Below are 574215 nucleotides of genomic sequence, written 5' to 3'. Positions count from 1 at the left end.
TCTCTACCTTTTTGTCAGAAATGGTCTGATGGTAGAGACAGCATAAAGACACAGTAATTATTATTATGAACATTTACAGAACCATAGAAAAACACTTTTCCAAGTCAGTTTCTTTCCCTAACGCATTTCAACTTAAACTGTGTTTCTAAGAAACAGCCAGAAATTGGAAGGATTGTATTTGAATAAGGATTTAAAACAAAGACATAAAACAAAGTATTTTGATTGCATTGTTTTTTTTTTGTTTGTTTGTTTGTTTTTGCATTCCTCTTTTTTTTCCCCCAACTCACATATTTCTGAGCATGCTTTTTTTTTTCTTTTTTTTTTTTTTCCCCCCTCCAAAGATAAGTTAGGAGATTTTGACCAGGATGAGAATTGTAAGGGTTCAAAATTTTGAGGAACTGTTGTGAGGTGTTAGTATGACACAACACATTCAGTCAAAAGTCTTCTGAGTCTCTTGATAATGTCTTTCTCTGGTTTCTCAGTGACACTGGTTTTACTTAAAAATTCTGTATGTTTCTGGGTAGGAACATGTTTGTTTCCTTTGTTCATTTATTTACAGAGAAGCAACATTTTGGGGTATTGCCCAGCAAACCTGGAAAAATATTGCTGTGTGGGATTACAGGAAGTAAGTCAGTATTTATTTATTTTTTCATACTGATACCTGTGCAGCCCATGAAAGCAGTAAGAAGAATTCATCTGCTTCCATACCAGCTAACTGAATTTGTTTGGTCAAATCGAATGTTTAGCTCTGTTGAAGCCAACTGTCTTAGATGGGACACGTCTTCTGTTGAGTTTTGCAAAATTTGTTGGTTTGTCAGTTTCTTGTACAATAGGGAGCACTGAATTGGTTCAAGACTCTGCTTTTACATTGTCTGCTTTATTTTGGTGTTCAGCCTGTTACTTGAACTGTTAACTGTACACAGCGCTGCAATTGTTGTTCAGATTTAAGCAGATGTCCTGATCTTAAGATTTTCTCTTTGTCACCTTCTCATGTTTTTAGCAAGTCTGATAAAAAAAAAAAAAGCTAAACACATTAACCTTTTCTGTTTTCCACTATATATATATATATATATATATATATATATATATATATATATATATATATTTATATAACACATCTTCAGGGTTTTCTTATCAGCCAGGTTAAATAGCATTCCACCATGCTTACTCACTTGGCATACGTTCCAGATTTGCATCCTTAATGTGGAAATGATTTATGAAGTCCTGAAATACTTGATCTTACATTAGATTAATTGCAGATTAGGTCTTTCTGTAATGGTAATGTCCTTTGTGTCTTCTGGCTTGGTTTTCAAAGATCTGAATGGATATATGATATAATGATAAAAGGCAATAAAAATGTAAGGCAAAACTGCATAATTAGTAGGAGAAAGACCTTATTGACTGGAGTGCAGTCTTTGAAACTTGTGTGTTATCTGCTCTTACTGATTGCTTTTCACGCAGAATCACAGTTTTGGATGCCTTATCCAGGTTATCAGTTACCATCACTTGGTTGCGCTCCATTGCTACTGTTTGTTTCTACAATTTTAAATCTTCCTAGGATCTTCTGAGAAGTTCTCTTATGCGCAGGAGTTCAGAGGCCTCAGTAAAGCTGCAGCACTCACTGGAGTGCTGGGGGGGGGGCTTAGCTGGGCTGTTTGATAACCCACATCCATTCTTCAGAAGAAATTCATAAGAAAAAGCATGTAAATGATGCAGTGGGCCACATGCAGTTGGGGTTGTTCCCTCTACACCCAGAAGTTATATCACTCCAAAGTTACATTGATAATAGAAGATTTCCTTTTTAATTAATTTCTCAGGAATCTGAAATAACTTGGTGCTCTTACGGTTGGTGTGGCTCTGCCAAAGGGGAACCTGCCCACCTGCAGGGAAGTGCTTCTGCTAAGAACTGCGAACTTCAGACTTCTGTGAGGCATGACCAGGACTCAGGTCAAAAACTGATCCTGTAAGTTTGGAATGGGTCTCTCACTGGATAATCCGCTGTGTGAAACAGGTCACCACTGGGTTTTAGCTTGCAACCTTAGAGTAGCATTTGACACTTACCCAGCTAAAAAGCTGGGCATAGATTAAAAAAATAAATAAATACCATCAGTTTTGAAAAGAAGACAAGTCTTTGTAGACTCCTTTCACTCTTCTCTAAAAGTGAGTTTTCCTGTCAGCTGAGCAGTTTCTTCTCAAGGTGCTGATTAGATCTATCCCTTAATGTATGCTTAATTCTTTGTTAACATGAAGTTGGTTGTGATAAATGCTGCTGCCGGTGTTCTGGGTAGCTTCTCTTTTGTAGGCACTCTAAATTATCAAGGCTGTGACTGTCTTACACTTGACTTCTGTATTGTTATAAATTAGCTTTTCTAAAACCTGGAGGACCCTACCTTCTTCTTTTGCTGACTTCACTGATATTTCAGGGTGGCTGTGCAAGACCAGAGAGGTTTTATGAAGATGATATGTTTGCAATAGTGCTGGACATGAACTGCGAAATTACAGTCTCTGTTTAAAGTCTCCCTCCCCTGTCAGTTCCTAAATTTAATAATGATGGCATTTGGGAAAGTAGTATGAGCTGCTATCTGGTATGTATGTGCAAGAGATAAAATGCATGTGCAGTTATAAAACACTCTTCAAAATCTGATCTTCAGTCTGTTAACATGCTGAACATGCCTTTTTTACAGTGGTGATTTATAGTCCAGCATAACCATGCAGAATCACTTCATTATATTTGAATAATGAAAAGAGTGCCATCAAAATGGCATGTCTCAAGGGAGCTTTCTGAGGCAATACTTTAAACAAATGACTTTTTAGATAAATTTATTATGAAGTGTGATGAAAGACATTTTTCTTGGCAGTCACATCTTGTGAAATCAATGGGTTTTGTTGTGTGTGTGTTTTTTTTTTTTTTTAATCGCTTATATAAGCAAAGGCTAAGTCCACAGAAGGCATAGAAGCAATGGCTGATGTCTTGCTAGCACCATGGAAAGGAAATGCAATGTTGCAGTGGTCAGTTGTTGTTATGTCCTGTTATGACCACTAAATATTAGCGGACTAAACTTACAGCATAGTCTTGCAGTTGATTGGAAATACAGTAGTTGTTTTAAAAACAGGTTTTAGAGGTATCTATGATTGTTCACTCAGATTTGTTGTGCTAAGATGTACTTTCATGAAAATAAAAGGTCTTAGCTAAAGGCTGTTTTCTGTCAAAGGAGTACCCGGCTTTCCTTTTGGCAGTTTGTTAAATTTTGTTATGGTTTACAAAACCATACAGAAATCACCAATCTTGGTATTTCATACTGTTATAAAAACATTTCTATTACTCTGATGCGCTAGCATCATTGAAGCTTTCATTCCAGTATCTAACATTTGGCTATTAATGAGACAGACTTTTTTCTAAAAACTGTACTGATATTTTGCAATCAAAGACATTGAAGACATTGTAAAAACACACTTTATCTTCAGGACAAATATTTTGAATGCAGCTATCTTAAGCTCTTAAAGAGCTGCATGTCTGGGGCTATATATTTAACCTTTTCTCTTTTATAGAGTTATTTGAAAATGTTTTTGTCTTGAAGTAACCCCTCCTTGATCCTTTTTTGATCCAATACCAGTGCAAGGCTAGGACTTATTTTAATAGTGTCTGAATTTTTAAGAGGTGGAAATTTGTCTATACAATATATACTTATGTACTACTGCATTTTGCAACAATAATTATATATTGTTAACAAGCTTATAGGAGCAAATTCACTCTTTCTTGAGCTAAACAGTATAGGCATGTGCCCATGTATTAAGTAAGTTTTTGTGCTCAAATCCATATACAGTTGTCTGAAATGCTTTAACAAATATTATGACAGTAAAAGCATCTTGACTACAACTCAAGAAACCTGGATTGTTTTCCTGAAATAACCGCTGGTTCTCCTTAAGTCACTTCATTTCCATGTCTTGAAAACAGGATAATATATTTGCTGCCTCTTGTGAAGAGCATTGAGATCTACAAGTAAGTGTCATGTAAACATTATGTTACTACTACAATGGACAATGTTCTCCAATGATATGAAGAGAGAAGTACAGAAGGTGCTGGGTGAATGAACTGATTTCCACAGCTGCAGCTGACCTCTTACCTTAGCAGTAGTAGTTTGCAATTCAGAATATGGTGCTGCTGCCGGAGCTGCCAGTGAGCTTCTGCCAGTTGGAAGGAAGTAGCATGCCTGTCTCTGCTCTCTTTAGTGCTGCTTGGGCCTGCTGCTTCAGACAGGTTTCACCGGGTCCTGTGGGTGAGTGAAACCTGCAAACAAATTCTCAGAGAGAAAAATCTTTTCTTTTCCAGAAAGGTGGCTTGCAAACTGAGCAATTGTAATTTAAAGAAGATTGGAACTGAGTTAGCCGATAAAGACCACTGAGGATTTTCTTCCTCCTTCTTTAGGGACTAACATAATGTATAAAACGTAAATGCAGTAACAACAGCTGTTGGGAAGTTCAGTAGAAAGATGCAGTGAGGTCTGATTTACTGAACCTTAAGAAAACAGATACTCTGTTCATCCCTCTGTTTGAATGAACTGTATTTTGTTGCATTAAGTTAAAAGATTCTCAGTCATGAGTAAATGTGGTTTTTATTATTTTTAAACTCCAAATTTTCCTTTCCCACGCTCTTCCAACCATCACCTAGACAAAATCTGCAATTCTAAAATTCTAATATCTACAGCACAAGAAAAATATTTTTCTTTAAAATATGCATGCTGCAGAAAAAAAACAACAACAAAAACAACAGCCAGAAACATGATATAGCACATCAGCATTGTATATTTGCTAAGACATGCAGTGAATGCAAAGCGGCACCGTTTAATTCCTCCTAATGGGCTAGTTGATTCAGCAGTCACCCAGTGTGTGACCTGGCTTGTGGTTCACTGAATCACTAACTGCAGGATTGAGACGATGCTTTTATTTCTGTTTCACTCAGCGAATGCATCTTGATCAGAGCTGTGGAAGAAGCGAGTGAAGTGGTGGCTTCTGCGAGGAAATGTGCCCTTCACCTCGTGCAGTTACAATGCCAAACTTCATGCAAGGGGAAATGTGCTGAGGCTGTGCAAACACACAGTGTCCTGGGCGAGGATGTGTGCTGCATGAGATGAATCTGCCCTTTGCTTCTCTGTGTTGGACTTTCTATTGAACTAATTCATCATTTGATTTTTGGCCTCTCAGTAATTACTGCTGGCAAAAACTAGTCATTTCAGTGGTTGCAATATACTGCAAGCACATTTAACTTTGATGGAAAGTTTGAATGACTTTGTTTCAACCACTGGACGGTTCTTTGTGGGCACTTTAACAATCATCAGAGGATTTGTAACCAAGCCTTTGGTGACAGCTGTTAGCTCCAGCAACTTGATTGCCTTTAGCAGGCAAGGGTATGATTTTGCTGCTGTTTCCTCTAGTAGCTGAACTTATTTGGGCCAAGCATGAACAAAGGGACATGCACAGTCTTGATTTCTCTTGGATCTGATTTCCACTGAATTCTGGTGACCCTTAAGCAACTGTTGTGATGGACTGAAATGCCCTGAAACAGAAACCTTATCTCCTCAGCCAGACCAAAATGTTTATCAGTAACTTTTCTCCCATCCCTAAAACTGTTCTTGTTGCCCAAGTCACTCCTCCTGTTGTTCTATACCTACAGAAAGCTCCTGAAAGCTGGTGAGGCAGCATGGGTGGAAATACCCTGCTCTGACATCCAGTTTCATTACCTGTCTAAAACTGTCAAGAGGAGCAGCTGTCAGTTCTGTAGGGACAAGGCAGAATTGAAGGGAATTGCCTTTCTCTAGAACCTCTTGTAGTGCTTATAAGTTTTATTTTTGCCATTTTTTCCCTTCCAATGGTGACAATTTGGAGCTTTTCAATGCCTTAATAGCCAACAGTGAAAAATCCTTCATTAGGACATATTTTTTTTTCTAGACTAGCAAAGCATTCCTGAACAGATCAGAGTTGCTATCCATTCCAGTAAAGCATATTCAACAGAGGATATATTAGAAAAAAAGAAAAAAAAAAATACTTCTGAGTTAATACAGTTAATATGAGGGTTGCTTTTGTTTACATGGACTTCAGCTGAGCTTCATAGCTCAGTTTGGATAAAAAATTGGAAGGGTTTCTGTTGTGGGTACAGTCTTTTAAAGATATGTGAGATTATTTAAATTTAGAAATCAGAATAGTTCTATTAACAGCCCTGCTAAGCTGTGGTTGAGCACAATCAGTTTAATTTTGTTACATTTTTTGTTTGTTTAAGGCTTTTGCATAGTTCTGTCCTTGTTCCTAAGCATCTGCAGCCCCATACATATCTGGCCATGGGCATAAATGCGTGTGGTAACGTGCTTTAATGGGAACTTCCAGTGCTGGATCAGGTATTGAGTGTTCCCATATCACAGGGAGGAAAAGAGAAAAATTCTCAGTGACTACCGAAATCAGTTCAGAGAGGCTGGAGCTTGTGTGAGTTAATTTATAAGGCATCCAACAGCAATCAGCATCAAATCATTAATAATGTCTTTTGGAGTGTTTGAGGACATGTTAATCTGACTGATTTTCTGGCTTTGTGAATAGCTGTGGGCATAATTTAATAGTCTCTGATTTGAGAGGAATGCTGTGTGTAGGTTAGATGGAAATGCAGGATGGAGTCTGTAGCGGGGGAATCTGGGCCTTTTTGTTCATTTTAAACATGAAAGCATTCCGTCTGTACTTCTGCTATGGTCTGCAGTGCAAGTCAAAGGAAGAATTTTGTCCTTTTTCTTTGACATTAATCATTCACTTTTAACACTTGTGAGTTTTTCTGTGTTTTTTGCACCAGTGAGGTGTTTTTTCCCCTGTGCTTATTAATTTATAAATTTAAAGGGATTGGGCTTTTGCATACCCAAAAGTGTATTTTCTGTTTGTTATAGACATTGTAGGTGACCTATAATTTATTTTAATATTTGTTGTAGAGGTTTATATTAACAAAGTCCATTCAGTTAGGCAGATGACTTGCTCTGAATTCTTGTTGGTTAGCACTGCTGTTACATCACAGCATTGCTACGGCTTTCTGTAGTGACTTTCATTCTGTAAAAGGTTGAAGACACAACTGCAAAATCAGACCCAGCAGTGCAGGCAGTTCAGATTTCTGCAGAATGTTGCTTACGCATTCAGTGTCTATTTCAGCTGGAGTCTGTCCAGTGTGGGAAGCTGACAAGAGGAAGGTGACTGAAGATATTGGGCTCTTCAAAACCGATTAACCTTGGCAGTGTAGATTTGAGGTGCAAGGCATGAATTTGAGCTATGTTTTCTTTGCTGCAAGGAAAGCTGATGCAAAGAGGTTGATATTCTGAAGCCATACAGTTGCGCTTGGCCAATTTTTTTATCCTGTCATAAAATGCCTACCTGAAGCCAATTCTTCTTGACTTAAAAATGTAAAACATTCTATTGGTACTGTTAACATAAAGAAAGGGTTGTGGGAAGAAAATATCTTACTGGGATTCTCAGTCAGAAATGTGTTCCCATACAAGCTTCTTTTGCAATGTCAGAAGGGGCTCTTAGTTTAGCCATAGTTTCTAAAATACGTGGATCATGTGAGTCCTAAAAGCCACGACCGCTCTTCTGTCAGTTTGGTTGCAACCCAGGACTGAGCTGAATTTGCATCATCACTGTATTGACTTGTTTGTTAGACCTGTCTGGGTGTATGTGCAGGTGGGTTCCCCTGAGACATTCCCATTCACTATTGCTCCAAGCCAGGGCTCTCCAAGGCTTGTAGCAGAAGATGGAGTGAGTGTCAGGAGGTTCTTCCTGCTTTTGCTTTGCTTTGCTGCTTCAGCTTTCTTGTGCTGTGTAGTTAATTGTGCAAGGCATTGAGAGCAAGGGAAGCTGCAGATGGAAGGCTTGTGCAAGGTCCCTTAATTTCAGCAGCCAGGCTCTGACCTGTAGGCTATCAGGAAGGAGCACAGGACCATCTGTAGGCCTCCTGCCTTGCTCGCAGTTTCTCTCTGGAGACTGCTGAGCTCTGTGAGTAACTTACAGCTGCAGGCATCTGAGAGATTTGCAGCAGTCCTCAGTTTCTATGGCTGGGAACTTCAAGAGCTACTTCCACGTGGCTGGAGGCGGTAATGTGCCAGGGGAGGGCCAGCATCGCTCAGCTGGAGCAGAATGACAGAGGAACCGGGCCATGTGCGGATGTCCAGATGGCCACCACCAGGCCATGCGGAGTTTGAAACATGGTAGTCTCCCAGCCAGGAGGCTGGACTAATCTTAATCTTCTTGCCAACTAAAGACCAACTGTGGTATAGCCATCCGTTCTCTGGTTTGTGAATATACAGTTATGTACTTGGCCACGTGCAGGCAGTTTTCTTGTTCCTGAAGGCTTGCAGATAAGAAAAAAGAGGCAAAACAAAGGAACATGAAACCTCAGACTTGCAAATTTGATTGCAGGCTGTGATAGCTGCTAAGCAATGCAAAAGCCCAGATTTCAGGTGGAAGGTTTTGTCAAAAACTGCTTGTTTTTTAAAACCAAACCAGCTTTGAATCTGGCCTGATTGCTGCTGTGACATGTGGCAAGAAGGTTGCGTGAGATAGTTGGAAAATTTAAACTGTCATTTAATATGAAGTTAAATAGATTGTGCTCTGAATTATAGGAAGCCTAAATTCAATTTTAACCACCAGCCAATCAGCCACCCATGACAATTGCTCTGTAAATGAGTCTTAGACAGGACTATTGATTGTCTAAGTCATAGGGATGTACAGAACATTGCTTGTTGTATGCTCAGGAACCCGTCAGTGGTATTTATGTTGTAATCAGGCCTGTATCTGGTGCAGATCACCTGCATGCAGATCTAATTTTTTTCAGGAAAACAACAAGAGGCATACAAATGCTAAATTTCACCAGCAAATAACTTCAATAAAGCACAAGGCAAAAGCATTAAGAGAGATGGTGTATCATAGGCTTTGTGCAAGGTCTTTTCAAATTGGCTGGGGGCCAGGCTGTAGATGTTGAGCATGGATGGTGTCAAGGAGAAGGAAAATCACGTGGGCTGCTGTGAAGTGCCTTCGTGGATCTCCTTGTATACATAATGGCTGTAAATATATATGTAAGTTCTTTGTAGGCTGCTCACTTCCTGCCCGGTGGCAATCTGAAGAGAAAAAACTGTCCTGAGGGCAGTCAAACCTCATGCCTGAGGCTCAAGTCTGCAGGCACGGCTTGTGGAGCCTTGGCTGCAGTCTGTGGCCCTTCATCAACTGCCCTGGGTAGCTCTCACCCACGGGTTTTGGCACTGAAGCCTTGGTGGGAGCACAGGGCCTGTACCTTCTGTGCTGAAGCCAGCACTCTTCAGGGATGTTGTGTGCTGAGTTTTTGCAGAATGCCGAGCACTTTGTGTAAGGACAAGAAAGTGTAAAGAATCCAGTGCTCAGGCAGTATTAAATAAGCTTTAATGAGGTACAACTGCAGTGTTAGACAGTAACAATTCATTCGTTTACTGTTTGTTACCACCAATTCAGAATCTACTCTTAAATCTACAGCTAAATGGCATATAATGTAATCTCTGGTAAGTACCACAGAAAACATACCGAAATTGTACAACCGCACCTGTAGTGCCATCTGCATTTGGCTTTTGAAGTTCCCCTTCCAGCTCTATGAATGTTGATTTCTTTGTTCATGACCAAAAGCTTCAGAGGAAAAATTTGTAACTTTGTGAACTGGGAGCTAAGACAAATTAAGGTGAGGTTCAGAAATATGTTAATCAAACAGCAGCTCTGATTCCAACATCAAACTGTGCCAGGCACAGGCTGAGGTGTTCTGCTGCATGACATTTTCCTGTTGCATGGATGTTATTTTGAATACCTGTCCTGGTAATAATTCTGTAACATTTTTGCTATAAATTATTAAAGTATAAGGACTATTAAGCAAGCCCATATGTAGGAGTGAAAATGAGCTATTAAAAAAGACAGAAAATATGAATGTCTGAAATCGGAATTAGTCACACTTTTTGGTTAGATTTGCAAGCCTCTGACGTACAGAATTGTAGATGCTTGTAATGTTTCTTTTCACTCTGTCTTTTAAATCATCTGTTTTGATGTTTTTTCCAAGTCTTCATTATTCATAAGTCATTATGTTAGGAATTAATATATTTTAGGAATTGGAGTGTTTGAATTGGTTTGCTTGTTTCCCTCTTAGATGTCAGTTCAAGTGACAGGCAAATCTGCAAGTTTGTGCTTTTGACTTTTAACCCAGCAGTTTGGGTAAGTGTTCTGAGGATGTGTGCTCAGTAATTTGGAAATATATTTCACTTCTAGTGTCTTCATTTGGACAGCCAAAAAAATCACTAACTACAAATTTAGGCACAAATGTCTTAGGGTGATATTTGCCTTTTCTTATTGAAATTTAAAGGGTTTATCACTATGCAAACATTTCAGACGCTTTTTCTAGGAAATTCAGAGAAATGCCCTTTGTTAAATAAGGGATGTTCTGGATTTTTTTTTTTCTTTATATGTTACAAGAACGAACGTAAAAGCTATAAAACCCTGTATTCACTATTCTGCATTGGATCTAGGAGAGTGGCATTATATGAGGAGATGCCATGGTAACTGAAGTTGCTAAGACAGTCGGTGTCAAGCTTCCTAATGGTGACTGCTTTATTATATTTAGGCTTTGGTTTACCACAGTATGAATAGAAAATGAAAAGTGTTTAGTGGTCTTGTTTCCTACCATCTACGGTTCAGAGGCAATGAGGTGGCGCAGGATACAGTATTGCACGATCTTTGCCAACAGCTGGCAACCAGGACTGTTCTTCAGAGCACACCCCTCTCTTGCTGGATCTTGTGGCATTCCTGCAGCAGCCTTACTGGTTGTGCTATTCAGCTAATCATACACCACCTGTCTTAATGAAATTTAACACCTGGAGGCAATAGAGGAGTCAGCACTTTGTGACCAGCCAGCTGGTCAAAAATCAGTAAAGTCAATTCTGCAGGAAACTATTACCTGAATCTGTAAGTAGTGTGAAAACAAAATGAAGCAGGAGCATGCATACTGTTTTTTTATTCTCAAAAATGGCCTAAATGTACCCATCTCCCATGCTATAAAAAGCTTTATCGGTACAATAGATCCCGTTACCAGTAATTTTCACCAAAGTGGTGGAAATTCATTTCTCTACAAGTTCTTTTTAAAATGCTAGAATAGAAGGTGAAATCTCATTACTAAGGCATCATTTTGCTCCCTTTAACACAATTAGTTTACTGATGTGCTGAAGTATTACTGTAAGTTAAAATGAAGCTCCTTGCTAAAATATGCAGGGGGATGTTCCACGTCATTAGTCGTTACCTTTAAATCTGGAGTAAAAACCCATCCCCTAGTAGTAGGGCTCATGCTGTTTATATGAGAGTGCGCTGCTTCACTCAGAAACAAATAGTCACAGAGCAGGGTTTGAAATGCTTTATGAATGAAATAAACAAACCTGGCCACATCACAACTATTTTAGACTATTGGGAAGCTACTGGGAAAAATAGTGAACAGGCATGACTTGGGTAGAAATAGCTTAATCATGAGTACAGCTCAGTTCAAACAGCCTTCTGCCATTCACTCCTGTAGTTAGGAAGACATAAGCGAAGAAGCATGAGAAGAAGAAACAGATAAATTGGAAGGAAAAAGAAGGTTAAAGCAATAATAGCGGGAAAAAAAAAACACAACTGTGATTATTTAGGTAGAATGCTGGTCTCAAAGACCTATTTGATAGTAGCAAATAGATTTCTAGGAACAATATTGTATAGGCAGGAGGATGGGTAAAATATTCACAAAGCATTTACATAGGTTATGTCCATGGGCATCATGAAGAGAGTAAATATGTGCATTGTTTCTCCTGGTTTTGGATAATGTGGATTTTGAAAAACACAGGAGGTAGCAACATTGCCACCTCCTCTGGAAATTAGTAAATGAATCAAAAGAGATTCAGCTGAAACAGAACAGATGAGACAAGAAGTATTCATATTCCTTAAAAATAGTCCAGATTAGAACATTGATATTCAATCTCATTATTAATACACACTTGCTGCATTGAATATATTTTGAATGCTAAAATGCAACACACCGAATTCATTCCTAGGATAACTTTGTTCAAGTCAGCAAAGCAAGAAGACATTTTTTGTCACACAACTGTAAACCTGAAATATGTCAAACGTAGAGAATAACTTGGCTCTGAAAGCAACACAAAGGATTAATATAATCTGTGCTATGGAGAAAATATGGAAAGCTAAGCTAGGTAGGTTTGCCAATTCAAAAAGGGTCATCTAATATCTATTTTTCTTTGAATGTGTTGTGTCCTACATTCTAGTAAATTTGTTGACTAAATAATGTGTTTAAATTGATACTGCAAATTCAGGCCAGCCTTTGGGTTCCCTACAATTATTCATTTGTAAGGCTGTGAATGCTTATTAATGGTCTTGGCTTTAAAATGAGCATTTCTGCTTCCAAAGCACTGCACATGACTAATTTATTTTTCTGCTTATTCAAAAGCAACAGATTGTCACGAAGCCAAGTCTACATTGAATTAAAACCATGTTGCTTTGCTTCTATAGAAGAGGTGATACTTGGCTGTTTTAAAAACCAGTCACATTTCAAACGAGCATTAGTTCATCACTGAAACTGCAAAGTAGAGGAATCATAGAAATAAGATGATGGTAAATGCAGTATAAAATTTCTCCCATGGCACATTGTGGAGAAACCTTACATTTGCATAGTGTGGCTGGTATTATACAGTTTCCAGGCAAAATAAAAGAAGACTGAAGTTTGCAGCAGAGCACCTTGTCAAGAGAACCCAAAGCCTAATTAACCTTAGAAATATGAAGCTATAATGATTACCTGCTTCTTGTTTTGTTTGATTTGGGTTCTGTCCAGGTTAACATACGACAGAGTTGTCTCTCTGGTTGTATGTACGGTCCCGACCTTGTTCCTATTTTCTACTGTATATTCCTGCTTTAAAGGTTCAATTTACCTTTTGGTGTTTTGCAGCCCCCACAGCCTTTTGTCAGTTTTTTTAGTCTTCAGAGAAAGATTAACTTCTCAATAATGGTTTCACATTGCATTTGTGGATCCTAATAGTAAATGGGTTTGGTTAGTGTTACCTGAAGCTGCCAGTTCGATTATACTAGCACTCAGCTGGTTTTTCTACAGTGCAACTGTGCAGCATGATTAAATTTTACTGAATTTGTTGCAGGGAATTATGCTGTAACTACATGTTTGTGCCACCGCAACCTGTACGTTTCAATGTAATTCTTGATAGCGTGGCTAGCGCATTAATCATTTGACATAGTATGAGGGATAAAAGGTTTCTCAGATGCAATGCAGCTGTTGAAGAAAAAGGATATAAAAAGGTTCATTTAACGTGCACAATTGTAGTTAAACAAAGCAGTGATCCTGCTGCTGGTTTTAGGGGAGAGCGCAATAGGCTGCTCGATGTGGTGTCACCAGCTTCATCAGCAATCGCAGCTGCGGAAGTGGTGAATTAAGCAATAGTGCAAGTCTCTGTATACGATGCTTCGTTTTTGGATAGGTGTGGAAAATAACGTAGAAGCTGTACACAAGTACATCAACTCTGCTTGACTGTGCAGCAACTTCCTTCATACCGACAGTATAAAATCTCCAGAACATCCCATGTAGTGCACAAACCAAAAAGAGATGCCTTTTTCTCCTAACTAGTCTAGAAGAATTTATATCCCTTTAGCTGATACGCAGTAACAGCCGGGTTAAATGCTTTATTGCATTGCATAATATATATAGGTCCTTGAATTTCTGTGTAACACTTGAACATATGGGACAAGCACACTTGAAATGAAGAAATTTACAGCCTTGGGGCTGTGGCTGCAATCCTTCAAGGTGCTTGACATGTCAAACCAAGCAGCCAGCGTGCAGAACCTTGCAGGGTGTTTGACATCCTGGGGGAAGCATTGGTAACGCTGCAGGCATCATTGCGATGTGGAGCAGTTCAATTCCTGCTTCACAGGAAATCAGAAATAGGCCCAGGGCCAGAGGAGCTCCAAGTGGCTCTGTTAAGACAACACCTGAGTAACTGGAGTTATCTGTTAGTCGTTTGAGAGATTTTTGTGACCAGGAACTCAGTGCCAGGAAAAGCTGCATGCTGGGTGGCTCTTGAGTCATGCAGCTTTGGATATGGAAAGTAAAATCAGGTTATGGAGGCTGCCTGTTTACTTTGGAAGGAAGTTTCTGAAGCATTATGTAGTTTGTCACTGTAATAATTGCCACAGCACATGTTTTGTGGAAATTGTGGAGTAATCTTGTCAGCAATTCAATATGTAGGCAAAGCAAATAAAACCGACGAATAAAATCCTCACTCTCCTCATTCCCTACCCCCAAATGAAATACCAGCTCTGTTAAAAAGCAGAAACTGCTGGGAAAGAAATGTATTTTGAGAGAGGTGATAGGGATTTGCTAAGCAGTAATGCTGCTGGGATGCAGGCCTTGTGGAAATGATTTGGAACTGTCCAGACATGCTCTGGTTCAGATCAGGGAGCTAATGGGACCTTGAGCCTTACTCTATAAAAGCAGCTTTAGGCAAGACTTTTCTACTCTTGTCACCTTGTACATGGCTCCATGGCTGTTAGCAATGGCAGCCTGGGAAGAATGGCTTAGACCTCCTTGGGCAAGTTGTTGCAGGACGTGGCTGTTGGGAGGTCCTATCTACGTATTCCAGCTCTAACCAGCACTACAGCTTGCTGGAAATTCATAGCTAAGCACCGAGGCTGTAGGTTGAGCCTATTTCTGTGTGAGTATCAGGCTTATACACACAAGGATACTGTTCACACAATGTTTGCATATAGATCTGAGAGAGGCTTTGTAGTGCAGAACAATGGTGCCATGACCCTGTCTCTTAAATTAATAGTAGGAAAATGTAGCTTTCTTCAGGTGCAGTTTTTCCTCCTTTACACTGTGAGCCTTCTGTAAACACTACTCCATAGCAAGAAGATCATTATTCAACTCTGTAGGACTAATAAATAATACATGCTTCAAATTTGCAGACAGCTTTGAATGTGAATTTGACTTCTTACAAAGAAGCTTGTGGCAGATTAAATTATGCTAGTTATTGATTTTTTTTTTTCCTTCCTTTTAGATGCATGTAAAGGCTAACCTCTGTCCTAGAGATGAAATTCCAACCAGAGCTGGACAAAGCAAAAATGATGTGGAGAAGAATCTCAAGTTACAAGAGTAAGTTCACTTCAGAAAAATTTCAAGTAGGAGATCTAAACCAGTTTCTTACACACACACACATGCCTGTATTTTTAGCTTTGATACTAGATTTCGGTCTACTGGTGCATTGCTGGGATACTGAGTTGTGATTTTTTTTTCCAGATGTGCCCAGTGGAACTGAGGACACTGCCAGCAACTGCTTGAGAGCCTACAGGATCGCCAGACTTATGAAAGCTGCAGTGCTCAAAGCTCCTGCTTGCTGTTTTCATCAGGATCTCTGGATACCCACTGTTGCTCTGCTGGGTCATTGCTCTGTTTCTGAGTTTGAGAGATCCCTGCCTCCTACAGCACAAGACTACAGAGCCAAGGGTACAGAGTTGTTGCCATGAAAGCTGCGTTGCTGTGCATTGAAATACTGCTGGAATTTTGGAACACAGGTAAGAGCTTTTAGTGCTGTACAAGATGAAAAGCTCGTGTTCATGCTACAGAAAAAAATTCTATTGACAGCAGTTGTTAGTAATGGGTATCACTTCTTTGCAGTTCCTCAAAGCACATGGTAATTAGATTTACAGTATTCAAGAAAAAAAAAAAGAAAAACAAAACAAAACAGCTACCGGCATAGCTAGGGAGATGTGTTACAGTATGAAGTCACTTCTTCTACCTGCTTAGTTGTGAAAAGCAAATAATACAATTTGTGGCAGCACTGGATGTCAAGGAGTGTTTAAAAACATGCTATCACTGTTTCAGATGTGGTCTATATAACAATAATAAAAACATAAAAAAATATATATGGAGTTACCTGTTTTTAGACCAGATTGAAGAAACACAAAAGCCTCCTTGGAAGCCAGCAAAGTAGGTTTTCTGTCACTTTTGAACAAGCTTTTTCCTTTAATCCCCGGTTTTACCTTCTATTATCCATCAACTCTGCTTTTGTGAATATGTGAGGGGCAATGAAATCTCTCAGTAGTATCAAAATGAAAGAAGTACTCAGCAAGGTGTGCACAATGCAAGTAGCACATGTCATCATCACCTTTATTCTTCTGCATTGTAACTGGACAAAATTCCTTCTGTCACTCCCTAGTATTGCTAAAAATGTTAGTAGTATTTTAGTTTACAGCTAACTGATTGGGGTCTCATATCTAGTTTTATAACTTAAGCATGCTGTAGAATTAAATTGCCATACTGCTTTTCAGAATGTGGAAAATCCTTACGGATATCCCTTGGTACTTATAACATTAGTCACAAATTGCTTTGGTACTTTGAGAAGTGCAGTGTGTGATGCTAAACCGTGACAAAATACAACAGACATGTCTGCGTGTTGAAATGTATTCTGTAGAGCTACAAAAGTGTTTTGTTTTGTGAGGCTGACATTCAGAAATGCATTTGCTTTAACAATAATAGGCAATATATGTTAACTTCTTTTAACCCACAGCCCTCTCAGAAGGTAAGTTTTGACAGTGAAATATTTAATTGATTTCAGCAGCAGTGCGTCAGAGTACACAACTCATGTAAGTAATCTAATTTGTTCTTATAGCTTTAAGTTGACTATGGGTGCTGGTAAGCCACTGATATTTGTATCTGGCTGCTGTTGCACGAACTGCACCGCTCACTTGGAAGAAAATAATCTGCAATTCTTCCTTCATTCACCTTACTATTTCTATAACATTATTAACATCTGTATTTACCAGATTCATCAATCGAGTGTAGCCTTGGGTGCTATTGTTTGTTCTGCATTTCCATTAGAGTGCTCGTGTAGACGCTCGCTGTTTTTAGAGCAGTGGACTGATGTTTTAAACCTGTTGCGTATTTTTTTTGGCTCATTGTAACATAGCCTGTTCTCTTGACATTTGAAAGTAGAAATTTTCTCTACCAGTCTGGTGAGATGTCAAAGGCATGGATGCTACTAGGTTGTCCACCTTTAATCTCATCTTGCAGTATCCGTGCTGAGTTGTCCTTACAGATTGGATATGTGATAGGCAGACTGTGACATCTTTTTGGCATATATAGACCAATGTAATTGAAATTTGAATTAAGTATGTGGCTGTCTTAATAGCCTGACAGTAACTTCAGCGAAGAGGTGCCTCTGCACATGCAGAATGTGCCTAAAAGCAGGATTCCTAGTCCAGTAAGTAGAATCACTTCTCTGTTTGTATCTTATTTGTTTTTGGTCTGCTGGTTTAAATGGTATGCTGTTGTGTTCAGTCAGCACTGGCAGAACCATGTTGGTAGACATGTTGATGTGGGTGAGATTTTGGCATTAGTGAACTGAGATTTTGTTGATGTATCAATCCTGTAGCTCTTAGCCACTCCTATGTAAGTATAGTAAATCCAAAGCAATCCTTGTATTTGCATATGTGTGTCTGAAATCTGCAGAATCTTCTCAAGAGTGTTCATAGCTAGTACTTCAACATAGTGTAGGTAACAATGTGCGTTTTGCCATCCCCACTGAAATGCAAACTGACTTGCCCAGCTAGGATGTAACTGTGTACCTCCACTGGTCTCTCCACAGTTGGGATTTTTCCCCTTCTCCAAGGCAGAGCAATGCCACTGTGCCACCAGCAATGGCAGTAGCTGACAGAGGACGAAATTCAGGATGTCCAGTAAGCCAGTCTGCCCACCCTACCCTTTGGACAACCTGCCCATCTTGCATAGGTTGATCCATTAGGTCTGTCTTGTACTCTGCAGAGCCTGTGTTAGAGGAGAAAATGCACTGCTGGAGGTGGGCCAATTTCTGGTTCCAAATGTTTATGCATCTTCTTAGCTTTCACGCCTTCTCTGGTGATTGCTTCCATATATACAAAATCTGACAAATAATTGCAGTTTGAAGGGCACGCTTAATGGAAGTCCATGAAAATGATTCACAGGCAACTGTAAACTGAACTATTACACTAAAGGATAAAAAGCTTCCTTAATGAGCTGTACAAGACAGTTATTGATGTATTTATGAAAACATTCCCAAGTACATGCAACCAGGGGAATTCGGAGATAAATATTTAAAGATTGGCTGACAGTTTTTGAATGTAGCAAAACTCTAGTTTCTCGATAAGGCATTATATTTATTCTTAAAAAAAAAAAAAAAAAAAAGTATGTGATTTGTAACAGAAGAGAATCAAAACTTAGGTTAAAACGTGGAGGTTTTCTGTGTTACAGTGTTTATTTCTATTCATAAGAGGAGATAAAACAAGGGGAAAATAGGCATAGGAAGCTTGGGATGTTAATAAGGTAAACCAACATTTGTTTCTATCCAAATAATTTATTAGAGTCATGACACAAAACTGTATTTAAGAGGATGAAATCTAACAACAGTTCAGCATTTGATTAAGTTTTCTTTCATCCTATCATTGTTGTACACAATTAGGTTATTCAAGTGTGATCTTTAAGTATTCATGTTGTGATTCATAACCTTGTTCTTCTCACCCCAGGGAGAGAAAAATTGCTCTGTTATAAATCTGATTAATATATGGATCAGTGCATGCCCTTTTAATGTTTATTACACACATGCGCTTTTAGTTTGGATAAATGATTATCTCATTTTGTTACTTGCTCTTTGTAGGCATACTGTGTTATTCTCTGAAGAAAACTAAAAGCATTTCAAGTATTCAGGGCTGACACTTGATTTGGTATTAGCTTGTCAGTTGAGATGCCTTTTACTTTTAAATGGCTTAATAATCAATAAATTTTAAACAATATGATTTTCCTTAGGATTTTATCTGCTGTGTCATGTAAATTCTCCCGCCATAAAGAATAAAGATCTGTCTCATTCTATTACAGCAGCTTTAGAGCTTTTTTAGACTTATTCCACTCCAATTTTGCTAAGGCTATAGATGGAGACTGGACTACTGGATCTGTCCCCTTAAAGTATGGAAGTGAGGAAAATATGAATGAGAGAACAGGGGACAAGTTAGGCCAGTCTATGCAAAATGTTGACGGTAACCTCGAGTATTGTTTGTGGGTAGAGCCATGTTACCAGCAAATCCTAAAGATTATCAGTAGAAGGATTTTAGTCATGAAAGTTCTGTTTTCTAGTGTGAAAGTTTGAGGCAAAACTGAATTTCCACCCAGGTGATAATGCTGGCTACATTTGCACTTGTCAGAATACAGAGTAAATTCTTTGGCTAAAAAAATTTAGCCAAAAAAAAAGCCACAAAACTTAATGGATCTCATGGAAGCACTCGGTAGCCTCCACTGTGACTTCTAAACTTTTAGAACTGTAGTATATGGATTGAATTTTAACCTTTTTTTCTAGCTTCCTGATGGGATGCATGGGTTTGATTCTTTCATTTTTTTTTTTCCTTTTTTCTTCCTTGCTATTTGATTGCTTTAATTTTTTTTTTGTAAGGGGGGGCTTATTTTTCTCTTTCATTTCCTCTGTTAGGATGCAGTAGTTCAAGTCCCCTTGAGGTGATAATGTCCTTAAAATAGACGGCAATCTGTGTATTAAAGATTGTTGCAGTGGAAAACTAGCGTTGGTTGGTTTGTTGCTACGTGGGACTGCAAAGAAAGGAGAGTAGGAGTAAGAATACCCAATAATTTGATAGTTAAGGAAGCACAGAAGTATGCACATACTTTTGTACAAGTTCTCAAGCCCTGGGTAATTCTTTGCCCAGCTCTGTATATCACATATCTGACTGTTAGTATGGAACAGCCAATGTTCATTTATCTTAAATCTCTTGCACCAAATTGTCAGTGGTTATGAGAGAAATCTGCTGATCAAAGCTAGATTTTTCAAACAGGTTTCCTGCAGCTAGTCTAATAATTTGTAAAAGCAGTTAGCATTTGAACACCGATAGTTCTGTCTCCCTTGCAAGCACATTACATTATGCAATTTAGAGCTCGAGTAAGGCTTAACTTCAGTCAATAAACCTTGTGGCTATTGGGAAAACGTTTCTGTACTCAAGGTCTGTATTTGATTTCTTGGTACATAGATTAAAAATTGAAGATTTTTATTCAAATACAAATTATGGATTATGCACTTCAGCTTCAGCAGCCCGTACTCACACCTCTGCACTAACAAACTCCTGCTCAATCTCTTTGCTTGGCTGAGATGCCTTTTGACAGAAGCTAATGGAGGTGCCTTTGTTTCGATCGACAAAACAAGCACTGTACTTGCAGGGTAGTTGACAGCAACATAGGAAAGGAGGACATCCTGAACGATTCTCAGGGGCTGCAAAACTGTGTTACATTCCTTGTATTTGCTGCTGCACCTGTTGCCTTTGGAAGATTGTTCCTGGCAGTGTGCAAAGGACCTTGCTCCACAGACATGTAGATAATCTTAGACCCTCTTCTGCACTCTTTTCAGAAAATGTAGTGGTTAACGTTGTACAGTTCCAGGTGCATTATAACTCAAAAATTCCGTTGAGAAAAACTTACGTTGCACTTCAGATGCTCAAAACTTCATCAGACAATTTTATTGACCTCCCCAAGGTAGTCCTGGTTTCCATTCTGCAGGCTGAGGCAAAGTAATGTTTGTGTGGTCGGGGGAGCTCTGTTAGAGCCGAAGTTACATGGTGCAGATGATCCAGAATTCCTGAATCTGTGCAGAGCGGCCCTTTCCCTGAGCAACCACCGGACTGGTAGGTTTTAGTTGAGGATATAAAAGCACGGAGATCTCCTCAGATTTACAGGGTGCCTAAATTACCTAGGGCAGATGTTCTGTTAGATGAGAGCGCGCACAGACTGTTGTAAGATTTCATCTTCCCTCTGGATGAGTAGTTACCTTGGCAACTATCGTCCTGCATGAGATTTTGGTTGCTAGTAACTAGCACAGTAGCAAAATCCAACGTAATACATAATACTCAATACGCTTCTGAAGACAGCAAGCACGTGTTGGCACAAGCAGTTACGCTGTTTGCAATGCGACAGCTATGAGCTCGTGCTGATAGCAGCCCTGCACTCAAATTATATGTATTAGCCTTACCTAAAATGGAGAGCTGTGCACTATTACACATTATCAGTGCTTTTTCTGGAGGAGCTCTATCAGAATGAATGTAAGCAAATTTTTTCTGCTTACAACCGTTCACATCTTTAAAGTAGCTTATTAAACTTTCTTAGTAGAATCAGGCTGTATAGCTCCTGAAGAATCCTCTGAAAACAAGGATTGTGGGAGTTGAATTAGCTGCCGACTCTTTTTTTTTTTTTTTGAAAGACCTCACAGAAATAGGAGAGCATGTGCATTGTGTGAGCTTTCAGAATGCTCTCAGTAGTGTGCAGCAATACCTTGCTCTTTCCTTTCCTCTTCCTCCTTTCTAGTCTAGAGCAGCTATAACTGCCAGCTGCATGAATGGTGTTTTAAGGTAAGGGTGTAGCTGGTGAGTGCTGACAGATAATATTTCCAGAGATATCCAGACCTGATCTGTCTTGCATTTAAAAGCGCTTGCTACTTACCGCTGTATTTCATTCTTTATGGCCACGCAGTTTACAACAATGAAGTCCTCCTACTGAGGGTTCATAATTCCTCTTCCATTGTATTTCTGGTGATTCTATAAAATGTCAGCAGGGCTTGTTGTTAGCAGAGCTGATCAATGAGACCTGCATTGGAGAATCATTAGATCAATTCTGCAATTAATCTAAGAGGGTTTTTCTGCTGTTAACTTTTCTTAACAGCAAAAAAAGGAAAGCATTTACTGGTATCAGTGTGTACTCCTAAATCACTCCTGAAGTATGAGAGTTGTACGCAGGTGTTCCCATGAGTTCCAGATGTTCCATGGTACCTGTTCCCAGTGGTGGCTGGCTAGTGGCGTTCATCATTGTAACCACCTGATAGAGGCTTCAGAGGTCCACGTCAGAGCTTTTTCTTTCTCTGTAGCTTTCATACTTTTTATGTTATAATTACTTTATTAGTCTTCCTAGCACATCAACTCATTTAATTCTGGTTATTCTGCATGCATTTCTACCATGTTTGGAATATGTTTTCATTATAGTAATTGGTCGTTGCAGTGTTTTCAGCTGCTCCTGGGATAGGTGCAGTGCACAGCTGGGAAAGGCTGCAGAGAGAAAGTCCATGTCTTAGCCACTGTGCCTTAGTGCAAGCCAAGTGAGCTCAGGAGAGCTAGGCAATGAATAAGTTTTGCCAAGAAATTTGGAAGGTTGAGCAAAAAATGAGAGACTGGGAGTAGAGAAAGCTGTACCTGCATGGAAAGTTAGAGGTAGGAAGGACTGTTCTTGACTGGCTTTCTTTGCTGAAGATGTCAGGGGCAGGTATTCCTATGTAAGGAATGCTGATGGGGATAGGACAAGCTATGCTGATGTTAGGTGGTTTTTTACATAGATGTTTGAAAAAAGTTCTCCAAAGAAAAAGATGACTCAAAAGGTAATTAGCAGTTATTTTTTTAATTTAGTGTATTTATCTGAGAGAAGAGCCTAATACAGCAAAGAAGCAGCAAGTAGTTCTGCAGTTTTAATAGAATGATCACATCCTCTCGTGCTTTTAAAGTGTTGGTGACTTTGTCTCTAGACACGGTTCTTACTGAGAACAATAGCAGCTTGTGGCTACCTGCTGAGTCAGATGCAAGGGTGGATATTGTCTTATGAATGGTGGAAGCTGGCTGGATTCATCACATGGCTCCAAGTACTGACCAAGGATGCAAAGGTCAGGGAATTCAGAGCTGGAGTGTCAGATTCTGGCCTACCTTCAGTGTGTTGTCCTTGTTTGAATTTTAACTGGATCACTCCCTTCTGGTTCTGTTTTTGTTTCTTACTCATAGTTTTTGGTCTTTCTATAGCAAATGCAGTTCCTCAAGCATTGATGAGTACAGGAACTTTTACTTGATTTTGAAACAGTTTGAGCCTTACTTTCCTTTCACCAGTCTTGCACTCTGTAGCAATAGCTTTAATAAAATCAGTGTCATTTGAGTGTAACTTGAATTCTTTGCCTTCACTTCTGGAAATGGAAAATATCGGAATAGAAAGCTAGTCGTTTTTGTTTTTTTTTTTTGTAAATCAGTGGGAACTCTATGGAAAGTGTAGCATAGAGAAAAGAAGAGTGACATCGGCATGAACATTTAAATCCAATTTATTAACATAAAACTGAGATGTGATGATTTTAGGGGAATTAACATTCCACTGTTGTTTTTGAATACAGCACACTACAGGGTAGGTTTCTTGTTCAAGAACAAATAAATTCACTTACACAATGAAAACATGTCAGTAAACTTTTCAGAGCATCCATGGTTGTGGATGCTCAAATGTGGCATGTGATCAGACTGTGCTTCCTGCTGTAATGAGCCCACTGAAAATTTAAAAAGGATATTTCTAGCTGCAGCTTGCTGCGTATGTTCACAAGGACTGTCAGTCTTACCTTCCTGTTTGATTTAGGATGATGAAGGCAGAGGAAAATCAAACTAAAAGTGAAGCGAGTTTGGTGTGATGGAACTACATCTCCTAGTGTTCTGGGAGAGGAGCAATGATGCCTCTTCTGTGGCATGTGTGATGATGCACGACTGTCAGCTCTCACATGACCATGGACAGGCACCTCAGCACTGGCTGCAAATATGGGTGACTGTTGCAACTGTAGTCTTAATTTTAAGCTGTGTTTTCACAGCTGTTCAATTCTGGGACAGCCAGAGTTAACACCAAACTTGTAAGTCACTGCTCTCCCAAAGGGTAGGACGTGCACCTCCAGGTTTTTAGCATTTAATGTTTTTCCACAGGTTCAGCTCAGTCCTCAGATAAGCATTTGGGTGGTGTTTCCCATTCATATTTCTCAGTTCCGTGGAGTTTGTGAGACCTGTGGCCAGCTTCACAACACAAAACCATTCTTGGAAAGGGAAAGAGTCCTCTTTTCTCACCCTGTAACACCGGAGTACTGGTAGCAATCAGTAAGTTCTGTTTTGCCCTGCTCTGTAAACAACTATGAAGTTGTTAGCCTGGACAAAATAAAATATTTTACATCTCTAAAACCTAAAACGTTCTTCCTACTGAAGGAAGGGCTGGTGTCCCAGAGAACCTGTTCAGTTTTCCAGTTGTCTGAAGTAGGGTGTTTGTGCCCCCAAAAGTTTTTCCAGCTCTATCAATTTTATTAGAGAGATTCCCTCTCCCTCTAAACGTCTTATTCCTAGAATAGCAGTCTACAAGTGTTCCTGCTACATCACGTTTCATACAGGCATATGAATTTGTGTTTGTGCTAGCATATTGGAGACAATAATATCCCACGCTGTGAATTTGTGAAAATGCTGCGAATGCATTGTGGGGGATAACATACACTCAATTATACAGAGCATCTTTCAGAATTCCTACAAGGAGCAACAAAAGTGACAGCAAGAAATGCACTAACAAAGTCATGTGAAGCATTTGCCAAGTGGAGTGTGATTTTAGTTCTAGGCAATAAAGAACAAAGACAAACAACGTGCTTGCTGCTATATTAATAGGTTTTACTTTGCTACAAATCTTAAACCACGTTCTGCAGCTTGTCATGCCTTTGCCGTGCTAACCCTTCCTGTAAGGCTTTGCTCACATCTTACTCATGCACTTTCCTTTCTGTTAAATTTGCCAGGAAATGAAACAGGATAGGAATGTTAGGGTAGTACTGACAAGAAGGTATGGGCCTCTTACAGTGAGGAAGAATGACTTAATGAATCCCGTGTCTACTAGCCATTGAAATCTGCCAACCAGCTTCTGAAAACTGTATAAAATTTGAATTCCTTGTGTGGAATCTGCTAGGGCATTGTCTAGTCTGTGCAGTTCAAATTTATATAATATTATGTATGCTGCTGTGACCTTTGTTTTTAGCAAATAGTTCACACCTAACTGGTGTTCAAAAACTGGCTGACTTAACTCTGCAGATGAGTGTGAACCCTGCTCTGTAGACCCAGCCTTTTTTTCCTTATGACTGTATTTCACCTCCTATTCCCTGCTTCAGTGCTTAAAAAGGGTTAACTCCACTCTTACTGCCTTTGCATGAGCAGTGTTAAAATATTTGATGGAATCTGGTTTTCTCTAGAAGACTAAGTGAGGTTAAGCCTCTCTTTCTGTCTCACCTTTTGTTATTTAAGGCTGTTATTAATGATGAGAGGCTAACCAAGGTTTCTTAACTAGGTTGTCCTCTCCTGTGTGTCTTGTTTTCTAGACCAAGCTCTATGCAAAATAAACTTTTCCTAAAGGAAAATTTCCAACAGCCGCATACGCTGTTGATGCTGTAATGCCTGGCTGTTTTACTTCTTACACACAAACAGATATCTGGCAAGCGGAACTGAATTTGTTAGATCATCTAATATTCACATGGCGGATGACAAGCAAAACAGTTGGCGAAATGTAGCTTGGTAAAACTTGCTTCTCCCACAGCAATGTTATTTGTCTTTGCATTAGATTAAAAAACAGCTTTTTCTTTTTTTTTTTTTTTTTTTTTTTTTTAGACTAGCCTGCTTTCTAAGACAGCTACTAGTAACACCTTCTAGTTTTAAAAAGCTGCTATTTATTCATTTAAATTATTTATTTTATTAGTTCTTTTTGTAGCTTTCATAGCCTATTTTTTGTATCATGTATATTTGTGATAGTTCAGTTTTGTGTTCAGGTTACTATTTTTTTTTGCACTTGTAGCTGTGATCTTCAGTGTTCAGGCTGCTCAACCATGTTATACTCGGGTCGTGTCATGTAATGAGGTTGCCTGAGAATTCCCACTATAAATCTTATTTTCTAGTTTGTGCATCTGCAGTAGTCCACTGTACTGACTTCTTGTTGGCTCTCACCTGTTATTACTTCAGAGATGCCAGCTAAGTGTCTGGATTTAGCAGGTGAGATGGAAGTTAAAGCTTTTCTTGCCATTGCTTGCAGTCAGTCTCATGCTTGTTTAATTGTCTCTGATATTCCTAATTGTTTTAGTTGGGCTGTGGTGTGCAGAAGTGACCATGGGAATAATTCTTCAGCTCTGTTGAAAGCTTTCAGATGCTATTGATGGTCTTTTCACTGCTAGACAGAAGGCATGAATGATTTGAATGATTGCTTGTTGTAGAGTACCTTCTGCAGAGTCTGCCAGCAATTTTGGAAAGCAACTAGATAGCATCGTGCATTAGTAACTAACGACCCTTTCCCCTCAGGACTGTTTATTCACATTTTAAACAGCATGTTAATACTAAGAAACTATCTGACAGTTCAATACAGTTGTGTAAGAGATATTTTTCTAGTTAGATTTCACTCAGGCTATTTTCAGTACAAGAGTAATCACAACAACTAGAAATTGCAGGAAGCCTCAGCAGAGATTTGAATTAATAAATGAAGGCAATTGACTCGGGAAGTGAGCTTTGCTTTGAGGCAGGAGCCATTTCATGGCACCATAAGGGCCCTCTGGCATAGCCTCGTGGGAGGAAGGTTGCTGCTGTGGCTGGTGTCCTTGGTCTGCACAAAAATCTCTCTATAGGTCTGGGCTCTCCTTCTGTGAACACGCGAGGAACAAAGAGGTTGGCTCGCTTGGAAGTCACTCTGTGATTTATTTATTTTTAATCCTTTAAGACTATGGGGTGTCCTTTATCAAGTATATTGATGTACAATAAGCAGAGCAATAAAAAAAAATGCTTCCTTGCCAGAAAACTACATTAGTATTTCAGGCAGACAACTGGGTTAATTTTCACCCTTGCATGAACTTAACTCCTAAACAGGCACTTAATAAATTCAGAAATACCTGAACATGCAGGCTTAATGCTTGCTTTTTAGAAGTATCCTTCTGACAGACACTTGAATGCTCAAATGTTCATGAAAAATACAGGCAGAGCTTTAGTAAGAGTAGCTATGTAATTCATGTCCTTAGAATTTCTCTTTTCAATGACAGCATTTATAGCTGGTAGTGATTTCCTCTTTTGCACTTTTGCTTTAGGAATGACTTTTAAAATTGCAAGTGTCTGTTCCATGGGGACCTTTTTCCTCTGTTTATGCTTGCCCTTTGAATGTATAAAGTAGTCTAATGTAAATGACAGCTTTTGGACTTCACCCAGGAGTGTAAGCTATTTTACTTTTGTTCCTTCAGTCACCACATCTATAATAGCTCTTTTTCTCATTTTCTCACACTGGATTTCTTGGTATTTCATTTTTGGTAGCAGTATTTCTGTGTCTGTGGACACTTGACTTTGTCCAAATCATCACTGTCTTGTAGTGTGAGAAGAAAAGGAAAAAAAATAAATTGTAGACAAATGACTGTTGGAAAAATGGCACATTGAGAAGCTACTGTAAACTGAAACTCTAATCCTGTAAAGTTGCTCTGTAGGAATACTGCTTCATAGAGATATAACTTATGAGAACCTTTCGGATCATGTGAATTTAAGCATGTTGACATTTTTTTTTTTGCAGAATCAAGGTACAGGTGCTGTGCTTTAATAGTTTTGTGAATTCATTAGGGGTTTTACCATCACCTGAGGGGATTTCATATCTCCCAGGATCCTAGTCCTGCACTGGGCAGGCTGCACACATTCTCTCCCCTGTGGACCTGCAGGAGTTTTGGCTGCTCAGAAGTGATGCCAGCGGCAGGGCAAGCACACAGTGAGTGCGTCCCTCTCTGGGGCAGCGTGGTGCACCGCTCATCTCGCAGGGTCTGGAGATGGGAGAAAAACAGGGTGCTTGGACGCTCATCTGCTGTAGGACTCTAGATGAGACTAGTGACTTTAAAACCAGTTGACAGAATCAAAAACCAATATACCATGCCCTCTTGGGGAAGCAGGTCCTGGTGCCACAGCCAGGTTGCAGCAGCCGCAGAGCTGGAGCTGCTGACTAATGCACAACATGCTGCTGCGAGATCGCTGCGCTCAGTTCCCCGGGTCGGGGATGACTCAAAACAGCACATGTTCCACATTAGTGCCCAGAGGCAATTTCTGTTTGCATCATGACAGTGTCAATTATCACCTACAACACTCCTGCAAGGAGTAAAATGGCCCTGACAAAGATGCAATTATTTGGCAATTTGCTTCCTTAGCCCTCTGATAATGTCAGTGTTTCTCCAGCGCTACTTTTAAGCCATGGTGTCTCACAACGACACTGCAGTGAAAGCCCCAGCTCCTCCTGTCCGGCTGGGGATGTGTGTGCACCGGGAGGTGTGCTGCCTAAAGAAGAGCTCTGACCTTTCAGACCGAGCATCGTCGTAATTCTGCTGGCGAAGCTAAATAGGTCACTGCAACGGAGGAGCTAAATCGGGGGCTGCACGCAAGGAAGCTTCGGCATCTGCAGCGATTTCACTTCTGCAAGGTTGGATTTACACCTTCAGGAAATTGTTCTTGGGCCTTGGCTGCCCGTGTCAGCAGTGCTGCTGAGCTGGCAGACCACCACTGCGCTGTGGCCGTGGGCCTGCTGCTGCCCCTGCTGCTCTGATGGAGGAGGAGGGAGGATGTCTCATGACAATACTGAGTTAAGTCCCTATGTCTTTAGGATAGCTCCTGAGCAGAAAAGCCATAAATGGGCTTACACACTGCTGCTGCTGCCTTTTCTTGCTGTGTTCCTGGCTGTAGCTCTCTTTTACGTACAAATGTTTGTTCCTTTGAAGCTGGCCTTTACATCAGCCCTAGGAACAGAAGTGTCCCTCTGAATTTCCCCAGCTGCTGCTAATTGGTGCCACTTTGTCTGCTTGCAGGAGCAGCGGGGAGGCAGCCAGGACGTTTCTCCAGGCTGTGCAGGGAGCACTGGCAGCGGCTGTGCCTGCTGATGTTCTGCCCATAAAGACTTTTCCTCCACCATGACAGTAATCTGGCATGTCTTTGTGACAAAACTTGCTTTTGGGAGACAAAAAGAAAAAAAAAAAAAGCTGTAAGCCTTATTTCTCGATTAGTTTCTTACTTAGAGTCTGTGCTAATGATGTATTTAACAAGAGATCTGGAGCAGGAATAGGTAAGTGTTTCCCTAACATTAGTGAAAACTTTTTTCTGGAGTGCATCCCGTGTGGCCTCTAGGGAGAGCTGGTATAACTTCTGTGCTTTTCCACTGGAAAAAAAATATGTTGCTGAAACACAACTTTTCTTCATGAATCTCTCTGTTTCAGTAGACTGTCAATTGAAGGAAACCTGAAAAAATCTGGTGATGAAGCTTGAAACATTGTGTTTGATCATTTTCATAATGGCCATTGTGGGGAATTTATTCCAAGACAAGTTTATTGCCTATGTTTATGTTGTTACATTGTCGAAATGAGTGGCAATCAAAACAAATACCCCCAGAAGTATTGTTAAACATCATGGGAAATGTTTTTATTCTTTTGAATTGTAATAAAATCTGCAACATTTAAAAATTGCAGACTATCTTGTAAAATTGCAGGTTTTCTTATCATTCTTATTAGCAAGAGAGATGATTTTTTTCAAACGTTTGTCTATTCACACACTTAAAATACAGATTATGGTTTCTTTGACCTCTTGGCTTCCCTTAACAGAACGAAGGCATATATGAAGCAAATACGAGGTATTGGTGGATTAATCTTAGAGGAATTTTTGTTCTGGACATAGTAGCATAAGCCATCTGTTGACTGGCCATCATCAGCCAAATTGTGCTACTTGTTGGCCTCACAATGCAGTGCTCTCCAGCACCAAATTCAGTAAATTCACATCACCTTACATGGACTTACATACGCAATTCTGCTCCACAAAAAAGTGTCGATCACTTGAATTGCTTACGCAACAAAATGCTGCTCGTTGATAGTGGCACTTACGAGTTGCAAGGCAAGTTTATATCCTTCTTGGTGATTAGGGCTGAAAACCTAATTATAACGCGTTATAACATCAAGTGATGCATTTCTGCAGCTATTGCTCCCTCTTAACGCAGGTAATTGCCTGCAGAAGCAATCACTGCTCTTGTAATAGAAAATAGGAAAATGCTCTGTGAACCTCGCTGAAAGAAATTGGAGATAGCTCTCTGTAGCACTACCCCCCCTCCTCGTTTGGACCTCAGCAAGGTTTTGGATGCTGTGTTAATGCAGAACCCACCTTCAGCCACTGCAGTCAGACATTAATATTTTTAAAGCCCAAATAGACAGGCGATGCCTGCAACTTGCTCACAGCCATCAGCACTGCAATGTGATTACCTTTGCTTTCCTTGTGGAATAACCTACAGCTCGGCTCATTTTGTTGTCTGATGAATTTACCCAGACAGTGAATTTACATTAAACAATGGCAAAAACGTGCACTGTAAGGAACATAACATTCAGGGATGATTATTGCTAGCATGAGGAGTTGGAACGCTTATTAGAATAACTATCTGGTACTTGTTGTGTTAGTGTTACAGGAAGAGTGCAAGTACAGAATACAAGATTATTCTTTTAAAAAGAAGCAGCTCAGTTATTTAATTCAAGTTTTTAAGTGGGTTGGCCAGGGCACAGACGTTTGAACGGAGATGGCTGATTAATGAAATTGCACAGGAGCACATTCTCTGGCCTTACTCTTCCAAACGGTGCCAAATGCGCATCGGAGGGCTTGACCTTTTTGGTACTGTTATTGGAGTGCTGGGTTGCTGTTCTGCCAGGAAAAAGGAAGCGATTACAGCGACTGCGTGTGTAGTTCTGGAACTACTGGGAAGCTCCTTGTTTATGGTAACCTCTACAGAAGTTAGGGTGATCCCTTCCCTGTACGTACATGCAAGGTTCAGGCCATGTCATGGGAAAATCTTTGGCTTCGTTAGCCAGCAGAACTTTGTGGTTAGTTCCCAGGTCAGAGGACTAGAGGAAATGGATTTGTTCATTTAGTAGTCTGCTAAACCCTCTTGGCAACAGCCTAGCTTCTTACTGCTGTGCAAGCTGCAGCAGCTAGGTTGTGGGTCTGCACAGTAGCTTTTGTTCTTATCTCCTGTGCATCTGCATGAGAGCAACAGGCTGAATCTTCAGAAAGCTGTACAGAAGAAACACTCTCGTGCCTGTGACTTATTGTTAATAAATTAGGTTAGTTTATTTGAACAATGGGCTGGAATTACTTGGTGCACCTGGCCAGAAAGAGTTCAGTTTCCATTAGTAGCTCACCACCTTTACACAAATCAGGTTAGCATAGGGTGAGCATGGTGTGACTTATTATTGCATAGTCACTGGTGTTTCTTAAGACAGGGAATTTTTTCTGTGTTTTATATATGTATGAGAATTACAGTCTAGGACATATTTAATGTCATTTAATTATCAGATGTCAAAAGAAGTTCACCTCCGGGCCAGGAGTGGATCTGAATCTAGGATTTTTCATTTAAAAATGTTTTGAGACTTTGAGTTTGCAGGCAAAACCCACTGAGGTTGAATTTCAGCAACCCAGGTCAAGTAAGAGTTAACAAAAAGATTGTAGAAAGCTGCAGTTAAAGATACCCATGTAGGGGAACATACACTGTGTCCTTAGCCCTTTGTGCCTCAGGAAGTTGTTCTTACAAATATACCTGAGGAGGAAAGAATATCACACTTTACAGACTTGGTGTGATCTGTAGCTGATAGCAACAATGTGCCCACTTAGTGGTTTCAGGGTATTATTTATTTATTTTTTTTTTTTACCACCCTTGCTACCTTCAGCACTCATTGTGTCATCCTGAACACAGTGAGCTCTGTCCCAGACTTGAATAGGTTTCTGAAGCGTCTGCTTTCAAAATTGTTGGACAGTTATTATTTATTTTCTGTGTTGTGCTTTTTTCCCATGTAATAATTTGGGTTTTTGAATATATCTGTTTAAACAGGCATATGTGACCTGTACAATTTAACTTGTGTTTTTAATTAGATTTGTACAATTTAATATTGTTTGTCCATAATGTAAGTGGGCAACGTGGACCTGAACCATCGGCAATTCCATTGAATAGATGATGGGTTTAGAAGAAGAGGTGACAAACCTGACAAACTTCTCCATAGTGGCTGGGAGCTACTTGTGTTCTTGTGAAACCCAAAGTTGGCTCTCCTGGCACTGTCCTGGCATTTGGTTTTCTTAACTGCCACTGATCCAGAAGAACCTGTCGCAGATTTTTAATCGTTGTTGCCTTAGGCCAGACTGGAAATGTGTTAGTGATGTGAGATCCTTTCTGCTGCATGTGAAAGGCTTTTACTGCCTTCTGATCCCTGGGAAACCTTTAAGGGTGCAGATGATCTCGTCACTTAATATGGGACCATGATATTTATTTCAGTTCCTTGCCTAAAGCAGGCATTTTTGACTGTGGATTCTGCGTAGATGATTTATGAAATTCTCAAACAGTTACTTCTAGGCTTGTTTTCCCTTTTATACAACTGCCTGTTTCCAAAAGCAATGTTATTAGGAGAGTACTGAAAACCGTTTGAGCTGCACAGTTGGAGCATCATTTTACAAAGTATTGTTTCTGCATCTATGATTTCTGGATAGACTTATAAATGTTCACAAGTATGCTCGAGGCAGGCTCAGCACAACGGTGAAGTAATTTTATTTTTTTCAGAAATAGCTATGAGGCTGTACTTGCTTCCATCATTCAAAATTTTTTATTTCAGGACGAAAGCACACGAAGTTAAACGAGTGCAGCACAAAGCAAAACATTCTGAATGTGTTTAATGTGAAAAAAAACCTTACTATTGTATTGGTACTAAGGAAGATATTGGAGATACCTTTCAAAGGATATTCAGTTTTCAAGAAGGAATTGGGGCAGAGACATTCTGACATTAATAAGTAAGAGGGAGTAAATAATTGCCATTACTTGCACAGGGGAAATGATTCAAGTGTAACATAATTAGATAATATTAAGTGAGAAATTAAGTGGTAAAAAGATTTTGGTTTAACAGGAAAAGCTGCGTGCTGAAAATTTGCCTATTAAATTAATTTCACTGCAAGTTCCCTGTGAAACTTTAAGTCTCAGGGGGTCATTTGTCAAATCTTCAGTTAATGTTTCATTGAAAGTAATTTAAACTTACGGAGAATTAAAAAAAAAAAAAAAAAAAAAAAGTAGAATTTGCAAAGGTACATTATCTCCCCCCAGCTTCACGCTGTCTTGACCCTTCTGGCTGACTTTGGCTGCCGCTCATCAAATATTGAGCAGCTGTTGGTGTAATTGCATTCACTGCACATCCCCATAAAACAGAATCAAGCTTGAACTTGCCATGCACATGAGAGGAGCTAAAAGGGGGAAAAAAAAAAAAAAAAAAAAAAAAAAAGAAAAGAAAAGAGGGGAAAAAAGGGGGAGGGAAGAAAACAAAAAGGCTGTTGCCAACATATTGCATCCTGAGCTGGGATTAGTGAAGTTACCTGTCACTTTTCCTCTTGCCCTTGGCAATTGTCATCTGTGCTGGAGGGAGAGACCAGTATGCTCAGTACCAGCTCAGTTTTTGCTGCTGCTGCCCCTTGAGCTTATCAAAAAGAAAATATAAATGAGAGTGTTAAAAAATGAAGAAATGCCTAGTTATAGAAGGATATTCAACTGCCTTTGTTTGGGAGCAGTTCAGAACCAGAGACAATGGTGATGGAGTTGGGATGACCCAAGGTGTCTCAACAGCAGCCCTGTGAGAAGTGGACGTGTGTAAAGCTGCTCTCCTCCTGCTCTTTTTAACGGATGCTAAGTTAATGCACATTTAGGAGGAAGAAACTGCTTTTAAATTCTATTTCTAAATACTTCAGCTGATATTTTCTAAGGCTTAGGTGAAGGCATTTTAATTGTAAAAAAGACTGTGTATATGTTCATGAAAACGTTTAATTTTCTGACTGGGCAGGTGAATTGCAAGCTGCTTCAGGAAGACAAAAGCCTGTGAAAGATCACAAATGTTTTTGACACCCTTGCACATAAATCATAATTTGTGTAGATTTATCCCATTAGAGATGAGCTTTGCTGGCATGATTAGAAACTTCTTTGTCATGAGTTTGGTGGTAATGCATTAGCTTAAATGTATTTGGCGTGATTAACATCAGGTTAACTGAATTCATTACGTGTGCGATTAGAAATGCAGTGTGGGGTTTTGTCTGGTTTCACCAGTGTAACTGGGAAGAGTCGTGAGCAGCATGGATTAGTCTGGTGCGTGGCAGAGTCTTGAAAAAACTGTCGTGCCCACTTAGCGTCCATGAAACAGAAATCCATTTCAGCAGATTTGGAGAAGTAGCTAGTAGCAGTGCTGTGGCAATTTCAATTAAAGGTCTGAGAATGGTAATTATGTTTACATACCAGCAGTCTGATTAAATGTAAACTAATTATGCAAAAAGCTTAAACTGTGACCTGAATTACTCTTGCTGAATCACAGTTGAATTTCAGGAGAGTTTTTGGATAGCATGTTATCATCGCAGAAGCTTTCCTTTTTTGTAGATGTGTGATATTACTGATACTGTTGGAATAATCTGACCTTCCCTTCCTGTTTCTCTACTTCTGCCATCCAGCCTCAAGCATAACCTTCAGCTAATTCTGGGTTCAACTCTTCAAAACCCTGTTCACAAAGCAAGAGGTATTTAGTTCCGCTGGTACACAAAAAAGGGGAATATGAAGTCTTTGTGTAGCTGGTTAATCTTTTGAAGCAAGTATGAAATCAGAAGGATTCGCTATGCTGACATTAGAAGAACTATGGTCTGTGCAGGGCTGGAGTTCAACTAGTAACATAGAACAACAGCCCTGAAGACTTATTCATCATGATCTGACACAAGTATAAGCTGCAGTTTTAAAACTCTAATACACAGCAAAATCATAGAGTGGAAGAATAGTTGAGGTTGGAAGGGACCTCAGCAGATTGTTGGTCACTTCTCTGCACACAGCAGAACTAACTTCAATGTTGCATTAGGCTTGCTCAAGTCCTGAAAGACCAGAAAGTCCTGCATCCTTTCTGTATGTTCCTGCAGCACCAATGTTTCCACTAGGGGACAAAGCCCATTAGGTTTGAGTGAAAAAATCCCCACATCAAAGTTTTGTCTGTCTCATGTTTCCTTTTGATGCATTGTAAATCAGTCTCAGAGCCTGAATTGCAAGCCTCAGTGTAGCATTCCGTCATGCTTTCATGAGATATCAAAATACATAGAAAAACTGGGATGTGTATTCAACAGTGAACATCATCCCGCAACCTCAGATTTGCAACTTTTACATCTATTTTAATACTCATGTAAAAATGTGAACAACTGTGGCAACAAAGGAACAATTAAATTCAATTAGAACTGAGTAGTGTTATGGTATTGCGAAGAGATTGTCTTCTAATTTTGAAAAAGTGATTGCTCTTACAGTTCAAAGATTCAAGTGCCTCCAGTTCTAAAAATGTAACCTTTCTAATTGAATAGGCCTCAGAGTAAGTCACCTTTTCCCCATTCTTAGTCCAAAAGGAGCAGAGCCCGAATTTTCTGCAGTGGTTTTGCTTCTGTTTGTTAAACGTCTTCTATAAGAGCTGCTTCAACTGGTTGCTTGCTTCTGTAGGCTGTAGATTATAGACAATTCCCATAGCAGAAACATCACTGCAAATTATTTTGTCTTTTTTTTTTTTTTTCCAATGGGAATTTATGTTCTGTTTCTGTTCATTGCCTACATGGAAGACAGAAGCATACTGAAGAGCTGAAATTCATCCCGATAAACTGACCTTAATACTCTCAAAACAGGTATATATCATTATCAGAATGTGGATTATTGCCGTGATATATAGTGTTTCATCTGTTAATTATAGAAATTTATGCTTTTTAAAGCCATTTTGGAACAAAGTCTTCAGTTTCTAGTATTGTTGGCAAGCAGCTTATATTGTTGCATGAAAGCATGTCTCTGTTTTTATGTACTCAGTGGTTTTTTTGAGAGGGATAGTTTAATGCTGGTGAAAGTAGTGGAGGTTCAGCAATAGCAGATGAGAATTTTGGTCATGTGATTCCTGCTCTGTTAAAGAACTGGCACGCACAAGTACGCAGTCGGAGTGGATTTGATGCTTGTGCCAAGGCCTTCCAAACCTGAGGCTGAACACTGCAAAGATAAAAACTTACTGTTTTGTCCCCTTTGTAGTAGTGCAGTGTATCAATCAGCCCAGGGATTCTTTTAGAGCACCTCCACTGGTGGTGGGTAGAAAAGCTCTATTCAGTAAGTACTGATGCCTTTGTCAACAAGCTTTTCACGGGTTTAGAAATAACAAATAGCATCATTTGAAGATCAAAAAGATCAATGACAATTGTTATGGGTTTTTCTTGGTTATCTCTTCAGTATTTAGGCAAACCAAAAATGTTCTGGCTAGAGATGAAAAACAGCTCTTGTCTTCAAAATCCGGAACCAGTCTAGGCCTTCAGTGCCTCTTAATTAAAGTTTCCTCTTTTTTTTTTTTTTTTTTGATATGGTTACTTCTTTGTTCTTTTAAGTGTTCTGTCTTCAGCCCTGGAAACATAACTTCCATGCTGATATTTAACATATCCAAGATTGGGAACAACATGTATCCAATAGTTTTAAATTTCTGACTATTGTTATGATTTGATTAAGGAGGTATTCAACTAGGTATAGTTCCCAAGGAGTTGGACAAAATTCAACTTTTCCTATTAATAAGGATTTTGCAACCTTTCAAATAATTTTGTTTGTTTTAACAGCCAAGGAGGAGTAATCTCTTAACCACATAACATTTTTTGAGCTGATGGACTAGATTTTGATTATCAGGTCTCAGGAAACTCTATTCCGCTTAGTATTAATGTGATAAATAATATGCATATCACATAACATATTTAGGCCTTGTTGTCAGTCTCTGATGAATCACAACTTCCACGTTGCCAGATACTCTGATCTCCTCTTCACTCCTGCTTATCAGGAGATTGCTTGGGCGTATAATCGGTACTGACAGTCTCAGAAACAGCCTTTTAAATTATTTATTGCTTTGGTATCTTCCTGTTTTAAACCCTGACCTGCCTGAAAGTGCTGTAGACTTATTTGAGGAAAAAATATTATTTAGACAAATAAACAACAACAACAAAAAAATTATTGTTGACATTGGCTGGATCAGCAAATCACATCAATTTCCTAACTCCTTTTGCCTTGTTAGTTTAAACCTGAGGTTTTTTTTCCAAGCTCTTGTTGCTTTTGTCGAATTCTTTTACTTCATCTCAGTGACGAGTCAAACCTTTTCTTCTACAAGTCAATTTGTATGGCTTAGGGAACAGTCTTGTTCCTGTATTCGTTTTGGCCATAGTGCTGTTGAAATTATGAACAAGGAGGTTTATTGTAGTAGTGGCCTTTTAGGAATAGAAGAAGTCTTAATGTTGGCATTGTCTGTTACTGTTTCCTACTTTGGATCAATTTTTTTCCTACTTTTGGATCAAGTTAATGTCATGTCTGATAACTCATGATGGGACAAGAGCTCAAACTGAGGGGGTAGGAGCAGATAGAGCAATTTTTCCTTAGTTATATGGCTGGGGATACCCAGAAGTTGTCTTTTGCCAAAGACAAAAGCTCAGAAGCTTCCTCAAGACCCAATACCTGTCTGTGCAGCGTGGTCCATGGGCAGCTGTGCTGGACCAGGCAGGGAGCAGCCCTGTGCCTCTCTGCAGGCTGCCAGCTGAGTGCTCGCTCAGCGCCCACCATGCTGGTGCAGGGACTGCTGCAGCCGTGGCTTCCCTTGGAAAACACACCAAAACATGGTGACAAACCACAGGAACCCTCCCCACTGCCTGGCGCTGGAGGTGCTGCGTGCTACCATGCACCTATGCTTCAGCCCGAGTTGTTTTCTGAGGATCAAGGTAGAAAGTTCCCTGGAGAAACGCATAGAATATTAACGTGCAAGGTGAGTGTTGCTCCCATTTCTGGCTGTGGGTTGGGTAGACAGGGAGTCAAACTGTCTCCTCTTCTACCATCTCCCTGCTTTTTCTAGTGGGGCTGATTGTAACCTGTTGGAGTAAGAATAAGAATATTTCTAAAAGAGTTGTGCTGTCTTGAGATTTTCTGAACCAGATTTAACACTCTAACTCTAGACACGGGAATTTAAATTGATGTTTGCACTTCCAGAGCTCAGTTTGGGAGAGAGCTGTTTGTTAAGAAGTTCCTAGACCCATTAACAGACGTTCTCTTTTATCTGACTTCAAGTGAAAGCAGTTTTGCTTTAATTCACTGTTTGAAGTGGTGTGACAGCATATGCAGTGCTTGGCTTTGAAAAGTCACAGAGCTGTGTGTCATCAACCTAGAAATGACAAATCACATCATGCTGATTAACAGCGTTACCTGGAGGAAGGATGGTGATGTGACATTGCACTAGATGTGATCAAGAACTTTAAGGGATCCTATAAATAATGTCTGTTGAGGGCAGAGGACAGATCTCCTTTTGATGCAGACAGACATCTGCTTGTTAAAACAAGACTGGGGTCTAGTCAAAGCAGTCCCAGTCTATCCTGTATTACATTGCAAAGGATACATTAGGATATTATCCTCTACAATCAACACTGTTAACTTCAGCTCTCTGATAACCAGTGCTAAAACACTACCAGATTGACTACATTAATAAATCATTAAAAAGCTCTGAGCTGTGTGTATGCTACAGCATTACTGACACCTCAGATGATTTCCCAGTAGAGATGACTTGTCGCTGAAGAACAATTTGAGTAAGCTGCATTGCCTCTACTACACATTTAGTAACCAATATGCTGAGCGAAGGTGTTTAGATACTTGGTCTAGTGATGTGGATGGCACAAGTATGTATTGGAGCATGGTTGTTTGATTATTTCAGGCTCATTTGGCATCTTTTTGATGTTTAATTCCAGGGGAGTGAGTTTACCGAAAACTATGTAATCACAACAGCAAATTCTAAGGAGTTATTCAGAATACCAACAGTTACTGTAATACACACCACCTGGAAATCTGTACTGAGAGCCTGCATACACAGCAGCATGAAATTACTCAAAATGACTACAACTAAAAGAAGAAGAAAAATATGATAACACGAGTGAACAGAATATTTCTTGCCCACAGCTGGTTTGATTCTGACAGACAAAATTACCTTTATCTGCAGTGCTTGGATGACTTAATGGAGTGCGCCGTCAGCAAGTTCTCTGATGACACTAAACTGGGAGGAGTGGCTGTGTGTATTTAATGAACTTGTTGCGGTGGTGTGTTTTAAAGCCAGCTAAGTGCTACCAAGGTGTACTTTTATTTGATACTGCACAATCACTTGGATGCAGAAGGGGTATCTGATAGAAAGAGTGAACTCTCTCTGGAGTTGACCAATACAAGAGAGTAGACAAGGAATGATTGTTGTAAACATACCCCTAGCATTATATTGAGCATATTATGGCTACGAGATGCCTAAAAATAGCATCCCAGGATTTGCCTGGAAAGCTCTTGTCTGTACTAAAGACGAATGGATATGCCACTTAGAGCCTAATATTTAATGAGAAAAGCAATGTTGATACAAACTAAATTGCTTTAAAGCAAGGTCAGTCATTTTTCATAAAGGGAAAGCTTTGTGTTTCTAGCAGTCAACATTTCCTACTGGTGACCTGATTGGGCTGACACATACACAAGGATGGAAGAAATTATTCTACTATATATAAATACAGATATGCTTCTGGTTTTCAGTTTAGCTGAGCTGAACAAATATTAGCTTGGAATGATCTGAAACTGAAACATTGCAATAAATCGAACATTTTTTGTGGGTTGAACGGAGGTCTATATTCAGTCACAAGTAAATTGAAATTTCAACTGCCTTAATAAAAGCAAAAGGCTTGACTCATAAAATGGAAAAAGCTGAAGTGGAGCTCTAATTTGCAAGGCAGTTCAGCTCAAAACTATTTTTCTTTTATTTATTATGAATAAACTTTTCTTAGAGTAAAATCCTTCAGCCCTATATTTTAAAAATAAATGCATGTATTTCCAAGGGAAAGGCAGAATCTATGATGTTTATTCAATTCTCCCCAGTAGCAATATACTTTTCTTGGTAAAGATGAAAGCTAACCCCTTCTGTACTTAGAAAAGTTTTGTTTCAGGACAATGTCTGCTTTCATAACAAATAAACCGCTTCTTTCTCTCTATTTCAGGTGCCAGAATTTTAAGATTGGAGCCTACCTGGAACACATGAAGTTGAGGTAAGGTGATAATAAGCACTAAAACAGTATACTACTAAAAAGGGAGTTTTCCTTTTGAGCATTTTTTCCCTGATGTGAAAGGGATGATCTGTATTTGTTATTTCTGTAGAATCCAAACATTAATAGTAATTTACAGAATTTAATAAGTTCATATATTAATTTTAATCAAAAAATACCTTGGAAAGATTTTAAAATACGAAGGGCTTTGGGTAGATGGGAATGAGCTGACTCTGGCCAGCTGCCCACCCAGCCTACCTTTCACTCCTCCTCAACAGGATAGGAAGAAAAGATGAAAAAACTGGTGGGTTGAGATGAAGATGGGGAGATCACTTACCATTTACGGTAGTAGGCAAAATAGACTTGACCTGGGAATAATTAATTTATTGCCAATTAAAAATAGAGTTCCTTACATCCCCACCCTGAGTGGTGCAGGTCATTGGTGAATGGGGCCTGTGGTCAGTCACAATAGTAATTTCTCTTTTCTTACTACCCTCTTCTTACTTCCAACCTGCTCCATGCTGGGCCCTTCCCACAGAAGAATCTGCTCCAACATTTGGAGCTCGTCCTCACAAAAATGTGACCTAAAGAAGCTGCTATTAGAATCATAGAATCAATGAGGTTGGAAAAGACTCTGAAGACCATCAGGTCCAGCCATCAGCCTGATTTGCTGAGTCCCATTTCTAAACCATGTCGCAACTTGAGACCATTTCCTTGCATCACTTGTCACTTGAGAAAAGAGTTATTTTGTCCATTTTGACTTTCCATAAGAATTTTTGCCAGTGTCCTGTTTCCTTTCTTTAGCATGCAGTCTCAGCCTTCAGCAAAATCTTAATTTCAACTTTCAACCTTAGGGACTGAAGTTGCTCCTAATTTCATCCCCAAACATATATTTTTCTTACTAATGTTTTGATTTTGGAGGAGCGGAGGCTGGGAAGAGAAGGAAAGGCAGAGTAAGGAGTGTGTTATCTTTGCAATATCTTCAGTAGGCTGGGTACTCCCTTGTCATTTGGTCTGCACATTTCTGTGGTAACATCCTGCAGGAGGTTATAATCATTACTGAAGAAGAGTTTCAGTGTAATTTTGTCTCTCACTGACTTAGCACTGTAAATTTTTAAAGCTTTGAGCCCAATTGCCCTGTACAATAAAATAGTCGTATTCCTTTTTTCTTGCATTTAAATGAGATTATACTATTACAACACTGGGTAACCGAATGGAAAATCAGGATCTCTATTTTTCTATGCTTATATCTTCTATGCTGAGCTGGTTGAAGATGCCATTCTTTAAAAGCTTCACCAAAGGTCTATAAGTCACTTTTTGAAGGATGGGAAATGCACGCCTTACAGAGTGGGGCACAGCAGGATGCAGCTAAACAGTGTATCTGAGTAGGACTACATCTAAATTGAAGTTTGCGCACACAGTTCAGCAAACACTGCTGCAGATTTATTATATTGTTGTAAGCACAATTTTACTGTGGGCAGCAGAGAAGCATGTAGGTTTTCCCTCTAGCAGTACATGCCTGTGCTGCAGTGCAATCGTTTGCAGTAGTGAGATGTGGCCTCTGTCTGATACATTTTCCCTGTACCCAAATTCAGATCAAGGTTATGCTGCTGTTTGGTGCAGGTGAATTACTTTGTCTGGTGTCCTGACATGAATGCTGATCTTAAACTGAAATTGTCTGGGAGCTGGGGGAGGAGAATTAAATGGTGGTGAAGAAAACTCTTGTTTAAATGAGACATAAAACTGATTCTGGCCTGAATGCATCTATTAAGTACTTTCCTGCAGCCTTCTGAAAGGTCTTGTATCTGATGATTCCCCTGTCTGTAATGTGTCTTTGACTCAGTTCTCCTTGGCTTTATCAGGGAAATTGGTATTCAGCAGTGTGTTGTCACACCTGGTTACAACAGTGGCTACTTCTGAGCAGTGAATGAGATACCTCATCTCCCTGGGATCCCATGTACCCTTCTGCTTTGAAAGGAGAGGCAGCCCAAGGAAATTAAGGCCCTGATGCCACTGTTTTTGTATTTGAGGCTGTAGCTGTGCATTGACTGTTCACAGCCCTGTCTATGGAGGTACTGGTGGTGAGGGCGCCTGTGAGTGAAATGGTGGCAACAGCCCTGCTATCTAACATTTCTGTCTGAAGAAATTGGACATTGTTCTCAGCGAACATAATAAGATAACTTTCCTGCACTGCCTACAGATGACATTTTAAAGTCACAAGAATTATGTTAACCTAGAAAAAGAAAATGAAGTGAATGCTTGCTGGGTATTGTGTTGATCGGTTGAGACCCTTTCAGTCTGTGCAAGTGTTTCTTCTCTGTGGCATGATAGGTTTCTCCTGAACCTTGTCCTTTCATTTGTTTCATTTTTTTTTTTTATCAAACTATCATTCATGAAAGCAATCTGGCAAATATGGTACAATACAGACTGACTTGTGGTGTTCCACCAGGTCAGATAGATGATGCCCATTTCAATTTCTGTGTGTGCCGAAGTTGAAGCCCAGTAACATCATTTTATCTGCTAGCATTTATATGTTTACATTTCCAGACTGTTTTAGCAGAAGTGCCTGGCTATTTGGGGATAATGCAACCTGCTTGTGCTGTGTACAGTGCATGAAAATATCCACAAGCACAGGGCTTCCTGTCGAAAGGATTTGGATACCACCAGCCTGACACCAGAGCTTTGGAGCCACATCCCTGGAAGATTTTCTTTGAAGTATCCAAAAAGATTTACAGGGGGCCTGTGGTCTGAACACTTCCAGTGTGGTGAAGTAGAAGAAACCAGAAACCAGTCATGGTAAGACAAAATACTTCCTAAACCTCTATTGTTGTTGTTTTAAATTTTATATGAGTTATATTATTTTGTTTTCTATTGCTGGGTGCATTGAATATCAACCCTTCCACATTTTTTGGCAGGACACTTCATCTGTGGCAAACAATAACCCTCCTGTTCTCCCCATATCTTTAATAATTATCGTTTGAAAGGTTTTTGCAATGAGAAAATGAGAGAGTATTTCAGTTTTTCCACACAGTTTTTTAATAGCTTTAAAAATTATCCAGGAGAAGAAATGGTTGTTGTAATTGGCCTAGAACTAATGAAAGAAGAGCTTTGATGAAACATATTGATATTTACCATAGTCTGCCCACAGAAGCAATTTTCTTCATTAATTCTTTTTTCTTTAAATTCAAATTAATCTTGGGATAGTAACTATTAAATGCTCTCCACTTAGAAGGAATGGAATTTGTCACAGAGCAGTGGCACTGTGGCATTTGTAGAGACTTTTCCATCACTAAGGGATAATCGGCTTAATGACGGTGTGAACAGATTGCTAACTGCTGTGGTGGGCTTTCTGGGCTGGAGGGAGGAGGCTAAAGTCTGGCAATGTCAGCGGGTAGCTGGCAAGAAAGTACGTTTGGTTTCTGTACCAAATGTCACGACATTTCTGTTTTGTCTTTATTTTTCTTGTGGGCTCTTGTTCTGAGCAGCAGCTTTATTGCGGAACACCATTGTATCACATCGAAGCTGTTTATGGTATGTGAGAGCGTGGTCTGGGTGCACTGAAAGGCTCCCTGCTCACTCAGAGCTCAAACACGGGGTGGCAGGACTGCCTTTGTACACTTACAGGCACGTGCTGGAGCCTGCCAGCTGCTGGCTTTATTCTGTGTCCCCGACTGTACAGGGTGTGTCTGTGTATGGCCAAGTGGGCATGTTTGCTTTTCAAGGAATGCTTGTATGCAACTAGTGCAATTAAAATCGCTAAACATCATTAGCGATTCTGCAGCAGCCTTGTCTGATGCTGCAGAACTAACATCTGCTCCAATTTTAGGCTACTAGCTTCAGGAAGCCGCAGATAAATAACTCTGCAGTAGACCTGGGAAATGGGAACGTGTGTAGACCACCTTGCTCTGCCACTATCTGAGGTAAAGACAGACTCAAAATCAAACCCATATACCCAGGGCCGCTTGGCAGATGCACTCTGTGGCTTGCCAGCATGACAAAAATTAGGGTGCTTGTGAAGTACAAGAGGGTTTTATCATACTGGGGTTACTGATGCCAAGTTTCCACTGGTTTAAAACGTGATTGGTGACATTCATACTTAAAAACACTTCTCTAAAATAAGTACAAAGTTATGTAGTTCTGCCCCTAAAAAAAAAAAAAAAAAAAAAAAAAAAAAGTGGAAATTGTCTGGAAATTGTATTCAAATAACTGTGCTAAATGTGGGGAATGTTATGGTCTTAAATCATTGACAATTATTTAAAGTGGTGTTTTCCTTTGTACTTTCCTATGATACGTATTGCCTTTTTATAAGTTCTATTAGACCCTCAAAATGAAAGCAACCTTATTCAAAGATTATTAGATTGATGCATCCTTCCATATGGTGGCAAGTGTCTGTGCAGTAGTAAGTAGTGAAGTAACCCTGAGTAATTTTCCAGCCTTCTAAGGAAATCTTCTGTAACAAGTGTGGAGAAGGCAAAGAACCTAAAAGAAGCAAGCGCAGGTGAATTCCTAGTCACAGCAGAGCAGAAGTTATAGCGCAAACTCTGAGCAGGTAGGAATTTGTTTTTAATACGGGTCTTGTCATGCTCATGAAATAGCCTGCTTTCTTCTGATACTTCAACCACACCTCCTTTCTGCTGGCTGTAGAGCAAATGCACCTGCTTTGTACATACCCTAAAAGTGAGTAATGATGTGGGAGCACTGATGGATGAATACGCAGACTGGTCCTGAGCTGTAGGTGCAGCTGTAACATAGTTTTAAATATTTGTTGTATTAAAATGTGGATAGATATTGTACTTGTGGGATTAGGTGAAGCTCAGTAGGACTTCTGATCTGACACTGCCTTCCTCTCCCTACAACAGTGGAGCTACTAGACAGTCCCTGTGGTAGAGGTTTTAAATACAACCAAGCACTGCACAGGGGAAACAGTTGAGGTATCATCCAGAGAACTGGAAGGGTGATGGAAATTTAACAGAGCGCATTTTCTTTTCTTTTAGATTTATGGTATATAAGACAGTTATTAGAATATGCAATCAACCCTGAGTTTCTAGAATTATGATATATTTCTTTCCTCGGAATACGTTTCCGAATGAACAGTTAGCATAACTTCAGAGGTCCTTGAGGTATTTAATATACATATATATTAATTCAACAAGTGATTTTATGTACCGGTGTACCTATAAATACCTGGACTTAGTTATAAATATTAGATTTAATCTCAGTAAGGACACACTAAAAAAAAAAAAAGAAATACAGATAGGTATCAATTCCCAGGTCACCTAATTAAGTGGCATCCTTGCTTTGTAACTTTTATTGTGCTAAAGAAGGATTGTGTATACTAATTAAGATGACTAATAGTTATGTTCAATCTAATTATAGCAGTGCCAGGAGGCACTATAATACTTAAGGGTCTGTCAGTGTTTATACTACAAAACCTTGGTCTTAAAAGCTAATCTGCACACCACTATACTGTGCTTGCTGCACTACAGTGTCACAGGTTTCACACTGCACGTACTGTCTTGATTTGAATGATATTTACTTGAAAGGTGGGTTTTCTTTGTGGTGCTTGAGATGGAAGGTTCAAAGCAAAAATGCTGTTTATTGATTCTGAAACACACGTAAGCAAACTTCAGAAGTTTACATTGCAACTTGTTCTGTTTGCATAAATATCAATATTTCGGTATTTGAGAGGAATCTCTACTGATGGCAAAACAGGACAGGAAATCTTGCAGGAACAAAATCTTTGCGGTTCCTGTGGCACCATGCCCACCCCAGGGTGGCTGTGAAACATTGCTTCTCTTTTGGTATCTGCTTCTGCCCTTCTGGTGCAGGGCTCTTGAAAAGTAACGTTTGTGTCAGTCTGGAATAATAACCAAATGCAACAAATACAATCCTGGAACTAAATCCTCAACTTGAGCAGAGCTTTGCATTCAGCATTTTTATCTGAGTTGTTTCAAACTGGTGTAATTGGAAGATTTACTTTTCATTTTATCAGCACAGAAAGTGATGCCCTAGCCTTTACTAAGGCAGAAATGGCAGCAAGGACTGCAGGTCATACCCAGAGCACTCTCAGGTCCTGCAGCTCCTGCGAGTGTAGGATGTACATGTAGGATTGGGAGCTTTTGAAACTGAATTCATCAACAAATCAGTAGCTATTAAGTCATGTCATGAATCAAGAAGCTAGTTGTTAGGATTAACATTTTACTCTGATCTTTTTTGTTGTGATATATTGAGAACTTTTTTTTTTTTTTTTTTAAGTCAAAGATGAAATAGATTTGAAGAACCATAAATATGGATCCAGGATAATGTATTTAAAAGGCAATAGCCTTTCTTTTTAAAGAGCTCAATATGTCTCATGAAGAAATCTGTTAAAAACAGTTACTGAAACCATTTTTCAGCATTTTTATAGTTATAGATGCTGTACAGATGGAGAATAGCAGAAATATATCGTGTTCTCTCAAAAGAGCGAGAGAGATGAGTTTCTTTGATTAGATTGTGTGAATTTTGATACGGTGAAAAGGCAGGGCAAGATGGACAAATCACACTTTAAAATAATCTAAACCAGGATGTCATGTGGAACACCTGTGGCACAAGGGTGTTTTTTCTGTGACAAGAATGACATTTTTGACCTGAATATTCAGGGTAGGTGTTGTACAGCTGCAGTAAGTGACACGAATGATAATTGTCACACATACCCTGGTGTACTTCAGTACTGCTTATACCGGGGAACTATCTGCAAGATAACACCATTCCAAATCAACAGTGTCTCTGCAGATACCGTAGGGCTCATTAAGAGCCATGTCTGTTAGCAGTTTCCAAATGGCAAAGGTGAATTGAGGGTGTTTCATCCCATGAAACATTCATAGAGTATTTCATGAGTTGTCAAAATAGGAGATACAACAGAGCTGAGGCTGCAGTTTTTACCTCTAGGCTGATATTCACAGCTCAGCATGGCCAGAAGATTAGGATTCGCTTCTTGCTGGAGTACAGTGGCATTGCAGTGACGGTCACCAAACTGCACACTTGGAGCATCTCCATTCCAGCATCTGACCTGCAGTGATAGGGCCCAGCTTGGTTTATTTTGTGCTTCTGTGTTCCTCCAACCTCCATCTCTGGGGGCACTCTAGGTGCCAGTCTCCCTTCCGCCCCTTCTCTTACGAGCTGCAGCACACAATCCAGTGCCAGGTCTGCCTGCTGGGTTTCTGCAGACACAACACATGCCACGCAGTGAGCATCTCTGGTTGCTGCTCAGCTCAGGGTGCTTTTAAAGGCTCTTTTCTAGTTGCCACCATCACTGCTTTATAGCTTCCACCTTCTCTGAAAGGAAACTTCCCCAAACCCATACAGCAAAAGCAGCTCACCAGCCTCAGCTGCTTCCTTCTCCCAGATGCAGCAGGACCTCTTTAGACAGACAACAGAAAACATGCCTGATGCCCAGTGTTTACAGCAAGGACTTTGCATCATCATACTGTGAGACTTTTTCTTTCACCCTCTGGACATACAGATCAGGGTTAGCATTTGCACCATGTTGACAATTTACGCTTAATGTTATCTTTCATATGCTGCTTGCTTGCTAGAAAATTTGACACCCTTGTAAGTGTTAGGTGTTCATTCGAGAGGCCATTGAGAGCCATTGAAGAACAAAATAAGGCAAGATAAACAAAAGCCTCTTAAGATGAGCTTGGAAATTTTCTGCTGGCCTTTATTCCTTTATAGAGTTTCTGGTACTGCACAAAGAAAAAACATTATATATAGTCTTAGGAGGTGATAGGCTGCTCAAAATATGAAATCTGTAGCACATTCTGAATATGTTTTGTGTAACAGCAAGAGATTAGGGATTTCTTTCAGTGCTACCTAAACAAGCAAATGGAGTAAGGACTTCCAGCTGTTCATTATCTATAGTTTACTTCTCTTTTAAGCTTTCATAAGGCTGGATGAATCACCTTGATCTTCGCTAACATTCATTTTCTCAAATCATTGTTTTTGAACAATGGTGTGGCAGAACAGACATTTGCAGTTTGGTTTTGGCTGATTTTATCTAGATTGATATTTAGTAGTGGTTTTCAGCAGTCTTAGCTCCTGCTCTTTTTTGCGTTTCTATGCATTTGTTCTGAAAGTAGTCAAGAATCTATCAAATGTAAGCTGTGCACAGCCAAGGAGACACAGCTGGGGGCCTGTGCAAACCCTTCACCAGGCTTGAGGTGTTGACCCATGCTGACGGTTGCTCTCCAAAGGTAAGGTAAGGTGACTTCAGGCGTGTTTTGGGGTACCCGTTAAGCCAGCAGAGGTGGCTGCGGGCAGCCCCTGCTCTCCCAGCCAGCTGCCGGGCAGGACCAGCAAAGTGTCCTGGTGGAGGTGCTGGCCCCTGTGTCCCACGGCCTGCCCAGTGCCCAAGCCTCTGCGCCCCTTTCTGCTGAAACACCGCATCACTCGTTAGCAGCCAGCTGCCAATAAACAGCATCTCTTTATCAGTTCCAGCACCCTGAATCGGGATAACACATGCATAAACCAAAACAACTGATACAACACTTAATACTGCGCTATTTTATCTCCTCCCTAACAGTCTCTAGCCAGAATATGCAGAGATGTGCATCTGCTTTGGCTTACGCTCCTTGCTCTTATTTCAGCAGACCACAGTAGCCTGCGGTCATAATGTCCCGCACGATGGAGGAGTTTTTAGGCAAGACGTTCTGATTTTAATGGGCCTGTGGTTAGCTCAGGTTGGTCAGTGCTTTAGAGTAAATGGCTTCTGTGGTGTGAAAAGCCTTACTCTGGTACGCAGCAGAAGATAAATTCAGTCACTGGAAATCCTTCTTGGGTTGTTCAAAGAGATTATGATAATGGTTCCACGTGAGGAGCTCAGGCCTTTGAGACGTAGGTGTGTTTGCAGCCTGTCTCGGTGCCGATTGCTTCACTCCTGAATTCTGTTTGACGTGGCACACAATTAAGTGTAATACAGTCAAGGGAATGTAGGTCAGCAGTCTCTTTATTCTACATATGACTTGTTTTCAAAAGAAAAAAGCTTTAAAGGAACTGAGAGAAAATAAAGAGCAGAAAAATTACTTCAAAACAAAGTTTTAATGAAGCTTTCTACTACACATTTAATGAACAGGTAGTACGTTTCCCGAGACATTATTAACATAGCTGAATTAGCCTGATGTGCTGCTGCTTTATCCTGAGGCCTTTGATTACCATGACTTGGCTTTATCTCCCTGTTCTGCATACTAAAAGTCACCTGGGAAAAGAAGCTCCTGAGGCTGAGTCGGGGCCGCAGGGGCCTCAGGCCTGTGCGTTATTAGAGAAGGTGTCTGCAGACTCCTCAGCCTGGGCACACATTTCCTAGCGATTCCAGTTCAGCTGCATGCCCACCTGTAGGACCTGTCCTTAGTGTCCACTGCAGAAGCCTCCTGGTCTGTGTGGCTGTACTGGGGCTCGCCTGCAGTGTGATGCCATCAGGAGGGTTTCCCTTTGTCTCGTGGAGCCCATGGGTGGGAGATCTGCGCTCGATTCCCTAGGGCAGCAGCTTGTCTCACACACACCCACCCCTGAATCAGCAGAAATTGCCTGGCTTTTATCAGACGTTGAATTTAAAATTCAGTTTCAAGCTTCCCCTAAGACCAGGATTATCTTGAGGTGCTTGATTGATTATTTTTCCCTCAGAGGAGCACGAGGCAACGCAGAACAGCCATAACGGAAGACATGAAAGTGCTCAATGTTAATATTTAGTACATAGAATCCTGTACTGAGGCCTCATTACAGCAAGGCAGGACGCAGAACAAGAGCAGATTCCTGTGAAAAACACTTATTTTAGTTTAGAGAACCAAAAGATGACTGTACCAAACAGATGGGGGCGCTGGATATAACAACGAGATGATTACTGCAGTGAACAGCAGCCCCGGCACACCAGCTGCGTAATGTCTTAGCAGAGGCAATCTTACGTAGTTTGACAACTTCCAAGCATTTGTTGCACCAAAAAGTCACATTTTTGCATCTTAATCATTATATGGTCAATATTTTCACTCAGAGTACATCAAGGTACTGACTGTAGGAATTAACCTGAATGTGTATTTACTTCGTGTCTGGTTTGATGTTAGAGCAGAGGCTAGAGATGACTAAACACTTGGTGAAAACTAGCGTGAAATTTAATTTTCCTCATGTGGCTTACCAAAGAACAACAACAAAAAAACGTCAGCAGCAACAAAAACATTTCCATTAAAATAAACTATGCTAGTATTAAAACAAGGTGAAAAATATAAGTATGTGCAACTGATAGAAAATAGTCTTCATACAGCGGATTACCAGATTGATTGGCACTGAGATGGATTAATTGATTTTCCTGCATTTGGCAGGGGCAGGGTCTGTCATAACGATTCTTAGAGTTTCACAAATGTTAACTAATCATTCGCCCTCTTGCTGTCATGTAGGAATTTTGCTTTTAATACAGGTGGAAAAAACCAGCAGCATGAATTAGGTACCTCTGGTGCCGCATCCTGCCAGAAGTGGAAGCAGTTCACCACAGTGCCTCAGTGCACAGCTGCTGTGAGAATCCCCCTGCCTCTAGGTCTGGGAATTTTGTTTTCATTGTGTCTTTCCAGGGCACAGGGTCCAGATTAGACTGAGGTAGACTACAGGCTGAACAGGTTAAGTTTTTATGAATGTTGTTATCTTAGCTGTAGGAATGAAGCCTATAACTACTGTCCAAAATAAGCGCAATCATCGTTCAAGTATTAGGAATCCCCAAATACAGCGAGATTTACCTAGCTTTTCAACTTTGGACAAACATAAATAGGATGGCAACCAGGTATTTCTCCCACCTGTACTGCTATTTTTCTTGTCCTTTTAGAACTGTGAAAACTGGATTAAAATAGATAGGGCCTTGTAGCACTCTGTAGATCAGTTGTCCTGGAAAGCAGAGTTCACCTTCCTTGGCGGATAGGGCCAATGCCAATTATCAGCAAGATCAAATACAGTACGTCCACTGAGACTCTCATCTCTCTCAGCCTTGTTTTACAGTTTCTTCCTTTTTGGTCTGAACTATTAATAATAATAAAAAAAAATAATAATAAAATGACAAGCTAGAAATCAGTGTCAAATATAAAAAGTGTTTATTATCCGTGTGGAACCTAATGCTGCATTCCCTGCAATGGCAACAGTTGACAGATGAGGCTGACACCTAGGAACATTCTCTCCATTCTCTCGTTTTGACAAGTTTGACAGAGCCTTTAACTTGATTTTTTTTTTTTTTCCTGATGGATAAAAGGAAAGCTGGTGTGCTGGTGTTAATATGTATGGATTTATTTATTTATTTATTTATTGTGTTAGATAGTACAGTTACTATCTACTGAGAAATCCTGATCTTGGGAAACAAAAATCTGAGATCAGCTAGCAATTCTCTGTCCAACTACCCTTGTGATACTACAGCAGCTCTGCATACCTGTTGCTTCTGTTTCCCTTCCATGCTGATGGCATGCCTTCCTTTTGTGAGCCACTGTGTAGAGGCAAAACCAGTTGTTGTTTTCTTATAATCCCTGAATTTTCTTACACATATCAATTGAGAATACCCCCTCATCCCTTTGTGCTCCATCACGTTATATAGCCTTCTCCAAGGAGAAGTTGTTTGGCCAGCATGGTCACATTCAGGATATTAGCATCAGTAAGATTTGAATGGTGAGCGTTTGATTTCACATGGCACTGCTGCTCCTGGAGATTTCTGCATTCAAAGCACTCATACATTTTTGTGTTACAAGGATAAGGAAAATATTCTAGTTAAATGGGGCATAGTTTTGTTTATGCTTTGTTTAAATCAAGGGATAGAATGAGAGAGGATTACAGGACTTGTTCTTAAACTGAAGAGTTATATCTTACAACTTGGACATCAAACATCAGAAGTGAAAGCCACAGTCCTACTAAGCTCTGCAACAGACAGTGCTTCAGATAAAAGCGTTAGGTCTATTTTCCTTAGGTTTTAGATTTGCTGCCAGGCTGGTGGGATTAATTCCCTCTACAATAAAATGACCGCTTGAAAAGCAGCAAGTTAATGTGATTGATAAATTCTTTCAGCATTTCCACAGACTATTTAACTATTTTGTAGTTCCTCCCTGATCTGTAACTGAGCAGGGGCAGAGACTGTGCAGTTCTGGGTCTTCCTCCATTACTTGCCTGCCTGTCTGCTGGTGAGGGGTAGGGTCTTCAGATGGCTCTGCTGGTGAGCTCATCGAGTAGCTGGGACTTTTGGCTGCTGGGTCACTATATTTGGGATTTTGCTGTGTGCATGTTAGAGGGGCATCAAGCTGCATAGTTGGAAGCTGCTTTGAAATGACTGCTCCCCCAAGGCTTGGGAACACAAAGCACAGTGGGCTTAAACCAGCTGGAATCACAGAATCACAGAATTTTCTAGGTTGGAAGAGACCTCAAGGTCATCGAGTCCAACCTCCAACCTAACGCTAACAGCCCTCCACTAAACCATATCCCTAAGCTCTACATCTAAACGTCTTTTGAAGACTTCCAGGGATGGTGACTTCACCACTTCCCTGGGCAGCCTGTTCCAATGTCTAACAACCCTTTCAGTGAAGAAGTTCTTCCTAACATCCAACCTAAAACTCCCCTGGCTCAACTTAAGCCCATTCCCCCTCGTCCTGTCACCAGGCACGTGGGAGAACAGGCCAACCCCCACCTCGCTACAGCCTCCCTTGAGGTACCTAAAAAGAGCGATAAGGTCACCCCTGAGCCTCCTCTTCTCCAGGCTGAACAAGCCCAGCTCCCTCAGCCACTCCTCGTAGGACTTGTTCTCCAGGCCCCTCACCAGCTTCGTCGCCCTTCTCTGCACCCGCTCAAGCACCTCGATGTCCTTCTTGTAGCGAGGGGCCCAAAACTGAACACAGTACTAAAGAAGATGGTGTCTTTAGCAAATGTCTGTCTTTTGAAAATGTCAACGAGGCAGGGCTGCAGTAATGGCTTGAGAAGGTTTTTCTAGCTTGCTTGGGTGGTCAGACTGACCAGAGCTACCTTGGACGTAAGCAGCACAATGATGCCACGTATTCAGGCTTGCTCTGCTGGTCTTTGAGGCTGGGTGGTTTCAGGGTCTATGACAGGTGCTATAAAAGAGGCTGGAGGAATCCTAAAATTGAACTAACTTTGTCTGTAAGCCGTGCAAATCACTATTTTGTTAAAATAATAGGGCAGTGAATAAGAGACTGTACAGAGATCTGGAACTCCATGATTTGAATTCTTGTTTGGTTTGGTTTCATCATCTCTAAGTAAAACTAATTCAGAGGAAGTGTTTTTACTGATTAAAAAAAATCAAAATAACTTGGAAGTATCAGATGTATAATTAATTCTTGTTGTTTACTTCTAAAGGAAGCAACACATTTTACCCTGAGATAAATCAGTTATTTTATCACGTGTGAACTCTGCCAGTGGTAAGAGTATGTCACATCTGTAAAGTCATGAGGCACCTGGAGATTTTGCTTGTCAATACATAATTTCTCAAGGCTTTAAAATACATATATCGTTCAAGACTTTGACACTCAGTATGTCTGGCTGTGTGCTTCTTGCCATAGCATCAGAATCCAGACATTTCAATGCTGTTACAGTGATCACCAGTACTCACTCTTGCTTTTCAAAAAAGGAAAAATAGTACAAATGAAACAGAAATGATTAGTGAGGCACCAGTGAGTCATGTTTCTGTGCCACTTCACGAACATGCCAGACGTCTGCTCTGAGAGCTCGAGTCAGCAGCTTCTGTGGTTTAATGTGGCTGTCTTGTAGTTAAAACTTACTCATAGAACTCAAATTTATATGTGATTTTCTGTCTAAAAATTAAATAATACAGCCCGGCTTTCAGACTAGGTAGGCAACTCCACGCGATGAGTCACAACTTGACTTCTTTGTTGTTGTTTAAGAAATGAGTATGCTTCATGTCAGCAACTGTGGTTTTCTCAAGAGTTAATATTTCTTTCTTCATTTTCCCTTGAGTTTACTCCAAGTTATCTTAATCGCATGCTACAAAGTAATTAAAAATATAGGTCTTCAGCTCCTTCCCTCTAAATGGCTCAGAAGGGAGTATGTGGGTCAGGGGAGCATTGGCACCGGAGTCTCATCAGACTGTGACAAAATAAATTATTCCTCCATTTGTTTAAGCAGAGTATAATGAGGTTTGACATAGTGAAAACTGAAGCTCAGTCTGTAACTGAAATTTTCTGTATCAGGTTGGTTGGAAACATCCCAAGAGGTCTTTGTGCAGCTGTTTAATACTATGACTTTTCTTTATAGATGCTTAAACAAGCAGGCTTGCAGGAATATCTAATATGGCTGTGGGACAACAAGGGTGTTAGGGAAGCAGGCGACTGATCTTTTTGTCCTGCAAATAAATGCTTGTGGACTAAAAGAAAAAAACAGCAACTATTTAGGTGGAATAACCCAGAGCCCCTTGGTGGGGTTGAGGGGATCCAGGTCTAAGGCCTGGCTGAGCTCAAGGGTGGAGGCTCTGAGCAAACCCACCACTTTGTTGTGGAGGTGATCTGTCAAAGCTGGTAAATCGGGGTGAAACATGGTAAGCCATAATTTCTGCATTTAACAAGAGTACAAAAGCTGAGTGAAAATATTTTGGTTCACTGCTAAGAAATGTTTCTTAGAAAGAGGAGCACTAATGATTTTAGCACATGCGTAAGCAGGCAGAGGGTTTCACGGTCTGTTCTTCCCATTTGTGGTTGGTAGATTTGGCTTCTGCCTGTGGGAAGTATCTTTTTTTCTGAAAACGGAGAGAGGATACTAATGTGTGGTTAGTGAAACATCAAAACCATGTCCAAATTTACAGCCGTTAACTGCTAGCTGGATCAGCAGATCTACAGCTCCAACAGGAGTTCAGTCAGCAGCTAAAGCCATGCTGGAAGAGTGGATCCTGAACTGCCTGCCAGCAAGTCACTAGAGGGCAGCCGGAGCCACGCACCGCTGTGCAGAAGTGCGGCTGTTGCACACCCGGGCTGGACGTGCAGCCTGCATCTTGGCAGAGCCCCCTCCCAGCAGCTCGTGCCCGGGCTGCCCCAGTCTGGCTGTTCATCACAGGCAGTCATTTCTCCTCTGCATTTCCCCCGTAACACCAGCCTGCCTCCTGAAGGCAAGCAGACCTAGCCCAAGTATGTCCACACGTGATCCGTGCGTAACGGAGTTACTCCAGAAATGCCCCAGCCACCACCTCTGCAAAAGAGCCTTTTTTTTACTGGGACTGCAGCTAAGTCTCTCTGCCTGTATGTCCATGCCAGGGGAAGATCTGTCTGGCAAATACATGACTGTGATATGTGATCTCCCTCCCCAAGGCATCACACTTGTGAGAACTGCAAGCATCTTGAAGCTTCAGGAGCTGTGGATTTTGTGAAGATATTTTGAAAGGCAAGGGTGACCTGCACTCTGTAAATCGTGGCATGTGGGCAAAGCTGCATGACTCGAACTGTACTTACAGTAGGAAAGATCATGTACCAGAAGTCCACAAAATACCTGGAGATTTTCAAGAAGTGCACTGTAACACTAATAACGTGGATAATATTTTACTGCCCTGCAATTTTCCATTGTGGTGGCAATACAGTCCTGGAGCTGGGGAAGAGGTCCTTGGGAATCCTGCACAGGGTGTCCTTTAGCAGATGACAGCAGGGAGTGCTCAGGCCCTGCAGCACTGGGAACTGTCCTGTGCAGCAAGGAGCACTTTGCCAGTGTCCCTGCGAGACCCTTGCACTGGGGGCAAGAGACTGGTGCCAGTCTCATCTCCTCCCTGTGCCACAGAAAAGAAGCAGAAGAGCACTCAGCCATCGCTGCACTTGCTCCAAGTCCTAGGATGCTGCCTGTGCTCCTCTGCCACCCCCCACATGGCAACTGAAGGGCGTTTTTAGGATGCCTGTATAAACAACACACAGGCTTCTTTGCAGCTTGTCCTAGAAACTCCCCCTACACATCTTTCCTGTGTAACATGAAGATGCTCTCAGGACTTTCTACATCACTTCAGTAATCTCTGAACAACTGCTCGAAGTTTGCACAGAGGTTCTCCTAAGTGCTGTCTTAATAGAAACAAAAAAATTCGACTTCCTTCACAGTCTGGGTATCGGCCTGCTAAGGTATGGTTTGAGCTGGGAAGCTTCTGTTGTCTGCCATACTCCTCTACTCTTCCCACTGATGTTTACATAAATAGTCTAAGGAATAACATCTACACAATGCTTTGAATTTTCCTGCCTGAAAAATTCCTTCCAATCATCTGTCAAGTGAGTAAGAATATTTCTACATCTTCAGCAGCTCCAGAGATGTTACTTCAGACTGCGATACAGCTGTGGGGCTCTGGATTAGCAGCTTCCCTAGGCAGTGGATTTGTAGTCAGACTGTAAAGCTGTATCCAGTATGGCTCTCACCCAGAGAGAAGAGCGGTCAAACAGCTGACTTACAGTGCTTCCAAAAAAAAGAAAAAAAGAAAAAGTTAATCCAGGCAGTCTGGCTGCTTCTGTGGTACAGATTTGTAGTTCCCTGGGAAGCAACAGTATAGCTGGTCAAGCTGTAATTAAAGCTAAAATGCAGTGTTTTGTTCAGATAAATTAAATGCTTTGGAAAAGAAACATTTGCCAAACTCTCCTATGCAGATACTATTTTTCAAAACTGAGTTTTAGCTAATTAGCTTCAGATAGCCAAGCTTTCTTCCTAGGTGAGGTGGTGAGCATGCATTACTGGCCTCCGAGGAGCATAGACTGATGATTATGTTACCTGATCCAGAATATTTCACGTGTTAAAGCTGTTGCAAGTTACTGTTTTCCGTATAAACGAAGTGTAGGCTCTTGCTTCTCCTGAGTGACCGGCCTGCGTTATCACAGCTTTGTCCCATGGCATAGAAGTAATTCTGTTGGTTGGCTTTTGGGCAAATGCACAGTACAACAGAGTGACTTGAGCAACACTGGTGGCAGAGGAAAAGCTAAGTGGCACGATAAATAAGAAAGCCAGACCATCTCCACGCTTGCCGGTCTCAGTGGAGCAGCCCCCAGCTTTTGTCCATGACAAAAGATATTTTTCCAATATCTTTGGAAATCTAACAGCTCAGTAAGTGCCAAAACAAATGAAATAAATAAATAAAAAAAAGTCAATTTACAGGCCATAAATAAAATACTTGGGAACTTTTAGTAATCCTGAAATGCTTGCCATGCTCTTCTGATCCAACTTTGTGCTAGTTACCCCTAGATTAGTACGTAAAAGAACTGAGTGGGACCAGAGCTGGTAGGATGCAGCAGCTGTGGCCACCAAGGGGGTGTGGATGGTTCCGGAGCTGGTGGTGTTTGGGACAGGAGGGAGCTCTGACCAGGAACTCCAGGAAGCCTGGGCCTCAGAAGAAACTGAGATTTTAGGGTTTTTGTTATTAAATATAACTGTGAGTAACACAACAGTTGCCTTCATCGTTTTTCTTGATGAAATGAGGCATGTTGAACTGCTTCCAGGTAGCAGATGGTAAGGATCCCACTTTCACGTTGGCTAGGTCTGCAACTGGCTGGGAAGCAGCTTTTCCTTTGTGTTGTAGGATCTGTCGCAGGAATTCTCAGACACACACACACAAATACTCAAGCTGAAAGATGAGTAAACAATTTCCATTATTCCTGGATGGGGAGGTGGATCCTGCCTCAGCAAAGGGCTCCAGCTCTGCTCAGAAGCACTCTCAAGTGTCTACTTACACACTTGCTGGTCTGGAGCTCTAAATTCAAATTCCCTTTTTGCAACTGCTTGATAACTTTCTGCTTTCCTTTTTGGCTGTTAACAAAGAGCATTTCTTCATAGACTTGCTTCAAAATAAGAAAGGAATATGTTGGTATTTCCTTTCTGTTTTCAAGACAGTCACTTCCAGCTGATGTCCTTCCACTATTTATCTCAGTAACCCATCTTCCTGAGTCAGCCAAGTTAGAGCCAACTGGAGAAATAAAAACAGCTCCCAAGCTTTCTGCTTCTTTCTACAAAGAGTTTCAAGTCATCTGAACCAAGAAAAAGTGAATGTTGCTGATTTCATGTCGTGCTCTGTACCTGACTTAATGAGAAGATTTCCAAGTAAAAACTACGGTTGCCACCAAGCAGGATTTGCTTGACAGTCAGTTTGTCTAAGACATGTTTGCAGTTTGGGATTTGCAGTTCTCTTAACTGTACTTCAGCTGTGGTGCTGGCAAGCCTGTGAAAGCTGACTGGTAGCTGATGATATAGCAAAAGTAATAGCCAAGGCAATTGGCAGAATTTTCGGGGTGATGGCAAAGTGTTTATGATTGAAAATGACAAAATGTGTAAAGTGCCTATGGCTCTGTATAGATGCTGAAAGAATAAATAAAATAAATTGGACCATCTGGCACTCACGACTTTCTGTGCAGTCTTAGCCAGCAGTTTGTAGGAAATTAAAACATGATAATATTGTCTCTCTCAATGGTTGTTAGGAGTGATCATTGTGAAACACGTGTAAACACTGAACTGGAAATTCTGGAAACAGCAGCATATGTAAAATTGGCAGAAAATCACAGTGCTCTGGGGATCGGAATAACTGGAAGGAGAGCACCGGCAAGCCTGGAAAGACTCCTGGATCTGCAGGACAAGTAATGGCTAACGCAGAATTGCTGGCTCCCTGGCCAAGATGCTGGCAGGCAGAAGTGCTGCTGGAGATGTGGCGCTGCACTAAGCCATCCGATTTCTTGCGGCCCGTGGGGTTTGGTAGGGCTGAGTGACATGATGCCGTGTCCAAATTGCTTCTTGCCATCCTTCTCTCATCCTTCAAAAGGTTGCTTGTCACAGGGCTGTAAGGGGTGCTTTGAGTAACAGGCTCTGGTGATCGCATTAGTAGGCTCCTGGTTTTTCATAAGTACTAATGAGTAAATCATGGAGAGGGCTTTTATGAACAGGCATCTTATTTAGCAATTTATAACCCACTGACCGCTGGCTTTAGTTGGTTTGGAAATACAATGCATTTCTCCTCCCAGTCTCATTTTTTAAATTCTTGGCGGTGCACAGTACATCTCAAATGTTTTCTTCTCTATTTGAACATTTTCATATCATCATTATCATTCTCTTTCTAGTCATAAATGTCAGTTTTAGGATTGAAGAAGAAAACATAGTAATTGGGAACCTTTATTAAGCTCTACTGTTTGATGTATTTCTTTCCTTTTTTTTTCTGGTGTATGCAACTTCTGTAAAGTTGGACAGCAAGCTCAAAAGGGTGCTGCCTAATTCACGCTGACTAGAAACATTTGTTTTGTCAGCCACACCTTGTATTAATGAGATTAAACAGAGGTTGTGGAAGAAAGGGACACCACCTGATTTGGCTGTGTATAGTAGATTGTGGTGAAAAGTAAAGCTTGTTTCTGTCTGAGCACACGTTTGTGATACGTCTATCACAAAACATCTCAGCATACTGATGCTGGATTCACACTTGCATGGGACCCTTTAACCCAGAATATAAAACCGAAAGTTCAGCTATGCCTTGAAAATGGGCAGCTGTGAGGAGCTCAGGTAACAAAGACAGAGGCTGGGAGACAAGAACTTAAGCTGCCTTGGTAGCAATTAAGGAAGAAGTTCATGGCATGACAACACAAGCCAATGGGAGGGATTGTGTTTGCTCTCCTGCAGTAGTGTAGCAGCACATGCTTGCACATCAGTGGTATATTTAAAGAAAGAGGTTTTATTTGCTTCCTTTATCTTTTTAAAGATGACGTTCATGGCTGGGACTGGCGAAAGGGCTGTATCCCCTCCCTGCATCCTTCTGGCGCATCATGACACAACGAGAACCTTTCTTCCTAGGCCCTGACTGTGCAGGATCCAGAAATGCTTCTCCAAACTAAGAAACGATGACTGTATTTCCACGTATTTCATGTTGCAGTTCTAAAGAGAACTCTTTAAAGTACGATGAAAGCAATGCAAGTCAAGCTGATGCTTGCAGCTGGAATCCCTGACAAAGCCGCGAGCACGTGTAGACGTGAGGAGAGCCAAGCTTTCATCCTGCAGTTTTTTCTTTTGGGAGCAGAAGCAGTTGATATTCAGTTTTTAATGAAATTTATCTTTGGATAAGACCCATTTCATCTAGCTGTTGCTGTCTAGAAATTAGCTGCCTGGTCTTAGAAGCCAGTTGAGTGAGGGAGGCCACTTCATGCTACCTTGTTAGACACCCATCATTAAGTGAGCCCAAAGCTGTCCCATTCAGCTGTTGATATCACAAGATACGACTCAGCGATCAGTCCTGTTTGTAGCTAACCTTTGAGTGAGAACATTTCATTTAACTCCAAGTAGACTAAAAATATTTTTTGGAAGGACTTAAAGCCTTAGCTTTTGTAAACAAGCTTAATTTTGGACCATCATTTTGTTCAGCTCCAAATGAAAACGAGGCCTATATTGTCTCTTATACGAAACAGGATGAGAGAAAACAAAAATCCCATCTTTAGAAAGTGATGAAGAACCTTTCACATTTCTAAATTAATTGGGCTTGATTGTCTCTGTGCTCTTTTCTTTTTGTTTGTTTCTCCAGTCAGTCTACTGAGAATGTTTATTGACAGGGCAGTGCGGTGTTGGAAAAGTAGTCAGAGCCAGGGGATGTGAAGAGGGGGATGTTTTATTCAGCATCAGGCTTCTGCCTGCTTGGTTGCGTGGAGCCTGGGACTCCAGACAGTGCTGCTGACAGCAGTCAACAAAACGGTACATTTCAAGGCCAAAGCGTAGGATGCCATACTTCAGAAAAAGAATCTTGAATGTTTATTTCATGGGCAAATACCAGCTTTTTTTTTTTTTTTTTTTTTTTTTTTAATTCCCCTCCCCAAAACTAGCAAAGAGGCTAAATTTGGGTGGGTTTTCCTGGCGATGGCAGAAAATGTTCTTGCTCTAACAGCACGAGTTGCCAGAGCTTTGAGTTGCATGCTCAGTCGAAGGGTGGTAGAGGCAGGCGAGGCAAAGGTTGAAAGCTTTTTGTTGTGGGCAAAGCAACATTCTGTTTTTTTTTTTTTTTTTTTTTTCTTTCCATTTCAATTCAGAAACCACTGTATTGCTTTAGCTGAAATTAAAAAAAAAAAAAAAAAAAAAAAGATGAAAGAAATTGCTTGAGGCATATACTCAGCATGTAAACTTTCAGCCTAAAGCCTGGCAATGGTATAAATAACTGACAGAGGGTCTTGTACTGGAAAGCATTGGGCAATTTGGATAATGATGGCTCTAATCCTTCAGCTACATTTACATGGAAACATCTAATGTCCATTGTTTTTTGAGTGTGTTGCTTGCAGCTGGCATTCTCTCTTTTATGTAGAAAGAAGTATTGGAGCATTTTGTTTGCTGGAAAAAATAAAGTTTTCTATGCTGAAAATTGTGCAACTTGGCAAATGATGGCCAGAAATGCTAGAGCAACTGACTGTCAAGTACCCTTTTAAGTTAACTCCGATTTCTGTATTTCTAAAAGAATTCTGCTTTTATTCTGAGTTACCATAGACTCTTTTTCCCCCTTCCATACTATTCCTATGCCTTCCACATGGCAGTAGATCATCTGCAGCTACCAGAAGGTGCTAGTGGCTTCAGTGGCTGTGCCAGATCTTGCTTTCCGTGACTGTAGCAAGCATTAAAATTAGCCCTTCAGTTTCAGTGGCAAAACAATCCGCAATGTGTGACAGCAGCAGAGAAACATCCCCAGAGCAGTGATGGATCCCACCACTTGTCCCCTTGTCGTTTAGCCCTGCTGTGCTGAACTACCGGCAGCCTGTCGGTACTGCTCTGGCACAACGTTGTTCCAGTTTCACCTCCATGAAAATCTTTAGGGGTGAGATGTAGTAGAGGGAACTTTACTCTCAGCTGCTTCTATCTGAGCTGGTTATGGTTCTTATCGAACAGGGCAAGGGAGCGTTGTTTCCAGCGGATGATACGCTGGTTGCATTGTGAAAATTCATGAAGTTCCTGCCAGATGCAGGGAGTTGGCTGTGAAATGTCACCTGACTCTTGGCAATAGCAACAGATGCAATTGCTCTTTAGTAAACCTATTGATTGCTTTTTTTTTCCCAGATTACAGATGAGGCGATTAATTGCCTTCCTTGCAAAGTCTCCTGTGGTGCTGTAACATCCCCTCTCCTCGTGCTGCAGTGTGGGAGGTTGTTGGGAGCACTAGGAGGGAAGCGAGCTGCCCACAGTCATGTATGTAGTATCTGGATTTAATCTCCCTTCAGGCAGCTGCTCAGCAAATTATCTTGTTCGTGCCAGAGACTGGGATTCCAGTGAATGCAACCTGATGCTCAGCCCAGGTAAATTTAAGGAGCAGCAGAAAGTGACAGGCTCACACCACGAGTGGTTTTTGTCCTTGCTGCATCGTGCGGTGCTTTGGCAATGCGTCAGGTGAGATGCTCAAGCTAACGACCTCTGTCTCAAGTCCCATGCCTGGTATTAGGCTGAAAGGCAGCAATCTGACTGCTTCAAGTGGAGCCGTTGCCAGTTTTACGGGATATAGGTGAGGTCAGAATTATAAACAGGCAGATGACTGATCCAACTGTGGCTGTTGAGGACCTTCAGCCCTGAATTGCTGCTTCCTACACGTGACCATACTCCAGGTAGTCATCCCTTCAAAGCTGGCTGCTGAGAACCCTTTTTTCCCATTCCTTAGAAAACCATGAGATTGATAGAGTGAGAGGAGGGTGAGCTTTTATATCTGAGAGGTGAGGAAAATAAAGAAAAACGTGTACATCAGTGGCCTATTCCTAACTCATAATTGTCTTTAGCATACAGGTTATTGGTGTGTTATTTTTTAAATAGTGCTTTCTGAAAATTCTGGTACGGTATTAAAAACCAGTGCTGTTTCTAATTATTAAGATTGCATGATTAGGTTTCTCTTATTATTTTTCCCTTCTCCTCCTTTTACAAAGAGAAGCTGTACGCAGCAAGATGGGAGAGCAAAATACAAGTGGGATGTTTGTTTGGATGAGGCAGGGTTAAAAACCCAGCTCGCGGAGTGAACAAAAGCAACTGGGTTTTTGATCTCGCCATGTCTGATGCAGGGGATGTTCTTACTCCAAATTCAGTCACCATGGAAACAAAACTTCTCTTTAAGCATGCCGTATCTTTGATGGAGCAAGAGGCTTCTTTTTGGCAGACATTTTTCCATCTTCTTTGTGGATGGCTTGTGGATGATGAATACTTCTGGAACGAGCCCCTTTCTTCTCTCTCCTCTGAAATGCAATAAGTTTCTACTGTGCAATATACAGTGTTCCCCCCTGAAACAAAGGCTCCACTTTTCAATAGGGTTCAAAAATCTCAGGACACTTAAGCTGTCTCTTTTCTTCCAAAAATATCTAAAAATCAAAAGTTCACATGGTGTGGTGGTAAGAGCTTCTATAAAAAGGTGCTGTGACTCTCAGAGGTAGCACAAGTATCAAGCGATGTGGAAATTGCTATGGTAACTACTTTTATTGCATTCCAAAGTAAAAAGTCGCATGAAACCTGTGCAGCCATTAGCGAGTAGGTGAAAACTTGCCTAGGGCAGAGCTCACATAATCACCCTCTCTGTTGCCCTCCTTATTCCTGCAGTGGCTTTTTCAGCCAGGAGCGGGTGCTGTGGGCGCCTGGTGCATGGTGCTCTGTGTCGGAAAGGTGTGCTCCGAATTTAGCTGTAAGCCACCACATATATGGATCTTTTACCTCGTCCAGGAAATTATTCATGCCTGTTACCAGCTCAAAGCCGTGTGAACAACCTCTGGTAGCAAGCTGCAGCTGCACACTTAGAATGGGTGACATTTGGGCTATTTGTACCAGCTTTTTCAGACAACTCTGCAAGCCGAGGACTCAATGTTTCATAAAGGATTAGAGGTTTTGTTTCACTAGCCGGGTTGCCCACTGTGAACATTTGATAACAGTTTTGTAGCAAGATGCTTGAGGACTTCAGGTTTAGGCTGGAAGGTCAGTGTCTGCTAAGGCTCAGGACAGTATTAATTGTGACAAGCTCCTGCTCTGAACAAACATCTCTGCAGCTGCCCTAGCACAGACCAAGTAGAAAGAAGCAGATGTGTATCAGAGCTGTTTGGATCATTGCAGGGATGAATTAAAGGCTATCTCCATACCTATTTCCAGCACAGTCATATAAATGAAGCAAAAGGTAGTTTGAGATCCCATTTATACAGAGCTCTTCCTTTGTATCCACCCAAAGCTTTGACATCAGCACTACCTTATTGGTACAAACCACAGACTTCTCATTGTATGCTGTTGTCCCAGATGTTTCCCAAGTGGGGAATTACTGTTAGCTAAGCTCTTGCACTTCTGCTGGGGGTGCTTGCCACTCAGGTTTTGCTCCATGGATGAGGAGCAACTTCTAACAACTTCACAATACAAAGAAAATTCACGGTGAGGTTGGGTGATGTCAACAAGAGGTTTGTGCCATGGTGCTGTTCAGCTTTGCCAAGTCATACATTTACCCCAGAAGTAATTCTGTGTTATGGAGAGTTTGGGGATAATCTGTGACCTTTAGATGAGGAAGCACGTGCCACAATGAGAGGATGGACTAGCTCAGAGCAGCCTGTTATTCCTGGAATGTAAAGATGTGATGATAGCCCTGAAAAAGGCATTTCAGTGACTGTGAGAACGGACAGCGGATGAATGAATACAATTGTCAGCCTGACAAGGATTAAGAAAATGAGCTCAAAACCACCTGGTTTACATATAGAGCCCACCTAGAAATGCAGGTGCCATACATGGGGATAATAAAGTGCTTGGAGATATCAGCAGAGAAATAGGAGAGCCTTTCAGAGGCTGAAATGCCCCAGTTACAGAAGAAAAGAGCACTGGGTAAAAACGAAGTAGAACCTTTGTACTTTTTTTTTTTTCTTTTTTTTTTTTTCTTTTTTTCTTTTTTTTATCCTTTCTTTAGCTATTTAACTAAAACTCTGTGCTCGGTGAGCTGGCTGGTCTTGCAGAGGGTGGTCAGCGTGGCTGGAGGAAACCACAGCCCTGCAGAGTTGCTGGAGGTGTCGGTGCTCAGGATGGCTGTGTAGTCCCTTCTGTGTATGTTTCCTGCAAAATTTTGCTACTTCCTTGTCCGATGTGTCCTTAGGAAAATGAGTTGGTTGAAAGGAGAAGACAAAGACCAGTAATCCCGCATTTTTCTTTCAGCTCCTTCTGTGAGTGGTGTTTATTTTAGTATCAGTAGCAGGTTTGCAGATTTGCTGTCTAAATTTGAGCAACGTGGACCTACAGCCTTAAATCTGAAGTATAAACTGTTGTATTTGCCAGCTTGCAGTAATGAGCAAGACCTGACAAATGTGGAGTGACGGTGAGAGGTGTCAGAGCACATAACACCATGACCTTGGAAGACAGCAGAAAGGCTCACGGCACTGAAAATTCCTAGAAAGCATCACCCAGGGACTGAGTCAGGGAGCAGTGCAGTGGAAAAAACATGACATTTCTGTATTCGGCCAAGTCGTCTATGAAATGCTGTAATGGTGAGGCTCGGTATCATTGATCCCTGCTTTTACAGAGGGGTTTGATTTGATTATTCCAGGTAGCCAGAGATGTCTTCAAGATGGCTGGGCATGATTTGTTTGAAAAAGTAGGTCTGTCTGAATTTCTGTCCCTTGTTACAGTAAATAATCAAATGTGTAAAGATGCTAAGATCAAATTAGAGGCAGACAGACTTCAGCTCAGCCTTTTTGGCTGCAGGCAGGATGAACAGTGCTGGAAGCTTTAAGTATGAAAGCCAAAGGGGCTCTCAGGAAAGCTGGTGGTAGAATAATGTAAGAAAAATGGCCATGCTCAGCAGCCTAGCTATCTGCGTACTCGAAATCCCATTCAATATTTAACCTTTTTTGTTACTGTCTTGGTAAGAAATGCTCATTGGGAAGTGTTACAGTGGAAGATGTTCTACAGGACTAAAACAGCCTGTGGAGGACAGTTGCCGAGGCACTTCTCTAACTTACTGCACAAAGATAGCAAATAAAGCTGCTTTTGCTTTGTGTGATACCTTGCAATCAGCACTCGGTGCACCCACCCCAAGGAAACCAAGCCGATGTGCGTCCCTGGCCACGTGCTGCCTTCAGCGAGAGGGGGTGTCACGATGGCCAGGCACTTTCTTGCTGATCCCGTGGGTTATGAAGTTTCCACTCAGCTTGTTATTCTTCAGTAGTCTGCGGTCGTCGCTTCTTCATACCAGCCACTCACGAGCTGTGTGTTTCATGGGCAAAAGGTTATGCATGAAATAGTGTAAGCATTTCTTTTCTGGTGCACATCACGCGGAGTTAGCATTTACGATATACGTGCACAACTAAGGGTAACAGTGTGCCACGTGGAATTAATTTCCTGAGACAATGGAAGCGCTGACTTTCTCCAGAATATTTTTCCCACTGTTGCAACATTAAAAACCACTTTGTAGAACAGATGCCATTTGCTGTAGCTGGTAACTCCCTATTCAATACATGCACAGTCAGCATGGGCCCAGTACCAGCTGGGCGCGCTCAGATCTGAGGCCACAGACACTGACATCAGAAAAAATAAGGAGATGCTCAGGAGCTGCCTGAATTTGGTTAGATGGCACTGCCAGGGCTACTGCACCGGGCACAGAAATCAGGGATAAACAAGCAGAGGGAGCCCACAGTCTCATGAGCCTTGGAACTGGCAATTTGGGCCTGTTCGTGGATGTGTGAGTGAGAGCAGGAGTAGAAGAAAACAGCGTGGTGGGATTTAGGATGCTGGGAACCCTTTGTGTTAATGTCAGAGTGTGAGTCCGCACAGCAGAATATGGTTCCTTGCTCCTAGAAAGACTAACTGGCTTCAGGTTGGAGAATCGAGGTGCAAACTTTCTAACTTGAATCAGAACGTAATATTTTGAGATTAAATATTATTAAATAGGTATCTTAGCTCCTGAGTTAAGCACCAGATGCTGTGGGTCTCTGCACATTTAAGCCCTGAGGTGCAGATGACTGAGCAGCCAGCAAAGGAAATGCTTCTGCAGCTTCAGCAACTGCTCGCTGTGCTCCTGAGCCAGCACAGACCAAGCTCCTCCGGGCCGTAGGATGGAAAGCTATGGGCTGAAGTTGCTGTTTCTCCTGTTAACCTTTTAAATCAAAGCCCCTCTTGTGGGCTTTATTCCCATGGGGAATGGGCATAATGGTTCTGCAGGGCCTGAAGGGGCTTCCAGGTTGCACAAGCATCAGCTTTTGCCTGATTCCCAGAGGGAATTTGGAGTTTTTGCCAGCCCGCTTGATGCAGACACCGTCCGGACACCTTGCTGCGTTTGGTTGAGGCTCCTTTCGAGAAGTGAGGCTGAAGCCACGGTCTGTCAAATCCTCCGTGTGCAGGTCCAAGTGCCTTAAGCTCTCCTTGCTTCCCCTGCTGAAGGCTGCTCCACCCGAGCAGGGAAGGTCACTCTTCCGCGTAACTTTGCCTGAAGTTGGGTTTTATTTCTTTGAATGTCTCCAGCTTTTCTCTAATCCCCAAGCCAAGAAACTAACTGAACTTCCAGCCTCTTAATACGAGTGGAGAACATCCTGAAAATAATTGCTGCAAACAAAACTAATCTCACACTGCCTGCAGAACACCCCTGAAGGATTGCCTTCTAAGTGCTGGGACTTAGATAAGAAATAAGCTCTCTTTAGTGATGCGTGTGCTTTCTAAATAAACTCCTTTTAAACAGACTTGCTGCTTAAATCTGTTTATTTACTGTGGCACATTGTGCAGATTACGTTTTAAGGAGCTCAGCCACCAACATCAGAGCTTTTTACATAAGTGAGATCTGAGGAGAAACGGGAGTGAGATTTCAAATATCCCATTACTCTTTTCACTTTAGGTCTGAGCCAGCTTCAAATTGCACCGGACCGCTGCCAAGCGTGAGCGAGCTTCGGTCCAAATAAAGGAGCTCTGGCAGGTCTGAGCCACGAGGCTTTGTTTCAGGAGCATTTCAAGGAGAGGGGAGATGGCCTTTCGGTTGCCACTCCGCTGAAGCGGCGCGGCGCTTCGTGACAGCCCCGTGCCAGCTGGCCCCAGCTGTGCGCACCGAAGGCCCACTTAAGCTTTGTGCATTTCTTCACTTGCGTTTTTAATCCGCGTGTACTGAGGTAGCTGTTAAAATGTTTGTACATGGGAGGCTTGGAGTTAGATGTGACTTAATCCTGCGCGCACGTGCGCTTCAGCCTCTGGCAGGCACTGCAGGGCCTGGGATTTAACCCTGCTGAGCCTTCACCTTGATAACAGACACGGGATTCTGCTCTGCCTGGATCCAGTGCTGCTGCCATCCACCTACAGGGAACCTGAGTTCCTCTGAAGGGCTGATTTCCCAAGTTTCTGCTGGGGGAAGGGAGCTCCCTTCCCAGTGTGTTAGCAGCTCAGGATCTGTGCGTGCAATAACCCTGGAAAGCCCTCCTGCTACCTGTCTGCAGGGTGTCCTATGTGACCTCCTGTTGGGGAAGTCTTCCCAAACACCAGTTTCTTGAATTTTCCTCGAATTGAGGAGCGCGATGACCCCGGCAGTGAGGAGGTTGTGGCTTCTCTCATCTCCTGCACGCGTAAATCTGGCGATCTGCTGCACAGTGTGAGCGTTGGCTAATCTCAGCAGGATTTTCAGCCTGAAAGTTTTTGGCTGTGACCTGAGCGATGGCGTACACCTAGTGTGTGCTTGCTGCAAAGCATTTGCTGATTCCAGGGCCTTTGGCGTGGTGTGTCCAGGTCTCTTTTGGAGCCAGGGTTGGAATGCAGAAACCCAGGGAGTTTCACCAGACCTTGTTCTTCCTCCCCTACACCCTGCCTCCTCCCTCCAGTGAGTGCTTTCACTGGGGCTGTAGGCACTGCTGGGGGTGGGGAGGAGTTGGATGAGACAGAGTGATTGAAAAATTGCTTAAAGGTACTTGTGTCTTCATCGGATGCATTTGTCGTTACGATTTTGAAGCCTTCTACTGGCTGGAAAGCAGGTTTTGGGGTCTTCACTTTGGTTGCAGCCTGGCTGTTAACTTTGCTAAGATAAAGCATCAAACCAGCTGCCTGGGTTGGTGCCTGCAGGCCTTTTTTTCCTGTGGCTTTGGCTGGACGTTACAGTGGCTTAAATTTCTTCAGAGCACAATCATGTAGTGGGATAAAGCCTGTGCCAGGAAAGTTGTGTGTGCTCCTCTAACCCAGTGACTTGCACCTCCTCACAAGGACATAGCGTGGGGTTGCTGCTGTTTGTATCCCTGTGCCTGGGGTACACCACTGCTGGATGTCTCTGGGCACCTTTTTCCCCCATTTCTCCCATAAATCTTGGCGGGGAGAGTTGCTTGTTGGGGATTTTCCTGTCTCCTGAGTGTGCACAGAAAGTGAATGTGACAGGGGATTTTGGAGACAGGGCAATATATTCTCCCATACATTTCTTACAGCTTTCTGCAGAGCCTAAAGCTGATTCTTTCTTTTGACACCCCCCCCTTTCTCCTCACCTTAGTGCTCCTCTCACGAACTCAGGTGAATTTATTCCCTGAAGTCAAGCAAGACAGCACCTCTGGTGCCTGTGGTATAAATCGAAATCTGGCGTGTGCGGCTTCTCCACACCCACAAAACGTGGTGTTCGCCCCTCTGTGTCCCTGTGAAACGCCAGCACTGGAAGGAGGATGGAGCCTTGGCCATGTTGTCACCTGCCTGGCCACTTAGCTAAGAAATGGTCCAAGGTTTGCCGAGGCAGAAGCTTGGCCATTGCAGCAGCAGATGCATCCATTGAATTTCTGAATAAAATGTCCCTGTGTGTTGGCACAATAAAAGGCATGTTGCTTCTTGTAGGCCGGCCAGCACGGACAATATTTCTGGCCGGGGCCTGTGCAATTAAAAAGCAACCCCGTGTTTTATGTTCACGGTACCTGGCTCACCGGTCTGCCTCCTCTCGAGCCAATCTGTCGGGCTGGCAGGGCTGGCACCGAGGCTGATTTGCTCCAAGAGCCAGACAGAGCCAAGCGGAGGCTTAAATGGACGGCCCACCGAGGGCTTTTCCCCTGAGTGTCTTCAGCTGGTGCTACGTGCTAACATCTGCTGAGGCTTGTCTTTCCGAGCTGCTGCCGCTCCTTTCGATGTTTCTTTGTATGTAACAGGGGAAAGGGGAGACACTCTGTCAGCTGGGGGTTTTGCAGGGAGCTGCACTTTCCTTGGCTCCCCCCACGGCAGGGAGGAGGCTCCCTGAGCATCCCTGTTTGGAAGGGGATGCTCCTGTGCAGGAATTTCACCTTGGGGGAAATGCAGAGCAAGCCTGAAAAGAAACCCAGAAGTAAAGCCTGAGGTTCCTGGAGGCAGGAGTGAAAGCTGCGTCCATTTGCAGAGGAAAAGAGTGGCAACAGCACCTTGCTGAGCAGCAAGTGTCTAATGCGGATGGAACTGATCCTTCCCTCCCACTCTCTTTTTATCTTTCTGGTGCTCAAATGTACACTGATATCCTTGTGTCCCTCTCTACCCTTTGGGAAATAAAACAAAAGGCCCACGAGTGCCTGTTGGGAAGCTGCCCCTTAGCAGCGTCTCAGGTTCGCATCTGCTTTTTTGGAGTTTTCAGATGGCCACGTGCAGTTGCACCCTCTCTGGCTTCGCTTCTGGGCTTGCAAAAGGTGAGGTTCAGCCAAAGAAAAATGTGCTGCAGCCAGAGATGCACTGAAAGTCGTCTTCCATATGTTGATTTATTTTTCTTTTCTTTTGCAGGGCAACTTGTACACTTCCTCTCTGCTGTTTCCCAAAGAAGACAAAGACATCTTTTTTTTTTTTTTTTTTTTTTTTTTTCTTTCTGTAAGTTGTAAACTTCTGGAAATGATTTTGTTTTGCTTGGAGGTGACTAAAAATTGCTGCATTAATTTTAAGTCTGTTGTTGAATAATAAGTGCCTGGAGGTTTGCTTTTTGCCTAGTAGGGTAGTGCCTGATGAGATTTAAAAAATGACCAGTATATTGAACCCTGAGAGCAAGAATTCATAGAGCAGAGATTAAAAATAATAATAATAACAAGAATGGAATTACCTTTCAATTTATTATTTTTTTTTTCTCCTTAATATTATCTGGGTCCAAAAGTGTCCCAGAATTTGCATTGTCATGAATATTGGTGTTCTCTCAGCAGCACTTTCAAGGGCAAATATCCCCAGACGTGCTGAAAAACAAATCTTGCTCCCTTCCTTCAGAGGAAATCTCGTGCAGTGCCATGAAGCAGTCACTTGTGCCACCATCTAGTAATCCGGAGGGTGATTTGCCAAGTAAAGCATCACAAAGTCGACACTCAGGACACAAAACACTACAAAATGTGCATCCCCTGTGGTGGAGTATAGATCCTTTTCTTAGGGAAAGCCAGGGGGCCTTGCAGGGATGTTTGGTTGAACCTCAGATACTGAGAGTGTCCAAACTCCCCTGACCTAGCCTCTATAAAGTGATCTTGTATTAAGCTTCCAAGCACTGAGCTTTGTGGGGTGCCCAAAGAGCCTTTTTCGTGACCACCTTTATGTTTCTGTAACGGTACCAATTATAAAATGGTTCCTTTCTGTGATGTGTGAGGTTGATATTTGGAAAGAAATACACAGAAGAAGCTGCTGGGAAGTTTGAAGTTTAGGAAAGAGTTCTTTTATATAAAAACGTGTTTTTATGGTGTTTGTTCTTAAGTGGATCTGATCATGTGAGATAAAGAAGAGACTTGCTTTTGAAGCAGAAAGGGAAACAAATATGCAAATAAGTAATTAATGAAGAAGCACACAATTAAAAACCCCCACAACTCCAGCAAGTGTGTTCATGAGAGCATTATATTAACACTGGTAAAACAAAGGGCTGAGAGAGGCCCCAGATAGTAGGTGTATTTGAAATCTAATCCTTTGGCTCTTTTGGTTACCAGTATGCAGATTCCATGCATGCAGGGCTCTAACAGCAAGGCTGTGCACAGAGCTAAATGTCATCTCCAGCTTCATCTCCTCAGCCCTTGTTTGCTGGGGCTGGGGACCCAGACAGTCTCTGGGGGCGCTGATGTTAGCACAAGCACTCGCAATTGTTCCCAGTTAAGTGGGTTTCTCTTTACTCAGGTCTCCTTGATCCTTCAGAAACATATCAACAGCAATTTAGATGTTTGTGGCACGTTTAATACATTTAAACTGTTACGCTGCTATTATGTCGTGCCTGGCAATAACACGTAGTGTATTTGTATACGGCAAATTGTGGGATTGGCATTTTGCTTCAGCTCTTGTGAGCCGTGTCCTTTCCAAATCAAACTTGGGGCAGTAATGTGTAATAGGAGCATGAAAAACAGGAACAACTGCCAGATCTTGGGAGCAGCACCATCTATGTTCTCTGCAAGCAAAAGGATCCCTGCCGCTGCCAAAGGTACAATGAAATGGGCTTTGGGGCTTTTAAGGTTGGAGAAGGGAATTTCTGATGGCTTGTTTGCTGCCGTAGGGCTGCTGCTTGTCCCTAGAGGAGGCGATGGCTGCGCACCGTTGAGAGGAGGCTGCACGAAGACATCTTCAGATGTGGAAATTCAGCTGGATGGCAGAGGTGACTGCACCCACCCTGTACAGTGCTGCTTGCAGGGCCTTGGCCATTCAGGCAGCACTCCTGAACCCTTTTGCAGTTGCTCGCGGGAAGCCAGGTCAAGGAGGCTGCTGCCAGCAGCTGCACAGCTCCCGGGATGCAATATTGCACCAGGGGCTCGGTCTCCAGGGTGTTGCTAGTGTTTGGAGGAGAAACCGCTGAAGGAAGTTGGCAGGAAGGCTAGGGCTGTGAAGATACAGGTGACTTCTGTCCTTCAGCTCAAATAAAAGCAGTGCTGTGGACTGCTAATAAATGCCCTGCTGCCAAGTCTAACTTGGATGTGAATTAAAACTAGGTTCTTGATGGTTTGTAATCACATAAGATCTCTCGATGGCTTCTTAAAGTGTGGAGCTCTAACCCCAGTGTCCTGGCCACTTTCCAGCTCCTATAATTACCGTCTGTCTTTCCTGCCCCTTCCCTCTTCCACCCCTGTAGTTTCAATTAGATAAGTCGTTCTTCACTTCTCTCCAGAATAATGCATGTGTCTGTGTTCTCCCGACAGAGAAAGTCTCCAACACCTACTATGGTTTTTTATCTAGACATCATTTGTTTTACATTGTAGGTTTATTATCTAATTAGCGTTATCACGTGAGCGTACCTGATGCAACCTGCCTAGTGCTGGGGCCTGAAGCTTTGCAGGGAGTGCAGCATACAGTTAGTTTATTATATTCTAAACTCTGAACTCAGTGAATTATTTAGACTTGTACCAGGCTTCCCAGTAGCTATATCTGTCGGGAGGAAGTTGGTTAACTCATTTGTACATGATAATACAACTATCAGAACCTAGAGTCCTTAATGACTCATTTCTGGCCACTGTGGTTTTTTGCACAGCATTTTAAAAAGTGCCCTGGGATGCTGAAACAGCATTTCTGTAACTGGAGCTGATGGCAAGCAACAGCACGTGGTGTTGGCCGAGCCCTGGTCTGAAGGTGAAGGCTGCCGAGGAGCCTGGGTGGTGACAGGGGGCGAAAAGAAGCCGGGCTCTGCAGCAGGAGGCTGTTTTAAATGGCTTCGCAGGCTTTTTCCTGCTGTGCTGTGGCAGTGCCCCTCAAAAGCAACCTGAGCAGCTGGCTGGGTTCAGTCGCAGAAGCATTCCTATTGCTTTTTAAACTCGGATGAGTTTTTTTCAGTTGAGCAAGGAAAGCAGGTCCTTTACCCGCGGATGGGAGCTGCGAGCAGATGGACAATGACTTTGCATGAGCCTCTCTGCTGTCGGAGCAGCGATCCTCATTGACAGAGAAGTTAATAAACAGCAGCAGAGTATTCCACAATAGGCATCTCCAGTCCACTGCCTGCAACTGGTTGTAATTCAGCTCAGGACCTCACGAAATCTTGTGTTTCCCAACCTGTCATTTGAATGTGTCAGTTGGAATTAAATCGGGTCTAGTTCAGATGTGGTAAAATTGATCTTTGCTTTCTGTACTTAACTGGGATTAGCCCAGGACTGTAAGTTTTTGGAAACAGCCTATGCAGCTACCGCACACTAATAGTGTGCTACATGGGTTTGCTGTGTGGAATGTGCAGAAGGTGTGGTATAAATAAGAGACGACTGCATACAGTGTTGGAAGAAAAAAAAACAACTGAGAGGAATAAATTGTCTTCAGAATCTCGTAAGAATATACTGTTTGCTTAAGGAGGAGAGTTTAATTAAACTCTAGGGGAGGAATACATCCCAGGGGAGAAGGCCAGCCTTCATATGAATCAGAGTTGCACATTAACCTGGTTCTTCTGGCTGGTACTCGGAGGTGCAGGATGGGTGTTTGCTTCTCTTGCCACTGGGGAACAAATCAGCACCCCTTGATGTGGGCAGAGGGGAGATGATCTTTTGGACTTTGGGTGCTTTTCTGCCCTTTACCCCCTCTCCTGCTCCTTTTCAGAGCCCAAACCCCACAAGATCAGTTCATTAACCACTTGCTGCTGATGCTCTCTTTCCCCTTTCTTTCCCCTCTCTTTCCAGCCGGGAGCCCCACTCCTGCCTGCTGGGAGCTTTTGGGTTGCTGGCAGCCCTAAGGGGACACAGCGCTGTGCTTGGAGGGAGGAGATGCAGATGCAGCACGCATGAGTGGCTGAGCCCCGCAGAGGATTGGAGCAAGAGACCTACCTGTCCCCAGCTATGCAGAGCACGTGTTGGTTTGGGGATCGATCCCTGCCTTGAAAGAAGGTAGGAAGAACCACAGTTCATATGCTGTAGGGAGCAGCATCTGCTGTGTTGCAAAGTACTCTCTGTTTTGATGAGAGCCCATAGAAACACTGGAATAAAACCATTAGGAGGTTGTGTCTGCTTCCTGCCTCGCTGGCTGCACTGTCTGGTGCAGGTGTAATGAAAGCACATGTGGTCCATTGGGCATCTTGCTGCTCCTGGGGGAGCTGTGCAGGCTGTGATGCCCATTAATCTGATAAAAATTAGAGTGGGGCAAATCTTGAGCTATTCCAGAGCCAGTTATGGAAAACGGTACGCACTTACTCAGCTCTGCTTCCTGTGGTTTTTCAGAGAAGTGTCTTAGCAACACTTGAACACAGCTGCATGAGCAATGCAACTACTGTACGATTAGTGTAGGTGGAAGGAGACCATTCTGCTTCAGGAGTGGTTAAACAATTAAAGTACTTAAGAAAAAGTTCTCTCTTAGCTCTGAGCAGTGTGGCTGGTAAAGCAGACAGCACCAGGGAAAGCAGTAGAACTGCATTGGCAAAAAAATCATACTTGGAGATTGAAGCATTATCCACAAGAATGCTCTAAGGGTGAGAGAACAAAAGCATTCTGACTAGCAACTGCCTCATTATAAAGAACCAAACCAGACCTCGAAATCCTACTGGGTAGTTACAGCATTAGTTACAGTGAAGTTTGTGTGGTTCTAAAGTCACTTGAAAGCAGCCTTAAAGTCAGTGATAAGTTTTTTTTTGTGCCGGTCAGATGTTTTTCTGACTCCTATTTTCCTGGGTTTTTGAAGGAAAAGTGGCTTTTATGCAAGTTCAAATAAACTCTGCGTGTGTGTGCAGTGGCTGGAGGCTGCAGATCTGGGACGAACAGACTCGCTTGTTCCTGTACATCCTGCATGGGCAGCCTGTGCCAGAGAGCTCTGGAGTCCTGGACAAGGCTGACCCAGCGTTCATAAGACACATCTGGGCAAGTTTATTAAACCTATGGTAGTCTGAGCTGAAAAAGCTCTGCAAAACCCTGTGTTGAGCAAATCCACCTTTAGTTCTCTCTGAGTAAAACCACTCCACAAACATGAGCAAAAATCTGCATGTGTTACTTACAGCTGACTTATCTTTTCACACAAAACATTTCAGTAAAAAGCAAAAAAAAAAAAATATTTATTTATTTATTTATTTATTTATTTATTTATTTATTAAGAAAAAAGGACCAGGCATTCTCTGTGCATGGGGGCTTTGCAGTTCAGCATGTATGAAAACAACTGCACCGTTTGGCATTTCAGAGAATCAATAAGGCACATTATAGAAACTCTGAGCCAGGAGTGTTTGCCATCCTTTGTGTGTACTGGTAAGTCTGGGAGCAGATCAATGAGTTTATACCTGTGTTCAACAATATCACTGTATCTTTCTGAAGTAATTGGGCAATTCACAGAATGAAAAATGTCATCTGAGGGTGCTAATGTTCATTTCTATAAGAGGAACATTTATCTGCTATTGCGGTGTTCTATGAAGACCAGGCAGTCACAGACTTTTTTTTTTTTTTTTTTTGAGGTAATTCACTTCCTTTTAAGGTTGCAAGTGAAAAACAAACAGACTACTTTGTGACTGTTGAATACTCTGGTGCTTGCAGTACAGGTGGAACAGGGAAGGTCTTTCTGCTTAATATTTAGGACTGTCAGTGCTTAGAAGTAAGGCACATGTGGTTACCAGCAACTTGTGGTGCGTCTTAAGCTCTACACCAGCCCCCTTTTCCCCTGCCCTTTACTCTGAGCTGTGAATTACTGGACTTGTAAGGGGAGGAGAAGGAATGGGAAGGGTCTGTACCCAAGACTTCCCCAAAGGTAACACTAAAAGCCCAGTTCTGGGCTTTTTGAGCCAAAATACTCTGTGTTGGAGCACTGGAGAGGCTTTGCCATGGTACCACAGTTCAGCACTTGGATGGGCAAGTCAGGGAAGGTCCATAAGAGACCACTGATGTCTTTGATCCTTTCATGCTCTTCTCTGACAGCATCCTATGCAGAATGTCTGCGTCATGAGGATGTCAAGCACAGTGAAAACACAAGCATTGCCAGTGGAAACACAGATCCACAAAGAATATTATTCATTGCACCATTGGGGAAATTAAATCAAATTAAGCCCTGTTTCATTTGTTGGGGTAGGAGATTATTCCTCATTGTGCCAGCAATTCTTTATTTCGCTCCATGAGGAATTCATCCAAAGTCTAAATTTTGAATGGCTCCAAAATAAAATTAATTTAAGCTGTGCCAAACACTTACTGTCATTTCTTCCTTATCACTCAGAAGTGAATCCCTTTGTTTTTCTCCTAACTTAGGAACTGCAGGAACTGTAACTAAATTGAGGGGGTTTGCTGCTTTGTTATAACAACAATTTTACTTAGTATTTAAGGTATTTGTTTTGACATCTGCTCCAAAAAAGTTAGTCGTGAGCTCAGGAGAGCAAAGTGTTATTTCTTTCAACCTGGTTTAGTCCAAGGGGAAGAAATAGCCTCTCGTACTATATGCAGTGTAGAAGCAAAGAGCACAGTGGCTGCTGGCTGGTTTTGCTGAGGTTGCAGCAGGGTCTGGCTTACAGAGCAGATGTTTATTGTTCAGCATTTTCCAGAGCACTTAATCCACGGGTACATCTTAAAACAGAGCTAAGAAAGGAAACTGTCTGCGAGATGTAAGATAGGCTTGATGAAGAAGATCCTTTATTTTGGCCATAAATGAAGCAGTGCTGGCAGAAATGGTGCAAACCTGTCTGAAGTGCATCAGCCCCAGCTGGCACAAGGGAAGGGCAGATGTACCAGGTGATGTCTGACCTTGTTTCACAGGGGTGGCACCGTGCTGCCAAACTCAGGGTAGCACTAACAGTGATGCACAGGAGGGAGGCAGTGATTCATCTTCTCCTGAGATGTCCTGGGCCTTTGCATTTCAGCTCAAGGGTTACTGATGCTTGTGTTAATTTCCAGGGACAAGAGGGAGTCATGAAAGCCGATCTCCCCGCACGTTGTGGTGCCTGGTGTGCCGGGAAGTGTTCTGCTCAGCTGCTCGCTGACCTGCCCAGTGTGTGCTGTGCCACGAAGGCTGCTCTGTGCAGGTGGAAAGGTTTGCTCTTCTGGCGTTTGCAGGGAAGGAAGGACATCAGTGGAGGTGAGTTTTCACAACAGCTGAACTTGCCTGGCAGCAGAACACACCAACCTGCACGTGACACCTCATCCTGTGGTGCCAGCACACCCTTAGCAGTACCAGCAGCACGTGAGGGAACGTGCCTGGGAGCTCAGGCTGTGCTCATCTGCTGGGTGCCTCCACTCACACTGCTCACTATATTCAAGAGAGTGGACTTGGAGTGCCTACGGACTTTTTTTGTCTAGTGGAGACCCATCTGCACAGCCAGGTGTAGGTCGCAGGGATGTTCAGATAACAGCTGGGAAATTCCCTCCCCTTCAGTGCAGAGCAGAAAGGCTGGATGGGAAGGAAGCCCTGTGGGGCAGTGGGCCTGCTCCAGCCTCCAGTACCTGCTCAGACCAAAGGAATAGGTGGTTTGATTTTCTGTCTCGTTGGTCATCTTCAGGCACAGGGGACAGAGGGTAGACTGTGGAGAGAAGGCATCACTCAGCAGTTATTTTATTTAGCTAAAATTAGTTTGCTGGTTCCTCCTGCCTTTGGTTCCCTGACTATAAGTTGGAGCTCTCATTTCTTACCTTCCTCACAAACTGGGACATAAATTGTTTGAGCAAGAAGGAATTGGAGTGGGACAGATGGCACCACCTGCTGCCAACACTTTGCTCCTTGTGAGACTTCCTAGCCACTGAGTCTGTTTCTGGCAAGAGACTGGGAGACATCATTTACACAACCGGGTTAGTCTGCTTTCCTGAAGTCTGCAGAAAGTAGCTGCTCTGTTCTGGTTCTCCTTCCCACTCTCTCCTGTAAACAGTCCCTTGTCCCATCCACTGCTCACAGGCAGGATAACATCCTTTATTTCTTTAAGATTTTGTGGTCTTCAGTTTCTTTCTGCTATTTCTGCTTCTACTTTCCAGCTCATGCTGCCTTTTTGGCTACCCCTTCCTCTACGTGTGAGAGAAAGTCTTGGGATGGGACTGTATGGGCTAGGTAGGGGGAGGATGCCGGCCTTGGGGGGAGAACAGAGCATACATGTATACAAGGAAGGAGGAAAATTAATGGGTTGGAAGTCACTCAGCCCCCTTGGTCCTGTGAGTGTGACCTACATCTAGCAGTCCCGCAAAGGAGGCCAAGTCCTTGATGCAAAGTTCACAGGGCTCCCTGCTGCAACTTAGATATTCTGTTAAAAAAATGAACAAAATCCTATACCCACAGACCGAATATGAGCAGTAGAGCATACTTGAATTTTCTGAACCAGTCCATGCACTTAAAGATTTAGTCAATCTGATTATGATCAAGACACAATAAAAAAGCCAATTGCTCTTCAGAGAAATTAATTCAAGTGGAACCTAATGCACATGGGAAAGCCTTGCATGGGAAGCTCAGCAGATCCTCAGCAGGTGGAGATTTGCTCAGCTGAGTTGTACTCAGCAGAGTGACTCCAGCTGAAATCAAAGTGGGGATCTAGCTGTTGAGGCCCGTTGAGCTCACAGTACTCAACAGCTTGTGTGTGTATCAAGAGTCCCATCAAAGATGCCTGGCAGGCTGAAACTCCAGAAGCACCTGGGGCTGATCAGGAAACAAATGGGGATAGCACCCAAATGTACGTGGGAGCAATAAGCTGTCAGCAACAAATGATATTTTTAATAATTACAAGTGGTGGCAGACCTTTCTTTCTTTTTTTTTTTTTTTAACTTAAAAATGGCATCTGAAGCTTCTAAAAAATAGAGAGGCATCTGTTGTTGGTGGAAACGTGTTTAAAAATATGATGTTTTCTTTGCAATGAGAAGAGTAATGGGTCTTAATGTAGCAGTGCTGAGTCTTTATGTTCCTTGCTTATGGAGCATTGAAGAGAAGAGTAATTTATCAAGATTATCATGTTAAGAGAACAGCAGCAGCACTTTGAAGGGAGGGCTTACTCACATAAATAGCCATGTAAAGAAATATTAATTCTAATGGATTTCCTGTGTGTGCCATATGGATGCAAGAATATCCATGAAGTGACTCACCTGATCCTCTTTATCCTGAGTGCCTGCAGAGGAAGAACAAGTTATAGGAGAAATGTAACTTTATTTAAAGGAAAAAAAAAAAAAAAAAAAGAAATAAAAACATCTGAGGCTAAGGTAGGTAGCTTAAATGCTTTTTATCTTAAAAGCATAGATGCATCTTATTCCTGGTGGGCTCTGCTTTCTATATTTTCCCTAGAAGTTCTCCTAATTAACATAATAACTGCCACTTCCCCCCGTCTGTAAATTGCAGAAATCAACTACCCTGTGATTTTTGTATAGTGATGTTCCTGGCAATTCCAGCTTCTTGTTACTAAAACTACTTTAAAAACCTTATGTATAAAATATATATATAAACTTACATATCGCCTGCAGCCTTTGTAAGCTAACTCCTCATTTTCTTCTGTGCTAGTAGTGTCTTCCTGTCTGTGGGGACCCGAAAGGGCAGGCTGATGATGTCTGCAGTTGTATCACATTGTCGCTAATCTGTCCCCCAACTACAGGTCCTTTGCTTGGAGTCGGGAATCACAAAAGCAAGTAACAATGAAAGCTCTTTTTGCTTTCAGTGAGTTCGTTTTGGCTGTGCTTTGGGTTGTAGCTGCAGGCTGATTTACTTTTCCTCATTGCGCATAGACCTGGGACCCTTTTTCTTGTAAACTAACAGCCAATTTGGAAAAAATCCTGAGTGCAGATAAACTTCTGTACAGTACCAGTTGCCTGTTCAGGCTTGTGTTATATCAGTCTTGTTCAACTCCTCTGTATGCTCTTGTTCTGACACAGCATTTGCTTAGTCTTTGACCTATTGATTTAATCTAAAAATACCGATAGGTTCCTACCTGTGTAAACCTAGGAAGAAACTGATGCAAAAAGACTTGTTTCTGAAGGCGGGAGAAGAAATGCTGTTTAGGTTGAATCCAAAACACAAAGTCCAACTTGAGTGAAATTGCAAATTGAAAAGCTAGGCAGTCCATCTGGAGGAGGCTGCCTGATGCATTCATTTCCCATTTCAACAGCTTTTTCCACCTGCTAATGATGCATTTGACTGTTAGAGGCTGCCCTGCTGATTGCACTGCTCCCAGGAGAGGGCAGTTCAGCTCTTTTTGATTGCAAGCTGCACTGAGCTGCTGGCATAGTAATTGTCAGCAAGTTTTGGGGTAATTATGACCAAGCCAGTAAGGAAGGCACGGGTCTGCATCCAGATGGCTGTTCAGAAGTGAGGGGTAGACCGAACGGGGCTGTTAGTTTGGAGGGAAGGGCGTACATGCCCAACTGGAGCACAGCATTCATAGTTTTTGGCAGGCTGTTAATCTTGTGATCTTCCATGCTGTAGCTGAACTGCATAACTTCCTTCTTCACCCTCTTAAAGAAAAAACTTGATCACAGGCTCTGTATTTCATAGTCCTGCCTGGCAGGACCAAGGAAGCCACTGATCACTCCAAAGCAGTTGCTTGATGAGGAACATCTGGGTGAGCAATGGGCTCATGCTCTTTGGGAGAAGGTGGAGGCTGTTGGTGGAGGCAGCTGTTGCAGTGGCTGTGGTTATCGTTGCTGCAGCAGAGATCACGGGTGCTACCTGAGATTTTTTTCCCTGTTCAAAATACACACAAAAAAGTGAAAGCTGCGGCCTTGGTAACCTCAGGGCCCAATCTTTCCATCCGGCTTCTTTTTTTCATTGAGCTGTTAGTGCAATTAGTAAATGCTGAGTGTTAAAACAGGCCAGAACAGACAAATGTTTGCCAAGATCCTGCTGTAGAGCTTGAAAACTGTTGGTGCTCATTTTCCACATGGTATTTCATTGAATGCACACAAGTGTCTTCTTTAGACCAAACCTGTGATTTAACATGTGGTTCTCAGGAAAAGTTATTTTGTCATAGAAAAAGCTGGCTGCCTCACTCCATGACCTGTCACCAGAGTGATGATAGGATTTTATGAAATGTACCATGTGCTTCAACTTGTGTTTGACTACAAAAATTTCTCTGACCGCTGTGGTAAGGGCAGTGTGATCTGCTGCATATGGCCTGTGGTCACCTTCTGCTGTGGCCTTCAGCTAGAGTTGGTGAACGGTGTGCCTGCCACTTTAGAAGAAAACATAAATAAGCATGAAACAAAGCATTAAGGTGGAAAAGTTGTATTAAACTCTAGATATAATTACTGTTATTAAAGCGTTTCTCTCTTTCTCCTTGTTCTCTGTGCTCTCGGGAAGTCTGACTGACCGCTGCACAAACCTTTTTTATTGCTGAAAGAAAAATTCTGATTTGTCTGAAATTTAACAAATACTACTTTTCATTAAGATGAAAGACAAAGCAGAAATGAATTTGGATCTAATCCACAACAGTCTGGAAAAAACAAGTCTTTAGCACAGTATCTTTAACATCAGAGGAGCAAAGGAAATGAAGAGCTGGACGTATACAGGGCTGTGAGGGAGTGCAGGTACCTTTCTTCCTCAAACACCATGCATCAGGGGTGACAGTCTTTGCCAAAGATATGACAAAATTCCTACCTAAAAGGACCTCAGCAGATGATGTTTGAGCCGCCATGGTGGAGGCTGCAGGGTTGTTCAGTCTTTCATTCGTACAGTTCCAGTTTGCCTAAAGAACTTAAATATTTATGAGAGCAGAACTGATACCACGGTGTCCCAGCTTTAAGCAGATGCTCTAATCAGACCAGGGGGACTTTCTTTTCATTGCCAGCTCAGCAGCTATTAGTCTCTCTGACATACTAGATGAGCTCCAGCCAGGGAGGCTGAGCTTTTTGTGTCCCCTTGGAAGATAGACCCTGATGCTTTGTTTCGTACTTCCCTGGCTGTTTTCCTCCTTTGCTGGAATAGCCTTTCTCGTCATTAGGAGGAGTCATCTCCCTCTGGCTGGGCTAAGGAGATATTTTGGGGGGAGAGTTGAGCCATTGCATTCCCAAGCTTTTTCTTCTGCCTCTCCTACTCCTAGGTAATCCGATAACACCGTGTCAGCAGGACTGAACATTTAGCTTTTCCATGTATAGCCTTCAAATGTTGACAGTAGGTGATAAAGAACTAATTTCCGAACTGGTTTTCGGTAATGATATTTGCATCTCTCAAACCTTATATTTTTTCCAAAGATTCATTTTATGGCAGATAACAGAACAAGTCGTGGATAACCTTAGATAGCTGAAGTCTTTTAGAAACTGATAGGCAGTAAGCTGGCTTTCCTTATGTTGGAGAGTGAGAGTAGAGGACCACATATGTTCGTGTAAGGAGCAATAATCTGGGTGGCACATGGAGAATTAGCAAAGTTCAAGGCATCTGAGCACAACAGGGATTCCTGCTTTCCATGTGACATTTGAAAAAGCAGTGATATACTGTATAAGGTAATGAGCTCAGATATTGTTTCAGCAAGCTCTCATCTAGGGTAATGCAGTGAGGTATATTTCAGTCAGTTTTGAAACTTGCTTGTGCTGTCATTCACAGGCTGCATGAGCAAGTGGGACGTGTGGGTTGCAGGAGGCCGTTGTAGGAGCTCCTGCTTGTTCGAACCAGCCCTGGATTACAAGGGGAAAGTGAGGAATCTCTGCAAACATTTCCATCTAACACATTTCACCCAGCCACCTGAGTTTTTCTCAAATCCCAAAGATTGTGGTTTGCAGCTCCAACATAAACCCCATTACAGTAATTACAGTAACATTCATGGAGATTATTATGGAGCACGTGTGCTGTCTCTCATCACAATGATTGTGTTAGAGCTGACAGTATAACCTGGCAGCCTGGTGCAGGGTTGGCATGCAGGTATCAAGTGACACATGAAGTTGGCAGTAAAGTTTATTAAGAGATTTAAATTGTTCTAGTCTCATCCAGGTAAAACCTCAGAAATTTATGGTGATAATTTTGCTCTTAATAAAGAACGCTAAAACATTCTTTGCTTTCAAATGCTGAAACATCTTCAGCAACTAAAATTTCAGACTCTTCCCCAAGGCCACGTAACTCTTTGTTACTTTACACTTGACTTAAATTACTCCAGTTAATATACCTTAGTCCTCTAACCTTTGCCAGAAAGGTCAAAATCATTTGCTAGCAAATGATAAACTCGTTTCCTACCCAAGGACTCTCAGGAGTATAATGATTTCTTCTACTTAAGAATACATTTCTGACCAGCATGGGCAAACCTTGTAAAAAAATTTTACTTTCTACCACCTGCTGTGGCCCATGTACTAATCTACTTCTACAGGGACTGCTCATGAGCTGAAGAGAGTAACTTCTACTACTATTTAAAAATAAATAGATAAATAAATTCAATTGTTGGATGCGTTTCTATCTCCTGCTTAGATGTTCTGTGGGCCTTGTCAAATTACAGCATGTGAAAGGCCAAGATAAGCAGTTTCCAGTCCTGCACCAGTGACAGGTTTTCCATGCGTAAAACCCACAGTTTTTATGTCTTTTATCCTGCAGTGCTGGATTATAAACCTCCTTTCTGTTGGGGAGAGGACTCCCTGCCTACCACATCAGCTGGGCTTTCACTCTCTGCTGTGGGAAGTCTGATCAGCACCAAAACCAGCATCATTTTGAGATCATTTGTGAGTGTACAAAACAGGTGGTTTGTGAGTTGGACTTGCAATCACAAAATTACCTGGCTTCGTTTATGAAAAATTAGGAAGGAGCAATCAGAGAGCAGAGCAGCAGTGCTGGAGCGCTTTGATGCAGCACCGGTGTGAGCAACAGGTAGAGAATGTGCGAGGAGGGGATGTTTCCCTGGCGCAGTGCTGTGGGCGCTGCAGAACACGCTGGGAGCCGTGCTCCTTCCAGCCCCTTCTCGTCTGACAGCACAGCCCCTCTGTGAGTTCACAAGTCACGGTTAAGATCGTATGTGCATGGCTTATCTTTGGGTGGTAGGATCGCTGTTTCCCAGGTTTTCAGCGTGAGGAGGAGGTTCAGACCTTGCTGACAACCTGAGCCTTGAAATGCTGCGCTGGGTGGTTTCTCTTGGAAATCGCTCTGGATTTGTGAAAATCTTACTGTGCCCTCAGGGGTGGGAAGTGTATGATTCTGGTTGTGAACTCATTGCTAAATGCACAACTGAAAGTGTCTTTTCCCTATGCAGGACACATTTATTTCATTCTGTTTGTTTTTCAGCTTTTGTTGCAGCAACTTTCTGAAGTCAGGCACAATCTCTTCACAAAGCAAGGAAGAGAACATATTTAATTTGTTTTCCTTTTGATGTTATGCCCCTTTGGCATGGCTTTCTTCTACAACTGCAGTGATAACTAATTAATTAATCTCCAGTGCAAATCAATAAGTGAGTCGTTTCATATCCGTTTCCTTTCATTTTGTTTTTCTTTGCTGGGCCACTTTTCTCCTGGCAGTCTAATCCCTCTGTCGGGTTGGAGGCTCAGCCCTGCCGAGCACTGCCGTTGGGTAATTTAGTCACTCACTCTTCCAGCAGCTTTTTCCTGCAACCTCTGCCCTATTTGAGAGGGCTTGGAGCAGCCGGCTGTTGTTCACGTGTGCTTAGGTTTAGCTGTGTGTGTAGTTACGTGATTGACCATTGCCTTTTATTTCCTAAATTGCACATTCCTCACTGACTTGGCGAATGGTGATTGTCCTCTGATAGCCATGTTGTGTAATCAGCATTGTTTCCTCCGTGGGATCTCTGCTCCTTTGCTGCATGTGCTGGATGAATCAGGGAACAAATCCTGGCTGGGCGGTGAGTGGATGTTGTCTCTGCCAGATCACTGCCTCCACTTTCAGAGCCCAAGGCTCTTGCAGCAAACGGGAAAACATTTAGGAAGAGATTCTGGATTCATGGTTAGCGATCACCCCGTTGTGGTAGAATCCTGATTTGTTACCTAGTTTTAATGGCATTTCACTCTTGTTTTTTTTTTTTCTTGTTTTTTTTTTTTTTTTTCCCTTCTCTCTCCTTTTACTAAATATGTTGTTTTCATCAAAAACTTGGAAACTTTCTATTTGGATATACTGCCAAAGGCAGAAGCAGAGCACCTCTGAGATGTCAGTGAGGAGTGTCTCTGCCTTCATGCCTGCAGTGGCACAACAGAAGGGAAGTATTATCTGCGCTATTACCTAAAATACACAGCTTGCTCGTAGAGGAGAATAATGACATGAAGTACAGATCTTCTTTTCCTGTAAAGCATTAGGTTGACAAAGTGAGCTAGGAAATTTTAGAAACAGTATTTCAAGTGGATTTTCCAAGATGTTCTGCTTTTGCTTAATGTTTTCTTGGAAGTTTAAAATATTCTTGTCGGTCTTGTCTTAATGGAATCCAGTTGTGGCACCAGCACTAACCAGGATCTCCTTTGCATTTTCTCATGTTAATTTTCTCCTGTGCATCATTCAAACAGTCCTTTGGGCAGCTCAGCAGGGCTGCTGCTTCTCCCTTTTTGTGGAGAGCACTACTATTGATGGGCAGTTCGTTCTGATTCCCCCAAAAGGATGGGGACTCCTTCTTCCAATTTAAATTAACAGCTGTTTTAATGAAGTAACTGAGCTGTAATTAAAGCTGCCACTTAGTAGTGCCATGTCATTTGGGTTGCCCCTGACATGAAGCAGAAGTATACATTTTATCACTGTGACCTTCCAGCTGGTGAAACTGTCCAGTTCAGAGAACATCTCTACGTGACAATCACATCAGCACTGAGCATTAATTGTTTATTATCTCTACAAAAAGACTTCACTAAAGTTTGCAGAGACAAAACTTTCATACCTAAAATACACCTTACAATGCTTCAAGGCTTCCAGTGGACTCAGTGCAGCCGTGCTGTTCTTCTGTCTGTGGTTTGGCGTGTGCTGTGCTAAATATAGAGGAGTAAAACCTCTGTGGTAAAACATGGGCATTCTTTAGCAGTTTGTTTGCAATGAGAAAAAATAAAGCAAGGAAAACAAGTGACACTCCAGCAGAGCAGAAGGTATAGAGTTGGTGTGTTGCTGCATGTGATTCAAACGTTCAGTATATGTCATTTTCTCTAGGAAAGACTGCTGATGGATGCCCTCTTAGTTTGCTATTTTTAACTCTTGGATGTATGTCAAATTGTCGAGAAAACAATAAGAAAGCTGTGCTGAACTAAAGAGCATAACCAAGAGGGAATAAACAACTTCAACCGTTTGAAGTTACTTGATGCTGTGACTAGCAAAAATCTGAAGGCATTAATCACTGACTCACTTAATCACATTAATCACTTAAATCTTACTCCTCCTAGTAAGAGCTGCTTCAGCGGACCCAGGCTGTGGGTAATTTGTGGGGACCTTTTGGGGGGATGGGTTATTAGAGACCTCCCCTAGCTTACTTTATAGACACCTAGGCAAAAACACTGCTTTAATCATTTCTGGAGCAATCTCTGTGGGAAAAAGAAGGTGTTGCTGAATGAGACAAACAGGTCTATCTGAAAGGGAGTTCTGCATGTGCAGAAAATCTGCCTGGTGCTCCTTGTCAGCAGGAGCTAAGGGTATGCTTAGCATTGCTCCATGTCCTGTCGTACTACCCCTACTGCCCCATGTGGCATGGGAATGCCACCATTTGTCTGTCCCAGTTTGGAACTTGCAAAGCAAGGCTTTATTTAGCTTCAGCATAGGGATTTCCTCTTAGCTGGGGAACGATTTGCAGGCAGGCTCTTGGAATAGCAGCACGGCCGGTTGGCATCGACGCTGTAGGTGATGGATGTGGCACGTGAAGCTCAGCGCTGCTCTTCCAGGCTCTCTCCCCTTTTGGTGTTAACAGGAGGCTGAATGCCAAAGTGTGGAGCAGGACGACTGCACTTGGGAGCAGGGCTGCTGAAATCAGCGTTCCTCTGCAGCAGGAACCTGCTGAAGCCTGTGCCCAGTGCCGCTGGGCTTTGAGCATTGGCAATGAACACTTCATTCCGTGTTACGCTTTCAAGCTCTCTGATGCAATTGTGAGTTTTAGTAATAGATTTAAAACACCCTCAGGGCTTTTAGAAAAAATCCAGGTGTGAAATTTGAGCTAAAATGTTGACAATGGGCGCTGCTGTTCTCCATGAGAATACTTAGCATCCCGTGTGGAGGTTTTGCATCGTCACTATTCCCTGTTTGGGACCAATTATTGCTGGGCAGGGCAGAAAGATTGTGCAGGAATTCAGTGTGACGGCCATTTTTAGGATGCTTTTGTAGTGATCTTTTGTAGCTAGTAGCCTGCTAAACTGTTTACCTCCTGGAGACCATTTAGATGAAAGGCCAAAGACGGTTTTAGGTCTAGCAAAAGCAAATTCTTCTCAAGAAGATCCTCCTCCTCTTCTTATTGTCATCCCATTTGTCACTTATTTCTCACCCATTTTTATGGACGTAATCCTCATAATTATTGGAACAGGTGAGATCAAATTCAACCTTAGCATCTGTGATATGAAAACTTCTTTCTTCTTCAGAGTCTTCCTTCTCCAACCTCAGCTTGAAGAGCTCTCGTGAGGATAACACTATCTCATAAAACTAAAATCCATGCAATCAAATAGTGTTTTTTTGGTTAGTAATTCACGATTTTGATTGACATTCTATCTGGGTTTTGGTGGAGGGAGGGGTCTGCTCCAAGGAAATCAGTCTATACTTTTTTAATAGCTTAGCACTTAGAAATAACCTTAAAATATTAAAAAACACTAACAAACCTTGAAATATTAAAAACATAATTTAATATAGTCTGTAGCATGACTTGAAGCATCAGGGGTTTTGAAAAAGTTTATTGTTTGGTTTTGTGGTCAGAAACTCCGAAGTACAAGTACTCAGCGTGTATACATGGAGCTCTTTCAAAATCTGTTCACAATTATGAGTACAAGCTCTTTTGCAATTTGAGCTGAGGTCCTTTGTTTTAGATTTAAAATGTAATTGTATTCGGGCCGAGAGGACCAGGATAGAAATCTCTTTTGCCGTTGAGCACATCCTGTGCCGGACTTTGTTGCCAGCAGCAGTGACAGGAACTCTTGTTCACCCCGTGTCTCTGTACAGGATGCACATCCTCGTGAATAAAGTTCAGGATTAGAAAAATGCCAAGTGCCATGTAATTTGGGCTATTTTGGATCAAAGTACAGATCAGGTCCAGACTGCGAGGCCTCTCAGGACTCTGCTTGTCCTGCCCGCTGCCTGGAAAGGAGTGCATTGCAAGGCTGCAGTGCTCATCTCACTTGTTTTCGTGTAAGTAAAAGACAGTAATAGCAGGTTACTGCTATAGGATTTGACTTTTTGCTATTCCCCTGGCTGGTGCCATTTCCTCAGGCATCAAGAGTACCACGAGCGTCCCCCGTCATTTGGAAACTGCGAGCCGGGGTTATGCAACGCTTGCACACTTGCTCGTGTATGCAAAATTCATGCAACCCAGTGTAGCTTTGTTTTTCTTGCCAAATCTAAAAGGCATGCACCAGGGAAATAGGCCTGGTTTGTTTTTCTTCATACCAAGTACTTTCAAAGTGCTAAGTGATTCCAGAACCTTTAAAAAACAAAACAAACAAACAAAACCCACAGAAGTCTCAGACACTCGTCCAAAGTTTCCAAGAAGCAGCATAAAATTGTGCCAGCAGAGACACGTAGAGATGTTGTAAAGCACTGGTTGGGGGGCAAGTCATTGCTTAATGAGGGTGTTCTGTAATGTGACTCTCCGGAAGGTGCTCCAGATCTCACAGTACCCTTGGCCATTTTTTTAAGAATACATACCATTAGTTCATCTTACCGCTGTCCAGCATAACCATGTTGTCTTACCATGTTTCATTATTTTGAAAAGGATGGGTCAGAGTTATCACCTGGATATGGTAAATACATGTCAAGGGGTAGAGAACAATCAGAATTTACTTATATTGCATATTACGAGATGCTAAGTTCAATTTGCGTATTCTCTTGTGAAAGATTTCTGAATGTTATAGAAAGTTTAGAAAATGGAGTATAAAGGAATTAACAACCCTAAACTGACTTGTTGTGTATCCCCAGAAAATGAGGCTCTTTGTGTCAAGATGGGTACCAGAATGGAAGCACCTGCTCCTTCTTTAAAATCTTTTTTTCTTATGTGATCTTTTTCTTATGTGAGAGAATGTGATCTTGGTGCTTCCCCAGTGCTGTGTGACTGAATTCAGCAGCCAGGCTGATGCACATACCCTTTATCTTGTATAAAGAGTCAGGATAGCTTTAACCACCCAGAGAATGACTGGGCTGGGATAAGCAGAGTGCATCAAGAAAGACCATCTCAAAAGCTTTTGAACATAAAGCTCAAGGAAGTGATATCAGACACTAACAGAAAATCCATCATCCAAAAGTCCGGGTGTAAGCTTTAGCATATCAGACCCACTTTACAGTAGAAAGAACACAGCCAACACTGGCAATCACAGTGTTGGTACATTATACGTGCCCTGTTTTCTGCAAGGAACTAAACCATCAAATCAAACAAATACACTATGTTTAGTTTATGAATGCTGATTTTGCTTTAAGATGCAATTACACACAGGTGACTTGCAGTCCTTCCTGGTTCACCTCCTCGAAGCCCAGCAAAAACACATGCCTAAAGCTTGAAGGCTTGTTTAGCTCGGGAAGGAAAGTGCATCCTTCCAGCTAGGTTTGCTAGTGAATTTTAAGGGTGCTGGGGGTGTAGGTGGGCACCATACAGGGACATTGACAGCAAAAGGTCACTGAAGACTTTGGTTTTAAATATATATATAAAAGACACACGTTACAAATACACATAATATGCATATAGATAGATCTAATGTATTTGTTTGCAGTATACATATAAAAGACGGCATGAGGTCATTCTCCAAGTCAGGGTGATTACTGTAAATGATGAAGAAATATCATAGATGATTTTCCAGCTAAAATAAAAAAGTTTTCCTGAGGAATTTCAGCAAGCCAAACCCATAGCAAGTGTACATTTAATGCTAGGGAAGGTGCATAGTGAAGAGACTGGGTGACTGAATGTCAGCATGAAATGGAAAACGGTGGCTGACAGTGAGTGAGGGAGATTGGGCTGTCACATCAAGGGGGAAATCAATGCATGGAAGCAAAAATGAAGTAACACTTTATCAGCTAGTTGGATACCTTATAATGATGTTCAGCCTTTGGACACAATGCCTTAGGCAGACTGCTGATGTGTGAGGAGCCCCGCGTACATCTGCCAAGTCATACATATTTTTAGGTGTTCTTACGGATTTCAGTGGGTACAGAGAGAAAGAAGAGGTGGAAAAAAAAAAAAAAGATTACTGTAAAAAGTGCTAGTGCTGTGACACCGTCATCTCTGGAAAGTGATGCCCATTAGAGGGGAACAGGACCTGAAAGATACGGAGGGCTGCTTGACAGGACAACTGCTGTGGCATCTGTACTCAGTCACTACTCTTTTATAAATATAAAAAAAAGAAAATGCTGGCAAACAATAAGTGACTTAAAACAAAAAATTTGAATTTTAGAGATTTTGTTCTTCTTTTTAGTTTGCTTCCCAAGGACCCAATTATCTGGAACATGAAAACAGATGCTTGTATACTCACCATGATCAGACAGTGTTTTGCAGGTGCTAAGCCCACTTCTCTTGGCATGATTTCTGCCTGCTGGAAAGGAGAGCGGTTTATGACCTCTCCAAAGGAGAGCTGTGCCAGCATTTTGCTTTTTTTCCTCTTTTTTTTTTTTTTTTTCTTTTTTCTTTTCAGTTTTCTAACACACACACACACCTGCATGAAAATTGGCTTGTGTCTTGTTAGCAGAACACAGAAGCGGTTCCTCTCTGTGCCCCAACACTGCTTCAGTCGAGTTATTGCTGTTAATTGTACAGGAGGATGGAGGAGAGGAGAAGAGTCCATGTTGAGCTCTAACGTAGATACGAGTCAGATGGCAGACAGAGGTCTGTAGGTAGGGTTGAATCAATTTCTACACAGAATGTCTTGTCCTTTCTGTTAATCTTGCACATTTTGGAGGGAGATGTAAGCTCTGCAACTTGGTGGTGTTGCTGTTTGCTGCTGTGGTAGCACCCTGCACGTCCAGGTTGGGCACTCTGTGTCCCAGATTTCTTCCATCTGTTAAGTAATACACATTCACTGTTGGACAGATTCACAGCAAAATCTTTAATTCTTTTCAAATTCAAACTGGGCCCATGAAAAGTTCTAATCTAAAATACCTTTCTCTGCACCCCATGTGTGGGTCCTAAACTGGAGCTTAGCCCACCGTGTGGGCTTACTTGCTCTCATTCGCACAAATGTCTAATTTTTTCCTAAACTTTGAAAACTGATATTGTGTCTAAAGGCCACATGTCTCATGTGTGTTCAGGTTTTCTGTAGGCTAACAGGTTACTTTGGTCAGTGATGCCTGTGGGACAGTGATTGAGATGCTTCTCAAATATATTTGGAAGTTCTGATGGAATGATTTAAGCAATGACATCGCCCACCTGAGATCACTGGTTTTGCTGATTCTTTCTGCTTGAAAGTGGTATCACTACAGCTAGGAAGGTAAGTGCAAACCCACTTCCTAGGCTGATGTTTTCATACTATTTTCTTTGGATGTCAGAAATAAATGCATTTGATCGTTAAGCTCTATAAAATTGAGCTATAGTTTATCGTTTGAGTCCATATTTCACTTCCAATTAGTTTCCTGGGGGTGCTTGTTTTTATTGACCTCTTATTTGCATTAAAAGCTCACGGAGTAATTTGTGTTTCTAAGAACCTCTACTCATATGGCTTTGGCTGTGATCTTGCCAGCGCTAATGCACTAACCAGGAGCAGTGCCTCGATCAGGAGCTTCCAAGTGAAACAGAGAAACTGCCGATGGAATAATGATGTTACGTAGCAGATAATACTCATTTGCTTCAGTGCTGACTGAAGTGGAAGTTGCGTTTGATATTAAAGATTACCATCCTGATGACAGATAAAATAAGGGAGGAACAGGAAGCATTGTTTCTTCCAATCTTTCCTTTTGAAGTATCTTCATGCATAAAAATGATAATTTTGGAAAAATGCATGTTTGAAAGCCAGAAAGTACTAGTGTAGTGCTTTTTAAACCTAAGGACTTGGTATGTTTTTACAAATATTGATGAAATGTCTCCAACACAAGAGAATGCAGTGGTTTAAAAAAAAAAAAAGAAAGTCTGGGGTTGCACTGCAAAATCAGTCACAGGACAACTGGAAAAGGTTTATTATTCAGTTTATTTCCAGAACTACTTGGATTATTGACTACTGGAGTATAAACTCTCGACCAGGTGCCTACTCATCTAGTATATCCTATGCTGGGATAGTTTATTTCCAGAACTATCAGTCTATTAATTGCAAACTCTCAGACTGTTGACTATCAGCCTGCTAACTCCCCTTGCGGTGCTGTTCTCCTCTGTCCCCAGCAGACCTGCACGGGGCTGCCAGTTGTTTTTTTTTGCTCAGGCAGTGGATTGGTTTTAACCCCAGGCTCAGGCTGGTGGCAGCATCACAAAACCCTTCAACTAAGCAGTAACCTGCCTGGTGGTTTTGCCCGTGGAAGGACTTGAAGAAGAACCTCAGACTGCCCTGACTGCTTCATGTGCAGAGCACCCAAGTCCCTTGTGAGGAGCAGGAACTGTGTTGTCCTCCACCAGAAGCGGAGGGAGAAGGGGGAAGGCTGCAGGGCTAGGCATAGAAGTGCCCCATTTCTGGAGTTTTTCCATTGGGCATCTCTCCCACACGTGAAATGTTCTGACAGTGTTTGCCCTTCTGGTGGCTTTTGAGCTTCTTCTTCAGAGCCCAGCAGAGTTGTGATCAGCGGGGTCAGGGCCACAGCCTTGGAAGAGCTGTGCTAGCAGGATCCCCTGCAACCAAAGCAGCCAAGCACTCCTTCTTCCCACTTTTACTGACCTCTCTGAGGAGGAAGGGAGCAGAAGCCTCTCCTTGGCATCTTCAGCATTTAAATGTACTGGGGAGATGTTTTCCCTTTGCCCTCATTGCCTGCCTTCTGCAGTCAACTTTGGCTCTTAGGGGCTGAATCCAGCTCTTGAAGCTCTTCTGCCTTTTCACTGAGCAGCAAGAGCATAGGGAGACAGAGGTCCAGCATGAGGAGAAAGACGAGGCCGTTGATTAGCTGACACTCACAGAACTTGTCCTTCATTTGTGGGGGGGCAGCTGGAGCTCGTGTTTGATCCTACAAGAAGTCAGCCCCGCTCTCAGACCAAGCTGCTGAGGAAGACGACATTTGCCCAGAGGATCTGTGGCTGCCCCATCCCTGTCAGAGCCCAAGGCCAGGCTGGACGGGGCTGTGGGGAGCCCAGGCTTGGGGGGTGGCATCCCTGCCCAGGGCAGGGGGTTGGATGGTCTTTAATGTCCCTTCCAACCCCAATCCCACAGTTCTGTGATTTCTCTTGCTTTTCCCTGGCAGCTCCCAGGCACTGCGGACAGGGAGGGAGGGAGGACAAAGAGCCCGAAGCAAAGGGTGATATCACCTTGTGCTCTGGTAGCAGAGTGCTTTGCTCAGGAGCTGTGCAAGAGGCTGTCCTCAGAATGCCACCCTCAGGATGGAAATGATTGTTCAAATGAGCTAGGTATCCTCCTGGATGTATTGACAGACATAGCTAGTTCAGGTTTGCATGTGAAACCTACCTGCTTTCTCTAATTTCAGGTCTCTCTAGCTCCCAATATGTTTAATATGCAGCTCCATGAAGCAAATTACTTTTGTCATGTTTAGAAATTTTAGCGCATTTCCAGAGAAAACACTTCAAGAATCTGTGAATCAAAATTTCTGTGTATGTGTTCTCTGCAGGCTGATATCATCTTAATACTGCAAAGAGAAATACCTCAAAAGAAGTTTGTTTTATGATACATATTCATCCCAGAACTTGGTATTACGGGATGGGACCATAACTCCCCTAAGACTTCCACGTGAATTTTGCAACCCAGATCTTGCCTGAAGATCTCAGCTGAGAGGAGAAACTTGAGAACCAGAGAAATTTAAGTCCCCTCTAATGAATGGAGTACTAGGTGGAAGGAAAGACTGTTTTCAGCAGTAATGATTTCAATGTATTGTCAATCATTAACTGCATTGTTTTTGTTTGGGGCTGTTTCCACCATTAATTTTTTTCTTTGTTCCTTGACTTCCATGTTGAAGGACCAACAGAACCTTATCTCCGAGTGAAGGGTGAAACAGTGAAATGATTTAATTCTTGAGCAGCACAGACTGCAAAATGAGGCAAAGACTTGCAATGACTGTCCATCTCCACCTGCTGAACAGGTGCAGCAGGCCAAGGTGGGTAACTCTGTGACCTTTTCTGCTGTACGTTGTAGGCTGTAGGATGTCTGGAGAGACTGAAATGACCAATTCAGTCCAAGGGGCTGGATCCACCCTGTCCGTGCTGTGCACCAGGGCTGGGGCTGTCCCTCATCTACGGAGCATCACATCCGTGTGTCTCCAGGAGGATTTCTGACTGGCAGTAGGGTTGTAGGATGGTGTCTCCAGTTTTGTGACAGCATGGGCATGTGCTGGTGGAGCTAAGCCTCGGTGGGAGTCGCTGCAAAACTTCCCCGTTTGAGCTGACTGATAGTGTCAGAACAGCAGCCGACACAGGTGGGAGCTGAAGAAGCCACTGGAGTTAGGGATCAGCTAACTACCAGTTAGTTTGGTTCAGTTAGGGTTGTTCTGCAAAAAGATTTGGTTGTTTTATTGACTATTAGTGTGGTTGGGGAAAAGTGTCATGCCTAGCAGCTCTAAAAGAGGTGTAGGAAAAAGCACAGAAGAGAAACTTTCTTCCTGAGAAAAGATCAAAAATGCATTTTTCTTACAAACCTCCTCTCTTTTTAATCTTGCTTTATTATTTTATGTGACTTCATGGCCTGTTAATACCAGCAAAATGGGCTGTTACATGTCAAGTCACGCCAGCGTTTCCAATTGTTTCATAGGGTATAATCCCAGTAGAATATTTCTTTTTTATTTACTCTAAGTACTGTAGGCAGATGAATGTTACGTTTTATTTTCAGGTCAGAACAACTCCTGTTAAGCATTACAAAGAAATATTCTTATACTTGGATGTGGTGAGTAGAAATACTGTTACTGGCTTGTCATGGGATTGAGTCAAATAGGAAATATAAATAAGTAAATAGAAAACAGTGTTTCAGATTACCTCAGTATTAATTGGGAGGAAAGATTTTTTTACTTTTGTTATCATTATAATTATTAATGTTTTTAATTTCAATATCTTCTCCTTTACAGGGAATTTTGGAAAGTAACTTGTGATGTGCACTTTTGACTGAAATCAAATCTTGAAATAGTGATGTGTCAGGAGAAGCAGAAGCCTTACGCTCTGAGTGCGACTGTAAAACTTTCTGCTGCAGCTCCTAATCAGGTGAGAACTCAAACTAAAATTGATGGAAATCCTGCCTGTGGAGTTTTAGCCTTGAGAAGTGAGATGTGAACAGCAACAACAAAAAAGATGAATCAATGCCAAAAAATAAAACAACACAAGATGATCCAAAGAACTGTTTCTAAAGAATAACTGCACTAAAATATTAATGATGGAGTACAACAGATGGCTCAAAAGGTGTAATACAACACCGCATGCAAGAAGAACTTAGCATAACTTTACGAACAAATAAAAAAAGAATCTGAAGGTTTAAGTTCTTATAAGTTTAAGAGCACGAAGAAGCAGAAACACAAGGGCAATTAAGAATCCAGCCTGGTGGGACAGATCTTGTTCTGAGGGTAAGTTGCTGAGTTTCAGAGAACTGGAAGTACTGTTGCCCCTTTGGTGGTGACCCTGATACAAGAAGGGTCACTACCAGTTAATGCTGCTTTTCACCGACTCTGTTCTATTATCCAGTCCATGCAATATTGAAAATACGATGAGTGAAAGCACTTAACGGAGCAACACCTTCCTAGGAAGACTAGATGTGACCCTTGGCCTTGGTTGTGTAGTCAGTGGTTGCCTAAACCCCGCTGGTCTTGTTCTGTGGCCACTTGTAGCTGTGCAGGAGAAAAGTGTGTGCTGCCTACTGTCTGCTGCATTTAACTATTTCTTTTGCATCCCCCTTCCCCGTCATCCAGCTGGCATTGTAAACCTATGTAGCAATCCACACAAAGGTGTACATTACTCCATTGGTGTTAGGACATGCCCTTGGGTGTTTCTGTGCTCAGTCCCTATTTGCCCACAATATCAGGAATTGTCCCAGGTTTTGCAGCTCCAGTCCAACAGCGTTTTTGTCTGCGGCTTGGAGTCTGCACCAGGAAGCGTTCAGCATTAACATCTTCTCCGTGTTACTTTGTATGTGCTGTCCTTAGGTGGCAGTCTTAGTTGCAGTCTGTCACGGCAGAAGCTTGATTTTCTAGTGTCTTTTCAGGAAAAAGGGCATGGATCAGGTGGAAATGTTTTGGAAAGTGATGCTCACAGAGCTGTATTCCAGTATAGATTACAATCAGCAATAATTATATGCTTAAGAAATTTCTAAACATCATATCCTGCAACCTGCTCTTCTCAGCTCCAAAAAAAGAAACAACACAAAATCTATTCCCCTGATCAAGGTCTTTGTTTCTTTGAATCTTCTGAAGAAAGTTGTAAGAGTCCCAGGAGTGTTTGAAATTAGCCACCATATAGAGATGAGCTGCATTTCCAAACACTCATTTCAACTACTGTAGCAAAAAAAAAGTTAAAAAAACCTTCCTCATTCTGGGACAGAAATGCTCTTCTGCAGTAGTTAATTCAGTCAATTGTCAACAGACAAATGACCTCATTAATCAACCCAACCTGTGGAGGTTCCAGCGTGGAAATTGCAAGAAGATGTATCAGTGGCAAAAGCTGTTTTACTGCGAGATTCAACATTGCCTCTGGCTGCCTGGGAGAAGTTGATGTGTGGACTTAAACCTTCTGCTCGTTCTCCCCATGACTCACATGTTTCTCTCTTAAATGTGGGGCTGGCCCCAAAACTCCCACACCATGGGATGATTTGGGATGAAAGAAGTGCACTGAACTCCGTTTCGAAGCAGCTACAGGAAATTGGTCAATGCAGTCTGTATGCTAAGTGGTTATTTGTGTAATTTAAGTGCTAATTAAGAAAATCATAAGTAAAGGTAAGTTCTTAATGCATGAGGAGGATAAAGCAAGAGGCAAAATGTGCGTCTGCAAAAGCTATTCCACTCGTGTGTATAAATCAGGAGACTATGTGCTCAAGTAGAGAATTAGGCTGAGTTGCCTGCTGTTACACATTTAAATTAAGCAGGAGCCTAATAGCTTTTTAAAAATCTGGCCCTAAGTGTTTTTTCTCAGGGAAGAGATCATCTAATCAAAATAGTGCTTTAGAAGAAAGAACACTAATACTGAACATGAGCAAGGAGCTCTAACTACTGACAAGAACTCCACTGCTAGGATAAGATTTGTTACAGTTGGTAAAAGGCTAAAGTGGCTCTTTGCAGCCAAGCTGCTGGTGGAGATGGGAGCAGGGGAAATGAAACGATGCCACAACACTAACAAAATGAATGGCATCTCTGTGCTTGGGGTGGGCGCTGATGGAAGGGCTGGTTTATGTTTACTCGCTTTCTTTGCTTTATATGCTGCTGCTGCAGAGCTGTGCTGGGGTTTTTAAAACAGTAAGCCCCTGGATGTCAGCTCAGCAGTATTCAGTCACTAGATTTCTTCCTGTTAAGGTTTCATTTCCACGTGAGATACAGGATTCTACAGAGCTCCTCTACTTTGATCTTTTGAACTGAGCTCCAAAACAGGCGGGAGAAATTTCCTAGAAAGTTTTGACCTAATTCCTTGTCGACGTGAAAAGATGCAGTGGTGTTCAAGTCAGCTGCTGCGAGGCGGTGTCAGGAAAGCAGCCTTCCCCCGACCCGAGGAGCCGAGGCCATGCTCAAAGCGCCACGCTACGGCTCAGGAGGCTCGGCTCGATCAGCTCCCTGCGGCTCCAGCAGTTTGTTTCTCTACCTGCAACAGATGATTTTGCCTCTTTATCAAAACGTCTCTGTCTAAATAGGGCATGTCTGTGCGAGCTCAACACAATAGCATGTGTGCAAAGTATTTTTGGTACAAAGCATCCGTGTCTTTCACCTACCATTGTACTTAGCGAATACCTGGAAACTGGAGTGAAATGCAAGTACTTTTCCTGCAGAGAACAGTTGCTGAGAGGGATTTGAAAAGCGTGTTCAGTCTAATTGCATTGCTGCCTTTCAGAGCTTTACAGAATAGCGAAATTCACTTTGGGTATCAGGAGGCGAGCTGAGGGTTTTACATCTGCTGTTAGAAGACGACCTGAAGGTGTCTGCGCTGTCTCTGGGAAGGACTTCACCTGACTCTTTTGGGGCTTGGTGTTTACAGTCTGCTGCACCTGGAAATCCCTGGGCAGATGGAGAGGCAAAGGATAAAGGGAGTCCTGCAGCAAAAGCCCCTTCTTCTTCCCCATTGGTATGTGATCAGGAGGATCAGGAAGCTAAGGGGAGCAGCTTTCTTTCCTGTCCTGCTGCTGTGACTCTTCTGCTGCTGACTGGGAGCACTGGGCCGTGCTGGAAAGCAAAGGGCTGCACTGGGCAGTGGGTCAGAGACAGGCCTGGGAGGCAGAACGTGTTCGGGAGGATGGACGGAGCCTCCCAGCAGAGAGACAGTTGTGTCCAAACCTGGCAGGAGGTTCTGACTTGGTTCTGGCAGCACACTGTGTACGTTTTTGTTTTGTTTTGTTTTTTACTTCTTGCTTTGTTTTTGTAAAACGCACTAATCCATTGAAGTTAAAAACTTCCCACGTAAATGTCTACATCTGCTTTATTGGAGATGGGATTTCAACTGGCTGAGAGCTCACTGGGGATAGGCAAGAGAGATTTAATCTGTTTGAATTATTACTGGGCAGCTCTTTCAGGAAGAACCTGAATGTGCTATTTGTTCTTATTCTTCAAGGACTTAAACAAACCTCATTTCTTTGGAATCTAAGTACCCAGTGTAGTAGGGGGCAGGCAGGGACCAGTGGGTTTAGGTCCTTCAGAAAGAAGGCACAGAGCTATTTAGGACTCTCAAGTTTCCTCTTCATTAAGAAAATATATCATGTTTACAGCAACAGCTTTACCACTGCTCTCTACTCGTCCTTTCCTGAGTCTACAGAATGCTACAAAGAGATGTGTTTGTTTGGGATGGACAATGAGGAAACAGAGTAAGGAACCAAAGACCTTTTCTAACAGTTCAAATTGTAATGAGAACTTTGTTAGGGGTAAGATGTGCAAAGCCCCGCTTACTGGAAGAAGATGACCAGCAGATCTTTATAGAGCTGAGAAACGTTTGGCTTTTATATTTGAGTCCAGAGAAGTTTCTGATCATTTCTGTTTGCAACATCTGCTCCAGCTTGTTGCTGTAGGAACTGCTGAAAGGTCAGCACAGCACCGGGCTGCGGGAATGGTGGGGCTCGTGAGTCCTCAGACAAGGAGGTGCCTAAATCTGCATCGTTAGGTTGCAACAAGAGGCTGCTTTCCTGACATTACTAATTCTTGAGCATCTTTTGGGGGTGTTCGGTATGTGAACTGTAGTGGCTTTTAATATCCAAAGCAGTATTTAGCATCTAAAGATAGAAGAATTTTATGGCTTAGCTCTGTGCGCTTTCCCCCCACTGCTCTATGCTGGCACAAACAGTACCACCATGAGCTCCAGTCCTGTCTGCAGCCTTTGCTTTGCTGAATGTCACAGGGAAAACTTTTATTCCAGCTCCTGGCACAGTGCTGTGTGTGCTGGGAGCCTTGGGACAGGTAAGGGGAGCCCTCTGCACCCCGCTGCAGCAGCACACACCTGCATGGGTGCTGCTGCTCCTTGTTCAGTCCTTTGGTGTTAACGGCTTATCCTTTGTATGATGAGTTCAAAGCCTGCTAATCTTGCATCAGTTGTAGTCTTGGCTAAATTCTGATTTTTTACAACCATTGCACTAGAAATAAAAGGATTAATCAAACGCCAGAAGATTACTAGAGCTTACCACCAGTCAAAGTTTGACTGGCAAAACGTGTTAATCACTGCTCGCTTAACCAGAGCACGGAACTGCGCTCTGCCCTTCTCCCCCTGCTCTTGTCACTGGCATCCCGTGTAACTTGGAGCTCTGGTTTTGGCAGGTGCAGAAGAAATTACATTGCTTTTTGTCTTTTCACAGGTGTGTCTCTGTTGGGGTTCTAGATATTCCTTAGAGATCCTCCCCAAGCTTACATACCAAAAAGGCGAGATCTGAACAGCAAAGTTTATCTGTAGAAATTTGATTGCAGAGAGTTACAGAATTATTTGTAAGGCTTACTGAGTGCTGCAGAGAAGTAGTAAATAAGTCAAAGCAGAAGGATAAGCTGCACTATTTAACAACCCATTTATTGTATTTGACTAATTAGAACATAAAGCCATTTCAGCAGTAAGCTGAAGTTGCTTCGTGTAGCATAAATGCATTTACTTCAGCAGAACATAATAAAAATCGTAGACCTTTAATGCCATTTTGAGGGTGTGAATTAAACAAAAACAAACACAAAACCTCGTTTAGAAGAACCAGTTTCCAAACACTCGAGCTTTTCATCTGCACTCTGTGAATTAGTCTTGCTGAAATAGCTGCTGTGGACAGGATTGCTGCAACACTTCCCTAGTATTAAGCAGGTCTTGGAGGAAATTCTGTTACATCCTTTTGACAGCATCACCAGAGAAGAAAATAAATAGACTTTGTTGTTTGTTTGTTTAGTTTTGTTTTCCTTTCACAACCTAAATGTGTCCCTTCAGCACCCAGAGCAGTCCCTGCGCTTTTTCTTTTCCTGTTTCTTGAATACCCCCTACTCAAATGCACAATTTGCAGGGTATAAATGGATATATTTATCTATATTTAAGATATTGTTTCCATCAAAGTAGCTATTGACACCCTTTATACCGGTTTCTGTCATCTTTGTCTGATTTGAAATTTACAGAATGGCTGTCCTTCCTGCAGCACTCTCATTGATTTGTTTTAGAAAGAGAAATGTTTCCTTCACACAGCTGGTGCACAGCTCAGGTAGGTTCACAGCCTTAATTTTATTTTTAACTTTTTGAGTGAATTTATAGTGGGAGTTGTTCCCTTACTTGTGTGGTCCCTTAAAACTATTGATATTTAATTTCTGGGGACCAGAGCAGAGCATATGACCACCTGGCTGCACCTCGTGCATGGATTTGTACTGCATTATACGGATCTGTGAAAATCCTCCTTTTGTGATGGCACTGTCCTAACACTTCTGGTCCTGGGCCAGGACTATATTCTAGACACAACGGTACTGCCAAAAACTCTCAGAAAATGCTTTGAATAGAAAATGCATTCTCTTAAATAGAAATGCATTTTTTCATGCTGCTTGTGTCTGCTGCAAGGTTGGCATGGCTGTAAATGTATAAATCACGGCCCACCTTTAACATAATCATATATGTTAAAGGAAGACTGTAAAGAAAGCCTAAGCTCGTCTAGACTTTCTCCTCATGGTAAAGAGTCTGTAGGATGAAAAAAGTACTCGTCAGCTTTCAGGAAACAATAAAATAACGCAAATAAAATATAGGAGCCAACTGATTTTATGTGTCGCCATTTGCAATCTATACATATCACCGTTGCAAACCCCAAAGATCTTGGTTTATTTGTGACTAGGAAATGGAGACCAAAAGCAGCCTCATATATAAATACAATGGATTTCACAGCATCACAATTTATTGTCTCTCCTTCAGCCATGCAGGCTATACCACTGAAACAATACTGCAGCCATAATAGGAAAACTGTCCTTCCTGGGATTTATGAATTTATAAAGGATATAGTCAGTTCTGTTGTGTGATTCAGCACTAAATTACTACTTACAGATGTCAGAGCGTGCACCAGGTGGGAAAGCTCTCAAGGAAGGACGCGGTGCGTTTTCCAACGCAGCCATTCGGCACCAAATGGTAATAAAGGAGGCAAGGGCTGAGCACCCGACCTGCCCCAGACCCAGCCAAAGCGCTTAGTGAAGTATGCCGGTAGCCAGCACTAGGAAGACAGAGCTTCGGAGCAAGTATTTGGATTTTTTTTTTTTAATTAGGAAATATATTTTGTAAGGCTTGGATGTAACTCTGATTGCTTCATCCTGTCCTCACCTCTTGGCTTACTTTCTGCCCAGGAGTAGGTTAGGACAGGTCCCAGTTAGGCGCACATCCTGGCTTCTATTTTCCTGCAAATTCAAGTTCCCACTCCTTTGTATCTGCATTATGTAACATGCGGCATCTGACAATGTGCTGCAGCATCTATAAAAGGGTTTTTCCCATTTCCTAATTGAAGATTAGGTACATCCAATTTGAAAGGTGGGGAGAAGAAGCAGAGGTTTCTGTCCCCTGTCTGATTGTCGCAGGGAGGGTTCCTCTTTCATCCTTGCCGAGGATGTGCGTGTTGTGAGACACGTTTCCGAACAGCAGGCACGGTGCTGTGTATCGAGGCTCAGACTTCAAATGGGGCATAATCAGGCATTTCAGGCCCCTGCGAACACTCCTGAAGAGTTGGCCTGATTTTCAAAAGCACCAAGCAATTGACATCTCCTATTGATTTCACTGGGAACCAGTCAGCCCTCAACGCATCAGAAAAATCAGGCTGGTTACTTAGAAACCTGCAGATGGTTTTTAAATCTACATTCTGGGGCTGTTTTAGTTTCAGTGCTGGAACTAGAGTATGTTTTCCTCTGCTGCATATGCTCCTCATATGCTAAGCAGCGTTCCTGCTTACTCTACAAACAGTGGCCTTTCTGCTGCACTTGGCCTTGGAAATCCTGTATGTAACACATTTGTGCTCTCTAGATCTGCTTTGGGGAAGAGGAGTTTGGTGGTGGTAGTCAAAAAGCCATTCTCTGTCTCCTGTGTTTCTCGGAAATTCACCAATTACTTTTGCTGAGCTGGAAGTACTTTTTTTGGTCTGTGCTGATGGATTCCCTCTGCCATTGGCATGATTTATAGTCACTCATGTCTACAGGTAACAATTCCCTTTCCCCTCAGGGTTGTGCATTGTCCATCATCCACCTGTCAGCCAAATGTCTGCTTTCTCTTTTCATCCCAGCCAAATAACCTGGGTGTTTGTTAGCCACAGCAGCCGTCTGCTCTGCTGCTGTGGGGATGCTGATGGGATGTAGTTAGTGGGTGAGGTACAGGGACCTCGACCTGGGCCTTATCTCAGAGCTTGGTCACCTTGTTGGCATCCCTTGTCTCATCGTGGGGTGCATCAGTGCTGCCCATGGGATGCTGAGGTTGACTGGAAAGATAAAAAGGGATACATGAGCCGCCGAGCACAAGATGGGGAAACGCTGTAGCTCACGCTGACAAACTAAATACAGACCAATGAAGTGGTGCAACGTGGCACGTGTTATTGTGCGCTGTTGGATGTGTCCTGTGCACGTGGCAAACTGCTGTTATTCTGCTTTAGTTGGAAGTGGTGAGGTCTGTGTCTGCCGTTGCCTCCAGTTCTGGGCAGTGCGGTACGAGAATGATACAGATGAGTCTGCAGCATGCTGAAAGGCAGCAGGAAGAATGAGAAGTCAGAGAAAAATGACCTGTGAGCAGCGTTTTGTCACGGAAAAGAAAAGCCTGAGCTGCGACAGTAGCCGTGTCACAGGTGAAGGGCCCATTTCCCCGGTGTCCCCTGGCTCTCTCCAGAAGAACAAGACAAAAGGATGTACATTTTGCAGCAAGGAAAACATAAGGTGAGTATTGGCTGCTGGGGGCTGAGAGGCTGCAGCGTGCCGCATAGGCGGTTGCGAAGGTTTGGAGAATCAGTTAGACAACCAGCTTTTGGCACTACACAGCTTTGGGAAGAAGGTCGCTGGAGAAGGAGAGGCAAAAAGGGACCCCCTTCCCCTGGCTGATGGGACTGAAGTTGTCGATGGCTGTCGCAGCCGGGTGCTGATTTCCTTCTGCCCAGCGGCTGGGAACATCCTGCTCTTCTGACTTATATGTGTAAAATAATTTGTGGGCCAGAAGAAGGCAGGAACAGCCAAGGTGCTTGTTGTGGCCCTGCATGGAGGGGGCTCATGGCTGCTCTCACGAGGTCCCAATTGCTCCAGGGCAGCTGCTTACAGGACTCTGAAGGGCACTGGGCAAAGGTTTGGTGTAGCCATCAGAAGACTCATTTTGTGAAAGATGTGATTGATACTGTTCAGACACAGGAGGCATGGAAAGAATTAGAAACAGATTCTTCTGAAAGAAGCAAGACAATGGGATATATTACAGCATCAAAATGTTCTTGGCAGGTGGAATGTATATATCAAGTACTGAAAAAACTGTTTGGTAAGTGATACATTTCATATTAAAATATATAAATCATCCACTTGGAGAAGAATTGGACTCTCTGGGCAAGTACCTTAGCTACTACATCTGACATACTGCCTGTTAAAACAGATATATTAGTTTCAAAACCTGATAATCATTACCTATTTTTTTATTTGTTTCAGGATAAAGCTGAGAATGAGATGCATCATTCACAGCATCTGACAGTCGTCTGTCTGTTACTGGCCTGACTGTGTTATTTCAGTGTTGCAGTGCAGTGAGTAGTCCCTAGTTTATCAGTGTATCTATTGATTAATATATGCTCCCATTACAGTAAATATATATAGTAATAAATTAGATAATGTAACCATGATAAACTTGCTATATCTAGTGTGTAACCTACTAAATCAAAATTAACAATTACTAATTGAAATTATATCCCCTAGTACAGCATTATATAAATCAAAGGCATTTTCTCTCACGTCCATGCATCATTCAGAAGATTAATCCTCCAGCGACTGTAAATGTTTTTCTACTGCGTTCATTTGGCTAAGCTGGATAATGGTAATAGCCTTGGGGTTAAATACACAATGCAGTGTGTTAGAGCTGATGTACTGGTTATTGCCCCGTACGTCCTAAGTGCTCATCAAACTGCAGTGGAGAGGCACTGGGCCATGGGGATGGCAAGTGCTCCACACCCAAGGCCCATGGGCTGGGATTCCTTGGTTCTCGGGTTTTCATGGAGGTTGTATCTACCCAGATGTCTTTTACCCTGTGTGCTAGGACACGAAGGACTGAGACACAAAAAAAACACATGCTAATTTGAAAGAAACGTTGGTGACCTGTTTGCTCCCAAACCCACCAGTGCTCTCCTTTACTTCCCACTTGAAAGACTCAAGAGGAACATCATGAAACCCCTTTTATTTTCACTCTCCAACATCCCAGATGGGAACATCAATGGGAGCTGCCCCCAGGAGAGGGCTGAACAGCACAGCCCCAAACAGTGCTGCATCAACCCAGCAGCCTTGGGTCGTGGACAACATCTGGCTCGTGTGAGTGGACCCTGCCAGGGGGACTGATGGAGAGCATCTTGAGAGAAATGCTTTTTATGAATGACTTTAGAGTGAGTTTCTGTAAGGATCATCACTGGCCCATCAGTAAGGGTCTCTGAGGAGCACTATTTTGCAGAGTGCACAATGGGGAGAAATGCTGATTCCTCGGGAGCCAGGAAAGGGTGAGCAGAAGCCAGTGAGACAGCTCGAGCTACCTTCACTTGCAGCAGCTTCACAAAATGTCCTAACCGTACACAGAAAACCAATCAGAGGTTATGCAAAGCTCTCGTGATTACTTTGCATTTTCAAAGAAGACTGGGCATTGGTCCAAACCCATAATCTGTGCAAGGGCATGTCACAACAAATCGGAGAGGGATAATTAGAATTTTATGAAGAGTGGCTCTCTATAATGCTACCTACTGTTTACTTACCAACAATTTTAAATTTAGCACCTGATTCATTTTATATAACATGAACTAAAAAAACATTTTCTAACAAGCTTATATTTGCTGTTAGTTACGTGTGTGCTTGTTTGTTTTAAATAACCTTGTTTCCCCAGTGAGACCAATGTGCGTGCACGTGTGTCTGTCTGCTCAGAAAATGGTATTGTAATATATGAAAGCACAGGAATATGGCTTTAGCAGATAATAACTCTTGATTTTGTTGTTCCAAATGTGTTTTTTTTTTTCCTAGAAGTCAATGAAAGTCCAGTTCACTCGAAACAATAGCGCTTTGAGAACCATTCCCATGCTTTCCAGAAGTGTGTGAGGAGATAGGTGTAAGAGGGAAGTCTAAAAGCAAGGTGAGGTGTGACATTTTCTTCATTGTCTTTTACTGAAGTTCTGTAACTTTGTTAGCTAGAGTGGCAGTTGTGTTTTATCCCAGATAGGACTAGATTTCATTGATATCTAGCATCTGTGTGTTGTGTCCAGCTGTGTATAGTCATTCAACATCTCTTTTAGAAAAATAGTGCTTTCGCAAGATACTACTTTTTTACATTATTGACCTGTTACAACTACTTTGGCTGTATGGATATTCTTATCCATGGGCTAATCTGGGAGTATTAATCTACCCACTGCCCACACAAAGATTTATTTTGAAAGCCAACACACAGAACGTAGCTCGGCATTAAGTATTTTTATCATCTTAATAAACGCCCTGAAATCAGCAAAAGCAATGCATACAAGCAAATAGTCATCTGTTACTCTTCTTTGAGACATTGAAAAGATAGAAATGTGAGATTTTTCAATATCTTTATTGTTGAATTACTTTTAACCCAATTCACATAATTCGAGCATCTTCTTTTTCTGCACAAATAGTCATAAACAACCGTATGGCTAATTGCTTACCCAAAGTGTAGTCCTTTTTGAACAAGTGCAGCACTGGCTGTATCCCTACTGGCAAGCACTGTAATGCCATGGGTGTGGAGGTAAGTCCACATCTGTACCATGCACATTCCCGTGGGATGGTTCCCCATGAGCCACGTGAGGTCCCAGGGGCTGGCAGATGAGGTGCATGGCTGAGGGTTTAACCCCAAGGGGTGCAGCCCTCATCTTGTGCTCTGCAGTGCAAACTGAAGCATGGTGAGCGGAGGGCAATGGGGAGGTTTGCTCCCTCCTGACAGCAACCAAAATGCTGACATAGGTGCACATGCTGCATACCACTTTCTTATGGCCCTATTCTTCACATCTTGAAAGGATATTGAAGAAACTTCCGAGGCAGGGGCAGGTCACCCTATGCTGCACTCTGCAGAGAAGTTGCCTCCCTCCACCTGCCTTAGCACAGTGGGACCGGGGCACTGCTCTCTGTTTCTTTGTAGGGCTGTGTTTGAGGGGGAAGAAGGACTGAAAATTCTTGGGTATGTTATCCCTAAGTGCAACCTGACATTGGACTGACAGGTATAGGAGACAACTCAGACTCGCTTCTGTCTTGATTTGGCTTCAGGCATTTAAATCCAAGTCTCCCACCTATGAGGACACTGCTCTGAAAAATCTTGACCCTGCTCTCAGAAGGACTTTTGCTGTGCTTTCACCAGCGATGGTAGCATCATGCTGTGCCGTGGCATACCCATGGTGATCAGCTGCACGTGCATGCATCCCTGAGCACCAGCACAGCAAGGTAACTAAGCTCAGGCAGTGTAAGGCTTATGGGTCAGGATTGGAAATCCCATTAGACACCAGCAAGGTCCAGTCTGTATGGGTAAAATGGTAAGCTACAAGGTGCTGCAAAACTGGGAAGATTTTGTGGTAGTGATGATTAATATTAATAAGCATAATAGGTATTCATGATGTGAACAGGGTGAATAGCGGAATGGATTCGGGTCTTTTTATTTTCTTCACAGTTTGTTATTATCTAGAGAAAAAAATAAAAACACAACACTAATTACCAGAAGCTAATAGCTAGTGTGTTACTTACCCTCTTAATTAGTACCCTAATTATTAAGTGCAGTGATAACCACTAGTTAGAATGTATTTGCCTTTTAAGACTTCCTTGTTTATCTGTCTTCCTGCTCTGTCTTTTTAATAACACTGACACCAGCAGAGTAGCTGCAGAGAGAATACCAATAATTTCCCCTTGGGAAATGAGTCATTTTGAGTCTCCTGAATGCTGTTATGATTTTCATTCTGTTGTAAAATGCTTTTCACCTTTGAACTGTTGTCTTGCGTTAGGTTCTTACATGAAAGCACTAACACTTGAAACTGTGAGGATGAACCTAGAGGAGCAGAAAAGGCCACCTCAGTGGCACAAAATCTTGCTCAAAGTCTTCCATGAGGGAGACAGGAAGGCTTCTGAACAATGTGGAAGCCCATCTCCTAATCCTGCCTGTCTCTTTGGCTGCCCATCTCAAAATCCTGAAGCGGTGAGTGAAATATTCCACATCATGTCTGTCTAAAGTCACAAGGTCATCTTGTGATGTGTTTCTCCTGGTCCCACTGGTAACCTCTTGCTCTCCACCCTGTGGCATCCAGGTGCTAGGGGCTGCAGTCCCGTGCCTTCGCTGCATCCCAAGGCGCGGAGCCCACTCCGAGAGGGGTGGCTGTGCAGAGTTCACCCATGCTCGAGTGAAATGACCAGCAACTACTTGTGGATTCTTAATAAAATAGCCATTTGAATGGAAAATTACACCTAAATACCTGCCAAAAATCCTGTATTGAGGTGATTGGTATTTATGGGCCCCTGCCAGAAGCTGTTATAATACAACTTTTTTATGGAGTCTTATTAACTCTTCCCAGGGAGCGATACATTCTAAGCAACTGAAGCCAGTGAGTTACAATTTGTCACAGAGGGGAAGAAAGATCGCTTGGCTCCAGAGCACAGCGTACAGACATGCTCAGTGTGGATGTGCTGTAGCAAACCAGAGAAAGGACTTTGCTAGTTGTAAAATCTAATGGCAGGAGGAAGACATCCCTGCTCTCTGCCCTTGATTCTTGGCAGTGTGGATTACAAAAAGCTGCTGCTTAAAGGATGTGGATTAGAAAAGATGTTAACTACATGTACAGTTGCTGTTTCTATAGCCTCATTAGTATGCACGATGTTTCACACTGATTTGACATTGTCTCTGCCCTAAGGAGCTTGAAATTTAAAGGCAAAACCCTGTGACCATGTGAAATCTGAACATTGCAAGCGAGGCTCTCAAGAAAGGATTTGTGAGACTGTGAACAAATACATTTTATTCAACATGTCAAAGCAGGGAGCAGGCAGGGAGGCAGAGGTGTAAACAACTGGAGCGGAGGAGAAAAATAATGAGAGAACCCTAATTGTTGTCAGCTTGATTCCAGCCTTGCTCACCCAGACAGACGTTGCTGCATCTTTGTCAGTGGAGGTATTTCTGATTTGCAGCAATCCAAGTGAGAACATCTTCCATGCTTTTATCCTGTGGCATGAGCTGCAGAGGCCCCGTGAGCAGTTTGCAGGGCACTAAGAGCCAGCACGGTTTTCTTTGCATGCACGAGCTGGAATTGCAAAACAGCATTTTGCAGATCAAGATGCTCACCAGTCTCTGGGAATGTGCTTGAAGAAGAAAAAAAAAAACAAAAAAAAACAAACCACTGTGTTTGCACAATTGCTTTGAGCCTGCCAGGCTGGGCAGCAGCTGTAATGGAGATGTGCAGTGCGGGCCTCAGCACCCTGCAAGCCCACACACAGGCAGTGATGCTTGGGCTGCTCACACACTGTACATTCACATCCCCTGTGCTCAGCCAGAGAAAACAGCAAGCTCAGGGCAAAGCCAGTACGCGCTGCAGGATACATGAAGCTTGGAGGATGATTGCAACATGCCCAATGCCTTCCTGAGAATAGCAGCGATCACAGAAAATGAGGCAGGGGGAGAAGCAAAGGTTTTTTGGTCTGTGATGCAGGGGTCTGGAAAACAAAGAACCTCCCCCCCCCCCGCCCCCCCCACACATCTAGCTTGTTAATTGGGCAAAAAATTGTCCAAGGCAGCAAAGTGCCCAGGCTGGGGCTGGCACCCCGCCGAGCTGGCACATGCTGCCCCAGCGCCCACTCGCCACGGGCCAGGCTGTGGCGGTAGCACAGGTTATGGGGTGACTGAAAAGCTTTTCCATTGTCCCCTTCTGATTACATGTAAGCCTCGTTACTGGCAGCAGCAGCAGTTTGTTTCCTTGGACGACACTCAGACTGGAGAGGTGTGTGCTTTGCTTTGTGGAAGACCCAATGTGATCAGTACTTTCTGATCCCCCCACTCTTGGCAGTACTGCAAGAGACAACAGGCTTGAAAAAAAGCTTCCCTTTCTGTGCTGGGTTTATAAACATCTCTTTTCTTTTTTTTTTTACTTTTTTTCTCCAGAACTGTTCTACCCAAGAAGTTGTTGCAGTGAAAGCTGGAAAGGAAACAAAAGACTTTTTGTTGAGGCTTCGGCTCTTCAGCACACGCTATCAGCGCTCCATCTGCTTGCTGGGCCCCAGCTCCCGTGTTCTGGTCACCAAGAGTGAGTGTAAGGCCACCAAGGTCATTTATTTACATGCCAAGTAAACGCCACTCAGCTGTCTTCCCAGAGAGGCTGAGGTTGTCATGGTGTCTCCCACATCTTTTTGGTACATCTTTATATTGTGTACTCTAACAGCCTTTCTCAATCCTGCCTACCGCAATTAAGCTTTGGCTTTTGAGTCTCTCTTTTCGTATCCATGTAAGTGTTTCCATGTAGTTACCTTTTGGAACCATTTATTTATTAGCATCCTTGAATACAAGATTCTCTCCAAGCATGATGTGCATTGATATGAAAGCAGTTAATTGCTTAAAACTGAAGATGCCTGTTGGTGTTGCAGCATTTAAAAAGAAAAAGCTAATGGTTGCTAGGATGGGGGTTACTATCAATTCAAATTTTGCATGAATTTTTTGCTTTCTAGCACAAAAATTGTGTGCACGTGTAAGATGTTTGCACACGCAGAGATACCTCTGCTGGATCTAGCACCTCAAGTTTCTCTGGGGCCTCTGTGATCTCTGGTTCTGCGAAGATTTTTAGCCACTGTCCTAATAAATGGTATGCATGAATGTTGGGGAAGAGAGTTCCTGCAGGGCTGGTCTGCTCTGAGTGGTCTGAAATTTCATAACTGTTCACAATAATGGCCCATGGGCAGGAGAGTCTTCCTCTGCAGGGCGTGCTGGGAAACTCACTTCTGAGGGTGGCACTGCTCCCTGGGAAGGAGCCCGTATCGGTGTGATTTCCATGCACAGAATGGAAATCTTTTGTCCTTCCTGGTGACCGCAGAACTGAGTTCAGAGATGTTCCATACATTGTGCTGCATTTCTCTCCCTCCAAGTCTCAGAAGTGCAAGGAAATGGAATAATAAAATTGTTACAGCAGCAGGAGCCCAGCTGAACGGGTAATTGTCACACCATATAAAGGTATTTGAGAAGGTGGAAGGAAAAATAAACTAAATGTCCTCCTTTTACCGGGGAAACATATTATTATTTATGAATAATTTTAATTGTTGAAGGAAAGAGTAAGACACAATCAGAGAGACCATAAAACAGGAAATGTATAAAGTGTTATTTACATTACATTGGAGAAGAAGAAATCACTGGCAGGGAGAATGCTTTTTTTTTTTTTTTTTTTTTTTTTAAATACAAAATCAAGTTATTTAGAATTGCATGCTTAGATTAAATTCTATACAAAGAATAATCCATAATTCTTCCTGCAATAGAAATGTGACTTCTGGTGACGCTAATGCCTCTGACTCAGGTTGTGTTTGTGTCTGTGTACCACACAGCAGTCTGAGGCTGCAGCAAGATTCTGCTGTGGTAGCAGTGGAACGAACCTGGAGCTGAGGGAAAGGCAGTTTTCCAGAAGGTTTCTTGTGTATAACGAGTGACAGACACGACGCAACAATATCAGCCAGTATCGATAGCAGCGTGGCTGGTGTCGGAGCAGTGGCAGACCAACAATTTCCGATGTTATGACTGATGCAGTAAATACACTACCAACACGTGCTCAGGCTGAGAAACTGCCAGCCTTGGGTTTAAGAGGTATGTGGCTGTGTGTTCATATAAATACACCCTGTTAATAGCTGATGAATAATTTTTACTACCTCTTGCCACCAAGGATTGTGAATTCTAATTAGTGAATGTGTTTATCCCCAGAAAGCCCCTGGCTCCTGCAGGCTGCCAGCCTCGCACAGTGCTGCTCTGTTGCAGCAGCCCTGCCTTTCCTCTCCCAGCCCCTCGCAGTGCCACACAGGTTGAAGTCACCAGCGTTGTAGCCGAGGACAGCTTTATCCTTTCTGTTCTTAAAGAATGCCTTTTTTGTTTTGTTTTGTTTTAATGAGGCTTGCTAATCACTGATGACTTTCAAAGTTTCATTACTAGGTCAGGAGACAAATTATTCCTGAGGATCCTCTTCAGGATGCCAAGCCCATGTAACCAGAGCAGTCTGGGGGACTTTCTAATCTTTCTCTATTGCTCATCCCACAGGGCTAGAATTTTTTTCATGTGTTCCCAGAAGACAAAGGTAGCACAGAAAGGAGAAAAATACAACCATTAGTTGGTTCTTAAGATGCATTTGGGGAGTGGTGCTGCTGGACATGTGTAGATGCTGCACATGATTTGTAGGGCTGAGGATCAGCTAGGAAAGTTTTTTGCTTTTACTCTTCTGGTCTGCCAGTAGTGAAGTGTGAACTGGCATGAAATGTCATAATCTCAGACTTTTGCACTCCAGTATTTTACCATAAAATCGATTGCTTTCTCAGATGTAAGCAACTGGAGAGTGCTGAACAGATTAGGGCCTGTTAGTGTTGGGCAGCCCTTTAAACAGATAAGCATTCAAAAGGGGTTTGTACAAGTGGAAATGACGCAGCTGATGACTGTCTGTGAAGAATATTTTTTCATCTTCTCCTGTTCACAGGAAAAGCAGCCCAAGCAATGTGGGCTTACAGCACGTCAGATCACAGCCAAGGGAAGAGTGTTGCTTAAATTCAGATTGAACTTTGCTCTTTCCATGCGGAAATGGAGTTCTTACTAAAATGCAAACTTTTGTGGGTGCTTTCTACTTTCCACAAAAAATGACAGTTCCAGAGAAAAGGAAAGTGCTTTTGACTTTTGGGGTTGGGTTTTAAAGAAGTCTCAAATGTTTTGGTAAAAGCTGAAGGATGCTTTGTTGTCCTACGCAGCAGAGTGGAATTGCAAAGAGTAAATAAAGATTATGCCTCATAAAGTCCTGCTTCAGAAACTTCGAAACAATTTGTTTCTCCTGAAAAGTTTTTTTTGTTTGTTTCTTTTTTTTTTTTCTTTTTTTTTTCCCACTATCACAATTAGCTACTTGCTCAAGTACTGCTTTCATGCATTCAAGGAGGGACTTCCAGCTGCTGCTCTTGGTGAGTACCATCCCTGGGAAAAGATACTTGGAAAAGAACAGTGAAGGAAAAAACACTTTAATTGTCTATCTTAAGAAGAGTTCCACCAACAAAACAGTGAAATAGCCTAACATATGGATTTAAGACAGGTTCATGTCACAACTCTCTTGAGCCATACAGCTGCTGGTTGCTGATGCCCAGAGCCCCCGGATGCCTGATTGCTGCATCTGCACACAGGGCCTTAAAGGCAGGTCTGGAGCAATGAGCAATTGCTCAGAATCACCCGTGGGAAGCTCCATGGCTTCCCCAAAGTTGACACCAACTATTTGGAAGGAATTTGCTGTACCCGGTTGTAGCCAGACTGATGGTGGAGTCGAAGTTCAGGGCCAAGCTGCAAGCACTGAGCTGGTGCAGCAGGATGGTGCTGTTGTGAGCTGAGCCGGCTCAGCAGTGGGAAGGAAAGAACCTGAAACAGATTGTACCTACAGCAAGGCTGTGAGTGTTGCAGTACACCTCCCTGCTGAAGGCTGTGGAAATCCTGTACTTTATTCACACAAGAAACCAGACTTTAAGTGGCTGATGGATAAGGCTGCGTGTAGATTAAATGTCTGCACATGGTAAATCCGCGAGTACAAGCTACTGCCTTGTACCACTACAATACCCTATGCATAATGCATAGCTTATGAATAATTTGCACAAGGATCTATTCCCAAACTTATGATGTTACATGATTTTTTTCACTCTGAAAGTAAACAGAGGGAAAGTGTCATCCTTCAGGAATACAGGGGACAGGCAGGATCAGGAGCTGGAGAGCTGAGGCAGCCCCGCGAGGAAGCCGCTCTCGGGGCTGCATGAGCAGTGTCTGCTGTTAATGCTCTAGCAGTCCAGGAAGAAAATGAAAGGCTGTCAGATGGTTAAAAATCATTCCTTTTATTACAGCATTACTCACTGCCTTCGACTTTGTGAAAAATTGTTTGGAAAGCTGATTGTTTCAATGGGTGTGGATATAAAACCAAAGAAAACACTGCCCTTGGAGGCAAGGGTATAGTCCTTAATTTCAGTTGGAAGCAAATAAATAGCAACTATTTCTCTTCAGCCTTCTGACTATTTTTTGTTCTTCAAAATCCCTGAATGATTACCTGGGTGAGGAAGCAAGGAAAAAGAAACCTGCTTAAGGTAAAAATACGTTTGATGCCTTTTCTCTGTTAATTTTGGCCCCAGATTCCTGCTGAGCCTGATGTAAACGCCCTGTGGTGTTGGAAGAAACTGAGTAGTTTCTTCTTGTACTCCTCATTTTTGTTTTTCCTTCTGGATTTTCCTGGGAGCATATGCTTGTCCCTGCCCATAGGACCTGGGAGTCAAGGGATTTCTGTTCCTTTTTTAAAGCTCATTCTTTCCAGATTTAACTGATTCTGGCGACAAAGAAACAAGTCACTTTGCCATGCATCGTTCACAGGATGTAGCCAGAGCTCCTTAGGCTCAAAAAGTAAAATTTACAAAGTTTAATATTAATGAAATCAGGAGTTGTGGGAATTCACACAAGGGGGTTAGGTGGGCTGTCTTGATGCAGAAGCAGCAGAAAGGCAGAGGGAACAAACATTTTGTTACCTAAGCCAACAAATTCTTGCCAAGCCATCCCAATCCAAAGACATTTGAAACTCAGTTCCTATTTTTGTATTTAAGTATTATTTCCATCAGCTCCTTTTCGGTAGACTAACATCTGCCCTATTTTGAGGTTTGCCTTTTGCAGAGGTGTAACTGCCATCTACTGACTGCCGCACGGATGCTCTGATCAGCTTCCTGAAATTACACGCTTCGATGGCTCTTAAAGGAAGGAGAAGGCTGCACAGACGCCTGCGTGCACACCCTGAGGAGGAGGAGGAAGAGGAGGAGGAGGATGTTATTCAGCCAGGCTCTCCCTCACTGTGCCGGTGGCTTACACGGATTTAACTTGGCAGATCTGCGGCTGGGTAAAACGAGCCTGAAAGCCTGCATTTTCTTTTCCAATGGTTTGTATTTCTTTCTCAGAATACCAGGCTCTCTGCAGCCAGTGCAGCTGTCTGTCAGGGCCAGTGGGCTCTCACTGGCACGGCCCTGACCAGCCCAACCTGCAGCTTGACTTCTCGGCTTCCCTTTGGACCTTCTTTGTCACCACACGTTTTCCTGATGCTCAGAATTCTTGTTTTGAGCTTGTTGCCAGCCCCAGGCTTTGCATGTGCTGAGCCTGACTGTGTAAGCTGCAATAATCAGTTGGGATTTTTTGTCTGGTGAGCCTACACAGAGCACTTGTTTCTTCCCAACGTCACTGCTCAAGCAAGCAAGCACTGCTTGCACCACTCCTCCCTGGGTGAGAAGCAGCCTGCACAAACACAGATGAAAATTCCCAACCTGATTCAAGTAATTTTCGTTCCAACTTCCACTTTCTTTTAGCCCATCAATTTCTTTTGGCAATTTCTTTTATCACATCAATCTCCTTAATTCAACCCAGCCCACTTTTCTTCCTCCCTTTGCCACCGTTATTTTCATGTTTGTTATAATATAAGCAACATCAGAATGGGATGCCGTAAACCTCTTTAGAAGAGGTCTCTGTGGTGGTAGGATTTGCAGGAGAAGAAGGTCTGAGTGTTTTGCATGGTTTAAAAAACAGTCTTGATTTACAGCTTTTAGATTTAATCCTGAAAAAAAAATCCTCTGAAAATCAAAACATAACTTAAGGCTTTCAATTTCAGTCAACCTGAGAAATCATGAATTCAGTCATCACTACTGAAATGTGACAGACTTATTTGCCAATGCATGCAAAAATGTCTCTTGTATGTGAAACCATAAATTAACCAATATTAGTTTTGAAAGACTTGCAGGTCTCATCAGGCCTTCCAGACAGCACAAGAGGAGATTCATAGCTATAATGAAAGCTGAAAGGTTTTTTCCAACAGACCCTTGTCTCACCTGCTCTTAAGCATGTTACCTTTCAGCATTATATGAACTGTTACTCAAGATTTCATTTTTAACATTGGATCCACTTTGAATTTTTCAAGTTGTATTTCAAATTAAACTCATTTTTGGTATTCAGAGCACATCATGAAGATGGTTAATAATACTATTTAATATGATCTCCAACATTTTTGCTTTGGAGGCTTTTATGCAAATTCCAAGTCACTACTTAAAAGTAGAAGTATTTACATATATATATATATGAAAATCTGGCTGCAATTTTAATTTTGCAGTCTGCATTTCAGAACAGTGTTGGTAACATCTATAAGAGACTTATTCCTGGTTTTTGGAGGTATGTGGAAGTACTTCTTCCTGATAAATTTCTATCTGTGTATTTAATGAAATTTAAAATATATATATTTTTGAAGGTTTGAACATCAGTTGTCAGGCTGTATTTTAGAAATAGGGCAATTCTAAACTACATTTACCCTCAGCTAAAATGGATGCTGTATTTTGAGCTTACAATACAGCAAATCTTAATCTTTCTGAGGCTTCTGGAGCATATAGTTAACTTATGGTTATCCCCACCCAGTTAAGGGCAAACTTGCATATGAAGATTGAATTTGTAGACGGGTTCTTTCTCTTTATTTTCCAGTACTAATGATGCTTGTGTGGGGTATACAAATATATAAAATCAAAGGATTGCCTTTTTTTATAAGCTGAGACAGCAGCTCTGTCTGTCCTCTTCCATCTTACAAACCTTCTACCTATCTGGATGTTTTTATCATGGAGAAAATTGGAAGAAACACAAACTTTCCCCACTGAGCTTTAAAGACTTCCAGTGAAATAAACAGTCCTGCTCACCAGAAAGTTAGCCTGAGCAGGCACATTAGAAAGGTTATGAACTAAAAAAAAAAAAAAAAAAAAAAAAAGCAAACTCCTAAATTGGATTGCTGGCAGCAACTCCTCATGTTTCACTTAAGCCAGTTTAGTTAAAATGATTTTCTTTTTTGTTTGCCAGGAAAAATGAGATGCTTTGTTTAGGTTCATTACCTCTAATATTTTATAAGTGGGTGGGTAACAAGCTCTGCTCTGTTTTCTATGTACTATACTCCTAGATGAAAGCATCCTTGCCTGGGACGTTGCCATTTTGCTCTTATTTAGATGCAGAGCATCCACTGTTGTGTGCAGACTCTTGCAGAGATTGCATTTGGATGTTCTTGTTGAGATCTTTGCTTGGCTTTGCAGCTTCAGCAGCCGCACTGCTTCTGGAATATGGGGGAAATGTTATTTTTCCCCCCTTGCCTTTATTCTTTGCTTCTCATTGTTAGGCATAACTCTGATTTTTCTCTGAATAAGGGCAGACCAAAGCACAGACATTGTGTCTGTCATTTCTGGTCCAGATTCCCTAATGCCTATGGAGACTTAAAAGGTGGCATTAGATGTGACCAACCTGTCCTAATGGGTACAGTGGCCAAAAAGGCCAGCGTTGCTCACTTGCATGGACGGAATTGTCCACACAAGTATGTCTTTAAGTATTTCCACAGCACACAAATATTCTGCATCAGGCTCTGCCCTGTTTGTCTCCTGCCTGAAACTTGCCACCTCCTCAGTGCCAGGGCATGGGCTATGCTTTGGGATGCTCTTCAGTAAAGACTTCTTTCACACAGCAACACGGTGCTTTGCTCTAGGCAGGTCGAGCTCAGGCATTACTGAAGATCTGTAACTTGTGTCAAATCCTCATTAACTCATGATTTTTCTGAGGAAAATGATCATGTTTAACTCTGCTCCTGCTTTCCTCAGCTGTCTCTGATTTTGTGCGTGCACTTCCACACTGAAGGCTGCGGGTCCCTGCAGTGCTGCTCGAGGGTAAAGAGTGTTGGATGCACTTTGCCATGTGTGTGCCAAGGAACATTTGGCACAGAAAGGGGTCTTGGGATTTTGGGCTCATCTCATTTTAAAACAAAAGAATCGAGAAGACAAAGTTTCATGAGAAATGCTGGAGGACTGAAGAACAACACCAGCTGAAAGACTGTGAGGAACCTGAGAATGCTTTAAAGCACTCTCTTGGGCTAAGAAGTCCAGCCTGATCCAGGGTCTGTAAATACTGTTACATTGCTCATGGAACAGTACAACTAAACTTTCTGCAAAGCATAGGCTCAGTTTGGGTGCTGGTATTACAACAATTTCCAGAAGGTCTTTAAAAGTGCTGTGAAGATAATGGAAACCCAGCAGCTTGGTTTCTTCCTCGTGCCTGCCCCATGCGAGCGCAGGAATTGCTGTGGCACACCAGAACAACTGAAGCTGAGGCAGCCACAAATCCTACCCAGTTTTCATATGGTCCTGTTTCTTTATTAATATATATAAATATATAAAATAGCCCTTAAAGCAGTAGTTTTACTTTTCTTTCTTTGTTTTTAGCACCCACTAAAGTACTCCAGCGGACTTCTAAAGCAGGTGCATGTAGCACTCTGTGGGTGAGGATTAAGCACACCCAGATCAGTTGTACAAGGAGTAATCAGATGTGGAAACACCCTGCCTTTTCCCCTTGGGGAGGCTTCAAACGAGCAGCAGTGCTCACAGCAAGCTGCATTACTGGTCACAGCCACCTCATACTTGGTTTCCTAATAGCAGTACAATAGTTAGCACAATATTGCCCATTAAAATTTTATTTTATGTTCTGTATATTTTTATTACAGAAGACAATGGGGAGACCAGTGTGCTTGACCAATTGGTTTAATTTATATCCAACACCAGTGTTGCCATTATGTTTGGAGAACATACACAACATGGAATTGGATCTTTCAGTTTTTTAGAGAGAAAATACCAGTTACATTAGGGGATATCAGTGAGAACCTTTGATTTTTAGAAACAGTCGCTCTGTGCTGTCTGGAAAGTGAGAACATCCCTTCCAGGTATTTGGTTCAGCATTTGGAAACTGGTGGTCACCTGAAAGCTTTGACCCAGAAGGCAGAATGGATGCCAGTAGCTAAGTGGAGGCATGAAAAATGAATTATCTTTTTCTCCCCAGAGGAGAGATCCATCCTGCTGGAGCTGGAGAACACTTGCAAACTCACAAAGCTCCTTTTCATTAGAGAAATAAAAGCCTCATCGTCCCAGAGCTCTTAATTAGGCACCTTTTGCCATTCGCACAAATCTGTGTCTCTGCTGTCAAGTCCTATTTGTTTTAAAAATTGATTCATTCATTTCAGCTCTTTTGTTGGGTGGCAAAAATGGATAGGCCAAATGAATCCAAACACTTTGTAAATTGTAAAGGTTTTAATATAATCAGTGCAGCAAAGCCAAGCTCAGAGAACAAGTGTACACCAATGCTTTAGTACAAAACACTCGCAGAGCAATAATGAAAACCACATTCAAAGCAGAGGGGGCACCAGAGGAGAGTAAAAAAAGCACATATGAAGTAACTGGCAGACCTACATGGTATTCTCGCATATATGGTGGATATTAGTCTGTGCTGCAGGCATTATCTGTCAGTTAGGAAAGGTCAAAAATGGAAGTGCTAGGTTTTGCTAATACTTAGGTTGAGTGCTTTTAGTTCAGGTTTCCTGGTGAGGAATGGTTTCAATATTTAAAGGAATTAGCATTTCTTTTTGTGACCTCCTGACGAATAGTGACTTTTAGGTATTGAATATAAACTTATGCTGAATTCAACTCCATTTGTAATCCTTGTTTTGAAGGATTTCTGCATTATGATAATATTCACTGATATGTCTGTTTGCAAGGAGGTTTTTATTCACACAGGAAACAACTCCTCATGTACAAACAGTGAAGTGTATGTATGAATGCAAATATTTGCATATAATCATTTTCTCTTCGTTATTTTCTTATTTTAAAAACCTCAGCGAACCTTGAAGCAGGAATAAAACAAAAACAATTGGTAGTGGGAATTGCATGAAGTGTCAGAGATGTGTGGCTGGAGCTCATCAGCGAAGCCAAGCAAAGATGTTGCAAGTGTCACCATCTGGGAAGGTGAGCCTTCCATGCGTGTGGTTGCTCAGCTGCTTTCCAAGCTTCAAAGAGTCTCTAGTTATCTCTACTTGCAGGTTTGGCTCATTATTTCAGGTAGTGACACTATATATATATATGGAAGTTTTTTCACAGAAGTTCATGAGAAGATGCTAGGTTTTTCCAAAAGCTTTATTTTAGATCTAAAGCTATTATAAAGTTGTTCTTTACGTGGATAGAGGGCTCGATGGCAGTTATTAATCAGTGTGCTGTAGTTTGGACGGGAAAGATAGGTATTTAGCTGACGTGCACACTGTGTGTTCTGGGGAGAGAAGGTCTTTATTAAAGTCCAGTGTGATTAGAGGAAAAGAGTAATGTAAAGATCATTGATTGGAAGGCTTACAGAGGTTGTTTTCACATTGATTATCCGATTGTCTTTTCAGTATATGCATTTTTCTGTAAACATGTTACCAGTTTGGGTGTTTGCTCACTGTACTTGTGCCTGTTCAAATGAGCTGTGAGAAGTCCCAAAGCCTAACCTTGTATTACACAGAGGAACATAGACCATAGGATAAATGCATGATGTATCCTTGCAAACTTACATCAGCCAACGCGCACTAATTATGGTGTCTCAGCTGTCACTGTTAACTTTTCTTCTTTTTTTTTTTTTTTTCTCCACCTGTTAAAGAAATTGCCAAGAAAAATATCAATGCATTGGAAATAGCTTAAGAAATTATGAAAATCCCCACCTATCATGTTTCTTTACCCATTTGCTGTTGCTTGTGGGATTACATGAGATCCAACACAAATACCTTTATTTAGTTAAATACAGTATAATTTACTTTTGTGTTCCTTTTTCAAATATAAGTCTTTTATTTATTGAAAGTTGGAATTTCCATAACCACCCTGAGAGCCTTGCTGACAAAGCAGTGTAAGCAAATTGTCTTAGAGGCACTCACTTCCTAGAAGACTGAATCAAAACAGGATTCATCAAAGGAGTTCACACAAGAAAGAGCTTTGCTCTTTCTCACATGTAGACAGTGTTTGCAATGCCCAGCTTAGATTGCTGGTTTGTATTTGAGGCAGATCAGAGCATAGGCATTGCCAATGAGGCCACTGCAGTGACAGGTGCTCTTAGCTTCAGCTTTCATACACAATTTTTGCCCAAGATTATGAAAATTCTTGCAGTCTATATTTTGATTATAAAGAAGAGAGGTGATCCACGCGCAGACTCTGCATTTGCTATGGATTAGCCAGAATTTGCTTCGAGCTACCTTGAATAACAACACCAAAAGTGTTCAATATCAAGACATACTGAAGCTGTGCTAATCCAGCAGACTCACCCTTGAGACTAACTTATTTAGTTTCCACTGTGTTAAAAATATACTTGGGTCTCCACCTGCAAAAGTTCAGAGTGAAACTCTACTCAGAAAAGCAGTTTCCATCTCGTAGTGTATCAGGGCCAGGCATCTGGTGGTGTCAAAATGAAAATGTGACACATTGTGTTTAGCTAGACCTGAGATGAATTGTGAAAACTGCTCAAGTTTGGGAAGTTTTATATGGTTTGGGAGGAGGATGAGCTGCTGAAATGTGCAACTTAGCTCTAGCAGCCGCTGCAGATCTCAGGAATGTGTAGTGCAATGCAAGATTAACAAATCCGAGGCCTGAGAGATAAAAGGTATTAGGGGAGAATATGATGGACCCTGCAAAGCCTGAAATGCTTCTCTCTTTTTTGTGTCTGAGCGTTGGACTACTCCAATGAACCCCTGAGTAACTGGCAAACCTGTATGAAAGTCTGCAGCTGATTTGCTTCGCCAGCCCATTTGTCCACTAACAGAATCGCTCCATTAAAGGTGACTTCAAGGTGTGCAAGGTTTGACCAAGGTGACAGTTTTTAAATTTTCTTCAAATTTTGAGTATTCAACACAAGGCTGTATTTCAGACCTCAGTACATGACTAAACTCACATGTATTGAGAAAGACGGTGAATTACAGATGTTTGCAGCCTCACATGGAGAGAAAATTGCAGGATTCATTAAGCAGTAGCTGGAGGAAGTGTATATGGATGCTTCAGAGACCTCTTGTGCAAACAGACAACGCCTTAACTCATAGACTTAGTGAATTAACTTTGTCCTTCAGCAATGCCTTACTTAACTTTTTCACTGTCATCACAAATGGCACTGAAACACCCTCTGAAATTACTTTTTTTTTTTTTTCTTCTTCTTTTTTTCTTTTGTAGAATTGAGCCTAGTACCTTCTAGGACCTTCCCCCAGCTAATAATCTCTTTCAGCATCTCATTGGAATTAGTGGCTGGCCCTGTGGCTGGATTCATCTTGTAACTTCCAAAATCTGACAATTTATTTTTTTCTCAGTATTGCACCCTATTAGGTACCGGGTAGTACTTAATGGACCTGTCTGCATGCACTTGATTTTACCCCTTCATTTTTAATTTTACAAACAGCTGAGTCTAGATGGCATTTATTATAACATGAAATACCTAGTTGAGCAGGTGCAGCATCACATGGTACCTTCCTTAATAGCTGATGCGTTTCCTAAATTCATTTTAAAGTTTATAAAACGTGTGAAGCAAATTAAGAGATCCAGTTGACTACAAGCTTTTCTGTCCTGAAGCATCACAGCATTGCTCACTATCAAAAAGTGCATTAGAACTTGTGACTGCCATCGCATCAAATACCAATACAGTCAGTTTTACAAACCATGAAATGTCCAGGCTCACTCAGGGAGCTTTTCGTTTTCATGTTTGCTTTTCATTTACTTATGCAGAATTCATTATATTTCATATGAGGATTAGATTTTATACTAGTTAAATATGTTTGACTCTACTGATGACAACTGCTATCTCTAAGTCTTTTTTTAAAGTACCCTTACGCATTAGCAATGTTCACGTCCAGCCCTGCCTTATTAATCTGTTTCCATCTTATTTCCTTGTTACCTAGTAGTTGTTGGGTATTAACGCATAAATTGATACTTTACTTTGTTCTTTTATTTTTAACCATTTGATCATTTGTCCAGGAGGCGAAAGCATGCCCCCTCTTGCCGTGCAGAAAATGGGCTTCATCAAGCATTGGCTGTCTGTATCTGTGGAAGCCCCTGGAATGGATCAGTCTTCTGAGCCAAATCTCTTACAGGGAAATGCTGTCAGCAGGATCTCCAAATCGAATTAGAAAACCTCCATGGAGGAGGGCATTTAAATAACCAGCTCTGTTGGTCCCTCAGGATGTGCTTGTCTGTGAAACCTTTCAAATGACACAGGCCTTTGAAAGCATTCTCCGTTCTGCATGGAAAGCTGCATGAACTGGGACCATGTTATACCATGTCCTGCATGAGCCTGGTGGGGGGTTGTTTTGAGGAGAGTGGCTTCTAAACTGCTGCTTTTGAAGATTAAACAGAGATCTACTGGTGCCGTATTGCACCAGTACCTTTCTGGAGCTACTAAATTGCAAATGTAAGGAATGACTGGATGAAGCCCCTGAGGTTGCTGGACACCCACGGTCCATACCCTGCATGGAGGCTGAGCTCATCTGCAGGGGCTTCTCTTGCCACACCTCAACCATGCAGCACCCAGGGCTGCCCTCTGCTCTGGTTCTTTCCCCAACTTGTAGGGATTGGAAGGGACCTCAAGAGATCATCGGGTCCAACCCTCCTGCCAAAGCAGGTTCCCTAGAGCAGGATGCACAGGTGGGCATCCAAACGGGCCTTGAATATCTCCAGAGAAGGAGACTCCACAACCTCCCTGGGCACAGGTGGTCGTTCTGAGAAGGAAGAGGCAGTTGTGTTCAAGCTTTCCCTGACCTAATTCCTGGTTACAAGGCAAAGCAGTTTCTTAACTGAAAGGTAAATGTCAAAAGATACTAGGATTCAATTATTTCTTATTTCCACATATCAAAGGGAATTAAGTGAGAGGGGTTAAGTGGATAAATGTATCAAGTATACCAGCAGTGAAAACGATATACTCTCTTTCTACAACTGTAAACAATTACCACTGTGTGATTTGGAAACTGTCAATTAGCCCTAACCACAGTGAATCAGAGCTTCTTTCTGGTGTAATGAAAATAGAGCATCTTACTGTCACATCAGTATAGATTGCATTAACCTTAATGACTCCTGTAAGGCTGAACCTTGCCTTGGCAGACAGATTGAGCACTCTGCATTGTAAGCTTTGACTTAAACTTACCTTTGTAAAACTTTCATTGATTCTCCTCCAATCTAAACTAGAAATACAAAAATTGTCAGGTTTGAACAGACCACTGGTGCAACTAATTTGATTTTCTGTGTATAATTGTAACCAGTGATGGATGAACTCAGGGAAAAAAAAAATAATAATAAATAATTCTTCCTTTGCCCCTCCCCACTACTCTTTCCCCTTTTAGCCCTCCTGTAATTTTATTTTTTTTTAATTAAGTGTGATGCAATGTCATGGAGCTTTCTTTACCCCCAGTTGATGACAAGTTTAGGTACTGAAATGAAAATATTAACAGCTCTTGTATGTTTGAACTCCCTAGTCTTACCAAAGATACTATTCCTGCTAGTGTAAATGTCAAATCTCCGTTTGGAAATAATTCTTCTGTATTCCTTGTGTTAAGTAGATTATTCTGAGAAGTTTCCAAATTCATTGCCAGCAGCCTCCTTTTTTGTTGTTGAATGCTTCCTTTCAGTGAGAGCAAATGTAGATAGGACCATGTTGCTCCATGAGCACAACCATCTGCCACATCTCCTCTTTCGTTAATTCCTGGCCAGATTTTTTTTGGTGAATTTGGTAGTAGATCCTCTTAGATTTGTCCCAGTGTAACAAAATCTAACCCCTTTTCCTTTATTTGCAGGAAATCTGTCTCTTCGTGTTGCACTTCGACAAAATTGCTGACTCTTCATAGGAAAAAAGATGTAAGTCAGTCTCTCAGCTGGAATATTTTCTTCTTGATCTAACTGTTGGTATAGCTTTATCGATTAGCTTCTCCAAAACATCTGTTGGCTTTAGGTTCCCAACCTGTGACATATTGAAGTGATTTTGCTGGGGGGGGGGGGGGCAGTTGCTCTGCACTTCAAAATTGAACCCATTGGGATTTCGAACTCAGCATTCCAAAATGAAAGTGCCAGGAGTTAATTACTTTTTGTATAAAAATCTGATATGGTTTCAACTTTGGAGATATATTAGTCCTACTTAGCTCATACCTTAGCTTTGTTTTAACTGACTCTCTACCGAGCTTCAGAATAGTTCAGCTATCAATACAGCAAAGACACTACTCTTGTGAACCTCATTACTGGACTTTTTTTTTTTCCAAAGCTCTGTTGCTGGTGTTCAGAGAATATATGTTATCAGCTTGTTTGTTTTGCACATTTGCAAAAATTTCTTTGCTTGTGAATAAGGAAAAAAAGCTCAGAAATGTTTTATTCCTGACGGCTGCATGTACCACAACCTGCTACAGTATAGATTAGAAGGCTGCAGCTGTACTTGAATTCAAGAGGGAAAAGAGTCCTTCAAGCTGTGAAGTTAACTGGGAATCTCTGAGTAAAGCATTTTCCTTTTCTCCTGTGAAGCTGGAGCACACTGCTGGCATCTTGCCACACAGCTTTCCAAACCCAGCTATCTTTGAATAGTAGCTCCAGTGCTGGCAATGTACTGTAATATTTTTTACAATTCAAGTTTAACTACTTTTCCTATTTTTATACCTTGCATTGGTATGTGCAAAAGCTTCTCATTCAAGTGGGAAACTAAAAGATGAATGAGTAAGAACGAAGCAGGAGGTTAACCTGGCAGTTCCCAACCAAAGGGAAAATGTTTAAAAGTTGAGCCTCCTAACCTAATACAAGGATAGATAGACGAGAAATTGCCACAAAGCCCCCACTCATGGGAAGCTGTAGGATGGGTAGAAGATTTTTTGAACAGTGACAGAAGGCCTGAGTGAACCTGAAAAACAAGTGGATTTGGGGAGAATGGATAAAAAAACAAAGGCCAAAATTGTTGCTAAAGCTTCCCTCACTGAGAACTATTAAAAATATAATTACAACAAATTAGGAGGCAAGGGTAGAGGTTAGGACAGAAGATTTCACTAAGGCTAGAACCTTTTATTTGAAATTCAACCTGTATTTAGAGCATGGATGTGTGTGCATGCACATGTGGGACTGTACCCTCTAATGTTTCCTGGCACTGCTGGAGAAGTAGATTAGAACATGTTTTTCTACAGAAATGGCCTCTGTTTGCTGTCAGCAGTTGCACATCCTTACTCTGCAGGTCAAGTGTAGGGAGCTCTTCTGAGTCGGTGTTCATTTGTAGGAGAGCAGCCAGTCCCACAAGCTTGTTTTATTTAACCACTCCGGAGGCCAGGATTCAGCAATTCAGATGTAGCATTAAATGCACTTGGATGATTTTGCAGGGTATAGAAACTGCTTCTTGTTTGCTTGTAGTGCAGTGATGTCCTATGTATTTTGGAAAAAAAGGGAAGGTAGATGGTAACGGAATACAAAATTTGCATTAATCTCATTTATCACAGAGCCTGACCCCAGGATTATGCTGCTCCTTCACGGCATTAATAGCAGGGTTTTGAAGTTCTCAGCTTTGAACCATATATTTGTTTTCAATCTCCTGTACTCTTTCAGTCTTGTTCCTCTTCCCTTTATAGAGTAAATCAAATAGGACATATCTAAACCTTTAAAGGTTTCCAGATGTTTCTTTTATTAGGTTATTGGGAGGCAATAACTTTCAAAGGGCAGAAGAGTTTTGGTTATCTGGGGAATTTAATCAAAACAAATGTGAGTTGAAGTGTGTGTGTGGGGGGGAGGGGTGCTGCAAGAGGCCAACATCGGCTCCACGCTGGGAAGCAGGAGGAGAGCAACATGTCAGGGTTAAATCCAGATTACCCTTGTGTGGGGACCATCTTGGGCTCGGACACGTGCACTACCTACATGAGGCCAGAAAAACATGATAGGGATGTTGTGATATACATCTGACTGAAAGATGCAGCCAAAAGATTTTTTTTTTGGCAGGCTAAAGAACATGGACATTGAGAGGAAATAAAATAAAAGTTGAAAATGAGAAATAAAGTAAAAGAGGATTTTATTTTTTCCTCGTTACCTCTCTGTAGAGACAGGTTTTCTTCCAAGAGACTGCAAGAAGACTGTAACTCTTCTGCTGTACATTATCTCCTTAAAAGTGTTTTAAAGGCAGAGCTCAGAGTCTGGCAGAACTTGAGGTTTTTGTATGCTTAAGAAAAGCAGCAAGGACTCAACTTGCAGTGGGGTGGCTCCAGGTTTGCTCCCAGGAGGTACTTCCCAGCTCTTCTGTTGCATTCTCCTGGCAGGGGTGGTGCTGAGATTACTGAGGTGGTCCCACCTGAGAGGTTATGTTGCAGCATGTCTGGGTTAGCTCCTGCATGATGCATAACAAGGGGCTGCATCTTTTAGTTGTGCTTTCAAGTCTGTTGCCTTTATAAAACTTAGAATTTCTGGAGAAGAGAAGGAAAGGAAAATCAAACGCATTTCTAAGTAAAGCAGAAAGAACTTCTTGTGCTAGGGCTTTGTGTGATCTCATTGCTGTGCAAATCAAGTTGCTGTGATGTTTGCAGCTCATATCTGAAGTTATTGGTTCTCAGCTCATGTGGATCAGAGAAATAGTGTCATGGGTTTCTGTTTCTTTATTTCTTTCCCAAATCTTTACAGTGGCCTCTGTGTTTCGCACTGTGGGATAGGAAGAGTTTACTGGTGCGTTAGCTATGGTGGTTATCATGGTTTAAGCCAGCTAACTGTGGAGTTTGGTTAGTGCAGCCATACCACATACCTCACGTGCATCACTGGGATTCCTTCTTGCTTTGTCTTCTTGGTAAATTGTGTCTCACTGCTCTTAAATTCCACTGTTCCATAGAATGTCCTCTTAGACCATTGCTTTCATCAGTCAAAACCAGGTGCATGATGGCTAACTGCCACTTGAACGGGCAAAAAACCCTGTTGCTTAAAGAGGTCTCTTTTTTTCCCTAATACGTCTTTGTACCTGTTTGCATCTTCTGCATCTTCAGTGAAGGAATCTAAGCAAAGAATGACAACATGAGCACATAATTCCCTGCCATCTCCTTTTCTTTGTCTGTAGCTCAGTGTTTGTCCTGCTCATAGTCCAATTTCTAGGCTTACAAACAATCAGAATAAAGCAGCATTTCTGTGTGGCAAACCTCTGAGGTCACTAGAAAGACAAGGAAGATAGAAACAGCTGCTTTCAGTAACTCAAAAACTCCATTCTGAATAAATGAGGTGAGGTTTACAAAGACTGAAGTTTTCTGTTTAGAGAAAAGGTTTCAAAATTAAGAGGTTAAGGTTGAAGAAAAGGTTAGCCAAGGCTTACTAGAGCTGAAGTTAAGCACTGCCTGTGCCATGTCAGCCAGCTGAGATGGATTGGTTGGGAGTTGGAGTCAAGTGGTACAGGGATCTCCCATAATTTAAACACAGTTTCTCTCCTGTGTTTGTACCCTGAAGTAGCGTCCCTGGAGGGGACACTGCAGGCCTTCTGTCTTCAGCCACTTTAGCATGTCTGAGAGGGGTAACAAGAGCTGTGTTTTAGTCCCTGCCAGCAATTAATCGCTGCTGAGCTGCTCACCTGAACTCCTACCAGCTCCCTGCTGCTTGGAGATGCTGCTGGTCCAACCCGCTGGCTGCCTGCCTGGGAGATCTCCTAATGCCACAGCTGAGTACTGCTAACAGCAAGTGTGAGGTTTTCCCATTTTCATTAGTCTGATTCTCACCTTCATATCTGTACTAAAGAAGTACTCGCTGCAAAAATAACAGACGTTTGCGAAGAGTTTGCATTGCATCTTGTAATTTGTTAACCTCCTGAGATATTACAAAGTGTTCTGTGACTATGCAATAGCCATAAAAATCTATGAAGAAATGTGACTACCCCAGAGTCCAGCAACTTCTTTTGGGTATAAACATATTTCCATTTGCAAAATGTTTATGCAGCTCTAGACCATTTATTTGCAAGATACAGGCTGCTTCTGTAGCACCTGGAGTACCTTAACATTGGCAGCACCTGACTATAGCTGCCTGCATAATACAAAGATAACATCAAATTAAGACCTAAGTTAAGTAATTGAATTATACCACCCAAAATTTATGAAGGAAACAGATTTCAGTTACACCTGTGTGTTTGTAGATGATGAATTTTCACTTGTTAACTGTAAATGTTCACAGACAAGCTTGTGCACTCAACCAGCGAGAAAAGAGAATCAATGTCAGCCCTGAGCAGCAGCTCAGATTTCAGATATTCACAGCTTGTAAAGTCAAACTTGTGAAGTTTAATTGACCAGTAATAATTTGAGGACATAGTGATCTCTCTGTGATTCATATGCAGAGTGCAACGGGGTAATTCACTGGAAATTATTTATTCCACTTTAGAAATTACAGAACACTTGCAATGGGGCTGTGCATTTGCTAAAATCTTAACTTTTAATTTACTCACTAGCAGTACATGATGTTCAACTGGAAAAAGAGCAGCAATTAGGAACCTGCTTTCATGTAATTCCCTCCCACCATTACTCTTCCAAGTAGTTTTTAAAACGTCTGACCTGGATATCAATAAGCTCATACCTCTTGCTACAGCCACGTGTTGGTTTTTCTGTAAAGGAGAAGATTAACAAGGGATCCGTGATCTCTTTTGCCTCTGTGACTTTCAAGTACAGAGCAGAATTAACCTGTGATTCTTGCCTCTCTTTTTCTGCTTGGACCAGTGAACTAAATGCCAATTTTTCTTGCTCAACTGCCAGTGAATATTTGCTGTAGTTTTTCCTTTAGAGCCTTGTCCCTTTGGCATAGCTGGGAGTTTGGCTCATCCAATTTTAGTGTCATTTTCTGTAACTTATTGCAAAGCCTTGCTCTTCTCTGTGGTTGTTTAATGTTACAACTCTCTGGAAATGACAGGCAGGAATCAGGATCCGAGGGGGAAGAGGGTGGGGAAGAACTTCTGGGCAAATGAGACAATCTACAACCCCCCAAATATTGTGAGGATTGCAGTAAGAATGTAGAAAAATAGCTAAATTAAGAAAGGCAAAAGTGAAGTGAACGAAATTTAGAAGATAAGTGACATTTCAGTTCTGCTTATAAACTTAAACTTTGATTTCATTCTAAAATCTGCATATTGTTTATGAAAATTACCGCTGGAGGAAATAAAGTCTTTTGGAGGAGTCGGTAATGACGTACAGATCCCACATGAAATACTTTATTGTCATGCATGTAATCTAGCCTCTCAGTGCCCAGATTTATCACTTTCCCAAGCCCATTGAATTAATGGCACATCAGTCAGTGTCCCTTCACCAGCCAACAGGCCAGGTACTTCTGGCCTAAGCCTGCTGGGTTGGAGAAGCTGTCCAGTGATAGAGCTGTCATGTTTGCAAATTTGGCACTCTAAATTAGATAATGTCATTAATCTTAAACTGCAGGTATCAGGCACCTGGTGAGAATGATATCCCAAAAGGTAACTGTGAACTAGCTAGTGAGACCAAAGTATTAAAAAAACATGAAACAGAACCAATTCTGACAGGTCTTCACTTCATGCCTGGGTATAGGTATAGATGCTACGCAGGCATCTGTTGACTAGAGAACAGCTGCTGAGTCCAGTGACACTGCTTGAAAAACTGTCACATCCAGCCTGCAAGGCTTAGATCTTACAGGAGGACATCGGTGGCAGTGATCTTTCCTTTCAAAAGAATGGGAAGTAAGCACATGGACAGGCCTGCAGAAACAAACTGCTTACTGCTGAGTTTTGATCTTTAGGGTTTAAGTAGTTTGGTAGGCTAAGTGGGCTTTAGGCCATTAAAAACGTGAACTCAAATGTCCCTAATTAGGAGAGTTATGATGCGCAGGTTCCCCAGCCAAGGACCCAGCATTTCTGCCACAGCATTCAACTCTAACGTCTGCCTGATAAAGGTTAAGAACCTCTTGACACTTGAAATCTGTATCGTTTCTGTATCATTTCATAGAAGGTGCCACTAGTCCCTGGGCTGGGAGCTGAGCACAGCTGTCTGCTCTTGGCTGGTCTGCCCCTCAAGCTGGCCCGCTGCTGGTGCCCCCTCACCTCCCTGCCCAAGCAGCCCACTCTCAGCATCATCTTCAGCATCACCTCGCTATTATGTCAGTGAGGTGATGCTGAAGAACTTTTTATGTCAGCCCTTCTACAGGTGACAAGTGACAGCTGCAGATTATAAGGAAACCTTTGTGCTTTGCCCTCTTTCAAAGCCCCTTTGTCACTTAACTGCACGCGGTCTCTTTCAGTATTTAAACAATGCAGTTTGAGGGCTTTTCTGCTTTAATACAACCTGTTTGAAATGTTAGCAGTGTTTGTTCTATGTTGAAATTATTTTCCTGTTTTTACAGGTGTAAACCATCCTGAGAGGCTTACATCTCCATTTTCAGGTCTGCCTCACATCCTAATGGGAAGACATCCTTGGGCCAGAGCCTGACCTGATTTATGCTAGCTTAAAATCTTACACAGCACAGTCCTCTCAATGTGTCTGGGCAGATAGCTTGACACCAGCCTGCATAGCAGTGGCTAAACAAAAGCTAGTGATCTGTGGAGAACTCGTCTGAGGGAAATAACATGTCTTTTTTGAATATTTTAAAGGCAGAGTCTCCTGGTTTGCAGTTCTGCACAGGTTTATGCTGTACACTGAACTGAAGTCCTTCATCAGCCTCCAGCTATTTCCTTCACAAGAAAATTGACTGCTGGGAGCATTTTTTTTTGCCTGTTGCTCCAGGTGAGATGATTGTTGACTTCTGTGGCTGCCTGGCTGAAAAACCATCAGAAAGCAAATCTTTATGGGCATCAAGATTACTAGCAATGTGAAGAGAGGCAAAATGAGTTAGATTTTATCCTTTTTGTACATCTCACCTGGGAATATTTCTTCCCATCTGTAGTGGGTTTACATGGCAAGGTTTTGGTAGCTGTGGGGCCATAGGGGTGGCTTCTGCAAGAAGAATCTAGAAGCTGCCCCATGTTAGATAAGGGCCCTGCCGCTGGCCAGAGATGGGCCAAAAAGTAATGTTGTTTGCACCTCTGTGAGAGCATATTTAAGACAGGGAAAAAAAATGTTGGAGACAGAAGCTGGGAGAGAGAGAGGAGTGAGAAACAGCCTTGCACACGCCAAGGCCAGTGAAGAAGGAGGGTGCTCAAGGTGCTCGAGCAGAAGTCCCCTGTGGCCTGTGGTGAGGCCCATGGTGAAGCAGGATGTCCCCCTGCAGCCCATGGAGCACCACGGTGGAGCAGGGTTCTGTGCTGCAGCCCGTGGAGGAGACCACGGTGGAGCAGGTGGCCCTGCACTGACGGAGGCTGCCGCCTGTGGAGGATCCCTGCAGGAGCAGGCCCCGGGCCGGAGCTGCAGCCCGTGGAGAGGAGCCCACGCAGGAGCAGGTAACTTGGCAGGAGCTGCTGCCCGTGGGGGACCCAGGTTGGAGCAGTTTGCTCCTGAGGGATGGACCCTGTGGTACAGAGCCATATCTGGAGCAGTTCTTGAAGAGCTGCTGCCTGTGGGCAGCCCACGCAGGATCAGTTGGGGAAGGACGGCATCCCGTGGGAGGGACCCCATGGGGAGCAGGGGCTGAGAGTGACCGAGGAGCAGCAGAGACAAAGTGCTGTAGACTGACCATAACCCCCATTCCTCTGTTCCTCTGTGCCTCTCAGGGGGAGGAGATGGAAGAGGGTGGATGGAGGGAAGGCGTTTTTGGTTTCTTTCCTTTGTTTCTCACTTCTCTAGCTTGTTAGTAATAGACAATAAATCTTACTATCACCCTACTCTGAGTCTGTTTTGCCCATCCCAATAATTGTTGAGCCGTCTCCTCATCCTTATCTCAACCCTTGAGCTCTTTGTGTCATATTTTCTCCCCCTTTCCCTTTGAGGAGGGGGAGTGAGAGAGCGGCCATGGCAGAACTAGGCTGCCCACCAGAGTAAAGCCACCACACCATCTGTTCTTGTTTTTTTTCTTCTGGAGTCGACATGGGGACATGGTTGTCTTCCTCGGCATCAGCCTTGCACCTCATCCTGCACCTGATCAGGGAAGAAGAGCTGCTGCAGACAGCTATCTGTTCAGCCCAGTCTAGACTTCAGGGGCCACAACCAAACTAATTACACAGATACCTTTGTCTTTGCCCTCGCTGTCGAGAAAGGCTGAGTGATGTACGCTCAGTGGTGGCAACAGCATTTATACATGTGTTTCATTGTACTCCAGTACCTTAGTTTCCATGGCTACCACAGAAATTGCAGGTTTGCTATACAAATTGGTAGGAGAGATTCAGAACACCAGCCCATATGCTGCAGCCTCCTGAACCTCATTCTCCTCTCCTGGGCTCAGACGTGCTTCCCTCTATCAGGGGCTGCAGCGTTGGTCTCCACCAGGTGCAGCAAGTCTTTGCCACTGCTGGGCCGCTTCTCAGGAGATCAGTGCTCAGACCAGCTTGCTCCCTTGTGCTACTCTCAGTTGTCAGGGAAGATGATCTGTATCTTGATGTACAGCCGAAGTGCCTGGGGGGATGTTTTGTCCCTTGTGGTTTGTTATTCTGCCACTCCCTGGGTGTCAAGCAAGTGAGTGAAGGCATATTTTAGCGTGTGATCATGGAGCTTTATGCAGAAAGACTGCAGGTAGGACACAAAGCCAGTCTGAATGGGTAAAACAAAGCCCATCCAGGCTAGTACCTGGTAGGATTGGAGACTGACATAAGGGTCCACCGGGAAGATGACAGCAATGCAGAAGCATCAGAAATATTCCTGTTGTGTCCAAGTACCTACAGCTCTGCTTTCCTGAGCCAAAGATGGTATTTGTGTGTTTATTTGCTTAGTGATTTTTTTCTATTAATTTTCCTAGTTGTTTTGGAATTCATATCAAATTTAACCTCTGCAACAGCCCAGAAATAGGCTCCACAGCTTAACTATGCACCGGTTGAAGAAAACCTTCCTCTTGTTTGAGTTGAAGCTGCTGATTTTATCTGATGCCCCTGACGACTGGTATTAGCAGCAATTATTGTCCACTTACCTTCTCCCTGACACATACAGTTGTGTAGCCCTCTACTAAATCATCCCCCTCAGTCACCTCTTTCTCAGCATTAGCAATCCTAGTCCATGTAGTCAGTCAGTCATCAACCAGAAGCCATTTCATAACTTTGATTATTGCCCATCTTCATGTCCTTTGCAGCTCAAGTAAATGCTTTCTGAAAGGGATGGGGACCAGAATGGCTCATGGTTGATACAGGCACTTTGTGGATGTCCCATTGCTTTCCTATTAAATCCCGATGTCTGGATAGTTCCTGAGCACTGAGCTGGTACTAACTGTGAGAATACCAACATTTCTTCAGTGGTAGTTAGAAAGGCAAAGCCCATCACTCTGTGTGCTGACACAGCTGTCTGCTCTGGGGAGCCTGCCAAACTCCTTCCTTGGCAGCAGCCTGTCCACTGGCATCTCTTGTTCAATGTGGTGAAGAAGACAGCTGCTTCTGGAGCTGAGGTGACCTCCTCAGCCATGAGATGAGGCCATCCTTCGGACCTCCATCCTTCATCCTCAGCAGACATTTTAATTAATTGTTTGAGGTGCCTTCCCTGAAGTGACTTGTATCAATGTGATCTTGCTTGTCCTTTCCCGACTGTCTGGGGAGGCAGGGGGAGATTCTGGGTTCCTCTTGTGTAGCAGTGGTGCTTTAACTGCCCATCCAGATACATTTAAGTGGCAGTTCTGCACTGTGGACTATTTTGGTGGTCTTCCTGCTCTGCCATCACACAATACTTTGCCTGGCCCATTCATCTGCACATCATCTGCTTTTCTGGAGGTGGGAGCCTTACTCCCACCTTCCCACTCAAAAGCTGCAGCCAGGGATCAGGATGTTTGCAGAAAGTGGCATTCTGCACCTGAGTAGTGGCCATACAAGATGTTCATTTGGCAGACCAAGGGGAGAGCTCACAGGAGGCTCTGAGAGTGAAATATCGCAAAACCTTTGTAGATGCTGTGCCTACAGAAGTGGTGGGGTAGGATGCAGCTAGGAAAGCACAGAACACGAATCTGAAAGTGATGGGAGATCCTCAGACCAGAAACGCTGTCCCTGATTTAGCCCAGCTTAAATTTTAGGCAAGCTGTTGACCATCATTTATCTGAAGCAGAAGATTTACTGAAGCAGGCAGTTCTGTTGTTCTTTTAAAATTGTCCTGGTGTAGCTAGTTATAAAAAATTGCATGGGACAGTGATTCCAAAAGTGGTCTACTCCTGTTACGGCCTATGGTACTGACAGAACGTGGTCAGAAAACACAGACACCATACCCTGAAATCACCACGCTGCTTACAGTGCGTGCATTATGCCTGGTACATTCAGCCAACCAACAAGTGTGTTTATTTGGTGATAATCAAATCAACAGAGTGTGTTATTACATGTGTGTGTGTGTTATTGCAGTTATTAAATAGCCTTTCTAAGGTTCATAAAAAAGCCAGTTTTAAGTAGCATTTTGCACTATACCACCATGAAAAAGAGTCTGTGAGGATTTTTAAAAGGTCTGTTAGCAGTGCACCACTTTAGCTAAGCATTGTAATTTTGTAAATGAACTCAAAAAATAATGAATAAAACATGAAATAGATGAAGCAAGATGAATAGAGTGCTAGAAGAAGATCCAAAATCTGTTTTGGCTAATGCTTGTAACATTAATTCTGCAGAACTGCCTTCTTCACACACTACTAGCTGAAAGTGCCACATCCATTCAAATACCTACACTGCTGTAGAAAAGTTTCTTCTACATTTTCATCTTTTACCAACCTGAAATTGGAGAGGAGTGACCATGAAGGACGCCTTATAGGATTCTAGCATCTAAACAAATTTAACTCTGCCCTGTGAAGTCACACAGCATGTGTTTTAGGTAGTTGAAGATTTTGTTGCCAGATCAAAATAAATCCATGCTAGAGATGTGGGAGTTTTAGCATTTTCTTATTCTTATGGTGGATCTACATGTAAGTATCTTTGCAACAATTAATGCTTTTATTTCATGTTATATTTTTATTTTATTTTAAGTGATACGTTAATTCCAACTTGCATCGCTTACATTTGCACTGTAAATAACATAATTTCAGTTTCAGTTGTCTAGAACATTTTCTCATAGCCTTTATGATACTGTTCTTTGTGTTTTTGCTTAATTTTGTGTATTCTGACTAAATGTGTTGAAACAGAACAATAATGTGGAATATTTCTAATGGTTTTATAATAACAATATTGACATAAATTTTGAGAAGCAAGCATATCAGCTTTCTGTTTCCCAAGATTAAGAGCATCACCAGATTTATGTGCTAGCATTACTGCTCCCTGTCCTAATAATGTGTTTTGTGAGTTTGCCCTCCAAGTTTAATGGAGGACAGTGCTAGCAATCTGGAAAAACTGGCAACGTTACTCATTATAAAATGCCTATTTACATATATTAAATATGCCTTGCTAAAGTCTAACGACTAGATGTCCCTGAACAGCCCAACAGCACTGAACCTCTCAGGTGCCCACACAGCACTCTGCCCATCTCTGTTGGTTGGCTAGGTTAATTTATGCAGCTGAGTCAGCTGATAATCACTGCAAACAAAATAGATCCAGATGCTTACTGTAGTGCACTGAGTTCTTTGGACAGGGACATTTACCATCACTATAGAAAATAATGAAGCATCAAGTCAGGCAAAAGGCCCATCTACTACAATATCTGTCTCCACCAGTGGCCTGTAGCAAATGTCAGGGAAACAGCATAAAGACAGGACATGCGTACAGGGGTGCTACTTAAAATACTCTTGCAGTCTTCATTGATCTGCAGCATAAATGTTTCCTAAGCCAGTGATGGTGCCTGTTTTGCACAGCCTTGACTGAGTTTTCTTCCTTTTTATCACCCCAATAAGTTTAGAATCCCCATGAATGCTTGCATTTACAGCCTTCTGTGGCAAGGAGGTCCCTTGATGAGGGAAGGATCATCATCCATTTCACACTGCTTGTCTGCCTGAAGTAGTAGTTCTAGGGGAGGGATTACAAGGTGGAATGTGTAGAGCAACTCTTGTCAAACCTCTGCCTCAGAGCTTCTCTTTGGGCTGCTCTCAGAGGCACGCAAAGGAGATTTCCACAAGGCAAGCTTTGAATGCAGTCATAACTCATGTTCAGTGGGCAAAATGCAGCTGGAAAGCAAAAAATGAAGGTTTTGGATGAGCTTTAGTCTCCTGAACTGTATTTTATCTCCTCTGTGTATTTGCAGCTTAGCTTGCTTAAAAAATAAGTGCTCTTGTGGTGGTGGTGTTTGAAACAACTCATCTTCCATCATTTGAAAAATGATGTGAATGTTGGAGTAGGGCCGGACAGAGAACAACACATAAGAAAATTCAGAGCATCTTTGAAATCCAGGTTTTCTTCAACATGTTATGCTGTGGGGACTGAACTGCTGCTGTATGTTAAATCATTTTTGGATGCTGGTAGTTTCTCCAGCAGTTGCCACTCTCCTCTGGCAACTCCTGCCTGCTTTACTCTTGCATGTTGATCCCTGTTATAATTTATCATTGTTACATCTGCCCCATTCTGTACTCTGATTAATTTAGAATCCCATTAGCCACAGTTGGCTGTCAGACAAAGGAAATGCCTGATCTTATTTTCAATATAAGACATGCCCTCTGCTCTGCTGCACGCCAGAACATTTCCAAGGAGTGATAAGGCTGCAGCTTTGATAGGATTCCTATGTTTCTCCGAGGATTTCTTTAAAATGTGGCAGGTTGGTAGTTGAATATTAGATTTTTAAATTGCACAGTGCAGTGTTGATGTATGGTCTGCAACATAGAAAGAAATTCCTGAAGAGCTGTCCGCAACCCTTCCTCCCCTGCTGGCACCATTCACCATCCAGTGAAGCTGCAGCAGCAGGAGGACCTGGCAAAAGCCACTGCTTTGATCCGTGAACACAGCCATGCCAATGGCAACTGCGTCCTGTTTCAGGATAAACACAAAGTTTGGCAGTCCTTTGAGAAATACTGACACAGCCTGAATTGAACGTGCTCCGTGTCTTTTTCTCTTGTTGTTGAAAGAGCAGTATGTCTGTAGAGCATTTTCTCAAGGACTACATGCTGTATGCTCCCTTCAGCACTTCTCATAAAGCCCAGGGGCCTTGCACAGCATTCCAGAGATTGCTTATACATGTCACCTTCACCTAGATATCCAGTCATGTTCCTGTAGGGATTACAAGCCCTTACTCATCAAATGGTATTTTAAATGCAACATGATTTGCTTTTTCTTGTTGAAGATGCTTGGCAAATCTTCAGAATCTCTGCTTACTTGTTATTGTGTTAATATTTGCTGTTTTCCTTCAAAAGACAGTGTGTCTTCTGCAATCTTCCCATGAAATCAGGCTGCTTAACAGCTTAAAGTCTTTAAAACTGTGGGTCTAATTTGGTCTCTTGGACCATTTGATGCTTTCTACTAAGCAGTAATAAAACCAGAAGACAAGTTTATTTATTTATTTATTTATTTTTTAATGTTTGCTCCTTAACTGTGCATCCCTCAGGCTGGGTTCAGCTAATCTCTGGGTTTCAGCATCAAATGTTATGGTATTTATCTGTAAAACTCATTTTGTACTACACAACACTCTCACTTGAAAAAAATCCCCAAACCAAAAACTTTTCATACTAGACACTGTCATTTTCCTCTACCAAAGAAAAAAGTGGTTTCAGACCACTAAGCAGCTGCAAATTTTTCTATAGACCTTATTTCTCTGGTATTAGCTGAATTGTGCATTGTACTTTACAGAAACAGAAAGAAAGCCTGCTTCTAAAGCAGGTGTCTGCAGAGGCTGTAAATGTCAGTCAGTCCTCTCCAGATCAAAAATTAATTGTGCACCCACCATGAGGAAGCTAGCAGGTTGAAGCACTTGTAATATTGTGCTCTGTCAGGTTATTGCGTTTTCACCTCAGGAAATTCAGCTTCAAATGCCACGTAAACCACCTTTGCTGGTCACTCCGGAGCATGTAGGCAATATACACAAAATGTTAGTAAAAATACATCAAGCACCCCCCACTGGCAGCTGTTTAATTACCAATCGTTTGCTGCTAGCATAGAGGAACAGCATGTGGTCCTCTTGGTGCTTCATTAGTGCCGTCCAATTTTGGCTATGTCAAGGTTTATTTTGTGGTCAGCCCTTTGAAAACAGATACATCAAATGTAATAAAAATATGACCTGTAGTGGCAGAGCTGTCAGGGTAGCAAATAATGCGTTACTGAAGTGAGACCTTTCAGCCTAGTTTTCACATGCTTATTGTTTCTTTTTGTCGTTGTTTTGAACTGTTTTGAGGAAAAGGTGTTTTTTTTTTTGAGAATTTTTACCTTGTATTGTTCTTCAACAGAGCATTATGCGCAGCGCTGTGAGTCGCTCTGTTACGACAGGCCTGCAGGGGATTCAAGGTGTGCACAAAGGTTTAATCCCTCTTCTTTCATCCACAACACAGCTCCCCAGCTTATTTGGCCCCTCAGTCATCCCAAAGGGTAGTGAGCACCAAAGCGCACTGCAGAAATGCAATCTCTGCAGCTGATTGAAGAGGTGAAAGCATCAGCTCTGCTGCTGCCTTCTCCTCCTTTAATTTAGGGCTCCACTCCGGGCAGTTGTTTAAATGACCAGATCCCATTCTATGTTCAGAGAGAATGCAATTAAACTGAGGGACTCCTTAAATAAAAATCTCACGGAAGTGTCTAATACATTCTTGGGCCTCTTCTGCCATCACATTTTTTGGTTTTCCTTGCTCAGCATGATAATCACAACAGCTCCTGGATTTATAGACTGGAAGGGGATTAACACATGCACAACACTATCTTTCAGAAGGTGCAATTTATGTTTATCTTCCTCCTGCTGCTAGTCCCATCTATTGATTTCCCGCTGCTGACTTTTTACCTAAGTCTCGCTGCAGAGGGAAACTTCAGTCAAATAAAAGGTCCACACCTGCTCCTCCCGAAGGGCTCAAGGTTCTTTAAATCTGCTTCAGAGAGAGGACTGGGGCTCTGTGATGGAGTCGAGATCATTCTGCAGACTCCCACGTGGTCAGCCTTGTTTTTCCTGTCATGGGCACTTAACGAGGCCGGCAGTCAAGCAAGTTAGGTGCTTTGTTTTTGGGGTTGGATCTCTTCTGAGCTGCCTCTTCTACGTTTTGCTGGGGAGGCACTGGGTGCATGGTAAGGTATTCAATTTCCAGGACACGGCCATGTGTCACTGCCACTCTTGGTAAGCACTGGGATCTCCAGCTCCAGATTTTTTTCTGCTTTTTCTATTTTTTCTTGAATAGCTGACCCTCCATTTTTGTTGCATCATGCTGTTTGCTAGGTAGATGCTATGTGCTGTCAGCCAGACCAGGTCACCAACAGCTTCAGTCAGCTTTATTCATTTATCTTGTCATCTTTCCAGCCAAGCCCCATGAATAATTGTCATGATGCCATAACAATATTGGTTCTACAGCTTGGTTTTACTCAAAATTGCTTTAAAGAAATGTGATTCTCTGGCTTTCTTATTCCCTCAGCTAGTTTAGATTCTGGATATGCCAAATGCTACATACTCACTTTTTAAAATTCTGCTTGGTGAGTTTTCTGGACCCAGTGCTGGCATACATGTTTAGCACTAATTAAGTAGGGATCATGAAATAAAGCTATTTGTATAATCCAGAGAAAAAATATTCAGGTGGGGTTTTATACCCTGCTTTTTCATGAAGAATGTGGACTCTGTGAAATAAAGCATTTGTGGGAAGATACAGGTTTTGAAGAATAATTTATTAGATCCCATTCTTACTAAACCTGGAAAGTAGGATCAATCTCCTGAGTATCCGGCTGCTGGTATTTAAGGTGAAAGTCTCAGGTTCAATTTCCTCTTTCTGCAAAGCAGACCAGGAACTTGAATCCAGATTCTTTGCACATGTAACTTGTGTTCTAATAATGGTGTAGCTGTTGGAGACACACCAGTCTTTTATAGCCTTATTTTGCATAGTCTATTTTGGAAGAACTTGCGATTTTTTAAATTTTTTTTTATTTTTTTTCCTAAAGGAGACCGGGGGCAAAGTATTCCCAAAACTCAAAAATTTGTGCAGAGGAAAGCATTTTACTGCCGTGCTATAGAACAGACTTTAAAGTGGATAGCATAGATATAGCAATGGTGTTTGCAACTCTAAAATACAAATCTGTAGCTTTCCTTATCATTTCATGCTTTCACTGCACAAAACTCCTATTTTCTACAGCTTTTAAAGAAAAGCTTTGCTTGTCACTGCAGCAGGAACAGCCAAATCTTGTACTATGGTCTAAAAATATCCGTACCAAGCTCTAACAACCAAGTTGAAAGGTTAATTGTCCCTTCTATGCTCAAATGTAGGATTATTGATTAGGAATACTTGTTTAAAAACAAGATTTTTCCATACTCCTAAGCTTTACTGCCCATATATTGCCAAAGGCAATGCTGGAGCCCAGCTAGTTGGGTCTGCTTTCAAGAAGCAGTAGCTCTGAACTCCGCTCATCAGTACAAATTCATTAACTGAGGTGATCTTGGTTTGTAGTGAATAGCACATGTATATCCAGCATTATGTTCCAATCTTACTTTGGCAATATGCTGATTTTAATGGCTTGAAATCTTGTTTTAATCTTGTTACAACTGAGATATAAGAAATGCAATCTATAATACTTTTATTTTGCTGTGTCTACTAAATTGCTAACTCTGTACTTTAAAAATATTCCTATACATGAGGTTATTACTGTCATCTATATACAATATGAACAGGATACATATACCTTAAAGATGTAATTAGTCACCTACTCTTTTTTTTCCCATCTTTTATAATGAAAGCAAATTCTCATTTTCTTTTCTGCCTCTTCTCCCAAATTCAACTTGGCAGACAAAGAATCACCACAGGAAATAATGCCAAGCACTTTCTCTGGGGATTCCTTTGCCTTGGCTGCTGACTTGTAAATTTTTTCCTAGTTTAAGGTTCAATTGAAAAATGCCACTCATTTGTAGTCTGCTAAGTTTAAGAAGCAGAAAAATGCAAGGTGAGGAGGAAAAGCACTATCCAAATCAAGTCATTAAATTCCACCTATTCAAGAAGTCATGGTATCTTTTCTGAGATATTTGCTCTGTTATATTCCTCTTGGAGGAGACAAACGCCTCAGTTAAGCCAGCTGTCAGGTTTAGTGGGGCTGAGCAGTATATTACCCTCCCTGCCCAGCGGCACACTAGTAACTTCAGAGCTCTGCCGCAGATAATGTATAAATGGTGCCTTGTTAAAGTGTTAGCCTCACATCTAGAGATATCAGCATCTCTCAGTGCCTGGCGTATTTCCTAAAAGTTTACAGCAGCCAATTCAACTGCTTGCATAAAAATTAGCGCAGGGACATTAGCATGGTTGCTAATATAGTGAGTTTGAAACTGTCTGTGAAGCAGTCAGACATAGTTGCATTCTATGTCCTAGTTACGTTCTTCTTCCTTCCCTCCAAATACTCTAGCTATAGAGATGAAAGTTTTCATTTGTGCTTTTGAATCAGGGAGTTCATGAAGGTAGACACAATGACATATTTCTGACTCTGATGGGGAACAAACAGATGCGCTTTCCAGATCTAAGTCCATCTGTTTGGGAACTGTGACAGAGCCACCAAGGATGGGCAGCATCGTGCTCACCACAGCCTTGTTTCCCAAGCAATCCAGCATCCCTCGAAGGACTTCTCCTAAGCAAGCACAGGCTGATGAACCTTGTAGTGTGATTCAAAATTGCCACCACCTAGGACAGTCATGAATATTAAAGTACACTCTAAAATGATTATATGGAGGTTGCCCCGCCTTGCTGAGTAAATGAGATTTTCCTCTGTATTCAGTCTTTTGGGTGACATAGATTTGTAGTGGTGTTTTGGTTTTGTTAGTACCGAAGAGTCAACACAGGTCAGTGAGCAAACTGAATTGTCTTCTGTCTGTGTGAAACAGAATTGCTGGTTATGTCTTAATCAGCAGCGAGCTTGGGGAGCCAGAAAAACCCTTCTCAGCCCAGTCTGTCTTAGCGGCATGAGCCAAGGAACTTTCTGGGTGCTGGCACACAGGATGCTCACAGCAAACAGCCCTTGGGGAAGAGCCAGTGCTCCTTGGTTTGCCCAACATGTGCAGAACCACTTTGCGCAGTGAAAGGGAACAAATTTTTTTTTTTCATTTTTATGTTCTCTAGCAGACATCAAAATTGGTTTCCTGAGATTAGCGCAGTATATAATTTTAACTCGTTTTGTATAGCTCTACTCTTTTTTTGCACAGGAAGTTTTTTTTTTTTTCTCATCTCTAGCTTGATATGCTTTGGCAAAAGCAATTTTATTCTTTTATCAGCAGCAGCTTGGGATGGGCATAATATTTACAAATGATGCCATGAACAAGTTATGCAAATCATCCAAATGAGAACCAGTAAGCTTTTATATCCTGCCAAACAATCGTGTATTGTAGAAATGCCATGTTTTACAGTCAATTTGAGAAATGTTTTAGAGACTTTAAAACATTAGTGCCCTATTTTTCATATTGCTCAACATATCCAACAGGATTCATTAGTACCACCAGTCCAACAATACAACCTTTGGAATAAGAAGAAAAAAATAACCATAATAGATTTTAGAAACCTAAGTGACTTTGAAAAGCTTCTTGGAACTTCATAATACTGTCAATTTTTTAAAGATCTTGTCTAAAATTGAAAACCTGTATGAATGTAAAGAGGCAATCTGTGCCTTTCTACTAGTATAAAAATACACTTTCCTAGTGCATGTAAATGAGCCATTATAAAATAAATCAGCAAAAAGTAATGGATTCTGTTAACATATTAAGCTCTCCAAAGGGCTCATCTACACTGCAGAATTTACTGGTGACTGAGATGAGAGCTGAGCTAAGGATCAGTGACATTAACAGTGATTTTTAACATCATCCCAAATTCCTTTTGATGATGTCCTGAAGGGTATCAGTTTTAGGAGGTTCTGGTTACCCAAAATAGTGTTCACAGGAGGCAAATAGCCGAGCAAGGTTTGCAATTCCCCCCTTTCCCAATTCACTGTTGGGCTATGGATGAAACACAGATTGTCAACTTCTGTTCTACCACTAGCTCGTTTTCGAGCAATTTACCTAAATTTGAAGACACCATTTTCTTATTTGTAAGTTTTTATTTTTCCAGTTCTCAATTAAATTATTGAATTTAAAAATAGGACAAGTTTCCCCTTGAGAAGAAATTTGCTGATCACAACAGTAATCCACAAAACTATCCTCCCTGAGATGAAGGTGGTAACAGAGACATCTTGGAGGGTTGGGGGAAATGGGAGCAAATATTTAATTTGTAGGTAATGAAAGATTTGTGGGAACTCAAAAATAATAACTTTTTATGCATTTCAGCATGTGTTGTTTTTTTTTCAATCAAAAATCTGTATGTGCCACAGTATATACCAAATCCTTACAGCAGCTTTCCACTTTCTCTGCAAACAGATAATAGAAAGGGCTGTATTTTAAAGGCATTCAAAGTCTTCATCTTCCCATCAGTTTTGGTTAAAAAGTGATAGGGTATCCGTACTTCTTTTGTGGTGTTTTTATTCAAGTTTTTGTACTGAGCCCCATTGCCTTCACTTGAGTAAAGCAGAGTGTGTGTGTCCTTTTCTTAGCAGTGAACTATTTATTGCTGGACAAGGGCAGAGATGGTGATTTGTCTACCCTTGCCTTTCCAACATGTCTGTTTTGTGAGGGCATGCATTAATTTTGTTTTGTTTAAAACCGTGACTGAAGTGCCCATGCTCACTTGCTGAGCTGGATGAAGCCCAGCTGGGCTGGGACAAGAGGGAACATATGTGAGGGAAAAAATAAATATATAGGGTTAAGTATGAGGCACACATGAGGGGTGCCTGTACATGAAGTAAAAAAGTATCAGGAAAAATGTGTGTGAGGTGACAGGAGCTGTGAGGCGGTCATGTTGGGGCAGCCATGTTGAGTGCTGTGGTGGCACCCCACACGTTCTGGAACCTTCTCTTGAGCCCAGCACAGAGCTGGGTGGCTCAGGCTGGGTCCTTGCTCAAGGCTGCTTACGTGGCCCCGGCTGCTGTCCCCAGCTCGGCAGAGACACGGGGTGGTGAAGAGTCCCTTGAGAGGCAGCTGGGCACCCGGGGCAGACGTCTGCTGGGAGAAACCCCAGCTGAGGCCCTGCGGCTGGGGTAAACTTCACATTGCAGTCAAAACATTTCCCTTCAGCTTGGAGCACCAACGTGTTTAGTGAAGCATGGAAAGGTGAGACCATATTGTCGTTTGGATTTTATTACTGTAATAGAGAGATGAAATTACCAGTTTTCTCCTCCCTTGAGGGGTGTACAATCCTGAATACTGCTGGCTGCAGACCGAGGGTCGCACACTACCTGTGCAGTGAACAATTACAGATAATTTCTGTGGCGACGTGCCTTAGGAATGATTTATTTCTACACAAATTGAGTTTGGTACCATGTGATACTACATGAAGATATTAAAAATGGTACCTCTCTGTAGTCTGAGGGACTGCAGGGCCTCTCCTGCAGCATCTCCTGCCCTGAGAAACGTTCTCCTCAGATGACTGCACAGGGGTCTCATTCCCAGTCCAACCTGACATCTACCACTACACCTCCTGTGTAAGCTAATACCGACATCATATTTGCAATAATTCTTCAGACCTTATGGTTGAGATGGCATTAAAATGATGCCACTGTTACGAATCACCCTATATGTTTTTGGCATTGAGAAAGTAATTATTATACCTAATTCTGCTGGCAACTTTGTTATATTATGAACTATTTTCCCAGTTCTGTGGCATATACCGATATATGTTGTGCATGTTCCAGAGACAGAAAAGGATGATGAATGGGTAATATGTGGCCAGCTTTCTGCTTCTGTTGATAAGTGACTGATAAAGCTGACAAGTAGCTAGATTAAGTAAACAGAGCCTATATAACTCATTCGAAGTGAGTAACTGTTTACAAATTATCAATTGCTATCTGCAAAATTTTCAATTAGGAATGATGGATCCCATTCCTGTGTAGAAATAATAGGCCAGTGATTATGTGTATCAGGTATGTGAACAGTAAAATCAGCCATCTGACTGTGCTCATATCCAGGACAGGAACTGTCGAGAAACAGGAGAGAAACAAATGCTCTTTGGGCCAACTGCAGTAATTTTGACTCGAACAAGAATCTGAATACAGCAAAGGCTTCAGGATTTGGCTCCTAAATACAATCAGAATAATTTGTGGGCTTTTTTTAGAAGCTATTGTAACTAGTTACTACTCAAGGAACCATTTCCATTTCATTCCCATAAGTAGTGTTTGCAGAAAATGTAGAATGTGTATCTTTTTATTAGAACAGGAAGAAATGTCTGACAATATAATACTGCTTCATTTCATAATTTGCTGTAGGATGAGAATGGGATTTCAGAGCTGTTGATGTTTTAATCTCATGTTTCTTTGTCCCAAGTACAAGCAGCATACATAACAATGTTGTACATACAAAGAATGTAAGTTACACAGATTTAGTTCATCAATGGCTCTGTCATATTTGTACCACATGCTAAAGGTGGGGGAGGGTTTATGCCCAGCTCTGTATGATCAAGAGCTTGCTTTTAATTTAGTGAGTCGTCTCTGGAACATCCTGATAACAAAACATGGCTTCAGATTCCTGAGATAACATTGAGTGCCAATTGCACATCAGAGAGAAAATAACTTGGCTTGCAATAGCCTAGATTGATCCACGAAGTAAGAGGTTATAAACTGTAATGGAAGTGCTGACACAACCAAATGAGATAATACACTCCAGTACAGCTATCAGCGCAGATGGAACATGCAGCTCTGAAGTGTCTCGATGTGGCCTGACCACTCGTGCTGGAGTACAGCTATCAACACGGGGGAATTGAGGTGATGCATGAGAGCTCGGTGGGTCTGGGTGCTCTCCCTCTTGGGGGTTTGGCACCCTCTGCTGTCTGGTTTTTGAACCAAAATAAAATCAAATCAGACTATACAACGGACATAAAACAGCAACGAAATCTGTTAAATCAGCTATTTTGTAATAAACCCTGCACGCTCTTTCTTGCTGCAGCAAAGTGTGAATGTTTTAAATGTGTGTGTGTATCTTTTCCTAGTTTTACAATGCTGATTGCATTGACTCTTTCTCATAAATAAGGTGACCAAGTAAGTATTGCCTCCTAGTCCCACCATAAGACTTCCCAACTGTTTGCGTTGAATGCAAACAAAGCACAAGGCTCTGGTCCAGGAGAGGTCTCTGATGAGGCTAGGGCATAGAGGGGTTTGTAGTGCCTCAGCAGGGTCTCTATGCAATCATCACAGAGCTAAAACAACACAGCCACAGTGGATGTACAGTAGAAACAAGTGGGTTCATGCCTAACATCTGGCATGACTGTTCTTGCTATACGAGCATCTTGTGCTGCAGCTGATAGCACTGAAAACTGAGTAGGGCACCTTATGCATGTTTAAGCTATTTAGCTAAATGTTTATTCACTCTGGTGTTTTTTTTGTTTTGTTTTGTTTTATTTTAAACAATTAGCAAATGCTCTCCCTGACAGTGAGGCACACAACTTCACTTTTGTAATAGGAAAACAGGGGGAACCTACATTGAGGGGAATTTAAACCTGAGAACCCTGGAAAAGCAGGAAGCCCTGCGCTGTTATACAACTACCTCTATGCTAATAGCTCCTATATCTGACTGACAAGATGAAAAATACTCCATAGAGTAGGTATTGCAGCCCACAGGAAACAGCCTTTGTTTATTGTTTATGTATTTCACTTTTTGGATATGCACTTGTATGTTACATTAAGGATAAACATGAGTTTATCAACTAAATCTTCAGCACACAGAGTGCCAGTCTTCCTTCCCTGAACAGGAAACCAAGGCTGTCATTTCCAGTAGATGTCCTTCAGTGGCTTCAGTTATGAAATGGCTTCAATTATATTTTATCAGTTTTCATTTATCAATGGCTTCAATTATAAAATCAATGTTGACTTAATGATAGTAGGACAAAGTACCCTTCTTCTGAGGGTACGGAAAGAGTTAGGTCCTGACAGACACTGCTTCGTGCCTTCTTGGGTCAGTTGAGTATCGTTCCTCTGGCACTAAGTCTGGAGTGCAAAGATAAAGATGTAGACATGTGTCTATGCGGTGTAGATGTATGTCTATGCAGGGCACATTGTGCAGCACTTTTCATGCATGCAGGGACAGCAACAACTTCCCCTGAGTGTCCTGGAGCTGTGTGTTTCTCAGGGTACCGGATTCAAGTGTGGTTTGAGAGCGGCTGCGCTCTGCAGGAGCTGGCTGCCTCTGCCTCAGCCTGGTAATCCCACCATATTCCTAGGGAAAAATAACTTGAGAAATGCAGCTATAGGGTAAATTTTCACTTGTTTCTATTACATTTCACTTCGCTCCAGCAGTCTTCACTCTAAATGGATTTACTGGTCAACAGTTTTTCTTCTCCATACCCACTCTGCTTCTCATGTCTTCCCAGACCTGGGAGAATAGCTAGGGATGCAACATGCTCAGACTTTTTTGTATTGTAAGCAGAAGAAAATACACTGATTCTAATAAATTCCACTTTTGGAAATAGCTTTGGTTTTCTGTTACAACAACCATGATCATCTAAACAGACTGCAGCTCTTCACGTTCAGTCTCAATAGAAAAAAAAATGGAGGTAGTGCAGAAGGCAGCACTGACTATTTGCATGTAGTCTTTGAAAACAGCGCATCAGATAGTGCTGACTGAAAACCAGCTTTATATTAGGCTCTTGCTGCAAATGTTGTGTGCAAATCAGAGAACAAATACATGACCTTGTGGAAAAACAACCCTCAGTCGAGTGCATATCTGAAAAAGGATAAGAAACTGTGTTTGTTTTTTTTGTTGTTGTTGTTGTTGCTCTTTTGTTTGGTTGGTTTTTGTTTTTGTTGATATTTTTTAAATGATGCAAAATAAGATAGAAACCTGAGTGGTGGGAAAAAGCTGAATAAAAACCAGAATCCTTATTTGAGATCTCCAGTGAGTGGAAGCCATAGTACCCAGTGCAGTCTGCTCACGGGGCAGCCTTTTGCTGAGCTATATATTCAACCACAGATTGTTTTCCCCAAGCATCAACCAAGACGTTGTTTTTATTGATTTATTTTGCTAACTTCCCACTGCAGTGATAAGATGACAAAAGAACCACCTGTGGGTATCCTAATATATCTAATGCCAGCAGATTTTCAGGTTGAATACAAACAATATATCTTTCTAGGAACAAAGAGGAAACCACGAGGTAAGTTAATTTGGGAAACTAAAGAGCATGATTTAGGAATATTGGGTTTGTTAGAATGAATCAGGCTGGCCCTGGTTCACTATCCTCTCCAGAGATGGTTCCTAATGGATGGCATGCAAGATGACAAAATAAGCCCCCAAATCGTTCAATGACACTTGAAGGGAAGGGCCTGCTTTCTGACTCTGTAGCACTAGTTGTGTTACACCAGAAGCATGAGATCTGATTCTCACTGTACTACACATCTGACAAACACTCCAGAAATTAGGTGCATTTCTTAAAGAACACAGATGTAAGGCTGTGCTGATCACTGCATCTACTGTGGGATGCTCCCTGTAGGTCTTAGGTTTATTCCCTATGGCAGCACAATTATATTTGTTGTACAATTTCCAGTTAAATTAAGATAGAAAATAAACATATAAACCTGTTCAGTTGCTTAATATATTTGCAAGCCATGGCTAAAACAGTAGCTAGTCAAAGAAGGTGTAGAGTCTAGCCCACTAGGAAACCAAGTTCTCTCTCTCCACAGTACTTCCAATGGGTTTTGCTGTCTCCTCACTTCCATAAACAGGCTAAACTTGTCTTCATACAAGTGTGTATGAAGCCCTTGCGCTAACATAAGGTTTCCCAGTTCTCATCCACTTCAAGACAGTAATTTTAGACTCTTTTGGGCTTTCTGCTAATAAAAGCATCCAGAGTAACACGCACCTGCAACTGTATTACTCTGTTTTCCCCTAACCAGGTACAGCATGTGCTGCAGCTGAGGTTCCCTACAAGTGCTGCTCTGCTGTTGTATCTCAGCCCTGACCCATTCTCAGAGGTGCATCCGAAGAGGTTAGTTTATTCGTGGTAGGAATTTCAACCCCTGGTTTCTACTTTTTATTTCTGTGCCTAAATTTTGACTCTGACCTCAGAGTCATTTTGCTTAGATCTTAGATTTTTGCTGATGAGGCTGCAAGATGATATACACGTAAGCACTGCTGTTCATGTATCTTAAGAATGCAGTTTGGCGTGGTCTGGCAAATTATCTAATATACTTGTTTAGATTGCTTGAAGGAACATAAATAAAGCCTCCATGTATTTGCTTTAATCTATGCCCCTCAAACCCCAAATAATACTGGTACTGGTTGCCTGTGGAGAATCAAGGCAGTAAACACACAAATACCAACTTTGGACCTGCACCTTTCTCAGTCTCAGGACAAAAAATCAAATTGAAGTGAAGACATAAGAGCTCGGGAGATATTTCAAAGGAAGACAATAAAAGAGAAAAGCTAGAAACTGACACTCACCAATAACAGGATTCTTAAAACCTCAAATTCGATAAACCCACAAACCAAAAGAAATTAAGCAGCCTTTGCTGCTTCAATGTCGGCATGCTATGGGATTTTAACAAGATTCATAGGTATTAAAAAGTAATGGCATAAATTGGTTATTTAAAGTCACTATTGATTTGTTGCCAGATTCTGCATATCAACAATTGCACTTGAGTGACCATTTACTTTGCTCAGAAATAAATATTCCTGCTCAGCTGTGTGTGCTAGTTGGAAGAGAATCAGTTTTCACCACTGGCAAAGGGACAGGTTGTTATCTCAAGCCACATGGTTCATTTATTTATCAGTGGCGGTGTAAATACAGAAATTTATAGGGATGCTGTCACAATCATTTATTTAAAAGCTTTTTTTTTTTTTTTTTTTTTTTTGGAAGAAGAAGGATGATAGTGGATTCCCAGGTAAGAATGTGAGAGGCTTTCTGAGTATTTGGACTTATTAGTTGGTTGAGGTAAATTATCTCCATTTGATGTTTCTGGCTGGCAGAGTTAATTTATTTGTACAAAAGTATTTAATGATGCAGAGAGATTGTTATTGGTGGTTTAATTATTGTTTTGATCAGAGCTTCTGTATGGGTGGTAGTACGCCTAATAAGATAATCATACTTTTTCATCTGGTAATGAGTCTTTGGAGTATTCCCAGCACAGTTTTAAGTCTTAGTTGTTTTCCCGCTCTTCGTTTAATTTCTCTGTTTCATTTGGCTTGTATAATGAGACTAGATGTGCTGCTTTACTGCTGTTTATAATCTGTTTTCTTAATCTGGTCTTCTGTGCTCGGGCAGGACTGATCAGGATTTTCTAAAACTACATAAACGTCTAATTGGAGGGAAAAATTGATTTGCCCTTGTATTGAAACAAATAAACTGGGTATTTGTTCTTAGGTAAATGACAGTATTGCTTTTGCATAATCTTGTTGTGGTATCTAAACTGTACTTATAAAAAGCATGTTGCCTGCCCCTTTTTTCCATTCACATCTCTTAAAAAAACATGTTTCCGCTGTCTCCTTGCAAATGCTAATTACCATTGGCAAGATTATATATTCAAATTCAGCAAAATACCGACAATGCAGTCAGTATCCTGTAGTTAATCTTAGCAATTGTATGCACCAACTGAAGGAAAGGGATCTTCAGTATTCGGTGTCAATGGTAACTATCTTGCAGATGAGTTGACTTGTAATTGAAGCTGGAAAGTGCTCAAAAATGTTAGGAGAACCATAAACTAGCAAAGTTAGTGTCACATGGAAGGACTCTGCTTTTCTACAGAGGTGCATATTCCAGTTGTTGCAGTGTCTTGTGTGTTGAGTACTTATATACTCCACTTTTCTCTATTCTGTGACTATACTTGCTTTTCTTCTATATCATTTTTTAGTCTGAGCTTATAGGGCCTGGATTTTACTTGCTTTGAAGTCAATGTTGTTTCCGCTGTGGTGCTGTATATACAGAGATGGCCCACGCTGCAGAAACGTGAGGCACACAAAGAAGCACATGGCATCTGAATATTGATGCATGCTGCCTGCCAGGTAACTACTACAAAAATTGTACCAGGAGTTAGGAAATTCCTCCTTCTCCTCTGGAATGTTCTCATCCTCTTGGTGCTGTTAAAAAAGAAATGTAAACACTGACAGAGAATGCAATCCTTCCATTTGTGCTAATATCACATGATAACTGAACACCTCACAGAAATTGGAGGAGTCATAAACCTTGTAGAAGTCCAAAGTGAACACCACATGGTGAAATCTCACCCTGCATAATCAATTTGTAATTAAATTAAGAAAGCAAACTCAAGGACTTAAAGAGAAATGCAATCTGATTGTAATATTAGAATCTAAATCTATCCAGCCACTCCAGGAAGCCTGACCTGGTTATTTAAACCATTTTACCCTTTCACAGATAAAATGAAACAAATCTTTTCCACAACTTAATATTCTTCCAGCAAAAAGCTAATATTTTCCTAAGCACTCGTGAACTTTAGTTTCATGTGAGTACATTTCTTCTAGTGCGAGAGCAGCACAGCCTTAACCATGTCTTATGGATGACTGATGGAGTGGTCAAACGAAGCTGCCTGATGCCAGTGGCTATTCTTCATCAGTTTTTAATGCTTCACACTAGCTTAATTTATGGCACCACCACCAACCCTAATCTGCACATACACGGTTTGTGCTGTTGTGTCCAAGAACATCTTTGCATCTCCTACTGCAGTCGCTCAGTGTTTTGTAGGAATTCACACTTCTATTAGATAATTGGCAGCACTGTTATAGAGCTTAATACAGCAACAGCACTGGTGCAGCAGTCCATGTGCAGCACTTGGGTGATGCATCCAGTTCCTTACTTGTACAACTTCAAAAGCGTCAGCTGAAATTGCAGAAGAATATTTTGCCTTTGACCAGAAACAAATCTGACTGCTTGTCGGCACACAGCCAATGTGTGAAGCAAGCGACTGGAAGAGGTTCCTCCTGCACAGGAGCTGCGCAGCAGTCCTGCACCGGCAATGTGCAGTAAGCATTGCAAGGGCTTGGGGATTGGAACAACCTACAGCAGCAGGATTCCCCTCAGTGCCAGGGGAAGTGCTCCCGGTCTGGGGTTACATGCGGAGCAGGAGATGACTTTTCTTTAGGTCCGTGTTAGGATCTCTTTGGGAATGCTTTGTGTTTTGTTTTGTTTTTTTTTTTTTTTTACCTGATGGTGTGTTTCACTTGTGCCCTCTCAGAGAGCTTCCAGAGGCAGCAGGTGAGAGGAGGCCTGCTAGCATTCTGGAGATTAACAAGAAGGGACTGCAAGGAACTAGAGTGGAAGAATAGGGCTTGCTGTAGCTTCTTGTATTTTGTCAGGTATCACAGACCTGCGGAGTTAGAAATAATTTCCTGGAGAAAGTTTATCAGCCACATCTGCCTGCAAGTAGCTTGGGGAAATCTGCAAGGTTACCTAAAATTTCTTCTCCCCAAAGCTCCCAGGCTTTAGCCCAAGATCTTTTTTCTTCTCCTTTGTGACCTGTACAGCATATCCCACACCTAAAAAGTCTTCAATTATGGAAAAAATGTGAAAAAGTGGCAACTATCCTCATACCCAACGGAGGAAGCATGAGGAGCACTTACCATGGGGAAGGTGCAAGATGGCATGGCACTGCTTTTCTATGGGTAGGATCTCATAATAGGGGCAACATTTTGGCATTGTAATAAAACTTCCAAAGATAGCTTCTGCTGGTAGACTGGACGGAAAGAATATTTTTGCATTCCCCTTTGCAGAATAGCTGTTATGCTATGTGAAAGCTTACGTGCTTTTATCTCCAGCCACGTGCAGGGGGGGCTTCAAAAAGGAGCAGGATTCCAGTTCTGACACACTGGACTCTCTTAAGGCTCAGCTTTAGGCTTGTATCACTTCCTAAGTGACTTATTTCCTTTATGGGTAAAGGGTTAAGCTTTCTACCATTATTCAAGCTAGTCTAAATAAACTAAACAAAGGGGAAGGGAAAATTATTTATGTGAAAAACGAGCAGCATCATGGCAGGTAACAGCCAGGTTTCTTTCAGGAACTTGTTTTCCGTAACATATTGAAAATGGATCTGTAGTGTTAAAACAAACAAAAAAAAGCACAACCCAAGTGAGGTGGAATGGATATTAATATGAAGTAATTAAAATTGGGAGTGTAGAGGTCAGATGAAATGAGAAGGAAGCAAAAACATAGATGGAAAAAGCAGCCAAGCATACAAGGGCATGCCTCGAAGCTGAACTGGAGAGAAGGTAGAAGGTGGGGTCCCGTGCTGCAGGGACCAGGTTACAGATGCTTTCTGCTGCTGCCAGGTGGGCATCTGACCAAAGACCGTGTAGCCTTTTTTACTGCATATAAAATGACTGATAAGGGAGCTGCATGTGCCCTGAAACCTTGTTGTCCTGAGTCTGGAGTTTGTTACACCAGAAAGCAGTTAGGTGGGGAAGCAAAGGAACAGATCAAAGGCCTTGGATCTCAGCTTCTTCTTCCTTCCTACAATTGAACCTGATCGGGCATATCTACATGCCAATGAAATGCCTTTAAAAGAGAGCTGTCTTGAAGATCTGAAGCAAAGGAAAATGCTGCCTCAATAACCATTAACATCCCCAGTGTCCACAGCATAAGCTGTGAACATCTGGTACCTGCTGCTGACTGCGGGAGCATCTTTTGCCAGGCCACTGAAGGAAGAGGACAGTCTGAGTTGCACTTAGCCCTGTGCGCCATCGGCATGCTTCTGCAACAGCAAACGGAGGAGTCCCAGTGGCTTTTCCCTTGCGTCTGTGCTATGGTTCCTCTGGGGATGAACAGATTGTCTGTCACAGGGCTGTCAGCTGAGCCTCTCACCAATTTTAACACCGACATAATTTTCAGACTCTATAAAGTCTGAAAACAGGAAGAGCAAAGCAGAAGTCCAGGGATGTCACTCAGTGACCCACAGAAGGTTATCTTCTGGGTTAGAATTTGTCTGGTTCATTGACCACAGAAATAGCAACTGCAAATACTTCAGTTCCAGAAACGTATGTCTCTGGTTATTACCCCAGAAGTACTCTCTGTATGTTGATGCCCACGGGAACAGTGGAGAGCAATGAATATTAAAAAGTCTTTGGCAATTTTTGTTCTCTAGCACGGCAGTAAAGTTCTGTATATTTTGGAATAAGACACGCAGTTCTAAGTTAACAGCTAAACACCTTCAGCAGCATTTGCAGAAAAAGTCCCTACACTTTGGGAAAACATAATGAACGCAAACAATTGTGTCGAGCTCTGTGTGGAGTAGAAGGCTCAGGTAACAGGGCTTTGTCTCAGCTCCCCTTTGGGCATCCTGGGCCGTGCTGATTTGCCCTGTGGCTCTTGGTATGCCCCTGCATTTGGTTTCCTTCCCAAACACTTACTTTTACCCCATTAAGGGCTGGCGATGCAGGCAAGGATCATGAGGGGACCCAGGATTTCAGAAGCACTTTTGCCTTCCCCTTTAAGATACAAATAGTAATTCCACTAAGACCAGCATATGGCACTCACGTGCGTACTCATGTAGGCTCTGTCTCACAATCTTTACCCGAGCAAATCTTCCATTAAACTACAGGTAGAGACAAAGAGTTGTAACCGACTTGTAGCTAATTTGAATTTACATAGCACACAATCGTCTCTGGGTTTCGCTCTCGCAGATACTTGCGATGTTCCTGTAACTGAATTGTTCCCATTCAGTGGATGGGAATGCTCAGCTACGTTTGGGATACATTTGAGTACAGACACAGGACAGCAAAAACCCAGCGGTCCTATTCTTAGCGCAGAGAGGTACGGCTTGAGCCTGCTGTCTGCACACTCAGAAAGCTCATTGTAGTCAGAGGGTCTTCTTGGCCCTTGCAGTCTCTAGGAGTGTGGTCCTAATTCATGTATCAAAACAAAACCCAGCTGAATGTTTCTCTGAACGGAGCAGAAACAGAAACCCCTGCTTAGGCAGCAGCTGGCTGACACTCCTGATACCGATAGTCTAATGCTGCTCACACAGATTGAAAACTTTATGTCAAAAAGGGTTTCCTTTAATGTTAGGAAACAACAGTAGGAAAAGGCAGTGTGCTGCTAACAAGGTGTGTGACTTTACTGGCTCAGGTACTGAGGGTTTAGAGAAAATTTAGAATCCCTTGTTAACCACTTTAACCACTTAATACAAGAAAAATAAATTTTTAGTGATTAGGAAGCTGATGATCCTTGAAGACGTGTGAAGTGCACGAAGTGTTCAGGTTTACCTTTGTTGTAGAAATGGTGTATCCCAGTCTGCAGAAAACCAAAGCAAATGCCAAGCAAAGGAAAAGGCTGTGGGAAAACAGCCGAACCGTGGTGGTTCTTGGAGATCCGCCTGTTGCCAAAGAGGTAGCGTTGGTTCAAGAATGGGGCATACTCAGGAATGTAGGTAACGTGTGCTGGGGAGTCTGCTGCAGGCTTGGACCAGGCTGCTGGGGGCACTTCTGCATTTCTGACATGGCAAAAGGTGTGGATGGGTTGCACAGAGAGGGAGCGAGCTGCAGGGGAAGAGGGGAGGCTTCTGAGGAGGCTGATGCTAAACAAGCTTAAAACAGTTTTTAAGGATGCCAGTTTTTAAGGCATGGCATCATCTTAAACAGTGCTAGCACAATTGCTGAAGATGATCTATTGCGTGGAGAACCAGAAATGGGATGGAATATAATAGCAAGAAGTCATGCACTTAAAGATTAATTAGAATAACTGCGAGTATGCTTGGAGGTTCATCAACTGTGAGATTACGAGGAGAGGAGTGCGGGTATGTTATTGGTTGTAGGATAACTAAGATGCCACTGTAATGCGGTCTTAAAAATGCTAATGTATTCCGGGATGCATCGAGTGAGGTGTTTTCAGTAGACGGCGAGGTATTAATATCACTGTGCGAGGCAGTTGTTAAGACCTTGTTTAGAGCAGTGCACGCAGGGCAGAAGGTATAGAGGACACTGGAAGAATGGAAAACGTATTTAGAGAGAAGATTAAAAACACAGCCGAAAGGTTGAGGGATGATGATCTAATTGCTATTTAGAGGGACATTTTAGGTAAATATCAGAGGCACGGAATTATCATGTAACGTGAAGGGTAATACCGGTAAAGATCAAATGGCTATAAATCGGCACCGAATACATTTAGGGTGGAAATTAGAAACTTCCTCGATCGTCCCAAGAGCGGCTGCCAGCAAAGCCCTGCAGATGAAGGCAGCCGGGGGGGGGGGGCAGGGACACGGCGCTGGGCGCCGAGCGCTGGCCCTGCCCCAGGGGCTCCCGCGGAGCGCACCGCGGGCTGCGAGCGGGTCGGGGCTCCGCGCACCCCCGGAGGCTGCTCCCAGCTCCCGCCGTGCCTTTCCACCTCCTCCCGGTTTTTCCGAAGGACGCCGAGCTGCACCAAGCCGGGGCTGGCCGGCCGGAGGAGGTCGTGAGCGCTCCCGGGGCCGGCAGCAGCAGGCGGCACGGAGCGGCGGCGGGCAGCGGCTGAGCCCCGCGGCCGTGCCCTGCCCACGCTGCCCGCTCCTCTCGGCAGCCCTTCACCTCCCCCGGGGCGCGCACCGCAGCCTCCTCCCCGGGATCACCGGAGCGCTCCGGGGGCCGGGAACTTCGCGGCGCTTCCCCGCACCCGTCCCGCTACCCCGCTCCCCGCTCCCCGGGCGCGGCGCGGGCCACACCTGCCCGGCGCGGCTCGGCGGGGCCGGGAGCGGGGCTCCCTCCGGCGGCACGGCGAGGCCCCCCTCTAGCGGACGGCCCGGGGCCGGGGCTCCGTTGCTCCGCTGCTCCGCTGCCGGGCGGGGAGCGGCGCGTTGGGGCCGGACGGCGGCGGCGGGGCCGCGCCGAGCTCCTGCGCGCTCCGCTCCGCTCCGCTCCGGCCGGGGTGCCAGCAACTGGTGGCCGGCACCGTGCGGGGCACGGCACCCGCACCGGGAAGCACCCGCAGCGGGCGGCCCCCAGCCCGAGCCGGCGGCGCGTCCCTTTCGCCGCTCCGCTCCTCTCCGCTCCCGCCGCCGCCGGGCTCGGCCCCGCCGCTCCTTCCCCCGCCGTCTCCAGCCCGCTGCGCGGCTCCCGGCCGGCGGAGCGGCGCGGCACACGCAGGGCGCTTCCTTTTTCTTTCGCTTCGCTTCGCCCGGCCGGGCGGCGGGGGCAGCGGGGCTCCGCCGGCAGCGAGAGCCGAGGCCCGCTCGGCCCCGCAGGGGGGCCCCGGCCGGGGGCGGGCCGGAGCTGGAACCGGCGCCGCGCATCCCCGGAGCGCCCCTGCCCGCCGCCGGGCTGCGCCCCTGCCCCGAGCGGGGCCCGCTACCGGCGGCCGAGCCCTCGCCCGGCCCCGGCGCGGCGGGAGCAGGTGGCCGGGGGCAGGAGCCCGGGGCGGCGCGGCGGGGGCGGGGCCGGCGGGGAGCCCCGCGGGGCCGGGCGGGGAGCGGGGCTCGGCGGGACGGGAGAAGGGAGGGGGGGGGGGGGGGGGGGGCGGGAGGGGCCGGCGGGGACCGGAGCGCCCGAAAAGCCGGGAGGGGAGGGGAGGGCGGAGGGGCGGCGGGGGGGTGGGGGGGGGAACGGGGGGAGCAGCGGCGGGCGCATGCGCCGTGCCGGCCGTGCCATATTGGAATGAGGCGGTGAGCGGAGCGCCGGGAGCCCGAGCCCGGGGAGCGGCGGGGGCTGGAAAAACTCCCCGCAGGTGAGGCGGGGGGCGGCGGAGGGCGGCCTCGGGCGGAGCGGGCCCGGGCGCAGCTGCTGGCGGCGTTTTGCCGGCGGGGCGCGGGGCCCCCGGGGTTTTTCCGGGCTCCCGAAGTTTGGATGCGGAGGGGGAGAGAAAAAAAAAAAAAAAAAAAAAAAGAGGAAAAAAAAAAAAAAAAGGCGGCGAAGGAGGAGGAGGAGGAGGAGGAGGAGGAGGAGGGGAAGAGGGGGGAAGAGGCAGGCGGGAGCGCGCCGGGGCGCGATGCGCGGGGCCGCCTCCCCGCCGCGCAAGTGCCCGCGCGCAACTCTGCGCGCTCCCGCGGGGGCCCGCGGCGCGCCCGGCCCGAAGTTGCCCTCCCGGGCGGCCCCGCGGGAACTTGGCGGCCCCGGCTTGGGGGGGCGAGCTCCCCCCTCCCAAAATGGCGGTGGGAGGGGACCTTCAAACCCCGCACCGCCCGCACCGCCCCGCGCCCTGCCCTGCCCTGCCCTGCCCCGCTCGGCGCGTCCCGCCCGCGGCTCCGCTCCTCGCTCCCCGTCCGGCGGCCGCGCAGCGCTCGCTCGGGCCGGGCCGGGCCGGGCCGGGCAGGGCGGAGGGGGGGGCGGGCGCCGCCCCCGCACCGCACCCGCGGCTCTCCCGCAGCGCCTGCGCTGCCGCGGGGCCGGCATTGTGTGCGCGCCGCGCCCGGCGGCTCCTCGGCCGGCCCCGCAGCCTTTGTCTCCCGCGGAGCCGCTGCCCGCCGCCGCCGCACCTGAGGGGCGGCCGCCGGCGACGCCGCCGGGGCGACCGCCGAGGTCCCGGGGCCGGCCGGGGGCTCCCGGGGCGGGAGCGGCGCTGGGCGGCGGCGGGATGCCCGCCCGGCGGCACCCGGCAAGTTTCCGTCCGCGGCTCCTGCAAACTTGTCACCGAGGCTTCTCCCCCCCCCCCCCCGGGCGCGGTGGAAAGAATGAAAGGAGAAGGAAAACGCCGCGGGCAGCGGGCGGTGAATTCCCAACTCCGCTCCCCGTTAGGGTTCCGCCAGGCCCTCTCGCTCCTTCGGAAATAGGCCAGCGCCGCCTGGTTCACGGGCACGCACGTGTGCGTTAGCAGAGCAATTAGAGCTCCTCGCAGAAACTTGTTGCCGTTATAAAATGGCTTTGCACGGTAACCTTTACGCCTGACGGCTTTACCCGCTCCCACGGTAGAATCGGGGCGGGAGAGGTTTCGAAGCAAGAAGGCCTACCTGCCTGCCTGCCCACCTACCTGGCTGGCTCCTCGCCGCTCCCTCCTGCTCATGAGCTGGCTGCTGTCAGCAGCCCGGGAGGTTACCAGAGAAAACCTTGGGCAGAAGGGAAGGTCCACCGGGCAAAAGTCATGCTGGAGAAACGGAGCACCTCTCTTGTAACTTCAGAAATACCCGCGTTTTGCAACTCAGGGGTCACAGCAGATGTGGACTGATCAGAAAGATCTGATCTGTACGAGGAAAAAGTTGTCAGTGGGGAATGAACATGGTGGTGCTGGAGCGGGGGCTGTAACTTGCAGCACCCAGCAGGACAGAGTCCTGTGCTGGATAAGGTCTGTGATTACTGCTTCAAAACAGCCAGCTTTCAGGGCCGAGTAAATCAATGATACGACAAAAGTATATCAGCCAACTGTGGAAGAACGTGGGTTTCCTGTGTGGTGGTTATTGCAAGCATGGATTTTACAATTAAAAAAAGAGTAAGAAGGCATCTATCTATCTAAAGGATCATCTGTAGGAAGAAGACTTAGTGGGCTTCCTGCCTTCAGTTCAGCCATTTCCTCTTTTACTTTTGCTTTGCAAATTGTTGCTGTGATTGAAGGCTGAAGAGAATGAAATCTGGTTCTTCCCACAACCATTAGTAATGGGAAAACAGTCGCTGGGCAAGCCAGACAACTGAACAAAACCAAGAGACCTCACTTTACCCTTTTTGTCAGTCGTACTTAAGGCTGAACATGGAAGAGTTGGGAGAACGGCTTGGCTCATGTCTGGCTCCCTTTTCGGCTGGGCGCTTGCTTTGGGAGAATTGGGCAGCCCCTTGGGTCAAAGCTGGCATACACATTATCCACGGGAGGCGGCAGCGCAAGATAGGTAGCTGAGGCACAGTGGCAGACCATAGCGATTATTGATCTGCACGGCTTTTCCTTTGCAGTTTTTTTCCCCTCCACTATTAATCTGCTAGTATGGAATTAACTTACCTGATTCTTTTACCTGGGAAATTTCCTGAGCAATTGCTGTGGGGGAGAGAAAGGTGGGTCAAGTGTAAGACTCACACGGTTTGCGTGCTGGGATCTTTAAATTCTGAACCTCTTCCACTGTCTTGTGGCGAAGATGTTAAGGAATACTGCAAAAACATCTGTGCCATAGCATGTTTCGGTACCAGGTTCTACCTTATGTAAGGGTTTTTCTGTGGGCGTTGTTCCACGACAGACCTGTGACAGCTCCAGAGCTAACCTTTTGTCGTGTGTACTTTTTGAATGCACTCTATTTATTTTAGCAAGTCACTCGAAGATCATTACCATGCTTCCGTTTGCAAGGTCTGGCCATGGCATGGTGCTGCAGACATCAGCGCAGTCACTTCATGCTGGCCGGACTTCAGTAATTGTGTTCGAGTGGTGCACTTCAGACACCTGGCAGCTTAATTACACGAACACATTGACAGCGAACTGACTCCTGCTAAATTCACTAACGCGCCTTTTAAGTGCAGGACAAATTGAAACCTGGGAGGTATTTAGTGAGGGATGTTCTGGGGAGAGAGCTTTCAATACCTGAAAGCACAGGTTTTGTACTACACACCTGGTCCCTGCGTTAACGTGGTAGTCCTGGCATTACAGAATACATGTAGTCTCGGGATTTGGTTTCTTGAACTTTTAAATACCCAGTCCTGCTTCTTGTGGATTGATTAGCGACAAAAAAACACATAGCCTACGTGAGTTACAAATGCTCTCTGGAACTACAGCACCTCTCTTTGGCAGTGTCCATCAGAGGCACCCCGCTCGATGTTCAGCAGGCAGAGTGCGTCGCCTCTGCCTTGGCAGCTTCGCGCGGTGATGCGTTGCCGCTGGTAGTGGAGCTGGCTTCATGCCCATTTCCTGCTGCCTTTGGGACATGGTGTTCAGTTTTGGGGTCATAGGTTTAGATTGGAGGTGGGTGTTGTTTCCCTCTAAAGTTTTTTTTTTTTTTTTTTTTTTTTTCCCCAAGATTGTTGTCTTGTTTGAAAAGTCAGAAGATGGAGTAAGGGGGGGTGAAGGGGGAGAGTTGATTTTTTTGTTGTTGTTGTTTTTATACAAATGCTTGCTGAAATTGTGCTGAAGGGGAATGTTGTGTTAATATGCAAGATCCTGAAAGGGAAATGTAGCAGTTTGCATTCTCTAAATGTAGCAAAAATTGAAAATGAAAGTAAAATTTTATTCTAATTATATATTAATACCTTTTTACATTAGAAAAACTCATTAGTGTAATGGCATTTTTCATGTAATTATATGTTTTGATGAACTTTAATCAATAATTCTTTCCACTGCTCAATTTTCTTTATATGGATAAAGCCTGTGAAAGAAGCATTAAGATGTTACTTATTGCTCATTTGATTTTAAAATGGTCTTGCTTCCTAGAGAACAGAATACTTTTGGGGGAAAAAAAAAAAAAGAAAAAAAAAAAAGAAAGACTCAACGCCCATTAAGACACATACACGGTTACCTCTGTATCCATTCTGATTTTTCCTGCTTTTTCTTGGACTTGCTGACAACCATTATGGCTTGGTGGTGATGACAGGAGAGGTCTTTATTATTATTATTATATATATTTTTAATAACCTCATACCTTAGGGTGAGATTGTATTTCCGAAGTGTACTTACAGAGAGCTCGCCTGTAGGATTGAAGAACTGCAACAAGAATTCTACCCCGCGTTATTACTAGGGCAAATCTTAGGGCAGTCAGTTGCCTGAGTATTTTCAGTGCTCCCTATTGGAAGGGCGGGCATCAGTTGAGGCTGGAACAAGATAGGCTGTGTATGAGCTGGGACTCTCCAGATAACTTTGCACCTCTCTGGGCAGTTAGTGTATTTTAACTAGCACAAAGCTGCTTCGTAGTTACAGAGTCCTGGGTGAATGCTTTAAAACCACGCTGAAGACGGAAAGCGGTGAGTTGGGGGAGCTCCCTGCTCCATGTGCCAGGACACTGCTGCGTTATCACCCCGCACACCAGTGAGGAGCATTTTGCTGGGAACTGTGCAAACAAACGTGGCCCGTGAGCCACAGGACTAACGAAGCTCTGCTCCCAAAGACTCTTTCTTCTTCTGTCTCCCCCTCCTCTTTATCCTTTCTTAATTTGTCGGGATTCTCAGCAGTGTCTGTATTCATCTTTCTTTCACTGGAGACTGTGATGTATAGAGTTTCTTTTTCTTTTGAAAATAATCATTCTGGTACAACACTTGCAGTACTTCAATCTCACTGAAACCCCTGCCCCTCTGTCATATTTAGTTTACTGATTTTGATGAAGAGCCATGAGAGGGTAGGTAGAAAATGGTACATGCAGGCACTTCAAATGACAAGGCTTGTTTCCTGGGGAAACCAGGTAAACAGTAGTGTTAAAACCCGGAGTAAGAGGTTTTTGTGTTTGCAGTAAAACTGTTGTCTCTTCTGGGGATGCATTTCTGCTCTTCCAGGTTCTCTTTTTTTATAATCCAGAACAGTCTTAAATGGCAGTAACATCTTGCTGCACAGATGACTGCTGGTAAACAGCTCTTGACTGCTAGGTTTTCCCTCCCTTAACGGGGGTGGGAGCCCGGCATGGTTTGCTTGGGCATTTTTCACCCATTAACAGTTGGCAACTGGACCCAGTTGTGGATGCTTACGGGTCAGGTGAGTTGCTAGTTATGGAGTTAATCAGAACAGTTTCTTGAGATTATGTGGACACTTTAAATGGGATTATTGTCCCGAGAGTCGCCGCGAGGAGCAGCTTGCTGGTTTTCAAGGTCAATGTTTACACTGCTGTGGCACTTCATTTACAGTGGTTTATTTGCTGTTACACTCGAGGACACTCCTCGCTACAGAAATGATCTCTTTCTTCAAACAGATGAGTTGGGAAGGAGACTAGTGGAATTTGATGCTATTTAAAAATGATGTAGCTATTCAGTCAGCTTTGAGATTCTCTGCGAGTACTGAGGAGAGGTAGAGGAGATGTGTCTTGGATTTTTTATTATTATTATTATTATTTAAAGAATAAATTCTGTGCAGGGCTGAGTGACCTCCTCTCCCATTTTGGCTGATTGAAGTCGAGGGCCCTCAGCATACCTCGAGAGGTTCTCTGTCTTGCGGAATTGGGTCATTGGATGAAAGTAATGGTGGTGGGGGGGAACCCTGCAGGGTTTCACTGTTTGTCACTTAATCTTTTTCAAGGATGTAAAGGACTGGAGCTGTGATATTGAAGTAGATATCAAGTGAATCGGAGAAGATGAACTCCATCTTGATGTATTTAGAGGCTGTAGTCTCTATTTCTTCTGGGGATGGGTGAGAGAAAGCCATAAATAGCACCTTCAGATTTGTCATTGTTTCCAGAAGAAGCCGATCAAGTCAGGAAGTGAATGCACTTCCCCTCTAATGCTGGTGTGCGCATTTATTACAAATGGCTCTGTGAGTCCTGTGGGTGTCTCGCCTCTCCGTACTGCAGTAGGTGATGCCCTGGCATTTGCTTCCTGTTTTTTGGTCTCTTGAATGCTGAGAATGTGTCTAAATGTAAGATTTTACCGTTTCTTTGGGATTTTTTTTTTCTGTCTGTAGCTGGACTGAATGAAATACTTCTAGGAATCCCTGGCTCCTTGGGAACTGTGATAACGTGCATGCACGTGCTGCTCTTGTTTGCTGTCTGCTCAATGCATGGGGAGCTGTGGCCTCTGGTGTAAAAAGAAAAAAATCATCTTGAAATCATAAAATATATCTTAAATCTAAGGAATTTCAAGTTACAGAACACTGTAAAGTCTTGTCTGAAACTAGGGTGGTTTATTTCTAAGTGTCTTTCTCTCCTGTCAAGGCATATTTTCGTGAGGGGAGGCCACTGCTGGCCCCTGTGCCCGTTGACATTGCCCTGAGAGTGAGGAGGTGGTGCTGCAAAAGCTGCGGAGGTGCCAGGTGGGACTGAAAAATGCCATTGGAGCTCGATGATACACACAGACAGGCTTTCTCTCATGTGGATTAGTATTTATTTTTTTCCCTGTGTCTAGTTCCAACTGCTCCCCAGATCACGTGTTAAGTAGTAAACCAACCTAGCGGTGTTTTAATAGAAATGATGAGATCTGTCCGACACAATTCGTAAAGAAACAGGCAGGTGGAAAACGCCTGGCAGGCGGGCAGGGGGCAGGCATGGGGTGCTCTCCTGCAGCTGGGCCAGCAGAGCTCTCACATCACTCACATAACGCACATCCTAAAAGAGAGCTTACTGAAGAAGGCAGTGGTTTATTCCAGGATTAATTCTGCTCATTGCTGTTTAAAGTATTACTGTGAGAGTTAAACTAATGGCCCTAAGAAATAACGAAAGTGCAGGATCAGTCAGAAGCATTACATATATGGCACTAATTGGCCAACTGAACAGAACTAATCAGCTCTTGTAAATGAACGTGACCATGGGCACAGGCGTATGAAAATCTCCCCTGCTTTCTGGGAAGTTTTCTCCCCTGTATTTGCAAAACAAGACTTGATCAAGTTAGCAGCTCGGCTTCTCAGTCCAGTGGCTGAGAGGTTCTGGGGTGATCGTGTTATGGCTTCAGTTATTTGTCAAACTTCTTGCAGAGGTTTGAGGGGGGGGGGGGAGGAACTTAACTCTGAATTCCCACTGCTGTTGTGGCCAACTGTTACTCTTTGAACTTACTCTTGTGCAAACTGGAGCATGTATTTCTCACTCCTCTTAATGAAAACCAGTGTTTTTGGGGAAGTGGCTTGGCTGAGTACTTGAATCCAACATTTACTGTGAAAAGAAGCCAATTCTAGATAATTCCAGCCTAGCTGCAAGTGTAAAGGGGTTATGGCCAACAGTTGGTTCGTTTGGCTTTGTTTTCTCAACCCGTTCAGCTTCTTTAAGTAAGAGACAATGATTGGAAACTGAAAAAACAGGGAGGATTGCCTTTAATTCCTCCAGCCTGGGTACGGAATGGAGACGGGAACATAATAACTGAAACGACAAGGTGACAAGAAAAAAAATCAACTTTTTTTTAATTGCAATTGCTATTTCTTGATTTCAATCTTTATCTGTCTTAAATGGAAAACCAAAATACTGTTTTCTTTGTATCTGTTTCTAAGGGGCGAATGTTACTTAGTTAAGTAAAATAAAAGCACAGTTTTTGTTACTAATTGTTGTCCAATTTCCATCTAAATGCATCTTGACTTAAATTATAACTTAGTATTATCCAGGAAGAAATACAGAAATTACCTTTTTTATAGGAAATTGAGAATTTTATTCAAGTATTCAGGCTTAATCTTTTGCATTTCGACTTTGTTTCCGAACAGTGGTTGAATCTTACTGGGAACAATTTTTAGGTTCTTGAGAAATTGCAGCATTGCATAGTTTCATAGGCTTGTATTTAAAGCAATTTGTGCTTCAGAAATGCCTTTCTTTTGTGCTGTTACACAGATGGTGGCATCAAAACATGCTTTGTCAGTCTTGATCATTCTTAGACGGGGATGTGAATGATATATAAGATAAAGCAATTAATGTAACAACTGCCTTTCAACTGCTGGAGGCACCTTCATGGAAAACGAGCAGCACTGATGTTTCTAAGTAGGTGTCTGTTCATACAGCTGCGTTGTGCTGGTTGCAGTGGCCAGCCTGGGAGACTCTTGGAAACTAGCAGTGTATTTTGGGTTTCAAAGGCTGGTGGTGTATGAATTCTTTATTTTCTGCTCAAAAGGGAGAGATCTCTCTTACCACAAGGCAAAAACTTGATTTCTGACAAACTGCTCAGCCAAATCCACTTTACTGTATTAAAATTACTAACCCTCCTGAGGTCCTGCCTGAGTAGTAGGGCTTGAAAGCAAAACAGCAGCTTGCTAGCTGTCGGAGGGGGCTGAGGAGGCTCTCTGTGCTGTGGGAGGATGGGTGCCTTCAAGTCTAGCTGAAGTTGCGATGAATTTTTACATTCAATTGCCGCAGCATGTCAGATCAGTAGGCCACCAAGCCCCGTGTCTCACCTCAGAAACCTTCTGAAATGAGGATGAGAAGCAGTGAAGGGTCCTTCGTGCAGCTGGTGACGTGGGCGTGGAGCTGTGTAGGAACCAGCGGTTTGACCTGCTCGCTGTCAGTTGGTCTAATCCTTTCCGAATCCACAGCTTCCTGTGGTTATGAGTCTGCAGTTTAATGATGTACAGCGTGACAAGGTGCTGCAGTTTGTTTTCTGGTTCTTGTGGTAGGAGAAATAGTGAATAACCTTTCCTTATTCTTTTTTATACTAGTTATGATTTTACAGGGCTCTATTGTACCCTTCCGTAGGCGCTTTGTTGAGCCCGAAGAAGGAAATGGTTTTATTGTGCAGAAGGCACCGAAGCCTATTCACGGCTTGTGCGTGTGTAGCGCTGGACTGGGCAGGACCTCTCTTTCAGGCTGTGGGTATTGTCTGGCGTAGCTGTAAAACCAAACTGCACACAGATCTCGGTTAATATCGAAGTGCTGCAAGCCTCTGATCCTTTTCTTTGTGCATCTTCTAGTCGTGCTGTGGCTGTTTGGCACCGGGACTACGTGCTCTGTCAGGGTACAGGTGTGCTGGGGGTTTCCAGAATTGTAACACAAGGTTTTCTGGTTTCTTCTCCATTCCTCGGGGTTCTTAATGACCATGGAACTGATGTTCTGAGGGAATTACTCACAACAATTGAAAATCCTGAGTTGCAGTTGCTAATGTAGATCTCAATCTATAGGCAAGGTTATTTCTTTCTCCATGCATTATTATTGTATCTTGAATTTCATCTTCAACTATACTTCTCCAGTTCTTAGCAATCAACATTTATTTTTCATTGCTTACACAGTTCTTTGTTGTCTTAAAACTCCACTTCATATGTGAAACTTCTTATTTCTGCACTTCTTCGCATCGCAGGAAGAGAACTCAGGATAAACTCATTAGGCCTCCCTGCATTGTGAAAAATGACTTGGATTTCTGGCATTACCTCCCATCTTCATTCCCGAAGTTAAAATATAAGGCGATCTTCCAGAAAATGCTTCAAAATGATAGAAGCCTCTGTGGACAGCAGCAGGTTCTTGAAAGACCGTGCTGTGACTGTGGGCCCCAGGTTTGGGGCACAGCGTTTGCTTTCCTTAACTCATGTCAAAGGCAGGGAATGGGAGCTCAAGGTGCCACGGTTCTGATGGATTTTCTATCCTCTGCGTTGGGTAGATATTTCTGGACACCGGCATGGGAAGCAGATGTCAGGAGCTGTGGGAAGATGGGTGTGAGGAGCTGGCCTTTGGGTTTATTTGGCCACAGCTTCTTTCCCTGTTAATCTTTGGCCATTCACATGTGTATTTTGCAGGGGCGGAGGAGAAATAAAATCTTATAAAACTAAATTCAGTGCTTATAGCAATGTTAATACTGAAAAAAATTGTATGCAGAAAGCTCTTAAGGTTCCAAGTTTTAGCAATTACAGTGTACAACTCTTTTTTTTTTTAATTTCAGAAAGTTTTCATTTTGGTAGTGGAGGATGTACAAAGCAGAAATGCTGATACCACTTCTTCAGTGTTCCTGTTGTAGTTCCGATCACTTTCTCACCTGAGGTGACCGTTGAGTTTGGTTTTGGCCTTAATGCTTGTCCTTAATGAAACTGTTACTTCTTGCAGTCATGAAAGGAGGTATCTGTGCCTAGATCTGCTGTACAGCATGTGGTATTGAACTTAACACTGGTCCTGTCCTCATTAAGAAAATCTCATTGTGAATTTCTCAGGTTGTGAAGTGTTTTTAAACACTGTTACTTGAGCTATGTACGCCGGGCTGCCACCGAGCTGCGCGTGGTGGTGTGAGTAGGTTTGCAGTAACTGCTGGGGTTGGGCAGAGAGCAGACAGATGTTCCTGCTGTGGGGGACAAGATCACTTTGGCAGTGTCTTGGGGAGCTCCCTGCGTCTGGCACCTCCATGGTTTGCACAGGCGAACATGGATTTTGCAGTTAAACCCTGTCACATGGGAATATACTGTGATCCGAAGCGTGCATATCCAGGAGATACGTCCAGGAGACTTCAGGACATGTTGAGGAGACTTCAGGAAAGGACATCTTCAGGTGGCATTTTCAGGAAGAGGGTGTCGTTTGTTTTTTCTGAGACACTTTTTATTACATCCTACTGTGAGATGAAGATTTTCTGGTTTAATAATCATGTCTAATGATTCCAAAGTAGAAATTGAATTTGAATGAAAGTCTGATACCTCTTTGGTATTTAAATTTAATAACAGAAATAACATTGCATGTGCCAGCAGAGTGATGCCTGAAAAGAATCCACTGAAGTTTAGGAGGAGGAGGCTGCAAAAATAATAAAATGAAAAAAATTGTTTGGATTTTAAAACACATTTTATGACTGTAAACATTCCAGTGTCATCAGGATCAAGCTTCAAAATCATACCCCTAAAAATAGAGGAATCTTTTTTAGTTGCTCTCTGTCTTTTGAGCCCTTAGGCTTCGGACTTGTTTATCTCTCTGTATGAACAGAAGTGCAAAAGAAGTCTTAAAATGAGAACAGATTTTCGTGTAATTGCATCACTCCTGATGCTGGAGTAATAACAACATCATCAGTTCCTGTGAGATATCCACTAAGACCCTGTGCTGTCACTGTTCTTAGGCCTTCAGGCCTGTTGTGATTTGAAATGTATAGTGTTGAAAGCTGTTGTCTTTTATTTTTTTTTAAGCTTTCAGTTCTTTTTAAAGGGAGGAGCGGGAAGGAAGCATATAGGTTAATGTGCAGTAACAAAAGGCAAGGCCATGGTTTTGTGGTGTTGCCTGGAGAGGGAGAATTCCATCACAGCTCATAATGCCCTCCGTCCTGTGTGGCAGCAAAGGAGAAAGGGGAGAGCTGCCTTCTGCCACCGCAGTTTGGAAGTCCAAAGGTTGGTATGGTCTTCGTGGTGAGCCAAAGGGAGCTTTAGCCAGTGAAAAGAGCATTTCAGTGCACAAAGCAGAAACAGTTCATGAGCTGTAGTGGAAACAGGCGGCATTCTGGGGACCGGTCAGAAGGTTTGAAGATGGTGGTTGGTTAAAGATGTTCCAGGATCAAATGTGGGGACTTCGTGAGGCTTGCTTGTGTTGATGCTTGAAGTTTCTCAGAATTAATAAATCCAGCAACGCCTATGCTGGCTTCACAGTCAAGTGTGTGTGTTTTTCTCAGTTTTCTAGATTTAAAATGCCACGTTTAAAGCCTTGTTGCTCTGAAATGTTTTCTCAGCCTGTTATGAAACCTAACTTACGCACTTTACAGAAGAGGCTCAGCTGCTGCTTTAACACCAGAAGTGTATTAAGTAATCCAGTCTGTACAGGGTGAGAAATAACCGTATTTCTGTGCTTTTAGCCTCTTATTATTGCTGTTCGGACATGATGATAAGAGATGTGCTGGCAGTGGGACTGAAGTAGTGGCTGAGATCTGCAGCGTAGGTAATGATGACAGGAAAAGGGCTTTCTGGTTGCATTTGGAAAGGTGTCAGGGCATCAGTCAGGGAGGCGAGCGTGTTGGTGATGCAGTGGTTGTGCCTTGCCTTGAAGCCAGCGTGTCTTAGGGAGGTTTGTTGGATCTTACACACAGAGCAAAGAGCAAGGTACGGTGACCTAATCTGGAATTTCAGATAGACTATAAGTAAGCGTGTCCTGTCAACGTACACCACTGGAACAGAAGTTTTCTAAGCCTTGAGCTCATTGATGGTTTTGGGATCCCTTCAGATGCAGAGAGGAGTTTTGGGGGTTCTCATTATAATATTCCTCCTTTGGATTCACATTTATTTCCACTAAAAATGTATTTGCCAAACTGAACTGGAACTCCTTTAAAACAAAAAGCAAATTGGAAAGCAGTGGGAGGGCTCAGGACTCTGCGGCGAGAGGATTGAACTCTGCCATCCACAGCCTCTTAGGAATACAGTTAGCCTTCTAAAGATAAAGGAAAATTCAATTAAAAAGCATGAAGGAGGGTGAAGGGGTGTAATTAAAACACACAATGCTAAAAACAAAACGAACAGTGCTTTTTCGTGTTACGCTTAAAGCAGGCTGCTTTCTGTGTGCAGTTGCTGTTGCTTAAGATTATTGATTTCGTTTCCTAGGGGAAACACTTTTTAAGAAGATGCTAAAAGAGTGACGTCTGTTGGTGTGAGTGGCAGTGGGATGTGACACAAACATCGCTCTGATGGGCAGCTCTGTGGAGAGTTTGCCTCTCCAACTTGCTAGTTTTGCTTTGAAAAAAATGAAAGCAGAAAATGAAGTACTCCTCCTGCTTTTGTCTCACGCTAGCAGCAGTTGTCCTACCAGGCACAGGGCAAGTGCTTCAGGCAGCAGAAGAGACCAAAAGCAGCATGGGGACAGCTTCTTCTCTCTTGGTTCATCTACAGCAGTGCTCACTTCCTAGGATTTAGTAGCTTGGACCCCGATTCTCAAAACGTTTGGAGTCCAACTCCTGTCAACACTGGTGCCTAAGACCTTAGATAAGATGTGCGGCCTGAGGTCCACACTAGGCTGGGAACCTCTCTTCAGTTCCGTGATAAAGGCCAATGCCGTGTAGGAGCAAATACACCTGCTCCGTGGTGCTTTTTTGCTACTAATCCACTGCTTGCACTCACACAAATGGCAGATGCTGGGTTAGAGCACCTGGTTCTTTGCTTGCTGGTGAAGCATCCCCTGGCTTGAGGTAAGGCGCTTTGTTATCACTGCTGTCCTTTAGGGTCAAAATACTCCGATACTGTGTAGTGGGGTGACCTCGTACACACACACTGACCTGCCTGCTGCAGCTCTGTCGAAGTGAGTGCGTATGATGTGCCTGAGTGATTGAAACTGGCATGCGGTCCTTCTGGATTTCAGTCCTTCCAGAACCACAGCTGGTTTGATTTCCCAAACACGGATGGTGTCTGATTTGATGGAGGAGATGAAGCTGTGTGGAAGAAAAGGTGGGTGGGAGCTGGCAAAAGAAAAATAGGGATGAGGAAAAAGATTGGCGTTGGGCATGAACTTGACTGTCAAATTGTTTCAGAATGGTTTCTGAATGCTGTTCTCTTACATTAGTAGCATTCAAAAACCCATCTCCTACCCAGTACTCAGGAGTTGAGCATTAAAATTTAATATTATTTTTAATACTTAAACTGGTTGGTAAAATATTGGTTTCATTAGTTCATGAGTTTTGTGCAAAAAAATTGAAAAGGAAATATTTTAAATCACTCTAAGAAAGAGCACCAGCTTCTTATGGTAGCAGAGGCATATGTTTTGTTCTCTGCAAAAATACTGTAAGCATGTTTATAGAAAAATTACTGCTTAGCATCAGAAAACTTAGTATTAACCAAAAAAGTACTGCAAGTTTTGTAATGAGTTTGAGTCAAAAAAGTAATCTTCCCTTGTTTAATCTTTTGCTTGGTCTTCCTGATGTCTGCTTTTGTAACAATAGCTTGTGCTGTCAGTTCAGTTCCTTTGATAAAACTAATAATTAAACAAATACGCAATTAGAAACTAGCAGCACCTATGCTTTTCAGCTGGAGAAAGCAAGCGTATAATCACCCTGCCCCTACGAACATCCTGGAAGCATCGGGCTGGAAGGAGCAGTGCATTCACGTTTTGAATCCAAAAAAAGGAACCCACAATCCTTTCAGCAAAAATCACTGGGAAACCCTTTCCTGCAGGAAATAAGCCTGCTCGTTTCTTCCTGGTCTGCTCTGAAATGGGAAATTAAAGCTCTCTATGGTTTAGAAAAGTTCAGAAGTAACAGCAATCTGGAAAGTGGGTGCCTTAACTCTCCTGCAAATGCACAATACAGACTTCATCCTTAGTGTTTGTTTCCCTGTTATTTTCAATAAGCAATCAACTGGAAACCCATCGCTATTAGTTATTAGTTATTTAGTAACCGGTGAATTATTTTACCTACTTTATTTAAACTTCTCTATGTTTTTACTTCCTTACACCACTCAATATGATTTCATGCGTGGCTGTTCCTTAACCTAATTTTATCAAAATAACCCAGTTTTATCAAATATTTTAAATTAAAAAATACAGTTTTCACGGTTGTCTGCAGGAAATTGCAGGGATAACTAAAATTTTCTGATAATTTTTCAATAGATGTTTAACTTTTATTTAAGAAGTAGAGGGAGCGTAGTCAGGCTGAAACTATTCCTGTGGATGTAGACTCTGTATTCTAGCTAGGTAGCAAGTAACATTGGAAAACCTAACCACTGCTGGTTTACCTCTCCTCTTATCCCGCTGTCTCCACCCCTCACCACCACCCCCATTACTAGTTTGCAGAAATTTACGTGCTGTGTGAAACTTCCATCTTCTCTTTACTTGATGGCAATTTCTCCCTAACCGTGAGGTTTCCTGTCCTCATGCAGAAGAGGATCTCCTGTATTTAATGTAATCTATTTCTCCTATGTCTGCAAAATATCTGTATTTTCGATATGTGTGTGCAAAGCTGAAACATATGTCACCAAACAGGTGAGAAGCTAGATTTTGGCTCATGCTTAGTCTGATACCTAAGACAAAGACATTGATAAATGTTTTAATACTTCGGTAAACATTTTAAGGTGTATCACTTAATACATTTTAATAACTGGGATGGCAAGCAGAACTTACTGTTGGAAAAAGGGCTCTCTGGAGGCCACGTAGAAAAACAGGTAGAAATTTTGAATAAGGAAGGTGTGGGGTGAGTTACTGTGCTGAGCTTTCTTACACGTGCTGACGTTCCACGGGCTTTAGGCTGTGCTGAAATGCGATTGTTTTGACCAAGTTGAGATCTGCAATTCCTCCAAGTTTGGCTTGAATTGCGATTTCCTGGATGACATTGCAGCGTGATGGTGTCATGCTGCCGGGCTGCTCTTGCGGGGTCTCCTTTGCACTGTGCAGGAGTGGCACGGCTGGGGTAGCCGTTGTCATGAAGGTCTGCATTGCAGATGGAGATGCTTTTAAAATGAATTTAATCTTATTTAGCTTTACCTTTTGAAAAATTGCCTTGTAAAAATAGACAAGTTTAGTTGGCTCTGTCCAAAAACACCCTTTTTTGTGGCTGCAAGTTACACTTGTGTTCCAGTAGCAGTGCTTTAGGCTGAGGTGTTGCCACAGAAGTCCCCCGGGGCTGTGAACACCTCAGCTGAATTCCCCACTCTGTTAGGAAGGGAAGGCGGTGGTGAAGTACAAGTACAAGTACATAGCAGTGGTAGGCAGCTGGCCTCTCTTGGGACGTACGATACAGTTGTTCAGCAATTTAAAATAATACTCTGAATCTTGTAGATGTGATGCAAAGACTCCGATAGTACCTGGGGCATTACCCAGCTCTTCCACCAGATCATTTGACTTCTCTCGCCGTGTGCAGCATAAAGAGCCCCTTAACCGGGATGCCTGGGAGGCTGCCAGCTGTTGCTTGCTGCCTGCAGACACCAAGCCCGTGTTAAGTCTTCCGTGGTGCATCAGCAAAGAAAAAGTGTATGTTGTTAAAGAAAGAGGTTATTTCACAGTTTAAAACAGAAGATCTGGCGTGGGAACCTGGAATCCTGCATTGCTGAAACAGTGAAGTGGCGGTGAAGGGTAAACTTGATTCTCATTTCCTCTTAACAGCTCCCCAGCAGCGTTTGATTTTGGTAGTTTCCTTTAGGTACTGGTCTTGGATTAATATAGTTATATTACAAATGAATAAGTCCTGATTGCATTCAATTTAACTCCTTCTTTACTTAATCCTGTTGCGTGTATTGTATTTAATATCAGTGCCAGTATAAGTTATGGGAACAGTTTTGAGCATCCTCTGCCCATGATCTCCAGATAGCAGAGTATTACAGGCTGTGCTGTAATGGTGACTAAAAATCATTATAACAGAATTGTGATATTTTTATATATATATATATGTTGGTGGGTTAATTTTTTTTTTAAAACTAGGTATCTAAGAAGAAAAGGATAATGTCATTTAAGTGTCAGTTGTGTAATCCTGAATTCTTGGTGATAGATATTCCCAATGTGATCTCTCTGTCATTACTGACTGCAAATGCTCTTGCCACGGGTAAACTAACTTGGGGCTTTACATTATCAGGAAACATTCGGAGAGCAGAGGCAGCCAGCCAGTGTGTGGTTTACTCAAATGGAGAACATGTGCAACATTGCACAATATTGCTAAGCTACTCGTTGGTGTCTGTGTTCAGTGACAACTAAAATCAGAACTCATTACATTTTGAGTAATTTGGATTTAAAAAAAAAAAAAAGAAAAAAAAAAGTGGTGATTTCATTTATTTCATTTCTACTGAGCAGTTCTGTGGTAATGGCAGTGAACGTGACTGAAGCAGGGGGGTCCAGCAGCTTATGAGCAGCTCTGGGTTGGGCCTCCAGCTCTGGGGAAGTGCTTGGCTCTTCGTCCTTTAATCCACGCTGTCTACCAGGAAGTCTTTTTGGTAAAGCTTTTCCAATCAGCCTTACCTCCTGTCTGCCTGTGGGGATCATGGAAACAGCTGGCCCAAGAGGAAAAACAGTGCTAAATTCCAAATTTCCAGGTCTTCCCACTGTGTTGTTTCCCACTCTGTAGGCAGGATTACATCCCTCACTTTGTGTTTAGATGCAGCTCTCTCTTTTGGACATTTCTAACTTGAATTATTTTCATCTTTCCTCCTGGGCAAGCAGGAAGCCAGGCAGAAGCTGACCAGTGGGGTGGTAGCTGAGTGGTTTAGTTTCCTTTCTCCTGGAGGAGAGCAGCACGCTGGAGGGGAGGTGGCCTTTTCATGCTCCCGTCTCTAGAGCTTGGCTGTGGCTCACAGGCAGCCATCACCCTGCTGCTCTCCAAGCAGTCTTGGTATGCTGGGCAATGGGAGACCTTTGAACTCTTAATTTGCTGCTCTTTAGTCCTGTTTTACATGTGCCACTGGAGGCCCAGGAGAAATCATCTGTGTTCACCCATCCAAACCAGACCTTGCATGGTAAGACAAAGCAAATGGAGTAAGCATCAATTAAACTAAAAGAGAGGTGGCCAAAAAGAAATCTTAAGTGAAACCCACAAAAAAATGACTTTATTTGGTATCCTGAGCACCAAATGAAACGACCAGGCTGAAGAACCATGGACTTGCTCAGGTGGAACATCTGCCACTGTCTGTGCCAGGAGCCATGAGGCTGCCTGGCTGTGGCTGTTGCCTCAACTCACAACTCCTCAGCATTGATCATGGCATCCTTGGCACTGCTGGGGTTTAGCACATGGTTTTCCTGCTTAGCCAGAACAGAAGACTTAGAAGTGAGTGTTGCTCTGCACATTGGTGCTTCAAGGCTGATGGCATTGTGCAGCAGGGGGCTCACTGCTGTGTGGAGCTGGCACCCTCAGCATAGCATATACGGTATTTTCCAGGTGAAATCAAGTAGTTGTTTTCCTCTTCTGAATAATCAGCTTCACAGACCTGGTCCAGCTGACTGCATTGTGCAGAATAGTTGTCCAAAGCTGCAGGTAGTTCTAGATAATGTGTTATTTCCTATTCTGTTCGGTGAGTGCTAAGAGGAGAAGGCAAGATACAACTGAGCCTCAGTCAGTAGAAGATAACAGTGAGTTATCTTGACAGTGGACTTTTTTCTTCATCTGAGGAAAACTTTGCAGGACCAGCACTCTGTTCCTGACAGTGACTGATGGATGTGGCTCAAAGTCTGCATGGCAAAGTGGTTGTTGCATTGATTAAAGTGTATTTGTGTACCTTGCTGGGGGAGAAAAGTTTGATTTGGTGAGTACAGATATGTTTTCATATTATGCTACTGTATGAGTGAAGCAGCTGTTTTCTGTATGTTTTGATTGCCATTTGTATACCTGGTGCATAGTAAATGAAATTGTGGTACCTTTAAAAGCAGCTGATGTAAAGGTTTTCATTTAACACAAGAAGCCAAAGTATGTTTCTCCTCTTAGCAATTTTCCCCCTGGAACCTGTGTGGTTACAGTCAGATTTAAGTTCACTTGAGTTTCAGAGGTACCAGACTGTGCTATAGTGTAAACACAGCTGGTATCGAGTGAAATAGGCTTCAGTCTTCTCAAAAGTATACAAGTTCCCTGTTAGTGCAATAATAGATGTGTATTTTATTAACTTTTAGTCTGCCTGTCGGCTTCCTTCGCAAGCTGAAAGGATGAGGTGCCCCGTAGACTGGCTGTCCATTCAGCGCTGCAGGCTGTGAGCAGAAAGCACTGCCAGAGCCTCGCTGAGAGTACAAACCTGCCTGCTGGTAGTCCTGAGGAGCGAACAGAGGGGTTCCTCTCACCTTGTAAGAGGGTCAGAGTATCCATAATGGTGTGCAAACCACACTACTTATAGTGGTTAAAATAGTGGTAGATATGTAATAGGTGACTTTAACTGCATAGTGGTGCAAGTGAGGCGGTGAATGCCAGATCCGATGTGGCCATGGGTATTTCACAGAACTCGAGAACCAGCTTGGGCTCCTTCCATAAGCTGCTGTCTCTCAGATCTACGTGGTTTTGGATTAAAACAATAAAATGACACAGTGGAATTACATCCTCATAATAATTTAAATATAATTGACCTAAAACATCGCAGCTTTGCCTGGCAATGCACTGAGTGAACACGTAGAGCTTGTCAGATACCAGCATGTAACGCAGGCTGAGTTCTGTTGGGCTTGTTGTGCGTTGGAGCTTGGAGACTGTGGCATGGAAAACAGCTGATGTCACCTGTAGCAGCAGCGGTGGTGTCGGGTCCTGTGTGAGTGGAGCCCGTGCACTGGAAGGAAGGGGGCTGACGGCTGCTAGAGGGCAGTGGGACGCTGCTCAGCGCTCTGGGCAGTGGGAGGCATGGCTGCTGAGAGAAAACATCTAGCAGGGGGATTGCAAGGCTGCCTGGGCGTTATTTGGGAAATCTGTTGTCGCTGAAAGGGCGGTTAACCTGAAAACATGATTCAGGTCGTTGTTTGCACTTTGACACTTTGTAAAACCGACTTGGGTAGCTCTCAGGTCGGATGGTAGGGGTCAGTTCAGTGACAGTCCGACAAAGCCCAGGCATCCCACAGGGTGCCCTCAGGGTGGAGCTGGTGCCCCCCGTGCTGTGCCACCGAGAGCAGGCGTTACTGCCCCAACAGAGCTGGCAGCCAAGGGTGCCTTATGTGACAGCCGGGGTGGTGCGGCTCTGAGGGGTTTATAAATAACCGAAGTTACAAAATCTCATTCATCTGTGCTGCTAGAATAGAGGGCCGTACCCGTGGGGAGCAAGAGGTGTGTAGTAGTTCCCTGTTAGCACTGAAGAAGCACGGAAATCAGCTGGCATCAGATCTCAATCGGCCCTGCTGTTCTGGCACAAGGGCTGGGGCTGGTGGGAGCAAATCGAGATGAAATGCAAAAAAGTAGAACTTAAAAGTATATTTACGCAAATCAGACCACGTGTCACTACCGTTGCAGAACTGCTGTGAACCTGGTGGAAGTCACGCTGGAATGAGGATGTCCTGTGTGCGCTCCCAGCGCTTGGTGATCCCAGAGCAAAAACCGCTCCTCGCTTGGATACGCGGCACAGCTGCGTGGCTGGGGCTGTGTGGCAGCACGGGGCCTCAGTCCCTACAAACAGCTGGACTTCCATGTGTGTAAAGCAGTAAAAGGTGGAGCCGAAGCTTGTCATGTTTTTAGCAGGCTTTTATACCTTTAAGAAAATGAAGCAGCTGTTTCCCTTCTGTGGCATAATGTATATGGTGTGTAACCACTGGAATAATCAGGTGCGTTGTGTTTAGAAGAGTGAGGTAAATTCCTTTCGGTAAGAAAATATTGTTTTTTGTAAACAAGCTGTGGTGAGCACCATCCCGTAAATGCAATGTTTTCTGCCTAAATCAACAGTCTTAATAGGCCTCCTTCTGCATGAGCGTGTTGTGACTTGACTTTATTGCAAAAATAAAGGTTTTGAATTGGCCATTTTTGTGCTATGATGGAATTGCTTCCCCAGATTCTCATCAGGGGCTGCAGGAACACAATGTCCAATGTGATACGAATGTCGCTGTTCATACAGTTATTTCTAAATGCTTTTTCCTGCTTTTTATTCTTCGATGGTTCAGGCTCTATTGCAAAGTGAGTGGTTTGTCTCCTGCCTGGAATGTGCCACACTCAGCATTTCACTGCTTCTACAGTTGCAGCCTCTTGGAGCAGGTGGCTTCAAAGGGAGAATGCAAGGGAGAAAGAAGGAATACTTGACTAATTTATGCAGGGTACAGTGTGCCGATTGCACAGGAGTGCAATACAGTTATTTCTACTCCTCAGAGTTTACAAGTCGAGTTCTGTCAAATACGAGCTATCAAGCAATGCTTACTTATTCTTACCTATTTGAAGCAGGCTGGAAATAGCACAGTTATACAAATGGTGAGTCTTAGGCAAAGGCATTTGCCTCTGACATTGGGCAAATGAAAGAAATTGCAGAAAATCTGGAGCTGTTGCGTGCTGAAACCTATGTGAGAATACAGATTAAGATAGTAAGTCTCTTCTCCATCTGAGAAAGAAGATTGTAGAGCTAACTTTGTTGCTGGTGTTCAGCCACAAGTTGCTTTTTTTTCCTGTTTCTGCCCATCAGACTTAGTCTTCTGAATAATAAATATGTGTCTTGGTTGTGTTTAAAGTTTATTTTTAGATTAACCTGCTTAGAAAGCACGCGGTTTGACGTGACATAATGCCTGAGCGTAGAATGGTTAAGTTCACCAAACATTTGCATCTTTTGCCACGTAGGTAAGCGTCCATAAAGCTTTGCATCTGAAGTGCACCTTTTCCTGTGCAGTGGATGACTGCAATGAATACTGAAGCACACGTGTGATTTATTGACACAGAAGAAAGTGAGAACCACTTTACTTAGTCTTATTTGTTAGCATTAGTTCATTTTCTGTATTTTTTTAAGTGAGGCTTTGGAGTTACCCGGAGTCTTTATCATTACCTGAGAAATCCTTTGGATATCACAATGTGTGCTGGCACAGGCATTTTTAAAACAAGATTCAGATGAGTATGCAGGGTGGATAAGTTCTCTGTTACATTGGTGCTCTGCAGCAGGACCCGCTGGACTTGGGTGACCCTGGTGGCTTTCTCGTTCACCAATGGATCCTGAACCCCCTGGTCAGCTGCACCTGGCAATTCAGGAGAATTTTAGCCTGACCCAAGTCTCCTCTTTGGTTTTGCTGTGGGTGTTTGCTCCAGTGGAAAGTTTAGTGTGGAGCAGGAGTGAGCAAGTGGGTGTGGAAATGCCTTTTTGGGGGTAGTGCAAACCTTACTCTGGTTTAGTTACATGGGGAAGCTGTAGCCAAGGTACAAGTAATGCTCCCAAGGCTTTCAGAAATAGGTAGTGGTATAGTCTAGAAGCAAGCATCCTTTTAAGATGTGTTTCCGTGTTTCATGTCGAGGCTGAGCCCTGAGGAGCTGTAATCCTCAAGGAAAGCCTGACCTTTTCTCTCAGGTTCCTCCTCCTTCTGCAACATCAAAGGTTCCCATAGCGCATGTTGGGGCAGGATCGTACTTGGACATCAACTGTTAGCGCTTTGCTTTCTGCTCTCTTCCTAGTTGCTTGTTTGTGGAGGCAGGGTGCAGGTGAGAGGTTTCTGGTGGTGCAGCCCCGGCTCAGCATGCAGCTGCATCCCAGTTATGTGAGCAGCCCTGCCCGGGTCAGGGCACTTTGCCCTGGGAGTACGAGTCTGCTCTGTCTTTTCATGTCTGTTCACAAACCAAAAATGTAAACTCTACATTTCATCATCATCCAAAAGTGATTGCAGGGCTGAAATAAAAATCAGGAGGGGAAAAAGCTCTGAAAAATGTCTTTTGTTCCAGTTTTCTCCCTCGTGCTGATTACTAACTGGCAAACAAGTTCTCTGCTTCCTTTTTCTCCTTGGAGGCAGCTGCCCTGCTCGAGTGATGGGGCTGGAGCACCGGGAGCCAAATGGCACCGAACACGTCCCCACGCCACACAGGTTGCCCTGAGCCAGCACACGTCACGATGTGCACAGCCAGGTTGGGCCAGGAGCAGCCAGTAGACTTTTTTTTTTTCTGCTCAGTCACGGAATTTATCACAGTAACTGACAAATTAATGAACAAACTCATAATTAATGTCAATGAAAATTTAATTCACTTGTTATTTAAACGATGCAATAATTTTGATAGCCGTGTGTGCAGGGCTCTGTGCCGTTGCACAGTGAAGGCTGAGCGTGGGAAGTTGAAGATAGAACGGGACAAAACAAAACTAACAACTTGGGAGGCAGCATACAAATATTTACAGTGTTTATTGTAGTCATGAAAGCTGCAGAGTTCATAGCTGCAGGAGATGAGTAAGTTCTTTGGGATGTTGGTCTCTGAACCTTTCCTCACATCACAGAGGTACAGCGTGATAAATTTGCTTGTTTGGAGCGAAGAGAAGCTTTAAGTCCTGAAAAAAGCTGGGTGTGTGGTGATGGGATTGCTGTTGTGTGATGAAGCACGAGAGGTTTTGTTTGCTCTTTGCTTCTGCGAAGAGTTTGTCAAAATGACACTTGTGTAGGCAGCCTGATTTGAATTTTTTCCCCCTATATTCTTTACATCCACAAGTGCTCACTTTCACCTCGGGGTGCCAGTAAGTGGGATTTACAGGGCACAAATTTTAAGTGTAAGAAGTATTTGCAACTACAGCGTGTTGTAGGTCAGTGAAATAAATTACCATGTCTTTTGCCTAAAGCATTTCATTTCCTTCGTCACCAGCTCCTTCAGGGAAATCTCTAGATCAACTATTTAATGCTTGTAATGGAAAATGCTGTTTCTGAAACAACTGAATATTTGCTGGTGCTTATTCTTTCTTTCACTTTGTGTTTCTCCAATCCTTAGATTTGGACAACATTGCAACGATTGCTTTACTGACACCCCCGTTTCCTCCCTCTCCTCCTGCTTCCCCCCAGACACCCAATTTTGTGTGTGCCATGGGAAAGAGTGTAACACCCTTCCCTTCTTCGAGTTTTTCTTATCAAATTTAAGGTTTTCAGGCAAGATGTAATGCTTCTGTGGTCAGGGAATTGAGTGGTGCTCAAAAATGATCTTTTTCTTGTTGTCTGAGGAATATTCCGGTGTTCTACTCTTGAATCCAATCAACACAAAGGATGAAGCGGTGCTATTTACAAAGCAATGTTCTATCTCCACAACCAAAAATGCTGAAAAAGTTACTAGTACCACTGAGTGAGCCCGTGCAGCAGATAGTGTGTTCTGAAACGTGTTCAAAATCCCGTGGTCTGGAAAGAAAGACTGCTCAGGATCTGCCTAGCTCAAGATTACAGAGTAAGGTTCGAAGAAGAAAAGCTCCTAATCTCCCTTAGCGGTTGTGTTTGCAGCATGTGAAGTGCAAGCTGATGTCTTTGTATGTTGGAGCTGTCGCTGCTGCATTGCTGTGCGAGGCTGCAGGGCTGTTGGCCTTTGCAGCTAAAGCGCTTTTTTTGTAATAATAAATCCAAAGCTGCAGTGCCAGCAGGCTTAGAGGTGTTAATTTAATTTGCAAATATATCTTTTTGACCTGCTTGGCACAAGCCCATTCTTCAGGGAGTCCTCCCCACGTTGGTCCTCGTCCTGCTTAACAAATGCTTGCGCCGTTCTGAAGGCTGCTTCTCAGTGATGCCTGCCTGCCTCTGCCTCCATAGCACTGCCTTCATCTCCTTCCCGTGGGGACGGTTTGCCCTGCAGAGAGCTGCAAGTCACGGCGTTGTTCTGCTTGGCAGCTGGACAGCCTTGACACAGCCCACTGCCACCAGAACCTGACTGCGGTTCATCGGTGTCTTCATCTTTGCCTTGATCCCAGGAGAGTTTGAAAAACCAACCCGTCCTGCTCTGGTGTAGTGCCTCCTCTAGCTGAAGCCCAAGGATTAAAATTAGCGTGACTCTGGCAATTGGTGGACACTCCTTAAAGTGCAGGATGCCATTCTTTGGTGGAAAAGAAATAGCTTGCACAGATAATCTACAGCACAAAGCTCTGAAATAAGTTCTGCAAAATTAAAATTCAGGTGGGGGTTATGCAGATTGCCTTATTTGAATATTTAAATCTTCTTTAGCTTTTTGATGACTGCTTTATCATTGTTTTCCATATATATGCAATGATGCTCATTTACAGCCTTCCCCAATCAGTTATACAGCAAATACCACTGCTATAAATAAAATGTCATTTGCAGGAGACAGTTTTGTAAGTTAAATGAGGAAGAAATATTCCCTTTGAAGAAACGTTAGCCATCATCAGTTGGTCAGGATTTTCTCTACAGGATTATTCAAAGGGGTGGCTGAAATGTGTGTTTTCCGTTCCCTTTCTTCCCTAATAGTGGCCAAGGAGTACTTTGGTTTTTTTTTTGGTAGTGTTTCACAGCAGTTGTCCTAAAAGAAAGAAAGGTCTGTGGCTGCAGTGGCGTGTTTCAGCTCAGTCACTGCAGTGGTTAGCTCCAGAAGGGAGCAGAGCCGCTTGTTGCCATCCCTGCTCTCTGCCATGGTCGCCGTCTTAATCCTGCCATCAGCTGCTGCTCCTCTTCAGCACAAAAACTAATCGCTCTCTGTTTTTCCCAATTCTTTTTGTTTTCTTGGCGAGGTCACACTTGGGCTTCTTTAGTTCTTTTTCCTTTTTGTATTGTCTACTCAATAATTCAGAATTGTCGGCCGGGAGATATTTCTGTGTTTGCTGTTAGTGTTTGAACGGTGTCAGTAAAGTCAAAGTCGTCACTATTAGGGAAAAATGCTCTTACTTTTGCTGTTGGGATCTGAAGCAGTGGTAGTATCAGACCAGCACCACTTCTGCAGGTCATACAGCCACACGTGAACCGCATGCCTGTGGTTCCTCCATGGGCACTCCTGCAGCTGCGGGGAAATTGCTTGGCCTCCTCTGCAGTTTGTCCTCCTGTGTGGAGTGTGAGATCCTGTGCTGGGCTGGTGAAGCGTTCTGAATCGTTTTTAAAGTAACCTAGGTTAGATTAGTTTGAGGTGGTTACACACCAGACTTCCAGCTTTACAGGTACGGTGAATTTTCATCAGCATCGTTGTCCTTGGCAGCTCTGGAGCAGCTCAGGTCAGAATGCATCTCTAGGTGACAAACCTGTAGCTGGAGTGCAGTAAGGTAAGTGACCTGAGCATGCAGTAAGCCCGTGAAACAGGATGGGGATCAAGGTAAAGGTAAGATGCCACACTCGAACTGCACAGGGCTTTGTCTGAACTGCTGGAGGTTAGGATGTAGAATAAGCTGCCTCCAACACTCGTTTGTTAAGGTATGTTTAAATACGCATCGTAGGAAGCTGAATTTTGTCTCATCTAGGATTTCTGACTTGATGTAACAATCTTTACTCAAATAGTTGCGTTAGAGGGATTATATGTTTAATAAAGAAAGGAATTAGAAGTTCTGGTATTCACATTCGGAGACCTGAGTAAAGGTCTCCAAAGCCTTTAAGATGTCTTGCTCATTTAGATGTACTCCCTGTCGGCCCCCATACATAATAGAACTGTGGTTTAGTTTTTCAGCTTCCCCCATTTTAAGTCGGTAATTCAGTCGTGCTTTTGCTTTTGAATCAGGGAATTCCTCTGAGTAGGAAATCATTATAGTCCTGTCAAGGCCTAATGCTTGGATGGCAGCATGCTTCCGATGCTTCCCTTTGGTGCTCCTACCAGGGGAAAGAGCAGAGAACCTGCGTTTATGGAAGTGAGCCGTGCTGCTATCCTGATCTTCTGCTACTGAGAGCTCTCCTTATGAACATCATCTGGCAGGGGAACATCTCCTTGTGGGAGAACACGAGCCCTCCGTTTTCAACTACTGCAGACATCTGCTCCATCCCGCGGTGGCGGTCCTCCTTCTCCTCCTGTCGTGCCATCTCGAAGGCAGCTGAGGAGCATGTGTCGTGCTGGGCCCTATGCGGGAGCACCAGGGGCCAGGAGGAGGAGAAGGGCAGATGCAGCCCCCGCACGGATCCTGTCCTGCGCGCTGCTGGCCCCAGGGAGCCTGCGGGGAGAGTTGAGAGCAGAGAGGGGGGGTGCGGATGCTGTGATGGTGCCAACACCTGCTGCTCGCAGAGTAAAAATAAGTACTGTAAAAATAAGAACCTGTGGCATGGAAGTCCTAACATGCTGCTGAACTCTGAAGCCTGTTTTGTGAAGAAAATGACACAGCAGGCCTGGAGTCCTGACCCTTCGAAGTTTGTAGTCTCATTTTCTCCTGGGTCTCATCTGTACTGAGAAGGTGCTCATTAGCATTTCTGAAAGCAGGGCCTGAGCTCTGGAGGTCTCGATGCCGAGGTGCCTTTGTAGCACGTATTCAGCGTGTGCCGAGTGCGGCTGACACTTCTGCAGTCCCTCCACCTCTCACTTTCCACATGCAGCAGCAGCTGGGCTCCAGCACTTGGGTTTAGCTGGTAGGCTGAGGTTTATTTCTTGGCGGTAGGTGATACTGAGTCCTTGCTGGGGAAAATGAGCCTTGGTTTCACACCTTCTGCAGCCACAGGTTGCGTTTGTTTTGTTTCCCCGCACTCGCTGCCCAGGTGTATGCTAACTTCTGCAGAAGGAAAACAGTGACTTACGACTTGGTTTTGATCCAGCTCCATACGATGTGATGAGTGTTTTTGATAAAACAGTGCAGTGTCTTACTTGATTCTGCAGCTTTTATTTGTAATTATGTTTTTTTTAGAGCCACTGCTTGTTAAAACAGGCTTTCTGTCTGTTGGACAGCAGTTTGATTTGCAGTTGCATCTGTCTACGTAGAGTGTATGTGTGCTTAAAAACAAATTAGTGTGCATTAGTGTGCTTAAAAACAAATAACAGATTCTTAGTTCTTTTTGTTGTTGCTGTTTAATTGAAATTATTTAAACTGAATATAGTACAAAACCTGCAACCTTTGAAACCAGTTCTTTTCTATTTTAATTTTCACTGTAGCCCACCCTTGCGGATTTGGCTGCCTGGGGATAGTTGCTTGCTCAGAGATGACCAACACTCCATGTCTGCAAGAAGTAGGAATGAGATGCTACTCCCTTTGTTGCCCCCAAGTATCAGTGGCAATATTTTATAAATACAAACTTAAAGTTAGACTATGAAGTCTGTTTTTAGATGCAAATCCAGGAGAACGGCAGTAATTTCACAAATGGTGAGAGCTGGTTAGGATGCTGATGGAGTTGATGGGATCTGTCGCGGGGTGTACATGTGTTGACAAACAGGCTTAGCTCCTAACCTTTAAACTTGTGTGTTGGTGGGGTGAAAGGAAATGTCCTTGGGGTTAAGCTGGGCTTGGCTGTGGATCTCAAATGGCTGGAGCTGGTGTGAACCCTCGCTAGCTGATGGGACCTGACTTTATCTTGCGGTTCTGTTGGCATTCAAGGGAGAGTTACCCTACATGTGTAGCCTGTGGTATAGAAGCTCTTCTGAGAAATGGGTGTAATATATTATTTTATTTCGGTATTGCATACTGTTTCAATGACACAACAAAGGAAGGAAGCAAGTAGGAGTATTATTTTATATATCAAAAGCATTTTACATGATTGGCTTTTTTTTTTTTTTTAATGTCATGTTTGCAGAGTACCTTCCTTCCCTCTCCACTTCCTCCTCCTCTTATTGATGTTTTGTCTGTAGTGGTGGCATCCATTAGACGGCTCAAGTTCAGTTTCCCTGGAATGAGGAGTTCAGTTTCAAAAAAGGATTTGGAAGATGCTGCAGGGTTTTTTTTTTTCCCTTTGCATGACCTGAGTGTTGAGGCAAGTTGAGTGTCCTGCTAAGATTGCATTCAAAGACTTTCTTATAACATATGCACAGATTATAGGAGTTGGCAGAGGGGACTTGTTTGAATAAATCGAGCCTCCTAGCAGTATCATGGAGGCATTTATTACAACTCAGTTAAGACTGCATTGACCTTCATACTTTATCTGCAGGACTGATATCCTTCATGCATTGAAATTAGTTTCCAAATCTGTTGTTCTAACAGATAAATTTTTGCAGAGTCTCTGGGTAATTTTTATGTTTCAGGCATTTACAGATGAGTTTTTATCTTTATTAATTGCCTAAAATGTATGCGCAATCAATGCATTTTTTGGTTTAAAACAACTTCCAGATACTGGATAGCCGAGTGTTATGTTCGTAATTGTATTTGTCTGTTGGTGCTGGAAGTGCTCGTGCTTGAGACCACTGCAACAACCTGGTATTCTTCCTACTTTTGGAGCTAAAAGTTGTTGTGGTAAGGAGTTTTCATGGCCCACTTCTCCACTGATAGCTCAGCCCAGGTTGCTGCGTAGGTTTCTGTATTGAGTATCTCAAGTCCTGCCACTAGCTCAGAGTTGTCTCTTGAACAAAATTGAGTGAGTTTTATGCATTTATACTTCAAGTCAGAAGAGCAAGACTGGGTGGTGAGTGACAAAACATTTGGTTATTTCATTCTAAAAATCTAAACCAGGATATTGTACCCATTTGTAATGCACCTACTGTGGGGCAGGGGAGAAGCCAGGTGTTTCACAGTGCTGTGCCTTGCGGTGTGCATTTCACTTAGAGGCTTCTCAAACCCACTTTAGAGGGTCCCGTACCCCACACATTGCTGCTGGCAGTTTAACTCTTGCGTTTCTCTTTCTGTTGGGCAGCCATCTGCAGCGCGTCAGTATGTCATGGGGGATTTGATACTTAACGTGGTGGGGATTCAGCTGTGGAGGCAGGAGCCATTTCCTTGCTGTTTGTCAGCTCTACTTCGTCTCGCGATGACTTTTACTGCGTGTTCCTGGCAGAACATGCACTTGTGCATACACTACCTGTCTTTAGACAGAGGGTGAGAAATTCTAGAGCCGTCATCTGGTTCTTCGGAGCACCAAGAATTTCTCATCCCTCCTTCATCCTTTTGTCCAGATTCAGGCAAATGTTTTCATGCTGTAAGGTAAGCAATTAATAGAGTCTTGCATTAAAATGGAGAAGTCTATTCTGGCCGTTTTCTTTATTTGCTGATAACCCCCAATCTTTTTGTAGCCTGTCTGCTGGAAAAAGTAGCTGGAGAAGGCAGAATAATGCTGGAGACTTCCTGCATTTGTAAAAAAAAAAAAAAAATAGAACCTTGACAAAAACAATTGCTATCTTAAATGTTGCTGAATCGAACCAAGCAATTCCTAATAGCTTCTGTTTGCAGGCAGTTACAAATACAAGAGAACTTTCTGGGAAGCCCTGTCATGTGTTGGTCCTTGGTCAAGCTGAATGCTTGGCACTGAGTTTGCTGGGAGCAGTGACTTCCACATTTTCACCTGGACTTAACGTGTAGCCCTGCGGAGATGGCCTTACCAGCTGGGTAGCACAGCACGGGTTGGAAAGACAGATCCCATCATTTGTTTAGCTGGAGCTGAGCATTTTAACATTTATTAACCAGCCTTCCCAGTTATAAGTGTGTTCCACAGCTGGTGGTGCTCCGCTGAGGGTCAGGAGCAACTGGACCTCAGGCAGGTGTTGGGATTGGAAAAATCACATAAATTCATACAGCCTCAGTGAAAGAAGATAAATGCCAAATGTTGCATCAGCGGACTTGGGTTAAATAGATTGTTGTTTTATTCTACGGTGGACTAGTAGCCCCATTAAAAGGTTAAGTGTACAAGCCTCGATCCCATTTTGTGACAAAAGGACTCTCCTTTCCTCCGTTAAACATTTTTATCCTAATAAAAATGCACATGCACATACAACATTTCCACGTCTTTGAGGCAGAAAGGATTACCAGGGCTGCAACCTTTCAGTCTGCTGCCAGGTTTTTGTTTCTTGGTCTGTGCAAACCCAGCAATTTGCTCTCCTAGCCTGACGCGAGGGGTTCCTGCAGAAGTTGGCCAGCGCAGCAAGCTGCCCGCCTCGGCTGCACGTGGGGACGCGGTGGCAGTGCCATGCAAGGGCAGATTCCTCTTCTTTGCTGCAGCCAGTGCAAAGCCTCTGCTCCAGAGTCGGGACGTGCTGCTGGGACGTTGCTCCGTCAGCACCTCGTAGGGGTGCCTCTCCAGGACCTGAGGGCATCTGCGCCTGAAGAAGCGATGCTTGAAATGTGTGTCGGTAACTTACTGCTCTGCTTCCAGCAAATCCCAGCGTTCGGTGTTCTGCCCACGTCCTGGGGCAAACCCCAGGAAGCTGGCAGAAAGAGAAGAGTTTTTAGTAAGCCCTTGGGACAGGGAGACACGTGCAAAGGAGTGTAGTGGTGCTGTGTAGCGTGCTCTGCGCGGGCTGACCCAACTCCCCTTCGCGTGTGCTTGCAGTGCTGTAGTTGCCTTCATGTGGACAGCATGCAGCATGCTGTGAGCCCAGATTGCTGCTGATGGCTGCATTTGGTGCATTTTGGAACTGGAAGTCCACCCAAAGTTTCCATCTGTATTGGACAGGAAAATTTCTTCAACAGCTGTGACTTGGTACAACAGCAGCAGCTAGTGACATTGGTAGCGTTTTTATTTCTTTGTTAGAGAAGCATCAAACTATTTTGCCTATATGTAGTTGATACTCTGGGCTTTGCAGGGCTGTCTTGGAGAGATTTAGAGTGTGCTAAGAGTGCTGAGCTCAGGGATCTGTGGCAGATAGTGGCTTTCACAGGAAAGAAAACTAGAATTGTGTTTTGCTAGTCATGGGACAGCATTTAAAATGGCTTGAGAAAATCGACATTCCACCATAAACTGGAGCTAGTGAGATGTCTCACACTTTGTCTTTTGTTTGCGGACGGTCAGACACTAGGGAAGCATGTGCTTGTGAAGTACTTTGCTTACAGAGCTGACGGCTGGAAAATCTGTAAATGCTGGGCTTTCAACTGATGGTGACTAAAGAGAAGACTGAAGGACAAGAAACGTCTTAAACCCTGTCCTGACTCTGCAAGGCTTAGAGAACCCAGAGCTTGCCCCAAACCTAGCGACCTGGAGACCCCTTCTTGGAAGAGCAGGATCCCTGCTATGGCTCCCAGCAGGGAGAATGACAGGAGGATGGGGCACAAGAAGAGAAAGAAGGCATAAAAGCAGGTATGCAGAATGCTGTGCTTCCCAAGCAAAGAACTGGAGAGCGTGGCCATCCTTGTTGAAAGCTGTGTGTGGGCCCTCTGGTGCTGCGTGCACAGAAAAATAGCAAAACAGAAGAAGTATGCACAGAAGAACAGGAGCTTAGAGAAGTGCGGTTGTGGTTGTTGAATCACAAAACACACGAGGAGCAAGAATCGTGCTCCATGGGGCTGGTTAGCCAGGGGGGCTGGTTTTGTTCCTGCTGTGCACGGCGTGGATGGAGTGAAACAATCCTGGACGGGGGAAAGGAGAGCGAGCAGCGCCTCGGCAGCAGCCCTGTGGGGTTCAGGCGAGTTGTTTGTCCGGATGTCACCAAGGTGATTGTGCAGACTTCTGCTGATCCCTGAACTTTAAATGATTCCTTACCATCACAGACCTTCTACTGTCAGAAGATATCTTCTACTGAAGGCTGTTCTAAATATTTGCTTGCTTTTGCCTCTTTCAGTCCTGGTTTTGAGGATGAGATTTTTCAAAGAGGACAAATGCCTCCCACTGACGTGCTGTGCCTGCAACTGGCAGTGTCCTGCTGAAAGGGCAGTGGGCTACCTGGCCTTGGCAATTTCCCCCAAAAGAATGTGGCTGTTCCCAGGAAACACTGACCTCTAATTCAGGAGATTTGGGTGTACTGTTTGTGTGTTGTTACAAGCGAGGGAATGAAACCTGCACTGAGCAGCCTTGTAGCTGATTGCTTGAAAGTTTCCTTCAGTGCTGGAGATTTTGGTTCTGATTGACAGATTTGCTTTCTGGGTATCTTTCTTTTGTCTTGTGCTGAAAATACTAACAAAAGGAGTTTGCAGCTGCTGTGGTACGAACCTTGCCAGTATACCTGTAATGGATTGTGTAAAAATGGTCACGGGAAATCAAGTACTGCACATGCGAGTGGACCGAAAATAAAGTTGGTGCCTACCTGAAGTATGTTGGGTTCTGGTTGTGCTGTACAATTCTGTTGAACAAATTCTACTGCTTAAATAAAAGGCTGACAGGAGAAAGCTTGTTTCAGAAGAAACACTTCAAAAGAAGCTGTCATCCTAGAGGGTCCTATCCGATTTTTGGCTCTCTTATCAGTGACCGTTAGCAGGGGCTCTGTCGGGTTGGAGTCCCTTTGTCCTTGCAGGGTGTGAACGTGTCTTCATGAGGGCTGGTGTTCTCCGCAGAGCTTATCTCCTCAGTGAGACCCCACGCAGCTGCATTTCAGCCAGCTTCGATCTGCGACCGTGTTGATAAGGCGTGCGGTATGGGAGCACCCACTGTGTGCGGGTCCCTGATCCCAGCATGTCCCCCTTCTCCCGTGGCACCCCAGCCTCATCGTGCAGCCAGTGAGGCAGCTAGTGCCTTGTCATGACTGCCTGCAGTGATGTTAGATTAGGAAAATATTTTTTTTAAAAAAAGAAAGAAAAGCCATGAAGCTGCCTTTCCCAGCCTGGAACCATGTGCCAGACCACCCCAGCAGTGATACTGGGCTCACTGGTGTGCTGTTGGTGCACACCTTCCTGCCCATGAAGGAAGAGTCTCTCCACCCAGGTAATTGTGTCATAGGAGATAGATACAGATCTTAGCTACAGAAAAGCTTTTACGATGAACTCGTGCATTAGTAAGATGAATTGGGAATAATCACTGAAGGGGTCACTGTGCACAAGGAAGCGTAAGCACTTCTGGTTGTTTCCTATTTCTAACCACACTCCGAGGAAGGCTGCTGCTGCTGGGCACTCGCCTGCCCCTGCTTTGTGCTGGGTGTTCCTTCTGAATGGGTTTCAGACAGGAGAGTGTAGCAGAGGGCTGCTTTGGTCCCGAGTGGTTTCTCTGCTGAAATGCCAGCAAGAATCTCCACTGCGAACGCTGGGCCTAATCAGAAGCTGTGCTGAGCAGGGCACGGCTAAACCACAAGCATGAGTCTGACAACAAAGAATTTGTTATAGAAAGCCTTAGATGAAGTGCGTGTGCTTTGTCTCCTCATAAGGAATACGTAATTAGTATATCTGTGAAGTAGGAAAGCACAGGTATATATGTGTGAATCCTCCCCTCCCCACTCCAGGGTATGCTCCCAGGATAACTAAAAGGACCTTTTCTTTTGGTCCTGCTTTGGCAGAAGATTTTCTCAGTGGCCAAGCTGAAGGTTTCAGATGCTGAAGAACTTCTTCCCCTGCTCTGACAGAGCTCTGCAGCAGGTTTCCTGCCTGCCTCTGTGGAGTGAGGCTCCCCCTGTGCAGGCACCGGGTTTTGAAGGAGATTTTGCTGGATGCCTTTGCATGAAGGAATGTGCTGAAACCTGATCCCTTCTGTAGCTTCTTCCCCGGTCCCTAGGAGTATCGCATGTCCCCGTTGTCTCATGCGCCTTTGTTTTAAAATAATATTAAGCCTCAGACACCAGCTGATTTACTTTAATTCAACATCCAACTTATGTTTGATTTCTTTTCATATTCAAGTGAGCCATCTGGCTTTAATGAACTGTAACTGTTTTTAATGCTGCCTCCAGTTGCTAACATCTGAATATTTCATGTGCTGAAAGGAGGTTTGAAATGCAGAAGTGAGACTGAAGAGTCCAAAGTATTTCCAAATCAGCTCTGTTCCAGCGGCACTTGAGTTCCCCTCCCCTCGAGGTTTATCAAAAGGTAATCTTTGGGGTGCCAAACTGCAAGCATCAGCCATGGTGGCTGCTAATTGCAAGTATTCTCAGTGTTGTGTACATAAAATACCAGTGCTGCTTATGAAATCCTGAATAATCACCCAACTTGGGCAGAATATCAATCAACTTCAACAGGAGCTGCCAGAATTTGGCATCTTCTAAATAAACAGCCTCTTAATTTTTGGGGGTGTTTAAATATTTCCTCATTGTAAACAACAACAACAAACTAGTTTTACGTCTTGTAGTTTAGTTCTAGAAGTTAACTGGGAGCTGGATACCATAAATGAACAATGTGTTAATCTCAGTTAAATTTCAATTGTACTTTGCCAGGGTTTTACTGATAGAAACCTGTGATACATCCCCAAATTTGGTGGGCTATGTGCTTCACTAGTTTTTTTCACAGCATTGCCTTTGTTTTGGCTTAGCAGAGTGACAGGTGATAGACTTCCTATAGGTCATTACCAAGAAATACTTGGATTAATGATAAAAAGTGCGTCGTTGGTTAGGTCTTCTCTGTGTGCCAAGCATCATGCAGGTTACCAGCAACCTGATCTTCTAGTGCTAGAAGTTTAGATCGAATCTGTCTGCAGGGGGAAATCACCTTCAGCAAGGGTGCTCAGGGAACACCGCAGCTTTGGCTGTCCCGCACAGCGCTGTCCTGAGAGTGTGGAAGTCAGGTATGTAAGAAACAGGTGGTGGTTGTTGGAAATTGCTTTATTTCTTTTAAGCTCTGCTTAATTTCTTAGTAAATTGCTCATAGAGACAAAGCTATCAGTTAACTGATAGCTTTGTGGGTATCCACCAAACCCAGACTTTCTGAGCTGGAGAAGAGCAGGTTGGGAACAGTACAGCAAAAACAGGCAGCTGAGCTCCGTCCAGTAGCATTCCTGAAACTGTAAAGAACAAAGCTGTATAAATATCTTGTATGTGGTAGGATTTTGTTGCATTATGCCCCCATTTGAAAGGAGCTCTTAATGAGGTACTCAGTCTTGCATGTGCACAGATGTTTGTCCTCACTTGGTAATGGACATTTTCAAGTTGTTGGTTCCAGAGAACTTCCTACACCACTGAGCAGTGTCGGTGGATATTTCTCCGTTCTGTTCCAGTTTTTGTTTTACTTTTGTGTGTGTGAAGCTCACGGTATTGCATGCAGGAAAGCCCAGCTGGGCCTCTCAGTGTTTTGCATTGCAGTTCCCTGAAATTCATGCCAAAAACAAGCTCAGTCTACAGAGCAGCTTCGGCATCTCCCTTTGAGTTAACACATGACTTGAGTTTGGTTGGACCTGCGGCCATCTAGCAACCTGGACACTCCACTGTCATGCTCAGCACACCAGCATTTGCAGCCTGCTACACTTGGTATTTCACAATTACACCACGGAAATCCTCCACTTACAGGGTTTGTCCCGCTCTGCTCTGCGCTGGGCGGCCTCACCTCGAGCACTGTGTGCAGTTCTGGGCACCACAGCACAGAAAGGACGTGAAACTGTTGGAGAGTGTCCAGAGGAGGGCTACAAGATGGAGAAGGGCCTAGAGGGGAAGACGTATGAGGAGCGGCTGAGGGCACTGGGCCTGCTCAGCCTGGAGAAGAGGAGGTTGAGGGGAGACCTCATGGCGGCCTACAGCTTCCTGATTAGGGGAGTGGAGGGGCAGGGGCCTATCTGTTCTCCTTAATCACCAGCGATAGGACCCAGGGGAGTGGTGTCAAGCTGAGGCAGGGGAGGTTCAGGCTGGACATCAGGAAGAGGTTCTTCACGGAGAGGGTTGTCGCACACTGGCACAGGCTCCCCAGGGAAGCAGTCACTGCACCGAGCCTGTCGGAATTTAAGAAGCGTTTGAACTGTGCGCTTAGTCACATGGTCTGAATTTTTGGGTAGACCTGTGTGGAGCTAGGAGCTGGACTCGATGATCCTTGTGGGTCCCTTCCAACTTGGGATATTTTATGATTCTACTTTTGGAGAGGTTTTTTCTTCCCCTTTGGTTTTCTTTCCAAGTTCTCTGCATCGAAACGAGGGAGACACATCCTTAAGAATTTGCTTTGCACGCAGACCCTGAGAGCCTGAAGATACTGCTATCACAAGCGACAGTGCCACTGCCCCTTCTGTCCCCGAGCCTGGCGTTACGGGAGCTGCCTTCTCTGGTCACCCTGATAGACTGCTGAGTGATGGGGTGGGCGAGCTGGGCGCCTCAACTTCCCTTTCACAGAGCTGCTTCTTCAAAACACTTCAATTTTTAACAAGTAGACAAATTTTCAAAGGAAAAAACATGCTGTTAGATTTTTTTTTTCAGACCAGCTGTAATTCACAGTCTGCTTATTTGAATGACAATACAAATGAAACTGCAGCCTGCGTAAAGCTGCCTCAAGTCTGCAAGCAGTTGTAGTTGGATGGAAAATGATCTTTAGTCATTGATAGCTATCTTGTGTCCAGTCCAGTTAGAGCTTCAGAAGGGAAATCACAGTGGCACCTCTAAAAGGTGAATCTTTCACCGTGCAGAATCTTTCACCTATTTGTGGTGCTCATTTTGAAGGAAGGTTTTGGTTCCATCTGCTAGGCAACTTGTGGTTTTTAGGGATTTGCCCATGCTATAGTAGGGGGAAAAATTATTGCTGTTTTCTTTCTTTTTAAACCTTGGAAAAAAACAACCAACTAACCTCTCTAAGAATTATCAAGTAGTCTTCATAGATACGTCAGGTGTACACAACTCAGGATGATTTAAGACTTGCAAATGTTTGAGGCTTCCATCTTGTAAACAGTAGTTACTCAAAATATGTTTGGGTGAGAAATGCAGCCTTTGTTTTTAAAAGTTTCCATCATTTCTAATACATTGTTTAAAAAGGAAAACAAGGTGCTTCCCAGGCGTTCAACAGAAATGCAAAGGACATTTGAAGATTTTTTTTTTTTAATGATTTTTAAGCTAATAATTTGTTTCCAGGGCTGGAGGCCCAGGTGTAAAAAACACTTGTATTGGGTTAGACCTGTCCTTTTTCAGTTTCTACAAGTAATAATGAAATGATGATTTAATTGCTCATAGGAATTGCAGTAACGGTTTGAAAGCCATGGCTTGTAATCACAAAATGTTTAGGAGTGTATTTCTGCCATCTGTACTTTGTTTGCTTTAACCTGATAGCTTCAAAACAGGTTATTTTTGCCTGGTGTGCATCAAGAGCAAGAATAGCTTCAGTCTCTGTGAGACCCAGTGTGTGTGCACACGTGTGTGTAGTGAATCCATGGTGCAAAAACCAACCACCTTTGGGGTATTTCTCGTTTTTTACATGTGCCATTCTGGCATGTTCTGCAGAACGATAGCTTCTGGATTAGGGCTAACATGGGAAGATGTTAAATGCTTCAGCCATCTATGATTGTATGGCTTCTCTGTTTGTAGGGTGGGTTTGTCAAAACAGACCGAGCGTTTCTTCTTGTCCTGCTGTCACCAAAACAATTTGGGGCTCTATTGGCAGAGAGGAGTATTAGATTAGAGAGGGGCTGTGTTCCTTGAAGATCCTGAGATTTTTCTCACAAATTTTCTCGGACAAGATCTTTTTTGTAGCTATTTTATTCGTGATTGCAATGGTGGGTGTCCTGCAAGTAAGAGCACACAGTAAAAGTTCATCATAACCTTATATCCCTCTTACCAGACACTTGATTTCTCCCCTGTTTCCTCACTGGCTGAGTACGACAGGTTCCCAACCTACTTGACGCATTTCTATACCACATGTACAATTTGATTTGACCAACCGTTAATTCCTCCTCTTCCTTTTTTTTTTTTTCCTTCTTCCCTTGTGACTAGAGGGCCCACGATTTTTGGTTTTACTGATTTTGTACTGCTCATCTTGTTTTTCTTAGCTAGCCTCCTTATTTTGGGACAGTGGGACCTTCCCTTTATCTGCTTAACATACTCCCCACTGACTGCTGTGCCGCACAGTCACTTTTGAATATGCAAGGTTAGTGGAATTTTCCACTGTAAAACCACTGTCTATTGCAAAAACACAACTTTGTTTCTCACAACTCCCCCCTCTTCTTTTCTTACTCCTATTGTTGCTTTTGCACCTCTTCACATACCCGACTCTTGATTTTTTTCAACATCAGGGTGCGATATTCTTCTTCAGATGTCACAGGGAATGACAGATACATGATGCCATTATTATTACAATGCCAACAAATAGTTGTGTGAGCTAATTCCATTCAGGTAACCACGAAGTTCGTTTCTCCCAAATGTTTCTAAATCCCCAGGAAGTGTCATCTTGAGCCACTCTATGTATGATCTTGTAGTGTTTTTTTTCCCCGAATATTTTTAAGATCAGTTAAATTCGTCCCATTTTATCTATATACATACAGCAACTAGCACTAATTACAGTGCACACTCCTCCTTGTGAGGTTAGCAATAAATCTAATACCGTTTGATTCTGGCGTACTATTTTTGCAAACTTGTTACCTCCTTTTGTAGTACCTGGACTACATCCAGAGTGCTATTTCTAGTTCTTCGATTATAGCCAAGATATCTACAATAGTGTTTTCTAATTCACTCACCCCTAACTTTTTGTTTTGTTTTGTTTTCAGGATCTCTTCTTGAATGTCCTGGCTGCCAGCAGGATTGAAAGTGGGAGGCAACTCATGACCACCAAACTGTGACAGCCTTGGATCCCCCTGCTTCTGGCTGCTTGGCATAACCACTGGGCTACTGTGGAGATGAATGGAGAACAGCAGTATGATGCAGGTAATAGAGTGGTGGAGCTCTGGGGCTAAAGGTTCTCAAAATATTTGGCAAGCAAGGTGGGGAAAGCTCAAATTTTAGTTACTGTGGGTTACATTCTGACTACTGAGCTTAAGTTTGGTATCGCTCTGTTTCAAAAGCAAGGTGTATCGTTGGCTTAAAGGAGAGCAAAATCCGACCCACCCTAGTAATTATGTTTCTAAGAAGCTGTGTCTTTCCCCTTCGTGATGCCAGCATAAGATGAGCTTATCGCTACTATTTTAAGGCATTTGCCTGTCAAAGTGGTTAATGTTATCTTGTTCTGTCCTCGTGTGCCTTCATGTTGCTCTTAATATTCTCACAGGGTTGTGCTGCTGGTTTAAGAAGTCAGATAATCGAAGCTGTGTGGTGCTGTTGTAATCTGTCCTGGTTTTCTGATCTTCCTTGCTGCTCCCTTTGATGGGCTTGGGACATCAGCTCCTAACCTGCTGCAGAGTGGTATATTATGACACATTAGCTCAGGTTTTGGTTCATCTTGAAGCACCAGGCTGAGGAGAATGTCTGTCTGGGATGGCTGGGGATACTAACAGCTTTCTGAAACAGAGTTCTTAGGTTGTATGCACAGGGACCATCTGTTTTCCTGACTTCACTGCCAGTTTGTTCCTTCTCCTTGAGAAAGTCCCTACCCACAGTGCAGTGTTGGGACAGTTAATGAGAAGTACATTTCTATTTGTAGTTACCAATATAAACCATTTGGTTAGGATTTTGCAGAGTATTATTTTCCTTTGATACTTGTCCAACAAGCAGCCCTTCTCGCAGGACAATTCACAGTTGGTAATTTTTGTACCTCTACTTTATGGAAGTCTGATTGCTGTGTTACTGACAAAATGTTAAACATGATTTTAATCTACAGTGTTTTTAGCAGAATGTTAACACCTGCTATCTGATGCTGAAACGGGCTTTTTGATTATTAATTATAGCCAATCACTCAGGTTGTTGTCAACATTATATCCTCAAATAAGCAAGAAAAAGCAGCATGCACAAGTATGCAGAATGTCTCCAGGCACATACAAATGCAGTTTCCTCTGCTACTGGGAAGTGCTAACTTCTGTCAGGTTGTGTACAGTAAGGAGATGTATATGTGGTCAGCAGCAGGGTGTTCACAGGCTGGTGGCACACAGATCTGTACTAAAACCTATATTGAATTGCTTCCATTTTCCTCCAAAAGTAGCAGAGGTCACCCAGTCCTCTCTGCCTGCTTACAGAATCGCCGTGAAGGGCTCCCTGTTTCTTGTAATTGCTGAACAGGTATTGTCCTGAGCATCCTTTCAGTGTCTGGTTTGAGTACAGGTGGCTGTGAAAAGCTAATGATAACTGAAGAGAGCCTTACTTGCTCAGTGTGAAGGCAGTTTCCAGCAAATGCTCACGATGTAAGCATAAGAACAGTGTTTTGGTGGTGCACCCTTGGCTAGTGTTTTCTGCAGTGACCAGTCCTAGACCAGTCCCAACCCCTACTGGAATGTGCACTCCCTCCTTTGACTGGTGTCATGCTTCCAGCTGATGACTTTTAGCAGGTTTTGGAGATTCCACTGTCTTTCTGTGGGAAAGACAACTTTCATTCTTGTCACAGTCTTCCTCAGCTGCCGAAATTCTAACCTGTCTTTATTTATTCATGGCCTTGCAGCTGGTATAGAAGGCAAAGATTAACTGTTACTAAAATCAGATTTAAATACATCTAAGTTTCAGCGTGAGAAACCTTTAGATTAGCTTTAACTGAAGGTCTTTTAGACTTCGATGTGATGTACTTAAATGCCCGATGTGACTCTTTTCAACTCAATCACATTAAAGATACATGAAAGTTATTTGCACTGAGAGTTTAACTCCAGTCCAAAGATCAAGACAGTCTGGTGTAGGCTGCTTCCATTCTAGGTATATTTAAGTGCTCATGCCCTTAATGTTCCACTGCCGTCTTGTATCCAAATGATACAATTCAGTATTCTTCCTCTACTTGTATGTGTCAGAGAGCAACAGGACGTAATTCAGATTTAAGTCCAGAAAGGAAGAGTAGATGTTGAAAATAATGCTAGTAGAAATAGTGATAAATAGGAAGGGGTGTACATATCCAGGAAACTTTGAATATTCTTACCATTTTCTGACCTTCAGAGTGAATGTGCATTCTCCTCAGAAGCTCTGTAGGACACCTCTCAGATTTTACTTACCAAATATGATAGCTTGATTTGAAAGTCTTCCTGGCAAAAACTAGTTGTATGGCGAGGCCACAGGGATGAGAATCACACCTGGTTTCTCTCCCTGCCTGTGCCAAGGTTGTGCTTTGCCACTGAACTGGTGTGTGCTTCAATCTCCTGCCTAACATAGAAGAATATGTCCTGTTACGTAGTGGAAAGCAGAGCTTGTTTAGGACTCACAAGCAATTAAGGATATGGAGAGGGAGAGAACGTACGTACATGTGCTCAACTACAGCATTACTTAACAATTTGTTCTTTAAGATTAAATGGATAAAACACATTTTTGCTTGTTGTCATCCGTCACCCTAATCTACAAGTTTTCTCACAGTAGAATTGAGTTGCTGGTGTAAATAGAAAAGGTTTGCCTGGGCAGTTTGAACGCGGATTGATTTGGATGTTTAATACAGATGTACAGCCCCTCAGGAATGCAGCTTCATTAAACTGGTCCTCTGTGTATCCCAGCATCTGCTAACCCACCACAACGGAGCTGTGTGGTAGGGCCTGCCACAATCTGGCAGTGGACCCGATCAAAGATGTGATATAAAGAGGGCCCTGCTCCGCTGCAAGCATCCTACCAGTGAAAGCAGAAAAGCAACTGGATTCTGACTCCAAGCTTTCCAGCATGTGAGTCTTGCTGGAGAGCGGGTGCTTCGCCCCCCTCTTGGAGTGTTTCTGCAGTTGGATGTAGAAAAATAGGTAGTGGATTTCTGAGATTTTTCTCATTTTCTGTAGTCCTACCATGTGGCCATTCCATAACTAAGACACAATTCTCGCTCTGTGAAACACCGTGGAGTGTTTTTGCTGGGAGCTGGATCCAATGAGCTGGTTGTGTTCCACGTTGATTCAGTGAGCACAGCGCTGAGTGAGTCGGTATCCCATAGCTTGCCAAGGCCATCAGCCGGGCCTGCCTCCTAAGACTAGTTTCAAGAGAAGCTCTGGGTGTCCTGGTCAGGTTTGGCCATCGAGGGGTACAAAGCGATCCGAGCCCTTCTCCCCACGTCGCAGACCTGGAAGGAAACGGCTCTTTGAGGTAGGAAAACACATGGGCTGCAGGGCCTGGGGATTAGCGGCATGAAAAGGACCTGGGATAGCTCTGATCAGTTTGGGAACTGGTTTTGACCCTGCTTAGAGGCAAAAGGGTAGCAGGAGCGGCATTCAAGCAGGCTTTCTGGGAGCTCCTTGTGGCAATTAAGTGGCAACATAAGTTACTAATTGACCCTTTCAGTGTGTTAAGTGACCTGTGCCTCATTTAAGGAGCTTAACTGCCCCTCAGACAGCTATCTGATGATCCCGCCTTACTGAAGGCTCGGCAAGGCAGGAGCCGTCCCGGCAGTACTCCTGGCTGAATCTGCCTGGCTCTCCAGCATGCTAAACCTCACTGAGCGGTCGCTTTGCTTTGCTTCTCTCCGAGCAGAGCAGTATGCTTAGACATCACAGCGCAGGGCTTGGGGGGTGGATGAGAGCCGGGCTGTTGCTGTTGTCCAGCAGCCTTGTGCTAAGGAGGAAAAGGGCGAGCGGCGCAAAGTCTGAGCAAGTTGGTTCTGAGGCTTGCCTGACCATAAATGTTCTGTTCGAGCTGATGTTTCTTCCCGCTTTGGTTCGCCAGCTGTAAACTTAACCATTTTGATGGCGGTGTTAAAGTAAAGTGTTGTTTTAATGAGTTGAGAAGTCTTACTTTGTTTTTTCAATGAGGTTATATTTTTCTTCGAATGACTTGCAGCCAAAACTAGGCTCAGCTGCACCCTAGTTTGCAAACTGCTGTGTTCTGTGACTTACCCTCTCTACTCCGTCAAAATGTGTTAAATCAAGGTACCTGCTTTTGAGTTACTTGCTTTTGTCCTTTTCCAGGTGTGTTTCTGCAGTAAGTTAAAAATTATCCTCTAAAATGGGTGATGATCCTCAAGCTCCAAATTTTCTGAGCTCTCAGGCTTGTGAAAGGCCAACATAAGCAGCTCTGTTTGTTTAAAAATAGCAAAATGAAAGTGGAATCGGGAGCAAATGAGCTGCTTTTAAAACAGATACTGTCATCATCAAACAAAAGCTATCTGAAGGTGCATTTTTAAATTTGGGGAAACATTCCTAGAATTCCAATGAAAAGTCAAAGATGAGCTTAACGTTCATTTGAAGAGAAAATGAACACACCATACCCTGAGAATTTAGAGGGTTTTTAGATGATTTAGATGATTTTTAGATGATTTAAAGTAGCTCAGACTTCTGGGCAAATATTTGCCCCTCTGTATTCAAGGAATAAGAAGTGCCGTGAAGCATTCTTAGCAGATTTTCAGCCTGTCCGTGGCTCTGATTTGGGAATGTGAAAGCATTTCATCTTTTTTTTTTTTTTTTTTTGGACACTTAATGTTTCCTACTCACATTACTGCTCCTCAAAAGAAGAGTTTGCCACCTGTCCTAAGAGTGAGAGCATTGGGAACATTAACATCGTGTAACCTTTGCTGAGCTCTCCCCACGCTTTGGCCACGCTCGGATTTCTCTGTTCTCACGTAAATGTGGCCCCAAGTTTCCTGGTACAGAGAGATGAGCATCTCTCATCTTCATTCACAAAGACAGCTGTGGTTTGACTGTAGAACCAGTCTAAAAGTGAAGCCTCCTTTGTCATCCCGCCCTGTGCCTGCAGGGAAAAAAAAAACAAAACAAACTGGGGCTGTGCGGTGAACAAAACTGGGGAGTAAAATCCAAACTGTTCTGGTTGCAGTGACTTCCCAGGAACGTGGGTTACACGTTAGAGAAAAAGGAGAATGGGAAAGAGAGCAGGGAAGTGAGCCAAGTACTGAAGGGGAGACCATGGGTGGAGGGACAGATGTGATAATGCTGATAGAAAATATGACTAAATTGTAGAGTGTGGCTCACACTACAGCTGCTCTCTTCCCTGACAGCATGAGTGAGTGTACAACTGTGGCTTGAGTGGTTTTAGCCTGTTCTGGTTTAAATACATCCAGAAATGAGGTTTTCTTGCTCTGAAGAAGCTGTTGCACCTTTAGAGCTGGTATTTTAAGTGACTGATTTGAAGGTTCTTGATTTCAGTTGTGTCTGGAGCTGCTTTTCTTAGAACTACCCTGAATCCTTCTCTGTGCTTCTGGCATCTTATAACACTGAAATAAATACTTGCTTAAAAAAAGAGGAGAGTCTTTAGAAAGTTCTTTTAGTTCTTTTAGAAAAAAAAAAAAAAAAAGTGGGGAGTCTTATCTGTTTCCTGGATGCTTTTTTTAATTGAATCCACTGAAGGTCTGGTGTGCTCAGAACTTTAAGTCCCTTCCTAAATATTTATTGATACAAACACAGGGCTTATGTCTGTACTCCCCTCTCTTAGATTTATAAACAATTTATGCTTAACCAGAATACTCAGGCTCTCGCTATTTGTCAGACTGAATCCAACTTACAGTGCCCTTCACATACAAGAAAAGGTGAAATAGCATTGTTTGTGTGTTGAAATGCATGACTGAAGTTCATTGCATGCTTACATAGTCAGTCATTCAGAAGTGATCTTTGCTGGAGTTCTTCATAGGCCAAAACTTTAGCCAACGGGTTGCTGGATAGAAGATGTTTGGCTTCTCTTCCAGATGCTGGTTCCGGTGTGGAAGAAATGGAATTCAATTGGGATGAGTATCTAGAAGACACAGGAGCAATCGCAGCCCCTCATGGATCTTTTAAACATGTGAGTAAGGGATTGTGTCATTACTTACCATTTCCTACATCATTTTTTTTATACACTGAATGTTTAGGGTTGATGAGTCGATGCACTAAAATCTGGAAGACTAACTAAAATCACGTTTCCTAGAGTAATGAGAAATGTGGAATTTCTTTTTTTTTATTATTGGTTGTCGTCATCTTGTTTGTACATAGCACAGGATAATCCCATCCTCATGTACTGGAAGTTAAGGGGTCCCTTGTCGTTTCTGCACCAGAGGATAAGCTTGATTTTTCTCATGAAGACTGAACTGGCCAGCATCTTCTCTTTGGGGATTTCTACCAGTCAACTGCTGTGGAGTAGCTGCGCTTCAGAGAATGGTGCTGTACAGTTCTTGAATAGCAGAATTCAGATCTGCTCTCAGAGGAAGTTTTAATGATGGTTCTCGAGGAGGCCAAGGAGAAAACAATAGCTCTGTTGAACATTTGACTTTAATAGTTAGAAAACTGAATAGGATCACAAGGTTTAGTGGATGGGATGAAGTCTAGATAAGCTCTTGGATGCTTTAAGTCCTTTGTTGGTAAACTTCAGAACTGCACTGTCCCATTGGATGACAATTGAAGTGTGGCTTGCTCTACTAGGACATCAGGGAAAGCGAGCTGCAAAATATTAAAGAATCTATTAAAATACAGCAGTTGTGTTATTAGCAAAGATCCACAGTAAATGCAGGCTCTGCAGAGACCCTTCCATACACTATAATTGTAAGTTCTTTGCTCAGTATGAGCTTTCAGATATCACGTTTCTGGAAGGGAGAGACCTTACAACTGTTTTTAGTTCTTAGTTTACCAATGTTCTAGCAGGAGCGAGCTTACTCAGCACTGGTGCTTGCACAGCCCCCGTTGAGGAGTGGCATCGAGTTGGAGCAGTGGCCTTTTGTAGCAGCAGCGAGAGGTGCTGCCTGCCTGCTCCTTTGGTGTGCATTGCCTTGCTTGATCTCCATTAAAAGAAGCCTGCTCACAGCTCAGACATTATACAAACAAATTGTGATGCCGGCCTCATAGTAGTGGCCAGCTGAATTAACGTGACAGCTCAGTTTTGTTAATCAGCAGGAGACCACCTTGGGTGACTTTGGTACCCCCACACGTCACCCTTTGCCCTCTCAGTTGGGCCAAACAAGAGGTCTGACCACTGTGGCTGTGGTCAATACAATTAGGTTAAAAAAAAATAATAATCCACGTTTTTAATTGTCATTATCCCTTACACGTGTAGAACACCGCAGGGCTTTGCTTGTTTAAGCAATAACCGCTGGGGAGAGTGCTTTAGGAAGCGAGTGTGGACAAAGCAGTGTCACCCAGTCCTTTCTGCTGCCTTGGGTGCCCTCTTGTGGGCAAATCCAAGGAGGAGCAGAGCTGGGCTGGCCCGGCTTCGTGCCCGCACACGGATGCAGGCAGGAGAGCTGCAGGGGGCACGTGGAGGAGCAGGGAAATAGATGGCTGTGGGTTAAAGCAGAAGGGGAACTGTCAGGCGCTGATGAGCAGAGTTCCCCTAGAATTTGTCCAGAGGCCAGTTTTGATGTTCTCCATAATATGATTGGCAAAAAGAAAATTGTTTTAAGTTAATGCTGGCACAGAACTGACAAGCAGAGAAGGGAGGGTATTTACAGCAGAGTCACATCCCCTAGATCTTGCTGTTAATAGAAATTCAATGGTGCAAGGTCATGTGTTCAGCATTTCTGCTGTAAAAGTGTTAGTGTAGTTCCAGGATACATCAGGGGAGAGATTTTCAGCAGAGGGCATCCAGGCACTGATGTCTCTGCTAGAGACTGGTGGTCCTCGCAGCTCGGTCTGTGCAGTGTGTGTTGCTTGACGTGAAGAACAGATTTCTATCATCTAGATTCAGGAGAGCTGGGAGGGAGCTTTTGTGCTCTCAGAAAAGCAGAGTGGGAAAAAAATAAGTTGAAGAATAATGCTGGCACAAGAGAAAAAGGTGTTGCATCAACCAAAATTAAATTTTAAATGGAAGCTTAAGGTTTTTGTTTGGTTCTTTTGAAATGCTGGAATAGTGAGACTGTGACCAGCCTTCCATTATGAGCAGTGGATGAGAAATGCTTCGCCCACATCGTAGGGAGAGTACATGCACAAGTCAGGAAAACATAACCCGTAATAACCCAGCCTGTGTTAGCAAAGAACTAGTCTTGCAAATGGGAGCTTATATTAATTTTGAATGTTCCACTGTTACTATGAGCAAGACACATTGCAAAATGTATGCTGCTTTCTCAAATCAAACATGGTCTAATGTTTAATTTGTTTGCGCTTTAAAAATTAAACAATACTGAGATCCAAGGGATTGTTTTGCTTACAATCTAGTAGGAGTCAGAGTTTAGGAACCCAGAGTTGCAGTGGATGCCAGTGCTGTTATCCCACCCTATGTCTAAGTAAACTTTCTTTGGAACCGTTTAATGCTCTACTTGAACACCCTTCTTCAACTTGTATGTGTGTGCAAATATGTATTACAAAATAAGTTAGTGCTCAGCATTATCTGAGGATATGTGCTTGCTGTGTGTTCTTGCAAGCTTTTAATAACATTTAATCTGTTCTTTAGCATTCTCTTCCTGAGTTGAATCAGATTTCCTTGGTCCAAGCTTGCACAAAGGGCCACAAAGTAGGGGTTGGTACTTGATGGGCAGGAGGGGCTGGGGATCAGGGTGCCTAAGCTGAGCTGTCGCCAGGTGCTCAGTGGCGCTCTCAGCTTGCCAGATGTGCAGCAGCAAGCTGCTGCTTTTGAATGCATTGCTCTGAAGAAAATGTTCACAGAGCTCCTGCACAGCATCTCCTGCTCGCCAGCTTTCCCACTGGTCCAGCCTAAAAGAAGGAAGTTTTGTGCTTTAAACCTCTGTGGTGTCGTCTTGCCCAGCTGCCAGAAGAGGGTGCTAACTTCTTGGTCTCTGCTGTATCCACCCGGAGCATACATGACAGCGTTTGAAAAATGTACCTGACTTCAGGGAAAGCTCCATCTGTTGGTTTCCTTGAATACAGTTCTCTATGCCACGAGGCTTGGCTGAAAGTTCAGGTAGAGAGAGCTGTGCAGGTTTCCCAGTTCCTTGGACCTTGTGTTGCTCGTGACCTGTCTCTTGGGAATTGAAATCCGAAGTCTTTAATAATATCTCTTCTGCAAGTCAATTGCCTTTTCAAAGAGATTACCTCTGTAATACTGCTTCAGAAAGACTGCAGGTATTGGGTCCCGCTGATTTGTTTTTATGAAGGGGATTCTCTAAGTGAGGGTTATCAACCTAAAGGATGTGAACAGTTAACAACAGAGGCATATGCTTTTCGTTCTGATGTTGTTCTCTTAGTTTTATTTTTAGCAAACCAGTATGTGCTGGCTGATGAGACTATAATAGCTGTGGCAGTTACTGAACCGTCAGCACAGAACTGGTAATAAATAACCCAGAAAACATCTACCACATCTGCATCATACTGAAAGCCTTTCTTGCAGTTAATTCAAAGAGGAAATGGAACTTGGGACCATTAAAGAAAGAAAAAGCCAGTCACATTTGGCCGAGAGCAGGGAATTGACATGTTAGTTGTTTAATAAAGACTGAGGCTATGACATTAAGTGTAGCTTGGAAATACTTTGTAGTGGGAGCAGGGCAGGATCCTTCTGTCCTTGCAGGAGTCTTTGAGCTGGCGGAAACTAGGAATGCAAGGAACTTAATGTTTTGCCTCCCCTTCTGAAGTTCACATCTCAGTATCTGAGTACCATGCAGTTGGATTCCTCTCCTTCACACAGCACATGCACAGCATGTATATGCTATTTGGCACTCAGCTATTTCCAAGACGTAAGCTTGCTGAAAAACTGCGTGCTGTTTTTGTTAATCTGTGCAATTCATGTAACTGTGTCACACACAGGATTATTTAGATTCTTTAACAGAGACATTAAAAGTCCTTGTTCTGCAATTTGTGCAGGTTTGTGCCTTCTTAAATGAGCACAGTAGCAGAGACAGTGGCATCACTAAAAAGCAGGTGTATATACTTTAAGTAGGCTCTCTGTCCAAAGAGGTTGGAAGAAAAAGTTTAACACAAAAAGTCAAGGTTGTGCTGCTGAGTTTGACTTTTAGCCCTGTCTAGCTGGACAGCCCAGCTGTGAGTTGGAAAGCCTTTCTGTGGTGGGGGAGGTACTGTCTGGGACAGGAAGATGCATTGCAAGGTATTAATTGAAGATTGAAAAGTACTCTGAAGTGTGGAGGAGATTTCATTAATGCTGATTCTGCGTACAGTCTAATTTGGGTCCCATAACATGATGAAGCTGTTTCTCCGAAGAGGCTGGATGGCATTTGGCTTGAGGGTTTTTGCTAATGATTATGTCTAAATTGCTCCCCCTGTTGTTTCATCAAGTTTTCTGGGTGGTGCTCAGGTGTGATGATCTTTCTCTTCAGGTGGATACAAGTTTGCAGAATGGTTTTGCCCCTGGTATGAAGCTAGAAGTAGCTGTCAAGTCCGACCAGAACACCTACTGGGTAGCCACCATCATTACTACCTGTGGGCAGCTGCTCCTGTTGCGCTACGATGGTTACGGAGAAGATCGCAAGGCTGACTTTTGGTGCGATATCATGACAGCTGATTTACACCCCATCGGCTGGTGTGAGCAAAACAAGAAGATTCTCAAAGTGCCTGAAGGTAATGCCTCCATGTGCAGAAGAGGGGAGTGTGACAAGGTGGGGTTATCTGTTGTTTTTTCCTGAAATCTCATGACTTACTCTCTCTGGATTTTGCTCTTGCACCAGAGAGAGTTGTTAGCTTAATTTCAGAATTGGACTTAGATTTACACAGAGACTTGTGGTTATCTTAATCATCACCCTCCAAATCCTACTGCTTTGTCATTTCCTTTAGAGAATGTTTTTTTGTCTTATTTCTTCTTTTGAGGTGTTACTGATGAGCATGTGGCAGCTTCTGAATCACACAGCACAGTAGTGTGGTAATGTCTTGTTGCCCGAATGATATTTAACTGGCAGGAAGTATCACAGTTTTTCTTCCTCATTTTTCACTAGGTATCAAGGACAAGATACCTGACCAGGAGGAATTCCTTCAGCGAGTACTGAAAGGAGCATGCAGTGCTCCTGCTAATCTGCTGGAGGGAGTAAGTGTTTGAATGTGCTGCATCTTGGTTTTTGTCTTGCTTTTGCCTTATGTTATTAAAGGAACTCCTATTAAGATTGTCAGTTCAATGCCTCTTTTTTTTTATTTCTGTTTTTTTTTTTTTTTTTTTAATTTAGAAGACGTAGTATGATGCTGTACTTAGAATTCCGCTCCTTAGTGTTTCCTGTTTACAGTATTTTATGTTGATAGTGTTGTGTTTAAACATATCTTTCACTGCAGGCTTGGATTGTCTGTGCTATTTATTAATTCTATCAGAAGAAAGACCTATTTTCAAATTCCCTTAGGTTTCAGTCTTCCTCCTATTCTGGTCCTCCTTCATATAGCTCTAGGGAAATTATTCTTTATTTACCTTGCATTCAGGTTGTTCCCTTTCTGAGCTGACTCCTTTCACTAATTTTTTTGTTTTTACTAGTGGGCAGATTATAGTTTCACTTAATCTTGTAACACTGCAAGTTAAATCGTTCTCTGCAATTAGAATGATACTTGATCACTTAATTATCAATGTCTGGTGGTAAAGTGCACAACATTTTTTTTAATACCATTGACATCATCCTCACAACTAAAATTTTTATCTTTGTATGCTAGATGAGTCAGTTTTTAAAAGGAGTTATTCATGTTTGCTCCAAACCTGTTATATATAAGGAATAATACTTCTGAAAGCAATAAACAGCATTTAAGTGAAATGTGTAACTGTATCTACAGGCAGTACGGAAGTTCTGATACAAGCACCAGTGATTCTAAATGCTGGTTTCTGTTGTCCTGTGTTAGTAAGGGACATGTTTTTCTTTACTTTTGTGTTGATACTTTATTTATTCAAAATAAGTGTGTATAAAGGACAGAACAAAAGTGGAAATACAGGATTTGGAAGTTGTTGTTGTACAGAATAATTTATTTTATGTTCTTGTTGTTCTCCTTCTGCAGCTTCACAGAGGGAAAAATCCATTGGATCTAATTGCACCAGGCTCCCGACTAGAACTGCAAAACTTCCGGGATTCCCTGGAAGCCTGGATTGTCAATGTGGTAGAAAATGTTGGAGGGAGACTTAAATTGCGATACGAGGGGCTGGAGGATTCTGACAAATTTGACCAGTGGATATTCTACCTGGACCCTTTCCTTCATCAAGTAGGGTGGGCGACTCAGAATGGATATAACCTGCAGCCACCTTTAGGTACTTCAAAACTTATATCTTTTATACGGTGAGCAATGCTTGAGAATACTCCTGCTACTTTGGTGCTCTGAATCCGCATTCTGGATGTATAAATGGTCACATAATCAGTGTGTGATCTGCCAGTGTATCTAGTGAAATGTAAGTGAAAACACCAGTAAAAAAAGTCCTACAAGACTTTTCACCCACTCATGCAAATATTGCTAAATGGTTTTGCCTGTCAAAACATTCCACCTATTTGTGGAAGGAGAGGAGCTGAGGAAGGGGCCTTTACAATTATTTTTGGTAGGTTTGTGTTCCTGTGTGTGGGGAGGTACTGCTCAATGGCAGCTTTTGCTGTTGAGACTGGAAATCCAGTAGGTTTCTTAAGGGTCTATCTAAAGAGGTGCTAAGTGGATATGGAAATGTTCCTGTAAATGGGTGCCCAGAGAATTAATTCGTGGAAGATGGGGCAGAGAGGAGGACAGATTTCCGTGTTTCCCAGGCATATCAGGATGGGTGGGTGGTAGCTTTTCTTGGTCATCAGAGAAGTGGGGCCTAAAATGGCTGAAACACAAATGGATTGATTATAAGCAGAGTGATGATGTGATGTTTCCTGATGAGGAGAAACCTTGGGATAAAACTGGAAAATGGTGAGTGTTTACTCTAAAGCCTTTCTGTAAAGGCAGACGTACGTGCAAGGTGCTGGTATGATCTGAGCCATTAGTTGTGGAAGACCAAGTGTTTCAGAACGAGTGTTTTTGTTATATTTTTTGTGTGGTTTTCCCTTTACTGATAAGAAGAAATCATGCTGAGGAAACCCAAACTATTTCCATTGAAATGACTGAGCATGGTGCCTTTGCTCATGCTTGACCAGCCTCTGCTGAAATGGGGACAGCGAGCAGGCACACACCAAGTCACTGGCACAAACTAGATGAGTGGATTCCACAGCACCATCTGAGTGAATAACATCTATTAAAAATGTTAGGTTCTGACTTTTTAGACTTGTTTCCTTTTTATGTTGATATAAGAGTCTTTGATATATTCACAGACTTGACATCAGAGATCTTTTGTGCATGGTCCTAGTAAAAGTAATTCCCTTGCAATCAGAGAGGTGTGTGATCTGCAACTGAAGATGCTGAAAGAATAACTTATAGAACTGAGACAGACATGTGGAACATTTCTTCAGCCTTCTGCTTGCTTAAGCCCAAAACAAACTAACATTGTTCAGCTAGGACTGTCTTCTGGTCATGCATTCCTCCAGACGTTTTCCTCAGGGTTGATGTGACTGTCATTTTCTCAGAAAGACCCGACTGGGCAGTACATAGGTGATACAGTAGTGCCTGACTTCAGTCCCATTTTGTAACATACACAAAATCTTAACAACCAGTAGGTTTTTAAGAATGAAGATACCTGCACAGATTCTGAACAGATGTGAATGTAGCACTTAAAGGAGCACAAATCAAACTTTTATTACTGCCTATGTTTTATGAGGGAAAAGAAGAAAGATGACTTCATTCACTATTTCCTGGTCTTTTTTGCTCAAGCCATTAGGTCCTTGAAAAGTGAAGCAGATTGGCAAGAGATCTTGAAGAAAGTGAAGGAGGAAGAAGAGGAGTCATCAGTTCCTACAGATCTTTTTAAGGTAAAGACAGAATTTGTGTATTTTAATGCTGTATGTGATACCAGAAAAATGCTGCATTCCTAAGAAATTATTCAGGGAAGTCAAACATTGTTGCTCAAACTTCCTTCCATGTTTTGTTTTTCTGTTTTTGTTTGTTTGTTGTTGTGTTTTTTAACTTCTTTTCTGTTGCTCATTCTAGTTTAAAAAAATAAATTAAAGATCATACTACAATACAGTTCTTGTGAAATTAGACAAAATACCTATCACAACTATGTGAGCCATTACTTGTCATGCTGGGAAAAAGCCCTGATTCTGATCCCTATAATGGCATCTCCAGTTGTTTACCAGCTGGCCTTGTTGATTACTGTCCTTCTAGAGGAGTGAGGTATTAACTGTACTCCTAATTTTTTGAGCATATTGAAAAGTTTAATGTGTAACACCTAATATGTAACCTGATATATTTATGTATGTTATTTAATGGGCCCTGATAGACCCTCAGTGTTAACAAATGTTGCTATTGAGTCTGAATCTAAATGTTTACGAATTTAAAAAAAAAAAAAAAAAGAAATCTTTGAATCTTTTGAAAAGTAATTACGTTTTGAGAAATGGAAATGTTAATTTAGTCCTTTAAGTTTTTAGTTCAGTTTTCTCAGCTACATTTGGGCCCATAAACAGAACAGAAGAGAAAGTGGTGTTGCTCTTGAATCCGCTGGATCTTAACCAATAGTATATACCTAAGTCTGGAGCAGGAACACTCTTTTGTAGGCTTTTGGTAAGCTGAAAGTGAAGACTTCTATTGTCCTCTTTTAGGTTAGATCATGATGAGCCCTAAATGTTAGGGGAAAAAAGAACTTTTCTATTGACTTAGCAGACCACTCTGCACTGTGAAATCTTGCTTCTGTGTGGAGAATGTCAGAGAAGTAAATCTTTGGGACGCAGTCTTATTAAAAACTCATAGAAATGACAGTCTTAGAGGGCTGAGACTCTATGATAGCGAGGTTGCTAGTACTCTAACCTGTTACTTTCTTAGAATAAACTACTAAAACTCAAGTTACCCTCTTCAGTTGAGCCTACATAAGGGTGATCTTTTCTGATGGAGAAAGGCAGGTGATCACTGATACTTGATTTTTCAGGATAAACCTGTGATTGGAGTACATTCGTTCTCTGAAGGCATGAAGTTAGAAGCTGTGGACCCGATGGCTCCTTTCGTGATATCTCCTGCTACAGTTCTCAAGGTACTGGGATTCTTTAACTTGTCTTAATTCAGTTAAATTGCTACTTGTGTTTTTAAATGCTCAGAAAAATCTCATTAACCAATTGTCTTAAAATACTGTACTAGTTTTCAAATTAGGTATTTTGGATGTCTCCCTTCAGGGACAGGTCACTGTGGGAGGAGGAAAAAAAAAAAAAAAGAGTGGGGGGGGGAAAAAAGAAAGAACAACCCTAACTGATGATGGTGAAAACATTGGAATTGAAAATAGAAGAAAAGTTCCATAAAGATAGAACTTCAAAAGATCAAATGGCTGAAGCTGTTAAACCTGGGTTTTTAAGATGAGATACAATCCTTCATAATCTGAGTATCCAACTGAAGATAGATGTTTGTTTTTTTGCAAAAGTTTGGATTTGCAAAAGTTAATATCATTTTTATGTACAAGCTATGAACTTTCAAAAAAGGGCCCACACATGGATTTAGAAGTTGAAATGAAAATTTCGTAGCATACTCAGGTTGTGAGCAGCTTCTATCTTCCTGTGTTGATAAACAGGTGAAAGGTTCTGTAAGAGACTTGTTTTCATGTAGTAAAACAAAATGTTCCTGTACAACGTAAACCAAGAGCATGTTTTAAAATGTTTTTGGTGCAAAAATAAAGAAATAACAGCTTTTTCTTTAGGACAGATACTCTGTCAATATGATAGCTTACATTTCAGTGATAGCTCTCTTTTAAACTATAACGTGCAGTTTCTTCTAGTAAGATGCTCACTTTATTACTAAGAAGGTGCAACATGTTCCAAGTGAAGCAAAATCATTTGCTTTTTCTGATGGTGATGAAGTTCTGCTCCTCAGTTCAGGAGCTTAGTGTTCTACTTTTGACAGTTCATCCTACGACACAGTTCAATTTTGGTGGAATAATGTAAGACTGCAAGTTCTATTTTCTCCTGTGTTTTTTTGTTTGTTTGTTTTGTAAGAGAATGTCATATAGCACTTGATCACCTTACTTTTTTAAGTGCTTATACATTGCCTTATATTATGATTTATTTTTCTTAAGTTTCCAGGTAATGTAGAGGAGTCTACTTTCTTAGCGATTCCTGCAGACTCTTTTTTCAATGTTTCTATTTTTATGCTGTCTAATAAAGTTATCAAAATGAAGGAGAAGTAGATCATTATCTGCTATTTACAAGACTGCATGGTACTCTTTTGGCTAACTACAGGTATACAATGAAAAATATTTCAAGATAGAAATTGATGACTTGAGACCAGAGCGTACAACCAGCCAGTCCTATATTTGCCATGTCAACAGTGCTGGAATTTTCCCTGTGCAATGGAGTCTGAAGAATGGCTTGCATCTTAGTCCTCCACCAGGTACGTTTGTGCAGGTTTGTCGTGCTCCCTCCTCTTTGAAGTAGATTGCCAGTCCTCAGAGTGCAATGTTTAGGACAACACTTTTGCAAAAGAATTACTTGTAGTAGAAAAAGTGAAGAAAATGAAGGATTCTGAGAAACAGGAGTTTTGAGTTAGTGAGTCTGAGGTTTCCTGTGTACGTGCTTGGATTGGAGAAGGTAGCAGTGGCTAGGGGGACTGGCCTTGCATAAAAACCTGAAAGCTTGGAGGATGTGTTTCAGGGCTAAAGGTGATGCTGATTTCAGCGTTAATTAACGTAATATCAGAAGTCTGTGGTCCGTGCATTGGATTTTTGCTTCTAGTCATATCAGAACATTGTTACTCAAATTCTTAAAATATTTTCTTATCACTCTAAATGTTAATTAAGTATTTTTTCCAAGGGCCTATCAGGCAAGGTAGCGGATTACTAAAATGTTCCTTCAAGATAGAACAGAACTGAGCAGTGATCCTCAGCTACTGAATTATTAAGACCTTTTTGCAAAAGGGAAGTGACAACAGTATTGTAAAACTAGGGACTTGGTACCCTTATTCACCACCACAGAAGTGGGAATGTTTTGGTTTATCTGCTCATGATATCAGAGGAACAAAGAGTGTAGGATGTTTGTCTCTTTCCTTTTCTTTTACATGCAAAATTCTGGGTAATGCTGGGTCAAGCAAAGCCACTTTTTGTATCTTACTCAAGGAGACACCTTGCTTTATAGGCATGTGTCCGGATCTAATGGAGATTTTAAGCTTCTCTTCTTTTAACCCCGTAGGAAATGGTGGGCATTCTGAATTATGTGAGGTCTCAAGTCCCACTGGCACTGATAAATAAGTGCCAGTTTTATTTTATGAGAAAAATAAATAGGTCTGTCTGTGGTTAGGCCCTCACTTGATGTTTGTAGATAGTTATGGTTATACTATATTCTCAGACTAGTTTTAAAATTTTGTTTGATTTCTTAAACCCTGATACAGATGTCCCTTGGAATGGAGCACTCCAAAGACACTTATGGAATCCACTGCTGCTGTTGTCTACTTGCTATTATACTGCCAGTCTCAAACTATTATGGCAGCACATTTATTTTGCACCCAGTTCCTTTCAGTTGCTTGTTGTTTATGAGATCATGGGGAGGCAAAGTATTTCCTCCAAGAAAAAATTATTTTGCCCTTTATTTGAGAGAGAGAGTTGCTCTGTCCCTGAAGGACTCTTCCCTTCAAGCACATGTGGATTTACAGCTATTAGCAAACTTGACACTTTTAGGAAAGACTAACTGCTCTCTTTAAAGGCATGATACTTAATAAGTGTTTAAGAGAGTAATATGTTGCTATTGAGCAGCTTTTAGATGGTCTATTTAACAAACAAAAAAAGAACTTCCCTTTTCTGCTTAGATATATTGTGTTCAAACCTCAGCATGCTCTCTGTGAATTTGCTTTTAGTTTGATGCCATTTCAAGCCAAAACAGGAATCAAAGTGAGGCAGGGCCCAAAACTCATCTACACTGGTAATAAAGAGAGTATCTCAAATACATGAGAACCGTGCTATGGGCTCAGTGAAGCCAGAGTCAGCTGACAAACTCAAGTAGTCCAAACGAATTTCATGTCAGCTTGCAATAAGTCCTTTGTTCTCACACTGTTAAACTAACCCCTGTGCTTGTTCTTTGCCCAGGTTATCCAGGGCAGGACTTCGACTGGGCAGACTACCTCAAACAATGCGGTGCTGAGGCAGCTCCCCAGAGCTGCTTCCCTTCGGTAAGGTTCTCTTGCAGAAAAATGTTTTTTCTCTTATGTGAATGATATACTTGATTCCAGCAAGAAACATTTTACATGGTTTTGACTTAATTTGCCTGTGATAACTGATGAAATGGCAGAGTTAAGAGAGTGCAAATGAGGGTAGAATGAAGTAGGTGCATATGAACTTCTTATCTAAGTAAGTATTAGACCAAATGCTTCAGTTACAAAGCAGATCAGTTCAGTGATAAAGCAGATCAAAAGAAATGACTGATCTGTGAAATGGAAGTGTGTAACAGTCCACAGAATTGCCATGAAATAACATCAATCTTCGGTGCTCCTGTGGTTGTGGAAATAGGGCCTTTTAATAGACCTTATTTTCATTTACTTAGTACATTATTTCAGTCTTCCTTCCTTTCAGCATGAAAAATTCATCCCATTGTGTTAATCAATAACCAGCCATCTTAAATTAGTACCAAGTAATCATTTTACATTAATCAATGCCTGAAGTACTTGTTAGTTTTTGGGCTTTTGTTGGTATAATGATAGCATTGTTGTCTCCCAGAGCAGAATACCTTGTCAAGCAGAAAAGGGTGCCATTAACACCTACCTTCCAATTCCATTTACAATACTTGGGCTATTGCGATGCTTAAGGAAAGAAATTAAAATGAATAATTACCATTTTTTGAAGAGGGTGTTGCTGTCTATGAATTTTTGTTGCCCTTGTTGTGTCTTGTAAGCTGTGGCATCTCAGAATAGGTCATTGAATTTTTTATCCCTTTTCTGAGAAGAGTTGATCGCTGTGGGCTAGTTTCAGAATTTGTAATATGTTGATCCTGTAATTATGTTGCAGAGTGGCTCTTGGAGGAAAAGTCCTCTGTCTGGCAGCTACTTGTTATTTTTAATTCAGGTGCTTTGGATCTAGATAAATACACGTTCTTACTTTTTAAGAATTTTTGAATAAATCCAAAAACCTATGTATCCAAAAATATAAAATAGAAAGAAAGTTTCCATTGCTGTCTGCCAGGACTCATTTGGATGAGGCAGAAATGTTATTTGCATACCTAAAATAAATTTCCAAGCTAATATAATAGAATAGAAAGCCTTGTCAGACTATATGTTGGATTCATCACTTCTGTAGCAAGCAGCAGAGAATCCCTGATTGCATGGAGTGGAATGAATCCATTCAGAGTCTCAGCCTCCTTATTTTTGAGTACAAATATGTTCTGTTCTAGGTCTGTCTATAGAATCTTTTTTTTCCTAACTTAAACACTTTATAGTTTGTAATATATATTAATTGCATTTAACATGCTAATTATCTGAAGTTTTCTGTTTGTGAGTGTCCTTCTGTGATACTCAGACATTGTGGTTTTTTGTGTGTTATTCCCGTTCATGGCTTTTGATATCATACATTGGATATAAAGATGGTATTCTATTAAGTATTCTGTCTTTTTCCTAGTTAACTTCTGACCACGGATTTAAAGAGAATATGAAACTTGAGGCTGTGAACCCTGTTGACCCTGAAGAAGTTTGCATTGCTACAGTCACCAAATTGAAAGATTCTTACCTCTGGCTTCAGCTGGAGGGTAAGCCTGACTGGGAAGAGAAGTGTAGCACTTACACTGATTATGCTGTGGTACCATCATCTAACCTGAAAAGTATCTGGAACAAGCTCACTACCTGCTGAATATTGGCAGCAAATCACTGCTCCATCAGTAAAAACACAGCAAACCATTTATTTGCATTGCCAGTTTCCCTGCTAGCTTTGTATGGCAGTGTTTATTTAAGCCAGACAAGAATTGCATTTGTGCACTGCAGTGTGTCAGTGTGAGGTTAGTGTACTGTGTGAAAGGCTGGTCGGTATCTTTTAGAAAGCAAGGCCTTGTAACTTTTTTTTTTTTTTTTTTTTTAATAAATGAGTGACTTCCATCCTGAGCTAAGCTTTGACCAGATATTGGAAGAAAACTTTTGGAGAGGTTCTTCATTAGGACTGGATAGGCTATATGAGACACCCTCCATATTAATCCTGCTTCTTGATTGAAAGTCCATCAGCATGCAGTTACTCTGCACTGTGCATCTCTGCTAACCTGGGGAGGGCAAATTCCCATCTCCAGCTTTGGGAGGAAAGAAATGAGATCAGGAAGGAATCTGGGCAATAAAGGAGGATGAATATACAATTGATACTGTGTACCATAAACGTGGTAAATTAAAAAAGGGAGCTCCTCTGGCAACATATAAAAAGCATTAACCAAATGAGTTTTTTGGATTGTTATGAGTTTTTTCAATTTTTACTTCTTTTAACTGAACAGGTTCCAAGAAGCCCGTCCCTGACTGTATAGTGAGTGTGGAATCAATGGATATATTTCCAGTGGGTTGGTGTGAGACGAATGGATATCAGCTCAGACCTCCTCGCAAAGCAATAGGTATCAGTTGTGTTTTGTTTGCAGTGGTTAGCTGGTTTGGTAGAGGTGGTGAGACCTCTGAGAATAGGTTACTGCACAGTTAGTTCTGGCATCACTGAATTTAGAAATTTCCACTGTGTATGGACAATCTATCCTTTTGGCAACTGTTTCCCTGCCTTCTTGGTGCAGCTGTGAGAAATACTTCAGTGGAATTGGAATCCATACAACTCCAAAACAGGCATTGTTGGTTTGAGACCCTCACAGCCTGTAAGAGAGCGTGGAAACTGCATTAGCCACAGTAAAGAAACGATATGTATGCCTACATGCACACACGCGTGCAGTGCATATACTTTTGTCTGAGCTGTTCTTGCAATGTGTCTGACTGATTGATTTTATACTTGGGTTGTGCAAGCAAAATTAATGCCTTAGTAAAGCACTGTTGAGTATGTATACATTTGGGAGTTAAAATGAGAAGGAATGGCTTTGTAAATGTGCCAGGTTGTCACGATCCCTCAATGGCAAAATGTTGAAAAGTAAATCTTATCTGTTCTAATTACACTGTAAGTAATGTAAGAGAGTGCCTTCTCCCAACTGGTTAGTGAGTTCTGTTTATTAAAGCTTAATGGAAAAACTGAAGAATGTCTATTAGGTAAGATAGTAAAATGGTAAGATTGGAATGAGCTGTCATTTACTGCAAGTCAAAGCAAGAGAAACTTGTCTGGGAAATGTCTGCAATGCGAAGAGCAGAGGAGGAAGGAGGAGCCTAATCAGAAAAAAGAAGCTTAAAAAAAAGCCAGATGTTTGATGAGGACTAAGCCTGAAATTGCTGTGGAGGCACATGTTGCCTTATCTTATTATTTACTACCATTATGATAATATTAATATCTGGTTGTAAAGTAAAAATTGACTCTAGTGGGTCAGCTATTTAACAGTTGCAGAGACTTTGAGTATAGATTCTCTTTGGCATATAACTTAAAGGAAAGGTGTCTAGTAAATACAGCAGTAGAAGCTTCATTTGCTTGCTTCCTGTGCTTTGTGGTTTTTATTTTCTTCTCCTTCCTTTCAGTAAACAAGCAGAAAAAGATTGCAGTAGTTCAACCCGAGAAACAGTAAGTAATAGTGTTTTGCTGGGTCTTTTTTGTGTGTTTGTTTGTTTGTTTGCTTGTTTGTTTGCTTGTTTCCCTAATTGGTAAATCTGTTGTCTTAGGGGACACAACTTTAGAGAAGCCCTCTAGTGAGGGTTGAGAAATTCCATAGTCTGTACAACGTGATGTTGATAGTTCCTGTTGATATTGAAAAGGACCTCTCGTGCTGCTGTGGTGGGATATAGAAAGCTTGAAATTTGTTTTTTAGCAATGCTAGTGCGGCTCAACTGAGTTGACCTGTTGAATAGGTCAAGTCATTGAAGGTCTAGACTTGAAATTTTTAATCTGTCATTTCTAAGATTGCATTATCTGTGAGTATTGAAATACATTTAAGAAAAACTAGCCTGATCTTAAGAATGTGAATTTATAATCACATGTGCTTTAGCCTTTTCAATGGCAATTAATAGGGAAGATTACAAGAATGCTTTTCAATTCCACTTTTGTTGTATTCCCTTTTTAAATAAGATAGTTGCTGTAAGGTAAACATGCTTAGAAAACGTGGCTTCCTTAACACATAGCTGTGATTTTGCACAGTGGATTGGAAAGTTCATTTCTAGTGTGAATACTGTTACTCAGTAGATGTATATTTAATACTTCTTTCCTGGATTTAATTAATTCAAGGCCAAACTAGCCACAAAGGAAAGAAAAGCCCTACTAATATCTACAGTTCATCTACAAACTGTCATGCATATGAAACTCCTTCATTTGAGCCTGCTCAAAAATGCTCAGTAGAATTCCTGACAGTTGGTTTTATTGACTTAGAGCTTTACAAACACCAGATCTGTCAGTAGTTCTGCCAATGTTTTCATTGTTCTTAAAATAACAAGCTGACTGTTCTTCCATGGTTTTGTAATTGGGATACTTACCAGAGTGCTTGATTCATTTTGATTGAGTTCTGTTTAAAATCCATCTTTTTCAAAGTGCATTAGGTAAGACTGTACATTGCCTTGTGCTGTGAAATGAAGATAAAGGAGATAGAAAAAGTAAACTACTCTCGGTTGCTTTGTGTAAAGCGATTATCAGATTATATGTTATTGTAACTATGATTCTGTGATCGGCATGCCAGCCCGTACAATTCAAGCAAAGTATGATCACTGCTAGCTGTTAGCAGTCCAGTAGTTCTTTCCAAATTGAAATCAATGGTCTTTGTATATTTAAGGAAAAAAAAGTTGATGTGAGCAATGTTATGAAATACAGAATGTATAAACAGCAGATTAACAAAGCTGGAGCAAGAACGTTTTTGGCTTTTAATGATTGGGTTTTAGCAGCTGAGGGGTGGCTGTCCTTACCATCTGTCCCTTTTCCCAACCTCCTTCTTTGTGTTTCAGAGTTTTGTCTTCAAGGACAGTTCATGATGGACTAAAGAACCAGGAACTAAACTCTTCTGACACAGGTATTGATCAGAAAGGGCAGGGCAACAAAACCAAAATCCTTCAACAGTCCTGGCTCATTGTGCTGCTCAATAGTCTTCTGTCAGGATACAGGAAAGAAGATGAGGAAAGAGCTTGAAGATTTTCATCCTTGATTGATTTGAACATCAGAAAATGAAATGAACAAAACCATACAATAACTTTTGTGTCCTGTAATTGAAATGTGCATTAAACCTGGAAGATTTTTACACCAAACCTTCTTCCCCCTACAGAGAATATGTGGAGCCAAATGTATGCTGTGACCCATGCAGCTGATTTGTTAATGTCACCTGCTGTGCTTAATAATGTTGGGAGAAACATCATAACAAGCATGCTGCATCTGTACTCTTGAGTCGTTAGATTCTAGCTTTGAGAAGCAGGTTTATCTGCTTTTTATAACTTTGTCATCATGATAAACAAAGGCAATTCAAACAGTAAGCTGTGTTGTGTGCCAGATGGTGAAATCTAATAATTTTCTAAACTGTTGCTAGAACAAATATGATGAATAAGTACATCTGCTGGTAAAAGAGTCATACAGATCTGTCTGTTTGGCAACAAAATGCCTCTTCTGCTGTCTACTGTATAGTGAAATGCATATCTGAAGCTGCACCAAATGCAAGCTTTATAAAACCGATTTGTGCTTGCTTAGCATTTTAATCGTTTTTTAATAGAGTAATAATGTGAATTTTACTTCATTTATTTAGCAGTTATCACCTACTGAATTTAAAGATCTTTAAGTGATAGTGTTGCTCAATCAAAAATACTGCAACACTGTTAGGGTTAAACTTATTTTTTTATTTTGTAAGTATCTTACAATACATATTATACAGAACTTTAATTTTGAGCAGCATTGGACCACTTTGAAGGCTTAACAAACTTGATGTCATTTCATCAAAGGTCACTTAATCAGTTTTATCTTCTGATGAGTGAAAAGAGTGAAAATGCAAAGCAATCAATATTGCAGTTTAGGATGAATATTGGAGAAGAACTTTGCCAGCTTCTCTGATGGCAAAAGTTTAGAGAAGAGAGAGTTATTCAACTGGAAAATTTGTCTGTAATTACTGTGTTAGAATGTGCTCTGCTACCAAATAGATGGGATTGCCATCTTCTTGCCTGTTCTCACTGAGGTACCGTAACGCATCAGACTAGCCAGAAAAAATGCTTCTTTTCTGATATATAACTGGCTTTATTTTCTATTGTTTGTCAATTTGCAAGCATGCTTGTTAAGTATGGGGAAATGTCTTTAGCAACATCTATAACTAGTCCTGAGGTGGCAAATTTGACACCTGTACTCACCCAAACTAAACTCATTCAGGTGTTCTTTTCCTTCCTTTATTACAGCAGGCAAAATATTAAGCATTGCAAGAAGTAATTTGCTGGGGAGGTGGTACCATGTGATTTAAATCTTTTTTTTTTTTTTTTTTTTTCTCATTTCTCAGTGATAATTAATGGAAAGTACTGCTGCCCAAAGATCTACTTCAACCACCGGTGCTTCTCAGGGCCTTACCTTAACAAAGGCAGGATTGCTGAGCTTCCTCAATCTGTGGGACCTGGGAACTGTGTTCTTGTTCTGAAAGAGGTGAGGTGGTTCTACGCTGTGTACCTCTATTAGCAGTACATCATAAACTCTAGAGTGTGTCTCTCATTATAGATGGGTAATTAATACTTTTAAGGCGTTCATAAACTGATGATGAGCGAACGGGATTTTGTATAAAATGAAGGATAAATCATGAACTGTTTTATGAATAGCTGGAAGGAGTAAAAATGTCCCATTTATCTGAGTTAAGTCAACCTTCAGCTGCTAACTTTTCTTATAGGTTAAAACAGAGTAACTTGTAATTGCCATGACCAGAGGAGTTAATATCTTTTTATAGCTGTAATAAATGCTTCAATTTTAATTAACAGAATTTAGTTTCAGATAATCCCAAAAGCTTTCCTTCACAGTTTGTACCACTGATGTTAGAATAGAGGAAATACAGATTTTCTTAGCAGAAATGCAAAACTGTTTTCAGTAATGGGGAAATGAAAAGAATTCCTAATATTTAAGTTTGATATAATTTGCAATGATCTGATGAAATAATGGATAAGCTCATTATTGAAGAAGTTCTATTTCTGCATGCATAAATGTAGCCATCCCCAGCAAACATCAGGGGGAATGAAACAGTAAAAAGACCTTAGTCATAATTTTTTAACAGCAGTGAGGGTGCATATTAATTTTTTTTGGTCTTCAGACATAAGTATATAAAAGCGTACAAAAGGATATGTGTGCATCATACCAGTACACAACATGGTGGACGTTTGAGTGAGATGCATACTCTTGTTTTGATCTCAAATATTTTTCTTAAAAATTAAAACTTGTGTTTTGGCATGCCCATAAAATTGTTTAAATCATTTATCTACACCTCTGCTTAAAAACGTATGCCTGATCCTTCAGCATTTGGAGATGAGGAATGCAATTGTGAATTTTTAAGCAGACCTGTACCCTCATCTCGACTCATTAATCTAGTTCAAGTACTTTATCACTGGATAAAGCTTGCTCATACCTAGTAAAATAGATAGTGGGCAGATGGGGTCCCAGGACTGTGGAAAACAAAGGTATTGTGTCCCCAGGTTGTAGGGGGAAATATGGTTTTAAGAGGTAGCCTGTATTTGAGCAAATGTACCTTGCTTAATGGAAAGTACATTTTCTTGTTAAATAACTTAAATGGAATTTCAGATAGGTAAATTAAGACTAATCTTAAACTCGCAGCTATATGGGATGAAGATTGTATTTTTGAGACTGATGGCATTAAGGTATAAAAAATAATTACTGCTATAGAAATGGCCAGATGGCATGGAAGCTGGAGGAGTTACCTACCTTTTTCAGAAGTGAATGGCCCTAGTGGCTGCTCAGATAAAGACCTGGATTTCATGAAACACTGGCTTGATCTACCATGGTGAATCTATATTATGGGAGGAAAATGCAGCTCACAGAAGCTATCTCTGAGAACCCTTATCACAGAATTCACTGAACTGTAGGAGTTGGAAGGGACCTCAAGAGATTATCAGGTCCAACCCCCAAATGACAGCTTAAATGTCACTTATTATTTTTAAACCAGCAGGTTTTGCACTTCTTGACAAAACTAAAACAGATTCTTTAGCAAAAAAGCATCTTCATTCTTTAGACATGATCTGGCATCAGAAGATGCCCTTGCAGTCTCCGATTGGAGTGTCTGCTCTTCTTTGGTCCTACAGCATATTCATTTGCAAGGGCTGAATGTCCCTTGCTATGCAGGATGCTGCACATTGTCAAACTAAGTGAACACCACACTGTATTTCTCCCCATCCTTTCTGCAAGTTTCAGTTCTCTGATGTACATTCTTCAGCACTCCAGAAGAGCAAGTGTGAAATTCTGTGGCAGCTTCATTTCACCTCGAAGAAGGTTTAACCTTCTTCACCACCTGAAAGCATGAAATATGCACAAATCCTGCTAATGTACACGATGCTGAGTGTTGCTAAAAGTTCAACCAATCTGCTTAGTTATATACATTTTAATTATGATTCTGACTCTTTATATAAATCCTGCAGTGAGTTCGGTACTTGCATAGTGTGATAATTGAATACTGTTCACTGGAGCCGTAGACCTCTGGATTGTTGTGGTAGTAGGACTGAAGCTGCAGTCCTGACACGTTGGTGCAACCAATTTGGGATAAGCAAACGCTGAAAATAAGAAACAAGATTTGAATGTAAATTTTGTACTATCCCACACTAATTTGAAGCTGTTCACAACTTTGAGTTACTTGCTGCACAGCACCAGAGAAATTCTCATTTTATTATAGTACAGGCCTTATTGTGGTTCACAAAAGCAGAAAGGAGCTTAAGATTCTGGAGTGTGATTTTGTAGCAAGCAGTGGGTTGGCAGGCAGTAAAACCCTGCAGCATTTGTAGGCATATCTTCATGTGTCAAACAGGCTCTAAGGTGATAACTCAGATTTACCCAAGGTTATGCAAATGTGGTATCCAGCCCTGCGCTTCAATTTAGTGACATGTAATTTGAAGGCATTGACTGGGAAATTGCTCGATACACTTGCGATACACTTGTGACTCTGCAGACAAATTTTGAAGGTTTGGCATGGCCCAAAGTGTTGACTGCTCTCAGTTTTCATTTTGGCAGTATCTGTAATCCTGCTGTGAATTAATGCTTTGATGCTGGATAATTCAAATGAATAGAATTAATTTCCTATTCTACCCTAGCACTTTAAAAAAAAGTTTCGTTGTATAAATAAACTAAACATTTTCTCCTCTTCCCCCAACGATAGGTTCTCACTTTATTGATCAATGCAGCTTACAAACCAAGCCGTGTCCTGCGAGAGCTGCAGTTGGATGAAGAGGCTGCATGGCATGGGCATGGAGAAACCCTAAAAGCCAAGTAAATTCTCATCCTGTTCCCCACTCAGCTGATCCCAGTGACAGTGTCCTCTGGGGTCTGGGCTTTAACTTCTCATATTTCAGAGATGGAAAAATTGCTTATAGCATGTAAAGATGCTGACTGACTAAATTTCCAAATCTTTATATAAAGTCTTTTCTGAATGTCTGGTGAAGTGCATCTGAATATAATGTTCCTTAATACACCATGTGCACTCTGCTGCTGGCTCGTTAGCAGCTATTGGTGAAGTACCAGTGGTGTGGTACCGGTACAACAGTGTAGGTACAACAGGGCAGGCCAGCATGTGAGGCTTAAGATATTTAATTTGCCTAATAATTGTCAGTATTTGAAAGCAGAAGCACATACTGCTTAGGAAGCTTCTCAGAATTCCATGGCATTTCCATGCCAGTTTCTCAGTGGAAGAAGATTCCTCTGAAATTCAGTTGTAGCAGTGCTGTGAAATGGACTGGCATGGAAGTCTTTCTACAACAACCTACCCTAAAGTGCTCCATAGTTTTCTTGCTGAGCCTTTTGGGTTGGAGCTTCTTTGCAAGATTATTCTGTGGCTAGGAAAAAAAAACATGATCATATTTGCATATATCTGATAAATCCAGATATTACCTTATAGTCTAGTGATGGCCTTGTAATTAGGTCACCATGTTCGTGTACTAGAGATTAGATTTTCCCAGTGTGCCATAGCACAGACTTGACTACACGGTTTTGAGTATGTCAGTAATTCTTTAGTTGGATCAGTTCTGTGTGTAAAAGGACACTTTTCCATGTATTGAAGGATTGTTCTGTATTTGGATTTGGACAACAGGAAGATTACAAGAAAAGTTAATGCAAATAAAAGATATGGTTGAAATAGAAAGAAATCTTTTGATCTGTTTCACTGAAGTTGCTTGCTTTTGTCACAGCAGTGAGAGCAGGGATGTCTGTAATATGAGGACACTTTCCTTTTTCTCTTATTTATTTATTTATTTATTTATTTATTTATTTATTTATTTATTTATTTATTTATTTCAGTGCATTAATTAGATATTTGCAGGCCTGAGAAGTCCCTAATACATATCAGCACTTGTCAGTAGCTGTGCTGGGAGAACAAAGCAGAAATGAGGCATGAGATGGGCAGGTATTTCACCATGCTACTCTGTCCGTGCCATCACAAGGCTGATGAACAAAAAGAAATTGCTCTTGTCTGACTCAAAGTAAGAAATAGCCATGTGGAGTCATGGCAAATGACTGTCCTGACAAATTGTTCAGCAATTAGATGAAAAGTGAATGGAAATGCAACAGTAGTTCATTTGTTTGCCATCACATGGGCATAGAATGGCTCACAAGAAGCTGTTTGATGCTGTATTTTATTAGTAGTTCTTTGGCCTCTAGTGCGAATTGGTGCGCTCAGTCTTGGGATTTGGGGACCAGCTATCTGCATCACAGTGGACACTTCTGCAGTCCCTTGAAAAGAACTCTGTGAGCAAAGAAATCACGCCATCTAAACTCCAGGATAGTCCTCTCAGAGGGTATTTAATAGTTACTGGCAGGGCGGTGTTTGTTCTGTTTGGTACTGCCAGCTTTTTTACTTTGCTCGAGGATCTGTCATAAGAGCCAGGACTACCTGCTTCCTGGACTATCCCTGAGTCCATTCTTAAAGCAGTATCCTTATACATTTTTGATGAAGTACTTTTGTCCTTTATTAGAGGACTTCTGAATTATGACCATGTTTTCAATTGCAGGTACAAAGGGAAGAGCTACCGTGCAACTGTGGAAGTGGTAAGGACAGCAGATCGGGTAGCAGACTTCTGCAGAAAGACATGCATCAAGCTGGAGTGTTGTCCAAACCTCTTCGGCCCTCAGATGGTGCTGGACAAGTGTTCAGAGAACTGCTCCGTCCTGACAAAGACTAAATACAGTGAGTAGGCAGTGGCTGTCAAACTGAGGTGGGACTTGGGAGCGTTATATTTTGCTTTTGCTCCAGAAGCGATCCAAAGTACATTGGTTTGCTTACAGAAGGAGAAGCTCAAGCACTACATGCACTGGCCTACAAAATATCTGTGTACCAATGTGTAGGGCAGACGAAAATAGTTTTAAATTAAATGGTAAAACCGTAGATTAAATTGTTGTATTTATCTCTGTAAGATACATTTTGGGACAAGAATTGACTAATACTGTAATATAAGTGACATTGTAATTGCTTTTATCATTTTGTTGTGGAACAAAATAAAATACTTTAAAGCTCTTCTCTTAGCTTTTAGGTTTTTTAGACTTTTAGTTTTTTTAAAACTATCTTAACCATGTGACACTGAGAACAAACAGTGCATGGAGGCCATGTTTAAAAGCTGCAGGACATCACAAAAGACACCGTTAAATTGGATGAAGTCTGTAGTTGATGATTTTTATATAAAATCTGATCATATGGGGCTTCTCAAAGATAAGTAAATCTCCTGTTACAGGGAAAACAAAATTAATTAGTAACTCTTCTTCCTTAAACCAAATTGAAGAGGAAAACATAGACATACTCATTCTGAAGTTTTGCAGAATTGGGATTTCTACTGGGAAATGTCCTGCTACTGGTTTTCCAGTCCTGATGATGGACAAACATAACTAGTGGCATTGAAGGTGCATTTCAACATGATGCTCCTTTCTTCTGTCCTGGTAGCACACTATTATGGAAAGCGGAAAAACAAGCGGATAGGTAGGCCTCCGGGTGGCCACAGTAACCTGGAAGTAGCCATGAAGAAACCAAATAAAAGAAGGAAGAGACGAAAACATTTTTTTGTTCATAAGAAAAAACGTTCTTCTACTTCAGTGGATAACACTCCAGCTGGATCTCCCCAGGTATGAGACTGACAACACCTTTAACAGATACGGTATGTGATCATGGACCAGCTTCATTTGAAACAACAAACTGTTAGTTCCTTGTAACCTCAGGTTACTGCAGATACATGGATGGCAATTGTAGTTTTTGTCCTAAACTTCCTATTTCTGATTTTGTTCCTTTTTTATTTTTTTCCTACTTTCCAGGGCAGTGGGGGAGAAGAGGAAGATGACCAGGATGAGGTAGATGAAGAATCTTTGACTGAGGATAGCACCTCAGAGCAGCAGGATGAATTACTTGAGGAATCAGAGGTATCAGAGAAGAAATCACTGTCGTCCTCTCCTACACAGAGTGAGCTGTCTCATTCTCTGGCTCAGGACCGAGACAAGCGGAAGAGGAAGCTTAGGACCTTTTCTTTTTCTGATGATGAAAATAAGCCTCCTTCACCGAAGGTAATTCTGAAAATACATTAGTGCCCTTTCTGAGTGTTGGGTAAGCACAAATATTTTGGGGCTATTAACCATCATGTGTATTTTTATAAAATACTCCATTATCCCATAAGGGCATTGTGAAGACACTGCAGAATAATTAGAAATCACAATTGCTATTACAATCATGTTACAAGACCGTAATAAAGACTAAACAGAAAGCTGTAGGCAAAATGGGGAGCTTTCCACTTCCCAGCTGTTAGCCATCCTTGTTTCAACTTCAGCAGTGCCAAGTCCTGGTTTTAGATCACTGCTTACTGGCTATGAGGATGTGACCTCCACCTGCAGCACAGTGCTGTCTGCACATCTCTTAACCGCAGAGCAAGTACAGTTTGGAGCTCTCATTACAGCTTCATTTGGCAGCTGAACATCGGGAGTGGGGGGGAGCAGAGGGGACTGTTGGTCCATGCCTTCTGTAATATTTTAGTTCTTTTTGTGCTGGGTGGCTTGTCTAGGAGATAAAGATTGAAGTTGCTGAAAAGCTGCAGCTGGACAGTAACCCTCTGGAATGGAGCGTGGCTGATGTTGTGCGATTCCTCAAATCCACTGACTGTGCACCGCTGGCAAGAATATTCCTCGACCAGGTATGATTTTCTGTTAAAGTGTTGAAGCTCTGTTACTTGGCTACAAAAAGAAGCTAGTTTAAATTGTATAGTAGGGTTCTGAGGAAAAAAAAAAAAACACATGCACAACTTGCTGTAGTTTGGGAGAGGAGGGTGAAGTGAATGGACACAATTGTGTTTGGGTTTCTTAGTACTCAGTGGAGGAGGTTTTAGTCTGTGAGGCATCAGAATCCCAAAACCACAGAGAATGCCCACGAAAAGCACCACAAAAAGCAGCAGCTGATTTCGTAGGTGATACTGTTCTGCAACTTGAGTTGAGGACTCCAAATGATAAATGTTTTCCATTCTGCAGACTTAACTGCAGGTGTCATAATGTTGTATGCAACAAGTGAACAATTCTGTGTTAAAGTATGATGACTAAAGTAAAAATATAAGTCAAATGATGCATCTTAGTTAAAATTTGCCACAAAAAATGTCATCTATCTAGACTAGTACTGGAACTGGTGCTGAATATGGTTTATGACAGATGTTACAGAAGATACACTTTGCCTTGTAGAACATCTGTTTATGTAGAATGATTAGAAGTTAGGTAAAATGACTTTGTGTCTGAAATTTCCTTCATTTCTATTGTTGGGTTGATTTAAAAACAGCCTCTCATGAGGTTCTGTCCCTTAAGTACTGAACTTGAGCTAGCATTTTAAGAAAGGAATTAAATTGTTAGTGAGAAATAAAGGTTCTTAAGTTACCTGGAGTAGCATGGAAGAAACTACTAATTCACGAACACCTATGAATCTGAAGTGACAGCAAGTCAAAGCTGCAGGGGGATGGAGAACAAAAATGCAAACTCACTATGGAGATTTTGTCTTCTGACAGGAAATTGACGGCCAGGCACTGCTGCTGCTGACCCTGCCCACCGTTCAGGAGTGCATGGACTTGAAACTTGGGCCAGCTATTAAACTTTGCCATCACATTGAGAGGGTCAAACTTGCTTTTTACCAGCAGTTTGCTAACTAAGGAGCTGCCAAGTTGAAGTGGACCTTTGAAGCACAACCACGACTCTATGCTCCTTTCCCTCCAGCGAGGAAAGCCAAATGAAGCTGAACTGGGGCTCTGGCAACCTGAGAGAATCTGTCAGCCTCGGTTTTTCACTTGGCGAAAAAGAAGACAACATCTGGAGCAAAATGCCAATGCAAACTTGGGCTACTCTGCCAGCTGCCAGCTTGGGAACACGATAGTCTCTTGCTCTATGGTTCCCTTTTTTTTAATGTATTTTTTAATGATTACAGAAAAGTCTCCTCTGGTGGGAAGTGACATTTCAATAGTTCTGGTGGCACAGAACTTTAAAAGGAGAAACGGATCCTGTTTACGTTCGCATGCAGACTGCCAGAAATAACTTTCTCTGTTCCTGGTGATTCACAGAATCCCCATCCCCTCCTGTGGACGAACATTTGCTTTACCACAGCACTGGCTTTGGAATGTGCTCTTTGCACATTCGTGTGTTAATGTTGAGTTTTTTAATGAATTTGTTCATTGTTAGGACAACAACGTGGCCACAGGGTTCTGAATGTACAGTATAGCAAGAGTGTGGTTCTTTTTTGTTTTGTTTTGTTGTTTCGTTATTGTTGGGTTTTTGTTTTGTTTTGTTTTTACTACCTCTGTAGCCTGAACAGTAGAAGTGATGAATTAAAAAGGGAGGGAACTGTTTCTTCTGGACAAATCGTAGGTCACTGCACAGCAGTCTCTCTTCTGTAAGCATGCCATAAGTACAAACCCATATCAGCATACAGAGCTTCTGTCCCCAAGCTTTAGCTGAAACTTCTGGAGGCTTAGCTTGGGTGTTACCTATTTCTCAGATGTCAGAAAACTTAATCACTTTGCACTTCTCTTACAGATGGGCTGTAGGAAAAAAAAAAGAAGGAAAGAGAAAGTGCCTCTGCATTTCCTATACTTTGGCTTCCAGATAAAATTTCTTTTGCTTTTTTCCCCCTTTAGAATTCTGTGAAGTTGTTTCCTTTTTCTTATACCAAACAATCAGGCCATGTACACAGAGCCTGTAGCAGCTTTTTGCTTTTCTCCTTGTACATCTCTTCACAGAATACACTAAAAAAGCTGCAATCAATGGAGGACTGCTCTGCCACCGTTTGCTTACTGAAAATTATCTTACAAGTATGACTTTGTATTTTTAACTACTTACAGCTGCTCAGGATCAGACTTGATGAACAGTGGGGGGGGGGGGGGGCGCGGGGAAGAGGTTTTTTTGTGCTTTTTCTGGGAAAAAGGAGCATAGGGACATCTAGTTCCATCAGTAGACCCACTGTACGATGAACTGCTGATTTTAATTTTTAAGGGTAATTAAACCCATTCAGCCACTTGCTGTGGACCTCTGTGTCACATTTTAAGTAACAGGGCTTACCTTACATTCCATTAAAGATGTGGGAAATTTGCATCAGGCTTGAGATCTGCTTCAAATATGCATTAGGTTTCAGGTGGTCTGCATTCATTTACTTTTGCCTGTTCTCATGAGTGTTTGGAGGAGCATGGGCTGGAGCTTTATAAAGCAAGAGTGCAGCCCTTCTCCTTTCTCATTCAATTGCATTTTTACAGAAAACCCCTGGCAAACAAGGTGTCTGAGGGTAGGAAAGTGCTCACTACATGAATTTGTTTTAGGAAGGACATGTGCACTGATTTCTGATCAGCAGTGGGTACTTGGTCACATGGAGTGATTCAAGCTTCTCTTCACCCTAAAATGATAGGATATTTTGATGCTGTGAGCTGTAGGATTCAGTGAGGAGGTCACGTGTAAAGCAAGAGCTGAGCTTGCACAGTCTGTGTCTGTATCCAGCACGTGGGTGTTGAGAGGAGCTACCTCCAATACAAACCGTGTATAGAGTAAGCAAAGCAAAATAGTTGGTGTTGATTTCTTTTGCTATTATCCCCTTAGAATAACTGCCTTGTAGAGACAGAACTGTTTAGGGAAGTCCTAAATTAAAAGTTGCCCTTTTTTTTTTTTTTTTTTTTGAATCAAAATGTCAATATTGATTCTAATATGACAATTGTCATATGTCTGATATGACAGTTTATGGCTAATATGTCCATTGTCTAGTTGTCAGTTGTCTAATATGACGGTTTACTAGCTCAGTAGTTTTGATTGAGGGAGGGCAGGCAGTGTGTGACTAGAGCAATTTTTCTTCTCAGATTATAAAAGAGTCTGAAAACATAGTTAAATTGAAATCAGAGTGCCCTTTTTTTTTTTCTCCACACCATATATGTGGCCAGTAAATGGACGTTTTTTCTCTTTTTGTTATGCCAAGGTCATCCTTCTGTACTCCATTCCTTTAGTTACAAGCTCAGTGGTAATCCATTAGGCATGTTTTTTTATTTTTTTTTTTGAAAGAAACATTGCTACTTTGTTGTCAGTGTCTTGTCTGGAGAAAATTGCCCTGCAGAGAACTTCTGGGCTGGAAGATGCTTTTGAATCACATTTGTCATTCTTCAGGGATTCCAGAATTCTTTTGCACTGTTACAGAAGCTGATGCCCAGCAGAACTGATCTGCATAACCAAGAGATGTTAATTCCACTTTTCCCGACGGACAGATAGGTGTCTTCCTGAGTAGCTGTTAGGAGAGAATAGACCTTAAAGGGTAATGTAGTGAACCTGTTAACATGGCACCTAAAATTTAAATACAAAAGTCATACTTCTTTTTCTCAGCAAACAAAGCAGTGAGCAGTTTCAGAGGTTAGTGGGATACTTACTGGTCACCTTTGGCATGTTTTATAGGCTAGATATTTCTGCCTTGTTTTGGGAGGCACTGACAGTCTGGTCCCAATGGGATCCGTTTTTGTTGAGATTTTCAAAAGGGATGTTTTCATTATTTGTGAAATGTTTTTATGCTGCACATGGGTACTGTACACTCTGTTTCCTGGGGAAAAAAAAAAAAAAAAGCACTCATTGCTGGATTTTAAAAGGGATAATTGGGGCTTTATCGTGACGGATGATGTTTCTACTTGGCTGTTTCAAGTTCCTCTTCTTCTGTGTGTGGCAGATGACAACTGCACTTATGTTTGTTCATCTTACACCAACATAACTTGAAATCAGCTCACAAGCTGCTTTAGTTGCTCTCTTTCTTCAGAACTGGAGTTTTGGTAGCTCAATGCCTGAATCTTGGCTTTAGATGATACCTGTGTTTCCCCAGCGGGAGTTGCTGGGACTTCGGTAATTAACTTAGGCTTCAGGGGGTTGTGCTGTCCTCTACCATTTCCATTCATCCTAAGACATGACACAGATGAAGTCCAGCCTCCTGGACTTGGAAATGTTTTCATTACAAGAAAATGAGCTCTCCTTTGGGCGTCATGTACTGTTTATGTGTGTGAAAAAAAGGAAATACTGCTTAGTTTATATTCTTGAGAGCTTATATTCTTGTCTTATTTTTATATGCATTGTGTAGTCTTGGTTTGCACATCATAGCTTTAGAAACATGGTGGTGCCTCCACATGGCTCTCGTACTGTGCTAAGCTTAGCCTTGCTGGGCAGAAAGATTTTGTTGAGTTACTACAGTTTGCTCTCTGCGTCAACACAAGGAGCCCATAGCAGAGAAGTATTTGACAAAAATGTTGCTGAAGGGTAATGTGGTAAATTGATCCCCCAAGGCATGAGCAGCAACTGAAAGTGACCTTTCCAGGAGAGGAGAGGTACAGCACAGATCTTGGTGAATGAAGACTACTTTTTTCTAATGCTAAACCTTTGTAAAAGTTAATCTTTGAGGAAAGAAAGAAAAGGCAAATTTGTTTACATGTTGTGTAGAGCACCAGGGGTGTTTGCAGTCTCTCCTGGGATTAAGGGAAACAGTACAGAGTTTGCAGTGGTGGTTAGGATTATTTTCCCTTGTCACAACTTTCAGCACTATTTTCATTGTTGCTTTAGACTTTGCTGGGGTTTATTCTTGATTCCAGTGATGCTTTAAGTGAGGGAAGAAGGATTTAGCTGCTAGGTCCACAGAAGTGTAAATATATTTACAGCTGATTGGACCGAGCTCTCCAATCTTCTGCATAAAGTACAAAGACATGGCAAAAGGAAAAGAGATTTTTGAATGTAATTGAATAGGCTTCATAACTGTCAAACTCAAACTGGAGACTGGATACCTTTGGACCAAATCTATTGCTAGGGGAGAAGCTCTTACCCAAAAGCCAAAAACATGATAGATAGATAGTAAGCTACTCCTTAACCGGTCCTGTTGCTTAGTGGCAGACTGGTTACTGCCTACTGTGAGCTCAAATTGCTACAACTAAGCACAAAGACATAGGCTCTGTCAGGAGACTTCAAGCGTTGGCTGAAGGCTCCATTTTAAAGGGATTGTGTGCTGAATCCAAATTTTAGAGTGCTGCCAAACTTCCCCAAATGTGCACATAGCCTTGTTTTCAAAGGCAGCCTTATGGGTGAAGGATTAGGAGGGGACTTGGGAACACCAGGTACAGCAAGCCCCTCTATTGTTACATGTTTTTCTAAAATGATAATAATCTGTATGAAATCTAGGGAAAACAATTTACGGCTGGTGTCACTTTGTCTCCCTGGTCTGGTCATTTCTAGCTTTCTCATAGTTGCATCTGTTGTCCTGAAGTGCACCAGGCAATAAGGATGGGACGTTTTGACGAGAAGACAAAGTTCCTATGTTAAGTGCAAAGCCAGCAGTGGTTGGCTCAGCTTTAAGCCATGGAAGCGAGCAGGTCTTGCGCTGACAAAATTCAGAGGCGGTAGGTCTGGCTGACTCAGCACAACCATGGGCACGGAGCCTGTGGAAGTCCTCCACCATTGTGCCATTCAGGAGGAACAGGCCTTCTGCTCAAGTCACAGGCATGGCTCGCTCAAGTCAATGAACAACGAAGTCCGGGCAAAAATGAGTTCTTGCCCACCCCAAAAGTTGTTGAGCGCCAGTTTCCAAGAAACCTCTTGGAAAAAAATATTTTTTCTGGAGGTGTCATGTTTCTCCTCTCCTTTTTTTTTTTTTTTTTTATTGTTGCTATTTTTTGTTTAAATTAAAAAAATAATCTTTGTAGACAATCAGAGGCCTTCTAGGAGGTTCTGCCCTAAGGGGGTACCTGCTCTCCACACGTGGGCCTCTTTCTTATACTAACTCATTGGAACTGATGCACTTTTCCTGTATTTTGCCTTTTTTAATTAGCTGCTTGTTCTTAAACAAAGATTTAAATGCATATTGTGTTGCGTCCCTTCTGCTTGTTGTTTTTATCTTTCTTTAACTTTTAAATATATATATATATGCAGTGAGACTGAAGTACTAAATGGAAGAGAAACATGCACAAGAAGATATGCCTATTAAGTCCCACCATTGTTTGAGCAGGTGTAACAATTTAATCAGAGGATTTTTTAAAAAATATTTTGGATGGATATTTTGCTTGTTTTGTCTGTAAATAGTGTACATAAGTTTGTGGTATATGACAGTTTTAAGTGGTTGTAAGAAAATTAAAAAAGATACTTAAACTGTTCCTGATGGTTTTGGTTGTTAATATAACGGCGAACGCTGCTGCTTACCCGTGGGTGGTTTTCCATCTTCCAAAAGCGTGGGGAACACTAGGTGGTGTGTTCCATTTTATGTCTAAAAGGAAATGCTGACTACATAAATACCACTTGCCCAGCATCCTTGTCAACAGCTCGTTTGGGTGATACCCATGGTTCCCTCAAAGGCAGGTACGTTCAAGCTCTAAGCCTCCTAAAGTACCAGATTTTGTTTCACGGGATGCTGAAGGTCCTACAACGGAGCTGAGGACAGAGCCTACAAGCGAGTTCCCATTAATTGTTGCCTGTAAACCGATGTAGCCAAACCTTGCAGGCGCTGCTGCTCCTTCTGCGGGCTCCTCTGACGAGTGGATAGCATGCACCGAGTCGGCATTTTAAGACGAGCCGCTTTGGTTTTCCACGGATAACACAAATTCCCCGGGCTGTTGGGCAGCAGCTCAACCTTCCAGCAGCGCCCCTTGGCCTCCACACAACCACCGAGGGGCTTGAACCTGACGGGACCTGAGAGAAAACCCCCCTCGTTCAGCCCCTGCCCTGCCCTCAGCCGCCTCTCGCTTCCCTCCGCTCCCCGTGCGGCCGGGCCGGGCCCCGCCTGCCTCTGACGCGCCGGGGCGGGCCGCGGGCCGCAGGAAGCGGGGCGGGGGCCCGGCCTCGGCCGCCGCCGGGCTCGACACCGCCACAGCCGCCGCCGCCATGCGCCGCTGAGGCGGGCGCTGGCCGGGCCTCGCCATGGGGGCGCCGCCGCCCAACGGCAGCCTCGGCCCCACCGAGAGCCCCCCGCGGCCCGGCGAGCGAGGCTGCGAGAACGGGGCCCTGATGGACAGCTTCGGCATCTTCCTGCAGGGGCTCCTGGGCGTCGTGGCCTTCAGCACCCTCATGCGTGAGTGTGGGCCGGGTCGGGCCGGGCCTTCACACGGGGAGCGGCGGGGAGAGGCTGCGGGGCCGTGCCCGGCCTCGCCTCAGCCCGGGCCGGGGGGGGGGGGGTGAGGCCGCTGCGGCCGCTGAGGCGAAGGGGAGCGGCGGGGGCTCGGCGGTAAGGCCGTGGTGCTGCTTCCACGCCAGCATCGTGCTCCCGGGGTTAGGTGAGAAGTTTTGCTGCCTGCCTCGCGTTTCGTTCGCCCTTAACGAGCGCGTTGAGCCCCAGGAGCTGCGCTCACGGCAGGTGAAGCAGTGGGGTCAGCCGGGCTGCCCTCATCACGGGGAGCCCGGGCGGCTGCCCCCCAGAAAGGTTCCTCAGGAAGGTGGCATGGTCAACACGTGTGTGTGCTAATCGAGACTGGTTTATTTTATTTTTTTTCTGGAGATGTTTCCGCTTAAACCTTTATGCGTTTTGAGTATGCCTGCGGACTCTGTGAATATAAGGAAAAGCGAATACCCAGGACAGGCAGGGAGTGTAAAAGCCTGGTTGCCAGCCGCACTTCCTAACTTCATTCTACTTAAATATTTTTGAACCATGAGCCATTAGAAGGAGATTGTCAGTGACGTGCTTGTAATTATGGGAGAGGGGAGTGGAAGGAAGGTAGCCAGTCCCCACCCTGGTACTGGTAAGAAAAGTGATCTGTTTCCGAAGGAGATTAGAGCAAAAAAGTAGCAAACTGTTCTGCTTACACTGGAAAGCAGAAGGAGAGGTTTGCTTGTCCCAGTGTTGACAGCCACGTTGTTTTCCGCGTGACATTGGGCCTGTGCTGTAGCAGAAGGAGAAGCTGACCCGGCCACGCAGACCAGTTGCACTGGTAAGAGAGCGCTGGTCTCCCAGTTAGGTGCTGTGCTGCGCTGGAAGGGCCGATCCTGTTCAGTCTCCTTGTTTTGCTGTACTGTTTCCAGCCTTTTTGTCATACTCCAAGCAGCATGTGGCATGCTCTTCCAAAATCTTTCAAAGTTGCCTCAACAAACCCAGTAGGGCTGCTCTGTGCTCCACGTGGTAGATCTGATGTGAGTGAGAAGCAGGAACTGACGGCTGAGGAGGAGAGGGAGACCACAACGGCTCCTCAGCGGTCACCTCGGCACCTCCGTAGCTGTTCCTGTCCCAAGCTGGCGTGGCAGAAGGGATGACACAGCCCCTGGAGCTGGATCACGCAACCGGTACAGTGAGGAAAACAAGCAGAGGGATGTGGTTGTCCTTAGGCTCAAGTATTTCCTCCAGCTGTTTGCTACAACAGAGTGAGCGGCGCTGAGGAAGAAGCAGGTGGCTGTTGGCAGGGCCTGCCCGAGATGCAGCACAGCTGTCTGGTTGGAGATCAGCTCCCATTTAGTGTTAAGCCTCTGCATGGAGCTTCCCTCTGTAAAACGCCAGGGAGCTGAAGACATGGGACTGCCTGGCACTTAGATTTAACTGGAAGGGGCAAGCCTGTTTATTTTATTTTGAAAGGAAGCATCAGAAGGAGCTGTTCTGACACTTTGGATGCCATTACTAGTGCAGAATCCTCTGCTGGGGAAAACAATGAGAGTAACATCACAGATGTATCGTAGAACAGTTCGTTATGCACAGTAGCTCTTTTCCTTTGAAAAATATTTGATTTGACATATAAACAGTAAGAATTTTTCTTAAGTAGGTAAATCAGAGGGTGACCCAAGCTTGCCCTTTCCTTGATGGCTCCTGCTGTGCTTGCATTCAGTTGAATAAGGAATTATTGTTTTTTCTGGTCATAGTAACTAACTGCAAGAGGAGAGTCTTTTTGTGCCTCCTTACAAGATGTTCATCTCGAAATAAATGAAGACCTATCCTTAAAGCAAAACTGCTTAAGATGTGATGCTCCAGATCCTTCCCGTGTGTCTGCCTGTCCGGTTGCCATGAAGTTATGTGGTCACCTCCCCCTCCAGTGGCATCAGCTGCACTTTGTCTTCCAAGGGCTGAGCGTGTCGTTCGTTCTGTGTCAAGTTCTTCAGCGTGCTGCAGATGTGTTGCCTCTGGCAGCTGGGGCGTGCAGCCCCATCAGCAGCCTCCCCAGTACATCCCTTCGCTGCTGGAGGGGCACAGGCAGGAAAGTTGTGGCAGGGACAGAGAATCTCTTGCTTTGAGCTGGTGAAACGAGCGTTTGAAACTAAATCCGAGGTTTTCTTTCCTCTGTAGCTCACACCTCCTTGTTCTGTCTCACAGGGCGTGAAAAACAGTTTACCTTTTTACGTTACAGTAGTCTCTTAAGTGTTTGAGTGCTGTTACTCCATTTCCTCCACAATCAAATATACAGCTTGTTGTAATCCCCAGAGTTTTGCCTTGTAGTAAACAATTTGGCTAGTTATCAGCTGTCCTGGGCTTATTCCCTAACTCCCTCAGCCTAAGAATAACTCGCATTTGTTCTCACCACGTTAAGTCGTTTGAGGCCTAAGAAATCCACAACTTAACCAAAATCACGCTGATTTCACACCTCTCCATCCCCTCTCCTTCCCTTCCTTCCTCTCTCGTTGTCCATAAACCAGAGGAGTGAGCTCCTCCTCTGTTGTCAAGTCATGAGGGGATATACCTGGTGCTGTCAGAGCCTGCTGGTGTGTGGATTAATTTCACCTGCTCTGGGTTCAGCTTTTTGCTGGGGTGCTGGAGGCACCCTGGGGCGATTTCACCCGGGTGCTGCAGGTTCTGGTGTGCCCGGAGTCGCACAGAAGGCAGGTTAGGTGACTTCTGCGGCTTCTCTCCTAGCTGCAGGCTCTACCTTGCTAAAAAAGGGGACACACTGATATAAAAACTTTTTTTTTTTTCTTTTTTTCCAAACCTGCTTGGAATGGTAGCCCTTTCAGACTCTGTCTGCTAATTCTCACATCTGTGAGCCTGGTTTTTGAAGCCTGTTTCTTAATTTTGCTCTCATGCCTAAGTATGCGTTGGTTTTCCAGCCTGGTTTGTTTAAGCCAAGCCACTTGGTAGCAGGAAGTCGTAATGGGTTTCCGCTGCCGTAGGGGGTGGATGTTTGTGCCTCACGTCCGCCAGCCAAAGATGAGACGTTCTTGCCCTTACAGTGCTCAGCTCTTATTTCATGGGGATATTGAATTAAAATGTCACATTTGCTCCTTAGCTTTTATTTTTTGGGGGGCTATAGTTATGCTTTTTATTACTGGTGGCACAAAGCAAGTTTTAAATACTTTTGTATACCTTGGTGTATTCTGTCAGTAATCCCAAGTACCTTCTGAGCATTCTTTGGTCAAGCTTTTAGTGATGAACACGGTGGGAGCACAGTAATCCCACACATCTATGACATAATGGGAAAGAATACAGTTATTATTAGCCAAAGCTGCAAAAAGGTGTGGGGAAAAAACACATTGCCAATTCCTTTATCCTGTCTGTCTGAAGCTTTGCCTGGTATTTCGTCCTGGCTGTGTGCGTTTCTCAGCAGACCCTTACCGTGCCAGAGCATGGATGAGTTTATGTCGGGCTGCATAGGAATGGCTGAGAAATTAGATATAAGTTGTACTGACAAATTAGTGAAATAGAGGAGTCCTTTGGTGCTCTGCAGGTAAAGGGTTTGTGTCTGCCTTTAGGGAAGCATTAACATGCTGTAAAGGAGACCAAAGTGTGTGGGGTTGTTAATCTTTTATGGCTTTTTTTACAGTTTGTGTCTGTGATCACACCGAGCAGGTTAAAGCTGCTGCGTTCTCCGAAGTGAAATGCTTGAGTGTAGGTGCTGGGAGTAAGCGAGAGGTTGGGTTTGCTGTGGAGGGTCACGGCTTACATACGGTACCTTTTATAAAGATTTTTCTCTATTTTGTTCCTTGCCCTCTTTGCTTACAGTGTCCGAAAGGAAGCACCTTTAAAGGCTGCATTCTTATGTCCTTTACAGCAAGGTTTTCCCACCTGATAAGCCTGCCAGGAGAATGATTGCTGCTTGTACCGTAAGTTACCTTGTTAGACAGTTTCTTAGAATTTGAAATGCTCTAGCAAAAATAAAAATTTCAAAGGAATTATTTCATATTTTCATCAGGGTAAGGGAGTTTTATTACAGGTGTGAATGATTCAGGGAGCAGGGGCTTGAGAAGGAAGACAAAGTAACTCCAGCGACCTTTCAAAAAAAAATTTGGCCTAAAGAAAACCATTAATTACAAAATACCTAAAGCATACCATTTTCAAGGCAAATGCTCCTGGCACTGCTGGTTGTAGAGCTCATCCCACGTACGAGTTTCAAATCACGAAGAGTGCACCTCATGTGTATGAAGCCGTGAGCAGCACTGCAGGAGCCTGGTGGATTGTGCTGTGCAGGATGCACATCGTCCTCGTCTGCAGAGCTCTGTGCAGGTGCAGGTGCCGGGCGAGTTGCTAGACGTGTGCAGGATGTGGGCTCGGTGATTGCCTGCGTTGGGACCCAAAAGGGGTGTGAAGGACAATGGCAGAGGGAAGAAAGCCTCGGAGCTGCACCTCGGCGCTGTTCTGGCACAGAGGAGATGCAAAAGGCACAGAGATGAGAGTTGTGCTGGGCACCCAGTCGGGAAGGAAAGTGATTTGGTTATTTTGGACTGGTTTGGCAGAGCCTGGTGAGCCAGAGCAGTGCTCTTGCCTGGAAAGCCTCAGGCAGGACCCAGGGTAGAACCAGGACAGCCCTGCAGCTCCCTCAGGGAGCTGGCTGCTTGTGCCTGCAGGACCCAGGAGAGCCCCGTGCGGTCCTGCTGCTCCTGTACAGCCTGTGGAGTGTGGGGTTCCCTAAACCCATCCAAGGTTCTGCTGTGTTAGGTGCTGTTTGTCGCTTGCTTTAAATAAAGCACCAGTCCTTTCTTTCGGTGGCACCCTCATCCACGTCTGAGACAAAAATGGGAGGTGCATTAGGATCCAAAACAGGGAAAAAAAGGCAGCCACGTGGGTAAACATTAGTTAAGTGAGTTTCTTTTACTGTGCTAATACTGTAGTATTTCGCATACAAAAGATGTAGTTCTGAGCACTGCAAGCTCTGCAGGAAAAAAATATCTTGCTGAGAAGCATCATATTGTCAAGTAATAGTTTGGTTGGAGCTGTTCAGTTGATCCTTTTTTAAGGGAAGCAAAAAAAAAAAACACAGCTGAAATGAATCTGGGAGTAACACTTTTGGGATTTTTTCTGAATTTTGGAAATTGAAGATGAACAGTCTTGCTTTGTAGCGTAGTTAGGTATGCCTCTCTGCATTTACTGACCATAGCAGAAACCTTTTCATAATGTTTAGTTCTGCTTAAACTACATTACCTTGGGTTTTACTTATTTTTTTTGCAGGATGCCTCATTCTTTGTGGGGGGTAGATTATAACAGCAATTTATTGGGTGGCTTAATGTCCTGGTAGTGTGATAGTCTCAGGTCATAAATATTTAGCGTCACTAAATGCAGCAAGTCTTCTGGAAACGCCATGTGTATATATATATGTGTATATATACGTATATATATGTATAAAGCAAAAGGACAATTATTTTTGTCAACAAATAATCTGTACTGGTGAAGTAAGTTGCACTTTTCATTAAGAGTTGTCTGCTGCCCGTTTATCTTGTGGGCTCAGAATGTATTACGCTGTTCTTATTACTCAGCTGATTGCTGGATATAATTATACCCCAGATAATAAGATTGTTCTAAGTATAATTATGCATGTCATTCACATCATGAAATGTTTAGAAAAAAGGGTACATTATGTTGACATTTGGAAATTATTAAAATGATAAATTATCCAGAAACTGAGAAGCTGTGTTTAATCAGAAGTAACTTCTGAACTTAGCTAGCCTGTTGTTTAACTGTAAACTGCCTAATGAATTTTTGTTCTCGACTAATGTTTTATAATTAAATTTGTAAGGAGCTTATTTGCACAAATATACAGTGTGCGTTTTTGCACTCTGCTGTGATGTTAATTTCATGGCTAATGAAGTTTGCAGCCATAACGGGTATCTAACAAGGCCTTATCTTGCGGATGGTGCTGATGGAGTGACAAACCAGCTCTATTTTCTCACGGCAGCACGTGTAGCATGTTACCACTCCAAGACTTCTTGACCCCAGCACGCCGTGTACCCCGCAGACCTCAGCGTGTCAGCGCTTACCTGCAGCAAGCAGCTTGCGTGAGGCTGCTTTGCAGGTGGTAGAGGGATGATGCCTTAGGCTTTGAACGGGAATAATTCAAGTTGCTCAGGCTACTGATGGCCTGTTCTTCCACCACCAGTCCCGAGTTACACATTACTCAGCCTTGTGCTTTGTGTTTCCGTTCTTGATTTATCATAGGTGATGAATGTTGAGGGTGGCGCTAAGCAGATCTCTAAAGAGAGGTGAACGTCGAGGAGGAGTTCCTGAGTTGTGAAGGGTTTCAAAGGTAGCGGTGGGTTCTGTAGAACCGACTGTCCTCTGGTTTCTGGTAAAACTTAAGAAACAGCTGTCCTGGGTTTGAATGCTCAAAATGTGATCAAAAGCTGTTCTGTAGGGTTGATTCCATCAACCTGTGGCAGACACAAGGCAGACAGCCAGCGACTCACCTTGCGTATGTGCAGAAACAGCCTTTGCTTGCTTTTTGTTGTTCTGGTCTAGTCCCTTTCTCCCTTTGTCAGAAATGCATATTTTTCCATGGAACAAAAATGAGTCTAAAATTACAACAACTATTAACAGCTTACAATGCGTGTCTTCTGTCTCTAATCATTTTTGAAGATGGTATGCTCTGAAATTTTAATTTGTTTTAATCACCCTTAGTTTTTCTTACTGGAAAATACCAGCTATCAACTATCATAAATGATCATTTCAGGAAATGTTTCTTATTTTGAGGCTGATGGTGAGACTACCAGCATATTTTAGTTTATGTGCATGGAATTTCAGTGCTCTCTTTGGAAAGTGATTGTAGTGCTAGAAGATGAAATAGTCTAGGGAGGCTTAAAATCAGAAAACAAACAAAACCTCAATTTGATGTTAAAAACTTGAGTTTTCTTATAGCAATAGGTTTCATGGTGCTGGCATTAGCTTTTAGTGCTGTGAAGCTTGTATTAAATTTTCACAACTGTTAAGAGGTATGAAGCTGTGTCATTAAGAATAATGCTCATGCAGGTGGAAACTATTGCATGTTTTCATCTTGATTCAATAAATACCTAATTGGTAGATACATTATGTCAAAGAAGTCTACACGATTGGCCTCTGACACTCCCTTTGTGATCCTTGTTTGCGTGAAAAGAACAGGTGAAAGTGGGCTGTGTATCTTTTTGGAAATTTTTATTATTATTTTTAAGGGATTGGTGCTATGTGAAATACGCTTTGCTTTTGCAATTCAATGCTTTGATTATTTTGTCGGCCCAGTGGAATAAATCTGGTTAGTAAAGCTACTTAGAATTTAAATGGACTTTAAAAATAAAGTATAAGTCCACCTTTGGCCTCCTCGATTAAGTATTTTTGCGGTGTTTTTCATATTCTACAAAGAGAAACCGTTCTACGTGCTTTTTGGAAATGCCTGAATTTATGTTTTGGGCTTGGTTTCTGCTTTTAAGACTGTTCCAGCTGCCGGCGTAATAGTTTAATACTTTAATGAATGACGGGGTGAGTTTCTTGCTGTGCTTTGGCGGCTCTCAGTTCCCAGGAGCTGATTTAGAATAAGCGCTGTGAATAACTGAGAGTTCATTGATATCTGTTGTCATACGAGTGATGTCGGGAAAACTTCATCTATTATTGAGTGATCCGTGAGTGTTGTAGGTGAAAATGGTGCCGTGAATCGTAAATCGCTGCTTAGTGCACATTAATATGGATTGGTTCTATTTGTATGGCATTAAATAATTTATGTTTCCCAAATGGTTCTTTTTAATGGGGGAAAAAGCCCCCTTGGCGGTGGCAGACTGTACTTTGCAGTTCTCCTGAGGTGTGCGTACTGCACGGCGGGACGGGGCTTTCTGTAGCGCCCTACCTCTTGCTCCTTGTAGTGTTTTCCTAGCACCTCCTGCAGAGCCCAGAAGTGTTTTCGAGAGAGCTGTGTATGAAAATTAAACTTCTGAAGGCAATCTTACAGGCACTCCCAGTGCCACAGGCTTAGATTAGCTTCCCTTCAGCTATCTCCTATCTGCTGAGGAAGCGGAACAGCACGTGCCTCTGTCTGGAAGTGCTGGGGAGCTGATTTACAGGAGCCTTTCAGACGGGGACACCTGGACTGAAGTCGTGTGTTACACACAGAGATAACGACTGCCGATTTTCTAAGACCAAACGCTGGCTCACAATTTAACGTTTGGGTAAATATTGCCCAAGCCATCGGTGCTGCTTACCTCAGCGTTCTTAAAGCTTGCGAGATTTAACGTTCAGTGTTGCTGCACTGTTGGCACTTATTTATTTGTGTGCTGTTTATCTTCCTGATAGCGATTTGTCCTTTCCTTTTCCACTCACTGTGCAGAGCAGCTTCGCGTCGTGCTGGCTCAAAGCCCATGCAGGGACAAGACTCACAGAGAGGCTGCTCGCTGGGTGTGGAAGCAGGTGGGAGGTAAACATCATTTTTGCAGGGTTCAAAGGACAGCACCGTACCTGTAACAGACAGTAGTTGTGTTTCTCCTGTGTTTGTCCAGGAAGCACTGCTGCCTGCTCGGTACGTTACGTGAAGTCCAGTGTTGACAAATCATTTTCCTTCTTCTTCTTTCATCCATGACAAGACAAAGAGCCCTGGTCATGAGATAGCTGGGCTTGGCTGATGCTCAGCTCTAGTGCATGTAACTCCGCCCTGCTCTAACAGTCAGACCCGTTTATCCGGGGTGCAGTCTTTGCTGCCTAAAAGCTGTAGCCACAACCTTGCTCTACCAGCTGCCTGGGAGAAGGTGTGCAGGCACCTGCCTGGACACTGAGTCTTTAGTCCCTCGATGCCCCCCAGTGACTGTCTGGGACACTAAATTTACTGTGTCCTCTGTTTCTGTAACATTTTTCCCTGGGTGACCATCTTTAACAGACAGGTGTTAATTGCCCACGGATCTCTACAGAGCCACTGAGGCCAAGGACTCGGTGCAATTCAGAAAAGGGGTGTGGGTGCTGGCGTGGCTAACACTGCTTTCTGCCTTCCAGACATCTTCTTGCAGGTGAGCTCAAGCATTTTGTGGTATGTGAGCCCTTAATATGGGCTAAATTGAACTTTCTCTTGTGCAGCTGTAGTGCTGGATGTGGTTCCGAATCAGTTGCTGCAGCTGGTGCTGCTGTGTCCAGGAGTGAGTGGTCCAGGCAAAGAGCAAAAGCATGAGCAGCAGGCTTGAAGGGTGGCCAGTGCTTGAACACCACACTTGTAGTTAATGAGGCACAGGGAGAAAAGGAAGAATTACAGTGAGGCAAAGAGTGAATTACCAAGCACATGGAGCTGTTTCTTTTTTGTCCAGAAAAATGTTCAGCAGCATGACAAAAGCACTTGTTCTTTCAGTCTTTTGTGTTAACAAAGTCACACATTTATTACATCTGTTTAAAACAAGTAAGTAAATACCTACGTTCCTTTTTCTAAACTGAATGGAGGGAGATGCTGAGCTCAAAAGCGTTGCAAAAGCTGGTTTGTGGCTTACAGACTCATTATCCTTTTGTAAGGCATGCTTAGCTCGTTCTTGTTAGACATGTAGTTTCTTGCAAGGTTAGTTTAAAAAAAATTAGTGTAGAGAAATCTGTAATTTCTTATTCCTTCTTTGCTGCTACCAAAGAAATAATGAGGGGATCAAGTGAAACTCCAACTACAAGCCTCTTAAAAGCTGTGTGAACGGGAGGTAAATTCAAACATATGATAAAGAGCACAGGTGATGTCATTCCATGATGGTGCAAATCATTTATCCTTACAGGATTTTCAGGAATTATTAGTGTGCATCTTCCTGTTTGTAACAGACGTGGTTCCCACTGCTTTGGCATAGTGCTGATGGTAACAAGTGGAACGGGGTTTGTGACAGCCTTCCTAAACAGAATTGGAAATCATTGAAATCTGGCCTGCATACATGGTTGACTTCTTACATGATCCAGCTGCAGCAGGCTCCTCATTCATAAATTCTGTGCATTCCAGTAAACGTGTGTGTATGACTTGTAGCTTGCTGAACTTTGGTCCTTGAGTACGTGGCTCAGATCCTGGAGCCCTTAAGCATCATATCGCAGGACGGTGATTTTTAGACCCCCCAGGCTGACTTCTCCTGGAAGGGTCCCCTGGGTTTCACCCCTCTGGGCACCTTGTTGCAGAGTTCAGCTGCTCTCACTGGATATTTTCTACTTCTGTCATGTTGGAATTTCCCTGGTTACAGCTCGTGTCGGTGTCCTGCTGCCTCTCTCATTAGAGCTGGTTCTGTCTGTGCTGTAGCTGCCCACACGTACTAGCAGATTTGCATCTGTGATGTGCAAATGTAATCTTAGCCTCGCTGAATTTCCCCCTTTCCATTTTCTTCCCTTTGGGTGGCTCGGGTGTTGCTTTGCTGAGGTCTGGTGGTGGTGTCGAGGAGGAGGTTTATGAAACGTTTTGTGACACGCTTTGGTTTTGACCTCGTCTCGAAGAAGTTCTGAGAGGTGCTGGAATACAGGTGGAATTCCCAGCTCTGTCGTGGGAGGAGCAGGGTTATTGCAGTGCAGCTGCGGAGAACGTCAAACACATTGAATATTCTTCAGCTTGCTTTCATTCATTTGAATTTTAAACTGGTGAGCTACAGAAATCTTCTTAGATCTTTATTTGGATCAGAAAGAGTCTTATTGTGAGCTGCCAGAATGCATGTCTAAGAAATTCAGTAAAACGCGGTGAGCAGACCCATTTTGAACACTTCATCAGGTCACTTTTGGTGCTGATACAAGAAAAAACGTCCAGAAACCTGGAGTGCTTACCTCTATAGTGATGTTGTTTTGCATCAGGAAGGTCTTCCCTGGGGGATTTTCTTTCTTAGGGTGAAGAAGGGAGAGAAGGGCAGGCTGACTTCCTCGTGCAGGCTGAAGTGTTGCTTTCCCTATGGACAGCACGCAGAGGTTTACTTCACCTCTGGTCTGTGTTCATACAAATGGCCTTTATTCTTCCCTGTGCATTTCCAGATCTCTGGAATACTAAATGTAAAACGTACTATGTTGAAGTAACTGTTAGAAACCTTTCCGTTATCCCCAGAAACTTCATGAAACATGAAGACAACTCACTGAACTTGAATTTCGCACAGCTCTAGCTCTGCCTTGTGTGCCTCCCTTGTCGGTTGCCTGTCTGGCTGCCCCGTGCTTGTTGGTTGTTTTTTTTTTGTTGCCTTCCCTGAAAAATGATGGCATTGAAAGTATAAGTTAGCAGCACTTCTCTCTTCCTTCATAATTCAGCATGGAATTCTGAATGTTATTAGGTAATTAATGTTAAATACAGTGAATTCTTGGTAGCACGAGCCTCACGCTGCAAACAAGCCTATGTCCCGTGCCACAGCCACAGGTTTGGGATGGGCAAGAGCTGCTTTCCCAGCTTGCTGCAGAAGACATGCTGTGCCCCTCGCTGCAGGGAAGGCGAGTTGCTCTCCCCTGAGCCTTGAGCCCCTCTGTAGTGATAGCGTGCTCTGGGTGGCAGCGAAACCCCAGCCATGCAGAAATACCTCCGGGGCCTTCGTATGTCCCAGGTGCCTGATGTTTGTCTGCATGGAGCTACGAGAAACCCCGCTGAGAACACAGCCTGGTTCATGTAGGTTGGCTGGGCTTGCAAATCTGTAGGCCCATGTTCATCAGGTAGCAGCCTGTAGAGCACTTAAACACATTTAAGTGCTACATCTACAAGAATTAATGTCGTTTAATTCTTGTAACGGAGTGGGGTGGAAGTTCGTGGTATGGTCGGCTGTATAAAGCATCCCTGAAGTTGTCGGTGGAGCCTTTCAGAGGTAACTCTCCTCTTTAGTGTTAACTCCAGTGAAATGTTAACACTCAATGACGGAGAAATTCAGAGGGTCCAAAGACATTTCGTGTTCTATCAGTACTGAGAAAAAGGTCTTGGTGGAATTGTTTTTAAGTAATCTCTTCTTGTGAGTATGTATCTAAAGAAAGGAATTCATGAGCTCATACAACTTCTTCATAGTGCTAATAGACAAAAGCCTGAACTTGGAGTTCTTCCCCCAAAGTCTGTAAATCTTATCAGTTTAATTCCCACTGGGTCTGCAGGAAAGTGCCTTGCACAAAACCTACAGTAAGTTGCAACTTGTAGTTCTGCCATTTATTTTGACTTGCTTTGGAGCTTCTTTGTCACTTGCAAAAGTGACGCTGATTAAAATAATCCATGTTGTGGCCCGGGTGGTTTTGTCATAAACAGTAAGCTGGTGAACTCGGCTGAGCAGTGCTTGTTTTTTAACAGAGGTTTTATATTTATGGCATGCTGTTCACAGGGAAAACTGCTGGCAAACATTGCTGTTACAACTTTATTGTTGGGGTAATGTGCAGTCTTTTCCTCTTGTCACTTTTAATTTCTAATGGATGTATTTTACGGGGGTAAAACACAGTTTATCTCTGCTGTCAGAGACAGTAACAGTGCAGAAACTAGAATATATACAGTATCCCATTTGTATGCATCCCATTTTATGCATCTCTAACACCTGGAGAAACCTGTTACAAAGCCTGCTGATATTTTGCCTGACCTGCTGTGGTTCGTGCCTTCAAGGCAGAATCTCTGCAAGTTGAAGGGGAGGAGGGGAACCAAGGCTTAAAACTTTTTTTTTTTTTTTAAGAGACAGCCTCTGAAATAATAGCATAAATGGTTATTGTTCGAGATTGATGTTAAAGGCACTGATTGGTGACACTGAACTTGAGGTGGTATGGAAAGACTCTGGGCAGTAAAAGACCTTCAGTGTCTGAAGACGGGACAAGCTGTGTAGATGAGGTGGTACGAGGCTACAGACCAGCCACCCTTATGTATGGCTGGTTGCTTTTATCCCTTACCCCTCTATTTTTCCTCTACAAATCACCTTCACCCCTCTTTTTCCCCACCTTTGGCTCCCCCCCTAAAGAGCCCTTAATAAGTCCCATAAATCCCCCAGTGATCTTCCGCACATCCCAAAAGGGGTCCTGTGATGCCCCCAGTCCCTCTGAGCCCCCTGGACTTCTGCTCCTTCGTGGGGGCACGGAGAGCTTCTTGGCACGTAACTGCTCATGTTGTCAGTGGTAAGAAGATGGAGACGGTCAAATATATCCGTGTGAGTTGGGTTTTCCTTGTGTGTAGTTGGCTTCTATTTTAATACGGCTTTTTCCTTGCGTTTGTCTTTTTTGTAGGCTAACAACTATCAACCTTCCTGTGAAGGGAGTATCTGATTAAGTAATCTGTCCGATTTCCCTTCTGGAATTCAATTTGCACACAAAAGTCCAATTTGTCATCCAGAAAATAAATACACTTTGTCAGGGAATGTTTGTCTTGTTATTAATTCTTTTGATTTATTTCTGATATTATAGATTGCCCCTACACTTCAAGTAATACTTTCCTATTTGACTGTTGATCTCCAGTGAGTGAAAGAAACTGCTTTTTCTTGTAATATCCTGAACCTGCTTTACTATTGGAAATTAAATTTTCTGGTTGGGTGATCATAAAAGCTAAGGCCATGGAAATGGTGGTCAGGTAACAGATTATTTGTAGGTGACAGAAGGGAGACAGTTGCTTTTAAAATCTATCTTTAGAGCTTCATAAAGTGAAATACAGGTGTATAAGGCCTAATTTATTGAGGAGTAACGCTTCTGCAAGATGATTTGCTTTTACTTCTCTATATTTCTGTTGCTCTGCGAGTTGCTGATTATCTCCAATTGTTCCTTTCTTTTGTAGTAAAGCGCTTCAGAGAACCAAAGCATGAAAGACGTCCTTGGAGAATATGGTATGTTCCTGCATGGCTCACTCCTTCATTTTAGCTTCTTGCATGTTTTAGAAATTTATAGAATGATTGTCTGCATGTGGTGATGATGATTAAAAAAAAAATGATGACAAGAAAGTGATGAATAAATGATGAACAAAACAGTTACAAAAATACAGGATTTAACGAAATGTTGTGTTCTTAAGAATATTTCCCCGCTAGTTCATTCCCACTAGACATTGCCAGGAACCTTCATGAAGATGCGCATTTAGACGTAAAGCTTAAAGTTGCATTTCCTCCTGAGGATGGAAAGTAAAACTGCCCCAAGATGCTAAGCTTAAACAGATGTTCTTGTTCTGTAGCTGTCCTAGTTTTTGAGAAAATGAGAGAAAATGGTACGGTAAAAGATCTAATTTCATAAGCTGTTAAAGAATATGTGGTATAAAAAGTATATTTGTTTTTATGACTTTTTAAATGTTTTTGTATTGTGATGCCAACATAACCTGTCTTAGGTTTAAGTAGAGACTGGTGTAAAATTTAAGCTGTTGATTGTTCCAGCTGTTGTAGACTGTAGTGCTTTGTTTTTTCTTCAGTGGCCGATATTCATCTTTGATTCATGATGATTAAATTCATCATACAGTGCTGCTTTTCATAATTAATCTTGACCTTTATTTTATTGGAAAAAATAAATACAAAATGTTTGTGTACTATGGTCTACCTCAGCCTGAAATTCTGGCTAGCGCTGCGGTAGCTTTTAATTTTTAAGCCAAGAATCTAGTTCTGAGATTGAGTATTGTTATTTATAGTATGTTGTAGTGATTAGATAAGTAACGTTCTGGCTTCCTGCCTCATCTCCAACTTTGTGCTCTCAGTGTTGGGCAATGAATGAGAGAGAATAAAGTTTAATACCAAATTGTCAGGGAGGGCAGATGAATTTGTGCATATAATATTGTTTGGATCTATTTTGGGGCTTTTTTTAGACGTGGAAGCAACAGGCAAAATGAGTGCTGGTCTGTATAAATGACACACTCTTGCCTACGTAATACTTCTGACACAATTCCTATATTTAACATATTTAATAAATCATCGTGGAAAGTTAATTAGTATATGATAATAAAAGAGTTGGAAAGGGCTGGGATCAATGTTGAATCTGTACCTGAGTGGTGTTGTTTTTAAATATGTTCACAGTAAGTAGGAAACTATTTTCTTCCTGTCTGTCTTTTGCTTTGGAGATGGTAGTTTCAGGGTGATAACTCCTTTGCAGTGAGGTCTTGAAGCTGTTGTGCTTTAGTTAAAATTCAGGGAGGCTACCTCATGCTTTTAGGTGAAAAATACCAATGATGGAGTTTTAGCAAAATGCTATAGATAAAGGAAACATTAGCCAGCTATTAGATTGTTCATCAACAAGTAAGTGATGACAATTTTACCTCCATCCCTGCCATAAACTTACTAAAAATACATAAACATAAAAGGACTGAAATATCTTGTGAACCTGAGATACTCATTGTTTACAGGAGGTTATTAAAGACTTAAATAGGTTTAGTGAAGATTAGCTCATGGATAATGCATATGATACCAGGAGGATCTCTCTTGTCTTTAAATTTTCAGTGCCAAGGCCTCGAGTTGGTATTATTTGATTTATTGTTAGCAACATTTTTCCAGAAAAAAATAGCAAAGGGTTGAATTTAAAGTGGAACATGGTTAAGTAAGTTAAATACTATGGCATGTTATCCTTCTGGTGTTCTGATTTGAAGAAAAACGAGTAATTGGGATGGAATATTAATATAAATTTGCAGTGTTCCTACTGCGTTGTAAACAGTTTTGAGTGTCCTAAAAGCTGTTTTTTACTCTCTACAGGTTTTTAGATACTTCCAAGCAAGCCATAGGGATGTTGTTCATCCACTTTGCAAACGTCTATTTATCAGACCTTACAGAAGAAGACCCTTGTTCACTGTGAGTGTTTAATTATTGAATGGTTGGTCTTTATGGAGGTTTACTGTTGAGTTTGCTGTACTTGGACAGTAATGCAAGATATATCAGAGAAACAAATTTGCATGCAAAAAGTCAGTCACTTTCAAAATACCATGTTTTAAGCTTAGTTAATCAAGGATCAGAAATCTGCTCTTTTAGGTTATGTCTGGCAGGACCTCAGAAAGCTGTTGTGTTTTGTTTTGTTTTGTTTTCTGGTCTGTGTATGGGTGTTTTAGACCGAGAGTAAACTTGCTTCTTCCCTTCTAATTACTGAATGAGGACTTAGGATGCTCATTGTAATATAAGGCTATTTACTGAAGGAGGTAAGAGATACCAGGAACCAGTGGAAGTGAATGTAAAGTTGTGTACACTGGCCTCCAGCTTCATCATTCACTGCAACAAGGCTTTAATATAAAGTCAGGTTGCTTTCAGGGATATTGAGCAAAGATTGTCCCTGCTTATATTTTCTTCAGAAAACTGCATCAGCTACTGCAGTATCATTTTCACTTTGTTAAAAGCAGGAAATCTTGCCTGGTACCAAGGCAGTTAGTGCAAAAATTAATTTTGTGATCTCACACTTGGAGCAGTGTGACTAAGTAGGTAAGCATTTCACTATAGTGTATTAAACCTGAAGAATCTATGACTAAGACCCTGTCAGGCTTTTTAGAGGAGCTGCTGAAGCAAATGACAATTGTTTGGGTTTCTTATTGATGGGGCTCATGCTCAAAGAAGCCTACGCATTTCTTGTAATAGAAACTGTAAAATTACTTCTAAAAGTCTAGTAATTTGCCCCTGAAAACCAAATGCCATTCCTTCCTTGGCAGCTGCTCACAGATGTCCTTTGGTAAACAAAGGAGTTAAATAGCTCAAGGAATATGTTTGTTGCTTCCTAAGACTAAATGTTTTATTTGCCTTATTTCTCCTTAGTTTCCTCTGTGTTCCCACATTCTATAAATGTGCCAGTAGAACGCTGCTTTTCTCCTCCCAACACAAAGCATTTTGGTAGGGAAAATGCATTTATTTTAACACACTGGCTGCAGAAGTTAAGACATAAATATGAGAGTTTCAGTAATACCAGTATCATTGTAAGATCTTTTTGGTTACTGTTTTAAGATTTTCCTGATAATTTACAAAAGCTGACAGGTGTAAATTGCTTTTATTTCATTTTCATGTATATATTTAAACAAACTAACCAAAGCATGTTTAGAATCATTAGCATTCAAAGTCAAAGCTTAATACTTCATTAAAACATTTTAAAAATAACTTTTTCTATTGTCTGAGTTTTTAAAATAGAAGGTTTGCTAACGTGTGTTCTCTTCTACATGTTTCTGTATCGTCTACATAACTTTATTTTCAAATGCCCCTTTTAACATAGATGTAGCGTGACACATAACAAAGGCACGGCTGTCATTTGTTGTTCTTAGGATAACTGTGGAGTTGGGCAGTTTCTCAGATAAGGGTGCAGGTCCTCCTTGTTGGCAGAAAAAATAGCATGCTCTATCAACCAAAGCCACTTGTCCTTTGTTGCGGAAAAATATATCTTAAAGGTTACAAGTGGGTCAAAATTCCTGAGTAAAAGCAGTGTTTCTGTATGTGACTTCAAATAATAGTAATATGAGTCAGCAAACCCAAACACGGGTAGCTTTCTGTGCTTTCCTGCTTTGTAGTGCAGGGTTGTTTTTTTTTTTCAAAACAAAGCCAGAAAAGGTAGTTTTAGAGAACATGGTGGTTGGAAAGGACCACGACTGGAAGCTGCCATTTGTTACTTTGGAAACGCAACGCTCTGTGTCAGGCAGGTACGGGATAAGCCGAAAGCTGATAAACCCTCTGTTCAAACACCTCGGACAGGGCTGCTGTGTGAGGACTTCGGAATAGCCAAAGCAGCCGGCGGGGTTTGGTGGTGCAGGCTGCCAGCTGGCTGTGAGCGGCAGTGTTGGCTCAGGCCCGCTCGCAGCCACCGCTGCTGCTTGGAGCCCTCCTGCTGCCGGCAGCGCTGCCCCGGGTGCCGGCTGTGCCTGGCCGGCTGGAAGCCCTCCTGCCGCGGGCTTAGAGCAGCCCCTGGTGGCCTCAAGCGGCTCCTGTAAGTGCTGGGCTTCCTCTGTCAAGCACTAAACCTTGATCTCTGCGTTCCTCAAAGAGAAAGTTCATTAAAACTATGATCTGACACAACTGTTAGAAAATAGCTGTTTTTAGAAAGCTTGTGGTCACATCTTTGCTGAAGCAAGGCACGTTCAATTCAGTTTTATTCTTGAGCTGCTGCTTTAATGAGATTTTGAGGATCAAAGCAGCTCCTCCTTTACTGCTCTGATTGCACATACTGTGTATTTGCTTTCCGCTTTCTGATGTTATTTTGTCCACGTGGACTTGCCTCTGCGGCCAGCAGGAGCCCCCAGCTCTCTGATTTGTTATTTCAACAGATTCTGAAAATAGGATTCTAGATCCTATGGACTCTAGAGTTTACTGTAAGTATTTGGAATTGCCAAACAAGACTCAGTCACAGGGATTTCCAGTGTGATATGCAGCTGGGATAACCTTCGCTGGCGCTTTCTCAGCTGCTGTTTTGTTCAGCCAAAACGGAGCAGTAGTAAACAAACCAAACTGACTTGTAAGATGCTTTGAAGTTCAGCTGCACCATTTAATGGACCTAAGAATTAATTTGAAACCCACGGTGATCTCTGGTTTCTTGAGGCATAGGCGAGATCCCAGGAGTTCCTTCTGAAACAATTAATAGTGCAGCCGTTGTGTGTCCTTTACACTTTATTTTTTTCCTTGGAACGGTAGTTCTAGATTCGATTTCAGATATTTATTAGATACGATTTGAAGTCCTAAAGCAAATCACTTTCTGCTAAACTCTGAAGTAATTTGAAATGTGGTTTTGATAGTGGCTTTGATAGTGACCGTTGTTCCTTGTCAGCTCTAGTAGAGTGCTCCTTCAAGCAAGAGAGAACTCCTTGTGGGGCCTCCCCCACTAGAATGAAAGTGTTTTGGGTTGTTAGGTTGTTGTTGTGTTTTGTTTTGTTTTGTTTTTCCTTCAAATTCTGTGAGGTGTTAAGAATAAAAAAAAGTAAATTAGCTTATTCCTTTTATTCCCCTGGTTTTATTCAAATACAGTGTTTCTATGCAGAATGAACTGAAGGAAATCTGTTTTTAATTTAAAGACATAAAATGAATATTGGAGTTTATACAGAGGATGCACACACACAGTTCATGGAAATACAAGTTGAAGCTTAAGTTTAAGGTCAGAAACAGAATGTTAAGACTCCCATAAAACTATCTAAATTTTACACTATGTACGTACAGAAGTGGGTAAATGATTAATCTCAGTGATGTGGCTTTTCAACATAAATTAATACCTATCAATTGTGTAAAATTACATGGAACTTACGGAAATTGGACCCTTGCTCCTTGTTTTCTTTACATTTTTCCTTTTAGGTACCTTATCAACTTCTTGTTAGATGCCACATTAGGGATGCTGTTAATCTACGCTGGTATACGTGCAGTCAGCAGCATTGTGGAATGGCAGCAGTGGGAGTCCCTTCGCTTTGGTGAATATGGTAAATACTTCTATTGTTGCACTAAAATACTTTCCAAGACAGAATTTTGGCATATTTCAGCTAACAGTTCACTGACCTTTAAGTCATTACACAGTTGTTATAATGGCTACTGTAGAATTCCACTCGTCAGTAGCACCCTGTATCTTGGCATGCAAATTCTGTGTTGCAAAGTTTAACAAGTCTTTAAGCATTTAGTGAGGCTTGGAACAACTGCTTCGTTTTGTTGTTGTTAGGAGTGATTGAACAAATTATGGTACTGGCTAATCTCAGGTTAAAAAACAACAGGATAAATGTACTCTGAAACACTTTAAATAATGATAGCTGGAACATCATTTCCTATTAAAGCTTTCACTGCACCGCATGCCGTTGTCTGAAGATACGGGTTGAGCATTCTGCCAGCCCTCTTTAAAGTAAACAAGCACATATCTTTGCGAAGAGAATGTGCTTGTCCTCAAGTAGGGATCACTTGAACTCCTGCGCGTGGGGCTTGTATCTGATGAAAAATGCACAAGTCTTTCTTACAGGCTAAGAAATACAGAAGTGAAATTAGTTTCATGTGAAGTTGTGGGTTTTGTTTTCTGTTAGCCACTGCAGTCTGCTGACCTGCAGAAACTGTGGATTTGCAGATGCAAAAAAACTTGATATATTATGTACACAGCATTCAATTCTGTTCAACCTAATATTTTCAGATGTAATTACTAAATGTATAAATACTAAAAATTGCACTTGAAGCTCCTTGAAATAAGAATGCGGGGAGGGAGGGGTTGTCTTACAAGAGAGCTATGGCTCTTTACCAGAGAAAAAAACACACTGTAGTTTAAAAATAATAATAATAATGTTTGCCTAACAAACTAAAAGCTTTTGTAGCAGTTTGATAATTATCATTATTTGATTTTGTATAAGAAAGACAAAAAAAATAAAAAACAGCCAACCAAACAAAAAACCCAAGTGGCTAACAGAATTAAGAATTAATAAAGGCCTTGTTAAAATCAAGTACTTTAAATGGTTGGGAAATTTGCAATTAAATCAAATAGCGTTAATTGCTGTTTGTTTTTAATGTCAGAGGTTTAAAATATATATGCCAGGCATTTATCTATTGGGAGAAATAGCTTCCTCTACCATTAGTACATTTTTAAAAGTTAAATTAATGTCGAATGAATGTATATCTTAGGCTACAGTTTATGGCTGTTAATGCTGTTTAAATCAATGCTGCCACAACACTGTTTATCTTCTTTTTTTTCCCCACGTACCACTGTCCAAATGTTTTCACTCTTTTCCTTGGACTGGTGCTCATCTCACTCTTTAGGGAACTGATGCAGAGAGCTAAACTGTCAGAAAATTTGCCATATGTAGAAAAGTAAATAGTTTCTCCAGATCAGTCCCGAGACTTAGGTTTCTAAGGGGTTAGGTAAGCACCAATGCTCAGGGAAGGTTAAAGGGCCGAGACATTGCTGAACTTACCTTCTGACAGCTTTGAGACCTGCTGCTCAAAATCCCCTTTTATGATTGTTGACTTGGCTTGAAACTATTTGAAATGTTTTCATAGCTTTTACCCCATGTAAAATCGGCTTTCTGCTCAGAGCAAAATTTATTCTGTATCTGTTACCATTACAGGTAGGTAGTCATAATCATGTTAAATATTGGAGGGTTTTTTTGTTTGTTTTGTTTTGGTTTTCCTCTCATAGCATTGTTTTTTCTTGTGAGAGCTCCCTTCTCCCATTTTAATTTCCTTTCACAAATAAGTAGTCTCAGTGGATGGGAGGATGTGGGGACTCTCCTGCAAATATTTCCATCACTTACTGGCTTCTAAATGAACCCATTTTTATTTTAGTTAGGCATCTGTTGCTGCGTTAGCTAAGCTTTTAAGATCCACAGCTGAATTTGTTACTTATGTCAAGGTGGGCTGGGACTGATCCTTCACTTTCATTTTGTGTTAGGAGATTGAAAATTTGTAAAAGTCATTTATAAAATTCTCTAACTCCTCTTTAATTAGTTGTTCTTTCCAATATCAGATCATTCTGTTAGTGACTTTCTTCTTCTTATCTTCATTAATGTGCTGCCTCTGACCTTAGTGTGGTGTTTTTTTCTTAAACAAGCTATCAAAAGGACTAATAAAAAGTTTCTTGTAAATCTGTTTTCATTAGTTTTGTGGGAAAAGCTTCCAGCATGAAGAGAACTAGGTACCAGATGGACAGTTACTGCTGATGGCTGTGCAGTAAGGTTAGATCCCATGCAAGAAATGGGAAACTGTCTAAAAAGGGCAAGTCACACTGGGTTGTTTGCTGCCCTCTTCTGTTAAGCACCACCATTGTTTCTGAAATGAAAGCCCACTTACTACCATCTTATCTGAAATTTTTCACCTTGGCTACAGGAAAGCTCATCTTATGTTTTGTAAGATCCTTAAAAATAAATAAATGAAGTGGGGTAAAAGGAACTGCAGTTCTGTGGGGTCTCAAGGATGTTTAGATTCATATTTGGAGGTAAACGTGGATGTATAGCACATGAGTGGCAAGGTGGCTGCTCACTAAAATGTGTTGGAGGCCTGTGCCATTTTATCTGAAGTACTAAAGGAAGGCCTTTGCTTGAAGATCGGTATGTTTTTTGTTTGTTTGCAAGTGTGGAAAAACAAAGCCCACAAAACAGCAAGTCTCTTCTTTTGATTGAGTGATGTTTGTGTTTCTAGAGCCTAAATAATCATTTGTCTCAAGTTAATTCTCACTGTGAGCTCATTTCCCGTCTTAGCTCTATTACTTGATCCCTGGTGATTCATTACTTGAGAAGCTGTCATAAAAATAGCAGTTGTCCTGCTGGTTTTAAAAGGCTCTCTTTATATGGAGGATAGTTTTTAAGTGTAAATGCCTCAAGGAAAGAATGGATACCAAAATATCAACATAGTCACTGGTAGTACAGCAAAACAGCACTGCATGCTGGTTTACAAACAACTAGCATGATGCTCCTTTGAGGGCATTCTCATGTCAGCATTTTTAAACTTATTAGATTTGTCTTCACATTTCCAGTTTTGTATTATCAGATTGATTATGTCAGCAGCTGAAAGTGCAGAAGCAGTTTATATAGCAGAGTATGTAAATAGGAGAAAAGCAGTTGTGATCTGTACCAAAAACAATGTTCCCTGCATTCCTCTTCCCTTCTTGTGGTAGCTACTTTAGCTGCTGTGAGAAGAAAATAGGCGACAAAGCCCTGCTGGCTGACAATGAACTATATTGACAAGTAAATTGGGCTGTGCTTTTCAGATTGCCAAGCTTAGGAGTTGCATTTGATGAATCTTTTCCCTCTAGCTCTTTGCTTGTGATTTGCAGAACAACTCATTTACCTATGGCCTACCTGTAGGGTAGATAGGCACTTGCTATAAAAGCTTTGAAAATTGGTTCAGTGAGTTGACATTTTTGTAAGAAAATTCCTCAGGATTTGAACAGAAACACGCTACAGGACAGAGGAATCACAGGTATTTTGTTTAAGTGCTGTCTATAACCACAAATTCTATGAAGTAGCTGATGCCCTCATATAAGACGATTTACCATTGCCCAACATTTAAAAAAAACATAAGTGTTGCTACAGTTGTCATTGGTGAGGCTTCAAAATTTTTCAGTTTCTGTTTTAATGTGGATTGTTTTGTTGTTTTTATTTTTTTTTGCAGTAGCAAAATTTATTTTAATTTGCAGGACGTTCTAAGTGTGCAGATTATACATGGAAGGTATAAAATCAGAATTCAAAAGACTGTCCCAAACTTTGGAAATGAAATTAGGACTTAATGGCTTCAAAATTAACTTTAAAGTTCTGATTTGAGTTTATGCACTGAATCTTTGACTGTATGAATGTCCCAGATATTCTTGGGAACACGGCCTGGATGTGACAGTGCTATTAACATTTTTCACTCCAATTGCATAATTTATAAAATTGTTTAAAAAACTTGGTTTGAAAGTGTCTCTAGAGATCTCATTTTTTCCATATTTGCTACTTACTGAAGAAAACCAGAGAATGCAAATAAAAATGCGGAGTATACAATTTCATTATCAAATTTAACTCAGGCCTTGCATCCCCAGAAGAATCACAGTTGCTTACTTAAGAATTACTGATGTTTCTGCCTTCAAATCTTATATATATATATATAATTTATTTTTTTTTTCCCACAAAAGAAACCTTAAACTGCAGTGCATAACTATAAAACTTGATTATTTAACTGTTTTTCTTTTGGACTACTGAGTGTTGATCCATTAGCTCTTACTCTAAAACTTATTTGGAAAATGTCCTTTGTCTTGGACTCCGATCTGATTTATCGTTTTTTCTTTCTAGCATTTAAGCAGCAAACAGTAAGTCTCAAGACTATTACCAAGTATTAGTACTGAAAGGCTTTCAGAAATCTTCCAGAAAAGGAAGTAGCAACTATCCATTATGCATTACAAATACCTAAAGGCATCTGAATTTCCATTGCACATTGTTCATCCCCAGCCTGAAGAGTTCTAAGCTGCGTTTGAAGATGGTGCAGAAGGCTGCTGGGAAGTCTAAAGAGCTAACAGCCCCTGCCAAAGCTTCCTTTTCATTTCCAGTGAAGTGCTGCTTTAAGCTCCCCTGCAAAGCTGCTAGGCATACCGTTCCTCTCTTTTCCTTTTTTTTTTTTTTTTTTTCTCTCTCATTGCTTTCATGGAATAGTTTACAAAGCTTTCTAATAGTTTACAAAGCTTTCCTGTTCCGATATTTGTCTAAGATGGTCTTCGTTCTGTTGGCAGAGAGCAATGCACTCAGGTTTTCACTCTGCCATGTTCTAATGGGGTGCAGCAGAGCTTCAAACCCTTTCAGACTGAAATGAAAATGTGATCTTAGTTAACTTCTTGTTCAACTAATTTTTTTTCATATCGGTGCTTGCACCTGTTGCTGCAATTAAGATTGGTTAGTTACAGCAGCCAACTTTGTAGAGACGAAAGATATGCTTAAGGTAGTCTAGGGAGAATGGCAGAAATCCTCATGTTTCTATTTAAAGTAGTAGTGAAGGGAAAGATGCTTCTCTTCAGCCATGTTTGTTTTAAGTTTTACCCTTCTAGGAAACTCAGTGCTTTGTGATAGAGGAGAAAAAAGAACAGTTTTGTGAGAAATAAAGGTAACGCAGCTATATCTAGCTCACCATCAGATTAGGTAAAATAGCACATAAGCAGGCACCACTGACTTGGATGAAGTCTGTGTATTTTCAGTTTCTAACTGATACTTTCTGAAAATTGAGGTGAGGCTGAGGGAGGGCAAGGAACAGCACTAAGGAAATAGTGGAAGGCACTGTGAGGGGATGTAGGTGCCCTTCCTCTAATACTGCGTTTCTGAAATGTTTGCTGTGAAGTAAAATGAAGCATACGCATCTCTTGAACCTTTCTTCCTTATTGCAGGTGACCCACTGCAGTGCAGTGCCTGGGTGGGGCAGTGTGCTCTGTACATCATGATTATGATGTTCGAGAAAACCATCATCATTATAGTGCTTCTGATACCTCAGTGGAAGGAGGTTTGTGTTTTTTACACCATCTTACAAATGAATTTCAGGTGGAAGCCATAAAGCATAGATTTCTAATGTTCCAGTGTTTAATTGGTTGACTTGTCCATCAAAACAGACTACAGTCAATGCCATTTAATTCTGGGAACAGTATGTTCCTGTACCTTGATTAGGGTACAGTTAAATAGGCTTTCTGTCATTCATTGCCAGGAAAAAATATTTATTTATTTATTTATTTTATGTTTATATAAATATATACTACAATGTATAAAATTTTATTCTATCTACTTGTCTGGGTAGATAGTGTAGATACTCTTGAAGATAGTGTTTTTTCCTTTTCTCATTTTCTTAACCCTTTTTCAAAGCTGTTCTGTTTTGCTTTCTGTAGTATTTTAGATTTCCTTTGCACGGTTTTGTTCATAAACCTAATTTGTAGGCTTTTAGTAATTTGCAGTGGACTAGTGAAGCCAATTGCTGATGACTGGATAAATATTTATTTTAGCATCTGTGTAACTTAATACTCAGAAGTGATGGGGTGTGGTGCTGTAGCGCACTAAAACCAATTAGTTTCTATTATATTGTCTGGACTAATTTGGGAACTCTGAATCTTCTCCTTACTGTGTATTTTGTAAAGCTCTGGTCTGTTTGAATTTTCTTAAGATAAAACTTAAAAACATGTTCCTTGAGAGCATACAGCTCTAAAATGGCCAAGATGGTTTGAATGCATCTCTTCAGACTTCTATAAACAAAAACAACAGAGATAAGTTTATTGCCAGCCCCGCTTACTTATCTGTTGTGATTTATAAGCTGTCCTAAATATTTTCCTTTTTACACAAAGCTGTCCTTTTTAGGTTCATATAAATTACTTATATAGCGTTAGCTAGTACAAAAATAATTGCATTTACTAATCAAGTTGTGAGCACGTGCTGCCATGATCTGAATTTAATCCTTTTCTTTTCACAGGTGGCTTTATTGAATCCTATAGAGAACCCCCAGTTGGAGTTGGCTATCGTCATGTTGATAGTTCCCTTCTTTGTTAATGTTAGTACAACTTGCATGCTTCTGTGAGACGTTTACTTGTAATTTTCTCCCATATAATAGTTAAATAACATTAATCCTTAAATGTTAATCCTTAAATATATAGCATAATGTACCTCGATGTTTAAGTTATTTTAATTTTTAAAAAGGAAGGGTGTTAAAGAATGGAGAAAATGCCTGGATATGTAGATTATTCTTAGCTGAAACCTATACTGAGCTAAGTAACCAGGCTGAGAAGAGGCGTAGAAATGCTTCATTGACCCTTTTGGGCTGATGACTTCAGTAGATTGAATGTACTACTAAAATACTGACATAGAAATTATGAAATGACGATGAAATTTGCTTTGGGAAACAGTTGGGCTAAGGATGGCTGTACTGTGAAGTATCCTGTGTCTGATGACAGCTGATAGCGGCTGGCCTATGCAGGAGTGGAAGGAAAGGGAAGTGTGTAATCAGCCTTCATAAAGAATACCCTTCCAGCAATCTGGGATTTAGGAACAAGAGTCAGAGATGGTATCTTAGCATGTAATACATGCTGGCAGCTTTTGCTTTCATTAATTTGTTCAAGCATGGATTTTATCTTTGCAAACTGAAAGTTTGTTGCAATAAGATGTCTGCCTAAGCCATTCACATTTCTACACAAAGAGTTAATGTATGAGCACTCTGAACAGCAACTGTTTTCCTTATTCTCTCCTCTTCTGCAAAAGAATAAAGTGGAAGTGTTCTAGAACATTCATGCAGTGTATAGTAAGCCATGGGACTGTATGCCAAAAAACTATACCTTTTTGGCCAATTCAGAACTATTTTTAAGCTTTCCTAATTCTGTCCAAATGCTGACTGAACAAACATATGCTGATCTGAGGAAAACTGAACTGTCACCTTCCTCTTTCTTTTTACCAGGCATTAATGTTCTGGGTAGTAGATAATTTTCTTATGAAGAAAGGGAAGACAAAAGCTAAACTCGAAGAAAAGGAAGCAGGACAAGATTCGAGAAATGGAAGTAAAGTCCGATATAGGAGAGCAGCATCACATGAAGAGTCAGAGTCCGAAGTATGTAGAGTTCATTACTGCAATTAATGCAATATCAATCCAGTTCATCCCTCGTGCTATTGATTTGACTGTAACGTTTTCAACTCGGTTTTGATATTCTTTGCATGTACCTCTAACAGTGGTTCCTAGTGTCTGCAATTGAAAACCAGTTAAGAAAAGTTATTGTCGCACCACTCACCAGTTAGTTATTTTCTTTTCAAATGAGCAGGAAGACGTAATACATGTAAATGTCACAGGTGAACTGTGTTACAACTACTTCTACAGATCCCACGCAGAGTACAAAGCTAACAGACCATTCTGATTTGAAGACAGGTTAATGGCTTAAAGTAAGAGGAAGCTGGAGGAGGCAATTGGCCTGATTTTTGTAGAAGTACTTGTCTTTGCTCTTGCAAATAACTTTTTAAAAGTGCCCACTTAATATTATTTAGTATAGCTTGCCTGGATGGGCAGTATCTCTGAAGGTAAGTTTTTTGCTTTAGTCAGTTGATGCATTTAGACAGTTTTCTGCATTCTGGGCAGTGCTGCCTGTATGTTTTGTTTTTTAATAAAATTTCAATTGCAAATGTTGGTGAGGAGCTTATGTATTCCCTTTCACATTAACAGCAAGCTGCCCCCACTGTTCTGGAGGTGCTGGAATCAAATCTTTAGGTTAAGAGTCTGTGATTGTAGTAGAGATTAATTTGCATGCATCCTTCTTTGAGGTTCTTACTTACTTGAGGTTCCAGTAGAGTGCATGACATAATGCAGTTTTTTGATAGTACTGGCAGTAAATCCCATTTATGTTCTGTAAGCTCTTCCTAGAGCAAATACTAAAGTCCTTTGCAAGCATAAAAAATAGTAAGTTAAAAGTAGAATGAGGAAAGACCATGACTTTGATCCATGTTACTCAGAAACTGTAATTTATTTTTAGATCCTCATTTCAGCAGATGATGAGATGGAGGAATCAGACGCTGAAGAGGACCTGCGTAGACTGACCAACCTAAAGTCCATTAAGAAAAAGAAGCATCGTTTTGGTCTGCCTGTATGACACATTCCCTGACCTGTGTATTTGCAGGTTTCATGGCAAGAACTCCTCAGTCAGTGGGTTTTAATGTTGCAATTGCATCTCCCTTTTCATACAAACTGACTTAAAAGCAAGGTCTACCAACATAATGCAAGCATTTGGAAGACTTGCAGTTCAGTTGCACTACAGACACACTGACCAATTATGCAAGAATGTCTTTTCATCATATGTGAAAACAGCATTGTTAAGGACTAGCCACTAAGGTGATTTGTATCTGACATTTCAGAGAAGATCATAGAAAACAGATACAGCGATCTTTCATTTATGGTTAGTGAATGATACAGTGTAAGATGTTCTCAAAAAGGCATCTGAATCAACTAAGTTAGTGTGTTTTATTACTAAAACTGGCTTTTGCAGCATAATTCCTAGAGCAGAATAGTTTATGGTTACAAGCTGTAACTTAATGTTATTTTTTTAAGTACAAATGTTTACTTGCTACCAGGTACCTATGGAACTAATAGGTGGAACAAAGATTTTTTCCAAGTTTCCTCAAATCTATTTGACTATTTTATATTTAAGTTATATTTTCATACAGTTGTATTTAAAGATTCTCTTTGTCAGAGAAAAGGGTGCAGTTCCCTTTTTTGTGCAGAAAAGGTCATAAGATTTGTAGTGAAAATCATTTTATCCTTGCGTCCTGGTTTAAGACAAAGAGGTTGCAAAGGGAAAGGCTCTCTGTCACTGCTGAAGTCACCAAATATCACTAAAAATGCAGTCCTAAGTGTGCTTTTGACCACATAATTTGAAAGTACCTTTTTTAATAGGAGGTGTTGTTTGCATATTTGACAAATGTGCACTTTAGTGTATAACAAAAATCTGTTGTGATAGGTTACTTATTTGTGAAATGAATATATCTATGGATGACTTTAATTATTTTTGTTTCTCTAAGTCTGTTATGTGTACCTCTCATATAATGCAAGAGAGATGGAATGTTTCTTTCACTTTTCCTTGTATAGGGCCTGCCATCCAGGACCTTGATCTGATTGGAGGAGCTGTGCTACAGTATTGTGAATAATTCTGTCCCATACTTGATATTGTTGAAAATGCAATCTTCTATTTAATGTGCTTAAAAATGGGTTTCTTCTGTTTAATTTCCTTTAAGTCCGCTTATTCTTTAGTGTTTTTTTTTTTTTTTTTAAAGAGAGGTATAATAGTCACTACAGAATTTCTGCAGTTTTCAGTGTCTGTCTTCTAATAATTGTCAACATGTGCTGCTCTAAAACCCTGCAGACATGTTTTCAGTTACTTTTGCTTTGCAAATTTTCTAAATGATTGTTTCTGACGGCTTTCCTTACGTAGCTAAACCTTGTGCAGGACAAGGCAGTGTGTCGAAGAGGTGACAACAGAAACAAATTGCAGATCTGTTGTACAATCTAGACATCAGAAATGTCCAAGCCTTAAACCAAACAGTTTCATCAGAAAACTGCTCAGAACTTTTTAAGATTTTTTACATTTTTATAGATTTACTAGGTCTTAATGTGATTTATTATCCAGGCCACTTAAATGGGGTTCTTGGGCCTTAGTAAATACTGAACTGTGCGCTCCCTTACTTCCTTTCACTATTCCAGCATTCCTTTTCACTGCTTGGCTGCTGAGGTGAACACAATGTTCTGAGACTTCAGGTACACCTCGGCGGATCCAGCTGACTAAAAGGGACATTTTACCAAACCTAACGTTTGCAAGTTTAGTTGAGCCACTGACCTCTGTTACTGTGCACTGAAATGTAATAACTGCAATAAGTTTAAATACTAGTGTTTATTTTAGACTAAATCTAGAAACTAATGACAATGGAAGCTTAATCAAGTTATTCTGAAGTGGGGGGTAGGGGGCTGGGGAAATGTCCCTAATCGGTGTTGCCTCTGTTTTCATTTTGTTTTGTGTTTGTTTTTTTTTTTTTTTTTCCATTGATTGTGTGTCTGGCATCTTCTCTTGATTGTTGACTGTTGGGCAGGCTCATATATCCAAAAGCACAGTATTTAAAGGAATTCATTTTCATCAACAGGATGGTCTCATACAGCTCACTGTTCCAAAGGGATTTAAGAGCTAGAGCTGGCTCTTGTTGCAAATGTCAGTGTTTATTTTTTAGCATAGGATTTGTTCTATTTCAGATAGTGAAATAAAAGTATTTAACATGTGCTACATACCACTGCACAGTCATTGCTATCCTCGTCAACTGAGCAGCGCACACAAATTTAACTGTACAAGCTTTCATTTTATCTTCCTTTTCCCTCCTCTTCTATAATTACTTAAATTATTGAAATGATTTCTATTTCTAGTCTCATGTTTAGTCTGTGAAATGTCAGTATAAAATTATGGCCTTAATCATGTAAAATATTTGTTTTGAGCAGACCTCAAACTTACTGACCAAGTACAAAACAGTATAAAGCACTATGGAGCAGTTTCTTGAAGGTGGTTGTAGCAAAGGTATACAAATACCTATTATTTTTTTTTTCTGTCTTAAGTGCTTAAATGTCACTTGGTTTGAGATTTTGGTATGCCTAGCAAGATGACATAGTAAAGCACTATGAGCCAAAGAGACAGAAGTCAAATATTTTAAATACCACAGTAGTAAAAGGAGTATATCTTCAGAGGGAAAAAACAGTTCCAACTTTCTCTAGTAAAGTATACAAAATTTATTCCCAGCCTTAGCCAAATAACAAAACTGATCTTTTTCATTTTCTGTTACCATATGGAAGAGAAATGGAAAATGTAAAATTGGCAATTTCCCTCTTTGTAAGATAAAAATTGGAATTCTCGCAGTAGATACAAGATTACGTGCTCTTGTCTGAAGAGCTTGTGTGTGTGAGAGAAGGAAATATGTGCCTAGTGCTTCACTATGTCTTACTGCTCATTGAAATGTAGTGGCACTGCAGGCTGAAATAAATTTTTCATCAAGAGTTGATCCGGTAATAATAACATTGTGGCACAACATTTGCATTTATGCTCGGATTGGTGCTCTGAGTTAATGCCTGGTAAAGGGACTATAGGACAACTCATAGCAAAGGTTTACTTCAGGCTGTGCTTAAAAAATGTGATTGTTTAATGAAAATAAGCTATGTAGTATACGCCAAAGTAAGAGAAAGGGATTGTAACTTACCGAAGACATACAGAAGCATTGGTGCAAACGGAGTTTACCACGAATGGTCAACCTAAATGTATTAACTGTTTCTGGTATCTGACCTGTGACACATTCGCATAAATTCAAAACACTGGTGTCGTCTAATACGTGGTTTTCAAGTTCTGGCTTTGATATGTTCAGGTCCCCTTGTCTTACTTTAAGTAGGTAAATGCTGTATATTAATGTTGCTAACTAAAATGTACTATAGCTTTTCTTCAGGGAAAACTCAGAAATTGAGTTGCAAATTAGAGCAATGCAAAGTGATCCCCTCCAACAGATTCCAGCTGTGCCTGGGGAGGGAGGAGCGGGCTCGCAGCTCTGCTGAGAGCTGAGCATCACAAGGAATTTCTGCCACTGTGCTTGACTAACCCGTGTTTGCAACTTTGCTGTGCTTTTTGCAGGAGAAACCAGTAATGAAAGAGCCACATCAAGTCAGAGTAGATCTACAGCATAGGCGTGCAAACTTTTTTTATGTATTTAAAGTTTCCAGTTCAATTACTGAAAATGACTACTATGGTTTTACAAAGTAAAACTGCAGTATCTTTAAAAAAGGGACTCTTTTGTAGGTGTTTCTGTCTTTGCGTGGGTATCTGTCTCAAACTGAATGTTGGGTTCGTTTGTAAGTAAATTCAGAGTAGAGCCTGTGTGAGCAAAACCAACGAGCTGTATTCTGCTGCCCTCTGTTTGGACCATATTGTTTAATCAGTAGTGTTACCGTAAACTTCTAAGGGTATCTGATGTAATTACATTGTATAATGGTTTACAATAAAGTTTGACTTATTACAGATTTGTACACTTGTTTTATGCTCCTTCTGTTTAAAAGTGAGCGTGTATGAATGTTTATAATGTGCTGTTGCAGGCATCTGGTTTTGCTAGCGGAGTTTAACCTTGGGACTGCAGATTCAATTTTTTGTACTCCCATGTCAGTATTAATTTCCATATATTCTTGTCCTTTAGTTAAGTCCTATTTCTTAGGAAGGACTGTTATTCTTAGAAAGCAAGTTTTGTTTACAACTGTAAGAACGATTGCAAGCTCAGATCTGTTCCCTGAGGAGTGTTTTTGCCCTCAGTGTTTGCACACATGGAGAATAACCATCTGCATTTTCAGTAAGAAACCCTAGATGGTTTCTTACTGCTGAGGTTGCAGAACATAGACCCGAAGCCCTCTGCAATGTAGGACTTTGTTAAGATGCAGTACCATACAGCTGATAATCACAGCCTGCTTTCTGCTTTTGAAGCAAAGCCAGACCTTTTGGTCATTGGCCACAAAAATGTGTGAATTTGAAAATGTCTGAATTAACCTCCAGTATCCTGCCCTTTGGCAGGGTCTTAGCCTAATGCAATAACTTGTTATCCTGTCTTATCATCTCTTCCCCTTCTGATGTGTTTGCAGCAGGTAGTAGAAATGAAGGAAGGTGCCTGAGGGTCCTGTTGAGAAGCTGGTGAAGCGCTGTGTGTCACAACACTCACATAGTCTCTCCTTGTGAGACAGACGGGCTGTGTGGGGCTGTCTGGTTGTAGGACCAAGTAGCCTCTCTGTACCCCATCTCCAGAGGGCAACATGCTGGAGATGAGCAACGTCACCCTGCTGACTTCCATCACCACTACTTCACAAAGCAAAATGAGAAGGGGAGAAGTAGCGCTGTCTGAAGAAGACATGACGCCTACACGCTGTGTAGTGCAGAGTTGTCTCTGCCTACCAAAGGGTGCTGCAGCAAACACTTGCACTTCTCTGATATATCCAACAAAATGAGCATAGCCCAAGCTTGCTTCCCATCCCATCCTGTTTTGGAGGTTGTAAAGATGCTGTTTTACTCTTCAGGTGTCTTGCTTCCTAGCTGAAGTGTCTAGCATCTATTACCCAAGGTGCTGAAGGAATTAGGAGGGCCATCAAGAAGGAGCACTGCCTTGCCAGGAAGCTGTGACATGAACCATAAAGGTAGGTCACGCCTTCATGCCAAAATAGAGCAGAAATCCTGTTATCAGTGGGCTTCTGCTGGTTTCACCACTTCTATCTGGGCAGAAGCAGATTGGTTTGTTTGGCTGGGCATGGCCTGCACAGTATCAATTCACAACTAACTCGGTTATTCCTCTCTTCTGTTTGTGCGTTACCTTTGTTACTTATCACTTACTACACACAGGCAGCCCTATCCCCATCCCCACTGCCTCCCTAAAGAGAAGTCAAAGAATAATCTTCACCCTATTGAGCTTGGCAGTCCACTGAGTAAGCAGGTTCCTGGAGAAGTCACATCTGCTGTAAGATCCCTGTCTTGTGGAAATCGCAGTGTTCAGATGTGTACAACACCTTAGCAAAAATTCAGGATATGCTGCCTCCCTCTCCGGCTGCCTTAGCTCCAATCCCCATGGAAGAAATGTTTTCCCTAAAGCTGATGGTTTTTCTGTCCACTCTGGTAGTCTTACAAAAGGTACTGGCATTTCACAGAAACTTTTCCTCTATTTTACTAAGCTGTGGATTTAAAATGGAAATTCAACATTAGGAATGTTTAAGTACGTAGCATCCGAAATGCTGCTTAACCTACAAATAATTACTCCACAGTCACATAAAAGAAGGCATCATCTCGGGCCTGGAGAGAGCTCATTTACAGGTAAGATGAACCCACAGATCTGGGGGATAGTTCACAACTGACAGATCGTGGTCTTGACTGCAGTTTGCCAATGCTGTGACATTGATGCAATGTTTTCATAATGAAAAAAATGCCAATTTTATTTACTTCCCGTGTCTCTCTCTGTAGCCTAAACAAATCACAGGCAGAGCCTGAGAAAAGGTTGGGGAAGATTTCTGTCGCTACAGCACTCGATGTTCCTGATAAAAGATGTCAGGAGTTATGCCAAGTCCACCTTTCCCATGTTAAAGTACCTGGCTGGAGTCTTGGTGCTTTCTAAGTGTCAAGCATAGTCACAGAATATTATTATTATTATTATTATTATTATTATTATTATTATTATTATTATTATTATTATTGCTAGTAATAGTAGTATTAGCATTAGGAATGATGCAAAGAATTAACATTATATATATATAAAAGGGGGGAAACAGCTCCCCACCAAACCCTCTCCTGGTAATAAAAATTACAACCCATGCATAAGACTTTCTATTTAATTAAAAATTAGCTTGGGAACAAATCTTAAAAGTTTTGGAGAAGGTTTTATTACTGTCAGCATATACAGTGGGGAAAACTGAATTTATTCATGTGTGAATAATCCACTGCTATATGTACGACAGATGAACTGGTTAAATTTACTAATCCTGCTGTAAACAGAAAGTGATTTTACTCTCTGAAGTGTGTAAGAGCCAGCTGGCATCAGAGTGAGCTCAGGAATAGGATTGTAAGGGTAAAACCATATCCTATCTCATAAACTCCAAAACACACAACACTGGTTCCTGTGCAAAAGAGAATTAGGGCACAGCAGTGTAATGCTTTTGATGTTAGGTTTATATAAACTTTACAGAAAGAGTATTTTCTAATGCTGGGAATGAGCAAACAAGACTTTTTTTTTTCCTATCAAGAGAATTCAGAGTCGATTTTGTGTCTGTAACAAACTTTCGCCTTTTAAAGTTATAAGTAGAGTCCCAGTGGACTCCCCTGGAAGTTGTTTTTGCTGTGGATTGGGCTTCCCTGCAGTCTCGCTGCCACAGCTGTCTGCTCTCGTCACTCCTGAACTTCATCCGTCCCCAGGCACACGGCGCGGCAAATCCTGCCAGCCCTAGTCATCGCTAAGAATAAACTTTTCAACAACAGCCTGTGTCAACCTGAATCATCCTGGGATCTGGTTTGGGAAAGTGACCCAGCTAATGACCTCACGTTAGATGCTCTATATAAGCTGAGAGAAAAAAACAGGCACACGCACAGTGCGCAGGCTGGATTTAATCAAAGCCGGGAAACTACCTTGGAAAGGATTTCAGGCGAGTGAGCGCTGCAGTTATGTCACAGGTATGGGGGCATTGTGCTGGGCTGGCTCTCGTTCAAGCAGGTTACCTGACAAATCCATACTTGTTTTAGATGGTTTGCTCGAAATATCTTATTAGCAAGTTATTCTTGTTAAGCAGTGAATTGTCTCATCTGCTTGGATTGTTTGATTATCTTGAAATATTTAAAACCACTTTATAGCTTAACAACTAAGGTTTTAAGAGCAATTATTATATGGAGAAGGAAAGCAGCTGCTCTCTACATGGTTAATTATTTTTTTTTTTATTATTATTATTATTATTTTTACCCTAAGTACTTTTATTTCTGTAGGAAGGAAAAAAGCATTTCCACTGCTCCGTTTGGGGCTGTTTTCCTGAAAGTTTTCTGCTTTTCCAACACATTGTCTCAGACAGTTATTTGAAATTTTGATAGTAGTTTAAAAGGATGTGTCTAGACTGAATGTGCTGCTATGTAAAGCAAAGTTTGATTTATTAACGTGCAAGAAAAGAAAGTGTGACTGAAAACTGTAGCTGTCGTACACCACTTGAGATGGAAATGTTGCACTACACATTTTTGTGTTCATCTTTTAGTTCAATCAGAAGTTTTTCTTTACTGTGTTCCCCAATATTCCATGTTTCAAAGTGATCTTAAAATTAACTCAGAAATGTTGAGTTTTTCATATAAGTGCTATGTTTTCAGCCCAAGCTATGTGTACCTGTTAGAGTTCCTCCCATAGCAAGGGTTTTTTGTGGGATGGAGAATGTGGGAAGGGCAATGGAACACAATCCTTCAGCCACACAGAGTAGTATGGTTCTTCTTAATTTCTTTACTGCAAAGAAAAAGACTTAAAAACAACATTGCATGTCTCATAAACTTGGGACGGGAGGAGATAAAGACCAGGCAGGACCGCTGTGCTGGCTGGGGATGGCTGCTGGCAAACCCTGCTTACAAACGTGCTTGTGTCGGTAGTAATTAACAGTAGTGTGGCTCCAACAAGTCCCTTGTCCTGATGGAAAGAAGCCTCACAGTTACCGTCTCTTGCCAACAACAGGCAAAGGACATCAGCAGGTTTCATATTCCTGCTTAAAAAAAAAGAAAAAAAAGAAATATTTTTTCCCCTTTCTGCATTGGAACCAACACATTTGTTTCCTGTGGATTATGCCAAAGACCCATCATCAGCCAGTTCTTATTACAGATGGACAAATGAAATGCTGGCTATGGAGACATTTGGTTCACCAGCTTAACCCATCAAAAGTTGCTGTGAATTCTGAAGAGTTTGCTCTCAGCTCTTGCTTTCTTTGGATACTCGTAGAGTGTTTTTCCCAGAGATCTCATGAGTGTTTTGTTTCCCACAACACATGTAGATGGGATTGACAGCAAGCTATTCCGAGCGTTCCTGGGGGTTTATAGCCAGCCACAACTATGCCGAAGTCTCCAGTGCAGCCTGGCATGCATGTGCTGTCCCTGCAATCCCCCTGGGACTCACTGCTCAAGCCCTTTGCAGGCCTTGGGGATTTGTTCCCCTCCACAACTGTTTTTAGCTTTACAGGCAGTGGCCCAGGAATGTACAATGAGGCTCCACCGCTGCCAAAACCCAAATCAGGAGCCCTGCGTATGTAGTGATGGGCAGAGAAGTTTCTCGCTGATAAATAAATAGATTAAAGTTGTAATGCCCACCTCTCATCTTCTTCTTAATCACATCTCCTGTTGAGGGTGGTGAATCTGATCCCCCTGCACCCCAGTGTAAGGTCTTTCAGGTGGGACCTTGGCACCCAGTCCTTGAAAATAGTAAAATGAAGAGGGGAACATAAACAGTGCTGATTGATGTAGCGTTCAACTTAGAAGTGCTGATTTAAAGGTAGGGTTGTTCTTCCATGTTTTTCCAATTTTCTTCTAGCAAACTGTAACTGGGTTAATACTTGGACATTCTAGTGTACCACCTGATGATGCATCTATTTCTGTATTGGATTTCCTATTCCTTCTCCAGATTCTGAGTCCAAAATGTGTTCAGTAGGTGCTTGTCAAAACCCCCTTTGAGTGCTGAGATACTTTCATTCCCTACATTTAAATCAATATCTATGGGCCAAGTCTTAAATTTATTCCAACTAGATCAGACCAGATTTCTTTAGGAAATCAGTCAGAGAGATTCTGATGTAGTAGTAGACGGTGGCTGAGCATAATTCCGCAATTAAGTAGTTTGTTTTAGTGTTTTTTTTGCTTGTTTATTTTCCTGAACACTGGAAAAATTCTTTAATTACCAATCTATCTTGGCCTTTCTTTGCAAAAGGGCCAGGCAGGCATCTGCTCTGTCTCTTTCAAAGTCTGGGCAATCAGAAGACAAATTTAGAACCAGAATGGTGGCAACAGATTTTGGGAAAGGTAACGAAATCCTGCCCTGATGTGGAGTTGTGGTTGTGTAGAGATCTGGAGTAGCTGAGTGTTTATTCTCAGAGTTGCAGTAGGTGGAATACAGAATTAGCAACTCTGTATGTTGTAGCTGTTAGGTCCAGACCTCTTTGTTCCCTGTTTCTAAACATGAAATACTGATGAGTGGGCAATACTTTTGTTTCATAGCCAGCCCCTGTGAAAAAGAAGCGTCCTCCAGTGAAGGAAGAAGATCTCAAAGGAGCTAGAGGAAATCTTTCCAAAAACCAGGAAATTAAATCTAAAACCTACCAAGTCATGAAGCAGTGTGGTAAGTCTCTTCTTCTCCTTGATGGAAATAATAAGAAACCTTACAAAGTAAAGCATGGAATTAATTGTTATCTTCAGTGAAGGAATGCACCTCAGAAACAGCAGCAGGCAATGCTGTCACATCCTCTGGCCTGGCTGCATAGAATCCTTGAATCCATCATCTTGTTGGCACCCCCGTAGGTACCAACAGGGCTCTGCTTCAAGTGATTTATTTTCTCCCTGTCTGGACAAAGTAGGAGGGAGAGCTCTGACTTTGCCTTCTGAGCCAGAGTTCAAAACAAATCCTGGTCCCACAGTCAGAGTGGTTGACAAAGTTGAAGACCTGGATGTTTGGGCATGGACTAGGGCCTCTAAAGTGTACAAAATTGATGTTTGAGATGAAACACATACTGGGGGGAATAAAGGGCAGAAGGTGAGAGAGAAGAGAGTAGGTGCTTGCACTGAATGCTCCTGGTGCTTTGTTGGTTGTTTTTTGGTTTTTTTTGTTTGTTTGTTTGTTTTTGTTTTTGTTTGTTTGTTTGTTTCTTTGTCTTTTGGTTTTTTCATCAATAGTGGGAGGGTACAAAGAAAAATGATGAATTTCAACCCCTTTTCAGGGTGATATCCTGAACCTCACAGTGTTTTTAAGCACCTCAAGGAACTTGGGGTGGTCAGTGTTGACGACCACCTACAGATGCTGGAAGCTGCTCTGTGCTTGAAATGAGAGTGCTGTGTTTTACTGTTTGGGAAGTTGATGGACTGATTAAATATTTATCAAATGCTCATATGTTTTAGCTGCAGTAACACCAATGCTAACTGATTCACTGATTCCCTCCTCTTCTGTTTTTGTTTGTTTGTTTGTTTGTTTTCCCAAGAACAAATGGGCTCTGCAGCACCTTCCATATTCAGCCGAGATCGGACAGGAGGTGAAACAGTCTTTGAGAAACCTAAAGATGAACCAGCCAAAAGCGTCTTTGGTTGACAGCTGAGCTGAAAGTGATTGTTGAGATGATTGTTGTAATATTTTCCTAATTTTCTACCCCTTACACTAACTTCACTGTAGACCTAAATAGCTTATTTTCACCTTAAGCCATTAAAAAGTGAATGGACTCATATCAAAGGGTACAACTTCCGTTTTATTTTTTATTAAGTGCATACTTTGTGTTGAATGGTGTTTGCTATAATGGTTTAATTGAAAAAATGGTTGTTGGACACTGCTTGGCTTACTGTAGTGACCAATTTTAACTCAGACTTAGATTAATTCTGTGGGCTTCTTGCCATCACTAGCTATGATCTAAATGTCAAAAGCAATGAATAAATATTCAGATGACACCATTTTAGTGTCTGTGCAATTTCTTCACACTGCTTTTACAGAAAGGGACGTAAGGAGCTGGCTGAATGGGCATTGGAGAATCATTGAAATGAGTTCTGGCCATGGCAGCACCCCAGGGAACCCTCCTGGTGCTGGGGGAGGTGGCAGCTCCCTCATGGCCTCCTCAGGGCAGTACTTCAATCATTCCTTGATGGTGAGAGAAGATGGCGGGCAGTGCCTCAATCACTTCCTCACAGTGAGAGAAGATGGTGGGGAGCGCCTCAATCATTCCCTCATGGTGAGAGAAGACGGCAGGCAGCGCCTCAATCATTCCCTCATGGTGAGACAAGATGGCGGGCAGTGCTTCAATCATTCCTTGATGGTGAGAGAAGATGGCGGGCAGCGCCTCAATCATTCCCTCATGGTGAGAGAAGATGGCGGGCAGTGCCTCAGTCGTTCCCTCATGGTGAGAGAAGATGGTGGACAGTGCCGCAACTGTTTCCTCACACACAGCACTGCCGGGAGAGCAAATGGCAGGCTGTTGGTCTGCCTCAGTGTGGAGTGATGACTTTCTGCCCATTCCCTGCCATATTTTTTCCTCACATCCTCAGGGTCTTGTCAGATCAAGACAAAAGTTGAGCCACAGACACATCATGTCCCAAACAACTCCTCTCTGAGTCAAAGTGTGTTTTCAACTCTATTTGTTTACACCTTGATTTATGGGATTTATGGCATTAAACATCAAGGATTTTTTTATTTATTTTTTTTTCCCCTGAGGTTTTAAATTGGAGTATTTTGGACCTGTGGTCTAAAACATGGATAATCACCTTTTTTGGTGGTGCCTATTCCCTGGCAGCGTGCCTGAGGGTGGTCAGGGAGGTAAGTCCCACCTTTATTTAACAACAGTTTTAATTTTTTGCAGGCCGTTTAAGAAGTGAAAGTGGTATTCAAGGTCTCTGTGTGGGTGAGCACTGTGAAGAAAACTATCTTTGCTTTTTTGTGTCACGAACAGTGGATAAAATGTGCTGATGCCCACAGAAGTCGAGGAGAGCCTGTGGCATGGGACACTTGTCACTCAATAGCAAATCCTTTGGTTTTAATTGATGGTTTCCCTAAGAAAAATAAAGATGCTGTTGCTTTTAAGAAACACACATTTTATAAATGTGTTTATAATATGTTTTGTTTACAAATGTTATGGACAAGGTTAGTGCAAGTGTCACAGAATTAACCACTTACCTGTGTGCAGCAGCTGTGCTGTGCATTTAGTAAAAAAAAAAACATTACTCTTTTCTCTTCTTCCCAGCTCCTTCACCGCCTTTTCATGTTTTCTAGGGGCAAACCCAGCCATCAGTTTAAAACTCCAAAGAGTCTTGAAAGAGGCTTATTTTGCCTATTTTTCAATTTCAGGGATTATTATCTGCAGCTGAGGCACTGCTTCCTCTCTGCTGTTCACCGCTCTTCCTCAAGAGTGGCAGCACAGCCTCTTCCTCTCTGAAGGACCAAGGTTCAAGAATTAAAATACTGAAGAAAAAAAGCTCTCACTCCAATACTGCCAGAACTGTCTCCGCATCAGGTTTAACTACACCTCCTTAATTAATCTGTGAGGAAGAAGTGGCAGGAGGTTGTTTGTTAATTAGAAAAGAAAATGGAGAAGGACAACTGGGGCTAAATTGTGTTCACACTTTCTTTTTATGCTGCATGTGATTGAATATTGCAGATTTGCTTGGAAGCGGTGAAACCAGAGAGGAGGAGGAAGGGTGCTGTATTTCAGACCCATCTTTGGGTATGTCAGTGCTGATTTGGAATGCACGGAGACCTTTGCCTTCTGCAGACGTACAGCACAAATGCGACAGGGAAGCAAGACAAGTTATCTATCTGGAAAGTGGGGTTTTGCTAAGAGCTTTACTTCCATAATGTCTTCAGGTTCAATTATTTGTGATGGTTCACGGTGTGACACTAAGTGCTCGGGTTCAGGAATCTCTTTTAAGAGGGATCTCATCTAAAAAGATAAGCACTGGAGGTAAATGTGTGTCCCTGGGACAAAACTGCTCCCCACTGATGACTGCAGGGTGTTTGCTCTCCCTTATGAACTGAAGCAATCCTGTGCTGGAAGTTACTGGTGGCTGCTGCAGGACTGGAGCTGTTTGTAGGTGAGAGAAACAATCATAACAGCTGTCTGGAGAAATGCTGTCATCTTTTTCTTCATCCCCTCATATGTAATACATCCAGCCATGGGAAATGTGGTTTATTCCTTTTTTTCCTTCATTTTCATAGAGGAATAGTGACAGGGAAGTGTCTGACTGCCTCCAGAAAGTGAGTTTTCATGTCCTCTTGCACTCAAAAGTATCTCCTGTTGTCGTGATGGCTTTAAATCTTTCCTCCAAGGATCTGAAGTCATTTCACAGCATGTTCATTCCTCAGAGTAAGGAACACCGAGTGCTGCACAATCAGACCTGTGCCCAGCACACCACCAGTATCAGCAAGGATGGTTGCTGTTAGGATTCATATAGAAACAGTAGGATGCTCGTATTGAAAACATCTCAGGATGCCTATATCTGTGCAGCTCAAGCGGCTGTTCAACATTCATGTGATTGTATATAGGGGCATTAGAAAAGCAATGACAGATCCACTTAATTACAGCTAAACCTTTGGCTCTTAGGCCACTAAGTATAATATTCTACGCATTTTAAGGGCTTAAAGCATTACACAAGTTAAAGAAGTTAATCAAATGTAATTTTTCTCTCTAAAAATATACACATTTACATGCCTTGCTATAAATGATACTGTATTTACAAGTAGCATACTTTGCCTGGAAGTAGCAAAGTTGTTGTTGTTTTTAATTTATTTAAAGCAGGAGCCTTTTAAGACCAGGCTGTGCTCGACAGACTCTTTTATGATGAACTTGTAAATTACTGCTGAAGTAGTAAATTAATGAGCCCTCCATTAGCAGTTTCTTCCCAAAAGGTCACTGGAAGCCTACTCTCCGTGTAGGAGAGTAATGGTATCACCTACTTATAGAAATCCAAGTAGATGACATCATTTGGTCTTACCTTGTTGACTGATGCAATCACTTCATCGTAGAAAGCCTCCAGATTGCTCAGGCATGATTCACCCTTGGTGAAGCCATGCTGGCTCTCCTAGATCACCTCCTTGTCCTGCATGTGCCCATGTTTCATCTCAATTCCCCTTTTACGTAGAGCTGAGGAGACGACCTTTTCAAATGGGTTCTCTCCATTGTCTGTTTACCATACTGCCTAAAAAATCAATTACTTTCCCAAAATGTGTTTGAAATGCTTTGTGAAAGAGGCAGACATCACAACTACTCAGATGAAGAAATATCCTTGAAATGGTCATGCAAGATGTCTTTAGATGGGAAGCTACCTAAATGCCAATTGAGTGAGCAGATATTTTAGGAATTTTGTTGGTACAATGTTATATCCATGAGTATTTACGTATAAAAATGTGGATGGAATTTATTTTTCCAGGGCAACAAACCAACCATCAACCAAAAAAACTTCACAAGAACTGTTTGATGACCCACTTAGATAGCAACTTTACTATAAAATAAGAGGTAAAAACAGCCATTTCACTCCATTTACAGCTAAATTCAGGTGCAGAGCTCTCCCAGCACTAAACTTTTGTTTAAATAGCCCTGCTGGATGCCCAGGTGCAAGGCAACTTTGCAGAATCCGTGGTGGATGCACTGCAGCTGTGTTAGAGCTGAGGCCAGATGCACTCATGTGCACAGCTGCTGTTGCTCAGATTTTTGAAAAGCTCATGGCTTCTTTGTACACTTACATATGTTGCACGGTCTTAGCACCTCACTGCGGAGTCCAGGCTTGGTCTGATTACCTTTTGTCACTGCTTAGCTGAAAAAACAAACAATTGTCATTGTTATTTGTCAAGCAAGGCTTCTGGCTGGTTAAGAGACAGCAAAAAGGATGTTTCAATATAACTACCCAACATCTCTCATGGGCTGATTGGGCAAGACGGTACAAGGTTTGGAGAAGTCACCAGCTCACAAAATCTCATGTGGATGTCACATGTCTGGGCAGCCTCCAAATCTCGGAAGTGCTTGAGGTAATGTCAATTGTTCCTTTTTTTTTTCTTTCTTTTTCTTTTTCCAAGTGACCGCTGGGCATGATAGAGAACCATGTATCCAAGAAGGCACAGACCTGTTCAGCTGCCTGTGGGATTTTACATGCCCCAGTAGAATCTCAGTTTAAACAGAAAGCACAAGGATTTCTTTGCTTTATGAAACGTTAAAATTCTAACATTCAACAGCAAAGACTTGCTGGAAAAAAAAAGCTTTAACTGAGTCCAAGTTTTACGTATGTTTAACGTGTAAATATTATGTTTCTGTGTCTCTTCAAAGTCTACACAATATCCTCACATACAAGTTACTCATTAACTGATTAAGATAAACTGAGTTTTCATTTGAAAATCTGGTCTTTCCAAAATGGAGGAGAGAACGTTGCTCGCATTGATGATCTTTTCCTCAGTTGTAGTATTAACAGAAACTATTGCTCAAAAGGTATTTGCTCTCTTTCTCTCTCTCTTTCTCTCCTTAACAATTTGTTGTTTGCTCATTTTGTGATCTGGTGGTTTCGCTGTGACCAGGTGATGCAGAGATGCACCCATATAACATCGGGTGTGTTTTGCTGTGATTTGAGAACTTTGGGTCCTTTTAAGGCCTCTCTGTGTTTCTCTGGGCTGCTACTGTATAAGGATGGAGGTGGAAATTTGCAGATGTCTGATCACTCTCTTTCCCTGTGCTGGAAAATACCCAGCTGAGGGATTGATGGGTCTCCCTTGAACACCGGGTGAGGTTTGGATCTTGACACAGAGGCGTTACAGCAGGACTGACTGCTGGCCATGGACTGTTCCAGTGCCGGGTGGTTTCTGATGGTGTTTAATATGGGATGGAAGAGAGCAGAGGCAGTTATTTGTACCTTACAGAACAGCAAACTAGGTTTTGGAACACCTCAGGGTATGTGTGGCTGCAGTCTCAGTTTAGAAAGTAAAGAAATGGAGGAAGCCTTCTAGCTGAAGGATTTTATTTCCATAGTGCCTATTGAGAGCAGTGTGAAATACAACCAAAATACAGACAAGGTCAGACCTTGTGGCTACTGCACGGGCCCTGCAAGAAGCCATGGGTGTGGTGCATGGGCCCATGGTGAGAGGCCACGAGCTGCTTCGTGCTGTGCTCAGGTGGATATGTAGGGCTGCTCCTGGCCTGCTGCCTGTGCTGAGCGGTGCCCCTTGCCATACTGCACCCCGCTGCTCCTTTTGGGACCAATTGCTCCTGGTCCCAGAGCACCAAGCAGAAGCAGGGGTGCTGGGACACACCTGAAAAGCCTTTGGGAAGAGGTGTTCCCAGGAAGGACAGACCCCAGCACAGGCAGGGAGAGGCACCTGAACTGCCAGGATTGGGAAGTTGGTCTCTTGGCAAATATTTTTCTTTTTTATTCTGTAGTGTCAGCAGGCATCAGGAGACGGAGCCTGCTCTGCCAGTGTACAATGAAAAAAGGAACAGCTCTCTGTTACCTGTACGGCTGGCTGTGGCACTGTCTGTGGTCACCCTTGTATCAAGTTTAACGTGATTAAACTTCTGAATTTAGGCCAGTGCCGTAATTAAGAAGAGGTCAGCACTCCTTAAGTGGATGCTGTTAGTTGGGGAGCACAGGAGATGAATGATTAAAATAATTAAAGATCAATTAGCTATTCAGAAGATTTGTGACACTGGGACAGTAAAAATAGAAGTGTGGTAATCTGCTTTGCTACTGAGCTTTTTTGTTTTAATAAGCTATTGGGCTGTTGATATCCAGATCAATCCTCTTTACTGTTGCTGCCAAAACACAGGACCTGCTTAGGGCAGGGCCTCACTGCCTTTGAAGCAGAAATCCCATGTGCAGGAGGTTGCTTGCAGTAGCACAAGGAGGTGCTCCAGGCGCATCCCCATCCAGCTGCTCTGTGAGGTGTTCCCAGATGACTCCGGCATGGTGTCCATCTCCCCCCAGCCCCTGGAAGCACCAAGCCAGCAGAAAGATGAGTGCTCAAAGGGCATCTCTGCTTGTGCAAACAACACGGGACAGGGGCCCCTCAGGGTTTCAGACCTGCTCAGTAGTTTGTGCCACCACAAGGCACCGGGATGGAAAACACGCAGCAAAGTCAACAGCTCAGAGAGCAAACAAATCATCATGTAAAAAGTTAGAGGGTCTCTTTCCATGGTCAAGCACTTGAAAAGGCATGTGGGTGTTTTTTTGAGGTTAATCTTAGGAGATGCATCAGAGTAACACAGCAACAGTTAATTATTTCATTGAACTTTTCCAGTAACGTCACCCAGGTAAGGGCTGTCTGGCAGAAAAGCAAACAAACAAACAAACTTTTGGAGCTGTTTCTGTTCAGCATGTTTTTTTTTTTTGTTTGTTTTGTGTTTTGTTTTGTTTTTCTAGCGTGCTATTGAAATCTACAGCCTGCGTGTGAACTGCAGAGTCACATCACGATTCGCTCACACCGTCATCACCAGCAAAATCATCAACCGAGCTAATGAGTCTCGTGAGGCAACCTTTGAAGTGGAGCTACCCAAGACAGCCTTTATCACCAACTTCTCCATGTAGGACCAGCTCTTACCTGTGGTGTTAAAGAGGCAGCTCTGGGGGCTTAGTGGCGTTCACCCATCTTGTTAGGAGGTGCTAAGCACAACAGACAGAGAGCCAAGCTCAGGAATGCCCTGAATAAATGTTGGGGGGCAAAAAAAAGTAGGTGGCCAAGTAGAAAGAAGGTGACAAATGTGCTCAGTGGCAGTGGTTATGCTGCCCCAGCCCTCTGAGGCTCTGAGGAGGAGGGCTGTGTTTTGGTGGTGACTCTTGGTGTCCTCACAGACAGGGAGGGATGTGGGAGCTAACAGTTGAGGGACACAACGCATGGTGGTCCTCTTTCTTCCCCAGCATATTCCCTCTAATATTAATGATTTTTTTATTGAAAACTTACAGGTCCATCGATGGCAAATTATACCCAGGAATAATAAAGGAGAAAGCATCTGCACAAAAGGAATACAATGCAGCAGTCTCACAGGGACAGAGCGCTGGCCTCGTGAAGTACGTTGCTGTTCTGAGGAAGGATGCTTCAGCACTCATCCCTGGCCTCTCGCTTAGCTGAGGGGCAGGTGAAGTCCTGCAGCCAGCCATTACTAAGGGAGGACAAATAGAAAAGCAGCTTTGGGTTCTCCCTGAGAGGGACTGTTTATATAAACACACATATTATATGATTTATGTCTGAACCTGCAATGGGCGGGAGCGAGAGGTGTCACTGTTTTGTGTTGCCCTGGGGCTCGCTGTCACACAGGAGCACCTTGCTGGGTTGAGCTGATGCTCGCGCACTGGGTCTGCTTCCCCACAAGCACAATGGCCATGGCACTCGAGCAGATGTCATGCATTAGGGATATAGTTAACTTGTGCTTCCCATGCATGCAGTCCCAGTTCTGCCCAAACCCAGTCTGAGGCACAGAGAGATTTCTGCTCTGTTTTTAGCTTGGATAAGCAGCCCCTGTGGCACATGAAAGTATTGTATATACCTGAAATATCTTCTCTATGACCAATGAGACAAACTGATAGTTTTTAATTTACTTATTCCATATGGCCATTTTTAGCACGCTTCATGAACTTTGCCCACTGCATGCAAAGCTTTGCTTTCCTCCCCAGAATCACAGGCAGGAAACTGGAGCAGTTCCACGTTTCTGTCAGCATTGCAGCTGCCAGCAAAGTCACTTTTGAGCTGGTGTATGAGGAGCTGCTGAAGCGGCAGCTGGGGCTGTTCGAGCTGCTGATCAAGGTCAGACCCCAGCAGCTGGTTAAACACTTCCAGGTGAGCTGCCTCAGAGAGGGCTGGGCTAGGAGCATCCCTGTGAATTTGGGGCTTGGCAGGGTTTCCTCCATGGCAATGACAAAGGCTTGTTCTTCACTCTCAGATTGATGTGCACATCTTTGAGCCCCAGGGCATACGCTTCTTGGAGACAGACAGCACCTTCATGACAAACGAGTTAAACGAGGCACTCACAAAAGTGCAGAATGAAACCAAGGTAGGGCAGCAGCTGCCAAACATTAATGCTGGGGGCAGATTTAGGTTACATCGCTTTAAATCTTTTCTTTTCATTGCTTTTCAGGCTCATATTTTATTTAAGCCAACTGTGGATCAACAGAAGGTAAATCCCGAACTTGATGAAACCCTCCTCAATGGTGATTTCCTTGTGCGTTACGATGTTAAGCAAGTTGCCACTGCAGGTGATATACAGGTAAAAAAGAAATAGAAATAAAAATAAAAATCCTTTCCGATGATAGATAGGTCTGAATGTGAGGTGCAATCAGCAAAACAGCAACATATACTTTGAAACACCAACAGTAATAGGAAAGCTATTTTCATTAACACAGAGGCAGCGGGAACTGATGGTGATGTTAAGCAAACCCCTAGGGACACTGAACACACTGCAGGAATGGATCAGCCATGAAAAAGCAGTCAACTCAAATACTGTTTCAATACCAAATATATATTCACATTGTATATATGTCTCTTTGCATTCTCTCTTTCTCCTTCTCTTTTATGTATTTATTTACAATTGATACAAGGTCATATGATTTGCAGCTTCTTGTAAATAAAGTTCAGAGGAATGTGATTTATACAACTATTAAAATGACTGCTTAGTTTTATTTTTTGTGACAACTGAGCTAAAGAGAGTAGGAACTTAAAAATACGTATGGACCAATGCGTATCCTTAGAAATACAGTACATTGCTTTCCATATTATTTCACTGACGAAGTGCACGTGAATGTGCAGAAAGCTGGCAGTCACAGTCATTGAGCAGAGATGTGCGTGCAGGTGAGAATATGGAGGTAACGTAATATACAGTGATACATACAGTTTATATAACGTGAAAAAAACTTGAAATGTAGAAAATAATTAAATATTACTTTTGATTATATAGCAGCTGTTTTAGTCAAGTGGTTTCTGTGGTCAGGTGGATAATCTGTCTCGCTCCATTTGCAGCCTCCACCGCAAACCCTCCTCGTTAAAATCACTTTGCACATTTGCCAGAATCGCTGCTGTATCCATTAGAGGGTCTGTCTGTCATCTCATTCAAAAGATTAAATTGATGTTAAGCTGAAAAAAATATATGTATTATTCAGTGACTTTCTTCCATTTTAACCTGTTCATATGCTTTTGAGGTAGATTCAAAACGCGGTAAAAAGGGATTAGTAGTAGATATTCCCCCAACTCTCTTACCAGCAGCATCCATCACCAGTGCTGAAACCATGCAGTAACCTGAAATATGCATGTATGCATCTTTACTCTGGGACACCTTTCACTTCCACTCATTTCTATTACCAAATTGCTTTTCCTTAATACCAAATTACTTTACCTCAACTACATGATAGCTATGGGTATGCCCTGAAGTGGTGGTCTTGGGATAAGTGAGTTGGGTTAAAATTTGGAGTGACACAGACCTCTTATATTTAATGTGATAATTAAAAAAAACACCTTGTCCATTAGCACAAAATAGGATCATTAAAATATAAAATATATTTGTGTATATATATTTTAGTAGTTCCTTTGTATGTTTGTGGTTTTTTTTTTTTTTTTTTAGAAGAATAAAATGCTGACCATGGACCCCTCTTCTTGCCATGCCAGAATATTAAGAGGCAATGTTTTCTTATTAAGTTGCAATATTTATTTGTTTATGTATAATTTTATGCATGTTTTTACCTTTTGGTATTTCAGATTTTCAATGGGTATTTCGTGCATTACTTTGCACCCCAGGAAATGCCAGTGTTTCCCAAAAATGTCGTCTTTGTTATAGACCGAAGTGGCTCTATGGCAGGCAGAAAAATTGAGCAGGTAACTTATTTGAGATACCGACCTCTGCTTGTATCAGGGACAGACACCAGCCTTTCAAGGAAGCAACTTTGTATTTCCCTTTTGAAACACATGTTGGTTTTGTACACAGCAAAATTTTCATAAATACATAAGTACTTGGAAATATATATGCACAGATGAAGGTTGTTAAAGTGCAACTCATGCCTGTTAAGGCTATTTTCGTTGCTATCATATCTTGAGGCAGAGAGCATTTTGCCTCCTTCCATCTTTGCCAAGTATTTCACTGATAATTTTGTTCTTCAATGAAGTTTAAAGAATTAATTTATTCATTTTTCCTTTATGGAAAACTGTGTACATAGATTTGCTGTAGAGCAGAATAGTCTTCTATAGCCATCTTGGGAATGTTTTTTGTGTGTTTGTAAGTCAGGGGAATTAGTCATTTCTGATGGTCTCAGCTGAAAGATGCTGTTAGGTCAAAACAGAGGCATGGGGCTGCACCTTGTATGCTGCCAATAATAAATCTCCTTATTGTGTTGCAAATTCACACCCAGTTTTGTTATCAAAGTAGAAATATTCAAAGTGGTTGTTTTCTCCTTGGAACAGACAAGGGAAGCTCTCTTGAAGATTCTGCAAGACCTCCGCCCTGAAGATCATTTCAGCTGCATCACATTTAACAACAAAGTGGTAGAGTGGAAGAGTGCTTTGCTGCAAGCCACTGCGGAGAACGTGGCGAGCGCTGCAGGATTTGTGCGAACTATTACTGCCAGAGGAGGTACCAGGCACCACCTAGACACCTGTGACCGCAAACACACACCCAACAGTGTACAAAATAGCACTTAGAAAAAAAGCATTACTTATGAATGATGAGTGGGATAGGAAAGCTGATTGTGGCAGAAGACTGATTGGTGGCTACCTGATGGTATGGATATACAGAGGGTTGGTTATGTCACATCTATGAACTATATAAGCCAGGAAGTTTTGTTTTAAATTTTTTTATGACAGAGATTTACAACAGAACACTTTTTTTTCTGCAGGAAAATGAAAATTCACTCAAACATTTCACAGCAATTTACTGTATTTTTTATTTTATTTTTTAATATCAAGGTCCCCTTGTAAAATAACAAAGTCATACTACTATGGCTCTTTCTGTGCACATTACTCCAAGTTATACTAAAGAAACAAAGTAGACAAAAAAAGGCAATATGCATTTCAATTGCTACACCACACAGTGTACTTTATTTTCATTATTCATTTTCAGGAAGATCTAAAAAGCTTTTTCTCTCATTAATTTTACACTGTAAGTGTTAATGTAAGATTTTCTCATCCCAGGAGCTAGCACTGGTAAAGGTCACTGTGCCTAGAGCTCTTTTCTTCAGCTTCTTGCATGAACCTAGGAGACATTTCTTCAACATGGGTTAACAGATGATGGTTTGCTTATTTAAGCACTTTTTATGGTTCTAGACATGTTTGTATTCCCCATGACATATGTGTGGAGAAGGCTCCCAAAAGATTGCTCCAGCATTGCCATTGCAATATAATATACTGTAATTAAACCAGAAGGCTAAACCCCTAAATCCTCACCTCTCTGAAGGATTGCTTCCTGCAGAAAACTTTAATCAACTTTGCAGGGACTCTGCAGATGCAGTGCACTGATTTCTTCGACTGATTTTCCTTTCCAGGTGAGTGATGCCTGCTTTCTCATTGCAGGCACAGATATCAATCATGCCCTGCTGACTGCTGTGAGCGTGCTGGATAAAGCCGAGAGGCTGCCGGAGCGGAGTGTCTCCATGATTATTTTGCTGACAGATGGTCAGCCCACATCCGGTAAGGAAATCCCAGCCTCAGTCCTCTCCACAACTTTTTAACTTTCACAATTGCATCCCGGTTGTTGTTAGACATAGTTTGTGTTTTTGAAGGGCTTGCTATAAGCAGGCTGTGCTGGATCCAGGTCTGTGCTGGGGAGAGGATTGGCTTCTCAGTTTATAAACTTGGGGGAAATTTTGGAGGTACCCAGGCATGGCTGAAAAATGGAAGTAAAATACTTAGAGCTGAAAGGTGGAAATCTTGCTTATACTATGTACAGTTCCCTTTGAGAGGTATCATTTATAGTTCTTTGCTCTCCTTGCCTCAATCCTGAGATATTTTCAAGGTGCCTATTTTTTAGTGTTCTCTTCTGTGGCTAGCTCTTAACTATTAGTCAGCTGTGACATATCAAGCCAGGGGGGACAAGAGAGAAATATTTGGTTAATTAAACATTAACTCCCATTGCAACCGCACAAACATCACTAGTGCTGAATCAGAGGAGCTTGTTTAACTTCTTTGTGGCACCAGCATCCCTCCCAAGGCAGTAATATCATATCAACTGTAAGCTCTCTAATGAGATCAGTCTGTCTTCTAGACTGAGTGATCTATGCTGCTTTGGATTTTTATTTGTTGGTCTTCTGTTTGTTTTGTGTGTTGTTTTTTTGTTGTTGTAGTTTTTGTTTTTAAATTAAACTTGGTGCAAGGTGCTGCCTGCTGAGCAGGGCCATGGTGAGTCCCAAATATCTTTGTAGTTCCACAAGTTTGCCAGAAATCAGATGGCAGTTGAGTGCCATACAGATACAGGCTATGTTACTGCATACACCTCAATTTTCCTTGGGAAAGCAGGCTGAAAGGGAATAGCTGAGCAGCTCCCACAACATTCTACATGCAGTTATGGTTTCTGCCTGAAAAGATGGGCAAAGATGCTCGCCATACAGGCTCTTTGAATGGGATAAGATGAAGGTATCACACGTAGTGCCCGAGAGAGAAGCACGGCTGTGTTACTTTGCAATTTTTCTGATTTACACCATTAACCAATCTGTTATCCTCCAAATTCAGGCAGAATTTTTTTGTGGATGGCACTTGTCTTCCCACTTAAGATCAAATGTTTCCATCCTTTGTGATGTTAATTCATAATGTCTGTCCCTTACAGTCTGAACACCTCTTTGGTCCCTGTAATCTTGTTAAGCATTTTGCACTTAGCTGTAACAATGTGAGTTGAAGTAATTAGAATCATTCAGTGGGAGAATCAGATTCCAGCACTCAAAATCCAGAGTGGTGTTTCCATATCTAATTCAATTGACTGAATATTGTCCATATACCTAATATTTTATTCTGAATTCTTGTTAAGAGACAAGATGTCCTTTAAATCCCCTGCTATCTTTTTGTACTCTTAAAAAAATAAAAATCACGGGTATGCTTTTGTTCAATGACAAATACAGGTGAGAATAAAGTGGAAGTCATTCAAGAAAACATACAGAAAGCTGTCAATGGGAAATACGCCCTCTTCTGCCTCGGTTTTGGGTTTGATGTCAGCTACAATTTCCTGGAGAAAATGGCCCTAAGCAATGGGGGAATTGCACGTCGAATATATGAAAATGCTGATGCAGCCTTGCAGCTCCAGGTGAGGACTAAGGAATATGCCAGAAAAGCCATCTGTAAGCTATGGCTCCTGTCTAGCCCTGACAGCAAAACCCCAGATCTTCTGAGACAAGAAGTTGGTTTTGAGTTTATCTGCTAATCTTGGGGAAGGAGGAAGACAATATCAATTTGGGGGTATCTGAGGGTTTGCACTCTAATCGTGACTCAACATTGACGTCTTCCCCAAATTAGCTAGCATTTGGACAAACCTGCAAATTCAGTTTTTTCATCTCTACAAATAGACAAAATGTCCAGTGGAAGTGATTGTGACAAAACTTTGGTTCTTGGGTCCAATTTCAAACCACTCGAAGTGCTAGTGGGTGCTGTTTGTCACAGTTTCCCAGAAGGCAGCAGGTAGCTTGAGGCACCTCTTGGCAAACTGATCCCTGCAGCACCACCTGCTTGGGATGTTCCTGCCCATTTGGAGATGGGATGTTAACTCTAGGGCTGTTCTCTTTTGGGTAGCTCATTTCTGCCCATTTTTGCTGGATGCACAGAGCACAAGGATTCGCCAAATGCCTGCCCCATCCAGTGAAGAAGAAAGAGAGAGGTTAAACCTCAGGGTTAGTCAACTTTAAAAAAAAAATAAAAAAAAAAAGAGAGAGAGAAGACATTTAACTTGGTGGGACAGTGATAACAGGGAAACAGGGATGCTGCTTGGGTACTTGTATTTCCCATGGCAAATCAACTTCTGTGGTATCACCAGCCTGACTGGAGAAAGTGTGCAGAACATGGAGAAAAAATACTCTTATTTCAAGGTTTACAGCTGTCTCACACAAGCAGCTGCTGCCCACCTCTACTGAAAGAAAAAGCTTTCCTCCCTTCTTTTTTAAGGATTTTTTAGATATTCAACAAATTTCTTTGCTTAATTTTGCCTTCATTTGTTCTTTCTCTCTTTGTGTTTTTCTTTAGGGCTTTTACCAAGAGGTGGCTACTCCAATACTAATGAAAATTGAAATGCAGTATCCAGACAATGCTGTTGAGGGGTTAACCAAGAACAATTTCAAGCTGTTTTTTGAGGGATCTGAAATCATAGTGTCTGGAAAAATTAGCAATGAGCTTGATCTTTTGCCAGTGGAAATTAAAGCTCAGTCAGTAAGTGTTGAGCTTGGTAACCATGAAAAATGTATTGTCTCCATGCTGTCTTTTATAGTGAAGTAGGAGACTTCAAGAAGTCTTTTGTGTCCAATATATGTTCTTTACATTTGGACATATAGCTGTTTTTCCGTTCTAGGAGAATTAAAAGACTTTTCCTCTCCTAAATCTGCTACTAAAGAAGAAGGAAAAAAAGAGTGGGGAGGAGGGTGGAAGAAGATCCACAAATAAGCAAACAATAATTTAATCCTTTCCAAACAATAATATTTTGGCCTTTCAAACATGTTTTTTTGTTGTTGTTGTTTTGTTTTTGTTTGTTTGTTTTCTTTAGGAAAATTGCTTGTGTTTTTAGAATGGAGAAGGAAACATACATTTTTAATTTCCAAAAATGTTCAAATGGAGCCATTTCATAACTCCTTCTTTCAAACTTTCTTTGAGTCCAAAAATGTATATCCAAAATATGTGCTGCTTTGGTGGCTTGGGGTTGCTATTTCCAGAGGGAAAACAGCTTACTGAAAACATTTTGAGGAATAAAAAGGCACTTGAGTCCTGAATAATGCTCTTTTAAGTCTAATAAGGTGACTGTAAAAGAAGTCTGGAGCTGTTCTGATGGTCAGTTTTCTCCCCCTGTAGCATACTAGTGACTTGACTCTTAAAGAAGAAGCAAATGTCAAAGAGAAGGAGCAAGTATTTCAAAGTAGAAATTACATCTTTGGAAATTTCATCGAGAGACTGTGGGCTTACTTAACCATTCAACAACTTCTAGAAAAATCGTAAGCTATTTTCAAAGTTTTGTATTGAATTACAAACTTTTAACTTCTTTAAGCACTCTGCAAATTCCTTATTTGCAAATTATACAATGGGAAAGCACAACAAAACAAATATTTATGTTTTATAATATAATAATAATAATATAATAATAAATATAATATATAATAATAAAAATATATAATATTATATAATAAATAATAAATATATAAATAAATAATAAATATTTATAATAAATAATATATATTTATTATATATTATATATTATATATTATATTTATAAGTATATTATAAATATAATATAATATATATATTATATATTATATAATTATAATAAATAATATATAATAATAAAAAATATAGTTTACCAGAAGAATACCACATTAGTGCATGAGGAATGTGAGGTGCTTTTCAGTTTATTATAGGATTGTATCGTCAAATACGTGTATATATGAAAACAAAGAATAGTTTATATTATTATGAAATGTATTTTAATTGTATGGATTGCATTGAGTATTGCATCCAGCAATACTGTCTAAAAAGGAAAGAAAATAGCTAGTAAAGAGAACAGTAATTGTGTCTGTAAGACATTTCATAGATCAAGTACTTACTATTTTTAATCCATCTGAAACATATATAGATTCCAGTGTTTTAAACAGCTAAGCATCTCCATAATCTCAAGCAAGTAATAGCTGAGTTATCTCAATAGGATTACTCACCATTTGATCATAAAAAAAATTTAAGACATAGCTAATATGAATACAAATCTGTGGACCTCCTGCTCATAGACTTTGTATATGATTTCTTCATCATTAACACAGACTTTAGTATTTCAGCCCAAGAAGAGCAGCAGAAAGCCTTGGAGGCACGAGCCTTGGAGCTGTCTCTGCAGTATGGCTTTGTTACACCCCTCACTTCCATGGTGGTCACCAAACCCACTGGCCAGCAGCAAGCCGAGCTAGCAAACAAACCCACTGAAGCTGGTAAATGGGTGTTAAACAGTCCCCTGGGAATGTGTGGTTGTTGTTGATGATTTACTGTGGACCCCCCAACACAGTTTCATTCTGTAGGGGTGTGGCAGGGTAATATGCCGCAATGAAGACAGGAGTTTAAGGATTGGCCTCCTTTAGAAATTAGACATGGAGGACTTTTCCTAAAAAAGTGTCATAGTGAAACAGACACTACTATTGAAATAGGAAATAATTTGTTGAAATATAAATTAGAAGTAATTTAACAGTTATTACACAGCATTCCCTGCCATTGGAAAGGGTATTCTAAGCTTTTGCCTTGGGCAATAAAGTGGGAAAATGAATGCAGAGGAGGAAAGCAAGCTAACTCTAGGAATATTGCGTGTGCTACATCTACCATTCTTTCAACAAAAATAAAATCTCTTCACCTGCAGCTCCAACACCCACTTCTCCCAGTTTTCTGTTTTGCACATGGATAAAATAATTTACTGTTGACTGTATGACACTAATCTGTCTCTCTTCCTTGTGTTAGACAATGAGAAGCCCAGCAGCTTTCCAGTAGGAGGTAAATGCTTTCTGCTTTTCCAATACATGTTTCTGTAGTAGTCTCTAAAGACAAAAATAGGTCACAGTACTTGTTCCATAAAGGGGAGTATCTGAGATTGGGAAAAATATGTGGAGATCGTGTAAGCAATGACTGGCAAACTCTGTCCAGGGCTTGGGTGGATAACCTGATCCAAGGGAGAAAATCTTCCAGTCAGAATGTCTCAAAGGCCAAAATTGTCTTGACTCAAGGAAAAGCAGTTCTTCAAGTGAACAACGCTAATTATGTTTTCTGCTTCTTCCTACCATATGTGAAGCATCTGTCCAAAAATTAAGCTCCAGATATTTTGGAAAGACTCACAAGAATAATTTAGGTATCTTTTTTCTGGTTTTGGAAATAATAAAGTTACTTGAATAATAATGTAAAACTTCTAGCATTATCAATCCCATAATCTCAACTATGATAACACATCATAATAGCAATGCTTTTATAGGTAGAGTCCTCCTTTTCCTCTAGTTCTTTCAGGGAAATGCATTAAAGGAATTAAAACACTGCCCCATTCTCTGAAGGATGCATGTTTCAAAGAGGTACCTCTTAAACAGAGGTACTGTTTAAGAACAGCAAGCTTATTAAACTGCATCACAAAGGGGACCAACACATGGAGCTCTGTGCTGCCCTTCCCTCAAAGGAGTTTTTGGTCTGTTTCCATTGCTTGACTGGGATAATTTTGTAGGGATCAGTGCCCATGTTCTGTGGACTTTGTTAGTACAGATAATTTGCTTACAGATGAAGCTAGAGAATCACATGTTTGATTTCTGAAATGCTTTGTAAGATGTGTAATACAATCATGAACGAAATATGGGTACTCTTTTTTTTTTTTTTCTTTCTTCAGATGCTTATAGAATGAGTGTACCACTTCCTAGTAAGTTCTCCTCTGTGTTTTTTTTTTTGTTTGTTTGTTTGTTTGTTTTAAATTAAGAAAAAAATTATAAACTTCATTTCATAAGCAACATTACATTATCAAATGCGTTTTGATTGTGGATGTCTGCTTGGAATACTATGTATATAGTGTGTGTGTGTGTATATATTTGCATGTATTTCAGTCCACAGATATTTTACAATGAACTATAAAATCTTGAAAACAATCTTGGTACCTTTTCAGAAAACAATATTTAAACCTCTTGAAGATACAGGTGAAAGTTCTCAAACAGCACATGTTAGTAAGCTGAAGGAAGTGTGGCTTGCTTTAAAAAAATAAATCCATAGACATGGGGTTTGCTGGGCAAAGCTAACGTGGGCACCGCCATCTACATGCTAACAATACACGTCCTGCAAAGAGCAGATGCTGGGCACTGCAGAGACAGCTGCTTTGTGAGGGTCCCTGTAAACGCAGAGAGGACAGGACAATGCCCACTGTGTTGTCTCCATGTGTATGCAAAAAAGCCAGTGGGTAGCCAGCAGGAAGAATTCACTGCTTTAGAAGTAGGGAGGGAGATGAAGGGCACCACCCCAAGCCAAGGAGTCATTGGAAAACCTTTTCTTTCAGGTCGATGGCGCTCTGAGCTCCAGTCTGGCAGTAATAAGAAGCTGTTTCCATCAGGTTGTTTTCAGTTGTACGCGAGAGGAGCGGGGTGGGTGCGCTGGGAGCGCAGTGGGGGTTCACCAGGCATGGCCCAGCAGCAAGGCAGAGCATAAAAGCAATTAGCAATGAAAATGCTGTGCTTTTTGTTCCCGTTGGGGCATCTTGGTTTAAGCAAGGTGCTCTGTAGGATCATTCTCTGCCAAAAAGGCTTCTGCCTTGCTGTTCTGCCTGGTTAATTAGCTGAGCTAGAGAAAAACTGTTTCTTTAAACTGTTCTTGCTAATTTTAAGTATTTCAGTTGGCAGGCTAAGCAAACAAGTGAGACCGGCAGCTCATAGTAAGTAATACACAGAGCAGTCCCATTTTAATAATTAATACAACTGTAACATACAGTTTTTCATGGGTTAATGTTTTGTTTTGTTTTGCTTTGTTTTTCTGACTGTATCAATTGCTATAAGAAAACTCTTTAACTCTTCCTTGGCTGATTCTTTCCACAGAAGCATAAAGTGTCCCTGTATCCAACAAGAAAGCCTTTCTGGCTTGATGATAAAAACAAAAACAGAATTGTGGTGTAAAAGACCTTTAGTCACAGCTTTTTTGAGGGATCATTGTCCTTAATAGACTCCAAATTTGAAAATCTACTGTTTTCATCTATATCAAGTTGCTGTGTCTGGGTGTGACTTTCAATAGTAATTACTGTGTTAATTTCAGTTTCCTTTTCTGTAAAAGCTGTGACTAGTATTTTAGATACAACGAGAATGAATTATTTTGCTGTACATGCCCGAAAGGCATAGGCTAGGTTTTTCGTCTTGTGCTAACATTGTTCTTCTTTTCAGCCAAAGAACATCCAGCACTTCTCTCGCAATTACCCAAAGAAAATACTGATGGGCAAGCAGAGCTTTCTGTCCTCCTGCTCTCAGATCCAGAGCAAGGTGAGCAAGCCAGATCCCTCATGGGGTGGGAACTGACCTCGATCCAGGAGAAACGCATGACTTGTGGGATTTGCATCTGTGGCCATGTCTTCTCCATGCCCATGACAACTTTCTCTTGCATCAAGGGAATCAACCCCTAATATCAAGAAAAAAAGGAGAAACACTTCAGAGCAGCCAGTGTCTTTAGGAACACCTGTATTTCGTGAAGGGCCATGCTGCATCCTGCCACCTTCCAGTGACTGGAGAGGCTGTGCTTAATTTTTCCTTTCACTCAGGCAACATTAATCTTCACTGGCTGAAGGCACTTCTTTTAAGTGTGGTTTCAGGCCTCTTCCTGGTGTCACATGCATGGCTGTGAGGCTTTTCCCCAGCCCCTGGGAGTTTCTGAGGATGCAGAGATCTTAAACCCCATGACCCCTACATCTCCCAGAAAGATGCACTCTCTTAAAGCGCTGTATCATTTTCATGGTCCTGTACTCAGAGAAGTGGCCCTGACTGCTGGTTGCCAGCTGCTGTGGTTAAGGAGCACCTCTAAGGGAGGAGGAGCAATGTGGGGCTAGATGCAGACTCTACTGCAGCCTTGGGGCATGTGGTCTGAAATCTGGAGGTGCTGAGCCTCCCAAAACCAGATCTGAGAACCATAAGTGCAACAAAGCTGAAGCAGTTTTGTTAAAGTCACCCGTACCTTTATAAGCGAGGTCACTTGACAGCTCTCTGCCAATGTTTTTAAAGGACTTTCTGTGACTGGGAAACATGGGGACAAAATAAATCAGTTTGTGCAGTTTGAAATTACCTATGTGAATCCTGCCGTGCAAATCAATGTCTCTGTGGATGAGATTGTCTTAAGCCACGACAACAAGAACATTCGGCTGTCGTGGACAGAGTCAGCAACCTCTGCTGTCCAGGGGTAAGAAATGTCATTCCGTCCTTTCCCAGTCCTGGCACTTTGAATCACATCTCTCATAAGCTAGTTGTTCATGTTCACACATGCCATTTGCTTTAAATAAATGCTCCCAAATGCCATTATTTGGTGAATAACTCACCATTTACCTTCCAAAGAGAAGCACCCACTGTGGTGCATGATGATCCTGGTATCACTGCTGTACTGGCTGCCACTAGGCACACTGTGATCATCCTGGCATGGGGTGAGCACCACAAAGTGAGGTTTTTCGATGTTTACTGTATCTTTTCTACATCATTTGGTTCCATGCAGACTGGAGTTTTCTTTTTTCCCCACTTTTAGAAATCACACACATCTGCGCATCAGACATTTTTTATGGGGAGGCATAAAGTGTTTGAATAATTGTCTGTAACTCTAACAAATGCCTGCTACTGGAGAAGGAGTACTTCAAATGCGTACTGCGTTTGTCTGCCTAATTTGTGTAGGAGCCTTCAAAACCACAGGAAAGAGCTGAATTCAGCCAGTTCCATTAGCTCTTTTGTATTGCTGGACAAGCTGCTGTTGCTCTGGGGAAGGCAGGACACACAGTACTCCCCCCCATATAGGCACCTCTGGGCAGTAACAACCGGCCTAAAACAACTGCTTTCAATTATTTTTGAAATCCAAACAGAGCCAAGAATGTGCTGGATTTATGCCCCTATATAATTTGTCTTCTGCAAAGCAAAATGATCCTCCTGCTTCAAACCAGCATCTGAGTCCTTGCAACTGCAGGAATCAAAATAAAAAATATAAGGGCTTAGAGAAAAGGCAGGGTCTGAAATATCTTGGGACATATCCAGGGATAACATATTTGTCTTGTTCTCGAAATCAATTCAATTATTTTAAATGGTCCATCATTTTTCTCATTAAAATGATGGGAAAATATCCTTTTTTCTATTTTTTTTTGTTTTGTTTTGTTTTGTTTTTTTCTATTATGGATAAAAAGGTGTTCAATCAATAAGAATTCTCCTCTGCTGATGTATTTGCTTGTATCCCGACATGGGAAAGGTGTTCAGTGGCATATAAGAAACAGAAGAGATACCAGTTACATTAAAATATTAACACCTGAGTATTTTAAGATATGATAATATAACTTACTATTGTAATACTTTACTATAACTCGTTGTATTAATATTTTAATATATGCTGCTTAATATTTTAATATAACCACTGGCAGACCATATAAAATTCAATTGCAAGGAGACAAAAAGCAAAAATAAAAATAAAAAAATAATGTCAATTATTTACATATATATGTTTTGTCTTCATATTCTTCTTGAAATAACATTATTATTTATTTCCTAGGCTGAGAGTCTCTACTGAAAAGGAAAGTAGTGTAACAGTATCACTGTCTGATACAGTCACGGTAAAAATATTCCTTGTAAAGGTTCCAAATGATTTCCTTCAGCTGTGTTTCTTGAATATCGACCATTTTTCTGACAAAGTCACTGGAATTCTGGGTATGTATCATTATGGATCTGTACAGCAAAGAAGAACAGTCTTGCAAATAAGCTCCTAAGATGAGAATATGGTGCTTTTTTTTTTTTTGAGCTACATTCATTTTACTGTTTTGGGTCCCTACAAACTCTCATGAAAATCATTGGACAGGTGAGGCAGCAGGAATTCAGGGGGTTTCTATGCATTAAATTTATTCTTTTCAGACATCTAATCCAGACTTTATTCTGCAAAGAGGAGAGGCCTCCAAAGAGGGTCTTACCCTTGAAGCAAAACATAATGCTTTTCTACTCACCGCTGGTACAAACCTAAATGTGTTTAGAAAACGTTAAAAATAAGACTAAAATAACAGCCAGTGTGTTAGCTATGAGGGCTTAACTTCAACAGTGCTGTGTTGTGTAAAAAAAGTCATTCGATGTTAAATAATAGATTATAAATAATGGACATAAAGTGGTAATAATTGGGGTTACAATAGTGGAAATATGCCTCTTCCTGGCAATGGCTACAAAATGAAAACAAGCTGGTTCTGAACACTTATCCCCCAAAATACTGATGGGACTAAAGTTGAAGTTGTGTCAAAAACTACGAGTGGAGAGACTGCATATTCTAAAACCACATGCACACACAAAATGTGAAAACACATCAGAGTAAGGCTGAATCTGTGGAGGAGTGTTAGGGATAATAGATCACAGCTGAAACACGTGAGTTTTATTCATTTATTATGGGAGCCTTCAAATGCCCCTATTGTTTGGGGGGTTTGGAGGCAAATGGCTGCTTGCTTTCCTGGTGTTATATCTACCATTTCGGTTAACAACTGTAATTGGATGTTTTGCTATTATTTTCAAATAATTTGTGTGTCTGTTGCTCAGGTCAATTTTATTTAAAAGGACAGCTTGAGAATAATGCCAAAGTAACTCAGAGAGACGATGAAAGACTTCTAAATGTTCCAGGATCTGAGCACAGAACCACCAGGTAAGAGAGGTGGGATAAGGTTGAGTAATGCACATGCTTTGAGATTTAGTTTATGAGCAAAGAGCAGAGATCAAAAGAAATGAAATTAATGGATTGCTTACATTTAAGAATACAGCTCTTTGGTATAAAAAATAGGAACTTACTCTTGAATGTTTTCCTAACAACAAGAATTTGTTGCTTGTGAAATGATACTGCAAGGCTCAAGGCTCCTATTTCACAGGGCAGGGAAAATCACACCCTGAGTTTGCATGAAAATGCCAAATAAAATTAGGTTCTCCTGCCTCATTTTTATGGCTAGGGGAGGGTGTTTGCTCAGCTGGATTTACCATGAGGAAAAAAAAAATGATTTGCTTGTAGCAAGTTTCTGCGATGGGGAAGAAATGCTGTGAGAGTATAATCTCTGTTCATTGTCTCTGTGTGTCCCCATCACTGTTGCCTTCGTGGCTAAATCACAGGTGTGCCAGATCTGCCTCTCTCACTTTTGGTACCAGCTGCAAACATGGGTATGATCAGGGTTGATTATGGGCCTGCATTTTATCACATTTTTTTTCTTGATTTTGTTTCAGGCTATACAAGAAAGATTACAGGCTTGAGTCAACTAGTGATCCTGTTTCCTGCTGGTCAGTAGTTGGAACTTCCTAGAGAAGACTATTTTGGGAAAGAAAACAATACAAATGATGCTCTTTCACATATTTTTGATACTTTCTGTCACCAAGGAAACAATGCAGTTAAAGCATTACATGTTCATATAAATAACTCTCATATATATATCTAACCTCAAAATAATTATAATTATACTTTCAAGATGAGAATGTGCTTGCTGGCTGTCTGTAATTGTAAGAAGCTCTATAATAATGTTAGAGATTTATGTGAATGAGCTAAATAAAAGTGGCACTATCAGCTCACAGTTTGATATGGACAGACGGACTTAAGTTTCTAAATAAAATTAAGCAGTGGCACCACCCAGTCCAACATACTTGTCATGCAAACCGTAATAAATTTCTAAAATTTGCACTTGGTATCCAGTTGCAAATGATGGTGTTCTTGAACTGAGTGTTTTGCAAAAAGGGTGAAGTCTAAAGCAATATTAGCTTGCTGTTTCTCTCATTGGTTATTTTATGGGGGAGGGGGGGAAAGGAGTCTTGATGTATTAAGGTTCATTGGGCATAGTTCTGTGGCAATGTTCAAAACTAATGAAAGCAATAGTAATGTGATCGGTGAAGGCAATCCATGATGGCTCTAGTTCCAGCAATTCTTGCAGTTTCTGAGGGTCTGCTTTAAAATGTCCGCAAAACAGACATTGACTTGTTGCAAAACAGACCTCTGACTTGTTGCAAAAGATGGCATTTCAACCCTGAAATGTAGCATCTTGGGTTTTGGCAAGGTTTCATGTAACACTCTACAAATATTGGATGATGTTTTACAAATAATGAAGAACTCAAAACAACACGTGGCACGCAGAGGTAACATTTCAGAGGAAATGTATATGCAGAAACCTTTGCCCATGGAAGGAAATGTGGAGGTTTAGCTTCCAATTATTTTTTTCATAACTTTTAATTAAAAAGTTAATTTATATTTTAGAGTTTCAGTGCATATCTTTGAACACAGGAACACATGTGCCAGCACCGCAGAAGATTTACAAAAGTTGCTTTCTATCTTGCCAATAATGGATAACTGGAAAAAGCGTATTATTTTAAAGCAATGTACTAAAAGAGAAGCAATGTCTTGCCAAAGTTAGGAAGTTTTTTTTTTTTTTTTTTTTTTTTTTTTTTAAGAACAGTTTAGATATCGTGCTATGATTTGTTTATGTGAATTGCTTGTACTTTCAAGACACAGATTTGGAGTTGCAGATTTGGCTGGACAAATTACAGAGCAAAAAATGTGAAATTTGGGAGCTGCAGACACCAGATTGCTGGCTTTGCCACATCACAAGCTGGCTTGCCAATTTGAAAAGTAAGCCATTATATGCATTATGAACGAACTTGGTATTTGAATTACATGCTGGGTTTTATCAGGTAACTGGCTGCAAATTAAAAATTCATTGCTCTCAGTTATAGGGCAATTATATGTTCCATCCTCCACCTGTCTGCTAATAGCAAGAATAGCAAAAAGCACTAAAATCGTGGAGCAATGAGGCATGGCTAAAGGGCAGCTTTCACATGCTCCCCTTGGTGAGGGTCAGGTGTGCACAGGCCATTCATGAGAGCTCTTCTAACCCGTCTGCTAAACCTGTAATTACGGTGGTTCCTCAAATGCCCCTGGCAACCTGCTACCCTTTTAATTCTCCCTTGCTTCAAAGAAGCAGATCCTGCTGACCTTGATAAATGGGGAAAAAAAAAAAGAGAGAGAAAAGAAAAGAGAAGATTAGCCTTTCTTACAAAACAGGAACTTTTGCATAGTTTTTTGTTTTTTTCTCAATGTGTTTGCAAAGCTGCTCCTGTTCTTTGGACTGTAGCCAATTTGCTTAGGCTGTGTTGAAGGGCTGTGCCCAGAGCTGCATGGGGACTGCACCCCACAGCTGATGGAATCTCCCAGGTCTTACAAGAGATGCTTGCCTGCGGTACCGATGGAGAGGTTTGCCTTTTCTGCAGCCTCCTTATGTCACTGGTGTGCCTGGTTACTGAGACTCACAGATCCTTTCTGCTGTGTTTTGTCCCCACAGCGTGTGTGCTTTCCATTCTCTAAGCATGTTTCATTTCACTCTTCTCACCTGAATTCTTAATTTGTTGTTTAGTCACTCTCCTCCTATTGTTTCTGAGTCCTGAAGCGAGTTCTGATGGGCTTCTGATCTCCTACACTCCCTCCCCTTGCCCAAGAGGCCTTGTTACTTAGAGACTGAATGCAGACACAGGCAATAATGAGCATTTAGAGTTCTGTAATTTCTAATTCCAATGCAGGATATACACTATGTCTCATATGCTTTTCTTTGAGCAGCATTGTACCAGCTTGATAGAAGGAGTAAAATTGTTATCTAAGAGTAAACAACTGCCTGCCATTTCTCTCTCTCCTTATCGTTACCTTTAACTATGTTTGTAGCTATCACCTATGTTGCAGGAATTTTGGAAGAATTACAAACTAAAAAGCATATTTTTCTTTCTCCATTAGTGCAAGTGGGAGCTTCTCAAACTGTCACAGAAGCCATTCAAAAGCAGGCTAGAGCCTCTGAGGTCAACTTCTGACTGATAATTCAGTCACAGCTAACAAGACTCCTCCTACCTCTAGTGATTTGCCTCATCCCCATAAATTAAACAGGAACCTGAGGTTGCATCCAGTGTTGCCTTGCAGCTAAATTTTGCAAAGGTAGGTCAAGATCTACTGTCCACCACTATGTTTGTTTGTTTGTTTTAATAGAGTAAGCAGGTATGGGATGAGTCCAGATGGACAGTCCCACAGGATCCAAAATGGATCATTGCTCACTCTCTCTCTCTCTAGCTCTGTCTAATACATTATTTTAGAATAGATATTCAAAACCAAGCAAACTTAAGCTTACCCCTTTCAATTTTCCAGTCTTCTTCAACCCTTTCATTTCTCTTCCTGCCTTCCTTATTTTTCAATAACTTAATACCTTCTGTAGAAACTATTGTTTTCTTTCATATTTTTTTTGTCTGAGTTTAGACAGACAGCACCATCTAGCCACTGTGACAACGTCTAGAATTGATTTTTTTCATTCATTTGAATAAAGGATTTTACAAACACACACGCACACACAGAAATAAATAAAATACAGCTACTATTACTGAAATGTAAGTGTTGCTTGGAACTGTGACATTTCATTAATTTATACAGATATGAGCATTCAAAAATTAGGTTCAAATTAAAATACCAAAGTACAGAAGTCCTGGATCTAAACCACATTGCTAACAGTCACCTTGAGTAATGGCACTGTACCAACCCTCATCACTATACAGTCAAGTGGTTAGATGGCTTTAAGTATTACTGAATTATCCCGAAATATGTTCTGGTCTGTCAGCTGTCCTCTTGTGTTGAATTTCAAATTGCATATTGCATCCCAGGCTTTGTGAAACAGGCATTAAAAACATTGGAATAAAAGAACAAGGCATTAAATGTTGATGCTTTTATTTAAATCACTCTTTAACCTCATTAATTAATTTAAAATTGTATAGAATATTTCTGTTATGACTTACAAAGTAAAATTATAAGTTATAATTTTAAAACTAGTAAAGTAATATAGTAAAATAAGGGTATTTGAGGATATGAGGAATAGCTGTTTAGTGCTGAAAATTTGATCACAAATACAGTAAAACTAGGAGAATCTATCATATCTTGGTATTTTCAAACATGGCAAGCATATGTATTATTAACATTTCTTTATTAACACTTCTTCAGCAGTGAAAAGTACTATTCTTTCAGAAAAGTACTCTGTGTATGCATGACTTTGGAGGTAGTTGTTTAAAACAGACTGGAAACAATATAGTCTGTATGAACACCATCTATTAGCCCAGCTCCATTATTATGAACAAACCAGCAAGGAATATCAACGCCATGCTTAGGATCTTTTCTGTAATCCTTCTGCCAGCCCCTGAAAGGTAAAATACAATCACAGAAGTAGTGAAGCAGAAAAGACAAATTGACACGGTAGTCTTTTCTAAGGACTTGATTATATTTTACCTTGTTACTGTCAGTTCCTTGTTTTTAATAATCATCGTGGCATCTGGTTTCTTGGGATCAGACCCAGGATGGATTTCAAGTATGGTGAAGTCAATGGGGTGGAAAAATTGTCCTAAAAATAGAAGCCAAAATTACCATTTCAGGCATGTTGCACATACGAAATCAGAAACAAAACAAACTTAAACCGCAGAATTTCTACGTTCCCATGCTGTTTTCCAAGTTCTCTCAGGGTTTTGAATGCATAAGCAAACGCCAAGTTTGGTGCAAGGTTGAACATATGCCTATGGTATTATTTAATTTTTATGAACTAGAATTCTGGGCATATCATTTGGATGTAGGTTCTAACTTCAGAGTGCGAAGTAAAATTGGTCTGTTCTAGATAGTCCTTAAGATAGCCTTGCTTTGTTTCTTGCCTATTCAGTTGTATTTATTACACACTCTCCAAGTCTTTAACTTTTCTTTTTTTAACTCTTTTTTTTTTTTTAAATCAAATAATACATGTTGATCTCTGAAATTACTTGATAGGATTATCCTCAGAACAAGCCGGATATCTACGGAATTTTCACATCCTGACAGGATTAGCTTTTGGACACTTTTGCCCTGCCTGGGCTGATGTAGGATGCTCTTGGTGATTTAATGAGTGCTGTAATGAGTACAGAGGCAAACTCAAAAATGACGAACATAATGATGAGATGCGTAAGTCAGTAACACCGTGTACCCACACATCATGTGGGCTTTTCTTGACTTGCCTTTCTATTTGCAATTCATATCACAGCAGAATAATTTTTGTGTCTGGACAAGTCCTTTACTCTGAGGAGCAGAAAAGCATAAAAAACATCCTTTTTCTGCTCTTTTTCTGTTTCATCACAGCATTTCCTAAGATTCCTGAACCTAACATACCATCCCTGATATCCTGGCTCATTCTCAGACCTCCAAGCACATTACCAAAATTCAGAAAAGTTCACAGAAGTTCGTTATTTACCACAATAACTAAACTTACTGACCCCAAAAATCATTTTCTGTGCTTACCTGATTTTGTAAGAGAAAATCAAAAAGCAAGTAAAATGTCTGCTATCAGATGAAGCGTAACATTTTCCAACAGAGGATGCACACCACAAAACCCACTACTCTGGCAGAAAACGGGATTCAATAAGGCCTTAATTTTCATTCCTAAAATACCAACTTTGTCTTCTATTAAAACAATGTTTTCTAACATTAATATAATCCTAAACAATACAAGGCTTTGTGTGATTTTAATATATGATTAAGTGGTTGAGTCACCATCCCTGGAGGTCTTTAAAAGATGTTCAGATGTAGAGCTTAATGATATGGTTTAGTGGAGGACTTGTTAGCGTCAGGTCAGAGGTTGGACTAGGTGATCTTGGAGGTCTCTTCCAACCTAGATGATTCTGTGACAATTCTGTGATGATTCTGTGATGATAGCCAATCAAGATATACCTTAACATCTTCATTGCATACAAGGGTACACTAACTGAGGTTTGGCAAATTTTGACCAATGGGTAAGCATGTGCATTTTCCGAGTGTTTGTACTTAGGAGAAAGGTAAAAGGGGAGATCAAACCATCCAAGAGTCTGGAGGAATGGTGTAATAAGAAAAAGAATCTGTATGTGGGACTTAGCAAGATAAGAAGTTTAAAAATGCCAGTGAGAACCATGGGTGCTAGTGATTTCAGCAGCAGGAGAATTTAAGAAAAGATAATGTGTAAAGCCAGAGCCCAGAATATTTTGTCAGAAATCTTCATATGGTTGATTAATGTTATCTCAATTTCCTCCTCTGTTTCAGTTCACAAAGGCCAAATACAAGATTGTGTCTGCAAATTAGGTAGCCTCAAGGAAAGAAAATGATATTCAAAATGCCAAATGAAGTCATACCTAATAATCCGTGGGTCTGTTCAGACAGTTTATGACTTTTCAATGTATACAGTCCTAAGAAATCCTGGTGGAGAGGATGTTTCTTCCATACTTGGTGCAAAACAATAACAAATGATGCACCGCCTCCCATTGAGAGCACCAGATTTTTTTCCTTGTTAATTATCAAAGTTAAACTGAGGAGAAATAATAAATAAATAAATAAATAAATAAACCTTAGGGCACTGGGTTAAGAGTTAACAGCTGTGATAAGAAAACCAAGAAATGAAACATGTAAAACAAGTGTGACTTTATAACTTACTTAGTGTTTTGTTATTGTTATTTTAATGAAGTTGTTTAGTAGTTCGGTTGATGTGAATCTGTGTGTGTTCACAGGCAGTCCAAGACACACTAAATTACAATGTAAAAGGCTACCTAGCCTTTAAACTTTTCAGCAAGGTGCTTCTGCCAAAACACTTCCCGTAACAGCACAATTAATCACAGATATGGTAGTGAGATTTAGATATTGCTCCTCATGCTCAGTGTTAAAAATGTTATTGATAAAACAATCACTTTCTTGCCTGGATATTACCTGCCCCATTTTCTTTGTTTTTCAGTAAAGACAGTAACTGAAATGTCTAGGTTGGTGTTAGGATAAAGAATATTTGCTTCTGATAATGACAACTATGTTGATGATATCAGTGACATTTAAAAAAAAAAGTATCCTGAATCAGAGTTTTGCTCTAGAACTCTTTCTGTTGCAGTGCTGTCCTTTGACAGAGTGATTGGTCCTAAAACACAATGAAAATGTAAAGGAGGAGAAGATACTGCTATTTCTTTTCTAAGCTTTCTTTTGGACAGGTATTAATGATTCTCTAATAGATACATAGAATCATAGAATATTCCAAGTTGGAAAGGATCCATAAGGATGGTGCAGACTGGGAGCAGAACTCACTGAGAGCAGCCCTGCAGAGCAAGATTTGGGGGTTCTGGCAGATGAGAAGCTTGACGTGAGCCAGCAGTGCGCGCTTGCAGCCCAGAAGGCCAACTGTATCCTGGGCTGCATCAAGAGAGGCGTGGACAGCAGGTTAAGGGAGTCGATTGTCCCCCTCTGGGTGGGGCTTTGGCCAACCTGATCTAGTCGGTGGTGTCCCTGCCTATGGCGGGGGGTTGGAATTAGATTATCTTTGAGGTCCCTTCCACCCAAGCCATTCTATGATTCTATGATTTACACCTTCAGTGTTTGCAAGTCAAATTCTGCACTTACTTATTACAAGCAGGTAAATTTACAAATAATCTTCAGCAATTACACAACAAAGTAGAGCACTGAATCCAGCATGATTTGAATCAGTTTTTTTTTTTTTTTTCATTTTATAACTTAAAAGTATATTTTTATATATTTTTGATCAACCCCCAAAAAAGAGTATAAAAATGTAACACTGGAATATGATATTCTTTCCGTAAGCCTTACCCTTCTTGTTGCAATGTGACTGAGTCAAGCCAGGTGAAAGCTGTCTTTTCATTGCCATTCTGAATTGTGATCTTCTCAGAAGTTACGGTCACTTTTAAATTCAGATATTTGTTTGCAATGCCAAGTTTTCCAAAATATGTATTTTGTGAGTTTGCATCACTATTTGCTCTCTTATCACCAATGAGTTCTCCGTTGACTGTGATGCCTAATGTAATAAGGAAACAACAAATACTATTTTATAGATGAGATGCCAAAGAGTGTTGCAGTAGTTACAGCTCAACAAAACAAATCCAAATTGAAAAGTAGACCAGAATTACTTGTGCATGTTTGTGCAAAAGTATAGTAAAGGAATAGAGCTCTGGAGGCTGTTCTGTAGACATTTACAAAGATGACAACCACCTTATTGATAAAAGTTGAATATTTCCTAGACTATAAAATTTCGTGATGGGCACAAATAGCCTGTGTGCCGTCAGTCTCCGTTTGCCACATAATCCATGAAATGGAAACCTGAGCATTATTTTATTGCTTCTACTTCTACTCACTGAAACAAATTACATCTCTCAACTCCCACGGTGGTTTTCAAGACAGTTAAAAAGTTCATGTTGCTCCAAGAAGTGAAAACACAATCATGGTAATGGTACCCTATCACAGCTATAGTAACTTCTGTTAACTTTGCTGGAAAAATAGCACATATAATATAAAAAGAGAGAAATTGACTTGAAAAATAAGACATTTTGATATAAGCATTCTGATTTACTGTTTAAAAATGATAAACTCACCTGTAACTGGGTCATTTATTAAACTTAACACATCGCCTGGTTTTTCATTGATATTGAAACAAATGGCATCCTCTTTTTGTGGCACTGATATAATGAAGTGTGGATCGCCATCAACTGTAAAGCAAATCACAGGTGTTTGTTTAGTGATACACAGGTTCAAAGCTCTGCATGAATGTTCAATGTTGTGGCAGTGTAGCTGATGCTGGGGACCAGCAGAACTGGTCCCTGCACAAGCTGTGCCCAGCTTAGTCCAGCCCATCTGCCACAGGAGTGGTGGGGTCCCAAGGACCTGGGCTTCAGGCGCACATTGCTAGCTCATGTTGAGTTTCTCGTCAACCAGCACCCCCAGGTCCTTCTCACTGGGGCTAAATCGGGAAGCCTAGACAATGGGAAGGGGGCTAACAAAATGATCATATATGATCTCAGTGACTCAATTGCTTTAAAACATTTTAGATATTTAAAGTAAATTGAAGTACTAGTCTGTTGTGAAAAACTGTCTGCTTTTGTGTAAAGGCATTGTCTAAAATACTCCAAGAATTGTGTGATTTAGTCTTAAATACCCACATGTGTTTTCCTTCTGAACAGACACAATTCAAATTAGTCAAAACTAACTCACCACTAGTAAACCATGCGGGCCTTGATAAATATAATGGTGGAGCTGCAGGGTGCAAAGAAAAATAAGTTAGAAATGCTCACATCAAAATGGAATATTTACATACTATCTGCACCGAACATGTAAGATGTCAGAAAGTTAATATGCTAGGTAAATTGCAAATTCCATCCTGTTGTGTTTTTTTTCTAACAAAATGGAAGGACAGTTTGTGTCCCTTTTGAATCAAGCAAAGCTTTAGGATAGAGACAGATTCTTTTGGTTTGAGTGTCCCCACAAAGCCCAAGCAATGTGTCTGTAGGAAGGCAAATGTCTCAGATTTAAGGATTAAGCTGTCTATCAACAAGTCTGGGTAGAAATGCAACAGCACTATCCATTTAAAATTTCTGATGTTTTGACATTTGCTTTTGACAGGATGAATGTGAGACTTTAAAAAAAAAAAAACTTGAGAAAACTAGAAAGCGATGGGGAGAGAGATTGAGAGATCTCCTGCACTAAATCTTAAATATGACTCTTCCATTTCCAGCACTGTTCAACCAGCAATCTGAAGAGTCAGTTGCTGTCTCACTCTCTTCAATAAAACAATTTCTCTTTGTATAAATAACTGAATATATTAATTTAGCCAGAGATGCTGACATCATAGTTCCATGCTTAATATAATTCCCAAGCAGATGCAAATTCAAGTCCATCCTCTGAAGCAGCTTTCCAGGAAAATGTTGGCTTGATGAAATGGTATTTACTCCTTAACAACTATTCCACTGAGTATTTTTCAGATGTGGTTTTGTTCTGTCTTTAAGTGTGATTGTAGCAGTGAGGAAAAATTGTTAGTATTTGTTAAAATACAGTTGTAAACTCAGACAAGGTAGTTTCCATCTCCCCAGCAGTTTCAGTTGTCTGAATCAATTTCCTTTGACAGATGCTTCATCATTCAGAAACTCGAATTAATGACTTACCCTGCATAACAACTGGGGCAGCCTGTGCTGTGAATGAAAGAAAACTTTATTTTAGAGGTGAAAAGAATAAAAGACAATCTCCCTCTTTCCATGAAAACCAACTCCTAAATCTTGTAGTCATGTATAAATTTCCAAATTAATTATAATTAAAAACAAAAACAAACAAACAAAAAACAGTTTGTTTAGATTTTTGTAGTGCAACAAAGCAAACCATGAATGAATTCAACACAGTGTCATGAACAGGTAAAAAGCACAGACCAGTTTACAGCAAAAATGCTATTGCTCAAAAGGTATACAATTTGTCCTTAGGGCTGGGACAATTTGGTCCTTTTCTAATTCCCTTGTGCCTTATTCCAAACTGTACTACTGGAAAGTCAGTAAGATTTATCCACCTGTTCCCAGGTATTTCTAGTCTTCTCTTTTTACATCTGAATCTATGGAACAGTGTCTGTAGGTAGTGTGTTGTGCTGAAGAAGCAACAACACAGCAACAATGAAGACACCTTTGTGTGGATGCTCATCTACATGCAGGTATCTGGGAGCCAACAGTGCTAGCTCTGGAAAGCAACTTAATTGTACTGGGCCTGAATTTTGTGATGATGGGATGCTGCAGTTAGGAAACTGAAAACAGTAATCACAACATTTTCTATCTGTACAGTTTTTAATCTAATTATAACAGTGTCTTAATCTATAACAATGTTTTTGTAAAATCATTGGGGAATAAATCCACCTACAAGACTTAAAAAAAAAACATTAGGCAAATTTAACAGGAAGTGTACATACCTTCAGCTGTTATCACGGGTGAACAGGAAGTAAAAGGAAGAAAAAGAGAAATTTACAGTTTAAGTTGTGTGACTAAACAAGAAGCATTCTGACTCTGTTAAAATATATTCTAAACAAACAAAAAATTAAACTGTTGTTGAATTGTCAAATTCTACCATGTATCTGCAGGTTTTTAAAATTCCATTTCTTCCCAATGATACAATTCAATATATACAGAGCAAACAGAAACACAGTGAAAGCAAAAAGCTGTTATGTGGACAGCAAATCCATAATTAACTATGCATATAACAAGAATACTATTAGTAATTGCTTTATCATCATGTCATTTACATATCACAAAGTGGTCCGTATTGGTTTTTACTCTTTTGCAATTTTTCAAGGCATTTGCTTCATTCTACAAATATTGACTGGCTGATTCAGTAATCCTATATGTGGTTCTAGACTCCAATATATGTGAAAGTTATTTTTTTCCTTACACAGTGGGAGTGATTTGAGTATATTCTTCCATTATCACCGTGTATACTTTCAACATACATAGAGGATTTTCTTGACAAGAGATTCAGATAAAGGCCTGAACTGAAGGTCACTGTAAGTACGTGCCATTTCTGTCAGATGTTTGCGTGAGTTTTCCATCTCATAGTGTTCACTTGTAAACTACAAAGTCATTATGCTGTATAATGACTTGAATGTTAAGTTAAATTTGTGTTTAATGTCAAATTAAACAAGTGTTTTTGTATCAGTATCCCATTAGGATAATTACAAAAAATAATGCAAAAAAAATTATCAGCACCATGCCTGTAGAATTATTGCATTTTGTAGGGTACCTAGCAATTAACTGGCTTATATTCCACTTGAAAGAAACCCCCACGAACCTTCAGTAAGCATTTCTGTTAAGTTAAAAAGCCTTAAAATAAGTCTTGGTTAACATGCCAAATTCAGGAGATAAGCAAGTTTTTCATTTAGAATCCAGCACAGAGCCTAGACAGAGCCTGGGAGGAACTAGGGCAAAACTAGGGGCAGGAGGCAAGGGTTTCAGGAAAAAATAATACATGGTAATAGATGAGATTGGAAAGCCTCACAGGAGGTTTGACAAACCTGTTGAATTAGGGAGATAAAGATGCCTCAAACAACAAATATACATTATAGTAGAATGTCTTTGGGGGTGCACTGAGAAGATAGGTAGTATTTGTCTTATTTTGCTCTCATTAAAGAGGAATAGAGTTATTCTTTTTCACACAGGTGAAACAGACATGCTGAATTGTATGAAAGTATAATGATTTACTGAGCAAGGAGTTAATCATTGGCCAAAGTATCAAAGGAGATGAGAATAAATTGTATGCTTTCAATAACTGTTTTTCTTTCTGCAATATATATGTTTTACAGGTATTATTGTCATGATTTTACAACCTAAAATACTCTGCACAAGGAAGGTCTCACGGCAATAGACCCTTTTCATGTAGAAAGATGTTACTACAATTACTTCTAAGCTGAAGTATGTAGAAACATAAAGGCAAAAGTGATGTGACTAAAATTGAATATAGCTGGATTATTAGATTAGAAATGTTTCTTTTTTAATGTATTATTTATACATTTATTTTTAAATACACCGATTTTGAATTTATAAGATTTTACCTGTATGAATTAGTAGTGAAGGATGGTTTGATGGAAATGAGCTTTCAAATGAAAAGTAATTTTGCATAAGCCATACATATACAAGGCTTTGAAAATAGATTTTTCAGATGCATGTTTAAAACTGCGCCCCACACAAAGCCTTTCTTTGGGGAAACATCAAAGGAATATTTGGCTTCCTTGATAAAGCAAAACTGTGAAAATGTCTATACCTTCAGTCATTTTATCAGCAATCCCAGCTTGATTGTCATAGTCTTCTGGCTTTGTTACCACCATGGATGTCAGTGGTGTTACAAACTTGTACTTTAGTGAGAGATCCAGGACTTCAGCTGTAAGATTCTCCTTTTCTTCTCCTGTAGCTGCAGTGCTGAACACAGGGAGAGACTCCTGGCATCAATGATTGCTAAATTACTGACTGAACTCTAATTTATGTACTTTTCTTTAAAGCAAAATCATTTCTCTGCAGCTAATTTATCAGGAAGGTGTATTTGTTACAATCTAAAAGTACTTCTGATTCCCTTGGCTATTCAGTGGAGAAGGGCAAAATTGCTTTATATTTGCAGTAATTTAAAATAATTTAACTTGCTACTTGAAATAGGAATATTGAGGTTGGGGAGGAGAAGAGGAAATAGTTGTGAATTGCAGCTTTACATCCTAGAAGTTGCACCAGTCACGTGGCTTAATAGTTTCATTGAAAATGCAATTCTAGGTTTAATTACCGTTTTTCCAGGAGTTGTTCAATTGTGAGATAAGCCCAGAGCCTTTCAATGTAATCACCAAATATGTATTCCTGTTCTTGGAAAGCTTTAGCTGTTTGTTCTGCATCTTGTTGTGTAGTAAATGACAGGACATCATTAGCCTATTGGAAATAAGGAAATTTAGCAGCAGCATAAGTAGCCAGAGACATCCAGAACTTTTCAAAATCAAGACCTTCACACCTGATTCATATTAGAAGTAGACCTCTATATTTAGAGGAAGGCATACCAAATATTCAGCTGTCTTGGCCATCAGTTTTCCTCACCCAATGAAGACTATTGCCTGTGAACACTAAATATCCTACCACCAGGTAGGATTCTTAGGCAAGTAACCTGCACTTGCAAAATTAATGCCTTTGGTGCATTTACGTGTTATATATGTAGTAATACATCTTTCCACTGAAATAAAGACATACCTGTAAATATTTCAAGTTTTGCCAGCTCTGAACACTTGGATATTTTGCATAGCATTTATTTAACCTTACTCAGTTAAATAAACACATACTTACACCTTCACCTTTCACATCTACAGTCAAACTGTTTTGGTTGATGTCTGCAAAGCGTCCAGCCACCACAATCTCAGACCCATCATAGAAATGCTTAAAACTGTTTTTAGTTAAGCCTGATATTTCATTTTCTGGGTAGTGTAACTCCACATCCATGAGCATGGGATTGGACACCTCATCATAAAAACCCTGCAGGATAAAAAGAGAAAAAACATTTAACTATATTTTTTTATTTCTTTCAGTGGTAGATCTGTACCCAGACATGTCCTACTATTTCAGTAGTAAACATTTAGAATGTATTTTAGAAGAAATATGTAAATATTCAGTTAAATCTCAGAGTACAAGACCTAAACATCTGCAAAAAAGGCAAATGAAAAAGAATATATTGACCCTTCAAGCCTCACTAAGACAGGAAAAATATTCAAGAACAACATGCTGTGGATGATGAGTTCAATCAGTGTTAATCAAGAGGAATCCCAAGCTCCTCCCATTAGATAAAAGTGTTTCTAGACCTATTCTCTGCAGAGACTGAAATCATAACATAAGCCAAAGGAGACTAGGTATTAGATTTTGACTGAGCTTGTAATGAAAACTAGTATACAAATTCTTTGGTCAATCCTTCCAATGGATGGTATTGCATGTATTGCAATGGATGGTATTGCAATCTTTCCAATGAATGGTATTGCTATAAAATGCTTCAGAAGTATGGTAAGGTACACCTGCTTGCACTTGCTGGACTCTTAAACTCTGTCATTCTCCTCTTCTCTTATGACATTAACCACATGATCTGTGAGGTATGGGAGATAGATATAGTGATTGCAGCAATTTTGCTTATATGATTTGGCACACTACAATGTGTCCTTCAGAACCATGTCTTTTTCCACCCTTTGAACACTCTTTCATAGCCTAGGGTCTCATCTCCCTTTTACAGTCCTTCCACTTTCTCCTTTTATAAAGGAAATTAAATGCAACCAATATTCTGATTACAGCATATTCTTCATTGTGTCAGTACTAGAGTACACTTTGGGCTTTTTGTTTACTTCAAAATAAGAAATATCTGTATATTTACCTGAATTAATACACCTCTCATCTAATTTAAGTTGGAATTACTGTACCTGAAGTTGTAAAGCTGAATCAGAGTCAGGATAAATTCGACGGGCCAATCCTTTATTTTCTAGTGCCATCTTCTCTAAGAAACCATAGTCAACACCATAGCCAAAACCAAGATTGTACAAAGGGTATTTTCCTTCAATGGCTTTTTTCACATGTGTCCGAATATCCTCAGTATTTGATATGCCTGCATTAAACCATAAGAAGAGTTAAGTTTCTTCATAGATAGATAAAATGAAATGTAATTAGTGGTGTTTGGATTTCTTAAGAGGCACTATCAAAGAGCTGATTAGTGGCATGAAGCTGGTGTAGCAGCAATTAAGTAATGAAAAAACACACCGCATCAAAAGTCAAAGATGATAGAAAATTTAATTGAGTGGGTTTTGTTAGTTAATTCAGTCTGTTAACAACACAAACTTACCTACATTTGGTTGGCCATCTGTTAACATGATAATTATAGAAGCGCTTCTCTTGGGCACAAACTTTTCTTCATGAGCAGCATTCAGTATCTCAATTCCTTTCATCATACCACCATATAAATTTGTCACTGCAAGGTAGACAGAGAAATTTGGCTTCAACAGAGGCAGTCAAAATAAAGGACCATTTTTCACAGGAATCTGACAAGATGTCACTACATTATAAAGAGGAAAGGTATAGGTTTGCTAGCAGGAGGATGTTTAGATGCAAAAATAACTGAGCTTTGGAAACATAAGGAAAAACAGATATGCACGGAACCAATTTTAAGCTCAGGAGTGTCCCATTAGTAATAATTTTTAAAGAAAGCTGTAGTATTGTGTTCACAGACTGAATTGATAAATTAACTTACTCAATAACCTATTAGCAGCTCCGGTAAAGTACTTACTGCCTTCAGTGTCAATGCCCCGAACGAACTTCCTTGCTTCATCCAAATTTTCAGGAGTGGCCTTGATTAATTTTTCTTTCCAAGTGTGTACATCACTACCAAACAGTATGAAATTGAAGAAATCATCATCTCTAATGTCATCTAAGATTTTTAGAAGTGCTTCTCTTGTCTATAAGAAGAAGAGATTTTAACATATAGTTCAACTGTAAAGAAATTGGTGCTTGTAGGTGTTACATGCCTTATCTCTCAGGTACTTTTTTCTTTTGTTCCTTTTACACAGAATGTTTTGCACATGTTCTGAGCTTGTTCTATCCTGTCTAGTCCTGTGTCTGTTTCAGAGTAACTCTAGAGAAATCAGACAGTTGCAATTACATCTGGTAAATCTGTGTAGCTAAGAAGAAAATCAGGTCCTGTGTCAGATTGTTGAATGAGACAAGTTGGCATGGCAAATCTAAGGTGTTGGGAAATGGGCAGTTACAGGTTTATGGAGAAGTCCGCATGTGAGAAGTGTAGATATTTTGATTCAGTGCCAAAAACTTAAAGTTCTGAGCATTAGATTAGAGTGAGGAGTCCTAGCTATGAAAAGAGCTGCTGCTTCCTGGAGGAAACAGAATGAGCAACACAGATAATGCACATAATACCATAGAAGCATTTTATTTTTGGAACTGTACAGCACATATGAGATACCTCTCTGAAAATGTAGATATCTGAAAATTTTGAAATAATGAAATTTCTAAGTAAAATATGGACTTAATGTATAGAACTTTGTTCTACAGTAAGACATTGATCTAGTTTTTACAGTACAGAGACTTAGCAAGGCCGAGCTTAAAAGCACTTAGTGTAGCTTCTTCACCCTAAGTCACCATGTCCCTTACACCACAACAGAGACTCTTCCACCGGGACTCGATAGTAATGTAATAACTTACCTGTTCTATTTCTCTTCCAGACATTGAGCCACTAATATCTATTACAAAAATAATATTCTTGGGCAACTGTGGAAGATTTGTTGGTGCAAAGAAGTGTACGAAGTAACCATTGACAATCTAAAAAAAAAAAAAAAAAAAAGATAAAATGTTAACAAAGCAATAGCTTTTTTTATATTACAAAGATAAAATGGATAAAGAAGAAATTATTTTGATTTAATCTGTAGCTCTTGAGTGGACTAACAAGCTTTAATAGCCCTGACCAGTCTCACCTCTGTCTGTCCATGGACCCCACTGATCTGTATCCCATTCTAACTGACTTCCCACCTTCACCTCGGACTCCCTCATCACCACAGATATGCCTGATGACCCAGACTCTTGTCTGAATTTGAATTCTTTTTCTGGATCTGCCTTGCTCAGGTTCTGTGGGGACTGGGCTTTTGGGTGCTGAAGCTGTGTTGTCACAATCAGCTCTCTGCCCTTTAGGGAACAACTGGCTTTCACTGCTCCTTGACATTTACCATGCAAGCTAAGACCATTCAACAGTGCAAAACTGTCAGCTGTCAAATTTACCTGCAAATTATCTGGAGTTGTTCTCTTCACATCATATTTTACGGTAAAATCTCCATCCAAGACAGACTGTGAGCAATTTGCACAGGTTCGCTGCTGATCAAGAGTTGGCTTGAAAGAAATATGCCCCTGAAAAGAAAAACCTTCAGGAGATCTGAATCTTAGCTGAAAACTTGTACAAAACACAAAGAAGTTTGTAATTTCTTAAGACTGGTATATTTATATTCACAGACATGAGAATAATCTGTTTTATCTATTGAGGTATTAGTTTTTATTTATATTTATTGATGGGTAACTGATATCTCAGGGCTGCTACCTAGAGCTCTCCATATATTTTCTTCCTCACCTTCCTTGGTTTAGCCCTCCATGCTGAATGATAGCTTTGATAAGGCTGTTGGGCAATCTATGACTTAGGACTTCTTCTGCCACCCCCATACATGAGAAATCTACTTGCTACTGACTTAGTTCTTCCATAGGAAATAGTGAAGCCGGTATCCAGGTTTACAACTGTTGCTGTGGGACAAGGCCTAATGCTCTGGGTATAGTTCCATGTTAATAGCTGGAACTAAGTGGCTTCTGAACTGCATGGAGATGGCCTTCAGCTTGCTAGCTTGGAATTCACAATTAATTTGCACAGACAAGCCTTTACTTTATTTTTTATCCGCTCACTTCCATTGCTAGCCATTACAGCACTTTTGCACTTATAGTATTATTTCAGAGTTATAACCATAATAAATAAATTATGGAAGGCATTAGGCATTGTACCTTTTTATCTGAAAAAGTTTTTTTAATGACATTTTGCAGATCGTTGGTGATGAATGTTCCTTCCGCTTCCAGCTCAGTGATGCCTTGTGGCTCAAAGATACTTACATCAATCTGAAATATTAATTGAAAATTATTTTTATTGACTTTCCCACGATATATCAATTTAGTCATTTACAGGAAGGTCAGAAGGCAACTATGGGTATGAAAGAGAGATTTTCTTAAAAGAAAAATAAATGTACTTTTGTAATTTACAACAGAAGTCCAAAACCACACTTGTGTGGATACACTATCAGCCAAACATACCTTTTTCTACATAGATTAAAAACAAAATTAGAAAGAAAATAAGCATTTATGTAAAAAATGAAATGATATGAAAATGTAACTCATTTGAAAATTAGTTAGTGGAATTCTGTCAAATGTCAAATAAATACCTAAGTCCTTCTAAAATATAACCTTGTCATTAACTGTCACCATGCCTACCTTTGACATACATTTCAGTGTACCTTTTATCATATTGTGTTTAAAATAATGCTTTATGAATTTCCAGGTGCTGAGTTTTGTAATGATTTTTTACACAGATTTTTCTGGGCAAATAAAGGAGAAGGAATTTGCCTTAGGAATGTATTTTAGCAAGGTAGATAGAAGTGATCAGACAGTTTGGGCATGCAAAAGCAACGATCTTCAAGAATACAATATATGTATCACTGCAATTTAGCATGATGTCGTTTCATGGTGGTGTGAGAAAGGCATAGTTTATGCAATGAAGGTATTTTTAAGAGCTATCTTGCCCCAAGGCAATTAAAATGCCTTGGGCTTTTCAGTTTTCTGTATATCATTAATTTTGAAGGCTTAGTAGTTGAGCTAACTTGACAGGCTTACAAATAAAAACCTGCAGTAAAGCATGTTGGCAGGGACTCCCCAAATGGTTCACTGGAAATATTATCATGGGCCTTTAGTTCATCTGTGGGCCAGTGGGAATGACCATGGTACTCCACTTTCAACAGAATCTCAACATCTTTTAAGTTACAGTATCCAGTTTGACACAGTTTGACATCTACCTCAAAATCTTTGACAAGCTGCTTCGGTTTTACTTTGATGAACATCTCATATTTTCCAAACTGTCGCTTCAGCAGTTCCTCATATGTGAGTTCAAAAGTGACTTTACTGGCTGCTGCAATGTTGACTGAAACAGTGAACTTTTCTGTTTTTCTTCCTGAAGCCCTGTATTTAAGTGGGTAAGAAGAATATTATGCTTTTTCACAGTATTTACTGCTTGGGTTTGGTTGGTGCAGGAGTAAAACAAAGATGGGAATTTTGATGTATTGCTAAAATCATAGTCAAACAGTGTAGAATTTATTTAAGTTTGCCAATTAGCTTAATCCCAGGAACAGATCATATGCAGTTAGCACAAGCTGCAGAAACAGTTTATCCTTAACTGCAGATACAGCCTGTTGAGTCAGAAGTTGTATTTCTTTCTTTATAATTAATATTACAATAACTCTAAATTACTTGTTCTTTTCCTTTGGTCCTGTAAAAAGCAAACTTCAGAAATATGCCAGAACAAGGTATTACAAATCTCACAATTTGCTACAGGATAATGGTGTGGGAGCCACACCAGACATCATTCTTACTTGACAAGACCAGCAGTCTGTCCCTTTGAAACAGCTTTCTCATACTCCTGTTTGGCAGCTTCTTTTTCTTTTATATATCCAGGGTAAGTGACACCATCAATTGTCCTGCAGAAAAATTGCCTGGTTTAGCTGAATGGTTTGCACTGATACATGAAAAGTTATTATAGGCAATTCTCTGTTTATTGATTGGTTTGCTAACAAGTATTTTCAGGAACATGGTATTGCCAAGATTTGAGCATTTTCAATGAAACACAAACTAGCCTTCTCAGTGACTTCAGCTTGAATGAAGAGCTCTGTGCTCAGTACCTCAGAGAAACTAAAGCAATATTTTTCTTGAAAATAATTAGATCAAAACTGGACTAATAGCAACACTGCTTATACCTTCTGTATTCCTGCACTTTAGCAAGCTTGGTCATCTCATCTCATCTAACAGAAAGCTGTCTACAGCTGAACATTTCATCCTTAGACTCCATACACCATTAAGCAAGCATTTTTTACAGGGGATTAATCTCATCCTAAAATAAAAGGTCTAGCATGACTTAGAGTGATTGTCCCCTAAAAGCAACTGTTTCTTTTCACTGAAAATAAAACAAGCATAGTGTCATTAGCAGAGATGGATGTGTTTAAACTGAATTAAACTTAAAAATGCTGTTAAAATTGCATAGTATTGCAACTAAGATAAAAATGTAAGGGAATGATTTCATCTATTTCCTGTTTTTAATTCAAATTTGATTTCAAAATGAAGAGAGAAGTTAAAATTTAATGCCATCAGGGAAATTCAGTAATAGAGCTTTACTCTGATCTTATCAAACAAGAAAAGTAAATAGTATTTCTGAAAACGTGAATGGATCTCCAGATAAGATCTTCCATTCCCTAAGGTCCATGATGATGAATAAATACAATCAAAACTGAGTCATCTTTTTAATAGATGTACCAGTGTTTGCCTTTCCCTAGGTATCTTACATGTTAAGTTAATAGTATCAGAAAATTGCCCTGGAGACATTTAGAAATCAATCAAATAGCAAATTAAAAATGAATGCTTTTGGTTATTTTTTTTTTCCAGTTGCATTTGTACAGATTTTGAGTTTACTCTAGTGGTATTTTAAAAACTACACACATGCTGAAGTTGGTAATGAAGGCTGTTTTAGGGAGTTCAACATCAAAGAAGACTTCTTTGTGCACGTTTCCACGATTGACAGCTCGACTGGTGATGACATTGCGGGCAAATCGGGAAGTTACTTTACTGTCAATTTTCATGCTATAGATTTCTATCCCATTGACAACCTGTGGATTAAAAAATGAAAAAAAGAGCTAGCTGTTATACTGCTGTCTGTGTTAATCAGCCATAATAACATTTTTTAGAAAGAAATCATTACAGGAGAGTCTATCATTCCAAAGTGAAACAGGAAAAACCTAATGATAAAAAACAGGACACAGCTGTGTTTCCTTGGGTCTGTCACACCACCATGGTGGTGGTGTTCCAGGAGTCATAACAATAGCCCCTTTAACAAAACATTGCCACCACAGCAAAGATGCTACCAGTGTAAGAATTTTTTGTTGTTATTGGTGGTGGTGTGTTTTGTTTTTTTTTTCCCTCTACTGAGACTGTGATTTTTGTTTGTGGTTAGTCAGAGACAGCACAACCAATGTACCGCTGCCTCACTGCCTTCGTGACTGTTATAATCAATTGAGTGGCTGACTCCCAGAGCAGGGGCAAAGAGTCATCTCATATAAAAATAGACCTAACCAGTTCCAGATGAGCTTCAAATTCCATTTTGTTAGCCTCAATTTTCTCACAACTGGGGCTTATTTGCCTTTAAGCAAGAAAATGAGTAGGGCAAGACTGAATTTCTTTAAATGCTCAGGTGTAAAGTTGCTGGAGACTATATGAAAACACACGCAGCAGCAGATGTGCTTCCTTAGGTAAGGAGGCAATAACAAGGTCTGCTTCCTGCAACAAAAGCAGCAGTGGCAAGAAGCTTGTGATTGTTATGCTAGGCCTGATCTCTGGCTAGTTGATTAAAAGGTCTTCCCAAAATCAAAGCATTTAGCATTGCTGAAGTGGCATTCAGATGCCAAGTGGAATCAGCCTCAGAAATCTGGTCTCTTGTCCTCCTTACAAATAACAACATAAAATCAAAATGTTTGTTAGAGACACGGAGGTGACTTCAAACAACGTTGCTATCTATTAAAATATAACAAGTGGTAACAAATAATTTTATAATTCTTTTTCCATCTACAGGAGTTTCCATCAGAGCTTGGAAAAGAACAGCCTCATTAGTCCTGCTGCCTAAAACAAGCAACTCAGGGCTCCTCCCCATGTCGCACACACTCAGAAATATGTTTGCTCAGACTGGGCTCACAGAAACATGCTGTGAACACCGTAAGAATATTCGTGTCACCATGCATCTTTCACCATAGACTGAATGGAACCAAGCCATCATAAAAGACAAGACTACTCACCAAGTCATTTTCAGCATTTCGCTTCTGTAACGAGAAAAAATGGGAAACAAAATCATGACTAAGGTATGACAGCTGCATTTAGACATCTTGTTTGTGGGAATTCCTGTTGTCAGGACTTGTGGTATACATTCTGTCTTTTTAAACTAATTCTCCTTTGGGAGAAAAAAAGGCTTGTATCATAGCATAAAAAATGGTTTGCACATTTTTTCCAGTCACACACACATCCTATTTATCAGGCAGACCCGTCCTTACACTCTTTCAGACTGCTTCACCCCACCAGCCTCTGATGCTAACACAAATACGTAAGATGACAATTCAGCAGGCTCACAGAGAGGTTGCTATAAAAGGCTGCAGGGAGGGAAAAAAAAAAAAAAAAAAAAAGTAGTTTTTTTGGTTTCCATGTGTTTGCTCTCAGAATGAGTGCAAATATCAGAAGCCCTACAAAAATATCACGTACTCTCATGATCTGAAAGAAAGACCAGGTTTCAAAAATTCTTGCAGGATCATGTGAAAATAGCAGCTTGCACAACACAATTCCTGTAAGTGTGGTTGTAATGCCTTATCTCTTTTGGCTCCAAGAGGGTCACATTCTGTGCAAGTTTTTTTTTTTTCCATGTTTACATGCTCTACCAAATAGAGAGTTAAAGATGCAGAGATAACAAGTCAGATGTATATCTTGGGTACATATCTGGTTACCCTGCTTTTGTTACCTTTCACATTTAGGAGTTCTGCAGGTTGGAAATGGAGACACAAAGGATTTTGTTGTTGCTGTTTGTTGTTTTTTGTTTTGTTTTGTTTATTTTGCTTTTTTTTTTTTTTTTTCCCAAGACATTATATTAAATCAGTGGTATTACAGAGATTTGGGGAAGGCTTCTCAAATACTGGAAGAGTCTGGCCAGTTCATAATTCAAACTGTTATTGCCACATAGGTGATTTCTGTGTGTATGTCTCTCCTGCTTCACAAACTTATTGGGCTTTTTTAATGTCTGTGTTGTACACTCACCATTTCAAATGCTCCCTTTCCAAAACTGAAATTATCTTTTCAGTATCTGTACTGTCATTATAGCTAATCATCTCCCCCTGCAATCTGAGGTATGGATACTTGGAAATGAAAAGCTCAAGTATCTGAAATGTCAATTAGTTTTGCACAACCTTTTTGTTAAAGTGGAATTATCAAGGAGTTTCAGACTTAAAAAAAAAAAAAAAAAAAAAAAAAAAAAAAAAAAGGAAGGTGTTCTTTTGTTGCAAATTCTGTAATTCTATTACTTCCTAAACTAAAAAATACTTTAACTGCATTTAATTTTTCCAGAACTGCTGCTGTGCATGTTCTTTAACAAAGTTATGGATTCTATACTAGTTTTGAAACAGTTCTGGTCTGATTCTCTAAATACTTTTGGAGCTACTCTGCCATTCTCATTGAAAAAAAAATACAGAAAAATATTGTAGTGAAAGCTATTAGTGGCTTATACTTGGGCTGATCTTGGACAGAGATATTCAAACCCAAGTGGGCATCATCCTGGGCTACCTACTGCAGCTGACCCTGATTTGATTACAAGGCTGCATTAGATGATTCTGCAATTCTGTGTTGTTTTGTTTTTTTTTTTCATTCTTAATGATTCACTCGGTTGTAGATAGAGACCTCACTAACATCAAGGTCGTTTTAATATCCTCTGACGTGTAATTACAGTTACTTGATAAAATGTTTCTATTTCCCCATATTTGCCAGTTGCAACAACTATTGGAATGTTTTTATTTCATTTATATAACAGTGATAAGTTCAGTTTTTGTTTAATACTGTTTTGCTGTTGCAACAGCAAAGAATATAGGTGTTAATTATCTATGGAAATTGGAGAGGAAAAGTAGAAGAAAATAGGAATTTGAACACCCAAGAATACAGGGAGGGAAAAGAGGGCTCCTATTACAGTACTTGCGGAAAGAAGCCCTGATTTTACAGCCTTGGGAAACTAAAACACAGCATTCCTAAGAGACTGAGCAAAGAATCTACAGTTAATTTGAAATGACCTCCAGCAACACACAAGACTGAATGAAGTATTTATGTAAATCCCTATCCATTGCATAGGAAAAATAAGGTGTGAAAATGATTTTGAAATCACCAGCAACATTAAAGAGTCCATCATTCCAAGTGATGCTGATTGGAAATCACATAGAAGAGAGAATAACGCAACTAAGCTATGAAAACAGAACTTGCTCATGACCTTTCTAGGAGTCTCAGTGCTGCCAGGATGAGACGGTTATGGAAGGAAAGCTGTGTCACCTAGAAATACATATTCAAAGCATGGGTGCATGCTTTGAATATGTACCCATGCTTTGAATATGTAATTATAGGGGTAGTTTATTTCTAGAAAGAAAAAAATCCTACCCTTAATAGCTTTGTGTATAGGAACAAGATGTACAAGTGTACTTAGGGGTCTTCGATTTGGATTTTTTTCAGTTTTCAGCTGATTGGCTTTGCCAATTTTATTTATCTGACTATGGCTTTAAAAGCAGCTTTGAAAGCCTGAAGATCATCAGCCATGTACCAGAGAGACTCCTAGTCATGCTTTGTCACTCATGACTAGCATACTACCTGCTCAAAGGAGCTAAGACAGGGTTTGGGACAGAGGCCTTCACAATATACAGCAATCTCCCATTTCAACAAAATTATATTTGCATAAAGGATAGAATTGAACTGGGAAAATCAACCATTTTTTTTTTCTGTAGTGTTCTGCATGTACAGATGTAACATAGCACAGGGCTTTGGCCATCTTCTGTTTAGGAAAGCTTTAGCATTGCAAGACATACAGAGAACAACAGGTAGTATAGTAATCAGGAGGAACAAGCTACCCTGTATCTGGGCTACATGTGAGATAAATAATAAGAATTCTTGGCATTTGTAATTTTCAACTATAAATCTCAAGCTGACTTCAAAAAGATAGACATATTATTATCCTGATTTTCAAAGAAAAAGTTTTGGCAAAGACCATAACCACATCAACAGAAACTGACCGTAAATTGCTTTGTCCTGTTCTGCCCACTAACCAACAATGTTCCCTGAGGAGATCTGCCCTCTGTAACTTACACATGCTTTAATTACTGAGACAGAGGAAATAATTTCCTGAGATGAGGAGTAGTGGCCTGCAACTTAACTGAAAAAAATTAGGCAGAACATCAGGAAGCACTGCCTTACTCAGCAATCTGTCAAAAAAAAAGAATCTCGGACACAGATATATTCCATGTTATGCTCACATAAATTTTACACAAAATCATACTATGTCACTTGGACCATGGAGATGTTTATCTGGATGTCCTGTTATACCTCTGTTACATTTCTTTTTGAAGGCATCTTTTCACTGCTATTTTGCATTTCTATACAGGTACTATATAGTAGGTTCAGTTGCAGCACTAATTGCACACATCTAAATATAAAAGCTCTAAAACATTTTACCATTACATGGTGATGACAAGGAAAACAGAGGAAAGTGATGTTTTAAAAAAGACAGGAGAGCTTCTTCAGAGCTAATTCAAAACTGGGGCTGATTAGAGGCAAACCATTCTGAGTCCCAAGTCTGATCTTGTGTTCACTGATACCAGAGAACACAAAGCTCCTGGTGGCACCTGTATGAGCTCTCTGGAAAATGTTCATAAATGGCAGGAAATTAATCTCCGAAGAATGGGAGTTGCACACATGGTTGATTACTTACCTTAATGTTTCTGACATGTGTTACCAAAAGGTCTGACGATGCAAAGGCAGGAATCGATAATAAAATACAAAGCAATAGACGGCTTTCCATTTTGGAAAAAAGTAAGATTCTAGTCTGAACGATACACTTAAATAAATAATGCTTTGTTTACAGAGTGTTAATAGATAACCCTGTGTGAAAATTGGGATTAAACATTAGGCATACTGGAAAAACCAAACACTGAATTTTGATTTGCATGTACTGCTACAAAACACTTGTGGGATGGCCAGTGTGAGAGTATGACTCTTCTATGTAATATCATCTGCAAACAGAAATTCAATAGCCATTTCTGTACAGGTGACCGATGTGAGAAGCAAAGTTGTGTTTTTGCAATAGAAGGTGTTTTTGCAGTGGAAAATGACACTAACCTTGCATATTCAAATGTGATTATGTGGCATAGCAGTTGGGAGTATGTTAAGCAGATAAGAGGAAGCTCCCACTGTCCCAAAATAAGGAGGATAGCTAAGAAAAACAAGATGAGGAGTATGAAATCAGTAAAAACAAAAATCATGGGCCCTCTAGTCACAAGAATGAAAAAAAAAAAAAAAAAAAAAAAAAATAGGACAAAATGGAAGAGGAGGAATTAATGGTTTGTCAAATAAGATTGTATATATATATGGTACAGAAGTGCATCAAGTAGGTTGGGAACCTGTCATACTCAGCCAGTGAGGAAACGGGAGAAAACAAGTGTCAGGTAAGAGGGAATATAAGGTTATGGTGAACTTTTACTGTGCACTTCTGCTTGCAGGACACCTGCCATTGCAATTGTGAATAAAATAGCCAGGCTCTGCGAAGCACTGGGAAGAAGGGAGGCCACCACAGACACACCTCAGACACACGACAGACACAGCACACAGTACAGGCACGGGGATAACTGCTGATAACCCGGACCGGGAATTCCATAGTACTTGTACTGTAGTACCTGTAGTACTCAGCCAGTGAGGAAACGGGAGAAATCAGGTGTTGGTAATAGGGAATATAAGGTTATGATAAACTTTTACTGTGTGTTCCTGCTTGCAGGACGCCCGCCATTGCATTTGTGACTAAAATAGCTTCACAGAAGTTCCTGTCCGAAGAAAATTATTAAGATTTTCCTCACAACTGATTTTTATCTTTCTGCTCTAGATTCACCCCTTTTCTGGACTAAAACTGTGTACCTTCCTAAAGGCTGTCACTGCCTCAAATTTATCACAGCTGTAACAGGGTGTGCTGTCTCTTGAACCCATTTATGCTTCTCTTCAAAAACTACCTTTTGTAATCCTGCATATCACTCAGGCACCCACTTCTGGTATTGTTATTTGACACACATCCTAGCTATCCCAGAAACTTAAAAGTTAATGCTTTCTTACTTGTCCTGAAAAAGAAAATTCATCCTGGCTGAAACTCAGGTCCAAGCTTGCAGTTCTTGCATCTCACGCAACTGATACCCATTCAGCCTTTGGATGCAAGGTCCATTTTCTTTGTTATCTTGACAGAGTTAATTCTCCATCTTCTGTTTTCCTCTTTTGTGTTACATGAAACACAAACTTCAAGGTCCGTGAGGTAAATTTTCAGTAATAATAATAGAGGTGAAATGGCACAGTGTAAAATTTTAAGAACTAAAGTTAACTAGACACGTGAATGAACCAACAACTGAAATGTACAGAACTGACTGCCAGCAAAACCCATCAATTTGCATTTTGGTAGGTCAGGCGGTTACTATGGGGAGGTGTTTAGTTGTGTGCTGGCCTGTATGCTAATGGCAAAATTAATTTTCCTTCTTACGCTGAACAATTCAGCCTTTCCCTTCGCCCTGGGGTACTTCCATTTTCCCTGCAGTTAGCTTTTTGAGGTGTGCGAGGAACACTACACAAGAGGGCACCGAGCTCCTTTTAGACCACTCTGGAGCTTTCTCAAGCAAGTCTCCGTCCCATCCGAAGGTGACGTGGTGGCTCTGTGGGGCAGCTGTGACCAGGCAGCCCAGCACTCAGGCAGCACACTGCTGACCCCGGAGCACTGTTACTGAGGGAGCTGCTTTGTTCCTCGTGTTTAAAAAGCGGCGAGGCGAGCCTCGCACATCCCCCAGACCCCCTGCCCGCTCCTAAGATGGCCGCCCCACCCGCTTCCAAAATGGCTGCGGAGCGGTCGCCCCGCGGGGCGTCGCTATGGCAGCGGCGGGCGCGCTGCCGGCCGGGCGGGCCCGGGCGGCGGCACCGGGCGCTGAGGGGACCAGGGCGGTGGTGTGGCGGCGGGACCATGCCCCTGGCTGCCTACTGCTTCCTCCGGGCCGTGGGGAAGGGCAGCTACGGGGAGGTGAACCTGGTGCGGCACCGGCACGACAGCAAGCAGGTAGCGAGGGGCCCGGGCCCGCCCTGAGGGGAGCGGGGGGCTGGGCCTGGCTGGGTTTGCTCCCTTGTGCAGCGAGGATTGTAGTAAAAGTCCAAAGAAGACGGTTGGCTGGTTTGTTTCATGTAAACAAACATAATAATCTAAAAGTTTTTTTTTTGTTTTTTTTTTGTTTTTTTTTTTACTGCCTCATTTTGGGGAGGAAGACCTTCATCTGGTAGTCAATGAAATACACGTGGGTCTGTTTAGCACAGAGTACAGGAGGTTGCTGCTGGTTTGTTACTGTTAACTTTTTATCTTTGAGACTTGGAGGCGTGACAGAAATAAAAATAATAGCAAGGATGGAAAAAGCTGGCGTTGGCTTTCCCTAACAGTCAGCTCTGCTGGAGGAATACAGGGCTTGTGCTCGCTGTATTGACTGCAGCATGACCCGGCAAAGTTCTGGTCATGGCCCAGTTGAAGCATAACATTTTGTTGCATGCGTTTTTGTTGGGTATTTGACATAAATTTGGCTTGCCTGGCCAAAAAGGTTCGCTAGAAACTGCAAGAGGATAAAGAAATGGGGATGGTGAGCAGCCACAGAGCAGTATGACAGAGGCCTCAGGCGTGAGCCTTGTGCCCAGGGTCTGACAGGAGGTGCTGGGAGAAGCATTTGTGCAGATCAGATCCTCCTTTTTGGGGGAAGCCAGGGATGAGCCGGGCACTCAAGGCAAATCCCTACCACCAGGGGGCTGGTGGCAGTGAGGGCAGTGCTCCCACCATGCACAGTGTGGTGTCCTCAAAGGGCTGCTAACCTCACTGTCCTAAAAGTAAACAGTACCTGGAGGTGACTTTCTGCTGTACGCAGGCCCTTGGATTTCACCTCTTTGTCATGCTGATCGTTAACACTGGCAACAGCCTCGCTTCCTTATCGTTGGTATTTTAACTTAAATATTTGATGCGTTGTCGTGTGTCTTATCTTGTGCCAACAGTGCTTTTATAAACATTTTTTTTTTCTCCAGCAGGACGAGCAGGATTTTTAGTTGTCGCTTGTGCAGAATGCTGTGTCTTCTCTGAAACAAATTATATTTTGTTCAGTTGTACTTGCTGTTAGATGAATGTTGGTTTTTGTTGAGGGGATTGAGTGGCCCCGAGTGTTTAAAACCTTAAAAAAAAAAAAAAAAATCCAATTTACAAATAATTTGGTGTCAAGTAAGGCAGAAGAGCATTTCAATAGATTTTGTGGGAATCTTGCTAGGGTAATATCTTAATTAACCCAAATATAGGCAATGCCAAATTTCAAGTTACGCTTTGTGCGTACTTTTTGCATATTTGTCATATGTAGTCTGGAGACAGAATGCTGAAATAAAGCTAAAAGCTCTTGTTTTCTATCCCCAAAGACAAGCTTTAGTTGGCTTGTCATATAGAACACAGTAGTTGCAATATTTCTATTTTATTTTAAACTTAGATGATGCTGTACATAATTAGTTTTATTTCCCTTTGGAGCTGTGTGTCACAAGTTACAAGAATTGAGGAGCTTGTCCAGCAGACTTCTGAAATGCAAAACCATGCTCAAAATTTGGATGTACTGTTGCTTTCTGTGTAATTGGTTCCCTTGCTGTATAGGGGGCAGTGCTCATCAACTGATTAAATGTGCTGGACTGAATAAATAGGGCCCACCTAGGAAGTATATAGCCTAAGCAGTTGAATTAAACAGAACAGAAATTGAGTAAGAAAGTATTATTTTAAATGTTTTGAAATGAAAAACTCTCAGGTAAGAATGGGGTCAGGTGTATACACCACGTCATGGCTCTTCCATGAGAAGCTGATTCCCTAGAAGTGATTACCACAAAATTTACATCAGAAAGGTCAGCCCTAAATATTGGTACTGTGTATGATTCGTATGCACCATGGATCTTATTGCCTTATCTTTGGCTTCAGCAATACTTTTGCTGAAATCTGAAATTCTCTGTGAATTTTTGTTGTAGTTTATACTAGGGAGAATAAATAGCAGCTTTCATGAGACCTTTTGGCTCTTTTAGTGTGACCAAGGGGCTTCCTTCTGATTCATTTATTTTTGAATAAGTTTATACCTGCATATACAGAACCTCATAAATGCAACAGATAGATAGTATGGTTATCTGATGCCTAGGGCAAGTTTAACCTAAATTACATATGCTTTCAAGCATGGGGGAAAATATATATATATACATGTGCATATATTTTTTTTTTCAGAGTAATTCTAATGGTACCAGCCCTCCTGACTGCCTCTCTGCTTGCCCCATTTCTGTTTGTGATGGAAGCTTTTCTCCTGTGGTTCACTGTTTTGTAGACTTTGCTTTAGATTTGGGAATCTCCTAGAGCTTCTACATAGTAACTTTCATCTCTGATGATATTATCTTACAATTTTTTTTACAGTATGTCATCAAAAAGTTAAACCTTAAAAATGCTTCCATCCGGGAGAGGAAAGCAGCAGAGCAAGAGGCACAGTTGTTATCCCAGTTGAAGCACCCAAACATAGTTGCCTACAGAGAGTCCTGGCAGGGGGAAGACGGACTGTTATATATTGTTATGGGCTTCTGTGAAGGAGGAGATCTGTACCACAAACTCAAGGAGCAGAAGGGCAAACTTTTGCCAGAGAGTCAGGTGGTGGAATGGTTTGTCCAGATTGCGATGGCGTTGCAGGTAAGATACAAATAACTTAGTTATTTTAAGATTAAAAAAAATGTCTCTTTCCGCATTTAAAAATTCCACAGTTAGGCTACACAGTTTGAATTCAAGTCTGGCTGTGTTAGCATCTAAGTACAATGATTATTAGTACATTGAACATGTTCATAGGGCATTTCCATCAAATTAACTTACTATTTTAGGTAAGAATTTGCTATCACATGTTATGTGTGCATCTCTTTATCACAGTAGACAGTAGTAACCTCCACAGTGTTTGAAATTATGGATCAAAATTACAAAATTTATTGGTTTTTGTTTTGTTTTGTTTTTGTTTTTAAAAAAAAAGCTTTCAGGAGCATGTTGTGTTCTGTGATTTCGCTAGTGTTTTTAAATGGTAAATTTAAACTGCAAATTCATTTTTATTAAGTATTATCTCAGTAATATAAGTGGTGGTTATCATACTTTAATAGTTAGAGTAAAAAAGACAAACTAGAATTATTAACACTGAGAGGTAAGAAATGTGACAAAATTCTATGTTAAAGTTGCCTCCTGTGGCCAGATACATGCACATCAACAGCAGTGCCTGTTTTTGCTTAATATAAGTCTAATCTTTTTCGTTATTTAGACAACATCACAATGTACATGTATTTTCTGCCAAAACTTTGTACTAAAGGCTAAGCCATGTTTGTAAAGAAATGGAGGTAGCAGAAGTGTGTTAGAGTTTGAGCATTAGCCTTACATTTTTATTTCCTTTTTTTTCTGGTGCGTCACTAACACCACATTCTACACTAACAGCAGTCGTTTTGCTTTTATAGGGATATTTGTGTCTATGCTTATGTGTTTTCCCTCTTTGACTCTTCATAACTTGATTTTAATTTTCAGTGGAGAAACAATTGTGTTATTTAACTCCATCTATACTTTTTTCTTCCCCTCCCAGTATTTACATGAAAAGCACATTCTGCACAGAGATCTTAAAACTCAAAATGTTTTTCTGACACGAACAAATATAATCAAAGTGGGTGACCTGGGAATAGCCAGAGTGCTGGAAAACCAATACGACATGGCCAGCACTCTCATAGGCACACCATACTACATGAGCCCTGAACTCTTTTCTAACAAGCCCTACAATTGCAAGGTACAGTAAGTTGATGCAAATACTGTTTCTAATTCATTAAGCAACTTATTTTGTAATGCCTGAGGATATTACAATCCTAAGTATTATTTTTAATTTATTACTGCTTTTGACTCTTTCTAATGTTCTCAGAGAAAAAACAGGAGAGAAATTGGCATGGACCTTTATTTCTGAAACTGTGTTTGCTGCAGTGGGTGACAATTACTAGCATGTGATACCTTATCACAGTCAAGGTGTTCAGCAGTCAGCCTGGACCTATAGCAGCATGCCAATGTAAACAACACCTCTGTCTAACAGAGGCTAATATCTTTTTCTAAATTATTACATAACAGCCAGGAAGCTTTATGTTCAACAGCAGCATTAAAAAAAATAAAATAAAGAAATGAACAGTGTTACTGTGAATTTCAAATACAACAAAATAAGGCAAATGTGCTCTAAAAAGCATAAGATTAATCAAGCTTAAAAGAGTGGGATTGAAGCCAAAAATTTACAATGAAATATGTTCTTAATTAGTTTATTGCCATATAATAAGCCTCTTTGAAGACTTTTGAAGGTGATTAAATGTGAAGATAAAACTTCTACCTGTATTACAAACCTCCTAAACACCTTCCCCCACCCCCCCATTTTTTTTTTCAGTCTGACGTTTGGGCATTAGGCTGCTGCGTTTACGAAATGGCTACACTGAAACATGCCTTTAATGCTAAAGACATGAACTCTTTGGCTTATCGAATAATTGAAGGAAAGGTAAAAACATGTAACATATTTTTATCAGTGCTTGGATTATCTAGTAACTTGAGACAACTGTTTCCAATTGGAAATAAATATATTGTGTGCTGCATACAATGTCATGTATTGTGTAAGACTGGTATTTCCTGGTGGTATATGATGTAATACCAGACTCAGGAAAGTATTAATTTTTAGATATTGCTAGGGTCTGTTACCCTTTTGTGCAATTACTGTACTAATGAATTTTCAGAGTTCTGAGATGATCGACTTATTCATTTGCTTCTGGCTTAAACGTTGTACAAAGATTTACGTCACTGTTCACATGATGGCCATTTCCATGTTAGGTAAGACCTATACACCAAAGCAAGAAAGACATTTAAATAATGAAGTTAAAACAGATTTAATGTATATAAATCTCTTGCATCTATTCACAGAACTCTAACTGCTGATATTAATTTAAAAAAAATAAAATGTAGAGAACACGCTTAAAATTTCTATATTCTGTTTGATGGGTAGTTAAGTACTTTGGAATCTATCATTGAATGAGTAATTGGACTACTTATGCTGAGTACCTAGCTGAATCTAACTGTTGTGCATAAATAAATAATCTAGCATTAGCCCCTGATGACAAATAAGTTAAATAATAGCAGACTTTCTATTCCTTTTACAGCTACCACCCATGCCAAAGGATTACAGCCCACATTTGGTAGAAATAATACGAACCATGCTCAGTAAAAACCCTGAGGAAAGGCCTAGTGTGAAAAGCATACTAAGACACCCATATATCAAGCACCAAATTTCTTTGTTTTTGGAAGCCACGAAGGCGTAAGATATTTTCATTTGAGTGTTTTTATACAAAATATTTGTGTTTACTGTTATCTTTGTTTTATAACTTTTCCTATTTTTTATAGCAGGATAACATTAGTTTTATTGTGTGCAGATGCAAACCAATGAACATATGAGTTTCTTTAGAGTCTCAGAGAAAGAGGAGAGAGATGGAATGGAAAATAGTTATTCTGGCAAATACAGACTAAATCTGTGCAATGGTTTGGATTGCATTGCTTATTCAGAGAAAAGGGGGGAAAAAAAAGCACCAGTATTTTCAAGAAAGTGATGGGAAATACCCATCCTTCTGTATGGTTCTTTGAGGCCCTTTATCATCTGGAAGTTGTTATACCAAGTTCCTCTTGGTATTCACTAATTTAATTATTTTTCGTTTTCACACTTGGTCAGTTATTTTACTGCATCCATATAGGAGTAGTCTTGGTGCTGTACAGAACAAATGAACGCTGCTGCTAGGGTCTGCATAGTGTTTATAAACTCCTTTTATGGAGGTGAAAATGAGCACATTGTACAAGGTCTGTTGAAAAAGTCTAGTATCTTGTATTTTGTGTATGTAAGCTGTTTGGATTAGATTATTATTATTATTTTTTTTTAATTATTATAAAGAAATACCTTAAGGTCTTGGTGGTGGTCGTTGACTGAGCAACTTTTATTCTTGTTTGTTTGCTTGTTTTTGCAGGAAAGCAGCCAAAAGTCATAAGAAAACAGCAGATTCTAAACTTAAAGATCCTTGTTCTGTGGTCTCAGTAAAGAAAGAAACTTGTAACAGGAATGTGACACCCGAAAACCACTCCTTTGAGCAAGCCAGGAAATACAAAGTTGTAAGATATATTCCCTCCTCCCCACAAAAAAAAAAATCTTTTCTTAAAAAAAAAAAAAATACATTGAGAGGTGTGTGTGTGTTTTTATTTTGTTTGTTTTTAAATAATATGGAATGTCTTGGGCATTCATGAGAACGTGGAACTGATTCCTAGTGGTGTGTAAAATTCACATTAATGAAGGAATAGTGTTCAGGCAAGAAAGGAAGTAAATAAAAAGCTGTGGGTCAGTAAAAACTAATTGCAGTATCTTATCTATAAGATACCAACTAAACAACATGCAGGTTTTCATTTGTGGGCCATTATGTGAATTATTTCTATATAAATTTGCAGTTGTAATGATGTACTTAATTTTTGTATGCAGCATGTTTATAAACAAATATTTCTACATTTCTTATGAAGGATTTGAGGTTAAATATTTTTTCAAATATTTGATGACAAGTGGTAATCATTTTCAAATCTATATGGTTTTGACTGGAAAAAAAAAATTATAGTTAGACCACAAAATTATTTATTGTTGGAATTCTTTCCGGAGGTTAGAATGAATCTTACGTTGTGATTAATCTTGTGCATGTTTATTTATTTTGTTTTGTTATTTTGGAATGGCTCTGTTATTGTGGGTTTAAGCTTACAGTGTGGAAAAACTGAATGTTTGGTGGAGTAGCTCTTGAAGAATTATTGGTACTTGTTGGCTCCTTCCTTACAGAGGAGCCAAGTGAATATAACTTTTCTTTCATGGTCCTGGCGAAAAGTGGGTGTATAAACCTATGCCTGAAATATATAATCTGAAATGGAGTCTATATCTCTTCAAAAACGTGGGTTGCAGCATTTTTGAAGCTCTTAATCTGTAATTGATAATTTCACTACAGTTCACATAAATTAGTATGTTAATGACATTCATCAATTGTTCGGAATATACTTTCATATGTGCATAATGCCCAAAAAGTAATTCTTATTTTTGTTTGTTTGCTTTTCTTGTAATTCTAGAATGAAGAAGACTGCATCATCAAAAATAAAGCCACCAAATTTTGTGCCCCAGAGAAATCACCTGTTGAGTTGAAAACAAAACCAAGCAGTAATGATTCAAACAGCCTGGGAGAGTCTTTAGCTACAATCAGTGAAGTGAATATTGATATCTTAACATCTGAAAAGGGGAACTATGAAATTGAGAAGTGCAGCATTGATCATATTCCTGAGAATAATAAAGCAAAATGTGTAAATGTTCCAGGGAATTCTAAAATAATACCTAGTAGTCCACCAGTTAAGGCTGATGGACTACAGAAAAAAACAAAGCAAGCTTTTAAAGCAGAAAGTGCTGTGCCTAAGCTGTCGTCTCTTGCTGCTGTAGAAGAAGATGATGATACTCTGAGACTCCTGCAGCCTATATCAGAAGACCAAAAGCAAACTGACCTGGTAATGCCTTCATTCTTACATAGACTTTGAACTGGATTTAGCTAATTGTCAGCTGTTAAAATGGGGAGAGTGGCTGCTCAAAATAGTTTTCTATCCAGGTAGGATGCTGATGATGCAATTGTTGGGATGGTTTAAATAGTTGGGAGCCTTGACTTCAGCTCTGCAAAGGCAACATGGTGGAGGAGTTTTAGGCTTGGATGGAGATGCTGTTTTTACAAGGAACTAGAATTTTATTTTCCAGCTGAGAAGAGAGGGGTCAAGAATAATTTTAGGACATCTTTGTTCCGTGTTCTAAGTAGGCCTGGCTGATCTCTTGAGCTGGTCCTGATTTGGATGGGCAACAGGCGTAAACAGCCAAACAAGTGGGACTCCCAGAGGCTTTTCTTTTGCATTCATGACTGTTTTAGTACATTCACTGAATGGTTTGGATATTTAAATGGATAGGCTTAGGCATAAGGTGTTAAGAGAACAGAGGACAGATTAAATAGCTCTTAGAGTTGCTTCTTGATTTATTCCACATACTTTCTCCCCTATTCACTTTTTTATAGTCAGACACTTAATGAAATGTTGAAGAAGGCTGGAAAAAAAAAAGTGAAGGATGAGGAGTGGGAGATTGAAGGCAGACAGGTGATGAAGAGATGGGACGAGGCATAAAAGAAAGGAGAAAGGAATGGTGATATGGAAACCTGGAAGATTTTTGCATGCCTGCTTTCTTTCATTTCTCTTGAAGGCAGGCTATTTTGTGCTGTTCTTAATTTCATTTATTCTTTCACTGTTTATGAAAATGTTGGTGATATGGAAAATCAGTACATCTAAAAAAATGTTAACTTCTTTCTAGGCTTCCGTAGTGCTGTTCTTTAGATAGTAACTGACACAGAAATGCTGGCTAATTGTTTTTAGCCTGTACTCTTTTCCAGTGTTAAAGGGGTCTTCTGAGACAACTGGGAAAAGTCTTGATCTCATCCTACTGAATCTCTAAAGTGTCAGTTATAAACGTAGCTCTTTCTCTCACGTCTTATACTTTGGATTTAAAGGTCGTAGGTCTGTTCTTCTGGCTGTACAGCTGTCACTTCTGCATAGTCACTTGAAGCTCTTCTACTTTAGATGATGATTGCCTTTTCTTTACCTTTTGATCTATAAAATAATTTTCATACACTCTTTTCTAATGAGAAATCATTATCTATTGCAGAGTTTGGATTCTACTGAAAAACTACTAGCACCATTTGTTCCTGTTGTAATTCAAGTAAGTGTCCTTCTTTGCAGGTTTTGTACCTTAAAAATACTGGTACAGCAGATACTTTTTTCTGTCTGTCAAGGGTTTATTGTGATTGCACCTGTGATATGTTAAGTTGGATGTAGTCCAAGTAGTAAAATGGCCTGTACTGATTTTTTAATTATTTTTTATTTTTTAAGAAGTGCCTACATTTTGAAAAAATACTTTACCTTCTTAGGATGATGTCTGTCATGGAGCTTCAGGAGATGCTCAGGAAAAAATTACTTCTCAGTTACAGCCTCATAGTTCTGCTCATGAACCCTCTCTCTCACGGCAGCGACGGCAGAAGAAAAGAGAGCTAGCTGAAGTCTGTTCAGAAAAGGTACAGATAATAAAGATGATAAATCTGAATTCTCTCTCCTTGAAGACTATTTTACTCTTTTAAAAATAGTACTCTTAAAAAAAAAAAAAGTGTTTTATTGTGTTCTTGTTTTATGTGCATCTGTGTAATTTCACTGATAATGAAATGCAGAACACTCAATATGTCCTTTATGAGCAGCCTTTGAAAACCTCAGCAAGCGTCACAAGTGTGAGTTGGGCACATCAGATGGGTACAAGGGAACAGTGAAGTGTTGTCTTTGCCTTTGCTGTGCTACAGTTTTTTCCTAGCAATTTCTGCTGGGACTTCCCAGATTGTTTGTGACTACAGAATACTCAGCAGTACATTTCCTGGCTGTTCATACAAGGCTGCTTGTAGCAAGCAGAAGACTACTAGTACTTTAGACAAGACACATGTAAAGGCTGCACTAGGCAGCAAACTATGAGTGCAAACTGTAAAATGGAAATGTTGGCCCTTACATGTGTGCCTAAGACAGGTCTCCTGTCAGTGCTTCCACAAGGAGCAGAGAAACTTCTTTGTGGAAAGGCATCGGATGAAAAATAGTTTGGGAGGAGGGGAATGAAATTTAGGGATGGAGAGAAGGGAAGTGGATGCAAGCAGAAGTGTAGAGAGGGAGAGATGAAGTTAGGAGTTGTAAAGAGAGATATCAGTAGGATCCCAAACCTCTGTCATCCAGCCTTATAATGCAAGAATGTCTTCTAGTTTGCAGAATACTTTTAATTAAAAACAACTATAAATTCTTGCTTGCTTCTCTTTCAAGTTCGGAGCAGCTGCTCATCAGCCTCCACCTTTTCCTTCCAATGTGAATGCAAAGACAGTACAGAGATGTGCAGAGGAGTGTTGTGCTGAAGTCTCTGAATCTGTAAACAGCACCAAAAACAGTCAAGTTGCCATTTCAAAGGTTAGTTCTAAATACTGTGACACAATATTTTTGTCTCTCATTGCTTTTGAGCAGATTATTCCTGGAGTGCATGCACAGTGAGTAAAGAAATAGATAGTAACTTCCTACCTGATGACCACCTAGTCCATATTGGATGAGAGGCTTCTTGAACAAGGGAGGTCAGAGGCTTCTTTTCTACAGTGTACATTAGTCTTGTACGCTAAGACTGTTTTATAACAAATGATACAGCATTTGTTAGATAATCAGAAGGTCTACTCTAGTAGGTCTTCTGCATCAGTCGAAGGAAGCTTTTCTTTGTTGTTGTTTTATAGCTGATAGATAACCAAAGCCATTGTGACAATTGCTAATTACTGTCAAATTAACTTATTTTAAAGGAGCGGCCCTTGTCAGCAAGAGAACGAAGGCGGCTAAAACAGTCTCGGGAAGAGATATTTCCCTCTGGTAATTTTTATGTTTGCATGTTAGATAGGCTGATAACTTTTCTGAGAAGAAATTCTAACTTGCTGTCAGTTCTTCACTAACATCTTGAGAAAGATGCGCTACGGGTGTTAGTTCTGTGTCAAATAAAACATTCTGTTAACATCTCTGTATTCTTCTAATTCTTATTTAGTTGTGTTTGGTTGTGCCTAGTGGTGACAACTTGTATTTGAAATGTATGTGAAGCACAGAATATACAGCTTTCAGATAGAAGCTTCACTGTTTTCTGTTAGCAGACTACCTACCTGCCTGTCTTTTCCCACGTGATAGGCTTTTTCTTGCATGAGCATGAAACTAATTCAAAATACAAGCAGCTAAGTTATAAATACTGTAAAAATGTCATCCTTTCAGTGATTCCCGCAAGACGAACAGCAAATAGTGCAGTAGTTGAAGGAAAATCACAAATGGAAAATCATGTTAAAGTTGCTCAGTCCTCATCAGATCCCAGTATTTCTCAGGTAAACTGGGGTCATCTGCTTTTGAAATACATTGATGCAGGCACAATTTGGGAAGAAAAATAAAAGAAAAATGTCAGTTGATAAGAGTGCACAGTTCTCTGCATATATTGCTTTATATGGCCTTGGGTAGAGTATAGATCTGTAATCTGCCTTTGTTTGGCTAGTTCAGCTTAAAATTCCAGGCTTGTTGTGCATTTTCACTCCACTTTTGAGGGACAAAGACTGAGGGATCTCACAGACAGGGCTAACTGTTCTGGACTCTCTGAATTGCACTAATTGCACTGTGGGTTTTTTTTTTTTTTTTTTTTTTTTTTTTTTTTTTGTTATTTATTTGTTTGTTTTGGTAGGGAAAAAATATATTGAGAACTGTGTTTTGGTTGTAGATGAATCACCTATTTTTGTTTAATCTTAAGAACACGCTACCTTTAGCATCATACATCTAAGTTTGCTTAGGTAGTAGTGTTTGGACATCGCATTTTAATATGCAGTCACGTTAAGTGGATATGTTTATGTGCTGAGAATAAGAAATTGTTGCTAAAAGAAAACTGAATAGTTTATGTTGCTACCGGTGTTGTCTAATTAAAATGCCTTGTTTAACATCATGAACAAGTATTAGGCAAAATCTTCAACATCTGGGGAATGTTATTAATACTCATAGTTGTAAAAGAAATTTTATTTTTAAATTCAAAGTCTAGGCTTTATTGTTCTCAACCCAGCACTTGCATGGAAGGTGTTTAGCATGTTTTATTTGCATATATATGCTTCTAACTGATACTGAAATGCAAAACTTGATCTGCATTCACAAATTGATATTACGTAAGTTTAGTATGCACTAGTTGGATGTGTGTATGCTAGTGATGCTCTTGTGTGTGGTGCTGTGCACTCAACAAAAGACTGTAGAGACAGAAGTGGTTAAAGTCACCTTATATATATCCCTTGCATATAATAAATATACACATATATATATATGTATATATTTAGGGAATGCTGGAAACCTAACATAATAATAAAAGTATTTAAAATCTTTGTGCTAAAGACCAATAGGTGGGCTAAGAATAATGAATATACATGTATAATATAGTTGACTAAGAGCTGACAAGCATATGTGATTGAATAGTTTTAATAGAGGCACTTGGTAAAGCACTTAGTTGTTAAAACTGTATGACCAAGTAAGCACTCTATGAACAAATAAGCATTTCATAAAGTTTGTTCATGATGTCCTGTGTATTAGCTTGTTTTTAAAAGCAAAGGTTACCCCTTTTGAATATTATCACTGTCTCACTGTCTGTAAAAGTACTCTATTGAAAGGGTTCTTTTCCATGTAAAAAAAAGTAGTTCATGCTGCATTGATAAAGTACTTCTGAAAATTAGAATTCTTGTCTATCTCTTCTACTCTCTCTTCATGTAGAAAAACAGAGTGGCCCATTGCCTTTCTGATGAGGAGTTAAGCTCTTCCACAAGCTCTACAGATAAGTCTGATGGAGATTCCAAGGAAAAGTAAGTATTTGGTGTAATACTATGCAAGAGTTTTAGCTGCTGTACTGGACCTTGACTTGGAATGGGGAAAAAAAATTGCAGGCATTACTTTCACAATTTATCTTTACATAGTGCTTGAAGAAGCACGTGATACAAAAGAAAAACTTAATTTGATTGTTGTCCTTCTGTGACAATAAACTTTTTGTGCTGCACATCCTGGGATATGTGATTGTGAAGCTTTTTTTTTTTTTTTTTTTTGGCAAATGAGGCTTCCCAGGAAACCAATCTTCCAGCATCAAAGGGCACGTTACTGTCAGGATCCTTTAAAAGCATGGTGCAAAGGTGCCAACATGTTTTCCTTTCCACTGTGAATGAGGCTGAAATAGCTTATTTCAGGTTTTGTCAATGTGAGCAGCTTCTTCAAGAAATCTTATTCATTGCATTACCACGAGTGCAGCTATGCTGGCAGCAGTAGCTGAAAGGATTGTACGTTTTTGCTAGATTGTTGGATTCTGATCCATTATTAGCTGAAATTTTTCCCCAGGGCTCGGTGCTGGGGCCGGTCCTCTTTAATATCTTCATCGATGATCTGGACGAGGGCATTGAGTGCACCCTCAGTAAGTTCGCAGATGACACCAAGTTAGGTGCGTGTGTCGATCTGCTCGAGGGTAGGAAAGCTCTGCAGGAGGATCTGGATAGGCTGCACCGATGGGCTGAGGTCAACTGCATGAAGTTCAACAAAGCCAAGTGCCGGGTCCTGCACCTGGGGCGCAATAACCCCAAGCAGAGCTACAGACTGGGAGAGGAATGGTTGGAGAGCTGCCAGGCAGAGAAGGACCTGGGAGTGATGGTGGATAGTCAGCTGAATATGAGCCAGCAGTGTGCTCAGGTGGCCAAGAAGGCCAACGGCATCCTGGCTTGTATCAGGAACAGCGTGACCAGCAGGGCGAGGGAGGTGATCGTCCCCCTGTACTCAGCTCTGGTGAGGCCGCACCTCGAGTACTGTGTTCAGTTTTGGGCCCCTCGCTACAAGAAGGACATGGAGGTGCTTGAGCGGGTGCAGAGAAGGGCGACGAAGCTGGTGAGGGGCCTGGAGAACAAGTCCTACGAGGAGCGGCTGAGGGAGCTGGGCTTGTTCAGCCTGGAGAAGAGGAGGCTCAGGGGTGACCTTATCGCTCTTTTTAGGTACCTCAAGGGAGGCTGTAGCGAGGTGGGGGTTGGCCTGTTCTCCCACGTGCCTGGTGACAGGACGAGGGGGAATGGGCTTAAGTTGAGCCAGGGGAGTTTTAGGTTAGATGTTAGGAAGAATTTCTTCACTGAAAGGGTTGTTAGACATTGGAACAGGCTGCCCAGGGAAGTGGTGGAGTCACCATCCCTGGAAGTCTTCAAAAGACGTTTAGATGTAGAGCTTAGGGATATGGTTTAGTGGAGGGCTGTTAGCGTTAGGTTGGAGGTTGGACTCGATGACCTTGAGGTCTCTTCCAACCTAGAAATTCTGTGATTCTGTGATTCTGTGATTCTGTGATTCTGTGAAATGCTACTGATGCTGCTGCTGATAAAACGGCATCACAAGAAGTAATTTAACATGGATTATGTAGCAGGACCTCACTAAACTTAGTGAAAATCCACTGAATGCAAGGTGGAAGCTGCATCATACAAGTACTGAATTACATCTCACTTCTCCTTTCCTAGAAAAAGCAGTATGAATGAAGTGAATGACTTGGTGCAGCTAATGACTTGGACACTGAAAATGGACTCTAAGGAGAATTCTGAACACTGTGTAGCCTCGACTCCAGCCCCAGAATTTAAACTTCATAGAAAATACCGAGACACTTTGAATTTGCATGGAAAATCACCTGATGAATCAGAGGAATTCAAATTTCAAGAGATTCCTTCAGGTCTGTTGGTCTGTTACTACTTTAAATGAATGGTTGGCTAATTGAAAACCTGCTAGTGGGCAACAGAAGGCAATCAATACACTCTTACTACTTCCAGATATTAACAGCTTTCTAAATAATTTTGTGTACAGAACCGCTCTAGTTGCGATTTACTTGCCAATGGAAGGATCTGTGTAATTATTAATGAAGAGAGAAAACTGACCTGCAATACAGTTTCTTCAATGTGACTTGTGCTGATGTTCAGTATTTTGAAATAAGATTTTTAAGACATTCTGTAGTAAAACTGCTTTGTGAATTGTGGATAAAGATGAATTGCACATAGAGCACAAGTCAACCTTAAACACAGTGAAGGGTTGTACAACAATAGAATTTCATTCTTATTGAATTATTATTAAAATATTTGGATGGTATTCTACTATTAGAGAATTTTTTGAATGAAAAATATTTTGCGCAGGAGCCACCTGAAATGAAGTTATAGAGACCTAATAGTGTGCATCATGCCTGCTGTGACTGCGTACTGTCCAGTGTCTTAAGAGTTAGCATCTGAGTGATGCACCACGGTTATTGATCGTTATTTATCTACACGAGCAGAGGGCTGGAGCACCTCTCCTATGAAGAAAGCTTGAGGGAACTGGGCTTGTTTAGCCTGGAGAAGAGAAGGCTCCGGGGAAACCTCATTGTGGCCTTCCAGTACGTGAAGGGAGTCTATAAACAGGAGGGGAAATGCCTGTTTAGATGTGTTGATAGTGATAGGATAAGGGGGAATGGTTTTAAACTAAGATGGGAGACTTTTATGTTAGATATTAGAAAGCAGTTTTTCACTCAGAGGGTGGTGAGGCACTGGAACAGGTTGCCCAGGGCGGTTGTGGATGCCCCATCCCTGGAGGCATTCAAGGCCAGGCTGGATGCGGCTCTGGGCAGCCTGCTCTGGTGGTTCGCAACCCTGCTCAGAGCAGGGGGGGGGGGTTAAACTAGCTATCTTTAAGGTCCTTTTCAACCCAGGCCATTCTATGATTCATTCTGTGATCTGACTAGCTAGCTATATGGTTACTTCATGCAAATTGTCAACTGGTCTTCTGTGGTAATAGTGTTCTCCCATATTCTTCTAGGCAGAGTATGAAAACTGAGTACAGTGAAACTAATTATTACTGCAGCAGTTTTAAAATTTTATTTTATTTTTGGTAATTATTATTTTCTGTAGATGTTTTATCAGGTCCTGAGAAGATTAGGAGATTAGTTGAAATCCTGAGATCTGATGTGGTGCAAGGATTGGGAGTGAAACTTCTTGAGAAGGTGTACAGCATTATGGAAGAAGATGATGAAGTCAAAAGAGAGGTGAATATCTTGCATATTACTTATCTGGGTTTATAAGAAATTAATTTTGATCACTCTTTTTCCAAAAAGTGTTTATATACTCACTGGCAGACCAAGACCTAAGAATACTGTAATTTTCAATCTTAAACAAATTTGATTCTGAATATAGACCACCTTCAATTACACATTCTTCAGGAACCATAGGAGCTTTAGAATTGTACCATGGTCCCTGAGTTTGTGGAAAACGAAAGGGACGTGAGTCATTCTACTCTGATTCTCCATTAATGATTTCCTTTTGAATTGTAAGTTTGTCTTCATATTACTTGCACGATTTCCATTATGTCCAAAGTGAGGAAGTATTTAATATCTGTTTCTAATAGAGGTCAGTGAACAATACCTCTACCTCATTTGATTCTAAACTTACTGCATGGGTAAATACAACCATACAGCCATGTGATTTATATGTAAAATTGTTAGGTGGGATTTAGAACATCTTTTGCCTTCAGACAACAGACTCTTTTTCCCTTTTTCTTGCCTTGCCTCTATGTAGTAAAACTTTACCTGCTGCTTTCAGCTGAATGCTTTGATTAATATTTAGTTAGTTCAGCTAATATTTTGGTTGTTCCTGCTTTTTTTGATATCAGTGACTTTAGTGTTTTTTTTCTTGTGTTCTAAATAGCTGCAGCTGCGGGAGCATATGGGAGACAAGTATACAAGTTACAGTGCGAAGGCACGCCATCTGAAATTTCTTGAAGAAAATGTGAAGTTCTAACTGGAACCTTTTCCTTGGTAGTAAAGAGGACAGATTTCTATCTTGTTGGATAGATTGGACCAGCTTAAAAAGCATATTTATCCATTGACCTCCTCTGCTGGATGAACTTTCAAAAAACGTTATAGTTTGTAGTTTTCATGTTTTTTTCATGTTAAAGTGAAAACCAGGCTCTCACTTTTTCAGAAGAGAAACTGTTTAATTTTTATTCCCTTAATGAAACATTAATTTTTAATAGATGCAAAGAGATGGATACCAAGCTTTGTATAAAAAGGAACGTCAGAAAACACGATGGTTTGGTTCGAATTTATCATAACAAAAGGTTTTTGTATGGTGATATGCTAAATATGGTAATAGAATCTATGCCAGGGCTATGGCGTAGACTGATAGACGGTAAGTATTACATCAAACAGTTGTGGAGAGTTAGGGAGAAACAACTATTAATTTCCATAGCACCAAAAAGCCCTGTGGCTTCTTTAAGTAAATTGCCAAGTGCTGAAGGGATGGTTGCATTGCTTTTAAGCAGTGAGCACTGCCTTTGGTTTTGGGTTGTATTGCTAAGGCAGCCCCAATGTTGGTGGAGAGCATTTGGTAACTGGATAAAGTATGTCTGAAAGGAACACAGCCGTGGTTACCATGGTCCCTGCTGGAGGAATCTCTTTGCCTTACAAGTACCAATTCCTTTTAGGAATGAAAGTGCCCAAGACCAGGGCCACTCAGAGCGATAGGTATCTTAGCTTTTCTCTTTCCATGCACCTGGACTGTGTTGCTACACAATACCTGGGCATTGTCAAGTGAGATCACTGTTGAAAAAACTCATGTCCTTTTTAAAGGATAAAAAGGATAAAGGGAACTGAATTTGTAAAACAAAGCTTCAGTCTCCCTTGTGGGTGGTGTCACAATATTTAAGCAGGTCATGGACAATATCACAGTAAGTTACAATATTTAGGCAGGTCCTGGAAATAAGTCACAGTGGTCAAAAGGTGCAATAGCTATGGATCCTGCTGCCTAATGCTTCACTAGATGATGAAGATATGAAGTTTCAAGAGTGGTTGTATTATGTAGAGTAAAGCTGTTACTTTCTCCTCCCACAAATTTATTTTACACAAAAAATGTCACCCTGTGCTATCCTATCCTGCAACAGTTTCCAGTTCTTAGGATTTTTCAAAACTGTGGTGGGTACTGGTTTACAGGACTTGTTTCAACCTGGCACTACTGACAGCTTCTTTTACAAGTGGTTAGAAATACTTTTACAGAAGTGTAGCTGCATATTGTCTTCCAGCTTATGGCAATAGCTTAACTATACTTTGATTCCAGGGCAGTCTTCCTTTTCAGTAAAATACTTGAGTGAGTTGAGAACTCACAGAGCCTCAAGTTTATCACCCCACACCCGCCTTCATACTCTGAACTGATCTTATGTACTCATGACAATGTACAAAATAGTACAGAGAAAAAAATCAACAACCACTGAGCCAAGCAGCATCTCCTAGAGAAAATGTATTAAAACTTAAGAAAGCTGCAATGTAACATCATGAAGAACCGTATTCTTTAGCTTTTAGCGTCTCTTTGGCTTTCTGTCTGCTGGCTTCTTATCGTCTGTTCCCGACTCCTGGACAGGTAACCACTTCAGAGGATTGCGGCGGTACATAGGCCATGGCGGGAGTGTTAGCTTAAGAAAAGGAATGACATGAAGATGTGTAAATCAAGATGCTAGAGAAGTGTTTTGTACAGCTGCTACCCAGAAAACTGTGGTGTCCTTTCTGGTAAAAATGGTATCAGCTTGTCCTAGTTTTGGCTTGTAGCCAAAAGTCCTAGTAGCTGGCATGGTGCTGTGTTTGGGATTTGGGATGAGAATAATGTTGGTATCACACTGATGTGTTAGTTGTTGCAGAGCAGCAATTACACTAAGCCAGGGACTCTGCAGCTTTTCGCTCTGTCCTGCCAGCGGGCAGGCTGGGGGTGCAGTGGGAGCTGGGAAGGGACAGACCCAGAACAGCTGACCCAAACTGGCCAAAGGGGGTATTCCATCCCATCTGTCACGCTGAACAATATATAGGGGTTGCTGGCTGGGGTGGGGAGGTCCAGCTGCTTGGCATCAGTCAGCGGGTGGTGAGCAATTGCATTGTGCATCACTTGTTTTGTACACATTAGGAGTAGTAGTATTATCATTATTATTATTATTTTCTGTTCTGTCCTAATAAACTGTCTTTATCTCAACCCGCAGGCTTTCATTTCTTTCTGATTCTCTGCCCCATCCCAGAGAGGGAGAGGGGAAGGTGAGTGAACAGTGGTGTGGTGCTTAGCAGCTGGCCAGGTTAAACCACAACACAGCTTGACTTAGAAGTAACATTTCACTGAACTGGTGTACTGGGTCTGGCTGGGATGGAGTTAACATTTTTTTTCCCATTTTCCCTTTTTTCCCTTTTAGTTAAATTATTTAATAATAATTTTTCCTTAATATTTATTTTTTCCTTTACTTAAATTATCCTTATCTCAACCCATGAATTGTTTCTTTCCTTTTCTTCTTCCCCTCTTCTTCTGAGGAAGTGGAGTAAGAGAGTGGTTGTGATGGAGTTCAGCTGCCTAGCAAGGTAAAACCACCACAACTGGGGAAGCAGTTCAGTGTAAGGTAGCAGTGTAAAATGGCAGCACTCTAAAATTTTACTAGCATCTGACATAAGACAAGTATTGGATTGTAAAGCAAGTTTAAGCACAGGACTTCACCTTCTGCAGCATATATTTTCAGGTTTAGAAACCAAACTTACCAGACATGATAAAGCAACTCCAGCCATAAATATGTAAACAGTCCAGCCAAACTGTTCAGTGATGAAGCCGTAGATGAAACCAATTACCTTTAAAAAATAAATAAATAAATAAATCAAACTTCAAATAATCATAACATCCAAAATGTTTTTGTTTAAGTGAGGGTAAGGTAGGGAGGAGAGATAAGTAGAAAGTATGGGTTTTTCAAAAGCACACTTCATACATCTTTCTAACCTTGCTTGCAAAATTGTAGGCCAACAATGAAAGTAAAAAAAAAAAAAAATTAAAAGAAGAAAAGCCTTTATCCAAACAATCAGTAAAAATTTGCTTATAAGATCAGAACAAAAGTTCTTTGTTATAACCCACCGTTCTAGTATACTTACTGCAGAGACGAGAATGATTCCCTGAAAAATCTGTTCTGCTAATTTTTGGCCCTTGTAGTCCTGTGAAAAGAGATGGGTTTCGGTCAGTTACCCCAAATGCAAGCCTGTGGGCACCTGCTAAGACTTCCAGTTTACATCCTGGGCTTGGCCTGAGCACAGGTTCTTGGCTCTTTTGTTCAGCTTTCAAACCGGGGTGGAATTATTTTCTTACTCTACCTCCATTTCAAGTGTAAAGGGATTAAGCTCTTCATTCGCAGCTTTGATGCAGTGCTGCATCTAGAAATGCGTTCAGGGCAGGAAAGGCAACGCATTTATGTAGTGTAGTACCCCCCAGGGAAGCTGCCCGGGCCCTGCTCCATCCCTTGCAGAGCTTCCCCACACGGCAGAGCCGCACGGCGCCTCCCTCCCTCCCCTCACGGCTCAGCCGCTCCCGCCCTAGCGCCGCTCCCCTGTGGGCCCCCGCCGCCCCCGGCCCTACCATCTCCGTGGGGATGGCGCGGCAGAAGCCCAGCATGGTGGCGGTGGCGGTGGGGGGGGGGCTGCAGCTCCCGTTCCTCCTGCGGTCGCTCGGTGCCGGCGGAAGGCGGCTGCTGAGGTGGCCGGAAACCGGCGCCTCCCGCCCCGCCCTCGCTGGCCGCCAGCCCCGGGGGGAGCCCGCTCGGCTCCGCCGGTGAGGGGCGGGAGGGGGTGAGGCGGGGGGGGGCGGTGTCACTGCCGCTGCCCTGGGGCCGGGGCCGCGTCAGCGCGGGCGGTGAGGGGAAAATGTCGCTGAGGAAAGGTAAGAGGGAAGGAGGGGGGCGGTGCACGCCGCCTGTCCGAGCCCCCCGCTGCTCCCCGTGGTGAACTTCTTTCTGTTCGAACTTGCAGCGAACGTGGCCATCCTCGTCGCGGCCGTCGTGGTGTTCCTGCTCGTCCTGCACCGCAACTTCCTGGGCCTCAGCGACTTCCTCAGGCGGGAGCTGACGGGTCCGTGGGGTTTCGTTGTGTTTCTGTCTTCAAGCGGTGACGAGCGGCGCGTTCTGCCTCAGGGAGCGCGGCCGGGCTGAAGGAGCCCCCCGCGATGGCTGTCAGCCGCTCGCCTCAGAAGCTCGGACAGTGGTGCTCAGTCGCTGGGAAATGGTGCTCGTCTTCATCTGAGCCGCTTAGGTTGACTTAGCAAAGCCTTTGTGCTCAGGAGTCCACGTTTAAGAACTGGACGTGGTCCCACAGAGCTTCTCCACGTCCCCATTAACTGCTAACTCCCCGTTTAACACCCGTTTGTCGTGTTCCCCAAATTATCTGAAAATATCTAATATGTAATAATCTAATCTGAAAGGTGCCAGCGTTGTTAGAAGGGTACAGTAGCAGGGAATTAGCCACCTGTTAAATGGGATACGTATGCTGCATGGTCATGCATTCAGCTGCTGATCTCCCATTATCATGTCTGCACAGTACAGATATAAATTCTTGCTCTTTCAGCTTAAATAACACAGTGATCTGTGATGCTTGGACTAAACATGGGCTGTGTGCAATGCCTTGAGAATTCCCCAGGGGAGAAAAAAAAAACTCGCAACAGTGTTGTTAATGAAGAAACAAATTCTAAATTGGTTTCTACCAAAGAGAAAGTAAAGGGAAAACAGGGAAGGGAGATGTGACTGGGAGGTGGTTAGGGTAACAGGAGGGAGAAATTAGTGTGATTGTAGATGTGGCAAACAGGACCAAAGGTACACGTGGGATACTCTAGCTTAAGCCTTGCTCTAGTACCTTGTTGTGCAACGCGTGAGTATTTAGAGCAGTTTATATGCATGTAGTTTATCTGCAAGCGTGATGTTTTCAAATATATTAACAAATTCCTGGATTCTCCCGAGTGGGGGCTGTCATTTAAGCATTTCATACTGGGGTGTTGTAGTCCACGTTCCTCGACCCAGCCATCCAAGCACTTGTATAACAGGAATAATTGCAGGCATTGGGAATTTTAGCATGGTGATAATTTCTGTGTTTCATTCATATAAAATGTAGGTGATGCCATTTTTATTCCACAGATTCAAATCCATTAGGACTTCAGCCTATAGACTTCATACCTGCAGTTCCCCAGAGACTGATGGATGAAAGGAACGATAAGGAGATTGCTGTGGTCATTGCAGCATCAGAGGAGAGGCTTGGGGGTGCGATTGCAGCCATGAACAGTATTTACCATAATACCAAATCCAATGTGGTTTTCTATATTGTTACACTGAACGATACTGTGGACCACTTAAGGTAATGATTTTTTCGTTAGCTTCCCGTGGTACTGTAGAAGTGAAGTATTTTTGAGAATAGGAAGAGCTGAATTTGCTTGATGCTGCACTCCTCTAAATTGTTTGCAGTCCTATCTGCTGCTGCTTATTGCATCTTTTTGACAAGGCTGCTGACAAGGCTGCAGTCATTCCTACTGGTAATGTTTCAAGGATGGAAAAAGAGACTACTTTTCCCATGGGATGATACCCATCCAGCAGGGCTGGAGTTTGTTGGTGGAGGGGTTGTAAAAGTTACTTCCTTCATTTTGCCTGAGCAATGTAAATACTGGCAGTGAAGTTTCCCATTTTTGTTTTAGATTGCGCTTTGATCCTTTCATTTTCGCTCAGGTCTGTTCACACTGATAGTTCTTGTGAAGGATTTGTGATAACAGGATTGTATATTTCTAGTAAAATAAGCAGCAATCTCTTACCTTTCATGTGTCACAGCTGTTTAGTATGCTGATAGTGGACATGCCCCTGCACAGGACATGTCCCACACAGGACACCACCACTGAAATCAGATGCAGATAATATTCTACGTCTGTGTTTGCTGGGTAGGGAGACTACTGGCCAGATCAAGATCTTTTGATTGAATGTCTTGTTTTTCATCTGATTTTTGTCTCATTTAACAAAATCTATGCTTCTTTTGTGTTTGCAGGCTGTGGCTAAGTAACACTGCTCTGAAAAATTTGAGATACCGAATTTTGGATTTTGACCCTCGTGTCTTAGAAGGGAAAGTACAAGTGGATCCTCAAAAAGCAGACCCCCTAAAACCAGTAAGGATGGTGTTGATTACTCTTTACAATTATTAGTTACTAACAATACATTTTGATATTATCCTTCCATGGCTTTTGAACTCAACTACCGTTCAAACCCAACTTTGTTGGCATACAATAAATCTTTTATAATTAAGTTCCTAAATTTCAATAAGGCTGAGTTTTTCAGGTAGTACAAGATGGTTTTAAATATCTACATATATGTGCCTAGTATCTTTCTGTGCTGATATCTTCAGTTAAACACTGCAGGTTGTGTGTCAAGCATGCCAAAACCTTTCAGGCACTACAAATATGTGTGGAAAGATAAAAAAAATTCTATTGGAGACCAGTCTTAAAGTTAGTTTATTGGTGCACAAATTCATGGGAAACTAGGAACTGATAGAACTTGCCTATTTTAAATAACTGATAAGATATTGCTGTCTGTCTTGCTTCCTGGGTGGAAGTTGGACATTACTGCTATAGGTAAGTGTCAGGAGTACCAATTTCAAAATTTCTCACTTTTTTGAACAATTTTCCAATCTATGTATTTGTTTTGCTTTCATAGTTAACCTTTGCAAGATTCTACTTGCCCAGTTTGGTACCTCATGCGGAGAAGGCCATCTATGTGGACGATGACATAGTAGTGCAAGGTACAGGACCTTTTCTTCATGTTTTCCCATTGTTGGATTGAACTGAGTTGGATTAAACAGAGTGTTTTTATCTGCTGCAGCGATGGGCTGTACAAAAAGCCACTCAGAGATTAAACAGGACTGCTTTTAATTTTTCTGTGCTTATTTTAATTTTTCAGATGATATCCTTGAACTTTACAACACTCCACTGAAACCTGGACATGCAGCTGCGTTTTCAGATGATTGTGACTCAACCACTAACAAAGTTGCTGTCCGTGGAGCAGGGAATCAGGTTGGTTTCATTCTGACTCAGTCATAACAATGTTGTAGATCCCAGGCTTTGGAACCAAGCGCTTGGTTTTAATATTCTTGAGGGTTGATTTCGAAATGCAGTGAACCTAAAGGTGTGAATACATGTATACCTACTGAAATCAGTTGATTCTGATGTTTGTGTTACAAGTGATGCCTGGTACAGTAATTTAGGTACAGTAAAAACACTGAGTTTTGGCTGTGCTTTAAAATGGTAGTGGAACAGTAGAAGGTCTTAGAACACCAGAGGAAGATTTTTTTATTTGTGAATGTATGAAAAGTACTTGTTCTGGGACTGCTGTTGTTTCAGGTTGTAGACATTAATACCATGCGGCTTTCCTTGAAGTGTGTAGTTTAATAATATTTTTAAAATGTTGGACTTACTTTCTCATGTGTTGAAGGAAGGGGAATTTGTTTTAACAACTTCAGGTTATGCTTGTGTGCTGGGAATTGTGCAAAGTTTTTCTTTACAAAGGAATTTGACTATATTTTTAAGCTAATTTCTACACTCTTTCTTTTTCAGTATAACTACATTGGGTTTCTAGATTACAAAAAAGAAACCATCCGAAAGCTTGCCATGAAAGCCAACACTTGCTCTTTCAATCCAGGAGTTTTTGTTGCCAATTTGACAGAATGGAAATTACAGAACATCACTAAACAATTGGAGAAGTGGATGACGCTAAATGTAGCGTGAGTACCCTCTGAGATGGGGGTGGCCATAGGTTGGGGACTGGGCTAAGTGATGGCATTTAACTGTTAAATGAAGGGCTGCGTATCTAGTTGTGGATTCCTGTCATGCAGCTGCAAGTGAAATTCAACTGATTTAGGGCCACACAAGCAACCTTCCCCATCTCCTTTCCATTTTCTCTTCCAGAGAGGAACTTTACAGCAGAACTCTGGCTGGGAGCATCACGACACCTCCACTGCTAATTGTATTTTACAAGCAGCATTCCAGTATTGATCCCATGTGGAATGTCCGACATCTTGGTATGTATGAAGTATTTGCAACACTTTGCCCCCCTGTGTGTTTTTCCAGGTCTGTTCATCAACTCTGAGTTGATGATACAAAAACCGAATCTTTTCTTACCCTGCTGTATACCTTGTGCTTTATGAAATGCTGCTTCCCAATACCGTCTTGCATTTTGTGGGCCTGACCCTCCACATTCCTCTTTGAACTGCTAGTGGGATTGTTATTGATTTTGAGCTCTCAATTTCTTGTTTCCTTTTTATTGTTTCCACATATGTATTGTATCTGAAGTGATCCTAGGTGTCTCCTCCAAGATGAAGAGGAGCAGACATTCATATCAGTTCTGCTATTGGTAAAACCCCAAAGTTGGGAGAGCTCTTAGGTTTCATTTGAAATGAGTGATATATAGGCTGCTGAATATACTGGGTATTAAAAGGGTTTTAAAGAACTTGGAATTTAAAGCAGTACATTAAAATATATACAGAGACAGATGAAAGTAGCCTTCCATTGCATCTGATCCTTTTTTAGTTTGCCATGACTTCTGCCTCCCATATCACCTTTTTCCATAAATGACAAGAATTCCTGTTAAAATCCTTTGTTTTGAAGTTAAAATATCACATGCTGTTTTTTCCTGCTGCCTTTATTATGGCACTAATGTTTCTTTTTCAATAAAAGGGTCTAGCGCTGGAAAAAGGTATTCTCCTCAGTTTGTGAAAGCTGCTAAGCTGCTCCATTGGAATGGACATTTCAAACCATGGGGAAGAACAGCTTCATATGCTGAAGTGTGGGAGAAGTGGTATGTCCCTGATCCTACAGGCAAGTTCAGCCTGATCCGGAGACATTCGGAAGCCTATGAAGCAAAGTAGAGAAAATTTGAATAACTGATGGCATTTTCTCAGGAAACTTCTGGAGCCAAGCAGATCTTTTTTATTATTTTTTTAAGTCAACTTTGTGTTATAGAGCAGTCCTTGCCTTCTGGAGCACAGGGAGATGCACTTAGTCATGTGCTGTTCCAAAGGAGACTCACTTCTCTTGTGTGACTGAAGATGGTACTCCAGCAGAAGGCAAAACTAGCACTTCTGTTAGGTCATTTGTGTGTTGTACATTCTTCTGCTCTTTACTACAAGTCTTCTGGGGGGATCGTTGTGTCAGCTATGTAAACAAACAGTTCCAGAAACAAGATAGAACTTCATCTGGAGCTTGCACCATTCAAGTATTGCACAGGAACATGTAATTAAGAGCAGCTTGGTATTTGTTCTGTCTTGTTGTTGTTGTTATCCTGTGAAATAGTTTCATCAGCAGTCCGTTCTTGCATGAAAACTGCTCCCAGCCATTTCTGCGTAAGCCTGCCTTGCACAATTCTGGAAAATTGAATCTTGATTTTTTGAAAAATGAATAATTTCAAGTATTATTTCACTATGCAAAATGGTTTTAACTGCCAGTAAACACTAAAATATTATCTGTAAAGTGGTGGACAAAGTGTTCAAAAATAAAAGCTACTGTTAACATGAGTCAAACCTCAGGTAACTGACAATATGATTCTTGTTGTGGTCTGATATATGAAATGTTTCTTTCGCTTAAGTACAGCGTTAACTGAATGAAGTCAAAACCAATTGTTCTCACCTTTGAGAAAGCACTGGTAAAAGTGTGCAATTTCTAGGGTCAGGCTGTATGAAATAGATCAGAATTGTTACCGTTAAGAATTTCCATGTTTTTTTCTCAAGTAAGCATGACTGTGCCATAGAAGTTTCTCCCACTGTGTCCTTCTTGGTCTGACCCTCTGAATTCATTGAACAAGATTGCTGTGACCTTTGGCAGCCCGTCCGACTTTTCTGTAGGTAAGTAGTTGTGTTTTTGTATTGCTATAGCCTTATGTTTGAATACTGGTTATTATTAGCTAGTATATCCCAGCAGCTGCTGTGGCTATTACTCGATGCAATGAAGTTTGAATTCAAGTTCTCATCTTTATTCAGTACTACTACTTGTGAACAGGTGTAAGATGTATGGGTAAAAGACAAGCAGTGAAAGGCTCAGTGGTTCATGATCTGAGGTACAGGGCAGCAGAGAGCTAAAGGGCTTGAGTATGTGTATGGTTGAGTGTGGTTTCAATACTGCTTTAAAATTTAAAAGAACTTCCACCTTCTCATCTCATTATATACACTGTCTATAGTTCTGGTATAGCTCTATGCTGCTCTCTGGTTTGTTACTGATCCTTTCTTTTCCTGGCTTCTTAAGAACCATTCCTGTCAGTAGTTATTTTAGCAGGCTTAAATTTAAAAAAAAATAAAAAATACCAAGCACAGATACAGACACGTGCAGTTTAAGATACCTAGGAGGCATAGATGCCTCTACATACATTTGAAGAATATGTATCAGCTACCTCTTTCAGTGCAGCTGGGGTAAGGTTGCCCCAGTTTTGCTGCAGGCTGACTAAAGTAACATCCTTATAACACAGAAGAACATGCTTTGCTTTACAGTTACCAGTTGCTACCACATTTCCATCAGGAAGTGTGTCTTTTATTCAAGAGCACCATAGGAACGAGCTTTTTCCCCCCCTAGTGAAGACAAATTACTGTTACCATAATCCCAGTTACATGTCCCTGTGAAGCTACTGAGCTTACAGAGAAGCACTTAGATAAAATACCTTATGTCTAGCTGAAATAAGTGGTATTTGCCAACCAATTTTTACCTGTGAAAGTTGTATAGTTTTGAAAAATACTGAAAACTCACTTAAGTCACGCTCTAGAGGTACAGTCTATAATCCTCTAGGCAAAAGATTAACATTTTTATGAAGGGAACATGAAAGCTTGCTCTGAAATTTAATTGCTGAAAAACTATGGTCATATTTTTAAAAGAAAGCAATATGGGATTTATCCTTTTGAAAGATCTCTTTACAAGGCACAAAGAATGAACTAACACAGTTTTTTTTTTGTTTTTTTTTTTTTTTGTTTGTTTTTTTTTCCAAATAGTCTTTTTAACAGGAATTAAAAGTATACAGCTTAAAGGTCAGCTTCCTAGAACTATACAAAATCTGGAATTATCTAGAGATACACAGCATTATCTACATTGTTTGACACAGTAATTGTGAATGTTTGCAGCTCGCTATGAAGCATTCCTACAACTTCTGTAACAGAAGTGTTTGACTAGTCTGAAGGCCAGTAATAGTCTCCAAGCCCCATCTTCGCACATCTCATTATACATAGTCTGTATTAAAATCATAGGCATCGTCTTCATCTGCTGACTTGTCCAAGCTGAGTGATAGTGAACTGTCACATCCACTTTCTGAGGAGAAAATGATTTGTTAATGAACTGAAATGTAAGTGGTAGAGTACTAGAGATTATGCTACAGGTTTTTACACAGACCTGCTAGCTTGTTTTCTGAAGTTGCTTGTCTTGCTTGTTGTTTTCCAAGCTCTGCTTTCCTGGTCATCCCAATTTTGCTTTCCTAAGATTGGAGAGGTCACACAGAAGAGTTTACTCAGACATCACTAATGAAATCTCCTATGCAAATGAAGTAAGATTGATGATAGCGTAGATGTCCCCTTGTCAGGAACATGCTGACTTACAAGTCTGTTTTCTTAATGATTACTGCTGGTGGCTCTGCAGCACCTGTATGTTCTGTTTACAGCAGGAAACTAACAGGCTACTTGATGTCAAGGTCTAAGCAGGTAGCAATTGAATGAAACCCTGATTTACCTCTTTCACATCCTTTTCTTCTTCTTCTTCTTCCTCCATGCTATCTTGATCATCAGTTTCCATGAAATCATCTTCCTCCTCTTCCTCGCTTGTTTCCAGACTCTCCCACTGTGATGCTTCCCCTACCACTTTATTTTCCTCTATTTTCCCATTTGTCATGCCAGCTGACTGGAAGACAATGCTGCTTGCTGGACTAGGGTATTTTAAAGCTGGGAAAGACATACAAATAGTCTAAGTCGCTGTTAGCACCAGGTATGTCTACCAATTAAAAGGACAGCCACATAAGCAGGGAGAACAAATGGCTACAAGTTAGAGCACAGGAAGTTCTGTACTGACATGTGAAAGAACTGCTTCACAGTGAGGGTGACGGAGCACTGGGACAGGCTGCCTAGGGAGGTTGTGGAGTCTCCTTCTCTGGAGATATTCAAGGCCTGTCTGGACGCCTACCTGGGCAGCCTGCTCTGAGGAACCTGCTTTGGCAGGGGGGTTAGACCCAATGATCTTTCAAGGTCCCTTCCAACCCCTACAGTTCTGTGATTCTGTGAAATGCAAATCATCCAAGAGAGTACCTTCCCCTGATGCATCTAAAAAAAATTGCTAGGAGGTAAAGTACTTGGATTTGAGTGTAGATTGTGCTGAATAAAAATGCACTTTATTGGCGTAACTAGGAAATAGGCCAAAAGATCATTGAAGGGCACATAAGTACCACCTATTTAGAAGTTAAGTGAGATGAGCAGAAACTAAGTACTAGCGGGAGTTCACAAGACAGCACACAAATCCACTGTTTTGTTGCATGAGAATCCATTTTGTTCTCTAAGGTTCACGTCTCCTGCATACTTACGAAGTTGTCATACAAACCCTAGGTTAACTTTCGTTCATGATCTGTCATTGAAACTGCTACCACTGCTCTTACTGGTACATTACAGTAAGAAGTCCTACCTTGAACAGTAGCGTTGTTTTCTTCTTCTAGCTTCTTTAAATTAAAACCCTTCTGCATTTCAGCTATTTTGTCTTCTGTAAGGTAGGGTGGTAGCATCTGAGATCCAGGAGGTTGTGAATGGTAGCTTATTCTAGCTCTGTGAAAATAAAATATCAGCTTTAAAAAACAAACAAAGCTAACACGATTAAATTATTATGCTTAAAAAATAAAACCCAAAGCACAAACCTCTCAGACTCCTCAACCTAACTAGTAATTCAATATAATTTGTTTAGCAGGTAAATAGCTGATTGTATTTGACTCTGAAATTGTCAGTAACATAATTAAATGGACATCCTACTCTTAAACAGATGAACCACTTGAGCAAGGGAACTATTCATATGCAATTAGTCACTGATTCCAAATTCATTCATCCCACGCTCAGGGGAATACAGGAACCACTGCAGCCCGCAACAGTTTAGAGAAAGGCAAAGAGGTCAGCAAACTGGCTATAGAGCTACATGTAATTTGCTTTGACTCCCTCCATGTATAGTTCGTTACTTCAGAAAATTATACATTGCTAGTGTTTTCTAACTCTGTTAGCCAATCCAGCTTTCTTAAAGTAAAATGCAGGAAAACCAAAAGCAGCCCCTCCTGTCTGTAATTGCTTCTCAGGACTCAGTACTTCTGCTGTGTAATCACAGCTGGATTAACAAAGTGAAAATCAAAAAGGTCAGCAGCACAAAGCATAACTGACAGTATACATACCCTGTCCAGTCACAAAGTAGTAATTTGGCTATATTCTCTATGTCAGGAACACCTCCCTTTTTCAGCATACCCCTTTTCTGAGCAAGTAAAGTTAAAAACTCTTCAGTGTTCCTGAAATCTGGGATACTATAGGACATCATTACCTAGTGCAAAAAAAAAAAAGTGCAATCAGAAGAAGACCACCCAGGTTTCTCCTAGCTTTAGGATTAAAAAAGCAAATCAAACTGGGTTACAATGAGGAAGAACAAATACATAAAGAGCAGCTTTTTTATTGCGTATGGGAATAAGTATTACCAAGCAAAACATCTACTTTGTCAACAACTTTTATCTGCTATTCACCCATACCAATAGGTGAGAGACAGCGTGCTGGTTTGTGGAGAACCAGTCAGTATAGAATTGGATGGCTTTGGTTAATCTACTTGAAACTAGAGTGAAATCAGAGTTGGATCTGAGGTCTTCAGTGTAATAATAAGAAGCAATCAGAATATCCTCATTTTTCACTCTGTGATATTATTATGAGATGTTCTTTAAAAGCAGATTTTTTTTTTTTTTTAAATCAGTAAAGTCATGGGGAAAACAAACTGGCTGCCAGTATCCTGACAGGCTGCATCTGTCTTCCATGTGTATTGCTGAAAGATCACACTTAGCATTGGATATACCAAGCAAAATTTGTCACGTTGTATGGTAAGGAGAAAGCAGTGCAAAAGCTACCAGAACTAACTGAAGTGAAATGAACTTCAAGAAAGCTACAGAGGAGTTGAATACAGTCAGAAATACAGAGAACAATGATGGAACTCACCTGCTGTTTACTGCAATGATTTAGAACTGCATCCACCGCTTCAACCACATCTATTGAGCCTGATCCTCCACCATCTATGATACTTCTCAGGGCCAGAGTTAGGGTGCTGTTGGCACGATCTGCAACTATACTTGGACTGTCCAACATCTTCATCTTTTTATCAATACGCACAACTTGCATGCACCTATCCAGAGAGAGAAATGTGCTGTATCTGAAGATAAATCAACCAGCAAAAGACTGGTAAAGGTGAGGGAATCAAGCCACAAAGCTCAGCGTTGGACTGAATGCACTTCATACAGAGTCAGTTTCAGTGTTTTCTCATCATATGCTTTGTGTCAGAAGTCAAAATGCACAAGATGAGCAAGTTTATGCACTGTATTCTCCTTTAACAACTTGCATCATAGAAAATGTTATCTTTCATCTTGACAAACTGAAATGTCCATTTAAAACTGTACACAGGTGTGCTTTGACTGCCCAACCAAAACATAAGGTAATCAGAATACAAGCAGGAACAGGAAAATGAACAGCTTTTATCAGACTCAGCTTACTTGGTAAGACCTCTGCCTAGTCCAGCGTTGCAAACACGATTTTTTTTAATACTGTTGATTATGCTGCTCTTCCCCACGTTAGGGAAACCTGAAGAAAACCACATAAGTCCTTATAAGTTAAATAAAAAAACTCAGCCTGTTACAACGATCAAAGCTGCTGCTTCCATGTATCTTTGGTAGTATACGACTTCAGTGTGAGATCAGAGTTGGATCTGAAGTCTTCATTACAGAAGTAAGACAAGGTTGGTATCCTCATTTCTCACACTTGGCAATAATAAGGACATGAAAGACATCATTGAACATCACATGCAGATGGGAGGAAGGCAGCATAGGCTGTGTGATATGTAACCTCCTTCTCCTTTCCCTAAGCTGGTTTATCAGTTAAGGCCTCGCGCAATGTGCCTTCCATAGATCATGCATACCACGCGTGTGAAAGCGCAACACAGATCACTGTCCGCTAAAATACTACAATCAAGTGAGTCTCGATTGGAAGTAAGAAATAAGTCTTAAGTAAGAAGGCCCAAGAGGAAGTCACGTGTTGGTTGTTTCACCCAGTTCATAATACAAGGTACCAAAGTTTTATGGGAGGAGAAACAAAATTTCTGCCATCTCTTCAAATCCTTACCTACTAACCCAACCTGAATAGCTTTGTCTTGAGTCCTGCAGTGCTCTTGAAGAAGTTTCAAAAGGCATTCACTTCCAAAACATTCAGTGTTTCTTGATAAATCAATACGTGCCCTTTTTCTTGAGAAATGCTCCCGCTATAGGATTCAAAGAAAACAAACAACATGGTCAGGCTATTTAGGAAGAAGGTAAGTATGTATTCTTAGATACATTCATCTACTGTAACATTTTCAACTTCTATACTCCATTAGCTGATGTTACTGTGTTCTAAACAGATGGAATTAGTTCAGTAAGAAATTGGCTAAGATGAATCTACCAGTTAAGTGACGGTAAAAAGGTAGCCATCAAATACTTGAAGAAAAAAGAATGTAAACTGGCTTATAGGGTTTGTTCTTTCTTTCTTCTTACTGGAAAGATGTATGACTGTGTTACTTTTGAGAGCCTGCAGCACTCTTACCATAGTCCTGTCTGTCATCAAGGTTGATGATTTAAAAGCAACTGTTGGAAATTCCTTCTTCAAACAATTCAACCATTTCTCCAAGTTCTCCTTAGGCACTAAATCTGGAAAAAGAGAGCACAGTCCTTTCACTCTTGTGAATGCTAAATATCACTGCATGGGGAAAATGTAACACGGAATCAGGAACCAGATTGTACCTTGTACACTTCTTTATGACAAATACTGCTTAGCTGAAAGTTTATTTATTTATATGCACAGCTCTAGTCAACTATGAGGTAAGTTCCCTAAAGCCATGCAGTGGCCACAAGTCTTGGTCTTTATTTTCTGCCTACAACAGAATATACCAGAGCTACATTTTCAGTCCCTCTATCAGGTTTTAAATGTTGGAGTCTTGCTAGAAGACTCTCTATGGTACAGAGAGTGATGTTACGCAAAGAATTATCTCCTTATCCTTGCAAAGGATGCTCTAATATACAGTTGCCTTTGCTCTTACTGTCACGCTTGGTATTTCTCCCCACCCCCCCAACGATAACCCCGTAATTTGCAGCCTTTTCAGCTGCATCTGCTTTTTAGGTGAGGTCTTTCCTCCAGCAACAGAAGAGAGACAATACTTCTAGAAGCCAAATCCTAAACACAACCATTGAGCTGATTTGCTGATGCTTTACCTACCACTGCCTCAGTGGGTACTAGCACTGCGACCTCTCCCTTACCTACATTCACAAAAATATTAAAAATAGTTAGATCTCTTAGGTTTAGCTGAGACTGGCCAATGGCTTCAGATGAGTTATTACAAAAGGGACTAATGAGCGATTAGATTACCTGTCTACAGCATTTTCTTAGCAAAGCAGACTACAAGGTAGAAGAAACATGAACTCTTCCATAAGGCAGCGAGCTCAGAGTTGGATCTTACGACTTCAATAGAACCTCAGATTCCTTTAAAATCTTCCTCATAGCTCACGTACCACAGAATTACCCAGTGACTGAGTGACACTTCAAGAAAACCTTTGTTTCTTACCAATTTTGTTCAGAACCAACACTAGCTTTTTGTTTCCTCCAGAGCAAGTAATAGCTTGCTCCAGCTGGGGACAGCGACAGCCCATTGGATCTCTTGCATCCAAAACCTCCAGAATCACATCTGAGGCTTCTATCACCTAGGTCAGAAACAATAAAAAAAAAAAGACTCAAATACAAGATGACAGACAATTTGACAGATAACAGCTCTGTAATAGCTTAGCTGTAGCCTACGATGGTGTCCACAAAATGGTTGCTAAGTGAGGTTTCATAGGACTGTTTGGGCTCCTTTCTTCTGAACTACAAATAAGAAAACTGAAGCAGTTTTCACCTTTTTAATGTGAAGGCAAAAAATCCTTTGACAGGAAAATTTCATTACTAGAAGAGCTCTGCAATCTGTCACTATGTACTGACATTGGCTCAAGAAGTTTAATGCTTCAAAATGCTGGATGTCTCAGTAGCTAATACCAGACAAAATTGAAGCCTTCAGAGCTTCCGTTAAAAATAAAAAAATTGCTCTTCAGTGTTGGAGTTTATCACAAGCAAGTTTTACACTCTCTAGCTGTTGCAGAGTAATGTGAAAAGGAAAATAACAAATTGTTTCATTTCTGATTCTCATCAAATTATATAAAAATAATTGAAGCTTACCTTCTCAAGCTCACTGTGAAGTGATTTCTTTGATTTTTTATGCAACACTTCCTTAGTATTTGCTTCAGATTTGCTAGGTTCCTGAACACAAGTAAAAAAGAATGGGAACGATTTAACTGAGAACTGGTGTATTACACTTGTGAGCATATACAGCCCGAGAATGTAACGTAACATATGACTTATGAAGACAGTTTCAGTATGACTTTATTGCTTCTATGTGTGTCAATCAGAATCATACCAGACACCTACCGTTCCCTCTGTCTGGTCCTCGATTTTGGCTGCATTCTTTTTAGCATCAAGCTTCCTCCTCTTTTCAAGTTCTTTCTGTCTGTCAAGCTTCTGCTTTTGTTGTAGTTCTTCAAGCTGATGGCAAATAAGCAAAACCCAAGCCATATAAAACATATCTGAAGGTGGTAAGAAGACTATTTTTTCTTCCTGCTTACTTATTTCTGACAAAAATACCTCAGATGGCCTGGTTAGAAGCCAGGTCTGTTTTAGTAACATTGGGAACTTTTTGGCATTCTGTCCTGAAAAGGATAATACTGCCTCCAAGTACTTCAGTAGCAGAGGCAATATATCCACCCACTAGCCCCTAAAGTAACAGCCATGCAGAAACAACATTTCAACTGACAAAGGATGCTGCTTTCCTGTGCCATTTTGTTGCAGATCCTTATTTTGTGAAATATTTTGCATAGTCATGCAACGCTGAGACTTAACTCACTGCATTCGGATGGGACTTCTACGTATCTTAGCATCACTGGCAATTCCGATTACACTAGAAATGCCACTTCCAGCATGCTTATATACAGTCACGAAGACTGTGGTTAAAAATTCAAAGAGCAACTTGCCATGTGGTGTGTATAATGGCGAATACAGAAACGAAGCACGTCTGCTAGGCCTACTTGGAGCCCAGCCTAAGTGCACCTCTGGGTGCGCACACGCACACACAGGTGAGGCACGAGGCTTCCTCCAAGAAGGAAGGGAACAGCACCAGCTCTCACCCCGTTCCCACAAGCTTCATTTTACCCTCTGTCTCCTCTGCTCTGCTTCCCGCAGGAGCGCCTCCTTGAATGGCGCCGCGCCGGGCACGCTGGGGTCCTTCTTGGGCTTCTTGCGCCCGCGCTTCTTGGCCTCCCTCCTGACTTTGCGGTGGTGCTCCCGGATCTGCGGGCGGAAACACGAACGTTAGTGGAGATAAAGTAGAAAAAAAAAAAAATATATATATATATATATCCCTCGTGTTCGTGGATTTGGATAATCGCGCGTCGGTGTCGGGGCCACTTCGAGGGGCACCGTGAGGCGACGCCGGCCCCTGGGGTGGGGTGAGGTGGGATGGGGTGAGGTGGGATGAGGCGAGGTGAGGCGCAGCCCCCATCCCCCCCCTCACCTTCTTCTGGATCTTGTACCGCTTGTGGCAGCTCAGCCGCTTGCTCGCCTTCCGCAGCCCTGCAACGCACCGCGCCCGTCAGCCCCGTCCCCAAATATCCCCGCACACCCCCTCCCCGGCCGCCTCGTCAACCCCTCCCGACCCCCCCCCCCCCCCAAGCACCCCGCTCCCTCACGCGGCCGCTTCATGGCGCCTCCACCGCGCTGCGCACGCGGGCCCCGCGCCCCGGCCCCTTCCTGCGGCCGCAAAGCAGCGCGGCCCCGCCCCGCTCCGCCCCGCCGCGGCTGTCGCACGGGCTCGGCGCGGTTGGCGGCCGGCCGGGCTTTGCGGCAGCGGCGGAGCGGGGACGGGGCGGCGGCGGCGGCGGCGGCGGAGGGGGAGCGGGAGCGCGGCCGCGGCGGGCGGAGAGCGGCGGGTGAGGAGCGAGCGGGTGAGCGGGGAGGCCGGGCCTCGCCTCGCCTCAGCGGGCGGAGCGGGGAGGCGGAGGGAGGCCGGGAGGCCGCTGCCTCCCTTTGTGTGGCCGCCGCACGGCCGGGCCCTGGGCACCGAGAGCCGGGCACCGTGCCCCGGGGCCTCGCTGGCCCGGTGCGTGCCGTTGTCGGAGGTGCCTCAGAGGGTGGTGGGGCCGCTCTCGAGTCCTGGTCCCCCCCCGTTGTGCCTCGTCCCAGCAGCTCGGGGCCCGCCCCGGGCCGCAATGGGCCGGTCCCCCCCGAGGGACCCCGCTCGCTGCCCCCTCCCTGCCCCTGGGATGTAGGGAGCGGAATGGGGGCGAGTGTCCCGCGGGCTCGTTTTGAGGGTAAATGCGTGAAAAGTGCTCGTTTGGAGAGGTCAGCCCGGGTAATCCCCGCGGCAGCCGGGCTGGTGCGGCTTTGGCTTCCCACCTGTTGTGTGTATGTGTCGGTGTAAATATATATGAGGGCGGCCCTCAGAATTTCCTATAGAGATCCCAGAGCCATCTAGGTTGCGGAAGACCTCGGAGATCGCCAGGGCCAACCCCCAGCCTGCCCTGCCGGGTGCTGTCACTGAGCCACGTCCCTTAGCGCCACCTGAATACCCCCGGGGCAGGACTCCCACCTGCCCTACCAGCCCTTGGCCGCCCTCTCCTCTCTTCTTCCTCCCACCCAATCTCTGGTGCAGTTTGAGACCCTTTCCTCGTGCCCTGCCACTTGGTACCTGAGAAAAGGGACCGAGTCTATGTGGTGGGCTATTTTTTTGGGTGGTGTGAGCAGGAGGACCCTGAGCTGCCGTGGTGTAGGAGATGGGGTGGTGGTGGCAGAGAGGGTTCTTGATGCGACCACGGAGGGACCTGGGAGGCAGCAGTTACGTTGCAGAAAATTGAATTATTGATTCCCGCGGTGTCTCCTGGCTTTCTTTCACTGCTGAGGACTTTTGTTTTCTGGTGTGAGCCGTTTGATGCTGCACCTCTCAGATAAAAGTTAGAGGCGGTGCCAGGCGCCGCGGCCGCTGTCCGGTTCTTGAATCTCCCGCTCGGGGAGCACGGAGCTGCGCTGGGTGTGCGTGGTCTGAAAACATCCAGAGTTCTGAACGAGGAACCAATTCCCCCTGGGGGCTGATTTTTGTGTGGTTGTATGAACTAGATAAAAAGGAATCATTTTGCCATAAAGCGGTTCTGTATGTTGTATGTGGAATTTATGGGGAAAAAAATCAGACTTGACTGCTTATAAGTTGAAATAGATATATCTTTAATGAAGCTGCATGGCTAGTCACTTAATGTTTCTTGCATATGGGGGCAAAAGTCTTCGCTTTGAAGACTTGCACAGGTACATCACCACTAGAGAGGCTAACGTGTGTTTTGACCCTAAACATTCTTGTATTGTTTTTATCACTGTACTACTCCGTGTTGTGCAAGTTGTACTGCTTTCTAGTTTTTACTCTCAGATCAGATATCATTTCTGTTTACTCCCTGCTCTGCCTGACGAATCATTGCTTTACAAGCGGCCATGAATTCTGCATTATGTATTCAGAAATGTTAGAGGAATGTGTTTTTTTTTTTTTCTGCAAAAGTTACAGAAATGCCTAGTGTTCTGTCTACAAAACTACTTTGCAGAGTTTCAGCTAAGCTAAAAAAGAAGTTAACCTTGTGCTTCTTGCTTCTTCTCCGTATTTTGAATTACTCAATTTGTTCTTTGACTTTAATTATCTGTCTACTCTCAACTTTCTTCTCTCTCTCTCTTTCCTTGTTCTTGTCTTTCAGTTTTGACTGTACTAACACCATTGCTGATTTGATACTCTTAGCGTGTTACCTTCTCGCAGTATCTGTACTTGGCCATCAGACACTATGAGGAGGCTGGCTTTTCGAGGTGCTGGTTGTACTCTGGTAAATCTGGTAAATTATTGATTGTATGTGCACCACTCTCCATTCCTCTGCATTTGGCTTTTGCTTTTCCTTATCCTAACTGTTAATTATTCCTACCTCATATTTATTCATCTCATTTGTGCGCTCAAAATTAATTCTGTCTCTAACATAAATGCTCTAATGCAATTATGTTGTGCTGCCATACCTTGTAAGATCAGCTGAGTATTTGCTAGAATAAAATCCCTTGATGCGGTTGGAAAACGGGAATAAGCTGGAAAAGGTGAATCTATTCTGTCTTCGGCATCTCAGACAGCTACAAAAAAAAAAAAAGATATTTTTATGATGCTGTCACTAGAAATTGGGAAGGAGACAACAATTTGTTCTGTAAATAACCATCGTTGTTGGGCAGTGGCTATTCATTTGCCGCTGTTCGTGTTGATAAATTAGAAAACATGACCCAAAAAGAAGGTGAATTTTTCCACTGCTTGATGATTGAGCCACTTGTCCTGCACATGAAGTGGGAGCAGTAGTCCATATGATAGTCCAGACCTTTTCTTGGCTTGAATCTAAGACAAGGTATTCAGTAGCAGTCTGAACTTTAGTTTGTCATCTGTCATCTTCATGGTGGTATTTTTATTTTGTTTTGTTTTTATGATCTGAGGTGGGATGAAGTGCTTTTCCACCCAAGCTGAGCACTTCTCTCTGTACAGCTTTTTCCTTTAAAATAGCAGTTCTTGTTCAGTAATTGTGCATGGGATGAGGAATCAAAATGTAAATGGTTCCAGAACGCGTCCTCGTGTCGTCATATCCTCCTAAGAGCTGCTAAATACAGCTTCATCACTGCGAGCCCTGAGCTATCTGACTTCTGCTGTCGGTGACTTAAAACTGCAGGGCCATTTTGACCTCCCTTTAGTCCTGCCAATTTTCAAGGAGGAATCTGGTGTTTAGATATGGTTTAATTGAGCTGTGGTATATGAGAAACGCATAGGACCTATCATAAGGCATAGTTAGCTTAATAGCTAGATCTCATTGGAGGGTTTGGGTGCAATGTCATGAGTTTAAGAACATTTCTCTTCATTATAGAAGAAGTTGGATTCCATGGGTTCCAAGAGGCGAAGAGCAACCTCGCCGTCCAGCAGCGTCAGCGGAGGAGACTTTGATGATGGCCACCACTCCACAAATGTACCAGGCCCCAGCAGAAAGAGGAGGAGGCTCTCCAATCTCCCAACTGTAGATCCTGTTAGTACCTTGTTTTGCACAAGTTCTTTCTCCTGGGGATGCTGTATTCCCATCAGGGAAATGCTGGATTGTAAAGTAGGCTGTGCTCCTCACAGCGTACGCTTAGAGGGGCGAGTGCAGCCAGAGCATTTCAATCTTGCTGCACATCTGATGGTCGTATTTAGCTGAATTCAGTGTACCCTGAAGCTTGCTGCCCTGGCTAAGCTTTGTTTAGGATCCAGTCAGCTTTGGCTTGTTCTTAGCTGCCCCTTTTCATTTTTTCCTTTCCCATTTTCCTTTTGCTGCTTTTCTTTTTTTTTTAGCTGTTGATTTTAGTAGATAGAAATAGACTGGAAAGAGAGCTGAAATAATAAGGTGCAGAAATTGAGAGCTGTGTCTGAATAGAAAGCGTAGAGAGAGAGACAGGTAGAGATTGCTGAAACATACAATGTCTTTGTTCTGCGTTTGAGTTAGTAATCTCATTTTAATTAATTGCAGGGCAGAAGAACCCCTGTTGTAGTTCTGTGTCTGTAACTTGCAGAGAGTTGTGCTGAATTAATCTACGTTTCGGGTGTTTCACCTAGAACTGACACTGAAAGAAAGATCCCCATGTTAAAAACAACAAAAAAAAAACAAAAATAATAATAAAAACAAACAAACAAAAAAACAACCAACCAACCAAAAAAGAAAAAAAAAAAAACAAAACAAAAAAAAAAACAACTCTCCAAAAAAACTCCTGCGGTACCTGGCATGCTTGCCAGGTATTATACTAATGCATGAGATACGCCAAGTTCTGCTTTAGAGCACAATGTACGTGGGCAGCTTCCCTTCGCATTGTAAGCAGGCTTCAATTAGTTACCTCCTTAAAATCTTCCTCTTTTTAAAATCACCGTGTTGTTCTTGCATTTTAGATTGCTGTATGCCATGAACTCTACAACACCATCAGAGATTACAAAGATGAACAGGGCAGGCTCCTTTGTGAGCTTTTCATTAGGGCACCAAAGCGAAGGTAAGACCTTGTTCTTGTTAAGTGTTGAACCTGAGATTTAACCAGGGAGCAAACGTATTGAGGAATACGTCACCATTAATGGCTGTGAAGAAACTTAAGCTATGTTTGTCACAGCGTCACAACAATGTTTGATCTGAGTATTTGAGTCCAATTACTCAAGGGGACATCCTGATGTTGGTGCATGGCTTTTGGTCAAAAAAGGGTTCATTCTTTTTAATTGAATTCATTTTAGGTATTTCTTGTGACAAATAAGTTTGCTAATAGAACGCTGTCTGGATCTTTTAGCTGTAACAAAAATGTATTGGAACTGTCTTTGTTTTATTTAATCATAGATACGCATAAACTTCAGTGCCGTGGTTTTGATTTTACTGCTTAGAATATAATGCCTATGTTTGTCCTTGCAACAGAAATCAACCAGATTATTATGAAGTGGTTTCTCAGCCAATTGATTTAATGAAAATCCAACAAAAGCTAAAGATGGAGGAGTATGATGACGTGAATGTTCTGACTGCTGATTTTCAGCTTCTCTTTAACAATGCAAAGGCTTACTATAAGGTAAGGAAAATATATATAAGGCTCGAATTCATGGGTTATAATAGTGATAGAGATACATTCAGCTTCTCATTTGGTTTTGCAAAAACCTTTGTTTTGCCTTTATTTTTGGTAAGAAAGCAACATGCACTTACTGTCCTTGTTTGCATATTTTTCCATTACGTTGACTCTATCTTTGTGTGATATCTTGCTATAGGAATTTTTCTGTGGGGATACTATACAATTGCATGGTTAGAGTCTTTATGTTCTTTTCCAAAACCAAAAAGCAAAACCAGAAAAAAATACTGTTCTATCAAAGCCTTCACATTTTACAAGATATTCTGTGTGACCTTTTGAAATAGATTTTTTTTTTCCTCAAAAGGAAGAGTTTATAAATAACAGTGAGTATACAGAGAGGTTATTGAATCTGTCTCTTCCATCGGGCACTTACTAAAATGAAAAAAGGCACATTGATTACTGCGGTCAGTGGTGACAGATGGTGAGTATATGTAATGTTGTGTTTCACCAAGGCTGCTGCCTCCTTGTCAGTTCCTCCAAACTTGGTATGCATTGTGTTTCAGATGCTGTTTATGGGTTGCATTGCAGTTGCCGTAAGGAAGGAGAGAAAAACTGGAATAATCTCATTTAGTGGAAGCTGTATTAATTACATAAAATAGTGATATTGTATATAGTGACTGAGATGATATGCCAAATTAAAACTTTGCTGCTAATATTGCCTTTAACATATCTGTGTCTTTTGGTGGTGGTCCAAATGTTTGCTTTCTGAATAACCCAGCCAGTGTAATCAGGTGACATTCAGAAAAGCAGTGTTTATTTTGTGTTTGTGCACATTTGTAGCTTTTTTGAAAAAGAATCATATTTATGGATTAATTCATTCATACCTCCTGGTTACAGTAGGAAAAAGCACAAAGACTTCAAATTTATTGGGTACTCCTGAAGTTTTGCAGGGTACTTGCTTCCCCTTAATGTTGTATTTTTGTTTGTTTTTTTTTTTTACACGAGGATAAAGAAATGATGGCAGGAAACAATGACTAGAATTGTACAAAATGCGGGATGCCGTTGCCTACCGAATACTGGGCTTAGAATTCTGCCTGTATTGTAAAAATCTTGTATGTAGAATAGGAAACAGGTAGCTGTCTTTCAAGGCTGTAGGAATGTTGATGCTGCTAGAGAAACACAGAGTTGAGAGGTGAAGGTATGGCACACAAACATAACCTCATCTTTTTTTTTGTCTTATACCTTACCTGAGCAGTTCCAATGACACATTTAATATAAGGAAATCGGATTCATTAGCAAGGTCTTTGTTGCAGTAGGTACTTTATTGGTAATGTTAGACTACAATGGAAACCTTAGGTTTTTTAGTATTTTCACTCAAGTTATGCTTTTGAGCATCTTACAGTAAGGAAGAAGGGAGCAGACTAGCTTTTAAGCCTGGTCTTCATAACTTAGTCTGATGTCTAAAGAATATTTAAATCTAGCAAGGTAAGCTTAGGAATAGTTTTCCTGTTGTTTTCTCATCTATATTCTAAGCTGTCAGAGACTGAGTGAAGTAGAGTGTAATGAACAGTAATAAGGAGACATATCTGCAACAACACCTGGAACAGGCTGTGGCAGGGGAAAGGGAAGGAAAAATACAAAAGTGGGAAAGCAGCCTTTTTTCTGGGTAATTTTCTTAGTCATGTTAATAGGCACATGCTTGTCTGTCACTACCAACTCGGTATTTGCAAAACTTATTTTGCTGACTAATCTAGCTCTTCCCCAAAATATACATAGACATGTAACCAGGTGGCAGCATGTTGTCAAATTCTTTGGCATTTCACAGTTAATACCAAATTATGGAACAATGCAAATCATTGCAGTGTTTACAGAGGTACTTGCACATCCATTGGCGTTCTTTGGTAGAAATGAATTTTCAAGTGCTGTATAATAGCAGCAGTATTGTCTTAAGTCACCTTTCATAGAATTATGTCCTAGAATGGCTTGGGTTGAAGGTGACCTTAAAGATCACCTAGTTCCAACCACCTGCCGTAGGTAGGGACACCACCCACTAGATCAGGTTGCCCAGGACCTCATCAAACCTGCTCTTGAACACCCCCAAGAATGGGGCATCCACAGCTTCTTTGGGCAGCTTGTGCCAGTGCCTCGCCACCCTCTGAACATTTCTGGCCGTAGTGTTAGTTAGCATGTTTTAAATATCAGAACTGATGTGCTGCAACAAAAGTTAGTGATCTCTCAAGATTCATATAATGTGCTTGTCTAAACCTCTAATCAAGTAGTTTTATTGCTTGGTTTTCCCAAAGGCTTAAATACTTTGAGGTGATAGACCTTACAATTTCTAGTGCTTATTACCATTCTTAATACCTCTGTTAAAGAACAACACAAGCATGTATTTCTGAGGTTTTTCTCTTATTTAATACACTTAATGCATTTAAACTAAGAATTTGTAAATTGCCTTCAGATAGGAAAATTTTGAATTTAAAGAATGTTTATATTGTTAATTTGTTTGTTTTGCAGCCTGATTCTCCTGAATATAAAGCTGCCTGCAAATTATGGGAGTTGTATTTGCGCACAAAAAATGAATTTGTTCAAAAAGGGGATGCTGATGAGGAGGATGAAGATGAGGAAGGACACGACCAAGGCACAGAACTAGTAAGTGTGGTCATAACAGCTGCAGCTGGAGAAAGTCATGCATGGCTCTGTATGTCAGCTGACCTTGAGAAGGAGCTTGGCCTCCATATTTGGAAAGGCATTCAATCTCTTCATGGTTAAATTATGCTCCAAAAGATATTTTTTTACACAAGTTTAGTAGTTACCAGTTAATTATTTCACAGCATCATGTGTATGTTACATTTTTTGTCTAGCAAAAAAGAAAAAAGATGTTTTCTGATATAGATAAAGTGCGGTTCTGGTTCAGGTGAAATTAATATGATGTGTGCTTGATATCATACCAACACTGAGGTTTGATGCAACCAAGCTTTATGTCTAATGGTACAGCTTTCCAGTGTGGGTCCCATTTGGTTAGTGCAGCTGTTCCTGGAGTGTTTTATAAGCCAGATCCAACAATAGGAAGTTTGGGTTTGTCTGTTTTTTCTGTTGTTGGGATGCATGTTTTCACTACTGTTGGCTATCAAGTTTGTTCTAACAGCATGTAATGTATATCTGGCAGTCTGTAGTGTAAACATGAAATTAAAGTTTTCTCGTGTTTCACCCAAATGCATAAACAATATTGTTTTTCAAAGGTGCATACATCTTTTATAGCTGTTTTTTTTTTCTTTCCTGTCTTTGAAAAATTAATTCATATATTTCAATGCAAATTGAAGCACTGTACTTTGGCTGTTATTGAAACTGCTTGTGATTTAATTTCTCCTATTAGTCATCTCCAGGTTACCTGAAGGAGATTCTTGAACAGCTTCTTGAAGCTGTAGCTGTTGCCACAAACCCATCAGGACGCCTCATAAGTGAACTGTTTCAGAAACTTCCATCTAAAGTGGTGGGTATTTTAATAGTAATGATTTCATTCTAAGTTTGAAACATGGGAATTTCCATAAATCCACCATTATGCAAAGTCTGGGGATGCGGTACTTCATTACTGTGTCATTAGTGGCAAACTCCAGCTGTTTTTAGAGCTTCTTTGCTCCTGCCCATTCATTCCCAGCCCTGTCATTGGAGATGGGGGTTTGTCCTGTTCTGCCAGTTTAGTTAACTGTTCTTCTTTAGTTGAGTTTTTAATCTTTTTACATCTAAATTCATTGTTCTTATCCAGGGTGTGGCATAACAGGTTTAACCCGCAAAACAAATAATTTGAAGACCATTACCATGTACATGTATTTTGCTTGCAGCCAGAACTGTTTCATTTCATCAATAAACTGATGTAAAGTAATTGCAGATATCTGCCTTAGATCTGACTCTCCAAATTGATGCCTGCTGCTATGTTTATGAAATTTACACTGTTCTTACCTGCATTTAATTTTTGCTAATAGCTCACAGAATGGCTCACAACTGTTTGTAATAATAAATAATTTTTTTTTGTTTTCCAGCAATATCCAGATTATTATGCAATAATAAAAGAGCCCATAGATCTTAAAACTATCGCACAAAGGATACAGGTACAGTAAGCTTATTAGTATATCATAGAACGCTTCCTTTTAAACAAGTCTGAACTAAAAGTGATAAAAGCTACAGTTTAAGTGGATAGGAAAAGCAGTACATTTTTCCCTGCTACTGAAAAATAGGAACGCTCTGCTTATTTAATGTTCTCTCCTGGCTTAATGCTGCCAAAATAGCTGTGCTGAAGGTCTAGCATTGTAAACCATAGTGTGCTGGCACTGAGCTTGAATCCTGGGTTCCTTGATGTTTAATTGTCTAAAGTAATTCCTTGGCAAGTACTGTTAACATAAAACATTGATGTATTGAAGTGTGGTCATGCCTTATCATCACCTCCTTCTGCTCTAGTGCTGAAAATAGATGTTTTGTACTGATGCATTTTTTGATTTGCTTTTCCAGCAATTTGAAATACTGTTCTGTAATTCTAGCATTTTGTGTAATAGCAAAGAATAACACAAAGGCTAATTGAACTAGAGAATAAAGGTGAAATAACATGTTGTCAGAAACCTTCAAAATTAAAATAATCTACTGTATTAATTTTTTTTTTCCATCTTTTACTTAGTGTTCGTATGATCGAGAAGGACTTAGCACTTCTGTTGTGTTTTTTTCAAAGTACTTACCTGTTTTTTATCAATGTTCTCTTTATTCTATAAATGTCTTTATTCCTTATGAATTCTCTTTGCTTTTGACTTCATTCTCATGCTGTCTGAAGATTGTCAATAAGCAATGCTGCTTTTTCTTGTATAGAATGGGACTTACAAAAGCATTCATGCAATGGCCAAGGATATAGATCTTCTCGCAAAGAATGCCAAAACCTACAATGAGCCTGGATCACAAGTGTTCAAGGTTAGTTTCAGCTGTTAAGAGTTAAATCAAAGTTCAGATTTTCCTTACTGTTTTCTGTGCTCATTGTTCATTGAACATATTTTTAGTTTAAGGCCCTGAAAACTGTTACCATTTAAAAAACAAGCAAACAAAAAATCTATTGTTGTTTTTTCCTTATTTATATTCCCCTTTGTATAGTTGGGATACAAGCGATATTTTTTCTTGACACATACGAGTTTTTCCAATTAAATTTTATCTCAGGAAATGACTTACATGACTTCTTTGGAGGAATGGAGTATCCCATTACTTTTGTGATTGACGTTGAAATGGCTGAAACTACAGGTTAAAATGATAGCAGTAATCAGCTATTATCTCTTCATGGATCTCAGGAACTGTTTGTGGTTTTCATCATAAGCTTAAAAAGCAGAGTAATGCCTTGCTTGCATGGTTCTTGAAGATCCTCTTTCCTTTATCTGTATTTTTATGACCAAATTACGCCTACGATCTCAGGTAGTTAAATTGTTTTGTATCTAAATGTATAAAAACAAAAAACTCATTTTTGTTTTGATTTGAATTACTCTAGCTGAAAATAATCTTCTTTGTTTTCAACTTTAAACAAAAAATTCTTTTAATTGACAGGATGCAAATGCAATTAAAAAAATATTTAATATGAAAAAAGCTGAAATTGAACACAGTGAGTTGGCCAAGTCAAGTCTCCGAATCAGGTACTGGAAATAGAGTTCTCTTTATAAACTCATGAAAATCTCTGTAGATATTCCCTTAATTTTGCTGTGGCAAATATATGGGGAAATGATCGCTTGCAAACTCATTTTATTGTTATTTTAAAAGTTATAAACCACAGAATGGCTTTCAAATAGAAACTTCTCTGGTGAAATATTTCTGTCGTATGCTTGATTGTCAAAAAGAAAGTGTAATCGTCTCTTTTAAGCTATGACCAACTTCCACCATATGTGTTTGTAAGTTAATAATGGAAAAGGAATGGTGAGGAAACAGTTTCTTTGTTTTGTTTTGATGTAGAAAAAATGATGAGCATTGTTGAACCTTATTAGGGCTTGAAACACAAGAGCTCACAATTAGGTAGGGGCAGAAACACAGCAACAAGACCACAGGCAATAGGTACGTAGAACAAAGTCCATATTATATAAACTCTTATTTGAAAATCTGTTTCTGTCTATGAAAGAGGCACAAGACACTGAAGATCTGGACTTACAAATCAGAGGAGTAGAGTTTGGGTCTTGAACAGGCAGGTATAAAATACTGTTGATCATCGTATTTATTTCACAGAAAGATTTTATTTGGGAAATGGTGCTACCTGTGAAAATCCATGGTGTACAGAGAAGTGATGTAGTCATTATAGATTTTTTTTATCAGAAATGCAATTGGATTTATTCTTGTATAGATTTTTACTTGTGAGTACCAGTCAAAAGTAAATTTAAATACTATTTTCCAGTTGGGGCTGCATCATTTATCCAGAAAATAAATCAATGTCTTGCAAGTCCTCCAAGGAGTTAGCAAACTCTTTCTAGGATACTCTGTATGTATATGAGCTCTTTAGTAGCACTTGATACTAGAAAATAAATCCTGTTCGTGTCCTGTGAAGGTTTGTGTGGTATAACTGAGAACCCTAGCACTCCCTTCTTTTACTGAAAGGCAGGTTTTATTGTGTTGCTTTTTTTGTGGTTGTTTGTGTTTTCTTTTATTTTTCTCCAGGAAAGTGTTTCGATAGTGTTAGTCCTGAGCTATTGTGTGTGAAAGAAATGAAAGTTACCTACTTGATTATTACTGTTTGGTGCTTTGACCTGCTCAACATATGTAATGGTTTTCCAGGCTCATTCTCAGTGTTAGCATGCTTCCCATGTTGTGGGAACCATTGTCAGAGCTATTGCTGCCAAAAAGGACAATATAAAAACAGAAACTTTGTTAAGGAGTAATTATTGATGTATATTCTAACAATTTCTCTTAAAAGTATGTGTGGTGCCAGAAAATCTTGATTCTACAAACATGTAATGTACATAATGTATTTGATGGAATACATACAGGCCCAGAGGTTTTCTATATAGATAGTGGCTTTTATTTTTTCCTTACTGCATTGATGAAGCTCAGGATGTCCCAAGTTGTATTTAATTTGGAAACTTAACTGTTTTTCTTCAAAATAATGCTATTTGCACAAAAAGGGATGACAGATAAATCACACTGATATTTGTTAGTTGAATTCCTCTCTTACACTGCCAACCCATTTCTACTTCTCAGCTCCTTTATTCTAGATGTTCTTACATTCTCAGTGGATCTATGAGGCCTGAAGTAATCTGAATGTCAGAATAATTGACGGCTCCCTTCTTTGTTTCTGTAACTTGGCAAAAAATACTTATTTGTAGTGCCTGAAACAGGCTATAATAATACTGAACTGCTTTTGTGTGTGTGTGTGCAGTTTCTTTTTTTTTTTTTTTTTTGTTGTTGCTGTTTTTGTTTGTTTGTTTGACACCAAAAAAGAATGGGTGAGAGTAAAGTGTAGTGAAAAACCAAACCTTTCACCTGCTGTTCTGAAGCATTTCACTGGTTGCTCTTTTTATTACACCATTGTTCTTTTTGTGTGTGTATTTTTTTGCTGAATCTGCATCACAGAATCATTTACAATTTGATAATTATCTCAAAAGGGGGTCTCTTTTACTTATTGCTGATTTTGGTTAAATACCCCCATAAGTTTATTTAATTTATTTTATTTTTCTTCTGGGTTTATGTCCATTTTAATTTGTCTTTGGTGGATCGTGCTCCAACTCCTCATAATGCTACTAACCAAAGTCCTGCAGCTATGTTGCCTCAGTGTCACAAGTAACCGCACTCTGCCAGCGCAGAGTTCTTTGTATCCTTTGTCATACTAAATTGCTCTCTGTCAGTGCATTTAACTGTCCTCCCTTAAATGAAATCACGCAATAAAGTTGCTTGACAATATGCAATGTCGACTATTGGTAAAACACGATGGATCTTCATGATTAGCTTTATGTGGATGCTATGGAACATTTTGCTGGCTGCTTTCGCTGCTATTGTAGGCTGAGCTGTGTGTATAGCTATTAATCCTCAATCTAAATGTTACCTCCTCCTGACTTTTTATAAAAACAAAATCAATATTAAAATGCCGGGGCCCTAAATGTATCTTAGTGTTACTTTACTTTTGGCTTTAAAACATATATTATTTTTTTAATTCATTTCTGGACCTTTTGTCTGCACTATCAAAGTAAGTCTGTAAACAGCTATATTCTTGCTGCATCTTTTCTTGGGTCTAAGGTGGGCCTCTTTTGTTCCCCTTTCCTTGGCTTGTCTCTTCTACCTTAAGGACTCCATCAAATTTGACTGCTTCCAAGCTGACAGGTCCTTCCTCACAGGGTAAAGGCAGTGTTGGTGATGAGAGAAATTCTTCTAACAAATATTATCGGTAAGTAAATTGTGGACTTGGAGGAAAAGCTGGGTCATCATCACATGAAAATACTGATTTATTTTATTTATTTTTTAATTTCAGTTGGGAGCGCTCTTCAATGATCAATAGTGACTTCAATACTTTTGATTTCAAATATATTTTAGTCATATTTAGTGTGGTTTGAGAAGTTACTTTGCTGTAATTGCTCTTCCATGTTTGATTTTAGATTTAATGTTTGAGAACACCTGTCATTAGATACTCCTGTGTACAATTATTTCATTAGAAATGTTGTGAAGATCAATATGCTAGGCTTCATTACAAAATAAAGCAGGTGAAAAATCGCATGTAAGTACATTGTAAATCTAGGAAAATAGTATTTGGAAGCTGAAAATGAATAAGTAGGACTAAATAAGAGATGGAAGATGGAAACCAATAAAATAAAAGCCTGTAAATAGCAAGTATTGAATTTAGGATGCACTTACGGCAGACTTACTGGGTAGACTTGCTTACTAGAGGCATTCTGGTTTGTTCTTTCATTCATCAGTTGAGAATTTTGGTACGTATCAGAGGTATTGTCTTCAGTCTAAGAGTTACTGTCTGGAAGCAGTACTACTCCTGGCAAATTCTTTGTGTGTATTGTTGAAACCATGGCTGAACACTCAGCAGCAGCAGCAAGGCTCTTTCAGGTGTTGAGCATTTGTATGGAGTTGGTGTCATTTTAAGCAGCATATCCAATTTTTTCCCAGACTTGACTGCTCCTGCAGGGCAAGACTGAACCCACTTCTGGTGTGAAATGCTGTGTCACAGGTTTGGGAGAAAGAGAATGATGCTGAAGGAGGCATCGTGAGAGCATAGTCACTTAAAAAGGAGAGAAGATCCTTCACGGGCAGGCACTTTGTGTGTTGAAAAACCTCAAGTAGTGCTGGGGGAGAGAGAGAATTAGGTGTATACAGCTTAAAGCGTGCTAGATTTCTTCATGTAGACAAATCCTCATAAAGTGAGGTTAAATAACAGTGTTATTAATTGGGAGTATAATTAATACTTGTTACCCTTCCCAATTAGTAATTCAAATATTCAGGCATTCAAAGTTGGACAGGATATATACAGCTTGAACTCTAGCTTTCTGATTGCATGTCCAATCTTTCAGTTTGAAGGACCATCCCAAAGAAGGAGGCAAACTCATGGGTCATTAACAGTTTCTCTTGCTAAGCTCTCCATATATATTTTTTGGCATAGTCACATCTGTTTTCTTGATAATCTAGGTAACTGTCACAAGTTCCATTGGCTTACTTACACACTCAGGATGGCTGTTCATGGTGGTTTGATAATGAGAACCTTTTGCTATTTTTTATTTCTGAAATCTCTTTCTTTCTTTGTTTTCTTTTTTTTTTTGTAGTAACAAAAGATCAGCCCAGGGGGATCGTTTATCAGCAATTACTATGGCATTGCAGTATGGATCAGAAAGTGATGAGGATGCAGCTTTGGCTGGTAGGAACTGAAATGCTGTTTTATTTTCTTTAATTAAAGTATTTGGAATAAGCAAAACTGTACAGCTGATCTCTTCAAGTATGTTTATTGCAAAAATATTTTGCAGTGTTTCAAAACTCAGTTTATAATTCTGTGAAATCCAGTCCCTGTTTCCTCTTAAGTATGAATTTATAAACGTGCAGCTGGTAAATGGGGTAGGCCAAACTGTCTTGTGTGTCTTGAATTTAGCGTGTATATTTCTGAGGAAATATTTCAAGGAACACTTGGGTGTTCCTTGCTATAAAAGATTCACAGTGCTGTGTTTGTTTGAGAGGAATCTCACGCTTGCTCGTTCTGGTTTATATTCTCTTGCTGTCTTGTGCCATTGGGTCTGTCTGAACTTGTCCCTCAGGCAGATCAACACTACCTCTCAACTTGGTGTCATCTGCAGACTTACTGAAGGTACACTCTATCCCCTCATTTAGGTCATCAATAAAGATATTAAATGAGATAGGCCCCAGTACCGACCCCTGGGGGACACCACTTGTAATGGGATGCTGGCTGGACTTAACTCCATTAACCACAACACGCTGGGCATGGCTCTCCAGCCAGTACTTTACACAGAGAAGAGTGTACCTGTCCAGGCCACGGGCAGACAATTTCCCCAGGAGAATACTGTGGGAGACTGTGTCGAAGGCTTTGCTGAAGTCTGGGTAGACTACATCACCAGCCCTTCCCTCATCTGCCAGTCTGTTCACACGGTCATAGAAGGAGGTGAGGTTGGACAAGCACAACCTGCCTTTCGTGAACCCGTGCTGGCTGGGCCTGATCCCCTGGATGCCATGCATGCGCCGTGTGATCTCACCCAAGATGACTTGCTCCATAACTTTCCCTGGAGCCGAGGTCATGCTGACAGGCCTGTAGTTCCCTGAATCCTCCTTGTGACTCCCATCTACAAGAAGAGCCATATCAGCAAGCCTCCAGTGCTCTTGGAGCTCTCCAGATAACCAGGAACGCTGATAAATGGTGGAAAACCTGCCAGTCACCTCTGCCAGCTCCCTCAGCACCCTAGGGTGGAGCCCGTCTGGTCCCATGGACTTGTGACATTCCAGATGGAGGAGCAGGTCTCTGTCTCTTTCTGGATCACAGAGGGTGATTCTCTACCTGAATCACAGGGGATGTTCAGGTCAGGGCGTAAAGTACCCTGAGCATAACTGATCCGACTATTAAAGACAGATGTAAAGGTGTTGAGAACCTCAGCCTTTTCCTTATCTTCAGTGATCACATTCCCTGCTTTATCAAGTAAAGGATGGAAATTGTCCTTGCTTCTTCTCTTACTGTAAATATATTTGTAAAAGGATTTCTTGTTCTCTTTTACTGAAGTGGCCAATCTGAGTTCAAGCTGGACTTCTGCCTTTATAACTTCCTCTCTGCATATCTTAGCAACTTCTTTGTAGCTGCCCCAAGTAAGCTGTCCCTTCTTCCAGGATGTAGACTCTTTTTTTTTTTTTTTTTTTTCTCCTGGAGTCTCAACAAAAGTTCCTGGTTTACCCATGTTGGTCTTCTTCCCCTCTGGCTTGCCTTACGGGACTCAGGAACAGCCTGCTCCCGTGCCTTTGAGACTTCCTTCTTGAGGAGCACCCAGGCTTCCTGGATGCCTTTGCCCTTCAGGAGTGGCTCCCAAGGGACCCCTACAACAAATGTCCTGAACAGGTCAAAGTCACCTTCCAGAAGTTCGAGATAGCAGATATAGATATAGAGAGTTAAATCTGTGAGCCTCTTCAGTTGTAGCAGTTGCCTAAGCAGTGAACAATCAGTTTCCAACATGGAGTTTATCCGCACAGTTTCAGAGGCTGTCATGATGTAAAGGAGATTGTAGAAGATTTCCAGCTCAAATGTACTCAATATGAACAGCTTCTGCAGCTACCTGAAGTATAGATATGTAAAGACAGGCATAAAAGGTCATTATAAATTACTTGTTTATAAGTATTTCATGTCAAGTCTGGATGCTGCTCTTGGTTGTACTAGAATCTGGCTTCGGTTACATCTTGAGCATTCATTGTTATCTAGGTGCTTTGGGACCTTGGGAGACATTGATTAAAGCAAATTACTTGCTGAGTAAAGACTAAGTTTCTTCCATATACATTTATATGCTTTCCTAACTCTGTTCCTTCCCTGCTGTAGCACTGTGTAAGCGTACACATATGCTTTACTGCATATTTCTGCTGTACCTGCTCACTGTAGTTGTGGTAACAGCTGCGTGAAAGAGGAGTAACTGACTGTTCCTCTGTGCTGCCAGCATGTTCCCTGGAGACCTGGTGCTACTGAATGCTGAAGAATCTGCGGTCTTGCATTATGTGGCTGGTTGTACAGCCAAATGTGGATTTTTGTCTTCTGATCCAAATAGTAACTTCTTCAGTTCTCAAGATAATGTGTTTCCTGTTATTCAGAAAATGCTAATGTTCTACTATGTAAGAACATATAATGGTTGGCACACATCTTTTAAAGAGCATAAATGTTATAATGAAAATGTTTATAGTTGTATTCTGATGTGTTACGTAGACACTTTCCTTTTAGTGCTTGTTTAATTTACTGAGATTTCATTTTGGTGAATGTCTTGTGTTCCACTTCTTACACCAAGGAAGTACATTTCTTGTTTAGGATATTGAACTGCTTTTTTGCTGTCTTCCATGTCACAGAATATTAGCATGCGTGTTTCTTGTTTTTGTCTCACATAAAAACAAGTTCTCCTTTTTTCTATTCTGTTCCTTTTTGATGGAGCAGTCAGAACTGAACTGTTTGAGTAAACAATAGCAAAGACAGGATTTTGTTGCATATTCTACTTCGGAAATTTATTTTACTTGGTAGCTGTCTCTTAGCCATCAGGATTTATCTCTGCATTCAGACTGGTATGTTAGGTGTGGGGAAGAAGACAGAGTGTTGTCTTCAGTCTTTTGTTTCTACCTGAGTGATTCTGTCCAGCTCCTGCTTTGCAGGCTGCCATAGTAGCTGCTCTGCCATTATGCGATGCTGGTTGGCGTACACGCGCCTGATAATTTTAAGCATCTCCTCTGAATTAGTAATGAACGTCTGTGTAGTGTTTGCGCATCTGCTGTGGTCTGCTTGTGTTTTAGCTTGCATCTAGCTTGTCTGGTACACTCGTGTAGATCTGCAGTGTCAGACTGCAGAGGAAAAATGATAGTACTATGTTGATATGCAGTCAGAATGTCCTCTGGCTTTGTCATCATTTCAATACATCTTTACTGAAATTGAGTAGAAAATTTGAAACGTTGCCAGCCTCTATTGAGCAATAATGAAAATGCCAGCTGGAAACTTGGCTTGAGCATTAGAGAACTGTCTTTTTGTGTAACTGAATTATCCAGCATGTCACCTGCCAAGCTTTCCTCTAAACTGGGATTTGTAAGAGAGCAAACAAGGATGAATAAATAGCTGTGTATGCAAAAACACATAGATTTTATTACTATGCCTGTCTGCAAGGTACAAATTATGCCAACTGTGTTACAGTGCAGTAGAAGCATTGGCCATTTATTGCTTCCCATCCTATATTTCTGTTGCCAGTTTTTTCATTCCGTCTGTGTTTCTGTTGCTCAGTAACATTTACTGCAGATGAAATTAGGAGAAATGTTACTTCATCAGATGAACTTTTGTTCATCCTAATCCTGAAGCATAATACATGCTTCATAAAGACAATAGGAAAAGTCTGCTATGAACATTTTATAGTACAGTATTTATTGATTTTCAAATTATTATAGAACTAGCATAAAATGTTTATTTCTCTTTCACTTTCTGCATATTAAAGGTGAGCTGTAGTGACAGACTTGCCTGTTAAAGTTCAGATTTTTTTTTTTTACTTGAGCCAGGATTATTATGCAATTACTATATCATGGGATTACTATTTAAAAGATTATAGAAGTTCTGAAGTAATCTTTTTTGATATATATTCAAAAATTCATTTTTATTTCAGCCATTTTCCCTAACAGACTAAAGACCTTTGAAAATTCTAGATATGGTTTTTCAGTTCATATTCTTGTAGTATACTCCAGTCAGATAGCAGAATCACAGTGGTTCGGTGTACAAATGTATTTGGTACAGATATTGGTAGTAATGGTTTGACTGGTAAATAAGGGTGTAGCTGTTTTTATAGGTAGTGTGCTTGAATAGTCCTGTTTAGTATGAACACTTCTGCACGCTTCTATATGTAGAGTTTATTACCAGTGACTGAACTGAAGGCTCATCTGAAAAGAGAACTTGCTATTTAGATAAAGTGTGTTGTTTGTTTGTTTGTTTGTTTTTCCCATCAGCTTGGGGTTTGTGAGGTGTAGCCATTTGTGAAGTCCTTTTCTGGCTTGTGAATCTGACTACTGGAGAGTGGCTGAACACCCTCAACTGAGGGTCTGCATTTTGTTCCAGTTTAGTTCTCTATTTGAAAAGTCATTAAAAAAATCACTCTGACTTGTCCTGCTGAGAGTTTCTCATTTTTCCTTTCTCTCTGTGCAGCTGCTGCTCGTTATGAAGAAGGAGAATCTGAAGCTGAGAGCATTACTTCTTTCATGGACACTTCTAATCCTCTTTATCAGCTTTATGATACAGTTAGAAGTTGCCGAAATAATCAAGGCCAGCTCATATCTGAACCCTTTTTCCAGTTGCCCTCTAAGAAAAAGTATCCTGATTATTACCAGCAAATTAAAACACCTATTTCATTGCAGCAGATCAGGTAAGAAAAAGCAAACTGCCTCTGGTGCGATACTATTCAAAGGCTCCTTTCATTTCCAGCATCCTTAATTGCAGTCAAGTTGCTGACCTCTCATGTAGCGATACCATTTTTCCTCTGTGCTTTGTTGCTGCTTGTTTTGTGTCAGTCTGCATCAGTCTTCTAATCATCTTTTATCAATGGCTGCCATCCATGGGTTTATTTTCCACAGTGTTTCATTAGGAATGTGCCCAGGTAGTTGCCATATCAATAATTCTGAAGGTGAGATGCACAGCAGATGTGAAAGCTTCTGCAGAACACTCTGTTATGCCCTTCCCTTTACCCTGATGGCATGGTTACCTCTTACTGCCATGCTTCTTAAATCAATAGTCTTCAGCAATGCAAACTGTGGAAAGGTGTTTGCAATTATATTCCTTCTGTTTAGGTCACAGTCTAATTGTAGAGAATAATTATTTTCATTCATGATGTAGTTAGTCTGGAGTGAAGTGCTAATGTAGCACACTGTTCATAAATCTGTGAGCCCTGAAAGATTCCTCAGCTGGCAGAGCACAGCTGTGGGATAAAAACGTGTGTAAAAAGCAGTGAGCTTATCTCGGGCTGCTAAAACCCAGGATAAACTAATATATTCACCATGTTAGCTCCATCGTGTATCAAGGTGCTGAGTGCATTAACAGGTCTTCATGGCCCTGACTAGCTTCAGGTGGCCCTGGCTTCCTTCCCAGGGACCTGGGAGCCCCATTTCAGGCCCTGCCTGAGCTACATGGTAGGAGTGCTGGTCTCCAGTCCACCACAGCCATGCCTCTGCCTGGCTGTGGACCCCCACTGATATCCCCGCAGTGACCCAGACCTGACCTGTGGACTGACTTCCTAGCATTGCCTTGGGCCTCTGTTCAGGCACTGCCTGCACTGTGTCTGCTGACTGTGTCTGATCCTGCCCTGCAAGCTTGGCTTCCTGGCCTCACCTCATACTTGCCTCATCACCAAAAGTTGGCCGGATGGTCTGCATCTGGGTCAAACCTGACTGCTTGTAGCTGGCAAGGCCCCTGCCCTGCTGCCCATGTTGATGTGCTTGGCTCCCCTTCCCACAGGGAGGAGCCAGCTATTCCTGCTCTAAAGCACCTCTTGTATCCTCGTGTATAAAGTTATGCTAAAACATCTTCCTTTAGAGTAGAGTGCATTACAGCCATAGGAAATGGTGTTGAAAACCAGGTCTGCAGGAGAGGTGTGACAGTGTTTGGTAAAGCAATAGTTCTTCTTCAGTGGGTCCTCACACTGCTAGTGTGTTTGTAATAGTTCTGTAAATTGTACCGTAATACAATCTGCTAGATTTGTTATACTTGTTTAATAAGCAGTGTTTTGTTAAACTGGAAGGTAATAAAACCTTTTTCTTACCTGTCTGACAGTGTTATGCATGTTTTGGGGGGCAAGTACAGAGATGCAATATTGGTTAGCTGTCCGTCAGTGGCTTTAAATATTTTTTTCTTATGTCTTAATACAACTGTTGGCTTGGCAAAGGAATCATCTTTTCTTGAATGAAGCATAAAACACATTTGTTGGAAAAAAGATGAAATTGAGAACATCACTGGCAGTTCTCAGGGAGCTTTTTGTCTGAATGTACCAAAGGGTATTTGTTCTAATTATGTATATGTGGATTTCATTGGGAGAAACCTTGTTTTGAAAATGTACTTGGTATCAGGAGAAATAATTTGCCATAGGGAAGCAGCTGTTACTCTACTTTCCTTACAGAGTAGGCAGGGTGCACCTCGCTGTCTGAGCAAAAATGATGCTCAGATGTATATACAGAACTTTTTAAAAAGATGGCATTTCTCATTGCCTGAGAGCTTAGAAAACAAAAAAGTACAGTCTTCTTAGAAATAGTAATTTTAATACATGAGTTAAATTATGGTATTTATAATAGTCTACATTGTTTTATCAAATTCTGAAATTCAATTATTGTTTAAATTGCCACATAATCTTCTCTTACTATGCTTAAGAAGCCTTGAAGTCATGCATATGTGTACTTAATTGCTATGCTTTAGGGAAAACTGAAGCAATCATGGTTTTACTGATATTACAACCATGCCTTTAGGTATTCGAAATAACCACTCCGTAGGGGTGGAGAGGTAGGATTTTTTGGCTTGGGGTGGAGGGAGGCACTTTTGTGTGTTTGGAGATGCACATTCAAGGAGTACATCTGTTCATAGACAGGGACAGAGAAGTTAATTGTCCTAGCACAAAACTGAAGGTGTTAGAGAGTACAGCCTGCCATTCCCGTCTCATACCATTTTCTGCATTGGCATCTGGATACTTGGGCTATGTACTGTCAGAGTGGACTGTGAAAAGGGAGCCAAGTATTTCCTTTTCCCTCTTTCCCCTGCCCCAGTCTGCTGTCACTATAAATTTTGCAGCTAATCCTGTATTTCAGGAGTCTGTGTTTGTTAAATGCAGGAAAATCCTTGCTCAGTGATTTATGATAACTACAGGGAGAGCATCACAGGTGTGGGTGTGCTTTGTTTGCTTGTTTTAATGAGATGCAGATTATAACCATCCCAACCTCCTGAGCGCTTTGAGAGCCTCAGTGACTCGAGCTGAGTGCTGATCCCAGGCTGATTCTGGATGCGGGAGGTAATACTGCTCGAGTTTCCTGCTAATTTCCTCATGCCATGCTCTTTACAGAAATACAGAATAGTTGGGGTTGGAAGGGAGACTCCAACCACCTCCAGCCACCTCATCAAGCAGGGTCACCCAGAGCAGCTTGCCCTGGACTGTTCCCAGTTGGCTTTGGAGCATTTTCCCTGATGGAGACTCCTCAACGAACCTGGGTGACCAGTGCTAGTGTTTTACCACCCTCACAGTTTTTTTGTTGCTGTTTTTTGTTTGTTTGTTTGCTATTTGTTTGTTTTTAATTTTTTTTTTATTGTGTTCAGATAGAATTTCCTGTGTTTCAGTTTGTGCTTGTCCTGTCAGTGGGCACTGCTGAGACGAGTTTGGCTCCTTCTTCGTTCCCTCCCATCGGGTGTTTATCCACACTGATAAGACACCCCTCAAACCGACTCAAGGATTACAAACCACAGAGCTGCAGAACAAGGATATACCCTTTAAAAATGACACTATGAAGGCTGTGATTTTTAAGGGGTGGTAGAAGGGCATGGTATGCATGATATTTTGCAAACTTAGCATGGCTAAAATTTTCTAATTCAACAGCTGGAGGGATAGTCAGGAAGCAACGCAGGAACACACAGAACATGCTGTTAGGTGGAACACAAGTGCTGGATCCTGGCGTGCTTACAAGAACTGTGATACTCATTACATTTTATAGTGTTAGTAAATATGATCCTGAAGGCAAGTGAATCAGCCTTTCCTCCACCAGGGAATTCCCTGGCAGCTGTCCTCGCCTGATCTGCATGTGAGAGGTGTGTGTGTGTGCAGGGGCACTGCAAGCATCGCCTTTATTGGCATGCCCCAGTGTCTTCTGCTCTAGGAAGCTAGGGGCCATAGTTGGGGTTTTAAAAAAAAAAAAAAAAAAAGAGTGGATCTAGCATAAAGCACACTTGGTTTTGTGTGACATCCACTTCTTGAGTGTTTTTTTTTTTAAATGCGCTTTTCTTGTGAATGTTCATTCAGTTGTATGTGACATGGGAATTTAAACTTCACATTTTACTGAAATTAGTGCTGGCTTTTGTTACCTCGAGCTTAATTACTTGAGTTGAATTTATAATAAAAATGATCATCTAGTGAATAGAACTTGAAAGAGTAGAGACTGCTATCTGGGCTAGTCTGAACATTTATATAAATAACAGCTTAAACGTATTACAAGTTAAGTTCTTAACGTAAGCATAACTTTTTTTTTTTTTCAAATATTTTATTATTACATTGACTTTTGGAAAAATAATATGTCACTGTTACGGTTTGCTTAATTTATGAATGTGCCAACTGGGAAAATGTTAGTTTTGGCCTCGCTTTGCAAAATAAACTGATGTTTATAAAATTCTTCTGTTACAAGATTGACAACTATTAGAGAGCCTCCAAAGGAGGACCACGAAGATGGGGAAGGGTCTGGAGGGCAACACGCATGGGGAGCGGCTGAGAGCCCTGGGTTTGCTCAGCCCAGAGCAGAGCAGGCCGAGGGGAGGCCTCATGGCGGCCTGCAGCTCCCTCAGGAGAGGAGCGGAGGGGCAGGCGCTGAGCTCTGCTCTCTGGGGACAGCGACAGGACCTGAGGGGATGGCATGGAGCTGGGACAGGGGAGGGTCAGGCTGGTGTTAGGGAAAGGTTCTGCTCCCAGAGGTGGTTGGGCACCGGGACAGGCTGCCCAGGGCAGTGGGCATGGCACAGAGTTGCTGGAGCTCAAGGGGTGTTTAGGCAGCACTCTCAGCCATCAGGTCTGAGTTTTGGTGGTCCTGTGTGGAGCCATGAGCTGGTGGCTCCCTTCCAATGCAGGGTATTCTATGATTCTATGATAATATTCTAAATTGAGAAGAGGCATGGTATTTGAGTTCTGCTGCGTTTGAGTATAATTAACTTCTCTGAATAGCCTTAATTAATCACCCCGTTGTTCACTGACAGCAAGTGTGTTGAAGAGGATCATAAGGTAGGGGGTTATTTGCAGGCTGTAACAGGATTACTTTGCACCTCTGGACTTTTCATTCTTCATATGTGTGGTTGGAAGTTGTCTGTCTTTCAAAACCATGTGGGCTAAGTCTTGATTCTACTTCTGTGGTCAGACCTTTAATGAATTCAACTGTGAATGTAGGTTGTTCGCTTAAAATCAGACGGACTGCACCTCGTGTATCTAGTTGTGGATAAGCATACAGTAATAGAAGCAAGATTTTATTTGATGGTAAGGTAATTTAGATGACGACTCAGCCTTTTAGAAGACAGTGTTTCCTCGTCTTGTCTTCTGACTCTGGGTTAAGATTTAATGGAATAAGAATTAAGCTGCTTTTCTTCACTCGTGAGCTACTGTCAGGGTCTTCACTTCTCTATCAGCTTAAAAATTCTGCTTCTGTAGAGTCATGAGGAGGAAGAGAATTAATTTTCATAGTATGGTATAAGACTAACAGCAACTTCATATGTTTCTCTGCATTGTGGTGCTTGAGGATTAGGCTGCAGTACCATAACGTGCATATGTCACTGTCTAAATGCACACATGAAGCTAGCGTAAGATACTGAGGCATGCGGAATAAGTGGTACATTTTAGATGCTCCATGTGACAGTGGTGTTCTGGAGTCTGCATAAGCAATCCCAGATTTAGTAGTGTCAAGTGGCTTGGGATCTGCTGATAGGAAGAATCGCCAATTTTTTTTTTTTTCCATATAATGAAAACACACAGAACCAATTTAGAATGCCCTTTTCATAAAAAGAGTTGTTGTAGGCAGGATGTATTCCGTAGGAGACATTACTGCTTTGTTCTGCCTGCAGCTTGCTTTGGATGTGTTTCACTTCTAAGGATGTGGCAAGTTTCTCCTTTCCTCAGTTTGATAAAACTGGCACCTAAACATACAGAATTTGGTTGAGCAGGACCAGGTTATGTTACTAATAAGTAAATCATATTTACCTTATCATACAAATAGTGTTCCTTCATAGATTTGAAGCTTGGATGCAATATAGATATAGAGCTGTATATTGGCTTTAATATCTCATGAGGATTGTAGTTCATGTTCTTAATCAGTGTAATCCTAGACCTTTTGATTCTTGTTTCTTTTTTTTTTTTTAATGCTGACATTAATGCAGTTTTAAGTTGCATATGGAACAACTCCAAATAAAGAGGAGTAGTACAAAGTGATTGTGAGGAGTGATTTGATTTGGAAAAACAGTACTTCAGTTGGGATGCAGCCTTCCAGGTGTCTCTCTCAGAAAGCTGAACTTACACCCCATGCGACAGCGATCAAAATGCAAACTTGCAATTCTGTAATTTTAATTTCTTAAATTAATGGGGAGATTAGCAGTTGTTTGTCTTACAGTTGTTGTTCTTTCTGCCATCTAATCTCTTAAAACTTATTTTAGTTCTCTGGTAGAAGGCAAACATGTCAGAATTGCAAATGAATATATTTACAAACTGCATGCTGCTAATATTTAAGCAAAATTTGAGCAAAGAGTTGAAAGGTAGCAGCATTGCATGCAGGCTTGCGTGCTTTCAGGGGGTTGAACAGCAGAACAGATCTTGAGAGGACTTTATCATAGCTCTGATTATGATTGCTGAAGCATGATTCTTTCTCCTCTAATAGTTATCTTTAACAGTAAAAAGCATTGAGGCGTTTTAGACATTTGTCTTCTGTATTTAATATTCAAATCTAAGGCTGTTGTGGTAGGTTTCATGTCATTAGATCCCTACTTAGAGCCCAAGCCTGCAAGTTTATCAGTATGAGAGGTCACTTTTGACTGAGGAAGATCACCTGGAAATAAATGATATGGTTGCCATCCACATCCAAAGGCAGAGAGAATCTGTTGGTCAGTATATCTCTCAAGTGCTTCTTATGAATTGATTTCTGCACAGGACTTGCTATTTTTGATTTTCTTTTTTCTTTTTTTTTTCCCTAATATTCTTCGTTTCGTAAGTAGTATAGATGACTTGGAAACTTTTTTCTAGGATGTAGAATTGCATGCATTTAGTCATTATTTTTGTTTTCCATTAATCTGTTGAAAGTTTGTATCTATAATAGCATCTGTAAACAAGGAAATTGCTGGTTAATTTACGCACTTATTTACTCTGTGTGCCTTGACAGTTTAGGATGTTCTTAAATCATTCAGTTTTGAAATACTAAAAGCAGCCAAAGTTTTTAATAAATTTGGTTTTATTGATCAGGATTTCTGGTGCAGGTTTTCTTTTAAGCCTTTCTATTCCATGTTTTCTCAAGTTCTTAATGATGCTTTATCTTTTGCAATACCAACAAGAGCTTGTGTGCTGAAGTCCTGTAATGGCTTGTCAACATTTTGTTGGACTCGAAGAACTCATTTGTACATTTCACTCCATAGATTTTGCTTTCTGAACCAGCCACCATTCAGATTAGCTGGAAAAAATGTGGCATGGCCTCTAATATTTGTTACCAGACGATGGCAAGAGCATGGATTGGACTCTGTATTTACATCCTGAATATGTAGGAGCATACACATCACAAGTTAGTGGTCTTGTGGGAAAAACAGTCCTGAATGTAATGTGTAGCAACAAATAATTTTCTCCACATGTTACATATCTAGGATATTTGTCCAATTTTTTTTCTCATAGACATTGAGGAAACTCAAGTTCTTTGGATCTGAGAGAAAAGGCAATTACTACAGACATGTGCAGCTGGCATCCAGGAAACATGCGGTTAGTTGGATGTTTCCTGCAAGAAAATTCTGTAGATCTGGAAATACACGTGCAGTTCTCAGTAGTTTTTATAACAGTGTAACAGTGTAATATTGCTTCAATAACACCTTGCAATTGTAACAACAGGAGAATATATTGTGTTTCCCCGCCTAACTACAGCTCTCTAGATATTGGATTTCTCATAAAAATGAAAGTGTTTAAGAACTGTTTTGTGGTGTATAGCTCATGTGGAGTAACTGATTTGTTTGTTTATTTTGCAGAATGAAACTGAAGAACCATGAATATGAAACCTTAGATCAGCTGGAGGCTGATCTGAACTTAATGTTTGAAAATGCCAAGCGCTACAATGTCCCCAATTCTGCCATCTATAAGAGAGTACTGAAAATGCAGCAAGTTATGCAGGTATCTGGAATAGAACAATCAAAAGGATGTAACTTGTTACGTGAATGTATTTCCCTAATGAATAATTTTCCAAAACAATTTTTGAACTAGACTCATATTTGCAGTAGTATTTTCTTGGTTGTGATTAGCTTGCTGATAGTATCTTGTGTCTTCTATCATATCATGCAGTGGTTAAAAAGTAGTCTGAAAATTGCTTCCAGAAGTAGTTGATATCAGATGCTTAAGAAGTGAAGTATGGGAGTGAAGAGCATCATAGGGTAATTTTTCTCCAGTACACCTGTTGCCTCCTGTGCTTTCCCTTGGTCGCCCTAATTCCTTACCATGACTATTTTAAGTTGGGAGAAAATTGAAAAAATGCTGAGGTTTTTTTTTGTTATTGTTGTTTTTGTTAAGGGTTTACAGTTAAATACAGGTTGTTGGTAGTTAAATACTGTTGCTAAGGCTGTTTAAATTTCATTAAGTGTTGAATTCAGATTGTTCACTCAACAGTTTTTCTAGCAGATGAAAAGGATTATACCACTATTTAAATCGGCAAACTTGCATTAAATAAATCGCTGGAAATATTTTGATGGTGCATGTGTCCTTACACATGTAAAATCTATAGCTTCATCTTATTGTATGTATCTGATCTGTTTTGGAGTTTAATGTTCTGAAAATGTCCAGCAGTGAGTTCGGCTTCAGGGATTTGTCATTTCTTCAGGCAAAGAAGAAGGAGCTTGCTAGGAGAGATGACATTGAGGATGGTGACAGTATGATTTCTTCTGCTACATCTGATGCTGGAAGCTCAAAAAGGAAAAGGTATGTACTTCTATAGTTTTCTGCAGACCTTTACATTACTACTTTTTTCTGGTGAACGAAAACCTGGACGTGAGCCAGCAGTGTGTGCTTGCAGCCCAGGCAGCCAACTGTGCCCTGGGCTGCATGAAAAGAGGAGTGGCCAGCAGGGTGAGGGAAGTGATTGTGCCTTTTATTCTTTTATTCTCTTTTATTCTTTTATTCTCTTCCTTTTTCTTCTTCCTCTACTTAACCTAACAGTAAAAAGAATATGCGAAAGCAACGAATGAAGATCTTATACAATGCAGTTCTGGAAGCTCGAGAATCAGGCACAGGCAGACGGCTCTGTGATCTGTTTATGGTTAAGCCATCCAAAAAGGACTATCCAGATTATTATAAAATTATCTTAGAGCCAATGGATTTGAAAATGATTGAACACAACATCCGCAACGATAAGTATGTAGGGGAAGAAGCAATGATTGAAGATATGAAGCTCATGTTCCGAAATGCAAGGCATTATAATGAGGAAGGCTCCCAGGTACTGTTTTGTTCTGCAGTCACACTTACCTCTCTCCATTTTTTGCAGACGTAGGATTTATATTTGAATTTTTAACTATTATTCCCAGGATTTATGGTAGTTGTTTATTGAATTTAAATAGAAACGTAACTTCTTCTCTCCGCTGGTGCTTTAGAATATGTTCGTATAAACATGAAAAGCAGTATGTTCCTATGTAATAGTGTATTTTTTAACTGAAGGTTAGACTTATTTCCTGTTAGCTAGCTTTTTTCCTTCACTTCAGAAAATGTCAGCTGAATATTTCCTTCCTAGTATGTTCACAAAAAAAAAAACAAATGTCTGGTTATTAAATTTTCATTATTTATCACATGAAGGTGTTTGCACTGTGAAGGGTCACCAGAACATGTTCTGATGCACAGAACCACTGAGAAGGGATGTCTTCCTTTATTGGAAGGAAACCAACTTCGTTATCATGGAAGTGGAGAATAAGTAGTCTGAAATGAATATGCTTGTCACTTATGAATATTTTGCGAACCTCATGAAGTTCAACAAGGCCAAAGGCAAGGTCCTGCACCTGGGTCAGGGCAATCCCAAGCACAACTACAGGCTGGGCAGAGAATGGATCGAGAGCAGCTCTGATGATAAGGACCTGGGGGTGCTGGTTGATGGGAAGCTCACCATGAGCCAGCAATTTGTGCTTGCAGCCCAGAAAGCCAGCCCTATCCTGGGCTGCACCAAAAGCAGCGTGGGCAGCAGGGAGAGGGAGGGGATTGTACCCCTCTGCTCTGCTCTCGTGCGACCCCACCTGGAGCCCTGCGCTCAGCTCTGGATATGTGCATTCTAGGCCAAGTCCAGAGGCGGCCACGAAGATGAAGAAGGGGCTGGAGCACCTCTCCTGTGAAAAAAGGCTGAGGGAGCTGGGGCTGTTCAGCCTGAAGAAGAGAAGGCTCCAGGGAGACCTTCCAGCGACCTTCCAGTGCCTAAAGGGGGCTACAGGAAAGCTGGGGAGGGACTCTTTGTCAGGGGTGTAGTGATAGGACAAGGCTAATGGCTTTAAACTGAAAGAAAGGAGATTTAGATTAGATATAAGGAAGAAATTCTTCACTCAGAGGGCAGTGAGGCCCTGGCACAGGCTGCCTAGAGAAGCTGTGGCTGCCCCATCCCTGGCAGAGCCCTAGGCCAGCCTGAATGGGGTTTTTGGCAGCCTGGGCTTGTGGGAAGTGTCCATGCCCATGGCAGGGGGTTGGAGTTAGATGGGCTTTACGGTCCCTTCCAACCCAAACCGTTTTCTGATTCTGTGATTCTATTGTAGGGAACACTAAAAAGAGGGTTAAAAGGTGCTGTATTCATAAGCAAAAAGGGCACAGATGGCCATGACATGCTTGGAAACTAAAATTGTGTCTCTCGGTCAGCAAGCTTGATGTTGTGGAACAGAGGAGTGGTAAGAAACCTCCAGTTACTTTTAATGAGGAACTTGATCAGCTAATGTACAGGACTTCGTGATCTGGTTTCCTGCCCTGGGCTTGGATGTGAAGACCTAGTAGGATCGTTCTAGTCCCTTCTACCTTGATGGAGTTACTCTGGTTTGAGAGATCATTGCTGAGCAGAATGATTTGATGTGGAAGTTGATAAGACAACTGAGTTTTCCAGTCTTCTGGTCTTTGGAATAGAAAAGTAGTTAGATAAATTATCCAAGATTTATGTTTCACCGATTTGTATTTATCAGTTCTGCTTGCCTCTGTGTGTGTCAAAGGTGTATATTTGAGAATTAATACCTTCTTTTTGAGTAGTTGGTTTTGCCTTCAAGATTTTCAAAATAACATCTAGATGTTTTGAGGAGACTAGTTCTAAACTCATCTTTAAGGTCTATGACCAAATCTCAGCCCCCTGAGACAATAGGAATTGTTGCCATAAAGTTAACCACCTTATATGAGTGTGTCAGGAAGAGACTTCGTACTGTCCGAGGAAAACACAGTAGTAAACCTTGTGTATTTTTATTTATTTATTACTTGACTAATTAATAGGTATACAACGATGCCCATATGCTGGAAAAGATCCTTAAAGAAAAAAGGAAAGAACTGGGACCCCTACCTGAAGATGATGATGTTGCATCTCCTAAACTAAAGCTAAGTAAGGCAACCTTGTAAATTGCCATGTTTCCACTAATCACTTACCAAATCCAACAATACAAACTTAAGAGACTCATCCTTTCAAAATGGAAGATATATCCTGCATATTTACATTGTTGTGCAAAGTAGAACTTTGTGTTCAAAATTACAATGACAACAGTGGTGTTTACATGTGCGTGTTATAAACTGGGGTGATGCATATGGCATTGTCTAAGAAAAGCAACTTAGAATGAAGAAGGAAAACTTCAGAACTGTTGGAATGATCTGACATTTAGGCATGTGGTGTTACCCAAATGTTAGATGCTGCATCGTGTACTCAGTAACACTTCAGTAAAGTGTGGGATTGCTTACAAGGAAGATGCTTCTCAAACTGAGTAAAGCCCTTAGTTTCCCTGCTCAGATACCTGGGATTTCCACAGAATGATGAAGGAAATATGAGGTTTTACTGGAATATTACTGAAAGCCATGAAAAACACAGAAGCAAAGTTTGCAACAATCTCCATTCTTAGAGCTGTTGCCCTTAAACTGCATTTGCTACTACTCAAACCATATGCTTTCTTAATACCTGTTCAGAATTTAGTAAACTGAGATTAAAACTGCACAGAAAGTGTTACAGCAAATAACTGCACACAGTCCTTTTGAGGCGTTGTTGAAAATAGAAATGTGCAGCTCTTTGGTGCAGTGCAGGTGGTAGACAAAGAAAGTGCTCAAGGTCTGTTTTTGTAATGTTTTTTCTTCTTTTGTCTGCTTAGGTAGAAAAAGTGGCATTTCTCCTAAAAAATCAAAATATATGACTCCAATGCAGCAAAAATTGAACGAAGTGTATGAAGCAGTTAAGAATTACACGGATAAACGAGGCAGGCGACTGAGCGCCATCTTCTTGAGGCTGCCATCTAGGTCTGAGCTTCCTGACTATTACGTAACCATTAAAAAGCCAGTTGACATGGAAAAGATCAGAAGTCATATGATGGCCAATAAGTACCAGGATATTGATTCCATGGTAGAAGACTTTGTAATGATGTTCAATAACGCTTGCACCTACAACGAACCGGAATCTTTGATTTATAAAGATGCCCTGGTCTTACATAAAGTTTTGCTTGAAACTCGGAGAGAGATAGAAGGAGATGAGGATTCTCATGTGCCCAATGTCACTTTGCTAATTCAGGAACTCATTCATAACCTTTTTGTATCTGTTATGAGCCACCAGGATGATGAGGGCAGATGTTACAGTGATTCTTTAGCTGAGATTCCTGCTGTTGATCCCAACTTCCCAAATAAACCTCCTCTGACTTTTGATATTATCCGAAAAAATGTTGAAAGTAATCGCTATAGAAGACTGGACTTGTTCCAGGAGAATATGTTTGAGGTACTGGAGCGGGCAAGAAGGATGAACAGGTGAGCAAAGCCATGTTTTTCAGATGTCTGTTGTCTCACAGCATGTTCTGCGTGTTAAATTTAGACAAACACAGAAGTATTTTAAAGTGTTTGCTTTCCTTCGTGTGGTCGTTTAGAAAATTTTGCTCAGTCTGCTCAATCATGTCTTCGGTTGAATGTAAGCTTTCATTTATAGACAAAGAGAGGCTTAGGCTTCTTGTATGGGATAGTTTTGATGTTTATCTTCCAAAGGCATACCTCATGAAAACCAGGTTTACGCTAACTTATAAATTGAAAAAACAAAGGGGAAGAGCTCTTCAATTGCTTGACTAGCAGGTTACTCTTCTGGAGCCATCATAGTTTCATGAGTTGTAACATTGTGTGAAAGCTGTGAGCACTTGAAACTTCTTGCAGTGTTTATCTTGAATTAGGAAAGTCCGTTTTGTTAATATTACTATTATTATGTAAGTTCTCAGAAGTAATCACTGGAAGTGAACAGGCTGTAGAGGAGGGCCAGTGGCAAGTAGTTTTGGTTTCAAGCAGTTAGCTTTCATTTTTCTGCTATTTCAGGACTGATACATACAGAAATACTGCTTTTAGGTAAACTGTCAAACAAACTGACAGCAGACTAGTAGCTGGAGCGTGACTGTGGTGCTGCTTGTTATGAGTAAGCACAGAAATCTGTTGGTAAAGTGAAGCTTTGCTGGGCATCACCTATCCCATACTGGTAGTAGGCAGTGTGCTTCAATTACTTTTGATTAAAATATGTCATGGTTTTCTTGGAAGCATTCTCTTTTGGGTTTTGTTCTGGTTTGCTTTGCTTGCTTATATGGGTGTCTTTTTTTTGGTTTGTTTTTTGCTTTTGAAATTTAGGTTTTGTAAGGTTAGGTATTTGCTAAGGGTTCCTGGATGTGCTGCAGCCAGATCAAAACTGTTTGTGAATGTTGGCATAGTCAGTGTTTTTGCATCTGTGCTACATTAACACTACTTAGTAGGTCCACATGAGATGGTTTTGCATGTCACACATGCAGGATAAATCCTACACTAGCATGATAAATCTGCTTCCAGGAAAGATTTCGTTGTTTGTTTTTGTTTGTTTTTAATCAGGGAAGTCTTGGGTAGAAATGTGGAAGGCCTTTTCTAGAGCAAATCAGAGCCAGAATAATGGGATTAAGTTACCTGTTTTACTGTACTGGAAAAGGATGGAGGCAGACTCTGAAGGAGAGTGACTGACCTAACATGCAATTTCCCTGATATTTTCTGGCAATTTCCTTGTGAGCTGACAGAAACAGTTTACCTGGGTTATGTCAAGTAATTTTGTGTTCTTTTTTCTTTCACATTTTGTTAAAGAGACGGGCAGTACTTTCCATTGCAAACTCTCTCTGTTAGTGTTCCACCCAGTGGTGGATTGTTAGATGCTCCCCTGAATCAGGAGGTATCTGAGTAGGCATCAAGCAGGCTGGTAGTGGTGATTGCTCTAAACTGCCTTTTGCCTCACGTTCACAGAGATTTTAAGTTTTGTACCTGGAAAGCTTTCAAAGAAGGCCACGGCCATTTTTAGCAAAGTACCTCTTCAGGGTAAAACAGCCCATAATTGCTCAGTGGTATTCGATTCGAAACTGTTCTCTTGGGTTGCAGAATATCATTGATACTGGCGCTGTTTCATTTCCTAGGACATGTAAACAGCCTCATATAATCTCCTTCACTCTAAAAATAATTTTTCTTGCCATATGGAGAACTCCTAACTCAAACGCCAGTTAGACTGCTACTTGAATTTGGCCACTAAGATGATCAGAGGGCTGGAGCACCTCTCCTGTGCTGAAAGGTTGAGGGAACTGGGCTTGTTTAGCTTGGAGAAGAGAAGAGAAGGCTCCAGGGGGACCTCATTGTGGCTTGAAGGGAGCATATAGACAGGAGGGGGAACGCCTGTTTACATGTGTTGATAGCGATTGGACAAGGGGGAATGGTTTTAAACTAAGACAGAAGACTTAGGTTGGATATTAGGAGGACGTTTTCTACTCAGAGGGCGGTGAGGCACTGGAACAGGTTGCCCAGGGAGGCTGTGGATGCCCCATCCATGAAGGCATTCAAGGCCAGGCTGGATGCGGCTCTGGGCAGCCTGCTCTGGTGGTTGGCAACCCTGCTCAGAGCAGGGGGGTTGAAACCAGCTGATCTTTAAGGTTCTTTTCAACCCAGGCGATTCTATGATTCTATGAATTTGAAAAGTAGCACTAGATGCACTTAATTTTTTTAACTTTCATTTTATAAGTACCTTTTTTAAAGTGAGGGACAGACAGTGACAAGCAAAATTTAGCCTTTTAGGCTTACCCTTTCAGTTTTAAGCTAGCAGCCAGATTAGATGCTGAAAGGATCTGTGGTAGAGATCGTTTTACAAGAAGTCCATAGAGTAGCATGGTTAAAAAAAAAACAACAACAAAAAAAAACATGATATAAAAAAAAAAAAATTGTTTAAATAGGAATTTTATCACAAAGTATGGTGGACAATGGTGTGTGTTTAGGATTTTGTTTGTGCACAAATTATGTTTCTGCCATGTTGTATTGTACCTACATTTGTACAGGACGGATTCAGAGATTTACGAGGATGCGGTTGAACTTCAGCAGTTCTTCATTAAAATTCGAGATGAACTTTGTAAAAATGGAGAGATTCTTTTGTCACCCGCTCTCAGCTATACCACCAAGCACCTTCACAATGACGTAGAAAAAGAAAAGAAGGAAAAGCTGCCCAAAGAAATAGAGGAGGATAAGCTCAAAAGAGAGGAGGAGAAGAGAGGTAATTATTTTCTGTCCATTAATATTGAATGTATTAAGAAATGTACCTATGTGTATTGTGTATGCTCTGCTGTTGCTACAGCTTTACTTACTGAAGGGACCTTAATAGTCTGCCTGGTTCTCCACAAAGAGCCTTGTATTTTAAGGTAATGAGAGATGTATGGCTTTAAAACAGATGCACGTGGATACTAACCGTATGTAAACTCATCACTAGAACATACTGAGGTACCAGTAGTCTTATTCCAAAGCTATTACAAAGGAAAAGAACAGTTTTTGTTAGGGCTTTCTTTTGCTAATAAGCTTAGCAATAATTGTTGTGAAGGACCTTTGAGTCATTTCTTTTTTGGCACATACCACTTTCCTTGATGTGCTGAAGGTATTATTTGTGATCACACTTTTAACACTGCTAATGAAATGGTATCAAAGTAAGCCTTTTGCATTTGTTACTTGGCTGCTGTGAGTGTGAAGAGGAACAGGCTTTCAACATTTTGTAGGGTAAAAAACCTAATATGAAGGCCCTTTTTGTTTCACATTTCCTGACTGTTACTGTGCATGTAATGGTTGTGGAGTACGTCAAGGGGAATGAATAAAGCTCTCTAATTGTTCCTTTCCATAGATAGGAGCAAAGCTGTTAGCTCTTTGTCTTCATTCTGACATGGTTTGTCTTTACATGTGGCACCAAGGTCAGCAGCAGTCAGCTGGTTGCTCCAACCAGGCTCAGGACTGTAAGGGGACAACGTGTGATAGCTAAAAACCCCAAAGAAAGCAGAACGTTACTTTCTGTAGGCTTCTGAGCTCAGTGCTGTCAGCATGTTCATCTTCCCTTGCCTGAAGGCTTCAGTAAAACTCCTCTGAAGAAGCAGTTCCCTACCTTCAGCAGCAGAAAGGAGTCCGGCACAGCACAAAACACACTTAAACCTTTCCTTCACACTGCAAGTGTCAGAGGAGGCACTGGCTGTCATGTGGCACTTCTGCATTGGCCGTTTAGAAACAGAAAAGAAGGAAGATCTCTTTTTGTTCTGTGACTGGCACCTAGTACACTGGATTCCCAATTCACAGCTGCAGGATTGTGGTGTTACTGCCATAAAGAACAGTGCATGCATTGCATTAAACGTTGACACTACACTGATAGCCAAAAAGCATTGCTAACGTAGGCTATAGGCTCTTCACAAGGGGCGCTGGTGTGTCTCTCTATATTAGAGAGTGTTCTGATGTTGTAGAACTCGAGGCTGGGAATGCTAAGGTTGAGTCCCTATGGATTAGGATCAGTGGGAATGCCAACAAGGCAGGAATCCTGGTGGGGAGTGTCGTCATGTGGCACTTGCAGGGCAGGCAACCGGGTGATCAGGCCCAGTCAGCATGGGTTTATGAAAGGCAGGTCCTGCTGGACAAACCTGATCTCCTTCTATGACGAAGTGATATGTTCAGTGGCAGAGGGAAAGGCTGTGGATGTGGTCTACCTTGACTTCAGTAAGGCTTTTGACACAGTTTCCCACAGCATTCTCCTTGAGAAACTGGCTGCTCTTGGCTTGGACTGGTGGACGCTTCATTGGGTTAAAAATTCAACAAGGCCAAGTGCCGGGTCCTGCACCTGGGGCACAACAACCCCAAGCAGAGCTACAGGCTGGGAGCTGAGTGGTTGGAAAGCTGCCTGGCAGAGAAGAACCTGGGAGTAGTGGTTGATAGTCAGCTGAATATGAGCCAGCAGTGTGCTCAGGTGGCCAAGAAGGCCAACAGCATCCTGGCTTGTATCAGAAGCAGTGTGGCCAGCAGGTCGAGGGAAGTGATTGTCCCCCTGTACTCGGCTCTGGTGAAGCTGCACCTCGAGTCCTGTGTTCAGTTTTGGGCCCCTCTCTACAAAAAGGACATGGAGGTGCTCAAGCAAGTCCAGAGAAGGGCAACAAAGCTGGTGAGGGGCCTGGAGAACAAGTCCTACGAGGAGTGGCTGAGGGAGCTGGGCTTGTTCAGCCTGGAGAAGAGGAGGCTCAGGGGCGAGACTCTATCGCTCTACAGGTACCTTAAAGGAGGCTGTAGCAAGGTGGGGGTTGGTCTGTTCTCCTATGTGCCCAGTGATAGGAAGAGTGGGAATGGGCTAAAGTTGCACCAGGGGAGTTTTAGGTTGGATGTTAGGAAGAACTTCTTTATCGAAAGGGTTGTGAGGCATTGGAATGGGCTGCCCAGGGAAGTGGTGGAGTCACCATCCCTGGAGGTCTTGAAAAGATGTTCAGATGTAGAGCTTAGGGATATGGTTTAGTGGAGGACTGATTAGTGTTAGGTCAGAGGTTGGACTCGGTGATCTTGGAGGTCTCTTCCAACCTAGATGATTCTGTGAATATGTGGTATTGCATTGGCTTGCAGCTGTCTTCCTTTTCTTTGTTTTTAACTGCACTTGCATATGCAGTATGCTCAACACTGCTAACAAAAATACTGTTTTATGTGCAAATAGTAGGCATTACTGTTTTAAAGTAATTGACTGAACAAAACTTCAGTGACTCAATTCATGAAGAGTGCTACATGAATGATTAAAACGTTGATAGTTTGTTTCTAGATTCCTTTTGCTCCTCTAGGGGAGACTCAATGGCTATGGCCCCAAGTTACTGAAAGTTAAAGTGTATACTTAAAGCAGGTTGACACTTACACTACCTATCTGAGTACATGCTTTAAGCCTGCATTCAGTGCAAGGTCTTTTATTTTTCTTCAGGGACGAGTGAGTTATCCAGCACTAAGCAAAGGGTAAAGGCATACACATCAGAAATTATGATTGATAGGGCATTGCTCAGGCCTATTTTCCTTGTTCTTGAAAATAGAAGCTGAAAAGAGTGAAGATTCCTCTGGCTCAGCTGGATTGTCAAGTTTGCATCGGACCTACAGCCAGGATTGCAGCTTCAAGAACAGCATGTACCATGTAGGAGATTACGTCTATGTGGAGCCTGCTGAAGCCAACTTGCAACCTCACATCGTCTGCATTGAGAGGCTGTGGGAAGATTCTGCTGGTAAGGATGCCTTTGGTATAGAAATACAAGCAGTGAAACTTCTTACATCTTCAAATCTGAGCCCTGTCTGTGTAGATGTTAATTATTGCATTCACAAAATTATGTGTGGACTGATGAGTATTGTTGATTGTTTCTGAGTTGCTTTGTCCCGAAAGAACTTTACTAACCTAAAGTTCATGGATCAACACATGCTTTCTTGTTCTTCTTCACTACCCACCCTAAATTGTAAGCATCCCAAAGAATAGGCTCTTTGAAGTGGAAGGAGCATCTTTTTCTGTGCTAATAGAAATTTCTGAACCAAAGTTGGATGCATTTAACTGCAAAGGTTGGAAGCCATTGCAAGGTTTATAAGTAAGTTGTAGGCTGTGTTTCCAATAGACATTTGGTTCTGCAGAACCTGAATCACCCAAATAGAGAAGGAACTGGTTTTCTTGGAAAAAAGGCAGTTTGCAGGATTTCTAAGTAATCTAGTTTTTCTCACCTGAAACAGTCAAGGAATCTTTTCCTGTTTTAAACAAGTTTAGTTTGCTCTCTATAAATTACTATGTGGCTATTTGATAAATAATACAATCTGTAGTTGGTTTTGCTTGTTTGTGCACTAGAGAATACACCTTTTTTGATCTTTTCCTTTCTCTCCCCCCTTTTTTGTCTTTTTTTTTTTTTTTTTTCTTTTTTAAGGAGAGAAATGGCTGTATGGCTGTTGGTTTTATCGACCAAATGAAACGTTTCATCTTGCAACACGGAAGTTCTTGGAGAAAGAGGTTTTTAAAAGTGACTATTACAATAAAGTTCCAGTTAGCAAAATTTTGGGCAAATGCGTGGTCATGTTTGTTAAGGTGAGAAACTCTTTGGACTAATTTGCTAAACAGTTAATATTGTCTATGATATTTTCTTGAAGAGGTGTAGATATTATAAGTTGTAAGTATTCTACTAACACATATAAAAAAAAAAAAAAAGGACTTGTTCTTATGTACTATTTGTAGTCTTCATTTGCTTCATGAGATTTGTAGTTCATCCAAGTGATGGATGATTTCCAGTGCTGGCTGCTTTATAGAACCATTTATTTATTAAGTACTTAGCTAATGTTTCCAGAGCATATGGGAGAAAAATTGCAGGTAACTTCTTAAAGGTTGCCATAAAAATCAGTCTTAAAATGTTTCTGATAAATGCACAGGAAAGAATGGGCTGTGTCAGAGGGAGCCCACCATGTCTTTGGTGGGGGCTTGGGGAGGTGGATATATTACTGAAATATTTCATCTAAAAATGTAATTCTCTTCATTCTGCAGGAATATTTTAAATTGTGTCCTGAAAACTTTAGAGATGAGGATGTCTATGTATGTGAGTCACGTTATTCTGCAAAGACAAAATCTTTTAAAAAAATTAAACTGTGGACTATGCCTGTAAGCTCTGTAAGATTTGTCCCACGAGATGTGCCCCTCCCTGTGGTCCGTGTTGCTTCTGTGTTTGCTAATACAGACAAAGCAGAGGAAGAGAAACACTCTGAAACATTAGAAGACAGTAAGGTGGGAGAAAGTATCCTTCATCTTGAAAAGGTATGCAAGATAATGAGATGAGCATTTGGTGTGTTTGTCAGATAAATAATGATGAAATGTGAGCCCTCAGGACCTCAGAGGTTTCATAGACACATCCAGACACAAAAAATAGATTAATACAAAATCTGTTATAAATTATTATACATAAAATACATAAATAGAAACAAAGCATTCACAGTCCAAACAAAAAAAGAAATGTGTACCTGTTTGCTAAGTTTTACAAATGCTTTCTTGTGATCATGTTAAGGGTTTTTTTTTTTTTCTTTACTGCTTTAGAAAAAAAATACATTTCAACTGAAAAGTTTGTTGTAATCCTAAAGTATCAGTGGGGCTAAAAGTCCGATTTTAGCTCACAGAGATGCTTTGTTATGTAGTGTTTCAGTAAAATTGTTAGTAGCTAGGCAGCAGCAAGCAATACATAATATAGTATTCTTTGTGACCTACTTATGGTTAATAGCTGAACAGTTTATTTTCAAAATGCATAAAAATATTTCTGGCCAAGCTACTAGGCAAAATGTTTTTTACTATGCTTAGAGTTATAAGTTAAATTGATTTATTTAAATACATTTGATTGCAATAAATGTAATCAAATTTATATAAAATAATTTTAGTCACAACTCTACTTACATTCTGAGTACTTTTTAACAGAACCTCAGAATAGAACCCAGCACACTCATTGTCAGACAAAAGAAGGAATTCTTTCTACCAAGAGAAGGAAAACTTGAGATCTTTTCCTGCCACACTTTGAGGGGGATATCCTATGTTTTCATTGGCTGTTTGTAATCTGAACTAAAAGGTCAATTGAGGCAATGAGTTTTAACTAAAAAGTAAGAAATAGAACAAATTGTGTGATTTTTGTACTCCATATATATGGAGTATTCATATTATTGTGTATGAGAGGTGAATCATTAAATTTTTATGTATCTTAACTTGGCCAAATACTTATTCTTGCCTTCTGAAGTTTTTGCTGTGCTTTATAACAAGCCATCAAAATAGGCAGACAAGGCTTCGAAGTCCATAACTTTGAAGCAATAGAACAAAAAAGGACCTGGGAATTGCTGGCAAAATTATGGCTTTGAATGTGAAATAGGAAGGCTTGCACCATACTCGGAGGATATCTGTGGCTTGTATATTTCATTTTTAAATTCTAAGGCCCCTCATTTTTGTATTTACAGGTCTTTTTGCTATTTGCCTATTATTGGTGACATAAAGAAAAGTCTGGTTTACTTGCACATGGCATCACTTCATGAGTTTGTTTTTCCTTCCTCCACAAGTTTCTAAGTTTGTATTCTTCTGCAGGATAAAGAAGATGTTCCAGTAGAAATGTCCAATGGAGAACCTGGTTGTCATTACTTTGAACAGCTCTGTTACAATGATATGTGGCTTAAGGTCGGAGACTGTGTCTTCATAAAATCACATGGGTTAGTGCGACCTCGGGTAGGAAGGTAGGTGCAACTTCTTTTTTTGCAGATTGTGTCTATAAAAATACCTTGGACAAAAGACTGTCTTACTGAAACAAGTATGAAAGAGGATGGGAAATAATCTCCTAAATGGAACCAGAAGTTAGAAGCTCTTAGTGGGCTGAGGTGGAAATTTATCAGCCTGGTTTTAAAAAAGTGACAGTTGTACAATTGGAGTAGGCTGTACCTTTTTTTTTTTTCACTCGTTTCACAGTCTTCCTGAACAAGTCAGTACATCCAGATAACTCATTAGGAGGGATGGCCTTTCATCTATGTCAGTGGTTTGTTTTTCTTTCTAGAATTGAAAAGATGTGGGTGCGAGATGGAGCTGCATATTTCTTTGGTCCAATCTTTATCCATCCTGAAGAAACTGAACATGAACCAACTAAAATGTTCTACAAGAAGGAAGTGTTTTTAAGTAACTTGGAGGAGACCTGTCCTATGACTTGCATTTTGGGTAATTGTTAACAACTTTAAATCCAATGGGAGATTCTCATTCTGTACATTTAAAACAAAAATAAAATAAAAATCTGACATAATTTCTAGTGATGGGTTGGCTTGATTCCAAATTCATACTGAGTGAATGAGGAGAGATCATTCTATCTGTTCCTACTATGCATTCTTGTCTCTAGGACCTGCAGTGAGGTTTTTCACGATGAGGAAGTTTCCTTAAAATAAGGGAATTACACATGAATCAAAGCAAACGTTTTCTGTAGTCGGAGAACAGAAAAATCCATTGTTCTAGTATGTTAACTGGAAAGTCAATTGAGAAGGAAGCTGATTTTTTTTTAAATGAGATGCTATTATGTACTTTCTGTACATCTTAACCACATATATTCTGTAGTTAAAATGCTGTGCTAAATATCGTTAACAGACTCATGATTGTTGTTTTTGTTAAAGAACAAAAAAACAGAAGTTTAAAAAATGAAATCCAAAGGCTGAATTCCGTGGGTTTCTTATGAGTGACGTTATTTAATAGGGATGTCAGTTGATGTATTTTCTGTAGTTGGCCTAAATACTGGGTTGATACTTATGTGACCAGGAAAAAAATGAGTTTCCGAACTTTTTGTAAAATGTCTGCAAACGTGGTTGCCTTCTTAACCAGCTCATTTCATTTCTGCAGGGAAGTGTGCTGTTCTGTCGTTCAAGGACTTCCTCTCCTGCAGGCCAACAGAAATTTCTGAAAATGATGTTTTTCTTTGTGAGAGCCGCTACAATGAAAGTGATAAACAAATGAAGAAATTTAAAGGGCTCAAGAGGTTTTCACTTTCTGCAAAAGTTGTCGATGATGAAATATACTATTTTAGGTAAAAATGGTATGGGAATAAGGGAGTCATCTGAGCACTCTTCTGAATTGTGGTGAATTAACCCAGTTAGCAGCTAAGCCCCCATCCAGCCACTTGCTCACTTCCCTCAGAGGCATGTGGGAGAGAATCAGAAGGGCAAAGGCAAGAGAAACTTGCAGGTTAAGATAAAGATGGTACAATTTTTGAAGCAAAGCAAAATAAATAATTCACTACTTCATCTTGGCTGGCGGATGTTTAGCTACTTTCTGAGAGCAGGGCATCAGCACAAGCTATCTATATTTTGGAAGACAAATACCATATCCTCACATGACCCCCCCCCCACACACACACACACCCTTCTCCAGCTTTCCCCCAGTTTTTATGATGTTACATGATACGGCAGTACTGCTTTGGTCAGTGGGGGTTAACAATCCTGGCTGTTTCCCCTCCTAGCTTTCTGCCCACTCCCAGCCAACTCAAAGTGGGGGAGTGGAGGAAATAAAAGGTCTTGACAGCGTGGTGATGTGACACTGTTCAGCAAGAGCTAAAACATCCGTGTGTTATCAACACTGTTTTGGTCACAAATCCAAAAGGCAGCACCATACAGGCTGTCATGATAAAAATTGACTCCACCCCAGGCAGACCCAGTACATACATAAAAGTCACTGTTGAAGATTAAATCTGGTTGCATGTTTTTTAAAACAAGTTTGAGGAAGAAGTCCAAATAAGTTTTTTCAGTCTTAATACCAGCAGATGTTTACTTTTTTCTTCTCCTGACTTTAGTAAAACTTGTCACATTTTTGGATTAGTAGGTTAGTAGGTCTTGGACATCGTTAAAATACCTGAGTCCTCAGTATGGATAACAATTAGCTTTCCAATTGGTGAACATAATCAAAATATTAATTTCTAACTAAAGAAAAACATAAGACCTAAGGAAGTTGTGCTGTTAACTTCCTTCTGCTGCAGAGATGAATTATTTGCTGCATTGAAATTGCCTTCTAACTCATAAAATTAAAAAAAAAAATCCTTCCAACAAGTGACTGAAATAAAACACTGGCTATGGATACTGAATGATTTCTGCTCAGTGTTCTGAAAGATAGCACAGGTGTATCCTAAGTCACCATTGTTTCCATGTTGTTCAGTCACATAAGAAGAAAAGCTGGTTTCCTCTTCGGAATATTTGCTGTGTCCTGTGAAGTATGAATACATTCTCATCTGTATTTTTTCTTCTTCCTCTAACTTTCAGAAAACCCATAGTTCCTCAGAAGGAACCATCTCCACTTCTGGAGAAGAAGATCCAGCAGCTAGAAGCAAAATTTGCTGAGTTGGAAGGAGGTGATGAGGACATAGAAGAGATGGGAGAAGAGGAAGGTGATATCACTGAAACACCTTCTATGCCTCAGCTTCAGACCCCATTAGCTAGTGAATTGGATATAATGCCTTATACTCCACCACAGGTAAAAATCTTTGAGAGACCTTTAAACCTCTGTATTCCTCATTCTTTCCTCAAGGCAAATAAAAAAAAAAAAACACACAACATTTTATCACAGAACAGATTTATATTTCAGTTTACTGGTCTGTGGAGTAATTATACAGAACAGTTATAGCATATCCAATATGATACGCATGTTGTAATGTTTAAGTCTGTTAAAATATTTCAAAGGAAGTATCATTCAGCTTAGGAAAATCTTGTAGGGTATGTTTTTGTATACATGTATGTCAATATTGTTTCTTGTTAGTAGGTTTTCTGTGACACTTTTTAAGAAATAATAGGCCCTTATATTAAAGATAAGGTTAGGATGTGAGGGTTTAACTGTAATTTAGGGGTTACCTAGCATCCTTTTTTTTTTTTAAGCTTTTCCTTAAATTTTGAAACAAGCTAGATTTGGGTGCTAGAGTTTTGACAAGTGTTTTTTAGAAAATGCTGCACATTCATGAAGGAAGAAAATCACTTTTAGTTTTATTGTTACTGTTCACACTTGGAAATTGGAACTTGAGGGAGGGAAAAAAAGTGAGAGCTATTAATGTGTCTTGCTGTGCATCATAGAAATTTTGAAATTAAATTCCTGATAAATGGACGAGTAGTAAATGAGAAATCATGTGGTTATGTGATGCTTGAACATGGCACGAGTTGTTGCTGCCGCTTAAATGGAGCGCTTTGTCCCCTCCCTCGCTTGCTGCATCTCTCACACAAGCCCTGGCTGTAATGTATGAGTATTGAAACAGGCTGGGGAACTGTTTTAGCTGGAAGTTCACCTAACCAAAAATGTTTGTTGACAACTGGGTTAGATTGTTTTATCTGTCACATCACATTCTCACATCCAAGTTAATGCCAGCAAACTAAGGAGGCAATGGGAATGACCTGCTGGGAACAAGAGGGAGTTTGGGAAGTGTTTGTAACCAGCAGTGTGGACTTCTGCTGTGTTACATTGACTGTGAAGTGATAGCTTCATTGGCAGTTGAAGAAAGGATGTGACCACGTGTCACAAAAAAAAAAAAAAAAAAGAAAGAAAAAAAAAAGAAAACAATTGATGAAATTCAAACCTTTAGTTTTGTTTGATCATTATTTTTGCTATGCGAGCAGACCACCAGAGACATTTTCCCATGCAAAGCCGACTGCTGCTCTTGCTTTTTAGTGTTGAATTTGTAAATAGCATGAGAACTCTTGCCAGGTATTACAAAAAGCAAGTATGTTGTTATCTATATTAGCCAACTAATATAACATTGTAGGAAGGGGGAAGGTAACTTATACATCAAAATAATACTGTTGCTAAGCATGGAAATGGAAATACCCAGCGTGCGTGTATATACCTTCAGACAGATGTGACCTCTGAAGTCTAGAAATTGAAGTTGAAAAAAAAATTAAGAAAAAAATGAAAAGAATCAATAGCAGTGTATTCTGAGAGGTGAAAGATGATTCATAAGTACCCCCTTGCAGATTCCTCATGCTGCTGATTTGGAAATAAGAGGCATGTTGTGTCTGAGCTGGCATTCAAAACACAATTTAACTTTGACAGAGATAAGTAACACGTAGCACAGAAAGAAACTGTCTTCTTCAGCCCAACATAATTGTTCTATTTATGTCTCCTTTGAAAAGTGTCATTTTAAACAGAGCTCCCAGGTAAAAGGCATATGTTTGCTTCGTGTTCTCTTAAATGTATGTGATTTTATCTAAAAAAACCACTATTAAAACTCCTGTTATTTTTACCCGTTTTTTCCTGATAACAAAAGAAGCATTTACTGTACCTGAGAATAAAAGGAGACAAGATGATTGAATACGTGGTGATGTGGGGCTTGACAAATAGGTGAATGATGTTCTCCTGCTGCAGTTTGCTGTAAATCAGGAAGCAGAACCTAAGAAAGAAAAAGATGTGGAACTTTTTTTGTTGTTTTTTTGTTTTTTTTTTTTGCTTTAGCAGTATGGCTGAGAAAAGGCATTGAAGAGGGTCTTGGTTTATTTCTTCTCATACCACATCTAATCTATTACGCAGTTATCTGCCTCAAATGGATAAGATTATGTTAAAAATTGTCTTATCAGAGATGTAAAATAATGGAAAAATAAGAATTCTGAGTTCAGTTTTCATAAAAATTCTCAAAATCCTTCTTTCCCTTTCAAACCAATGAGTAGGCCTTAATGTTACGTGACCACAGGTATAGTTGGATTTACCTGTTTCTGAATTGAGAACTCTTCACCTGCCAATGTGAGCTTCCTTGAGAAGCTAGGATGTGTTGTACAAGCAGTTTGTCATACCAGAACCTGTGTGGGTTTTTTTCCTGCTTCCTCCATCATAGAGACAAACCTAGAAAACTTCGTTCCAAAAAGCCAAATATTGTCCTTAGGCTCGTGATGAAAACATTGAGGGCAGATTGCCATTTGAAAATGAATACAATGAAGCCTGTAATAGCGCACCAGCATGCCTCAGTTTATCCACTGCCTGGTTTATGTTCATGAGTAAGACTTTTAGAAAGCTTTGGTGTAGCTGAAGCTTTGTATTTAGCTGGGAGATGAGTGTTGGACAGTTGGGCTTAGAGCAGCAAATAAATGGAGTAATATGGCCAGGACTTTCAGGGTAGGAAGAGAACAATTGCATATGTTTTTCTTTCCTCTCTGCCACTTCTCCCGAAGTATATGGAAACAGTTACACTCTTCGAGATGTGAGAAATCTGTAGTGCTCAAGATACGAGGAAGCCCTGTTGAGGGTTTCAGTATGCTGATGTGTTTGTGGGCCTTATTGGCTAGTGAATGGGTGAATTACAGTCTCCCATACATCACATACAGGTGGCATCTCAGTGGTTGTCAGAACAGTTTAAATATTGGTGGCTGGAAATGTCAAGGAGCTCTCAACAGGAGCAGCCAGGGTGAGAAGAGCAAAGGAGCAGATTGTGGATAGAATGGAGTATTTGTCACTCATCAGCACGCAGGTGGGGATGTGAACCTGGTGTGCGGGTGACAGTGATCAGAAAAACCAGGCTTTGCTTTTTTTTTCCAGGGAGAAATGGGTACTTCTGAACTGGGAGAGGAACTCTAGAGATAAAGGAATGTCTGGCAGGCAAAGTAGAGAGCACTTAGGGATGAGAAGACTGGAGGATAGAAGACAAGGAGGTGGGAGTTGCAAAGGCCTGGGAATAAATGTGAAAGCAATTCCCTAAAATCTGCAATGCAAATAAAACCTTCTACTTGTGTTGGCAATATTTCTGAGCAGCATAATGGATGACATCTGTGATAGCAGCACAATTACTGTTATTCTTTTGCCATTCTAAATAGTCCCTTACTTGCTACTCAGCCCTTCGGAGTCCTCTCAGTTAGTTAGGAATGACTTCAGCTAATAGCGATCGTTCTGTGCTGTGTTTCTGCACACTTTTTGAAGCCTCCATTATAAGGTTGGCTTTATGTCTGGAAGGGTTAAAAAGCATCAGATCATTGTGTTTTGCTTTTTGTTTTTGTTGTGGTGCTGTTTGTTTTGTTTTGTTGGGTTTTTTTGTTTGTTTTTTTTTTCCCCACCTGTGTACTTTCTGTGAATGTGTGCTTGTTATGCATTGGTAGGAGATGCAATCTCTCTTTAGGGGCTATAAAGTTGAATGGGTCTTGGACAGATATATACAAGAGGAATTTGGGAATACTTTTACATACTATTTCTTACAGCTTTGATTTTTTTAATGTCAAGAAACTCTGTCGTATGCTTGTGGTCATAACTGCTTTTTCTCGCAGTCCACTCCCAAGTCTGTTAAGGGCAGCACCAAGAAGGAGGGATCGAAAAGGAAGATCAACATGAGTGGTTACATCTTATTTAGCAGTGAGATGAGAGCTGTGATTAAAGCTCAGCACCCAGACTATTCCTTTGGAGAGCTCAGCAGGCTTGTAGGAACTGAATGGAGAAACTTGGAAGCAACAAAGAAAGCAGAATATGAAGGTAAATAAAAACTAAAATGCTAAACTCTCTTTTTACACTTTTTCTCTTTGAACATGTTCGATGTTATGACTCAGATGACCAGTTTTATAAAAGGAAGTAGTTGTGTTTGTGTTCTGGACGTGCCTTAAAGAGGAGTTCATATTGAGAGCTGACTGAAGAGGAGCAAAGAGCATGTTTAAGTTATGTAGTGTACAACTGATAATTGAAATATCCTTGCCACAAATAATCAAATGAACAAAGACAAAAGAAATGGGGAAGAGTTAGAAGTAAAAGGGCTTGAAGCCCTAGTGCTGGAAGTCAGCTGGAAAAATGGCTTGTAAAAGTTTCTGTATAGGAGGACATGGAGGGGGCAGCAAGAAAGGGAACTTTTGGACAAGAAGCTCTTCAGAGCTGCATTACCAGGTAAGAAAGTGTATAGTAGAGCAGAAAACAAGTTTCTCAGTTAACTGTACTGAGAGTATGAAAGAGCTTTGGTATAATAAAATCAGGGATACAGACTGTTATACTGTAAATGTGACCTGTTGTTCAGTCTCAGTATTAACTGTTGTAACTGATGTTGAGAGATTTCATATCCTGAATTAAGCCAAGGGATGAGGTACTTTCAAAAGACCTTTCTCTCTCTCTCTCTCTCTCTCTCTCTTTCTCTTTCTCTCTTGTTTTCCTACTGATACTGTTCGTTGTTTCAGCTTTGTTTGACCAAAAATCAAAATGCAGATGATCCTTAACAGCAGGCCCTATCCAAGCAAACAGAGTAGCTTGACATCCAGAGTTACTGTTTCAGTTAATAATGTCTCAACATTTCCAATATAAAGCCCAGTGTTTAAGCAACTGTTACAATTTTATTGGATAGGAAAGTTTCAACCCCTTAGAAAGGTATTGTCCAGTTAAATTATAATGTTACTTTTTAAAAGTGAGGGTGATAACTTTTTTGCATGCTCATAGTGGTAGAGGCTGCTCCGATACCTCAAACTGGAGGTTTGCCTTGTGCTTTACACCCTCAGCCTCCTCAGTCCTTTGTGAACTTGCAGTAGTACCTCTTTGCAGTTCTGGAGGGTTGAGCACCATCACGTGTGAGTCGTCTTTGCAAATGTGAAGGGAAATGGTAATGCTCTTTTGTTGTGAAAGTATCATGGCCTGCCTTTTTTCCTGTTGTAGTTTGCTATTACACCAGCGTAGGTGCATGTGGCATCTTTTATTGACAGGCAAGCTCGAGCAGTAGGACGGCTAGCTGTCATCCCTTGAGCATTGTGACGCTCACACTTCCACTGTAACCTAACAGTAGCAACAGTGTCTGTCTCCTGTGTTAACAATATTCTGAGTGCTTCCATTTTAACCCTCCCTAGCCTTAAAATTTTCAAGGCTTTTGAGTCTTGGACTGCAGTTTTTCCAGCTTGGTGTTTGCCCAGGACTAGGCTTTTATTTGTTTTGGAGGGGTCGCGATGGGGTTACAAAGCATCCAAACTGTTTACTCATTACCATGCTTGAAAGGAGAGAAACTCCACTCCTTCCCCTGTGATAAGTCAAAATTCGTGTGCTCTCTAGTGTGGACACTGCACCAGGGATACCAGGGAACTGGCATGGTTTGACACTTGAATGGAGAAGTGCCTTTCCGTGTTTTGGTAATAAAGCAGTCTGCATTTTTGATTCCTTTTGACCCACTGAAAATTTCATTTGTCATATGTGCAGGTTAGTAGCTGGGTTTTAGCAGTAATTAATCAAAGAACAGGCTGTGTTGAAAATGCCTCGTGGCTAACTGCACTGTGGAAACTCCTTAAAATAAAGTTATGTGTGGGGTTTGAGGCAAAGGCCTGTCCTAAGGTAAAGCTTTTTGTTCAAAGCACGATCTCTTTCCTGTCTCTTGAGATGTGTTCGAAATGGCTTTTGAATGATCTCGAGTTCTAGCTTAAATGATTTGGGGTTAGGTGCAATGAGTATTAAGGTGAGTGTTCGAGGTTGAGCTTTCAGACACCCCCTTCGGTTCCCTCTGGCAGTGTTGTTCCATCTGTTAGTGAATGAGTGGCAGCCACTGCGTGGACAGACAAGGTAACGCTCAAGTGTTGTCCTACATCAGGTCCTTCTTCAAGTCTGAAGTCTGATAAAACTGAATGCTTAACAGTAACCTCTCATTCACCAGGGTACCTCCAGAACTTTTGCTTTTGGCTTTTGTCTGACTTTTTTTTTTTTTTTTTTTTTTTTTTTTTAACTGGCCAGCAGTAGGTGAGAATCAGAACAACTACTTCATCTTTTCCCTAAACGCTTACTCTGGTCTTAAGATGATTATCTCCTTTTTCTACTTCAGGATCTATCTTTAAACGTCTCATGTATTTTGTGCAGATGAGTTGCCTGTAGTAAATTTAGGAGTTTCTGTGTGTCATCATCTCTTCCTGAAATGACAGGAGTGAAAAGGAGGGAAATGCCTGTGAAATAAAACTGGTCTTTCAGTGTGTGGATGCTGTGCTAGATGCTGCACAAACTGGTCCTACAGAAGACTAATGCGTGATATGTTTGCAGTCATATACTGGAAAAAGTGTCTAACGTTGGCAGGATGCATTCATAACTCGATCTCCTTGATGAACTTCTTAGCCTTGTTTGGCAGAGGACCTTGATTGCTGTTTTAGTGGCAGTTTTCATCTTCCACCAGCTGCAAGAAAACTTCTAGTCCTGCATTCACTGTTGTTAAAATTTGCTGGAGATGTATGCTGCATTCGTTTATCCTTTGTTGTTCCTCATTGTGTCAGTAAGAGACGATGTTCAGAGTGAACAAATCAGCAACTTGCATGCCCTAAAAGCATCTTCAGTGGGCATTCGGTATACCTTCTTTTTTTGTTTGCTTGTTTTTGTTCTTTTTTTGTTTGTTTTGTTTGCTTGTTTTCTTTTTGGGGGTGGGGATGGGTTTTTTGTTTGTTTGTTTGTTTTTTCTTCTTCCCATGACCCTTTGTCCTTCTCTTAATATAAAATTGTCCTCTGGTCAGATTCCCCTGCAGTAGATCTTTTGTTCTTGCAGTCACAGTGAGAAACTTGATTGAGATAATGACCAGATTCATCGTACAAAGGACACACATGACCTCCAGTGAGCAGCACAATGTGAGTTAGACATCTTCAGCAAAAAAAAAAAAAAAAAAAAAAAAAAATAGCTCAGAGGGGACCAAAATGGGGAAAACAACAGAAAGAGGCAAAAGAAAAATATTTTTGCTTCATCAAACTGCTGCTTGTTATGTTCCAAACACTAAGGACCTATCTACACTAGGGAAAAACTTTGCAAGTGCTTCCCAACTTTGCCACCGCTTTTCGGCTGCATCAGTAATAAAAAACGATAAACTAACCCCAAAAATGCAACAACAAGAAAAGAAGTGGGGAGCCCAGGAAGAAACGGGCCACCACTGGCACTGCTGCCTGCTATTTGCATCTTGCTTTAGGGCACGTATGAGAGACAGGGTGCTCAAAATTCCTGTCTGTGGGAGAGCTGCTGGCCTTGGCTGGGACTGGTTTAGCTGAGCCAGTGGTGTCAAAGAGGGAACGTTTTGCCATGTTCTCCTAGTGCGGACTGAGCCTAGTGCTGGACTGCTGCTTCATGTTGGTAACACTGGTGTTATTATCCAATTTGTTCTTTGACTTTTCAAATTTTTATTTTATTATGATTATTTTTTATTATTATTTTATTTTTTTAGAAAAAGATAAAACTTTGTGGACTATTTTTCATGCAAGGTTCTCTAAAAGTCTTAGCTGCAGCCACATGAAATCAAATCATATGCTGTATACAAAGATTCATCTGTTCTACTTTATATTTGACTAAACTATGCCAGTGTTTGACTAGTCCTTTTTAATGAACAGATAATATTTTGAAATTCTGGGTTACAAAACAGAACTGAAAATCTAAAATACTTTTACAGAGCGGGCAGCTAAAGTTGCTGAGCAGCAGGAGAGAGAGCGAGCAGCACAGCAGCAGAATCCCTCCCCCCGGGCAGGCACTCCTGTCGGGGCTCTTATGGGGGTGGTGCCGCCACCAACACCAATGGGGATGCTCAATCAGCAGTTGACACCCGTTGCAGGTAAAACGTAGGAGCTATGACCATTTTTTCCTCATCCACTATATCAACCCCCCTTCATAACTCTGAACACTCTCTTGGGTCACTTTGTTCTTGCGGAAGAAAAGGCTCAAGCTCTTCAGTCTTTCTTCATGGTGACTATACGTAGCCTCAGCAGTGGGCTGGCGGTCCCACGTTACGTGCTCCACTAGTGAGTAGCCTGTTGAAAGCGCAGAGAAAGGCTCCTCCTCGGGCAGTAGGCCTGTTCTGTTGGTGTGCAGTCGTGTTTATTCGCTCTGCTTTGCCGAGGTCATGTTTAGCCCTGCTGCGGCAGGAGGGGAGGGAGCTGAATGCTCTTGTAGTGCATGCGGCACCAGTGGATGTGGTAAAGCAGGAGGCAAATGATGTTTTTTTTTAATTGTCAGAGAGGTGAGAGGCAAACAGAAATCCAAACCAGGCTTTAAATCCAAGCACAAGAATTGTTAGTTGGATATAAGTGTTGTACTCGAGGTTCTAGTGTCATTGCAAATACAAGTACAAAATCCCAACGTTACTGCTTTTATCAGGTGATTTTCATACCAGTTTAGAGAACTCTTCCACGTGGTCCCTGTTGCTGGGTGCTGTGGTCATTGCCAGTCATAGTCCGACTTGAGTTCGTAGGTAGTGTGCTCAGAAGTATCTCCAGATCAGATCTGAAGAGTCTTTTATGGAAATCAGCCTTACATCTGTGAGAGAACAAATTAGGTCTGATCTGATAGTTTGTTCTCCTTCCCCCATTTCTGGTTAGCAATAGCTGGGTAGCTTCAGTCAAGGTCAAAATAGTGCTGAGTAGGTAAAAATGAGTATTTGGAGGTTTGGTGTTTTTATTTTTTTGTTTAGTTTTGACTTTGTTTTGTTTGTTTTAAATTTCCCTTATGGCATTCCAATTATTCCATTTACTCTTTTGTCATTTTTCTTTTTCTATGTCTTGCCGGCTGTGGCCATACTTACAGCTGCCAGCCTGAAATGTTTTTCATTATGGTCTCTAAAACATTTTTTTCAGAAAATAGGTTCCATGGATGTTTAGACAGAAGGCACATTCCTTGTTTAGTTCATGGTCTCCAGATTACAAAGCATTTGTTTACACTGAATTGCGTATTTCTTTTAGTTGTTCCTTTGTTTATTTTTTAAACTTTGTTCCTTGAACACCTTGTAGATATTTTTTGTCTTGCAGTGATGATTTTTCTGAACTGTTTGCAGTTGGTGTGTGTGTGCACATCTTTGTGCGTATATTTCCAAAAAAAATATCTCCAGCACTAGTCTTCTTTGTGAATAATCTACTTCAATCCAGAATGCATAGCAATGTCATCACCTTGTGGTTGTTGGTTGTTTTTTCTTGATTTGGTTCTTGTTTTTTGGTATTGTGTCGCTTTTCCTTTTTTTTTTTTTGGGGGGTAGGTATTGATAGGCAGTAGTACTTTTATTAACACTTTCTTAAAAGCTTTCCAGCAGCTGGGCTTTCTGCAAACCACACGTGTTACCTTCCTTCCTGTGGCAGCCTCCTCAAAAGCATACCTCTGTTCAAGACCATCATCTTATAGCTCACCCTGTTAGGTCTCTTTACTCTGTCATTGTGAAATGCTTCATTAAGTGGATGATCAAGTGGTTCTTTTGCAACTCTTGCTGTTTTTTTTTTTCCCATTTTGAACAATGCAGTCTTCCTTCTTTTGGTTTCCACGTCTTACTTGGAAGTACCTTACTCTGTTGAGACTTCTTTTACATCCTCCTCCATCTTTAAGTCATTGAAAGCATTCAGTTGCTTTTCTCTGTTTCAGAGAACTTCTTCATCACTTGTTTATGACCCACAGGTACAAGAAAACTGGATATCCTTTTGAGATATATTTTCACTTAGTGCACAGTGCTCTAGTTGCTTTTAAATTCAGGTGTTACAAAAGCTTATTTAAACTTATATCATTGTAGTAAAAAAAAAAAAAAAAAAAGTGGAGGGGGGAGAGAGAGTAAGTTGAAGGAATAAATCACAGCTGTGGGAGCTGAAAATAGTTTGCCCAAGTTTACTAATTTAAAATCAAAATGGTAAGTCATGTATGGGGTATGAAAGCAGGTGCACTTAAAAGCTTGTGATGAGCTACAAGAACTGATTCTCATGGACACCTGTCCCCAGTGTTGTTATTCTAGTCATCTGTTACGTATTTTGTTTGGAAATATAGAAATGAGCTTTTGTGATTGACAAGGGTGGGCTTGTTTTCTTCGAGGTTTGTTTTCGCTTTATGGTGTTTTTTTTTTGTTGTTGTTGTTTTTTGTTTTTTTTTTTTCTTTAAAACTTCAGAGTTGTTTGTAAGTGAACTGAAGATGTGATTGCTGCTTGGAGTGCAGTGGAAGTACCAGGCAGTAGCTACAGCGAAAGCCTGTTATTCTAGGGATAGTTCTGTTGTTTTCCTCTTTTACTTCTCCCATTAGGAACACAGATTCCATTGTGTTGATATAGAGGTACAGATAATTTCTAGATATTTGAAATAGGTACCAAAGAGCTACTTAGTAAGTGCTGATCTAGGTGTCGTGCATATTCAGAAGAAAACGAAAACTTCTACGAAGTTCAGTTCTTTGTTCAATGTAAAGCTTTGGAATTTCAATTTCCTCACCTTTGGAATTTCAGGCTCCTCACCTTTGCAACTCTCCAGAGCAGGTGACAAATTCAGCTTGTGTGTTGGAGCTGCTTAAGGTGTTTCGATCCTGAGCTCACAACAGCTTTGATGAGAAAATGTTCAGGCAGAGCTGACATTGAGTTTCTGGCCAGTTTTAATTCAGAAATCTCAGTTCTGAAAGTTTCTTTTATGAGTTACTCAGAGTGTGGCAAAGATTCAGTAAGTGTTTTATTGGAAAAGGTTACAGAAACCCCAGAATTTTACATTTCTAAACTTACCTTTTATCTCACAACCTGCTTCTGTCCCCTGTCATCTTTCCATTGTCTTTCCAACACCCTTCCTTGGTTCTCTGATAACACAGTCACTAAAAGCATAGAAAATAAGCAAGAAAACAAGCAGGTTTAGTTCTAGGGCATACTACCGTGCAGATACTTTGCGTAAGTTTGCTTAACAGACAGCAACAAATGTGAGTCCAAGCCAAAACAAACTGTCCTCTTCTGCCATGTGCAGAAAACTAAGATTTTGAGCAGCACAGTATCATCTTGGTTGCATCTTTGTTTTCCCTATTAAGACACTTTGTAAACGTTGAGAATTAAATTCAGTGAGCGACCATATGTGCTCCTTGTAGACCCTTTTACTGCAGTCAGATGTGGAGAGCGTTAAGTCACTGCAGCCCAGCAAGCATATCGAGTGCTGTCAGGTTTAAAGTTTTAGTTATTTCTTAAATTCATACTGAAGATGGCTTAATAAAAACCATACATACCACTACCTTTAGTTTTAAGTATGTGAATGTTCTAGGTCTTCTACAAGTTAATTTTGCATATGCACTGCATAAAGATGTATAGACGTTTACTTTTTCCAGTCAAGTTTGGTCTCCAGGGTAGCCCACAAAGTAGGGCTGCTGGTGAAGCTTGCGTAGTTAGCACTGTGTTCGTAATCTGTATGCAGATGGCAGAGCTTTAAGCTGTGTTAAAATTGCTTGCGTTAGTAACATTTAATTGCGGCTGAATTTACTCCTTGTGTTAACACGTCTCAGTATTCAGCATTTACTGCCCCATGAGAAACATACAGATACGCTAAATACTAATTCATCAAAAGTGTAGCATTTCATATTTATAACTTTATTTTTATTTTTGTTCATTTTTGCAAGATACTAATTGTAGTATCGTCTTGCTGTACTAAAGGTGCTTTTTTTTTGTTGTTGTGGATAGTGCATGTCTTACTGTGTAGATCATATTGCATGTTATTGATGCATGTTTGAAATTTGTTGTGTCCTTCAAGGCATGATAAGTGGCTATCCACCGGTGCTGCCACCTTTGCAGGGCCCAGTTGATGGCATTGTTAGCATGGGCAGCATGCAGCCACTTCACCCAGGGGTGCCCCCACCCCACCAACTTCCGCCAGGTATGCCAGGCATCCCAGGCATCCCACCACCCGGTAAGAATGTCATCCTCATTCGCTCCTTGTTTCATTTTCATGTACTTGCCGTTTAACCAGTTGTTACAGAAATTACCTGCAGCTTGTTTTGGTCATAGCGTAATTGTTTGATTGTGTCTGAACGTGGCAGGTTTGTAGCCGCAGCGTGCACAGCGTACTGCTGAGTGTATGTGGTGCATGCAGAGCATTTACGTTGGCACAGCACATGTCCAGTATGCAAGCAGCAAAAAGGTTACTGGCGAAATGTGATGCTGCTCCAGCAGTGGTTCTGCTCCAGTTAAAAAAAAAAACTACAACAACAACAAAAACACCAACACCACCAACAAAAAGAGACAACTGCACGAGCTTATCAGAAGTCTGAAAGATTGAAATCAGCCAGTTCATATCCTTATTCCATTTGAACAGCATCCTTCCACTCCCTCCATTATTCAAGTGAAATCAATAACTTTCAAATGAAATTTGAAATGAAATTTATTGCTCTCATTCCTTACTGAACTCTTTTTCAGTGTAGGGGGGAGAAATGTTCACCTGCCCTCTCATCCTGTTTTCTGTGGATTTTTTTCAGTTTTTACCCCTGCTAACACGTGGCTGTTTAAAAGACACGCATCCGCTATGTTCAGCTGTTCGAACAAGCTGTGGACAAAAGCATTTTCATTTCTCTCTCCTACCCCATTTGCAACTGCGTTTATCAGAAGCTCTGTTGGGACTTGATGTAAATTGTTGTGGTGATTTGTTGTTGTTTGCTTGCTTGCCTTTTTTGTTTTTTTTAAATCCATCAGTGTTAGGCGTGCAGTTTGCATCATTGCTGATGTGTAAGATTCACCATAATGTCATGTAGAGGGAGTAGGAAAACAGCAGCGTGAGCTTGCCTCCGACTCAGCAGGACAGTGACATTGAAGCACACAACAGCAGCATACAAATGTTTGGGAGGTGAATCCAGGACAATGCATTTCTTTGAAGAATGTTTCCAACTGGAGAAACGGGCTGTGTGTACGAAGTACTAAACTAAGAGAACTTGACTAAGGAAAAAAAAAAAAAACAAAAAAAACCACGAAATAATGCCCAGGAGTGGAGGACCACACGTGAAGTGGTGCTAAATCGGGCTGGGTGGGCTAAGGGTCAATGAAGCCCTAACACTGGGAAGGGGAGGGTGCCCTCCTCCAAACCTGTCTGCTTTGTACCAAAAAAAATCTGTGCTGTGTCCCACAACTTGCCTCATCAGTGTTTTTCCCAACTTCTGACCTGCTGTTAGTACAGATGCATTTAAAATGGAGGCTGTAATCAAACGGAAAACTGATTAGATACATGCTTTAGTGTGCCAAATGCAGTGACACATCTTCTGATCACTGGTACGGAAATCTGCATGCAAATTAAACCCTTGTGAAGACCATAATTATTGTGCAGCTTTTCAAATGAATGACCGTAAAATGGCATGAAGAGAAAGAAAAGCAGCAACATACCTAACTGTTTTTCTTTTTTTTTTCCCTTTTTTATTGTTGTTGTTTGATTTATTTTTGTTTGGTTGTAGTTTTTGTTTTGGGGTTTTTCTTTTTTCTTTTTTGTATTTTTTTTTTTGACCAAAGCATCTGTATAGAAAATAGCAGGAACTGCATGCATGACTCATTCAGATTTGTATGTGGGTGGTATCTGCTATATTCTGTGCCCCTTCACATAGTTAGGAAAAAATCAAAACTAACAGGATTTTTTTTTCCTCCAAATGTTGTTTCATATATATAGGACTATTTAAGCTTAACCTGCAAGTGGTGTTTTATGTTAGTGAGATATTACAGAATTTTTGCAATGTCTTGGCTTTCTTCCTACTATGAATGTGTTTTATAAAATTGAACACAAGGAAATTTACTAAAGGAAAACTGCTTTTCCTTTTTTATTGTTCTTTTTTGTTTGCTTGTTTTTAAGGATTCCAGGAAGTTTCTGTTCAGCCAAAGGTGCACATTATAAACTAAAGAATGTAGTTGGGCAATCCCTAAGTAACATGGAAAAAAAAACTAATTTTGCATTTCTTTAGTTAAATGAATTCAAGGGGCCACATACTAATGTTGGGTAGTTGTTGTTTCTTTTTTTTTTTTTCTTCATTCAGAAATTTCTAAAGTTTTTTTTTTTTTTAATTGGGGGAGAGTGGGATATTTAAATGTTTTTAAAATAGCTTTAAGCAATGATATCCAAATATACATTTGATTATAGAAGACCAAATAGGTATTCCTCACTGCTCTGAAATAAGACTGATTGTTTTATATTTTGGAATATAGGTGTTATAGGCCAAAATGTGTCCCCCATGGTAGGCACTCCAGCACCCGGAGCAAGTCCGTTTGGACAGCAGGTGAGTCATTTTCGCGTTATTTATGAAGCTCTAAGGCTTTGAATTTAGCATTTAAATGGGATCTCAGTTAAGACATGTAATGAATGCACATAGCCTTTCCCAGGGAGAACATAAATTCCAAACGTACACTGACGTATTTAGAACCAGTTAATATCTTACACTCAGAATATATGTTTGTATTTCTTGGTTGATTTTTTATTATACTAATTAGGTTCTGCCTAGTGGGATAAGCCCTGCAGTATAAGCAACCCCGTGTTTTTCTTTCTGTTTTTCTTCTAAACTAATACAAGTAATTTTAACACACTGTTAAACTGATGATAATTTCAGTTTTGCATGCTTTGTTGATGCAGCGGGGCTGCTTTTGCACTTTCTCAGCTGTTTCTCAGCTAAGTGGGTAAAAGCTGTTTTGCTTGCTCCCAGATTTCACAAACCAACAAAGCAGATGCTTGTTGGCAGTTCAGAACCTGGGGGTTTGATATCAGTGATGATCAGATGTTCCTTCTCAATGTGGTACAGATGAATACAGATGAAATGTTTAGCACACTTGAAATTGTATTGAGTAAACATTTGCATTATAAAAAGAAACGTGATTTTGACCAGGGGGTATAAAGAAACTCAGAAGTTGAGTACAGTATGTGTGCCATGACACTGAGTTATTCCAGACCATAGCTCGTCTCTGTTAAGAGTTCTGAGAACTGCTGGTTAATCACAGCAGTTGGGGTTCTTCTCTGTGTCAGGGATTTCTGTGTGACTGTGATGTTAGCCTGACTGCAATTAGTTTGTGTTGTTTTTTTTTTTTTTGGTGGTAGCATCCTTATCTTCCAGGGATCAGGGTGGATTTGTATTAGATGTTGTAGAGGTACCTAAAGCAAGATAAAAACCCTACACCTTGCACATCACAGTTTTGTGGTCAAGTATGAGAGAACATGAAATAAAAAGGAAGAAAAATAGCAGTTAAGGGTAATATGATAGAGAAGTGGTGGAAGTAATGAGGCGTGTTTGCTGTTAAATATGGTCTGCTCATACATCCTTTGTCTGTGCATCTCAGTCACCGCCCCAGGTAACCGTGGCCAAAGTGGGTTGTCTTCCAGTGAAATTTTCTTTGTGCCTTCAGTTATAACCAAAACTATCTCTCCGTTGCTTTGTTGTTGCAGATAGGAATCCTTGGCCCGCCAGGACAGCAGGCACCCCCTCCGTATCCGGGCCAGAGCCCAGCAAGTCAGCCGGTCATGCAGCAGCCCTCAACTCCCATGTTTGTCTCCCCTCCACCAAAGACACAGAGGCTTCTTCATTCTGAAGCCTATCTGAAATACATCGAGGGGCTTAGTGCTGAATCAAATAGCATCAGCAAGTGGGACCAGACCCTTGCAGGTAAGGCTTTTGTATGGAAACATCCCACTGTGTGTCAGAAACACTTTGGTAACGGTTTGGCTTTTATGGAAAATGCTAAATTAATCTGCTGCTTGCTTAATAAAATGTACACATGCAAGTAATTGTTAAACTGACAGACTGTAACTATATGTTATTAGTAGGCTAATTCCACTGATGCTGTATAAATCTAATTACCAGTTGTATGGGTTCAAATACTAGGGGTAAAAGAAATACTGTGGAGTTACATTCTCCTTCTTTCCTGAAAAATTGTGGTGAATATCAAATTTATCAAAGTCAGTAGATAATTGGGCTGTTTCTTAACCTTTCAGCACGACGGCGAGATATCCACTTATCAAAAGAACAAGAGAGCCGTCTCCCGTCACACTGGTTGAAAAGTAAAGGGGCTCACACCACCATGGCCGATGCGTTATGGCGTCTTCGAGACCTGATGCTACGAGACACCCTCAATATCCGTCAGGCATACAATATAGAAAATGTTTAGTTGCATTCTTGCTTCTTTCTTTGATACCGGCATATAAGGAGTTTTGTGGAACAATAGCTGTTTTAGTTACTGGGTGGGGAGAGATAACCAACAATAATTTGTATTGCATTTTACTGTACATTGCAAGACCATTTTTATATAAGGACACTTTTAATAAGCATATTTCACTTTTTGTTATATTAAGTTGATTAATTTTGTTATATTGATAATTATATCAATATTGATATATCAACATATCAATATTGATATATTGATTAATTTTGTTATATTAAGTTGTGTTTGTTATATTAAGTTGATCAAATACACGGATTTTTGCATATGTTTCCTTTGTTTGAAAGGCGGTTTCATAATTGGTTAACTGTAGTCAGGGATTCATCTTTCTTATACTTTATTGCTGAGAATCTGATGCCATTGTTTTTATATAAAAGAAGAAAAATAGAAAACAAAGTATTTACAGATTGGTACAATGGAATGTGAAGTTAGTCATAGTTTACATCCTAGAGGAATGTGTGTACCTGTGCTTGTGTGTGCTAGCCGCTTCTGGCAGAAATCTCACTTGGATGTGAACAGGGAAGATCTCTTTGAAAGAAGCTAAAGGTAAGGCGTGCATTGATGCTAGAGCAAAATCACATTTCAAGTCAGTATCGAGGCAGCTGAGTGGGCCACAGCGATCGTGGAAGTGCTAGTGCGGACAGAGCAAGGCTGTCTTGACTGCTAGTGTTGTCCAATCTTGTCCAGTTACTTAATTGTGTAGCCAAGGCCATTGTGATCTTAAATCAGTAACAGCATACCTATGCTGGGCATGCCCGTGGGAGGTGAAACTCATCTGCCATGACCTGTTCTGGGGGTTCTGTGATGCCCTAAGGCTGAGCAGAGGAGGCAAAGCTGCTTCCCCCTGCAATTCAGTCTGCAGGCGAGAGGCCAGAACTTTGAACCAGTTCAGGACTTGGAAGGTAAGTTCGAGGAGAGGCTGAGTTCTTTTGTTAGTGGAGTAACTTTTAAATTCACACGCATTCTGTTAACGATTGGGCATTATGAGACGTTTTTCTGTGTGTATTGATTCACGTTAATGAAAGTTTTGCAATGCAAAATTTGAAATTGGACACACAAATGTAACTTTATGATAGTGCTGTATGCATAACTTCACCATACCTAGTGCATCAGAGAAACGGATTACCCGCATTGCAGCCTTCGGAAGGTTTTTGGGTTAGTTTTTTAGCAAAGTAAGGTGTGTATAGACTCCTCTTGCCAAATTTCAGGGTTGTGACTGCCTTCTGCTAAAGACTTAACTGTCCTTGTAACTAACCAACCTTTTGGACTGCAAAGCTATTTGCTTAAAAGTAAATGCTTTCACGTACTTGATTGTAGAAAAAGAATAATCTTGGGTTGCATTAAGTAAGTGGGAAGGTAAGGTGATACTAATTTGAAAGAAATTGTTGGCAGGAGCATGGTTACTGCAACTCAGTCCAAAAGAATAACTTTTTTCTTTTTTTCTTCTGAGAGAGTGGAAAATAGATTAATCTAGGACCGGTATTTTCATAAACCAGTTGAAGGTAACTAATAATTATTTGTTCTCTTCCTCAGTCCCCTTCCATGAGAAAATTTACTGTTTCTGTAAAAAAAAAAAAAAAAAAAAAAAAAAAAAGTTGATGTTGGTGACTTTTTTTTTCAGCGTATGTTTTCAGACCTGGTTAATCCATGCTTGGCTTTTCATTAGACCTTGTACTCCTGAAGGTTAAGCTGATAACCAGGTGTGTAACATGTATGTACCATCACTTTGTTTACCTGAGTCTTTTTAATTTGAATAAAAATAGTTTGCAAAGTGTTTTGGATTAAACAGGTTTGAGTGTCCCATCAAGACTTTTGTTAGGATTTTATTTCAAGTAATTCTGGCAGTTGCTGATCCAGATCTTATGGAGTCCTTGGTATGTGCACGGGTGTATGTGGGTAAAGAATCGTTTTTATATTGTCCTGTGTGTTGCAGGGCATGTCTGGTAGGTGACAAGAACAGTGAAGTTGGAGGGAAAAGAAAGGCAAAAGAAGAATGAACAAACTGTAGTAAGCTTTGAAAAAATACATGGTGGACTGGGAACCAGCTGAGTAGAGGTGATAAGATTCATTCAGTTCCAGGTGCCTCCACTGTAGTTGCTTTGAAAATAAACAGCAAGCCTTATTTTCATGCTGGAAGCTAACCTGGCTCAGGACTGTCTTTCATGTAGCTGGATAATGAAGGAAATTTAAAAAATAATGTGGAAAAAGCATCTTTTACCCAGTAAAATTACAAAACAAGATGGAAATCTTCTCTAATAACACCAACAGCAAGAAAAATTAAGTGATAGTGACCTCATGTATCTTGAGGTGCCTCTGACATATGATTCACAAAGAGCTATTTAAGCAACCAGAACAGATACCGTTATATTTAATTAACACGCATTAATGTCTTGGACTCAGGGCACAAACACAGCCTCTCATGCAGGCTGCAAGGTTTATGGAACTTCAACCCTTCTAAAACCTGATGGTGCAGTTGCACCGAGATGAATTCTAATCATTGTTCACATTGTATTTGCTCAATTTGAGATGCTGAAGATCGTCTGTAGATACAGGTAGCCCTCTATTGGCAGCAAGGGCACTAAATTGGAGCAGTATTTCAAAATGCTCGAGTACTTCTAACATCAAGAAACGGGACCTGCTTCATTGGCACGTGAAATATTCTGATCAATAACCTTTGTATTCTTTTTGCTTGCTGCATTTACCAGCAAGTCTAATTTGACTTGTCCCACAAACAAACCAAGCCAGAAACCCAGGTACTGCGGTGCACAAGGATCTGGTGGTCCTGGGTGAAGAGATTCCCAGTCTGGCATTCCTTGGAGAAACTCCTCCAGCAATCCAGTACAGAAGTCTAGCCCCACAGCTTAACTTCCAGTAAAGGAGACAGCAGGAGAAATGTGAAAACAGATGGAGGCGAAACCCCCTGGGTTATGCAGCAGCACCAGTGCGTGGTTGGGCTTGGCTCTGGGTAAGCTCAGGGTGTTCTGCAGCCTGGGACAAAAATCAGGGATGGGTGGTCATGAGGTCTGTAACCACCTCCACAGGGAGTGCCCAAATTCATTTTCTATTCGATGATTTAGGGAGGACTATCAATAATCCTCATGCTTTGTGCCAAGCACAAGCACCCAATGAGGATTTAAGGAACCTCCTCAGGAAGTCACAGAACGTGAGGGATCGGAAGGGACCTTGAAAGATCACCCAGTCCAATCCCTCTGGCAGAGCAGGGACACCCAGATCAGATCCCACAGGAACGCATCCAGGCGGGTTTTGAACGTCTCCAGAGAAAGAGACTCCGCAGCCCCCAGGCAGCCTGAGGGCCGATGAGCAGCTCCGTGGTTTCCCCCAGGTCGCTTGGTCAGCGTGAGCCTGTCCCTTCTCTAGTGCAGGGGCTGTGGGCAGCATTGCTTAGGCCTAAGTATTGGGGTCTGTTTGCACGTGACTGCTTTCAGCTGCTTTACCGCATTGAATTTTTCCATGCTTGACATCTAACTTGGCTGGACTTGCATAATCTGGAGAGCCTGCAGCACAAACGCTTTGCTTGTTCTCAGAATCTTTCTGTGGCGGCTGCGAAGGGAACACCCGAGGCTGCCGTTTGTAGATGTTGACCTGACACCAAGTGAACTCCCTGCGGACTGAAGAGACGTGCTCAACTCCAGAACTGGCAGGGGCTCAGCAGTACTTAAACTGAAAGCTGTGTTCCTGGCTGCTCCTGCAGCATCTAACAGAAACATCGCTGTTTCCAGTGCTGGTCTGAGCTATGAAGGGTTGAAGAGTGAGTGTAGATTCAAACTGAGCCTAAATCCCTGCATCTGCCTGCTACAGGAATGGGCTGGGACCAGGGTGCTCCAGCTACTCCGTTTCCAGTGTTAGAGATGGGCAAAACTGGAGAGGGCAGGAGGATCGGTGCTAGCAAGCATTGTGGACTCGGGAATGCAGTTCCAGAGCTCTAAATGTTGAGCTTCGTCTCCTGTCATCGCAGATCTGTTGCCTCGTGGCTGAAATGGTGTGATGCCAACTCAGAGAAGGATTTTACTCCCGCAGTGGTCGCAAAGATCAGTGACACCAAACTCCCTGACACCAAGCTCCTTGTAAGTGACAGCCAGTCCTGCCTTGCTTTTTAAGCTTAACTGGAGGCACCTTAAGCTAAGTTCCAAATGTGCCTGGTGCTCTCAGCTGCAAATGGGAAACAGTGCCACGAAATAAGAAAGAGCTCTGACATGAAAAACAGGCCTTGATTCGCTGAGGTCAGTGAAACACTCCTGCTATTATAGGAGTGCTATGGGAAGCCACAGGGAGAAGCGTTCACACCAGGCTGAGGGCTGAGAAGAAACTAGGGCACAAGGCTTCTTAAAACAACAAGGATACGGAAACCCAAGAAGCAGCAGGAGAGAGCTCCAAAAGGCTCTAAGAGCACAGGCAGATGGAGCTAAAGCGCAACAATTTTCAAAATGTGGTTTTCTGTGAGCGTTTTGCTGTATGTGGTGCTACTGTCAGGATTTGTGGCAGTGGAATGATCGATGACTGTAACAACAATCTTGTGTGTCTGTGTGGACTTGGGCTTCACCTCAGAACCAAAGCCAAAAGTGAGGTTATTACTTCTCAAATAGATGTGTGTCCTCTGCTGTCCACTCGGAGCATAGAGGGCATAACCACATCTCCAGTTCTCTGCCAGTTCTTTTTTTTGCGTGAAAACTCAGGCAGCACTAGTTCTCCAGGTCAAGCCCCTGGAAAGCACAGCACAAAGCTGGGGGGGTCCCTTCTACTTGCAAGTTGAGTAATTTACTGTAAGATCATGTAAACAGTCATTGTCTCTTATGTCAATTGAAAACTTGCTCCCGTGGAAAAAGGCTACCAGGAGTTAGCATGAGAATGTGTTTAAATATATGAGCTCCCTTGGGGATTTTGTTTTTAGGCTGGTGCTTTGATGTTAAGAATTGGCCTCCTGGGGACCTGTCAGCATATACACAAATCATCAGAAATAAAAGCAATTGCGTTAATAAATGTAATTATCATACCAGAGTCCCACTAATGCCTAGTCACTGACATGCTCCACACTCATGAGGTCTAGTGTTGCTGTGATAGGAAATAAAAGAAAACTGAAAAAGCAGCCCTAGAATGCTGTTAGCTCTCCTCTCCTTCTTTGGGAGGCACACCTCCTGCAACAAGAAGTCAGGTGCTATAGTTGCTGTTGCACATTGCTCCAAACCTGTGCCTGCTAACAGGTAAAGCAGCAGATTTTTCTTCCCCTCAGCCCTTGCCTCTCTCCATTGTTAGTCACCACCCCAGGTAGTGCACAAATACCCAGCGGAGCCTAAATGCACACATGACTTTCCAAAGAGTGGGGGCAGAGTAAGTAAGCACCAAGCTCTACATCTCTCTTATTTTCTCTACTTAAAATTTCACTACATTGGAAAGAAAAGTCAGACATGAGAGAGGCTTCCATCAGTACAAAGCAAACTAATTAAAAATGAATGTATGCAATATGTAACTCAGTTCTCTCCCGGTGGTGCTGTCACAACAACGGCATTTCATCACGCAAAGAAAAGCTGTAGCCAGACTGTTTATTCGGTTTAGTTTATTTAAAAGTGTTGAAAAAGAAACCATTAAATAGGTGGCAAAGGTCTAAACACAATGAACTTCTCTCTGCTGTATTCAGTTTAGACACAAAGCACTCATGGTAAGAAGCAGATGTAGAATAATCTGCCAAAACCATCTGAGAGCATACCTCAGAAACTTGCTCAGTTCACGTTGCAGAGACAAAATTTTGCCCCTACCAGCACCATGGCAGCAATGCTTCTTTGATACAACTGAAGCTGTCAGGATGTTCCCCTTGAACCCTTCCAGCTAAAATTCACTTTTCTCCATCCTTGCCTTGTACTGTCTTTCAGATCGTTTCCTGCGGTAAACATCATCTGTGGCAAAACAAAAAAAAGATTTTATTAGCATTATCCAAGAGCAAGATGTTATTAAATGTATGAATCCTGTCACCTCAAACTTTTTAATCCAATCTCCTCTTACAGACATTGACAGGCAACTGGAGACAACATGAATCCTTATTACAACTTAAAAATAGCTCATTTCCCTCCCATCCAGGCTAAAGTTCTTCCCCTCAGTCTTGATTAAATGTTTTTATAGGAAAACTAAGTTTCCAGAGCAATACAGTCATTTTTCTACTTTCTCATGAGGATAATTAAAACCACAAATGCCTAAACTAGCTGAAGCTAAAAGGAAATTAAACTACAGGGACAAATTCCAATGCCTGAGGCCTCAGTATTGTAGCTATTTCTAAAAACAGAGGTATCTACTTGTGTTGATGATCTTCCTCGCTGTTCTGCCTGCCTTCCCCACACTGATCACCCCTAAATATCCATCGCCAAATAAAAACTCACTGACATAAAAAGGTTACCGGTCTTGTGTGGTGTTAAGTTGCATGCGTTACGGAGCAGCATTATTACTGCATTATGAAATTGTTTAGGCACAGCATTTTTTTTCAGAGAAAAAAGCCCGGGGCTTGGGCTGACGTGTAGCAGCTGCCACACAAGCGATGTGCTCTGTTTTCCTACCTGCCTTTACTGTGACACAGGTGTGCCTCAGAAAGGTCAGGAGGGAAAACCTGAGCACAGCCGAGCCTTCGGGAGCAGTTTGGGCTGCAGTGAGCTCCTCTCCCCGTTTCATCTCCTACAGCCCCTGAGGCGCCTGCCCCCACCTCACAGCCCTCGGGGGCTGAGGCGCCCCCGCGGGCGGAGCACGCAGCACTCACAGAAGGTCTCCTTGCCGACGCGGACATGGATCATGAACCACTCCATGGCTCCCCCGAGGAGGAAGAAGAAGGGCAGGAAGCGGTAGGCGCCGAAGCGCTGCCTGCCGGGCACCCGCCGCAGGAGGCGCCTCAGGCGGCCGCTCACCAACATGGCTGCGGGGACATGACAGGAATGGGCGGGAGGGCAGGGGGGCGGCCATGAAGCCCCCGGCCCCGGCCCGCAGCCAATCAGCGCGGCCGGCGCCTCGCGCCCCCTCCCACCCGCTCACCTCCAAGCGCGGGCCCTGCGAGCCGCCGGGCCGTACCACGTGACGCGCAGGGCGGGGCGCTCCTGGGCTCCTCCGCGCCTGAGGCGGGGCGGGGCGGGCGAGGCCACGCCCCCTCTCGCGGCGCGGCGGTGATTGGCTGCCCGGGGCCGGGCCGGCACGCGCGGCGGGGCCGGGAGGGGCGGGGCGGGGAGCGGGGCGTGAGGGGAGCGGAGCCCGCGGCGGAGCCGCTCCCGGTCCCGCTCCCTCTCCCGGTCCCGGTCGCGGTCGCCTCGAGCTCCCCGTGCCCGGCCGGGGCTATGGCAGCGCTGGGCACCGCGGCGCTGCGGGCCCCCCGGCTCCTCGCCGCCTCCTGCCGCCGCGGGAGCAGCCACGGCAGCGGGGACGGCGGCCGCGGGCAGCCCCGGGAGCCGGCGGGGAGCGGCGGCAGAGCGAGGCGAGGAGCCGAGCCCGGCCCCGCGGCGGGCAGCCAGCCCGCGGCGGCCGAGGGGGCCGACACCAGGAGCTACCTGTGGGCCCGGTACCACGAGATGAAGAAGCTGGTGTACGGTAAGCGCCGAAAGCACCGGCACAAAGGCGTCGTGCCGTTAAACGCAGCTCCCGGGGGAGTTACAGCTCTGTTAATCTCTGTTTAACCCAAAATTGGGGTTGGGTGCCCGTGTGGTGGAGCAGCCTCTTCACGAGGCGTCGTGCTGAGCCCTTTGTTTCAGTCACGGCTCCCCAGAGCAAAATGTCCCGTGAAGAGGCATGAGCGGAGCTGGCCCAAGCTGGGTTTAATCGTGGCTTCTGCGGCTCAGCCACGCTGTGCCACACGGGGCATCGTCAGTCTGCTCCTTTGGTCCCCATCTCTAACTTTGATGTAAAAGTGAGCGAGGTTGGGCTACGGGCTGGGAGATGTTGTCACCGCTTCAGATCCCAACGGTGCTGCCTTCTGTGTGCTGCCCAGCTCCAGTGTGGTGACACCGAAACCAGAGCCAGGCCAAAAGGTGCTGCTGAGGTAAAATCTTGCGCAGGAAACACCATTCTTTTCATCCTGCCCCTTGCCTTTTGCGAGACTGACCCTCGAGGCCAGACTTCATTGCATCTGAGAATGCTGCTTCCACCTCGTGTGCCTGAAGGACAAGGGTGACCGAGTGTCAGTGGTGGGCTTGACCAGGACTTGCGGTGCTTTGGATGATGCCTGAAGTGTCACGGAAGGCTGACAAGTCTCTGTTAATAAGCAGTGCTCAAAACCCTGCTCTCTAGGAAACATCCCATCCTGAAACACAGTGGGTCTGGGAAGCAAGTGAAGGTTTGGCTGTGAGGAAATGTGTGTTTTTTCCTAGATCTTCTAAACGTAGCTAAAAATAAATCAGCTTTCCTGAGGAGCTTTTGAAAGAACTGCTAACTTCTTGCCTCCACGTGGCATTGAGTGGTGAAGTGAGAGAACCGCTGGACATGGTGAGAAGTTTGCAGTGCAGGTGGTGAGAATTTGGGTAGGTTTTGGTAATGCTGAGGGCATAGGTCAGAGGTAGTCCTTGCTGTTTTCACGTTGTACAGACCAAGAAATAGCTTTGCAAGCCACACTCAGCAGCATGTGCCCATCACCTTCAGCAGTGTGCAGAGAGGATGGCTCCTCTGTGTGGTCGCTACGCTGGTGACTTGCGCAGAGGTGGCTTTTGTAGTCCGGCATGTTTTGATTCTGCTCGTGTTGCTAATCTCAAGCAGGCACAAAGATTTAAGGGGCTCAATCTCTACCAAGCCAGGAGGCAGCCTGGTTCTGCGATAATGGGAGCCAGGCAGATCGCCTGGGGAGTGTGCCTGTTCTGCAGGTTGTGGCACCTACTGGATTGAGCTGGGAACAGAAATGAGAAATAGCAGCCAGAACTGGAAGCTAACTTCCAAGTTCAGCTTTCCCTAACGTAACTTATTTTTTCTAGTAAAGAACTGCATAAAGAGCATTCGTCTAGTGCCTTTGTGAAGATTTTTAAATGTTATTTTGGAATAAAACAGTATTTTCTTAATATTGCAGTTGATTTGCATAGGATTTATTGGAGAGAAATCTCAAAATATTTGGGCATAATGACGTGAATTCAAGTTAGTGCTCCAGAGTAACTTTCAGCTCTCTTTTAGTGCAGTTCTTCTGTAACTTAGCGCTCTGAAAATAATACTTCTGTCTGCCCAGGCAAAGCCTGCCCTCTTGGTTGAGGCATCTGTTTGGGCTTTTTGGAGTGCTTTGCGGGAATTGCTGTGACTTGGTACAAAACAACACTTCAGAAGGATAAAGAGGTGCATGGAAAGGAGAAAAACGGGCAGTTTGTCTATAGAAAACAGTCCACGTGAGCAAAGGGAATTTTTATTCGTGGTGTGGAGGAGAGTGGCCATGGATAGGTCCTGCAGGCTTGCAGGGTTAGAGGTCTGCGAGCACACAGGGTGGGAGGGATAGGCATGAGGCGCCTCTTTTACGTGTTATTCTTCCCTAATGCTGTGGATCTGAGGCTGAGGGAAAGCGAGTGCTTCCTGCTGCGCTGGCGGTGCCCCCGGGAGCTGAGGAGAACGCAGGACGTGTCTGGCACCTCCGACCGGGTTGTTTTCCAGATCAGAAGGGGCCATGTGGAGTCCTGAAGTCTCTGACCGTGGCTCACAGTTAATTACCTGCATTTGATTCTTTCTCTGCTGTCACTCCGGGATTGAGGGTTAGTGCTTTGTAGCGACTGAGGGCTACTGCCTGCGAAGAGGCACTTGGGCGTCCCCAAAGGGACTCCAGCCGAAGCAGCTGCTCGGTGCCCCACAGAGATTTGCGCTCGCCTGGTGCTTACGCCCTGCTGTAACAAAGGCTCGTGTCCGAGCACGCTTCCTCGCGGTCTGCCTTGGCTGCTGGCTTCCCTCACACCCGGTAGCTGGGAGTGAGCTGGACAGTGCCGAGCCGTGCGTACGCCGGGATGTGCAGACACTTCCCTAAAACCGTCGGAGTTGCACATCGGGGCGAATTGTGCAAGCGCGCAGATTCCAGGGGCTGTGTCTGCTGCAAGGGTTGGTTTTCCCCTCTGTCCTCAGCTGTGTGCATGCCGGTTCCCCCCGAGCTCATACATCCTGGGAGAAGTGCTGAGCAGGCAGTGACAGGCTGCCACGCCGCCTGCTGCTCCTGTCCCACCCAGGCAGAGGAAGTGGCTGGGATTGCCCTTTTTAATAACCCAAACTGGTCTATGCTTTGTTTCTTCTTGCTGTCATTTATTGTACCTTCAGCAATCCCTCGTTACGGAGGAAAAGCAAAAGGAAAAAAATAAAAAGGCATTTCCCCCTGGCTGGGCTCTGGTGGGTGTCTGTTTGCTTTGACACCTCGATTGCCGTGCAAATCGAGGCAAAGATCCCGGGCTGACGATGTGCCGCGTGGGAACCGCGTCCGAGTCAGCAGCCTGGGGCTCGATGAAGTGCTCAGTTTGTAGCCTCCCAGCTGATTATCTTAAAAAAATAAATAATAAAAATATATACACAAACAGAAAGCCAAACACCTTGAAACGTGGCTCATTAAGCCAGGCACATAAGGGCTGTCATATTGAAAACAATCCCATACAGGCTCTTCCCTGCAGTCATTTGAACCTGGGGATTTCCAGAGATGAGGACAGGCCATGGAGGAGAAGACTCCAGGAGGCGTGTGTAGGGAACGTGGTACACGGGAAGCTGTGGTGACAAAGCGTTTTGGCTTCCTTTGGCCTTCATGAGGTCAAGTTAGTGACCAAATGTCTGAGTGGAGGAGAATTAGCCCACCTGGAGGCTGTTGGAAAGCAACAGGGGCCCCGTACATTTGAGGCGGGCAGGGAGGAGCACGACTTCATCCGGTGGGTCTACCAAATGTGCTGTAAATCTTTGAGCAAGCGGTGAATGCTGGAGGAGCTCGATCTCTGTAAGGGTATGGCGGCAGCAAGTGGGGTGCGTGTGCCATTGAAACGTGTGCTTTCGTTAGGAGAGCTGCATATTGCACAGCAGTGTGATTAGGATTTTGTTTTCCTTGCGAAGAAGGAAAATAGTAACAGCCTACAAATGGCAACATGGATTTAGAAAAAAGATCTTCCCACAAGTTATCTGGAGGTGAGGGCAGGAAATGGAGGTCTGTTTGTTTATGGTGCAGGAAGCATTTATGATGAGAGGATGAAAGCTGTGATCATCTGAATCTTATTTACATTCCCTATCTTCTAAAGTCCCAGTGGAAAGTACTCTGATTGCATCCCCTGTCCTCGGCCTCTTCCAGGAACTCTGCTGTCAGCAGAGTGACTGAAGCGGGGCTCTCCTCGCTGTGTAGCCCCCAGGTCAGCCCTCCTGCCCCAGAGCGCTGCCTTCTCCTGGTAATTCTCTGGTGAAACACACTTGAAGGCTGTAGGAAAAGGAGCTAGGAGAGAGGGTTGGGTGTGTTTTTGTAATGCATCTCTCCCCTGAAAAACGTTACCATGTCTGAATCCTGTTTCTTTGGTCGCCTCTTTAGATTAGTGCTTGGAAATATACTTCAGGCTTTTACCTAAAGCACCCTTTGTAAATTCTGTGATCATTTTAGGCAAAGTCTTAATTGGGAATGGTTGGTATCACTTTCTAATATTTTTTTTGTTCTAGATTCAGATGAGACTTGGTTTTATAGCAAGGAAGCACTAAAGAACCAACCCAGGGACTCTTGCTAAAAGCCAAAAGTTCAGGTAGGAAGGGAAGAAAAAAAAAAAATAAATCCTACCCGCTGATGCTGTGTAGGACCTGGAAAATGTCTGTGCTTTGCCTGTCATTCAAAGAGAAAATTACCTGTCTCTGAGGGGGAGGAAATGTCTCCTCCTCCTCCTCTCTGTCCCTCCATGTGGATGTGAGTAGGGAACCTACTGCAGGGACCTCTTTTTATTGCTTTTTGTCGCCCTGCAAGGAACAACTGTTGTGGAGTGGGAAGCCTGGAGAGGGTCTGTTCCTGCTCCTCCTGGTGTGGTGTAGCTGAAGTGCTCAGCTCTCCGGACTGGCTCTGAGAAGGACATCGAGGCTGTTCAGCTGCTGGCTCACTAAACCCCCATTTTCCCAGTGGTGTGTGGAGCAAAGCGTTATTCACATGCAGTAGCCCCAGTTTTGGAGTGACCAACAGCGTGCAGCTGAGCTGTTTCCACAGCTGCTTATCAGAGGAGAGCAGATAACTTACTGCTATCAGCATTACACGCTCCCAGAGCAGAGCTTAATGGTGGTTGTTTTTTTCCCCTGTTTGTGCGTTTTTGTTGTTTGTTAGTTTTACATTTTGTTGGTGTTTGTACAAAACTCTGTTTTATCCCATCCATTATAATGAATGTAAAAATGCCCCAGTGGTACCCGAAGAATCACAAAGTCTGGCTGCTTCTGGGGGGAACAAACGCCAAAAGGCAGACCTCAGAATTCCCAATTTGAAGGAATCCAGGTTCCTCAGGGAGGAGAGTTCTCCTGTTTGTGTTGCTCATACTTGAAGCGAGGGGCACAGGGTTTCCTGCTGATGCATCCCAGCTGCCTTTCACATCGGTGAGCCTGCTGAAAACGCAGTTGCTGTGAGCTAGAAATCTGACACTTGAAAATTGCTGGTCAAAATTGGATAAGCCAGAGCCCAACGATGTTGTTTTGTGTCCTCCTGACGCAGACGGTCAGTCTGACTGTTAAAATGGTTAGCACAATCGCCAGACAGCCAGCGGTTTCACAGTGTGCTTTCTCACAGGGAGGGTTATGTGTGTGGGCTAACTGGGGCAGGCTTTGCCTGCAGCACTGTGCTCCTTTGCTCTGCAGCGTGGTGCTTCCTGCTGCTGCCAGGCCCAGAACGGAAAGCTGAAATGTTGGTTTTCCTCTCAGTTTCTCTAATCTTTCCCTTTCCCTCCTCTTAGATCTGCTTCCGCCAGGAGTCTGCAGCCTCCTCAACCCGGCCGCCATCTACGCTAACAATGAGATCAGCCTGGGCGATGTGGAGATATATGGCTTTGACTACGATTACACACTAGCACAGTATTCTAACTTACTGCACTCTATGATTTTCAACACTGCCAGAGACATCCTAATAGAACAGTTCAAGGTAATGATGTGCTCAGAATTTCCGTTCAATTCATCTCACTGCTCTTTGCGACCCCCCAGCCATGCAGCATTGTGCACATGTGGCAGTGACTCATTTTACTGAGGTAAATTTCACATTTCGCAGTCTTTGATTGCAAAAGGGTTTGTCTGTATCTGGAATTATTTTTGCAGTCGGACAATTTACCATGCTCTACATTCCTGAGGTTTTGTAAGTATGGAGCAGGAGCCTTAGTCTATAGTATCTGTTCTGCTTTCCCTAACTGTGGAGATCGTGCCCACAGAATTTCTGGTTTGGTGGTATGCAAGGTGGATAAACAAGGTGTGGGCCAGCACTGAAGCTGTACAGGACTTGACCTGTGCGAGTTAATGTGTGTAACACTGTATGGTGTGTCCAGTAATAACCACCTTTGCAAACAGGGTGTCTGCTCTGTGTGTTTTCTTCTAGTCATGTCCATCTCCTTTTAGAGCAGCTCTGCGGTGCCACTGATTTTCCAAATATACACATTGAATAAGCATACTAGAAGTCTCCTCACTGCCTGAGTGAATCTGTTAAGTTTTTGTTAGTGACCCTTAAATGAGAGGAACTATTCTGGAGGCTCCTGATCCTTTGTCTTTCTCCACTCACTTGCTTTGTTGAAGGGGCAAAACGAAGTCCATATGTTCCTTAGTCAGTTTATGCCTGAGATGAGAGGGCTGGTAGGCATAAGCCAGCTCAATAGGTGAAATAATTTTGTTGATAAGCAATCCTTACGTCTCTTACGATGTTGCCATCTGCTTTCCCAGTATCCAGAAGGGCTTGGGAAGTACGACTACATTCCAGGGTTTGCCATACGTGGACTTCACTATGATGTACAAAAGGTAAGCTGTACAAAGTTCAGCCTCCTGGGCTTTGTCTTCCGTTGTGCTTTGGTTTTAGTGGAAATGCTTTCTGTCACTGTTTACAATAACGTTGATCACCAGCCTATCAGTCCATGTGCTTATGCCTTCTGCTGCGTAGGTGGCTCTTGCTTACAAACATCCCAAGGCGAAGGTGTCTTATGTTTGCATAGCCTCTAGCAGCCTGGGACGTGCTAGCAAAGACCTCTGGTAAACAGCCTTGCCAATTTAAGTCAGTTATTTCCACAAGCTAATTAATTGAAAATTTAGCATGTTTGCGTGATCGCTTCTGTCTTTTAGGAAATTTAAACAACAAACCTCAGTCCTGCATCTCCAGCAAGTACTTGCCAGGAGCAGAGGCATTATGCCTTGCTCTAATAATAGAAATGACTTGTCAGGAGAGCCCTTTAGGAAGCCTTCCCCACCCCCCACCCCGAATAATAGGACTGCCTGGAAAAAGATCCAAGCTACTTGAGATGCATGCTTCTTAGGAGCACAGGCGAGCAAAGCGCAAGCTTTAACCCTTTTTCAGCGTTTTGGACCCATTCCATGAAAGCCCGATGCCCAGTGATGTCATGCTGGCTGCTGCAGCCAGGCAGTCAGGTGGGAGAGCAGCAAAGTTGCTTCATTTTGCAGTAGCTTTTCTTATGTCGAGCTTTGAACAAGTTCAGCTCAGGCAGTACACTCTGCAACGTGTGTGCTGCTCTGCAGTGGGGAGGGTAAAGGAGGAAATGAAGAAAATACTTTGTAGAGTTTTCCCATGTCTTTTGTCCTAACTGAGGGGACAGAATGGCAGCAGATAGCTCATGCCTCTGACTTTATAATGTAACAAGTTAATCTGTGAGAAACTGAAATTTCTTTCTGTTAAAGTCTGTTGCTGGTATATCAGAGGAACACAGAGGTGATGAGGCCAGCCAGGCAAAATACTTTTTGAGTGAGCAGAGGGTGAGAATTCTCTCTTCTTGGGATCAGAGCTTCTAAAACATGAAAACCTGGGTAGTGCCTGTCCAAGTCAATCTTTCAGCATATTTGCTTGCACTCCTTGCAAAATAGTGGGAGGTCTGCCTACAGTGTAACAAGCTGCACCGATGTGGTGTAGAGATAAAAGAATGTGCCTGCAGGTTGTGAATGCTCTGTGGAATCAATTACCTCACCCTATGCTAGGAACAGGACAAACAGTTTGATGCTGCGTCCTGCTTTTATTTGCAGAGTGATACTGGATTGGTGTGAGGCTGTTTTCTGTGCATGGAGAACTTGTATTATGGTTTCAGAAAGGTGCAGGGGCAAGAAATCTCTCACGAAGGGGAGCCTGGTATGAAAACCTCAAAGAAAGCTCCACTGTTACTAGCCTGGCATGCTTGTGAGCATCTTAGCTTAAATTTCGTTTAGGGAGGGCAAGAATTAACGTAGGGAAGGGTTCTTGTGTGAAGACAATGACTGGGTACAGCTGCGCTCTAAGTCAAGACTTGCCCCCTTAGTTCTGTTTAACGTAAAGGGGATGAGAAATTGATCTCTTGTGCATGCAGAGCTCCTTTGGAATGTGTGTGCTTTTGGAAAGGAGATAAGAGGAGACTGTGTGAGGCACAGAAACATTGTCCTCTCCCTTTCTTTTTTTCAACTGTGTCCTTGTCCACAAGCTGCATACCTGTCAGAGCGTAACAGGCAGCAGTGTTTCAGTTTATGGAAAGGTGGTCTTTTGCCAGAGAGGCTTCTAAAAGGTCACAGTTTGAATCAGTTTGTGTAAAAGTGGATGGGGAGTAAGTATAGTGTAAAATACATAGGTGTGGGATATTTGTGTTGACATTTATTTTCTATATAACATTTGTGCGCAGCTTGAAAGTTCAATAAAATTTCAGTGTAAACCCACCTGATTCTAACAGTAAATATCTATCCATTGTCACAGAGTCTTCTGATGAAGATCGATGCTTTCCATTATGTCCAGCTTGGGACAGCATATAGGTCTGTCAGTTCTCAAAATCATTTTCTACGTGCCTGTATATGCAGGTGTAGATTACTAAATCTGAGTAATCGTGGTTCATGATATATGAGCTTTTTTTTTTTTTTTTTTTTTTTTTTATGTGCAAAGTATGGTCTCGTCTGGTTTATCCTGTTTCTACTTGCTTCAAGTGCTTACCTGGCATATAATTTCAGGGAGTTACTTCTCTCAAGGATTTCAAGCCAAGTGTAGGTGGGAAGAGCTGGAGCTTTTTGTAATGGTTAATGACACATCTGGTCGTGTACTGTGGATAATGTCTGAGTTGCAGCTGCAGCGTGGCTGGGTTATTGTCTATGAGTAAACAGTGCAACTAGGGAAGGACTCCCCTGTACGGTCTGCGTACGTGCCTGTCTTCTCCGAGCAGGAGCGTATCCAGCGGTGCTATGCCTTGCCTCGTCACAGAGCTAAGAGGAGAGCGGTGTGGATGTGCAAATAAGCAGTGCAGGCATGTCACTAAAGCAATGATGCATGAGAATCTGGGCTTAGTTTCTGGCCCAGCTTGTCCTATTTTCCCATCTCCTCCCTTGTTCTCCAAGGAGAGCTGGATGTGGTTTAGAATAAATGATTAAAGAGCACAGAGCAAAGGGACTGCTTCCACATGGTGCCTCCAAAAACAGGCTGGAGGCGACTGAGAGAAGACCCTGCCCCAGTGCGAAGTGGGTTTGATGTGTTAGAGGTAGTAAATCATAGATATCTGTAGCAAAGCTGTAAATCTGTGCTGTATTTCCTTAGCATGGAAGCCAATGGCTTTTTTTTTTTTTTTTTTTGAACTTAGCCCTTTTGCTGTTAAGTTTCAGTTGCAGTAAACACTCTAAGAATATTAAGAAAGGAATTTCATAATCAGAGAGAATTGGCTTCTTTGAGTGCTAGGTTTTTATTTGAGGGGAGAGAGGGTTGGTACTACCAAATATTTTACTGCAGCTTTAGAAAGAGATTTTTAGTGAAAAATGCCTTTAAACTTTTTTTTTTTCATAGTGTCCTTTTGTAACTATTCCTCCCAAAGTGTCTTTTTCCTAAACTGGCCTTTGCTTTTGAGCAAAACTTAGGCGACTTTTAACTTCTTAGAGGCTCTACCTTGACAGAATAGGTAAGGAGAGAGAGAAAGTTGCTGACTGCTTGACTAAACAGCTGTCACAGATTGTGCAAGAGGCAAAACCTGCAGAAGTCAGAAGGCTGAACAATAAGGACCATACAACTAGCCCTAGCTGTGGTTCTGGGGGGAAAACAATAATTCCTGTTGAATGGTCTGTTAGTGAAGGACTTGTTTTGCTAAGGAAAACCGAGTAGTTAGGAAATCTCTTTTTCAGGAAGCTTTTATTTTCCTACACCTTTGCATTTAATGGTGATAAACCTCATAGAAGCAACCTTGCCAAAACTACAGTTACCAGTGCTGCCAAAGTCAGGCCAGGGGGCCTATTTGTTGGGGCAGTCCTGCCAGCAGACTGACAGCAGACAGAGGGAAAACCTGTCTGAACTCTACTGGAATGTGGACAAAGCCCCTCAATTAATTTGAAGGAACGAACAAGGTATTTGGAAAATGTCTCGGGGAAGGTTTTATGTGAATCTTTAGCGCTGTGGAGCTGTCTGGCTCTCTGGCTGTCTCTTCCATGCAAAAGAAATGTGTGAGTTTTAGAAACGAGCCTGTCTGTCCCTGTCTTCCCTTTCTCTGCAGTTTGTAGCTCTTTGCAGGCTGGTGATTACTGACATGCTGTTCCTGTTGTTTTGTGTCTAGGGGCCTCAAACCAGTGCCAGACGAGGAGGTAATCGAGCTCTATGGAGGTACCCAGCACATCCCTCTCTACCAGATGAGCGATTTCTACGGCAAGGTATTGTAAGCCCTTTACTGCCGTGAAGCAGCAACTCTCTTATCAGATAGGAAAAGAGTGAATTGTATGAACTTGTAAAGGACTCCAGCTTCCCTTACACTCAGAGAAGCGTGGTATCTGGTGAGCTGCAGTGTGTGTTTTTTGAGCTGCAGTGTGTGTTTTTGTACTAGTGGGAATTTGCCCCAGAGGTTATTTAGCAGTTTAGCATGTGAAAGACATCTGCAGAGCATTTCTGAACACCAGTGCTATTGGCCTAGAGCTGAATGGCTCTGCAGACTGATAGGGAGATGTTCCCTGCTTGTTCCTTTGCCAAATCCAGCTCCCAAGCTACCAGGGCAGCCTGCAGGGATAGTGTTTGCACTGAGTTGTGGGGGAGGGAGGTTGTGTGTGTACCAGCAGGGTGCTTGCAATGCCTTTAATTCTTTGGGTTTGGGTAGGGTTTTTTCCTTTGTGAAAGTGATCCCTGCCGTACCTCTTCAGATCTCTTCAGTGCACCTCATCCATGGTTGTTTCCTTTTTGAGGCGGAAAAGTTGTCACCGTAAAAGACTGAAATTCTATCGGTAGGAGCTGTGGAAATCTTTCGGTTGCTTGAGCAAGAGGAAGTTAGGAGAGATTTGTTTTCCTCAAGTGCCTAGTGTAGTGCTATGGGCAAGTGGGGCCATTCACATCCTTTTCCCCCAAGACTTGCTTTGTTTCTTGACCTTTGTTAGTTCAGTTGCCTATGGGGAAGCTGGAAGAAGGCAGGCTTCCTCTGGTAAATACCCCTCTGAGTCTGCTGTGTGAAGTCTTCAGCAATGTCACTTCTTGATTTTTCTCTCTCGGGAACAATTAATCTGAGCAGTTGCCTTCTGGATAAGCATATACACTGCTTATAGCTCAGTGCTGATTCCAGTTTTCAAATAGAACTTTTCTGTTTAGAATTTGATATCTGTCTGTAATCTGCACTTGATTATCGTTCTGCTCTGCAGCTCTCCTCGCCTCTGGCAAACTCGCTAAGATTTAACCTTTCTTTTTTTAATAAATACAAACATGAAATCTTCAAGCTGTGACCAGGTGCTCGTGCCAAGGTGCCTTGATGTGTTTCCTTGTAAGTACCAAAGCAGTTAGGTGTTTTCTTCTGTCCCGTAGTTAGTACTTGGCAGAGTCACGCTGTGCTTCCTCAGGTGATAATTCCAAAGGGACTCTGGGTTATAGTGAGGCAGACAGTGCGAGAGCTGATGTATGTGTGCAGCTGTGGGAGATCAGCATCAGGAAGATACCCTGTCCTAGCTCTCCTTGCTGAAGGATCTCATTTGTTGCTTTTCCCTGTAAAAGGATGGAAGGGACTTTCGTCTCACTGCAGGGAGCCCATTCAATGCTGCAGGGTGAAAAAAGCATTGTAAAAGCAACATATTTGAACAGCATTTTGTATGCAGATTCTGTTTTCGAGAATGACGTTACAGACAGATCATGATATAGAGCAAAGGAGTACCTGCTGAGTTCCAATCCCTTCCTTCCTCAGCGAGGTGCATTTGCTCAGTCACTTCAAAATGACTTTGTTACAATGAATTTTTCAATACTCATTTGGCCACAGAAATGGCTAGGGGATGGCAGTTTATTCTTCCCGAATCTCCTCTCCTAAAATGCAATGAGCCCTATAAGCAAACAGGTGGATCCCAGAGAGAACAGAGGTACATACATAATGGAGTTTTGATCCAGCAATGTCTGCTCAGTCTGTGCCACTAACACATTAGTGGGAAAGCATCCGATTTAAGATGAGTTCTGGTGTCAGCAGGCGCGGTGCAACTGGTGTGGAGTGATGCTTTTGTAGGGATCTTTGACCTCGTTCCCCTCAGTGTGCCATGCCGATGGAGCCACCTGGGTATGGGTAACAGGAACATCTGCTTTGACAAATACTCTGTGGCCAATGACATAGGCTCAGGTGAGGATCTCAGTGAAGCAGCATTTTTATTCATGATTGCAGTGGTGGGCATCTGGCAAACAGTGCACCTACCGGTTCCATAACACAGTTTATATACTTTATTTCTTGACTGAGATCCTCCCCTGTTTCCCCACTGATTGGGTAGTCCAGGTTCACAATCTATCCAACGCTTTACAGATGACACATGGCTTTCAGTTGCCAGCCTGTTATTTTGTCAAATTTCTAGTGACTTTTTACTCTGTGAAGTGATAATACTTCTTTTCTTATCTGACTTGGCTTGACACACAGTGATTTTTGCTTAATTGCACTAAGGAGTCTGATTGTTATCTGCATTTTACAAGGTTGTCTGGTAAGTGGCCCAAACCAAAGGGTTTCCTCTTTGCTGTAGGTCAAGTTGTCTTTTGCTGGCTGGCTGGAAACTGTATAACCCTCAGCATAGTGACATAACTTTTGATCACAGCTTTTTTTGGTAACAGACCCCAGGCAAAATGCTGTTTGTTATTCCTTTGCCCTTTTGCATCTTGTTTCTTGATCCCAGTTTGTGTTGCCCCAATATTGCCTTTAGTTAGTGCTGGTATTCTGTTCTACCCTTGTATTAGGCAGCGTGTGTCCTCTGTGTGCTCTACCGTGTGTACCGTCTGTGATCTCTTGGATGCTGCTTTGATGTCTGTCTTTCACACAGCTATAATAAATGCCTTCTGATGTGGACCAGTATTATCCTAGAGACTTACAACTGTTGGTCATGGATTGCTCAAAGCTCACATGCGTGGGCGTTATATGGCAGGATTGCCAGGCACCTCTGATGACTGGGTTCATTGAGAGGTCTACTTTCCAAACTGCTATTCGCATACAAGATCTTAATAACTGTTCCCTTGGCTGATCTGGCATTTCAGTGATGAAAAATGAAAAACTTGATTTCAGTTTACTGGTGAGACTCACCAGATTCCTCTGCACAGGTGGTATATGCTGAATAAGCAAGCTTTATTGTGTTGGGTGCCCTCTCTGGAGCGAAACTTTGCTGTTGATCTGCTGATAAGTGTATTGTTAGGCTAAGAAAATAGCAAATATATGGGAGAGCTGCAGCCTTGCCTAACGCAAGGTGAGTTATTACTTGGTCTGGATGTAATTGTCTATTTCCACCTTAGTGTTTTTCTTAGTCCAGAACATCTTCCATGTGGTCCTGCATGAAGAGGGTTTGCTTTCTGGGTTTGCTTTTTCTTTTCCTGAAGTATTTTTGGTTCAATGCATCTCCTTTATTTTTTTTTTCCAGGGTCCTTCACTTAAGCAATTTATGGACATTTTTTCTCTTCCTGAAATGACACTGCTCTCTTCAGTCATTGATTACTTCATAACTCACGGCATTGAGTTTGACCAGGTCCATCTTTACAAGGATATATCTGTAAGTAAAATGTCAACTGCCTCATACAACATCAGATTTGTGAGCTCTTTTGCTTGTGAGCTTTGCAGTATCCAAACCTAAGGGTTGCTGTTGAGTAGTCTAATATGACTGTGTTATTGCTCCTTTAAATCAGAGCATTGCCAGGGAATATTCAGAGCTGTGTTTTTGGAACATTAGGTATGTGATTGTGCTACAGATTTAGTGTTGCTGTACATATTTCTTGCACAAGTGCCTTGGCCATTTAGGTTGAAGGTTCTTCCGTGGGAAATACGCCACAAAGCTTGCGTAAATGTTTTCTGGTTCTGCAGAGTGGTAAGCTCTGTTCTCCTGTTAATATCTCATTTTTCAAAGAGGCTTGTTCTGACCACGTACCAAACAGTTTACCTTTTTTTTAAGGACTTGTCATGAAAAACCTGCCCTTGCCTGTTATGAAAATCCACCCCAACTTCCTTTGCATCCACAGAGTAGTCTGATCCTTTTGGGGTGTTCCTCTGTGCATGACTGTGGCTTTCAAGAGTGCATTACTCCAGGGTGCAAGTGGTGCCCAACAGCTTCGCTCCTGCACTTGAAAGGTCTATACTGGATCGTCACCACTGAGGGAGCGGAGTACTGTTTGATTTCTTAGTTAATGATAGAGGCAAGATGTAAGAGCTTGAGACTGCTGTCCTAGGTGACATTTGTTGACAGATGAGGTGTAGGCCCTGGTAGCCAAGGCCTTATTGCATGCTTTTTTCCATAGAGTGGGATTTTGAGATTGTACCTCATGGGAATGTTATGCTCGTTTTCCAGCAGCAGCCCGTCCATACACTGTTCAGGCTTCTTATGAGAGAAGTGCTGCATCTATGCTGCTGCTTCTGTGATAAGGATCCACCGTGTTAGCTTCACTGCAGTCAAGGATTACAGCTCACGTTCTGACCTGCTGTTTGTGCTTGATAAGGGCATGCCAGCCAGTTTCCCATAAGAGCTGAACATGTTTGTAGGGTTGTAGTTGGTTTTTGTTTTTCCTTTTGGGGTGGGAAAATGAGAAGAGGGGACACAGCTGATTCCAGAGGTTTTCTGAGCCTTCTTTTGAGGTCAAAATGGACTTGTTCCTAGCTGAAGTCTTGAGAGCAGGCAGGTGGATGCCATAGCCTCACATAAACTCAATACAGGGCAAGGAGTGTGCTCAAGTCCTCAAGCTCCTGAGCACTAATCCTGGCAATTGTCTTTGCATCCTTGCTGAGGGATGTGGTTGTTCCTGAAGGAGTGACTGAGGTAGGCAGAGAAAAGAGATGCAACAGAAAATCTGCGCCAATGCCTGAAATCTTTACTGAGAAGGAGGGAACTTACCGGAGCAGCTTGTTATTTTTCTGGACAATGAGGATAAAAAAACATTTTTGCAGAATTTATCTTTTTGCAGTGCAAGTGCAAAGAAAAGCTTTGTGGGCATGAGCACAGAGATCCTTTGCCTACACAGGCAGGTGTCAGTCTTTGCGTAACCCCGGTTATTGCAATGCAGGCTCCCAGTAGGTTAAGTAAGACATGTTTGAACCTGATGCTCTTCCGTACTTCTTGGTGGTAATCCTAATTGCAGTGCTGTGCATTTTGGAGCAAATTGAATACTAGAGACGCTGTACTGAGTCAAAAGTGCAGTCCCCGAGGCAGTGGTAAAGCCCGAAGCTGGCATGTAAACCTGTAGTCCTGCTGCACCAGTTTGGCCACTTCATCTTTAAAGTGAGAAAGCTTAAGCTGCTTTCCTCTGAAGGAATCTTTGTGCCCTGTTTGACACCTCCTCAGGCTATTAAGATTTTACCTGCAGAAAACTCAGTTTTCCCCTTTCCTTTTTCTTGTTGTTATTTTTTGGGGGGGGAAGAGCACACTGGAATCTTTCTGCTCTGTAAATGTAGTTTTGACTCAAATCCTAGGCGTTGCTTGCTTTTAGTGCCAGTGCTGGTCAAGAGGAAGTTGTTTTCTTTTTAGCACTCTTGCTCTTTTTTTTTTTTTTTCTGTCTCATAGCTCAATAGGGCAGTCTCTTGGTGAATGAGATGTGACCTCTGCCTTTTTTACCATTCAAATCCAAACTGTGAAAAGAGACTCCTAAAACTCCACCATGCAGAGGTGCCTCTTCCTCCTTCATTGTCCCTCACCTAAACTGTAAACTCAGGTTCTCTCCCTACCTTGAAGGAAATGATTTTGGGGTGACATGCATGTTTCACCAGCATGGCATTGAGACCAGATGGCTGTGTGGTGGGTGTTGTGTGCAAGCGTTGCTGTAGGAATGGCAGTGGTGATTGCAGTCTGAAGGGACACCTCCTAAAGGAGTGCACTTCAGTGTAGCAGTGATTTAAGCATCCTGGGTAGAGGCAGTCTTTGTGCTTACCTGTCTAAATTGTCATGGATGAAAATGGTACCTTGAAAACATATGCAAACACTGCAAAATGTATTGCTGCTCTGGAAATGGTCTTGTGTATCTGGCATATCTCATTGGATGGAGACTTGTGAAAAATCTCATTTGGGTGTGTCCGAAAATATGTTGCATCCTGGCCTCTGGCCTGGAAAATAGAGGAGATTTGGATACCCTTAACAACATCTGTTTTCACTTGAAAACCATCTTGAAAAGTGGGCAGCTCCATTTTGGCAAAAAAAAATACCCTCCTGCACTCATCATATACGCTTCTGTGCCCGCTGGCTACCTGGGGCTCAGACTGGTAGCCTTCCCTGGCTCATGGAAGCCCATAGGAATCACAGGTGCTTGCTTCTTCTGTTGTTCACTTCAGCCATGCTCCCATCCTTTGGATCACATTTGGCAGAACTTCCACAGGCATAAGGAAGTAAAGCTAGCTAAGGTCTGAGCCACAGAGGTTTGGGTGCAGTAAACAGTTTGGGAGTTATGCAGTCTTGATTGCCTTGGTAACAGGGCATAAATATGTGCTGGTTTTCAGGAGCAGAAAGGAAGTAGTGTTCTCATAGAATATCTTGAGTTGAAAGGGACCTACAAGGACTGTGAATTCCAACCACTGGCTCCACACAGGACCACCAAAAATCAGACCCAATGGCTGAGAGCTCTGCCTAAACACCCCTTGAGCTCCAGCAACTCTGTGCCATGCCCACTGCCCTGGGCAGCCTGTCCCAGTGCCCGACCACCTCTGGGTGCAGAACCTTTCCCTAACCCCCAGCCTGACCCTCCCCTGTGCCAGCTCCATGCCGTCCCCTCGGGTCCTGTTGCTGTCCCCAGAGAGCAGAGCTCAGCGCCTGCCCCTCCACTCCCCTCGTGAGGGAGCTGCAGGCCGCCATGAGGCCTCCCCTCGGCCTGCTCTGCTCTGGGCTGAGCAAACCCAGGGCCCTCAGCTGCTCCCCATGCGTGTTGCCCTCCCTTCATCATTTTTGTAGCACTCCGTTGGACACTTTCTACCAGTTTGATGTCCTTCCCATACAGTGGTGCCCAAACCCACCCACAGGTGAAGCCACACCAGCGGAGCAGAGCGGGCCAGTGCCTCCCTCTGCTGGCTGTGTGTGCCTCAGACCCCCAGGACAGGGCTGGCTGCCCGGCCATGCTGATGGCTCCTGTCCAACCTGCTGACCAGTAGAACCCCAGGTCCCTTTCCTCGCTCTCCAGCCTCTTGTCCCCCTCTCTGTATAGCCAGGGGTGCAGAATCCAGCACTCGGTCTTGTTACATTTCATGCAGCTGGTGATTGCCCAGCCCTCTGATCTGTCAAGATGTCTCTGCAAGGCCTCTCCACCCTCAAGGAGTCAGCAGCTCCTCCTAATTTAGTATCACATGCAAATTTAATTAGTGCGCATTCAAGTCCTGTATCCAGATCACTTATGAAAGCATTGAAGAAAACTGATCCCAAAATAGAGCCCTGGGGAACCCCACTAGTGCCTGGCTGCCAGCTTGATGTAACCCCATTTAGTGCAACCTTGTGGGCCTGACCCACCAGCCAATTATTCATCCACCCTATAATGTACTTGACTAGCTGAAAAGTGAGTGTTTTGTCCAGAAAGATACTGTGAGAGAACAGTACTGAAAGCTTTGTTGAAATACGAAAAGATTACATTGACTGCCTTCCCCTGGTCAATTAGGTGGGTAACCTTGTCATAAAAGAAAACTACTTTAGTTAAATAGGGCTTTCCCCTTGTGAACCCCTTGGCTGTGACCAATGACTTCATTGGCTTTCAAGTGGTTTCCAATAACTCCCAGAATAATCTGCTCCATAACTTTACCAGGCACCAAAGTGAGGCTGATGGGCCTGTAATTACCCAGGTTGTCTTTGTTGCCTTTCTTGACAACTGGGACAACACTTGCCGGCTTCCAGTTGTCTGGGACCTCTCCAGATTCCCAAGACCAGCCAGATAGGTTTTGAGGTTTTTCTCTTTATACTGTGTTAGCTTGACTAATCACTGTGCTCTTTTCAGCATGTCAGTGAGCCTTGCTGTACAAGTCCTCTGCTTTGTGTCAATGTAGCATTTCTTCATTCAACAAGAAGAGGGGATGTGTCATTACTGTATTGCTCTTCAGTGGTGGCAATAAACTTGCATGTTGGGAAGCAGGAATGCTGTTCGTAAAACTGAAACTTTTTCCCTATCCTTTTCTTTAGGATGCTATTAGAGATGTGCATGTGAAAGGAGTGATGTACAAATGGATTGAAAAAGATATGGGTGAGTTTAAGCAGAGCTCTGGTGCCAGATCTATTTTGTGTCTTATACTACATGGCATTCTGCATAGGATTGCTGCATAGGTCCTACACTCAATTGCAGGAGTGAGGTGGACATAGAAATGAATAAAATACTTGATTATGGGTAGAGTGGCATTGAGGACCAGGTTATATTTAGGGTCTGATGGAGGATCTGTTGTAACGGAAAAGAGAGCTACCTCATTGCTTGTGTTTCTGTTTTCCTTCTGCCTTTAAGTGAGGGGTTGACAGTCCTTGTCATGGTGTGAATGTGCAAAGGCACCGTCTAGAAAGACTAACAAGGCTTCCATTCATAGGAAAGAAAGATCCTGGTAGGAACATGGCCCAGAATGGCTGTGCCTGCTCATTGTGACAGTTTGGGATCAACCCTCTTAATCGCCAGCCTTTTCAGTTCCTCAGTCTTTTTAATCTCTCTAGGTGGGATTGATGAGGATGAGGAAGCCCATTTTACCACCGTAGTGCTTCACTACCTGCCCTACCCGAGATGGATCTAGCTCAGTCCTTTTGCAGCCCATAGTGGTATAGGGGCTAGGTTTTGGTTTTATTTACTTATTTTAAGAAATGTGGTCATGATCTATGCCAAAATTTCTTGATTGATGGATGTCTGTTTTATTCCAATATAGAACAGTATATTCTGCACGGTGACGAAATCTATGCTGTCCTAAACCGACTGGTGAACCACAAGAAGAAACTCTTCCTCATTACAAACAGTCCCTTTAGCTTTGTGTGAGTACCATTACTGCCCACTGATGCATCACCGCAGCACAGCAAGAGCTTTGCAGTGCGGTCTGTCCTCTGAGCATCTGAAAGTTGTACGCTAGTGAGTTTTGTGGCAATAGTGGTGAGAGCACTCTAGAGGAACCGGTTGTGGTGAACATTGCACCCCGCTTTCTACACCACCAACTTTCACTTCTTGGAGAAACTATTAGTCTGTGACTGGCCACAGTGTTACAGAACTGCCACTTTCAAACTCTGGCAGCTGTGCTGCATCACAGACTTCTCTGGACTTCCTCTGGTAGCTGGAGAAAGGGTGGGACGCCTGGAAATGGTCAAAGTGCTACATCAATCCTCCATGCAATCTGACACCCTAGTGGCACTCAGAAATCTCTGTGCTTTTTTCTTTGTTTCCGAAATGAAAATAGTTTTAGGACAGACTGTTGTGAAGACGCAATGTTGGCTGAAAAGGGTTCCATTAACATTTCTGTTCTTTTTTTCCCCTAGGGACAAAGGAATGAAACACATGGTTGGCAAGAACTGGCGGGACTTATTTGACATGGTCATTGTGCAAGCCGACAAACCCAATTTCTTCACTGATCGGAGGAAGTATGTGTCCTAAGGCAATACTGCGGTGCTGCACGTGGGCCTGAGGTTTGGGCCCCGGTACCTGGAGTGAATGGCTCCTCTTACCTTCCTGAAGAGTTATTTATAGTTTCCTAAGTATAATTTGGATCCAGTACATATCCAGCCTTCCATTCTCATTTCAGATATTCTCTGAGGCTTTCATCTTAGTCAACAAAAAATTACCAGTCTGGGAATAAGTAGATCACATGGGTAATGCCGAGGAGTAAGCATGTATTTAAAACTAGCTATCCAGAGCTTTAACATTTTTTTTGTGGCCTGGGCTTAACTTGGATTTTTAGGGGTATTAGCGCACTTAAATCTTTAGAAAGAAAAGAAATGGAACGGTATGTATGACAGCTGGCTGTTTCTTGGCACTAGGTCTTGAGAGTGTGCCAAAATCTTTCCTTCTTCAGTTTCTGAAAGCAAATATCCGTGGTTTTAGTTAGTGGATATATGCTGCTTTGTAATTGGCAGCTCTGGAAGTCTTTGTACGTGGCAGCTGGGTTTTGTGGTCAGTTAGGAGCTGCCAAGGGGCTGGCTGATAGGCAGGTTGCTATCCTCACTTTGCTCTTTTGTTTATTGGTTTGGGGAACTTGTGCCTGCTTTGTTGCCTCAATTTACAACTGGCCAGGAACTACTGTATTTGGCCCTTGAGGGAGAGGACTGCTGTTTTCTCTTTCTGTATTTTATTTGCCCACCTCCCAGGCAACTACCATAAGCGGGAGTAAATCTATGAACTATATTTAAAACTCGTGCTGACCAGTAAGGGTTTTGTCCATGGGATTTGGGTGAAATGTTGTAGAGATGTGGCCTGGAGTGACAATGATCTGGTCCTCTAGGACTTAAAACATATGGCTGCGTGGTGCCTAAGGTCCACTCACATAATAAGCCAGTGGAATGGCAGGGACATTCATCCAAGGTGAGGGGAAGCCTCCTGGTGGTGAGCTGTAGTCAACTGTGGAGTGCTTTCTCTGAGGGGAAGTGCAGGTGTGCCCTGGAGATCACTTGTGCTCTGGGAGGCCTTTGTTTCTTTTGTCCGAGTGGAAGGTAACCAGGCAAGCCCTCAGGAGCAACAGTGGGCACCTCAGGTCAGCTGCCAAGATCAGCATGGAGACTGTTTCCCATCCACTCTGCAGCCTGCTTTATCCCATTAAGACATTCCAATCTCTGCTGTGCTGGGGGTGGTCTGGCTGGAACAGGACACAGAGCGTTTCAGGACAAAGCCTTGGCCTTACACCTTCAGAGGAAGTCTTGTTTTGGTATTAGGCATTTAACCATTGGCATAAAATGGTTGCAGTCAATGGAAGCAGTCTGAAAAGATATTTCCCTCTCACGCTTTCTTCCTGAGAAGAGTGCAGAAAGCCCTGAAGGTCACTTCTCATATGGTGTTTTTATCATGAGTTGTTATCTAGATAAATAAGTTTTCCAATTTGAATGTTGTAGTCACTGGGTTACAACCATTAAAAATCAAAAGAAGTTGACATCTCTCCTCTTTTTTCCAGACCTTTTCGAAAACTGGATGATAATGGCTCGCTGCAGTGGGACAAAATAAATCAGCTGGAGAAAGGAAAGATCTACAAAGAGGTAAAGTGACCTGGATGTGTAAGGGATATGAAGCAAGAGTCTGGGGACTCATAATACACTTGCAGTTCGGGAAGTCATTGGAAAAGCCTGAAAATAATGAGAAAACAGGAAAATCTGCTTAGCTCATGGTAGGGAGAAAATGATGGCCACTTCTGTAGATCACTTGTAGATGTTTGAAAAGTGAAAAATAGATCCTTGAAAAGTTAAAGAGCACTTGCAAGGAGCCATGCTCTAGGCTTTGTGCTGTGCTGGCTGGTGGCAGTGAGAGAAGCCTTCTGGCCGTGTACAGGGGGGTTTTGCTTGGCCTGTATGGTTTCAGCATGCTTTCAGCATGTCTCTCAGCATGTTGTGGAGCAATAGCCTTGGGATCTGCAAGCCTCTGAAAAGTCTTTTCAGCTCCTGCTGGGATGTGCACATTAAGATAAGGTGTCTTGGTATATCAGAAAGCCCTCCCAAGGTGTGTTATGCCTGTCAGTGTGATAAACTGAGCTCTGAGCATGGTGGGAGATGGATGGTGCCAGGTGTGGGAAAGGCTGCACTCCCAGCAGTCACAGCTTTGCAGTTGCAGGAGGCAGAGCTGAAATAAGGTGTGACGGAGCTGTCTGAGAAGAAAACTTTTTGTCTGCAGCTCTGAAACGGTTTTCTGTGTAGCTCTGTGTGTGGGTGGTGCTTCAGAAAGGTGTATAACTGGAGTGATTTATTCCACCCAGCCCAGCTGGTCTTTGTGTTGGAGATGGAGGGTTTCCCAGGGCAGGGGAAAAGGGCAGAGCTGGGCAATTATCCTAGGGTGTTGGGTGCTTGCTTTCTGCACAGGATGATCTGTGCTGAGTTCTCTCTGCCAGGCTGAGTTTCTCCTCACTGCTGCCCAGTCTGTGTGAAAAGGGGAAGCAGGAGAACATCCTCTGTGTGTGTAGCAGGGGCCAGACACAGTGGACACCCCCTGCCCTGTGAACGTCACCTTAGGAGCTCTGTTCTGACATCACCCAGGGTGACTGATAGCTGCATTTTTTCCCTTGGCTTTTCTTATGTTCCAGTCTTGAAACCTTTGTCCTGGAGGGGATCCCGAGAGTGTGCTAGTCCCGAGCTGTCTGCAATCTGATGTGTATGCAGAGGTCATCCACATCTCACTTCAAATCGTTTTGCATAAGATTGGAAAAGGTGGCAGGAGCTAACAAAGCTGTAAAAGACAGCCCAGCACTTTTAGGAAGGTCTTTGTAAGTGAGGAGAGGTTTCACACTGAGGTGACTTCTGGGGTAGAGAATGAAGAAAAAAGGGAGATCAAAAAGGGCACAAAGTCATGCTCCCCTCTTTCTCCACTTTCTGAAAGACAAGCATCAAGGAATGGGCTCTGCTGAACTTGCTGCCTTGGGGTGTTCTCCTAGCAGCTGGTCTGTCCCCTGAGAAAAAGCGGCCTCTGGCTTTAGGACGGTTTGTTCCTGGCTATGTGAGCTGTGGGATCCCACGGGAAGAATCTATTAGTGAGGTTGTGGTCAAGTAGCTGGGACCTGACCTGTGGTAGAAAAGTAGGTCATGTCCTTGGGCAGTGCTGTTCAGAAACCTCTGGCCTGTCCAGCGGGTCTGTCAAAGGAGCTGGGAACATGCAAGGGGAACTCATAGAAAGTCTCTCTCCCATGTGCAAACTTTCTCAGTGGGTTAGCAGCTCCCTCAGAAGAGAAGGTGCACCTCACCCACACTGAGGGGAGACCTTATTAATGTTTATAAATGTGTAAAGGTGAGTGTCAGGAGGATGGAGCCAGGCTCTTCTTGGTGACACCCAATGATAGGACAAGGGGCAGTGGGTGCAAAGCTGGAACATAGGAGGTTCTGCTTAAATATGAGAATAAACTTTTTTACAGTGAGGGTAACAGAGCACCGAAACAGGCTGCCCAGGGGGACTGTGGAGTCTCCTCTGGAGACATTTAAAACCCGCCTGGACACGTTCCTGTGGGACCTGATCTGGGTGTCCCCGCTATGGCAGGGGGATTGGACTGGGTGATCTTTCAAGGTCCCTTCCAATCCCTCACATTCTGTGATTCTGTGCAGCCTGTGAGGTGAAATCCTCATTACCTGAGCCCAGCAACTCCTATCCCCAGAACACTCAGGCTTCCTCCTGTCCAGCAGTCAGGCCTTTCTCTTTTAGGTGTCGTTCACTTCTGGTCTCTCAGCTGCCTCCTTCTCTTGCCTCCTGGTCCGTGCAGTCCCCTTGACTTGCTGTGCCCTAGCGCACACAACTTCCCCTTGTATATTGGGGCATAAGAAATTTCTGGCTTTTCTCTGTAGCCTGAGGAAGGCTGAGGGATACACAGGGAGGTTGTTAACACAGGTTAAAAAAAAAAAAAAAGTGAGATACAATGGAGAAGAATAGAAACCTGTGGGTTTGGAAGGTGGGGGAGTGAGCAGGTTGACGTCTCAAGAGTGCTCACATCAGCATGCCATGGTACAGTGGCACATCCATGGACAGTGCTGCTGAGGTGGCTGCCCAGTACCAGTGAGGATGAAGGTGTTTGGCCTGTACCCACATTTCTGTTCTCCTCTTACTTGCAGGGTAATCTCTTTGACTTTCTGAGGCTGACAGGTTGGCGTGGATCTAAGGTGCTCTACTTTGGTGACCATTTGTACAGCGACCTTGCGGTGAGTAAAAAGCGCTCTCTTTGCTCTCAGTGCTTCTGTGCGATCCCCAGCGGGGCTTTAAGTGATGAGCACTGCATCAGGAGGGATCTGTCTGTGTCTGGGCTGAGGATTATGGACAGTTGGTCACCCAGGAGGCGTGTGTTGCCTGAGTTCTGCACCTCTGTCATGACTGTGTTTTGGAGGAAAACCTTGTTGCTGGCCTGGAAGGCCTGGATCATCCCAGCCTGTCTAAAGGGAGGGAGATGCTGTGGGGGAAAAAGACTGTGCAGAGAATAGCAAGGATGGAGCAAGCTTGTTGGAGCCCTACTGAAGTAGGGGGAGAAGCAGTGCAACCAAATTAGCTCCTGTGGTAAGAGGAGAGCATGCGTGAGGCAGGGCTGTGGCTGGTGAGGGGTAGGAGAAGGCTGAGGAGGGGAGCAGCAAGGTGGCAGCAAGCCCACACCGCTGCTGTGGTTGTGTTGGTCTGTAAGGCAGCGCCCTGCTCTGAGTGCTCGTGTCTCTGGCACACAGGGCTTGGTGTTCTGCAGGCTGTGGCTTTTGGGACCCTTACAGGACATAAGCACCCTCACTCTGCCATCACGCAGAAGGAAACTGGAGAAAGGGCTCCTGAAGTACTTGTGGTTAAAGAACAACTGCTGGTCTGTGAACTTGAGAGCGGTTTATGTGAATCCCTCATGTCTGGATGCTTCATGCAGCTGATCCTGGTGCCGGGGAGATGGGTGTTACTGGCAGGACCCAAACCAGACTGCTAGAAGGCCTGTCCCCTGAGGATCTGCGATGGGAACAGACCACTCTTCTAGGAAATAGGGTTGTATTTAGCTTTCAGTCTTCGTGTTGAACTTGAGGTTGTTTTTTCACCCTGACCTCTAGGACCTCATGCTGCGTCACGGCTGGAGGACTGGAGCCATAGTCCCTGAACTGGAGACAGAGATTCGGATCATAAACACGGAGCAGTACATGCACTCCCTGACCTGGCAGCAGGCTCTGACGGGGCTGCTGGAGAGAATGCAGGTAAAGAGCTCCTGTCTGAGCAGGGCGGGTAGTGTGCTTTCTGTGTCTGAGACTGGGGCTTGGTGTGGGGATCAGAGGATACACTATTTTGCCTGTGTTCTCAAAAAGCATCCCGTTCTGCTCAAAGGAAGGTGGTGCAGAGGCCCTGTGGGTTTAGGAGTTACGGTGGAAACTGGGGGGACCTGAGGTGTGGCTCGCAGGACTGATGTAACCCGGTGTGTGCTGCTGTTGTCTCCACAGATGTATCAGGACGCGGAGTCGAAGCAGGTACTGCTGGAGTGGATGAAGGAGCGGCAGGAGATCAGGTGAGTGACTGCCCTGCTTGCTCAGGGGCTCTCAGAGGCTCCTGGGTCTGTTTGTTAACCCATTTTAGGGAAACGGCTGCTGCAGCTGGTGGCCTGCACCACCTCCCTGGTGCCCTGTGTTGGGTGGGGTGCAGGGAAGGAGCCTGGTAAGTGCCTCCTGCCTACAGCTCTCCGTCTTTTCTCTCAGGTCACTGACAAAGAACCTGTTTAACCCCCAGTTCGGAAGCATCTTCCGCACCTTCCACAACCCCACCTACTTCTCTCGCCGGCTGGTGCGGTTCTCCGATATCTACATGGCATCCATCAGCTGCCTGCTGAACTACGATGTGAATTTCACCTTCTACCCGCGGCGCACCCCCCTGCAGCACGAGGCTCCGCTCTGGATGGATCAGCTGTGCACGGGCTGCATGAAAACCCCCTTCCTGGAGGAGATGGTGCACATTCGGTGAAGGGCCGGGCCTTTTGGGGCCACAGCGTTTCACAGGTGGAGCCACCAGCACCTCTCCGCCTGCCACTAAAGGCTGTCTGACACTTGTGTAGGTGTCTGGGTGTTTTATTGGGTTTATTTCCCCCCCTCCTTGTGGTGCGTTGTGGGCTGGGCAGCATTGGGGGGGTTCACTTTGGGAACTGAGTGAGCTGTGGGGAATGCTGCAGGGGCAGAGGGGATGGAGAGGAGGCAGCGCTGGGGGCTGGCAGCTGCTGCCCCTGCTCGACGCCTGGAGAAGGGCTCGGACACTCGGACACGGGGGCAGCGCTTTATTGGGGTCACGGGGGGCAATGGGGCCGGGGGGGGGACACAGGAGTATAGGGAGGGGGCGTGGTCACACAGAGGGGGGCGTGGTCACGGGGAGGGGGGCGGGGCCGTGCTCACGTGCAGCGGTTCGTAGTCGGGGGCGTGGCCGCCGTAGAGCGGGTTGGGGATGGCGACCAGCGGCCGCTGGGGGCGGGGCTTGGCGGCGCGTGGCCCCGCCTCCCCCCGCGGGCGGGCCGGCCGCGGCTCCGCCTCCTCCTCCTCCTCGCACAGGTCGGCCTAGGGGGGTGGGGCAGGTGTAGAGTGGGACACGCCCCCCTTGGGCCATGCCCCGCCCCCTCGGGGCGGGCCCCTCCCCCGCCCGCCCCCTGCAGCCCGCCCTTAGGTTAAAAAGTGTATGAAAATAAAAAGGGGATTATGAAATGTAAAATAAAAAATAAAGATAAAATGCAATAAAAATTGGTTAAAAATAACGAAAACAAGAAAAACAATAAATAAAAAATAAAAATGGAATTAATCAATGTAGGTTAAAAGGAATTAAAACAAGAAAAATAAATAGAAGTAAAAAACCGAAATGTAATAAAGAATAAACCTAGGTTAAAAGGAATTAAAAATTTAAAAAATGAAATCAAGAAAAATAAAAATAAAAAACTGAAATGTAATAAAAAATAAATGTAGGCTAAAAGGGATTAAAACAAGAAAAAAGGAGAAATAACAACAAATAAAAACACTACAAATGAAGAATGAAAACCCCACACCAGCCCTAGGGCTCCCCCCCCGTTCGTACCTGGAGGTACCCGAACTGCCCATCCCGCTGGCGCCGCTTCACCCAGCAGTAGGCGACTCCAGCGCCGGCCGCCAGCACCAGTGCGAGGCCCAGGGCTGACGCCAGCCCCGCAGCCACAGAGCCCCCAGGCTGGGCCCTGCCGTTGACCTGCAGTGAAGAACGGTGAGAGGAGCAGCCCCGGCACGGCTCAGCCCCCCACGTTGCCACCGTGGGCCCCTTGTCCCCATTCTCCAGCTCCTTTGGCACCACCCATCCCCACACGTGCCCTTGGACGCTCACCTGACTGACGTGCACGGCGGGCGGTGGGATCCTCAGTGGCTCCGCGATGGCGTGGATGATGCCATTGGAAGCCATGATGTCCCACTCCACGATCATCTTGTCATTGATTCCCCTGGCACCCTACAGTATGGGATAGAGGTGCTGGCACTCGATCAGCAAGCCTCCCCCGTGTTTCCTGTCTCAAAATAGAAGGGGGGTGGAAGGTTGTGGGGTTTTCCATCCTCCTTGGACGTCAAACGTACCGCCTGCTCTGTGCCGTTCCCCACGGGAAGCTCTGACACGTGGAGATCATGTCCTGACTGGGATGTGATGTTGGTGCCTGCTGTGAGGTTGAAGCTGAAGAGCACAACATTGCTGGATGACACGTGGAGCTTCAGTTCTTCTCCTGTCAGTGTCTGAAAAAGCAAGGCAGAGCGGGGATGGGAAGTGGCTGAGACAGCTCCCCTTTGTTCCATGCACCCTCAAGTGGCCACTCCGTCCCTGTTCACTTACTTCATTTTTTGCAAAGCCAGAATTCAGGGGCACAAAGAGAGTTTTGGGAGCGGAGTCATCAGACAAATAGATGAAAAAATCCAATCCTTCTTCTGTGTCGTTGGCAAAATCAAGCAACATCTGGAAAAGACGGGAAATCTTCCCCATTAGGACACTGCATGTGTCCTAATGCATGATTACAGCTTGAAGCAGTAATCATGCTCAGCCCAACAAGCATCCCCCCGACCTTGGAAAGAAAAGGCCTTGCTGTTTGCATTCTGCCCCAGCACACAGGCTGAACCCCTCTTGTTCCTCCTGCTTGCCCTCGATCCCTCCCGTTCCCCCTGTGCCCAGCTGCTGGCACACCAAGGACCCAGGAGCTCATTTCTTACGGAATAGAAGGTGGAGAAGCGAGGGTGGTCTGCGAGCACCTCGGGGAGTTTGCCGTTGCAGGAATACCCATCTCCCACAAACCCTTCCCGGCAGGTGCACACCAGATCTGCAAAGGAACATTGAGCTGTGCCTTGATGTGCCCATGGTGGCTGCACAGACCCCCACTGCCTTGGCTTCTGGGTGGCCCTCAGCGTGTTCCCTCCTGACACGGGTGTGGGGAGAGGGGACGTGCCCTCGGGGCAGCACTGTCCCCGCAGCCTTCACTTGTGCTGGGCAGGATGTTCTCCAGGGAAGGTGCTCATGCCACTCACCCTTCTCCCGGTAGCAGAAGGCATCCCAGGTCTCACTCAGGTTGCTTCTGGTGCCGTAGTCCACGATGCCCACCCGGTTAGCCCCGCAGCTGGGGTTGGGGTAGGCCGTGGGGTATCCAGCCGTGCCGTTGTCCAGCCACCCCACCAGGCACAGATGGAATCCCATCTGGCAAAGGAAAATGGATCGTTAGATTAAAAAATAATAGCTCCAGGCCAGGTTTTGTGTGCCCTCATGCACACTTCCATCGTGCAGCCTTAGACTGTGTTCTCCTGGCATGTAAAGGGCTGCGTTTTGCTTCAAGCTATGTCCCAGCATGGCTAGTGGGAGCCAGCAGCCCTCCTGGTTTCATGGACCATGGGGCAAAAGTGAAGGACCAGCTGAGGTCCATCCCTCCTGCCTCAGCTGTTCCCTGTTGGTCGTTTTTGGGATAACCTCACTGAATAAAGGCTACCACGACCTGATCACCCTCTGGGCTGCTGAAATTGGTTACATACACCAGGGAGAGCAGCTTTTTTACCAAAAGCAAATGCTTTTGGTAAGGCTGCCCACTGCTGTCCCCACGACTTCTTCTGTTGGAGGCTGAGGAAGCACCGACAGGCAAATGGACACCGTGCCCCCACCCTGCTGACCTGCTGTGCTGCCGAGAGCTGCCGGAAAGTGGCCAAGGAGGCGCCTTCAGCCGCGCAGGCCCTCTGTGCCTGCTCGTAAGTGAAGTCATACTTCTTTCGGGGTGACTGCAGATGAAATACACCCATCGTCTTATCTGCAAAATAACAAGTCCCAGGAGCATCAGCACAGCACCGAAAGCGAGCAGTCTTCCAGCCTGCTCCCTGCAGCGTGGGTCCCCTGTCTGAGTGCAGGTGGCACAGCCAGCCAAGGGTGGGTGCGGAGGATGGGTGCAGGTTCATCCTCCCCTGTATAACATGGAGGGGAAAAAGGGATTGTGAAAAACAGACCAAGCTGCAGTAACGAGTCCAGGCCCCTTGCTTCTCCCACCTCTCCTGAGGGATGCCCCAGCCACAAGGTGAAGGATGAGGGAGGGTGGTCTCATCATGGCTCATGTCACAGCATGCTCACCGTGGAAGTGCAGGTCGGTGCAGATGGCCTCCCGGTGGCACTGCCCGTTGTTGTCCAGGCACCGGTCCATGGGTGGCACCGCCTCCTCCAGGCACTGGATCCCATCGCCAACATAGCCCCGCTTGCACTCACAGCGCCGCTCGTTCTGCAGCACGAAGGAAGGCCGGCATGTGAAAACATTCAAAGAGCAGCTGGAAAACTGTGCATCCCTGTGAACCTGGGGACGAGCCTTCAGAATGCCTCTGCAGCCCACCAGGACCGTGGCACAACGTGCGGCCCTTAGGCTGCATGGCTTCTGTCCTACATCCTTCTGTTCCACACCCAATTGCACATAACCCTGCCGAAAATGTTACACTGATTCCTTGACACGTGCTGTTTGTAAGACAGCTCAGCTCATGGGTACATGGCTCGTGAGTGTTGCACTGCATCATGTTCTGTGTCCCTTCTGCAGTGAGCAGCTCTGGTTCCTCCGCAAAAATGGCTGGCATCGTCCCCAAAGGACCACCCCAGAGCCCCCACAACAGTCCAGAAATGCCATGACTCGCACCACTTACACCTGTTGGACAGAGGGATGGGGGGAAATGGCCTCAGAATTACATTAGCAGGGCCTGCAGGATGAGCGCAATATCTGAGACCAGAGAGGCCGGGCAGGCACAAGGCCTACAGCAGCAGGGGACACGGTCACATCACTGTCAACCAGCCTCTCTCACAGGCATGCAGATGTCCCTGGACATACGGGATGTACTCACCGGCCCGGTGCTGATGCACTTGGCGTGCTCGCTGCAGTCCCCATTCCTTCCATCTGCACACCGGTCTATGGGGTCGCAGACGTAGCCGTCTCCTCGGTACCCAGCAGCACAGGCACAGGAGATGTTGACACCAACCTGCGTGCATTGTGCCTGTGCAGCACACCCCCCGTTGTCCTGGCTGCACATGTCAATCACTGTACGGATAAAAGCACTGCGTTAACTGACTTACTTTGCTCAGTCCCCTGGTGGTCTGTCTGTCTTGCCTTTCTCCATGGAACTGCTCAGGAGGCTGTCACCTCTTGTTGTGCCACGTTGTCCACTTTTCCCCTCTCTCACCACCCCGCCACCCCATCCCCTGGTGGCTCCCCCTCACCTGTGCACATTCTACCATCTCCCTCGTAGTGTAGGTTGCATTCACAGAGGTTGCCGGAGCGGCAGGCAGCTTGGGGATGGCACGGTGGAGAGCATTCGGGCGTCATGACTGAAACCAGAGTGCACACAGGTCAGAAAACCACACGTGTGATGCAAAGGCTGCAACACGGGCATGGCTGCCACCACCTGCCTCTGCCCCAGAGGCTCCCCAACCCTTGTGGAGTTCAGTAACTGAGACCAGCTCTCAGGATAAGCCGTGGCCCTCCATTTCCCCCCAGTTGATAGCTCCTTTTTGGAGATAGTTCTGACTGGCTGCTTGTTCTCTGAGTCCCAGGGAACAGCAGGTGATGGAACCAGGGTTTTTTGGGGGTTGTGGGAGGTGCCATTCATCAGCCCTAAATAAACACCCCCAGGGCTGCTGTAGGAGCACTGTGCTGTCCCAAGGCAAGACCATGAGCAGCACTGTGGGAACAGGACTTGTCCCTCACACTGGGGGCAGTACAAAGTCAGGGTTTAGGCAGCGGTGGGGCCTGGCACCCCTCACCTAGCCTGGTTTCACAGCGTTCTCCAGTCCAGCCCTCAGCACAGAAGCAGAAGCCATCGCCGTGCAGTCCTCCATTGCACACACCGTTCTCCGTGCATTTGCATTCTGCGAGGAATGGGTAAAGAATGCTGTAATGGCACCTGCCTGCACTGCAGCCAAAGGCCACGGGACAGAAATGTGCTTGTGTGAGCAGTGCATGCAGGCAGCCATGGCAGTACACACACACACACAAACACATGAATACACACACACACATGCACGCACACCCCTTCCCGTTGCTGCCAGCCCAGACCCCCCCCTCTCTGCAGGACGTATCCTCCACGCAGGAGGGGAAGCTCCCACAGACCCCCAGCATTTCCCTCCCTTGGGCACTTCTAGTGATGCCTTCTCCCTCTGAGTCCCTGCCAATATTCAGCCCTTAAAAACGTTCCTGGAGAGTCAAGATCTGCCCAGCATGGGACAGGGGAAACTGCCTTTTCCTTCCCCTTGCCTCACATGGGCACAGGTCCCTGCTGAACACACCCCAGTATTTCAGCCAAACAGGGGCTCTCAGCTGGGTGTGACAAACCAGAAGGGGGTCTTTGAACCCAGAGCCTTCTTGAAACTACACCTGGCGCAACAGCTGTCCCGCAGAGAGCTCAGGGAGAGGTGTCCCGAGCCATAGAGATCTGACCCGAGTGTTGTGGGGAACAGACACATGTGGCAGAGCTGATTCCCATGCTGTAAGCTGCAAAAAGGTCACCCAGCATCTATCCCCCCTCCAAATAGCACCATGTGCTGCAGTCATCTCCATACAAACCATCTGTACGCCCTATGGGCTTCCCCCTTACCTTGGCAGTTTGGCCCATATCTGCCAGGAGCACACAGCTCACAGCTGGTCCCAATGAAAGCCTGGCTGCAGTTGCACCTCCCAGAGCCTCGGATTTTGTCGTCGCAGGTACCACGGTTACCGCATGGCGCCTCAAGCCCTCCCGGGCATGCTGTAAATGGGGCAGCTCAGTGAGACAGTGGTGACAAAGTGGCCCTGCACCGGAGGGGAGTGCCCGCTGCCCTGCACAGAGTCTGTGCACCAGGTGCCATGTGAATGTGCCTTACAGCGTGTTTGGCAGTCCTGGGAGGGAGCACTGGGGACATCCCCTGACTAAAAGCCTTGGGAATGAGGGCAAGAAGAGCAGATTTGGCATGGTTTCCAGCCTGGTTGCTCCCAGGGATGCTGAGTCTGTGCTGGCCTGCCCCATGCTAACCTGGCAGCAGACTCATCCAGGTACATGAAAGCTGCCTGTGCATGAAGCACAGAGGGGCAGGTGCCTGGGAATGGTTGTGCACTGGATGCATCTAGGGACCAGTGATATGTGTGACAACTACCGCCAGCTGCCTGGCACCCAGGGCTCCCCGTGGGATTCGTCAAGGAAAGGGAATTCCCTGGTACAATACCATCCACAGGGAATCGATTGTTCCCGACACCCTTTATGGGCTGGGGTTCCTCACCTGGGGTGTTGCCCACCCTTTCCCTTCCCCTTCCCTGGGGAAGTGTATTTGTAGGCATCAGAAACCCATGCTGAATGAGACTGCCCTCTTGCCATGAGAGAAAGGGCCAGGAAGGGTCTCACGCCTCCTTACCCCGACAGTCGCGGCCATAGTGGTTCTTGCAGCACTGGGGGACCCACTGGGTGGAAATGCAGATCCTCTCACAGCCTTGCTTCCTAGACCCCCTGGAAGAGAAGTGTCTTCTGAGGGGGTCCCACGGGGAGGGCGGCCAGGATGGCCGCAACAATGAGGAGTGGTGAAACAGAAAAGTGTTTCTGAACAGCTGGTTTCCGTAATAGTAGCAGCCCCTGGTTCCCCCCTGCGAGGAAACAGGCAAAACACAGAGTTTGCCACATTGTCGCTGGATACTGTGTCCCTGACACCTCACCTTGACATTTCTGTGCCACCCATTCAGTTTTATACCGAGAAGCAGAGGCTTCCTAACATGTGGTGGGGCTGGTGAGCCGTGGGAGTAACATGGGGACATGCCAGGAACCCAGCATGTGAGGGACAATGGGCAGTGCAGTGAGCAGGGCACAAAGCTGCTCCCCGCCTGATCCCTGGGGAAGCTGCAGCGGCCAGCCTGAGCTCTTTTGCTGTGACACTCCCTCCCAAAAGCCCCCCGTGCTACTTCAGAGTTGAAGCTGGACCCACGCAGCCCTGTCACCCCTTTGGGATTGACCAGGTAAGGACCACTGTGGTCCCTGATCCCACATTGCTCAGCCCATCTCCTGTTCTACAAAACTGTGTGACCAAAAACCAAGGGACTTGCTACACGAAGGTGTGCCCTCATTTTGTGGCTGAAACACGAGGGGCACGTGGGTATTGTCATCAGCCCTGCAACAGGCCACCTTGGTGGCAAAGATGGGAGCTTTACCCGATGAACTGAGCCAGGAGGGCAGGGCGGCTCGAAGCCACAGAGTCCGCAGCTCTCCGGAGATCTCTGTGGAGGGGAGAAAGAAACCCCAAAGCAACTTAATATGCATTTCTGCCTCTCTCAGCTGCACTGAGCTTTGCCAAGGAAGAGCAGTAAGCCCTCCTAACATCCCTCTTCCTTGGCAAGGGCTCAACAGACGGTGCAGGTTCTCTTCACCTTTATCTGAAGTGCTCACCTGCAGCTCAACGAAGACGAACTCATCACACCGAGATCCCAGATCTGGTGGCTCCAACAGTTTATCGATGCCATAAGCAATGCCCCCACTGAACTCCATGTGCCTCTGAACGATCATGGCATCACCGTTCCCCACCATAAGCTCCCCCTACCAAAGGAAGAAAACAACTTGTGATCCTGGCACATCCCATACCCTGGCTGCACCACCTGAGGATCTCCCTTTTTGGCTGTCATGACTTCTCAGTCACCCTGAGAACTCTTCAGACTCTCTGCACTCATGTCCTTAGCCACCCAAATGTCATTTTTCACAGCCACCTCTCCGTCCACGCGACACATGCCATGGAAAGGTCATGGCACCCCACGGCTGGCTTAGCAATCTGGTCAGCACTGCAGGTGTCTGTAGATACATGTGCCTCTGCCCTTTCCTGCCAGCTGGCCTCTGAGTCTTGAGCCTCTCTAAAGGGCCAGCATCCCAACTCTATGTTCCCTTCCTGCTGGTGATCAACACAGAGCATCAGTTGACAGCTGACAGTGGAAGCAGAGCCTGGCATCACCATTGCGTACCGTGTGGGTTTTGCTGCAGCTGAATGAGATGGTGGAGCCGTGCATGGTCCGTATGAACTTGACTTGGGGCATGTTACCAGCGACAATCTAAGAGGGGAAAAAGAACATGGAAGAGACAAGCAAAACTGGCTGCTCGTATTCGAAAAGGGGATGCTGCTTGGTGAGGAACAGGGTCAGCAGCCACACTGAGAGGGGGTGTGACACGGCAGCATGTAAAGTTGGTGTGGGTGGAATGGTGTTGCATTTACCTTTGTGTCTCTGATCATGTGTGCTTTGAGGTAGGAGGCCAGCATGTCCCGATGCTCTCTGCGGTACAGCCACTCCTGCCTTTTCTCCGAAAGGGCATTGAATGCAGCATCTGTAGGCCACAGCATGGTGAAGGGTCTATGCAGAGGGTTACTAATCAGTGGCAACAGCTCCGCATCCTGTCCAAGATAAGAGGGGATGCAAAGAAAAAGCCACAAGCCAAAAGTGAACACGCATGTGTACACATCAGTTTCCCATGGAACAGCAGGAGTCAGGTCGCTCACCTTCAGCAGCTTGCTATAAATGGTGTACCCAAAGGCCTCTGCCACTTCTGTGATATTCTGCTGCAGGAGGAAAAAAAACAAACTGTCACTAAGAGGCGCCAGGAACAAAGCCACCGTGCCAGCCTGACTCAGGTCACAGTCCCTTCTATAGGTAGCTTGCAGTGGTTCTCCCAGATATTGAGACGACCTGTCACAAAGCCCAGTGCATCCATTCCGGTGTCTACCTTGGTGGTTGGTGCCAGCCTCTTCCGACTGCTGTGCTAGTGACAAAACTAACTCCTTATGGGGTGAAAAGCTCCCTTTCCATGCACAAGCAAGAACTGGTCAGAACAGCTCCAATCTCTGTGTAGAAATGAGTGTGAGAACCTTCCAACCCATGGAGGTTGCCTTTTGCCACAGGGCCAGTTTCTACCTGGCAGCAGAGAGCCCCCCCCCCCCCCCCCCCCCAGGACCTGGAGTGGTGGTGCAGGGGCGAAACCAGGTGGTTTACAACCACAGTAGCTAAACAAGACAAATTCATCTCTGTTGCTGTCACACCTAATGGCTAGGGCTGGCATTTAGCAGCTGCTACTTCTCTGTCTCATGCTGGGTAGGTGCTGCTATGGCAGGAGATGGGATGGCTTTCAGTACTCTATTGTGATGAATAGAGAATGTGTTATGTACCAAAAAACCCAGGAGCTATAAGCTGCTAGCACTTGTTTCAGGAGTATCTGAAAGACACTCTCACTGCCACACTACAATGTGCTCTGCACTGGAAAAGGAATGTGATGGTTTGCATGGGACACAACCTCCCTACCTACATCCAGCACTATTCTCTGATGATGGATCATGGCTCCTTCTGGCCCAAATACTGCTATGCCACAAATGCTGCCACCTTCACGAGCCAGATCCGTGTCCTCAGACATCACCTACGTGGCTAGGAGCTGGAAGGAGGAGAACCACATATGGCCTTGGGCTGAGGATGCAGGGAAATGGCTTATCAGGGACAGCAATACCAAAGTTGTTGGGATAAAGACTGTAGCCCTGTCTTCACCATAGCAGATGTTAGGGCACGTTCTTTCAGACTTGCCTGTGAGATCTTTAAGGAAATGTTATGGTCCACCAGGTCATTTGGAATGAGGATCTTGTTGATAAAATGGATGACCCCATTCACGCCGACGATGTCACCCGTCACCACTTTGGCTTCCCCATTGAGATAGATGCTATTCTGAGAGAGAAGGGATGCAGTGAGGTACTCCCACCAGAGCATGGCCCTGTGAGCCACCTGCAGGCTGTGGGGATCACCCACCACCACCGTGGCCTTCAAATGACAGCAAAAGTGACATCCTGTCAAGTGAGGCAGGGAAGGGAATGATGTTAGAGAACTACCTCTTTCTCTGTGATCGTTATTTTGTGGCCAGATAAAGATGTAAGGGACTCTTGGTCTTCTAGGTCACTCAACAGCAGTTTCTGGCAACCCACCATGTGGTAGCGAAGCAGCTCCCGGAGGAGACCTCTGCTCTTCCACTCCTCAAACTACAGAGAGAAAACAGGAAGGAGATCACACTGGGGGCTCTTTGTCTTGTGGGAGAGGCACAGACCTGATGAGGGAGACCTGGATTGCCTCAGGCTCTTTTGCTTGGCCTGCCCTGCTGATCCATCCTGGTAGAAAGCTCATTCCCTCAAAACACAGTGAATGCACAAATCCATTCAAGAACTTCGGGAAATTTCAATCAACACAACAAAGAACAGCATTCAGGTCCTTTGACGGAGGACAAACAGCTACATTGGCCTTGAACAAGTGATGCCTGGGGTACATGGTCCTTGGGAATTGTTCCCTTACTGGGAGCATAGGGAAGGCCCATGGAAAAAAGGCTGGGGCTGGTGGCGTGAAACTGCCCAGCAGGACTTGCCAGTGATGGTGTTAGGATCTTCCACTTCAATGACACCAAAAAGCTGCTGGTCAAGGACCTGTTTGGTTCATCGGGTCCTGGATGATGATCTCTCCTCCTCAGGTCTCCACTAGTTTGAAGTGGGATGGCAGTGCCCAGGGAACAGGGCAGGAATACGAGATCTTCATCACGGATACTCTGAAGCCTTGCTATTAGCAGCCCCTAATAGCCATGGGCAATGAAAGCCACCACACATCACTGATTTGGTACAGTGCCTCTGAGGACCATAAGACTCCAGAGTCTTATGGTCTTTGAGGACCACACGAGCCTGCAGTAAGGGTTTCCTTACAGCAGGAACCCTGTGCACCCCTGCCCAGACTGTCTGCAGCAAGCCTGCATCCAAACCTTCCACTGATGGGGAATGGGGATGTATTTAATGCTCTTCACTGAAGTCTCTGCTTCAGTTCAGGGCATACCCACAGGAGACCCTGGCACAACTGGAACTTGGCAGACACCTGCCAGTGTTTGGGGTGGGAGGACACTTACCGTTGTGGTGTTTGCTATGAAATCTGCCCGTGGGACGAAGACAGTGAAAGGCCCTGCTCCACTGAGCTCCTTGGTGTTTTCTGCCTGTGGCAGGGAAGCATTTGTGGGATGGCAAAGAGAAAACACAGTTCCAGTTAGCAAGAACCTCTTGCAAAAAATACAAGTGGGAATTGCAGACCGGGAAAAGCCGTTTGTCACTAACCAGTATCATCTTAAAGAACACGGATGCGTCTTTGATCCTTGCGAGCTCCTTAAACAAAGAGAAAGAGCTGGTATTAGCAGAGTCTCTTCCACCAACAGCCAGCACAGTGACCTGCTCCTTCCTCTTCCACTCCAACAAGTTCTTCTGACACACCACAGCCACCTTGCCCTCCCTCCCTTGCCAGCACTGTGGGCATGGATGACGTGGAAGTTACAAAGCAGGCAGTGATTTCAGCCTGGACCATTCACATCAGAGATGGAGACGGCAGGATTTGCTGAGACACAAAAGTGGGCTGCTTCTGCAGTGGCTGTCTCATAGGTTGAACTGCCTCAGTGCTCATGGGACACCTCGAGTGCTTCACAAAACACCTGCTGCAATCCCACTGTGCTGCTACCAGAGTGGCAGGCATAGCCTTGGCAGGGCAAGCTCCTCTCCTGAACACACAGGAGCAGAAGCACAAAACTGAGTGTCTCTCTTTTCTCCAAGCTCTGTTGTGGGCATGGCTGCTTTTCATTTGCCATTACCAGAAACGGTCACCAGTGTGCCCAAGGACAGCCACCAGATTGGCAACAGAGCAGGAGAGAGACTGCCTCCTTCCAGACTAGATCCCACGTGCTGGCATGGCCACAGGTGACACATGCCCTGAACCCACAGACTGGAAGAAGTGGGTTTCCAGGGGAGAAATTTGCCCTTAATAAAATGTGACATGCCTGGAGGCATAGCCAGTGTTGTCAACAGAGCAGCACAATGTTCATATTCATACTGCAGCTCCCTTTGGAGCAAGGTTGCTTTACTGTGATCCTCTTCTTTAAGTTGGCACTCCAAATATACCTCAGAGTAGCTGTCTCTGCTCCTATACCACACACACACACGTTGATATGACGCTATAGATCCACAGCTCATGCTTGAAGGGAAGTTTGCTGTGGGGCAGGAGGCCTGAACTCAGAAGATGCTGTGCATGTTTCTCACCTGATACACTTTGCCATGGCAGGTGAAGCCATCTCCGACACTGTACCAAGAGCAGGAGCAGTTTCGAGTGCCAGGACCCGTGTACTTGCAGAGCCCAAAGGGACTACAGCCTCCATTGTTCTGGCAAGAAGAGCAAAAGACTTGCATGGAAAGGCATCACCAACAATTTGCATGACCACACCTGCCTGCAGGAGCTGCTAACTATACCCAGCCCAGCGGAAAGGAAGCCATTCGTCCATCTGTTGAGTGCCTTAGAATAAACTTCACTTAGATTCTCAAGGGCTTTTCAACATCAAATCCTAGTGTGAAACAAGACTTTTGTACCCTATTTTTGAAAGCCACAACAATGACAAAATCTGGGATGCAAAGAGATCGCAAATAGACTTAGCAGAGATGCTGTGAGCACGGCTTACTCTTTTGAGTAAAACAGAGAAACAAGCCCACGTGCCTTCAACCCTGTGTTGCTGTGCTGCTTCTCCCAAAAGAGGGGCATCCAGTCTTGGCGCTATGTGGCTGAGATACTTGTGGGTCACTGTGAGAAGCAGTGGAAACCAAACACACTGGGAAATCCCTTAGGTATGTAAAAAGGCAAGACAGACAGCTCTAAGCACGCAGCCTAACCCTGCTGTTGCTGTTAGCTGTTGGGATCAAGGCTGCGGCCTTCACCCCTAGTAATAGCAAAATGCAGACACACCTGTTCACACAAGTTGATGGGGTTGCACCGGCTCACGCCATCCCCGCTGTAACCAGGAAGACAGTTGCAGGCAACCTGGAGGGAAAACAGATGCTCAGTCTGAAACTTGAGCCCAGCAAAGAAAACACAATGGCTGAGCTGGGTGGAAAGCATCTGTCACGCACTCCATTCCTTCATGGAAAAAAACATGTTTGTGCCAACAACTACAGGCTGAGGGTGCCTCCCGCCTCTGGCCAACAGAAAGCATCCACTTTCAAGGAAGCAGCAAGCTTTTTAAGCCCTTCCCAGGTGACATTCTCTGTGGAAGGTAATAATCCCGATGCAGAGCACTGCCATGGAAAGGATTGCCTTTGAGAGAATTAGACACAATTTCATAATAATGTTGCCCTGACATTCAACGTAGTTACTCACCTTCCGTGGGCCTGTTTTAACACACTCTGCGTTGGCGTGGCACCCCCCATTGCTTTCAAGACACAGATCAATTTCTGCAGTAAAACAGTAAGGCCATATTAGTGCTGAGGACTGTCCAAGGCAGCTGGTGAGTCAAAGAGGTATCGGTAAAGCGACAGGGAGGACTTGCCCAGATTGGGAAACATCTTCATGGCAAAGTAACTTGAGATAGCAAAGGAACAGGGAACAACTACAAGTTTTACTTGTGCCGTGCATGGGTCTCTGAGTTGTGATAAATCTGCCTGCTGAGATGCCATATCTGTCTGAGCATGCTTTAAAGGGTACAAGAAGACTGGACTCCCCCACAGCTCCAGTCCCATCTCAGAACACCACAAAATGCTGGTCTGAGGCCATCCAGAGAGCCAGGTGCCAAGGGCAGCGTGAGCTCCCTGACCAGTTTGAGGTGCCACAGCAGTGACCTCGTGGCTGGTCAGAATCTGGGAGCACACTGAGCACACACCTACAGGTACGTAGGTACATGGATACATGAATCTGTGTACACCTCAACAAAAAGCAAAAACACTGCTGAATCAAGGTAAGCCAGCAATTACTGACTCTGAAACAATGACTGCATAAACAGACTGAAAGAAGAATCAAATTATTCAGTGCTTTAACCTGAAATTTTAATGCTTTTAGCCTGAAACTCCCTTTTGCGTGGATGGTGTCTTGCCACCATCATCAAAACATGCACTGAGCACTCACCCAGGCACAGCGTCCCATCTCCAGCATAGCCTTCCTTGCAAACACAGGTTCTCTCTCCTGGGGACACTTTAGTACACACGGCATTTATGGAGCAGCCACCGTGATCAATAATGCATGGATCTATTTCTATGATCACAAACAAGAGAAGTAGAATCAGCTCAGAGCATCTAGGGAAGATGAACAGTGCCAGAATGATCATCCATCTTAACAAAAATCACATTATTTTATTACCCCCCCCCTTTATTTTTTTCTCTCAATTGAACTGTAGGTCCTTTGAAGGCAGGATCCTCATCCAGATCTGTGAGAGGCCAGTCCAAAAGTCATGCTCAGCTTAGACAATCCCCAAATTGCACTAACAAGTCCTTCCATCACAGTATTAGCTAACTGATGACCAATGGTTAGATCAGAAAAACAATTTTCCTGCACAATCTTGAACCTTGGCCACAGTTGCCAAACATACCTGTGCAATGGGTTCCATTCCCTGTATATCCAGCAGAGCAGGAGCACATGGGTGGGGAATCTGCGGAGCCATTCAGGCAGCTGAAACAAAACAGAAAAACAATCATTGAGAACATCTCCAGATTTGCTTGGCCAGTGGGAAACACACGCTACACAAGCCTAGCATGTGCAAATTAGCATCCACTAGCATCCATAATGACCAAAGGAAGAACATGCCCAAAGTTACTGTTTCTTTACGGCACCAAAGAATCAACCCAAAAATATCACAGGTAAGCAGCAAAACCCACCTAGAAAAGGGGTGTGGTGCTCAGCAGAAGAAGAGCCCTGCCACATCAAAAGGCTCTAGAGATTCCAGAAAGATCATCTGAGGAGGATGCCCATCATCTTGGCAGTATGCCAGAGGCTTACTGCCAAAAACAAGGAGACTGAGTAGCTGCTGTACTACTCATAGAACATAGAGCCCATTGTCCGTAGCTTGGCACTTTCCTCCTCTCTGCTATCCAGTGCTCCTCATGGTCATGAAGGAGCAGAGGAGGGCTCTGGCAGGTGGTGGCTGATAGCATTTGGTGCCTAGTGACCATCTGGCAGCAGCCCAGAAATGAGCCTGTGACTTTGGACAGCCACACGCAGCTGGAACACACCTGGACAGCATCACTTGGTTCCACTCACACTAACTCCAAACGATGCTTTGCTCCTTTGTGGGCTCCAGACCTGAATGACAACCACCTGTTGTCATGCAGACATGCTTGGCCTAAATTGTGGGCCAGGTGGGTTTGATAAAGGCTGCCATATGTCACCTGAAACCACCACAGAAGCTGGCCATGGAGCTGGCACCCAGGCACAGGCTTCACACCCTGCACCATGCTCCTTGACTGTGCCCCCACACTTCTGCATGGCACAATATAGGGGACTGTGCCAGTACCACAAAATGGGAGAGTAGATAATGGGTGGAGAGGGCAGCAAAAGGGAGTCCTTACAGTACATCAGCCCACATAATTCCTTGGTGGGAGGAAGCAAGGCAGAGAGGGCTTGTCGGTGTCTATTTGCTTTGCTCCATGACTAAGGCCAGACTTGGAGCAGCTTGGAGTCTCTACTTTCTTCCATCCACATGTATGGAAGTTATTTGGAAATATTTTATGTTTGAACGAACAAAATCTTAAGGGAAAGTAGATGGGGTTTATGACTAAAAATATTTCCAAGATGAAACTGATTTTTATGCACCATTAATGAGCAGGTACAGCCAACAGCCCCTTGTGAAGCCCTAAACAAAGAATCACTCTATGTAAAGCATAAACAAGTGACTTTCTCATAATGATCCAGCTCCTCAGCTGTACTTACTTGGCCATTTGATGGCAAGTGTTATTGCATAAGTCAGTCTTGATTCCTGCAACAGAAAACACAAAAATGACCTGGCATTTTCAGTACAGTGCTTACTGTGGACACTTTTACCATCTATAGTAAAGGACCCTCCAAACAGCCCTACTGCCATGCTGTGCCCAGACTGATGACAGGCACACCAGCACTTATGCTGACCCTCATGTCCTTCTTGGCAGCAGGAAAACCCTCATGGTATTTTGTTCTGGTGTTACACAAAGGAGTGAATTTGATGTTCTCTTTCTGAGCTAATGGTTTAATTTGAACCTCTCCATGTGGCCTCCACACTGCTAGGAATGAAGCAAGGACTGAAACCTTCTTATTTCAGATATTCAGGGCCTTTGGCTTTGCCCCATTCAGCTTGTGTCATGTTTTACATTTAGACCAATAGGACAGTTCAATTCAATTTCCATTTCTAAATGCCCCTAAAAGATTTAATGTCACTACAAACTCAGTTTTTGGATGCAAACTTTTACAATCTCAAAGGATTTAGAACTCATGTTCCCTCCCACCCCAATGGTAATCGTTTGTTTCTGGGATATGGGGTCACATCTTTGACATACTACTACACAGATTGGCAGATTCATTGAGAACTGCAGGCTGTAGCCTGAGTTCACCTAAATCAATGCATCCAGGAGCAGAAAAAGCAATCCAGCAGACACACTGGAGCACTTTGGAGGCTTTAAATCAAGTTCTGCCACCTTCTTAGGTAAGTAACAGGAGTCGTGGTCAACCCAGTCTGGCTGGGAGCTTCCTTTTCTCTCCCAAGGTTAAGGGCTGTTCTTGAAGTGCCTCAAATCTCAGTGGAGATGGAAAAAGATGATATGATTTTTCCTAGGTTAGTTTCACTCAACTCCACAGCTCATGTGCTGTTGGGGAAGTCACAACAGAAATGTGGCTCACGTGCAAGAATGAGTCAGGACAGTCTGATAAGCTTTCTGAGGAATGCAAGTACATGCAACTGTGGCCACCTTGCTCAGCTAATGCAGATTTGCTCCAGCAGCTAAAGAGAATCACTCAGATTTCTCCACCAAAACCACTGCTATTACACCACAAGCCCCTTCACAGTTGCGTACTTTCCTGGCAGGTCGGGCCTTTCCACCCAGGGAAACAGTCACAGCTCCCGTCGCCTTGCAGTCCATCATTACATATGCCGTTGTCACAGGCACATTCTGCAGGGGAAGAATAAATGCTCATCATTGGCAAACCAAACAGGCCTCACAAGCAGAGTCTCACTTCCACTTCACTCTGTTCTATTCCTAATCCTAGCTGCCATAAAGAAAATGTTACGGGAGTATCAGCTCTTGTTACCTCACCATCAGGCCCAAAGCCCAGGAACAGACCACCCCAACTTTCTATAGTTTGGGTGACATCAGGATGAGCAGCACAGCAGTCAGTCATGCTGAGGATGAAAATGGGGCTGACCACCAGCACTCCCTCCCACCACCCTTCCCTTGGTGGCCCACCAGCTGTTAGCCTGTCTCAGAGGTCCTGGGGCTGCTTTTCTCCCTTGTGAGCAGCACACTGGGCACAAGCTGCAATAGCCATCGCTGTCACCTGATTTGCAGTCAGCTCCGTATCGGCCCACTTCACACATTTCACAGGCAGTTCCGTGGAAACCTTCCAGGCATCGGCACTCTCCACTGCCCTCGATGCCATCCTGGCACTCCCCATTCCCGGAGCACCACTGGCCTGGCTTCCCTGGGCACATCTCGCACATGTGTCCGTAGTAGCCAGGGCAGCAGACAGACCTCTGTGGAACCAACAAGAACAGGCTGGGGTGAGCCATTTCGTGCAGCACAGAGGAGATAGCAAAAGCAACTCTACTCCTGGAAGCTACTCTACTCCTTTAACTATGCGACAGACTTCATTTTTGGCAACTCATGAAGGGACTAGATGCCTGCAGGTGGGATGGAGCGAGAAAGATCCTTGCATAAAGGTCTGTGTAGCCACTTGAGCAATGCTCTTCATTTAGTAAAAAAATGTTCAGTCCTGTGCCCATCCAGCTTATCTCCTATTGTGTCCCACCAGTGAGATACTCTGTTGGGCAGAAAGAGGTTCTGCCAGAAAGCAGGTCAGTTCAGAAGCCTGATTTCTTTGCTCTCCTTTCTCTCTGCATTCACCCACAGAGGGAGGCAACCATGATGGGACCAAGGTGGACAATACGGATGAAGAGGAACATCGTCCAGTGCAGGAGTACCCAGGGAGGGCTGGGCTGACTGAACCTCTGCCTGTGGGTACAGTTTGTCCAGCTGCCTCTCTCCCTTCTCAATCTCCCATTCCCACCAAACTTTCCAGGGAGATGATTCTATATGTAGAAGGGGTCAGATTCACACAAGCCTTTCTTTTACCATTTCCTCTTTGTTTTACATGTTTTTACATGTTTTACATGTTTACATGGGAAGAGTTTTCTCCCAGCCACATGCTTTCAGAGAACTGGTGGGGGCACAGTGACTGTGAGACCTGTTCCTCCCTTTGGTTTGGCTCCCAGTTATTCATCAGTTACTCAGAAAGGCACATGCACAAGCAAAATACCATCATTCATGCCTCATTTCCTTAGGAAACCTGACCACAAACATTCAACTCCTTCTCTTCCTCTGTACAACAAAGCCCAAAGCAACAATCCCAGTGCTGCAGACCACAATCCATCACCGTGCAGACATTTCCGCAGGTCTGATTTTTCTCCAGTGCCCTCTATCTCCAGGATGGAGAGCAACTCCCAGACAAGCCCATTCTCAGCTATGCAATGGCACAAATTCAGCCAGGATGTCAGCACAGGCTGTATTTCCATGGCTGTATTTCTAACACCCATCTTGCTTTCGTCAAAATGAATCCAAGACAAATGTTTTTCTTACCAGAGAAACTTTTGCACAGGTGAAATGGCAGCCTGTATCCCCAGAGCGCAATTTACAGTGAGCGAGGTTCTTGCTTCCTGGAAGTTCCTGCAAATATAATTAACACAGATACAGATAGAAGATACTACAATATGGCAGTGTTCTTGCCTAACAGAGAAATAATTCTTTTTGTCCTACAGGAACTGCCCTAAACATCCAGATGTCCCAGAGCTGAAAGCAATGAGGCATCACTAGGCCTGGTGTGAGGTGACCCCACACAGCCGATTTTGTTACCTGTCAAATCTGTGGTATACATGTCAGCTAAGAAAAAGCAATTGGCATTTTTTGGACATAGAGTAAAGTAATGAAGCCTACAAAACCAGATAGGCAATTAATATCCAGCACAGAGATGAAGAGTTTCATTGTTTTCCTCTCTGGAAACATTTGTCACTCACTCACAAACAAGCTGCAGGCTCCGCCAGCCCACCTTTGTGAACGTACCCGTGGTCTGGGCTAGAAAATTGCTATTGGCACCCCCTATTCTCAATGATAATGTCTAAGGAGTGAGAGATCAAAAAAGAAATCTAGTTTCCTCCCCTAATGGGGAAAGTCCTCACATTAGATGCTCTAAAGGGCTCCTGAAATGCAGGCAAAGGCCTCACGCCAACTCTGTTAAGATCTTCACAGTTCACATTTGTCTTTTGCCTGCATAAACCTCCCTTGGTTTCTGCTTTCTCTTACAAACCTTGTTAGTGAACGAGTCACAGAGGACTCAACAGCATATTTTTTCAGGTAACGAGATGACATCTCTAGAGCTGTGATGGGACATCAAAGCAAAGTCTGTGAAGTCTGTGAGATGCCACATGAATCAAAGACTCACCACAAGAACTGATCCAGGAGGACACTTGATCCCCTTCTCACACTTGCCGCATCTTGACTAGGGCACAGAGAACAGGACAAGTCACATGTGTGCCCTCTACCCACGTCACACCAAGACACTAGTCTTGAATTACAAATGGTGCTGTACAGGGTGCTGGCTGGGACAAAGACAAAGATGCATTTATCTCCATGGCTCAAAAGACCAAAGAATAAAAATCACAATGCATGTCCCTCAGCTCCTGGATGCTACCAGAAGCTCCATACAAGGTCTTATTTCTCCATGCTGGTGATGAGACTGTACCACAAAACCAACCAGAGGAGATCGTTATACCTCTCCGGAGCTGGGGAAGGGCTTTCTGCAGGCCTGGAGTTCCTCCATGCAAGGCACAAACTTTTTTTCTGATCTGTAACGGGGCAGGCCTGCCTCAGTCTGACCCTACAATCTTCAGATAGCCAAAAGCCACAAAATGCATGGGGGCTGGACTTTGGCCATGACTCCCACACAGTTTGTAGGGGAGCTTGTGGTCATGTTATTTAAGGTTTGGGTTGGATTCTCCTTCCACAGCTTGGCAGTCCCTCACCAGCCTGCCCTGTGACTGGCGCTGTGGCAGAGAGCCAGCAAGCAAACTGAACGTGATCTGCACAGGAGCTGCAGATCTCCTGAATTCACAAGTAAAGAGTCTGAGGACACGAGGTGCCAGATTCCATTTCATATGAGAATTAGCTGGAGTCAGACCCCAGGACACGGTCTCATCTGTGTGGAAGAGACGATGTAGGTCTTCTGCTATTCATTGGTTTGGTTCAGGAGGCAGAGAAACCCTGTGGAATGGTGTTCAGCAAGCTGGTAATCATCAATACCTTTTGTATGGTCGTGGTATTGGCTGTGCAACGATTCTTCCGTATCTGGAGGACCTGTGAAACCCCAATCAACATGCCATTCTTCGTCTCAAAGAATTTTCCATCCAAAGGAATATCATTGACAAACTTCTGCAAAGGAGAAGGAAAGGGCTGAGATGATAACCTTCAACTCCTTTTGCATGGATTGCTTGATGGCTGTTAGATAGCCACAGTCAGTAAACTGAAAAGGTGTACAAAACGGATAATGGTTTATCAATGGAAGAACAATCTACCATTCTTACCTGGGTGCTGTTTTGATAAAACATTAACCAGTAGGAGAGCCCTAGCATGCTATTTTTATGGATTCCACTTCTCAAATCTGTAGGCAAGAGCTTCTCTCCCAATATAACATGGTACTGCACTGTCTCATTGTCCTAAATCCACAATAAATAAACAAACAAATAAATAAAATGTTAGGACTTGTCTGACTTCCTAGACTACAATTCAGTCTGGAATTGTATGTCACAAGAATAGTTACCAGGCAATCTCTACTAGCTAATTTAGCCCACAGATACTAGTAACTCCCTATCACAATAGCACTGATCACACCTAGTTACCATTACTGGATGAAGCCATAAAGGTTTTTGGAGCTTTTCAAAAGGTTCAAAAATACCACATATATGCCATGGCTAGACAGGAAGAAGATCTTGTGCTATCCATCACACACAAATCTACTCAGAAATTTGCATTTGGTGTCCAAATAGACTTTTCAGTTCCCATTGCAGCATCCCAGGAAACCCTCTCATTTCTCTCTGCCACTTCTCCTAGCTTTTAGCATCACATATGCTCCTCCTCAGATCTTCTCAGCTCAAGTTTCTGATCTGACAGTATACATGTCCCTGCAATTACTGCAATACATATTCAGACTGTAAGCAAACAGTGAGCTTACCAATTGTGTCACATTGTGAGCCTGGCAGTACTCCTCAATTGAATTATTTCCAGGAACAAAAACCGTATATTTTTCACTGGATTCAATATTTCCAATGAGCTGGTATTGCTAAAAAAAAATAATAATAATAATAAAAACGTCCAAACATTAACATTAGCAATTACACTTGTACTCACTAAAACTAAACTGCATATGAAATCAATTAAAATAGCAAAAGCAGTAGGGGAAATGTTTGAAAACTGAATATACAATTTCCACTCAGTCACACGTGTCTAATCACTTGCTCCCTGGGTTGACTTAAGTGCAGTTCCTTGATTACGAACAAGCCTTCCTTTTCCTCTAGGTTTCTCTGCCTGTACAAGCATGTGAGTGCCTGCAACAAACAGGACATCTTCCATTGTAATAACATGATATAGGGATCTAACTGCAAGTATGTGATCCTTTGGCTGTTCAAAGGACCTTTCTTAGAAGATCACATTGGAATGGTAGGAAATAGATGGTTTCTCTTTTCTCAGCAGGTGGTCCAGGTTTAGTCCCACCTACAACAGGTAAACTGGGCATTTGCACAAAGAAAGTTCTGACAGCCACAACAGAACCCACATCAGATGCTTACGTGTAACAAATCCTTGAATGTGCTGAATGAGGAAACTGTATCGAGCCGTTTCTGCAGACCTGGAGGACTCGGTGGGATATCTCCTAAAGGTGGCAACAAAACCTGCAGATAAAGCAAGCTCATCAGCAAGCTCAGGCAAGAGACAGTGGGGGAAATTACTCCCACCCTGCTTGCAAGAAAAGCAAGTAGAAATGATACCATTTAGCACAATTCTGCAATAGTCTTAACTCATCTACCAGCCAAGAGAAGAGGAACTTCCCTCTTACTTGTCCCAGAGACGAATACTTTAAACTTAAAACACTAGTGCACAGGAACATCTGTCAGGACTTTGTGATAATCAAGCATATTTTTGTCATTACAGCTCTTTCTAACTGCCCAGGTATACATTACTTGTTGTCTCCATCACGGATGCTGCAACACAACCTCGTTGCTATGACTGTATTTCCCAGTATTGACATACCTTACTGAGGACATGAATAATGCCATTGCTTGCAGGGATGTCGCTGACGACAATACTTGCGTTTTGAATGGTTAATACCTGCAAAAGCATAAGAGGGAGAAGCAGAAGCATCAGAAATCACCAGGCATATGCAAACCAGACATATGATTTGTTCAAGGTTGCACATGATTAATCTGGGTACAATTTTTAAAGATTCCTGAGCTTGAAGGCACCAGCATCACATCCAGATTCCCCACTAGATATAGCAGCTCTTGAGCAGTTTAATTTGACACTGACACATGTGCATTATATAAAAAATTCTTACACCACTCTTGGTGTTTATCTGCCATCTGGTCTGTGGGTTGAGGGTGGGTAATTCTGGCTTGTCGTACTTTTTCAGCTTTTCACCAGTGAAGATACCTTCAAGAAAGTGGGCCCTGAAGAGAAAAAAGGCAGGTAAAGAAAAGGTTCTGGTACTAATTGTAGTAACAGGGAGCATATCACCTAACATTCACACATTCACTAAAGTCATTAAGCGTGTGGAGAGAATGCACATATATGAAAAATAAATACACTTCCAATTGCCTGAGCTCTGCTATGTTTCAAATGCCTACTATATTCTTTGCCTGCTACATATTTAACCTTGCTTCTATATTTATTTCAAGATATCTCCTTATTAGGCACGTATGACCAGAAATCCAACTCATAGCTTTGTTACTGTTGTCTGGCATACTAAAGCAAAGAGAGGAATCTCCTCATACCTGACTAAAACCGGCAGCGTGCTGGGGGTCAGCCAGAAATCTTTCTCACTCTTGTTCAAGCTGTTGATAGCTTCCTCTGATGGCACCAGGACAGTGACATTGGTTCCTGCTGGGATGCTGAAGAGAGATTTCTGTTGTCCAAAGCACAAAGATGAACAAATAAGACATGCCAGTGCCATATCTACTCCGTAAAATATAACCAAGAGTCATCCTGCTTTTGCAGTCCCATGTCAGGGACGTGCAGAATGGTAGTGTGCACACAGCAGGCTTTCCTGCACGTGTGAAATAAGTAAGTGCTGTTGGCAATCAAAAAATGCCACAAGTGGTTTGGCCAAAACAGCTGACATCTGCTTGCCAATGAAAAATCTGCTGCTTTAAGCTCTGCTTAAATTACATTAATCTTCAAATCTATTCAGTCAAGTCCATAAACAAACAACACACAACATCAGTTTTGGGGAAGGGACCAAAATTACTCCTAGCAAAAGCAACGTACACAGCAGGACAGGTAAACTAAGGCTCAGTGAGATGGCATGCTTCATAGTGTGTTTCCACAGACTTGCTGCAGCCTGCAGCTGCTTGCTGCAAGTCTCTTGCAGCCAAGCTAGGAACAGGGAGCCCGTAAGAAGGAAAGGAACAAACATATAGTCTAATTTTTCAAAGATTGCTATTTTTAAAATAGTAATCATTTTTCAAAAATAGCTATTATTATGCTACCCCTTTTTCTTTTCCTTCTGTATTACTTTCCTACAGCCAGGAATTACAGAAGATACAACTATGAAAATCAGTCATAGTTTCCTCTGTAGTTTCCTCTGTGACTGTAACACCTGTTACAGTCACAGCTTCCTCTTGTGCTATAAACTAGTCCCTCAAACACACTGATGACCCTTACTCCATCACAAACTCCAGAGCTTTTCTACATGCTACTACTCTTTCTGATTCACCTTAGCTGTTGCTTTGTTTTTCTCTAATGAAAAAGATAAATGCTGTTGCTCTTCCTTTAACAGCAGTGTTCACAGTGACTTCACTTCTACAGTACTTACTCATGTGGACATGCCACGGCCATTCTTACCTTAACCCAGTCATAGAAGCCTGCAAAGTGGGAACTCCCAGCCAGCTCCTTCAAAATAGAAAAAACAGAAGGGTAACCTCCAATGAGCACTGGAGCTGTGGGACTGGGAGACCTGGGGTGGGGGACAGGAGCCCTTTGCAATATTAGATCCAGCAATAATGACTTAGGAATTCCTTTCTCCCTTCACAAACTTCAAAGACACCTTGTGTCATGTGGAGGGATGGCCACTCCCAAAACCAAACTCTAGCCATTAAAGAATATATATTCCAGACATTAAATATATATATACCTAAATAAATAAATTCTTTTCAATTCATCTGAAATTGCTTATGTTTACCAGAGACAGTGATTGAATGGTCTATTAATAATTCTAATGTCAGAAAATGGGCCAACCTAGCTCTGACCTGAAAAACTTTCCAAATAACAAATAAAAGATGTCTTATTGCACAGGGCAGACAGGGGTGGAGCAGCTTAGAAATGACTGTCAATGATTTATTGAAGACACCGGTTCTTGGCACTGGTGCTGTCTCTGTGGTCTTGGGCAAACACGTGCTGTGCTGAGAGGAGTCAGCTCGAGTAACAGAGAAATGGGAAGTGAGAACAGAGACATTTCTCCCTGATCTCCAAAAGACCTCAGACATTTGCTTTTCACTCACTTTTAGAACATCTCCATAGCATGTCATGCCATCCCCCATATAGCCTTGAGGGCAGGTACAGGACCTCTCCCCTCCTCCAAGAGGTACACACATAGCCTGCAAGTACAAGGAAAGGAGAAATTAGAGAGTGAACACAGGTAATGCAGTGTTACACCTACCTAAGAATCAAATTCTGACCTCTTATGGCCCAGGCTACAAATGCGCACACAAACCCCTTCTTCCTGTTGTGTTTATAGTGCCATTGAATTTATACCTTGTGCAGCAAGGCCTAGATGATGGCTTTGGGTTGTGTGCATTCATGAAAAATCAGAGGATCTGCCTCCATAGATCAGAGACTAAACCTTTATAACACCTCAGTGGTGTGCCAGTAGGCCAATGCAAACCAAATCCTTGTGATTCTCTTGATGCCATGGCTGAAAAACTTGTGACAGGGAGCAGAGGAACATTCACCGCCACAGTGCCTTGGACAGCTCTTTAGCTACTCACCATGTCGTGGCAGCCGCCGTTGTCCATGAGGCATGGGTTGATTGCATCGCAATTGTGGCCATCGCCAGCATAACCCCTCTTGCAGACACATTTGCTCTGCAGGAAAGAGGCATTTCAATTTTAAAGAGCTATCAGAGTATCCTCATTTACTACCCAAAAAAGGCATAAAAATCTAAAATCTATTCTTAATTGACTTTCCTAAGTTTTCTCCTGGTTCCTCAAGACATGAAAATGCAGAGGTACTTCCTTAGTAGGGCATCATTCTCTATCACAACACACATGCTGCTGGGTTACTCAAGAGCGCTGATCCCTTGCTCTGCTTGCCTGTGTGAGGGTAACTTGAGAATAATAGTTTCCATCTCTATTTCCAGCTTTTCCGAGAATGACACAGACTTTGTGAACAACAGAAAGAGAAGAGGGGGTGATTTCAAAACTTCCTGCTTATATGATAGCTAAAAGAGCACTTGCACATGCCACCTACCTCACTAAATTCTGCTGAAGATCTGGCACCTTTCCTCAGCCCATTGCCCAGAGCTCCCTTTGCTCAGTGGGGAGAAGAAGCACCTTGAGAAGCCACCCTGAGAAGCCACCCCTCCTGCATGCCTTCCTCCAGTCTCAGGATGTCCCAGTCTTGGCCTGTCTCCCTCCATTGACTATCTGAATAGCTGCATGTGATTTTCTGTACATTTTAGCACTGCCCAGGGACAATGCTGTGATCTGAGAACAAGGTGGGCACAGCAACCAGTGCCTTGTTATGGAGCAGGGCTCTTCCCTTTGCTACACAAAGGTTTCCGAGTAGTGTAGCAGCCTCAAACATACCCATGCCTCTCACCACACACGAGTACCCTGTGTGGCTATAGCATGAGCCAGTGTATCTGGCAGCCAACTATCAGGTTTTGCTGCTGACCAGCCCAGGTTCTACCTCCAGCAATCCCAGACCATTTCAGAGCAGCTTAGGAAATGTAAGTCTACTACCAGACTACTTAGTATAGCCCATACCTGACCGGGGCCGATATAAATGCAGTCAGCATTGATGTGACAGTTCCCTCTGCTCTCCAGCATGCAGTTGTCTATAGACACACAGGCCTTTCCATCCCCAGTCCAGCCCACGTTACACTGGCAGGTGACATTGCCAGGGCCTGTACTGATGCACAGGGCCTGCGGAAGGGAGACAAAAGCATTACACTCAGCAGAGAGCAGATAGTGCACTACAAATACAGATACAAGTCTCTTTCACCAGTCAGAGAAGAGTTTCTGAATGACCATTTTTGATTCCAGCACTGGGTGCAGGGACTGGAAGCATCTTCTTCAGAAAAATTCTAGATAATATCATAGTAAAGTGATTCTGGAAACATTCAGTGTTTTCAGAGAGGTGGATACTTGTGTCTAAGGTGGCTCAGAACTCACAGGGCATTCCCTGCCATTCAGTAAAGGTCTTCCATTACAGAAGTAGTATTCCCTAGGCAGGATAAGCACAATCTTCTTCTGCCTGGGCACGTAGGCTGGGAATCAATCATGGAGGTAGATCTCTTTCAGCAAAGACCTTTGTACTTAGTGCCATCCTATTCCCTTCTACATAGCCCAGTGCATTCCTCTCACTGAGGGATCTAAATCATGATGAGGTCTGACCATTTGTTGTTGGCTACTAGAAATATGAGTTGGAGCTCACAGTCAAGCTACAACACGTAAGAAGATCTTGAGGGGAAAATGAATACAAAACAAAAGCCTGTGCAGCTAAAATATCTGGACAAACCAGCCAAACCTTCCCCAGGGTGTCACATTTTGTTACCAACCAAATGACTGACCTCCTTATGACGGCTGTGTTTAGGTACCTGCTGTTCCATCCCACCTTACAGACTGGGAAAGAGGCACAACACCAGTGCCCAACAAATCTGCAACTGTCCTGCTTTGATTGATAGATGTTGCTTCTCCATGTTTCGATAGTCCAGTCCCACTTACATTCTGAGAACAGCCTCCTCGTTCTGGCTGACTGCACAGGTCAATGGGCTGGCAGGAAAATCCATCCCCTTCATATCCATCCATGCAGATGCACCTTAAAAACATAAGCACAGAAGGCACACAGGTAGTACAGCCTATTCTGAAATACAGCAGAGAGCAAAAAGATATTTTGAGCTCTCAAGCAAGCAAGAACCTGACTTAATCTCTAGTGCAGCGGGCTGGCTGCATGGCTTGAACAACCCTGTGCAACAGGCACACAGGGAGACATGCACAGTTACAGGGTTGGCAGCCTCACAGCCGTTGTGTGACTATATGATGACAATGTGCCCACCCGAATCTGTATGCCAGAAAGACTGACCTTGCTGTGTCATTAAGGCTGCAAACAGCATTCTGGTGGCAGTACTGGGACAACCCGCTCGGGCCACAGTTCCTGGATGTCTTGTCACAGAATTTCCCAGTAAAACCTTCCTTACAGGACCAGGATTGACACACACCCCCGCTGCCAGGCCTGTTGTCACAGACACCATGGACGCAGCCACAATCTGTCAAAGAATTTTCACATGGAGAAAGAACAGTAATTGCCAAAAGTCCAGAACTCACCACAGTAGTCACATTTTGCAGATTCCTAACTTTCTTTCACAATCTCTCATGACATCAAATCATCATCCCATTTGTTCTTGACAGAGGGATGTCTGCTGAGACACATCCATCCCACCTCAAAACCTGGCCAGGGAACTGATCCTCTGACTGCCTGGGTCCAAGAGTTTTATGGGCTCTAAAGATGGGCTCAAATTTAGGCCATCAAGCACAAGGTCCTTGTCAACTGGGAAAGGAAAATGTCTTTTCTTTCTAAGGAGGAGAGATTTGCTTGGAAGTTCCACACACAAATTTGGCCAATGTTTCCAAGACCTGCATTACCACTGTCATATCAGCCACGCTTTTTGTCACCTGTGATGACATTTCTGTTAGAAATGGTTCAGTCTTCAAAATAGGATTAAATAAAAAAATAGGATTTACTAAAAGAATAGAGGTAAGCAAACAGCGCTGGGTGCACCGGGAGTCTCCGCTCCACCAGGACACACACCAGTTACATCAAGTAGCTGATTTTTATGCTCCTAGACTAACACATATTCATTACTACTTCTAAAAAAAATAGGTTATTATAATTAGCTTCCGGGGTCCAGTCCCTCCTACTGGAGCATGCGCATCAGTCTCCGGTGGTCCCTCTGGGGGTCTCTAGGGGTCTTTCATGCTGAAGGCTCGTAGTCTTCCTCTCCAAGTTTTTTTCTTGTCCTTCCCCTTTGTACTTCCTTGGCACTGTGTCAAGTTTACACAGCATCCCCTGCAGGTCTTGTCTCCTAGCCATCCTTCAGCTTTTTTTTTCTTCTTCTTAATCTCTTGGCCACCTGGCCAGATATCAGAGGCTTGCATAGTATCCCATAACAGTCACTAGTTGTTATCAGTTGTTCTGAAACCCCCAGACATCAAAGACTTCATACAAACACAAATAACTTTCTTATTAAAACATTCCTCACCAGCCATTCACAGGGACAGTCACACCTATAGCAGTGTTAAGTTAATCTCGAAGAAGACAAAAAAAAGGCTGTAACTGTTAGAAATAGAAGTCCAGAGTAACAAAGGCAAACTGGTTCATAAATTTGAGGAGTATTTTCTGAAGACTCGATAAATTGACTAGAATGAGGGAGAGACTGGGACACACTGCATCTGTGGTTCAAGAATTAAATTGGCAGTGCAGGACCCAGAGGCAGACAGGACTGTTCTTTATTGACACGAATTGTTAAAGCATTCCTAACATTTCCATCACTTCTTTCATAATGAGGTCTTGCCAGCAGGGAATCCAGGGTACCTGAACATGCACTATAGCTTTGCTCTACATTTTTCTCTAGTCTCTACTTCCAAATTACCAACCTTCATCACAGTTCTCGCCATGTTTGTTTGGGTTTGAACAGATGTGGCAGGCTACTCCTTTGAAGCCTTCAAAGCAGTGGCAGTTGCCATTCCCTGCTATGCCATCGCTGCACTGGAAGGAAACAAAAAGAAAGCCAAAGTCATTGAAACTAAGCGAACCAAGGCAAAACCAAGGCTTTGATATCTATCAAAAACACTTTTGACAGCTGCAGTAAAAAATAGGACTTTGAAGAGCAGTGGTGGTAATAAAAAATACCCCCCCCAACCCCCAGTCAATGCTGTCTGCGAAAGCTATGACATGATTCACATTAGAGCTCAAGACAGAAAACACACTGATGAGTACACTCCATTTTCCTTGGGTATTCTGTGGCCACCACTTTGCACTTTACGCTGGAACACAAAGGCTGAATTATGCTTATCTAGAGCAACTGTTACCATAAAGAAAAAATGTCCTACCTTGCCATTAAAAAATAAATAAGCTAACTACACTCCCTAACCACCCTGACTCAAGAGCTCATTGTAACACAGTATGATCCTTCATACATGTACTTACATTTCCCCGGCCATAGCATGGACTGGAATATCCCCCTGGGCACGGTATGCAGTCTGGACCAAAGAATCCTTTGCAGCACCCAGGTTTCTGAAAGAAAAGCAGAATCATTAAATTACCAAGTGACTTAACATGAATTGCCTGGAGTTGTCCTGCTCTCACAATTCTGAAATCTATGTCCTCCTTCCTGTGGCCATGGACAACGCTTAAATAGTCACTTAGACACCCATGCTTAGAATCATAGAATCATTTAGGTTGGAAAAGACCTTTAAGATCATGAAGTCCAAACATAAAATTGGACTTAATTTATTAAATTATTTTCCGACAATACCTGTCTTTCTGCTTGCAGCTAATTCTTGTCAACATAAACCACTATTTTCTGTTCTTTCTGTGACTTATGCAAATAGGGTCTGTGCTTTCTCTGAGTTTTGAGTTCATTAATAATATTGGCTCACTTGATCCTCCTTTATCCTTGCTGAGGACTTCTGCTTTTCTGGAGGGATGTATCAGTCCTGGATCACAGGCCTTGCCACAACCAACCGATAGAAGAACAATGACAGGACAGACATCCAGCTGCTATTTAACAAGACACTCAAAAATCATTCTATATAGTTGGCACTGGGACAACTCAGGAGCTGCAGACTCCTGATGTGAGGTCTGTAAACTGGGTAAGAACTACTTTTCCAAACCATCTGACAATGTTTCATAAACAAGATGCAATCACTTCACAGCTTATGGCACTTTCATTGTACTCTGCTTCCGTTGGGAGACGTGATAAAAACAGGGCTGTCTCAGAAAACATGACACACTGAATGCTACACCATTCATCTCTCAGCTTTCTCCAGCTTGGCTAGTCACAACTGCTGTGTTTTATTGCATTTATGTATCGTGTTTAGGTTTAACTGAGCTGCTTTCTAATATTTGTAGCGGGTTGGTACTGTGTTTTCTTCTCTGTGTTAACCAAAGAGAGGTCAGGTAGCCAGCTCATCTGATGGGCCCCCCTTGCATGGGGCAGCTTTTCTATTGTTGCCATCTCAGTTCAAGGAGTCAGAGGTCTCCTCGATGAATCAGGAAGAGCAAAGCTGAGCTCCTTTCAAAAGATCGTGTTTTCCCATCGCACTCACCATGACAGTTTGATTGCAGTACCTGGCACATCCCTTCTTCAGGACATTCAGGCCTTGTGGATCATGGATATAGACACATTCTTTTGGGAACAGTGTTGATTCCTGTAGAAACACAAGTCAGCTCTGTTTTGTTACATCAACACAGTGACCCTCCCCTCCTCTCTTTCTGCTGCAGAGAGCAATTTATGCCTATCTCTGAGCTGAGGAAGTTCAAAAAGGAGCCAAGGTGAACAAGATACTGCTACAGCATGCCTATCGTGAAAGAAGGCAAGTGGTGGCTTCCTCTCACTCCCAGTCTGCAAGCCTGAGCCAAGGTGCTGCCCTTTTGTTCTTATAGTAGTATTTATGATAAGGGAGACAGTAGAAGAAGGGGGAGAGGTTGGGGAGAGAGGATAAAAGGAGGGAGATGGAAGGGAGAGACAGGGTGGAAGTGGGAGAGAAATAGAGGGTAAGAAAGAGGGTATGGGAAAAGAGAAAGGAAGGAGGGAGAGGAAAGGCAGGGAGAAGGAGTGGGGAAAAGGGGGAGTACAAGAGAATGAGAGAGGGAGGGAGGAAAGGAGAAAGAAGGGAAGGGAGGGAGACAGCTAGGGGTGGAGGTGAGACAGAGAGTGGGAAGGGAAAGGACTGCAGATGATTTCTGGAACAATACCCAGTGACCTGTCATGTAGTTATACAAAGGCAGAATTGGGCCCAAGATGATTCTGTCCACACCTGCCTCAATCAGAGAGGAAAACAATTGACTAGTGATTTTGCGGAGCTCCGCTTCAGACATTCATGCTGAGACGGCATCAGCAAGTTCTGAAACTCAGATCCCTCAGAAGACACCCAACAGCTAACAGTCATGAACACCTCTCCATTTTTCCCAAACAATGTCTTGGGCCTGACCTTCACACAGGGATTTCCTGAAAATTGCTGTACTGCTAAACCCAGCATGGGTTAACTCAAACACCAGTGTGCTGCCTCCTCTTTATTCCGCCTTCAGCTAGTTCTGCTCATTCTGAATCAACAGCGAGCACAGGCCAAGAACAAATTGTTTCTCAGCCCTCTGCAGTGCATAGAGCTAGTTGCAATTCCCTGGCCATGACATAAGCAGTGGTGTTACTGGATGGGACGAGTGGGATTGGGTTTGATTCTAGCAATTTGGAGGAGCTGGGAGACTCAGTGTGTGAGGAGGAAAACCCTACCTGAGGCAGAGTAGAGGTACTAAAAACTGCAAGCCTACAATTTCATTTAGCACAGACTGAATCATAGCTATCTGCATTGACTCAGGAAACAGATTTCAAAATAATAGCACAGAGTAGTTATTGGGCGACAGTCTGGGATCACAGTGCATGGTGGATATGCATCCTCTAACAAGCCATGTTGTTCCTCTCTACTGCTCGCCTTTCCTGTCCTGTATTTGTTTGAAAGTGTCTTGGGTTAGAAACTGTCACAGTGTGCTTCTATGTCACCATACAAAGAAGAAAATATGTAAATGATCAAAAATAATTACCATTTCTCTGCTGCCAGGTGGGCAAACACTGCTGTTGAGAGCCTCACAATCCACACAAGAGCCCTGTTAAGAAAAAAAGAGCAGAAAACTTCATCTTCTCAAAAGAACCCCTTCCCCATGCCAAGAATGCTCCAGAGCTACTGCTTCCAGTATATATCCAAAACATCACAGCATGCATCAGAAACGTTTTTAGGAGGGAGTTCCACACTCTGAAATGGGGTAAGCTTCTCACTTCAACAAAGTGGATCCCTTGTCACGAGATGTTTGCACCTGACTTTAAGACGGGGTCTGTCTCCACCCAGTGAGTCTATCAGCCACTAGAGACACAGCTATGCTGGAAAACACTTTGGGCATCCATGTGGCAGCCTCATTAAATCAACAAGGTATAACAGACCCTCTGGCCAGTTGATATTATTTGTGTTGCTCCAAATCAGGTGCCTTTTGCCTATTCAGAGCCTCATCCTCTTTTCCAGTAACCTACCAGTGATTAAAGTGGGGAACACACACCTAAAATAAGGTATACAAAATTCTTTATGTGAGAATACCATACAGCATTTGCAGCTCCTGCTGCTGAATAGCTGTTTCCCATCCATACTAACATGAAAACAGTGCTGACAGTGATGGGAACAAAGCATTCTCAGCTGAGTTAGTAACTCTGGTGTCAAGAAGGGCATACACAGCTTTATGAAAAGGCAAACATCTTTCTGAAGCAAAGGTAGGATGGATGCAAGGAAAATATAAAGAACCACAAGAAAACAGCTGATTGCCAGCAAAGCAGTGCAAAGTGATAGCAGAAGCAACAATCACAGTGCTGATGCTGCCTAAGTTCATATTAGGGGATATCTCAGAGAGAACACATTTCCCAAATGTAATTTACACAGCTTGCATTTGTTCCTCCAGGTGAGTGTAGGGTCTACAGCAATGGCTAGCAAGAGAATGGGAGAAGGTGACTTACTGTCACAATTTTATGTTGTTCCTCATTGCATCTGTGAGGCAAAATGGGAATTATCGAAGGAGGGAGGAAGATGCCGTCCAAGGTATGAATAATACCATTTGATGCCACAATGTTTCTCACGTTTAAGGGGATCCCTGATTCATCCATCAGAATTCTTCCCTGATGCAGAAACACAAATAATTTATCTGTATTTTAGCCCACTAGACTGTATCAACTACATAAAGGCAACACAGGAAACAGATGGTATGCAACATCGAGTGCAACCACACAAATAGTCAAGCCTCTTAGTAGAGTCACAAGTTGGATAAGAAGCAAAAATAATTCAGTGACCCCATTTAGGTCTATTTTTTAAGCACAGGAGGAAGCAGAGATGGGACGAAACCACATTGTTCAGAACTATATCCAGACTTCCACTTAGCACAGGACATTTGCCCAGCTGAGTTTTGATCCATACATACGTCTGCACTGATGCTGATGGTCAGTATCTGGTTGGCCATAGTAATGATTTGTGGCATCATTATCAGTTTTTCTACAGTCACCTGAAATAAACACATGAGGGGGCAATGTCATGAAAAAGCAGGGACATTTCAGTACAGCTTACAGAGTCCTTTCACAACCCCCCCCCCCACCTAAAAAAGCCTTCTAAAGGGGACAATAACCTTAACATTTACATTTCATGAAATACATTAAACACACACAATAGCCCAGAGGGAAATACAGGACTTTGTGTGAATCATTTGCAATGCTACAAACACAGCAGTGCCTGTGGTAGTGGTCTTTGTTTTCATTCCTTGTGCAAGAAACAGTCTAGAACAGCTGAAATTAAGTCTCACTAATAGTGTCTCTCATTGATACAGCCAATACAGGGAATTTTCCAGGACATATTAATTAAAGAAGTAACGCTGAGCAAGAAGCATAATAGATAACACATTTTGACCTACTAAATAAGCTTATTTCTAAAGACAGAAGAAATGTAAACCACAGCTGCTGTATGAGAAATTTAAACATAAGGATTTGACAGGCGAGAAGTTCTGAGAACTAAGACAATTTTTACTTTTGTGTTCAACAAGCTATTAAAATCAGTAGTGTGGCTTGTTGCCATGTTGTTATTCATCAATTGCAAGAAAAACTATGTTTTGCTGTTTTGTCAACGTGCTGCTTATTTTCTCTGTTGGAGTTATGAAAATCATAAGGACTGACATTTTCTCCTTAATGAAGGACTGGAATAATATTGATATTTCTTAGCAAAAAACCATGACATTGTACCATAATGCTTGAGTATTCACTTCCCCACAGGTTCTGTGTATAATTTTAAACATTTCTCTTGTTGATTGTATAAGGGAAAAAGTCTTGTTAATGCACTGCATTAATTTTATTTACCCTGCCACACAAGGTAAATAAATGCTGGTGCAAGAGTTGGCAGTACCCCACTGATGGAGCCCAAGAAGACAGGAGAAGGAGCAGGAGAGTTTTGACCAATTCTCCACCTGGCTATAACTTCTGTGTTGCTGTTTTCAGTGTTAGGGAAGCTATGGGTGGGAGGATTCATAATTAGGGTACACTCCTAATTAATAGTTCAGCAAATTAAAGTGATGCCAAGAGAGAATTTGCCTGCAGCAAACTCTGCAGGACAATGTTTTCTTTGTAAAGGCCATCTGACTAATGAGCACCATCACACTCAGAAAACTAAGAGCTTTGTGATGGAAGTCCCTTTTGGCAACAACTTTCATGGTAAATGTTTTGCCTCATCAGGTCCTGAATCACATCTCTCCTCTCTTGGGCAGTCCAAGAAACAGCAGCTGAAGTCACTGATACTCCAACCTCTGTGCCAAACAACATAGTTGATTATATGCTGGCCTGAAGGACTCCAATTATCCAGAATTAGAGCTGCCTGCCTTACCGCTGCTGAAGTGTAGATATGATGTCTCACAAGTTCCTGAAGCTTATTTATGCCCTAAGGAAAAACAAAAAACAAAAATAACATAATAATTGGGTACCCCTTCACTGCTCAGGAGTAAGAAGAGGCAATTACTTTTTCTTTTAATAAATGACTGACTATGCCAATGTATTACAGCAGAGACTTCACTTGGAAAATAAATTTACTTCATTTCCTTACTTCATTTCCCCCACACCAAGCGAGAGGAAAAAGCCAAAAAACAGACAAACAGTCTGGCTAAATGCATTTCTCATTGCAGGTTCCACCAGCATTCACTTCTTTCCCAAAGCCTTACAGAAAGATATTTTAGTTAACTCCAGAAATCTTTCAGCAATGATCACATACATTGCACAAGCTATTCCAACAAAGCCTAGTGCAACAGGCTGCACTATCTCAGGACCTCTTAAAGTATTATGAGCTCTCACCTCCGTGAAAAGATAGATGAGCCTTCCATCTCTCAATTTATCCACACCATCATTGCTGGGTACAAATACAGTAAAGGGGCCAGGTCCATCAAGAATTGCAGGCAGGCCACAGTTCTGCAAAAACAATAAAAGATTTCACCATGCATCTAGCATGAGTTAATGAGGGGGGGGTCTGTTAGAAAGGGAGTGGAAACTCTAAGCAACCCACCAAAGGTGCAGCTACTGAAAAGCTTTTGTATTCAAGAGGCAAGGCTTGTAATATTAGAGATATAATGCCATAAAAACAGGCTGGACAATGAAACCACCTGTGTGAGTGAAGCTAATGTGAACAAGAGAGCACCAGAATACACAAGTACATACAGAGACTAAACCAATATCTTTTTGCCCCAAGAGAAGAAAAAGAGAATCAAGCCTATAACCACAATTAAACAATGAATTTTGTAAACAACTAACAGCCACAAAGCTGCAAACAAGCAGGTCAAGACTGTTGGGTGCAATGCTAGAGAAGATCCAGATGACTGGTGGAGGTAAAAGGAAAATCAGTCTGTCCCTAGTAAAAAAATTAACTAAATGAAGCCTGGGCAGAAGCCTTCAAGGGTTTATAACCTGAGGACTATTTTATTTAGACACCTATAGCAAAAAACAAACAAACAAACAAACAACAACAAAAACAAACAAAAAATAAAACAAACAAACAAACAAAACAAAACAAAACAAAAAAAACAGGTAGCTTAAGTCTAGCTTGGCATGGAAAGGCATGAAATATTAACTCTTGAAAAAGTGTTCAAGAACTAAAAATGCTTTGGAGAACAAACTGTGCCAAGAGAGATGGGTAGGGCAGGTGGGGAAGAAAGTAGGAAAGACATTTGTATGCTTGCTGTTTGTGCTGATCTTTCCATTACATTTGCTTATAAAATAAACAAAATAAGAAGCGACTCAGATAAAAGCATCCAGAAAGAAAGACTAACAGCTGCATTTAAATGTTACTCAAAATTCTCACAAAAAGAGCAACAGGCTGTGCAGAAGCAGCAATGCTAAACCTTCTGGGGCAGACACAGGCATGCTTACCTCCAGTATAGTTTCAAATCGACTGAAGATCTCATTTGAAGCAAGGATCTCCCCAATGGTTTTCTGCAAGAAGATACAAAGAGGAAAAATACAATGTCTGGGGTTGAAGCAAAGTCTGAGCACAAACTGACATGCTTTTGATCAGTCAATGTTTGGGGATTGCATGCTCCAGGTCTTTGAAAGCCATCAGCCCCAAAGGACTCGAACCCTTTATTTTAGCCAAGGAGGGAATCTACAGTAGCTTAACCACAAGCCTGTTCTCATGTATGACAAACAAACAAGAATCTTTTAGGTTACCATGCACTTTAGCACCCTTCTGTTTTCCTACTCCCATCTCCGGGTTAAACTTGCAGCCATGCAGAACTTGGCTGGTAAACAGTGGAGCTGCTCTATCATCTCAAGTCTCCCTCTGCCTTTGAGGACAAGAGTTCACTCTGCCACCTGCAAATGAGCTCCAATGCTGAAAAAATACAACCCATATGCGGGCGTCTGAAAACATATTGGAAGTAGAAGCTTTCCTTTTTGCCATGCTTCCCACGAGGACAAAGGTAACAAGAGAAATGGCCTCGCAGCCACCACAGTTTCTGAAAGGACTCATCTGGCCTTTATTTGCAGTAATGTGCTTTTTTTTTTTTTTTTTTTTTTTCCCAAATTGCTTCCTGCAGAACATGCAGAGGCACGGAACATTACTTCCAAGGGTATAAAGGGATTCGCTGACAAAAATAGCTCGTGTGATCGCTAGCTTTCAGTGTAAAGCCAACACCACAAGGGAAGGAAATGGCTGAAGAAGTCCAGAGAAAGGCGAACTCTGCAGGGAGCGCTCTTGCTGTCCTGCCATTGCACAGTAAGCTGCCCCTCTGCCTCATCGGCATAAGGCTGGCTATGGTCTTGTCAGAGTCTTCACTGCAGTTGGGCCATGTTGGTTCCTACCCAGATCACATCCTGATCCAAAACAGCTCCAATGTGCATCAAAACAGCTGTACTTTTGTGCCATGCACCCCAACAGCATCATCCCTCCTGCACCCTCTTCCAGATATACCCACACACCTCCTACTCTTCTTGGACTGTGGATAAAAATTAAAATTTGCAGTTTTCTTAAAGATTTTTTTTTTTCTACTGGCACATTTTGAACATGCACACCAACAGTGCTGTGACTGCCACTGTTGTGCTGAGTATCAAAAGTTTACAGGAAACGGTGTAGGAAAGACTGCTGAATCAGCCTCATGGCCAGAGGAGCTGCAAGCCCTTCCCTGCAGGTACCAATGCACACAAACACAGAGCTCAGTCAAGCTTCTGCTCTGGATCTCAGACACAATTGACACACCATTCTCTACCACAATATTCCAGCTACTTTTTAAACATAAAGTACAATCCAACTGTAAGATTACACAATACGACTGTTTTTATATATTAATTAAACTGGTGCAAAGTAAGTGCAGACAACTATCAATATCCAACTAAAGCAAAGAGCTGGTGTCATTCTATGTGTAATTTTTTTTGCAAGGAAGCAGTAGGTAACAGGGTCTGCTTTCTGCATATGGAAACAATATAAAAGTTTTCATGCATACAATGCAATAGCTATAGCAAAAACTTTTCCCAATTAACAGGAAAAAGTGTTTAGCAGAGGCAAAGACTGAAGCAAGAACTCTTAAATTTCTGTCCAGTGTCTTAAATACATGACAAGTTCAAATTGCAAAGGTCCATAGTGATTATTTTTCCTCATTTTATATACTTTTAATGCAAAGATAATCTTTTTAATATAATTTTAAAATGCAGTAGAGACAGATGAAAGCAAATCTTAATTTCAATTTTATATGAAAAATTCTTTTTCAATAAAGAAAATATTAACTTCAATTTTATATGAAAAATGCTTTTTCAATATTTATCTTATTATTCTCCTGTAAGGTGCAACTGAAAAAGAGCTCATTTTCTATGAAGGGAGTGATCTTAGTCATGAAATTAGAATTCTCTACTTATCCAAATACTTTAAAAGCATCACTTCAAGGTCTGTATCTGACTTGTGCAGAGCTATCAGCTACTTTTAAAGGCATGCTTATCAGGAGCTGAAAACAAAACAAATAGCCTTTTCCTCTTTAAAAAAGCCTCACTGTTTTAAGAAGAATAATCATGGAAAAAGATTTTTTTTAAAGTATTTATTCTACTGTTTCACAAAGCAGAAGAAACAAGAATGCCTGCATACCTGTGGGTTTCCAAGGTTGTCGGTGCTGGTTTTTTTCCTTAGAGTGCTAACAATATGCATAACACCATTGGCTGCTGGTAGGTTTGACTGCAAAACATTGTACTGTTCTTCCACATCTTCATATTGAAACGATTTGATGTATGCCTGGATAATAACACAAGTTTATTTTAATGTATATCCATGGTATCACAATAGATCTATAGATCCCTGTTCCCTTCAGTGTTCTCCATCTATGGGTCAGCAAGGTGAAGGCACAGCAGGGTCTACTCTGGAAAAGGTAAATTTAAGGGGTGGTCTTACTGTAGAATAAACATCTCGCTTCTAAATGAATTTGGACAATATTTCCATCCTGGGGTACTTTTAAGTCTTACTACAGCTTAAAGACCTAGTCTGGGACAGTCAGCTCTAGGTTTAAGTTTGCCTGAATGTGAACAATGCTTGATCCCAGTGTGGATCACGGAAGGCTGCACTGACGGTTAAGATTCTGCATCAATCTGTCAAGCACTAGGAGAAAGACATGCTGCTTCATGGGCACCAGGATTTTACAGAATTTGGAAACAATCTTGAAACCAGCTTTGATTGCAGATTTCATTAGCTCCTAATGCAACAAGACTCATCACAGCAAAGCCTAAACAGTCAGGCTCACTGAATTATAAGGCATGCATCTGGTCCTTCCATACTTCCATGCACTAAAGTGGGGCGTATGGAGGTGTACCAAGCGTAATTTATAAACTAAGCATCAAGGTATTGGTGTTGCAGCCATAATCCAAGTGCAGGCAAGCGCAGCTTCTCTGTGCTTTTCATTTACCATGTACATTTTTTTTAACTGCTATTCCCTGCCCTGAACTTCAGCTCACATCACTGAGGAGTCTGGCTGAAACAAAGGAAGGGGAGGGCAGGCTTCCCAGATCAAAAGACTCCTGAGTAAACAAACAGGAAATAAATTTTAAAAGAGCATCGATAAACCCAGTTCAGAACCCCCGGCTCCAAATAGTGCTTTTTCCTTCTGATGCACGTAGGGTGCATGTAGTATGACCTAGACCTCAAGGCCAAGGCTGGATCCGCAGAGAGGAAACATACGACTCTGCCTGGGCCAGCTGTGAGAATGCAAGCCGGAAAAGTGCAGGATGGAGCGAGAACAGTGGATGCTGGAAAACGTGTGTCAACTGAAAGAGTGAAAAGGGAAAAACAGCCTTACGTATCATAAACTAGTGATGAAAAACTCTTTGCTAGGATAAGAAAAATAAAATAGATAGACAGGAAAAGGGCAATTGGAAGAGAAAATATTCAGCGTGTAGCTGTGTCTGAGAATGTGACCTCCAAGGAGAAGCATTCAGTCTAAAGAGAGACTTTGCTGCCTCTTCCACATCAGCTGCAAGGATACTGCAGTTGCTAGCTGTGCAGGCAAAAGGTCTCTTCTCCAGCATACACATGCAGATCAAGGAAAGACTGTTACCAAGTTTAGGAATAAGATTCTGCCTAATTGGTTGTCTACAGGGCAGGAGAAACAGTTGCTTGATTGTCTGTCCTTAAATCACCTTGCTTTGGATCCCACAAAGGATCTTGCTGGGAGACAGCAGCTTTTCTAGTCTGTGCAATGAGCTGATAAAAGAGCAACCTCTAGAACCGGAACAACGGGAAACTACATCAATGCTCAATATATTCTGTTGCTCAGAGAGCAGAATTATGACTTTACAGCCTTTTCTTCCCACCTGCCTTTTTCTTTTACCCCAGGACCGTCAGGACACATCACAGAATCTGTCTCTGAGAGCACAGTCCACAACCAACAAAGGAATCTACTGCAAAGTGGTTGAAGCCAATCTTTCTCTCAGATGTGTCCCACAATGCCACATCCACATAATTTTTAATATAAAAATTACACTTTGCAACTCAAGGCTAAGGAAATGCAAGGAAGAGCAATAATAAGCAGTTTAATACCATATTTGTACGCACCTATCTGTGTACACCTCTGAAGTGGATGGTAAGAACCAAGGAGCAGAGAAGGGACTATTTAAAACTAGACAGATCATTGTAGAATATGTAGCAAGAGAAGAACAGTTTTTCACTGTAAAGGAGATTATAACCTAAGAAATCAGCTACAGCTCTGTTTCTTAAAACTTCATGATTCTTTTTGAGAAGTGGAAATGAAATCCTGTTCTGGTCACAGGTAGTCTGACAAGAGAAAAACGGTTTTCTCGTTAAGAAAGCACATGAAGGAAACTACGCTCAAGCTCTGCTCAGTCCTTTCGCAGCAGTCCACAACTTCAGTTCACAATATCATTTACCTGGTTGTTGAATGTCAGCTTATGTCCTGACAAGGTCCACATCGTCTTGGCTTTTACCATGTCTTCTATCAAATGCAGACCAGGAACAATGTGCATTCTGCACAAATGCTCAGCAGTGGTATCCTTTGGGGAGTAAAGACCAAATAAAGAAGATAAATGACATGCTCTTTCAAAAAAATCATTTTATGAAAGACCCACAACATTACCATAACAGAAATTCTAGGTATATAATATTGAGCTTGCCTCTTCATTTTGGTTCACTGCAGAAGCATGGTGGCAAATCTTTTGCTTTTGTGTACATACACAAACACAGGGAGACTCATTCATTTGCAAGTGACTTTAGAAGAATCCCCTAAAGATAAACCTATTGGACCTGGACAATTTTAAAACTATCCCTGCATGCCTGAGGTAACAAAACTTGCCTAAGCTCCCCATAGACAATCTTTGTTTATGTTTGGTCATGCAGCTGCTGAATTTACGTCTAGTTTCTTCCTTTGTTTTCTGGGTTTTCCATCACTGGTGATTCTTTAAGACAATCATCTCTCAATACTGATTTAGGTGGATTTAGGTGGAACTGATACAACTGATTGCAGAACTACAGCAAATGAACACAACTTAATTAAAAAATACATAAAATAAAAATATGACCTGTAGAACATAATTGTCGAAGCCCAGAACTCTCAAACTCTTGACCTAACTCCCATATCAGTTTTCTACAGCCCTGTCATCCTTGCTGCCCCATTAGTAAAATGAGCCTAAGAAGTTGACACCATTCCCATATATAGGGCCATACCAAGGAATAGGCCAAAATCCAGTACTTTAATGCAAATCTCATCCCCTTTTGAAAACCCCATGCTCAAGCATTGAAAAACCACCTAAAGTTTTGAGAATAGTCACACACCAGAGGTTGGATCTTTAAATAAGAATGGCCAGAAGAACTGAAACTTTTTGAAGTTATATAATCTGACATTAAAAACAACAAACACACTCTGTCAATAGCAGAGAGAGAGATTTTAAAAATAACATAAGGGATGTAACATCCTCTGTGAGACTGCAACAACCAGACAATGAGCAGTCTTTGCAAGAGATTGCTTCTATAAATATTCTCTCATGTGTCAATCAGTTTTTATAGACCACAGAACTCAGGCAGGAATGAATCATAAGATAGCAAAGATTTTCTAAAAGCAAGCAAACTTACATTAAATTCTATGCTATTAGTACTTGGAAAAATGGAGGGTACAAAGACTGTGAAAGGCCCATATTTCGTCAGCAACACTGAACAACCAGAAGCTGTAAAAAGAGTGACAACATGAAGCAGTTATTTGCCATATGGTTTAACTCTAGCAATAATTATTCTTTGTGTCAAAAGCACAATTACATCTACACATCTTCAACCTGATGCATGTAACTAGTACTTGTTTATGTTGGACCACAGTGCACAGGATAAAGCCCCTCCATCTCTATAATGGCCACCCACATGCGTGAGCTGGCAGGGAGGCTGTATTTTGGCTTGGCAGACCAATCTGACTGTAGGAGGATCCATGGCACACCAGCCTCAAGCACCACTGCTAGAAAACTCAATGACCGCTGAGATTGCTGAGCCTTCAACACAGTGCAGGTGGAGGAACACTGGTATTTTGAGACAGACAGGTTTAAATCACATCCTCAATGCATGCTTTCCTTTTTTTTCTGTGGATGTGGCACCTCTTTCACTAGGACTGTCAAATACATAATGCTCATCCACACTGTTCTCTGCTACAGTGTCCTCATTTCATGAGCCAGAACTGGTAATATGAGTTCAGAGATGTGATGTGTTTGATTTTGAAGGCCACAGTCATACATTGTGAAATGTCTATTATGATGGGAGGCTTTTAGTCTTTTGATGACACACTTTTCTCCCCACCTCTGCTTCATTCCCCAAAGAAATTCAAAAGAGAGTTACCAAACATTTTACTGGCGACGTCCAATTTCCTAAAAAACTTTCCTCGTGAATTATGCTGATTAATCTCACTCATGAGATCTTTATAGCAACTTCTCCCATCTGCAATCTCCCCTTCTTTACACACACAGCTAGATACAATAATAACATAATAAACACAACATTATAAACATTAACACTAAACATAGGAAACCATTATAAAGCAGTCCTCCACACTTTAGACATGTTTGAGTATCATCAGTATCTACAGATGAAAGATTAATTACAGCTTTAAGGTGTATTTAAGAGCCTAGTAGCTGCTGCCTAATCTAAGTGACAGGAAAAAAGATGCACACTTGTGGACTGCAAGCAACTTTGGTCCTAAGCAAAAAGAAGGAAGACACTTTCTCAGATACAGTCAACAAAGGGATTGTCTGCTTTAGGGTTCAGGGTACAGAAAGCCACAATATATGTACTGAAGCCTAAATAAGTATTCAGCCAGTATCACTCATTAAAGCATCTGAAAATTTGAGGTAATGCATAAAAAACACAGGTCTCAGTGAAAATATAGCAATCAGCTCCTATGTGAGCCCTCAGCTTCAATGGGAAGTACCAGCTCCCGCACATCACTTAGCTAGTTTGTCTTAGAACTAATGAGGGCCCCAGACATGCTAATGACTTTTGCAGAAAAGCTTATCTACATGTGAAAATCTCTATCCTGATTCACACGGACTTATAGTCATTACTCAGACACTACTTAAGGTCACTGACTGATAAACACGTTTTTTCCTGTTTGGGTTTTGTCCAAGTATCATCTCTGCTCTTTCTGGTTCAGGGATGAAAAGACATACGGCACAGGGGAGGTATCTGACATTACTCCAGCCACAGAGGGCTGTGTGCCAGCTGCTGGGGAACAGACATGCTAAAGGCAGGGATTGTGCAGAACACTGAGTCCTGCACTTCGCTGGCATGTCTTCAAAGGGGGAAGCCACTGTGTTTCAGTTCTGGCCTGGAGCACAGAATGAGCAGGTGGATGCTAACAATTTTAGCAGCACTGGAGAAGGAACGGCCAAGGAGATGGGACTGCTCTTTTCCTCTTCAGTCTCTCAGAGAAATTCCAGCTTTTTTTGGTATTAAAAAAATCCTCAGTGAAGCTTTCTCTGGTGTTTAGGAGACCTAAAATTACCCTAGATCTGGCAATATTTCTCATCTGCAGGGCATCAACTTCTAAATATTTTGCTCAAGAAAACTAAATGAGGTCTGGTGTTTCTTCCTTCAGCTCCCCCCTTCCCTGTCCTTCTGCAACACTAGCTCACCTCTGGCTTACAAGCCTGAGAGGCAGAAGAGCCAAAGACTTACCTGTCCCAATCAAAAGGATTCCTTAGATAACATACTGACCAAACAAGAGTCAGACGTCTCTGTTTTGGTAATTGATTATAAACTAATAATATCCACCAACTTGGGGAGCTACATCTCCAGTTCACAACACAAAAGACCCTGCTGCTTCAGATTTAAAGCATCTTGTGGCCCACATGATGCTAGATTTATGCTAGCTGATGTAGAATTCCTTACTTTCAATGGACTTGTTAAAAACAGGCTCTTATCAAAGGGGCACTCTAGCCCATTCTTCTCATTTAATTCCCTGTTTCTTCAAAGTTTACCTCATCCAAAATCAGTTTCCATTCTAGCTGCTGAATAAGCTTAAACAACAATCCTTAAAGTGGCTCACCTAGGATTCCCATGGGAGTTTATTTCACACTTGGAAGACATGTCGCAAAAATACTGCCGGCAGTCATTGGAAAGCATAAAACACTCTGATGCAGATCTCCTACTCATCCCAGGCTTGCAAACACAGGATGCCTAGCAGAAGACAAAGCAGTGATTATAGCTGCATTCGTCACTTTTTACTCAACAGGTTATCCCACAAAAGAGCTGGCAGGTTGCAAAATCTAAGGTGAGGAGAGCAGACGTGAGCAATCCAATGAATGGCTCATTTGAAGAAGTTCCCACCTGGCCACTCTCAGACCCTTACAGGTTGCTGACGTGCTGCTGTCACCCTTACCTCTCCCGGGCGTTTGTAAATGCAGATTGTAGAGTTTTCTGCACAGCCTCCGTTGTTGTCAACACAGGGGTTTATGGGCTGACAAATCTTCCCATCTCCTTGAAATCCTTCTTTGCAGGTACACTGATACTTTTGTGGACTAATAACATTGCATACAGCAAAGGGGGAGCAAGGAGAAGATGCACAAGGATCCTGAGCTGCAAATAAAAAGATGAGAGGTCGAAGAGCGTCCAGATTTCTGTTTTCAGGAGAGCACTTACTGTAGCATAGCAGAATGCCCAAGGCCTGAAGAGAATGGAAGATAAGGAATTTATTCTATTAAATTGCTACAGTTTCACAGAAAATAAAATAATTTCAGGCAGCAGACAGTTTGTTTTTCTTTGATCCAAGGAGTTTGGATGACACATTCTTCATATTACTTCAGCAACACAAATATAAGGGACAGAAAGAAGATGCTTGTATTTACTTCTGAATTTCCATCATGTCTGAGGATATCTGAAGGTGGTGTTTGGTCAGCAAGAACTGCAAAAAGCCAGTGAAAATAGAGCTATCCATTGCTAGTTAATCACATGCATCTTATTGACTTTCTTTTAACAAAAGCAGTTCAGAAACTTACATCTGAAATCAATGAAGAAACCCTCTAATTACCTTTGCTCAAACCCTCTAATTACATACCTGTGCTCAAACCCTCTAATTACATACCTTTGCTCATCACTTATACTGGCACAGACTCACCGATATCCCACTGTCACGGTTACTCTGTACATTCATACAGGCAAATACTGGATGGCATCTGCAACTGTAACTCATTTATTGCTTACAAGACCAAGTGGGAGGAGAACAAACACCTTAGGTATTAATCTTAAAAGGATTCCTAAAAACAAGCAGGCTTTTATGCTTCCGCAGTGAGGAAGAAACTGTATGCATGGTGATCAAGTTTGTCCAGAGATGCCAGAGAAAGATTTCTCTTTGGAAGGTCCTAAATGGAGGACTATTTAGGGCCACAATAAAATGTCTCACCTAAGCAAGTGCTGCCACTTTTTCTGTATCCCTGCTTGCAGTCACACACCACTGTCCCATCCTTTACCGTGCATTCGCTGTTGGCCTCACACGTCACACCTTTGCAAAGGGGAAGCTCTGGAATCACACAGCAAAGAGAGTTTCCCTTGGAGCAAGAAGGGCAGTGCAAGAAGATACACCTTTCCTTACAAAAGGCACGGAAATGAAGGCAAGCGCTGTTTCCAGAGACCCCAGCCAGTACAAAAGCCAGGGGAAGTAAGCATGACAGACTTGCAGGCTAGGTAGTCAGGTCCCACAAGACTTAGAAGGAAGGGAGGATCTACCCTGTTTCAAGAGAAATCCCAGCTGCTTTGGGGACACATGCATCCATATCGTAGTTTAGCTTTAACAGCTCCTCTCCAGCTACTAATTTATTTACCTTGGTCACACCTGGTGCCAGTGTAGCCTCCATAGCAAGTGCAGCTTCCATTCCCAGTGACGCCGCTGTTGCATTCCCCATGCACACAGTCACACACTGAAAGGAAAGGCCAGACAAACAAGACCTTCAGTGACAAGGCAGCATGAAGAGCTCTGGACATACACTGGCCAACTGCCCTGGGATTTGGCACCCCGATTGCCCACTAATAATCCACAGCAAGTATGACTCGTTTTAAAAATAAGGTCATCCTGGTCGGAGCTCACAGAGAGTTCTGCAAGTCCTGCGCTGAAGAAAGTCAAAGTGCTGCCCTGTAAGATCAACCCCAAATGCAACATCTGGACCAGCTTTTCAGACTTAACTTCCCACTCCTCCAAGTCTATTGCAGCCAATGTGGGAGGATGCAGTAAGGCTCTACCACATCTGTGATGCCAGCATCGGTGTCATTCAGTAAGCACAAGCACTGAGATCACACCCATCTCACCTGTGTGGATACAAGGGAACCAGGAAATGGAAAGAAAGGGCTTCTTTATGACCAGGTTGCACTGGTCATAAACTGCTTCAAAATATGACATGTATGAGAAGCAGCATTGTGTGTATTAATGTGTAGGAAAGGCAATAAAGAGGAAGCTGAGAGACTACTGGAGTGGTGACAGGAGTCTTGCAAACAGTTGGGAAATTAGTCTGGGTTGCTTCAGGGCATGTGGGATGTAGGCAACAGCCTGGCTGAAAAGAGAGAGGAAACTGGGAAAGCCATGGTAATGGGAGGGGGAAACTTTACAAAAGGGAAAATGGATTGATTTTGAGTGAAAGACTGAGAATCAAGTGTCTAATGGGACAGTGGAGAAGGGCAGAAAGACAAAATGTCCAGATAATTGCTATTAAATGCTGTCAGATGCCATCCCCTCCTCCTCTCCAGCACCCTTCCTCACTCAGCCTCCCCCTCCGCTTTCCTTGCTCTCAGGTATTTTTGTGCAGGTTTCACCTGAAATTACTCTTCCTTACCTGACTGACAGTCTGGGCCAAAACGATTTTCATCTCGACAATTCTGGCAGGCATAACCACTGTATTGCTCCTAGAAGGGACCCAAAATGTCCCAGATGTTATTTTTCTATACAATTTCATTGTTCTAAACATTGTCATAGTGCAAAATATCTCCCCTTCTCTGATTTTCTCTGACAACACTGAAGAAAATTGATCTGCTCAGTGCTCTAGTACTATCACCCAGCCCTCCCAGCAGAGGGGTACACCAACACACAGAGAGTGTGCAAAATGCCAGCAAAACCCAGGTGGGCACTGAGGAAACCATGTCCAGTTTGCAGACAAGAATGTAACAGCTGGCTTACAATCTCTTGACATTGATTTTGTAAGGCTTGGGGACCTTAAACATGTATTTTAATAGATATGGAGTGTCTTTGAGTTAAGTTTAAAATCAGCATTTTTCAAAGACGTGCCCAGGAGGTAGGCAGCAGCAGCTGGGAAGTATATCTTTCAGGTCTGGTAAAGGTACAAATCATTAAACGTATCTCAGGGCTTCTTGCAGCCACAGACAGACACTGATTATTTCAACTGATCAGAGGGTTAAATCCATGCAATTCTTTCTTAATTTCTTCCTAGAGATCCTTCCTGACTCCATAGTCTCACCAACAGTGTCTTAGTGCTGCTGCAGACCACACCAATACTCTAGATAAACCACAGGCACTGATATTGGAATGAAAGACCCTGCTAATGACCTTCTAGGCAGAAGGCTGGTCTTCATCCCGAGCTTCTGCACAGACACTGTACAAAAGCAAATCACCCTCTGACAAAAGCGTATCACCCTCAAACCAAACCACATACCGACCTTGCAGATGCAGGTTCCGTTCCGCTGTATGCCATCCAGGCATGTCCCATGGCCACTGCAGGGATTTTCGGAGCCTCCTGGACATTCTAGCAGGTAAGAGGCCAGGCAAGATTAGGCAGAGAAAACAGCACTGCATCCCTCTTTTTATCACCTCTTCCTACAGGCATTCCAGATGTGTGAAAGCAATGGTTTCTTAACCAGCAAAGTCCCTGCCTGTTTATCCAGTACAGCTAAAACTGGCCCAGAGCTGGTGAAGATGGCAATGAGTAACACCAAGGAGAAACACGGCTGCCTTCTAAGGAAAGCCTTTTAATAAAATTCTAAGGAAAATTCCACTGGCCCATAACTAACCACATTTCAGCAAAGCCACTGAAACATATTTTGAGATGGAGCCACTCCTGCAATCATTAGCAAGAGGCAGCACCAAACATCTGAGGATGATTCAGAAGCTTAGGACAGACACTTTTCAAAGACACTGAGCATTTTGGCTTTTTGTGACTTCTTGAAGGGCTGGGAATGTGCTCAAACAAGCATGGTCCACACATCTTTGGAGAGAGGTATCTCCAAATTCTAGGGATTATATCTGAAAATTTTAGGCATAGAATTGCCAATTGATTATTCAAAACACTTTATGTGAAAACAGGCCCAATTGCTCAAACAACCTCTCATTTTCTGCCAGACTGGAGAATGTTTGGCCATATTCCAGTCACTGGTCAACTGTATGAGAAGTATTCATCTCAGAAGATGAACTTTTTGGATTTTGGAGTTTTGGTTTTTGGATTTTTGAGAGAAGACCTAGAAAAACTGAACGTTTTCAAACTCCCATTACTTGGCTTAAAACTAAATGGGAGCTTTGGGAGGATTATTTGCATGTTGGGTTTGAATTGCTAAGTATTTTCTGTGACTGAACCTCTGACTAACTCCAGACTATATAAAAGCACACATGGCACATGCACTCCCGACCAGAGGGACACCAGAAAGAAGTATCTTCCTCTTCCTTTGGAAACTTTCATAAAGAGGAACAAAAACATCCCTTTCCAAAAGGTTCTTTTTAAAGAAGAGACTAAAGGAAGTTCCAACAAAGGGGGTTATGTTATGTGTTAAATATAAGAGGATTAAACACATATGAAGCAAAGAGATTCCTTCCTCATTATCTTCTAAACATCCTGAGCAGTTAATGGAGACCTTGTAAATTCTTAAATAGCAGGAGCAGAAATAACAAAAATCAATCAGCTTAATGCATATTTAATGATTCATGTTAAAACTGGTTTGATTTACTGAACAGAAGGCATTGTAAACAGATGAAAAACTTACCGTAGCACTCTGTACCCCAGAATCCTGGGCAGCACTTTTTCTCCTCAATTTCCTTGCTACATATGTGATAGCACCCTGGCTGGACAAGGGTATTTTCTCCTAACTTGACAGTGTACCTTAAAAAGAACAATCCAAGATCCATGATTACACCACAAAGATACCACGTGCTTGTTGGAGGGGTTCTAAGCAAGCACTGCAGCGCGCTGAACTCTGAACCGAAGGACAAGAGTTTGCACTCTAATTCTGTCTTTCTCAAGGATGCCCACTGATCTATGCTCTTACAGCTGGTTCCAAGCAAGTTGTCGGGGCCTGGATATGAGACAGAGGAGGAGCATCTTTCTCCTTTTCAACCCTTCATCCATCGCCTTACACATAGGCTAGGCCCCTGGTGACAGTGTCTCTTGCTCTGCGTGTATGCTGTACGGAACTATTCCTGGGTCCATTTGACTACCACTACCACAGAGAGATAACAGGCAGAAAAGCTGCACGTGCTCACATTTCTCTTCATTATTTCATTTTATTTTTGGCACAACATCCTTCCCAAAAGGAACTTGGAAATCGCCTCAATAGCACTGCCCCTTTGAATTCAGTCTGACTCCTCTGTGTGTCTGTAATTACTGTAAAACTGCTACAGCTATTTTTAAAGTATTTATACAGAATAGTGAATTACAGAAAACAGTAGACAATGGAGTTATATATTAACTGTTAACATTCATTACTGAATAGATAGGCAAACAATAATCTATAGTGTTTCATTTTCTAAAAAAACTTACTGGTAAATTCAGTTTTTCTTCACCATTCTCCTATTAGAGACAAGCCATAGAAATGCTCAACAGAATAAGAACAAGGAACACAAAAACAAGCAACCTTCATAAAGAGAACTAGGAAGGTAAAAAGTTCAGAGGATTATTGCTGGAAGCTGAGAGAATATATAAGGGGAATTATTATTATATTATTTCTCTAATAATTCATATTCTCCTTAAGGCATACACATCACTCCTTGCATAGCAGAGCTAAACCAGATCTGCAACATGGTTAGGAAAGAGGTCATACCTGCAGTCCCTCATTCCTAAGCCTTGCGTGGTCTTTAACCAGCCTCTCGGACACAACATTTTAGGCGCCGCAGCACAAGCAGTACATGCTGTATTCATTGTAAACATCATCTTGACATTGCATCTCATTGACCTTAGCTTAAAAAGAAAAAGTAGAATGAAAATAAGTCCATAACTAAACTGTTACCTTAGGCAGTCATCTCGCCAGCCTTTGATATCTTTATCCACACTGCACTGTTCTTTAGATTCCACGGGGGAGGGCAGTGACCAATGTGGCTGCTTGGATGTACACCACGCACTCATAAATGCTAAAGCACTATGTTATGTTAATGCATGCTGCTCTGCTTGGATCTCAGCTACAGGACAATAGGGCAGATCACAGCTAACTCATCTTTCCTCTGTTATTCACAGCAAAAATTCTAACCACTTCTAAAATAATTATAACCATGCACTGCTAATTTAAACTGATCTTTTGGAAATGTGTGGTAGTGGTATGTGAGGACAAACTCTAAACCAATAACCCTTGACAGAAGACACTGAATTAAAAAGCAGCACGGCATTTCTGTTTTCCACGCTGATGATAAGATCCAGTTGTACTGGTTGTTTCTTTGCTGTTTCATGGGTTTGACAAATTTTAAGTGTTGGTTCAGACTATTTCCCAGAGACCAAGAGCTGCTCACACAAGTGCTTCTCATGGCAATTGCCTTTGAGAATGTGCAGGGAGGGAGATTAAAAGGAAGGGAGCTCTGCACTTCTCCAGATACCTAGAGGTGGCCCTTGATGCTTTGGCCCAGGGTGGGAAGGACCCCATAAGTGCCAGCAAGAATATCAGGTAGGAGGACTTGGATAATTCAAATGACTGGTGATAAGTTCAGCACAAGTACTTCTACGTAACCAGAATAATTTCTCTTTAGGGGTTCAGACTTCCTTAAACAGTTTTCCAGTGCCTCTGTACCACCAACCCCATTACTTGAAATGAAATGCAACCAGAGCAGATAAGAAGTACAGTCTCAGAGAGAATAAACATCACTGTATGCCAGCTTGTTATTGAAGCTCATGATTTTACCACAGATGTGTTTTCTTGAATCCCTAAACTCTTCAGGTCAAGCAACTGTGCAGAAAGACCATTGTTCATTTCAAAAAGCGAAAATGTTTGCTACTGATGATGACAGAGAAAAGCTGGAAGGCAGGAACTCTGTTTGTCCCAAAAGGTCACCAACTGGAAAAGAAAACTCGCTTCAACTATACCTCTTCAGGCACAGTATTTTCTAAAAATAAAAACACCAGATCAAATTTTGGGAGGAGGCCCTGATCTGGGATTTTTTTAAAGCCAATCCCGAAAAATGCTGTTAATGCAGTAGCTGTCATGTGCCCAGAACTCCCTGTTCTGTATTCCCATCAGCAATCTCAGCCCAGCTCTGCTTCCTCTGGACCTAAGTAAGCCCAAACACATACGTTTGCTTCAGGGCAAGGGAGGAAGTCCACAGCTTCCCATCTTATCAACAGCTCAGGAAGGCCCTGCCAGAAGATAGCCAGCAGACCCTGTCAGGAAAACCTCATGAGAGATAACCCTCTGGTCCCAGCTCTGCACGGACATCTCCCCGGAATGGTTTCCTGACTCACGCCCATGTTTCCTCTGCCTGGAGCTGTCAAGCTTTTCCTCTCTTCCTGGATTTGCTTTCTGCAGCCATCCATGCAAAGGCGCTGCCTCACGAGCCAAGTGACTCGTGTCTGTGGTGCTGCCTCATGTGGATATTCATCCCTAGTTCTGCACCAGGGGCTTTTCTTAATGTACTTCAGCCTCCACTCCCCTGGGAAGGACTCCCTTGCATTATGAACAGCTCAAAAACAGTCTGAGATCCACCAGACCCAGCCGTCCATGTCCTGCAAGCCCCAGCTTTACTGATTTTATTCAGCAGGACAGAGATCAGCAATGCTGTTCCTTGTTTTTATCCTACTTACACACAGCAAAGTCAAAGGAGAGTTCACCTCTTTTACAGAGCAAAACTGAGAAGACAGACAACATGGATGGGTAACTGGGGAGCTACAACTGGAGTACCCTGCCTCAAAAGCTCAGAAGTGCCATTCACTGGACAGAGGAGAAGCAGATCCAACCAGTGGAATTAAGCACAAATGAGGACTTCAGATTAAAACTGGGCTTTTGAAAGGAGCCAGAGGAATCCAGGCACATGTTTCTGAGAGAATGGCGCATCTTGTTGGTCCCTTGCTGGTCCCATCAAATCGCAACCTTAACCTTCACCGAGACAATGCCTCAGAAAGAGAATGGGAAGATGCTCAAGGAAGAAACACAGGCGGATGTCTTCCTGCAGGTTGTGGTATTAAATCTCTCAGATTTTCCCCACAAACCTTCATCAGGTGTCTGAGCATCCTTATCTATATAATAAAAAGACCACACAAACAGTAGAGCACAAAACGTTAAATTAAAACCCTCCAATATTCTATTTCACCTTCACTTCCAGGCATCAGGAGTTGGCTGTCAGACACAGCTGGGCCACTAAATGTGTTCTCTGCCACTGTGGTGAAGGAAGACACTGTTATTCACACATTAATCATTTTTTCTCTTTCCTCCATTAATGTGGCCCCGTTTCTAAACAGAAATGGACACTGGGAAAGTAGAAAGGCTGTCGTTCCTTGCTGTTGGAATCTGTAATTATTTGCAGTTCATTTTCAGGATAAAACAGAGGTCTCTAAGGCAAGATAGCTATTGTGGAATACCCCCAACCTACCTTCCTAGAACAACGTAAAGTTTAGGCAACTTCCCAGTAAGATCTTCCCCTTTTTATATGGAAATATGCTTGTGTCAGCAGCAACAGGCGGGAGGAAAGAGGAAGAAAACAGCTGTGTGGAAAATTAAAAAAAAAAAACAAAAAACAAAAAACAAGTCCATTCTTATTTGAGTGACAGAACTGATGAAGCAGTCATTTTCTGGAGTGTTTTGCTTCTTATGAAAGCAGAAGAGAAAATCAAGGGACATAAAAAATGCAATGGTTTGGATTCTCCAACTTTGGAGTGGATGAAAGGAAGACAGAAGTTTGTGCCAGAGGTGGCTCGTGGGGCACAGCCTCGCAGAAAACAATGATGCACTGCTCCCTTGGGCTTATCTGGGACTGCTGTTTCTAAGTCTGGAGATGCTAGAGAGGAAGCAGCAAGAGAGAATATCCGAGCCTGTGTTGCAGCAATACGCAATACCACCCAGCGTGCTGAGAGCCGGCGAGGTCCATCGTGGCTATGCCAGGGAAAGTGGGCGAACAGCCACTGTTCTGCTCAGATGGTGCTGTGAGCCTGGACTGTGCCATACGTTGGGTACAAAGCAACGGAAAAGGAAGCCTGGTGTTCTCAAACAGCTCCAAAAATAAAGGAGGACTTTAAAGCAGGAGGCATCTAGCTGCAGCCAAAAGCAGTTAGGAGCCAGGGTGCCTCTGCCCACGTTGAACTCTGTCTTGCCAGGGCTGGACTGCGCTTTCTCCCTGCATTCTTTCGCATGCATGTGCAGCAGCCGCTGCCTTCTGCACTCAGCTGAGACATTCCTGAGTTTCTGGGTGCTGCATTGTTTCCTTCCCTCCTCTCTCTGTGATGTAAATGTCCCTTATTTTTCAGGTGCTCATGGTTCTCTTATTCCATTTCAACTTATTCCATTTCAAGAGAATAAGCTGGGGGGCCTTTTTTAAGGACTAGTTTCATTCTACTCATTTTCTCCCTTTATCATTTCCTCCCAAACCATAACACAAATTCTTCTGTAAGGCAAGACTTCAGGGAAGAAAGAAAAACACATGTGGACGTCAGTGTTTGGCTCCAACAATCCTGGGAGCTAGTTCTGGAAACAGTTATTATCTAGTGAATCACCACATTTCCAGAGCTTTTGCCCTTTACAAAACAAGAGCTGTATACACATGCTCGGGTCATTTTAGTCATGTACCTCCTCAAGAAGTTCTCAGGGACAATTTAGTTGAACATTCCTGGACATGCTAACATTTTGCATTTGGCCAAGGAAGACACTGTTCAGCATGAGGATGAAGTCTGGCTCAGAGATCACATAAGACAAGAGCACTCTTCTCCTTTCCCAGCCACTTCCATTCCTGCTACATGCCACCTGGGACTGGCCTCCTCCCAGCAGAAAATCTCTCATGGTTCTCACATCTGCTGCATCTTCCCAGTCCATACAAAATGCAGATCAAAACACAGCCTGGAGATAACATCACAAAAACCAGCTACTACCAAATCTCTTTCTCCCTTAATGCTCCGTGCAAGGCTCCTGCAAGGCAATGGAGTCTTCTTGTGGAATTACTGCACTTCCATCACAACCAAATAAAGTGGCCATCCTAAACAATCGTCAAAGACTTCATTAGACCATTGTTTTCCCTTAACTCCCACTATACATTTTCAAATGTTTCTTCTCTTTTTCCAAAAAGAAGGAAACTTTTGGGAACAGAAATCTAAAAGAGGGTTATTTTTCCTAGATTAAATAAGCTGCTCCAGAGGTGATGCAAAACATTTCACGTCTCTGTGAGTGGGTAATCATTACGTAATATTCTATGAATTATAGCCTACAGAAAGTAGGACGACACAACCATGAAGCCAAGACCACAGATCTACGAAGGCATCCTACATTCTTCTAGATGCTAATTGAAGGAACGGAGATGTTGGAATCAAAACAAAACCTTCCCACGGAAAGCGATCTGTACTCCTCACTGGGGAGCTGCTAGGAAATGTACTCGAAAGAAATGTATTCTCCCTGTTGCAAAGCAACAATTTGATAAGATTTAAAAACTCTTTTTAGAAAACTCTCCCGGGGCACATATAGACCTGTCCTGACAGATGCCAGAGATACTGAAAATAGTGGAAGACAAAGATCCCTAGTGCTATCATATCACTACCTTTGCAATCAGTGCTGATCAGAAATGCAAACTGAACCTGATCTAAAATTCAAGCAGCTGGCTCCAACCTTAATTTTAGCTTTCCAGTTCAGATGCCACACGTGTCCTTCCACGAGCAGGGAAGATATTTGACAGTCTTAAAGTTTAATTATGGATGTTATTCTGCACTTAACTAAATGTAAACGAAAAAGCGAGGTTTGGGGATAACATACAACCATCCAAATATGAAGAGCTGTTTGATGAACATTTAAACAAAGACTCACGGACTTACCTTCTGACTCTGGCAGTCAGCTGTGGGAGTGAAGCATGCTGCTAAGAAGAAAAGCAGCAACCCAGGAGGATGCATTTTCATTCTTTTACAAGCAGAAGCCTTTCCACAGACGGGGAGGTGATAGAAGCTGCAATTTCTGTAAGATAAGACCGCCTACTAAAAATCAGATCCAAGACAAACCAGAGGTTAAAAGTAAACAGCGAGAGAACATTTTCGCACTGTGCTCTTTGGATGCAAAGCCTTCATAAGGGGATCTACTAATTCTACTGTTACGTCTGTATCAATACTACCTTTTTCTTTCTTTCTATTTTTTTTTTTTTTTTTTAAATACACAAGCATAACTTCTCAGTAAAAGGTTTACTCAAAACAGGAACATCTACGGATTTCCTCTTACATATCAGTTCAAAACAGAAGGAAGGAAATCCTTAGTTTTCAACTAATTGGAACAAAAAGAGGTTCACTGTATGCTTAACTGAAGGCAAATCCAAAGGGCAAACTTAAATACCATGAATTCATGAGCGATACGTAATTTCATTTTACTGCTGGTTTTAGTATGTCCAGAACATCTCTAAGCAAAGGTTTGTGCAATGATTCCTATCCCTATGTAGGCATGAACAAAGCAATATGAGTCATGTGCCGCACATCAGAGCAGGAATACAGGAACATCAGTCAAACCCTTCAGGTAGCATTTGACATTTATTTGAAACATTTAGGTTACTCATCAAATTTATCAAATACATTGCATTTTGTAGGTGCTATATCAGCAGTAGCAAAATTTATGATTTTCCAAACGCTCTGGTGACAGTTTGATGAATCTATGGAGCTCTCCCATAGCACAAAGAATAGGAAAGTCCCAAAATGTGATTAAAAAAAAACACAAAAGTTACCTGAGTTACAGTCTGTGATCGCACTTCTCCTTTTGAACATTTCAAATAACCAAGAATTGATTATTGACAGATCTTTTACATGAACTTTGTTTCCCTGTGCTGCTAACAGAACCCACTGAACAGAGCAGTCTAAGGATTGCTTCTATTTGCAGCAATTCCTACTGAGCAATAAGGTATCTTTTCATTTTGGAGCCATTAATAGTACATGAAGGTGCATAATGAAACTAGGGTAGGAAGCTACTCTTGCATTTAGATAAATAATTGAGAGCATAAATGTTTTTTGTCCCTTGCATAAACACACAGAGGTACATGTTAATATATAAAATATGTAAGAACCGCTGTACTTACTAGTGCTGTAAATTGTGCTTTACCTCTTCCTCCATCCTACAGAGCAGCCAGCATGATGAACAGCAAGCACAATTATATATCCTGCACGAACAGGAAGCAGATAAGGCACACAAGTATCCAGTGCAACCCATGTGAGAAGTACCAGCCCACAGCTCAACCTGCCAGCTCAGCCCGCCTGTCCCATTAGGGGACCAACAGACAGCCACTCTGGTCGAGGCCAGCGGGTTTGTGCAGCCACAGAAGCCATTTGGTACCCCACAGATCTGTGAAAGGAAGCAGAGGCCTCATAACTCACACCAGTTCTGCTGGGATAGGAAAGTCACAAACGGACAGACGGGACATTCTCATGGAGGGGGACATTAGTGTGGAAGCTGCACAGTACTTTTTGTATTTACAGCCCTGGTGCTAGAGTGGCCTTGTAAACTAAACATGAGACAGGCCCTCTGCTCCATGCTACCTGTCAGGTGTTTACAGCTGAAACAGGCAGCCTAGAAGGAAGTTGAGTGATCATTGATGGTCTTCCAAGAGCTGATGATGACATAGGGATTAAGCTGCAAGTACCGGGCATCCATAGATAGATGAGATTTTAAGGTGAAAATAGCTTACCCTGGAGCGCCTGCAGAGGCATAGGCTTCTTTTTCTGAAACTTCAGCCTGTTTTCTAAGCGTGTGTTTTCCAAAGGGCTCCAGAAATAAAATGCTACGGGGTTGAAAGGACACAGCCTTCTTCTGAGGCTTTCCATTGGTGTTTGTCACCACTGCATCTGGCCTAATGCAAGGAAAAAAAAAAAAAAAGAAAAGAAGGGAAAGAAAAGGCTCGGTGAAATTCCTGTCTGAATTAATTAAGTCAGATTTGCAATAACAACAAAAGGCTCACAATCAGCTTCCTTTATCTGATCATATTTTTATATGACCATTTATTTAAAGACAAGTGATACAACAGAAATATACAGGCTACAACTGTGAACACTGAGTAGAGCCATTTTACAGTAGGTGGGCATAACATGAAAAATGAAAAGCTCATGTGTCACCAGATCAAGTGATTGTGCTTTCCTGATCAAGTGGTATAGCCAGTGTGTTTCAGGCATCCAGGAATTGCTCTGATCATTGCTGCTGGATCTGCAACACCAAAGCCTACATCAACTTTGCATCTGCATGATTCTGGGACTCAGGTTAGGAAGATGAGGCACCAACCATCTCCAAATGAATGGGTGGCCCAGAGTTGTTACCAATCAGTGGAATGATGCCAATATGCTTGTGGTGGCAGTCCAGTTGGCAGAATCACCAGCGATGGCAACAATGGCACAGAAGCAGGAAGGGGAACATTATTAGGTAGAAGAAGTGAGTATTGGTGATACAATTAATCCGTTCTTGTTCTCTTCTGGGAAATAGATTTGTCCAAGGCAGATGGATGGATGGATTTTCTCACAGATAATGTATCAATAAAAAGCTTATGCCTTAGAAGCAAAATGCATGGGATCAATTCTTTGATTTCACTGTTTTATCCAACACTGTTTACAATTGTCAGTAAATAAAAGGCTGTTCACTCATTAATTTCTATGTAAGAAACAGCTAGAGGAATGAAATGCATAAGCATCTGCACAAAGCATTTTAATCAGCTTGCAAAAAGTCCCACACAGCAAAGCTGCCAAGCAGAGATCCCTTTTTTTTTTTTTTTTTTCCCAACATCAAAAGCAAATACATCAAAAAAATACTAGATGTTAAGAAGAACTAATGTGAAAGATATCCTCAGATCTGTCAAAGAGCTCAAGAGCTGATGCTTCTAATCTGTCCAGAATTTACAGGGGAAATACCCAGTGCTGCATTAAGAATGAAGCCACAGGATTCGCTATGTCACTGGCAATTAAAGGAATTGAGACAGCCAACTTTAAAAAAGGGGAGAAAATTTGTGTGCAAGACTTATAAGGATCTGATGACACAGCACACAAAGAACAGCCCTGTCGCAGGCAGGGTAGCAGAGCCTGATTCATGGCCTACTCAACCTTTGATTGAGAAAAGGATTGTGCATTTAAAAGGTACAGTGGGAGCTGTCAATTGCCTGCAATTGCATTTATCTGTGAGGTTTACTTGCAAGCACTTGTTTGTTTTGGAAAGCACGGAGGACTTACCAGCCAACTGTCTCCTGCTCAGGCTGCACAAGAAGGCTGGCTAGCAGTTGAAGTCACAAAGCTGGGGCTCAGAAGCATCATGTTCAACTTCTGGCCCTGACACAGATGACTCCTATAAACTATTAACAATCTTCATTGGCCTGACTCACATGGATCAACAGCAGCTTGTTGGCAAGCAATAGTGCTTGGGATTTTTTCCTCACTCAGCCTTTTTGTTTCATGAGTTTATGAAACGTTGAATCTTCTGAACCAGCTAGTCTAGACCATGACACATGCTTCTTCCATGACCACATTAACATTCAGAACTGAAAAACTCTGCTGGTCAAAGCTACTCAACCTATTCCAGGGAAAAAAAAAAATCCTGTGCCTGTCTAAAGGCAAAGGATACATACACAGACTTCCAGCCTCCCATGACAGTCACGCTGCATTTTAAAATGCTCGGTCACCAGCCCTCTGCTGTGAAGCGTGTGCAGCCCTGGCTAGCTTGGGCAATTTCCTGCTATTGAAATCTTCTGTATAAGCAATCTTTACTGAAACTACGGAACCAAGACAAATGATTTACCATCCAGTCTACTATACCACACAGCTTCTGTGTGGGCTGACTATTTGGTTACTTCAGCAGAGAGAAATGAACTCGTTCCAGTCTTCTGGGAGAGCTAGGAAGGAGCGTAAAGTCTCTCCACTCTGAATCACAAGTGACTGAGAAGCTGTGAGACTCCAAAGGTACTGGTAAGGGATTAAACAGCCCAAGCCACGAGTGCCTGTGTGTCAGAGCAGGGCCAGCAGTGCCATGCTTACTGAACAGGCCCCTGAGGCTGCTGGTGCAGGGACTAGAGCACAGTCCTACAGTTTTTTGTTTTTGTTTTTTCTCTTGGCAAGCTGGAAGGAACAAGAATTTTAAAGTTTGATGATAAAAGTGAAGAAAAAACAGGAAGGTCATACGGCAAGTAGGAGACTATTTACCTCCCTCTCTCACACACACACACACTCACGCGATGGCCCATCCCAGGCAGACAGGTAGAGCTGCCTGAGCACAGCGTTGCCTTGTGGTTCAGGAAGAAATTATCACAGCTGCTCACCTCCTGTTAGCGCAAAGCCTGGAAGGGTAGCGGCACCAACGTCAGAACATAAATGCTCTAAGTCCTGCCCTACTCACTGCTGTTGACTCTGAGTTCTTTTATGCATGCTCCCGCAGGGAAAGCCTGCTAAGTATTCCCATCTCTGTTTTACTTTTATACCTTTCCCATCTATTAAGCAGTGTCCTGGGATTTTGCTGGGAGAGCCAGGTTCTAAGCTCCCCACAGATTTTTCAGTATGAATTAGATGCTGCAGTTCAGTAACAAAACGTGCTAAAAATTGCTGTGGAAAGAGTGGGGGTATGAAACTCATTACACCAAGAAGGTGCTGACGAAGTACAGAGGCCAACACTGAAAAACAACCTCACTAGATCCCCAAAGAGCAATAATATCCAGAGCTGGTAAACTAGCCATAAGGGTTTATTATTACAAACATTAAAAATTCTGAGAGGGGACAAGAAAAATTTGTCCTCAGGACAAGTGACTAGTGAGTTGCGACCTGTCTTCATCAGGCATTTCTTTAAGCATCTATCGAGGTCTTGTTCAGAGCTGGCTACACACATTCTTTAACACCTTCCTGGTGTTTCATATCCTCGCTTTTTCCACAGCTCATCAAGTTACTAAATGCCCCTCCATTATCAGGTAGACAGCAGGAAACAGAAGTTTGTAGTCTGTCTGCTCTAAACCACAACTTCATGCTTTTCCTCCTGTTGCCACTTCTCCTAAGATTGTGTATGCTTGAAGATTTGAAGATTAATACCATAACACTTTTGAATCAGATGTATGCAAGCTAGAAGTGGCATTGTGTTACTCTTTTTTTTTTTTTTTAATTAAAAATTATCAAAAGTTGTCAAGACCAGGAAAACAACTTAAATGGGCTGATGTAAACACATCACCATTCAGTACATCTGCAGCCAAGAGATTGCAGGGCTGTAAAAACAGCATGGGAATGGACACGGAGCATACAGGATGCAGGTCAGGCTGTCACTTCACCTTACAAAGAAAGCATGGCTGAGCTCAGGTCACCACCTCATTCACTCTCCTTCCTAGTGAGATTTATTTACAATTTTTCAATTGTAATACAAAGGAAATTTTAAAACCTTTGACCATATCCTCAGCAGATGACACTGAGCACAAATGCAGGGGTCTTCCCTAGGGTTACATACACCTACATCAGTTGGAAAGCCAAACTATGGAAGATCGTTTAGGACACATTTTCTTGAAAAAAGGTCTTCCCACCTGCCCATGTATGCATCCAGTCCCAACTTAAGCAACTTTGATACTGTCTTAATACTGAACTGTTTGAAGCTGTAAGAGATTTGAGGGCAACCTAAAGAGAAATGAGCATGCATGGCTTCATAGCACTCTTGGAAAGAGAGAGGAAGAAATCAAAGCTGTTCTATGTGACCAAAACCGCTTACAAAGCTTCTTCAGTCTGCAGAACATTCTGTACAAGCTAATTGTGGAAAACAGAAAATGACACAATCAGCTAATTTACAGAATCCAAGATGAAGGACTGCATTTTCAAGGAAAACTCAAATAGTGCCATTTATTTCTAAAAGTGGGGATTTAATCAAAATATAACAGACAAAGACAACAGACTGGTGCCAAGGGACAACAGTGAACAGTTTTTCAGCTGAACATTGAACTTTAACGATCAGAAATGTGCACGCACAAAGCACCATAACTCCACCAGGTTTTAACATGGGCCAAAGAACAGGGGAGCAAACATCTGAATTACTACAACATGTTTTTTTTTTTTTTATATATAAACATAGAAATAAACTGGAGCTAGTATCAGCAAAGCCAGTTTGCACCTACTTTGTCTAGACCATGCTTCCCCTGGCAGAATACAAGAGATAATGGAAAAAAATGCCCTGAAAATAAACAATTCTCATCACACTGTGAGATACTAAATGTAAGAATCAGGAAATATTGTATTATATAACTAAAAAACTACTGAACATTTCATTCATCTTAATACAATCAGTGCTTACCACACTTAAAGGGAAATTGTACCCATTTTCTGGATTGTATCTGACACAAACAGAAATATTTTAACAGCTTAAAGGAGGACTTCTTAACTGAAACCTCAAGAATATTTGTTTTAAGCTTTAATGCCACAAGACAGAAAAAACTTGCCATTCCTGGAGATGCTCAAGACTTGTTTGGAACAGGAACTCGATGTGTTTGAACTCTGCCCTGTTCTGAGCATGACAGGTATCTCTCAACTTAAGTTCCTTTACATTTTTTAAGGGAGAATCAGTTTTAAGCAGCATCAGCTGGCCATGTATATCAAAACCATCCTTCCATTCTTAACCCCTGCAGATGCAGAACAGTTACTCAGTCTCAGAATTAGTCTTCACAATAGTCAGTAGTTTTGTTTTTTTTTCCCCCTGTCATAGGAGGCTAGAACTTGCTGGGCACAATAGTATCTGAAGTTACAGATGACAATTTGGAAAGCAAATTCCTACTGTCTGATGGAGCAGCAAAAAGACTTCAAGTAAATCCTCTTTAAACTGTGCTTAGAAGCTGCAGACCCTCAGTTTCCACAACTCAGCTTTATTTCTGGACCAGTATGTATTTGCTAAATTATTTTTCTTCCTGCCTATTTCATACTTTACAATATACTCTAGGAACAAAATGTCACTGAACTACTATACAGTATTCTGCAAACACAAAAGGTGTACTTGAATAAAGACAAGGCCAAGCAAAAACTGTCAAATTACACTTTATTTGTATTGACAAAATAGGCAAAAGACTTGGTGTTCAGAGATAAATTAATTATTTGCTGACAAAACAGTTGTATAGCCATGTTGTGTATTTCCATTTTCAAGACTACACTGAACAGACTTTTCTGAGTAGACTTTTACAGGCAATTCTTTTCCCTAGTCTAAGAAAAAAGAATGCTCAAACTAATCTCATGAGAAAGTGTCACCTGCTTGTCACTCAAATTTTACTGTTAAGTTCATAATTGGCAGCAAATAATTACATCTGGCCTCAGAAAGGAAAAAAATATGTAAAACTAAGGTCATTAAATAATAAGCATTAGCAGCATACCCAAAATACATCTTGTACAAAGAACATTGCACTTGAACTTACACAAGCATTTACTGTTATTTACACATCAGAATTTGTATAGAACATCAAGATTGATATATACAGAAAAACAGCAGAAACCTTAACAGCCCTAGAAGACGGCATATCTAGTGTTGACTCCTAATTTTTTCCATACAGTTTCCCAGGATGTCTCATGAGTTTTTTTCACTATATACTGTTGCATAAAAAATACTTTACAAAAAGTTCAACCCCTAGCTAACACTTCAGAGTATTTGTATGGACTATTAAATGTTCACTGCACTAGGGAGCAAGGGAACAGTTCCCTTGTTCAGCTCCTTAATAAAAATACAGAATTTGACAGGCTCTATTTAAATGCTGTGCTTTACTTTATAATAAACACTGAAATCACTTAGCTGTGCAATGATTACCCAGTGAGTTCCAAAGGCAGTTCCCTACCACACAGTATCTCCCACTGTCTTGCAAGCAACGAAATTAACTTCTCTCGGCTTTCTGCACTTGGGATAAAGATGTACCACTGGATCTCTCTGCTCCTGCTGCCTTCTAGTTTTGCATTTCCCTTTGGGGCATTATCAGTGTCTCCAAAGTGATCCAGTGTTAAGTTCTGCATCAGATCCTGATTCTGAACATCATCAAACACAAAAGTAAGGGCCTGCGGATATGTCTGATAACCCATAAGGACTCTATCTAAATCCCGGATTCGTCTTCCATCTGCAAGCTGATACTTGTCTCTCTTTGGTGGTTCCTTAGCAAATTCAGGTAGTGGGTAACTGATGTAATCTTCATCAAAGAGAAACAAATCAGAGCTGGTTAGTATAAGTGTTTTAGGTTGAAGTGAACTAGTGTTTTGGGCAGATCCTTCAACATGATTTACTTGAAATGCCAACACATACAGAAGGATATTGAGGGACTGAAGATTAGTCAAATCATCCATCTTCTCTGCCACTAGAAAAGCAAGGTCCCCAATCTCCTCTTCATTGGGATAAATAAATTTTACTCTGCTTGAGTGAATCAGTTCATAATTCTCCATTTTTCCTGCAAGAACAAGTACACAGTGTTATACTTCCACTTAAATACTATAAAATACTTAAATGCATGAGGATAAGCAACAACATTGGATAGTTGGTTGTATCTTGAATTTTTCCAGATACCATTTTTGCATGTATGGTTTTACTTCACAATATTGGAATAATTTTTATTACCTGTATTTCTGCAGCTTTCTCACCACAACTAGTTCAGGCTGACAGTAAAAGAGGCAGAAGGAAACAGCTGAATTCTCATATCAGACTACCCACCTTCTTACCAGCTGATTTCCTCTGCTTCCTCCTTCCCACTCCCTAGTTCTGAACTGACAAAGCATCATCAGATCACTGAACACAAGCTTCCTACGTTTTTCAAACAGACAAAAGACAGAAAATAAAAACAAGAAGAAATAAAACCTCTACATGAATTATTTTTATATCCCCTCCATTGCTTATATACCCCTGTTGGATGAGCACATTCCTCTCTTTCAGTGTTAGGCTTCCTTCAAGTTTTGCTGTTTTCTATTTAATACTTCCAGGGAGTAAGAGTTTGCAGTATTGCCTCCTGTCATTACAGAACCTATCTGCTTTTTTCCACATAAATCAGCTGACCTAAGGAAAGGTCTGACTACTCTTACCAGATCTTGCCCTTTCTGGGCTTCCACACCTTCTCCTTAGAGCAGTTACACTAATAATCATTCTTCAGGAAAATGTGATTTTATTTTGTGAATAAGATTCAGAATTCTAAGCATAAATGTTTAACCTGACATTGGAACTGAACTTGATGTGCCTCAAAAAGATTTGGTTTTCACTTCACTACATTCTCTCAGAATGATGGGATTCCTTCATCTGACCAAGCAAGGAAAACCATAACTTTTAGACTTTATTATATTTACTGTCCTTTGATGAAAGACTTACAAGTCTTTCTAGGTTGAAACTCGCAGTGGGAGTACATAGGAAACGCAGTTTCTGCTGTATCAAAGCAGCAGTTTAGTAGTTTTGATGCTCTTAGTAACAAGCCTAAATAGCTACAGCCATGTAAAAAAGTCCACTTACCAGTGTTTTTACTCCCAAATTCGGAGTAGAAGTCTTTATCTATTGGCTCTGGTGAAGGTGTGCGTGCAAGCAGTGACAGAACTGCCATAAGCTGCTGCATGAAAGCATGGGTGTTGTAACTGTCTCTTGTCAGGCAAGTGACAATATGATCTGCAGAGTGTCCTGAATAGAATACAGAAAAACCATTCACACATCTGTACGTGGCACTACCATAGCTTCACCAACATGCAACTGTCACCAAAATAATTTCTTGCAAGCATTATTTCTCCCCAAAAGATTCATCATTATTCAGAAAACCTTAAAATCCTTGGAAAAGTATAATACAATTCTTACAAACCCCTCAAAAATAGAGGATATAATTTAACTTGATTTAAAATGATGCATACAAATTGTAAAATAGTTGAACAGTTTATCTTACAGAAAAATTGCCCTTAACTTTCTTTGTATACTAGCTATATGTAAGCTTACTTCATATCATTTTCAATAATTTTTCCCCATCAAGGTCACAAGACAATTAGAAAGACACTTCAGAACATAGAAACATATGGCTCACAGGTAGTGGTACTCTAGGACAAAGCAATACAACCTCAAAACTTTACGTATGTTACTTCAACTAAATTTTAAGTTGACATTCTCATCTTACGGAAACTAAAGTCTCCTTTTCCATCCAAAAAAATCAATCATCAACTAACCACATATTTTGCAATGTGGACAGAACCTTGATCTTACTCTTCATTGCAAGCCAAAGCCTCAGAACAACAAGAAAGTCTTTAGAATTCCTTTCTGATCAGTCGTCAAGATAGAAGATTTTTTAAAAGCACTTGTGGGACCAATTCATCAACATTAGAAGCTTCCTAGATACCTCAATTACAAGATGTTGCAAGCCTACTCATACAGCACCATCAGCATTACATTAACTCCTCTTAAGAAAAGGCAGCAAAAAAACTTTTTCAGCTTCCTAATCAAGAGAAGAATCCATCTGAAGTAAGACTAAACAGATAATATTGATCTGAAAAAAATTAAAGCATAAGATGTACTCACCAGTAATTCTGAAGTATTGGTCAAACAGGCCAACATTTACTGACTGCAGATCATTAAGTTTTAACACAAAGCAGCAAGAGAGGTGGAAAGAGTTGTTTTCACAATCTGAGTGCTCTTCATTCCAAAAATCTGTTGAAGATATGATAAAGTCAAAAGAAAAAGAATGATGATACTCCTTTCTATAAGTGTAATTTCTATATCCAGAAAATGTATCACACAAAAAAAAAAAAAGTTGAGAAGTAGGCAGGAATACTGGTTGATTTCTCAAACACCGTATCTCCTTGTTAACATTATTTCTTGAAGAACTGCATCGCAGATAAATTTACAAATCACTCATATGAACTGAATGCACACTGTTTCATTCTCTTCACTTACCATTCTGCTTTCTTAAATGGCCTTTACCTACCCAGGTGATGCTGGGGATTATCAAATAATAATCAGAGGGAAGCATGGACACAATGGCACATGGAAGTGTTTATCTGACAAGCAGCCATGACTCAAGAACCCAAACCTGCAGCTTTGAAGATAAAATCCCCATGCAAGCACTTTGCAGAGGGTGGATTGTGCCACTCTTCCTCAACCAGGAAGATCAGCCAAAACTGGTAGTTAAACTCAAGACAAACAGATGGGGATTAAGTTCAATCTTACCAGAGGATCAAAATTAATAGCTCTCTTACCTAACTGATGCTCATCCGCACAAATGAAAGAATCGTCCAACAGAAAGTAAATAGCTTTTGTTGAGAGAAGCACACAAGCCATCACTTCCACGTTGGGAGTTTTGTAAAACAGAACTGAAGACCACATGAGATGCCTCAGCTCTTCATTTTCCACCTAAAACGTAAATTGTATTTCACAAATCACTTGCACACTTTGACCTTTCAGACAGCTTTACCATCTCAGAGGCAGCTTTAGATTACTAGAAAAAGTTTCAAAACATTTGAAGCATCCAAATGTGCTATAGTGAGAGCAGAAGTTTACCTTTAGCTGCTAAACACATCTACAATAGCTGTCTACTGAAAATGCTTTGGTTTTGTGTAACAGAATATTTTTCTATCATGGTCTAATTATTCCCTATTTTCTGACAAAGAAAAGAAACAATTAGTGCACAAGATGCTTTCTAAAACAAAAAGACAATTTTACCAACAGATGAGCAGTGACTCCCACACCTCAGGCCTAACAAGCCTTCACAATGCAACTCCGAGTTCGGATTTAAAGATCCTTAAGAAAGGATGGAAGTGATGGAAGCACAGCTCATCACTACAGATGCTGTTCCAGCCAGGCATCCTTCCAGCTTCTAGCCTGATGAGTGCTGTGAGCTCTCAAATGAGTCACCTGCTTTTTTTTTTTTAAATCAACTTCTCCCAGTGCAAAGAAAAGTACAACTTACAAATTGTGGTTACTTTAGAATACTTTAAGAAAAAAGGTAATAATAAAAGCATCTATTTCTTACTAAGCTCTTCAATTGACATTTTTACTAGAAACACAGTGATTTATCACTTCAAATGCCACCTCACTGATTAAGTTAGAACTGTACTTTTAAACTTAATGTTCCCCACAGCCAATAAACCTAATTTCTCAATTACAGGTTTATCTGCTCATGTTTTTGGAGTCCCTAGAGCCAAGCACATACTGTCTTGTATTCATGAACTGTATTACCCAAAATGTCAGGACACAGTGTAGCTAGGTACCAACACAAGAGATAATTCCACTCTGTTGATTATTTCATTTTATCATTTTAAAAGAAAAATAGGAACATTTTTGGAATGGTCATTTTCAAGACGTACTAGTGTACTTTCTGGCTCTGCATCAAGGATCCTGAAGGCAAAATATGCCTGCCAGGACCACAATCACTGCAGTAGGGGCCTCAAAGGCAAGTTGCACAAACAGGTTTCTGAGCAAAATGTTTCCAGGTTTGCTTCAGCTAAGCTTTTCAAGTTTGATCAGGCAAGGTTTTTCACTTTTTTTTTTTTTTTTTTTTTTTAAGTATTGTCTAATACTGAAAGGTCAAGTCATACTTTTATATACCCAGGCTAGGTGCAATACCTCTGCAATGTTGCCATGGAAAAATTCAACTAGGGCATTTCCTTTCAGCCCAGCCACATACTGCAGAGATGCAGAAACGTGTAGGTGAATTGGAACCTGGTTATCTTCTGTAATCTTCTGCATAAGAAATTCAGATGGATATAAAGATGACAGAGTCAGATGAGGCTTGCAAAAGCTAGGAGACAAATCCAGAAAACATCATCAAAATTTCAGGAAATAAACAACTCTCCCCAACAAAAATTCATACTTAGTCATTCAACAACTGGGAACATGCAACTTCTATTCTTAGTTTATGAATGTGACTCTAAATGAGATCTCTTAAGCATCACTATCTGTTATGGTATCAGCCTTCAAGCACCTGAAACACAAAGATTCCTTCCATAAGAAAATACATTTTAAATTATAACCACAGAACATTTTTTCTTTAAAGGTTGACAGGTGTGTTCCAGGATAGCCAGTCACACATACCAAAGAACAGCAGAATCAAAGTGGTCTACAAGTCAAACCAACTACAATAACAACTGCAAACAGTGGCAGCGCCACCTTACCTTCAATACCATGCAATAAATCTTTTATGGGAATTGTTACCTTGCTGATTGACCATGTCTGTTTGAATCCAAAGAGTGATTTCTTGCAGCATCTGGTTTGTTTGAAGCTTTGAAAATAACAATAGTCTTAACATCCTGCAGGAGTGTCCTTAAGAGACTGTAAATTCTTAGAAAGTGGAATTTCTCATGAGGTAGAACAAACACCGCTGTAACAAATCTGTATCCAATGAGCAACTCCAGCACATGCCCATCCAAAAATGAACCCTTCTGTTGAATAGACACGTGAGTCGGATGTAGCACAACTGATGCTAATGGTATCCTATTCAGCATAAGAACACTTCTCAAATCTTCTTCTGTGCCTACCCATTTACTTGGCAGTAAACTGAAATCCACTTTGACTATGTACAAATGCTGGGGTGTTAGAAACACCCAACAGGGATGGAACACACAGGGGCTCTGGTCAGAAGACTTGTACATTGAAGAATAAAGTGCTGAACACAAATCATTTTTTGACCATTTTTTGTTATTGCCAGCTGGCTCTGGATGATGCAAAGTTTTCTGAACATTGGTTTTGTTCCCGTAAACAAGGTATGTTAGGAAGCAACCTTTTATCTCCACATCCTCTGAGGAAATGCAATTCAATTCCATAAGCTGACAAAGAAACTCTTGGAGGTTTGCATTTCCACAGTATATTGTGGAGCTTTGTAACACTGATGTGCAGCGTTGAGAACACGTGTGCAAACAGGAATAAAAATCTTGAAGATTCTGGGAGTCTGAAACAACAAGCAAGCAGTTATCGCTGTTTTTCAGCTTCAGTGTTAAACAGATTTCTGGCATGAAAAATCCAAATTCTGCTATATCAGTATATGGAAAACATAGCATTAATTTCAAGGCAGAGGGGATATGCTGGCAATTTCCTCTCAATTCCTGAGGAAGAATCTCAAACACAGCTAGCAAATCATCAGTCAAAACCAAACAGGAAGCAAACTGCCTGAGTCCCTTATGAATGTGAATAGAGAAACTCCAGAGAATTTTGACTATGTCAACGCTCTTCACTGCTGTGCTGTCAGATGATTGAGTATCTGAAGTTGTGTTGAACTCAAAAGTCTGATCTCCTTCATGAAGTCCCATTTCAAAATACCCATCTTCTTTGTCTGTGGTTCTGGAATCACACAGAGGGCTTCCTTTATTCTCTGTAAAGGAGTGGGGTGATCTCTGCACAGTCTGAACTATCAAGGCAGAAAGGTGCTGGATAAAATCCTGGTTTGTGGCAGTGTATGACATGCAATTGAAAGGCAAGATGATGGTGTTATAGGGGTCAGGCACAGCACAGTGTTCTTCCTCTGAATGATCCAAACTTCAAAAGAGACAACAAGCCACAGTAAGTACAAACAAGTTTAAAACCAGCTACAATGATCTACATTTCATGGCACTTCCTATCAGAATTTGAGGCTTACTCTTTGCTACTTCAGTTAAGTCAGTGTAATTTATAGAACATCCTTGCACTGCACACAGCCATTAGTTTCTAAGGCTGGTAACGTACAATTTTATAGAAAGGACTAAAATTTTTACTCGTCCTTTATTTCCCACCTTGTATAAGCATATCCATACAAGTTAGAGCACTTTACAATACAGCCATTGCTATTTTTGAGACTACCAAATACATTCCAGAGTTCAAAGGTTAAAAACACTTTACACAATGTAATCACTTTTGGTTCAAAAACAGATACAGCACACAATGAAAAATAGTTCAGCCCTACAGGCCAAGTTTTAAGAATGCCATATCTACTGCTGTTATCCAAAAGCTAACAAGGATATAAACCAGAACTTTTATATCTAGCTTACCACGTACGACCACCTCTTCCATACTCTTCACATGAGTCTAATAGAGAGGCAGGTGCCTACAGAAGAGAAGAAAACATCAGGAAGCTACCAATTACTTATGGCTGCTGCCAGTCTTCAGCACACATGAAGAGCGAAACTAATGTTAGCAACAGCTTTTTAAAACAACTCTGTGAAGTCCTGATTGTTGTACTCACATCAGCTGAACAGATCTCCTTTGAGGATCCTAACACACTGCCTTGTTTACTTTAGGTTAGATATTCAATAAGGTAAGAAAAGAATGGACCGTTAACGACTTGAGAACGGATCCAACCTTAGGTCCATAGATTATTGTAGCACACTACAAATATATACTCAAGTACTATGAAGTGAGGAAAAAAGGTAAAGGAACTTAAAGACCAACGACATTGGTGACTAAGGAAAACACTACCCCCAAAGTCTTACCATCTCTTTCCCTGAAGCCACGCATATGAATACTTCTAATAGTTACAACAAATGAAAATGTAATTCAAGAGCTATCAACAACAGCAGGAGTTTGAAGGAGACAAATTAAGGCCATTACCTATGGAGAAGATTCTCCAGCAATACTAACAAGACTAGCAAGAAAATCTCCTTCTGCAAGGTGATATTGTCTTGCACAAGGTAAGTCTTGCACAGAGCAAGTGGATACTAAACATTAACATGATACTAATACTGGGTCAACATGCTGAAGTCATGACAGTGACACCAATTCTCTGCAAATCTTGTAAAGTGTGATTATACATTTAATTTATAAGGTGGACCAGCAACTTCACACTGTTTAGGCCCACCTCCTTTTTACATTATAGCAACTCTGAAAAAAGAAATCCATATAGCTGTGCTACAGATTACTCTGATAACCAAAGTTTAAGATCAGGAAAGCCTGCAAAAAAACTTTTCAAAATACCATAAAACAAACATAAGAACTGCAATTACCTGATTTTTACATCTGGAATCTGGTATTTCAAAGCATCTCTGGGGAACTGTATGGTCTGTAGGAGTCAATCCACTGGATTGCAAAGAACTGCTAGCTAGGACTGTTTCTTCACAAATTATTTCTAGAACAAATAGAAACTGCTCTTAAAACTACTGCAGTAAAACCAAAATTGATGTCTATCTGCCAGACAAGTGGAATAAAAACTGTACAAAGTCTGATGATAAATCATTAAAGCTAAATGAGCCAAGACAAAAGAGAAGCAGGTAGAATCCTAGTTGAATTGCAGACAAGCCCTTAACTGTATTGAAAGTTGCATTAAAATGGATGAAATTCCTTTTCCAAGCTAACAATTTAAATCTCAGCTTCTGGTGTAAGAATCACCCTTAGTTTTAACAGAAGTTGTCAATTTTTCTAAAAGTAACCCTTACTTTTAACAAACTATCGCTTGGCTGGCAAAACCAGCAGCAAAGCACTCTGGCAACTTTTCAGCATTCTTTCAAGTTTCCACAGGCTTCAGGTGAACAAGCACAGTTAACTGCGTCAATTGTTCAGAAAGTCAGACATACCTGGCCCCTCAAACACCACTCAAGAAAATTAGCCCACCTTATTCAAAATCTTTCTGAAGGGTTCAAAGCTGTGTATTAATAAAACTTATGAGCAGATATATGGGAACATTCTTGTGGACATTTGACATTTTTTGCCTGTGATACTTGCACTGAAGCAACACAGAGAATCCATTTTCAGTATTACCACTGAGCCAGCCAGTTCAAATACATAAATGAGCAAATGAAACCAACAGAATTAGAGTGGATGTTTTTCTAGCCTGAGCATAAGAACTCCTGCATGTACCTTTCTGGACTGATAGTCAAATTTAGCAGATTACATCAAACCTTCTCATAGTCAGAGGAAACACAGAAGGTATTTATTACTTGAACAAAACACTGCATTAGCAATAAGGAAATTCGTATTGACAGGAAAAACAGAACATGACAATATTATTTTTGGTTTTCTGTTTCCTATATAAATATTTCATCTTTTTCCATAAGCCATTTGCCAGTGACATTTAATTTGAATAATATGTTACGGAAACAGATGGTGTGTAGAAAAACTGCAGAGAAAACAATTCATAGAAATAGCATATCAGGAAATTAATTCCATTATTCATGATTTAAGGTCTAACAGTAAAACTAATTGCCCAGCATATTTCAAAATTCTTAAATAGATTTATCAAAGTCAGTTTTGAAAACAACCCTCGATAGCTAAATAATAAAAATTCCTGTTACTGAAGATGAAAACAGCTTGCCCTATTCCTCTTTTATTTTCCTACCCCTTAAGCAGTCTTCCCTACGATTTTACTAAAGGAACCTCATCAAAAAATACTACAGTAACTAAACATTATATCTTACACCAATCTTTCTAAAAAATTCAAGTACTTTGGGAAGGAAGACCCGTTGTTTTTCTCCCCCTAGATTCATTTGCTCTTAAATATTTACCATAGTAGAACAGAACTATGGACCAATAACTTTGAAAGTTACAGTTGTTGCTAGCATACATTTTTACAGCTAGTTCTGTGTAAAACTGCAGGTCATTACATAGTCGAACTGTCTCAGTCCTCTAATTTAAATACTTAATACTTTAAAGCGAGCATTGAATAGAATAGTTCATTTGGAAGGGACCTTCAGTAATCATCTAGACCAACTGCAAGTGACTTCAATATATGCAAAGAAAGCTAAACACTTTTTGCACACATTTTGGAAAAGCTGTCAGCACCTTATCTGCAGATGAACGAAGTTGTCTAGAGTAGTTACAAAGGCAAATTAAGTACATAAGTAGCAACTAAAACAATATTTGTTTCAAATTATTTGTCCTTAAATGAGATGTCAAAATAATTTATTTTTTTTTTTTTAGAATGAACTAAAAAACTGACTGTAGAAATCACAGCAATTATTTTTTTTTTCCTCCAAAGACCAGGCTTTTCAGGCATGGTTCTCTCCCACTCACCAATCCAACAGAATTATAGGAAAAAGCAAGCATCTGTTGAGACACTTACTGAGAATATATTCCCTTCTCTTTTAACTAACTCTTCTCCCACTATTCATGTCTTGCTGCACTTTAAAGTTGTCAACCATGCAAAAGACCCCCAAAGTCTTCCCAGTAGGAAGTCATGGGCTTCTGCAAAAGACACATGGCCATTCTTCTAAGGTCCTAATGCAACAGGCACTCTTTTTTGAAATAGACAAAAATAATTTTCAGGTAAGCTTAGCAGGTGCTGCAGCACTATGGATGTGCTGAAACCACAGGCTCACCATGAACACTGATCCCACAACTGTCTTCCTTTTGCTATTCCCTGCCATCTCCTTTTACTATCTTCCCCCAACTTTGACTGAAATGAAGCTCTTGCAAATAAATAATGCCACTTCAGCTCACATTTTGCAGAGCAAGAACAGATAAGCAATTTTACATGTCTATACACGTCAGTTTTCCATTAAGAAGCTAGGATATGCATCTAAACTGAGAAAAGATCTGTAATCCTCTCTGCAGGTGGTTTATGCAGGGTGATGCAGTTAGAAGTCCTGTGCCCACACTTTCTGTATAGTTAACTAGCACTCCTGTGAACAACAGGTCAGATTTGCTGATTCACACACAGCTTCCAACTTTTAAGACAACACAGCCGAGTCTTTCTGCTTAGTTTTGTTTTAAGACCTATATCCATGCACATCATATTCATGTATATCAATGCAGCTTAAAAAAGCAGAACCAAGAGGCTCAGCCCAGCAGCACGATACATACATGATTACCTTGGCTGGAGCTGACAGGACGAGGCAGAGAGGGAGAGGAAGGACGAACAGTAAGAGAAGAACAGTTTGATTTGGAGCTGGCAGCAGTGAGCCTGGAGTCCTCACTGATCTAATAAAGAAAGTATGCAGTGATTAAAGAAAAAACTAAGTATACAGGACATTAGATCCTGAACTAAAAATAAGCCTACATAAGCTTTTTCAATTTTAGTAAAAGGAAAGTTAGTGCCAGCTTTTTTTCCACCTCCTGTCACATCCACTGGTTTGTTTTCACATTCTTAGTGGAGTTTCACTAAGAATTCATAAAGTCATTTTGATCACTGTACTTTCTGACAAAGTCAACATTGATTTTCATAAACCATAGCAGAAAAAAAAACACACCAGAATTTCTACACTGCAAGGACAGAACAGGTTCTATTAATGATTTTTAATACCAAAACAAGATTGACTAGCTACACAGCATGCAGACATGTGAGAATTCAAGGAGCATTCAGATCCTTCATCCTTCACCACTGTTTAATATCCACAAGAACAACATTTGGGAAAGTCATTTGAGTACTCATCAGCACAAGCAGTAAGATTACACCCCTGCAATCTCTCTACTTGTATAAGATGTGATACAACTTATGGTCAACTGCGTATTCTCTGTGCACACCATTAAGTCATCCTGTCTTTTCCTCCCATTTCTCTCTCCCAAGCCAGCACAAAAAGTGATAGTTTTGTGATAAGTGATAAATCTGATAATTATTGAAATTGCACTGAAAACTACATGTAAATAGGAAAGAGACAATATTAAAAGTCCATAACCACATAAAAGCATGAGCAAAGTATAAAAACTCAAAAGCTGGAGGAAAGATAAATGAATTCCACTTAGACCTAATTCGTAGAAGTCTTCTTATAAGCTTACAGTGTCATAAAGCAGCACATTCTACTCCTCTCAGCACCAAGCTCACCTTTTTATCAGAGTTACTCAGTTTGTACTTTACTTCCTTTGCTTTTTGAATAGCTTTCAGTACTTCCACAGTGTCTAGTTCCTTTTCTGTGGTAACAATGTTATCCAAACACACCTGAAAATAATGAAAAAATACCTAAATATTGGAAAGTGAAGCAGCTCTAATTTATTTTCTTACAATAATCAACAATAAGCTTAATGTAAACTGTGTGCATCTTACTAACCTTACAGGCAAAACATTTTATCACATTTGACCTTGCTCAAAGGTGACAAGGATTTAACAAACTCAGAAAGAGTTACTAAGCTGCATCAACACCCTCCTAGGCGCAACTGCTCAATATTAACATACTATTTTTGAATCCAACAAAGATAGGGTAAAGTTGCAGTAGTAGTGCAGTAGTAGTGCAGGATCCTCCAAAGACCTTTTCTAACACACACCAAAAAACACACACCAGAAAAGCTTTTGGAACATTCACACCACTTTCCACACCAGGCTTTAAGATTTGTTCCGGTGTCAGCTTTTAACGAAGAGGTACATTGTCACCTACCTCTGAGGCCCTGTCCCCAAACTGAGCAAGTACTTTGGTCCGGTAATCGGGGATGATACTCAGTGGATTGCTGGATAAGATGACCTTCTCTAAGCATGGGAGGCTTCCTATATTTTTTACTTCATCAATCTGAAAGATTATGAATAGATGCATGAATATGAATCACATGAATGAAAAATACAAATAATTTCTTGCATAAGTTACATACATGCAGTAACAGGAAAAAGGTCATTACAGCTCCACTTATTTGCAGTTTCCCCCTACTAAAAGACATTTTTTGTGTTCCAAAGCACAGTTCAGTATAACACTGAAAAAAACAAGTTACCTGTTCTATTGTGTTGTTGCTGAGATCCAAGTTGACTAGTGAGTAGAGTTTGTTAAGACCAGACAGCCTTTCCAACTGATTTCCCGCTAAATTCAGAGTTTTGATGTTTCCCAGTTTTGTGTGAACACCTTCTAGTGATGTAAGCTTGTTGTAGGATAAGTCCAGGTGAACAAGGTTATAAAGATGCTATAAAAGCACAGGAAATCCATGTTACACCAACACATTAAAAATAAACAATATCAGAGACACTGCATTATGGCTTGCTCATGCTGGACAGTCTTAAGACTTGTAAAGAGGGAACCCCCCTCCATTGCATTTTGGACACAGAGATAAAGCTGGCAGTGAATGTAAAGAACTAATATTGTGTGTCAATACTGGTAAAGAAATGAAGGTATCGAGAGCAAGTAAAAAATGCACCACTAAAAGCACAATTGGATGTTATGAAGGATAAGCAATTTGGACTTAAATTATCTTCCATAAAAAAAATGAGCAACAGAATTCTGAATTAAATAATTCTGTGCTCTAAAGTCCCAAGCAGCCTGAAAAGAAAAACTGACCATCAAAAGTATCATTTACCTGTAAGTTTTCTACTAGTGACACTCCATTGTGACTCAAGTCCAGGAATTCAATCTTCGGAATTAGTTTCTACAAGATAAAAAATGCCTTGCTAAAATGCATTTTAGCTTATGAATCAGACCAGTCTTCCTTTACTGTCAGATGACAAGGAAAAAGAAAGCTATCATCACACAGACAGCCTGTCTCTCAGCTTTTGTTTTCCAAAAGCACTGGTTATGGCACAGTGCAAGAAAAGAGTTGAAACTGGCTCTTATGAAAAATCTAAAAAATAAAAATCACAAAAATCTTGAATAAGTAAACTGCACTCCTGGTCCATGACCTCTAGTTAAGTTACAGATATAACCATTTCCTACTTCACAGGAGTAGTAAAAGTAAAAAAAGCTAAGCTCATATTTGACACTCTTCTAATGAAAACTTTTTTTTTTTTTTAAACTTAACAGCTGATTTATGAAACTTAAAATTAAGGGACCGTCAAAACATACTTCACACCACTTCCATGCTCTTTATACTGTTTTGGTGTTAAGAAGGCTACCAGCAAACCACAAGTTTAAATATGTAGGAAGTAGGAAGCTTCAGCCCTGATAACACAAGTTGAGCCCAAGAGGTGTTTTGTTTTAAAACTTTAAATGCCCAATGCCAATGCAAACAGTAAAAATGATTCGGAAACTCAGTACTCATTCAAGTGTTGCTCACTGAGCTCAGAATGGTAAGATTTTCTTTAGCAAAGAAAATAAATTATTAAATGAATTTTTCCTAAGCATTAACTAGGGTAGCTAAATCAGCATTAAATAACAGTAGGTGCAACTGAAAGAAGCTACATACACGTAAAGCAAATGCTAAATCCTTGCTCTGTAATGTGCCACAGAAGACCAGTCATTTTTTTTTTTTTTTCCAAAAACGAGAAATATCTTACCACTGAATCATCAATTTGAGAGATGTTATTGTGACTCATATCCAAAGTTGTTAAAGTTCTCCAAGTTGGAATAACTGCAGTCACTGGACAACTTGAAGATGCACCCTCTGGCTCCCACTGATCAAACTCTGAGGCCTCTGGCACCAGGATTTCCTGTTTAAGATGAGCACAGTAAAATGTTTACGTCTGCAATGAAAACTAACCATTCTGAAAATGGTCCAGCAAAGCCTGAAGTAGGGAAGGCTTCTAAGCTTTATAATCATCTAGATTAAAGTTATAGGTCTTAAAATACCAGTTGATTAGGTCAGGAATTATTTTGGATCTTCAGGGAGGGAATGCCAGCATTAGTAGATGATCCAAATTGGAGAACGCGAGGAGCAATAAGGACTGAAAATTATGCTGCTAGATTATCCCTTGCCAAATCAAAGCACAGAAAAGAACAAGAGGTGAGCATTCAGTTCTGCATAATTAATAAGCTTGCACTCTCATAAAACCACCACAAAAGTCCCTCTGAAGAAAACACCTGTGAACATTCCCTCCATGTGTTAAAAGTTGAGATTTTGAAAGGTTAGACAATTCTTTCAAGTTCCATGGTTTTAAAAGCTGAACCTGCAGCAAACATAGAAAGCACATGGACTCCAAATGGTTATTCCCACAACCCACACACTACTTCTGCATGGGCTTTAAATATACACCAGAATTAGGAACTCACACTTACCTTCATTGACGTTGCCGAGAAGCGAACACTCATTGTGGCTAGTGTGTGTTTCGATGAAGTCAGCCCTTTTATAAGCTTTCCCCCACAATGATGTATCTATTTTAGAAGAAAATTTTAGTTTGTTACAAAATCAGAAATGCTAGAACAAACAAATGAGTCATAGAAGAGGCACCTAAAAGCTTCAATATCAGGTTCTCTACTATTACCAATTTTGAAAGTAGATATGGCACTCCATTAAAACCTTCTCCTGATAACACAAACAGGAGATCATCAGGCCGGGAAAACCAACATTTACTAAAGCAAGAAATTAGAGACAACTTCAGAAATGTGAAATTCAAATATTTATTTGAGCTAAGCTTCTTGTCCATCGACCTTCTATACACCCTCTGTATCCTTCAAGGTGAAGCTACCCAGGCACTTTACAGGGCACAGTATTTTACTGTTAAAACAGAGGTGCCTCAAACTATGGCTCTTCCTGTAGACACTAATTAAGGTATTGTATGTTCTCTGCTGTATATATGAGAAGTGGGGCTTACCAGGGAGTGAAGATACTACACCAAGTATTTAATATACTAGCAAGCTAATTATACAGACCAAGTCTAAGATTACAAAGTCTTTTTTATCTGTAGCTGAAGCTGGCACAGCATCAAAGGTCTGGTGGCTTCTGCCCAGCAACCAGGTACTACTTTGTAGATGGTTGCACAATGTGGTTGCCAACAGAAGTGGCAAATTTGGTGGCATATCAGGGAAAGTACAGTGAACAGAAACAGAGCTTTGCCAGCCTTGAAAGAAATAATTCCCAGAGTACCACTGTTGATTTTTAGATGGTGTTTACCACTAGATGAAAATGTCAGCCTGATGCCAATCAATCCAAACTTTTCAAGAGCTCAGAGCTGTAAGTCTCCAAGAATAAGGAAAATTCCATATTAAGCAAAATTACACAAGAAATTATCCACATCCACAGGAAAAAGACAGACGGGTGCTATTGTGCAGTAGCCTCTCTGCAGATTTTAGACCCTATCCCACTCTTCAGCCTACTCTAGTTTCTTTCCCACTTTAAAATATCAATAAGTCACTGACTTGAAGAATCCACTTCAGTTCTTAACCAACTGGAAGTCTCTTCTATCAATGCGGCACGAGTGTTCATGTGCTAAAAAAGGTACTATACCCACCAAGAGTGGGGACACAGTACATATTACATGCCACAGCAGAACAAAACTGGATATTATTTCTCTAGAAAAATTTGGAGTGGTCTGGAAAGTGTTTTTATAAAATAATCATTAAGCAACTTCTACTGAAAACTCCATCATTTGCATTAGAAGCAGCCGACTAAAAAAAATTTGCAAATTATCAAGCAAGAAGCAATAAATCCTAAAGTGTACTTCAACAGGCAAGTTGCTTGTCAGGACATTTTCACACATAGTTGGTGTTTCCCAAATAAAAAGTAGTGTGCAACAAGAGATTCCATTATAACCCAGTTATTAGATATTCAAGACAACAGAAGGCCACTATTTTATATTTGTGTATATGCTGGAAATCATTCTTTTTGAAGACACAGTGCAAGCTAGTCTAAACATTTAGATTTGTCATCCTTATTTCCGTTACTTGTGAAAAAAATAATCTCAAATGAAAAATTCCCTCTGAAGATTGCACTCAACAGTTCTAGCACGAAGTCTAAGTAAACAGTTACTGATATTAGAAGATATGCAGCAGACATTGCATTCACGGAGTATAAAATCATGCAAGCAGTATCTCAGTCATACCTCTATTTGATGAAGTGATTTAAAAATTGACAGATCAAAAGGCAAGAGATGCTCCTGAATGTTACTGGTTCCAAAAGATCCCCCTGCTCCAGTGACCTGGTCATCAACAATTAAGAACAGAGTTAGTGCACATAATCCAATTTATCTCATTTCAGAAGGTCTTACACAGGCAATATCAACAAGAAATATCTTGGAATACAAACAATGTTTCAAGTATGGATTGATTCCTGAACTTGCAGACTCCACTCTTCAGAAAAAAATTTACTTGCAACTGCTAACTGCAGAAATAGAGCATTGAACTTGAACTGCCACCTTGTGTTTGCATTTTGTAACACAGGGAAGATACCACAGGCAAAACTGACCAAGGTTTCATTCTGAGCTTAACATGGCAGAGCCACTTTCCCTAGAAACAACTTCTCTGAAGCACATTTTTTTTTTTTTTTTTTTTTTTAAAAGACAGACCTGCCCCTGCCCTCAGTTCCACTACATGGGATGAAGTAGACAAGATGGGTTTGGAAAAAATATAGCACTCCATTGGTACACGTCTAATGAAATTACTTTTAAAGCAGCATCAAAAAAGACAGGCATTTCACTAATGTATCCTGTGAATATAATTTTGGGAGAAACCAAAGGTTTTTACCTGGTCTTATCTGCATCTTACAAACACTGAAAGGAGTCAGAAGCATACAGAAGGGCCAAAAATTCTGAAAAGATACACTGGCCTAACAAGCATCTACAAAAAATGTAGTGTTGAGAGAGTAACTTTTACCTACCTGGTCCTACCTACCACTAAGTCCAGTACCCACTAAGATTCTGTGACTACATAACTACAGAGACCACTTCTGAAAAGACCATACCAGACAGCATCTTTGTTAGAGAACAAGATACATATTCAAAGTTGGTAGAACAAGCATATTTAACATATTCTAAATGTCTGCATGGGGTTATTATCAGTAAAGTTATTGTATATTCACACTAGACTACAAATGTTTGCTAAGAATCATGTCAAAGTCTGGTAGGAGTAATGTCTCCAGTATTTGTGCATGTACAGCTCACCTTTAAATACTTGAGCCTACAGGTGAAATCTAGAATATGTCCCAGATCTGTTTTGGCATCTCCGTTAGCACATGTAGGCTTCCCCTGTAGCAACTGTTGAGTGACAGCATATAACTGCAAGGGTCTGATGGTAAAGACTTCTCCAGCCATTAATAACTGCTCTCCTGAAAAACAAGAGCAGGATATAAGACACATTGCTGCAGTGAGTTGTACATCAGTGGTTATAATAAATGGTACATGGAAAATCTACAGTGAGAGAGGAAACATCTATCTCTTACTTTAAGCTCATGACTGAGGTACAAAATAACGCCTTTTTTGCCACTTTGAAGAGGTACTAGAACAGTTGAATTAAACATTTTTACATCACAATAATCTAGCTGTTCAAATAGGCACTCATCATACAAGCACGAAGCTCCTAATACACCTAATGGCAAACTTCCCTCATTTTCCACAGGACAGTAATCAAAGCTCACAATCATATTAAACTTACTCAAATATATCCCTAAGTTCTGTAACAGTCAGGAGTTCTCCTATTCAGGAAAAGCAGTGCCTGCCATTTAAATAGCCCTTACAGCTTTTGCTATGCTACCTAAACACATAATTATAGCAAACACGATTTCTTGGAGAGCATAATGTCTTTCACCACAGTAAAAACAATGGAAAATCCTGGACACAAAATGCATCATCTGATATTTTTACTACCTCATTTTATTATAGAATTGTATTTGAGCAGTAGAAAACAGCACCATGAGGTTTAACATGGGGTACAGCAGTCAGAACATATACATAGAATCAATCTTTCTGCTCTGCCTTTTATGTACACCACATTGACTCATGGGCAAGAGCATCAGCTTCCATGGAAAGCGAAATTCTTGGAAATGCTCTAAGAAGTACACTTCCCTTTGACTTCATTGGGAGCAAGTCCAGTAGTCCACAGTAAGGGAAGAACACACCAATATACAGCAGTGAAGCTGCATGGGCTACAGAAGTCAGGACAGATTTCTTCAGGAAATACCTTAATACCTTCCAAAATTAGCTGCATAGCCCCTCTGAAATGGCTGTACCTAAAGTTAATTTACTGTCAGAACAATCTGAAACATGTTTCACCCAGCACCTCAGCCATCTGCAACACAGTAGCATCGAGCATGTCTTTCAAAACAAAATAAGCAATGTTAAATCATTTTGCACACCTCCTGCCATTAAGTAACCTAAAAGAGCTATTGCAGTTTCAGGAAGTGTATCAGATTTTCATCTGCTAGCATCAGAAGAGTCCTTTATTTACTGACCAGAACTCTGGAACAATAATATTAATTTAGACGTAAATTGATTTCTTGCTTTTAACACACACTGTATTAGCACTCATTGACATAATACAAACTTCCCTAAAGGTTATACAACACACCAAGATGGAAAGCTTAATGAAAACTTCTGCTCACCAGTACCACAACCTACCCTTTAACAACAAACTAGTGGGCCCTTTTCAAAGCATGAATTCACCAATTTGTTTCGTTTCCGAAAGTAATTGCACTACTGTTACAGTTCCTCCCAAACTGCAGCTTGAACCAAAGCGCAAAAAGCAAGAAAAAGCTGAAGAGAAGTCCCAGATTTTGATATCCAAGACTCAGATCTCTAATCGACTGCAAAGTAAATATCATGGGTATATGAATGCATCTCTTCATTCCTGGTTAAATTCTTGCAGGTGCTTTACCTTTGTGAAAGAGCTCTTCAGCCAATGCAGCAGTGATCCCATTGATCTCCTGCAACGAATAAACCATTATTGTGTTAAACACAAGAATAAACCAGATCGGGTCTGTCATTCACACACTTCTAGTTGCAATTTTTCCAATGTGCAGCTTTGCTGGTTTCCCTATTTTTGCTACGGTGCACTTTGAAACAGAAATAAACTGACCTTGTCATACTGATTTCTTTATAACTTGAAAATACTTCATAAAAATTACCTGAAATTATTTGATATTTCCAAGATTGAATATACTTAATTCCTTTCAAACAATCACATTCTGCGTATATTAAAAGGGCAACAGCATCAAGAGCAACTATTGCTAGTGGCCATTGGCCCAGCTCAGAAGAAGCTATTATAAATACAGTGTTCTCCAAACAGGTATTTTAACATTCTGAAGAATAACCTAAGTGCAGCAAGCACTCAGCATTTCCTCAGAAAGCCAATATTGCATGAGCTCTACTTTAACAGGCCTACAGGGGAAAGATAAAAAGTAATTAGTCTTCTGGACCAGCTCTCTATTAAGCTCGCTGCAGAGAACAGCTCAGAAGCCTTTTTCTCTATTCTCTATCTTCTCTGCCATCCTGAACCTCCCCTGGAGGTCAACTTCCATTCCAGGCACTGATAACTCCAGGATGAAAGGAAAATGCTGAAAACTCAACGCAGGAATTTGTTCTTCCTAAATCCAAAGGTGCACAAAGATCAGAACAAGTTATTTCCCACCTGAGCATACTTCTCCCCGTAAACGCCAAATGCTTTGTGAAAGTTCAGAAATAGTACTCAATATTCTCTCAAAGGCACACAAAAGGTACAAAATAAAACCATTTGTGATCGTGAAGCTTCCCCTAGACACACACATTTCATTTTAATGTAGCTGCTAAATGTAAACAGATATTACAGATCATTGCAAAATGCATATTTCATGAGTTTACTTCACTGACAAATCCCGTATGATTTGTAAGAGTATAAATCCACAGAACATCTGAAACATTTCAGCTTATTCGATTAGGCATACGTTTTAGAATGCACATTCTTAGTGTTACTGAAACCCCACTCACTGAAAACGAACAAAGCCTCCACGTCACGGTTTTGGTAACAACAAGCCAGAACAAGTCAACAATTCTGACTCTTATTCTGAAACAACCAATTTCACTCATCTAGCATGCATGCTTAATTGAAAACTATACTCTCTGTATCCCTCTCACCATCTGGGGGACAGAGCAGACATTTTTCTATGTTTATAATTGAAACAAGATTATGACTTGGACTGTGCAGTGACTAGCACGCAAAAGCAAGCTACTCTATTCCTTTGTCAGACCCACAAGAAACCTCTGTCTTAGCTCCAACTACTGACATGCTTCAGCCCCACAGAAGTCTGCTGTTTGCAGCTGCCTCTGAGCAGCAGTTTCTGAGCACTCCATCCTTTTCTTGCAAAAACTACCTGAAAGTGAAACCAAATCTTTTAAGGTAAGACAAAATATAAGATTGCAACAAAACAAGGATCCCTGCATCGCTGCAGACATCCTATTCAATGCCAAAGTGATGTTCTGCGTTGCTATCAATCACTTGCTACTGCTGCTCTTTGCCATGCTGTACCTGGCTTCCCCTTGCTGTATGTCAAGTGGTTTAAATATCGTTATGATAAGCTACCTGTTTCTATTCCATTTAGTTCTATTAGCCTTAGAAATAAAATTAAACAACCTTCACTGGAAATACTACAAATAAGAACAAACACGAAACATTGCAGCCTTACTTTATAGACTAATAATAAGGATAACAACAAGGATCATACTGCCTCAAGAGAGCATGTGGTCTGTCCAATATTTTCAAAGATCAAAGTTCTGCAGGAAAATAGCTTTCCAGTAGAATTGCTATGGTAAATATTTAGCTTTACTGCTGAATAGCTAACTTTTTGTGAATAGTTAAAAGTACTCTGAAGTTACAAGCAAAAAACAACAGAGTTGGAGTTCATACATTAAACCAGATTCCCCTGTAGCAAAGAAATTTATATTAAGGAACACTTTTTTCTAAAACACAAGTGCAGCATAGAAACAGGGAAGCATTCATACCCAAATGATGCTAGATCTCTGGGAAAGAAAGATAAAAGGACGAACATTACAGCTAAACAAAAAAAATAGTCTGGCTGAAAAAAACAGGAGAGGGAAGTTCAGTCTGAAAAACAAACATTGCTGAAACTGCTGCACTGAAACATTAATGGAAGGTCAGAACGTTCAAGAGAGAATAGCCACAGAGCAAAGAAATTATGCAACTTGCCAGGAATCAGGAAGCTTGTTCCATCTGTGCGGAACTGTCCCTATGTCACCAAAAACATCTTTTGTAAGCTTAAAACCTCTAAACCACTTTAGAGGACTCAATCACAATACAAACCGTTGCTTCTCAGTCAACTCTGCACAGGAATAGCAACACCGTGGAGCAAACCTTGTACTGTTTTATCTGAGTCAAACTACCAACTCTCACCAGGACACTTATGTGCATGAAACACAATTTAAATATTTTTTTTCTTTTGTTGCTAAGGTTTAATTAACAGACCTAATGGATCACTTGTGACTCATTTCTGAAGCCTTTATATGAAACCATAAAGGGCCATCTCAGCACATCCCACCCCAAAGCAATTACTGTTCTCTCTTTCCATCAAGCTCTCCAGTGCATTTTCCTCTTTATAAGAAATCCACACTCCCCCTTACAACATGATGCCATGCTACAAAAAAAGCCTAATTATACACAAGAGATGAATAAACAATTTGCAATATGAACATGAAAGCAAGCCTTGACTTCTTTCTTAAAGCATTCCTCACTGTAACACTGTCTGCTGGCTGGAGCCATTTCTCCAGAGGCCACTCCATCAGCATGCTCTCCTGGAGAAGAGCTATTTTTCTTCATTTGGCCTACTGGAAACTGTTTCAGTGTGAACCACAGCTCCAACCATTAACCACCAAGTGGGGGAGGCAGCGGATCAATTATGTAATGTTCCTTCTGAGAGCCAGCACCGTTGACTTCAGCCTAACAACCAATTCAGCTGCAGATTTATTCACAGCTTCCAACTATTCTGCCAGTATTTATTTTCTGATCTTACTGTGCTGGCAAGTACTGTGGGTAGGGACTGTATCTGCTGCAATAAAGTTAGTGTCAGAAAACACCTTCAAAATGCTTCTTTATCACATTATGCAAAATGCTGAAAAAGAGCAGTTTCAGTTATTTTGTGAAGATTGCACAGAGCTCTGTTCAAGTTAGAACTGAGGAAGAACACTCAGGACTGCATTTTATATGCTAAAAATATGACTTACATATAAATGAAAGTGTAGGAAGTGTGACAGAACTTTTGGGGCAGTAACAGGGAACTTGGATAGAAGAGTTTGCAGGTAGACCTCTAATTCCTTTTGTCTTTTCTCCACCAGGCTTTTGGAATTTTTTCCAATAATCTTCTTCGGAGGTAACAAATTTTTATCTATTTTCTTTTCTGAGACAAGCTGAAAGACAAAGACCAGAGTTACCACCTGATATTCCATCTGAACATGCACAAAAGATGCAGCTGAACTAAGGTACAGGCTTCTGACTGAGGCTAGGACTGTCCATGCCAATATACCACAGTTCAAGAGGGGAATGTAACATAGGCATATGATATTGCTCATCCAAAAAAAAAAAAAAAAAAACCAAAAAAATACATTAGTGCAGTCCAGATGGCATCTACAGATATTCTTGCTCTGAGGAAAAAATTTATATTCCATCCAAAGCTCCACAAGCTGTTTTGTAAGAGACCAAGACCACGGTTTTAACACCCTTACCTTTTCATGCAGGTCATGGAAATCACTGTAACGATGTTTGACTGTCCACTGATGACTGCCAACACTGACCTGAATGATGTATACCTGAAACAAAGCATGTAAAGTAAAGGAACTGCAAAAGCATTTGTCTCAAAGAAAAGCTGATATGTAGAGGCTAATGTAGCACTACAAGGCAATCCTACACTCACACAGTATGTAGAACCTAATCTGCATCTAATCTTTTAGTTAACTACAAGCTAATCCAAACTCTAAGGTGACTTTGCTGATGTCGGATGCTTAATCTCATTCACAAGGCTGCTCTGCAAACAACAACACGTGGATTCTTTTTATTTTAAGGCGACAGTTATTTTTGCAACCCAAAGGTTAAAACAAACGAGATCTCTAAACTATTTTTCTCAACTTTTCTGCTAGCCAAGTCAGTATCCATAGCTACCCATGAGAAGCCTGAGATAGCAGCATCCCTTCTTCAATCCACCAAGGGGTGCAGCAGGCAGAAGAACCTGGCAAGCATCCTGCCATCACTTCACAGTTAAGCAGGAATCTTGTGCTCAGCTCTTCAGAAATCTAGGCAAATCCTCCACCTGGCTCTATGTTAACCATTTAATTCATTTTGGGATAAAGCACATATAATGCAGCTTTCTGTTACAACCATGCCCAAATATTCATTACAATTATCTAAGGCAACCTAATATTTCTTTAGTCAAAACTATTTTAACTCTAGTTAAATATATTTAACTATGCACGTACTAAAGAGACTCAGCTCAAAATTTCCATTGCAGGTGACTTTCCCCAGTTGAACACTAGCAATTCTGTAGGAAGCTCCCAATCCACCTTTGGACAAACCAGAAACAAACTATCTCAAAGAAACATGAAATATAGGAAATAAAACACAAGGTAGAAAAAGGCAGGGCTCAGCAGAACCAGTTCTACAACTGCTTGAAAATAAATTCAACTTGGGAAAAAAATCATAATCAAACCTCAGCAGCATTTAATACAGCTCAGAACCTGATTCCTATCGCAGATCACACAGATCAGACTGATTGCTGCTCTAAGGATGATGCACACCTAGCTGGTCATTCCACTTGAGGAAACAAAAAGCAGAGCTGATTTTCAGTCTGTTACATAAAACGCAGCCAGTTTTCACTTACTCATAGTCCACACCAGCAGAGCACCAGACGTTACACAGAATACCTCTTGCATTTTAAAAGTGGAACTGTATCTCATATTTTGTAAGCATCTGATGCACAGGCTTGCTGAACAAAACCCAAGTCCTGCAGAGCACCGAAACAAGATGTCTGCCTAGTGCATACAGCAAGGGACACGTCAGTGCTTGGGTGAGTACTGAGAACACAGACAAATGCCCACACAGAATTACAACCTCAATTAAGGCCTGCAACTGATTTCCCATCATGTTGCGTTAGGAAACTACCGGCCAGGATTATTCACCGTGCTGATGCCAAACTAGAACAGGAATAACCCGAGTATCCTAAAGTACCTCGTAACCCTGATGAAAGGGGGGGGGGGCTCAAAGAAAGCTTTTGTTAAAATTGAGAATTAAGAGTGCTATGCACAGAAGCCATAATGAAATCACTAGCTCGTTTTAAACACTGACTGTGCTAGATTATGGCAGATCAAGCAGCATAGCGAAATGCAATTCAGACTGAATATCTAATGAATAAAAACTCAGATCAGACATTGAAAACCCAGTACACCGCACAGCTCCCAGCTGATCGCTCATCAGACAAGGAAGCAATACACCTCTGCCCCATGTACAACACACAGTGAGCATAACAAAGGCTTCGTTCCCTTCTGCTGACATGACAAGCCCTGACCACTTCCAGAATCAGAGCACTGAGCCAAACGTACAGTCTGGTCAGGAAAACATCCAGAGCAGATGTTTTAGATGCACCAGTGCAATTCCTCAGATGAAGTCTCTAAGGAGCCCCAGCGTTCCCCACATCTTCACCCCTCAGTCTGCATCAGTACACAGAGCGACAGGAACAGATCTCACATTAATCCACCAGGTGCCATCACCTTGATGGATACAAATGCACGAAGCTTGTGTGTTCGAGACATGCTTCAACTCAGAAATCAATCATTGTAAAGCAAAACCAACCAACCAACCATCCTGAGGTTTAAAAAAAAAATCCAGATAGCTATCTAAGTACATGTCCAACTGGGCACACTAATAATAAGGCCAGGAGCTGAAGTTCAGGTTCCTGCCTGCCTGCCCATCGAGCCGACTGCTAGGAGGCAGGCACAGGGAGATGAATAATGCTGCACCACCTCCCAGACAGCGCTGTTTGCCATGTGAAGTCTCCACCTGCATTTACAACAGACCGCGTCTCCATCCGGATCAACGGGAAAGCATTTGCATCCCCAGGCTGGCAGCCTGGGAGCCCACCTCCCAGTGGTCCTATTAAATGATTCTGTGTAATAATTTTTCTATGTCTATCTATAAATTAATCTCTTTGGAATGTGTTTACCATACCTAGAGCTGTATTTTTTCATTATTTTCTTACTAGTTACTTCAAAGTGCTCACAGTTCAGTCTGCTCTCCCCACACAGCAGGCCTTTCATCTCCCCACATTTTTAAAAAGTGAAATGCTTACTAAAAAAATAGGATGTATAGCTTTTAAACCAGATGTTGCTGAAATTCTGATTCCAGACTGCCTTTTGTATATTTTATGTAGAAGTGACAAAGAACTGCTCTTCTCGTTTTACATGGAGAACTTGCATTTCTGCAACTTCCAGCTCCAAGCTTTGGTGCTGTCAAGAGAACAAGGATGTGACAGAACTGCCCACAGCCACGCAGAGCCCGGGGCACAGGTGTAACTGCAGCTACTAGGTCCCAAATTACAGAACAGTGACACAACCACATCGCCTCCTCCCTGCCTCCTCGGAGCAGGGAGACAGGTCACACCCATTCAAGGAAGCCACAGTCTTTTCCTTAAATATCAAAGCCAGTATTTATATTAAAAACAGCTGCAAAAGACAGGAAAGGCAGGAAAGTGACTTTAGGCCAAACAAATGCATAGCAGGAAACAAATGAAGCACTGGCAACCTCAAGGCCATCCAGCAGACAGCCAGTCTTCGGTCAGTATCCAGCTAGACCAGCATACACAAGGGCTTCTTTCAAAGACAAGGGTGTAAATAAGACCACCACTATCCCAACTGCTACATGTTGATGGGTACAGGTACACCTTGCTGCCACTGTTGTCTCTAATCTTTACCACATTTAACCAACTTTTACACCAGCTGATACATGCACTTCTGCTCCAGTACAGGTCTGTCAGGTCCTTAATGCCACAAAACTGAGTTTTAAACAGCAAATGCCAATGTTTGCAAACCATTTCGCCTCGTGAATCCTTTTGTAAATCGTTTCCATTTTAATTTAAAAATACGCTCCTGCATTTCTAATGGCTTGGGCCTTCTTATGCAGGCTGGCTGCAGGTCTGGAGCCCTGCTAACAGTTTCCACAGCTGTACACAAACAGGCAAGCTCAGTGCTTTGCCTCACTTGAACCTGCAGCAAGAAAATCAAATCAGGACCAGTTACTGGCAAATCTTGCCCTCCAAACACACTATTTTCACAGGCCCCAATAAAAGCGGAATTAAAACAGCGTATTTCCAGAACTCTAGTCACTAAAAAAAAGAAAACAGGCCTTGAAAAAATACACTGCCATCAGCCTAGCTGCTGCTATCCCCAACCATGAGCTGATCTGCTTGAACAGTACCTGTAGCTACTAATTCACCCCGTGAAATAACCTCTGAGAGAGAGGGAACAGATAACATTTGGACATTTCCTCAAATTCACCTGAATTTCCCATTCGGGGGTATTAAACAACACTCATTAAAATCCTTAATGCTAACGTTAACCCCTCTCAGCTGACACGGGACTTTGAAACCAAACTCACTGGGAGATGAACCACATCCTAGCCGAGTCCTAGGCAGCAGCACAGCTCCTGTGAAAGCACATCACGCAGCTAAGTCGCCAGACAGATGTAAAACAATTTTCAAGAGCCTATTCCAAGCTTCTAACAAACCCTGAGCGCTGGGTGGATTTCTGTACAGGCCCGTAAACACGGCCACCAGCTGCCAGGCCCAAACAACGACAGTTCAGGGCTGTCAGCCTGGGGTTAAACTCTTTGTGTACATCAGCTGTGTGAATTCTGTCCTACCCAACCGAGGAGCTGCTCTCCTGCTGCTCAGCTTTTCTCTGGGACCCTCCTGGGTGGCAGCAACCCGAAGCATGACTTGGAGCTGTAACGTGCGTTGCTTATGACCGCTGCTCCCTTTTCCTTTTGTCTCCCTGTCAGCAGGAAGGATCCAGAGGTCCCTGTGTGTGTTTGGCCAGGCCGATCCCCAGCACGGCAGCAGCAAACACCGCTAATTACATAACCATCAGGGCTGCGTGCCCGAGATGCGCTGCCTGCGAGCCCGCTGAGGTTTGCTTGGCGGTGAGCTCCGAGGCACCACAAAGCCGGCTGATTACAAAATAAGTAAATAAACTTATTTCTTTTTTTTTTTGCCACCCTCTATTTTTGTTCAGCACGAGGGGAAGCAGCGCGGCCCCGACCCACCCGCTCCGCTGACCCGAGGGGCTCCAGCCCGGCCCCGGGGCTCCTCCAGCCCCCTGAGGGAGCCGCGTCCCCGTCCCCCCGCCGCCGCCGCCCCCCTCGCACCGTGTAGCTCTCCACCAGCTCCGAGCCCAGGACGCGGGCCTCCCGCGGCAGCTCCTCGCCGTCCTCGCCCGCCGCCGCCTCCATGGCGCCGGGGGAAGGCCGCTGTGACGGGACGGGACGGGACAGGTCAGGGTCGGGCCCCGCCGCCCTCACGCCGCCTCCCCCCGCTGCCCGCCGCCCTCACCCGCCCCGGCCCCCGGCCCGCCCCGCGCCGCCGCCGCCGCCATCTTGGCTCGGCCCCCGCAGGGCGGCGGGCACCGCCCCACGGCTCTTATTGGAGGCCGCGGGGAGGGGACCAGAGAGCGGGGGGCGGGGCTAAGGGAGAGGGGCGGGGCTTGGGGGGTGCTGCGCGTGCGGGGTGGGTGCTGGGGGCTCCGGGTGAGGTGTGCAGTAAAGCAGCGTGTGAGCTGTGCGATGCTGCACGGTGCGAGCGGGGCTGTGCAATGCAGCACGGTGTGAGCTGTGCAATGCAACATCATGTGTGCTGTGCCATGGTGTGCAATGCAACACGGTGTGAGCTGTGCAATGCTGTGTGCACTGTGCTGTGCAATGCAATACAGTGTGTGCTGTGCTGTGCAATGCTGTGTGCACTGTGCTGTGCATTGCAGCTCTGTGTGTGCCATGCCATGCTGTGCAATGCAACACAGTGTGCACTGTGCTGTGCAATGCAGCACAGTGTGTGCTGTGCAATACACTACGATGTGTGCCGTGCTGTGCAATGCAACATGGTGTGAGCTGTGTGCTCTGTGTTGTGCAATGCAGCACAGTGCATGCTGTGCTGTACTGTGTAATGCAGCACAGTGTGAACTGTGCAATGCAGTGTGCACTGTGTTGTGCAATGCAGCACCATGTGTGCCATGCTGTGCAATGGAGCACCATGTGTGCCGTGCAATGCAACACAGCGTGAGCTTTGCAATGCAGTGTGCACAGTACTGTGCAATGCAGCACTGTGTGTGCCATGCTGTGCAATGCAACATGGTGCTGTGCAGCACAGTGTGTGCTGTACAATGCAACACCATGTGCTGTGCAATGCAACATGGTGCTATGCAATGCAGTGTGGTGCTGTGTAGCACAGCTCTGTGCAATGCAACACAGCACTGTGCAATGTGATGCATCGTGGTACTGTGCTGTGCTATGCGATGCTGTTTAGTGCAGCTTTTGGTGGTGATTTGGTGATTTGTGGCCACCATGTGCTGCTGAAGGTTGGGACACATCTGCGTGGTGTGGAGGCACTGCAGCAGAGCTGTGACAATTTCCTGGTGCCACCTGGCAAAAAGGTCTGCTTTTATTTTCACCCCAGTGTGCTTTTCCTTGGTCTCATCTGGCAGACAATATGTGTAAGGAGAAGGCACAAATAGAAAAAGCAGTCCAGGAGGGATTTCCTAGTGCCGCCGCACAGTGCTGCTGAGAGGTGAGCTAATAAGTAATTTTGGAGAGCGACTTTAATTAAGCATCCTCTGATTGTTCCTGAAAGCAGGACACGTTCAGGTAGCAGCAAAATCCCAGATTATTTTCCCCATGAGATGTCAGGTTCCCAGGTGCAGGATGGGGGATGCTTGTGGCCATGCAAACACCCCTGGCCTCCACTAAAGCCACAATTTATCTGGGCTTTCGATTTCCTGGTATGTGCCCTAATGAATGTGTGGTTTGCAGTGGGGTTGCAGCTGCCTGGAAAAGAAAACCTAAAGTGACATTGTGGGGATGGACATCAGCCTTGGATGCATCCTGCTGCATCCTGAGGCTGCTCTCAGCTGGGACAGTGGGACTCTGCCAACTGCGGCTGCCCTGCCATGAAAAACAGCATTTTCTGCATTTTCTTATATTCAAGACAAGCAAGATGCTAACCCACTCCAATTCCAAAGGGCAGCATGCTTTAAAAATTAATTCCTTAAATGCAACTATTTTTCTTTTTAATGCTAAGCCTGGCTGTAGAGGGGGTGCCCGCAGAGGCACGCTCCGTAGCAGGCTCTGCAGCAAATTGCTATTTTGTGACTGCAAAACCTCATCATGCCCCTGACACAGAGGCTCCTGTGCCCTCTGCACCCAGCCGTGCCCTGGCTTCTTGCTGCCACCACCACGAGGCACTGGTGAGAGCCACTTCGGCTTGGCATTCAACACGGACATCGATTTTATTTTATTTCTATTTTTTTGCACGCAGCATTACTTCTGTTAAAGGCAGGTGGGTTTTATTTTTGGAAGAGATGCGACCCAGCAGCTGCATTCCTCTTCGCAGTTTTGTTACTGCCGACGTGAGCTGGCTGGAGGTCAGGCCTCCTCACACGGATACGCAGGAGCCATCTGTGATGCCTTTGGACACAAGGGGGAGTCCTGAATCACCAACAAGCGAGATTTTGCTTGGGTGATCGTGAACTAAAAGCCTTTTACCTGCACAGAGAAAGCACCAGTCAGCACCCAGGGGCCTTTGTAAACCCTTCGTGAGCCCAGGGACGTGAGCTTTGGCCATCCACCATGGGGATGGGGCAGTGCCTCGTTTAGGTGCCGAGAGTCAGAGTTTCCCAAAGTTTCCCAAAAGTGAATTAACCCAGAAAGCAAACACCGCTGGACAGCCTACACCTTTCCCAGTTTGTGCAGTCCCAGCTGAATGCAGAAAAGCCAGGAAGCCCTCACAGTTTGCCCCCGTGCTGCTCTTTGGTGCAGCACCAGGACCACACGTTTCTCCCGGCCATGGTGGCGAGGCTCCTCTGAGGACGTTGTCCCCAGGGCTTGGGGACAGCCAGCACAGGGGACAGGCCCCCACTGCCCCCGGAGATATTTCGGGAGGGAAATATTGCCTTTCCCAGTGCTTGTTTCAGTTAGGCACCGGGTTGTCTTCCTAACACAGCTCGCTGGGGGGGAATAGGCAGCAATAGGTGGCAGTGACATGGTGGCACACGCCCCAGGACTGCCAAGCCCCACAACAGCTCAGCGAGAGGCAGCCGAAAGGGCCGGATCCTTCCCCCGAAGTCACGAGGAAGGGCTGGAGCTGGGGCAGCTCGGCAGCGTCCCCATCCCAAGGCACGCAGGAGAGGCATTCCTGCGGGGCCGGCCGCGGTGGGCTGTCACACCCCCGGGGCTGGCCACTATATCAGCGGGGCTGGCGGGGCAGCAGCAGCAGAGCGTGACAGTGACAGTGACGTCCCCCAGCCCCTCGCCCACCCTCCCCATCAGCCATGGATGACATCTACAAGGCAGCGGTGAGTGCCTGCCCTCGGGGCTGTGCATTTTTTGGGGGATGGAATAAGGGAAAGAGTTATCGGGTGGCGTCTTTTAGCAACTGAGGACATAGGGATGGCTCGGGAGGTTTCACGTTGCTCTCATCAGCATGAACATCCCAACTCTGAGCAGTTAAAAGTCTTGGCAAAACCTTGGAGGTGTCTGGGGTGGCTGCTGGTTTCAGCCAAACCAAAGCAGAGCGGTGTTTCCCACAAAACAAAGATGATTTGCATGGGTGAAAACATGATTTGCATGGGTTTAACCTCACCCTCTTGCTGCTGGTGCTTTACAATCCGAGGGTGCTTTCACCCAATTCCCCCCTTCCTTAGCTGAATGCTGTTCTATGAGATTTGAAAAAAAAAAAAAACTCCGCTTTGCTCAAGTGTTTCCCGATGCCGCCCTCTCCCTCGCCACCCCCGCAGAAATCCAGGCAGGGGGAGACACTCCCGGGAATGCTGAGCATCCCAACAGCTGCCGCGGCAAACCCCGACTTTGGTCCATAACGAGGGATCAGCCTGTAACTTAGACAGAGCGCGACGTGCGGGTGGGATAAGGATGAAAATAGAGCCTGGATTGCGTGAATCACTACTGGGTGCCTGGAATTAAAATACGGTGTGAGAGCTTTGGGTAGCTTTTTGTTTTTTTAATATACGGATGGTCAGGTTTGGTTTTAACTAAGAGCTTGAAGGGTACATCCTACAAGCACTACTTTAATTCCAAGCATTTTAGAGGTAAACAAGGTATTGCTCAGTGAAACAAAACTGAAGAAAACAACCAGACGCTGCCACCTGTCCCGTCCTCTGGCCAGCCTTGAGCCTGTAAAGCTGCCCCTCCGTGACCTGGGCAGTGCAAAGGGAATGAGGAAAGGCTGCACGGGAATGTGCAGAGTGCCCCAAAAAGCACACAACAAGAAGAATGTGCCCAGTAAAATCAGCAACAAGCCAGCCCTCTCTAATTAAGCTTTTTAACGAATTGTGTTCCCTGTGACTCAAGGAGCAGATCCTTGCCTTGTTGTTTAGGGACCCCTTGCATGTGGTTAGGAAGAAAGGCTGGGGTGCCTTTCTATCCCCAAATGGGTGAAAAAGCAGGACAGCTGAAAGCTGTGGACTTCAACCCCAAACCTTCTTCCTACCTTGGGTACCCCAGACGTACCCCAGGCAGAATCCTTGGTCAGGGAGATGAGCTCTGAGGACTGGTGGGCTCCAGAAGGGATTTTGCTGCTGGTTTTAAAGCAAGCAATAAATAAAAATAGGCAAAACAGGGCAGGCACAGCTGAGACCGACAGCTTTTTCATGGATCAATTCCCAAGATTTTTAACTGAAGGGAAGCATTTCCCCGTGGGGTGGGGAAGGTGGGGGAATGTCAAGAACTTATTTTTTTTTCCTGCCCAAGTTCAAACAGAAATGCAGGATGGAGATCAGACCTGAAAAAGCAAAATCCTGTGAGCTTGGTGCCTGCCTTCCTGCCCCATGACAGGAGAAAGCCATCCCCAGACAGGATGCGGTGGAAAAAGAGGGAGAAAGCTGTGAACAGCATCCATGTCCAGAGGGCACAATAAACAGCTTGGGAGAAAGCTCTGCAATAAACACATCGCCCTATGGTTACAGTACATCTAATTTCCACCCAGCACAGCTCTACATCCTCAGTTTTATAGAAATCCAGCGTGTGGTAGTCAAAAAATGCTTTGGAAGTGAGGATTTGTTATTTGCTGCATGTGTTAGTGGTAGCAAACCTGTGATGGCATACATTAACATTACATTTGTGCCAGATTTCTTGGTGCAGCCACAGAGCCCAATGGGTTTTTGTCTCACCCACTCATGTCTAGATAAGGGTGTGCAAGCACAAAGCTATTTCGGGAACATTTTTCAGCTCTGTTGAGCGGAGCTAAGAGCAGTGCCAGGGACAAGTGTCCGGATAACAGGCTGCGAGGATGCATACCAAAGCCTGGGAACAATCACAGGGCTCATCTTTATCTCCAGCACCTCTCTCATCAGGGCTTATAAATAGTGAGCACAGTCAGAGGGTCAGGTTACCCGAGCGGCCGCAGCCGTGGCCATCGGCCGAGCCGTGGCTGCCCTCGTTCTACCCAAACATTACCTGCAGTGGCCTTGGCGTTCATCCTGCTGCTGCTGTTAGGGCTCTGTCACCCAAAAAAGGCTCCAAAAGGAGCTGGATAAGGCTCTCCGACTGCTTTCTGCTAAGAAAAAGCACTTTCCCTGTCTCTCGCTGCAAGTAGGAAGGGTTCCCTGTTCATTTTTGCCAAACTGCTTCTCTTTGGGGCAAAAAGCATCATGCCTGCTTCACAGAGCCACGCGAGCTGAGGATGGGTGCAGGGGCATTAGGGGCTGACAACCAGCATGGGAGGGAAACGTCTTTGTTTGAACGGATGCGCCCAAAAGGACAGTTGTATATGGTGGTGGGGTCTGCAGATAGAGCTGAGCACCCTCTGCAGACAGGAGCAAAGCCAAAGAGAGAAATGGACTTCAAGAGGGGCTGTTGGATTCCTCTTTGCTCTCTTCATTGTTTATTTTCGTTAACTCAGGCTAAGTAATAAGCTCCCGCTGATGGTTGGCAGGGGACGAGTCGGGGCAGGATTTGGAAGCAATCTGCCAGCCCATCTCAGCTACGCGGGGAGGCTCCATGGGCCAGGTCTTCCAGCTGCTTCCACCTGCCTCAGTTTACATTCGCATCCCAGCATGCCAGCTCAGGGACCAGCAATAATCATACACCCTGTGCTGTGACCTATCTGTGGCACGTCCCCATTTCACCCCTGGAAGCCTGTGTTGCTTGGTGCATACGCAGACCAAAGAGTTCCCACAAATGCTGGGCTTCAGGGGGACACTTAGAACAGGCTGAGAGGTTTGGAGGCAGAGACCTTTATAAACAGAGACTCTGAAGGAAGTAGACAAGATCTTAATGCTTTGGATAGTTTCTTGAATCTAGGCTGAAAAACAGTTAGTGGGGGTGCTCTTGTCCAGGGGGAAAAGGATGTTGAACCTCCAGTCCATGTCCAAGCAGCCCTTTTAGGATCAGCAATTAGTAGTGGTAAAGAATACAAATAAATTGCTCTCCATGTTTTACTTACAGGTTGAGCAGCTGACAGAAGAACAAAAAAATGGTAGGTGCGTCTTTAACCTGATGTGGCAGCCTAAAGACAAGCTCCCAGGGCTTTTGATCCACCAGGATCACATTCTAGGCAGTTTCTGTGTCCCCCAAGGGAGAGCCCCCCACCCTGGGGCTGTGTTGTGACATGAGACCCACACAGCTCCTTCCTCCTCTCTCCCCAGAGTTCAAGGCTGCCTTTGACATCTTCGTGCTGGGGGCAGAGGATGGCTGCATCAGCACCAAGGAGCTGGGGAAGGTGATGAGGATGCTGGGGCAGAATCCCACCCCAGAGGAGCTGCAGGAGATGATTGATGAGGTGGATGAGGATGGTAAGAGCTTGTAATTTCCTCAGTTCTCCCTAGCCCTGTCCCCTTGCCCAGTGTTGCTTGCTGCCTGTGGGCAGGATCCGTGCTGGGCACCACGCAGCCTGTGGGGAGCAACCTGCAGAGCTGGGCTTTTGAAGGACACTGAGCACCCTCAACATCTCAGTGTGGTTCCTTGATGAAACTCCCAGGCTGATAAACATTATAAAAATGATTATCCCTATCATGACTGGACTGCTTGAATCAATTTGGGGAGATTACTGTTTACATCAGAATTGCTCCAATCTATTTAATAAAGGGGCTGAATGTAGCAACTGGCTTTTCACAAATGCCACAATTCGACTTCTATCAGCAGGGAAGTCTTTCACTGCTTGAATGTGTACATACATACACACGCACACATTACTAACAGTTAATACTGATTAAATCAGCATAAACACATGCAAAAAACACTGTGTGAGGTTGAGCAGAAATATCATACTAAGTAATTGGAAAATAAAAAAGCAGTTAAAAATCAGGCAAAGAGAGAGATGTTTCAGTGTCGTTGAAAACAACAGCACTGTACTACCTGTGCAAAAATATACTGCATGAATACCTGCCTGCTGGAGCTTTTGTTATTAATATCTACATGAGACTGACAAGTACCTCCATAGCAGGAATTCCCATTGCTCAATGCTTCCTGCAGCACATTCAGTTCATTTTACCCTGGCAAAAAAAAAAAAAAAAAAAAAAGATTGGAAAAGTTAAAAAAAATAAGTGATAAATTCAGTCCATGGCCTCAGTCACTCACTCTAGCAGCCTGCAAGCTTCAGGGCTGCTCTCCTGAGTTTTGCTCCTCAGTTATTAATGGGAAGACCGACCTCGTGCTTGGCTTTGCCCATCCACTCACTGTCCAATGGTGTTTATTCCACCTGCAGGCAGCGGCACTGTGGACTTTGATGAGTTCCTTGTTATGATGGTCCGGTGTATGAAAGATGACAGCAAAGGAAAAACTGAAGAGGAACTCTCAGATCTCTTCAGGATGTTTGATAAGTAAGAGCCATGACCACAATATAGGCGATGGGAGCGGTGAAGTGGCCCCAACTTGCCCTACCCAGCATGTTGGTCCCCTCCTGAGCTCTCCTGTCCTCACGCAGGAATGCTGATGGCTACATTGACCTCGAGGAGCTGAAGATCATGCTACAGGCAACCGGAGAGACCATCACTGAGGATGACATAGAAGAACTGATGAAAGATGGGGACAAAAACAACGATGGCAGGATTGACTACGATGGTAAGGAGTCTTTCTTGCCTGATGTTCACTTGTGAGCCCTTGAGCAGCTCCCATGGTTGCAGTTTTGCTTCCAGGGTTGGGTGTGAGGTTGTGCAGGCAGAGCTAGGCAATACGACTGATCCCAGTCTGGCTTTCTATGGGCCAGGGGGTTTCTCAGACTTGCAAAACATTTGCAAGGACCAGGGGCTCCCTTAACTCTCTCCACTGACCCTGTGGAGCAAACCTGGTTTTCACCAGGAGACCTACCTGTCCTTTACTGCCACCTAAACACAAGCACCAGCCCAGAAGGGCTCTTCTTTTGAATACGGTGCTATCCAAAAGGCTCCTGGACCCTTTCTGAGCTGAGTCTGTGGCCAAGGGCAGCCCTGGGCACTGCTGACATTTCCATCAGCAGTCACGAGGAGCTCTCGCCACTTCCAGGGGAGCAGTAGCCATCCCTTGGCCTCTCACGCATCAGTGGGATGGAAAAAGAGAAATGGCTATGGAGGGCTGCCAAGAGCGTACTCCAGCAGCTGTGAAAGCACTCTAGTCCCACCTAACAGCCTGCGTCTCCAATGTCTCCCCCTTGGCAGAGTTCCTGGAGTTCATGAAGGGAGTTGAATAAATCTGAGGCCGGATCAACAGCCTGGATCTCCTAAACCCCTCCAGCTCCGTGGCTCAGCTCCTGGGTTCGATCCCCTGGCTACCGGCATGAAGACAGAGTGCTGAGAAGGGTGGCCATCAGGAAAATAAAGCGCGTTGATACCGAGTGCCTCTGATGGTTGTTCCTTGGTGGTTAGGCGAGGGCCGCACCTCACAGTTGAGGGCAAAGCTCCTCAGTGTTGCAAGTGCCTGGCGGGAAGCCACCATTTTGTGTCACCATCATGCCATGTCTTCTCACCAAATCCACATGATGAGTGCAGCAGGGGCAGGCACTGGTATCTGCCTGTTTAACTGGAGCATGCTGCTTTAACTGGAGTGTTGGCAGCATTTTAGTGATGAAACATGAATTAACAACCACTTATGCCATCAACAAAAGCCTTTGTGAGAGACACCGCCTCTCCTCCCCAGCATCACCATGGCTGTCCAAAAGGGATACCTCTCCCTCTTCCCTGCCATCCTGATTTCCACCCTGTGGTGTACACAGTAGGAAAACCTCTATTTTATTTGGAAACACTAATAAAAGCCAATCCTAAGCCAGGCTGGTTGCCTTCTTCCTGTCTCACACCGCCCTGTGGAAAGCAGGTGGCACCGTGAGAGACCAGCACCATGGTCCAACAGCACCTCACACTGAAACTGAACCCCACCATTTTTCCCTCAGAAATCACATCTATTTGGGCCCCAGAGATTCTGAGCAGGGCATGACCCTGATACAGCCTTGAGAGCCACACGCAGAGTGGCAGCAGAGTCAGGAAGACGAGCAGTGCTGTCCCAGGCGCCCCAGGCACTGTCTTCTCTCTTCCCAAGGAAGCGTGGCATTCCTGCAGCATTAGCAGCTCTCCCTGCACATAGCTGCCTCCTCCCATTGAATTACACCCCAGCACGGCTCACGCATTGCACTCATGTTGCTAAAATCAAACGTTTACCCAAGCAAAATAAACATTGGCAGGGCACAGCACCAGGCTGTTCTGGTGCAAGCACTTGAGGTGCAGCCCTTGGCCCCAGGGGAGATGCCACCACCATCCTTGCTTCTTCCTTTCCTCTTAAAACACATCTTCTCCATGGAAACAACACACTGAGCAGCTGTTTTTGACCTGACGCATGTCCTCATTCAAGGCAGTACTGAAATACTGTTAATTCAAACTAAGCAGGCTTGAGGTTAAAACTGGTGAAGCGAGGGTGCAAGAGCGGTTGGTTGGAAGGACATAGCTCTGTTTTTCCTCTGGACAAGTGCCAAATGTTTTACCCAAGCAGGGTTTGTAACATCAAAGAAACTAAGGAAATGAGCTTGGGCAGGAGATTTTCCTTAAAATCCAGGATATTTTAGGAACACTCCTAATGCAAATATCTGGAAGACTCTTTTGGGTCTTCCAGATGCTCCCTGAGCATCCTGAGCCCTTGGTGCCTTGGCTCCTGGGCCAGAGCAGAGCTGGAGCCAGCAAGGGGCCTGTGCTGCATCTCTGTGTGCATACAGTACTTCTACCCAAAGACAAGAGTCATGCCAACCTTCCCACCCCAGATCAACCTGCATTTGAGTCTCCTTTAGAAAGTCTCTGAGCAGGGACAGTGGCTCCCTGCCTTCTCCCTGAGCCCACCCCAAAGATTTTGCTGATTCAGCAGAACTGCAGCTGCGGCAGAAGCCAATGAAGTTAAAGAAAGGTGTTGGTTTGAAGTGTTGTGGTGGGAAAGGCTGTTGTTACTGTCTTCTGTCTCCAGTGCACCTGTTGCCCTGATGATCTTGAAGATTTTCCTCCAACCTAGATGGTGCTATGATTATCATTTTCCATCTCCCAAGCAGCACGAGTCATTTCACAAGTCCCACTGAGAACTACTTCTGAGGAAACATCTGAAACATTTTACACAGGCCTGGAAACCTGCACAGAAGTGCAGACACCTGGGCCTCAGCCACGTTCATAACTATTGCAATGCAGCTGCTGTAAAATTAATTCTTTTTCTTTCTGACTAGCTCAGAAAGGTGCCAGGGACACCAAATCTCCCCACAGCCATCCAACCTACAGGCAACCCATACCCACACTTCATCTCAGCAGGTACCACCAACAGCCCCATTGTCTTCCTCTGTCCTGACCAAATCCTAATACCCAACAGGGACATCTCCAAGACATTTACCAAGAATAGGCTTTGGCTCACTGAATGGTGAAAAAGAGAAGAAATAAGGAACTTTCCAAGATTAGCCCCCTCCTTTTGTCCTTTTTGGTGGTCTGGGGGAAGGTTTGGACTGTTGTGACCCCAGGGAAAAGTAGGCTGCAAAGGCTGGGGGGAGGCACCCAGCCATGTCTCAGCTCACTACCCTTTGTCCAAGAGCCCCAGGAGTAAGGGCACAGGCAGCAGTGACCCACAACAACCTCACTGACACTGCCCCTCTCATTTCCCTGAGAGCAAAACAGGGATGGTGGTGGCTGGAGAGGAAGAGGACCAAGCTCTTGTAGCAGCTGAAACTTCTCTGTAAAAGAGCGGCTGTGCTGGGGAATATTTGGGCTTTTTCAGTCCTTAGACCAGGTGCACCAGCAGGTCAGCACATGAAGTCAGAAAAACTGCTGCAAGATCCATTTGTCTCAGCACATTGACTGTTCTCCAAGAGTAAGCCAGCAAATGCCATGGGGTGGAGCGCTGCGGGTGGATTTCACTGCTGGCTAAAACACAGGAGCAACTGCATTAGGAATGTAACACAGCTTGACAGACGGCCGAGTGACTTAGATGGCTGACAAACCTGTAACTAGCACGGGACCAGCTCGGGTAAACCCTCCACATAGGGGATGTGCATGGAGCCGTGCTAATGATGACTGAGGAACACCCAGAAGTCCACACATCTATGTAACTCCAAATAAATTTTAGTTTTCCCTGAATGTTTTTGTTAAATTCTGGTGCCAGAGACATCTAAGGAATGTGACACATACACAAGCACTACTTGGAAAAAAAAAATGAAATAAAAATAGTCACCAAAATATTCACACTTTTTTTTATTTTTTTTTTAATTAGGCAAAAAGCCACTCAATGCTCCGTAACAGCCCACAAATCTGTGTTATCTTAACCACCTGCCCCCACTTAAGAAAGGGCACTGTGCTGCCAGGTGACAGCAGTACGTGCCACCGGACACGGACGCAGTCCTCAGGCCATTTGCTCTGCTCAATTTAGCTGATAGTAGATTTAATTCCCACCCCGGTTTGCAGCTTTTTCAGCATACTCAAGGCATCTCAGTAAAACTTTGCTGTATGGACTGACTACATGAGAACAGAACATTTTGTAGGCATACCCCTAATAAAACATAGGCTTCTCCTAGAGCTACGCATTTGCCACCATGGTAGCAGCAGTGAACTGAGCCATGGCAGAGAAACATCTCACTGTGCCAAATCAAATACGCTGTCATAAAGGAATGACTGCAACAGCTCTGAAACTTAGGCAAAGCAGAACTCATGTTCTGTTCACTTATTTTTTGCTTGAGCACAATACTGAAAGGTAGTGAAAGGGAGCAGAGCAATATGTGTCCAGCCCTGGTTTTCATTTTCGCCATGAACACCCACATCCTTGGTGATTATCCTGCCCCATCAGAGCCTTTCCCATTGCTTTGTTTTTTCCTCTGCATTTTTGTACTCTTCCCCTTCAGTGCAATTGCTCACTTTTGCAAAATGAGCTCTTCAGTATTTGGTTACGTGCCCTTTGCACACTATTTTTTATTTTCACTGAAGGGAAAAAAGGAGCTGAACTAGAACTTACTGAGTCCTCTTCATTGCAAAGGGAAGAAGTCATCAGCAGCAAGTACAAAACATGTAACCTGATGTACGGCAGCAGCTAAGCAGAGAGGCTCTCTCAAACACATTGGCTTCCTGTGGGATACCGAGCACTTAGTCATATGAGTTTTGAAGTTTTTAAATGTCAAAGATGACAGAGCTGTGCATAATGGGAATAGCTTCAAGTGGGCCACAGCTGCCAGTTCCCTCTCCTGTGCTCTGCAGATATAATCCTCCCAAAAAGGATCATTGGGCTCCCTCAACCAACACAAAGCAAGACAGAATTTAGGTGATTTCACAGGCGAGTGAAAGCGCCTAAGACCCACCACAGAGCCACGTCAGCTCAGACACCCATTTGCAGCTTTCCCTTCTGGGCTGGCACGATGCCTGCCACAAGGAAGGGAAGGAGGGAAGTCAGGAACTGAGCTGTCACAGGGTCCGAAATTGTGATGGGTGATATAAGCGATGTCCAGGCAGCGTCCTGCCGGGCCACCACGTGTGCAGGGAGATCGCGGTGGGGTGCAGACGACAACAAACCTGACACCGAGCTGCCGTGGAAGCTCACAAATTCTTGTCTCTTGCTTCACAATGATGCCTGGATTAAGGTTACGTTCCTCTGTGCTGCATTTTGTCACGCAGCCGCTATTTTGGTCAGAAAGTCAGCAAGCCCATATTTGGGAAGCTGTCCCTCTGAAGGGCAGCATGAAGGGCAGCAAAATGAAAAGACTGCATGGAGGCAGGCCTGGGCCAGTTCTGTGGGGCCACTGGAAGCCCAATTTCCCCCCTCTGCTTCTCATTAACGTGCCAAGATCTTTGTCACAGTCCGACCCCTGCCTCTCTCTCTTCCCTCAAACCACATCCTGTGGGTGCATTATTCTCACAGCATGAGCCCTCTGGGGAAGACGCAGAGATGAAATCTGCCTTCTTAGACAGGCAAGCCTTAGTGGGAGATTTAAAAGGTAGAACTGAAAGCAGGTTGGGTATCTGGACACATGGGTGGAGGTGCAGCGAAACACCAAGCCATCTCCTTAGAAATCGTGTTTTCTTTTACTTACTGTCACCGTGCAGACCAGCAGCACACTGTCCTTCCTTCAGGTGGGTGGACCAGCCACTTCACCTCCTCCAACACCAGCAGCATCCTGAGGTGAGCTGCCTGTGAACTGGAACTGCAGCTCTGGGATAACAGAATTGAAGGGGTTGGAAGGGACCTTGAAAGATCATTGGGATCTTGCTCAAATGCAGGCAGCAGGGACCAGGCAGCCTTTCTGTCCCAGCTATTTAGCAGATTCTACAGTGATACAAACGGGCTGACCACTCACTCTCCAACTTCCCCAGCACATCACCCCTCCCTACCCACACGCTGCTCTCGCACAGCCACCAAGTTCTTCCAGATCAGAAACTTCAACCTCCAGAAGAGCCCAAGAGATGCATGCAGCAGCAATCATAGAGGTGCGGGCTGCACTTTCCTCAGAATGCAAGAACCCTCAGCTCCTGAGATTTAAATTAGTAAATCACTTTGTATTGCTTGGTTTACAGCCGAGTGGTATTTTTATCAGTCAAAAAGATTTGAGAAACATTCGGAAATCCGGAAAACTTTTGTGGAATCACTTCAGGCCACACAGAATTCAAAATACTTACCTTGTTTCAAAATAGTATTTCATTCCAGTAATTAGCTAAGCTATTTTAAAAAAAGTCACCTACACTAATTGGATGTTTTGCTGCATTTTTTTTTCCATCCAGCAGGTGTTTTGCTGCTATATCTGAAAGTCACAAGTTACATACTTCCAGCTCTTGAGCTTATCAGTGAATTCACACCACCAGGTGGACGAGTCTTGCAATTGCAATTTCAGGGTAAGTCCCTTGCCTTTTAACGGGTGGCTCATTTCAGTACCAAGACCATTCATCTTGAGCCAGCTTTGCTGACTGGCATGACCTGGAAAGCCAAGTCCACCTCTATCTACCTGACAGTAGCAACCCTGTCATGGCACCACATCTCCTGTACTACTCCCATGATCTCACCAGCCAGCAAGCTTCATCAGATAGGGACTTTTTGTTACAGCAGCTATGAAAATCTGGCTCTTTTATATTGTCCTGTATCCCGTTATCACACTTGAAGCATTTTAGAGAACACCACAAACCACTTCTATTAATTACTACAACCTCTATAACACTCTAGCTGGCGCTCAGAACCCTCCCGTTTCTCAGGATTGCTGTTGCTGTAGCTTCCCTACCTGAAATGTAAAGCAGCAGATGCTTCCATAGCCCTTGGAAGCCTGATCTTGCTCTGACAGCACTAAGAACTACTGTAGAAATTGCACTATGAGAGCTCTGAACGTGCATGCCAGTATCAAAATTAGTTCTACCTTCACTGAACGCTATCATCTAAGAGCCCAAGCAACACAAAACACGTTGCTTCTTTTTTATACTTTAAAGCTTCACTCTATACCATTCCACAACTGAAAACAGGCTGCCAACTCATAGGTGTTCATAACCTGTACCACCAATTGCAACACTGAGGAGGCAGCAGCTGTTTCAGCTCATACATCTGGAGGCTGAGAATGCCGATACACAACCCCTCCTGCTGACCTGACAGACAACAAAGCCACACACTGGATGCTACACGCGGACATGATGACACGACTGGCATTTAAAATACAGCTCAGGACGTTTTTGAGGGTTCTCCTCAAATTCAGGAGGTGAAGGCTTTGTTACGTCCAATTTTATTCTTACAAAATGCTTTAACACATGACAACAGGAAAACTGGTTCTTTGTCTTAAACCACGTCAGTCCTTTTTCTGCAGAGCTGCCTGCTTGGCATTGTTGGCCTGCATCTTCTTCAGCCCCTTCTTATTGTGCTTCTTTGCGAATCTCATGTTCCTCAGAAACTTGGGATCAACCTATAAAAACAAAGGAAAAAGATAAGCCACGCTGCAGAAAAGACACAGGTAAAAAAACATGCTTTCATTATGCTTCAATGATTTCCAAATGCTAGCTGCAATTAATTCAAGTAAATTTGGTTTTCTCATTTCAACAGAATTCTTTTAACCAGGTACAGCCATCCTTTGAACTATTTTCTTTTACTTCTAAACAAAGAAGAATCCCAAGCCCCAGCAATAACTATATAGAAAGAACGGGATAAATTGAATAAAAATGTAAACAAGACAAACTTCATTTCGGTGTCATGATATGTTCTTAATCAAAAGCATCACAACCAGATCTTGCCAGGTGAGCATACATACATACAATCCTTTGGCAAAGATCAACAGTTTCCTCAGGCCTTTCTTTTTTATAGTAAAGGAAAAATCTACCAGCATGGAGAAGAACTGCTCCTTATTTTTTTGTCCACTAGCAGCAGCTCACAACACACCCTTTCGTGGCTAGGAGGAATTCTCAGAACCGTCAGCAACCCACTGAGAAACATTCATTACTTTGCCGAAAGCAACATTTCACCTGGTCCACTCAGGATTTCTGCCATCTCAACTCGCACGCTCTTGGTGAGAGGACACACTGAGAAACAGCCCAGCTGTTTTCAGGGTGCTGAGCTAGGCAACAGACAAGCTTTTACATCGCCTCTGAAAAGCCAATCATCACATCTGCAAGGCAAACAGAACCACAGCCCCCTCCAAAGCCAGGACATCCTGCGTTTTCTGTCTCTTTCAAACATGGCAAAAGACAGTGATGTACCATGTGTATAAGCTCAGAAGATGCAGGATTTTGACATTTCCATGTGCACCATCAGGAAAGCCAGCTCCTCTCACTTTCTGAACGAGCTTCAGTGTATTAGTACAGCCAGTGAAACAACACTGGAGGGTACAGAGGAGACACAGCAGGAATCAGAGCAGAGAAATGTGTGACAGAGACAGAATCTGCCAATAACTCAAAAGTAGTTTTGTAGATGTGCAATGTGGATTTCACACAGGTTAGAACTCTCACTGCTGCCAGCAAGGTGAGCACACGATGAGAGACCCCTAGTGGTTCTGACCCTCTGGAATTTAAGCCCCTACCTGCTAAAAAGCTGACAGGCAAAATAAGAAACAATAGCACCGGGTTTTGTCATGTGAACGACCAGCCCAAAAACATCAGCAGACATACTCACCCCTTTGAGGGACTCGTATCTATGGGTCCTGGGCTTCTTGATGCCATTCCTGTGCCACTTGCGGGCTACGCAGAATACAAGAAAACAACTCAAATTAAAACTTCAACCCCCGCTACAGAGCTGCACCACCTTCCTTTCAGACCTCCACCACCACCACCAGCCTCCCAGCCCCTCGCACCCCGGCTGGATTCAAACGAGGGCTGCGCCTCCCCCCTTAGCACTCAGGCCCCAAACCCAGAGATTTGGGGCCGTTTGCCAGGACTGGGGGGCAGCCGCCCCACACCCCCCCCCCCGCCCCCCTCATCCCCAGCCCCCCCCCAGCAGGGCCGCGCCCCCCCCCCCGCCCCGACTCACACTGGTTGTGCGTGGTGTGGTTCTTGGACTTGGCCATGGCTGCACCTGCGGGACACAGACAGGGATAATGGCGCTGGGCCCGACCCGCCCGGCTCCCCTGCTCCCCTCCCTGCCCGCGGATGGCGGCGGATCGCGACCGGTCGCGACACTCACCCAACCGCAGCCCGCCGCCGCCGCGCCGGAAGAGGAAGGACCAAACCCGGGGTGCTGCTGGGAAATGGCGCCCGCCCGCACCGGAAGCTCGCAACGCTCCGGTGCGCAACACGAACCGCCCGCAGCATGGTTCCGCCTTGCGCCCGTTCCGGCCCTGTAGCCCCCTCGGTGTCCCCCCCCCCACACGGCCCCCAACGAGAAATGGCCTCAGGGGGCCGGGATGGAAGTGAAAAACACCCGCTGGCCGCCCTGACATCCCTCCCTGCCGCCTTACATAAAACCACAGAATCACACAGTCAACCTTTTTTCACTCATTTCTGAGCTTTCCTGAGCTGGAAGAAGCAGAAGTTTTTATTTTACAGTCTCAGCGATCCTCTTTCAAGCACAATAAAATGGTGGCACTGCCGTCCCTTTATGGGTGTGAGCGTGGGACCTCCAGGGTTGTTTGTAACAGACTGTAAGCAAATGCAGAATACAAACAAAGAAAGGTTGAACCAGGGCAGAATACCAAAAAAGAAAGGAAGTTCCAGGGCAAAATACCAAAAAAGAAAGGATGTTCCAGGGCAGAATATCAAAAAAAGAAAGGATGTTCCAGGGCAGGCTCAAGCCCATCATGCACTGTCAGGGGGCTGTGACCCCTCAAGTCTCTCCCAAGCTCTAACGAGCTGCTGTGTCTTCAAGTGCAGCCTCACCATGACCCATCAGCTGGTTTGGAACCTCCAACCATGCTTTTAGAGTTTACAGATGTAATTAGTGCATGTTATCCTGTGTGTCATCCATTACAAGTGCTGCACTCATTAAAAAGGGTGGTAATTACTACTGCTGCAAAATAATTCTGAAAAAAAAATATCATAAGTTAAAACAAAAATCTCTAAGTGTCTTTCACAACGGTGTCCTCTTCATCGATGCCCTCACATTACACAACTCATCCCTGTTGGGTTTGATGTGGCTTTTGTGCTGATGCCCTTGGGTATAGCTCAGAAAAGCACTGCTGCTTTCTGAGAAACCACCTGAAAAGAGAGGTGGGCAGGACTCTGTTGATGTCTGACACGGCATTTTGGTGGCGTCCTGATATTTATGGAAGATGGGCATGGGAGAAACTTCTCCCAGAGTTTCCTGGTTCTGCCCCAGCCCATGGTGAAAGGCGGGCACAACGTGGGGTGCCCTTGGTGCCAACACATCCACGTGCTGAGAGGGTCAGGTGCTGGCTGGAAGGAGCCCAGAGGACTTGGCTTGACACGGGCTATAGAGCCTTCCTAAAAACTGCTGAGCTACTGGGCAGGGGGAGAAGGCAAACGGGGTTTGGCTGTGGTGTAAGCCCACACCAGCAATGCTGGAGGGAAGTGGGGAAGAAGGATGGTCCCAAGGGACAAAAGGCCCTGGAGAAGCCACCTGGAGAAGCTGGGACACCAGGACGTAGAGGCACTAGAGGGAGCCTGAGCCTAACAGATGCCACTCTGGTCTCAAAGAGGGAGCACCGGTCCCAGTCAGGGAGAAGGAAAATCTCCAGCAAATAACAGGACACGCAGAAACTTCCCAGTCCTACCCGACTGTGGCTTTTTTGCTCTGACATCCATTATAATTTTCTTAAAGACATGAAGGAGGTCATAAAAGAATATCATTTTGCTTGTTGAAAATGCCAGCCAGCCTGCAGTCTGGCTCTGCTCAAACCTGACCCTCACTGGGCCAGCAAACACCACGTCACCAGCATCCCCAGTGCTTGGGGGAGCTGTTCCTAAAAAGATGAGACAAAACGGTGACAACTGGTGGCAATCATCAGGCTGGGGTTTCAAGAGAAGGGGGGTTCCTGGAGCAAAGTGTCCCTAAGGGGGTTGGGAGCTGGTTGTGCTGCCCTGCAAGTGCTGATGGCAGGGACGTGGGAACAGCCCAGGCTTGTGTGCTCCATGGGGTTGGCTCACTTAGGAGAAGAGGGGCACCGGGAGAGGCTGGGAACTGCATTTTATTTATTATTTTATTTTATTTTATTTTATTTTATTTTATTTTATTTTATTTTATTTTACTTTACTTTATTTTATTTTATTTTATTTTATTTTATTTTATTTTATTTTATTTTATATTTTATTTTATTATTTTATTTTATTATTTTATTTTATTTTATTTTACCCAGCAATATTTTAATTGCATTAGCTTTGGATGAGGAAGACAGTCATGGGTGAGCATGATCCAAAATGAGCTTCCCAGCAGGTCTGCTGCCTCCTCTGCTTCCCCCAGAGCTGCCACTGCCCACAGCCCTTTTCCATCCTTCCACCTCTGCACCTTCCTCGGGAGGACAGTCCGTGCTGGTGGCCCATGTCATGGTCACTCAGCCTGAGACCCGCCAGGAGCCAGCCAAGCTGCTAGAATGTGTAGCGTTGCATTTCCTCTTGCCTACACCCTGGATGATGCTTCTGGCTGGTCTCATAGCTGGAGACCTCATGCAGGGCTGGGGAGAACCATGTTTCCTGGGGAAGAACTTGGTTCCTTGCGAAAATGCCGTGAACTTCAGTTAACCCAAAGGTGTGCATAAATTAGGTCTTCCCCATTTGCAGGACTTGCATCTGAAATATATCAACACGGCAATAAAGGACTGATAGCTGTATGGTAGTCTCTTATTTATTTTTTTATTTCACATTTTATATTTTTTGGCATTTGAATTATGCTGGATTTGGGGGCAGCTTAGGTATTTAAAAGCAGATCTCCCTCTGCGCCAGCCCCATCCTGCTGCAGGTGTGGCTGGATGACCCCTCAATGACCAGATGAGCACTGCGATTGCAAAAACGGAGCCTGCAGTTCCTGTGAGGTGGAGAGGGCGGTCTGCGAGGGTGGAGGTGCTACAGGGGCTGGAAGCTGGGGCTGGAAAGCAGTCAGGAGATGAACAGGGCCACCAAGATGCTGTGCCAGGCTGGAAGCAGGTTGGTGGCTGCTCCGGGCAGGCAGGTGGAGGTGGCTGGGAGGAACGGGCTGACGTAAAGAGATGCTGAGCTCATGTCTGTATTCATTTCTCCCCTTAATTATTATTAACCCTAGGGGTCTAGGGTGTTGATGCCTGCACCTTATCGCAAACAAAGCCCAATACTGGAAGGAGTTAGAGCAAGATCATGTTTCATCATAGGATTTCAGCTCCAACACCTGGGCACAATTTCTGTCCTTCCACCTGGAGGCAGGGGCTGGAAGCTGCACCCCAGTTCTGGATGGGATGGGGGCACTTTGCAGGAACAATGAAAGAGATCTGCTTTGGCTCTGCTTTATCTGCACCACGAGGATTATTGGAAAGCCACATTGAGAAATGCCCTGGCTAAAAAGGAAAATGAACGTCCACACAAAGATGGCTTGTTTGTGAAAAGGAGAGAAAAAAAAAAAAGGAATAAAGAAGCTGCCAACAAGCTGACATTAAACCCTGCGCTTACCTGCGACTCGCCTGATGCAATGACTGAATCCTTTCATTTGCAGCACCATAATCCAAGATGTTCTTTCCACAAAGCAAGAAAGTAGGTTAGCGCGAAGGCAGGGCTGGGGAGGGGGAAGGAGATAAGCAAGGCCTGATCCTGCACATCCTCTGAGCAGGGCTGAGACACTGATTTAACTGCTTTTTTTTTTTTTTTTTTTTTTTTTTTTGAAAACCCTTCAAAGCCTGGCTGGTTGCTGCTTGAAGGCAGGGGCAGGATGGGACCTCCAGCCCCACTTCTAGCCCCTGCTGCCCCTCTTTGAGACAGGAGGCATCAAACAATAACGCAAATATAGAGGGCTGCACGTCCTGAGTCCTGCATGGATGGAAATGTGTTTTCACCCAGAAATATAACCAGTCACATCTCCAGGCTGCAAACCCTCCGCCGGTGCATGTGCCAGGGGGTTTCACTGCAGGCAGCACAGCCTATGACCCACGGGATGGCTGTCTGGCCGCAGCACAGGAGGTTCAGAGGATGTATCTGGGCTGGGATATTGCTGTTCCTGCTTACATGTCAAATATCTAAGTTGTCTCAGCTCATTTCGGCACTTTTGCTCACTGCTGCAGCTGAGCATGTGGAAACAAAAGCCAATGCAGCAAGAGGTGCTGGTGTGTGCCACGGAGCTACCTCTGTAGCAGCGTGAGGTCAGGCATCAGATCCAATAAAGCACGCTGTATTCTCAGCCCAATTTTTTTTATTTGCCCATTTTACCAAGTTGTTAATAATTCGGAAACACCCCTTCTTTTCCAGCTGGAAACTAAGCAGGAGGATTGAAAAAAGAAAAAAGAAAAGAAAAAAAAAAAAGAAAAAAGAAAGGAGGAAGATCTCTCTTAACCGTACAGCTTTTTATCACCAGTGACAGGGAGGACTTCAATCACTCGAGGAGCCTTCACTTGAGGCAAAAACACAATGCTGGGGCTGCTAAAATCAAGCTGAAGAGCTTGGCATTCTGTGCAACAGGGCTGTAGGGTTAATTCACACCTGTAACTCTTTCAGTACTGTGCTGTGTCCAGCATCATCCTGCAAACCCTGCTCTGAGCACAGCCCATGCCCTTCTCTGCTGTCCCCTACCCACAGCGGGCATACTAAAGGCAGAGGGACTGCAATCACATCTAGGGTTGCTGCTTTGAAACACCAGTGCTTTACCAAAGCTCTGTTTCCCTGGGAAAAGCTGGAGCAGAGCACTTCCCCAGGGTCACACCAGGCAAGGACAATGACTCTGAGCTATAAAAATACATAAAATTAAGATGTTCAGGTAAGCACAGCTCTCCAGGTGTCTGCCTTCTGTCCTGGGCTTCACTGGGGCTGTGCACGGCTCTGAAATAGATGAAATGTCCATTAAAATAAAGATCATGCACTTTTCTGCTTAACAAATGTAGTGGGATGGCAAAAGGGGCTCTGGGATGTGGGCTTGCCACTTCCCCAGTCTTTTTCCAGGCTGTTTTTTCAACCCCATCTGCCAGAGATGGGCAGATGACACAGGGCGTTCCTTTCATTCCAGGTTTTGGTTGTTCTCTCATGCTCTGAGAAGTTGGCCACCACAGGAAGGGGTTGGGATGACCATCATCCCTGGCTGGTGGCTTTGAGCACCTTCTCCATGAACACGGATGATATGAAGGCAGGCAGGTAACCAGCAGCCAGCTTCAGATCACCCCTTGGGCCATCCCCCACAGGATTTACAGCTGCACAGCTCTTTAAAAGCTCTTTCAAAGCAGCTGCCTGGGCAAGGTGAAGACCTGGCTGCCCTGGGATGCCACCTTTGCTCCTGCCGGGAGCAAGTATTTAGGAAAAGAGTCAAAAGAAGCTTCTCCTTTGGCACTTTCCCAATTCCTAGCAGCAGAAGCATTTCCTTCCTCAAGTTTAATATTTTTTGTAGGGAATAGCCAATACTGTCCACGTCCTGGCTATCTGATGCACAGAAACCTTTGCATATAATTAATCTGAAGACCTAATTGCACTACAGCTGAACAGCTGGCTGAATATCCCAGCTGGGAGCCCTGGGAGGGGGAACCAACCCTCCCCTGCTGGGTCAGCCCCATCTCAAGCTGCCCTCCGTGTTAAGGACGGCCTGATGCGTGCTTTGGCTGTGACTAACACATCTGCTCCCACTGCGATTTTATCCAGGCTTCTCAAACTGCTTTGTGAGGAACTGCAATAGATCTCCGGGAAGCCTCTGGCAGGTGGATGCCTTTGAATTTCCATTTGCAGAACACACCTGATGCATCCAGGGCTGGGGGGAGGACAGAGTGCCCAGCTGAGGCCTGGGGACAGGCAGTCTTCAGGCATTTTCCACTAAAGCTCCAAACCAGGCACCTCTTTAAAGCATTGTAGGGTAAGAGAGCGGGTGACAGTTGCGTGGAGGTGGGGAGAGTACGCGGGACAGACCCCAGCCGTCCCTCCTCCCTCCAGGCACCCAAAACCTCCTTACTTTCCCCCACCCATCATGCTTCATCACAATGCCTCTACCCTTTCAATAGAGGAACAATTCTGAAAAAAATACAGCTAAAGCTTTTTTTTTTTTTTTTTTTTTTTTTTTTTTTTTTGTGTGTGTGTGTGTGTGTGTGTCTGTCTGTCTGTGTGCCTGCTCTAGCCACCTGAAACAACCTCTGTTTGGATGCAAGCACTGAAGCATTTCTTAAAGCAGTTCTTCCTCCTGACATTAAATATTTATGCAAGCAGCACCGGGGGAAGCCAGGCACTTTTGCCGCAGCAGGATGGCGCAGTGCTGGGAGCCACGGAGAGCCCGATTTAACCGGCGATGAGATGGCAGGCGCTCAGCAAAACACAGCTCAGTGTGAGCCTCTCGTTCCCCCACCGGCTGCGCTGCTCCCTGCAGCATCCCCAGCATCACATCCTCAACCCGACAGCCCTGGGGGCTGAGCATCCGACCCAGCGGACCCCTGTGGGGAGAGGAAAAGGCAGGCTGGGCTGCCAGGTTGGTTGCAGATGTAGGGAAAGAAATGGAAACCTGGGAACGGACCTGGGAACCCAGTGCTCAGCGGGACTGAGGGGCATGGAGCACGCACGGCCCTGGGCACTTGTCTCTCGCACCCCAGCACCTTCCTTGCTCTGCCTTATTCTGGGGGATGGATGGTGGCAGAAGGAGGATGCTCGTCTCTGTGCTTTGCAGTTGCTGTAGCAACTGTGGTGTCTCTGGCAGCAGGGACACGTGCTTCCTACAGCCAGCATCACTGCGATCCTGCTACTTGCAGATATTTTTTCCCCTGCTCAAAAAGAATCCCCCCCACTCCTGAGCAGCAGCGACCAGAGACCAGGAGGTGCTTCTGAAGCAGCAGTGGAGGTGCAGGGCAGCTCACACACCGAGCCAGAGGGATGCTGCTGTGCCTTTCCTCTCCTGGGCCATCTTTTGAACACGAGTCAAAGCCTCCTCCAGAGCCTCTGCTGCTCCCCCTCAGCTCCGCAGCAAGCACAGCCCTGCCTTACAGCATCTGCTTTGGGGGAAAGGGAACAACAACGAGTCTTGATCAAAGCATTCTCAGCAGTGGAGGATCTGCACAAGCCTTGCTGAGTTACTTCCCTGATTAATGACTTCTAAATAATAGAGCTTTTTGTTCACAGGCTGGATTAATTTGGTATCCATTTCCAGGCATCTTGCAGGACTTTGCCTGCTAAGTTGAAAATCCCATTACTCCCCCATTTACATCACTTTTGTACGTCACAAGGCATGACCAAATCTTACTTCCCTTTCTCTTTGGGAAAGCAGAGACTGAGCTCCTTGGGCCAGCCCATGAAATACTCTGGTGCCTCTTCCTGGCTCCCCAACACCTCGCCAATCACTGGCGTTCAACCTCAAGGCACCAAAACCAGGCACGCTTGGCCAGGGCCATGCTCACACCACCTCTGACACCTACCGAAGCCACCCCACTTGTGTCCCCCAGGTCACGGTGGTTCTCTGGCCACGTGCCACCACAGGCACCTGCATCCATTCAGAGCCCACCAAGCCGTGATCCACAACATTTACATGGATTTCCCCAGGAAGGGGACCCTACACCCAGCTCAAACAAAGCACACGCTGCTGGCCTCTGCCCAGCACAACGATCCACATCAGTGGGCAGAGGTGGAGGGGGAGGAAGCAAGCAGAGTTGCAATGATAATGCTGCATAATCCCTCTATCCTCCATTGCTGTGGGTTACGACTATTTTGGTTGTATTTGCAGGATTAGGCCCCAGACCTGCATAAATGGGGTCACCTTTTCCAGAAGGCACCGATCCAGCCTTCCCACTGCCTGCTTTTGGGATGGCCAGTGCAGCCAGAGGCTGCAGGTAGGGTTGGTCTTCACAAGATGGGAAGGCAAAAAGGCAGCAAGATGCTTCCACCCCTCCCACCTTAAGCCGCCTTCTAAGCATTGCTGGTGGGAACGGCATCTTCCTTCTCTCCTCAGGTGCCCTGCGTCAGCTTCACCACCGTCCAGAAATGAGCAATGCTCGGGGAGGTCTGCTGTCACCCAAGACTGGGTTTTCCACCTCACTCATCGCTTGATGAGCCAGTTTTCTGGGCTGCAGCTGGAGCTTTATGTCCCCCGGGAAGCCTTCTTTAAGAGCAGGTTTGCCAGCTGGGGAATGTTTCATTGCTATTTTCAGCCTGCCTTCAGAACACGATGGAAAAGCTGTCAACAAATCAAAAAAGAGTGATCTCAGTCTAAAATATGAGGCCTGGCATGGGAGGGCATTTGACTCAGAAGCCACTTCCCATCTTTGGAGACTTGAAGTATGTTCCACTTCGTCATCCTGGAGGTCTTTAAACACTTATAAAAACAGAGTTTATTTATCCACAGTCAGAACAGCCTATCTATTATCTTGAAGGCTGAATTCAGAAAGTTTCTACAGAAATTTATTGGTTTCATTCCTACCAGTCTGAACAGAAGTTTTCCACTGAGTCTGTCAAAATAGAAACGTCTCAATTCCAATTTCCTTCAGTCTTTAGAAAGACATGACATTAATTGTGTTAAAAAGCACTTTTATTAGTTACTGAGAAAGCAAGAGTCTGGCAACTCTTCTTGACCACTAGCTATTAACTTTTGTGAAGTCTCCTTTAGTATCGATTTGATCCAGCACAGTGGTTTTATCCACCAGCAAGCTCAGCAGTGACTGGAGCCAAAGGGACCAACTGCAGACAAGGATTATTGGTGTCGGGTATCAAAGACTCCTGCTGCTGGGCAAAGCTTTTCTGACCCTCTCAAGACTTGCTTGCATCCCTGTTGTTGGAAAGAACAGAGATATGGAGGCACACTGTCAACCTGAGGCCAGGGAGAACAGGCATAAATACACACAGAGCAATTTCATCTACACTGGTGATGCTTCCAGCAGGACTCAGGCAACCACCTAATGGCTTGCAGGAGCCTTGCTTTAGTCTGACTCCGTGTCAGGCTATGTTTCAGAAACAGCTCAATCTTGTGATAATGCAGCACAAGGGAAAGGTGGTTTGGAAAATCGTGCATTAAGAGAAGCGCCTCCTCCATCTGATCACCACAGGATGCTCTGGGGTCACTCCTGCCAATGTTTTGTCCGGCTGGAGCTGCGTGGGCAGCCAGACACAGCTCCTCACCTGCTTCTGTTCAACCCCCGTGCTAGGGAAGGAGACCCCTCGCTCACGTCTCAGCCCACCAGCCAGCTGGGATGCAGGCACCACACAGAGATACGACCAGGGCATTGGCATGTCACAGGAAAACTCAGATCTACCACATACTTGCTGCCAACTGCCCCCGTACACACTTGGCCATGGCTCCTTGTGAAGCACCAGGAGTTGATGCTGTGCCTTCAGAACTGAAAGCAGGCTTTGCTTTGCATTGTGCACCTTTGAAATGGCGTGGTTTGGTGGATGCTCAGAGATCTGTGGAGGGATCCATGTAAGTAATCATGCAACAGAAACCCAGACGGAGGAGATTTCAGATGAGAAGAAAAGCTGAAAACCTGTTTGATCCACCATCACTTCAGCACGAACTCACCTGGAGAAAATTAACTATCAGGCTTGAGGATTGGTATCTAATAACCCAAATCTTTCAACAACTTGAAGCCAAAAAACAGTTGAAGATATTTTGGTCAGCAAATGTCTTTTGCATCTTCCTTGCTGTCAGAGCACACACCAGAGCATTTGGAGGCTTCACATGTACAGGAGTGCGAAGGACCAAATCCCTGGGCAGAAGAACATCACGAGAAGCCTTCAATCAGCACAGGCCTTCAGCTCTGCCCTTAATTTTAGGACTCCATTCACAGTTTTAGACAAGAGATATGGTTAGTAAGGGTTGAGGAAGATCTGCTCATGGCTTCTGCACAAGTTGAGACTCCTGCAGAGAAGAGCAAGTACCAGTGCAAGTGTGTGCCACAGGGACCTCATTTCACACAGTTTACACCAATTGTGCTTTCAAGCACTGGCCTATCCACGGTTTCTGGAGACCAGAAAGCGTGAGGTATTGGGTCAGGGCGATGGAACCTGGTGTTGTGTCC

The 574215-nt window shown here is 42.4% G+C and overlaps 16 protein-coding genes across 26 annotated transcripts; 9 read left to right on the top strand and 7 right to left on the bottom strand.

Moving 5' to 3' along the window:
• Nucleotides 1-197818: 197818 nt before the first annotated feature.
• SFMBT1 (Scm like with four mbt domains 1) lies at nt 197819-230203 on the top strand (the record flags this gene model as incomplete). The annotated part of the gene is made up of 20 exons (XM_084292797.1): nt 197819-197846; nt 203644-203738; nt 208147-208387; nt 208759-208847; nt 209789-210035; nt 211559-211656; nt 212769-212870; nt 214063-214213; nt 215898-215980; nt 217419-217545; nt 218269-218382; nt 219428-219470; nt 220835-220899; nt 222355-222494; nt 225214-225323; nt 227057-227232; nt 227980-228158; nt 228345-228590; nt 229082-229210; nt 230063-230203. 20 exons carry the CDS (start codon nt 197819-197821, stop codon nt 230201-230203), a joined length of 2604 nt encoding a protein of 867 aa, XP_084148923.1.
• Nucleotides 230204-236390: 6187 nt separating this feature from the next.
• Nucleotides 236391-268442, top strand: LOC311212970 (store-operated calcium entry regulator STIMATE-like). Its single transcript, XM_084292702.1, has 8 exons — nt 236391-236598; nt 250340-250388; nt 252222-252317; nt 255768-255889; nt 261280-261392; nt 262344-262421; nt 263319-263468; nt 264379-268442. Exons 1-8 carry the CDS (start codon nt 236448-236450, stop codon nt 264493-264495), a joined length of 876 nt encoding a protein of 291 aa, XP_084148828.1. The 5' UTR covers nt 236391-236447; the 3' UTR covers nt 264496-268442.
• Nucleotides 268443-271463: 3021 nt separating this feature from the next.
• Nucleotides 271464-275586, top strand: MUSTN1 (musculoskeletal, embryonic nuclear protein 1). Its single transcript, XM_084292703.1, has 3 exons — nt 271464-271602; nt 274153-274273; nt 275127-275586. The coding sequence occupies exons 1-3, from the start codon at nt 271594-271596 to the stop codon at nt 275231-275233; spliced, it is 237 nt and encodes a 78-aa protein (XP_084148829.1). The 5' UTR covers nt 271464-271593; the 3' UTR covers nt 275234-275586.
• Nucleotides 275587-280022: 4436 nt separating this feature from the next.
• Nucleotides 280023-298774, top strand: ITIH4 (inter-alpha-trypsin inhibitor heavy chain 4; the record flags this gene model as incomplete). The annotated part of the gene is made up of 19 exons (XM_084292892.1): nt 280023-280097; nt 282019-282179; nt 282559-282663; nt 283267-283429; nt 283533-283643; nt 283728-283856; nt 285338-285454; nt 286037-286205; nt 287141-287257; nt 288679-288860; nt 289790-289972; nt 290606-290745; nt 291569-291723; nt 292241-292273; nt 294670-294765; nt 295498-295672; nt 297011-297165; nt 298030-298132; nt 298699-298774. The coding sequence occupies 19 exons, from the start codon at nt 280023-280025 to the stop codon at nt 298772-298774; spliced, it is 2445 nt and encodes an 814-aa protein (XP_084149018.1).
• A 3768-nt stretch (nt 298775-302542) lies between these two features.
• On the bottom strand, nt 302543-324229 carry LOC311213069 (inter-alpha-trypsin inhibitor heavy chain H3-like; the record flags this gene model as incomplete). Its single annotated transcript, XM_084292891.1, has 20 exons — nt 302543-302672; nt 302762-302873; nt 304654-304826; nt 306101-306305; nt 306880-306993; nt 309821-309878; nt 311049-311220; nt 311573-311712; nt 312118-312303; nt 313230-313411; nt 313646-313771; nt 314087-314255; nt 315013-315129; nt 315583-315708; nt 316345-316455; nt 317403-317565; nt 317976-318080; nt 319093-319259; nt 320439-320462; nt 324140-324229. 20 exons carry the CDS (start codon nt 324227-324229, stop codon nt 302543-302545), a joined length of 2670 nt encoding a protein of 889 aa, XP_084149017.1.
• A 2184-nt stretch (nt 324230-326413) lies between these two features.
• NEK4 (NIMA related kinase 4) lies at nt 326414-343085 on the top strand (the record flags this gene model as incomplete). Its single annotated transcript, XM_084292793.1, has 16 exons — nt 326414-326506; nt 328901-329167; nt 330087-330284; nt 330918-331025; nt 331678-331832; nt 332530-332671; nt 333656-334081; nt 335271-335324; nt 335533-335676; nt 336455-336595; nt 336970-337036; nt 337424-337530; nt 338939-339027; nt 340699-340904; nt 342106-342239; nt 342898-343085. 16 exons carry the CDS (start codon nt 326414-326416, stop codon nt 342988-342990), a joined length of 2424 nt encoding a protein of 807 aa, XP_084148919.1. The 3' UTR covers nt 342991-343085.
• A 208-nt stretch (nt 343086-343293) lies between these two features.
• SPCS1 (signal peptidase complex subunit 1) lies at nt 343294-346726 on the bottom strand. The gene is made up of 4 exons (XM_084292794.1): nt 346612-346726; nt 346134-346193; nt 345753-345839; nt 343294-344656 (listed from the first exon to the last, which is right to left on the bottom strand). Exons 1-4 carry the CDS (start codon nt 346645-346647, stop codon nt 344543-344545), a joined length of 297 nt encoding a protein of 98 aa, XP_084148920.1. The 5' UTR covers nt 346648-346726; the 3' UTR covers nt 343294-344542.
• Nucleotides 346727-346784: 58 nt separating this feature from the next.
• GLT8D1 (glycosyltransferase 8 domain containing 1) lies at nt 346785-352823 on the top strand. Its single transcript, XM_084292451.1, has 9 exons — nt 346785-346911; nt 347001-347099; nt 348155-348371; nt 349047-349164; nt 349709-349793; nt 349952-350064; nt 350605-350771; nt 350956-351068; nt 351724-352823. The coding sequence occupies exons 1-9, from the start codon at nt 346896-346898 to the stop codon at nt 351912-351914; spliced, it is 1119 nt and encodes a 372-aa protein (XP_084148577.1). The 5' UTR covers nt 346785-346895; the 3' UTR covers nt 351915-352823.
• Nucleotides 352824-353442: 619 nt separating this feature from the next.
• GNL3 (G protein nucleolar 3) lies at nt 353443-362160 on the bottom strand. The gene is made up of 15 exons (XM_084292567.1): nt 362078-362160; nt 361903-361961; nt 361542-361679; nt 360765-360878; nt 360516-360596; nt 359872-360007; nt 358857-358960; nt 358401-358536; nt 357776-357863; nt 357228-357411; nt 356429-356571; nt 355684-355820; nt 354745-354953; nt 354412-354493; nt 353443-354330 (listed from the first exon to the last, which is right to left on the bottom strand). Exons 1-15 carry the CDS (start codon nt 362088-362090, stop codon nt 354242-354244), a joined length of 1713 nt encoding a protein of 570 aa, XP_084148693.1. The 5' UTR covers nt 362091-362160; the 3' UTR covers nt 353443-354241.
• On the top strand, nt 362106-423696 carry PBRM1 (polybromo 1; the record flags this gene model as incomplete). Of its 10 annotated transcripts, XM_084292564.1 has the most annotated exons (31): nt 364199-364240; nt 365303-365458; nt 366349-366446; nt 366854-367001; nt 369513-369647; nt 370372-370488; nt 371036-371104; nt 371850-371948; nt 372567-372652; nt 375280-375378; nt 376757-376848; nt 381346-381562; nt 389128-389269; nt 389970-390067; nt 390305-390581; nt 392585-392690; nt 393442-394084; nt 396643-396854; nt 399661-399846; nt 400525-400682; nt 401133-401399; nt 402699-402844; nt 403159-403316; nt 403983-404166; nt 405392-405602; nt 409355-409556; nt 413447-413605; nt 417505-417660; nt 419928-419998; nt 421153-421369; nt 421699-423696. In XM_084292564.1, 31 exons carry the CDS (start codon nt 364202-364204, stop codon nt 421869-421871), a joined length of 5121 nt encoding a protein of 1706 aa, XP_084148690.1. In that variant the 3' UTR covers nt 421872-423696. The 10 variants fall into 10 exon arrangements, with proteins under 10 accessions (XP_084148689.1, XP_084148685.1, XP_084148686.1 ...); XM_084292563.1 differs by lacking the exons at nt 364199-364240; nt 413447-413605 and adding an exon at nt 362106-362332; XM_084292559.1 differs by lacking the exons at nt 364199-364240; nt 413447-413605 and adding an exon at nt 362251-362317.
• A 3793-nt stretch (nt 423697-427489) lies between these two features.
• Nucleotides 427490-429033, bottom strand: UQCC5 (ubiquinol-cytochrome c reductase complex assembly factor 5). Its single transcript, XM_084293017.1, has 3 exons — nt 428949-429033; nt 428680-428832; nt 427490-427831 (listed from the first exon to the last, which is right to left on the bottom strand). The coding sequence occupies exons 2-3, from the start codon at nt 428828-428830 to the stop codon at nt 427764-427766; spliced, it is 219 nt and encodes a 72-aa protein (XP_084149143.1). The 5' UTR covers nt 428831-428832; nt 428949-429033; the 3' UTR covers nt 427490-427763.
• Nucleotides 429034-429126: 93 nt separating this feature from the next.
• NT5DC2 (5'-nucleotidase domain containing 2) lies at nt 429127-455073 on the top strand. Its single transcript, XM_084292786.1, has 14 exons — nt 429127-429494; nt 434789-434973; nt 435756-435830; nt 437752-437807; nt 439577-439670; nt 442863-442991; nt 447571-447631; nt 448290-448392; nt 448888-448989; nt 450510-450591; nt 453136-453222; nt 454093-454233; nt 454474-454538; nt 454726-455073. Exons 1-14 carry the CDS (start codon nt 429245-429247, stop codon nt 454985-454987), a joined length of 1692 nt encoding a protein of 563 aa, XP_084148912.1. The 5' UTR covers nt 429127-429244; the 3' UTR covers nt 454988-455073.
• Nucleotides 455074-455317: 244 nt separating this feature from the next.
• STAB1 (stabilin 1) lies at nt 455318-511768 on the bottom strand. Its single transcript, XM_084292768.1, has 68 exons — nt 511509-511768; nt 506344-506480; nt 505291-505406; nt 503977-504062; nt 503139-503208; nt 502137-502232; nt 501719-501835; nt 500699-500895; nt 500366-500496; nt 498661-498788; nt 497917-498008; nt 496719-496841; nt 494434-494577; nt 492234-492296; nt 491166-491279; nt 490705-490758; nt 489263-489343; nt 488805-488963; nt 487850-487912; nt 486358-486459; nt 485237-485323; nt 484684-484795; nt 483113-483296; nt 482755-482848; nt 481795-481953; nt 480796-480891; nt 480310-480405; nt 479654-479701; nt 478585-478715; nt 478149-478260; nt 477845-477922; nt 477385-477486; nt 476772-476879; nt 476125-476256; nt 475844-475972; nt 474987-475043; nt 474128-474214; nt 472830-473025; nt 472349-472444; nt 471237-471282; nt 469900-469979; nt 469440-469565; nt 468699-468772; nt 468288-468362; nt 467594-467713; nt 466625-466672; nt 466423-466506; nt 465374-465520; nt 465075-465212; nt 464006-464065; nt 463724-463900; nt 463476-463562; nt 462913-463059; nt 462678-462743; nt 461894-462119; nt 461104-461253; nt 460274-460378; nt 459731-459838; nt 459358-459551; nt 458609-458753; nt 458161-458294; nt 457531-457696; nt 457219-457325; nt 456848-456967; nt 456598-456750; nt 456356-456475; nt 456077-456223; nt 455318-455568 (listed from the first exon to the last, which is right to left on the bottom strand). The coding sequence occupies exons 1-68, from the start codon at nt 511587-511589 to the stop codon at nt 455380-455382; spliced, it is 7797 nt and encodes a 2598-aa protein (XP_084148894.1). The 5' UTR covers nt 511590-511768; the 3' UTR covers nt 455318-455379.
• A 6894-nt stretch (nt 511769-518662) lies between these two features.
• NISCH (nischarin) lies at nt 518663-547564 on the bottom strand. Of its 2 annotated transcripts, XM_084292637.1 has the most exons (21): nt 547404-547564; nt 542720-542803; nt 542222-542404; nt 538887-538935; nt 537179-537342; nt 536123-536218; nt 534360-534455; nt 533642-533794; nt 532729-532797; nt 532153-532338; nt 531828-531956; nt 531281-531394; nt 530331-530439; nt 527532-527653; nt 526581-526636; nt 524776-526092; nt 524188-524362; nt 522822-522975; nt 522145-522273; nt 521104-521265; nt 518663-520060 (listed from the first exon to the last, which is right to left on the bottom strand). In XM_084292637.1, the coding sequence occupies exons 1-21, from the start codon at nt 547485-547487 to the stop codon at nt 519432-519434; spliced, it is 4260 nt and encodes a 1419-aa protein (XP_084148763.1). In that variant the 5' UTR covers nt 547488-547564; the 3' UTR covers nt 518663-519431. The 2 variants fall into 2 exon arrangements, 1 of the variants encoding a protein (XP_084148763.1); XR_014618725.1 differs by lacking the exons at nt 518663-520060; nt 521104-521265; nt 522145-522273; ... (1 more) ...; nt 524188-524362; nt 524776-526092 and having other exon boundaries at nt 526617-526636; nt 530323-530439.
• A 2879-nt stretch (nt 547565-550443) lies between these two features.
• On the top strand, nt 550444-556065 carry TNNC1 (troponin C1, slow skeletal and cardiac type). Its single transcript, XM_084292704.1, has 6 exons — nt 550444-550597; nt 553704-553734; nt 553904-554050; nt 554962-555076; nt 555181-555317; nt 555890-556065. The coding sequence occupies exons 1-6, from the start codon at nt 550574-550576 to the stop codon at nt 555919-555921; spliced, it is 486 nt and encodes a 161-aa protein (XP_084148830.1). The 5' UTR covers nt 550444-550573; the 3' UTR covers nt 555922-556065.
• Nucleotides 556066-562355: 6290 nt separating this feature from the next.
• Nucleotides 562356-564374, bottom strand: RPL29 (ribosomal protein L29). Its single transcript, XM_084292466.1, has 4 exons — nt 564306-564374; nt 564153-564197; nt 563799-563863; nt 562356-562599 (listed from the first exon to the last, which is right to left on the bottom strand). The coding sequence occupies exons 2-4, from the start codon at nt 564187-564189 to the stop codon at nt 562486-562488; spliced, it is 216 nt and encodes a 71-aa protein (XP_084148592.1). The 5' UTR covers nt 564190-564197; nt 564306-564374; the 3' UTR covers nt 562356-562485.
• Nucleotides 564375-574215: the final 9841 nt, after the last annotated feature.

This window comes from Netta rufina (assembly GCF_964035555.1).
Source record: "Netta rufina genome assembly, chromosome: 10".
Lineage (NCBI taxonomy): Eukaryota > Metazoa > Chordata > Aves > Anseriformes > Anatidae > Netta > Netta rufina.
The sequence above is the reverse complement of the archived record's forward strand: the minus strand, read 5'-3'. Positions and strand labels throughout refer to the sequence as shown.

Excerpts from the sequence above, each read along its gene's own strand:
- MUSTN1 (XM_084292703.1), top strand. Across the intron at positions 274,274-275,126 it reads CCAAGTCATGAAGCAGTGTG|AACAAATGGGCTCTGCAGCA; the intron begins GTAAGTCTCTTC and ends TGTTTTCCCAAG.
- STAB1 (XM_084292768.1), bottom strand. The coding sequence starts at position 511,589 with ATGAAAATGCATCCTCCTGGGTTGCTGCTTTTCTTCTTAGCAGCATGC. Across the intron at positions 479,702-480,309 it reads GCTATGGAGATGTTCTAAAA|GAGCTGGCTGGGAGTTCCCA; the intron begins GTGAGTGAAAAG and ends TCTATTTTGAAG. Across the intron at positions 456,751-456,847 it reads CTGGCTTTGCAAAAAATGAA|ACACTGACAGGAGAAGAACT; the intron begins GTAAGTGAACAG and ends TTGCTTTTTCAG.
- RPL29 (XM_084292466.1), bottom strand. The coding sequence starts at position 564,189 with ATGGCCAAGTCCAAGAACCACACCACGCACAACCAGT. Across the intron at positions 563,864-564,152 it reads CCACACCACGCACAACCAGT|CCCGCAAGTGGCACAGGAAT; the intron begins GTGAGTCGGGGC and ends TATTCTGCGTAG. Across the intron at positions 562,600-563,798 it reads GATACGAGTCCCTCAAAGGG|GTTGATCCCAAGTTTCTGAG; the intron begins GTGAGTATGTCT and ends TTGTTTTTATAG.
- NT5DC2 (XM_084292786.1), top strand. The coding sequence starts at position 429,245 with ATGGCAGCGCTGGGCACCGCGGCGCTGCGGGCCCCCCGGCTCCTCGCC. Across the intron at positions 435,831-437,751 it reads TTCACTATGATGTACAAAAG|AGTCTTCTGATGAAGATCGA; the intron begins GTAAGCTGTACA and ends CCATTGTCACAG. Across the intron at positions 448,990-450,509 it reads TTCTTCACTGATCGGAGGAA|ACCTTTTCGAAAACTGGATG; the intron begins GTATGTGTCCTA and ends TCTTTTTTCCAG.
- TNNC1 (XM_084292704.1), top strand. The coding sequence starts at position 550,574 with ATGGATGACATCTACAAGGCAGCG. Across the intron at positions 550,598-553,703 it reads ATGACATCTACAAGGCAGCG|GTTGAGCAGCTGACAGAAGA; the intron begins GTGAGTGCCTGC and ends TTTTACTTACAG. Across the intron at positions 555,318-555,889 it reads TGGCAGGATTGACTACGATG|AGTTCCTGGAGTTCATGAAG; the intron begins GTAAGGAGTCTT and ends CCCCCTTGGCAG.
- UQCC5 (XM_084293017.1), bottom strand. The coding sequence starts at position 428,830 with ATGTTGGTGAGCGGCCGCCTGAGGCGCCTCCTGCGGCGGGTGCCCGGC. Across the intron at positions 427,832-428,679 it reads CGTCGGCAAGGAGACCTTCT|ATGATGTTTACCGCAGGAAA; the intron begins GTGAGTGCTGCG and ends GTTTTGCCACAG.
- GLT8D1 (XM_084292451.1), top strand. Across the intron at positions 348,372-349,046 it reads GATACTGTGGACCACTTAAG|GCTGTGGCTAAGTAACACTG; the intron begins GTAATGATTTTT and ends TTGTGTTTGCAG. Across the intron at positions 350,772-350,955 it reads TGGATGACGCTAAATGTAGC|AGAGGAACTTTACAGCAGAA; the intron begins GTGAGTACCCTC and ends TTTCTCTTCCAG.
- NISCH (XM_084292637.1), bottom strand. The coding sequence starts at position 547,487 with ATGGAGGCGGCGGCGGGCGAGGACGGCGAGGAGCTGCCGCGGGAGGCC. Across the intron at positions 538,936-542,221 it reads TCCTACACTTTCATTTATAT|GAGATCAATGGGATCACTGC; the intron begins GTAAGTCATATT and ends TATTCGTTGCAG. Across the intron at positions 531,395-531,827 it reads TTGGGGACAGGGCCTCAGAG|GTGTGTTTGGATAACATTGT; the intron begins GTAGGTGACAAT and ends CATTATTTTCAG.
- SPCS1 (XM_084292794.1), bottom strand. The coding sequence starts at position 346,647 with ATGCTGGGCTTCTGCCGCGCCATCCCCACGGAGATG. Across the intron at positions 346,194-346,611 it reads GCGCCATCCCCACGGAGATG|GACTACAAGGGCCAAAAATT; the intron begins GTAGGGCCGGGG and ends CTCTTTTCACAG. Across the intron at positions 344,657-345,752 it reads GAGTTGCTTTATCATGTCTG|CTAACACTCCCGCCATGGCC; the intron begins GTAAGTTTGGTT and ends CCTTTTCTTAAG.
- GNL3 (XM_084292567.1), bottom strand. Across the intron at positions 358,961-359,871 it reads GTTGGTTCTGAACAAAATTG|ATTTAGTGCCTAAGGAGAAC; the intron begins GTAAGAAACAAA and ends CTCTTTTTCCAG. Across the intron at positions 357,412-357,775 it reads CTAGGCAGAGGTCTTACCAA|GTGCATGCAAGTTGTGCGTA; the intron begins GTAAGCTGAGTC and ends CTCTCTGGATAG.
- LOC311212970 (XM_084292702.1), top strand. The coding sequence starts at position 236,448 with ATGGGGGCGCCGCCGCCCAACGGCAGCCTCGGCCCCACCGAGAGCCCC. Across the intron at positions 252,318-255,767 it reads GAAGAAGACCCTTGTTCACT|GTACCTTATCAACTTCTTGT; the intron begins GTGAGTGTTTAA and ends TTTTCCTTTTAG. Across the intron at positions 255,890-261,279 it reads CCTTCGCTTTGGTGAATATG|GTGACCCACTGCAGTGCAGT; the intron begins GTAAATACTTCT and ends TCCTTATTGCAG.